The sequence below is a fragment of the Camelus ferus genome, chromosome 12 (genome assembly GCF_009834535.1).
Source record: "Camelus ferus isolate YT-003-E chromosome 12, BCGSAC_Cfer_1.0, whole genome shotgun sequence".
In the NCBI taxonomy this organism is placed as follows: Eukaryota; Metazoa; Chordata; class Mammalia; order Artiodactyla; family Camelidae; genus Camelus; species Camelus ferus.
Genome location: NC_045707.1, coordinates 7685403 through 8253699, shown reverse-complemented (window position 1 = coordinate 8253699; position 568297 = coordinate 7685403). Strand labels below are relative to the sequence as shown.

Here is a 568297-nt window from a genome sequence, read left to right as displayed (position 1 = left end):
TGTTCCTCCTTCTCGAGCCTTGAGGGGGCTAGATGGGTATGTGCTACCCCCAGGCAGTGCCCTCCCCATCAGACCACCTCCCCGCTGTCCCCTCCCCCACCCACTGTGGCCTCCACCTTGCTCTGAGTGGTGCTGGGAGGGAGCGGGATGTGGGCTCAGAGCGGAGGGTCTGGCTGCTCCCCATGCCAGGGGAACCTCCGTCCTGCCAGTCCTGGAGGCCCCGGACTTATTCTGTTTATTGGACTGTGTTGCAGCGCCTCCTGGCACTAAACCCAAGTCCACCTCCTCTGCCTCATCCCTGCCCCAGCCCTGCCCTCCAGGCCCACGTGACTACTTCCCCTGCCCAGGGACAGCCCCTCAGAGGCCTGAAGAAGGCCAATCCCCTCCTTCCTGGGCCTTTCCCAAGATGGTAGTGGGCTGAAGAGAGTCCCCAAAAGTATGCCCACATCTTGAATCCCAGCACCTGTGAGTGAGCCCTGATTCGGAAACAGGGTCTTTGTGATTATGATGACATCAGCCTGGAAGTAGGGTGAGCCCCAACCCAACGGCTGGCGTCCTTAAAAGAGAAAAGAGAGAGATCTGAGGCCCGGACACAGAAGGGACCCCGAGGGGGAGCCCCTGTGACAGCAGAGGCAGAGCTGGAGTGGTGCAGTCACAAACCACGTGACACCGAGGGTTGCCGGGAGCCCCCAGAAGCTGGGAGAGAATCATGGGATGGAGTCCCCATCAAAGCTTCCAGAAGGAACCAGCCCTGCCTGCACCCTGATCTCAGTCTCCAGCCTCCAGACTGTGAGACAGTGAGTTTCAGCTGTGTTGAGCGCCCAGTGTGTGGTGGCTCGAACAGCAGCCCAAGGGAACTCCCACAAAGTCTGACAGCCGCTCAGGAGACAAGAGCCCGTGAATAGTGTGGAATGCATAGATGAGGGGCTGGCCCGGGGAGGGCAGAGCAGCCCTCACCCTGTGCCTTCTCTTCTCATTAACTCCGCAAGAATCTGGTCGCAGCCCCCGAGTCCCACGCCGGGGTGTCACACTTGAGCCTCCTGGCTCAGTTATGCTGTGTGGCCCAGGGCAAGTTACCACCCTCTCTGGGCTCCTGCCAAACAAGTGCCTGCCCAACCCCCATTTCAGGTTATCACGAGGATTCAAAATGATACTTGCAAGGCCCGCACGCAGCTAGGAGCTGGCACTTTGTAGGAGCTCAGGGAGCTGCCACTAAATACAGACCCCTCAAGGCACCTGCAATCTCCACAGCAGGTGACCAAAACGGCTCGTGCCGACTGGGGGTGTTTTTGCCTGAAGCTGGTGTTTTCTGTGTGTAATTTTATTCTTATCAACAGAGGCAGCCTGGAAAATGTGTAGCTAAGTGTGTTTAAAGGATTTTACACTTGCTGAAGATTTTTCCTAAAAAAACACTCACAAATCAAAGGGAGACATCCTTTGTCAAACCACACATCCTGGCGGGAGGCTGGAGGCACCGGTCACTGCCACCCTGTCCTGCAGGGCTCACCAGCTTGGTCCATCTTGGGCCAGAACCTCTCGACAGTCCCATCTGCTCTCCAAGTCCCCATCTCCTCCAGGGTCCCCAGCTCTGGTCTCACATAAGCCGTGCCTGCTTCACACGCATCTCAGACTCGGTGGCCAAGTTCACGAGCAGCGTGAGATGGTGTCAGCCACCGAGCACCGTGGAGTCCTGCGTGTGACTTCCAGTCTGGGTCACCAAAGGCCACCAGCATCCTCTTGGGACACTCAGAGCCCCGCTCTCCTGCCATGAGAAGCCCAAGGCACAGAGAACATCCAGGGACATGGTCCATCAGCAGTGCCAGCTGAGCCCAGCCTGGACCAGACAGGTGAGTGAGTGATTCCGGCCACCCCAGCCTCCGGAGCCTTCCTCTGAGGCCTCAGACCCTGGCAGCAGAGCTGAGCTAAATTCCTCATCCATAGAAGCCAGAAGCATAAGAAATGGGGAAGTTTCCAGGCAGCCACAGAAGCTGGAAGGGAGGAAGTTGTTATTAATAGTATCCCCACCCATTACAAGAGGAAGCATTGACTTAGAAAGCTCCAGCCCCTCCCCCAAGGTCATGGGCAAACAAAGGGCAGAGGCAGGGTTTGACTGAAGGTTGGGGTAACCAGCACGCCCCCAAGACCTGTTCCACAGTGTCCCTGTTACTCTCTCAGCGGGTCCTCACTGACCGCCCCCACACCCACATGTGCAGGCAGGGGGTGCCCAGCAAGGAGGCAGACACATCCCCTGTACGTGGTGCTCACAGAGTGAGGACTCAGGCTGCATAAAAGAGGTCAAGGCACAGTTGTCAGGTGCAGCGTGAGTTCAAGGTCAAAGCGGGAAGTGACTGCTGTGGCCCAGAGATGGCAGGAGTCGGGGAACCTAGAACGTGCAACAAGGAAGTAAATCCCGGCCATCCTTCCATCCTGCCCGGCAGCGGCCATCCAAGGCCGGGGGGGCCTTCTCTGCTTCTCCACTTCTCACTGGCTTCCTGTCTTTGGCCAGTCAGTCCCTGCTTAGCATCGCCTGTGAGAGAAGACAGATGTTTCCTCAAACCCATCTCCCTATCGAAATGGTGGATGAACCAGGAAGGTCCATGAGTTTCCGCTTCTTTGTGACCTGGAGTTCTGGTTCTGAAACTCAGCTGCGTGTTGGAATCACCTGGGCAGACTCCAGACCTCCCAGTGTCTAAACTGCACCTGGACCAGGGACTGAGAACATCGTGGGGGGGACCCGGGACCAGGCGAATCCAACGGGATCACCAGGAGCTTGCCAGCAATGCAGCGTCTGCATTAACGCCCAGGTGAGTTACGCACAGGTATGGTCTGAGCAGCAAGAACATGTGCCTGGTGTGTAATATACAACCCAAGGTTTCCGGGTCCTACCTGTGGTCACTTACCCACGATGCGCTGCCTGTCCCTGTGGGCCCTGAGTGGTGGAGGGGCCCTGGCTGGTGGGCCGTGCTGACCACCACTGCCCAGATTTTGACAACCAGGGCAGATAAGACAGAGCAATTGAGCCCTGGGCCCAGGTAGTCTGAACAAGGCACCTGTGTCGCCAATGATTAGGCTCTTGTCTCGTTGCAGAAAGAATTCAGAGACGAGACGCGGAGGTCAAGAAAGTTAAGTGAGATTATATGGTATTTTCTTTCTCTTTCTGGCTTACTTCACTTAGAATGACAATCTTCAGGCCCATCCATGTTGCTGCAAACGACATTGTTTTATTTCTGTGTGTGACTGAGTAGCGTTCTATTGTTTAAACACACCACAACTTCTTTACCCAGTCGTCTGTCGATGGACATTTAGGCTGTTTCCACAGTCTTGGCTGTTGCATATAGTGCTTCTGTGAACACTGGGGTGCATGTATCCTTTTGAATTTGACTTCCCTCCGGATGTATGCCCCAGAGTAGGATTGCTTGATCATATGGTAAGTCTATTTTTAGTTTTTTGAGGAATCTCCATACTGTTTTCCATAATGGTACTCACAGACATAGTAAAAAATCTTATGGTTACCAGGGGGAAAGGGAGTGGGAAAGGATAAATTTGGGAGCTTGAGATTTGTAAATACTAACCACTATATATAAAAATAGATTAAAAAAACAAATTTCTTCTGTAGAGCACAGGGAACTATATTCAACATCTTGTAATAACCTTTAATGAAAAAGAATATGAAAATGAATATATGCACGTATATGCATGACTGGGACACTGTGCTGCACACCAGAAATTGATACATTGTAACTGACTGTACTTCAATAAAAAGAAGAAAGAAAATAAAGTGAGGATTTATTAAGTGTTGGAGAGCACGCTCCCAAGAGGAGAGCAGGCAGGCTCAGGGGAGCAGCTGCCCTGAGTCTCTTCGGCAAGCTGGTTCCACGGGGTGTAAAAATGAATGGGCGGAATACTCACCGGGGAGGGAAGGGCTTGGGGTCCTATTCCCTGATCTCCACCCAGCTCCTTCCCGAGGGGAGGAGGGATTTTTGTCCTTATTCAGTCTGGGTGGGAAGGGTCATGGCGTCAGTGCCTGACGGGCACTTCTGATCTGCAAGGCTGATTTTATTGAAATGAAGGCATAATGAGCAAAAGTTGCATTCGGACACGGGGGATCCCCACCTTTTCCCACATTTTCCACCTTTCTTTGTCGGCCTCCAGGCCACTTGTCACCCCAAAATGCGTGATTTCTTTTCAGCTTGGAGGTTCCTGCTTCTCCTTCTCTGCCCAAAGGACCCCTGTTGTTCACATGATGTGGGGTTTCCTGCCCTTTGGCCTGTGTCCCCCTTTCTTTGCCCGTTCCTGACATTCGGCCTGCATCCCCCTCTCTCTGCTCATATCTAGCTGTCTGCCTGCTCTGACACCTGGGCCAGGGTGCTCACCCGGCCCGTTAGGAGTACCTGATTCCTACCTTACCCAGGGATGCTGAAACCCTGTGCAGACCCCCCAAAAGGTGGGTGCCCTCCCTCTGCTCACACCTCTCAGGAAGCCCCTGCCACCCTTGCCCTGCCTTGCCTTTAGAAGTTCTGCCTGATACCAGCACAGAATCTGCCTCCTGCCTCCTGGCCAGGGACACCAGGGGGCCTCTGCCTCCCACAGGCAAGCATGTGGGGCCTTCCTCTACCTGAGGCTGTTGGTTCCTCTGCACCGGGCTCTTGCCTCCTTCAGCCTGGGCCCTCAGGCCAACTCCTCCCCTCCAGAATGGCTGCCTTGGCCCACTCTGTCCCCCGGACAGGTCTTCTCCCCCAGAACAGCCAGGGCCAGATGTTCGAGGAGATTCCATCTCCCCTGCACACTGAGCGCTAATTTTGTCCTTGAGGAGCCCTTTGTTGGTGGCACATGCTGCTGTGACCGGGAAGGTTATCTCTGGGTACACGCTGACCATTCCCCATCATCTGTCTGGATCAGGAGCTGCTTTGCATTCACGCATTTATACATACATAATATATGTATTAAAATGCATCACACTGAACAAACAAGAACAAGGAAAATCCTCACAGGCCAGAAAACTGAGAATGAAATTGGAAGTCCCCAGAGGAGAGCGGCTGCCGCAGCTGGTGCTGCCCCAGGGCGTTCTCCAAGGCCGGTCACCTGAGCTTCCTTTGTCACAGCCACATGTGGCTCTGGGTGCGGAGGAAAGCCCGGGCTGCCCAGTGTGGGTCAGACAGGGAGCCTCACGTAACAGTGGGCTTCCAAAGCGCTATCCTTTCACTGTCGGAGTAAGTTACTAGGGAAAAACCTGAAGACAGAAAAAGCAGGACCATTGCCTGCATCAATCTTGGAACTGACGGAAAAGGGGAAAAAAACTCCCTGAAGTCATAGCCACCAGCCAGCCCCAGTGTAGGATTTACACCAGCCCTGCAGCCCACAAGTCTCAGGCTAAGACTTTTATTTAAAAGGAGGCAACTCGAGTGACCCTCGGTGTCTGGCTGAAGCAGACGTGAATTCTCTCTGGAGGTTCCCATTTTTGACGTAGGCCCCAAAGAATTGCCAGTGATCAAGGAAACAGGACCGCAGGCCGAGCTCACAGAAGGCACACAGGAAGAAGCACCACGAGCGAGAGTCAGGACAAGGAACAGCGGAGTCCGACAGCAGAGGCAGGCCTCGGGCATCAGATCCTCAGACAAGAACATAAAATAAAGACACCTGTATATAGGAAGAATTCAAAGAAGCAATCAAAAATATGAATAAGGAACAAGAGACTATAAAATGGCCAAGAAATGTTGAAAAGGAAGAGAAAAAAACCTCTAGAAACAACAACAAAAAAAGCTATATAATTGAAGCAAAATAAACAGGTTGAACAGCAGAGTCAACGCGCCGCTAGCTGCTGTAACCTCCACCAAACAGATGAGCGCTCAGACACTGCCAGCTCATCTACAGCTCCAAGCAGGTGTTCCTGACTGGCAGGCGGCTCTCCTCCCAGGGCCATTCCACCTGTGGCCCCACTGTCTTCAGCACGTGGCTCCCCACAGCATCACACCTGACGGCATCAGCTGGCATCGCCCGGGCATCACGGGGCAGCGAGGGGATGCAGGTGACCGGCAGCGTTGTATCTTCCTTTATTCACATCTCATTGACGAGGACTCAGTGACGCAAATTGCAAAGGGACGCTGGGAAATGTAGTCTAGCTGCGCGCCCACAGGAAGAGGAAGTGGGCTTGGCGAGCAGCCCGGCTGTCTAGACCACGGCAACTCGAGAGGTAAGGGTCCTGTAAATATTAGCCCTGGCTGTTATTCAGCCAGCAGCACTCTTCAAAACTCTGCTTGTCATTATTTCAGTTCATCTTTATGATTCTTATCCTATGATTAAGCTAAGCAGGGACGATCATTCCCATTTTACAGATTAGGAAACTCGCACTCTGAGAAGGGCAGTGACTTGCCCAAGACCACACAGCTGCTAAATGACCCGTGGGCTGGAGCCTAGGACTTCCCACGATGTCATGGTGCTGCCCCTCATTCCAGATGGCACTGGGAAGAGAGAGATTCTGGAGCCAGAGGTCCTTCATTTGCCTCTGTGTTTTCAGCTGAGCTGGTGAATCCACTAGCCCAGGGGCTGAGGGAACCAGCCCCAGGTCAGAGCAGTGAATCCAGAGGTGAACTCAGCTTTAATGCTGGTGTCTTGGAGTGTAAAGGTGACTTGAACTTGGGGGCTTAAGTCAGGGTGGCAGGTCTGGATCTGCCTCACCCCAGGGCGGGTAAGAGGTCAGTGCCAGTGGCTCAGCCAGCAAATATTTACCTAGTGCCTCTGACGTGCTGGGTGTTGTGGGTCCCAGCAAGTAGAGCCTGAGGGCAGGGAAAACACAAAACCCAGGCAGGGTTCACCTGAGGAGATAGCTTTTAGTGCCTGGCCCTGAGCTCCAGCTGTGCCGGGGCCCTGACCTCTTTCATGGCATCCCCACCATGACCCACGAAGGGAAGGACTTTCAGCTCAGTTTTTTACAGGTGTAATGATGATGGTGATGATGGTGGTGATGGTGATGGTGGTGGTGATGGTGGTGGTGATGATGGTGATGATGGTGGTTGTGATGATGTTGGTGGTGGTGATGATGGTAATGATGGTGATGATGGTGATGGTGGTGATGATGGTGGTGATGTCCTCTGACATTATTGAATGTTCTGTGCCCAGCAATGTTTTGAGCTCTTTAGATGGATTCTTTTCTTTAACTTTCATAATGACCTTACAAAGAGTAGATTCCTATGGCTTTGATTTGACAGAAAAGGAAACTGAGGCTCAGGGAGGTAAGTGGTCCACCCAGCATCACAGAGCAAGTAGAGGATGCACCCAGGATTTACGCCTCAGAGTCTGACCCAAGCTCTAACCACTGCACAAACCGCCTTGTCCAGCTCCATCTGAGCCGTCTCTGCATCCCCAGCTCTGAGCCCAGGGCTTGTACACAACGGGTGCTTAGGAAGGCCCCTTAGGAATGGCTTGTGCACGATGATTTGTACAGACGCAAAATTTCACCTGCAATTTGCATCCCAATCGATTTGAAACATTCGTAGATAAATGAATGAAATCATATCATTTTTGGCCAATCCAGGTCACTTGGCTGGCTCTTAGAAGAATCACTTCTGGGACATCCCTATTGTCCATTTTCCAACCAGCCAATCTGCTGCCCCAGCTCAGCCCAGGTCCCCATAGACCAAGGGGCCACGGCTGCTCCCTGAGTCAAACCCGCCAGCAGGTGAGGACCCTGTGAACTCTCAGGCAAGAAGGCCAGTGATGTCCCTCTGCCTCGACCGCCCAAGTCTTATAAAAAGGAAGGCTCATTGGGGCAGGGACTGGGGGAGGGGGTGGCAGCTTTGATCTGTTGCCAAAGGAGAGAGGGAGGGGAGAAACACTCTTCTCCAGACAAGCTGTTCGCTTACCAGCTGACTTTGGGGAAGGAAAAAAATATTCCCAGGGCCATCTGTTCCCAGAGGGAGGCTGGTGTGGGGCCGGGGCCTCCTGCAGCTCAGGCAGCCAGACCTAGTTTCAGAATCCGAGACAGCTGCCCCCTGGATTATTTTGGGAAGCAGCTCAGCCCCGAGGCACCCCGGCCTTCGAGGCATTTCCCGTCACTCCGAGGCTGTTGGCACTCCAGCCCAAGGCTGCCAGCTCCTTCTCAGGCCCTGGATGCTTTCCAGCTCAGCCCACTAGAACCATCTTGCTTCCAGCTCCTGCTGCAACTCCAACTGGGCTCGGATTTCCTGGGATGGAGGAGAGAGGGAGAGCGAGGGCAGGGGTGGGGGGCTCCCTGGCCATTCCCTCCACCCACTTCAAGCCCTGGGACCAGCCCTCCGTTGTCCACCCTGACCCAGAGTTCATTTCTCCTCCTGTCTCTCTTCAAGATGCCCCCTTGTGAGGGATAATCTCACAAAAGAGGGTGGGTGGGCTGAGGGATGACAGCATCAGAAAGGCCTATAAAGACCATGGGGCTTTCAGGGGATGAACTGAAAGCAGTTTGGAAGGGGTGGGGGGGGGTTAGAACACGGTCAGCAAGAAGACACAAAGCCAGCAGCGCCGGGAGGACCCGAGCACCGAGGAGCACGGGAGGTTTAGAGCAGACAGGAATGCGATCAGGTTCCCAGGACAGAAAAACTCCAAATGCTGGTGCAGAACTGGGGCGAGAGGGGAGAGACACAGAGAGCTCAGCTGGGGAGTTACTAATCCAGCCTGATGGTTGGTGCGGCAGAAAGGATTTGGTACTCAGGTGGGGAGAACGCGAGGGTCTAGAGCGATCCACAGGTCTCAGGACCTGGGGGCCCGGAGGCTGGAGGAGCCAAAGAGGTGGGGAGTTAGGAGGACAGGGCAAGGGGCGAGTTTGGGGTGGGAACCCCAGGGACGCTGTGCCCCAGGCTGGTCAGGCAGGAGAACGGGGTTTGCCAGGGGCGGGAGGGAGGAAGGAATGGAGAATTATTATTCAAGGGGTGTAGAGTTTCGGTTTTGCAAGTTGAAAAGAGTTCTGGAGATGGTAGTGATGATTACGCACGATGCGAACGTACTTCAGGCCACTGAACTGCACACTTTAAAATGGCTACAATGGAAAATTTCGTTGTGTGTATTTTGCCACAATAAAAATATTTAATGAACCAAACCCTGCAATTAAAATGCAGAGGTATTCAGATCAGATAAGAAGACACAACTATGTGTGCAACTGTAAGAAACTCTTTTTAAATGTAAAGACACAGATCGTTTAAAAGGAAAAGACTAGAAAAGATTGCCTTTAGTACCTGCTAACACTAAAAGAAAGCTTGAGGGGCTTGTTAATATCACACAAAGTGGATTTCAGAGCAAGAGATATTGCAAAGATAAAGAGGACATCCAAAGGCCGCGACAATCCCCGTGGGCATGCGCTGCAGGCAGGCACTAGGGGGGCACGCGCTCTGTTCCCATGTCGGCCCCTTTCCCCCTGGCCTCCCCTCCCCCGTGCTCCTCCCTGTACCTGGAGCCCAGCTCCTTCCACCTGTTCAGGTATCTCTCTCCATTAAGGTGCTCCCCCTCACATTTCACCTTTTCCCTTCAGGAGCCTTCCTGTGGGCTCAGGCCTCGGCAAGCATCAGCAGCTGCGTCCCCCTGGGGCCCCACTTCCGTCTTCACACCAGGCTCCGTGAAAAGTGTGAAATCAAGGCCCCCGCCTCAGGGCTCTTTGCTCCCTCCTTACACAGGCCTCTCCCTCTCCTGGTTGGCAGTTCTCACCTTTGTTGGGTTTGACAGCAAATTAGAAAATTTTTTAATTAATTTGTATAGCTTTATTGAGGAAAAATCTACAAAAGGTAAGATTTCCCAATTTTAAGTGCACAATTTGATGAATTTTGACAAATGTGTACAGTCACGTAACCACCACCACATCCATCACGTGTAGAACTTTCCCATCACCCCAAAGTTCCCTCGGGCCTCTCTGCTGTCAGTCACCTGGTCCAGCCCACAGCCCTGGAAATCAGAGTTCTGCCTTTTCTAGAATTTCTTATAAGCTTGTAGCCTTCTGTGTCTCATTTCTTTCACTTAGCCTAACGCTGCTGACAGCATCCTTGCTGGGTTTGTGTTACTATCACTTTCCTCTTTGTCCCTGAGCAGAACCCTTCTATATGGACAAGCTTTGATTTGTTTCTGCCTTTGCCAGCGATGCACATTTGGGTTCTCCCCAGCCTGGTTTTTATGAACAGTATTGCTATTCGTGTGTAAGTCTTTGTATAGCCATATGTTTTCTTTCTTTTTTTCTTTTTTTTTTTTTTTTTGGATAAATACCTAGCAGTGAAGTGGCTGAGTCATATGGTGAATGTATGTATTACTTTATAAGAAACTGCCAAACTGTTTTCCAAAGTAAATGTACCATTTTGCATTCCCTCCAGAGATGTATGAGAATTCTAACTGCTCAACATCCTTGTCAACACTTGATATTGTCTGTCTCTTCAGTTTAGCCATTCTAAATTGAAGAACGTATAGTGGGATCTCATTGTGGTTTTAATTTTATTTCCCTAATGACTAATGGTATTGAGAATCCGTATTAGTCAGCTCTGGGCGCTATAACAAGATACCATAGACTGGGCAGCTTTAAAAACAGACATTTACTTCTCGCAGTTCTGGCATCTAGGAGGTCCAAGATGCAGGTGCCAGATGATTTGGTTCCTGGGGAGGGCTCTCTTCCTGGTTTGCAGACGGCTGCCTTCTTGGTGTGCCCTCACATGGCAGACAGAGCTCTGTTCTCTCTTTCTCTTCTTATAAGGATGCTAATCCTATAATGGGGGCCCCGCCCTCACGGCCTCATCTACACCTAATTACCTGTGAATCAGGAGGTGAAGGGAGCAGGCGGACCCGGGGATGGGGGTGGGGTGGAGGGAAGCCCACTCAAGCTCATCTCACACCCAGACACCAGCTCCAAGGGTTCCTGATGTCAATCCCTGTAGAACATCCTCCAAGCTCTGGCAGCTGGTCTGGCAAAGATGGCCTGGCCCACACCAGCCCATGCCCCAAGGCTCCTCCCCAAATCCAAGGCTGTCAAACTGTGACAACCTTGGGCCCAGTGGGCTTTGTCCTCTGCGGGGGCTTGGAGCTGGGAGAGCAGGGGAGGAGCACGGCGCCAGCCGCCCAGCCCTCCCCTGCCAGCCTCTCCCCACCCGCCATGCCTCCTCCAGGCTGCTTCCCACCAGCTGTCAGCTTCTGGGACCCCCTGCTCAGTCTTCCTACAAGGACATTTTTAATTTCTTTCCTTTCTTTTTTTTTTTTTGAGAAATACATGTGGCAAAGGGAGCAACACAGCAGCTCCTTGGGGACAGACTGGGAGATGATCTGACCCACTACTCAACCACAAAGATTTCTTCTCTGTGATGTTTGGGCAAAGCTCACCATCACGCCCATAAGTGTGGGCCCGGGCCACAGTTCCTCCGCCAAGTAACTGAATTATCTTCCCCAAGGAGCACAGGGGCCTGGTTTTGGAGCCACGCGGAGCTCCTGCCTCTGGAGGGTGATTTCAGGGCCCTTTACCCTCTGTGAGAGGCCAGAGGGCAGCAGCAGCTGAGTGTGGGAAGGCGGGAGGTCCCTCTGGCCCTCAGCCCTGACACCCAGAGACCCTCTGCTCGCAGGGCCAGATCCTCAGCCCCAGGGCAGGTCAGCAGACTGGACCCTGAGCACCTCCCTTGCCCGCCCGGTGGGGAGGGGGGCTGCGTGGAGGGTCCACTCATATTCGTGCATATTTAAGGGTCCTTCTCAGGACACCAGAGGGCTCCCAGAATCCCTCCCAGAAATACATTTTTTAAAATAAACTGAGCAAGGCCATAGGTTGACTCAGAACAGATCCACACCTAGTGGGTTCAAAGATGTTCAGAAGGATGGAAACAGGAAACAGCGAAGGGGGTGGTGGGGCAGGCATGCCACAGACACACAGGAAAACAGGGGAGGCCCCAGGGCTGGCTGGACCACGGGCCATCCCTCTGCGGCCCTCGGGCCCTCCAGCTGGGCCCTGCAGGCAGGCTCCGAGAGGCAGCTTTGGGAGGCAGTGGCAGTTAACTGGGGGGTCCCTGGGGCATCCCGTCCGTGTTTTCTTCCAGCTTGTGCTTGCAGAACAGGCAGTAGAGGACCCGCAGCGTGCTCTTGGCGTCCTTGTTCACGATGTCTGCAGGCCGGGGGAGGGCAGGGCTGCGCTCAGGCCTACACGGGCGGCAGCCGACCGTCCAGGTCTGCCCGGGACCGAGGGATTTCCTGGGACACCGGACTTCAGTGCTAACCCCAGGAGAATTCTTGGCAGACCAGGACAGTTTGCCCGAGTCCCAGGACCCCTCACATGACCCTGCCACCACCAACTCCTGTCCAGTCCTCCCCTGCACCCTCTTGTGGGGTCCCCCTCAAGGTCTCACCTCTCTGGACAGCCCTCCCCCAGGGACCTTGGTCCTTCATCTCTTCTCCCCAGGGTCGCCCTGCACTAGGGTGGGTGGAAATTGAGGGCACACCCCTTACCCCCAGGAAAACTCAACAAACACTCATTATCCACGATGCCAGGCAAGAGGCTGCATCAACATGTCCGTCCCCACACCCTGCGGCCCACTCTGGCTGCCCAGGAACGGGGCCGCTGCACGCACCTTCAGGGCTGACGGCGTAGTTGAGAAGACCTTCATCCTTCAGCAGCTCCAGGGCCAGGGTGACGTTGTGCAGCTACGATCACAAGACCCCATCAGATGTCGGCAAGATGAGGAGCCCCACCCAGCACCCAGCATGCCTCAAGGGGGCCACCTTTCATGGTAAAGGCAGGCCCCGACGAAGGCACACAGCCCAGGAATCAGGGAAGGCTTCCTGGTGGAGGTGACACCTGAGGGTGAGTCCTGCCCGGTGAGGGGACTTAGCCAGAGGAAGGAACATAGGTTCATCCTGACCTTTCTGGATGTAGTCCCTAAACCCATGAGCAGCAGAGACTCCCCCAGAAACAGCTGAGTTCCACAGGTAAAGCATAGAGGAGGAAACCAAGGCTCAGAGTCTCCACAGGGCTCATCTGAACTCCCAGGACAGAAAGTGCCAGAACCGGGTCTGTCTTACTCTGATGCCTGTGCAAAGCGGGCTGGGGGCTGGAGGAGCCGCCCCCGCCCAGGTGCCTGTCCTTGCTGCCACCCCTCTGCCTGGCGCTGCCTCCAGCCCCGGGGAGGGTGCCTGGGCCTCAGTCAGGCCCACCCAGATTCAGATCCCCACTCGGTCCCCAGGTAACCTCAAGCAAGCCCCTTGGCGCCTCCAGGCCTCCACTTGCTCCCTGCAAAGTGGAGTCACCACCGTTTCCCCTGTGTCTTGATAAGGGACACTGGGTGGGGAGCCTCAGGGAGCCCCGGCAGCCCTGGCTGAGAGCAGCTCTTCTGTTAGTGGAGTCCTGCCTTTTCAGAACTGGTTTCTCCCTGGGGCCTCAGACACAACTGAAAAGACCCCTGTCCTGCTCTGGGCAGCCACCTGGTGTGGTGGAGAGAGGGTGTGGGGCGAAGCAGGACCAGCGAGGACTAAAGCCAGCTGAGCCCCCGACTCACTGTGACCTCAAGCAGCCACTGGGCTCAGCCACTCACAGGGCCACCGTGCAGGCTGGATGCCCCAGACTGGCCGGCCGTGCTCATCCCATCTTCCCATCTACCAGCCATCCCGGCCCCGAAGCCTGCTTCAAACAGGCCAGAAAGTTCCCATGGCGATCTAGCCAGGGGCCTAGAGGCCCGGCTGGCTGAGCAGCAGACAAGGGAGGCCCATCTGAGGAGGCCAGCTCTGCCGAGGCCACCGCCGGTCACCTCCTGGTAGGTCTGGCAGATCTGGGTTGGATGTCTGTGCACCAGCCCCCATCAGGTCACAAGTCACATGTCGACAAGTCACACGTCCTGCCTGGGTCTTTGTCTCCTGGTCTTAAATAGCATATCTTCCAGCTGCCTCTCCAAGCTGCCATGCGGGTTGAATGGGATGATGGAGACAGAATTGAAAGCACAAAGCAAGATCTGAAGTTGGAATAATGAAGGCACAGTAGGAGGCTGGCCTCAGCCAGGGCCTCCCTGCAAATTCCCTGTGCCCAGGCTCCCACAAGGGCTGGGAAGTGAGATGTGTGGGTCCCCGAAGCCCCCGAGAAAGAACCCTCTCTGAGGGGGAAAGGGTGGGCCACAGCCCTGGTCCAAGGACACAGGGTGGGGCCAGGGGAGCACCTGCAGCCACCTGCAGGGACTCCCGCTGTTCCCAGGGCACGGAGCTGGAGACCTTTGTGCCAGCCGGCTCCCTGGTGGCCACAGGACCACAGGGATTTGGAAGGCAGAGGGAGCATCCTTCTCCTGGGGACAGTTGCTGTTGGAGCATCACATGGACAGAGTGGCTGAGCTGAGGGTAGGTCCAAGATGACAGAGAGGGAGTGGCAGAGGCTGGTCATCAGCCCAGCAGAGCTGTCTGCTCTGTAGCTGGTCAAGAAGAAGCCAAGGCTGTCACAGAGGAGCAATGCTCCCAAGCAGGTGGAACACACCTCTGGGGATGTCCAGACCAGGTGGAAGGAAACCTCAGAGTGAGTCAGTCAGACCTCCATCACTCGTCCTGTCATTATGTCCCCAAGTCTTCCCCGAGACTGGAAAATTCTAGAAAATAAGGGCTGCGACTGTCACTGTTATTCACAATCTTGTCATGAACACTATTCACAGGATGCACAGAGAGTAAAGATCAGAGTGAGAACGAGACACCGAGGCTGGCTTCCACCAAGTCATGTGGAAGCCCTTCGCTGCAGGACTTCTCGGAGCCTTGAATACATTATGGCATCTCCTGAGCCTTTGAAACTGTGCATGTTTTCCCAAGTGATTTGACCATGGGATCCGTTGTACAGAGCCCCTCACAGGTCCAGTGTTTTGGAAATACTTCGTTCTTTCACTTATTTAACAAGATACTGATTGAGTGTCCTGCGCTCTGGCCTCGCCACAGAGGAGTTCGCGCTTTGAGGACTGCTGCTGTCGACGCTAGAACAACGATGGAGCTCGCTTCTCTGGGTCCCGCTCCTCGACAGTGCTCAGTCTGACCTGGAGGAGCTGCCCCGGGCTCCAGAACCATCTCACCACACTCTACTCAAAGAGTCATTTTTCTTCCATGCACAGTTTGAGGTGATGAAAGCAACACGATCACGTTCCACGGAGCCATGGAAAGGTTACGACCCAGAAGGATGCATTCAAACCGCCCTGGGGAGAAGGAATTGCACGTGGGAGGAAGCCAACGATTCCTGGCCCCAGCGTTTTCATTTCTGCCGAGCAGATGGTGCCTCTCCTCCGTCCATCTCTTCTCTTCCCTCAACAGGTGGCAATCTCACACAGACGCCACCAGCACAGAAGGTCTGATAATGAGAAATTCAATTTCCAGAGGCCACTCTGCCAAGATAACAGTCCCTCAGGTGTCCCACCCTCGGAAAGGGCCGTTGGGCCGCGCTCTGCAATAAAGACCTCTTCAGCGTTTTGACGATGCTTTCCCGCAGCTGAGCTTCCCTACGACATACTGTAAACTCATTCTCAGGTGTCTGAGCAGAGCTGCTCCTTTCCCTCGTCTACAATGTGGCTCATCTTCGGAAGCTGGCTCTAAAATCAGTGGCATCACCAAGCCAGCTGCACACGGGGCCTTAGAGGTCAGGACATTTGACCCTGGCTTGTGCTGGGGTTGGGGTGTGCAGATGTCGAGCACAGGCCTCGGCGCCCCAGGAAGCCCCAACAGCCGAGCAACACAGAGGGTCCCCGCTTGGAGCCATTCTTCCCACGGGCGCCATCCTCCCACCTTCCCTCGCCACTCACATGCCAGTGAACTGCCTTCTGGGTGCAGGGTCAGCGCCCCGGTCTCAGCCTCGCTGTGACGCGCCTAAGCCCTCGCACGGTCCCTGCAGCCCTGGGGGTGTCACCCCCTCCGTCTCCCGTGGGGCTCGGCCTGGCTCCCCAGGAAGGAAACGAGGACACCCCTCTGGCTTTGGAGACAGATGAGCCTGGATGCCAATCTGACCTTGACCCAAACTGGTTGACCAGCTTACTGACCCTCTCTGAGCTCAGCATCCTCAGATGGAAATGGGGATGAGGATGGTTCCTGCTCAGATGCAGGGAGGAACTGGCACGTTCGTCCACTGTGCCCTTGGGAGAGCACCTCACTGGCCTGTTCTGCATCCTCACGGCACCGCACACCGCAGGGCTCCCCCGCCTCCCCACCAAGGCCACAGGGCCTGCTCTGGCCAGTGAACGAGGAGGAGGTGATGGCACGCCAGTTCTGAGCCTGCACCGCTGCCTCCCAGACTGCAGGATCCACGCGAGGACTCCTCACTCCCACAAGGCCAGAACCCCTGCCACCTTGGAGCCTTTGCTGTCGCTGTTCCCTCCCTGGGGGGCCCTCCCTAGTTAACTCTGCAAACCACGCCTAGTCAATTTCAGTGCCACCTCCCACGCAAGGCCCCTCCTGACTCTTGCAGGTTCTACTAACCACACTTTCATTCAGGTCCCCCGCTGGCCACCCACCAAGAACCAACGCACTTCATCACGGCCCTGGAAGAACGTACATCACTGACGGTTCAGCAAGTGTAGACTGAGGGGTCCTAAAAGCAGGAGCTGTGCTGGGTTGTCTTTATGGCCCACAGGGCCTGACATCAAGCAGGACCTCAGAAAATGGAGGATAAGGTACATGGATTGATGGATGGATGGATGGATGGATGGATAGATGGATGGATGGATGGATAAATGGCTATATGGATGGATGGATGATCAGATGGATGGACTGGAAGATGGATAAATGGATAGACAGATGAATAGGCAGGAATAGGCAGATGGGCAGATGGATGGATGGATGGATGGATAGATGGATGATGGATGGATGAAAGGATGGATGAATGGGTGGATGGATGGATGGGCAGGTGGAGGATGAATGGGCAAGCAGGTGAATGTAGATGAGTTGGGTGGATGAGCAAATGGGCAAGTCAGTGGATAGGTGTGAGGGTTGATGGGTGAGACTGGTGGATGGCTGGACAGACATATGGACAAACAAACAGATTTCCTTCTACCTCTCACTTCATCTGGAACTGAAGAAAGGCTGGTCATACCAGTTCCCTAGGTCTGTCCACTCAGAAGGAGACCAGCAAGGGATGTCTTGAGAAAACTCACCATTTCTGCAGGAGAGCTGGGAGTGAGATAGAATTCCTTCAAGTGCAGGAAGAAACCTCTCAGCTGTCCAATCAGCAGGAGCAGGATGACTCCATCTGCAAACTGCAAGGAGGGGGCTGGGGGCAGGGAGCCTGCAGGATCCCACCTCGTCTCCTGCAGGCTGCGTAGCCCTCCGGAAATCACACTACCTCCCCGAGCCCCAGGTTCCTCTCTGAGAAACGGGGACGACCTCCCTGACCTCGCAGTATGGTCGTAAAGAGGGGCAGCGGTCCTTCAGAGCAGGCCTTGGCCGCCTAGCACACGGCACCTGCTCCATACAGCGAAGCTACTCTCACATTTTCTGTGAAGTGGCTTCAGTTCAGGTTTTAAACCACACACTATGCCATGAGCTACAGAAGCGCTGGAGAAAACAGGGTTAAGGGTAGAATCACTCCGCCAGGAGGACGCAGAGCTCACACCGGGCTCATTTTGCTGGGCCGCATTAATATATGCCTGTTCTGTCTGTGTGCTCAGAGATAAAGCTGTCATCCCAGCACATCGTACGCTAATATAATCCCACTCAGTCCCTTCAAAGACACAAGACACAAGATCGGATATTGGGGGAAACTACCCCGCGAAGTCCTTAATGGAATTTGCTCATGTTAGGTCTGTTCTGATGTTATTAGTTTGGCCTGGAATCTTCTCTGCTAATATTCACCCGAACGCCAGGGACTTCAATAGCCCCTTTTATCCAGCTGTTCCTAAAGACATCTTCATATGTGCCATTATTCTCCAAATGCCATTACTTTACCAAGTGAGAGATAAAGATGAAACTGGTAGAATACATACCTAAGAAATCGTCCCAGAAAATACAATAAAACCACAAACGTATCATTTGTTGGGTGTCTATAGCGTGCCTGGCAATATATGAAACACTGGATGCTGGTCATCTCATTTTTTACTCACAGTTCTATGAGGTTGGTATCCTTAGACCTATTTTAAAAGATGAGCTTGAAGTTCAGAGAAGTCCAGGTCCAAGGCCACACAGCTAAGGTGGAGGAGGCATCCTCAGAGCCCAGGAGCAACGTGTGCCCATCTGGCTTGAGAGTCTGCTATCTGCCCCCTGCCGTGTCCCCGCATGACACCACACACAGACTTCTCAGGTGGCCACCACGTGAGGTGGTGTGGGAGCACCAACTCTGGCCTCCGCAGCCTGGGTTCAAATCCCAGGTCCACCATTTAATCTGTGTGACCTTGGACAAGTTAATTAACCTCTCTGTGCCTTAATGGTCTCATCTGTAAAATAGGATGGCTTCAGTTCCCCCCTAAGGAGGTTGTTGGGAGGATTTAGTAAGTTCATGTATGCCGAGCGCTTTGCTCCGGGCTGGCCACCTCGTGAGGGCTTTATCAGTTTTAGCTTCCAAGGGCGGCGCCACACCATGGTTCCTGGTTGGCTAAAGTCAGGCTGTGTCTGAGAAGTCAGCAGCTCCGGCTAAGAAAGACCACCGGAAGCCATGTGGTGGCCAGACCCGGCCTCACCACCTGCCCCTAGTTAAGCAAAGCCCAGGCGGCCGGACACCTACACCGCCACGTGCAGGTAAGGCACCCAGGGTCCAGCAGGCTCCATCACCGCCCTGAAGGCCCGGGGCTGGTAGTTAACCTCGCAGGTCCTCTGCTCCCCACTGCGTTGAGGGAAGCTACGGGGCACAGCGTCCTCATGGGAGGCCGTGGCCCACCGCGGAAGGGGACCTCGTCAGAGCCTGCCCCTGCCCAGGGACTGGTTCGGCGTGAGTCAGCCACGGCGGTCCGGGCGACACGAAGCCTGCAGGCGCAGGGCCGTGTCCACACCCGCAGCCACGCCTGGCGCACAGCACAACCTGATAAACGCTGTGAGCGGATGCAATGTCGCAGGGAAACCTCATGTTCTTATTCAGTACCTGATAGTCTGAGATTAATTTTGAAAGAAGAGCTGAGAAATGGCTACTTGACAGTGAAAAGTAGTAACAATGTAAACCAAGCCCTCAGCCCTCACGTCGCGGGACCCCCACTGTGCCCAACAGCAGCACCCCCGTTGGAGAGGACGCCCCCAAGGCTCTGGGAGGTGACGTGCCCCGGGCCACACAAGGCGGGGCCCTGCAGAATCCTCTCCCGACCCACACCCCACGGCCCTTCCCTACCCGGACCCTGCAGCTGAGTCCCCACCTGGGTGTCCAGATTCTGCACCGACAGACCCAGGCGGTCTAGCTTCTGGTTGACGAAGTTCACGATGGCCTACTCAGGAAAGAAAAGGCCCCAGGCCCCTAGGTCAGGTTCGTGACCTTCCCACTCGAGGTCACCTAAAGGCCCACCCGTGACGCCCAGCACACAGCAGGTGCAGCACGAGGGCTCGGTTCCCTCCCCTTTGCCCGACCGCCACCCCCACACACAACTCGGGTGGGCAGTGGGTGGGCGGGCCGCGGGGGAGATGCACGGAGCTTTGATCTCCCTTACCTCTTTCACAGCGTTCACCTTCTCCGGAGCCAGCTTAAATAATTCATCAAAGACGTCCTCTGCAGACAGAGCCGATAAACACCTCGTTACGATGCTATTATCTCTGTGCCAAACTGGGACTTTTTTCCACCAAAGTTTCTCAGAACAACCAGTCTGCAGGGAGCTGTAGTTTTAGCTCAAGGTTCTTGAATTTAAGAACAGAACTGAGTCACTGCTCCCCTGGCTGTGTGGCCTGAAGGGACTCGCCTCCCGTCTCTGTGCCTTGGTTTCCTCATTGTAAAGTATGGCTGAAAATACCTACAGGGTGGGGTCGTTGCAAAAATCAAGTTCAGGAGTAGGTGACACACGTGTCACAGTGGCCGGGCACACAATAGGACTTAAAGGCTTCCCTGTCTGCTGTGGACACCATTCCTTCCTCTAGGAATTTGCCCTGCCCCCCGCCCCCAGGTCCCTCCTCCGCCCACAAGTCCCCGGGAGCTACCACGGGGGCTGAGCAGGGACCAGCCCAGGACTGACACTTCGCCCACAAGTGTCCTCCCCATCGTTTGTGTGTCAGCAGAGTAAGGACACCCAGCCCTCCCAGATTATGAACCTGCAGCGCGAAAAAGGCCTGCACCCCGAGCAGCTGAGTCATGCCTGCGGAAGCAACTTAGCAGCTCAGGCCCCGGCCACCTCAGCGGCGCCAGGTCTTCAGACTAATGCCCTCTTCCTGCAAGCTGCGTTCCTGCTATTTCCAGCCAACACGCCTCCCCGGGGGACTCTGGTCCTCAGGCACTGAATACCCAAACCGGGTAGAAGAATTCACCTTTGGATTTTGCCACTCAGCAGCTGTGTGACTCTAAGCAAGTCACTTCACCTCTCTGTGCCTCAGCTCCCTCACTAGTGAAGGGGGGAAAGGAGCACCAGAGAGCACCCTACATGTTAAAAATGTCCCGTAAACCAGTGAACATGGTGGAAACACCAGTGGTCCCTCCCAGACCTCTTGGCTATACTCAGTGAAATTGTGTCCCTGAAGGAGCCAGGAATTGAGAATTTACCCAGGTGACACAGGCCAGAACAGGATGGACATGCTAGAAAGGGCACCCTGCTCCGTGTCCCTGCTCCTCATTGTGTGACCCAGACTCATGTGGCCCCCTAACAAACACTGCTCCTGGGAAACCCCCACGTCCTCACACTGATGCTCCGCACACACACGCTCAGACATCCCATCAGCTCCCCTGCACTTCCTCTCTCCTTCCTTCCTCCACTCAAGCTTTCTCAGCCCCTGTTCTCAGAAGCCCCTTGCAGGTCATTATTTCCACCTTTGCAGGTGAGATGTCCTTGGAGAACCCCCTGCCTATACAGCTCTGTGTCCTAAGCAGGGAGAGTTCAGGGAGGAAAAATGTTAGGATGGATGGATTGTTGATGGATGGATGGGTTGGTGGATGGATGAATGGATGGATGCAGGGGTGGGTGGATGAATGGATGGATGGATAGATGACCAGCTGGCCAGGCAGACTGACTAACAAGTGAATGAATGAAAGAAGAAATGTCTGGATCAATCAGTCGGGTGGTTGACGAGCTCCGTCACAAAAGCAGCAGCAAGATTACTGAACAATCACTATTAAGCACTTACTCTCTGCCAAGCACATTGACAAAGTATCTTTTAAGCCTCACCACCAGCCCAAGAGGTGGATGCCATTATTAATCCCATTTTACAGATGAGGAAACTGCGGCACAGACAGGCTCAGACACTTGCCCAAGTTCACGTGGCTAATAACGAGGGAATTAGTGTTTGAACCCAGGTTGCCTGGCTCTGGAGCCCGTGCACTGAACAACCCCAGAGTCCCCACCGATAGGAATTATAAATCTCTCTACCCCTATGAGCAGTTTCATAGGAAGGAAAAGCCAGATGCACAGACAGACAGACAGAAGGAGGGACATATGGACAAGGAGGCTTGAAACACACACAGCGGACCCCAGAGGAAGTGTGGGCACCCCAGCAGTCATCTCTTCCTCATTACGTGTCTGTCTCAACACACACCCAACAGACAAAGAGCTCCTTAAATTAGGAAAGTACTCACTGGAAGGCTGGTCCTTGTCTGTGCTAAAGGGGAAATTGTAGGAGGAAAAAAGCAAACGCGTGGTTAAAAAAAAAAGCTTCAGACCTGTGGTCTCTTAATATGACAAGACTCAGCCGCGGCCAGGTTGACAAAGAGACTGGCCTCGCTGCTTTCCCTCCTGGCAGCTCCGGAAGCTGGCAGGGCCCTCCCGGAAAGCAAACTGCAGAAGAGGCTCATCCCCTGCCCCTGACGCCCCCATGCCTGGAAGTGTCTGGACTGTGTCCTTCGTGGCTGCTGTTTTACGTCGGGGGGAGCGTATTTTACACACCATAAACTGCACAAATCCTAACTTCAGAGCCTGCGCGTGTTCCGTGGGCACACCCAGGCGTGGTCACCGCCCCCCACGAGGCCCGGATCCCCCCCAGTGCCCGCCGCGTGTCTCCCTCAAACCCCGCCCACGGAGACCGTCACCGCTCCGCTTGTCCGCCGGCTGCTCCAGGCTGTGAAATGAAATCCTACAGACTCTTTTGTGTCTGCCTTTTTTCACTCTTATTTTTTTTTTTTTTGAATGGTTTTTCTTTGACTTTATTGCTCAATTTTCCACCCCAGCCCCACCCCCTAGAAGCAAGACTCTGGGCCCAAGTTCCGCCAAGCCCTCTACAGAGAGCCGAGAGGCCCCGCCGACCATGCCCCTGGCAGGGACCCGGGCCGCGCAGGGTGGGGACGGAGATGGATTTCCTTCACCTCCCAGGCAGTTGGGAGGTTCGGCCACAGGCCAGGCCCCGCCCTCTCTGAGGCCCTTCTAAACTCAGCTTGCAGTTCAGACACACCTAATGGGAGCCCCCCACTTCTAACCCAGGACTCTGGTTCTCTCGCTGCAGAGCCCACGTGCATGGCCCCACCTCCCGAAGGTGAGTGTTTCCGACTGGGCGGCACTGCAGCCAGGACTGCCCGGGGGGCCTTTACCTCTGGGAGAATGGAGGGAAGAGCTCACTGGCTGAGCAACTTCCGGCATCCTGCTCGTCCAGACAGACAAAGGCCAATGGCTGGCTGACCTGGCACTCAAGCACAAGCCCCGCCCTGCACACAGTAGGCGCTCACTCAGTGCTGACGGTGCGAGCGAGCGCTTGGGCCCTTGCCTCCCAGCACCTGGAAGCCTGCGGGGCCCTGCTGTTGGGCTGTCAGGTTTCTGCATCTCCCTGCGAGGACGTGGGGAAGTCTTCCCAACAGCTCCCAGGCACCTGGCGTTAAGGACCCAGCATGGTGTCGAGGTCCAGAGACCCCAGACCAGGTGGGTCTGCTCCCAGCCCCTGGCCCCAGGCCCCACGATCCATGCCCGAGAAACCACAGCCAGGCCCCTGCCGCCATCTGTGGTCCTTCCCTCACCCGCATCCAGTGAGACGTTCCACCAACTTCTCTGACTTCAAGCCACTTTTGGTGCTCTAAGAGAGAAAAAAGGACCCAAAATGGAGTAATCCCAGAAAATTCTACAACCGACACCTGCCTCTAGAGAAGACAGTAGGGGCCAAGGCAGCCCCGAGGGACCTGGTTTACTCTGCTACATCCCCTCCTCAAGGTGGCCTCCTGGGCAGCCCTCGCTGCTGCGGCCAGCTTCACTGTCCTTCCCATGGGCCTTGAGTCCCCAGAGGATGGGGACCACCTGCCTTGTGCCCCAGGTATCCCCAAAGCCTGCCCAGTGCCTGGCTCACAGGGCGTCCGTGGGCAGGTGTTGATCTGAACAACGAAGGAATGATAGGTGGGTGAATGAATGAATGAGTGAAGGAATGAAGTCACCTCCGATTTGCATACTTGTCAACAAAGCCAAGGCACCACTCAGTGGAGAATGCAATGATTTTGAAAAAGTAAGAATGAGTTTCTCTGGAGTTTGGCTGGACTTCTTCTGCTGGGTGAGTTCCAGCCAAGCCCCGCTGCTCCCCGGGTACCCAGGTACCGCTGGAGGAGGGGAGGGTGGGGAACGGGAGCAGGTGGGCCCTGTCTGTGGTGCTCAGGGTCTGTGTGAGAGAGAAGCCGTGGACTCCTGGGCCATCAGCTATGGCACAAGTCGTGTGTGTGCTAGAGAGAGAATCCCGTGAACAGAGAAGCCCAAAAGGTCCCTGGAACCATCGCCACACCCATCAGTCAGGGGTTGAGACGGTCAACGTGACGAGGCAGTGGCTATGACTCAGTGGTGTGAAGCCTCCAGGAAGGCTGGGAACAGATGGCCACTTGTGACCCAGGTGCACGGTTGACATCACCCAGGACCTTCATGACACCCCGGGCAGGTGCCATCTGCTAAGTAAGAGGGACTGGCTGGCCCACAGTCCTCCTCATGGCCCCACTGGACTCTTGGCATCACAGCTTTAGCCCAGACCCTCTCTGCTGTCCTGGTGGGATTTGATCTTTCTCACAGCTCCCTGGAACTCACTCCGGTTCAGCCCCCACCGCCTGCAGCAGCCCCCGACCCAGGATGTGGCGAAGTGGCCCTGAGATGCCCAGCCTGCAGGCGGGCATCCTCAGATCCATGGCCCCCTACCTCCATGGTGATCACCTCCACCTGGACGTTGGCTGGGAGGGGCAGGTCAGGCTGGAAGTGCTCGGCCAGGGCCACAAGGAGATGCAGGGTGGCCAGCAGGTCCTTGTTGAAGATGGCTGGGAGGGGAGGGGGCATGAGGTCAGAGCTCTGGGGGCCGCCAAACCTGGGGCCACATGGTGGGTTCCTTATCATCACCACCCCCCGCTGCAGCCCAAGGAGCTCTGTGTCCAGCCTTCTGGAGAGCCGAGGTCTAGAGAGCTGTATTCAGAACCTAAAACTAGGCACGCTCTGCCCTAGTCATCCGTTTCTGCAAATACAGCTCGAGGCACAATCCACCACTTGGACCGGGCTTTTAACACACAGATGTTCACCGCAGGGCTGTTTGAACAACTAAATGTCCTACAGTAGGGCCCTGGTTGAACAAATTGTTTGATTTAAGCCGAATGTGACTTGATTCAGGGCCAACATCACAAACAACAATTATTGAGTGTAAGAGTGGAAACAGCGGCGAAGGTAGCGGCAGGGGGCCTAAAAAACCTGGGCTGGAAAACTGCTACACGGCGGCCATCCAACCTGGGAGAAGCTACTCAACTCCTTTTGGCCTCTGTTTTCTCAACTGGAAAATGGACAGGATGGAGAGGTTGAAATAACAGGAAATTCATACCAAATGGTTAACAGAGTGGGGCTTTGCACACTAATTTCTTAAGAGCAGGCACTGCGCATACAACTCAAATAAATTAACACCCGGGACAGTTGTGCCCATCTGACGAGGTGGACGGTGCATGCGTGGTGCGGGGAACACAATAATTCATGGCTGCGTTATGGACGCGGCTGCGTTTACATCCTGACACGGGACTTCACGGCACATCCCCCCACTCCCACCGGGAGACAGAAGTGAGCGGGATGGCTGCTCCCCCGGGCCCCCCATCCCCTGAGCAGCCCTGGCCGAGGCAAGGCGAGGCCCACGTACTCTCCACGCTCCACTGGGCCTGCTGCTCCTCCACCTGCAGGCTCTGGTTGGCAGCCTCCAGGACCACCGTGAGCTTGCGCCTCTGGTTGGCCGCCGTCAAGGCGATCTCCTCCACGTCCAGCTTGAGTCCCGCTAGCTTCTCTGAGGGCAGGAGAAGGAATGAGGGAGGGAGAGGGTGGGGAAGGCTGGGGGAGGGAGGGGAAGGGGTGAGGACAGCTGGGGCCCCTGCAGGGGGACCCACAGCCGGTCTCCTTCCTCCGAGGAGTAAGGGTGCTGCCCCTCCACGTGGGGGGCACCCAGGCTACAGCAGGATCCCCACTGGCCCACATCACCTTGACCATCCCCTTGCCCCACCCCCTCAGCCTCCCACACAGCTCTCGCTCCTCATTCCGGCGGGGCCGCGTGGCCTCGGGTTAAAGCCGAGACCCCTGACTCCTCCGCCTTCTTCATGGTGAGACCTGGGACAAGTCACTAGGCCTCTCAGAACTCAGTTTCCTCGTCTGTAAAATGGGGACGGTAATAGTACAGAGATGTTCTGAGGATTAACCCCGCCTGGTCCGCGGCAGGTGCTCGGCAGATGCTTAGGCAGCCATGCCGGGGGGGACTGACCCACAGCCCATCCTCTGAGGGCTCTGCAGAGGAGGCAGGCCCACCCTGCTCTCCGGACTTCACAGCTTTGTCAGCAGCCACTCACGGAAAAGGTGGTGCAGGATGAGTCCATCGAACATGTCCTCCTCCAGGCTGCGGACCACGATGTGCTCGGGGAGGAGCTCGGCGTTGATCCACTCCATCAGCACCTGCAGGCCCCGAGGGACAGCTGACCCGGGGCCAATTCTCACCTGGCCCCTAACCAGGCTCAGCTCTGCCCTCCTCCCACCAGCCAACTCCTACCCAGCCTTCAAGGCCAGGTCAAATGTCACCTCCTCTGGGAAGCCTGCTCTGATCGCCCAGGCTGAGTTAGGGGGCTGCTCTGGGCTCTGGCAGACCCTCTGCTTCTCTCCACCACAGACCTGGGCGCTGTGGGCAGTTGTCTGTCCTGTATAAGGGGCTGGTAGCACAGGGGCTGCTCACGTCCCGCCCCCTCCCGCAGACCTTACCGAGGTCCTCCACGATGGCCGACCCCCTCTGGGGCGAGGCCTGAGGGCTGTCCCTGGAGGCCAGCCCCACCCTGCTCGTGCTCATCAGGCTGGAAGTGGCAGAGAAGCAATGCCCCATCCCTTTAAGGGAGCAGCCAGAGCCACACAGGACGTGGCGGATAAACAGCCCAGCTCCCCTACACCAGTAAGAAGGCCCAGAGAGGCTTGCCCCATGCTGGCTCCCAGAGGTGCCCAGCAGGCTTGAGCTCCGACAGCTGTCACCTGCTCCATCACCCTGGGTGGCTCCTTCCCGCCCCATCTTACTTCCCCACTCCCCTGCCTCATCTCCTGCAATTACCTCCCAGTAACCATTTGCACCCAAATCCTTATTTCAGGATCAGCTGCTGGAGGAACCCAAACTAAGATGACATGTCAGCACCCCACCAGATTTTCCAGGGTCGGGGTGTGCTGGTTCTCCTCTGTGTCCTGGTGCCCAATAGAGGGAAAGGTGGATGGAAGGGTTGAGGGAACGTGAGGGAGGGAGGAAGAGATGGAAAATGGGGCACAAACCCTCTGGGGGTTGAAAGTAGCGCAAGCCAGGTGGCCTCCCTGGAGGCGGCAAAAGAAAGGCCCCATGGAAACTAGAGAAGTAGGCTGAGGACAAAGGAAGGCCCCGAGCCTGGGCCTCGCTGGTCCTGCAGCCAAGAGGAGGCCCGCGAGCTGGGCGACTCATGCCTGCTCCCGCCCCCTCCTCCAGCTGTCTGTCACCTCAGGCAGCTGAGCCAGATGAGAAGCACAAGCTTTGGGACTGATGACCTGAGTCAAACCCCAGCTCTGTCCCTGCCCAGCCGTGTGTCCCCCACAAGTCAGGTCACTTCTCCGAGCCTCGCTGTCTGCTCCCTAGGATGCAGGTGACAACAGAGATGTCTCAACCATTGTGAGGCTGGCTGGGATCATGTCCATCAAGGCACACAGTAGGTGCTCAATAAATGTTCTTCACGCGGCCATCCAGTGGGTCCCCCAGAGGCCTGCGTGAGCGCCACCCACAGCTTGAGGTTGGGGAGGGAGGGGGCCGCGCACAGTCCCCGCCCCGAGAAGACGAGAAGACCTCCCTCCTCCAGAGAAGACGGGGGGGGGGGGGGTTCGCACCCTCTGCAGTTCTTCAAACTTGGCGTCTTTCCGGGAAGTGGGTGGCAGGAACTTCTTCTTCTCCCCTGGAAGCAGAGGTGAGCATGACACATGTGGGGACCCTGCAGGTCACCCCTAGAGCTGGCACCTCGGCCACAAGGGATCATCAGCCTTGCTGCTTCACACTCGCATGCGTGTGCGCACATGGATACAGGCTTTTGCACAAAGACACCGCATGCAAACACATACAGGCACACACACAGATGCACAGACATGTGCACTCACACAGACACGTGCAGACACACGGGCACACATATGAGCACATGCCCTCACACCCCCAGAGCACCAAACGTCCAAAGTGGCTTGGGTTCCCGGACATGCCTCGTCCTCCACACCTCCCTTCCTTCGCTCTCACTGTTCCCGCCTCGCCCTGAATGCCCTTCCCCTCACTTCCTTCCTGAATACAAGCTCAGCCTCAGACACTGCACTGTTAGTATTCTGGGAACATACTTAAATTGAAAACTTATTTCTTGTCTCTCGGACCCACTTTTAACTGGGCACACGGTGTCTTGTCTGCCAACTCCACCCACCTGTGTGAGAAGGAGCCACGGCCCAGGTGAGCCCAGGGTCCCGGGCTCCAGGGGGCCGAGGTGGGGCTCACCTGCGTCTGTCTGGCTCCCCGGTGTGGACAGCACACTGAGGCCTCCTATCTCGTCCTCTGAGCCCCAAGACCTGGGGCAGCTTCTCCCCCAAATATTAGACTCACAGAACCCACAGATGTCAGAGCCGAGAAGGACCCTTGGGATCACCTAGTCCTGATGGCCTTGGGGGAAATGGAGTCAGCACATGAGGATGACCTTGCACAAAATGCAAATCCACAAAATGCATTGCATCTGTGTTTGCATGGCTCAGCTGGAAACTTCTAGATATCCAGAAAACTTTGAGTATAATACTGGAGGAGGGTGGGCTCTGGGTCAACTCTGGGGGAGCGGGGGAGCGAGGGAGGGGCCAGGGCCCTTCCTGGAGCAGACTCCTTACCACTCAGAACCATCCCATGTCCCAGCTCTGACTGCCAGAAATTTAAGTACCTCTAAACCAACTGTAAAACAGAAAATAAATATTTTTTTCAAATAGCTAAGCCCTACCACCCTCACAGCAGTTTTCCTGGTGATGCTTTCCAAGCTTAAGCCATTTATAAACAGAGAACGTCAGACGGTCAATGAAGTCGGCCCTGCGGCTCCGGATGTTAATCTGCTCCGATGCTCTCTGTGTCTCGGTTTCCTTATCTGTACAAAGCAGGTACTAACACCATCCTCAGAGCCTCAGATGAGCTGCTGCGGATCCGAAGTGCTCAGCACAGCGCCAGCACGGAGTGGGCACACACAGCAGTTAGTATCCGCATCAGCACACCGGTTAACCCGGAGACGTGCGGCCATGAGGGATACAGGGATAACTCTGTAGAAGGTTCCAGGAGCAGGGGTGTCAAGTGTAAAGCAGAAGGCATAGGCGGGGGCTGGACAGAGCTGGACGGAGCTGGGTGCCTGGCATGGCCTGTTTGTTTTTTGCGATGCAGACCCTCCCCCTCCACCCCGCCGGGCCCCCACCTTGTGAAAGTTCTTCCACTGCCGGTGGGTCCACCTTCCCAGGGAGCTGCAGCAGGTTGTAGAGGGCCTCTGGCTCCATCGCTGCCTTTCTGGCCCTGGAGAAGCAGGGGACAGAGGACGTCAGCTTCTGAGTCACCCTAAACTCGCTCTGTGTGCTATTGCCTCCAGACCGGGAGGCATACGCTCGCAGGGAAGGGCCAGCATTCACAGAGCCTGCCGTCCTCGCTGTGAGTAGGGTGCCGGGCCCCGGGGCCTGGCAGAATCAGAACCTCTTTCCTGTTCCCTTAACTCACTTCCTCTCCTGCTCGGGGGACAGCCGTGCCCTCCCACTTTCTCTCTGGCCCCCAGGGCTTCCCCAGCGCACACATTTGGGGTAGGGGCCTCCTGTAGCAGAAGCGGGTGGTCAGCTGCAGCCCCCAGGGAGGCCTGGCTGGCCCAGCGTGTGGTGAGACGAGGCAGTCACAGGGCTGACACCCAGCCAGGGGACACCGGGGCGCTGCCTGCAGACCGGTCCTGCCCCGAAGTGTGGGAGAGGGAAGAACAGAGCCTCTAGGCCAACTCCATTCCCTGAATCCCCAGGCTTCCTTTTGGACAGGATTCGGTTCAAAGGATGCAGTCAGAGGAGAGGAAAGAGCGTGGCCTCGGGGCTAGGAGACTGGGTTCCAGGTTGGCTCCCCCTCATTCTGGCTGTGTGACTTTGGGCAAACACCATTCCCTCTCTGGTCCTGATGTTTCTTTGCAAGGAGGGGCTGGACTGGGCAGTCCCTTCCCTGACATGGATCTCAGTTTCTTCATCAGAAAACTGAGGGTGGCCTTTCTCCCCAACACATTGGATGAAGCTTAGGGGAGATGACAATGGGAAGGGAAACGGTTCACCTCAATACACGAGAAGTAAGACGGTGCCCTTCGGCCCCCCTGGGCCCCTGGGCAGGAGGAACAGCCCACTCTAAGCGTGGCGGGCGGGGCCCTCCCTGTGCCGTCTCGGCCAAGACCGTGCTCTCTGGGCTCCTTTTCCGTGGGGGCCCCTTCGAACCCCCCTGCCGTGAGCTCAGGCTCCCGGCATCACAGACGAGCGGGAGCCCCACAGCGGAGGACTCACCAGATGCTTCCTCGGCGCTCGAATGGTGGTCCCCGGGTTCCCAACAGAAGCAGGTTCCGGGTTCCCTAGGTTGGCGGGGGCCCCAGGGGCAAGTGGCTCACTTCCTCCCAGGCCTGTGGCTTCTGCAGGGCCTGCTGGGCTGCGTCTGCAGGGAGCTTCCTCCTTGCTGGGCTGCAGGCCCCGATGCTCTGAAAGCAGCGTCACCGCAGCCCCACCGAAAAGCTGGCCCTGGAGCCCCGCCGCGCCTCCGGGCCCCCCAGGAGCTCTACTGCAACTCAAAGTTCCTAGTTCTTCTTTCTCTCCATCTGCTTCCTCCCCCGGGCTTCTCATTTGCAAACAGCAGCGCCAGGCACCCAGTCGCTGAGGCCAGAGGCGGGGAGTCAGCTTCCCCCGCAGACCCCATGTCCCCACCGTCAGCAAACTGTCCCTCCAGCTCCTCGCCCCCGGCCCACGCCAGGCCCTGCCCTCTCGCCTGGACCACACAGGAGCCTCCCGGCTGGACCCGGACCCGCGCTGCCAGTTCCGCTCACACCCCACCTCCCGCCCATGAGTTGCTCTCCACAAGCAACCGGAGGACCCGCTTCATGTCCCAACTCACTCAAAACCCGCCAAGGGCTCCCGGTGTCTCTTAAAATGCAATCCAGTCGGCGCAGCCCAGCCCCTAGGTCCCCATGCAGCCCGCGGTCTACATGTCCGTCCTCACCTCCTAACTCTCCCGTTCTCACACCCTCCCAGCCACCTGGGCGACTCTTCTACTTCCTGAAAATGCCACGGACCTTCTGCTGCAGGGTCTTCACACTCACTGTGCCCTCTGTTGGAAGCCTCTGCCCCCTCTTTTAAAATGGCTGAGTACTGATGGTTATTATCAGCTTAAATGCCTCCTCCTTCAGGAAGCCTCCCCTCACTGCCTTATCTAAAGGGTAGATCCTCGTGTGATTCCTTACCACAGCCCCGTAAGGTCTCCTTTGTCCCAGTGCCTAGAGCACTACCTGGCACAAAGTGGGTTTAAGGGATAAATATCGATGGCCATTGTTGCCTCAGTGATCAGGAAGTTTTTCCAAAGGAGAAGTGGGCTTTGACTGATGAATAAGAGTTTGCCAGCTGAAGATGGGTGAGAGCATTACAGGGGGAAGGAACAGCCTGTGCAAAGGCCTAGAGTTGTTAAGGACAGATTCCAGGACAATGGAGCAGACTGGAGCTGGTCACTCGAGCTGGACTTTTCATGAGCCAGGCTGAAATTACGAGTTTCCATAGTAACAGGTGACAGTGCTAGGTGACAGGAAGCTAACCACCCTTTCTCTGCTGCCAGATCAGGCAGACTACAGACACTGAGGAGTCCTTCAGATACCGAGTGTCATTTGATCTCCTGATCTACAAAACTGTGTGCCATGGCCCTCCACTGTCCAAGGGAAGCGGCAGGTAGGGGAACGGGCCCAAGCAGGTCCCAATGACACAGGCCAATGACATGAGCTGGTGGCCGGTACTGCCACCCCTTCCTCAACCCCAACTTCTGCTCTCATAGGGCACCCCCAGCATCCACTGATCAGAGAAAATGATCCAGCTTGGGTTGCTGAGGGCGCCCAGGCCTGCTGGCAGGTCCAGCAGTGGAGGCGGCAGGGTTACAGCCCCACGCAGGGTCAGCCCTGAAGATGGGAGAGCAACTTGGGCTGTGCCAGTTATGCGGCCCTGGTACCCAGGAGGGGGACACCTCCACCAGGAGCCCACATGACCGCCTGGCCATGAGGGTGTCCTACTGCCACTGGGCCAATGGACAAGAAGACGGTCATCACGTCAAAGGAGGAGGCTGAGCCTGAAGATGCAGGGGAAGTAGGGTGGTTACAGCTGAGGAGGGTCCTCGAGGAGGGCGCCTGGAACACGGAGAGCCCCGGGGTGCCCCTGAGAACTGTCAAGACACGTGGTAAAAATGGCAGCCCGCAGCCACCCCACGGGGGCGGGACAAGCAGACTCAGAATTCTCAGAAAGGAAGGCTCAGGTCCCCCCACGAGGAGTGAATGGTGACCAGCTGAGGTCCTGGCTGGCGGTGGGGGGTGGGGGAGGGACAGGTGTGATGAAAAGTGGAAGAAGAGAGATTAAAAATAATGAATTACAAGCCCATGACCAGAAAGGACTGTTGCAATGACCCACATTCCTTCCCTGAAGAGCTCCACACTCGTGCACACAGGCGCGCGCACATGCACACATCACACGCGCATACATCACACGCGTGTGCACACGCTCATATATGTGCTCCTGGGTTCACATTTTCATGGTAATGTCTGTTTTTAATACTCAAATTCACAGAATGTTTATATCTCGCAATGTAATTTTTTTAAATTTGAAGTTTATATAGGAAAATTATATAATTATTTTATGTAATTATATTAGAATGATACATCATAGCTTAATTATACTTATATAACTATATAAAGTATATGATTACATTTACACCCCAAAATCTCAATACAGATTTGTTTTTTAGTTTTTTCTTTTTTTCTTTTTCAGTTTTATTGGGTAAAGTCATTACAGTTTGACTGCACCTACAAATTATATTGCATGTAAATACGTATATACAATAAACTGCTCATTTTTTTTAGTTTACATATATGTATCAATCACTGTGTCTAAGAACAGATTAGAGTTTTAGCTTTTTAAACTTACATGGTTATCAGAGGAATAAAGCCAACCACAAAATAAGAATCAATAGAATGCGGTAATCCAATCATAAAGGACGGTCAGACGTGTTTACACATATTTGGGACACCACAGATTTTTTTTTTAACATTTTATTACTCTTGCTTTTTCTTTCACTCTTTTTTTGAACCATTTAAGAATAAATTGTGGGGGGCAGGGTACAGCTCGGTGGTAGAGTGTATGTTTAGCATGCATAAGGTTCTGGCTTCAATCCCCAGTACATCCATTAAATTTTTTTCTAATTTAAAAACAAATAAATACAGATAAATTGCAGGGAGGGACTGTGACACTTCAACTCTAAATAGTTCAAAATTTATCTCCTAGAAATAAGGACATTCTTCTGTGTTAGCCGTGCCATCGTGACATGCAAGAAAATTAACATGGCAATAATATTTTCTGGTATTTCACCCATTTTCAAATTTCCCCAATTATTATTATGCCGTTTACAGCTTTTCTGTTTATTTTCTTACTCCAAGGTCCAATCAGGGTCACAGATTCCGCTTGGTGACATTTGGCTCTCATGTCTCTCTACAATCTTTTCATCTAGAACAGTGTTCCATGACATGGACATTTTTGAGGAGCCGGGTCAGCTGTCTTGTAGGATGCTGTCCGTCATCTCCGCCAGTTCTGGGTCTGCTTCTAGTGACTGATTCTTCTCCAGATTGTAGGTCACATTCCTCTGCCTTGTTTTTTATCAAATGCTGGGTATTAGGGATGTTGTGTTGCTGGGTGAACTTCACTGCATTCCTTAAGGAGTGCTGGCATTCTTCTGACAGGCAGTTAATTGTGAATTACTCTGATACTTTTAAAGTTTGCTTTTAACCTTGACCTCCTTGAACTCTGATCTCTGTCTCCTCAATTCAGTGAGACCCCTGGGCTCTGAGTTCCCCCTCCTCACCTCAGTCCAGGAATTACGACCAGGCAGGCATCCGGGGCAAGGGTAGGACTGACCTCATGTGTCTCCCTTTTTCAAAGGCTCACAGACCTGCCCTGCCTCTGGGCTGTTGTCTAAAATAGTTGTTTCCTGCATTTTGCCCAGTTTTCTAGTTATTTCTGGTGGAAAGGTAACTCCAAACATAGAAATTCTTTCCCCACGAAACACTTAATTAGAAAGAAAAGCTACATTTTCAGTGCACAAACACGATAAACATCATCTTAACTAAGGAATCAAAATAAATACCCCAAGAAATGGGACAGGTCAACGTGCTACGTCTCCTAAGATGCACAGAGAACACACAGCTTCCACCAAAAGTGCCCTACGCGAATCTCGTCGCTATGGAAACGTCAGACAAGCCCAGGCTGAGAGACAGTCTAGACAACTGGCCCATTTCCTTCCGCATCAATGTCACAAAGCGTAAAGGGAGACTGAAGAGCTGCTCCAGATTAAAGGGGACGACAGAGATGTGACGAGACTGTAATGCATTCCTTTTGGCAAAAGGACATTACTGGGACAACTGGAAAAAATTTAATCAAGGCCTATAGATTAGATAATGCTATGGTATTGATGTTATTTCCTGGTAGTGACACTGGTGCTGAAATTATGTAAGAGACTGTTTCTGTTTTTAAGAAACAGACACTAAAGTATTTAGAGATGAAAGGGCATAATGTACACAACTTACTCTCAGAGACTTGGGGAAGACAGACCATTATCTAGATAGATGGATAGATAGACGGATAGATAGACAGACAGACAGATAGACAGACAGAGCTGTATCTAAATACCTAAGCAGTGCCTGTGTCGAGAAGGCAGAAAGGATAAAGCTAACATGGTAAATGTTACCATTTATGGGCATCGGGATAAATACAGGAACTCTGTTCTATCCTAGCAACTTTTCTCTAAGTCTGAAATTACATAAAATGTTAAAAGAAAAAGGTCCTCACCTTCCTCCTCGCGTAGCATCACTGTAAACGCACGCACGTTTTGAATTCAGCGTGTCAGAGGCTTCCTGGTGCTCAAACTGTCCACGATCCACACACGCTTTAAGATCACGCCGATGTCCTGTGGCGCGTCCCGTTGTTCCTTGCGCACCCCTTCCTGGCACCATGTTTCGGACTCCCCTTGTGGTGCATTTAAACAACAGATGGGGAGGGAAACCTGGAGCTATTTTGCAAAGAGGTGAGGTAGAACGTCAGAGTCCTGCGTAGGTTTCAGTGTCAGCAAAGGAGACGTACTTAAATGTACGACGGCACTGAAACATTTTACTTGATGTGACCCTATTGTGCCGTCCACAGCCCACTGCTGGGCGGAGCCACGGGGCCCTCCTAGGTCAAAGAGGATGGGATGTTTGAATCATGAGTCTTAGCTCAGATCCCTCGGCCTCTGAAGCCTCCCACCTCATCTGTTTCACTAGTTCATCACTGTCTAATTCTCCCCCGAACTTGCCCAGTCTGCACTTACCTTGTTCACGGCACTGCATCACCTGCCCATCCTTCCACTCTCCAGTCCCTGGAGCAGAGGCCGTGTCCACCCTGTTCCCTGCTGCATCCCCAGGACCTGGCTTAGCACACAGTAGGCCCTCAATAAATCCTGACGAAATGAATGCTCAAGTTCCCGTCGTGTGGGGCTCCTCAGGGCCCCACCCACCCCCCCCAAGGTAATGCCTAACCCTGGTAGCTAGTGAGGATAATTACGATTTATTGGATCAAATTTTATCTCCAAGAGTAGATATTCACTTAAAACGAAACCTGATAAAATCTGAGCTTCCCAAATACAAGATGCTGTTTTGCTCAAGCGGCCAGTGACACAGCCATGGAGAGAGAGACATGTGGGTGGATAACTCCCAGGGAGAACCACGAGGGTGGAGGGGTCCAGAGTGTGGCTGGGAAAGGCTCAAGCTGTCTGGGGAAGGAAGGAACAGCTCCTCTCCCTGCAGGGCCCATGACCCTCTGTCGGTGCTGAGCTGGCTCCTGTCTGGGAGAGGCTTAAACAAAGGGACCGCAGAAGGTCACTTCCTTCTCTGAATGCTCAGATCCTGCAAATGCTGCTGAGGGCAGGCGGCCATGTAATGTCACAGTCCCCCAGAGACCGGCCACCAGGCAGGGACCTTGCCTGGACCAGAGACTCCACCCCCACCGCCCACCCGCAGCAGAAGCCCCGTGGGGAGGAGACGGCTGGATGGAGACTTTCCTGAGGGCATGCCACTCACACCACAGGGTCAATCGGGAAGAATGCAGACCGAACAACTTATGGAAGAGGAGGGCTAGCACATGCCGCCTCCACTCCAGGCCAACCTCCTCTCCCAGGGTCCTCGCTGCCCCTCCCGGCAGCTTTGACTTCTCCTGGCTACTCCCCAGGCCCTCCGTCATCGTGGCTTCCCTGGGAGTTATCCACACACTTGTCTCTCTCTCCATGACTGTGTCAGCGGCCATTTGGACAAACCAGACCTTTGGTGAACGTCCCCCGAATGGGAGGGACCAAGCAGAGACCCCTGGAAGGTCGGAGACCACTGCTGGCCTGAAAGCACTGACATCAGAGGGGACAATGCTTTATCCTCACCGGCATTAACAGACCATCCCAGCCGGTAAAACCACAGGTCAGGCCGGCTCGGGAACCCGGTGCTTCACAGCAGAGCTTCTCAGCCCCAGCACCGTGCACTTTCTGGGCTGGGGGCGTCTTTGCTGGGTAGAGGGGAGCGTGTCCTGTGTATTGTGGGATGCTTACCAGCAACTGAGGACCACACCCACTACGTGCCAGCAGCAGCTCCTCCCCAGTGCGACAACCCATGTGTGAGGGGTTGGGAAGAACCACTCTGGTCAGGATTTTAAGGGCGGGAGGGAGGAACTTGGTGAGGGGTCACTCTGAAAAGTGTGGGTTAATTAACTTGCCAGCAGCCACACAGGAACAGAGCTGGATTAAAACCCAGGCATTTCTCCAAAGCCCAGGTTCTTTCCAGCAACACTTTGTAATTTCTAGCATTTTATAATAGTATTGTTGCCTCACTCCCCAGGCTGGCCACACTTTCACAGTCACAGTTTTAACATTTCGCAGAGAAAAGCTGGATGCATCTGAAGCAGCCCATGACTTCAGCAGGGAGGGTTTACAGCAGGGCCAGCACGCAACCCCCAAGATTTGGCCCCATCAGGGGTCACCTTGGGGTCCTTTGCCCCAGGGTATAAGGAGGAGACCATCTTCCTGCAGCAGCCCTTTATCCAGCCCAGGCCACTGGCCGCTGGCACCGCCCGCTCTGGTTTGGAACCAGGCGAACGGGCAGGCTCGCCAGCTCTGGTCTTTATTATTACTCAGCTGCGGCTGTGGCTCTGCCACCCTCTTCTCCCGCCCATGAAACCATCGGCCACAACCCGCCCCCCCCCATTCCCCACACAGGGTGAGAGCTGGCTCCTTCCTCGTCCGACTGGCAGCTCCCGGGCAGCAGGGCGGTGCTGGCATCACGCGGGCCCAGCACCAAGCACGGGGCTGGCACAACAATGATGAAAGAAAATCCAGCAGCCAGACGGAGGCGGCGTCCTTTACGGGGATAAACAACAGCGTGCCGTCTGGTGTCTGGTTGCTGAACCCCCGGAAAGCGCCAGCTCCCGCCGCCAGCCTGCGGGCAGGTCAACACCACAGCCAGGGTTTCAGTGGCTTTTATTTAATACCCAGAAATCCAAAGTAAACACCGCTTGAAGCAATTAAAACGACAGCACAATCCTGGCACACAAACTGGGGATATTGGGTTGCTTTAAAACAACACGGCTCTGCGTCACATCCACTTAGGACCTTTGGGCACAAGGGGCTCTGGGTTCAGGGCTTGTGTGAGACTGTGTGGTTGACCCCCAAACCAGTGTGTTGGTGGGGAGACTCAAAGAGACGCCACCCCTCCCTCCCTGAAGGATAAAAGGTAGGTATCTCGTGGCCCTGGCCCAAGGCTGTCACCCTGAGGACACAAACGGACAGTCCCTGTGGACAAGGGTCCCTCTTCTGGGGGAAAAACAGTTCACTGAAACTGGGGTCGGTGGAGGGGGAGGGTGGCAGAACTTTCCTCAGTTAAGGACGAAGGGGGAGGCGTCAGCTCTCCAAGGAGCCCCCATTGAGGTCAAAACAAAGCTGTTCTGTTGCCCGTTACCCCAAGAAGACGCCCCAGCGTGCGGCAGTCCACAAAGGGGACATTCTGGGCCTGAAACTCGCATCTAGACAACTGCTGTCCCCACGCCAGCGGGGACGACGGGCGGACCCCAAGATGAGGGACTCCCCCACCACAGAGCTCACCCCCACTTCAGCCTCGCAACTGCTTCCCCGCCCCCTCCAAGGCATCCATCAGGCCTCGCTTTCAAATCTGATTCAGACCAGTGAAGGGAGGAAAATGACACTCGTCCGGCCCGAGAGGCCTTCACAGGGAAGCAGAAGGCTCACCTACTCCTCCCGAACCAACTTGAAAAAATGATACGGACGCTAGAGCACGGTCACTGCTGGCATGTGGCCTTCAGCAGCAGCATCACGAGACGGAAGTGCCACGTGTCTTACCACCCCTGTCACCCTCCCACTTACAGAGCGCTCGGAGTGGGCTCGCTGCCCAGGACTGAGCCCCAGCCCACCCCCACCCCAGAGTAACCACCTCCTCCCCTGCGTGGTGTGGAACAGGCCGGAGCTGCCCGCCCGGGCTGAAGACCCCAGGCTCCTTTCCAAACCCGACCTCACCGACCCCCCCAAGGCCCCCAGCAATCGGCAGCACCCCCGCCAAGCCCCCCTGTGAACAAGGCAGGAGGGTCGGGCTCCCGGCCCCGGGCACCGTGACTCCACGCGTGGAGCGAAGGCAGCACAGAGCGTTCCAGCCTTGGCTGTCTTATCACCGTGCTTCTTTAATGTCACTGTATCCCGCTGAAGACACCATAATGCCATTTTAACTATCTCTTTCCCCTGCTGTGTAACCACTTCCATCAAGACGGCGATTCAGAACCCATCCCTGGCCCGGCAGCAGCCTGAGCCGAGACAGAATGTTAAACTGTTTTCTAAGTCTGGGCGTTGGTATTCAATTTAATATTAACAACTTACTCGACAGCTCTGATCTATAGCAGGAAGGCGAAAATCAGAGAGAAGAGAGGCCAATCTCTCTGGGACAGCAAATGCTGAGGTTACTCAGCGCAGGGCAGCGGCGGCGGTGGCGGTGGGGGCGGCGGTGGCGGTGGGGTTGGCACACCGCACACCCCATACATACACCCGGGGAGCTGGGCGGAGTTGGGGGTGACCCAGACGACGGGTCCTCGTTTCTCCCCTGAGCCAAGGGGGGCGAGGGGTGGACAGCACAGACATGAGGAACTGCATTTCCTCTGACGGGGAGCTGGAGGGGGCCAGCAGGGCTCCGGAAAGCCAGGTCGGGGGCGAGGAGTGAGATGAGCGCTTCCTGCCCCCTGTTTCGGCTGAGCTGTGTCCCTCCCAGCATCCACATGTTGAAGTCCCAGCCCCCAGGACTCCAGAACGTGACTGTATTTGGGGACAGGGTCTTTACAGAGGTAATTCAGGTAACATGAGGTCCCTGGGGTGGACCCTCATCCCATCTGCCTGGTGAGTTATAAGAAGAGACTAGAACACAGACACACACCAAGGGGAGACACGGGAAGATGCTGGGACGAGCCCAGGAGAGAGGCTCAGAAGGAACCAACTCTGCTGACACCCTGACCTCGAACTTCGAGCCTCCAGACTATGAGAGAATCAATGTCTGTGGTCTAAGCACCTGGTCTATGGCCCTTTGTTACGGCATCCTGACCAGACTAACACACTCTGCATTTTAAAAGTTTTAAAGAATGCATCCATCCCCAAACAGGGCCTTGGAGATCAGAAACTTCCCACGGGAGCTGTCTCAAGCTATATTTCAGGCCCAGCTCCCTCTCAGCCGTGGCAAGAAATAAAAAATGCCTCAGAAACCCTTCCTCCCGCGGACTGTGGTGGCCGGGTCCTCTGGGCCCCAGATGTCTGCGCAAAAGCTGAGTGAGCACAGCACTGAGTGGCCGGGAAGGAGGGACGTGGGGGTGGAGGCTCCGCTCGAAGGTAAAGCTCCTGAGACTTTAGAGGGAAGTTTTTAAAACTGTAAAACACTTTTTACTAAAAAAGGCCTCGCTTCAGAGGAGAGCTCCACCCAGGAGGCTTCCCCGGAACAGACAGGCCGTCACCTGCCTGGCAGAGCTGACGGTGCCTTTCGGATCTCCTGTGACCACGGACCGCTGTCAGCTGGAAGGCAGGGCGCCCCCGCCCCGGGGCTGAGAGCTGGGGTTCCGGCTTTTTTTCTTTTTCATCTTTTGATCAAGGCGGACAAGAGGGACTCAGCACCCCCGTGGCACCCAGTTGAAGCGAGGCCACAGACACGAGCACTGGTGTTTACAACATGCATTTCAAAGGGTCCCGCCCCCTGCGGAATTACACAGAAAGGAGGTAAAGAGCAGCCACCAAAACCAGGGGGGTGGGGGCAGGGCACAGCCAGGGGCCGGGAGGGGAGGCCAGAGCCCTGCCCGGGAGACGCAACACTCGGACTGTCCCCGCCGCGGTCTCTGCTGCTCCCCACCGTCACTCCAGGTTCTTGTACTTGGTGAACAGGTTGTAAAGGACCCTCAGGGTGGATTTGAGGTCCAGGTTCACCACATCTGCAGAAGGAAAGAGAGAAACCGCGGCCGATGAGAGAGTGCACACCTGGGAGACGCGTGGACATAGCCATGTCCCCAGCAAAGCGCTTCTGTTTAAAGACATCCAGGACACTCTGGGTAGCACCATCCCCAGACACAGGCTGCTGGGAGAGCCCCCAGGCCGCCACCTGATGGGACAAGCACCTGGGATGGCAAGGATGCCTCTCTATCCCCTCTAGGATTTGCATCGGATGAGTCTGCGTGGGGTGGGGTCTACGACAGCCAAGGACATTTACTGGGGACCAAACACCCACGGGACATTCTATGCCAGGACCCCTGGCTACAGCCAGGCCGGGCTCCTGGGGCATGGCAGGTGGGAGCTGCGGTTCCATCCCGCCAAGGTCAGGCACCTGATGTGGCCCGAGGCAGGGCACTTCCAGGACTGACAGCTTCCTCTGCTGTCCAGTAAGTCTGGGCCACCTTGTTTGGTGGGATGGGGACTGTCCTGGAAATCAGGCACCTGCTTCTTGTCCTCGCTTGCCCTATGACCTCAGATAAGGGGCTTGGGGAGGGCTGTTCATGGGTCGCAGGATGGAATTCCTGTCCCTGGATGGCTGTCAAACAGTGGCTGGCAAGCCTCCCAGGGTGTGTGTGTGTGGAGATAATGAAGACATCCCACCAGAATCCGTGAATCGCTATCGGGTGGTGATTCCCACAGTGGGATCCCTGGACCAGAAGCATTGGCGTCACCCAGAAACTGCCTACAAACGGGAGTTGAGGAGCCAAGTAGTCCTTGGGATTTAGATGCTCACACAAGTTAGAGGTTCCTGGGACAGATGATTCAACACAGGTGCCAGGGAGGGACAGCAAGGGGCCCCTCGCCCCAGCTCTCCTGGCCTCCCCACTGCTGCTCAGACCTCACGGGGCATGACCGAGCCGCATCTCTGCTCACGGGCATCGCCTGGGCTTCAGGACATCGACCCAGTCGACCCGACAGTCATCTAACTGCGGTCAGCCTTTAATATCCTTTCAAGGCAGCAGCTCCAGCCTGAGCAATGGCACCTGGACAATTAAATCCTGAGGCCGTGCGGAAGAGGCCCCGTCCTCCAAGTCAAGTGGCTACTAAAGGACTGGCCTGGGTGATTCCGCCTGCACAGTCCTCTTGGTCCCCAAAACCCCGAGCATGGGGGACATGGGGAGTCGGGGCTGGCAGAGCCCGGCCTGCGAGCCACTCATGTGGGGCCTGACGGGAGAGACACGGCTGGCCTTCCAGCCCCTCTAAGACCTGGCTCAGGGCATTACCTTCGGGGCGAGCCTTGGGTTTCTTAAGTCCTCCATCCAGCATCAGCTCAAAGGCAAACGACACGTTATGCACCTGCCGAGGAAGCCAGAGTTAGCGCCAGGTCGGCAGCGGGTCTCAGGCCCACCCGCCGCCCACCGCTTTCCTTCTGAACGGACGAGATGGGAGCAAGTGTGGACAGAGTGAGCCTTTGGGATAACTACACCCACAAGGACAGGGACACCCGGGGAGGGCACAGGGTGGCCAGAGGGAGGGCGAGGGAGGCTGCTGAAGGCAACGCACATTCACCAGAAGGTCCGCACACCCTCACAGTGATCAGGGCGGCAGGGTGATGCAGGGGTGAAGGCACACTGGGCGCCCGAGGGCCTGCTCCACCCCAGACCCTGACAAGTGACCTCCTTTGACAGACGAGGAAACTGAGGCTCAGAGAGGACAAGCCCCCTCCCAAAGGTCCCCAGCCCTGTGCACTGTGCCCAGCATGGAGCAGCCACCTGCCCTCTGCCAGGAGGGCCTCAAACGAGCTGGCCCTGGCACTGGGCAGGCCCTGTGGACCCTGCTGGAATGGAAGTCAGGCTGATGGTGGCTGCAGCAGGGCGCAGGTCCTGGCCCTCAACCCGCCTGATGCCCCAGAAAGGTGGACACATCCACCCCCGCACGACTTCTGCCTGCCAGCATTCGGCCCACAGGGATGCTTGGAGCTTGCATTCTGCTAATGGCCACCAAGGAGGTTAGAAATAGAGCCTTCTCTGCTGCGTCTAAAGTCCACGTGAACCACAGAGTGCAGTGCAAGGGATCAACCAGATCACAGCCAGCCAGACGTCTGCTTCCAGCAAAGACCAGTGGGGGTGAGGTGAGGGTGGGGGAACAAGAAATACAATAAAATAAATCACAAACGTCAGAACTAGGAAGGACTTCAGGGCTCTTTGTAATCAAATACCAACTCTTTAAACAGTAACATTTTCATGATTTCAGTGCAAACGAATCAGAAACATAATAACACGTTTACCTGCGATAGGGTTTAATAATTAACCAGGAAAAGGACATTTGGGCAAATAACCCTCAGTTAGGCAAGCCCACACAGCTCAGGGTACCGCAGGGAAGCTTCCCGGCCATGGTGGCACCAGGAGAAGCAGAGGCCACCGTCTGCCGGGCGTCGACAGGAGCCAGGCCCTGGCACACCGGGGACGCGGCCCAGAGCGGGGGCAGGCCATGCACACCAGGGCTGGGCGGGCTGCAAGTGACCAGAGGCTCCAGGACCGGGTCCAAGGCCGAGGGGGTCAGCGGGAGGGGCCATTAGAGCCCCCCCTCCCCTGCAGGACTCAGAGCCAGCCTGGGGGGCGGGCTGCACCTGGCTGGACCTCAGAGGTGGGATGAGCCGAGGAAACGCCGGGGAGGGTCTGGAACCTCTCCCTTGACAGAGGCGGCCCCGGGCTGAACAGATGAGGACATCTGTGCTAGCGAGGTGCAGGGCTCCAAGACGGCCGGCACCCAGCTCCCCGCAGTCCGGGTGTGGAACCTGTGCCCTTCCTCCACGCGCGTCCTGCCTCCTCGGCCACCAGCTGACTACCGTGCAGATCCGCTGATTCACGCATGCACGGCAAGCTCTGAGTCAACTGGAGCCAGGATGGCAAAGACGAAGAAATGGGGCAAGAGTCGGGTGAGCCCATCAGCCCAACGTGGGGACAGCCGTCCTCCCAGCGCCCGTCCCGAGCGCCTCCAGGCCCTGCAGGACCCGCCCCAGCGCAGGTGTGCGGAGAGGCTAAGCTCCCGAGGCCCCGCCCCGCCCCGCCCGCAGCTGCTCAGCCCAATGTGTCGGGTTTTGAGCGAGATTTTCCTTCTGCTTTCTTGGTCCAACGAAACCACCAGGCAGGAAATTGCTGCCAGCCTCCTCCTGTTCTCTCTCAGAGCCGTGCCCCACCCCCGGGGACCTCTGCCCTGGCAGAGCAGCACTGTGCCCGGAGCCTGGGCCCACGGACTGGGCACAAAGAACAGCAAGCAGCTCCAGACAAGGATGTGGGCCCACCTCCCTGACCGTGATCCCGGAGCGCGAGAACCCCCGGCAGGCCACACAATGAAACCTGGGAGTCGCCCTCGGGCAGGACCTGAAGCCCTTTCTCTCTGCAATGCAAAGGGTTTTCCAAAACCTGGCCAAGCGAGAGAGGAGCAGAGGGTTCCGAAAAGGGTGGGCTCTTCCGGCTCTGCCCCGGCTGACCGTGTGACCCTCCTGAGGTCCCATTTCCTCGCCGGGGAGAGGGAATCTGATGGGGAGGCAGAAGGGAAAGCCCCTGAAACTGTAAATTCCTTTCTGGTATTTGCTCCTAGGAATGACCCCCAAGTCTCCAGGACACATTCCACCCTCACAGAGAGGGACACTGTGGAATCTTCCAGAAGATGACTGATGGGCCCAAGGTACCCAGCAAAGTGGCAAATTGTTTAAAAACACAAGTCTGCAATGCGTCTTCAGTTTCGTTCACGGAGCCTTGGTCTCAGGCCGCTGATACAAAGATTCCCAGTGCCTCTCAGAGTCTCGGGCCCTGGGGCACTTCCCACCAGTCCCCTGCCCATGTCACCACTGCCCACGTTGCCACACCTGCACGAGATGTCTGGGAGCTTGGGCATGGGAGAAGCCTGGAGTGGGCTCGGGTCTAGGCCGTGGGGAAAGGCCATCACCTGCAAGGCGGTCAGGAGGCCCTGGAGGTCGATAACTACTTCGGCTCCCGAGGAACGTCCCAGCGACTGCCGCGATGCCATCGCTCCCTCTGAGCAGGACTGGGGAGAGTCCAGGGGCGGGGCTCGGGGCTAACAGGGTTAGATACGGACCCTCTAGAATTCCGGGATCCTCCGAGGAGAGCTCCAGCAGCCCTCGGAGCCACCATCGGCAGGTCCCCTCGAGAGGGTCCAGGGACTAGCACCAGGCTGGGTGCCGTCCCCTACAGCAGTATCCCCTTCCTGGAAAAGGCGGACTGAACAGGACCCAAGCCCCCCAGGCCAGCGCAGCGACTGGCAGAGACTCTCATCCCGTCTCAAAGGGAAGAAGGCTGGGGCCGGGTGGGGAACCCCCTGCCACTGCACAGAGCCTGTCCCAGAAGGAAACTCTGCTCCAAATGGCCTGGTTAAATTCACTCTTCTTGCCAGCCTTCTTACTCATTTGAAGAGAAAAGATCTTTCCAAAACAAAGCCCCAGCAGGCAGCCACGCGGGCCTGGGGATGTCTGTGCCCCTCGCCAAACTGTCCTCCTGTTTCCTGACCCACCGGATGGGCAGGGCCCCGAGCGCACCCGATGCTGCTCCCGCCCGTGCTCCCTCCGCGGGCTCACCATGGATGCTAATGTGCCAGGACCTCTCTAATCTGCTGATTCCATCGCGGCGGGCAAGGCAGGCAGCGACACTTGGCCACCAGCACACCGCCCGCGAGGTGTCAGAAGCGGGCAGACTGATAAACACTGGCCCGGCTTCCGACATTTCTCTGGCTGCCACCACCCGCTTGCACTGTCTGCCTCTCCGACTCGTGGGTCTAGCGCTTTGGGGAAATGAAATGACAGATGCTCCTGAGTTCAAGCAATATGGTCAGTTCACCAGCCAAGTTGCTAAAAGCGATGCACTAAACACCACAGGGACAGCTGGACCTGGGGAAGCCCCGGCAGGAGGCAAACCAAAGGACATCCCAAATGTAAAGGTCACGCCCTTTGACCGAAACAATCCTCTTTTAGGGATTGTCCTAGAAAACAATCCACAAGAATAGAAGAAAAATACACATATATGTATACACGTTCAGGATGTTCCCCTACTGATTTAACAGGGAAAAAACAGAAACAAATTGATCACCCAAAAGTGGGGAAGGAACGGGGGACAGTGGCATCAGAGCCACTCCACAGACTCTGTGCCCCACTGATGACGGCATTTAGGAAGCTCACGAAGCAGCAGGAGAACCAGACGTGACGTCCATGCGGTACGAACAGGGGAAGGACCCACAACCCCCCTGACATTTGAGCACAGTTACTAACAACGGCATCACCCCGAGGGAAGGACCCCAAAGAGAGTGGGCTCACCACACTCGGCTGCATCAGGCACTGCCCAGGGTTCCCTCCTTCCCTGAGGGTTGCGTCTTACGGCAATACCATTTCCGGGCAGTTTTTATTTTTTGAAGAACGCAGCTAGACCCCAGGAAGAGTGTCCGCACATACCTTCTGATCGAAGCTGTCCGGGGTCAGGTAGAAGTGGTGCAGGGGCACAAAGTAGTCTTCCAGAAGACCCATGAGCAGAACTAGGTACACGCCGTCTGCAAACTACAGAGAGACGCTTGGTGGCGTTCCCAGGCCGTGCACGGAGGCAGTGAATGCTGTCTCCAGTTAGAAGGAGGAAGATGTTTTAAAAAAAAAAAAATCCACCCCTTGTTGAGGAAAGAAAGCAATCAGGTGAAGAACTTGGGCGCAAAGAGCGCGCTCGGGACTGGACGTGATGCCGTGTGTGTCTGCGGCTGGAGGGCAGGACCGGACCCCTGACCTTGGGGATGGCGCTGGCTCCCACCTCTCCGGGTTGTTGCAAGGACCCGGCGAGAGGAGGGGCAGGGAGCCCTCAGCACACAGCGAGCACTTCATCAGGGTCAGCTGCTGGCATGGTTAATGCACAGCCTGCAGGGAGCCCTATGCTCTGGTTTGGGGTTTGCTGCCCTGTTCTCCCTTCTCACTTTCTCAGCTTCCTGAGCCCCTTCTTCGAGCAGTGTTCACGCTGTAGACTCTTCAGTGGTGACAAAGAGCCTTTGTGAGCACCCAGCACGTAGTGTCCATCCTAACTGGGCCCTGATCTGCAGGCTGCAGTCTCGCCCCAGCCTCCCAGCCCCCCAACCTGCTACCTAGCCCAGCACCTCCCACGCACAGAGGGGGCCAAAAATCTAGAACAAAAGACTGCTCTTTGCCGGCCCCACCCCCTCCAGCCAATAAGCCAGCACAGGGAGCGATCATCCCTTTACAGATAAAGCAGTGGAGACCAAGGATGGCCGAACAATCTGCCCAAGGGGAGGAGAGAACCAAGGTGCAGGAGGAGGGCCTGGCAGCACTCGAGGGAAGGTAGGACCCGCTCATCCTCACAGAGACAGACATGGTGTCCCTGAGGTCTCCTGCAGATCCAGGGCTTATGAGGACCCCAGACTCCAGATGGTCCAATCTGGTAGCCACTGGCCACAGGGACCTACCGAAATTTTTTTTTAAACTTTTTTTGAATGATGCGGACTTATTTTGGTAAAACATACATGACATGAAATTTAATCATTTTAACCATTTTGAGTCTGAGCATGAGTTTCAGTCATGCTAAGCACAGTCACACTGTTGTGCAACCAATCTCCAAAAGTCTTAAATTTAAATTTTAAAAAATGAATCAGAATAATTCTGGGGGGAGGGTATAGCTCAGTGGTAGAGCACATGCTTAGCATGCACGAGGTCCTGGGTTCAATCCCCAGTATCGCCATTAAATAAAGAAAAAAATAAACGAGCCTAATTACCTCCCCCCTCAAAAATAATTCAGCTCCTCAGTCACACAGGCCAGGTTTCAAGTGCTCAACAGCCACACGTGGCCAGTGGCTTATGTATCAGATGGTGCAGCAACAGAACATTTTCACCATGAAATGGTCAGCACTGAGCTAGGTTGTCACGCAGGACAACGGCACGGCTGGGAGGGGCTGGACACCCAGGAGGCCTTCAGCTTCCCGAGACCAGCGACTGCAGTGGGTAAAATGGGAACGTGCAGAAGGGAGGACTTTTTAAAAGTCAGCAGCAGCAGCTCCCTCCACCATCCTAGCCAGGCTGCCGAGGCCCCCGGCATTAAGATGAAAAGTCAAAATCCTAAGCATCTCATCTCCCGAAGCATTGTCCTTTGGGAGGAGACGGGGAAACTAAGAAACACAGCCCAAGGCAGAGGGACACGATCATGATGTGCCAACGAGCAGGTCCTTCCCGGGCAGGTGTTCCAGGCCCAAGTTTAACGTGATCTGAGTGATGAATGACCCTCTGCCTGGGTGTCACGAGGTCCATGCTTCCACGCCGTGAAGAAGTCGCTAACTCAGCTCCTTAAGGAGATGAGAAGGGTCTGTAAAAACTACGTGCACCCCGCTGCGGCGGTGCTGGTGGAATAGCGCACCGGCAGAGTGGGTGCTGGTTTCCCAGGCACCTTCTAACCCACCCGCCCCAGGACCCCCGTGTCACAGGCGGGTAGGAGAGACAGTAATGCAGAAGGGAAGGCAGGGGAAGGGACGGGGCCCCCAGGAGGGTGAGGGCCAAGCAGAGTGCGGTGGCTTATCAGCTAATGAGTGAGACCCTCCGTTTTCCACATGCACAAGAGCAGTGGTCCCAGATGGGGTGCCCTCACTCAGAAATCCATGGTGCGGCTCTGCAGGGAATGGAAATCCCCACAGAGGCCCCAAGACACCATCACTGCTGTCTTCATCATCACTTATGACCAACATTTTAAATGCGTTATCTCCATGAAGCCACACCATTATCTACCGTCTCCAGCTGAAACATGTGGGGAGAAGCTCAGAGAGGCTGAGTTACTGCCTCAGAGCTAGAAACTGCCCACAATACAAAAGTGGTTTTAAAAAGAAAGGACAACACACACATGTATGCACACCTGCACCCTGAGCAGGAATTTGAGCCCAGGTCTCTCTGACTTCCAGGACAATGAGACTTTAATGATGACAGGGGAGGGTATACCTCAGTGGTAGAGCACATGCTTAGCATGCACGAAGTCCTGGGTTCAATCCCCAGTACCTCTTCTAAAAAGTAAATAAACCTAATTACCCCCCAAAATAAAATAATTATACAATAATAAATAATACAATAATAAAACTTTCTTAAAAAAGAAAATTTAAAAAAAAAGACTTTAATGATGAACATATTTATAAAAATACTCAAAGTCTTCTGTAACAAAAGAAAAAACTGCATTTCTGTGGCCAGTGATCTTTTCTGGTGGACCAGTGGTTCAAAATATTTTGAGGATGTTACTTTATATTATGTGGTGATAGAAAAAAAGTGGAGACAATGAGTAAATAAAGATCAATGCAAATTTAAGGTTAGAGTCTCAGTTTAAGATGTCTGGCTATTAATACTGGGGTGTGGGCCCATCTGGGAAGCCGTAGTTGGGAACCGCTGGCGAGGACGTGGGTTCTCAACGCTGCTGATGGAGTTTCCGGTGGGCAAACTTTCCTGGGCCCTCTGTGTTACCACCTGCCTTTGCTCTAACGACCCCACTGCTAGGAGTTTGTCCTGAGAGGTCAACAAGGGCACAGGCAGCTGTGTGCAAAGATGCCCCCTGTACAGCTATTTACAAGAGTGGGAAACGCGCCATCATGAGGGATGGTTTAATGGAGCACAGCCTTGGGATGGAATAGAAGGCAGCTATTAAAAGTGATGCCTGTAGACAGACCAGGCAACACGAAGAGGATGAGACAGAAACACACGCACACTCACACAAAAGGATGCCCACCATGTATTTCATAACAAAAAACACTTCACAAAACAACTACACAGTGTGGTCCATCATCATTTCAAAAAATACACGTCGGCACACAAACCATCTAGAAAAATGCACATCCAACCACTAACTGTAGTTAGTTACCTCTGGACAGGATGACGGGGGAGGTTGGGGGGTAGGGAGAAGAAAGGAGGATCGTTCCTTTGCAATTAGTAGATTTTGGACAGTTAGTATGTCAAACTGCAAATAATCAGAGGCTAAATACGCAATATTAGTAAACCGCTAAAACAAAAAGTGCATTTGCAAACAATGCACAAATAAACAGACACATTAAAAAAGGACCATTTGGCTTTCAAACACAGACCCAAGCTGCATGTAACAAGCCGTCCGTGTAGAGAAATGATGTGGAACGAAGCCCCCAGCACCGTTATCTCTGGGTGATGATGGGATTACAGGATGATTTTTATTTGTTTTGCTTATCTGCATTTTCAGACATTTCTACCATGAACCTGAATTACTTTTTTAATTAGAAAAGCAAATGAGAAAAGTTAAAGAAAGAGAAAGGAACGAATGCAATCACCCAGGGGTTTAAGAAGGATCAGCCGCGCATTAGAGAAATCTGCGCCGAGAACTCAAAAGATGCCAAATTTAAGCACCCAGCTAATCCTGGGAAAATTATATTTTGTCTTTAATGCTTGCCAAGCTCTCGAAACGTATTTTCACGATGCCGCTGAGCTCTGAGTGGGGGTGGGGGTGTGCTCTATATACTCACTGCAGGAGAAGTATTTTGTGCAAACTCATCAGTGGGATATTAGCAAGTCTTTGCTAGGTGCCGGCCACGTTCTAAGTGTAGGACGGCCTTGGAGAACGGAAGTAGAGGGGCCAGAACATCCTAGGCCGAGGGGCAGTGAGGGGGCACCTCAGAGGGTGTGATGGATGAATTGTCTCCCCCACAAAAAAGCGGTGCTGGAATCATAACCCTCAGAACCTGTGAGTGGGAACTCATTTTGGAAATAGAGTCTTTACGGAAGTAATCGAGTTAAGATGAAGTCATGAGGGCGGGCCTTAGTCAGCATGGCTGTGCTTTTACAATAAGGGGAAATCTGGACACAGACGCCCACACGGGAGAATGTCACGTGAAGATGAGGGCAGAGACGGGGGTGGTACAACTAAAGACCCAGCCAACGCCAAAAGTCGCCAGGAGGCCGCCAGAAACCGGCAGGAGACCTGGAACAGATTCCCCCTCGGTCCTTAGAAGGAACCAGCCCTGCTGACACATTGATCTGGGACTTCTGGCCTCCAGACTGAGAGGACAGAAACGTCTGTGTTTAAGGTACTTTGTCCCGGCAGCCCTAAGAAGTGAAGACAGAGGGTCTGGGAGAAGGCCAGCACGTCGGGGGCTGTTTTGGCTACGGGATGGGCAGTCCTTATTCAACGAACACAGTGGTGTCTGTTTTGTTCACGTGGCCCAGCTGGGATCAGAAAGCTGGCTGCAAATGGCACAGGACAAAGGATCCTTCAGCCCGGAACACAGCTTACCTGGGTCTCTAGTTCCGTCACCTCCAAATTCAGCTTGTTCAAGTGCTTGTTCACGAACGTGATGAGAGACTGTGGGGGCAAAGACACACGGGAACCGTGAGTGAGGTTCAGCTCCCGTGGGGAGGACGGATTCGACGCCTGCCATCAGTGGCTTGGTGAGACGCTTCCACAGTCTCCTCTGTTTGCTAAAATAAAAAGCTCATGTTTAAAGTGAAATGTTCTCACAATAACCCTCGGTTTCAACGGGATGATGCCTCAATCCAGCCCAGCTGGAGGAGACACGCACATCCCTATGCACAAGCCCGTGCATGCACGCGATCCACACTCGCGCCATATTTAACAGCCCTACCGAAGATAATCAGTGCCCTCAAGAAGGAAAAGACTGTCAGGGGAGGGAATTAAATGTTTACACGTATCCTGGAAACGACCCTGAACTACAAAAGACTGAGGGAGGAAGGCTGCCTCGGGCCACACCCATCTCGGGTTCAGTAAAGCAGACTCTACCCAGGGCTTCAGCTGAGGTGAGCAGGGATCTTCTGAGTCATGGTACGCACGTACCAAGGACCACTGGCTTCTCCTCTCTGGCAAACATTTAAAACTTGCCCCCTGTAACTTCCAAACCCAACTTTAATGGAAACTCAGTACCAACCCCACCCCTCCCTGCCCTGGACATGATGCCACTTCCTTATCCATTCTACCCAAATGCGCCAGGCACTCTGCTCGGTGCCGGGGACACAAGACAGTCAGACAGAGCCCCAGCCTGAAGAGTCAGAGGCGTCACTCTCCACATGTACACCCAGCGGAGGCAGCAGAGAAATCGAGAGATACCCCAAAGCGTGTGAAACACGCAATGGGGGGGGGGTGATGCACACGCAGGGGGAGGTGCGTGGATCCCTGGAAGACGCCGGGCCGGGGGAGCATCTGAGCTGGGCTGAGGACGGGCCATGTGGGAGACGGGAGTGGGGGGAGTGGGCGGGGCAGCCACCCAGGCCACGTACACATGTGCGAACCCCCTGGGATCTTCTGGCCCAGGCTGGATGGGGGTGGGATGGGAGAGACCCTGGAGGGATCTGGAGAGGTGGACAGGGTCCCCCCTACATTCATTCTGGGGTACAGGAGCCACTGACACAGCAATTTTCAATTTGGAGGTGAGGAAGCCATCAGGCAAATCAAAGGATTTTGTGTTGGTCTTTGCTGGGGCCCCCAGTGCCACACGTGCCTTTTCAAAGCCCGAGTCAGCACCAGATCTAGAGAAAGATGAATGTCACAGCACATCATATTCACACAATCTTCTGCCCTCTTCCCGCACGGCACTCACAGCGGCTGCCTCTGTCCCAACACGTGGGGAACCTGGGACGAGGGGCTATAATCTGCCAGGTCACACAGCTGAGGAGTGGGGAGCCAGACCTGAATCCTCTTCCTGTGCGTCCACGGGACACATTCTGCCAGGGTTCTGGGGGCCGGATGTGGCCGGGGTGGGGGTGGGGGGCACTGCTCTGAGGCCCGGGGGTATGTCGCTCATGACCCAAGGATGCTAAGAAGGCTCCACCCCAGGAGGATCACTGGGTGGTTCTGCCCGCGTTTTGCAAAGTGCTTCACAAACTAAAAATCTCATTGTCCCAACCTGGACCCACATTTGCCAAATGCAGGTTCCATGGGATTTAATGTGTTCTACTCCAAAATAAATAAACGGATCTCACTGCAGACAAACAAGTGTGGAAAATGCTGCCTACCAAGCGCCCTCTTGGGAGAATCCCAATGCTTGTCAGCATATTAAAGGCTCTGAGAAGTCCTGCATTAAGAAACCTGTTTGGGGAAATCGCCCTAGACAAAGCTCTCTTCCCAGGTTCAAGACTGTAAAGGCAGGAGGGGAAGTTCGTCTGCTCCACCGCTGCCTCCCTGAATGTGAGGCCTGCAGGCGCTCAGGTAATTCCATGTGCGGGGAGAAGCGTCTCCGTTCCTTTTGGGGGAGAACCAGCCTTCCCAGCAGATCCCCCCGGAAGCCCACCATTCCCCAGCCCCCGACTCCAGAGCCTCGTGCTCCCAGTTTTTTCCAATCGTAGGTTGACCAGCACGCGGCCGGGGCGGAGGGAGGGCCTCCCGCTCCGTGCTCCTATCTCAGGGGACCAGGCCAAACGCTGCATGGAACAGCCCTGCCAGCAGAGGCCTGCTTGTTTACCAGGCACGTCATGATTGCAGCTCCGGGTAAGACGGCCAGTGCCAGCCAGCAGGCTGCCGTGCCGAAAAACATTTCCATGTGAAAAAAAAAAAAGCCTTGATTCGGAATGAACCACCCCCCCCCCCCCGGCGCTGGCTGGTAGTTCACTCCACAGAAGCGGGGCGGGTGGACAGGAAGGTACCCGGCAGTGGAGATGCTGAGTTAAAAGTCGCCAATTTTATGCACTGTAGTTACGCTTTTGACTATAATTACACTTCAATCCAAGCGGCAAACATTTCAGAGATTTTTCAAACATTTTCCCACCTTCCTCCCAGCACGGAGTTCGGAGGGAGACGGGAGGGAAACGCACGCCCTCGGAGAGCTTACCTTTTTCACCACGCTGAGCTTGTCGGGGGCGTGGTCGAAGAGCGTGTCGAAGGCATCCCGCTCTGCGGACAAGCGGAGACACAGAGACGGCTGAGGGAGACCCGGGTGCTGCTCTCAGCCCCGCCCGACCCTGGGACCCAGCCGCTTTTGATCCCATGGGATGTTCAGCCTGCCTAGAATCCTGTCACTCCTGTCAGAACCCAGGGGCCGGTGCTGACGAGGAGCAAAATCAAGGAAAAGATGCTTCAAAGGTTCCTCCTAACTCAGTTTCTATCTTTTAACGTGAAATACACCGGGTGGCACTTGGACATTTGCCCCCATCACATCCCAGGACTCCAGGCGTCCTTGCCTCTCTGTTTCCACGTTCCTTGTCTTGCTGGTAAATCTTATTGATAAATCTGACCACCCCCATACAAGCTCGATCTCCTCTCACCTGGGAGCAGCTACAACCTCCTGCTTAATTGGTCTCCCTCCTTCACTCCTAGCCCCTCCGATCCATTCTCCCTCGCAGGCACAGAGAGCCATGTAACATGTAAACTGCATCATTTCTTGCCCGCTCCGATCCCTGCCCTGACTAAAACTCTCCACCAGCTTCTCACCACTCCTAGAATAAAATTCATCCCCTCCCGCATGGGCCCACAGGGTCTGATGGGCTCAGCATCGCCCCCAGCACACCCACTCACCCTACCCCTATCCACTAACCAGCTTTCTGGCTGCTCCTCCATCACATGCCCACCACAGGGCCTTTGCACCTGCTGTTCACGCACCTCACTTCCTTCAGGTTGCTCTGAGATGTCACCTCCTCTGAGGGGCCTTCCACGACCATCTGCTTCTACAAGAGCACCCCACTTCCGCTTCCCTGTCCCCTTACCCTGGGGCAATTTTCATAGCACCTAATGACTACTTTGAGAGTACCTTTTATTTTTATTTGTCTGTTGTGTATTATCTGTTGGACTGTCAGCTCCTTGCAGGCTGGGACCACTGTCTCACTTGTTCCCTGTCACTGGCTCCCAGATCAATGAAGGGCCCGCAGCCAGTGCTCAGAGCAAATGAAACAGCCAGGAAATCCTGCTGAGAATCGTCCAGACCTATGCTTCCCGGAGTGTCCCCCTCTGTGGGATCGTCTGCAGGGCCTGGAGTGGGCCGTTCCACTGGGTCCCACCCACCTCCCTTCTCACAGGGACCCCGACCCACTCTAACTGCCACTCACGGGCACAACCATGCTTCCAAATTAACCCAGAATCAATCCCTTCTCTTCAATGGTGAGGCCACTGGAGACCACGGCAGCACGGGGTCTCAGAGGACAAGATAGGAGCAGGGCTGGCTGAGGGCCGGGGGCCTGGTTCTGGCCTCACATTGCCACGGCAGGTCGCGTGGAGGCTGGACAGAGCACACTGCAGCCTGGACCCCAACCAGGAGGGCTGAAGTCTCCAGGGTGGACACAGGGCTGGGGGGTGTCACTGCCAGGACAGAGGGAGATGGGGGAAGGGCATTTGGAAGGCCCTGGGACCCCCACTTCTGTCCTCAAGGAGCTGCCCATCCCTTCAAGGTGCCTGGGGGTGGTACATGCTAAGAGGACCTCGGCCAGTAGAGGCCCTCTACTACGAGCTGAAACTTGGGCCCAAACCCAGTGTGGCGCTCAGGGGGCTGGGGAGACCAGTTTGATGGGGGAGGTGGGGTAGGCAGTCCCCTCCACCTGTCTATAGGGGGCCGGAGCCCAGAACCAGAGCCGGCCTGGGGCCTGCTTCAGCACGGCCCTGCCTGACCCAGGGAGAAGGATGGGGGAGAAATGAGAAAGAGAAGGTGGGTCATGACCAAGTGAGCCAGAGCTGGGTCCTCACCTGGAGGGAGCATCCCGGCCACTCCTTTGAGCCTGTGCCAAGAGGCAGGTGCTCGGTGTCCACAGGCAAGGGCCCCGGGAGGCAGCTCACACCCCAGCCCAGCCCAGCCCAGGCAGCCTCCTCCTTGGCCTTGGGGGTGGGTGGCAGGAAGGAAGGTGAGAAGCAAGAGGAAGGGTGTGTGTGCGTCTGTGTGTGGTGTGCGCACACACACGTGTGCACCTGGCCTGGGGGGTGCTGGGGAAAGGGCGCCCCCAATTCTTTCATCTAAAGGCCAACAGCAACCAAAAGGCCCAGCCCCGCAGAATCCCCTCCTCCTAGCTTTCCCACCGCAGCAGCTGTAAAGTATTTTTATAATCATCTAAGCCAGATTATGCTCAGACAGCCTGCTATAAGGGGGAAAAAAAAGCTAAATCTTTACAAAGCAAAACATAAACTTTAAACGCAGCTTAAGAAAAACCCCAGGAGCAGAGCAGCCTTGACATCAGCCGGGTATATTTAGCTGGGCCACCGCTGGGCCTGCAGTCAGGGCGGCAGGGGAGCCATCTCGAGGTCCGGAGGCCGGCGCCCCCGTGCCCCGCTCACCTGCACCCGGGAGACTGGGCGACGTCACGGCCGGGCGGTGTGCCTGGCCTTGGGAATGAAAACAGATCGGGTCCAGATCCTGGTGCCCATGACTTAAGCAAGGAGCTTCCCTCCTCCATAAGACAGAAGCAAAAACAGTCCCTGGCTCACTGGCGGGGTGAGAATGAAGCAAGATGGTGAACAAAGGGCCAAGCCGCCACCACCTGGCAGGGGTGTCACTGGCACTCGGTGATCTCCCCGCAGGCTCCAGGGACAGTCCTGGCCCCGGGAGGGGCCCAGGCTGGGAAGCACAAAGAGGATGGGCACCAAAAAGGCCAGAAAGATGTGGAAAGGGGCCAAACCAGCCAGGGGCCCCCATGTCCACCCAAGTCCAACTTCAGGGACGCTGAGTTTACTCCAAATAAGGTGGGTTTTGTCCGTCTGAGTCAACATTTTAAGTTGGAAGATTTGTCCCAAAGTTCTGAATTTCTGGCTTCTCTTGAAGACCTGGAAGCTGAGGCAACAGTGAGCCTACACACCTCCTCCCCAGCATTAAGAGGCTACCTGTGGAAGTGGGGGTGCAGACGCCCCCGTCTGCCCCAGACCCCAGCACTCCCCACCACACCCAGCCCTTCCTCATTTCATATCCAGCCACGTCCCTCTTCCCTGTCCCCAGCCTGGCCCCTGGAAGCACCTGAGCTTGAGGCCATGGTCACAGGGCCGGGGACGGAGGAAGGCTTCACTCAGGAGCCCTGACGTTTGAGCTGGGGCTCGCTGGGGCAAGAAGTGCAGGAAGAGCACTCTGGGCAGAGGGGAGAGACAGCACAAAGGGAGGCATGAGAAAGCCAGAGTCGGTTCCAGGTAGTGTGGCCTCTGGGGGAGGCTAAGAGGGGCTGGGTCCCTCGGGGTGAGGAGCTGTGGAGGGCGGTGACCAGGAATGGCATGATCCAGCTGCAGTGTTAGCAGAAACAGGGAGATGTGAGGGGGAGAGACCAGGGGCTGTAAGGAGACCAGGAGGAAGAGGAAGAAAGCTTCTCCTCCTTTCTCCCCAACTCCCAGCAGCCCGGTGAGGGGGAGGGGGGCCCACGGAGGAGAGGCAGCCAGCAAGCCCGTTGCCATGGAGATCAGACTACAGCATCCCAGTTCCCTTGGGGAGAGACGGGCCTCCCATCCACCTCAGTCAGGATTGTGATGTCCTCAGGAGGTAAGGGGGGAGGGTCTCTGTGGGGGAGTGAACCACCCTGCCCCGAGCGCTAATGTGAGAAACTGAGGCCCAGAATTTGGCTCTGTGCGCAGCCCGGTGGGAGATCTGCCTGGTGTTCCAGAAGCTCCTGGAAGGTGTCCTCCCCAGGGCTGGAGATGCACGCGGAGGAAGACACACTCCAGCCCAGGATGCTTACAGCTCAAGGAGCCATGTGCAAAGGGGAAGAGGGAAGGGCTGAGTGAGAGGCCCCAAGTGCCTGGGCACCCGAGGCTGCCAGGCACGGGAGCACAGCAAGGCGCTCCTTGCGTGCAGAGATAAGCAAAGAAATAATTAGGCAGGGCCGGGGCCGGGCGAGCCGGAGAACGGATGGTGATTCGGGCAGGTGGTCAGGGAGGGCCTCCCTGGAAAGTGAGCTGAGAGCCGGGGGAGCTGAGGGACTGAGCCACGGGGGGGTCCAGAGGGAGAGCACGTCAGGCCGAGGGTCCTGCAAGTGCGAAAGCCGGAAGGGGGAGCCCTTGGGGTGCTCTTCGGGGGAGCACAGACACTGGGGAGAGCGAGGAGGCCAGAGAGAGAGAGAGATGAGGGGTGTCAGGAGGCGTGGGCTGGGGGGGACCCACGAGGCCCCGGGGGAAAGGGCCGGCGGGAGCCACTGCGCGCCTGGGTGACCAGGAGACCTGGGGGCCTGCGTCAGCAGAAGCAGGAGCCGGGCTGGAGCTAATCGCCTGTCACCCACTAATAGCCTGTTTGCATTTCACAAGCACGGGCAGGCCTATCAAGCACTGAGAAGACTCCACACTGTTCTCGGGGTGCCGCGGCCCCTCCTGGGCTCAGCAGCAGGGCAGAGGCGTCCATCCCCGGTGTCAAACCGCGACCCCTGGCTCTCCGCAGCGAGTCACCATGTGGTCCACCAGACCTCATGCACCCCTTCCCAGGGCTGCCGGGCTTCACGCCCTCTGCCTGGGCTGCCACACACGGCCCCCCGCCGAACTGATTCTCCCCAAGTCCCCCAAACCTCGAACCAGGCCCATCCCCCACAGAAGTGACAACTTACAGGAAACCAAAGCCACACTTAAAGACGCTCCACGGCCCCACCGGGTCACCTCTAGGCCTCTACAACCCCACGGCGTCTGGGCCCCTCCAGGCAGAAGGATAGGGAGGCAACAGAAGGGTGCACAGCGCCCCCAAATGGGCCCCCCAGACACAGGGCATGGCTGGGCGGCCCACGCCGCCCCCCCACGCCAGCCCTGTGAGCCGCACCCCCGCGCTATTCTGAGCCCTCAGCAACTGGACACAGGAGGGTTTCCTCTCCTCTCCTCCTTTTTAATTTTTTTTTTTAAATAATAAAGACATTCAAGAGAACTGAATTGCTACTTAGAAAGAACAGTGAAGACTGCATTTCCGCAGCACCGCGCAAGGCCTGCTTAAGGAAGTTAAGGACACGTAATTGCTGCAATTTCGCTCGTTCAAGACTTTTGAGGACCGAAGGGCACCGTCCCTCTTCATACGCGAGACTGTGTCAGCCATCGGTCCCCGTGATACCCATGAGGGACAGAGCCCGGGAGCCAAGCCCAGCGGTGCCTCTGGGGTGGCACCCCTCACCCAGAGGCCCCCGCAGCCAGGGATCAGCTCTGGGGTCAGCTCACACGGCATGAGGGGAAACTTCCACCTGGTCTCCACTCTTCTTCGAGCAGCTGCATTGCCTGCTCTGCTCCCTGGTGAGTGTGGCATTTGGAGTGGGTGACGGCTTTTTGTTTTGAAATAGACCCCAAAGCAGTGAGTCTGCCTCAGGCTGCCTCTGGCTGTGGCTGAGAGCTGGGGACTTCCGATCCCTGAGGGTTTAAACGCTGCCACAAGCTGTCCCTTTATCTGCCATCCTCACTGAGATGAAGATGGGGCCTCAAAAGGGCAGGGACCAGCACTTGGGGAACAGCCGCTGAAAACTAATAGCAACAGAGAACGAGTGTTGGATCCTGGGCCAAGTAGAGCGAACACTTATTATCCCTAGAAATCCCCTCAACGACCCCATGGTCCCATCTCACAGCTGGGGAACAGAGAGGTAAAGGAGCTGGCCAGAAGCCGCCCAGCTGGGACCAGAGCCAAGGCTGCCTGGCTCTAAAGAGGTTTGTTAAGCCGGAGATTTTAAGGTGGACAACTACATGTAAAACTCCACCCCGTAAGGAGTCCAGCTAATCATGCTCTGTATTCCTGGGTCATCCCTGCCCTCCCTTTCCTCCTGGTCCATTCCCTGCTCCAGCGCCACCAGTGAGACCACGTGCCACGTCCCAGACGCTCCCCCGTCCTTGCTTCCAACTACCCACCGTACTCATCTGATCCCCGCCCGGCCTCCCGCAGCTCTGAGAAGCAAGCCACACGCCCATCATGCAGGGCCCCCAGAGGAACCACACTCTTTCTCTAAGATTCCAGAACTGCTGGGAGCAGCGAAACCCACCCAGGGCCCTGCTGCCCGTGTGTGACTGCACGAACCCCGGGGGCTTCTGAGACAGCCCCACAGTGCCCGGCGACCTCAGGCTCCCCACCCCACCCCCAGGTGACTTACCAAACCGACCCATCATCATCCTGCAAACAAGAACAGAGAGAACCATCATCAGACGGGCCGCTCAGAACCCAGTTTAGCAAGCAGCACTGGAGGAGGGGGAGGCGAAGCCTAAGTGGGAGCCCTGAACTGCCCAGGCGAAGGGCTATTTATAAAAATGTGAGTCACACTGTGATAAACTCTCTCTGCTCTAATTACCAACGAGAGGTGCCTATGCGGATTCTAAATGTTTGCACAAGACCGCAGCAAATCGCCAGCATTATTTAAACCACCATTTTAATGCCATTTGGGGGACACTTAAGTCATGGGAGGGGTTAACATGGAGACCATTTCAGCAGGAAATGGGTCTTCTAGAAGCTGTTGAGTTTAAACTTTAAAATACCAGGGTGCAGATTATCCAGAGATCACACTCAGTGATGCACTTCTGGGGAATCATGAAACTAAAGGATCCTGGAAAACCACAGGCTCAGCCCTGATTTCAAGGTACGAGCTGAAACCGCGAAGGACGGGTAGCTAGTTCCTCCCTGGGGATCTGAAAGCACGAATGCACAGGTCCTTCCTGTGCACTCCCTTTCTGAGAGCCAGGGACCTTTGCTTTGTCCCCCAAATCCCTCTAGACTCAAGCAAGCCCTTTGGTTCCATCTTATTTAACACATAGTCTCCTTAGCACCTACTATGTGCAGGCCATGGAGCTACAGAAATAAACACTCCCCGCCAGCCCTGCCCACGTGATGCCTGATGGTGAGAGAGACTCCTCAGCCCACAATTCAACACAGCCCATGTGCACCAGAAATGTGACCCACAGGAGATGCAACGGGAACTAAAAGGAAGCCGGCCAAGCCTGCTTGGCAAACAGGGAGGGCTTCCTGGAGGAGGTGACCTCAGTGCTGCCTCTAGAAAGAAAGGAATGGGAAGAATGTTGAGGTTAGATGGGAGGTGGGGAGAAAGCCTTGAAAAACCGAAGGTAGGTCTTTGGAGCTGCAGGGAGGGTGAGCTTTGAGGGAAATAAAGCCAGATGCAGGCAGACAGTGGGCTGGCGCTAAGGCATCTGATAATTTAGATGCTCCATCAGATCGGCTGGGGCCACGTGGAGGGGAAAGGACAGGAGAGAGCAAACCTGGAGTCTGAGAGACCAGGCAGGAAGCTGGGTGACCTCTGCTGGAAACCTCTCTGCACCCTGACTTTGGGGCACTCCCCCTCCTCCTAAAATTCCTTTAGGGCCACACAGCACTTCTCACAAGGTCCCTGGGCTGGATATCACACTTCAGACACGTCCTTTCTCGTCAGCTAGACTGCTAACCCTCGAGGAGAGGAACCCATCCTCTCAGCCTCCGAGTACCGGTGCCTGGCACATAGCAGGCTCTCTGGGTGCTGGTCACTGCTGTGAATCGTTGAAACCAATCTCCCACCAGCCAGCTCTGGTGACAGAGCCCCCACTGCCCTCTGCTGTCCTCTCGGGGCTCCCCCACCCCCTGCCAGACTGGGGAAGACGGGCACAGCCTGTCCCCATCATTGCTCGACCCCTCAACGGGCCTGGCTGCTCCTGCCTTCAGCAGGTGTGGTCTCCCTCTCCCTCCCCCTCCCCCATCCAGGGTGACCTGGGACTTGCTCTGACCCACAGAATGTAAGGACACAGTGTGTGGGGGTCCAGGGAGTCTGGGGGCATGCAGTTGCCCTCTCACTCTCTGGGGACCCTGAGGGCACCCGGAAGAAGCCTGGCTCTGCAAGGACAAGAGACACGGGGAGGGACAGGGGCCCCCCCACCGGCTAGCACCGACCACCAGACTGGCTGAGACCCACCCAGACTGCTGACCCACAGAACTGTAGGCAAATAAACTGACTGTTATTTTAAGCCCCTTGCCTTGGGGTGGTCTGTTACACCATGATGGATAACTAGACACCACCCCACTCCTAGGGCCCCTCAAGCTGCCCTCCTCCCGCTCCTGAGCAGGCTGAGCTGGCTGCCCCAGGGCCACCATGCCAGGCTCAGCACCCCGTCCCTGTCCCCCCTCCTTCCCCCACACCCCCCACCCCCAACTCCCTCCCAGGGGCTTGGAACAGATGTGCACACACATCAGGCCACAGGCCAGCGTCTCTCCAATTCACCTGACAGCTCCCATGCCGGGAGCGGTTTCCTGTGTCAGCTCGATTTTGGAAAGACCATACATGAATTCATGACACAGTAATTAATCACTCCGTGAACTGAGCGGGTGGGTTAGCCCAGACAATCAATTTTTAATGTTCTGTTTCATGTGAAACAGATTTAGTCGAGAGGCACCAATGCAGGGAATTTTAAAGATCCCTAACAGGGTGTCCTAAGGCCTCCTAAAAGCCACGTGCAAAACATACCATTTGATTTGCTATTTTCAATAGGTGTGAAGCCTTTTAGACTTAATGAAAACTACTGTCTGGGGTAGGGGGTGTAGCTCAGTGGTAGAGTGTGTGCTTAGCATACACAAGGTCCTAGGTTCAATCCCCAGTACCTCCATTTAAAATAATAATAAATATAAATAAAAATGAGTTAAAAAATTTTTAATTAGAAACAACAGTCGCTTGGCCTTCTCTGAGAGACAAGGGACGGCCCGGCACTATCTCAAAGGCAGGTTCTAGCTTGAACGTGTGGCTCCCTCCTTCTGACGCAGCTAAGGTAGACAGGTCAGTGAGTCAGGACACGGGCCCCTCTGACCATTCCAAACACCGCCTCCCCTCTCCACACGCTTGCAGTTCACCTCCTAAAATAAGGAATGACAAGTTCAAAGTCTTTGGAGGATAACTTAGTGCTAACACTAAAAACTTTGACGTCTTTAGCAAACCTACTCTATGAAAGTTCACTGCTTTAGATTTCCACTCACCCTTTTCCTCTTTATAAAGAGGTTTTGAATGGGATCAACTATATTTTTACTTGTTTATCATACCCCGTCTCATTCCAGAAAAGATTGCGGGTGTCCTAAATAACTTCTAATTCCTATGCCACACACACTTGTTTATTTTTCTATTGGGGAAGAAATAAAAGATCTGTTCATTCCGCTTTTAAATACCAAACCAAACTGCTATCTTGCCCTTTGTTACCAAAAACAAAAACAGAACTACACTAAAATTAACAAAAGCAAACTGTGAAGAGAGTGAGTGGAGGATGGAAAGCCAGGGCGGACGCTTGTGAGAAAACCCCATCCCGAGGTCAAGGGACCCAGAGTGGAAGTCGGCCCCAGGGTGTGCAGGTCCCCGGCCGGAGCAGCGCAGCCGGCCCACTTACTCCGTGGTCGTGGTCAGCTCCTCCGTGACGTGGCTGGAGTGCAGCAGGCCTTCCCGCTTCTGCAAATCCCAGAACGAACAATAAATGAACACCTGGGCAGGCGGAGAGGGCGGCACATCACAGGCAGGGCAGCTGAAGCCGGGTGCAGACAGACGGCAGGTGACTACAGCGTGACCCTTTGGTGGCCAGAACCTGCTCCAACCTCCCCCCCGACCCTGTTCTCCACGCTGCCCTGAGAGCTGGCAGCTGGGGGGGGGGGGGTGTCTCTGGTCACCCCAGCTCCCAAAGGAATCCCCGACGTCCTGCAGCCAGGAGAGGCGAGGAGCCTGAGGGAAGCACTGGATGAAACACGCAGGGTCCCCCCAGAAGCCAGGTCCACTCAGAACCTCAGAATGGGCCCGTTTGGAAATGGGGTCTTTGCAGATGTGATTAGTTATGATGAGGCCATACTGGATGAGGGTGGGTCCTAAATCCAGGACTGGTGTCCTCTATAAGAGAGAAAACAGAGACACAGAAACACAGACACCGAGAGAAGAGGCCGCGCAAGGACAGAGGCAGAGCCTGGAGGGCTGGGACGGGGAGGAGGCCGGCACCGCAGCAGCCAGAACAGGGAAGGAAGGTCCTCCCTGGAGCCGTCGGAGGGCCCAGGCTTCTGCAACGTGAGGGAGCAAAGTCTGCTGTTTAAAGCCACCCAGTCAGTGGGACTTTGTTACAGCAGCCCTGGGACCCTAACACGGGCCGGGCAGGAGCAGAGAGGAAAGGATGGCGGGGGAGGGGGAGGGGGCGGGGTGGTGGCGGGGCAGAGAAAGCCCGTGCGGCCCGGACCTCCGGACGGAGCGGGGCGGCCAGCTCACCCAACCACCACCACGAGCCCCCACCAGAGCCCTTCGAGGCACAGGGAGCTCACTTCCTGTGGGGCAGCCCACCACGGACCCCTCTTGAGATCCAAGCTCCCCGACCTCTCCTGAGCTCGGCCGCCAGGGAACTCTCACCGCTGGTTCTCGTGATGGAGAGTAACCACCACAGGGCAGCTGCCGGCTTCCCCGGGGCCTCGCCCTGGCTGACTCTCAGGGGTGCCGTGAGGGAGGCCCAGAGACACTGTGTTCACTTACGCACACGTCAAAGGTGCGCTAGGCACCGACTGGATGCCGGGCGCAGGCCTGGCTACGGGACAGACGGGGCTGAATACTTTAAGTCTGTAGTAGTATCTCAATTTTCCGGGCAAAGCACTGCAGCTCAGAGAGAAACCAAGTGATCTCTCAAGGCCACGCTGCCAGGGAGCAAATACGGTCCCTTTTTCATCCCTTCTCTCCACAAACTGCCACCCTCCTCACATCTCTCCGTCTCAGACTGGATAACCCGACGTCGAAGGCCTGAGTCTGGCCAGTTCCCGGGCCCTCTCCTCCCCTCTTCATTCCACTCTGGACGTGGCCCAAAGAATCCTTCCGTAACCCCGGTCACAGAAGGCAGCCCCCGCGAGTGCTTGCCCGGGCCAGAAAAGCGTCCTGCAAACCCAAAAGATTTTCTTGGACCAAAGTGCAGGCCTGAAAGGAAACATCCTGATTACTGAGCTGCACAGCGTTTGTGGAGCCCCAAGTCTGACGTACATGGGTTTGGGAACCATGTTCTCATGTGTCTTTGGGAAGGCCTTCCCAGCCAGTCGCCTCAAGGGAGCATCCAAGACGAAGGCGGCAGGGATGGCCCCGTGTCCCCATCACCACCTCCAACCCCAAACATTCCCCCTTAGGAAGCAAACGGGGTCAAAAGGCAGGGAACCCTCGCTTGATGCCAGAAAGGGGCACTCCCAGCCATCGGGTCGGGGCCGAGCTCCCAGGGTAAGGGAGGGTCAGGCGGCTTCAGAAAACACAGGATCAGCCAGAGCCTCACAGACCACAGAGACCACAGGAGTGATAAGTTTAAAAACCAGAGGAGAGTGTGGAGCTGGACATCTCCAGTAACATAAACACAGGAGACATCCAGGTTCCAAATGTAACCTCAAGGCTCTGGCAGAAGCAGCTGTTCCTTCAGGACCTAAGCATGCTTTCCTCATCAGTACCCACCAACAGCCAGGGCGGGGGGCCAGGGACACAGAAGGCACTTAATACACGTTTACTGGGTGAGACTGCACACACAAAGTCAAGGCCGGGCTTGTCCCCTTAAATGCAGATAGCAAAGGTGACGCCACCTCCGTCAGGAGGACCCTGGCTCCCAGTTACATTTTCCCAAGTGAAACAAGAGAAATGACCCTAAAAAGGAGACACTGGGAGATGATGGATGTAACTGGGCACAAACGCAGCAGCCGCCTCTGATTGGGGCATCAGGGTAACTACTTCAAACCGCTGCTCTCAACCCTCTCCAGTGAGCAATAAGCTTACTCAAGAGGACTGATTTCCAGCTACTTGGCTTTGCAGAGAAATGAATGCTCTTTTCAAAAATGTGGCAAATTAAACCTGAACGCACTCATGCCTTTGCATCCGCCTCTCTTCAAATCAGTGCCATTGTTCCTGTTCCATCATTTACCTTGAAGCCAGGGAGAGGCGTACATTTTGTCAAGAGGAAAAAAATAGATGGTAGCCTCTTAGGGAACAAAGGAAAAAGCAGGCAAACTAGAGGAGGAACAAGTTCCGGTGCCTCGCGGGCAGAGCTGCAGGCAAGCTGACCACCAGGCTGGCGATACTCACCCGCACGACCACCACTTGCACGGAGACGTGTTCAGGAAGGCGGATCGGGGCCCGGAAGTGCATGGCCAGGGCCACGAGGAGGTGGAGGATGGCCACCAGGTTCTTTCCGTGAATTGCTGGTCGGGAGGGAAGAAGGGACTGGTTTAGATCATTAGACGGGAACCCGGAGCCCACGTCCAAAAGGCAAGGAAGATGCTGAGTGCAAATGAGACCTCAAAGGAAAACCACGGGAAAAGCCACAGGCCACGGAAAGCTGGACTGACGGGCAGCCTGTGTGAATTTAGTTCTAGCTTCTGATTTATTTGCTTTCCTGTTGGCCTCCAGTGACTTGCGCAATCACTTTCAAAAGCAGGCTGTTTGTTAAAAAAAAAAAAAGTGAACTGGGTGGTAAGGAGACAGAATGAGCCGGAAAAAGAGGTCGCCTGGCCACTTACCCAGCGCAATAATATATTATTATTAAGCATTATTGCAATAAGCAACAATGCATTATTAAGCATCTCGGATGCTTAAAATTCTCAGCCATCTCCACAGGGCAGGCTACAAGGGCAAAAGATGTTTGGGGATGTCAGAAGACTCCTGCCCTGCCTGGGGCCTGGCTGCCACCCCCAACTCCACCAGCTCTTCTCTAGGACGTGGACCAAGGTGTGGTCACCCTCATCCTGTGCGGGGCTTTACTGTTTCCTAAGCACTGGATTCCCCGGCCCCGGCCCTGCAACCCAAGAAGCGAGCCTGGGTCTGCCCTAGGTCTCGAGGCCAAAACACCAGGGGCAAATCTGACTGCAGCCTTGGTCTCCCCCAAGCACAGGGGCCCCTGGTGGCAGGGATAGCCTCTAAGCCTCACTCTGGCTGCCCTGCCCTGGGGATGGGTCTGGGGCAGGGGCACCAGGACAGAGAGCTTTCCGGCCTCTCCTGGTTTAGTGCTTCACTTTTCTGGTTTTGTGTCTCGGCTGGAAACATCATCATGCCACAGATTCCTAAAGCCAGTACGCTCCAAGACGTATCCTGGGGGTGCGGGCCCTTCCAAGAACCCCAGAAACCTTCTTGTGTCTTATAACGCAAATTCCCGCCCTGCCTCTGGAAGCCTTGCTTGATCCAGCCAACCAGAAAGGACACCTCTCTACTGCGGAGCTTGGGAAAGTCCAAGGCGGGTGTGACTTGGCTCCTTATCTACACGCCTTCTCCTCTCCTGGCTGCCTCTCACAGAGCAGGAGTGTGACCGGGTTTTAAAGTGCAAGGCCAGACGCGAAGGGGAATGACCAGGTGGCCAGCTCAGAGGCCGGGCCCCCCACGCTCCCCAGCCCCGGCGGCCGCTCACAGTCCACGCTCCACTGGAGCGCCCAGCCGTGGGGCCGCAGCAGCTCGTGCACCGCCTCCAGCACCGTCTGCAGCTTCTGCTTCTGTCCTATCTCGGACTGCGTCACCTCGGCCACATTCAGCTTGCGGTCTGCCAGTTTCTCTGCATCGAGAAGGACAAGAGCGAAAGGCAGAGCATCAGGGAAAATTGCAGGGACTCAGGGACACCTGGTCAACCAGCCACAATGCACCTCCCCACCCCGCCGCCTCCGCCAGGTAGAGACACCTAGCAGGTCCCCACACAACAGTGGGGAGCGGTCAAGACATGGAGCCTGGAACTCTGAACTTCCAAGCCACTCCAATTCCTTAGAAAGTCACTCTGGGATGAAAGGGGGCGGGGAGTTCAAGGATAAAACTGGGGGCGTCCCACCCAGGAACATTCTATGTCCACAGAACGGACAGATGATTCAAGGTGCAGCTGGGAGGCAAGGAGGTGCCCTGAGGGGCGGGATGGGAGGTGAGGGGGCGGTGCCAGCGGGTTCCCAGAGGGAAGAGGACTTTGATGAGGAAATAAAAAGGGTCTCAGATGCAGCCTTCCCCCTCCCTGCACATGTGCCCTCCATTCTTCTTTCTCCATCACTTGGACACCACGGGAAGAAGGATTCTTAGGTATTCAGGTACCCGTGACTATTTTCTTGCCAGGAGTGAGCAGGACGCAGATCTGGAGGAGCCGGACAAGAACTGTCACGTGTGCTCAAGATGCAGTGACTGAGATGAGAGGAGCAGGAGAGACACTTGACGCCACACCTGCGGAGGGGCAGTGGGGAAGGATGGCCAGGCTTCTCTTCTATTCGTTTATTCTAAGACCTAGGGGTTTTCTGATAGGTCTCCTCCGCAAAACAGAAGCCACATCACAGAACATCATGAGCTCAGGAACCCAGAGGGTGATTACAAAGTCCTGGGCACAGAGCCCGACGAACCGTAAGACTCTGGCACAGAGCTGCTGTCGGGGGCACTGATGGGAGGGAGATCGGAAAGGCAGTCGGGTCCAGGCTGGGCACAAACAGGGCTTCCGCTTTGCAAGTGGCCCCCAGCAAAGTTCTGTTTCAGGCGCTTTCGCTGGAAGCCCGTCCCCACGTCCTCCCCTCCCTCCATTAGAACAAGAACGAGCAGTCTGATATTCCTTCCAGGACCCTATAATCACACAGCAGTACCTGCTGGGCTCAGGATACTCCGTCAACCATTCATTCATTCTTTCATTCACTCACAGAACAGTTCCCGAGCACCGACTGTGCCCCGGGCACTGTCCTAGGGCCGGACACAGCACAGAGGGCTCTAGTGTGGGGTGGGGTCAGCCCCACCTGGAGAACGTGAGCTTGGGGAGCAGTGAGTGCTGGGGGCAGAACAAAGCAGCTCGACAAAGCGCATCCTGCCGGGGATGGAAGTGATTCCTGTTTACGCGTTTTGACTTCCCTCCACCTGTATCTAATAGGTCTTAGATGAATAATCCACAGCTCTCTATCCATACGAACCCCCTGAACACATACCACAGGTCCCCAGGTGCTCAACAGGCAGGGACAGGGCAGAGCTGGGGCCTCTGGGGAAGGAAGCAAGGCTGAGAGAGCCAGGTGGTCCGAGAGCCTCGCCCACTGGGAGAGACAAGGAGCCTGGCACGTCCCCACCGTCCCCTTCCTCAGCCACCCCCGCAGACTGAATGTGGCGCCCGAGGGGAGGAGGAGGAGAGGACGGGGAAGGGGAGGAAAGAGCATTAGCCGTTACAAAGCATCAGAATGGGGGGCTGAGACAGTGGAGATTCACTTCCTCATGGTCCTGGTGTCAGCAGACTGGGCCTCTCCTCGGCGCATAGACATCCTGACATGGTCACCCTTCTCTGCGTGTCTGCATCCTAATCTCCTTTTCTTTAAAGGACACCAGTCTTACGGGTTTAGGGCCCACCTCAATGACTTCATCTTAACTGTAAAAACCCTGTTTCCAAATACAGTCACATTCTGAGGTCCCGAGGGTTAGGACGTCAACATATGAATTCTAGGCGGGACACAGCTCAGCCCGTAACAGAAACCCAGGCGGCTGGCCGTGCCTGGTGCCGCCTGCAGCGGGGTCTCGGGTGACCCTCCAGTGTGGAAGAGAACCAGGTCCTTGGCCGCCTGTCACCAGCATCCCTCTGACGGGGCCGCAGGAATGGCCTGGGGCTTTGGCACGGCCAGGATCCCCACCTTCCTGGCAGGGAAAGAGACAGAGGAAAATGTGGCAGGCAAACGTGGCGACGGCCGAATGTGGGGCTGCACATGCTAATTACTCTAGGGAGGTCCTGCATCTTTCCTCAAGAAGGGTGTGCCGTGAGTCAGGAGCAGGACGACAGCCCACCCCTGAGCGCCCTCAACGCGCCGGTGTGGGGACCCTCACTGCGCACAAGTGGTCCACCTGGACAAGGCTGCAAGTTACACCCCCTGAAACCTGCCCACGGCAGAGGGCCTGAGAGCTGCTCCCGGAATCTGCTCTTAAGGAGAGGGGGCTCATTGAGGGGCCCACTGGTGACTCACACCTGGCCAAACCCAGAGGTCCGTTCTCTGTCCTCTGCTCCCTCACTCCTGCCTCCTTGAAATCTCTTCTTCTCTATCCTTCCCCTGGCTCCTCCTCCCTCCCAGATGGACCCTTCAGACTCCTGTGCTGGCTCTTCTTCTGACCACTGACCACTCCCCCAGGGCCCAGTCCCCAGACCTCTTCTCTCTACAAATGCACAGAAGTCAGCTTTGGCTTTGGCATTTGGCCAGAATCTCCTATTGGGCTTTAGCGTCCACCTTCAGAAAATGAAGAGTTGACCGCTTCCATCAGTGTCCTTCCTGGCATCCGTGGGCCCTAGAGTCACGTGATCGCATAGATTATTAAGGCCTCTCGTCGGTGTAACCACAGCACTAATACGATCAGGCAAGACCTTGTGTTGTTCTGTTAACATCTGAACATTCTCTTCCATTGTTCTAGCCTTCACACAGAGCGGTATGTCAAACCACCTGACATGCAAGAGATTTGAGAATTGCCTAATCAAGTAGTCCTTATGCAAGATACTCAAACAGGACAGAGTTGCAGCCACTTCACGGTAAAAAGGCTGCCCGAGCCCAAGTCAGCCTCCTGTTCTACATTACAGATAACAAGACGGACAGAGCAGGATTCACTGATGACCACAGCAGCTTCAGAGCAAGGGCCGCATTCGCTGGGGCCAACTGAAGTGGGGACCAAAAGGATGTGCCTTGAGCAGGCAAGGATTTCTAATGGGATACCTGCCCCTAGATGCCCGTCACTCTCCTCCGTGGAGGGTGCTGGCACCATTCACAGGCACCTAAGGCTGAGTGCAGATGCACACCCAGAGCTGGCCCTGTGGTCCTAAGAGCCAGACTCCACAGCCACGCCGCTAGAACTAAGGCTTAGGGACACAATTTTTTCAAATGATTGGGTGGGTGAAGCCAGAAGTGTACGCAAAAAGAATAAGAAATAAAAATGCAAGTGAGGACAACACTCTTATGTTTGCTTCTGAAAATATTAGAAAGTATCTCCTTTGGGCAGTGAACAAAGAACCAGTTCAAAGGACTACTTTAAAAAACAAGTTTTGTCACCAATAGCCAACTTCTCAAGTCCAAGAGTCAAAGGGAAACTAGGTCTTTACGATAGAGAGGGAAGGAAGCTGATACCCAGGGCAGCTTCACCATCAGCAGAATCCCTGTGGACAGTGTCAGCCTAAGAGCCATGGCCCCCTCTCTCCTCCTGTGTGGAAAGTGAGTGTATCATCAGATTCCAGTTTGATGGCCTTGAGAGCAACCTAGCACCTGACGGTGCTGGGAACGACACAACACAAAACAAAGCTCCAACCAACATTTTTAATAATAAAATTGTGACAATTATTAAACAATCTTGATAACTTAATTTTAGATGTATTCTTGTACCAAAGCAGCTCATTCTAAGATGGGGGGTTCTCAGCTTAGCCAAACAGAGATTTAATTCTTGGCCAATGGCGTTCAGTCAAATACTGAAATTGGAACACCCTCTCCAGGTGAGGCCATCAGTCCCACAGCATTAAACATCTCTGCACTGCCAACCTCCACCCTTACCCCACAGCTGACTCGGGTGGGCTGCAACACCTCCCTCCTCATTCCCCACCCCCGATGCTAGTCCCAAGGGCTTCCTCATTCACCAGTTTCTTCAGGCCACAAACCTGGCCATCAGCCTTGATGCCTCGGGCGGCTTTAATTTCCAAAATACCTCCCCAAGTCCGCACCTCCATCCTGGACCGAGCCACTCATCCAGAGCCTGGGCTGTCCTGACTGACCTCTCAGCTCCCGCACCTGACCCTCCTCCTCATCCATCCCGCACCCAGAAGCCCAGGCGACCTTTTAAAACTCTAACTCAGATCAGGTCACGGCCCTGCTCAAAACCTCTGGTGGCTTCCTGTCACTTGGAATAAAAGCCTTCGTCTACAAGGGCCGGACAGGATCTGGCCCCATCTGTCCACCCCCGCCTCCTGCAGCCTCCTTCCGCCACTCTAAACACCACAGACTCTTCCTCACTTCAGGGTCCCAGATTGGAATGTTCTTTCCATGCCAACCATGCAGATGTCTGCTTGAATGTCAGCTCCCTGGAGGGCTGGCCTGGACTGCCCAGCCCCTCTACCCCACTCAGCCCCTCCACCCCGTGACCCTCTGATTTTCTCCCTAGTGCTTGTCACTCTCCTAAAGCATCTATTTGTTTTAGGATGAACCACCCTGTAACGGCTCTCCTTCTCCCCTCTGCCAGATGTGTGTTGGTGGTGAGGACAAGATCTCCTCCCTCTGTCACCAGTCTCCAGGGTTCAGAGCCACATCTGCCACATAGTAGGCCAGAGAATATCTGTTCAACGAGTGAAGGGATGACCAAAATAAACACAAAATCTGGTCCCTTCTAATGTGCCATTTGAGGACTGACTGAATAAGGACAGAACAATGTGTGAGCCATCAATCACCATGTCGTCAAAGCCAGTTACGTGACCCAGTTCCTCTCCCCACAGACCCACAGGTGCCCTCCAAGCTCAGGCCATCTGTAAGAGCCACTGTGCTGAGTGTGCGCAAACCCTGCCCCGAGGCACCCGGTCCGAGGAAGGGCGCGGATGCTCAGCCAAGGCCACAGCCCTCATGGCTGCAGGGGCTGCGTCCTGTGGTCCCAGGGTCACCCCTCCCTGGGATGCTCCCCTCCTGCCCCAGCCCCTGCCTGACTGCTCTCCCTCTGGTGTCTCTCCCGGTGAAAAGCACCCCCAAAGCTAGACCTGCCTGGAAGGAGGGACCCTCCAGGCAGTGTGCTAGGGAGCCCCCTCTACCAGGATCAGCAGGTCTGCCAGCCCCACTGATGCCGGGGGGCGGGGCCAGCCACAGCCCTTTGGGAAGGGAGTGATCCAAGTTGGCAAGGGGACGCCGAGCCCTCCACGCCACCTCGCAGGGATCTGGGGACATCAGAGCTTCCTGGGGACTGAGACACTGTCCACCAGACAACTCATCTCTCCTGGAGCATCTGGATGGTGCCAACGTCCAACAGAGCCAGAAAAAGCCTCACCTACCTGCTGCCTTTTCATTTCCTGTGAAGGGAGCCTTCGTCCTTGCCGGAAACGAAACCACAGGGCTTTCTTCACTGACTTGGTCAACATGTAGTTACCGTGAGCCTGTTACTCAGGGGGACTCTGGGGACCCTCCAGCCCTGCTCTGACCCCTCATTTCTTTGTCTTTGCCTCTATTGTTGTTAACGACCCTGTCCTGACTCCAGGACGTGTGCCCAGCACCGTGTTAAGTGCTCTACGTACATTTCACTGAGGAACTTGTCCCCAGTGGACAGACATGAAAAGAGCGTCGGCAAGTCAGTCTCCTTTCTTGCCTCCCCCACCCCCAAATCATGTCCCTCAAGGGCATAGCTGAGGACCTGCCCCGCTCCGGCATCTCCCAGCCTGAATGAGCCAGCACAGGCCTGGAGGTGCTCAGAGCTGGACGGGCACAAGGCTGGCAGGGAGGGCTGACCCAGAGGACACAGCGCCCCTTGGACATGTGCACCCAACAGCACAGAGGCCGCAGATGGTTCTGGAAGCTGTGTGTGACCCATGGCTGGAGCTCTGGGGGACGCCCACCTGAGAGACGAGGAGAGGTCAGGTGACCTGGAGCCCAAACGAAGCCCTGGGAGCCGTGGGCTCAGGGCTGTGGCTTAAATCTACTCTCCGGACGAGTAACAGATGTCGCCATGTAGAGAATTGTGCGGTCCAGCCTGGGGCCACCCCTCGCTGTGGCCCTTTGCAGGGGCTGGGCCCGCCCTTCCGTGCACTCACCCAGGAGCTTCTGCAGCACCTGCCCATCGTACAGGTCCTCCTCCAGCTGCTTCACAATGATCCGCTCCTCCACCAGCACATCGTTAATCCAGTCGATGAGAACCTGCAGGATGGACAGGTGTGGTAGCCTCGACCACTGAGCTGTGCCCTGAGGACCAGGCAGTGACCAGAGCAAGCGCAGGAACTGAGGGCCGCTGGACACCGAGATGCCCCAGTGCAGGGCCAGGCGAGCCCAAGGGGAAAGGCAGGTTCTCCCAGCCTGCAGGGCCCCCCAAACCTGGGCTGCCGGGACCCCCGTGGGATTCACAGGACAGCAGGTGGAGGGTAGCACCGTGGTGGGACTGGCCTCCTCCTAGCGGGGACCTGAGTGGGTGCAGAGTCTCAGCCAAAAAAAGTGATGATCTGTTCATCACAGCGTGGAGGAGGAGCGGGGATTAAATGAGGAACCATCAGTAACATGCCTGCCATTGGCCGGACAGCACAGATCCTGCCCATCATAACATAACAAATAATAGAATTCTCTCCCTTAATACCTGCACCCAAACCTTCCCCCATCACCCTGAGCCCAGAGCTCTGGTGAGAAAGGGGATACCGTGCAGGTGTTACTCACCAGCAAGATGCTACTCTCAGCGGCATACTATTTTTTTCATGGCTTTATTGACATAGAATTCATATTCCACGCAATTCACCCTTTTTTTTTTAAAGTTTTTTTTAATGGAGGTACTAGGGATTGAACCCAGGACCTCGTGCATGCTAAGCACATGCTCTATCACTGAGCTACACCCTCCCCGCCAAAACATTTCCAACCCCCAAAGGAAACTCCGTCCCATCAGCAGTCACTCTCCATCCTCCCCTCGCCAGCTCACTCCAGCCACAGAACCACATTCTCGCTGGATGTAGCTGCTCTGGATGCGCCATATGAATGGAATCACATCACACGTGATCTTCTACATCTGGACTCTTTCACTCATCAAGAAGTTTCCAAGGTTCACCCAGGTGATAGCACGTGTCAGGACTTCTTCCACCTCAGGGCTGAATTTCACTGTACGGAGAGGCGCACTTCTCGGATCCATTCACCAGCTGGGGACATTCAGGATGTCACCACTTTTCGGCTGTTATGAGCAGCGTTGCTATATACGCGGGCATCCAAGTTGCATGTGGGCACCTGTGTTCATTTCTCTAGACCAGCCTCTTCTCAACAAGGTGTGCATTCAGTTCACTGAGTAATGTATCACAAAAGAAGACAGCTTCGATTGTGAAAAATCTGCGGAGAAACAGGATTCCCACCGAACAGAGCTCCACTTGGCTGACATCACTTAAGGCACTTCTCTGAAACATAAACCGGATGCCTGCACAGACTTGAACAAAAGTACACATAGTAGGGGAGGGTACAGCTCAGTGGTAGGGTGTGTGCTTAGCATGCAGGGGGTCACGGGTTCAATTCCCAGTACCTCCATTTAATAAATAACAAATACATAAAGAAACCTAATTCTGTCCCCCAAAAAGAAGACAAAGCAACCCCCCTCCCTGTGTGTGCTACGTGACCCAGGAATTCCAGTTCCAGAAGCTTCTCCCAAGGTATGAATCCAAATGTGCTCCCAGACATTTATCAACTCTGGAATGGTTCCAAATTTTGCATAAGAAAAGCTGAATACACAAGAGAAAAAAAAAAAGCCTGGAGGGACAAAAATTTTTAAATTTCCGCTGCCTTCTGTTTGCTTTTTCTGTCTTCCAGGTTTTCAGCAGTGTATATTACTTTGGTAATTAGAAAAAATAATAATAGATGCCATTTATAAAAATTAATCACTATCCAGATGGCTTCTTTTTGCACAACTTGACAAGCAAATCTTAAAATGCAAGTGGAAAGTCAAGAGATCCCCAAAAGCCAAAACAACCTTGAAAAAGAAGAAAGAAGTTGGAGAACTCACACTTCCTGATCTCAAACCTCACTACAAAGCTAGAGTAATCGAAACATATGGTAGTGGCATCAAAAAAAGGTAGACACAGAGACCAATGGAACAGACACGAGGTCAGAAATAAACCTCACATTACAGTCAACTGATGTCCATAAGGGGGCTAGGACAATTCACTGGTGGAAAATGGTCTCATCAAGTGGTGCTGGGACAACTGGACATCCACATGCAAAAGAATAAACTTGGACCCTTACTTTACACTATATACAAAAATTAACTCAAAATGGATCAGAGACCTCAGTGTAAGAACTAAACTTAAAAACTCTTAGAAAACATGGAGATTTATCTTCATGACCTTGGATTAGGTAATGATTTCTTAGCTATAACACCAAAAGCACAAGCAACAAACAAAAAATAGATAAATTGGACTTACAATTTAGAACATTCGTACTTCAAAACATACTATCAAGACACTGAAAAGACAACCTATAGAATGGGAGAAGACTTTGCAAATCACACATCTGATAAAGGATTTGTATCTAGAATATATAAAGAACACTTAAAACTCAGTAATAAAAAGATAAATAAAACCCAATTTTAAAAATGGGCAAAAGATCTGAGTAGACATTTCTCCAAAGAAGACAGACCAATGGCCAATACATGAAAAGATGCCCAACATCATTAGCCATCAGGAAAATGCAGATCAAAACCACAATGAGATACCACTTCATACCCACTGGGGCAGCGATAATCAAAAAGACGTACAATAAAGTGTAGCCAAGGATGCAGAGAAATTGAAAGAAACTTCATACACTGCTGGGGGGATGTAAAATGGTGCAGCCACTATGGAAACAGTCTGGCAGTTACTCAAAAGGTTAAACACAGAATCACCATAGGACACAGCAATTTCACACCAGGTATATGCCAAAAAGAACTGAAAACCTAAGTTCACACAAAACCTCATACCCCTCAATGTTCGTAGCAGGCACTATTTCGAAATAATCAAGATGTGGAAACAACCTAAATGCCATCAACAAAGAATGGATAAACACACTGTGGTATATCTATGCGATGGAATATTATTCGGCTATAAAAAAGAATGACGTTCTGATACATGCTTCAATATGGATGAATCTTAAAAACACGATGTCCAAATGAATGAAGCCTGACACAAAAGTCACATATTGTATGATTCCCCTTATATGAAATATCCAGAACATGTAAATTACAGAGACAGAAAAATTCTATAGAGATAAAGTGGTTGTTAGGGACCAGGAAGCAGGGAAATAGGGTCTGAGTGCTGATGGGAATGGGGTTTGTTTTGGGGGTGATGAAAAGTGTTCTTAAATCGACTGAGGTGGTGGTTGAACAAACTCTGGGAGTATGCCAATCGCCACTGAATTGTACAGTATGTAAATTCTACCTCAATAAACCTGTCATAAAAGTTAATCTCTGGGATGCAGGTGCTTGCATCTGCCTCTGCAGGGCTGTTCTGAGGACCTGGGTGACTATCCAGTCGGCAGTGCTAACCAACCACCGTGATCTACACAGACGTCAGCAGCGCGTCTCGGGAGTTCTCAGCATGTCACTGAGCCCCGTTCTGACAGACTCAGCATCGCCAGCAGCACCTGGTGTACGGGGACACCACCATAGGTGCTGCATATAGAAAGAAACATGACCTAGTCTCTGCCGTACGTAGGGCAGCTGGGTGTCAGAGCTGCTCACAGGGAAGGGCCCCAGCATGAAGGGCAGACCAGGCCCCGAGCCCAGCTGGTCCTCCCACGGCCACTAGAGGGAGCTGGTCCCCACCCCCGCCCCACCAACCCCCTGGGAGTCAGGCACCATGTCTCACCCTCCCCATCTCTGATCTGACCTCTGACCACCCTCGTCCCTTTTCTTTAGGCTCCAGCCACACTGCCCTCCTCGCTGGCCCTCACGCAGGCCAGAGCGTGCATCCCATGGCGCCTCTGTACCCACCGCCGCCTTGCCAGTCACACACTCCCCCTGGGTACCAATGAGCAGGTCTCTGCTCAGCGACTAAAGCAGAGGGGAGAGGAAACCATCCTGCTTCTTGCTTTAGCTTCCTTCCAAGCACTCACGCCTCCTGGTCACAGAAGCATTCGTCCCTCCACCTGTCTTCCCCGAGCTGGGCTGCCAGCCCCACGAGGGCTGGGCCTTTCTCTGCTCAATGCCACAGCCCCAGGGGCTTAGCCCCAGGGGCTACACCAGGGACAGACCCGTGGAAGGTGCTCAAATCAGCAGCAGAGCTGCCCAGACCTCGAAGGTTCTCTTGGGCACACAGATGCCTGGTTCCAGAGGCTGCCTCACCCAGAGCACAGTCCTGTCGGAAAAGACTCCAGAGATGTTTCTGCTATGAAGGAACTAAAACTTAAAAAATCCCATCTGGATTTCTGACCTGGTCCAAGTCCAAATATAAAAACAACAGGCAGACAGGGATGAAAGGCAAACTGCACACAACAGGCCACGGAGGTCAGCTCTGGGAAGCAAACGCAGATCCACGGCCCAGGTTCACGGCCGCCCCTGCAGATACGCAGTCTCCTCCTGGCCACATCATCACCCTGGCCTCGCACTGCCCAGGTCATCCATCTCAATCCCCTGTTTCACAAAAGACTTTTTAAACATGGCACCGGTCATGATTTTAGGGACGTACTCATTTGCACACCCCGACTCCTGCAGGCACACGTCTAGGACGCAGACCAATGATGCCCTCGGCATAGTGCTCTTTGCAGGGATCTTTTTCAAGCTTACTTTAACCAGAATACAAAATTTCCCGGAGTTCCTTCTGAATGATAATCAGGATCTGCAGCCTGTCTCCCCAAAAGCCATGACAGTTATGTTTTAATCACTTCCAAACAGGCTTGTAGTGGCTTAATCCACTGAGGACGCAGGCTTATTGCAACAGGCAGCAGGCCATCCCGGCCAGGTGCAGCGCCAGACGCGGCACGGGGTGTCTCCCCCCTCCCCCTGGCGGTGACAACGCCATCTTCCGCCCAGACCGTCTCCATGCAGCTTTCTTCATGGGGACAAAGGGAGGGAGAAAACAGAACTTAACAACCCGGCAGAGTCTGGTCCAATAAACTGGAAGAGGAGACGTGAAATCTGCTGGTGGGGAGGAACGGGTACCCCCCCAGTGACCCGACCAGCCTGCCTTGGGCCAGCATGCTCACGTGCGGAGGCCCCTCTCTGGATCTTCACTCTGGAAAGCATGACGTCTGCCATTCCTTCTTTCAAGGGTCATTAAACATATAAAGGATCTCATCCATAAACTGCTCTCTTCCCCGGGCAGCACCAGCTGTTCACCCTGGAAGAGACTCAGGGCATTTCTGGAGGATGCTAGCGAAAATGACCACAGGACGAAACCCCAGCAAAGAGGAGACAGGCTAGGTCTTTGCGTTCTCGAACCCACAGGATACCTGTGCTCACATCTAAACTTGAACCACAGACCTGCCCGTGGACCTCCGTCCCGGCTCTGCCCTGTCTGTGCCCCGGTTCCAGCACCTGGCACCTTGAGGACAGGGAGTCGCATCTGATGCCATCCTCACGCTTGCAGACGGGCACTACTGTTCTCCCACTTTAATCCGAGCCAGGATTTGAATCCAGGAAGCCAACTCCAGAGCCCACCACGCCCCTGCACCCCGTAACACCGCATTACACACAAGAGATGTTCGGAGAATGTTTCAAGTAATGCCTGGCTTAGCCAGAGCCAGAGGGTTTTTTTGTTTTTTTTTTTAAACAGGAAGCAGAGGTCAGGTCACAATATTTTAAATAGTGACAGTCCTGAGGCATCAGGATCAGCAGGGGTAAAGCTACAGAGGGAGACAGGACAGGGGCCAAGACAAGAGGTAAAAAAAGTACAGATGATGGAGAACAGAGAAAGCAAGCAAGCAGACTGGCTGTGGTTCCTCAGAAAGGTCGCGCTGGTCCCAAGGCCGGGGCGTGCCAGCCGTGAGGATGTCGGCTGGACCTCACCCTGGCCTGGTCAGGCTCACGCTCTGCACCAAGAACAACCGTTCCTGGGTCAGATCCCTATGGGGATCCCCTGGGAGGCGGCCTTTGCTGGGACCTCCTCAGATTTAATCAGTCGGAGGTTGGATGATCAGGGCCTAGAGCCAAGACGGACATTCTGAACAGCAGCAAGGATCACACAGGTAACGTGGATGGAGGTGTTCTGTCTGAACCACCAGGACAGGTCATCCTCACCCCTGGGTCCCCACGGCGGCTCTGGGGACCACTTATATCAGCATCCAGCTCACAGGTTCCTCCCCCCCACCCCATCCTCCCAGGGCCCCCTTCCCAAGACTCGGACCCTGGAGGTCCGGGGTGGGGCAGAAGCCTGCCTTGTCTGCGGGCCACACGCCCTCCCGGCTGGTCCTGAGGCACAACCTCGGGTGGGCACTGCCAGCCCCGCTCCCTCATTCAGCACCTCTGTGCGCAGGCAACCTCCTGACACGGGGACTCCCCTGGGAGCAAAATGCTGACAGTCCGACTGCGTGGGGAGTAGATTCTAGATGGAGGAGGAAGACCGAAACCAAGCAAATAAACACACAACAGTTCCAGGCAGTGCAAGCTGAGAGAAGGTGTCCGGCCGGGACGAGGAGCTGGGCTGACGGGACTCAGCCTCCAGTCACGTGCGCCCATCCTTGGAATAAACCTCTATAGACAGACAGACAGACAGACAGACACAGAGCTGCACCCACTGGCTCCGTCTCTCTGCAGAGCCCCGACAGACACAGAGCACCCCTTTTACTACTTAGACGTGGCCTGTGGAGAACACTCTGGTGCCTGAAAGACAAGGTCGCCTTCCTCACCGACACTCTTCTGTTCAGAATACCAAAGTGGGTGTCCAGGGGAGAAGAAAAATTCTTAACAAAATAAACTCAGCAATTTAAGTTGTTAAGAATCAGCATTTCGGGATGGGCCCCAAAATGACACTCTCCATTTCAATTTTTTAAAAGGTAAAACACGTGAAGGTTTTGTTTGTCCTGAATCAGCCCTGTGAGAAGGCAGCTGCGCTCCACGTCAGGCCCAACAGCCACGGTCAAGGTGGAGAAACTTTTGAAAATGTCCTTTTAAGAGAAGTTGTCTGTGGCGCGCACTGTCATCAAAGCCAGGGGTCAGCTGGGCTGGCGGGGGCTGCAGAGGTGGGCGTTTTCCACAGCTGCCTGCCCCGGACCTGGCATCGGGTCTGACCGGGTGAGGATGCTGTCAGAGCCTTTGCCGGCCGGGGTTACCTTTGAAGCCCTATTGTGACTCAGTCAGAGCCATCAAAACTGCAATTCGCACGCGGACACGGACAGACGTTGGAATAAAGCCTCGACGCTAAGCTGGAGCTTGAGAAACCACCACGGAGAAGAGGGCTGCCCCCACCCCCCCAGCCCCTCACCCGCCCCCTCGACAGCCCCAGCGAAGAGCCGCAGAGCCCCAGCCCCTCCCGCCCGTCCTCGCTTCCAGGACTCTCAGAATCTGACCACCGGCCAGCGCAGGCAGGGGCAGCAACATGAGAGGAGGATGAGCAGGGCTGGCCGGAGGGGCCCACGTGCCCGCTTTTCAGAGCCTCCTCTGGACTCCCCCCACCTCTGTGCTCCAGCAAGAGCGGGACCGCCCTGAACACCAGTCTGCAAGGTGCCGAGAGTTCACTCCGGCTGCTCCCAGCCTCGAGGGTGGGGCTGGGCCCCTGGGAGGCACTCCGGGCCGTCTAGCCTCCTCACCCTCCCCGGAACGCAGCATTGAGGCCCCTGGACCAGCCCCTAGGCTTTGCTCTTTTGCCCACAAGAGCCTGAACCCCAAGATCTGCCCTACCAGGGATAGACCGACCAAGACCCTCATCCTCACCTTGACCAGCTCCTTGAATCTGGGGTCGTCCCTGGAGGTGGGGTCGATCACCCTGCGTTCCTCGTTCTCCTCTGGGGGACAGAGGACAGTCAGGTTAGTGTCAGTGGGGGCGGGCGGCTTCCCTCACACAGATGGGGGGCGCTGAGAGCAGACCCCCGTGGTCCTCTCAGTAAGCACAGACCAAATCAAACGGCCCTGCAGCAGTCACGCGGCCCGGGCGGGCGGCCGATGCGCGGACCTGCCTTCCGGGAGGCGATGGGGTGTCCACCCCCATCTTTTGGGGACATGCACACAGGTCTGAATTGGATCTGTGGGAAAAGCTCCCTCATCCACCATCACTCTCTGAGAAAGCTTGCCACTGCGTAAGGAGGTATGGAGACAAATCTTAGAAAGAACCGGAAAAAAAAAAAAGAAGATGTCTCACGGCAAACTGTTCACCCATATCTTTTTCTGTTTATCTGTTTGTTCCTCCCTCCGCATTCTGGCCTGACCCATGGACCACGGGCTCCAATGAGCGCGTACGGAGGGGGAGACGTGGTGCTGGGGAAGGGGCTGGCAGAGGGGCGAGACCCACAGGGTCAGACACGGTGCAGGAACAAAGCTGACGGGGCATTAAAAGGAAAGGAAGGAGACACAGTGCGGGCTCCAGGTGGGAGCCAGGGCCCCCAGGACGTGCAGGTGGTGATGACCCGCACCCGGGACCGCCTAAGCTCCCACGACTGGGGCGCTGTCCACGTCGGTGGGAATGAAATGACTTTGAGTGACAGAGGCTTCACCACAGCAAAATTTAAAACCTGACCAACTATGTTTAGACCTGATGCTTCAGAGAGATGCTGCAGGTAACACGCAGGGGACCACATGGCGGTCCCTTGTGATGTCCCTGCTGAGGGCCCTCAGCAGCCTCCCATCACTCCTGAGATCAAGGCCGGCATCCTCCCCCGTGGCCGCCCTCTGTGGCCTCTTTCCCCAGCTCTCCTGGACACCCTCCAGTCCAGCCCTTCCGGCCTCCACTGACTCCTTGACAGCCTCTCAGCACCTCCGGCCCCTGGGCCTCGGCACCTGCGGCTCCCTGTCCAACACTCTCCCCACACTTCACGTCCCCTTCACCCTTCAGCTCTCAGCTCCAGGTGCTGACCAGGCCAGTTCTTCTCAAGGCCACAGAGCTACAGGGGCCAGCAGAATCTTACAGCGCAAAGTAAGCCCCAAGAGTAGCTACTGAGCAAAATACTAAGGCAGGGAGGTTAGGGCCCAGGGAAAAGCAGGTCCAAGGCACAACAAAAGCCTGCCACACAGTTAAGAGAAATCCGGTTTTGAGCACTCCTGCTGGCCTAGAGCAGGGTTCTCAGCAGAGCAGCTGCGCCCCCTCACCCCCCGCACCTCCTCCCAGGGGACAGGACATGCAGCCACGCCTGCAGACATTTTTGGTTGTTCCAACTGGTAGAGAGGGGGATGCCACTGGAATCTAGTGGGTAGAGACCAGGGGTGCTGATCAACACCCCACAACACACAGGACAGCCCCACCATAAAGAATCATCCAGAGCCAACCATCCACAGTGCCAAGCGTGGGGGTGGAGGGAACCCTGTTCTGAATCAGGGTCATTTTCAGACTGTGCTCATCCCAGTTTCCCCTCAAAGAGGGTCACCTCCCTGGGCAGCAGTTCCAACCAGACTGAAGACAATGTACCACCGCCAACAGTGAAGGGACTGCTTCTGAGAGGAGAGGGGAAGACGCAGGGGACCCCAGGGGCAGCCCCAAGCTCGTCCAGCACTGGGCGTCAGGTCAGCCGGACTGAACCGGCGTCTGTGTTTCTCCCCCACGAGCTCCTGCTGGCCTGGCCATGTGCTGGGAACCACGACACAGGGATAGGTCAGGACTTCCCTTTGAACCAGGGTTTGGAAACAGTGGAATGTTCCAAGACTGTCTTCCAGAGCCAACCAATCTCAAAACACACTTTAAGGAACGCGTGTCCAGGCCATCGCCCATCAGTGCCGGCTGTGACTCGGTCCCCAGGCGGTAGGTGTGGGTGTGGGGCCGTCACCACTTGGCAGGTGCCACCTCGCAAGCCCCTGGCACTGGGGCTGCTCTGGCCCGTGCAGAGATGGGGGGGGGGGGGCATGTATTAATCGTGTTACTTATTTTCTGTATTCTCTGATGCTTTGACATCTTGGGGCCTTGGGGGCCTGGAGGGACTGCCCCTCCCAGAGCTAGCTGATTCCCAGGACAGCAAACGTGTCCCCTATGAGTGCCTTTCAAATGCAAACGACAGTGCAGAGCCCACATCCCCCAACCACCTCTTGTACTGAGGGCCCTCACACTCCCAGCCTGTAGCCTCTGCCCTCATCACCCCAAGGCCAGGTACAGACAACTCAGAGTGGCCCCTGAAGTGACCTCAACCAGACAATCCAAACCTGCTCCTCTGCCTCCCCACTGTTTTCCGTGAAATCCACAAGAAAGGCTTCTGCCCACATTTCCCCCTCACTCTCTGCCTCCTGTCCAACCCCAGCGCCCTCCCTCCTCACCGTGGGAACCATGCGTGTAGCAAACCATCTTTTCAGCAGCAGGAGTCTCCTGATCCGCACTTCAATAATAGCGAAACTGACATTCGAAATCAGAGCGGCAGAAACCTACAGCGGAAGGCTGGCTTTTCCACTACAGACTTTCCCAAACATGACCTTGAGCTGAGAGTGCAGACTCTCAAATGCCACCCTGTGTGACATCTGATCAAATGGCCACGACCCCCCAGTGAACCACACCCCCCGGCAGCTCAGCTGGCCCACGGCAGGGAGCTGGCAGGACCCACGGTACCGAGCAGGGTGTCTTCAGGGTGAATCTCCACCGAGGCAGGGGACATCGGCAAGTTGATGGCATTTTTGCCTTCTTCCTGCAGGTCACTCACTGTTGAGCAGAAAGAGAAAGGAAAAAGCCGGTCAATATAAATGGAATATTGTGGCCTCACACGTTGGCAGGGGAAACACGGAGAAATCAACTCCTGTTTTTTAAGCACTTAACAAACATTCCTAAATGGCTTGCTGCCCAGAAAAAGAGTCCAAGGAAAAATGCTCCGGACCAAGAATACATTCTGCAATTGTTCCCCCAGCCAAACAGTCCCCGCGTCCCGCCAAGCCCTGCCAGGGCTTCACTGCTTTTTGGAATACATGACGAAGACGCAGAAGCTTCTGGATGCTTCCAGATCCGCCCACGGCTACTGATACGGACAAAGCCTGGATCACAGCGACAGGGCCTGAAAAGGCAGCTCCCCTCCCCACCTGGACGGCTGTGTCCTCGGCTGTGGACTCCGGGTGTGAAGACCCCCAACCCCAGCACACACACAGGCGAGCCCAGGTTCGGGGACAGAATCCTGAGGGGCTGACACCAGGTGATGCCCAGGGTCGGGGGCAGTGGAACAAGCAACAGGATCTAACAAACTGGATCAGAAGTCAGTTGGCAGCACAGGATCCCTGTCTAGAGGGCAGTCGGTGGACAGTCGCAGGGCCCCCAGGGCAATGCGATGGGAGGGGTAGCGTGGATCCTGCCGTGCAGAAAGGACCCCTCGATCCCACAGTAGAGGGACCCCTGGGAAGCACCCTGAGTCACACCAGCCCAGCTGCCATCAGACTCCAGGCTCCGGCCCCGAGATCCCACTCAGAGAGTACAGGTGAGGCTGGGCACCTGCCGCCTTCCCAGTCCTGGCTGAGAACTGCTGGGCAACAGTCCCTGACCACGTGCCACAAAACCAGCCCTCTCCGTCAGCGATCACCAGTGACACAGGCAGAGGACCCTCCCCCCCGTAACAAAACGTCCTCAGAGGTGGAAACCCATGTCCTCTTTCCATACCCTTGAACCTTGAACACTTCCAGTTCCAGGACTCGAAGGGGCAGGGGGCAGAGTAGCCAGGGGACAGGTCATGGTGGCCCAACCCCAGGCACCTCTGGTAACCTCTCTCCCCGTTTCCTTAAAACATCAGGGCCCCTGGAAGAATCGAATGAAATGACAAACGTCAGGCCCCAAGCCCAGAGCCGAGCACACGGCGGGCTCTCCGGACTCAGCAATAGACCCAGCTTTGGGGACCAGCCACCCTCTGTCCCTCACAAGGGAGACACAGCTTCTAACATCAGGAAGGCCCTGACACAGGACTGATAAGAAACGGGCTCTCCTGCACAACCATGGTCTACAGCAGTGATGATTTACACAGCGATTCGCAGACCAAAGGTGGAAACCGCCCAAGTGTCCACTGATGGATGAAAGGATAAACAAATGCGGTCCCGACATACAATGGAATGTTATTCACCCATAAAAAGGAAGGAAATGCTGCCACAAACCACCACGTGGGTGAACCCTGAAGACATTATACTAAGTGAAATAAACCAGACACAAAACAGCAAATCCTGTTTGATTCCACTTACGTGAGGTCCTGAGAGTCAAATTCACAGCAACGGAAAGGAGAAATTATGGGGAGGGAGCGTTTAACGGGGACAGTTTCAGTCTGGGAAGATGGAAAAGTTCAGGAGATGGATGCACAACAATGTGAATGTACTTAACACCACTACTGAGCTGTCCACCTAAAAAGGAGTAAGAGGGGCTAAAAATGCTAAATTTTGTTACGCATATTTCACCTCAATTTAGAAGAAGAGAGGGGAGAAGGTGGGCCCCTCCCAACAACATTGCAGCCTGGAGGTCAGCCCGCAGCAGGAGCAGGCGCAGTCCCCGCCCCGCCCACCCCCCCCTGCAGGGCACAGCCTAAGAGCAGAGCCCACGCACAGCCACCTTTGTCTCCCCAAATCCTGAGCTGCCCTCAGTGCAAGAAGCAGACACATGTTACACACCTTCGGGGCAAATGAGCCCAAGATCAGCCCGCGCCCCAGTCTCCTAACAACATTCCAAGATTCCCCCCCCCCCCGTCACTTGGGCACGTTGAGAAAACAGAGACCAAATTTCAGCTATTGTTTTTACTCTATTATGAGTTACAAAGAGTCTTTTAACCCACAAAGAGCTTCCAAAGGTAGAAAAGGGAAGGAGGGAAATGGGGTTTTTCACAAAAAGTCCTTGCGTATGTGAGAGGCATGTCTGTAAACTGGGGATGCGGGTGCAGGCAGCGGCGGGGGGCTCCCCACTCCCGGTTCCTGGGCCAACATCACAGGAGGACAGAGAGGCCAGGGGGGTCCCCGTGGGTCAAGGCTGTCTGCGATGGTTCTGTTCGCAGCAGAGGAAGAACAAAAGACCCTGGTTCCCTGTAGGCGGAGGGCTGCACAGGTGGGCTTCGGGGCACAGGTGAGCCATGCAGGTGAGTCCTCACCTTGAGCCTGTACCTCCTCTCAGAAGCCCTGGAGCTGTCGCACAGGTCATCCAGTTGCCTGGACATGGGATGAGGACTGGAACGACTGGAGGGGTGGGGCGGGGGGGGGCTGTTGCGGCGATAAAGAGATGCTTCCAGGAGCCCGGCTGCCTGATCTCAAACACAGGGAGAGGGGAGGAGAACGGGCACGGCATTTCAAAGCAGAGAAACTGGGTCACATGAAAACAGAGACATTTCCACACCGGCCTTGAACATCAAAGATAACACTAAACAGGACCCGGGATCTCACAGCTTCAATAAAGGAGAAATGCTCTCCCAGAACCGCCCAGGCTCGGGCCAACGGGACATTCCACAGGCCTGTTAAGCATAGGGCAGAGGAAAACAAGGATGGTCTGGGGCCTGGAGCCCCGGGTTCAGGTCTCACTGTGCCACGTGCTGGCGTGTGGCCTCCAGCCAGTTCCTTCATCTTGCTAAGCCTCAGTGTCCTGGTCTGTAACGTGGGGATGGCGGCAGCACCAACCTTGCAGGGGCTTCTGAGGAAGAAGTGAACTCATCCCAGGGAGAACCAGGGAAGGCTTCCCGGAAGAGGCAGCAATTGAACTTGGCCTTGAAAGATGGCAAAATCCAAAAAAGGGACTTTGGGAATCCAGGTAAAGTATGTGGGTGGCAGATCAGAGCTGGGACTCTGGAAGTGACACTGCTGAACCACAGTGCCCCTTTGGGACTCTGCTGCTGTTCGCGGGCTGGGTTCTCTGAGGGACACAGCCCCTTCACCGAGGGGCTTTCGGTTGAAATCTGATTATCGTCTTATGAGGGTCCGTCCGACATTTGGAAGGAGGGGCTCCCCTTGAACCATGGCTTTTCCCCAAGGACCCCGCTCTGCCAGGTCAGTGGCTTTCTGCTAATCCTGGGAATGCCTTGGTTTTGAAAGGACTGGTCCTTCTGCCAGAAAGTCACACACTTCAAAGACTCGAAACGCTGCCTCTCTTGGGTCACAGAGAAAGATCTCCAGGCTTCTGGCGTGCACGACGGGTGTGGGCGCTCAAAGGGGCTGGGGCTCGCGGTCACAGGGCCAGGGGTTCATCACTTTTTTAAGTGCCTGCCGTTGTCTGGAGATGAATGCCCTTGACCACACTAAACCCAGCAGCCGACTGCAAGGGAACTGAAGCCATCGCACTTCCGATGCACCAAAGTTCACCTTCCAGCAGTGACACCCTGGGCCGCGGGCCGCAAGGGGACACAGGGCTGGGGAAACGCCAGGAGGGAGAGAGGATGGAGGCAGGCTCAGGGGGCAGCCGAGGGGGAGCATTTGGCAGCACAGGTGCCCCGTAGGGACAGCTACTCCTCGCTCAGCCCAGCGGCACAGGTGTGGGACGTGCAGACCACAGTCACCAGATCTCAGGAGCTTTCAGAAAAAGCTGGAAATCTGAGGTTTTGTGTGGATTCTCCCAGTTTATAAATGTGAACAAGTAATTCAAATACTGTGGCCCAACCAGGGGCCACCGGTTTACAACCCTAAGTCACAGTAAATGTGCAGCCCACGTTCCTGCCTGTCAGTGGGACAGGGTCACTAACGTTTCCTGAGCACCTACTGTGTGCCAAGCACCTTCCATGCCTTCCATTCATCTGATATCCTAACAAGTCTGCGAGGGAGTGGCGGGGTCCTGGCGGGGTCCTGGCTGGGTCCTGGCTGGGCTGATGTCTGCCAGATGTGAAGGCACCTAATGGACACCACCCATGAGCCCTGGAGTCAGAAATGAACCCAGTTCTACCTGTTCTTGCACTCGCTATGCTCAGCTAAGTCCTCCCAATCTTCAAGCTTCAGCTTGCTGGCCGCCTCTTCCAGGAAGCCCTCCTGGGTGCCCCCTCCCATCCCAGGCTCCCCTCTGCCTGGCTCGCATCACACAGCCAGCTCTGTAACTATCTCTTTCTCAGACCGTCTGCCCACACCAGTGCTAACTCAGCCCCTGTGCATAGTAGTTTCTTTTATTTGAAGAGCAGCACAATGAAAAGCTTAGAACCCGGGAGCCAGTCTGCAGGTTTCAGATCCCAGCTCGGCCATTGACAAGCTGGGTGAGCCTGGGTAAGCTACGTAATTGCTCTGTGCCTCAGTTTCCACCTGTGACACAGGGCCTGGTACACCCCAAAGAGAGGCTATGCGCCGGCAGAACCATCTCTCGGTCAGTGCCAGCTGCTGAATGGAGGGAGACGTGAGAGTCTCCAAAGCCTGCTCTCTTTCCGTCACTCCACCCAGGGCCTGGGCAAGGCTTGAAAACAAACCCCACCTCTCCTATTGGAATCACAAGCGCATAAAAAGGAGGAAAGAGCATCGAAAACGAAAACCTCAAACATTTCACAAAGAGCCGGCCGTTTACACCCCAGGCCAAGCACAAAGGCTCCATCTTTGATTTTTTTTTAAATCTTCTTTGTACGAGTTCCACTTATTTATTTATTTATCTATTTATGCCCAGGCTCTTTCCTCCCAAAAAGGCTTTTAGGCAGCTTTTTTTTTTTTTTCTTTTTCCCTTTTGACATTATTAGGAAAAGGCAACTTTGAAAGCAGATTGCCTTAAAGAGCAAGGTGATCTGCGAAGGGAAGCACAGATCTGAAGACACACAGGTTCTCACTCCAAGAGGGGCACGGAGCAGGAGGCGGATCACGACGCACCCCCCGCAAAGGCAGGCGCGGGAAGCTCGCCGGGGCTCACCTGCAGGGCTCAGCAAAGAGCAGAAAGACCTGGTGGCGGGTGAGCCGCGACCCTCGGGGGCTGAGGCGTGACCACTCCATTTCTCTGACATTTTTCTAAGTGTGTCATTTCAACACAGCAGAGATGGTTTCCCACCAATGAGGCTTTTTACACCACATCTACCCGTCCTGGTTTTCGTAGAGAACAAAAGATCAGGGGGAGAGATTCCAGCGGGCCCCTCTGAACCGAGATCAAAGACAAACCCCAACAAAAACGGCCGTGCTGGCCCCACCCGGATCCGCGTCTGGAAGAGCTTGGAAATGGCAGGAAAGCTGTCTCAATTTTGGACACTTCAGCAGCCTTTCTCAAGACGTACCCACTCTAGTTAGAACTGATCCCACTCAAAAAACGGAGTGGTCCTCAGAGTTGCCAGGAAAAATAAAGGAGGATAAAGACAAACCCATCTCTCCGTGAGTTTGAGGCCCCCGCCGGCCGGGGAGGTGGGGCAGGGATTAGCTCTGAGTGTCTAAGTAGGACCTGACAAGGTCGCTGTAAAATGAGGCTTTGCAGGCCTCCGCCAGGAAGGGCGCGCTTCCTACGAACCTCCAGCTCCCATCTGCACTCAGTGGGCTTGCTTCTCCGCAGGTGTTACAATTTATGGGAATAACTAAATCCATCAGCCATGAAGGTCTTCTGAACAGAGCAGTTCTTCTAAAAATAAACCAAAGTGTACTTCGTGTGATGATCTCACAGTTCAGTGGAGTTAAAATGGGGCCCAAATAAGACTGAAACAAGAATGCTGACATCCACAGACAGGACAGCCAGGGGTCAGCGAAGCAGGACAGCCCTTCCCGGCAGGTACCCAAAGCCTAGGTGACCAGAACAAGCGACCGATCACCAAGCAGGTGAGTGAGTCCCCGCCGCTCACCCTCATAAAGGCCTGAAAATGTGAGGCCCGGCCCTTCTTGGGGGTTAAGAACTCAGGTTCCATCTCTAAGATTCTGGGGATGACAGTGGATGGATGGCCACGTCCTGCCCAGGTGGGCAGAGCGAACAGCCCCCGAGAGAGCAGCTGCCCTTCCTGGCCCAGATGTGGGGAAAGAGAGAAATTACTTCCAGCATCCGTGCAGCTCAACCTCAGAGAAAGGGCCTCTTGACCTTCAAAGTGGAGGATCTGGTTTGTTTTTTTAACTGAGGGATGAGATTCTCACCTTGTCACGAGGACGCCAGCCGCTCGTAATGAGCTCAGTGTATTTATGTACATTTAACTCGCTGTAATTTCTCGGCGGTGCGTGAGTTTCTGATCTGCACTGACAAGAGCGTGAGGACCAGTCAGCCTGAAACACCTGATTTACGGGGTTTTCTCTGCTGGGGCACAAGGTTCCATCCCATTTGATGAAATAAGATGAGAGGCTAAAATAAATGTGTGAGCATTTCAATAAGGCAAGATCCACAGGAGGTCAGCAGGCGCTACTGGCTGCGCACTGAGAGCTCGCAGCTGAAGATCTGTCCTGTTGAGGCAGCGGCGAGCCCCGGGTTTCACAGCCGTACTGACCTAACAAACTGGCCGAGAGCCAACAGGGCAGGCCGGCCACAGACATATGGGAAGGACGTGTCCCGGCCTCTTCCACCCAACAGCCTGGCTTAGCCCCCGGCATGGGGAAGGCTCTTAAGGAACAAAGGTAGCACTAGTTAAGTGCAATGCAATGGTGCTGGGTCTCAAAGAGCAGGTTTTGAAACAACACAGTGTGGTGTTTTTGTAAAATATAGAATCAGGGTAGCGTCAGCTCCGGAAGGGACGTGCGATGGAGGGAAAGGGGGAGATTGGGGGGTTCTGCCGTGACTGTGCACGGGTCTCACCTGAGAAACTAAAAGAAAGGGACAGCAAACAGACGCACTGAAGGGGGCGTGAGCTGGGACCCAGGGAGGTGACAGCCCGTCCTACAGGGAAGGAGATCAGAGCAGACAGGAGGTGACCTGCCTGCGGAGCTGAGCCCATCCTGAGGCGCTCAGCCCCTGGGTGGGAGGTGAGCGGCGGTTTCTAAAGGCCGAGACGCGGGACTCTAAACCCAGGCTGTGCAGCCGCCCAGGCCTGCGTGGGGTCCCCACCTGCCTTGGGTGCAGCGTCGGCCTGGAGGACTCAGACCCCGCAGGGAGAGAGCCCATGTGTCCGCTGCCCCCTGAGTGAGTCACAGATGGCCACGCGGTCCACGCCCTTCATGTGTGGGCAACAGAGAAGCAGAACGTCTGTGGGGTGGAGTAACTGATCTCCCCAGGCAACTCTGTCACCACCTCGGCTCAGGAAAACCCCTTCTTCGGGATGCAAGAGGCACCCCCACAGCTCAGAACCTCGGAATCACCTTTCCTCAGGACCATTTCAAGCCCACCCACACTTTCACTGAACCGATCAATCCAAAACGTCGGTCTCGAGTGACGCAGAGGCAGTGCAGTGCCACCTGGGCTTGCCTGGGCAATCTGTCCTCGGGGGTCCCAGCACGGGAGACCTGCAGGTGAAAAGGACCGCTCTGGTACGGCGCCTGTGAGTGACCCTGTCACCACGGGGACCTCCCCATCACCTCCCCTCCATCATAAGCAGGGGCCTGCCCAGGAGCCCTGGCGAACCACTCAGCCTCCTGAGCGCCCGGCCAGGGCTCCAAACCGCACGCACCTGGGCGCCCCGGGCTAGCATGGAGTCTGACCCAGCAGGTCTGGGCGGCCCGAGATGCAGCACCGCGAACCAGCTCCCAGGGGACGCTGCAGATGCCGGTCCACAGAACACACCTGAGAAGCAAGAACTTGGAGGGCACTCCCACACGCCTCTGCTCCTGAAACCCAAGCTGGTGGGCGACGCTCTGTGCTCCCTTTACAGATCAACACAGGGGCCGAGTTTCAGCAGCTCCCTGCCGGGCCAGCACCTGCTGCGGTGCCCGTATTCAGGAATGGGACCAGGCAGGCGCCCACCTCGCCCGCCCTCACGCTGAGCTCCCATGACAAGTGAGCTCTTCTCCAAAGACTGAGTCACACCCCAGCTGGCCCAGCTGGGCAGGGGGGGATCCAGCCCACCCGAGGCCTGCGGTCCCCCCAACTACATCGTCTCCCAGCTTTCAGCAGGATCAGAGGGAAGCGCAGACCACTTCCTGCCTGTGGGGAGAACCCAGAACTTCATTCTTCCTCCATGAACCCCTGTCATCAATCTTGAGCCAAATGCAGAGCTGCCGTCTCGGCAGCAATAACGAATGTGTTCACTGGCCACCCTGGCTTCTCCCCAGACCTCTGTTTTAAAGAGCTGGTTCCTCGACCCCAGCAAAATGGGTTCAACAGCAGAAATGGCTCTGGGACACGGGGGAGGCTGGGGATTTTCCCGGAGGCACTGCCAGCCTCAGGAGACACAGCAGCAACCTAGAGAGAAGCTGGGAGAGGGACGCACACGGCACAGTTCCGAACATGCAGAATGGCTGCAAATGATAACCTGATTCCAGGACCACGACTAAAGGCAAAAGGCCCCACCTCGTGTGCAAGTGAGGGAAGAAAGAGGCAGAGACCAGGATGCTGGACTTTGGACCAGCCTCTGCAGATTCTGTATCTCGTGTCCTGTCTCTGAGGTGACCGGGGGGACCTCTCACCAGGCAGCCAGCTGGCCTCCCGCAGACCCTGCCTAAGCCTCTTCCCACCCCAAGCTGGCCTGTTCCCTCCCACCGGTGACCACCTGGACTCTGCTGGTCTTCAGCCCCAGCATCCAAGTGCCCTTCCTCTGGTCATACAGGACTAAGGCATCCCAAGACCTCAGCCAACGGGCACACCGCACTCCCCAGAACACAGTCAGGGATGGGCTTGGCCCAATTAGAGCCAACAGCTTCAAGGAGGCTTTGCTAGGGAATGTGTAATGAGACAGGCACACTTTCCCCTGGCTTTGACCCAGAAGGGATACAGTTGGAAGCTGCCCATCTTCCTACCACCATGCAGAACCTGGAGATGAAGGCACTGGGTCAACAGAGCTAAGAGAACACAGTTTAGCCACGCTGTCTGTCATGCTGGATCAAGCCTTACCTGAGGCTGGCTACCTCTGGACCTTTCTCGTCAAATGCACAAATGAATTCCATTTTGTTTTTAACCCACTTTGAGCTGGGTTTTCTGTCACTTGCAGACTCAATGTCTGGCTGTCACTCCTGGTGCAGAGCACCCCAGAGCTCCCCCCGGCTCCAGGATAAAACCCTCAAACCCTCAAAGTGGTACCCAGACTCCTGATGTGCAGACCCCACCTCTCATGACCCAGATGCAGCTCCCACACTTCTGCTTCACCTTCCAATGAGGCCACTCCTTTGTCCCAACCATCCCCACCACCTGACATGCCCTCCACTTCAGTCAGTTCCACTCCACCGCCCAGACTCATCAGGAAAACATTCTTTGTACCCTCACTCCCTGGCCGGAGTTCAGCCCTTCCTCTGGGCTCCCACAGCTCCCTGTGCACGTGACAGCTACAAGCCCTTACCCCCTGTCAGGAAGTTGTGGGCTGTGCCCGCCTCTCTGCCCCCTACCGAGGAGCTGTAGCGTGGCCAGGTGCTGTTCATGGCCATGGCCTCGTGTCCTGCACAAAACCTGGCATATGACAAGGAGTCCCTAAACCTTCACAGAACGAATAAACAACTGCAAACGTGTTTATGTAGGCATGATGGAGCTGAACAGAGAGCTTAGTGAAGAGGCATAAAGTCAGGAGAACTGGGAACAGGCTGTTCTTGCAAAAACATTCCACCTCCAGCCACTTAACTGGGTGGAAAAAGAGAGTTTCCATTAAGGCTTACATTAGCCCGGCAGTCCTGGGTCACCAAGAACCCAATTACTGCGATGTGGCCTTGCGGAGGGTGAGGGCCCGAGAGGAAGGACTCAGCTCTGCAATTAGGGGCTTATGGGGACAGCCCGCCTTCAGAGCAACGTTCCCACACCTCGCGGGCCGAGCGCCTTCACACGGCCGCCTCCGGGGCGGGGGCCACCGGGAAGGAAAGCAGGTCTCCCGGATCCCGAGGGGCCTTAGGCATGAACACAAAAAGGCTGGAGCCCAGAAGCCCATGTCTAACAGAAGCAGCCCTTGTCTCCCCTTTGCCCCGGGTGATCAGAGAAATGTGAGAACCACAGGAAAAGGAACTGTCTGTGGGAAGGACGAGAGGAAGAAAGACTTCAAGGTGAACTTAAAATGTCAGGTTTACCATGTAAACCGCCCAGCGAGCAGAAACCAGGATGCGGGAGGGGCCAGCTCCTTGCTCAAAAGGATGGCCGAGCCTTTAGGGACGAGTGGTGATGTGGTCGACTTCTCAGGCAGAAAGCAAGTGGGTTAGCTCAGTCAAGCCACCTCTAGGAATGCATCAGGAAGAAAAGCCCTCAGGGGCCCGAGACGGGGGGGTCGGACTGCGGACGCCGGGGCGCCTGCTCCCAGTCTCTTCCTCTTCTGATCCACCCCTTACAGTGTCTCCAGGCTTCCTCCCCAGAACGCAGGACAGTCCTGGTCCTCCACCGCTCCCAAAACGAAGTCCAAACCCCTCCCCACGGCATCGCACCCCCACCCTCCACTGCAGAGCTCAGGGCCAGCCGCGGTCACACCTCTGTGCCTTTGCCAGGTTGTGTCCCTCCAGGAGCTCCACATCCAGTGACTACACCCTGGTGCCCAACACACCGCACTTTCTGAGCCACTGCAAACCTCCCTCTTCCGTGGCGCTGTTCAGAAGGCACCTGCCCCTCCTCCAAAGCCCTGGCCCGCTGCAGACAGAATAGTGGACAGACGGGAGGCTTTGGGGGATGATCACAAAACGTCCCCATGACCTTGGGCACACACTCTAACTTGTTCCGTCCTTCACCACTTCTGCTCTGCAGAGGGGTCGGAACCAGGCCCATCGTCCTGACAGCTTAACAAGCTGCTGCATCAAGCAGCAGTCTCGCGGGAAATGCTGCCGCATCTCGCATTCCCAGCCCGTCACCAGCACCTGCGCTGGGGAAGCGGGAGCACTTGGTGTCGCTCAGTCTCCCGCTCGGCAAGTCTGCGCGCGCACCAGCCCCGCGCCGGCCGCAGGGTCGGGCAGCCCCCCACCTCCCGAGTTTACTGATCAAGCAGCTGTGTGGGTGTCTCACTGCTGGATTATAAATTCCTAAAAGGCAGAGGTCAAGTCCTACCATTCCTGTGCCTCCAGAGGGTGGCCCGGCACACGGAGGAGACCCCACAAAAGCATGCTCGCCTGAACGGAACCGAATCAAAACAAATCCCGAAAGCCTCAGTTATCTGCCAGCATCGAGGTGTGAAAGGGCCTCATTAATTAACTATTCGGATGAGAGGGGCCACATACCCCCCAGGTCACCAGTTCTTCAAGAATCCAGACGTGAAAACATCCGCTTCACGGCAACCAGGCACGATCGAAGCTCGGAGACCCTGAATTCACTGCTCCGGCATCACCACGAACATTTCTAAGGTCGCTGAGCATTTAAAATAGATACTAATTAGGTGAATTATAACAGAACTTCAACTCTACATAAAACCTCAGGATGGCAGCTGGACAGGGCCAGCAGCACAGCCTGACTCAACCACCCCCCTCCACGCCTGCTCTGAAAAGTGCCTCCCGATGTCGGCCAGCGGACAGCCCGGGCTGGCCGCCGGGAACCGGACCAGTGACCAGTGACCACGAGCAGGAAGCTCAGAGCCCACAGGAGGCTGGGAAGCACTGCTCAAGTGACTCAGAGTGAAATTACAATGCAGCCGCGTGCCAGAGGCAGAGGGGGGCCAAGCAGGCTGGGTCAGGAGAACATGCCTGCCTGGGGACGTGCTAGGGTGCCAGCCGCCCCGGGGACCCTGAGGGCCAACACCGTGTAGCGAGAGCTCTCCTGGAGCCCCCAGACACGTGTCCATCACCCCTCTGATGAACAGCTGGACTACACCCCTGAGGCCAGCTGCCCCCGACCCCTAAAAGGATCTTTCGTTCTGCTTCAGGTTTTCTCAGCCCCCTTAGCTCAAGTCCCTGGCAGTCACCGCATCCTAGTCGAATTCATCCTTCCCTGATAGCAGATCCTTTGATGTGAGCAGTCTGTTCCCTGGATTTAAGGATGGCTTGTCTGTCACATTCCTGCCAGTCAACTGTGCTGGTTCCAAGTAAGTAGCTAAAAGCGGTTTCAACCACTGGTCATGAAAATCCATCATTAGTTACTGATAAGAGAAAAAAAGTCCAGAAAAAATGGAAGGTGGAGGCAGGGTGAAACCCGAGAGAAACTCAGAATTATCTAAAAAAAAGCCACATCTATTTTACATACAGTAGTGTGTATCTGCTAACCCCAGACTCCTAATTTATCCCTCCACACCCCCTCCCCCTTTGGAAACCATAAGTTTGTTTTCTACGTCTGTGAGTCTGTTTCTGTTTTGTAAATAAGTTCATCTGTATTTTTTTTAGATTCCACTTATAAGTGATATCATGTGATACTTGTCTTTCTCTGTCTGACTTACTTCACTTAGTGTGATCATCTTTAGGTCCATCCATGTTGCTGCAAATGGCCTGAAACTAACACAATGTTGTAAGTCAACTACACATCAGTTTAAAACAAAGTCACACAGATGTCTCCCCTTGTGTCTGCCAGCCGCGGTCAAGGCCCCTGGAGCCGAGCGGTGTGATGCATCCCACCGACGCGGAGATGCAGCGAAACCTCAGGAGGACAAGCCCGAGGAGGTTAACACGGTAAGAGAGAAATGTGCTTTCTGAAGAGAAGACAGAAGCGGCGGTGGGAAAAATAAGGCGGGTGAAGCAAATCTGGCTGGTCCCTGTGCAGTGAAACTTGTATTAATTAGTCTGATCGGTAATGCCCCACCATATCCGGGGAAGTCCAAAGTGTGCTCTGCTGGGAAAATAAGAAGATTAAATCATTAAGTCATTTTAAGAGAAAGAACGGATTCTCTGTGCACCTGCCACAGAAACGCTCCACGGGGAGGGAACCTGGGACCAGCGCGCAGAAAACACTGGAAGCACAGTGCCCTCTAGCGGCCTGTCTCCACCTGTAAAAGCAAGCGAGGTGCAGTCTGCAAAGGTTTCACCTCAACATGAGAATCTGGCTGCGGGGCAGCTGCCTTCCCAGGCACGTGGCTTTGGAGATGCTGGAAGCCACATGTCCCTGGTGCTGGCAGCTCCACCCAGCATGTTGGGGACACTCAGGCAACAAAGGAGAAGGACCTTCAGGACCCACTTGGGCTCCTGAGGCTAGGCCTTTGGAGGGAAAGCCCCAGAGGAGCAGCTGGGAGCCAAAGGCACGTGGAGCTTCCCTCCCGGCCAGCCCAGACCAAGCCAGGCTCCCCACCGCATACACACAGCCCCACTGCACCTGCTCTGTTCCACCCCTTTCCTTTCTGGTCTTGTCACATTTGAGGTGCATGTGAGTCTGTGTTACTGGATTAATGTCCACGGTGCTTGTCTCCCCAGCCCCCTGCACGGGGTCCAGCCCAGAGGACGCACTCAGAGACAGCTGGAGGGTTAATGGTGAATTCGTGAAGGGATGACTGAACGAATGTTTCAGGACCCTAACATCCCTTTCTGGTGTTTCTTTCTGGAACTCGTTGGAGCTACTCTCTACTTCTTTGGGGGGCTCGACAGTATGGTGAATAATGTCCCCGTTCCCCCAAAGTTGTCCACGTCCTTCTCCTTGGAAACTGTGACCTTACAAAGCAAAAGTGACTCTGCAGGTGTGATTAATTCAAGGATCCTGTGATATGGGACGTTATCCTGGATCGCCTGGGTGGGCGCAGTGCCATCACCAAGGTCCTTACAGAAGGGATGCGGGGGATCAGAGTGAGAAAAGGGCAACGTGACAATACACGCAGAGACAGACTGGAAGGTGCAGGCTCCTGGCTTCAAAAACGGAAGGAGACACAGGCCAAGGAATGTGGGCACGTCTGGAAGCTGGAAAAGGCGAGGAAACGGATTCTCCCCTGGAGCCTCCAGAATGAAAGCCGCCCAGCCGACACCTTGACTTTAGGACTTACGACCTCCAGAACATAAGATGTTAGATGTGTGTTGTTTTAAGCCACGCAACCTGTGTGTTCCAGCAGCCACAGAAGACTCACCCAGCCTCGGGACAGCCCCAGCTTCCGCTCGCCAGTTCTAAAGGCCCAGAACCTTCTTCAGCTGCACCTGTTTTACTGAGCACCTGCTCTGTGCGAGGCACCAGGTAAGCTCGGAGGACACAACTGTCACTGAGACAGGCACGCCTGGGTCCCGCGAGCAGAACAGACAGAAGCACGAGTCGGACCAAAGCCGTGGATGAAAACACAACCGTCCCCACACGTCACAGGTCACGGCTCACGCGACAGGGAGGCCCAAGGAGGGTGGCTGCCCAACGGCAAATCCACAGAAACATACCATCTTACGTGCGAAAGAGCAGGACAGCCTCACGAGCTGCAAGATGAGAAGTCGGGGCTTCTCGGCACGGCAGCCTCGGGCGCAGGCGGAGTCGGGGGTCGGACCGCCCAGCCGCCCCTCGGCCTGGCTGTCGGATGTGCTCAGGAGAGCAGCCAGGGGTGCGCTCATCGCCTGACCCTGTCGGCCCCAGCTTTGCCCCACGACCTCCCCCTGCCCCGGGGACTTCTGTGTGTCCTCTCTGTCACAGAAGCACCGGTCTTCTTCATCCTGCCAGGATCCTGCCAGGAATCGGCCACCCCATGGCAGGTCCTCGGGGAGCAGACTGGCCATTTTCAAATGCTTACAGCGTCCGCCAGCTCTTTCCCCAGGCCATCATTCACTAAAGTCACTAAAAATAATAAAAACTAGCCCCAATGTCAGAGTTGTTTCCAGGGCTCTGGACCCAGGCTCACCCGTCTACACCCGGTGTTGGGAGCATGTGAGCAAGTCGATGAAGAAAAGAATGCTCCTCGCAGGAAACCGGTCACCTTTTGCTGCATCCGGACACCCCCCCTTACCTCTCCCACGCGTGCCCTGACCTGAGGACGCGGGCCGGGGAAGGGGCAGGGTGATGGGGAGGGAGGAGGGGGACTCAGGCAGGTCCGGGTCTCAGCACCACCTGGGTGTGTGACCTTGAGCAAGTTAACTTCTCCCAGGGCTGCTTTTGTCATTAGTAGAAGTGGAGACACAACCTTAATGAGGCCGTCCCTGGAAGCGGGGGAGAGAGACCCCCGCCAAGCACGCAAACAGGCCCCGAAGGAGGGCGGAGGGCCAGGCCCTGCGGCCCGAGCCTGAGACTCCAATCCAGGGCCCCCCGGCCCCACGGCTCTGCACTGGGCCCCCGACCCCGGCGTTCAGCCTGGTGTTCATGCTTCCGTCACCAAGCCTGACTAACAGGACCAGCTGAGCTTTCTGCCTCTCCTCAAACAACTGCTCCCCTAGCTGTAAAGCCTAGCTACCTGCTGATATTACCTCTAATTTTTAAAGCCACATACAGACACCCTTTCTATCAACACGAACAAGCAAGCCATGCAGTTCCCCAAGCGCCTGGGCACCTTCATCCTCCCGGGGGTCCACCCGACGCCTCCCTTCCCATCCCGGGGAGGACCTCCCGCCAGGCATCCCAAGCTGATGGCAGCCTCCCCTGGGAGCCCCAGCGCCCTGGGAGCAGACAGACGTGGAAGCCTGGGAAGAACTCACTACGCATCACGGGTAGAGCCGTATCCCCCAAAAGACACGCCGGGGTCCTCACCCCCAGTGCCCTGAGTGGGGCTTATTTGGAAATGGGGTCTTTGCAGGTGTGCGCAAGTCGAGATGAGGTCGTAGGAAGGGCACCCCAGTGGCCGGTGTCCTTAAAGGAGGAGAAGACGGAGACACTGAGACTCAGGGAAGATGGCCAGAGGCAGAGACAGAAGGACGGGGCCACAAGAGCCGGAGCTCGGAGCCACGGGAGCTGGGAGAGGCAGGAAGGACCCTCCCCGGGAGCCTCCCAGGAGGAGCGCGGCCCTGCCACACCTTGGTGTGGGGCTTCTGGCCCCCAGACTGTGAGAGAGCACGTTTCCATCACAGAAGCCCCTCCAACTGCGTACAGCCCTGGGACACTGAGACAGCAGGCTGCCCCGGGCTGAGCCCGGACCACTCAGCAGTGAATAATATCACAATTAGACATGCAAAAACCAGCTGTCCCAGATAGCGACACGCCCAGCACGGCGGCCTGGGCCGTCCTCTACGCCACGGGAGACGGAACACGCCGCAGGGCGGGAACGACAGGCCTGGGAGCGCTCCTGATCCTCCAGTCCTCCTCCGAAAACGGGGGAGGCACCGTGGCCGATCCACCTTGCGGGCGGCACGTGCCGGAGGGGTTTGAGGGTCTGCGCGCAGAGGGCTGGAGCAGATGGGGGTTGCTGACCAGGTCTCTGGCAGGCGCAGGACACACTCACAGCTCCCGTACGGAGCCGGTCCAACAGGTGTCCTTCAAAACGCATCCTGGGCTCTGCTGTGCGTGGCCCAGAGTACTTGGAGGGGATCCCTTGTGTCTTACTGGGCCCCATGGGTCTCCAGGCCTGAATGAGGTGAGCACAGGGGATTTCTGGGCAGACAGGGCCGGGGTGGGCTCGCAGGACGAGCACTGAGGACTATGGATCAACCGACAGCAGGTCTACAAGGCATCCACCTGACTCAGCTGGGGAGGCTCGGCTCTCTCTCCCCCACCCCTACCCTCCACCCCTACCCCCTGCAGCCCCCCCCCCGGCTTCGCCCTCCAGCCTCAGGGTTCCAACCTCAAGCACCAGGCCTGGGCTCCCACCCGTGCTCAACCTCGCTGCCCCGATCCAGTAGAGCCTGAGCTGCACACCCGCAAAAAGGGCAGCAGGCCATTCAGGAGCTGATGGGTAAGTGAACAGTGCTCCATCCAGATAACAGAATATCCCCCAGAACTAAAACAAAATGAGCTATCCAGCCATGAAAGACACAGAGGAAGCCTAAATGCATGTTACAAAGTGACAGAAGCCAATCTGAAAAGGCCACACACTGGAGGATTCCAAGTCTCTGACATTCTGGAAAAGGCAGAACTATGGAAGCAGTAAGAGCAGTGGCTGCCAGGGGATGGTGGGAGGAAGGATGAACAGGTGGAGGAGAGGATTTTGAGGGCAGTGGGACTTCTCTGTGTGACACTGTCATGGAAGATACGTGTCATCATACAGTTATCCAAACTCACAAAACTGTCCGACACCAAGAGTGACCCTAACTTAAACTCTGGACTTAGGGTGACAAGGATGTGTCAGCGTAGGCTCTCTGGTTGTGAGCGTACCATTCTGCTGGGGTGGGGGCCGTGAGAATGAGGGGGGCTGTGCATGTGGGGGGGTGTATGGGAAATCTCTGTATACCCTCTGCTCAATATTGCTGTAAACCTAAAATTGCTCTAAAAAATAAAGTCCTTTTTTTTTTAAAACGCCTTCAGGGTCGCAGGGTTTGCATGTGTGTGTTCTGGGAAGATTCTGGGCACCCGTATGCCGAGGGCCCCAGAAAAAAAAGGTCAGTGGTTGCCAGGGGTCCTCCCTTCCGTTGGTCCCCTACTCCTGGGGTGGGGGTCGGGTGGGGGTCCTAAGGACACTGTCCCTCGTTCTCAGCCAGGGACAATGTTGCCTTCCAGGGGCGTGTGACAGTGTCTGGAGACACTAGAGGTTGTCACAACTGGAAGTAGGAGGCGCTACCGGCGTCAGTGGATGGAAGCCAGGATGCTGCTCAACACCTGCGATGCCCGGGACCCCCGCTGCCCCCCACGGAGAATCACCCAGCATGAAGCGGGCAGAGGGCCCAGGTGGAGACCCCACTGGGGCGCACTCAGGGAGCCCCCGAAAGGCTGGACAGGCAAGGGCTCGGGACACCGCACAGCCGGGGGACCTCCGCAGGCAGCCCAGGACCTTCCCTCACACTTCCACTCCGTTGGAATCCCCCGGGGCCACAGCCCTACGCTCCCCTCCTCCTGGGGTCATTGCGTGGCTTAAACCCCATCCCGCGCTCTGCAGACTGTAAGTGCAACTAACTACAGTGCGGGCATCTTTCAGCTTCAAGACTAAGGTGGGGCAGGGTCCCTGCCGCCAGACCCTTCAGGGGACAGGCTCCTTCCTACCTGCTGCCACCCAGCCCCCACCTCCAGGGAGCCCACAGGGTGGGACTCCTCGGCACACAGGCCAGCCTAGGCTTCTCTGTCCCTCTGCTTTCTGGCCCAGTGTGGACACGAGGTGGCAAGCCCCACAGCCGTGTCCATCCACCTCCGTTATCACACTGTGTACCGGGCCCTGGCAGACGCTACCCACCCACACACCCTCACCAGCCAAGCCAGTGGCTGCAGCAGGAAGCTGGGAGGCACGGGGAGGAGGCAGTGAGCTGACGTCCAACACTCCCTCCTCCATCCCGCACCTGCCTCCATCCTAGGGGGCAAGGTGCTAGCGGGGGTCACTGTTCTGCCCCAAAGGCTAGGATCAGCCTGCCCTGGTCCTTGCTCCCTGGGGCTGCCAGCAGCTCAGCCACTTGCCCGAGGCCTTGGCCTCCCACCTCTGGTTGCCCTAGCAACCGGGCACCCTCCCTCCCCAAGGACGCCACAGGGCTCCGGCAGGGTGGGGGCTCTGGACACTGGTGACAGCTGGGGGCAAGGCAAGGACAGCCGAACCAGCCAAGTGTACAGCCAACAGCCTGAGCGACCAGCACAGCTGCCGCCTGGAGGCTCCGCTGACCCAAGCCCAGGGTCACAGCGCCAAGAGACCTTCTCCTGTCAGCCATGTGGACGGCAGAATGAACCGCAGAGGCCCGAACAACAGCGCCTGTTCCGATGCAGCCAGGCCTCCTTTGGTCCACCTGCTGGAAGCCTCGTGCCAGCCTGAGATGTCTGGTCCCTTCTCATGCTTCCCAGAGCCCTTCCAGGACGCCCACCCTGAAGTCCCCTGGGTGACTGGCATAGCACCCCACTTTGTTCCTGCCCCAGACGTTATTATTTCATGTTTTAATAAATTGTCTCCAACTTGAACACACGGTCCCTGAGTACAGGGTCCCTTGTCTGTACCCTCAAAGCCCAGCTCAGGGTCTGGCACATAGTAGGCTCTCAAAAGATGTCCTCAGAATACTTGGTAAAATATGTATCGTAAGCATACATCCTCTTCCTCGGGGTTGTGGACTCATGAGAGAACATGTAAAATGATAATCACAGGGCCTTCAGCAGATACACTGTGAGAGTTCTGTGGACCTACTGTGTGCAGGGCAGTCCCTGGCATGGCTGGAGGGGAGGGACCTGCAGCCTCCTGCACCCGCCTGCTCCCTGCCTTTCAGAGGGACGTTCCTTCCCCTCCCCAGACGCCTCTGTGCCTTCTACGAGTGATTAACACTTCTGTGCAAGTGTACCCCAAGTTCAAAGGCTCGTCCCACCTCCCCCACTGCACAGAAACTTCTGTTTGGAGAAAATAATGGGAGGGACACATCTCAGCTCTTGGTTCCCTTCATTTCCCTTTATTTGGAGCTGGCGTCTGAGAGGTGAGAGAGTCAGGGGCCGGGGAAGAGTAGGTATGGCTGCATTAATTCACTGATTTTAACTTTTAATTTCCTCCACTTAGTAAAAGAAGCCTGATTTCTCGATGCATGTTTTACAGTGTAACCATGTAACCATGATGGGATTTGGCTCCATTTGCACCTGCTCATTTACTCATCCAACGAATACTTAGTGGATGTCCACTAATGTCAGGCCTGGCGCTGGATCAGCGGGCAAGGACTCACACCCAGGTCCTGCCCCTAAGGGCCTCAGCATCCAGGAGACAAATAATGGAGGTATGTGAGGAAGCCAAGGACCCAGGAAGACAATTCAGGCAGGCTTCCTGGAGGAGGCAACTTTGCAGTCACATCTTATAGGAGCCTGGCCCACAGGGTGTAGGGAGAAGCTGCCAGTCTCCATCCCCACATTCCTAGCAGGCAGGGGAGGCATGTCCTTCTGTCCTGGGTCGCCCTGTAGCAGGAGGCTGGCTAACAAGCCAGGAAGACAGAGGGTGCTTCTGAAGTCCCTGTTTAGCTAACTGCCAGCTCTTCATTTTCAAGTTCCCTTGTCTTGTCCCATTCCACACCCAACTTGAAATCCCCCAACCCAGAAAGGCCCGCAGGGTGGGAACAGAGACTACAGGCATGTGCCACGGAGGACGGAAGTCTGCCTCTATCGAGGGCCTGCCTACCCACACCCTCATACCTGAGCTCACTCAGGCTCCCGACAGCCAGGGACCAGGGTGCCACTACAGACCGGCTGATGGAAGCTTAGCAAGCAGGCGACTCAGCCAAGGAGGCAACTAAATGCGGACTTTCCTATTGGAACCAGGGCCACCCAACTACAAGGTCCTCTCCACAAAATAAGAGATATGGGGAAGTCACGGACACTGAAGAAATCCTCAGAAAGCTTTTATGGTCCTGGACGCCAGAGGCAGGTGCTAGCCAGGAGAGGGATTGGGGAGACAGAACAGCAGTGGGCAGTGATACAGAGGAGGCAGCTTGGCTCTCCCAGGTCTTGCTCTGGGCAGGCGTGGACGGCCACAGGGGTCCTCAATAGAGCGAGTGGACTGCCTTGGTCATAGGCACTTTACCAGTGAGGAAGATCAAGGTCACGTGACTAGGAAGAAATGGAGCCAGGACCTAGCCTGCTTACCCCAAAAAAGTTGGACATCCAGAACAAACACACACTCGTTGACCTGAGCCAAGCACAACTTCTGAGTCCTCACAGGCAGCAGACATCAGCCAGGAAGGAGGGGACAAAACGCACCGATGACCAGAGCTATTCCAGAAAAGACCTTAGGGTGAAAAGACAGATCCGGGGGGCTGATCAGCAGGCTGTGGGGGTGGGGGCAGGTGGCCACAGAGCCTCAACAGAGGGGGGATCTCAGCTCGGATCCCCAAGCTTTCAGAGCCCGGGGATCCCTTTTCTAACAGCAAATTTAACAGACCTCCTCCTTGCATCAGCAGCTGTACTCTTCAGACAGAGAAAACACATTCAGCACAGCTTTTAAACTCGTTTTCTGAAGTCCAATGGAAACTGTGAAAAACTGGAAAACAGCGGTATATATATGAGCAAGACACCTGTTTATTTGGTCCCCATGATTATTTCCCCGAGAGAACGCCACAGACGTGGACGTCCCTAGGTCTTGCATGAATTACGCCAGGGTCCGGGAAGCGGAGGAAATACTGGGTGAAGCAGAGCTAAACAGCTGTCTTTTTCTGCAGGACTTCTCAGAGCCTTGACTGTACTCACGTACTCTGTGATTCTCCCAGGGGAGGGCAGAGAACGCAGTCATCCACCCCCCCACCCACCCCACCCCCAGTAAGAAAAAGCAAGAGGCACAAAGCCCAGCACAGCCCCGGAAGGGAGGGCAGGACCCGCCTCTCCATCAGCCACCAAGCCCTTTCATCCCTGCCTACTCCCAGCGTCGCACGGGAAGGGCCACTCGGCCTGGTGCCATCACTTTCTGCCATGGATAGTGAGGTCTACTGTCCCTGACGAGCTACTTCAGAGAAGGAACTAAGAGCCCCCCTGCATTCAATTTCCTTAAGGCCCTCCCTCAACTGCTGGTTTGTCCTCTCGGAACGTACCCACACACCTGTGACAACCTGCTCAAAGGAATGTGAACAATCAACGCAAAAATCAGTCTGTGATCTCCCTGAGGGCAGGGCTCCTGTCTCGGTCACGTGCGGACCCGGGCACCAATGTCCCTTTCTTTAAGGACATACCAGGCAGAGCCCAGGGAAGGTATGTGTTCTTTATTCCATCGGAGAGAGGAAGGAGCACTTATGGGGAGCTTTCTTGGTGTCAGAGGCGCAGGAGCATTTGAATAACTGTCGTCTCTCTCTGTCCCCCAGCAGGTCCCGGGAAGATGGCCTTCAAGCCTCAATCAGAGGCTAAAAGCACCAACTAACATCCTGACTCCCATTCCCATTTTCTGTGTGACCTCGGGCGGGTTAGTTCGCCTCTCGGTGCTTCGGTTTCCTCTGCTGTAAAATAAAGTTGTTACGAGGACTGCAAGAGACAAAGCACGTTAATAGACTGGAACAGTCCCTGGGCCCCAGGGAGCTCAGCACACCTCGGATTGGACCACTGTGCCCATTTCCCAGGCAGGAAAATCGAGCGTCAGAGTGACTATGCCGACTGCCAAGACTGGTGCTAATAAGGGCAAGGCTGGACTCACCCCCAGAGGGCCCAACGCTAAGCCCCTTCCACTGACTCTGCTTCCGAAGAAAAGACAGACAGAATCTCTTCCCAGAGGTGACGAGGAAAGCCAGCTGCTGGCCAAGAACAGCCAGTTAAAAGGGAAAGACAGAACCAAAAGATCCTTAAAGAGAAATCCATTGTATCAGATACCCCCAAAAAAATCCAAATTGCAGCTTGTCCCTGAAAATGCTCCCAACACCATTCTTCTATTTAAGCCCCAAGACCCACACGACCCTCTAGAGTGATGCAAACTTCCCAGCGTGCTTCGTTCCGCAAATCAGGCGCCTGTCCGTCTGGGCAGAGGCGGATACCAGGGCCCCCTTCCCCACTGTCCTCATACCAGGTCCTCAGCACCTTCCTGGGGAAAGTCAAACGGCTAGCCCAGGGTCCACGCCGGTCTAAATGACCCTCCTCCATAAAGCAGAGAAGGAATGAGGGCCGGCCGGGTTTAGCACCTGCTGGAAATGCTAAGAAAGAAACAGGGGCACTCACTGGTGAAGAGGGTGCAGCCGGAGGAGGCGTTTGAAATGCAGGACGAGCGTGAGGCTGGTGGGCACGCAGGGGGACACAGAGGAGACACACAGCACAGTCACAGAGGGGCGTGGGCAGAGACCACGCCATGACTTGCAGTTTGAGGGGAAGGCCCCTTTGGGGTGACTCTGAAGAAGACCACAAAGGATCCAGCTGCCGGGAGGACTGGGGTGTTTTTACATGATAGGGGTCTGCTAACCACAAAGTATTATTTATATCTTTGCTGCCAACGGCTTCACGGGCCAGCACACTGCTCCCCAGGAAACCAACCCACAAGGCACAAAGAAGGAAGGAAGGGAGGACCCATTCCTGTGTGTGACTTAAGACGTGTTTATCTGGCTCAGCAAAAAACTGAACAATAGACTTTGGCCTCCGATCAGCCTTCGATCTCAGCCTGGGCCTGGAGACCCGGCTGCGGGGCAGGTGGACAGGAGGGTCTGCGAGTGGGCACAGGCCTGGTTCATTGTCCCAACTCCGAATAGAATGCAGGCCCGCATCCTCCACGCCGCATCTCCTGGACGCTGACTGGGTCAGGAGGACCAGTGCTAACGAGGGACACTTGTCACGTGTTTCCACGACAACGGAAATCAAATAGCAGAAACAAAGCCGCAGCGGGAGCTGAGGCTGCCCAAACTGGCAGATTTGCTTCCTGTGGCACTGGCTACTCAGGGTGGGGGACCAAGGAAGATGCCAGAACGGAGAGGGGGTGGGGGGGTGCGGGCAGAAGCAGAACCACACCCACCTTTGCCTGAAACTCCTCCTCGATTTGGCCACTGGACATACTGTCCCACCTCAAAGCTGGGCCAGCCACCTATTGGCTGGGTGACCCGGGTGGGCCACCTGTCTGTGTCTGGTTCCTTCGTCTGTAAAATGGAGTTGATGACAATGACCAACCTCACGGGGTTGCCGCAGGGATAAATGAATTTGTATGGTGCCCAGGAAGAAGCGTCGCTAACTCCTATTTATGTTGGTTATTCGCAATCCTCCCATCCCAAGGGAAACGCATGTTCCCTGTAGGTGTGGCTTGACTGACGGGCCAATTTCCAGGTTTGCTCAAGCAGGGAATGCGTGAGCCTAACAGGGACGATGGACCCGGAGTGGGCCCTCTGCCGGCAGGGCCTCTGGGGCAGCCGGCAGTCGTGGGACCCACCCGCCTGTTCCCACAGCTGCCTGGTGGACCCACCTGAGCCCAGGCAAAGGCATCAGCAGGACGGGGTCCCCAGACTCGGTACAAACCATTGGCCATCCAGAGTCGAGATCCAGTTCCCAAGGTAGCAGCTACGAGGAACCCAAGGCCAAGGCGGTCCTAAAGCTGATCCTGGTCTAACCGTCCCTCGATTTGGGCCACCTGATGTAGGAGCTTATTAGGGGTGAACTGTGTTCCCCCAAAATCCAGGACCTCAGAAGATGACTGAATTTGGAGAGAGGGTCTTTAAAGAGATGACCAAGGGTAAATGAGGTGATATGGGTGGGCCCTAAACCCACCCAACTGGTGTCCTTTTAAGAAGAGGAGATGAGGACACAGACACACACAGAGGGACAACGACGTGAGGACACGGTGGGCAGTGTCCGTAAGCCAAGGAGAGGGGATGGGGGATATGGCACAGTGGTAAAGCTCACGCTTGGTGTGCACAAGGTCCGAGGGGGAATAAAAACTTAAAAAAAAGCCAAGGAGAGACCCCAGCCCTGCTGAGTTCTAAGAAAACAAAGCGTTAAGTTGAAGGACAACGTGTGTCAGGAAAGAGGGTGAACCTGGATGGTGACTTTGTTTTTTTTTATTTCTCCCCCTCAGTTCAGTTGCATTTATTTATTTTTTTATTGAAGCACAGTTGATTTACAATGTTGTGTTAGTTTCAGGTGTACAGCAAAGTGACCCAGTTATACACATACATTTTCCTTTCCAGATTCTTTTCCATTGTAGGTTATGACAAGATACTGAATACAGCTCTCATTATAATAAATAAATAAACCTAGTTACTGCCCCATCAAAAATAAAAAATATAATGAATATAATTCCCTGTGCTCTACAGTAGGTCCTTGCAGTTTATTTATCTTATATATACTGGTTTGTATCTGGTAACCCCAAACTCCTAATTTATCCCTCCCCCTCAATCCTTTCCCCCTTCGGTAACCACGTTTGTTTTCTGTCTGTGAGTCTGTTTCTGGTTTATAAATAAGTTCATCTGTGTCATTTTTTTTAGATTCCACATATAAGTGATATCATATGATAACTGTCTTTCTCTGTCTAACGTGATCATCTCCAGGTTGGAAGGTGACTTTGAACCAGAAGATACACTGGAGCCGTCGGCCTATATACTCAATAAACGTTGGGCTGTCTCACCATTTTCATTCTTCCTGGCCGTCTCAGGATGGCCTCAGACACGTCTCTCAGGAGGCAGGCCGGGTTCATGCCCACAGGGGCTCTGAGGGCCTCGCCCAGCGCCACCCCAGGAAAAGCCCGAGGAACGCCACCCTCCTTCGTCTCCCGCAGCCCCAGTCAGTTCGTGCAATCAGTCAAACCTGGGAAATGACGGACAGAATAACCTGCAAAGCTGACGGATGCTTCAGAGCCACATGACTCAGAGCCAGGGACCCTCCCAGCCCCGCCAACCCCCCTTCCAGGTCAGGACATCGGACATCAACCTCTGATGGCCTCTAGATCCAAAGCTCCAGACGCTCCTAAGCCCGGCCTCGGGGAAACTCGCAGGGCCTCTCGACAAACGTCAGCCTGCTGTGCCCTCTCTGCTCAGCTCACGTCACCTCCAGGTCCAGGTCCCGTGTTATTCCCTCCACAAAGCACGTCGAAGGGAAAAGGAATCCAGGGCTGGGAAGACCAGGCCACCCGGAATGACACACCCCCTCACACAGAACCATGACAGTGACCCGACTGTCACCACGTAACCAGGAAGGTGTGGCCACATGCTCGGGGGGCTGGCGGTGTCCTCTAGACCAGGAGCAGCTGACGGCCGGGTCCCCAAGAGCAGAGACCCTGTCCTTTCTGAGCGTGGACCCCACACAGAGCAGCCTCGGAGGAGTGACCAGACCAGAGGCCAGCTGTGACAGCGCTGGACCACCACACACGCCCACGGGCAGGGGTCTGACCCTGGGGACCGCCACGCCCCGGGGAGCGCTCTCCACCCCGACCATCCCCACTTGCCTGCCTCCTAACTGCAAGGCGGAGGGCAGGCCTGGAGGAAACGCAAACACTTGCCAAACAAGTACAGCCCATCCCCACTGATCGCAGACTCTGCATCTGCCAATTCGCCGACTCACTAAAATGACCTAGAACCCCGAAATCAGTCCTCCTAACATGTACAGGGCATTCGCAGACACATGCAGCAGAACGGCAGAAAATCAGGATTCCCCGTGGCCACTGAGGGCCACGTTTTGCACGTTTGTGCTTTTTGTGGGTGAGGCCACCGTTGAAGCGGCCCCAGGAGCAGTGAGGTGCTGTCTAGGGTTCCCACGTGCGGGAACGCTGCGAGCGAGGGGCCTCGCGGGGAAAACGCGTGTCCGACACGCTTCATTCAGGCACGAGTCACAGTGCTGGTGGCCTGGAGTTCCACGTTAAGGAGCCAGCAATATACACTTAATAAGGTGTCTCTGAACAGAAGCACACATAAAACACGGTGACAGAGACCAGAAACCTTGCTCTGCGTTCCCCCCAAGCAGCGTTCCAGCATTTGCTAATTCGGGGTCTGTGGCGACTTCAGAGCAGACGGCGTTGAGGAAGGAGACATCCGAATCCCGCAGCCCACTCTGGCCACCTTGTCAGTGGGGTCCCTCCGCTTTCTTGTCTTGAGACACATCAAACCGCACCGCCCTGGCCTGCGCCCGAGAACCCAAGTTGATTCCGACCCCCGCGTAGGTACTGACATCTACCGCAGCTCTGTTACCCGACGGCTTCACCCAGCAAGTCCCGCTGGGTGTGACTCCCTCGAAGCCCTGGCCTCCGCACACCCACACCCGAAACACCGGGACACGGACCCCAAAACGCCCGCCCCCACCACCTTTCTCACCACCGGTTGCTTTCGCTCCCAGCTCAGCCCCAGCTTCTCCTCCTCACACGCTGACGAGTCTCCTACTGGGAGCAGCTCGCCTCGCCCCAAGTATCACAGCCGAAGATGCCCCTGTGACAGTCAACCACGGAATTCTCACGTGAGAAGCCACTTTTCGTTTCTGAATGTCCTCTCCCCCTTCTCAGTCCATGAGCAAGAAGATCTCCTCCCGCGACAAGTGGAGAAAGTGTCGCTGCAGAGGGAAGTGCGACCCGCGACGGCCCACCCACCCCCCTGCCTCACGCTGAGCAACACACCACGAGGAGAGCGACAAGTGCTATTTAAAACCAAGTGACAGCAGCCTTTGCATCTGTTTGATGACACATCCTCCGTACCTGTCAAACAAGCAGAGTGAGACCTTTCAGAGGAGGGGATGACGGCACCTCCTTTCCAGCCAGCACCCCCGACGGCAAGTCTGTGAGGTTCTGGGTTTCCACCCGACACCCACATTCCGCGGCGACGCCGTCTCTCCTCCCCCAGGAACAAGAATGGTCACGCTACCAGCTCAGAGAACGTCCCGAGGTGGCAGAGAGCGGCGGATACGTCAGAAAAAACTGCTGTTTGTCTTGCGACTAAGAAAGTGCAACAGAATGAAATCACAGAGCAGAAAGAAGTTCATCTAAAAGGGTTTGTCGGTCTGTAAGCTGTGGGCACTTTGCAAACACAAGCTTCACACAGTCTTTGTCAAAGGAAAAGAGAGGGACCAATCCTCCTGCGCCCTTTTCCTCCAAAACCAAGAACAGTCTTCCAGAAGAACCACGGAGTGTGCAGAGTCAAGGTGAAATATGATCCACTGTGTGTTTATGATCTATCCCATCACTCTCTCTTCTAAGAAAGTAATAATCATGGTAATAATATACTAACTACTATGTATAAAGCAGACAAACAGCAACGCCCCCCTGGGGAACACAGGGAACTACATTCAACACCTCGTAACAGCCTATAATAAAAAAGACTGTGAAAAGGAACATTTATATCTATGCATAACTGAATCACTGTGCTGCACACCAGGATTTAACACAACATTGTAAACTGACAATAGTTCAATTAAAAAAAATTTTTAAATAGTAATAGGGTTTTAGACATTTACAACGTCCAGAGGACTATGGGTTGAATATTGTCCCCCCAAAATTCACATCCACCCAGAACCTGTGAATATGATCTTATTTTTTTAACTAATTATGTTTTTTTCTCTTTTTTGTTTTTTAGGGGGAGAGGTAATTAGGTGTATTTATTTATTTATTTGCTTGTTGATTTTAACAGAGGTACTGAGGATTGCACCCAGTTGCACCAGCTAAGCACACGCTCCACCACTGAGCACAACCACCCCCCAATTCACTCTTGTAAAGTGTGCAATTCAGTGGTTTTCAGTATCCTCACAAAGCTCTGCCATCATCACCATAATTCATTGAAGAACATTTCCTTTTCCTTTGGGGAGGAGACCAGGGAGAAGGTTACTAGATTTATTTAGATTTATTTGTTATTTCTTTTTAAATGGAGGTACTGGGGATTGAACCCAGGACCTCGTGCGTGCTAAGCACGTGCTGTACCACTGAGCTATCCCCTCCCCACTCCCGACTTTATTTGGAGATTGGGCCTCTGCAGATGTAACCAAGTTAAGAAGGGGTCATACAGGACTCGGGTGGCCCTACTGGTGTCCTTATAGGAGAAAGGCAATTTGGAAACAGACACACATAGAGGGAAGAAGAGACAACAGAGGCAGAGGCTGGAGTGCTGTGTCTACAAGCCAAAGACACCATGACACCACACCCACACGGACTAGGAAAAGGCAAAGAAGGGTCCCCCCACTTCCAGCCCCCCACTCCCAGGTGTGAGGGCAGAGACAGGATCCCAGCTGAACTTCAGACACACTGTAAACTAGAAAGTGAGCACCCCAGTTCTAGCCACCAGGTCCTGAGCGTGGCTGAGGTCTCACCCCTGAATCAGACAAAGTGCTGAAAATTCAGGCCTTGGACCATGGTCACGAGTGCCCCCTTGGATGCCCCCTAGGACACAGCGAGCAGCTCGCTCCGGGCTGAGACCCAGCACGAGCCTCGTCTCTTGTCCCTGGACGCTCTACAAGCACACAGCTTATTTTTAGCAGCCGTTTCTGCTCTGCAGTCACTTCATTCGTTTCAGAGCCAAATAACTCCATTATAGGTGCCTTGACTGGCTTGTAAAATTATCCTTCACCCTAACAAATACTGTGACGCCACCGTGCACTGCAGCCTGCCTGGCACATTACATTTTTCAAAAAATTATTGGCTTAGCTAACGATCACAAATCCCTTAATTTAATTTGCTCCTAAATGTGTTTAATTTCCCCACAAATGGAACTACAGGCTTACAAGCCGAGCATTTTGGCCAGGTTGAGACAAGCAGCAAAAAAAAATGAGAGAGGCCACCAGCATCAGGGGCTGTCCAACAAGAACTCGGCCGCCTGCTCTCACCCAGCTGCCTGCCTGAGCATCTGACGGAGTCACCCTCACCCACATGCTGACGCTGTCCCATCACCTGCTTAGGAAAACTGGCGAAAGCAGAGAGAGGCAGAGTGACTCGCCTGGCCAGATTTAGCAGGGAGGGAACCGTGCGGGCAGAGCTGGGAGCCAGGCACCAGCGTCGGGGTCAGCTCCCTTCGCCACCTGCCCTCCTGCCTCGAATCAAAACTCAGTCAGAGGAAATCCACGTGCAGCCCAGGCACAGCCTCACCCTCTCCTGACTTCCAAAGTGACAGTGGTCCCACTGAGGGATGTGACACAGGTGGGTGGCGGGGCTGCCTGGTGGGGCTGGGCTGAGCTGTGGGTGCCCAGCTGGGCTCCAGGCACATAAAGTTCAAAATCAGGCAAAGCCTGAAAACGTAGATGAGCATGTGCGTAAGTGGTAACCACACAAGAAAAGGCACAGATGTTAAGGGCACGTTCAAGGGGGTGGTGGGTCCCCTCTGCTGGAAGAAGAGCCCCAAGGGGGAGGGGCGCAGGCAATGTCACCCAAGCCCAGACGCAGGACCACAGGAATTTATTCATTGCTCTATACACTGTACATACTCTTCAGTAAGTGCAATATATTCCACAATATTTTTTCACTTTTTAAACATAGAATTTACCATTTTCACCATCTTTAAGCGTACGGCTCGGTGGCACAAAGTCCATCCGCACTGTTGAGCAACCATCACCACCATCCATCCATCCACAGAACTCTGCATCTTCCCAAACTGAAACTCTGTCCCCACTAAACACTGACTCCCCACGCCCCCTCCCCCAGCCCCCGGCCCTCACCATCCTACATTCTGTCTTTAGAATCTCACTATTCTCGTCACCTTGCCTGAGTGGAATCACACAGTACCTGTCTTTTTGTGTCTGGCTTACTTTACGCAGTGTGATGTCCTCCAGATTCATCCCTGGTGGAGGGTGCATCAGAATTTCCCTCGTTTTTCAAGGCTGAATCGTATTCCCTTGTATGGATAAAGCACATTTCTCTTGTCCATTCCTCTGTCCATGGACACGTGGGCTATCTTCACTTTGGGGCCACTGCTAGCAAAGCTGTGTCACGACATACTTTTTAACTCCTGGGTTCCCAAGAAGGAGGGAGCTTGGGACAAGACACACACTAAGTACCTCCTGGGCACCAGGCCCTCCATCCTCTCACGGGGAAGATAACGGTGACTGTTTATCCACACTGACCACATTATGTTCTGATATTCGTTTCAGGGAACCCCTGTAAAAGGCACAGGGAGCAGTAACAGATACTTTAAATGGCCATTGCTCTAAGAACATTCTAGAAAGTAGAACATGTCATACAAACGTGGGGGTCTTTTTAATTGTTGGTTTAAACCAGGGATTGGCAAAGTGCAGCCAGGGGGCCAAACCTAGCCCACCACCCCCTTCTGTGGAGAAGGTTTAACTGGAGCACACCCACACCTACACGCTTGTGTATCCTCTCTGGTGGTTTTCATGCCACAAGGGCAGAGTGGGGTCATTTCTATAGGAACCAGATGGCTCAAGAAGTCTACAGGATCTGTTCTTTGGACCTTTCCAGAAAAAACTGCCGACTTTTCAATGATTAACAGAGATCATAACACAATCTCTTAATATTTTTAAGGCATGGATTTAGGACTGGGGTGACAGCAGGAACGGGAACTCCTCTGGCATTCTCAGAGTCGGAGCAGGCTGGAGTCGGAGATCTCTCCTGGGTCTACCAGCGACAACTGAGCAGGTCCGGCGTCACCTGCCTGTCCCCATTCTCACCACCTCTCGGGTAACGGAGCTTTCATGGAGCACCCGCAGTTTAACCTGACTTCTCCCTCCGACCAGCAGATTTCACTCACAACCTCACTGGCTGGAAAACCTGACCACCAGCAAGTCAGAGGCCCGCCGAGACGGCATCAGTGTCCGAGAGCTGCTGCAACAGGCGGGCACAGCCTGGGAGGCTCGACACAACAGACGTTCACTCACTCCCAGTCCGGGGGCCGGAAGTCTGGGATCGAGGTGCAAGCAGGACCGCACGCCCTGGAGGCCCCGGGGAGGGCCCTTCCTGTCTCTTCCTAGTGGCTGGCGGCGGCCAACAGCCCTTGGCCGGGGGCTGCACCCCTCCTGTCCCTGCTCTGTGCTCACACGGCCTCCTCCCCACATGGGCCTGGGTCTCTCTGCCCCTCCTCTTCTAAGGGCCCCGGTCATGCTGGATTAGGGCCCATCCGACTCCAAGATGACCTCATCTTCACGTACGTATTATTCACTTCTGCAGAGATCCTATTTCCTGAAATGGGCACATTCACAGGCCCCAGGGATCAGGACTTGAACACTTCTTTCGGGGGCGCACAACTCAAGCCCTAACAGAGAAGCCGTATGTTAACAAAAGCAAAGTGCTCCTGGTCTGAGCATCGTTTATTAAGTGCAGTGCGGACCATCCACACGGCTCCTCCCATCCAGAGGGGACGTGGGTAGCTGCCTCTCTCCCCTTCCCGCTGTGGCAAAGCTGGACACACAGAGCCGTGCTCGCTCACCACCATCACCTGCCCACGTGCTCACTGACACACGGCACCACTGACCCGGCACATGTCAAGGTTGGGCCGACACGGCTTCCTTAGTGGCCAAACGCCCAGGGGCAGAGTCACAGGCTATGTGCAGCTACAGCTTAGCCAGCAGAACATTCTCCGCTGTGTTATTAGTCCTGCCAGTGCCTATAAACAGCCTGAGCGGAACAGGTCTTCCGGGCCCTCTCTCTCTCACTTTGTAAGAATTATATAGATTTTGCAGCAGGGAATTTGCAGCCACGAAGCACATGTCTTTTATTACCCGGCACCTGTCAAACGAGACCTTTTCTACTACTTGGCAGACGGACTTTTACGGCTGCCTGGCTGAAGTGTCATGGAGATCTACGCTTCTCCCCTGCGCGGCTGTCACTCAGCACAGATGGAGCCAGGAAGCCAGCCGCCGCGAGGGAGAGCCACAGACCGCCCGGGACCGGAGTCCACAGGCGGGACAGCAACAGCCAGACCCAGCGCCCGAGAGGGCCGTGAGGGTGGCTCAAGCGGAAGCAGTGCCCGGCCTCGGCTTCTGTTCCCACGCCTCTGCCCAGTGTGCTCCTCCATGCGTGTGCCTGGTGACAAATGTCTGCACACTTAGACGACACCTGGCAGCTCACGAGGCTCTTTTCACACATTATCGAGTTTAACTCTTGAAGCCATCCTGGAGGTCGGTGAGGGAGCGGCTACCATCAAACCCCTTGTTCAGAGAAGGGAACGAGGCTGAGCCCAGCTCAAGGTCACCAAACCAAGAGGGGACAAGTGACCCAGGTCTTGTCTCTCTCCCCGCCAACTATGGAGTCTTAAAGGGTGCAGGACATCATTGTTGGGGAGGGGGGTCTGTTGGCATTTCTTCTTATTTAAAGTTTAAGAAAACAGAAAGGGCTAAAACATACCCCAAATCGAGAGAGTAGACTCTATGTCATAGATCAGGGGTCCGCAAACTACGGCCGTGAGGGCCAAATGCGGCCCCTGGCCTGACCTGGTAAATAAGCTTCGTTGGAACACAGCCAGGGCCATCCGTTCAGCATTTCCTACGGCCGCTGGCTGGCTGTCGCGGCAGGGTTCAGCAGTTGCCACAAGACTGAAATATTTCCTGACCCTTTACAGTAAAAGTTTGCAGACCCCTCTGTAGATGATGACTGGGAAGCAGAGGAAGGAATTTGGGTGAGTCCAGACCCTGGCACACACCCAAGGCCCTGAACGCCCACGACATCAAAACAGAAACTCCGCACAGGGCTCATTCCCAGAGGGAGCATCCAGAACCAAGCCCCGCCGGAGACACCAGAGGCTGAGCCTGAGGCTCCAACTGCTTGGGCACTAAAATCCCCTCGCTCCCCGTTCCGGCTGGCTGAGCCCGCATTCAGGGCAGAAATCTGCCGCCTTTAATAGGAATGAAGCACCAATTTGAGTTTGATTTCCAGCTTGACTCTCTCCAGGGCTACTGTGGTCCCCGAAGTTCCTTGCAACACGCTCAGAAATGGGGCTTAAAATTGAATAACTCCAATGCTGAGGAGAATAAAAGCAATCGTGGGGCCACCGCAGCGGTAGGGACGCTGCCTCAGGGGGCCTTTTAGCGCTGGAGAAATCTAATCGGCCTCCAAATGCCATCTGCACTGTGTGCGCCCCCCGCTCACATTTTCACCTGCTGGATGTTTTTACACCGGTTCAAAGCGTGGGAGGACATTCAAATCTAATCAGACCGGAGCTAACCTTGAGAAGGGGACCGTCCACTCTTGTCCAGTGTCTGCGATGAGAAAAGGGAGGAGGAAAGGAGTCCCTTTTATGCTGACTGGCCACCGCATTCACAGCTGGCAGCGTTCATTTCAACACCCGCGTACACTGTGCTCACAGAAGTCGGCCACAGGGACCTACAGTGAGAAGGCTCACAGCAAGAGACCTGGCTCCCCACCCCCTCTCGGGGGCCTCAGTTTCCTCATCTGCAAATGGGACTCAATTCTCATTTGATTTCTTTTGGGAGGAGGCATGAGACAGAGCACAGCCTCGGAGCCAGAGAGCCTGGCCCTACAGCTGGGGACCCTAGTGCTGGAATCGTCCAGGTTTAAGTACAGTCCACAGCCCACCCCGGCGACAGGACAGGACACGCTGGCTGGGGGTGCACTTGGGACCTAACTCGGAGGAGGGGGAGGGGAGGCAGTTCCCTGCGATGCTGTGGGGACATGAGCCACACACGCCGCGCAGGGTCACACCAGCGCCAAATCTCTGGGCCAGGCCTCCCCAGACCAGCCCTGTTGTCTCTTCCGAGGCTCGCTCACCTAAGCCGAACGTTCCCGCTTGAAATAACGCAGCAGGGTCTCTTGCTCACCACCTGAACAATTCCGACCGGCGCCTCTCCCACTCAGAGCTGGGACGCTCCCGCCATGAGGCAGTCAAGAGGATTTCTTTCACATCTCACCCCGTTCAAATGCAAGGCCCTGACCTGGCTTCCGTCTTGGTTTGGGGGGTTTTACCTGTTTCTGTTGGTCGGGTTTTCAGTAAAGGCTGCTCATACACACCTCTGGGATGGAAAGAGCCCTAAGTGCTCACTGGGAGATGGACAGCCACGACCAGGACCACTCTGCCCCTAACAGCGACTGACCCCCCGGCCCCGAACGCCCCCGAGGTAACAGCTCTGCTCGCCCTGGCCCCACTGGGGTCACGCCACAGCCAAACCCCGTGACTCAATCTGCTTTGCCAGGCATCCTCTTTAAAAATACACACACCTCGAAAGAGGAGGCCCAGAAAGGAGCAGCCCTCTCCCTGGCTTGTGGCCGGTCCTCAACCTGAGAGGACAGGGTCACCTCTGCCACCCAGTGGGCACGGGCCCAGGACCTGCCTCTGCATGGCCCCTGCCTCACCGCCCACAACCCCCAGCCCACTCCCTCCGTGTTCCAACCACACACGCGGTACTCCTGTCCCGGGGCTGCTGTGAGGAAGTACACAGATGGGGGTCGGGGGCCTTGAAACACCAGAAGTTTACTGCCACACAGTCCTGGAGGCTGGAGGTCCAAGACCGAGGGCTGCTCTCTTCTGAGGGCTCCCTCCCAGGCTTGTCAACAGCTGTCTTCTCCCTGGGTCTTCACTGCTTCCCTCAGTGTGTCCCTGCATCCTGGTTTCCCCTTCTTATAAGGACAGCATTGACACTGGCTGAGGGCCCACCGGATGACCTTACTCTGACATAGTTACCTCTGCAAAGACCCTCCCCCAAGTAAGGTCTCACACACACTAAGGGACTGAGGGGTTAGGGCTTCAGCACCTGAACCTGGGGAGCACAGCTCAGACCCTCTTCCCCACCCACCGTGCAGCCTTCCCACCTGCTGTTCCCGCTGTCTGTCCCCACCTTTCCTGCTAAATCCAACTCATCCCCCAGCTCGGAGCTCAAGAAGCACCCCTGCAGGGGCGCCCTCCCTGACTCCAGGCCCCGGCTGGACCCACCACATGCACTGAGGTCCCCTCGTCCCTGGGGAGCGTGGGGTCTGGTCTGCCTAGTCCCTTACTGTCTGGGACCACCTGAGGGCAGGGGCTGCGCAGGTACATTCCAGGCTTTATTCCCGGGGCCACGCAATAAAGGTATGAATGAATGAACAAGTCACTCCATTTCACAGTATTCGTTACAGAAGGCAGTGCAGGAACCACAAATCTGCCTCCATCCTCCACAGTCACTTCCCCAAATGGCATTAAACCCACGTCTGGGAGTGGCAGGGGCCCGGGTACCTTCCTGTGCCTCCACTGTGCTTCCGAGGTATCGTCCCCAGCCAGGGGTGGGCAGAGGCTGGACAAGCACCCCAGCTCCTCCCGTACTGAGGCGGGAAGCCCCATAAAAAGACCGGCAGGACCCCCAAGCAGGGCCATTGCTCTCCTGACAGCACCATCTGGTTCCACGGCCCAGAGGCTCTATCTCACTTTTTACCTCTGAAACGGCTTACTTACCCCTAAAATTCTATTGGTTCCCTGAGCTCACTTCTGATTGGTTATTTCCTTCACTCCTGATTGGTTATTACTCTCACTCCTGATTGGTCTATTTCTACAAAGTTTTTTCCTAGTTGGTCAACTTTTGTTATATCTTATTTGCATATGATGTTGCAAAGTGTAAAACTGGCAGCCTATAAAGGCCTGTGTAAACCTACAGAGGGGGTCCAGTTCTTGGAGTGTTAACTCGTTTGGGCCTGCTGGCGTAACAAACCTGAGTTCTCTAACTCTCAGAGTGCTGCTTGGTCTCTCGCCCAGATCCAGGTTGCTGTCACAACTGAGCTGTAACACGGAGCTGTAACACATTTTTCTGCAACAGTACAAGGAGGATCCCAGGCAGCACTGATCTGTACTGTAGCCTGCATCAGCACGTTGCTCCTTTTTATTGCCGAATAGTATTCCAATGCATTGACAGGCCACACTGCGTTTTTCCATTCAGCTGCTGATGGACAACTGCGTTGTTTCCACTTCATGACAATTACGAACGATGAGCAGAACACTGGCATGAACCTTAAACAAACATAAACCTCTTCAATGACAGCCCTCACACACTGCTTCTGATCAAGCCAGCTGAGTGTTTGCAGAAAGGATATTCTTTTCTTCCAAGGGATCCTCTAAACAAGAAAATAAAGAGCAGCTGAAAAGCAGGGCGCTCGCAAAGCAAACCTAAATAATAATTGGAGAAATGTGTCCTTGCAATGAGGCACGAGCAAAAAAAAAAATAAAACAAAACCAAGCCCAGCTGCACACAATAAGATTGAAATTCTGTGTGTGGCTCCAACAAAATTTCAAATCATTAAAATCTCATTATACTAATAATATGTTTTCTAGATAGACTTAACTAAAACACTCTCTTCCTAACAAAGCGCAGACATTCTCAGGAGCAGCAGTGCAGGGGGCTTGAGGATGACGGCACAGCCCCCGGAGCACCGTGTCTTCCGTCCCATCTCTGCGCATCCTTGCCTCCTGGACCCTATGGGGGAACCGTAGGAAATCACACTGACTGGACTCTAGCTCCTGAGTTCCCATCCCTTCACTTGAGTTCTCCCCTCAAGTGTTCTTAAACGGAAGCAATGATCCAAACAGGTCATGATGGTCTCATTATATTTTATTATTTCTGTCCAGTTACCACCAGCCCATGTTCTTCTCTTTCTGCACCTCTTCTGTATTTGATGGATAAAGCAGGAGTGGCCATAGTGGTAACGATAATGAGATGCTAATGAGAATGATGGTTAACAACTCTGTAATGCTTACTACGTGCCTGGCCCAGGCATTTTCCCCAATTTTATTATTAACATTTTCAAACATATAGAACCATGTAAAGAACCGGACAGTGAACATTTGTACCCCCAACCTGGGCTGTATGGAGTCTAGCACTAACATTTCCCTGTAACTGTCTCATCATGCATCCATCCATCTCTCTGTCTACCCAGCAATCTGTCTGTTCCTGCCTCTGCCCTAACAAACGTTCACACATCCAGTGGCTTACAACAACACAAATCCATTATCTTACAGTTCTGGGGGCCAGAGTCCAAAATAGGCTTCACTGGCTAAAATCAAGGTGTCAGCAGGGCTATGTTCCTTCCGGAGGGTGTAGGAGGATCTTTGTTTTCCAGCTTCTGCAGGCACCCACACTCCTTGCCTTGTGGCCCTGCATCACTCTGACCTCTGTTTCCATTTCTCTTACACTGACCCTCCTGCCTCCCTCTTATAAGGACTCTTGTTGGGGGCTGGAGAGAGCTCAGGGGTAGAGCTGGTGCTTAGGATGGACAAGGTCCTGGGTTCAACCCCCAGTAACGCCATTTTGAAAAAAAAAAAAAAAAGACCCTCGTGCCCACCTGGATAATCCAGGAGAGTCTCTTCATCTCAAGGTCCTTAACTTAATCACATCTGCGAAGTCCTTTTCACCACGTAAGGTGATGTAGTCACAGGTTCCAGGTATTGGGGTGTGGACATCTTTGGGGGCCATTAATTGGCCTGCCACACCGTCTTAACTTTTCTGCATTTCACAGTAAACTGCAGACAGGGATACCGTCCCCTCTAAGCGTCTATATCACTAACTAGAGTGCAGGAATTATTTATAATTCTTTTTTCTTTTGCGTTAAAATCTGCATACATTGAAATGCACATTCTTAAGTGCACATTCAACTAGCTGTGACAAATGCATGCACCTGTGTACCTTAAACCCCTATCAAGGCAGAGGACTTCTTCACAGTGACAAAAGAGTCCCTCCCGCCCCTCCCAGCCAGGCCCCATCCCACCCCAGAGAACCACTACAGATTAGCTGCATCCATCTGGAACCCCTTCACCTTACAGAAATGGGGTCACAGTGCGCCCTCCTTGGGTCTGGCTTCTTTGGCTGGGCACAGTGGTTTTGAGAGTCGCCGTGTCGTGTGCACTGGCCCTTGTTCCTTCTCACTGACCAATAATATTCTGTCTCCGAAGCATGGCCCCACCCACTTCTCCATTCTCCTGTTGATGGACAGCCAAGCCATCTCCAGTTTTAGCTGCCAGGAACACAGTGCTATGAACATGCTTGCAAAAGGTTCCATATGGACACAGGTCTTCATTTCTCTTGAGTAAATATCTCAGATCGAAACTGCTGGGTCACAGGGAGGACGTAGGTTTCATTCTTAAAGAAACTACCAAACTACTCCCTAAGTGATGGCACCACTGTAAACCCCGCCCCCAGCCGCTCCACGTCCTCGCCAAGTCGTGGTGGGCTCTTTTCAGCCATCCCGGTAGATGTGCAGTGTGTCCCCTCTGCACTTCGTTTGTGGTTCATGTCCCAGGCGACCAACGATGCTGAAGTTGAGGTCTTTTCCAGACCCACCTGGCCATTTGTACATCTCCTCTGGTGGAGCATCTGTTCAGATCTTTTGTCTACTCTTTCATTGGGTTGTTTGTCTTCCTATTACCGAGTTGTAGGAGTTCTTTACCCATCCTGGACACTGGTCCTTTATCACTCATGTGTTCTAGGAATTGTGATAATTGTGACTTAGAATAAGAAATACATACATTTGCTTGTCATCCCAATTCCTGGCCCTAGCTCCTAAAATTCTAGGAATTTCAAAAGTGCTGAGAGCGAAAAAGAGGCCTTGTGTTAATGAGGTAACTTTCGGAAAAGCCCCTAGGTAACCTAAGGATGGAGGCTGGTTGCCAGGGGAACCAACCGTGCGATTAGAGAGCTGGTACTTTCTTTCAGTCCCACCCCCAAACTTCCAGGGAGGGGAGGGGGCTGGAGATTGATCTGGAGAATCTCTAAGCCTATGAATTAATCAGTCGTGACTGTATAATGAAGTCTCCGTAAAAGCCCAGAAGGACTGGGTCCAGAGAGCCCTCCAGGTGGGTGAACAACGGAGCTGCTGGGTGAGTGATGTACCCCCTCCCACATACCTGGCCCTCTGTGTCTCTTCCATCTGGCTGATCCTGAGTTACATCCTTTTATAATAAACTGGTAATCTAGTGAGTAAAATGTTTCTCTGAGTTCAGTGAGGTGCTCTAGCAAATTAATCAAACCCAAGGAGGGGGTCGTAGGAACCTCTGGTTTATAGCCAGTGGGTCAGAAGCACAGACAACAACCTGAACTTGTGATCAGCATCCCAAGTAGGGGGCAGTCGTGTGGGACTAAACCCTTAACTTACGGGACCGGATGCTACCTCCCGATAGATGGTGCGCGAACTGGACCAAATCGCAGGGCAACCGACGAGTGTCAGAGACGTGCCTGGTGTGGGCAAAACGCCCACACGCATCGGGACTGGTGTCAGAACCACAGCTGGTGATCAGAAGTGGACTTGGTACCTGAATCACAGGAACAGTTTCTCCCACTCTGTGGCTTGGTCAGGCTCAGTTTAAATTGCATCATTTCATTTAATAACTCAATTCCCCAATAACCCCATGAGTTGAGTACTCTTTACAGAAGAGGAAACTGAGGCACAGGGCAGGGAAGGACCTTCCCTCAGGTCAAAGCCCCAGAGCACAGCAGGATGAGTTGAGACCCTCAAAGGAGGGTCCCAAGGTCAGTGGCTGTAACCATTGCACAGTCTGCCTCTTGCCCACTCAAGCAAATACACAAAGACCATGCTAAGCGGCCAGAAGCATTTCTCACTGTCATCTCTGGAGACGAGACAACAACACACCAGGCTGGGGGACACAGGCTATCAGGAGACCGTCATGGAGCCAACAACCTCTGGCAGGAAGGCACAGAATGTGGAGGACAGTGGGCAGCGTGGGGTCCCCTCCTGCTGGAGGCTGGCATTTAAGCCGATGCAGCAGAGGGAACAGCGCACAGGAGGGCCCGGAGCCATGGAAGATGAGGGGAGACTGGCCGAGAGCTGTGCAGGCAACGGAGGGCCATCGGGGACCTGGACTGGGTCCTGGAGCAGCATGAAGCCACTGGGGTTCTGTCTTCTTTCTGCAAATGCCAACCAGTCCATTCAGCACAAAACAGATCTCATTTGTCTCCTCCAGAGCATCTTCCTACTGCTAGGGCTGAATGCATCTCAAATGCCAGGAATGATAATGACTCTACTGCAAGCCAGCTGGGAAGATAACTCGCATTTGAATCACTCTTCCAGTTTACAAGGTTGGTGGCAATTAAGAGAATGGCTGCGGGGGTTTTAATCTCACCAGCAGCGTGACCTCCTGCAAGAGACTTCACGTCTCTGAACCTCTGTTTACTCACCTGCAAAATGGGAATAACCACGTGGTACCCTGGTTTTGGGTAAAGATCAAAGAAGGTAACGTGTGCAGTGTTCAGCACTGGGCCTGGAACATCACTGGTGCCAACAAGCCCCAGCCATGAGCATGACCACTGCAGACTCCATTCTGGGTGTTTGTTTTTTTTTTTTAATTCTTCTTTTAACTTCTCCCTCACTACTTCTCAGATGATCATCTATTAAGTTTGTATATATCAAGTATGGATGCGTTCAGGTCTTGCTTTGAAAGATAATATTAATTTTCAAAATAAGAAAAAATAGAGGGATGAAGACACTTCGAATTGGGCTTTGAGAAAGACATCCCTCCGCGTCCATATATACCAGCAATGGGTTACAAGCACCACAAGTACGGTGTCCCCCTCCCCCAGCCTGCTCAAAGGGTGCTCTGTCCGCATAATCAAAGCAGCGCCTGGACGCTCCTAGCAGACTCCGTGGTAACGGGAGACGCAGCAAACGCTGAGGGTGGCCTTGGCTCCAGCAACCAGACAGCTGCTTCCGGGAGTGCTGGATTCAAGCCCTAGGAGTTCAGGAATGGTCAGCCCCTCTTTAACTTTTTAATACCTTAGCATTAGAGTTTAAAAAGGTAGGTCCTTTGGAATTGTAACTTTTCAGATGAAAGTAGGAAAGCACACAACTTATGAGAACAGGCATAAACTGCTGAGACGGTCTTCCGTGGGGAAATTAACATTCCTGACACCTCTGCTTGACTAGCAAGTCCAGCTGGAAAGAGCCAAGCCAAGGACAGTGGTTTCAGAGTGCCCGAGCCGAACGAGCAGGCGCTCGACTACTAACACGCAGAGTAAAGTGCTGAGATTTGCCCGATGGTCTGACTCCTCGGGCTGCTGGCAAGGAAGCGCACCAGAGGCCGAGGTGGGCCAGCACCCTGCTGAGCTGGCCTCACATTCCAGGAATGCCACCTCCCCGCTCAGAGACACCTGCTGGCTCTGCAAACGCATGGACCTCCACTTCCGTGCAGTGCACCCCTCCGATGCGCGTGCACCGTGTTCCTGGTCACAGTGGGCCAGGACAAGAAGGAGGATACCAACGTTCCCCAAATGTTCACATGCTGAGGGATTTATGTAACTCTGTTACCAACCGCCAACCAGCGCCTTCATGGGACACACTGGGAAAGAAGCAGCCAAGGCTGTTAAAATGATACCGAACCAGAGTGAGAAAGGGGGATGACAATCATTCAGCAACTAACCCTCCCATACACACTGCAGGCTTCACTAGTTAGTCCCAGCATTCTTTCCCCCAGCTCAGATACAGCCTCAGAATCCTCCTTAACACAGGGGCAGGCAGCCATTATCGACAGAGGGGAGTTTGCTCTCAGGCGGAAACTGCCTGCCAGCCCTGCCCTCACCACCAACCCACTCTGGAGCCAGTGTCTGGGTCAATACCTCACTTGTCCACATTATCAATAACCAACGTTGATGGAGCACTTGACTGCTGATAAGCCCTCACTTCTTTCATCTCATTGTATCCTCACATCCCCTCAGGGCAACGCCACCATGGTCCTCGTGGGCCTGGTCAGGCACAGCCCGAGAGAGATGGAGTAACAGCCCCACGGAGCGGGGATGTGAGGATGTGAGCGGAGACCTGGCTGCACCAGCCCGTGTGCAGCCTCCTGCAGGAACCCACTGCCCGTCTGGGAACCAGCTCGGAAAGACAGAGCTGGTCCTGCCCTCCCTCTCCCCCCCTCACAAATGAGGAAGTGAGGCCGCAAAGCTTTCAAACTCAGAGAGGAAAACACATAGCATCTAAGGGTTTCCATGGCCCTCGACGCTCAGAGGAGGGAGAAACTGAAAGGACCACTGGCACCCCAGCATCCCAGCGCCAACCACGCGACGTCTCGGGTGCTGTGAGCCCCAGAGACCCAATGATGCTGCAGCCTGCTGCTCACTCCATTTTCTCTTATAACCCGAAAGTGGTCCCTCGTATGACATGTTACTGAGAAGGAGCACCGCAATGAGGCAAAAACCACCAAAAACGTCTAGAATTGAGTGCAGTCCATGCTTACATTCTCCTGCCTCAAGAGCACTCAGTATAGATTCGCAGATTTACACCACCGGGCCAACGTACGTTTATAACGTACTCCTAAACTTACTCACATGTTTTGTCAGCCTCTCCATAGTATAATAAATAATAAGTATACTCATTAAGAAGTAAAGCCATTTTTCATCTGAAATTTAAAAAGTCTACGGCTAATGAAAGGAGAAAACATCCCTTCTTAGGGTACGTCTTTCCTGTGATGGAACCGTGCACCTGAAAACAAGACAATAGCTGGGTGAAGGCAGCCGCCCTCTGCCGACCACAGCAGGGGGAAATCAATCACCTGGCGCACTTAAAACCCGCTCACAGCAGGCGCGTACCCCCTCACATCTTCTAACCATCCCTTAATGATTCTGACAACTGGACAGGGAGCGTGAGGGTTAGCAACTTTGGGATGTGCGATAAATATTAATTCCACGGAGCGGAGACAGGAATTCAAAGCAGAGCTCCTCTAATGAATGTGGGGTTGCCAAGGCGACCTGACTCTTTGGGGACCACGCAGGTAGAGCCAAGATGCGAGGAGCACCACGGAGAGTTGGCTGCCTCGGCACAGAAAGGTAAGGAACAGAACAGTCGGGGCCCAGCATCCCCGTTTCCGTCCTCTACTGAAGCCAAGTTTCCGAGAGATTTCAGTAGACTGCCAAGAAAAAAGCCCAGCGTGGGACACGCTGCCGTGCCTACGTGTTTCTCTCTTAAATGCCCCGGGTGCATGTGGACAGCTGGGGGACAACCAAGAAGAAATGCTGGATTTGAAGATTATAATCAGAATAATAATCAAAGGAAACTTGACAAAGCCACACCAAGCCTCCTGAAAGCCACTTCCTCTCAGCCAGAGAGAGGAAAACAGAACAGTGAATTTCAGTGATGCCAGGGACTCCTGGGGACCGAGCTGCAACACAGGAGCCGGCAGACAGCACCTCCCTCTCAGACCAAGAGCTGCCCCCATGGAGAGAGGCAGCCCTGCTCAAGGAAGACACGTTAGGGTTTGGAGAAAGGGGGGTGGCATTGTTTTTCTCTTCACTGGTGGGGTCTGCAGAGAACCTCACAGCCCACTGGATCCAGATAGGATCTACACTGGCATCTCTTCCCACAGAACATTCTAGAACCCGCTGTGTCCATGGCCCCAGCCCCTCGCCTGCTTACATCCCTCCACTTCTGACCAGCCACTCTCTTTCCCTTCCCACAAGTTAGGAGTCCAACCCACCTTAACCATGATCTGTAGGTAATTCCTAAGGGCCCTGCAGGCGATCACGTGAGCAGAGAGAGACCGGAAATGGGAAAGATCCCCCCCTAAAAGGGCCACGTCCCCGGCCAAGGGAGGCCAAACTCATCACAAATCCTTTCCCTAGATCTTGCCACAAAAGATGCTATTCTGGTTTTGTTTTCAAAGGTAAGTAGGAGGGGTTGTCGAGACCTGCTTAAAACAGGATGTGGAAATCACTTCAAAGTCTTTCAGAGTCACTATTTGCACCAATCAGTTCTCTATGCAAACGCCCAAACAGCCGGGGGCTCCAAGCCTCCCCAGCGCACCAGTCTGGAGGGGCCCTGGAGAACGGTGCTCCATCTAATCTGTTTTTATGCAAAATTCCTTCCACCTGTGGGCAGCCCCCGGGTGGCTACCTCGGCATCAGGCCCTGCAGCTGCTGCCTCCTGGCTGTCTCAGGAGTCCTGCTGCTTCCCAGCCCTGTCGCTGCCTCCACCTCCGGGAAGCCCACTCTGCCTGCACCGACATTCGAGCCACTTCCTCACTGGTCACCCCACCGCGGCCTCTGGACCCTCTAAAGTAGCTGAGATTGGTCACTGGCACCTGCTGCTCCCATGTTCCAAGGATGACAGGGCCCACTGACCGCTCCAGCTTGCCCTGTGGCTGACCACGGCCCACACATCACACCGCAGCCCAGCCGCTCTGAACTGCCTGCACTTCCTCAAAGGGACTAGCTGGGGTGTCCTCCAGGGCCCTCCTCTCCTAATTCCTGGCCAGCCTTTACACGCAACCAGGGAACCACTTCCTCCAGCCAGAACCCAGAACCCTAAATCCAGGCTGTATGTCCCTCGTGGGTCTCCGGCACACCAGCCTGTCTCCTCCCCTCAGCACCCGAAGGCTCCTGAGGACAGGCCTGGGCTGGGTCACCGCCCGCCACCAGCTCCCAGCCAGCCAGGTAACGGTTCTTTTCCCTGGGAACTCAGGCCCTGGGGGCTCACGAGGCCCCTCCTCCCTCGGCTGACCTGGGACTTGGGGGGGGGGGTCCTTCACCTCCCCGTCCTGTCTACCACCTGACGCAGTTACGGAGAATCTGCATTTCCTCTGGGCTTCCACAACAGTCATCCATGTCCTCTCACCTCCACCTCCAGAGAGGGCGTCTGCCAAGGTCCCCCATCTCCCCCCAGGACCCCCACACCCTGGCTGGCTCAGTGTTCGTATCACATCTGCCTGTGACTGGCCGGCCAGGCCGGGGCGGGGGGTGTGTGTGGATTCTCCCCGTCCAGAAACTGAGCTGAGGACCCCAGGTGCTGGGCCGAGAGGGGGTTCACAGCAGACTCCAGGGGGCGCTTCCAGACTCTGGAGGCTGAGGGCCCCGAGGAGCTTCTCCACCCCAGGGGCCAGTCAACCTTCTCTTGGTTCCTGAGACACCCCAAGAAACAAACACCAGGTTTCTCCACCTCAGCACAATGACCCAACATTGTGTGTGGCTGTCCAGTGCGTCACAGGATGTTTACCAGCATTCCCGGCCCCCGTCCACCAGATGCCACCAGCACCCCCATCCCAGTCATGACACTGCCAGTGTCCCCTGGGGGCAGACTCACCCCCCCCACCCCCCAGCTGAGAACCACTGGTTTAAACCACCATGAAGTGGCTACCAGGTAAGGGTGTGTTTCCTCAACTACAAAATGAGGAAGAAATCCTACCTTGTAGGTGAAAACTTCTACCTTGCAGGGCGAAATTACACAGCACCTCTGTCCAGGTACTCTTATTACAGAGCAGTGCTGAAGTGGGAGGGGCCTGGGGACCACGCAGCTGATCACTCTTTCAAGGACAGAGTGAGTTGATGGGAATGCGCTGGGGTTAACAGTAATGGTTTATTTTATTCTATTTTATTTTATTTGTATTGAGGTATAGTTGATTTACAATGTTGTGTGGTGGTTTAGACCAAGCTTCTCTCCTGGAAGCCATTTAAAGTCCACAAAAGAAACATAATACTTTCAACCTTCAGTTCAAGGTGGCAGCCACCTGGCATCTCATTAGATCTAACTTATGAGGTTTCAGTCAATATCTTGCTCACTTCTCTCTGTTTCTGCACCCAACACTCAGAAGACGACCAGGGTCAGAGAACCAGAAGACAAGGCGCAGACCAGGAGACAGTGGTTACAAAAGACACACCCGACAAAAGATTAGTATCCAGACTACACCCAGAACCCCTAACATTCGACTAGAAAAAAATCGATTAACTCAATTTAAAAAAAATGGGCCAAAGATCTGAACAGACCCTTCACCACAGATGTACAGATGGTACATGAGTCTAGGAGAAGACCTCCACATTGTAAGTCATTAGGGAACGACAGCCGAAAACTGCTCTCAAAAATATACAAAAAAAAAAAAAGAAAGAAAGAAAGGAAATCAGGAAACAGGAACTCCCTTAACACTTGCCTTCCTCGGGAAAGCAGGAGGGACAGGGCCTCCAGGCCCGGCTGCGGCAGGATCCAATCCGTGCAGCCTGGTGTTGGTCACTGGTGTCTGGGCAGAGGGCAGAGGGCAGAGGCCAAGTGCAGGCGGGGGTCTCTCCTGGCCCGTGGGGAGTGGACTCCATCCTGCCCTTCCACCCAGGACCTCCCTGCCCCAGAGGTGGACGCTGCCTGTAAGGACTCCACACAGCAGCTGCCCCCTCCTGGCCCGCTGGTCACCAGGGGGCCCTTGTGGGGAGTCTCCCTCTGCGCCTTCTCCATCCAGCTCCCGTAAAAGCAGACCACCCTAATGAGTGGCTCTTAATAGTAACAGTTTCCGGGCCTTCTACCTGGAGCTTTTGGGGTCTTTTAAGTGTTCCTTTCCACTTTTCCCAATGCCCACAGTTAGTCACAGTTCCGTTTTTCTAAACTGGGCCAACACATGACACAACTTGGTTCCCTCCCATAGAACATCAGCCTTAATCACGCTGTGAATTCATCCACAGACACTTCCTGCATGGGTTCCTCCAAACCCCAGAATGCATTTTCTAAAATGACCTCCCCTGGAAGAAGTCACCCCAACTCATCCCTCCGTGCCTTGTCACAACCACAAGCTCTGTCCACCTGGATGGAGTCGAACGCTATAGGCACCTCCGAATCTCTAACTTCCCGGCAGTGCCGTCCTCTTCCCAGCATCCTCTCCCCAGCCTCCCCAACAAGGGCCACACCTCCCCCCACGCAGAATTCACCATCAACTTTCTAACAAAAAGGAAACGAAACCCACCCACCGTGCAGCTGGCAGCGCCCCAGTACACCTCGAAGCACCCCCTTCCTGATCGCTCCCTAGTAGGCAAATAAGCGCCTTCCCACAGGGGCCCCGAGTCTGGGCCAGGATGCACTCCAGCTCCTGAACCACACTGAGTGGCACAGAGGACAAGTTGCCAAGGCAACAGGCCTGCAGGAATACTGGCAGCTCTCAATCATCCAGGACCTCATTCTCCAATCCAGCCTCCACACCTCAGCCTCCACACCTCAGCCTCCGACTTCTGACTCCTTCTCCACTTTCTGCAAGACTGGACGAGCCCCTGAGCCCTTCCTAGTCCAGTCCTCCCCTAACTCCTACGTCTAAGCCCGATTAGTGTTTTCAACCTCCTGTTCGTATCAGGGACCCCTGAGGGTGCCAGGCACCCCAAACTTGAGAGCCGAGGCAGGGGACCCAGCTAACTCACACACCAAAGAAACTGAATCACTTTGCTGTGTACCTGAAACTAACACATTGTAAATCAACTGCACTTCAGTAAAAAAAAAAAAAAAAAAAAAAACCAGCTATACTGTGAAAGCATCTCTCTCCTGTTTTCATGTCTATTTTATTCATCACAGGATGCTTTGACTACTGTGATTATTGGTATATTTAAATTAAGCCAGACAGGCCCTCAATTTTCTGGGCACACGCCAGCTCATGCAGGCAGGGACAAGGACTCCGCTATGGGTCTTGGGACCAGTGCCTGACTTCAGACATGTGCTCTTCGTATTCCAGGAGCATAAATGTCACCTATAAAAAGCCACCATCGTCCGGAACATTCTGCTTACTTGCTATTCCGAGAGTTCCTTCCTGGTTCCTTTGGGTCTCAACCCAAACCTGACCTGCTCTGAGGCCTTCCCCGGGCATCCATCTGATTGTACTGTGACTTTTCCTTCCTAGCACATATTATGACAGCACGACTCGTCTGTTTGCTTATTACCACTGACGCCCTATTCCACGAAAGCAAGAGCCTTGTCTGTCTTTTATTCTAGGGTCCCGCGGCAGGCAAGGAATGAACCAGAAAGGGAATGACATTAATGTCTGTGATTGTTGTAAGGCATAAAGAAGAACTGAAATGATTTTGGTGACGGCCACGAGGTCTGCAAATGAGGTTGAAGATCAGAGAGGCAGCGCGAATGATCAGGGGAAGGGCGCCTGGCCACCGATCTCACGTTTAGGAGGTGTGACTTGATAGAGATTAATACAAGCCAGTTTGGATCCTAAATGGCGGAACAACCAAAGGTGAAAGGCCCTGCCCTCAGGGACCTGCATCATCCAATTTAGTAAAAGCACCCCTGGTGGGAAATGCATGAACACACCCCCACCCACCCACCCAAGTCCCAGGGTGGGGCAGGCACAGCCCTGGAGGTAAACGTGCCACAAGCATCCCTAGGAATACACAGCTCTGAGGAAGAAATGAACGCAAGGACAGGGTCCTTGTCAGTGTGTCCCTGGGGGACACACGTCCCTGGGGGGTACTCATCCGGAAATACAGGAAGACTTTCTGGCGGGCAGGTTTAAGGAATTCACTGCGCACCCCTGACTCCAGATCCTCTCTTTCCCAATGTCCTGCCTGAGGCCAGCTCCTGGGCTTCTCCTCCGCCCCCCTCCGCCCCCCAGGCTTTTCACAGCCACCCCAGCACAGCTCACCCTCACCCATGGGGACTCTGGCCCAGGGGAAGAACCTGCTGACCAGAACAAAGGGAAAACTCAGGAATGCAGCCCAGGGAACCTCAGTATTGAAAGAACACACACAAGAGGCCAGAAGTCACATCTCTCACAACTCTAAAAACAACTTTTAAAATGGAAGAGGAGGTTGGAAGGGTTTTTAAATTATTTTCGTGGGCACGTGCAGTCAAAAATAGGAGGGCCTCTGCAGTCCTCGCCGGCAGGCCCCGCAGCCTCAGGCCGGCCGCGCCGCGTCCCCTTCCCTCCTCCCCTTCCGCGGCTGGGGACGCATCCGCGACCACCGCGGGGCCCGGGCCGGTGCCCACACCGCAGCGGGTGCCCTGAGGGGTGAGAAGGTACGGCTGGATGGGCCGGCCTGCGGGCGGTGCTGCCCGAGAGCGGGGCTAAGTAAATGGCGACTCAGGCCGGGGTGGGCGCGGGGCTGTCCTCCGCGTACCAAGGCCTCGCCCGATGCTGGCTCCGCGTCCTGCCCTCAGCAGGAGCCGGCGATGCGCCTCGGGGCGACGCCAGGAGCCCAAAAGGGACTCGACCAGCCGCTGGGGGAGGGGGCCTCGCGTCTGGTTCCGGGCCAGCGCTTAAAGGTCTCGGGAGGAGGAACGAGCCAGGGTCAAGGGCTGTCCGGAAGGTCACGGCTGGGCGCCGCGCGGGGCCCGGAGAGCAGCGGGCGCGCGGTGCCGGCGGCCAGCCCGTCGGGGGCCGGCGGGGCGCGGGGCGGCGCGTGCGCGCGGGGCGGGACAGCCACCCACCCGGGGCCGAGCAGCCTCCCGCCCTGGGCCGGCGGGGCGGGGCGCGGCGCGTGCGCGGCAGGAGGCCGGCGGCGGGCGCACTCACCCTCCTTGGCCTTCTTCTTCCTCCCCAGCGTGCCGCCCAGCTTGCCGAGGAACGACTCGTCCTTCTTCATCCTGTGCGGCCGCAGGGCGGGCGAGCGCAGCGGCGCGGAGGACATGGGGCGCGCGGGGACCCCCGGCGGCCGGGCGCGGGCGCAGCGCGTGTGAGAGCCGCCCCGGTCGCCGCCGCCAACGCCGCCGCCCGCTCGCCCCGGGGAGTGGCCGGGAGGGCGCGGCCCCACGCCGGCCCCCGCCCCCCGCCCGCCCCGGCCCTGCGGCTCCCGCCGCCGGAGGTCTGCGCCGCCTCGGGCTGTGCGGTCACCACTTCAGCCCGCGGGCTGCCCGCCGTTCCCACGCGGCGCGTCACACTCGCTCTCCGAGGGAAGCGGTGCATCCGCTCCTCAGGGCCGCCGCTGGGACAGATCGAGGGCTCGCCCTGCCTTCTTTTGTTCTAACGTTTGAGCCCTGGGCTTGGCGGGCTCTGCTGACCGGACCCGGGCTCTAGGAGGCAGCGCGGCCAACGTCCATCGAATAACCACACACATAAGTCATTTCACTGGCTGAGCTTTTTACCCACAACCAGGACTGGGGCTGGGGAACCCCTGTGAACTGTCCCCATCCTTAAGAAGCTTCCAGCATGGTGGGCAACGCCGGCGCATAGCTGCTCTGGTGAACACCTCACCAGTCCTAGGCGAGCTCGGGATGTTTCCCCAGGAGGCGCAGTGAACACACAGACACAAGCGCTGGCGCGGACTCTTGGGCGGGTCTTCCGGCCCGGGGAAGAGCTGGACCAGAGGGGACAGTGTGAGGACCCCAGGGAGCGAAGAGGGAAGAGGACGAGGCAGGCCTTTTAAGCCGAGGAAGGGTTTTAAGATGGAGGTGATGTGGCCGACTCGGGTTCTACATGTTGACTCTGGGTGATGTGCGACAGTGAGTGGAGAAAGAGTACAGTCGGAGGCAGAGAAACCAGTGACTTAGGAGGGAAGTGAACAGGTTTCTGGAGAGGCTCCTGGGTGGAAGGGGACCCAAACTGGAAGGAGTGAGAAGAGAAGAGATAAGGCTGTTTCCAGTCCGGCCCAGGATGGTGGGTGGAGTCGTTCACCAGCAGATAAGGACTATCAGAGGAGGTCCCGTGGGGGAGGAGCTGGGGATTCTAGGTCTGCTCGTGTGGTTAAGGCTGTTTTTCCATCTCTCTTTGTGCTGGCTCTGTGCCCCACAGCACTCTAACCCCTTCAGTTCCCCTCAGCAAACGTTTCTGTTGGCCAAATGGGAGCCAGGCCTGTCCTCCCGCAGGGAGTGCACTGACCACAGGGACAGAGCCTTGCCCTGCAAAGCTTGTCATCCAGGAGCACGTGCACACCACGCACTGGCGCAGGATGCCGAGTCCTGCAGTCAGGAGCCCACCAAGGTGGGAGGGGAGCGGGCAGAGAAGATGCAGATGAAGGGACAAGGATGGGACAATGAAGGGAACCTTTGCCTTCATTCAGTGAAGGGAGAGCAGGCTCTGTCCGAGAAGGGAGAATGCAAGGAAAGACACGGGCACCTGGGAGGGGTGAGGGGAGGGGACAAGACAGGAGTTCAGGCTGCCTGGTGTGACTGAGTGAGTGGGGTGAGGGAATGGGGTCGGAGGGCCTGCCCAAGGAACCCTGAGCCACTGGAGGGGTCTGAGCAGAGGGTGGATGCAGAGGATGATGGAAGCAAACCCTGAGCCAGAGACCCGATGCGGGAGCTGCTGAACCGGGCGAGGCCAGAGGTGCCTGTGGCAGCAGGAAGGGACAGATAAGAATGAAATTTCAGAATGCTCAATACCACTAATTATCAGAGAAATGCATATCAAAACTACAATGAGGTTCTACCTCACACCGGTCAGAATGGCCATCATTAAAAAGTCCACAAATGATAAATGCTGGAGAGGGTGTGGAGAAAAGGGAAGCCCTCCTACACTGTTGGTGCGAACATAGCTTGCTGCAGTCACTGTGGAAATCAGTATGGAGATCCCCTAAAAAACTAAAAATAGACTTACCATGTGATCCAGCAATCCCACTCCTGGGCATATGCTGAAAAGATACATGGACCTCAATGTTCACAGCAGCGTTATTTACAATAGCCAAGACACAGAAACCATCTAAATGTCCTTTGACAGATGACTGCATAAAGAAGTTGTGGTGTATATACAACAGAATACTACTCAGCCATAAAAAAGAATAAAATAATGCCATTTGCAACAACATGAATGGACTTGGAGATTGTCATTCTAAGTGAAGCAAGCCAGGAAGAGAAAGACAAATATATTGCTTACATGTGGGAACCTAAAACAAGACACAAATGAGCTTATTTACAAAACAGACAGACTCACAGACATAGAAGACAAACTTATGGTCACCAGGGGTGAAAGGGAATGGGAAAGGATAAACTGGGAGTTCCAGATTTGCAGATACTACTATATATAAGATAGATAAACCACAAGTATATATTGTATAGTGCAGAGAACTATGTCCACTATCTTGTAGTGACCCATAATAAAAAAGAATATGAAAAGGAATATATGGATATATATGGATGACTGAAACATTATGCTGTACACCAGAAGTTAACACAACAATGTAAACTGACTATACTTCAATTAAAAAAATTTTAGAAATTTTTTAAAAGAATGAACCTTCAGGGCTGCAAACCACAACACGTGGGGAACAAATGGCTGAGGTTTAGGGAGAGTGAAGAGTCAGAGGGCTCTGAGGCTTCTTACCTGCATGGCCTGACTTGGGATGTCACTAACCAAACTGGAGAAAATATGGAAAGATGATGAATGTGGCTATTGAGATCCCAATGGTACAGTGACAGTCGGGACGTGACAGCTCTGAATGCTGAGGGATACAGTCACCTAGAGCGAGGGGTCCCTGGACCCTTTGAGAATCTGATGCACGGGACAGACAGTCTACTCTAGAGAAATGCACGTATGAGACTGCACACCGCTTCCAGACGCCCACATCCACCCCATCCCCACCCTCCCACTGCCCTCGGCACAGCCATAGACCCCAGATGGAGAGCCTGCACGCGGGAGAGAGTGAGCAGAAAAGATACCCAGGGAAAGAAAATGGAAAAGAGACTCCTGGGCACGACATGAGTGCCCAGTAAATAACTGATTGTTTAGGTTCCATCAGTGAGTCGGGCTTCCCAGTGGACACACAGAATTTACAATTTTAATTTCATCACTGCTAATTTGAATACACAAAGACAGGTCAGATCCCTACTTTAAAAAAATGCCATTTTATATACACACACACACACATAGACATACATACACACACACACACACACACATATATGTGTAAATGAATCTCTATGCTGTATACCAGAAATTAATACAACATTGTAAATCGACTATACTTCAATAAAAGGAAACAGCCATTGGACTATGAAAGAATATCTCTGGAAGATAGATAACTCAAGTTGTGATGACAGCTCACCTACTTCAGGAAGGACCACTCGCTACAATGAAGTGATTCTCCATTTTAAGAGGAAGTGACCCAAGCCTCACATGACATTAGGGTTCTGGAATTTTGTAGATGTCATATGCAAAGACATAATCATATTTCCAATGCAAGCGTGGGACTTAGTGCTGAGAAATCTATGCAAAGCAACGACTTCTCGGTAAAGTTCATGGCCGTTCCCTTCCCCGAGGTGAGGGATGGCCTGTGATGTCTTAGACAAAAAAGCTGCACTCGTGGGCTCTGTTTCCCCTGCACTTCTTGGACTAGAGAAGAGTATGACTGCTTATTAAATGCAGCTTGGAAGCTTTTTAAAAAAATTATTGCTTTAGTTGTAACAGATTTTTGGACTCATGTGCTCCGCAGATGACAATCAAGAAATGACTTGCTGTCTGTGGATAAATTAGGTTTTTTCCTTAAGGTTTAGCGGATGGAGGAACCATGATCTAAACCCCAGAAATTTTCCCTCGTTCCTGGCCTGGCTTCTGGGGAATTTGCACAGCGTTCTCCTGGGAGCAGTCTAACTAGAACAGCTTTCCAAATTGCTTTCAGAACAGCAAACATCTATATTCGAATGAAGGTTGGAAACTCTTGGTTGTTGATAAGAAAGAGAATTTAACGAGAAGCAGAAATATGATCTTAGCTCCTGTCCCCATCATCTCCGTTTTCCATGCCTTAGGATGCTACGCACATACAGCCCACGCCACCGCCAGCATGCATTTTACATTTGGAGAATAATTATGAAAATCAGATTACATGCAGCTGCCCCATTAAGGAAAACCATTTGATTTGCTTCTGAACTGTGGCTTCCAAAGAGTCCAGTTCCTCATCAGCTTAATTAAGAATAAGGAACAAACATTCCACGAGCACGTGCCGGATTCCAGACCCTGGGCGATGCCCCATACTGTGCGGTCTGGGTCAACCTCAGTTCCTCAGTATTTTTGCCATTCTTTCCGCCTTCCCCGAATGGACAGGCACTGTGTGAGCAAACGGATGTAACTGGTCCTAACCCTTCAGCTGAGGCAAACCGCACAAATAGCCTTAGCAGTGATAAGGCAGGAGAATGAACAAGCCGCTGGTGTAAGTCATACAATGGAACACCAGCGAGCCACCGAAGAAGGCAGTGGCACAGATGTGTCTCGGAAGCATGCCGAGCAGAGCAGCCACGTGCAAGAACACACAGTGGGCAAATCCACTTATTTGAAGCTCAGTGACAGGTGGTCTCTTTTCCATGTTGAGAGGGGGTCACCCTTGTGGCGAGAAGGTCTTGCCTGGATACGGCCCGGGAAACGCTGGGCGAATGCACGTGATCCGTACCTGGGACGGGCCGGTGGTCACACAGGTTAGCAGCCAAGTAAGAAAGCATCACTGGGGGCGCTGGAGAGTTGTGCATTTCACTGCTTGTCGTTTTACCTCCATCAAGTCTTGGGGAAAAGAAAGCGAATGCATGACACCCTCAGGCAGGGTAAGTTGAGTTCTCTACCTCACCTGCATTCAGGTTTCATTCCTTATCAACACGTCTCCTGTGGTAATACGGCAGCTCGGCAAGCACCTAAAGAGAGGTTTAAAAGCTTCATTGCCTTCTCTCATTTCCCCTTCGTATAACTAAAATGAAATGGTATCTTTCAAAACACAGAAAGCGGCTTTTAGCTCTTTGGGAGAGGAAGGGGAGCTCATCTGAGGGCACTCTGAGACTGTGAAATGTTTCCTTGTGTTGTTCATTTTCAAACCTCCCAGCAATTTCAGGAGAGTTAGAAGTGTGTAGGGAAGTGATGGAAATACTTAATTGATTCAGTGATGGAGAAAATGCCGTATTTCCCCCAGGTTACACTTCTGATGCAATCTGACTGCCCTTCGGGGCAGCATTTTCAAGCCTGCTGTAATCATCACATCCAAAATAGTCTTTTCAACGGCGTTATTTAATCAGTTTGCTAATTTAGTGATCTGGCAAGAGAGGAACCTATGATTTTCACTTTAAATGCTAGGAGCATGCAGAGATGACCATACTTGCCTGGAATTTTAAAACCGTGGTTCTCACACTTTTTCCTGTACCACATGAGCAACACAAATCACTGACTGCAGTGATCAACAGCCTTTCACTCAAGTGATTTTGGAAACATCAGCAAACTTTGAGACAAGGGAAGTTGGATTTCCATTTATTGGCAACTCCTCTGAGTTTTCTTTTTGCATATTAGGCGACTACATATACACTTTGTTTCTGTCAATATTTCATAGATGAGGAATGAATGAAAGGTTGGCACCAGGTTACCTATCTTCCATGGAGGAGAACTAGTAAAGCCCCCTAAAAGATTATACCCTCTTCAAAAAGGTCTGCCACCCTAGCTAGCTTCAGAGAGCAAGTTCCTTGAAAAATGCCAGTACCTCTTACGTGGGAGGGAGAACAAAGGCCAGACCTAGTAGACAGTCACACCTTAGTCTAAATTTCTCCCACCATACATTTACCACAGCTGTATCACCTGCCTGCAAAATAAAAGGCTTTGCTTTCCTCCTCCCATCTATTCTGGGCACAGTAAGGGAATGAGGACTGTGCTTTGGGTGGAGGGGAGAACGATGAAGAATGGGGGCACTTTGGGTCAGTGAGTTTGCTGCCGGCTGCCGGATGGAGCAGGAGACTTAGCCATGACAGCATGTCATGAGAACATCACTGGAGCTGGGGAAGACAGGGGTCCAGGGCAGGGGTCTGTAAGGGGCCAGACAGGAAGTATTTCCCACTTGTCGGGCCATACAGCCTGTCACAACTAGTCAACTTTGCTGTCATGATCTGAAAGCAGCTGCAGGCAATATATGTAAGCAAGTGAGTGGCTATATTGCCATACAAGTTTGTTTTGCACATAGAAGTTTGGATTTCCTATCATTTTCATGTGTCACGAACTATTCTTTTGATTTTATTTTTCAAAATATGTAAAACATAAACCCATTCTTAACTCACAGGCTGGGCAAAAGCCGGCACTGGGTGGGATTTGGAAGCAGGTTGTGCCAAAACTGAATTTCATTCACAGCACATTTTTGCCTGAAAGTCCTAATAGTTGTCACGATGATGGTACCACTGCAAGCCAACGTTTTAAGGTGCCAGTGATTCAGATCCTGCTGCTCTGAACTCCAAGGAAGTACACAAAATCTTTCCTCACATTAAAAATGCACTATGAACACAGCACTTCCAAAGTGGGTCGGTAACAATTCCACTTTTTATATAATTTTGTCTGTAGAGCTGTCTGCACTGTTATACACAGGTAGGAGTCTGTTGCAGTGTGGCTTGTCTTTTTGGAAAATGAGAACCACCAAAACGTGCAGCTGCGATGACACAAGTCACAGCAGAGTCCAGCGGGGCTCGGGGACGTTGTGGGGTATGGGGTGGAGCTATGTGACTGGCCTGTGACCCCATCCGCGATGCGGGGTTCAGAGAAAAGCAAGTTGTGCTTTTGACTTCTCACGCTTCTGTGCTCATTCATTCCACAAACACTGGGTGTCAAGGTGGGTGTGGGGCGTGAGTCCCGGCCTTGGGACACACCGTGCACAAAACCAAGAAGGCGTGCCCAGTGGGGCTGATGTTTCCATGGGAAGGGAATTAAATTAGCCATTGAAAAGACCCATGTACGTATGTGTGTACATTTTACACATATGTGTGTGCACATATACACATTTATTTTACATAGATATAAACCTTTATGGGGGCCTAACTTTGAATCTTCAAATACTCTGTCAAGAGGAAATGGCTGATTTGAACCCTGCCTCTCTATCTCTCAGTACAAGCGTTACAAACTATTTATGCAGAGCAAATGGAACTGACTTCAGGACTAATCCGACTGCATTTTGATGGAGAAAGTGGATACTCAGACAGGAGGCGCACGATCTTCTGCTGAAAATGCGGTCTCCTGCATGAGTGAGACATATTTCCCTTTGTTCCGGTTCACGATTCGCACATTAGAACGTGTCCCGAGGTCGCCCACCGCACCTGCTGTAGTTCGCGGCTAACAGAGACCCGGAGGCGGAGTGGCTGTGAGCCAATTACGCTCTGGCGTCAGGAGAGTATTAAAATGTGAAGCTCAAGTCGGTGTGATAGATTATCTGAAGACTGTCAAAATTTCAAATTTGCAAGGAAATCAGTAAAATGCAAGGCTTGAAAAGGCTATTCGATCATCAGTGCTAGTTAAATATTTATTATAAAGAACTGTTCAAATGTGCAGCTGATTTTTTTTCCCCAGAAGCACTATGGCAGCTGCAGCCGGCCCAGGCCCTAGCCCTCGGGTGGCTGACCGTGCAGCTGCCCGTAATACAACCTGCAGAGGGTTCTAAAAGTCAGCCTTGGCGATCGCAACTCAAAACGCTTTTCTACAACTAAATGCAGTGGCTTTCTTGTAATCGGAAAGAAAAATGCAAAATGAGTCTTTTTTTCCCTAGATGCATTATGCCTTCCCCAAGGTAGATATTCAGTAAATATTTGATGAATCATAAAAGCCTGTCTCTAAAGGTAGAGACAAAGCTAACGTCCACCACAGATGAATGGATAAACAAAGTGTGGTCTATGCAGACATGTGAACATGAGAGTCTGACACACGCTTCAGTATGGATGAATCTCGAGGACACTATGCCAAATGAGATAAGCCAGACACAAGAGGACAAATTCTGTAAGGATGGCCACTTGCACGAGGTTCCTAGAGGAGTCAGATTCACAGAGACAGTAAGTTGAATGACGGTGGTCAGGGGCTGGGGGAGGGGAGATGGGGAGTTAGTGTTAATGGGGACAGAGTTTCACCTTTGCAAAGTGAACGGAGTTCTGGAGATGATGGTGGTGATGGCCGCACAACAGTGTGAATGTACTCAGTGCCACTAACCTGTGCGTTGTAAATGGTTGAAATAGAGAATTTTCCCTTATGTATATTTTATCACTATTTTTTTAAGCCTGCATCTAAGACCCAATAATAAATCAGGCCCTGAAAGTAAAGGTAATGGAATAAACAGAAAAGTACTGCCTTGGGGTGTGGGGGAGACTAAGACCTTCCTAGGCAGGAGAAGTAACAGGAAAGAGAGATGGAAGGTCACGCTGATGAGCCAAGTGTGGGAGAGCGGAGAATAAAGGTCCTGAGAGGCAGGAGAGGGCGCACCAGAGGGCCAGCCCTGGGGAAAGAGAGAAGGAAAGAGTGCTGCACCTGCATCCTGGAGGGGAGAGTGGAGACAGGGATGGGGAGAAACACACACAGACCCTGGCCTCCAGTGTGGGCTGCACAGCCCTGCAAGAAGGTCCCCAGCTGAACTGCAGAGCGGGCACAGGAGAGAACAATGCTTCTCAGAAGAAGGGGCTGCAGGTAGTCTGAGCCCTCTCTGTCCTCTTCCCATCCTCCCCCTTCTCTCCCCCCCCAGCATCCTCCCACCCTCCCCCATCCTCCCCTATCCTCCTCCTCATCCCCTCATTTCCCCCATCCTCCCCCACATTCTCCCTCCTATCGTCCTCTTCCCCCATCCTCCTCCCATTCTCCCCCTCCCTGACCTTCCTCCCCATCCCCCTGTGGCATTCCTGCCTCCAGTTTTCCCAGAGCTCCCAGCTGACCCCATCATGGCCCTTCTCCCCCAGACAGGCAATATCATCTCTGCCTTTGCACCCCACCCAAAGCCTTGCACCCACTCAGAGCTCAGTCCGTGTTTGCTGGCTGGCTGGCTGGCTGGCTGATGAAAGGCAAATGACTGACAGGAGGTTGGTGGTAATTATTGCCGGAGATTACTCCTGCCACTTGGGATTATTGTGACATTTGCATCCACGCAGAAGAGCGTTTATTGATTGATGCAAATTATTTATGGCTCCTTCTGACACTCAGCCCAGGTGACAGTTTTAGCAATGAGGAAATGAGAGAGGAAGGCGGCATAGGGTGGAAATACAAGGACAGATTAGGAAGTAAAGCTTTACTGTCACTCGCTTTCTGGCTGCCTGTTCAGGAAGGAAGGGGGGCCTGACGAAGCCTATGTTGGCAGGAGGGTTGGGGTCTAGTCTGCAAAGAGAGGGAGGCCTGAAGGGATCAAACCACGTTGACTTCAAGCCTCCCGGGCGTTTCTCAGTCTTGAATGCACACAGGTCGCCTGGGGACCGTGAGAAACTGTAGGTCCTGGAGGAGGAGGGCCGGGCTGGACCGAGACCCTGCATTTGTACCGCAGCGCCAAGAGAAGCCCACGCCTCTGGCTTTTCGGTTCCTGTGTCTCACTCTGAGTGGCCCAGCTATACCGTACTCTTTTCTTAAAGGGTCAGCCCGGGCTTCTGGGATAAGAAAGTTGCCCCCAGGGACACCACTTGTTTTCTCAGAAATGTTGACGTTCAGAAGACATCCCTTGAACACATGAGCTGTATTAACAAGATGCGCAGCCAGGATCCTACAAGAACAAAAGCTCAGTGGGAACCCAAGCCCTGGCCGGGGAGCTTGCTGGCATTTGCAATGTATTTTGAAATCATCCAACTACTTGTTTCAAATAATTTCTTTTAAAAAATCACGTGCTGGCCACTCTCCTGTCCTCCCCCTTTTCCTTCAAGGGTGACCCGGTGGGAGCTGGGCAGCAGGACAGGGAGGAGGTGCGGGGCCATCCGTGCACAGAAGGCCATTGTGAGGGTCTGGGCGGTTGGCCCCCCACTGACGTATAAAGGTCTCTCTTTGAAACCCAGCTCCTCATTTTAGTAAAGGATCCATTGTCACCAGAATGAGGCTCCCAAGGCCATTCTGAGGGTCTCTCCCATCCTGACCCCTTCACCTTCCGCCTCTCTTCTCCCAGACACTTTTCTAGAAAGGATGTTCTGTTCTCCGCTGCCCACTTCACTCCTCCATCCCCTGCTCAGTCCTTCCCAGGGCGTGTTACGTAGTGACAGTGGTTATGCGTTGAATTGTTTCCCCAAAACATGTTGAAACCCTGACCCTGGTACCTGGGGATGTGACCTTATTTGGAAATAGGGTCTTTGCAGGCGTGATCGAGTCAAGATGAGTCCATAGGACCCGGAGAGCCTGTGTGAAGATGGAGGCAGAGGTGGGGGTGCTACGTCCACAAGCCAACACCCACCCAGGGTTCCCCGCGACACCAGAAGCTAGAGAAAGGTGTGGGAAAATTCTCCCAGAGCCTTCAGAGAAAGTGTGGCCCTGGGGATTGGGACCTTGATTTTGGACCTTCTGTCCAACACCAGTGCCAAGGGAGCAGAGCAGTGCTCCCCAAAGGAGACCACCCATATTTGGAGGCTATCACCGAGGTCTGCTGTGCTTAGCGAGGTCAGGCAGTCCCCCTGGCTGGAATGGGGGGTCACCAGGGGCTCCTCCCTCTCCTGGACCTGCAGCTGTGCTGGCGATCTGCCTTCACATCTCTTATACAGCCCTCCTCTGTGAGCCGGACTTCATTCCTGCAACCCGTCGTCTCTTATCTGGACCAAGGCCAAGGTCTCCTAATCAGCCAAACCCAAGTCTGATCACTGGCTTAATTATTCAAAGGCTTCCCAAGTGCGGCCAGTCACTCCTTGGCCTGGTGGATGAGGCCCTCCACGGTCCTGGCACCTTCTAACTCTCCAACTTTGTGCCCCATCTCCCCCAACAGCAATTCACAGTTGTCCTAAACAAGCCATCCTCGACACCCCCAGGGCTTTGCACACGCAGGTGGCTCTCTCCCCACCTGCCTTCTCCCACCTGACTGTCTCCCAGGCCCGGCTGGTCACCTCCTGGGTGTCTCTCCATCCCTGGATGCTCTTCCAGTAGAGTCATCATACTGGGTAGCAACTGGGTGTTTGCCTGTTACTTATTCATTCATTCGCTCATTCATTCATTCAACAAACATATCACTTACCTGCTCACATGGACAATCACTCACACACACAGTTAGAAGGCAGGTTGTCATAAGTGAAGAGCAGGCATGTGGTTATATAAACACCACGTTGATACTGACGATTCTAACGTTGACCTCTCCGGTCCGGGCGCCACTGGGCTCCAGACTCACGAACCTCAACAGGTCAGCAAATTACCAGCAGAACTATCCCGCCTGTGCCTGCTCTGTAGCTAAGCTCACCCGAGAGCCATGGGCGGATTTTATGTTTTTAAATGACTGAACTACATTGACAAAGGAATCACGTTTCCTGGCGACTCTGCTTTAACAATCAGATCCTTCACCACTGATGCAGATTTCAATATAAGAACAGTCGTTGTCCTCGGAGAAACGAAAACAGGTTTTTAAATGCTTGATTTTTCTTTAATTCTGCTACCGATTATTTGGAAATCTTCACCCAGAGCAGTTGAGAGAACTCTGTTTTAAGTAGAAGCTTAAACTCCATAGCGGCGGCCCTTGGAGACGATCGGCGTGCGCCGAGGTTTACCGTCGTTGCTGGAGTTTAAACTTGGGCGCCTGTACAGAACTTGGAACGTTCTTCATCCTGAAGCCTTTTGGCTGTGTGTCTAGCGGTACCTTATTAATTTCAGAGATGCATTATTCATTCCGCCCCGAAGCAGTCAGGAACTTGCAAGAGAATGGCTAACTTCAGCTTCTGTCACTGTGGTCCTCCCGAGTCCTCCAGGCTCCGACGGCCGCCAGTGGCCCTATTCAGGAGCTGTCAGATCTGGAGGCAAAACCTGGTGAAGAGCTGCTTTTATTCCTCGCACTTACCAACCTCCTCAGCTCTGCTCGCAGTTCAGATCGATTTCCTTCGTTCTCCAGGCTGTCTCTGCATTTCCATCTCACCCGTGAAGGAGGCAAACCATAGATTTTCTGTGGATGCGTCCCAGGATAAACACCAAGATTGGGTCAGGCTTAAATCACTGAAAAATACACACCTCTCCTCCCTCATCCAAGGTTTTCTTTAAAAAAAATACATATTTTTTTAATAGAACCTCCTGACACCTCGGCCAAGTGACCAAGGCCGACGTCACAGCGATGAGTCACGTGGACAGGCACGTGCCCTGCTGTGATGGGGCGACAATACACTTCGCTTTTGTGCTCTTCCCTTCTCAGCACCCGTAACTCCAGGCTAATTATGAGAAAAACGCCAGACAAACTCCGGTTGATTCTCCACAGCCAGGCCAGTCCTCCTCAAAGCTGTCACGGTCATCAAGAACAAGGAAGGCCTGAGGAGGCGTCACAGCCAGAGGAGCTAAGGAGACAGGACGACAGATGTAATGTGGGGTCCTGGACCAGAAAGGTTGTCAGCTGAAAACTAAGGAAATCTGAGAATAGACGGGGTAATAACCAGGTGTTCACATTGGTCCATTAATTGGAACAAATGTAAAGTCTTACTATTAAGGGAAACTGGGTGTGGGGTGTATGGGAACTCCCTGCACTATTTTCAAAATGTTTCTGTAAATCTAAAAGTGTAAAATGGAAAGTTTCTTTTAAAAAAAAAAATCGTTTATTTTTAAAGAGCTGTTTATTTTTTCCACCTTTATTGCAGACTAAAGATTTTCAGAGTTTTCAAAGGTGATCAGGAGGTCAGTTGGGGAGTCTGTTACAAGTAAGCTGCAGTGTCCCCAAGAACCTTTTAGATATTTTTAGAATCCTTTTGGATCGATGGTTCTTAATTTCCCTTAAAATGTATTTCAGGTGCTTAACCCCCCTGCCTATCCTGGCTTCGTCAGGAGGCAGGAGCAATGTGAGCTCACGGAGGGGTCACCGAGGGGAGCCCAAGCTCAGACAGGGGTGGAGGGGGCACCCCCAGGACTTCACTCAGCAAATATAAGAGGCTGTTGTTTGGTCCCGGGCACCTGCAGCCAGCAGGGGGCGTTCCAGCCACTAGATGCGTTTGCCCTTTTCTGTGCCTTTGGCTCTGCCACTTGGTGACTAATGTTGCCATCCACAGCCATCACCTAGTCGGATTTTTTTTTTTTTTTTTTTTTTTGGTTTCTCAAGCCCAGAAAAGGTGGGACTTATTTGCTTATTTTCTCTGACAAGAGAATGACATGCAGAAAGATAGTTTCTTCTCTAGCTCTGGCGTCTTGGAGCCCCAGGACTGGGAAGGACTGGGTGTCAGCAGGGGGTTTCCAGAGGGCGATGCTATTCATATGTCACCATATATATATGTAAAACCTCCTACATGGATATGCAGATTAGATTGATAGATAAAAAAATAGAGAGAGAGACTCCACTGTGGGCATCACCCAACGCATTAAGGATCTGAATGAAACAACTCAGGAGAAGGAATCTGCCCTTTTTTCCTACTTCACTGCTGAGCTGGGACATCACATCTCATCTTCTCCCTCCCTCCAGCTGGGATTGACACCATGGGCTCCCCTGGTTCTCGGGCCCTTGGACTTGGACTGAGTTTTACCACCAGCTTTCCTGAGTCTCCAGCTTGCAGACAGCAGGTCATGAGACTTCTCAGCCTCTAAACTGAGCCAATTCCTTATGTTAAATCTCCTTTTATATGCAGAGCTCTCCTATCGATTTTGATTCTCTGGGGAACCTTGACCCTCTTTCAATTCCTGGGAGAACTCCAGCTACTCTCCACATGAGGCCTTTGTATTGGCTGTTCCTCTTCCTAGCATGCTGTTCCCTTCACCTTCTCACCTGCTAGCCTACTTCTGATTGTTCTTCATGTCTCAGCGTAAGGGTCCCTTCTTCAGAGATGCCTTTTCTGACACCCCAGGCCAGGATCAATACATCCCCCCAGCACCCTGCTGGGTCTCTGAGACTCACTGGAGAGGCAGCCCAGTCTCCCCCCAGGAGGCGACCACTGGGCTGAGGAGGAGCTGGCTCTGAAGGAGGGGGAGGGGCAGGCCCTGCTGAAACAAGGACCAACAGCTGCAGCTAAAGGTTGTTTGAAGCGACTGGTGGGAAGGGGACACCAGGGGTAAGATAGGGGATAAAGGAATGAGCAGACACAAGGTGCTGAGGGGCCTTTGGGGATAAGAGAGGAGGCCAAAGTTTACTCTGAAATTACAGGGGAGGAGGCACCTGCACTGTGCCTGCCCCCGGCCCAGCGCCGAGCGCGCAGCGCGTGCGCATGTGTGTGTGTTGAGTGAATGAGTAAAGGAACAAAGCAGTGGGGCTTCCAGGCCTGACTCCTGAACACGTGCTTTCCCACTGGGAGACACAGTTTCCTGTTTCCACACCCGGGAGAGCCGGGAGGAGGCTGTTTTCAGACAGACAGGAAACGGGGCTCAGCCCTGGGCCGAGGCAGTGGAGGTGGGAAGGGTCAGATTCGAGGTGTGGCTGTTCCAACGGGCTCCCGGCGGAGCTTAGGTAACGTCTCTGGACGACAGCTTAGTGATGAATCTGACTTCACCTTTACTGGCCACAGTCACAGCTCAGGAAATTCCACCCCGCTGCATTTCCACACTTCCTCTCGGTAAGGACAGCACGTCAGTTTTCACCCTACATGTTCAATGTCAATTCATACCACCATCTCTTTACTGAATCCTAATATTACTAGCAGCAACTCCGGCCGCTGAGTATTTCAGAGAAATTACGTTTAGATGAGCAGTAATTTCTGGGTATGATAGTAAGATGGAAGCAATTGTATTGGGGTCTCTGACTCAGTCTAGGCAGGTCACCTTCTACTTCACATGATGGATGGCTTCAGGCTGGCTATGATCTCAACCAAGCAGAGTCAGAATATTTTAATTGACCAGCACGTCTACCTCGTGACAGATGTCGTAGGAAAGTGTGTCCTCTGTTAGAAACTGATGGAAAAGATGGGGGAGGTGGGAGCTGGAGAGGCTGTAATTTTCGCAGTTGATCCAAATTCATAGGATATGCATTCTTCTCAGAAATACTTACTGTTCAGTTTCCTAGCAGGATAATGCCGCATCTCCTTCTGCACGAACGTGCTTTGTTCTTTAACGTTATCTAATGATTTGGCAAAGGAATCCAGTCGTTTACTTGTCAGGAAAACGCCACGTATCGACTCACAACCAGGAGCGAGGACGAGTTGTTCGGGATGACCGTGAGCCCCACTCTGGCATTCGTTCTTAAAGGCGGCTGGTTTGACCCCAGTAAAGGGTGTGGAGACAGCCTCCTGCAGTTCACGTCTCAGACCACAATGGGTGAGTGTAAATGGAAAACATGCCTGTGTTTCATTCCACATTTAAAGCAATCTTCGCTCTCCACAGCACTGCCAGATGATACCCACACCAGAAAGACCGAAACGTCTCCTTAACTAACACCATCCCCGGGACGGTACGGACAAGCCAAGGCAGATCCCACCCGCACCAGGCGGGCTGTGCACCCCCGACGGGGGCTGTGGGCCTCAGCTCCTACCGCAGTGCCAGGCCCTCCACGTACACTTCCCTGCAACACACGTTCCACCAGCCCTATTACAAAGGAGGGAAATCTGAGGGCAGGGAGGTGAGTAAGGTTTATATCTAATAATAAAAGGAAGGGGTTTTGAGTGCCAATTTTTAAAAATTTTATTTTTTATTGACGTGTAGTTGATTTACAGTGTTAGTTTCAGGTGTACAGCAGAGTCAGTGACACATATACATACATATACATGTATTTTCAGATTCTTTTGGTAATAAGAGAAGGGGTATTAATTCCTGGCTTGTCCCTCAGCAGACAGCGCCCCCCACGTTACTGGCACTCGCACAACCGCCGCAGTGCAAATGTCGGAATTCCACCTGGGGTGGAGTTCCGCAGGCTGACATAATTTGCTTCGGATGATGATAGATCAGTGGTTCTCATCGCGTGGTCCATGAGCCCCTGGCGTTTTTTATGGAGGTTTTCAGGGGCTCTGCGAGGTCAAAACAATTTTTATGATCACAGTAAGATGCTACTTAGTGACTTAGGTCCCCGGGGTGACGTCTGCACTCGTGCAAACGCAGCAGCGGGCCTCAGTGCTGGAGCCCGAGCTCGGAGGAGGGCAGACACCAGACCGTGCTGGTGGCCACTGTATCCCATGCCCAGGGAGTGGAGCGAAAACGCCAGGCTCACCAGAGGATGTCCTGGGGGGACAGAAATGATCGATTTCATTAAATCCCAGCCCTTTTAACGTTCTGCACGCTGGCTCGGAAGCACAGATAGCACGTCTGTCTCAAGGAAAAGCGCCGAGCGGCCGGGCTGCAAGGGAACCAGCCGCTCTTTCCATGGATCATCAATCATTCTTACTTGAAGGGATGACTGACAACCTACGGTTATTCAGACTTGGGGATCTGGCAGACATTTCCTTGAAAATGAATAAAGTGAGCTTCAAGGAAAGCAACTAACAGCATTTGCTGCCAATGATAAAATGGGAGCTTTCATGTGAAAATTGGAATTTGGGGAAACTCGTATCCACCACCATCATGAGCTTGGCAGCTTCGCAATACTTAAAGGTTTTTCTGATGAGATCAGTGGTGACAGTAATGAATGTGATCTTTTAATTCTGCATAATCACGACATATGTCAGTATTTGGAAGATCTGCATAACTTTGTGAATCAGTATTTCCCAAATGGCCAGTGTAGGATGTTACAAAGTCATGCCTGGGCAAACGACGCAGTCACAGTGCCAGGTGGACCAGCGGACTTTGCATAACTGAGTGTGAAAAGTCACTGATAAGGTTTCAGATTCCAAATTGCAATTAACCTTTCAAAAACCATCACTTGTTGAGTTTTGGTGAAGTATCAAAGGATACTCACAGACATCTGAAAAGGCTATTAAAATGTTTTCCTCTTTTCCAATGCATATCTATGTGAAGATGGGTTTTCTTCACGTACTTAACTTCAACTGCAACAAACAACACAGAATTTTTGTTTTTTGGTTTTTCCCCAGGTATACAAGATAAATATTCTGTCAGAGCAAGAACACTTTGTTTTGGATTTCTCCCCTTCCCTCCTGCCCCCACCCCCAATCCTTGTGTTTTTTAAAACTGACACTAAAGAGATTTGCAAAATTGCAAAACAATGCCACTCTTTTCAGTATATTTTTTTGGAAATACTTTTTTTCACAAATGTTATTTATGTCAGCAAGTAATAAGTTTGTTATTTTTAAATGAATTAATATTTTTAAAAATTCTGTTCCTAATATGGTAAGTATTAGTACCAACCCACATAAACAAAAGGTCTTTGGGGTCCTCCATACTTTTTGACAGTGGTAAGGGGTCCTGAGACCAAAAAGGTTGACAACTGTTGTTATCATAATAATCATCTGATGAGATCAATAAAAAGATTAAAAGGAGGCAAATAAATTTATATTTAGCTATTGCTCCTGAGGTTCAAATGTTGGATTCTGTAAATAAGCTTTTAAGAACTGTCTAGTAAGTGGTTATGTATGCAGCCAATATATACAATGGAATATTACTCAGCCATAAAAAAGAATGAAACAATGCCATTTGCAGCAACATGGATGGACCTGGAGATCATCATTCTAAGTGAAGTAATTAAGCCAGAAAGAGAAAGAAAAAATACTGTATGATATCACTCATATCTGGAATCTAAAAAATGACACAAATGAACTTATTTACAAAACAGAAACAGACTCACAGACATAGAAGACAAACTTACAGTTACCAAAGGGGAAGGTATGGGGGAAGAATTCGGAATACGGGATTAACAGATATATACTACTATCTATAAAACAGATAAATAACAAGGACCTACAGTACAGCACAGGGAACTATATTCAATACCTTATAAAAACCTATATGGAAAAGAATCTGAAAAAGAGTATGGGGGGAGCATAGCTCACCGGCAGTGTGTATGCCTAGAATGCATGAGGTCCTGGGTTCAAGCCTCAGTACCTCCATTTAAAAAATAAACAAATAAATAAACCAAATTATCCCCCCAAACAAACGTGGGGCCTGCTGCTCGCCCACTTTCTGACCGCTGCCCCTGACCTCGCCCCCTACACTGGCCTCGTCCTCAGACTTGTTCAGATGCCTCTCCGTCTGATGGGCCAGAGGCAGGGACGGGGCAGAAGGCTGCAACAGCCAGCAGAGCCCGGGCCACCGGGCCACCGGGGGTGGAGGCTGAAGGACCACCGCCCCAGCTCCAGCCCTGTTCCCTGCAGGCGTGGAGACCTCCTGCTGTCAGACCCAGGTTTTAGAGGGAAGCTAGAAATGTGAGCTTGAGTACAGCCGCCTGACTTTAACCATTTCATTTTACTGAAAACACAGTTCTCCAGTTTTTGTTCCAGACTAAGGAATCCTCTCCTCTTCTGTGGTCTTTCAACACACAGTGCATTCAGCACATCTAATTATCCTAAAGGTAAGTTTCTCTGCTCTTTGCAAAGAAAAGCAAATTCACAAATTAAAGAGAATTCTTAGCCTCAGGAGCTGCAGGGGAGGAGATGTCAAAGGGAAGGGCCTCTGCAGGAGTCCCCCCCTGGGGCATGTGGCCTGCTGGGCCATGGCACGTCTTCATCAGCCTGGCCTACTTGCCGATCCTTCATTCCAGTAACTGCAGCGTTCCCTACCTGATCTTAAAAGACTCACAGACAGCTGATGGGGACACAAGCGGCTGGTGGCACTGATCAGGGAGCACCAGGCTGATGAAACTTGTGTGAAAGGTCAGAGTTTGTGGACAGAGGCCACCCCAAGCTCACAATAACAGGTAACGTGACCCACCACAGAGGCTTTCTCTTCCGTAAGCATTGTGACAAGCAGGTTTGCTAAAGTCAGCCTCTGCTGCAAACGCGAGATGGCTGGCCAGCAGGTTGGTTGCCCGCAAGGGACACGGGAGCGTTCTCCACCTGAATGAAGCCATGGAAGGCTGGGGGCCATTCCTCGCAGAGTGGAGCGAAAGGTCAATTCGACAGATACCGAACCCCATTCTAATCGCACTCAGGTATTTAGAGGCATATGGAGTAAAATCAGGACGCAAAGACCCGCTGAGGCAGGGCGGCACTTTGGGAAGGAATCTGCTAGGTTCTTCGTGCTTCTCTTCCATGACCTCTGACGTGCTGAGACAGCTATGGGAAAGGTCGCCTCCCCCAGTGAACCAGCCTGGTTTCTGGTCTTTCGTGGAAAGCACTTTGTTAAGGGCTCTCGGCTTTCTGCTCATCTGCCCACTTAATACCACTGAGAAGGAACAGAGTTCCGATTTCTATCCGCCGATTTCATTTCAGCTGGAGAAGGAGCAGCCTGCGGAGCGCACCTGCCACTGAGACACGTCTCCCCCTCACTGGAGACAGAGGGACCCAATGCACCTTAACTACGGAGCTGGTGCCAGGGACCCAGGGTAAGCCGGCCCTGCTTGGTTAAACACATACCTTTTCAAAAATGACTTCTTGGGATTCCCACTGTCATGATACGTGAATTCTCAAAGTGTGTCTGAAAGTTTGCGTTATCTGGATTTTTCTGTCCTTAACTTACAGTCTGAACGTGACGGTGTTGTAACATGGGTTTCTTATTTTGCCAAATGTATAAAAGTGAACCTGTAAACGACAAAAGAAGTCAGAGGGGAAAGTGTATTTCCCCAGGCTCCCAACTACTAGAAAAGGGAAAACTGTTTCTACTTACACATTCCCTGAAAAACCCCTGTCGTTTATGCAGGCAGTGAGGGTGATAGCCCTCAAGTGCCTGAGAGCAGGGGGGCCTGAGATTCACGCTGCTCCTGAAGCCCCGGGTGCACCTGGCGGGGATGGGAGCGGGCTTCGGGAGGGTGCAAGCGAGGTGGGCCCTGCCCAGCTGGGAGGGGGACGCCCAACAGCAAAGCGCCCCGGGCAGGCCCCGGGCATCGCCCGCACCCCGGACATCTCGACATGGCGCCGTTTTTAGAATTTAAAGGAGGTTTATTCTTTTCAACTTTTTTCTCATGTGGCTAATTACGTATTCCCTGAAATATTACTTTGAGAGACACCAGGTGTGTTAGGCAGAATAATGGTCCCCTAAAGACGTCCGCTTTCTAATTCCTGGAGCCTGTGAATATGTTATGTAATATAACCGGGGGGACTAAGACTGCAGATATTAAAATAAGAGCAGCCTGGACTGTCCAGGTGGGCTCAGTGTCACCATAGGGGCCAAAAAGATGGTACCGAGAGGCAAGTATTCAGAGGGTACAGGAAGATGCTACGCTGCTGGCTCTGAAAATAAAGCAAAGGCCCAGGCCAAGGAACGTGGGCGCCTCTGGAAGCTGGAAAAGGCTGGGAAACAGGTCCTCCCTGGGAGCCTCCAGGAGGAGTGCAGCCCTGCTGACGCCGGGTTTCCGCTCTGGGCTGGGTTAGGCCGCTAGGCCTGTGGTTCACTCGTCTTTATTAACACCAATGTCAGCTTCAGTGTCCCTAACGTTACACTGGACTCTCTCTTCCACAGCACTCACACACACTTAGGTGACACTGTGACGGCTGCACCCGCCAACACAGTCCCTCAGCATCGAGCTGGAGCCCATGTGCCTAGAACCAGCAGGCCTGCGTCTCTGAGTCTCCCCCAGGGCTCTGCCAATCACTTCTGACACGTGGGACCCAACACTGAGACCGGGGGAGTCCAGGACGACGAGGCGTTTGCAGACCCTCTGACAGGACCCCCACTGGGCGGTACGCATGAAAGAACGCAGGAGACTCGAGCTCTGGCCCCCTGTACACTCCACGTGGTCCTCAGGAAAAGCCGCATGGGACACCCTGCCTGGGGAAAGCTAACCACACCCACGTTGCAGCTCAGTATCTGTCTTTAAAATTTATTGACTTGGCTTCCCACAAGGACCGCAGTCAAGGATCACGTGAAATGTGTTTATTTGGAGAGAAAGTGTGTGGCACCGACTGACTCACTGCTGCCCGAGCTCCAGGGCTTCCTCTGGAGGGACGGGAGGACGCTCAGCATCAGTTACAGGAACCTTATCCCAGCTCCGAACTGGACGCCGTCACAAATCCTACAAAAAAAAATTATGTTTTAAGGCAGGAAACCAATCCTGTGTTCTGCTCTGCCCGCCCCGTCCGTCCACAGTTCCATAAACTTGAGCCTCCGGGAAGACAGTCTGGGAGGCCCGGCCGCTTCCCTCTCTGCTGTTAACCACCAGCCTCCAGAGAATGGAAAACGGGAATGAGATGGAGACGATGGAGACGTGAACCCCCTTTCCTGCCCCCTCTTCAATTCCTCTGTGTGCCCCCAGTCCCGACCCAACTGGTGACAAGAGAAAAGGGCTTCAGAGAGAAATAGTTATGAACAACAGAGCCCCGGGGGGGGGGGGCAAGCTTTGTGTTTCTCTCTAAGGCTATCAGGCAAGAGGGGAGTCGTGCGGTCCCTTCTGAGAGAGCAGAGCAGTGATGAGAGATGTGGCCATGGAAGGGCACCCGGCAAAGCACAGCGCCCAGGAGGGCCGGGCGCGGTGGGAGGACAGAGAGGATGGACGGGAGGGCACTGGGAGGAAGCACGGCAGCGAGCGGGGAGGCGGAGAGGAGGGAGCGGGGGGACGGCGGAGCTCGGGGCAGCCCAGACCTCGAAGGGTCCCAGGGGCTTACGGCGATGGCAGTGCTCAGCCCACAGGGTTTCCCTGACCGCTCTTTACAGCCTGCTCTGACCCAGGAAAGGCTGCAAACAGGTGATGTGGCTGCGACACTTGCTGGCCGCGGATGCTCCATAGGTTCTGTTCCCTGTGCTGTCGGGACCGGCTGACAGACCACTGAGCCCATTTCCAGATGCACGAACGGGCAGAGCAGTGAGAACAGGACTGCGGTCACACAGCAGGAGCAGCCGAGCAGGACTCTGGACCAGACGCATGTGCGCCCGCGGGCCCTGCCGCCTCAGCTGCGAGGGAGGATGCGCAGCTACGGGTCCTCCTGCCTCCCCGACGGCCTGGTGCACACCCCGGATGCACTCAGGGTGAGACTCGCCGCCACGGCGTGGGCCCCTGTGTTCTGAGATTCCACAGCGAGGCTGGCGTACCACCGCCAGGCCCAGACTGCCCCACGGCGTGGAGGATGGACTCCCACAGTCGCCCAAGGCAACGCGACCCACCTGCTGGCTGTGCTCGGGGGCAGGACCAGTGCTGCACACAGAACAAAGGGCCTAACCCGGGGGCCTAGACACCAGGAAGCAGACGCTTCAGGGAAAAACCACAGTCCTAATCCCAACCAGCAGCTGACGGAGCGTTTGTGGAACGTGGCGTCTTCACAAGTTGTGGGCAGTTTCTAGAAAAACTGGACAAGAATGGCTCCTTCCTTCAGAGGAAAGCTGGTATTTCTGTTGTCATAACACCTGTGCCCTAACCCAATCTCCAGATTTACAGCCTATGAAAACTGGCAGCAAGTTGTTCTTTTTCAACCTGAATGAGCGAGGGATCAAAATATCTCATCAATTAACAGATTCAAGACAGAATCGTTACTGCTGCTCCTGCCCTCCCGCAGGGTCAAGGGTGCTCACTAACCAGCTGCATCAGCAGAAGCCGTCCAACTGCAAGGGACAGACGCAGTCCCCGCGATCCTGAGCAGACCTCACCCTGCCCTTAAAAGGCAAAGATCCGCCGTCAAAACTGCGACTGTGTTTGTATTACTTAGTGCGACTCAGATCTGAACAACCGGCTTTTACACCTTACACGGTCAGGTCATCAAAGTGCTCTATGCCTGCATTCACCATTAAGAAAACAATCTGAAAATGAGCTACAAGAAAAGTAAGTCAAGCCCTGGGCTTACAAGACTCAGAAACAAGCAGGGTGCTAGTAGGGGCTCGTCCACTCGAACTGCGAACGGATCAAGCAGCTGTACGAGCACAGGCTTATGACCGGAGGCATATACGCGCGGCACAGGGGAAAGGCCCACTGCGGATACCCCGAATGGCACCACGGGGGCAGCCACAGGACGCGGGGCACCCAGCCAGCCTCGCCAGAAGCCCATCTTCCTGTCTTGACCGCTGTGCCCTGCGTTCTTGTGGCTCCACACAGCAGGCACCTCAAAACAGCACCCCGTCCCCCCCTCCCACCGCCTGCTGTGGGCAGCCCTGGCTGTGTGAGTGCAGCGCGGCCCTGGAGGCCTCCCTGCCTGCATTGCCCCACCTCTGGCTCCACACCACCAGAGGGTGTTGACGAAGGTCACGCCAGGGCCCGGGCCCCCAGCTGCTGCTACGTGTTCAGCGCCCTGCACATGGCCCCCAGCACTGGGAGCAACGCTTCTTCAACAGGCTCCCACCTCGCACCCAGCCGTCACTCGGGGAATGGGCGCCAGCCTCAGCATGGGGAAGTCAGCGCAGACGAGGGCCAGGACGCGGAGACCTCAGGGTGTGCCCAAAGGGAAAAGGCCAGAGAGTCTGGAAGGCAGAGCCAGGAAGGGGACAGGATTGAGCCTTAGGCTCCACCTGGCATTCAAGGGCCACCCCACTCCTCACTTCTGCACCTGTGGAAGTGTCAGCTGGTACCTGCTGGCATCTCATGTGTCCACACCTTGGCTCCAGCTGTTCAGTGGCCTGGAAGGCTCTCCCCTCCAAGTCCCTAGTGGTTCTTCCAGAAGCTTCAGCTCAGGTGTCACCTCCTCCAGGAGGCCCTCTCACGCCCACCCCAGCCACCATGATCCTCTTCCCCGTCTTTCTCCGTTACTAGCCATGAGCTGCCCTCCCAGGGAGCCACCTTAGTCATTAGGGATCTCCAGGGACCACACTCAGTAAGACACAGAGCGACAGACCGCTCCTGGACCCCAGAGACAACGGTGCCACCAAGCACATCAGGTAGAAAACTCAGCAAACATTTCAGACCCGTTGCCACTTCTGTAAAGGTCTGAAACCCTAACTATAGAGTGACGGCATTAACTGAGCGGGGGAGGGGGTATCTACGGATGAACTGAACGCACATAACTCCCATCCTGCTAGTCGCCTAATTTTAGAAATGAAGATTAAGCGCTGGCGACATCACTCAAACGTCACAAAATTCCAATTTGGATGCTAAGACTTCAAACAAAGCCTCACACTGAGCGAAGGGCACGCCCCGTGCAGGACGCCGCACACGGGGAGCATCTGCTGCAGCCACCTCGGTCCCAGAGCTGCCGCCGCCGGGGGAACGCGCCTCCTTATGCTCTGGTCTTTAAATACCGTACGCACAGCAAGCTTCCTCCTCCCGGGAGAAACCACGTTTGAAATTAATGTCTGAAACACGCTTTTCAGAGGTAACCTGAGGGGAGCGAGGCAGAGCGGGAAGGTGAAGCGGGAGGCTCGGAGGGCAGCACCGCTGATTCCGGGAGCACACTGACACCCAGCGGCCGCCGGCGGCACTGCAGCCACACGCGGCCGCAACGCGGGGTGGCCGCGCCCCACCTTCCCGTCTGAAGGGCAGGAGGCCCAGAACTGGCAGGAGGCAGGACCCGAGGATCACACAGCCAGGGAGGGACAGGGCGGGGGCCAGCCGCGCAGCCCCACCCACAGGCCAGCCAGGCCAGTCGCAGCTGCCTCAAGGCCAGTCCAGGGACCCCGGTCACTCCTCGGGGCTGATGGTCAGTCATGGTGAAACAGACACTAAGGCTGCGGCTGAAAACCTGCAGGCGCTGCCAGGCTTCTCTGTCATTACACACGTTTATCACGTACTGACTTGTATAATATGGACTAACATTAAACACGGTTAATCCACACCAATGGATCGTCACGGAAACAGCAATGTATTCTCTGAGACAGAGAAGTTGGTACAGAACTGAAGTTTGAACGAGGACACAAGCAAGAAGAGGGTGATTCTTGTCTTTCTGCGGTCGATGCCCGAGGTGAGGGTGACTGCAGCCTCCCCACGCCCTGTCCTGCAGGGAGCGGTGGGGAGCTGGGCTCTGGTCCACCTGTGCTCTGGTGCAGAGGACAGAGCTCACACTCCGGCCTCAACGGGCAGGCCCTCCCCACCCCGGAGCTGCCGCTGACCGACGGCTGACACTTCCCAGTCTCGGTTTCCTCATCCGGCAAAAGCCGTGCTTAGCTTGGTGCCTCCCACAAGGTAAGCATCAGTAAGTACCAGTGATCGATCACCTTCCTGCCCCAAATGTTCTAATTGCTCTCAGAAGAGACGTGGAGCTGGTCAGACGCTCCCCACCCCTGGCTCTCTGCCAGGATTCCACTAGCACCTGGTCGTTAAGCCAAGGAGCCTTAAGTCCATACCTCTGGTGGGAATATGGCTTTACAGAAAGCAACCTGCAAAATTAGCTTTATTTACCAAAAACATTTGAAGAATCTCTGCTGTTACCTAATGCAAAACCCTCTTCTAGAAAAAAGTGCCCAGCCCTGAAATCAGGACACAACACCCCATCTACAGCATGTCTCAAACACAGTCAGCCAGGTGCCAGCCATACTGTGACACCACAGAGGCGAGGGGGCACGGTCTGCTTCCTACGTAAACAGGCGGCCGGGCTGAGCGCACCAGGAGCAGGAACAACACGAGAAATAACCAGCCTTGCTGACTACACGCCAGGCACTGCTCTATGAGCAGTGCATGTGTTCATGCATTTAGTCCTCAAACCTGCAAAGTAATCACTACCAATAGTGCCCATTCTCCGGACGTGAAAACGGAGACCCAGAGAGGTTAAGTAACTTACCCCAGGCCACACGCCCAGAGAGCAGACAAGCTGGACTCCAGCGCACACTCAGCCTGTGCAACCAGACCCTTCTCAGCATGTGCTCTGCGCCGAGCACAAGGTGTGGAGGGGGATTAACAGTCTACGGAGCAGCTGCGAGCTGAGGGTGCCCCAACACCACGAGGGAGGCACGGCAGCCCCAGCCCAAAGCACCTTCTGGCGAGAGCGGAGAGCAGACCACCATCCAGGCGGCCTGCAGGTCTGGACGACAGACACCGAACTGCACCTGAGAACTAACGCTTTGTTAAAAGCTTTCTAATGTGCTCCTTTCAAAACGCCATCACCCACCAGGCTGAAGGAGACAGTGGGAGTAAAGCTGCAGAGCATTTCCTTAAACCAGGACAAACCACAGCTTCATGCTTGAAACCTGGGCTGTGACTCAGCACCGTGGCTGACTATAGACAGAACACCCAAAAGAAAAAAAAGTAGCCTAGAGCGCTGAGATGGGTGAGCATGAAAACAGGAACACAAGGTCATGGGCGGCATGTCTGTGTCCCCCAGGCCCTCTGTGCGGAAGCACTCAACGCCCACCCCCGCCAGGTGACAGTATCTGGAGGTGGGGCCTTTGGGAGGCCATTATGGCACCTGAGATGAGGTGCCTCATTCAAGATGGGGCCCGCGTGGTGGGATGAGTGTCTTCATAAGAGACACCACAGAGCCTGCTCTCTCTCTGCCAAGTAAGGACACAGAGGGAAGGTGCCATCTGCAGACCAGGCAGAGGACCCTTCATCAGGGCCCAGATCTGCCGGCGCCCTGACCCGGGGCTTCCCGGCCTCCAGACGTGAGGCGGAAACGCCTGCCGGGAAGGCCCCGGACTGTGGGGCTGTCACACTCGCCGGGCCGACCGCGTGTACTACTGAGGACAGCACTTCGGACTTCTTAAAAGTTCTACAACACATACCGAATAATTCAAGAACAAAATCAACTTCCATAAATATAAATGGCCTTATACCATGTTCATCCATGTAATACCCAGCAAACCTTGTTCAGTAAAATGACTGGTGGAGAAAGGCCAAGAGGGCGGGTGCAAACCACTGCAGGGAGCGGCCTGGGGAGCACGGCCTCTGCGGCGGGAGCCTCTGTGCCCACCCCGACCTCCGAGCTCCTGGCTGCTGTCACCGCCCGCAACATCTCTCTCTGCCCTCAGCGCAGGGTCAGCGACGCCAGCGGCCGCCGCCAGCCAGGCCGGGAGAGGAGCTCCTGCTCCTTGGGCACGAGTGCCCACAGTGTGAGGCGGGGGACCGGGACACAGCACATTTTCCCTCACACTGGATGGGGAGAAATCCAACAGAGAAAAACACGGGTGTTTTCATTCTTCTGCTAACGATTCAATTTTCCCTGAAGTCTTGAGTCTTAAAGGCCACTGGTGAGATATTAACTAATGTCCAAAACAAAGTACCGTGACAAGAAAGAGCCATGGACCAGTGGAGAGGAACGCCTGCACCCACCTGTCGCCCCCCTGCACGCCCATGGGGACGCAGTAATTCAGCTCCAGCCGCGCGATGTTGCCGAGCCTGAGGACGATCCCGGCACCGTAAGACCAGCGGATGCACTCCGCCAGCTTCCGAATGTGAGCTTTGGGGCCCTCCCCTGAAAAGCGAGAAGAGGGACGTGAGCTACGGCACGTGGCCCCTGCTGCCCTCGGGTAAGTCCTGCCTCCCTCCCCGCTGTGTGGCCTCCGGTGATTTCTCAAGCCAGGCCTAGACAGTCGAGGAGAATGAATGAAGTGAGACAGGGCCAAAGCCAAGCGGGCTGGAGGCCGCACTTCCTCCCCATTCTCATGGCTGGCACATTCTGCTCCCTTTGCCTCGAATGGCATTTCCCCGGCCGCTGACCACCCGGGAAGCCCTACTCCAGGCCCTGGTTTCCAGACCCCTCCCCACGCCCTCCTAGCTGGACGCACCTGTGACTCTTGGGCCCTGAGCACCCAGACAAGGGACCAGTTCGCGCTCAGCTCTGGGGCCTTAATGACTGGCACAGAGTAGGGGCTCGAGCAAGTCTGCTCAATAAATAGACTTTTAATGTAAGACAGCACTAGATGATTTTTCCCGCTTTTTTCATTCATTCAGCCAACACCTTTACTCTGGGCACTGCATCAGGGGTGTGGGAGCCACGGAGCGCGCAGCCCCTGCACTTTAGATGACGTAATCTGAGTGAGGCGCGGACACCTGCCGTGCCCCGCACTCTCACACGGGCTGCCCGCGCCGCGGGGCTGCCCCGCGGTCCCGGCTTTACCGTAGTTGAGGTTGCACAGGTTTCCCGCGTTGAGGAAAAAGTGTGTTCTGAACAGCTCTCCGAAGCCGCCCTGGCCCGGTCGGAAAGGCAACGGGGTGTACAGGTGCAGGCCGCCGGCCCAGTACGCCTCTCCGCCCAGGTAGTCTCCTAGGTGAGCAAGGAGTGCAGATCAGAACGAGGTCACAGGCTCAAAATCACACTGATGTGCCACCATTTTCACGAGCGAGACGCGTGCTGTGCCCACCGCACTCCGTGCCCGCGTCTGCGAGCAGCTGCTCTTCTAACTCCTGCTGGCCTCATTTCAAACCATCTTTCTAAAATGATCTTCTTCTCCTGCTTTTATAATTTGCTTTAACTGAAAAAAAAAAAAAAGCTAGTGTGTAATTAGGAAAGAATGAAATCAGGAATTTATCGTATCTGTAACATGCTCGGAATAAAATAAGTAAACTCTTGCAAACCACTTCTTCCACAGCTGCGGGTGACCAGTCACTGTCACTTGGCAAAGAAATGCATTATTTTGCAAATGTTAAGACCACGATACAGAGACACAAGGTACACAAAGTGCCTCTGCAGTTCCTGGAAACGGCTGTACAGAACCAGGAAGAATCTGCTACCCACCCACTGCACAAGGAAGCCGTCCTAGCTCGGCTCTATAAAGACGCTCATTTTTAAAGATTCAGGACCACTTGCGGGTTTTTTTTTTTTTTTTTTTTGGACAAAGGTTACCTTTGCCAAAATTCAAGACTATCCACTGAGAGCACACATATGTGTTATTTCTAAAAATGTTCCTAACCATTCCATTTTAACTACAAAGAGCCTCAACATTAAAGCAACAACAACAACAAAAAAATGTGTATACTTTGCTACAAAAGACTCTTTATAAAGTGTCTTAGTCTCCTTTAATACAAAATGACAGACCATGAAAGAGAAAAATACGGGTTGCCTCCAAGATCAGCCTCAAGGAATGAGCTGCTTATTTGCTTAAAGACTCCAGCACCTCCTCCGTCCCTATTGATACTAAAGCTCCAGAGGAAACAAAGACTGAACAGGTAACAGGAGGTCAGCCAGGTCTGCCTTCCTTTCCCAGCAAGTGTCACTCTCTTTTCTTAAATAACCTATTTTACTTTAATCACAAAAGTAATATACTCATTGTGGGAAATCTGATAAATACATAGAAGCAGGAAAAAAAGGAAATTCTCCTTTAATTCCAGCATTCTGAGATAACCAGCTAACACCCTGGTGTTCTTTTGTCCAGTGAATTGTAACGAATAATAAGAAAATAAAATGTGAGTCATTTTATCCTGGCTTTTTGTTTGTTTAATATACTGTAAGCACTTCCCTCTAATACTTTGTATTCTTTGAAAATGTGATCTTGATGCCTGAATAATCACTTATATGTGCTGTAATATAATGACCTATCCTTTGACTGCTGCCATATTGGTGCTGAACTTGACAGTGGACGTGAAGAGGTGATGGGCTTCCTTGCACACACACATTTTAAACAGTCTTGAAGTAAAACACACACAAAGTACATACACCTAAGTGTATACGGCTCAGTGACTCCACACACGGAGCACAGCCTATAGTGAGCACCTAGACTGAGAAACAGACACGTGCAGCCCCCAGAAGGCCCTGTTCTCCTTTGTAATCACAACCTACCACTCAGGCCAAGTGCAGCTGGCGTCCGACGGCACAGACCATCTCACCATGTCTACAAATCACACGGATGGAATCACACAGCATGCACCCTCTGGGTCTGGCTTTTTTTTAGGGGGTGGGGGGCACGTTTCCAATGCTCATTCGTGCCATCCAGCCAGAGGCTCTAACTTGTTCATCCTCACTGCTGTGTAATATTCCACAGTGTGAAGATAGTTTGGGACTATTATTTTCAATAGTCCTTGCTCATATGTTTTAGGCTTTTGATACAAATTGTCAAACTGCATTCACGAGAAGTTACAGCAATTTACGTTCTTCCCATGGAATCTTACCAATGGCCTTTTATTAAGGAATTTATGTTTTAACTTTCAAGCAAATTAAATCAGATTCCAAAACTTTCACAGTCACTAAAAGAAACTGTTACTTTTCAAAAAAAAGAGAGAGACACATACTACTAAATCACTCTAAAAGAACATGCATCCATTTAAATGATGTTTTTAAAGATTCTAATACATGTGGAGATCCTCTGACAAAATGTCAAGTATTAGAGACAGTTCCAGAAACAGGAATTCTCACTCACTGCTGGGGGAGAGTATGAGTGAGACAAACTTTCCAGAGACCAATATGAAAACTGAAGAATCTCAAAACCCTTTGATCTAGCGAGTCCGCATCTGGAGCTTTATGTTATAAAGTAAAACTTACAGACGAACACAGAGATTCAGTTAGGCTATTTGCTGGCACATTGTTATATAATTCTAAGGGAAAAGGAACCAGTCTAAACGTCTGAATCTTGGGGTCTGGTCTATAAAGACTGCAGTAAGGTGGGAGGATGAAGCAAGCAGCCATGAAAGATCACCAGGCTTTTGTCTTTCTGATTTACTGCTGCTGGGAATGCAAAATGCTAGAGCTATTTTGGAAGACAATCTGGCAGTTCCTTACAAAGCTAAACATAGTTCTACCATACAATCCAGCGATTGGGCTCCTTGATATTTACCCAAATGAGCTGAAACCTTATGTCCAAATAAAAAACTGCACATAGATGTTTATGTCAGCTTTACTCGTAATTGCCAAAGACTGGGAGTCCTGCAGGCAAGCTGTCCTTCAGTAGGTAAGTGGATAAACAACCTGTGGTACAGCCACACAGTGGAATATTATTCGGTGATAAAAACACGTGAGCAATCAAGCTATAAAAAAAATACGGAGGATCAAATCACTAGGTTGTACAACTGAAACTAATGTAATATTGTAAATCACTTATATTCAAATTTTTAAATGTTTATATGTAAAAACAAAAATCTAAAAAATACATTATAAAGAAAAAAGACATGGGAGAACCTTAAGTGCATACTGCTTAGTCAAGAAGGCCAGTCAGAAAAGGGCACATACCGCATGATTCCAATTATATGCCATTCCGGAAAAGGCAGAACTATGGAGATAGTAAAGGTCAGTGGTTGCCAGGAAGTAAGGAGGGAGAAGGGAGGGAGGAATGAAGAGGTGGATGGAGCGTGGTGAATTTTTAGGGCGGTGAAACCCTTCTGCGGGGTACTGTAATGGTAGATACACGCCACTGTGCGCTTGTCAAAGCCCATGAAACGAGGCCACACAAAGCGAGCCCTAATGTGGACATGGGACCTAGTCAGCAATCACACATCAGCGCTGGCTCTCAGCTCTAACAAGGGCCCCACAGGATCGCGAGATGCCACCGACAAAGGGTGCTATGGGCGGGAGCAGCGGAGCACTGCACTTTGTGCCCAAGTTTTCCGTTCACCTAAAACGGCTCTCAAAAATAAAGCCCATTACACAGCAGGGTGTAGCCAATGTTTTAGAATAAGTATAAATGGAACAGAATCTTTTAAGAATCGTGACCCACGGAAAAATTTGTTGTAAAAATTGTTGTGCGTCTAAAACTTACAGAGTATTGTAAATCATCTATACCTCAATAAACAAACTTAATGGAAACTTGCAGAAAATTTGGAAAGTGCAGAAATGCATTTTAAAAGACGTACTAAAATTATTCGTAATTCTCATCACCCAGATAAAACCATAATTAACATTGTGCTGTACTTCCTCCAGGTCTTCTTATTGAAATGCGTGCTTATCGTAATATTAAAGTTATCGCATCAGTATTTCAAAAAAAAATTTTAAGTCCCATTAATTTAAAAAAATCATGGCTTGTCAATAAGACGAATTAAGCAGCCATTAAAAACAGTAAAGTACTTGTTCGTATGAAAGTCTTTTTGTACGTCGTTACTGCGGGGTGGCGGGAGGACCAGGTCAGAACACAGCACGTCCACACAGCACGCATGTGTGGGCGTGTGTGTTTAAATAGGACGCTCACACGTGTCAGCTCTGGGCAACGGGACCAGAGGCCACGGTCGTGAACCTTTGCTTAGTTCTGTTCTCTCGTTTTCTATCATTTCCTCCACAGACGCCTTTCCTGGCCTGCTGTGTGGTGGATGCTGTGTCGGGTGCCAGTTCCACTGGTACATGTGAACATCTACTGTTGTGGCAGTTTAAACACACATATGCTTTCAAAAATGAGATGCCACCGTCAGCTCAGTTTTTCCAGTTTGGCGTACATATCGTGGGGACAACAGACCTTCGCTCTGCGGCCCGACGCTGTGCATGCTGAAGCCCCGCACGCTCGTGGGTCCCCCGAGGTAGAATCTGCAAGAGGAGGTGGATGTCAGAGGACAGCCGGCAGGGACAATCGACATCAGGAGGCACACGTGCGTCCTGCCTCGTCCGCAACTTTCCCCGTGCTGAATCATTCATGAATTTGGAAGATGCCCGGGAGTGTGCTGAGTTTCATAAAAATCCAAACTTCTAACCTAACCCAAATCTAAACATCTAAAGAAACACTTCAAACTTCAAGGCTCAGATAAAGACCCTCAAGGGGACGGTCTGCTGTAAAGGAATCGTCCCTGTTTGTAAGAGTTCACTAAGCTGCTCCTTTTCAAAACAGCCTCCTACGTGCTCACAATAATTAAGGTAAAACTTAAGTTACTTAAGTTTAAAAAGAAGAGGGACACAAATTATGTAACAGTATGATCCGAACTTTACAAATAGAGGAAAATACTAGAAAGAAAGAGACCAAAACAGAAGTACTGTAATTTTACATTTTTTTAGTATTTTCTATAGTGATTTTTAATTAGGAGAAAAGTATATACTAAAAAATTTTTAATGAACTCCCTTGTGTTTCTTAATGAACTGGGTTATCATACTCTTTTAAACTATATCTGAGTAAAATGAAAAGCATGAATTAAAAAATTACTAGAAATCCCGTCCACTTTCTATAAAATCTAACAGCTTTCATTAGAACCCAGCTGTAGACCCTGGTAATTACTAAACAATGAATTAAAATGACCAGAGAAGCTGTGCCCGATCTTCCCACCACGTCTGCCATGGGGGCGACAGCAGCACTGGCCCCGCGGCCCCACCAACATCCCTGGGTCTGGAGCAGCACAAAGGGAACAGTGCACTGTTCTTCTGATTGTCCCCCTGGATAAAAGCCTTTGTGAATTTATTCATTGGAACTTGAGTTTAAAAGTCTATAAATGTGTTTTTACTATTTGGGATTTCTAAGCAAAGCCTTTCTGAATACCCTATTAACATTCATTACAAAAACAAAGAGCAACGTCCATTTACTTTTTTTTTTTAATGATAAATTCCATACATTTTTTTGGAAGAATTAAAATGATCCAGGAAGCACAAAAAGTGAAAAAGTTCTTCCTCGCCCTTCATCTGCCCACTGTGTCCCCGCCCCCAAGGGCTGACCGCTGTCACTGGTTTGGTGGCTGACTTTCCAGACCCTCGGTGTGGTGGCTGCAAACACACACACACACACACATTCCCCTGACCAGACAGCAGGCAACTGAACACACTTCCATGTACACTTCCACTTACGGACATCATCTCGTCCTTTTAAACAATTACACAGTCTCTTTAGAACAGCTGTGTTTGAATTTAATCATTTTCCTAGAGGCAGTTTTAGAATTTCTGCGACTACCAATAATGCTACTGATGGACATCCTTTTCTATAAATCCTTGTTCTCTCAGGAATGTATTTCTGTACATTAGATTCACGGAGGTGAAAATGTTAGGCTCCAGAATTTGGAGTTAAAAAAATTTTTTCTACTTCCAAACTGCCATCTGAAAAGGGTAAAACAACACTTTAACTAATGCAAGATGAAAGAGTTCCTCGGCTCCAAGGTAACCGTCAGTATTTCTATTAAGAGCAACCGATAATAAGCAACAGGTACAACTTCACACACTGCCGGCGGGAGCCGAAGCCGCCAGGAGCTTCCTGACAGGCAGGCTCCAGCACTGCTCTTTACGAGCCTTCAAAATGCTCTTATTCTTTTGAGATAGTGATTCCACACTGAGGAGTCGCTCCTCAGAAAATAAAATGAACAAAAATTATTCACAAGTTTATGTTCTTCACAGGGTTACTTATATGCAAATAATGAAGCATTAAAACGCTGCTTATGAAAAATTTCCCATGATTTGATGAATGATTTACTCTATAATTTTTAGAAAGCAGAGGACACAAAACTGTATGCAAAACACAGTGTATCAACCATATAGATGTGTGCATAAACTTATGTGCACACACACACATACACCTGCACAAGGAAACCGAGTAAGAGGAAACAGTTGACCCGTGAGCAAGGCAGGTCTGACCTGCACAGGTCCTCCCGTACACGGGTATTTTGCAACAGCAAATACTACAGTGCTGCACGGTCGGTGCTTGGCTTAATCTGCGGATGTGAAGGAACCGTGGGTGCAGAGGGCCGACTGTAAATTATACTCGGATGAACCCCCCAGGGTCGTTCAGGAGTCACTGTAGTCCCAAATGCTAACTCTGCTTATCACTGAGCAGGACTGTTCTACTTCCTAAAATGTTTCTCTATTTTTATATTTCTACAACATCTATGAACTGTATTCTTTCATACTCAGAAGAGAATAGAAAACTGTTAATATAATAAAGTGAGTTAACTCTACCTCTCCCCCAAAAGGCAAAAAAATATTAACTATGAGATATACTGGGTATTCTGAAATGAGCTTAAACACAAAAACTACATTAAAATTTGAAATATCTGCTTTCCTCAATAGTTAAACTTCTCTAAAATATCTTGAAAGGAAACCAACCAGAAAGACCCAAAGGAAACCGTCCGCAAACTACCCAGTCCTCCCCTGTTACTTACCTATCGGCAATACTTGATGGCTTATCACCCATGGGTACCAACATTCCACCCCAGAGAGACGCTGAGAAAACCTATGGAAATATAAACAAACAATCGTTTTACTCCAGCGTTGCTTCCATTCCAATGAGCGTCGGCAGACAGAAGCCGCACTGAGACCTGGTCGCTGGCCCCGGGCCCAGCCCCTGCGGCGCGCCGAGCCCTGGGCGGGGGCACGCGGGCTGCAGGAGGGGACACCTGGCTCGTGCACTAGAAGAGCTACAGGTCAAGGAGTTTTGTGGATACTTTTTATAACTTGCAACTTCAAATGTCAAATAAAGACATACTGAACACAAGTGAAAAACAAGCCCAAACCCTAAGCAGGGCCTGGCTCCTGCCCCCACGCAGGGCAGCAACCTCGTCTCCCCCAGGCCCAGCGGGACCAGCCGTGGTCCCGGACAAGTGATTCTGCAGCTGCCCAGGTCTCTTTGGCTGAGCCGCAAAGCACAAGGGGGCTGAGGACCCAGGCGTCGCAGGAAAGGCAGGCTCAGGGTACACTGTTCCTGCCATTAAGAAGTGCGAAGAGACACAAACTGCCCACCCAGTCCTGAGGGACAGAGCCCTGTCTCTCACAGGTCAGGGGCAGTGACCTAACCCTCGGTCAGGGATCCAACCTCCACGCCCACGTAATCCACACACAAGCCCGACCCCGTGATGCCTTACAGCACGAAGAGGCTCCCTGGGGCCTCACCCCGGGCCCTCGTCACGTCCCCTGCCCCACGTCTCCTGAGCACCCCCCACACTCTTCCCCTTCCTGCCGTCTCTCGGACTTGCAAATTCCCATGCCCTTTGAAGCTACTCAGATACCTCTTTTTTAGAAGCTTCAGTAGGAAGGACAACAGACGAAAACTGGGACAGAGTGGGCAGAGCAGGCCCAATGGACACTATTCTGAGAAATCCAAGTCCTTGTTCAACCACATGACAGATGCTACAGATCAAAGGCCCCGGGCGCTCTGGGGGCAGCTCCCCTCCCGACTGAGAGCCCCCGGTTACCCCGGCACCCGTCCTCCATCCCCCTCCGCCTGCCTGCCAGTCACAACCCAGGGCGCAGACCTAACAAGGGGGCAATAACAGAGCTGACTACCCACCTGAGACAACCCCACTGTGCCTCATGTCCCCAGGGACCTCAGGACCACAAGCGCCCAAGGCTCCCAGTCAACCCCCCACCTACGTCTTCCCACCGGCTCCCTCTCGCACCAGCCCCCCAAATCTTTGACACCAGCAAGACCTACAAACGGCCCCCTCATTCCCTCCTGCCCGTGCTCCCTCCTTACCCAGGCCCACCACTAAAACTCACTGACTTGTGTCCACCTCACCTGGCAACACCCGAGGCCAGGTCAACTCCAGCCCTCCGCTTCCCAAGCTGAACCTGAGCAGCTCCGCGTGGCAGGAGACGCCATCGTGGGCAGGCAGACGGGGCTCACTTCCAATCGCTCTAAGTGCTAGGGGCCTCAGAGATGCCTCCCCTGACTGTCTCAGCTAAGATGCACCCCTTCTGGTCCCTCTCTAGCCCTTTACTCTGCTGTGCTGTTCATCACATCACTTATCACCACCTGCTAAGCTACATATAGATCTATTGCTTGCGGGTCACCCTTCACCAGAACGTAAGAGCAGGAACTGTGTTTTATTTACTGAGGCATTCTTAGTGCCCAGTGCCTGGCAGCTTGTACACCTGCAAGGAGGGAAGGATGGAGGGGTGGGAGGAAAAGAAGGCTGAGAAGGAGAAACAAGTGTGGAAGGAGAAGGCAGTAATAACGGAGTCGAATGACGAGGGGGTCAGTGCAGTGCAGGAGGCACAGAAGGGGACCAGAGAGAGGCCCCTGGCAGCCTCCGGAAGAGCAGCGGAGGGGAAAGGCAGGAACCGAACTCACAGTGCACCAAGTCCAGGACTGACTGGAAGCAGTGACAGGGGACTTTTAAATTATACGTGTGTACCATTTCATTAAAACTCACTCCTCCCCAGAGTTTGTTTTGTTTTTTTAAGAGCAGATTGATTGATTGATTGATTAGTTGGTTGGTTGATTTAATGGGGGACGGCGGGTTTGTTTACTTATTTTAATGGAGGCACTGGGGATTGAACCCAGGACCTCATGCACGCTAAGCACGCGCTCCGTGACTGCGCTGTACCCTCCCCCGGCACCCCCTACTTTAAGGTAGCTAAGGGCACAGGCAGCAGCAGGGGTGTGGAGAGCGGTGCTGGGAAGACTGGAGAAGAAGCACCATGTCTCCCAGGCCGGGGCCCCACTGCCCCAGTCAGAACCCAGCCACCTCCTCCTCATGTCCTGAGGGAATTAGAAGGAACTAAACCAAACTGGGTTAAAAAGATTAAACGAAGACATTCCTGGAAGTACCCAGAGCCCTGAAGACCTAGCGCAGTAAGATGCAGACTCCGAGCTTCCAGGGAAGCAGCATCGGGAGGTAAAGCAGGTGGCCCCCTCAGTCCCCCAGACACATTCTCTTGACGGACCTGAGCTGATAAATGGGGAAGGGGCTCTGCCGTGGCACTGCGTCAGACGACTGACAGACGACGCTTAAAGAGACTAATCATCACTTCTCCCCAGAGGATCCTCAATTCTGGCTGAGGTTAAAAGATCGAGCACTTCAGTTTCAAGCATTAGTGTTCCGACTTCCTGTTTAGTGCTGGCATATTCAAGAACTGAGACCTTCCAATAAGATTCCAAAAACGAGGGGCATAAACACAGGTGACTGTATTCTGGCTAAATACTCACCGAATCAAATATGAGTTGTTTATTCAACTGAAGCTCAAAGTCCTCTTTTAGGAAGCTCACGTCCCCTCCAGTGTAGCCTGCCAGCTCCTGTGGGAAGAATCCTCAGGTCAAATGGAGCAAACAGACTCACTACAGAGGTTACTAAATGTCACTGCAATTAGGACTCAGTTTTGCTGTTTTGGATTTTGGGAAAGGCAACAGACTACTTCCATCTCCGAGAAACTAAATACGAGTTGTTCTAGATGGTACCAGGGGACTGACAGAGACACAGAGTCATCAAACTCATCAAGTAACTGCAGACAGTTATTCCTTATTATATGTGAGAGAAATACACTGGCAAGACCAACATTTTATTACAGAGCTTGCAAAGGATGCCACGGCTTGTTTGGCCTAATCAGTGTTTGGGAAAAAAATTAGCCAACCTTTTACACTTTGGCATATTTCATATGAAAATCTGATTTCGAGCTGGTCCTCTGAAGCTGAGGATCCAGCCAACAGAGCAATCAGTGCCCCCCTCCCCATGGCCGGCTTCTCCCCCCGAGGTCACCTGCCGGGCCTGCAGGCACAGGGGCTACAGTGCCTGCCTTGAGCTGTTCTTCAAGGGGAACCAAAGGAATCACTCACACCAACTCCTAACTTTCCTCCCGGCCTACCGAGCGACACCGTCACAGAGGCCAGAGCCCTATCCCCACTCTGTGCTCTGCGAAGGCAAAGCCCGAGCTACAGGGAGCAATTCCAGGGCTGGGAACCCGGAGAGTGGACGCACACCTTTGCAAGCCATTCTAGAGAGATTTTTACAATTAAAGGAAAACGTTCAGTGTTAAAACAAGACTACTGTGTGTGACGCCCCATCCCTCCAGGGCCGCCAGGCCTGCGGTGGGCACGGGCGAAGGATCACTACCTGGTTAACTTTCAGCAAAGCGCCTCTTCTTGGTAGGATGGAGGAGTTCCGAGAGTCGATGACCATTGCGTGCTGAAAGAAATTTGGACTTGGAGGTATTTGCACTTCAGACAGGACTATATAATAACAACAGATGCTCCCTGGGCACTAACTCTAGCCTAGCGCTTGCTAAGCACTCTCAAACTCTTGACGAAAACCCTGCGTTGTGAGCGAGGGAACTGAGAGTGGGAGAAACAATTCACGTCCGTTAGGAGGGAGACGCCGCCCCCGACACCCGGTTTGTTCACTCAGGGAGCGCGACACCCGACCCGAGTCAGCTCAGCCAGCTTTCAGCTAGAACGCCAAAGCCAGCTCTTATCACATCGTTTCCCGCTACCATGATGTTACTCAGGAAAAGTGACACGAGGTCGCGTCTGGAAATTCACAAAGTGACCAGGAGGCACCGCGTTGGCCGCCCAAGCCGTGACACCTCTCAGTCCCTCCCGGTGTCGGCGGAGACCAGTCTCCCGCATGCGGCAGGAGCTATGCACCTCCCGGGGCGGGAGCCCTTACCGAGAGCGACGACTTCAGCGAGTGCCCGCTCTCCTTGCGGACAGCGAACGCCGCCGTCCTGGAGAGGCAGCCCAGCTCGCGCCACACGCCCTCCCACTTGACGGTGTGGCTGGTCCTCCACACGGGGAGCTGCAAGGGCACATGGAGACCGTCAGCCTTGGCGGCCATGCAGGCGGGGGTCGTCCCAAGTCAGGTCTCGGGGCGGGGTGTGATTAAATTTCTAACTGACCCGAAGCCTAAGACACATTTGTTTCAGTGATGGCCGGGAGAGAGGAAGAGAAGAGGGAATTGGGGAAGGGGGGGACGGAGGGAGGCAGGCGGGGAGGCGGGAGAAAGGCGGGGTCAGCTGGGATCAGAGGGAAGCTGCGCGGCAGGGGGCCAGGAGATGGGGCCACTGGTCTGAAAGGGGCACGCAACCCCTCGCAGACCCGCTGTCTCTCCCGTCTCTGAGCTCACCCGACACAGGCCCCACCTGGTTGTCTGCCGCCAGGCTGGGTGGCCCACATGCCCCACATCAGCTCCCGGAAAAGGGCAGTAAGACAAGGTTACGGCCGAGTGACGAGCTTCCTTCCGCAGGCAGAGGCCTGAAGCAAGTGGCTCTGGGTCCGGGCAAGTGGGACCTGCCTCCTGGCCTGAACCCTCCCCCCGAGAACAGGCCAGCCCATCTTAGATTTCCATCTCAGAGAAAGGACCAGGTTGCTTTTGAACAGTGAACGACATTATCTGGTGTCTCAGGAAGCACAAGCGTGATGCAACTCTTACAAGGGAGCCAGGGCATGTCACAGTCTCCTGAGTGAGCCCCACGCTGGGCATGTTCTATAGCCCTCAGGCCTGCAAGAGAACTGACGGCCCAGACCCCCCAGCTGGCTTTCAGGGTGAGAACCTGGGGGCACTCATCTCAGCACGATTACCTGTCAGGCCCCCACAAGGCTCCGAGCCGGGCCCCGGGGAAGCAGATGGTGGGAAAGCAGCCCTGTGCACCTGCCATCTCTGCCCTGAGGGCCACCAGAGGTTCAGCTATTCTCCCAGATGCCCACGGAGGGGGCAGAGCTGACCTAAATTACCTCTTCCTTTCCTATAAGGCGCCTCTTAACAAGAGAAACCCTGTTCTCAGAGCAGACACATTCTACATCTCTGGATTCCCACCAGGAGGATGAGGCAGGGACCAGGCGGCACCACTTTGCTTGCACAGTCAGCCCCTACTTTGTGCAGACACCAAGGACACAGGTGAGAAGGATGCAGTCCCTTCCTCCAGCACCTCTGCTCTCACAGCAGGGCTGGCCCCTTGCCCCCCGCCCCGGGCCTATCCCAGCACTCCTGACGTCTCTCATCTCTATGCTGTGTGGACAAACGAGGTGTTTCTACTCTGCTAGCGTCTGCTCTTTAAAAATGGCTTAGGAGACAGAGGTAAAAGGGACACGGGGGAGAGAGCTGGGGAGAAACCGCCCACCCTGCTGGTGGCCACTGTGAGCTGCGGCACGGCGGGGCTGAAGAGAACGTCCGCCAGGTGCTGGTGTCCGCACCCCTGCACAGGGCGGAGGGTCTGAGGGCTACTCCCTGCACACAGGGAAGGGTGGCACACGGTGAGGTGACAGTGGGCACACGTGCCTGTGCCTGAGCTGTGTCCTCCTGGGCTACCTCAGAGCGCTCGGAGCTTTCGTGACTTTGGGCTGCGAGGGTGCGCAGGGTGAGTGGCTGTAGTGTCTCAAGGGCCCAGAGGGCGCCGAGCACACAGCGGGAGGCAGGCCCAGGCAGGCACTCGGGGCTCTCAGACCAGAATCACTGGGAGGGGAGGAGGATCGGGCAGAAACACTCTCCTGCCCCCATTCCTGGAGATGCTGATTCAGCAGGTCAGGCAGAGTCAGGAATCTGCAGGTGAGGCCAAGGCTGCCGGTCTGGAGACCACACTTGGGAGCTTACTTTTATACGGCATTGTGTCTCAAGGTCTTTCCTCATTAACTAAAGCCTAGAACAGGAGAGGGAGCAGGGATGAATGCAGAAAGGAAGGCAAAAAGAGCAGGGTTCACCATAAAGCCTAAAAGTGGTCAAGTGATAGTAATTCCATGCGTCTCATCCTGCTAGAAGGAAACTTAGGCGTAAACCAACACTGAAAGCGTTCGGTAACCTAAAGTAACCTTCAATGGCTACCTGCAGCGATCGATCTTAGCACAGACGAGGAAGGGCAAACAGGTGGCGTTACAGGAAGTCAGGAGCAGGGAAGAAATCCGACCGGGTCAGAGGAGCTGCCACGGTGGAGGTTAGTCACTCTCCGGCCCTGGCAATGTGCCCTTGGCCAGTGAAGAGGCGCCCAGCGGGGACCGCTGACAGGAGGACGGAGAGCAGAGGGTGACCCGGCAACCGTGCCTGCAGCTCCAAGCATCCGACCAGCCAAGTCTGTGCGCTCCCAGCCCGGCCCCTCCTTCTGTCTTTGGGAATCAGTTAAATGGGCTCTTCGTTCTCGCTCAAGTGCACGCACGGAATGACTGCAAAGCCACTTACGCTGTACTCGGCGGATATCCCTCTGTCTGTCTCCCGGAGTGAGCTCCAAGGGAACTGCCCAGTCACTTTATACAAGTTCACAGAGAAACTAGGAGACAAGGGGACAGAGCTTGAAAAGCTGGAGCGGTGATTGTAACCTGCACACATTTAAATCAACAGATTTAAACACACTTCTGGGGCTCATCTTCACGAGGAAATCTACAGCACTGCTGTGACACTATACAAGCGTCACCTGATTCTGCCAAGTTTCTTTTCACAAACAAGACATCTACTTTAACTTTTAAACCAGGCCACTGAACTCAATGAGCTGCATGGCTGCCTACTTTCTTTCGAAGTTTCCGGGCTGCGGTTTGAAGAAGGACAGGCCGTACGAAGTTTCTTTGGTTCCATAGGAAAACTGAAAAGTCACCTTTTCTGCACGGCCTAGAAGATTAGGGAGTTTGAGGCCAAGGACCTGGGAGGAAAGGAAAAACGGCAGTGGTTTAAACGGAAGGAACGATAACTTCTAAGAAAGAACTGTGCTAGCTCAGGGACTCAAGAAACAGGACAAGAACACAGACCAGGACCTGCTTTCACCTGCAGCTTCACTCTTTAAAGCGCGCCTTCACTGAGCGCACACACCTGATGGACTGGAGAGCAGGCTAAACCTGCCAGCTGTGAAGCTCAGAGAAATCAACTGCATGGGTTTGGGGCTTAGGGGAACCTAAACAAGAAACTAGTACATCTCATAGCCTCGAATCAGGCCTGAACCACCCACGTTTATAGCGAAGCATGTTATAATCAGCTCCAGGAAGAGTCCCGAGAACTACGGGATGTCCTACTAACAAAGATTAAGGGGCATGAAGGAGCTCTGGAAGCACCGCCGGTTTTTGGAGCACAGTCGTGTTTGACAAGCTCACAAGTGGAAGCTGCACTGTCGGGCAGGAGAGGAGCTGGACCGTACCATGCTGCCTTCGTTGTTCCCGACCATGGTGTTGTAGCTGCCCGTCAACCTCCTTAACTCCGTCACTTCAAAGGTAACGTCTAACCCATTTGGAAGCGCATCATCGCCTATTAAGTTGAAAATATTAAACAATAAAGACAGCTAGAATGTGTAGTTACATATTCGGCCCCACCACTAGAAATGACAAAATGCAAACTGAAGCCTCGTCTTACTTTACAACCTCCTGTGGGAAACACGCTCTATTTTAAAGCTCAGTAACACGCCCACATAAAATCACACCACATTTCCACACCAAAAACCCGTGTCTGGTTTGTGGTCAATGATACCAAACAGTCAGACGCAGCTGCAAGGAGTAACCAGAAGTGGATTATTTAAAACACGTATTATTTGCTAAAGGTACGTGTTCCCTACTAGTGTGGTCCTTGAGATTATTTGGGGCCTCAATTCAAATGACATTAAAACGAGGAATTCATGTGACAAGAGGGGGTCCAGTAACCCTGACGGAGAAGCAACAAACTCGATACAGGTGTCAGAAGCAAGTGGTTTTATCCTTCCTCAAGCTGGGAGTGTGGGGGCCTTGGGGTGCCTCCTCCCTGCTGCGGGCCCTGGGGCACAGGGCTGAGCGCCTCTCACAGAAAGGTGGGGGCTGGACATGAGCCGCACCTGGGAGCTGTCAGACTCGCAGGCGCTCAGGCACGGGCTCCCAAGTACCCAGACTCAGTTGGTCAGGGTGGAGCCTTGGCACTATCTTTTTTTTAATTAGTAGGCTTTATCGTTTAGAGCGGTTTTAGGTTTATAGAAAAACGGAGCTGAAAGCACAGAGCTAGTCCCACAGTTTCCATGTACGCCCTCCCCACACCCTCACACACATCCCTCCTCTCAGCAACACCTTGCACTAGTGTGGCATGTTTGCCCCAATGTGGCACATCATTAACTCCAGGGCGACCGCACTGAGGCCGCTCCTGGTGCTGCGCATCCGCAGCGTCTGACGCACGGATGATGTCGAGCGCTCTCCACTACAGTGTCACACAGAACACCTGCACTGTCCTGAACCATTCCTTGTGAAAGCTCTCGGGTAGTTCTCACGTGCAGCCAGGGTGGAGGGCCGCTCGCAGAAGTGGACCCGTCACACTTACAACAGACCGGAGAGCGCTAACTACGTGCCACCCAAGACTCGCCACCAAGAGAGCACTCCGGGGAAGGGACAGGGCCACTCAGTCACTCGTCTGACCAGCGGCGTGTTGCTTAAACCTCTCTGAGCCTCTTTCCCTAGCTGAAAAACACTTCTTCCAGAAGAATAACCATGACACTTGACCAGGTCTGCATGAGGACCCAACGGAATCACGCGCAGAGCTCAGCACAGGCACGACGGTTACTGCCGCCGTCACTCTGAGGATGCAGAGATAACCGGCGGTCCCCCGGCACCGTCCCAGGGCGTCTGCGGTACTGGCACCACCACAGGCAGCAGCCCGGCTCGTCGTGGCAGCCTGCCGGCCCCAGCCCCAAAGCTTCCGCTTCAGCGGAATGTGCGTTTCTGCCAGGTCCCCAGGTGAGAGCTGAGCTGCTGGTCCGGGACCACGCTCTGAGGACCACAGTTCTACTCGTAATTGCATCCTCGAGACTTAGCTGGGTACATGGCCTCACAGACTTTATTTCCCAGCCTCCCTTGGCCACGTGGGTCTTGGCCGATGGGATGAGAGGGGAGTGCTGTGTAGAGCACCGGGGACAGGTGCTTAAAGAGAGCAGTGTGCCCTTTCACCCTCCTCTCCTCCTCCCTGAGGCTGGGATGGGGAACGTGGATGCTGGACGGGTCCTCTGCCTTCACAGCGACCAGGGGACTCTAGAGACGGTAAGTGCCCAGCACCGGGGGAAAAACACACCAGCCCCAGGTGGCTTCCCAACTGTCACCAAAAGAGACTTCCCTCTAGCCCAGGCCTCTGTTGTCTGGGGTCTCTGCTAGTCACAGATGAGTCAATATTTCAAATAGTAAAAATCTTCCATTTACACAGCGTTTTGTATTTTTACAAGCATTTTCATACACTGTTTCATTTACATCTCTTCAAAGTTATCCTCCACTCAATCCTCAAGAGTTCGCTTGTTCACTGATTCGTTCCAACGTGTACTTTTCAGTGGGTGTCTACTCAATCCAGAATAAAGTCCACCACCACCCACCTGCCTTCACGACCTGGTCTCCCCATCACTAGTGCCTTTTCTTCCATCACACTCATCCCCACATCTGCTCTCTGGGGCTAGAAGGCACTTGTGGTCCATCCAATGACGCTGTCTCTCTCTGGCCACTGGGCCTATTAAACCCTCTCTCTCTCTGGAACGTTTCCATCCCTCCCCTCACCACCAGCCCTGCTCCCCAAACGAACACAGACCCACCTTCCAGGTCCCAGCCATGGATCGCCCCTTCCAGGACACCTTCTCTGATCCCCCGTCCCTCCACCCCACCTCAAGAGACGCTGAGTGCCCCCCACCCCCGGTGGCACGACATCTCACCACGTGCTGTCCCCCCGCCCTGCCCCACTTGACCAGAAGCTCCTTCAGGAGGAGACAATGCCTTGTCTGCTGCTGTCTCTCCCCACAGCAGGTCTCAGGAATGAAAGAATAAACACTAAATTGAGACCAAATGAATAAAAACAAAAAGTGAAATCTGACTCCTATGCCCACCTCCTTTTAAAACACACATGTAGGTGGAGTCTGCCCATGGGCCCTTTCGGACACCTTAGTGGGGGGTTTGCCAAAGAAAGCCTGGCTCTCTCCTTCGGGGTCCTTCCTGGAATCCTGGTACCAGCCAGGGGTGCTCAGGCAACGATATCTTCAAACTCACCCGTCCTCCCTTGGCCTGACACAAAAATTCAGTTTCTTTCTTGAGACCACAGGAGCTTTCTATGTCTGGCCACACAAACAGCTTCTGTGTCCCTGGAGGACGGAGGGAGGGAGAGGCAAATCAAAGACAAACTACACCACAATACGGACCTTGACACGTATCAATCAAAACATCCACTTGTCGGAATATCCCCAGACGGAGCAGTTTTTCACGGGCTTCGTGAGATTTCCTCATTACCTGGAAGAGAGAGAAAAACAGAGGATGTAGTTCTCTGAGATACAGAAACATAAACGGTGGCTGTAAGGCCGGACTGGAGGCTTAGCACGTGGTGCCAGGCGGCTGAGCCCTAAGAAGAGAGCATCACTGAGACCAGACCTGTGAGCAGTTACTTTAGTCAAAAGATGACTTAATGAAAGGTTACTTTAATCTTCCAAAAAAAACCACAAAGGCCAAGTAAATCGGGGAGTGAGAGGAGCCAGCTGGACCTGGGCACAAGGCAGCTGCCAGTGACACTGCCCAGGCACGCAGACGTGGTTCCAAGGGCAGAAGGAACCCATGGAGGAGACGAAGACGGTGCAGCCCAGGAAAGACACTGGTGGACAGCGGCGTAAGGGCCCGAGGAGACGGCGGGAGAGGGTAACTATCAAGAGCCCGCCCCCCTGGGCAGCTCAGGGCCCCGAAGGGCAGTGCACCAGAGCGCTGAGGGTGCCGGGGAAGGAGTCAGCGCTCAACACCGTCAGCGCCCAGGACGACGCTGGGTGGCTGGGAAAAGCACAAGGAGGGGCCAGCCTGGAAAAGAGGACACCTCCTTCTCCAGGGTAAGGGTGACACATCTAAGGCAAACACATCTAAGCTCGTGGGAGGCATCTGGGAAGTGAGGGGGTTCAGCTCCCTTCAGGGGAGCAGGGCAAAGTCATCAGCAGAGAGGCTGGGGGGGGGGGTACTCAGTGAGCAGACAGACACTCCCAGGATCTTCAGAAGGAAACAAGAAAGAAGGCCAAGCAGAGAGGGCACTTGCCTCAATGAGGTTTTTAGCCTTAAAAACATCTCCGATTTCACACATGATGATGTCATCTTTAGTTCTTCCAAGTCCATCAAAATGAACGTGTTGAACAACCACCTACATGTGACAAGGGGACACAGATTATTAAGTACAAGGCAGGAGAGATTAGGCACTGAGGCTAAAGACAAATGTCTAAAATTAATTTCAGAGATTTGTGTTCACGTTTAACGATCCATACTTCTTAATTCCATGCCTTTTCAAAAAACTGGTCCCGGGAGCTTACCCTTCGTGAGGTCTGTACTTCCTGTGAACGAGGCCTGCAAGGTCTCTGTAGGTCAGCCCTAAACCCCGGAGGGTGCAGAGGTCCCCTCCACGTCCTTCCCATAGGCTCCCCAAGCCCTGGTCCCTGGATGACTTGTAACCGTGTGTATCTGGCCAGAGATCCTGGGTGGGTTTGCGTCTGGCATGGTTAATGCTGGCTCAAGAGCCCGCATCTGTCATCTTCATCTACAAGTGTCTGCTTAACCAATTCACTCAACAGAAATGCACTGATCACCTGTGAGCCGAGTGCTGTTCTAAGCACTGAGAACACAGCAGTGAGCAAAACATAAACAGTCCTGTCTCAGTGGAGCTTATATTCTAAAGGAAGTAGAAACAGGCAAAGTGCATCGTCCAGCAGATGGCAGTGAGTTACAGAGACATCGTGGAGGGATCGTGGTGTCAGGGAAATGCAGGACTCACAGGTGAGAAGGTCTTAATTAAACAATTAATGAAAATGTCCTGCCATTTCTTCAACTGTATTCCATTTCAAAGGCTACAAAGTTTTTTAAAAAGTTTCATTCAAGACCCAGGGTCTTTTGTCTGGGAGCAGAGAACAAAGTATAAACTTAAGCACAATTTGAGTCTCTTTGAAATGGTGTTTTTTTAAAACATAAATACAAAAATTTGTTTAAACTTCTCACTTAAATAATCACCGAGGAAAAACTATTTCTCTGAAAATCAGAAACTATTTTCTAAGCCACCAGTCCTTATAAAATGCAGCTGGCTGCAAACCTGTCTTTGATACAGGCGCCACCACAGGTTCCCGTTTCCCTGCGGCCTGAGGCCTGCGGCGCAAGTGTTTCCAGCCACAACAAAACAGAGCCTCCACAGGATACTCACATCCTTGTTCTCAAGAATTTCCTGTTTGGCTTCAGGTTCAACTTCAACAAACTCAGCTTCTTCTCCTAATCCTCCAAACTCAGGTCCACTGGCTGGGAGAGGCTCTAGACTCTGAAGGGGAAGAAGGAACCACAGATAAATGGACTTACATTTGAAAAAAGCAAAATCTCTCCTTTTTGTCTTCAGATGGTGCTCCAGACAGCTCAGTGCCGGGGCTCCCTCTGGCGCTGGCGGCAGGAGCAGAGTGGGGCGCACATGGGCAGCATGAGCTCCTGCTGACGTACAAGCCTCAAGCCGGCAGTGAGCCCCCTGCTGCCCAGTGTGTGGTTAATACGGAAAACAAAGGTGAAAATTAATTAAAGGGTCAGGCACAAACCTATGATGACCGTGTCATAAACTGAGGGCTATACCTAATCTAGTTCTGTACACTTGAGCCCCATCTGAAGACAAAAAAAAAAAATTTCCTTTCCTGTGATAGAAAGTACCCTAATTTTTAAAATCAAAATTGGATACATTCTAGGATTACACTGACAAACCAAACTACTAAAAATTATTTTTCTGGACCCTGAGAGTTTTGTTTAGGTTCAGAAGGTCTCATTCACACATTAAGGGGAATGGCATATGCTCATAACACGGGCCAGCCAGGAAGAGGTCATTTTCTTCAATCTGAGCTGACATTGTCTCAAAAGCATTCAAGCATCTTCTGAATAAAGGTTCCATGACAGCAATTATGGAGACGTAATGATAGAACAGTACATATAATACTACATGTCTGATATTACGTATTTATTATACACATGATTGCATAACCACAGGGACTTCCCAGACACTCCTGGAAGTGGATTCAGAAAGTCCAGTGTGGCACCAGGTGATGGTGCAAACAGGCGACTGTGGGGAAACCTATGGTCATTACTATCAGGCTGCTTCCTCACTCCAGCCAGTTCTCTACAAATAAGCACCTCTGAAGCGCACAGGAGTGTTTGGCTTCTGCAGCACGTGGAGTGACAGGGACTCTGGGCCACTGTCACCTATTTCCTGGACTATCCAACAGCCTCTTGTCAGCACATCCTCCATAATGTCGCTGGTTCTCTGGAAAGGCAATGACCTGACAGTACCATGTCCTCTTTTCCATCCTTTGCCTCAAAGACTCTGATGGTCCTCCGAGTGCCCTCGGGGAGAGGGTGCATCTAGGTTCCTCAGCAGGGCAGGCGAGCAACTCCACCACACAGCCCACATCTGCCACCCCAGTTTCAACCCCCACCACTCCCCTGACCCTCGCATTCGTGTCTGTGCACACTTTGTTCTCTCTGCCCAGCATTACGAGCCTCGCAAGGAGTTTAAAGAAACATCTTCAATGTCATCTCCTCTGTGAGCCATGCCTGGCTTCTTCAGGCAGCATCAGCCCCTCCCTCACAGGGACACCTCTTACAAGTTTATGACATTTGCACATACTTTTTTTTTCTTATTTTTATCTGCTGGGGCACATCAGAAGTACTCAAATATTTATGCAATAGATGAGTGAGTGTTTTTTCTTGTTGTTCTTACATTTACTAAATATCTACTGAGTGCCTACTGTATGCTGAGCACCAGGCTAAAAAAGTAGGGAATGCAGCTGTGAATAAAACAGACTGAGTACCCTTCCCTCAGTGGTTGAAGTGGGACATTTACATAAGTAAAAAGGGGAAGACAGTGCTGGGCAAAGAAACAGGATTTATTTCACATAATTATCATTTCACTTTTGTTGTGTAATACATAAAAAATGGAATCATTATTCTATTTCTCAAAAATATAAACAAATTAAAATAGGAACTTTTTTCTGCAACATTTCATGTACACGCTTTCTCAATATTTAAGTCCACATAGTGCAAAAAAGCATATTAAAGCTGTCCAGATAGTGTATGCAAAATACATATACTACGGTTAAGAATATTTGCCCATAGTCATTCTTCTTAATCTGAACGCTTGGCAAATACATTTCGTCTGGCATAAAGTTTATATTCTGTTATGCTAAAAAAAAAATTCCATTACGGTTCCTAAAATCACAAAGCATGAAACACGCTTCATCAAAGACCTGCCAGATCCTTCTGCATTCTGAAATCTGAAATTTAGACTTTAAGTTCAAGAGATGATGTCTTTACAGTTGCACTAAAGCCTGATGTCCTAAAATTAACTGTTTCATGCACAGAGATTCATTCATTCACCCAATATCTACCCACTGTGTGACAAGCACTTCCAAGATCCTTACCCTCAGAGAATTTACATTCCATCGTCTGGATAAGTAGTTCGTGAAATGAATTTAAAAAATATTTGGATCTAGCTTCTAATCTTTAAGCTGATTAGTCTACTAGTAAGTCAACAAATTTTATTAAACACCATGCACCAAGCACTGGGCAAGGCAGTGCTAACTGAAGAAAGAGGACAGGAAATAAATCTAATGAGTTATGAACAGCATCTTTAAAGCGATAAAGACTAGACTCAAACTGAAAACATAAGAAAACATAATACATATTCCTGGTAAATACTGTTTCAGAAAACATTTGTTTCACATATAAACTAGAGAGCAAATATGAAATGTTTTCTTACTGTGAGCTCTGACCCTAAAATTCAAATAACACTCACTAGTGGAGTGTAAAGGTCAAATTAAAGAACTGAAATCATTTTCTGTCAATACATTGATCAGAGGAGCAGCAAATTTAGTGTCAAAAGAGCTCAATAAAAGTGAGACTTTTTTCCCTGTACAACTAGCACCAACAGTGCCAGGCACATAGTTGACCACTGGTAAATATTAGTTGAATAAAAGAATGAATGTTTACTTTGTCAAGGTGCTACAAGGGATGCTAGACAAGTAAGATGCAGCCTTAACATCCAGAAACTGCGAATCTAAAAGGATAAGTCAAAAATGCAAATAGAGCTAAAACAAGGCACCAGAGTAAAAATGTGAAGGAAGCTGGTAACATACAAAACTTGGAAATGAGGGGAGATAAGGAGATTCATGTAGTAAGGGACTTGAACTGAGTTCTAAAAGATGGGGATACTTTGACACTAAAGATGGGTGTGGGGGTGAGTGATAAAAGAGGGAGCTGCGCGCAACAGCACAGCCCAAAGAGCAAGTTGGAAGAACAGTGTTTTATTTGAGGGAAATATCTGTAAAAGGAAGTTAACTCCAATTCGGGACACCAGGCTGAGAAGTCTGTGCTAAAATTTTTTGGAAGCTAATGGGGAACGGCTGAAGACTTATGAACAGGGCAACTGAAACAACCCATGTTGTAAAAGAGAATTCGTGTTGAGGGCTGGGACTCAGGAGGTCTGAGTTTTAGAACCTTCTGAGGTTCCAACGGTGTGACCTCGGTCAAATACTCATTCTCTGGGCCTCAGTTAAGATTACGACCAAGGAGAGCAGTTAGGCCGTTTGGGCAGGCGCCAAACATCCCAGCAAACGCTTTTATATGCATTGTGTCTTCTAATCGTCCCAACAGCCCGGTGAGTACGTACTATTACTGCCTCCACTTTAAAAGGAAGAACTAAAGCATAGCGAAGTTCGTCTTTGCACGGTAAACAGGAGAAAGGAGGGCTCCTAGATGACGTGGGTTGGAAGACTTTAGAAGACACTTGGTGCTCTAGGAGTCTAGCAAGACTCCAGTAGCGGCTGAGCGGGAGAGGCTGGAAAAGGTGACCAGTAAAGAGATTAGACGCTCGAAACCGCTAAAGACTGAACTTATTACTCTGCTCCAGGACATCACGGAAAGTCCGCTAGTCCTTTCTGGGCCACTCCCCGAGTGACCTTGGGCAAATCACGTGCCTCCTTCGAGTATCGGTCTCCCACTAGGAAGTCTGCAGTACCCGCTGGCAGCATCTTTGCGGCCTTCTCCACGCGGCCCGCGACGGCCCCGCGCTGGGGCGCCTCAGGCTAGGGACCCGGCTGGGTTCGGCTCCCGCCTCCGGACCCCGCCGCACCCTCCCCAGGGCACCATAAGCGCAGCCGCGAGAGCGTCTCCCCGCGGCGCCCGCCCAGAGGTCACGCAGCTCGCGGGTCGCTGGGCCTCTTACCCGGGCGTGCACCGTCCCCATGGCTCCCTCTCTGGCCTCCGCCTCCCAGAGCTGGCTGGGCCCCACCAAGGTTCGGCTGATGAGGGCAGAGGGCGGGTGCTCGGTGGCGGAACTACACGTCGGTGCAACACCCACAAGCCCCCGGACGCGGAGAATTGGGGGAGGCCATGATGCCCCGCCTTCTCCCCGCCCCCTGGCTCGCGATGCCTCCGCTCATTGGCCCCTAAGAGTCCGTGACCCGGATGTTCATGCGGACGCCGGGAAGGCCTGTGATCCCAAAGATGTCTCAAGCGCCGAGCGTTCAATGGTGCCCGCGAAGCTGCTGTCTCGTGGTGGGCTGGCCTGCGTGAGAGTCCGCTGGAAGCTGGCCCCGGAGTTGCCCCTGGGAGAGACCGGACCAGGTGGTGGGTGCGCCGGGGCTTCACCCATGTCTCTCCCTTAACCCTCCCGACACCTCGTCCGGGTGAGTGCGGTGCGTATGCCCACGCCCCCGCGACGCGCGGACCTCCCACGGCGGCCGGCCGTAGTCTCACTCAGCGTCTGGAGCTGCCCAAATCCGAATTGGCGCCCTGCTCCTCTCCTGCTGGCCGCACGGGCCCTTTAAGTCACTGAAACCTCTGGGGCTCAGGCTCCTCGTTGCCAGAATAAAGGTGACAGTCTTATGTATTTCGCAGGGATGGATTAAAAGTCTCACGCGTGAGACACAGAATGCCTAGCACAGGGCAGGGCACTTAGTGAGCAGTGAGTAAATGACCATTATTCTTCCAGCCGCAACCAATAAATGTCAGTGAGTGTCACCCAGGGCTTCGCAGGGGGGCCATTCACATCTGAGAGCAAGAGCCCCGGGGCTTCGTTTCCGTGGTGGAAACAGCTTTACCCCCTTAAAAGACAATATATGATAAATAACAGTCACGTTGTGGTAAATGCATTGAGAGAAACAAATCAGAGACAATGAGAGAAGGATTTTCAGTATCACGTGGACTCAGGTTTCCACCCCTTCCTAGAGACACTGACACCCTGTTCCATTTAAGTAGCAGCACCCTAATCCTCCAGCATCTCTGGGGTAAATATTAAGACCACATTCCCCTTCTTGCCTGGAAAGAAGTTAGTTCCTTCCAGACCTCTCTCTTTCCTTCACTGCACCCCTTGTCGGTCTTCCCAGTTGGACTGTCGCTCCCGGGAGGTGGAGTCCAGTCCGTCTGGTTCACTCCATGAGCCCAGAGGCTAGCACAGTGCCTGGCATGATGCAGGGTCTCGGTGAATATTTGCTGAATTACTGCTCCCCTACTGTAGGCTAGGTTAGACAGACACCGCTTATTAAAAATGCACTTCCCTGGGTCTCAGCCCTGACCTACTGAGTCAACCTCTGGAAAGTAGAATCTGGAGATCTGAATTTCTGAAAAGTATGCCAGGGCATTCTTCTGCCTGCTAGATTGACTCTGTTGTTGTCAGGGCGGGGGGTGGGGGGTGCTGTTTCTTGCCCACTAGATTTAAGAATCCCTCATTTAAAAAAAGACTTTGTATCCATGTCTTACTTCATCACTAGTAACTAAAGTCTTTGAAGACAGAGGTCTGCTAACCTGCTTATAAGAAACTTGGCCAGAAACGGGCGGAAGGAGTGCACAGCAGTGGGGAAGTGGGGAAGAGGCAGAGGCAGGGCATCGGCAAGCAGTGCAGGACGAGGATACAGAGCAGTGATACAAGACAGGCACGACAGCCTCCGGGAAAGGGGAAAGGTGTGCAGGGCCAGGCCTCCGGGGGAGAGACTTCTGGGACTGGGCATGGATTCAAGAGGCAGAAGGAAAGCATGGGCTGCGAGCTGAGGACGAAAGGGGCTATACATTAGCTGTCGACCCAGGCAGGTCACATCCTCTTGTCACTCTTCTCCACTGTAAAATAATGGGATGAGATTGCTAAGGATTCTGCCAGTTCTACAAAAGATTTTTTTAAATTGGTTTATATTTCACACTAGGAAGTAACAGGGTCCTGGGTGTTGCAGGCTTTTGAGCGCATTTTGGAGCTCCACCTGCCAGGGGATCGCAATCAGGTTAGCTCCTACTTAGTGTTTGTGAGAGCTGGCTTGATAGACCTGCTGGCTGGGTTCAGCCATTTTTCTGCCACTACTAAGCTGTGTGGCCTTTAGCAAGGCACGTACCTCTCTGAGTCAGTTTCCTCTTGTAAAGTGTGGGTAGTACTGGTACCTGCCTTATAGGCTTGTTCTGAGGGGTCAGTGAGTTAATAGATGTAAAGCTGTGCCTGGCCCAGAGGGAGCACCCCCTGCAAGGACTAGCTGTCCCTATACCCACGTGCCATGCGCTTTTCATAAATGGTCTTATTTAACCATCGCAGGAAGGTGGGCTTTTTTAGAGGATGAAACTGAGGCCTAGAGAGTGAGTGACTTACCCTATATCCAGGTGGGACCCAAACATGGGAGAGTGTGACATGGCTCCCTCCCTCCCACCATCTGGCTCTTGGCCACCTCTGAGTAATGCCCACATTTTCCAGGGACTGGGGAGAGGAGGCGAAGTGGATGATGGCTCAGAAGCCTTCTGAGCCTGGATTCCCCTCTTTGGGCAGTATTAGAAATGGGTGGGGCGTACATAACAGGCTACTTACCAGGTATCTGAGTGAGAGAAATTCAAAACAGTGCCCAGCTGTTACCAGGCAAGACACCGCGTGCCCTGGGCTCAGTGCCCTCATGCCCAGCTCTTGGGGCCCAGGAAACCTGCCTCTGGCTACCAAAATGAGACCCTTTGTGGGTCTCGCTGACCTCCAGCTCAGACTCAAAGGCTGATTTGGGTGTGAAAACTTGGACAGAGATTTCCAAAGAGACTGAGCAAATTTTAAGCACAAATCACACAATTGGGACACAGTCACAATCCATTCTGCTGGTTCCATGAACCTCATTTTTCTCATCTGTAAAATGAGGATAGCAGTTCTTGAGGCAAAATGGAATGGACTTCATGAATAAAGCGCGGGCCTGGCACACCGCAAACTGAGTAACCTAGCATTTCCTCCTTGTTCTCTCTAGTAAGCTTCCTCTAAAAGGTACATCATGAGGTTGACCTGCAGGATGCAAGGAGAGCCCTGATGCAAGTACTTGAGAGCCTGTTGTGTACAGGGTGACAGAGGACACCTCCGGAGCACAGTCACAGGTTTGCCCTCGAACACACCATCCCTGGCAGTCGCTGTGTACGTGAGCATTAAAGGCTCTGAGAAATCCTGCAGCATGTATGCCTGTTTCTCTTTCTTTAATCCAGTATTTCCTGAATTTCTTCTGTTGTAAAGACTTTTTGGTCTTGGTTTTTTAAGTTTTCTGCGGCTCTCAGTGGTGCTGTTCACCAGAATTTCTGGTGTTCCTCTTTTGGGCAAAGGGTAGAATTGCATTCCGACGCCCCCAGCCGTGTGACTATCTTTGGTCAACAATTAGGGGCTGAAGGGAGAGGTGGCACTTCTGGATGGAAACCTTTGAGCACCATATTCTTCCCCACCCTGACCCCAACCCTCCCGAGGCTGGGACAGGTCTGCCGGGCACGTAGTACGAGTGAGAAGTAAACCTTCTGGGGGTCGGGGAGTCTTTGGCAAGCACAGCATAAGCCGGCCTGTGCTAACTGATGGAGTCACCTGGTGACATCTGTGGGGACACCAGTGTTCCAGAACACGTGGTTTATGAAGTGCTGATCTGGCCCCCCAGATGGAGAAATGCAGTTTAGTGACTACAACGGTTCCCTTCGTAACATGAAACCCCAAGTCTCAGAGGCCACAAGGAAGGGGTGCTGGGTCTTCATGGGTCCCCACTCAGGTCACCCTGACTCTTAGTTTGAGGCACCCCATGGTGTGGCTTCCCTGGGGCTGTGGCCTGTCTCTTTATTCCTCTCCCTGAGGTGTGGGGCTCGCCTCCATCACCCGTCTCCCCAGCCCCTGACATCTGAGGAGCAAAGGTGGGCCAGTGAGAGGACAGAGCACCAGGTGCTTGCACGAGGCGGAGGCCCAGGGTGTGCGGCAGGGTGACAAGGACCAGGTCCGAGCTGCTGGTGGTACTGTGGAAGAAATGTGCGGGAGGGTGTGGCCTGGGGAGGCAGGAGGACGGCAGCTTCTCTGTGCTGGCGGTGTGGGAGGGAATGACCAGGTCTGGGCCTGAGGCAGGTGCAGGCCGCCAGACCCTGCCAGGAAGTTGTTGCTGTGGCCCATGGCAGTGTGGGCGTGCTGACCAGGGGCCAGTCTCCAGAGATAGTAAGTGGAGGTGGAGACAGCGGGATCGGGACCAGCTGGAGGAGAGGGTGCATCTTGGTTCCTCGGATTTTGTTGGGCAGCCAGCCAGGGGTAGGTAGAGGGGTGAGTGGGCCCTCACCCAAGCCAGACCCGGGGTCCTCCAGGTGTGTGAGCCAGGCCTCCCACGAGTGGCTGTGCACACTTGGCAGAGCAGGCACATCCGATCCTTGGGGAAGAGCCTGGTACCCAGGCTGGAGTCAGCAGAGTCCAGGGTCCCAGAGGAAGAGGGATCTGGGAAGGGGGGCGGTCTGGCCCTCAGTGTCCAGGACAGAGCATGTGGAGGCCACCTAGCCTGGCAGGGCCAACTAGGGCAGTGGGACCGTAAACCTTGGTGGTGGGGGCTGGCAGGAGAGTTTAAAGGAGCTTGGCTGTGAGGGAAGGAAAGCAAAACTGTGGCTCCTTGCAAAGGATGCAGAGACAAGGAAAAGCGCTTTAAAAATCACATGTATTATGAATTATTTTCTGACGATAGTAATACATAGAAATTTAACAAAAAATATAATCATGAATAATGGCATGATGGAAAGCGCTGTGTTTTGGCACAGATTCTTTCCGTCTCTGTTCTATAGGTGTGCACGCTCACACATTTTATTCGCTTAACAAGACTGGGCTCATGCTTTGCATCAAGTTTTGCTGTCTGTTTACCAAATAGACTGCTGCTCCCTGGCATTCAGTAGACTGCACTCTGAGCATTGCTGATAGCGGAGTATTCCAAAGATCCGGCCTTGGTCGGGGGGTGGGGATGTGGGGGGGTGACTTCTGGGCCCAGCCAAAGAGGAGGAGTCGGGGTAGCATTTAAGGCACAGGTGGGAGGAGAGCCTTGGCCATTTCTTGAGAAAGTACCAGACTTCCTTGTCTTCATGCACATTTTTTAAAAATTGTAAAACATGCTCATTATAAGAAGGTTGAATAATTGCAAAAAGTAGTAAGAAAATAAGTCCTGTGAAAGCCTATCAGCCGTTTAACATACTTCTTTCCTTGTAACGATCACAGAACCAGGGTACAGTGTCTGCCTAAACGGAAATACACGGGTTATTGCGAAATACTGCTGAAGTGCGTTGTGTGTGTTTAGGCCTATGCTGTGGTTCTGACAGCAAAGGCAGTTGGGAAACCTGAGAGTCTGGCGCCAGGGCAGGCATGAGGGTGTGTCACCGGGAGTCCAGGTGGGTGTCAGGCACGTGTGGCCTCCCCCACTGAGGCCAGCTCTTTGTTTTGTGGCCAAGTGGCTGGGCGAGTCCCCCGCCCACCCCCCTCGCCTCACCTGGGGAGCAAGCACTACCACAACAGGAGGCCCCCGGAAACGCAAGGAGACGGCCAGGAGCCCCCGAGCGGGGCTCCTCTGCACTGTGTGATGACCCTGTATTTTCACAAGCACTCCCTGCCTTCTAGGTGTTCACGTAGAGTCTAGACCCAGAACCACCTTCCCCTCTAAAGGGGACGCCCTCGCAGTGGGGTGCTTTGCCTGAACCTGCCTGTTCTTCGACTCCAGGACATCTCCAAGATGTGGGCGAGAGTTGCAGCTTTCTGTGCCAACGTTTGGGATTTTGAGCTTATCGCTGTTTATTTGCTTTGGGTTATCCTCGAATGCATAAATAAGAAAAACAGACACACACAGTTCACCTGCGGTCACACTGCGCTGTGCTTGCCCACAGAGTACCGCACCGGAGAGGAGGTGGGTCCCGCCTCCTGCTCAACTCCATTCAAGCTGTGGGGGCATGGACGACAGGGAGAAGGCCAGTTGAGGACCTGGGGGTGCCATCTTCTGTGCTGGATTTTTTTTAAAGGCTTATTCCATTCACATCTCACTGATTCCCATAATACATAATTCAACAGATAAAATTTCCTTCTATTTTATGTAAAACTCTTTATCACATATTTAGGTGTAAAAGATGTCCTAGAATATAAATAAGTTCCTGTCTTTCAATGACCCCTGGCCAGGGGTGTCCTTGGGAGGATGGCACCCCCCTTGCCCTGCACTGACTGCTTCCTATACAGAGAGATGGGATCACACTTTTCTCTTCCTTCCAACCCCCAAGATGCACAAAGGACAGCCCAGCCCCCAGCCACAAGGTCCGCCCAGCCCCCAGCCACAAGGTCCCCCCAGCCCAAACTCTGGCCATTTAGGAACTTTCACCGGGACAGCTGAGCAGGGCTGAAAGGCGAGTTGGTGGCGGACCCTCCATGCTGGTCTTCCTCATGCAGTTTCCCAACCGTTGGAGCCCACCTCCGATGCATACACATTAGGCTTCCTTAAGCCCTGGACCACCTCCTACACCCTACACCCAAAGTGGCATCCCAGCTATTTGTGAAACAAATATATTGCTTTTGGTTTCAATAAATTCATCACAGAGGCCATTTTCTATATATCACAGAGGTCAGCTTCGGCCTCTGCTGGACAGTCCACAGGGCGGGAGTCTGGGTCCTAGGAGGAGCACAGAGGCCAGGGGTGCCCATCATGTTCTGGTTTGTGGCAGTCAGGCTGTTGGTCCCTCGCTGGTGTTTGGGATCTGAAACAGATGAATTCTAAGTCAGCCACTGACCTGCTGCCCTGAAGTCTTCAGTGTCAGGGAGGACGAATGGACACTGCCAGGGATGCCAAGCACACCGCCACATGCTTTGGGACCTGCGGGGTGGCCCAGCCCCAGACCACAACTGCCTCAGCCCCCAGGGCTGCTGTCACCATCCCGGGCCTCCAAAACCTGTGGCCCTCCCAGCCACCTGGACACCTTGCACTGGCTATTCACGGGCACAGAGGAGCCCATCCGTTTCCTCCACACAAACCAGCTCACCTGCCAGGGCGCGCTACTGCAGCCCGCACGGCCGTCCCCCAGGCCGCCGCCTCCTGCCCCACTCCCTGGAGGATGGGCAGGCACCAGGGCTCACAACCGACACCTCCTTTTGGCCCAGAGCCTCTGGACGCCTCTCAGTCCTAAAGCATCTCTTGAGAGCAAGACCTGCTCCTTGCTGGGCCAGCGCAGCTGCCCCCTCACGGGTGACCCCGCCGCCTCCACGTGGCCACTTCCCAGTGCACACTGGGTCCTTCCACAGCCTGCTTTAAACCCTTCCATGTCTGCTGACAGCACTAACAGCTGTGGCCTTGTCTCCTGAGTGCCCCCACGTGTCTGGTAATGTGCTAGGGGCTCCCCAAAGCCTCATGGACGCCCCGTGAGGAGAGGAGCACCCCCCCCAACGAACGGGAGGAGGCCGAGACCCACGATGTTCAGGGTAAGGTCCAGCCCTTGTGACTGGAACAAGGCTCTGCTTGCTGAGTTAGTTTTCAGAACCCCGAAAGTAGCAGCAGCATCCAGACCATGGGAAGCACACAGATTGCCGAGTTCCTTCCCGAGGGACTGTGGTTCAGCAAGTCTGAGGTTAGACGGGAATCTGCATTAACAGGCACCTCGCCCCCAATTGGGGCCCCACCTCTCCATGCCCCACCCACTCCCTGTGCTGCCGGCATCCCCAGCTACTTCCCCTAGGCAACCAGTGCTCTCTGACGCTCGCTGACCTGCACCTGTAGGGACCTGCCCTTCCTCTGCTTCATCGTCCAGCTCTCTCTTCCGCCATCAAAACTGGGCTCAGTGGACACGCCTCCTCGCCCCTCCCCGGGCTTCACCGTGCCCTGTGCAGCTAAGTCTTGACTATCTTTCAGCAGAGGCACTGGCACCTCTGATTGGCTCAGCTGTCCCTGGTAAGACAGTGTCCCCTGTGATACAGGATAAACTCCTTGCCACCTACTGGGGCCCAAAGACATTTCTAGAATGGCATGTGAGGCCTGAGCAGATAGGAGGGTGCCTGTGGGACACACACACCCATAGGCACGTTGTTTACCTGGAAGTGGGGAGTAGGTACGCCACCACTCGGGAGCAAACCCGGGACGCCGCCCACTGCAGCCACTGGATGTCGTCAGGCACGTGTGGAAGCCACATCACCAGTCTGGGGGAATAAAACAGAGAGACAAACACATCATGTGAGCACAGAGACGGGCCGAAGCAAAAAGAACAAAACAAAAACCAAACCAAAGGGAGGTATCTTACAACAATACCACCGGGTCCAGGTAAACCACCAGGGTCACTTCTAACCCCAATCTGAGAAATTCCCGAAGACAAGCCTGCCTAAAACCCCTAAGCAAAGGAAGGCCGCTTTTGACTCGGGAAAGCTGAACATAGAAGTAAAAGGAAAAGGCCTTGGTTTTCCAGGATCTGACCCATCTGTGGCCACCGATGCAGAGCATCCTGGGGTCGACATGTCCCGCCCAGCAGCACGTGTGAGCCCAGCAGAGGAAGCAGCTAAGGAGGCCTGACTGCAGCCCTCCACAGGCTCCCAACCCCCCAGCACAAAAGGACCCCACGCCTCGGGCTTCGGGAAATGCAGAAACAGACCTCGATGCAGGGCAAGGCCGTGTGGGAGCAGGTGGCTAGTTGAGTAGAGCCAGGAAGGGACCTGGGAAGGTTCATGAAAGCCAGAGAACTGAGCTGGATTTTGAAGGATGGTTTGGACTTTAAAAGATGGACTGAAGGACATACTTGCTAAAAGGAAAGTAAACCCAAAGTGAATCTGAAGAGGGCCGAGGGGAACAATACGCAGAAATAAAGCAGGCACAGACGTTTGCCTCGGATCCCTCCCAGCACAGCATGAATGAACTCCCCAAGTACAAGTGCAGACCTAGAAGAAGGGACAAACCTAGCACAGCAATGAAGAGGAGGTGGGACGGGCTGGGGCTCACCGGTGAGGCACCTTTCGGGGGCGTTCTACACAGACACAAAGTCACCTGAAACACTCACCTCTGGACCACAGCAATCGCAGACTCCATGGGCAGCGTACAGGGCAGCATCATGTAGGACATCACCCTAACAGGGAAGGAGTTGCAGATCTTGCTGATGAACCCATCTTGCTTTCTAACTGCTTCTCTCAGTGCTGAAAATACAATTTAGACATCTTGTCTCCCACCAGCATAAAAATCAGCCTATCTTCCCCACATAGTGCTTGGAATTTCTGTGAAATAGACAGATCCTGGCAGCGGAAAAAGCAGGTTTCACAAATGAGATCAAATGGGAATGTGCCCAAATAGCCCTTTGATCGCCTACTGGGTCCAGGGTCCTAGTGAACGGCTCTCTTTTAAACTGACTATCTCAGGAGGCTTAACTGCTCAAAACACCCCCTACACCGACTTCAGAAGCTCTGCTTTGCACCTTCAGCTGGATTCCAACTCTTCGGCCTGGAATCTCCTAGCCTTCTACTTCCCCTTTGTAATGGCATCGTGATGCCTCAAATCACATTAACCTGGGCAGCTGCTGGTTAGTGCAACTCCTACGATGTAAGTGCCTCAGGGGCAAGAAATGGGATCCAGTTCATCTTTGAATTTCCCCAAATGTCCCCAAGTGACTGAGAGCTGGATGGTGCACACATCTGTCCATCAGATAGCTGATGACCCAATCAAATGCACCAGCTTCAAAGAAGGTTCAAAACTGTGGTTTGGGGGGAGGGAGAAATTAGGAGGGCCCTTCTAGAGTGAAGGCTTTGAGATGGGTGGACAGGCAGAGAATGGTGTTCTCAAAGAACAGGCCACCCCCAGAGTCCCCCGAAATCCGGTGTGCCTGGACCTTGGGAGCAGAGGGCACTGCAGGTTAACTCAAAGCTCAGCTGGAGTTTGTTTTCCTCTGGCCGTGACCCCCTGGGAAGGGAGACTGAGCCAGGACCCAGGTGGATAGGAGGCCTGTGCTGGGAGGTGGGGGCCCCGGTGGGCCTGCTATGGTTGTTCCACCCCATCTCTTCCCACAGGGCGGCATTACCTCCCTCTAACACACAGGAAAACCACCCTTTCCGCCTCTTGCGGGGTCACAGAGAACAGCCTCCTCTGCTGTCCACCTCCCCTCCCCGGAGAGCCAGCACCTATCAGGAACTTGGGCGACAGGGTCTCCAGGAGGCTCTCATCCCAGTGCAGGATGCCGAGGCACAGGTGGTCCAGCAGCTCGTCTCCCTGGGGCCTCGCCTCCCAGGCGGCCACCCTGGGGGAAGTCTCCAGGCTCACGGGTTCCCCGGGGAGCTCAGGGACTTCCGACTCTCCCAAGGATGCATTCAGGCATGGCTGGGGCCTGACACAGATGCCTCCGAAGGACATGGAAACAAACCCATCAGGTGAATTCAGGCAGCAAGGTCATCACTCACCCACCCACCTGCCCACCAAACCCGGGAAGCGGCAGGCCAGTTACTAGGACAAGGCAGGGATCCCCAAGGGCAGGCATTCCTAGCAGGGAGAAAGCGGGGGCTCTGGTTGTGTGGGCTCTGTGGCCACATGGGATTCATGAGGTTGAAAGAAAAGGATTATAACCCATTTATAATAACCTGAACCGCTGGTTAAGTCAGCATTCCAGGCCCTGTGGCAGCTGTTCAATTGCTACCATCATTATCGTCTCCGCTTTTCAACTGAGGACTCAGAAGCACAGAGAGGTTAAGAAATTCTGCCAAAGCCACACAGCCAGTACGTGGCAGGGCGCGATTCAAATGTAGGTCTGATGTCAAAGGTGGTACCCTTCCATCACACGGCCTTGAAAGAAGCATTAGGTAAGGGAGTTTGTGCACCACTGCCCTAGGTGTCGGTGCGCGGTAGCTGATAGAATGAGTGGTTCCTGCTCAGAATTGGCAGGCTGGCTCGGGGCAGCGGGACAGGTAGTTTCGGATGCCCACAACTGCTTCCTATCTCAGGTTAAAAGACCAGGCATGGCTCTGGGATGCCCACACCTTGCTCCCCAGGTTACACGTCCCAGTTACACTCCCCCAGATCTCTCCAGCCTCTGTTAGACACACAGCTCACCCTCTGGGACTTCATTTTTCCCTTAAGAAAGTTTCAAGGACTCTGTTCCCAGAGCACACCTGTCTCACCCTGACTTGTCCTCTGCAGGAGGCCAGCCTGGCCGAGGGAGGACCTCGCTTAGATCATTAAACCCAAACCCAGCCCCCATGCTGCCAACACCCACCCACATGCCAGTCCTTAGAATGACTGACAATTGCCTGGACATCATTTAATCCAAATGCCTTTGCTACAGATGTGGAAACAGAGGCCCAGGGAGGGGAGATGGCTTATCCAAAGGCACCTAGTAACTTCTATAAGATCTATCACCATTATATATTCCCAGATTGCCCCCCAACTCCACCCCCCATCCAGACTGCTCTTCAGAACCTCGGACTTTGACATCATTGTGCCTCTTGCACAACCACCCAAAAATGCGCCTGGGTATCGCACACCCATACATCACACACAGGGCACACCAGCTTTCCTGCAGAACCCACGGCCCCGCAAGAGCACTGAGCCATGAGCAGAACCCTCTCCTCCCACAGCCACCCTGTCCCCACGGCAGAAGCCAGAGCCCAGGACTTCATCCCTGAGTCTTCCCCCTCCTGAATCTCTGATTGGTCACCCCCAGGTCCTGTTCCCTTGGGCTCCTTCCGCCACCTCTGCTGCCCCGACCCCAGCCAAGCCTACGGCTGCCTTCTTGGCCTCCTGGATGCTGCTCTCACCCTCTCTGCACTGCAGCGAGGGGACCTTCCAGAGCTCTCCTCTGACTGCCCTCACTCCTGGTTCGGCAGCCCTCCACAGCTCCCTATTGCTGTGGGCCCGGCCTTGCCCCTCCACTCTTCACTGATCGCCATTCCTGCCCCTCTCCTCTCTGTCCCCCACCCCCACACCCATTACTCCAGTTACACAAGTTACATTTTCTGGTACCGTTTGGACCAAGCCTGCACCTACGAAACCAACGTCTAGAATGATTCCCAAACCCATGACCGTCACAGCCCAGCCGTCACTCCCCACAGAGGGGGGGGCCTTCAAATACCACAACTGGAAGACCTTCCCCGGCCAGTCTTTCCAAAGGAAGAAATCTCAGGACACACTTTGGCCTAAAACAAGGCCAGAAAATAACCAGGCATGTTCAGCCATGCCTTAGCTATTAAGAGAGTTTTGCCTGGAGTCCCAAAATGACTAGAGGTGTGGACATAGCAGTGTCTCCTAAATCGTTGCCCGACAATCCTAGGGAGGAGGTAGGAAGGCATCAAAAACCGCACTGGCAGAAAGGGAAATGGGACACAGTGTCAGGGATCTTTAGCTAAGACTGAGGAGGGAGGAAGCAGGTGACTGTTTTTCACTCCAGGGACATCTTCAAGCCCAGTTACTCCTCTGTCATACAGAATTTTCCCTCTGCTCCGAACTTCACAACGTTCTGAGTTTGTGGAACCCTAAGAACAGTCTGTTCTAATTTTCAGCAGGTTGCGTCTGAGTACACACGGTGGGTGACTGTGCACGTACCGTGGCTGGAGCCGCCTGGGGGACATGGAAAGACATTAAGGACAACAATGACAAAGTGTCCCACATTTACCAAAGGCTTACACGGGCCAGGCTCCGTGCTGAGACTTCACTGCATCATCGCATGTCACTCCAACAACAGCGCTGTGACCCTGCACTATTATTCAGCCTCGTTTTGCAGTTCAGTCTCAGAGAGGTGAAGAAATGTGTCCCAGGTGGCCCAGCTACCTCGTGTGGGGAAAGGGACTTGATTCCAGGTTTGCCTGCCAGGCAGAGGTATAAAGATTTGGGGTGGCCACTTCATCGCTCCAGGCCTCAGTTGTCCCATCTGTAAATAGGGACAACTCTGTGCCTGTTGCGGGGCCGCTCTGGGGCATGAGTGAGGCTGCAGGTAGCCTGCCTTTGCAACTCGCCCAGCAACGTGAGGACAGCGGTGCTCTTAAAGGGTGAACCGGACGGGCTTCTGAAGTGCCTGCCTGCTCCCTGCTCCGAGACACTGGGGTGTCATGTCTTCTCGCCAACAGTTGTGACCACCTAAACTGTTTCCAGGCATCACCAGATGTTCCGGGGTTGGGGACACAGTCATCTCTGGTTGACAACCGCTGCCCTGGGGGGAGGCTGCCAGGTGCTCCACTACTAGTAACCACACCATCTCCTTGGTCTTGGTCAAAGACAAATTCAGAGGACCAATGCATGAACCAACTTTTAGTATCAAAGGAAAAGAGCCCCAAACACACCTAATGTTGGGTCCACTCTGACATTTTGAGAGCCCAGCTCCTGCAGCCTGGATAAGCCAGCAGGGCTCAAAGGCAGGAACTTGCTCCAGGACAGACAGCTGGGCTGGTGGGCACGGCCCGCACCTGGCTGGAAGCAACTATTCTGACTGCTTCACACGAGGCCCAAGCCCAGAATCCCTGTTTATCTTCCTTCCTTGTTAAACTAGAGGTTTACAATAGTTCAAGGAGAAAAGGATAGCAAACGACTGCCTTCAGCACGTAGACAGGTGAGTGACGCTGCAGAGGGAGGGTGAGCCCTGGGGCTGTGACAGCCGGGATTCAGAGCCCAGCCTGACCTCCCAGGGAGTGGAGCGGGGCCCTTGCCTGCCTCTCCGTCTCCCCCACTGTGAAGTGGGGCAAAGATTTCCTGTCTCACGGGGCTAAGGAGAGAGCTGAGCAAGACACTGGGTGAAGGTGCAGGGCACTGGGTTTTAGAGCCAGCCTCACTCCCCCGTTTACCAAGAGTGCAGACAGAAAGCTCGTGAAAAGGGCATGTCTATGCCCTCCTCCGACCAGCGCCACACCTACCGTTCTCTTCCAAGAACCTGGCCGCGTCTAAATAGCCTTGAAGGCATATTGCTCCAAGCACCTGTGAACAAATCAGGGCAGTTGACTGCAGACTCCAAGCTCCGAGCTTCTGCTGTGTGCACAGCTGCAGCGGGGCTGGGCCCAGCTCTGTGCTCCCCAGGGCTCGGCTCGAACAACCCTGCGTACTCGGACCCCTTGCTGGCACCTCAGCATGATGGGTGCTGGTTTCTGCGGGCTCCCCTGGTCCCAGATGAGTCTCCACCCTAAGAAATCCCGGGGCCTGATCTCCTTGTCCTGAGCCAGTGATAGCTGCTGCTTCTGCTCTTCTGTGTACAAACCAGTCCTGCACAGCCTCCTTTCCCTGCCGATTTCCTCACCACGTGAGGGCGGTGAGGCCCACTAGCCACAACCACCACCAAAAACCAAAAAAGGTTAAATCACCAAATGCAGCCTTAACCACAGCCGCAAATAGGAATCATCAGGGTAATTAAAAAAAAAAAAAAAATCCTGCTGCCCAGGCTGCCTCTTTGAAACAGAAGGAAAAGGGGCAGAGCACAGCCATTCAAGGAATGACACAGCAGTTAACACCAAGATGGCGGAGATTCAACTCCCAGCTGGCCTTGAGGCCCGAGGTGGCAGGAGATTTGACTTCCAGGAGACCTTGAGCTTCATCATACGCTTATCGCAATATATTAACATGGTCAATGGCTCTCCCTCAGGTGCCATCACACTTGCAAGGCTGACCTTGAAAGGTCAAAGAGTGGGCAGTGGCCCAGCTCCTGGGAATCCCAGCCCCCTCCCCAGGGCAGCTGGAATAACCCTCCCACTTGTGAGCATAGCAAGTTACCATAAAAACTAACAACCCTCACACCTCATGGCCTTTCTCTTGCCTTCTGAGACAGCCTGCACTCTGTCTATGGAGTGTGCATCTCTCTGAGTAAATCTACTTTTACTCAACTGTGGCTCGCTCTTTGATTCTTTCCTGCACAAAGCCGAGGACCCACACTTGGTGGGGTGCATCCTAGGGACTCAGCTGAGGCCTGGGACTGGCCCTCCTCTCTCCCCACATTCTTTTTCCTGCATCAGTTTCTTAAGCCATAGCCCTGACGTGGGATCTGAGCAGCAGCACTGTAAATGTCCCCAGGGGATTCCAGTGACCAGAGCAGGCAGCACTGAGCTCCAATTTAATGATGGGGTCTGTTTCTGTTGGTAGGTTCGTTCAGAGAACTGGTGGGTCCCCTGGCAAATAGGGATGCAAAGGAGAACAGCACCCCCAGAACACACAGCTTCTCTTACGTTGAGATCTGGCGGGAACAGCGTCTGGTACAGCAGGTAGGCATTCTCTGAGCAGCAGCGCAGACTCAGCGTGGTGAAGTCCACGTGAAGGAAGTTCGTGGACTTGACTTTAGGGCAGATGTCACTCTCCCCATAGAAGGGGGACACAGTGATGGTCGTTTTGGTATCAAGGAAAGGTAAGATGTCAGTCATTCCTCCATCCACATATCTCTGTTAAGGGGGGTGCGGAAAGGACACACTGTCAGAAGCCTGGTGTTTTCTGTGTGTTTCAGATTATGGGCAGAGGCTTCTCAGAGCCGCAGGTGGACACAGTAGGAGGACAGGGCTTTGGAATCACTCACCAAATCCTTACTGAGCATTTCTGGACCAGGCCAGGGCCACTCAGGGTTGTTACATGCTGTTGTGTAGTTTACGCACTACACAAAAAGTGCCTGGCCAAAAGGCAGACGGAGGCTGGCATCTGGCCCAGGTTGTGGTGGCCAAGTCCTCAGCCCAAGTGGGCACCCGTAGGCGTGCCCATGTAATTCACATCAAGAAACCATTTGCCAGGGACGCTGTGTGCAACGGGGACAGAGTGTAATGTAGACCAGGTCCTACAGGAGACAGATGGTTGGCCACAGGCTTCATTCCAGAGGCCTCTTGCTACTTGAGAAATCTTGGACAAGACACTTAACCTGTGATTCTGTCTCTGTCCACAACTTGGAAGTGAGAACCAGCACTGGAGACTGAAATGACACAGGGACCTGGGGGACTTGGACAGCCCTCAGAAACCGACATCTTATCCCACAACAAGGAGGCATTTGGGGTAAGTACTGTGAGAATCAGTTTTCCTGTATCCATATCCTTAAATAACATTAGTGCCCATGGCCAGGCTGGGGCAGGCAGTCTCTGGTACCGTTTGGACCAAGCCTGCACCTATGAAACCAACGTCTAGAATGATTCCTAAACCCATGACCGTCACAGCCCAGCCGTCACTCCCCACAGAGGGGGGGCCTTCAAATACCACAACTGGAAGACCTTCCCCGGCCAGTCTTTCCAAAGGAAGAAATCTCAGGACACACTTTGGCCTAAAACAAGGCCAGAAAATAACCAGGCATGTTCAGCCATGCCTTAGCTATTAAGAGAGTTTTGCCTGGAGTCCCAAAATGACTAGAGGTGTGGACATAGCAGTGTCTCCTAAATCATTGCCCGACAATCCTAGGGAGGAGGTAGGAAGGCATCAAAAACCGCACTGGCAGAAAGGGAAATGGGACACAGTGTCAGAGATCTTTAGCTAAGACTGAGGAGGGAGGAAGCAGGTGACTGTTTTTCACTCCAGGGACATCTTCAAGCCCAGTTACTCCTCTGTCATACAGAATTTTCCCTCTGCTCCGAACTTCACAACGTTCTGAGTTTGTGGAACCCTAAGAACAGTCTGTTCTAATTTTCAGCAGGTTGCGTCTGAGTACACACGGTGGGTGACTGTGCACGTACCGTGGCTGGAGCCGCCTGGGGGACATGGAAAGACATTAAGGACAACAATGACAAAGTGTCCCACATTTACCAAAGGCTTACACGGGCCAGGCTCCGTGCTGAGACTTCACTGCATCATCGCATGTCACTCCAACAACAGCGCTGTGACCCTGCACTATTATTCAGCCTCGTTTTGCAGTTCAGTCTCAGAGAGGTGAAGAAATGTGTCCCAGGTGGCCCAGCTACCTCGTGTGGGGAAAGGGACTTGATTCCAGGTTTGCCTGCCAGGCAGAGGTATAAAGATTTGGGGTGGCCACTTCATCGCTCCAGGCCTCAGTTGTCCTATCTGTAAATAGGGACAACTCTGTGCCTGTTGCGGGGCCGCTCTGGGGCATGAGTGAGGCTGCAGGTAGCCTGCCTTTGCAACTCGCCCAGCAACGTGAGGACAGCGGTGCTCTTAAAGGGTGAACCGGACGGGCTTCTGAAGTGCCTGCCTGCTCCCTGCTCCGAGACACTGGGGTGTCATGTCTTCTCGCCAACAGTTGTGACCACCTAAACTGTTTCCAGGCATCACCAGATGTTCCGGGGTTGGGGACACAGTCATCTCTGGTTGACAACCGCTGCCTGGGGGGAGGCTGCCAGGTGGTCTACCACAACCCAGCATCTCGTCCAGAGCTTGCAGAACAAGTACCTCAAGTTCTGTTTCTCCACTGGAGGCAGGGCTCACAATTAACCATGTGGGTCTGCAGATTAGTTGAACGTAACCGAACGGCAGCCCTGTTGGCAGCTTCTGCCCAGAGCCACGAGCTAAAAAGGACTGAGTCAGACCCAGAGAGGACTGAAACTCTCATCCCCGAAGAATAAAGCTCTACACTAAGTAAGTAACTGACTCTTAAGCATGTGATACTTTAACCAGCCCACTGGGCACCTATTTCGGTGCTCATGTGAAGATTACATGAACAGCTCACCTTATGGCAGCCAGATAATGATTCTACAGGAAGTTAGTTTTGCTGACCAGGGAGCCTGGAAGTGGGCAGGGAGCGGGGGCAGCTATGGGATCTCTGTCTGAAGCCTGAGGCAAAGGGCTCTGAGTTCAGAGAGAGGTCCTCAGGTCCCAGGGTCCCAGGGTGCCTGAGCCCAGCACCACACAGGTAGGAGTTGTGCACACATGGTTCAAAAAAGGACTTACCACGCCTCTGAAGGAGGGAGGGATGAAGCCAAAGAAGAAAGGAATGAAGGACGAACAAATCAAAGCCTGTGAAGACAAGAGAGAGTGAAACCACAGTTAAGAACAGTCTGCTTTTTTTTTTTTTTTTTTTTTAAATTCCCCTGGGCCTTTCTAAGCCGCCTCCAAGAGAGAAGAGCAACAAGCCTGAAAATGCTCTACGCGCAGGGACGGTGCTTTAATAAATGGTTCAGTGACGATGAACCAAACTGCACCCTTACTGTTTCAGGCCCAAGTATGTATTATTTGACAGCACTGTCTGCAGACTTCAGCTGCCTGTCCCTGCTGCTGCAAGGCTCACCCCGGGCCACCGCGGCAGGACCAAGAGTCCTGGACTCCCTGACTGAATGGAAAGGGGCCAGATCAGGGCTTGGCAAATATGGATCTTCAGCAGAATCACCTGGAAAGCTTGTCGAACCAGACTCTGCGCCCCACCCCTGAGGGTCTGCCCTTCTAACAAGCTCCCAGGTGATGCAGATTCTGCCGGTCCAGGGACCACACCTGGATCCCACCGTGCAAGAGCATCAAGCAGGTATGATGCTGATGCAGTGGGAGAAAGGACGCGTGTGGGAACATACTGGTGATGGCTGTCTAGAAAAAAGCTTCCGGAAACAAGGGTAAGTGGGAGACGACACTGGTGACTGAGAAGCTGCTGGTGCTACATGCCAGGCTGCTAGCTTGCATAGCCCTGTGTTAAGTGAAGTCATGTCCAAATAAATCTCACAAAGGCACTGGCCAAATGAAGTGGTATTTTGTTATTGCTCCCGGTCTTCTCTGGGCAAATAAGACATGCTGCTACCCTCGGGGGGCTTCACTGGAGGGGTCCTCATGAAGGAACGGGCATCGTTGGGAGGAGGGACACACATGGGAAGAGGTCCCTAGATCAAGAGGTCATGAGCCAAGTCTTGAAGGATGGGGAAATGTGATTTAAAACTGAAACTGTCCTGGAACACTCAGGGTTGGTATATGCCCTGGACTGCACCACGGGATGCACGTGGAGTTTGTGTCACCCTACTGCAGGAAGCAAACCGGCAACGTGGGCAACCAGGTTCTTTTGTATCTTAAGAAACGAATGAGGCAGCTGGCTGACACTAGACAGCCCCCTCTGCGTCACTTTCACAATGAAATGGCTTTCTTACTTGACAACACCCAAATAAGCAAACTGCTTACATCTATGACTTCGTCTTTGGACTGAAAATCAGACACCAGCACATTTTCTCCATCGGACACTCTGGTGAGCGAGATGAACAGCCTGCCGGAGAGGAGCCGGTGCACGTTGTCCGGGAGGTGTCTGTGCAGACTGTCTTGGATGCACTTGATCAGATTGAAGGACGGGGGCAGGATGCTGATGTTCCGGCTCCTGGTGTGCAGGACGAGGTCCTTGAGTATCTGCAGCGTCTGGTCTGGGTGGGTGTGGGGAGGAGGAGACAAACACCCAAAGGAATGGACCACCCTGGAGATGGGCATGCTCTGTGCAAGACCGGAAACCTGAGGGCATGAAAGCTATCAACCTTCCTCCAGGCGGAACCACCTGAGCCCGCAACCCCAGGCGGCTCCTGAGCCCGGGATGTAGCTAGTCCAAACGGAGACGGGTCGGAGACACACCGGCTTCAGTGCGTTAGCATACATACAAAAAAGTAAAAAATCTCATTAATACTGTGTTGTATTGACTAGATGTGAAAATGATACTTTGGCTCTATTGGGATAAGTGAAATTAATTTCATTTAGGTCATTTCCTTTTTCCATGTGGCTACTAGGAAATAGAAACTACCCATATTTCTATTGGTTAGCACTGCTCTAGGCCCTGGCCACAGGAACAGAGCCTCCAGAGGCCCAGGGGAGCCCCCTCCGCACCATCAAGGCCCGAAGCCAGGTGCTCACAGCATCGGAGCGTCAGTACGAGCGGGCCTAATGCTGCAAAGAGCAAGTGCCACATTGGGCGTGAGTTTGAATCCTGCCTCCACCTCTTATTAGCCGAGTGACTGAAATAAGTCACTTCACTGCCTAAGGCTCAGACGGTGTGGGTTTTTTCTTTAAACAACTTTACTGTGGTGCAATTTCTTTTTTTTTTTATTAATTGAGGTATAGTCAGTTTACAAGGTTGTGGGTATAATTTCTGGACAGCAAACTGCACGTATTTCAGATGTACAATTTGATGAATTCTGATAGATGTACACGCCTATGAAACCACCGCCACAATCAAGATAGCTAACATTTCCATCACTCCCCCAGAGGTGCAAATTTTGAACTCCTGATTTATCTCTTCCCACCGCCTTTACCCTCCGATAACCATGAGTCTGTTTGCTGTCTGTGAGACAGACTGTATGTTTGATGTTTCCTTACCTATTTTTGGAGACAGTGAGTATTTGATACACTACAATCGGCAGGTGCTCAACCCAAAGGCAGCACCTAATAACTAATGCCAGAACAACCAGCCTGTCTAGTGGGCCCAGGGCACTCTCACGCTCCGTCCAGCCCCACTCACCGGCCTGGTCCCCCTCCGGCTCATCAGCACTGCCCTGACATGCAGGAGTACCTGTCCCAGCTAGAGACCTGGTCACTCATAAATCCTGGGATGCAGAAGGCCAGACACATATCAGCAGGTCCTGACCCACCTCTGCCTTCCATTCAGCTATCCCTGCACTTGTGGCCCCACTGAGCCCAGGCAGAAGGGACGATGTTTTGCACACAGATGGCTGGTTCTGCCACTCTTTCCTGCCTGGTTTAGAGGCGCTCTCAGGAGTCCTGCCCAGGTCACAGGCCCTGGGATCTGCTCCCTGGTGGTCCCCAAGTGAGACAGGCAGTTAAAGCAGAAACCTGGGGCTCCCAGAACCTGGGGAGCCGCTCTTGCCAAAACCTCCAGACCCACTTTGCAGAGACTGGTGGTCCCGAGCCACTCCCGGTAGGGCACAGCTCCAGGCTGCACCTGTCCTCTGCCTGGTAGCAACCCCTCTACACTGGAGTCAGTGTACATCAGGTGCTGGGGTCAGTGCATTTGAATCCAGTCCCAATTAAACATTTGATCATGTGGATGTCTCCATGTCACAACCTTGGTACATAAGGTTTGGCTTTTAAAGCCCAAGGTGTGTAGACTGGCCATGTGGCCAGTCTGATCCTCCCTAAGGTCATATTTCCTGCCCTTTGCTCTTCCCTTCCTCAATGGGGAAGGCAGCCAGGGTGGCCTCTCCTAATCTCCACCTCTTGATCAGCCCAGGGTCTGCTCACTGATCCTATCCAATGGCAGGGCTGTGCTGATTGGCAGGGGATTCCTGACCACCAGGAACAAAGTCACTTCTGCTGGAAGTGTCCAACACAGTACTCCCTGGGTAGAGCAAAGAGTAAACTGTTAAGGAAGCCCAGATAAACAGAGGCTGATGCTAAAGGTGCATTATGTCCCATCCCAAGGCCTTTGGGTGCCGACAGCTCCATGCTCCCACTTGCTCCAGGCCCTGCCTCCTGGCTCAGAACCCCAGGTCAAGGATGCTAAATAACTCAGGCCAGCTGGCCACCAGCCCCAGTCCCCCCTCCCACAGGCACCCACACGGAGAGATGCTTCATTAGGACGAGATTCATACGCACAGGACTTCATTTCCACTGTACTGAGCAGGGCTGTGGCGGGGGAGAGGGTGGGATGGGGATGCCCAGGGATCCCCTCCAGCCCCCTAGGAAGGGTCTCAAACACCGGGAAAAGAGGTGAGGAGACAACTTTTCTACCTCTCCTCCCCGGTCCTCCCACCACAAACCACCTGTCCCGGACCCCGTTCTACTCCAAACCTGCAAGCTGCCCTCTGCCTGTGAGGCATTCAGCCCCCGGAGGGCTGGGCGGAGATCAAAAGCGCCCAGGGCGGGATGTCTCCAGTCCCTGTAGTCCCCAGCGGGAAGCGGCACCCACCCTGGGACACTGGATAAAGCCCCCTGCTGGTCGGACCCAGAGCAAATCTGCTTCCCTCCGAACTCCGCGTCGCGCTCCCTCGTCCCAGTCGCCCCGAGACGACCTGGAGCTCAGTCCCGGGTTGGAGGGCTTCCTTCAAGCCCGGGACCCAAAAGGAAGCTGGGGAGGGGATCCTCTCGGGGTTCCCACGCTCAGAAGAGCGGTCCACCCGGCGAGCCTCGCTGCCACGCATGGCAACGGAGCTGCCCGGAGCGAGGCGAAAGGGTGCACTGTAGGAGGCAACCGTCTGGGGAAACAGCAGCTGTACCCGCAGCCTGTGTCCAATCCCGGCTCCACCGCGCGCCCCATCCCGCCGGCCCGGACGTACCCACTGGGATCCCGGAGAGGAAGGTGGCGCAGTGCAGCGCCCCGGCCGAGGAACCGAAAAACTTGGGCGCGTTGCGGATCAGGTGCGGGACGCGCTCGCTCAGGCAGTGGGTCACCCCGACGTGGTAGAAGCCTAGGAACCCGCAGCCGGAGAAGGACAGGCTCCAGTCGCGCTCGAGGTCGTACATCGCGGCGGCGGGTCGGGGGTCCCGGGTCCCAGGGCGCAGCTACTCCGCCTCGCGCCCGCTAGCGCTCTCAGCCGGGCCTCCAAGTGCCGCGCAGGTATTCCCGGCGCGACGTCAGCCCCGCCGGCCCCGCCCACCTCGGACCACGCGGCCCAATGGGGGCCCGGGCGCAGGGGAGGGGTGGGCCTGCCCTCGGCGAACGGTAGAGAGAGGTTTTCAGAGAGTTTTCGGTAGTTCAGATGACGGTAGTGGGTGTCCCGGAGCGGAACAGCTCTCTTCCTGTTCCTTTTCACCCCGTAAATCAGGGGAAAAGTAAGAGCTGCCGATTTGGGCATCTAAATAGAAGTTAATGTCTTTGCTTTGATTTCCCGCAGGTTTTTGCGTGATGTCTTCAATTCATGGCAAGTGGAGGAGATTTTTCAGTTAATGATACTGATTCGAAGTTTCCATTTCGAAGTTTCACTTCTAAGTAAAACTTGCGATAACACGCGCTGGGTGCTGGGGGGTGGGGTGGGCCATGCAGGAGGGTGGGGGTCCCGGAGGCTCAGCCCTAGACGATTCTCGGAGCCCTTGTGGAGTGCCTAGGATTCCCTTGACCTCTGTGTCCTGCCTGGAGTTTTTCCACGGCAACGCACGCAGGGAAGTTAGGCATTTGCCCAACATTGCACAGTCAACAACCCATGTTACTTTGCCGTCATGCCCCCTGTTTCATGGACAGAGAAGCCCCCTCCCTTCTCCACCAAGGCCCACGTGGAGTGCAGAGTGCGAATTTTGGGGCCAGGCCTCCCACTTTCTGGGCCTCAGTGTCCTCATCTGTAAAATGATCGGTAGAGTTGCTGTCAGAACTCGAAGTGTCACCTATGAAGCAACTGGACACATTTATGCGCCACCCTGCCGCCCCCGACACACACAGAGCCTCCCAGGTCTGAGGCGTCCCTCACTGGGGCTAGGCCCGTGCCTGGGGGCGTGGGGAGCCAGGAGCAGGGCGGAGGCTGAGGCGGGGCTGCCTCTGGGACTTCAGATCCTCAGAGTGGGTCATCCTGTCTCCCACCTATGGACCACAGAATGCCAGGGCGTGGGAGCTGCAGGCCCTGGTGACCACCTGGGCCAGCATCACACAGACACTTCATAGACTGAGGCCCAGAGTGAGGAAAGGCTAGTTCCTCTCTCTGTCCCCAACCACCTTGGCTTTGCTGGGGTGGGGGTGGGGGGCAGCACTCACAGGCCTGTCCCGGCTGACTACTCTCCACACCCAACTTACTCAGAGCTGAGACAGAAGTGAGACGGTCAGAAAACTGAGACTGCTGACAGCGTCAGCAGGGGCCACAATCCCTAGCCTCTTGCTCCTTACCTGGAAACTTCCTCCTGCACCTGCCAGCCCTCCTGGGTTCCATGACTACCCCTAGGACAAATGATAGGAAGGCTGTGCTCACAGGCCCCAGATGAGTCACCCTACCATCAGCCTCTGGCATTTGTATTCTCTTCCAGTCCACAAACACATTCATGGCCAGCTGCCCAGGATATCTGTCCACCCTGGCGTGACCCAGATGTGGGCGGGAGAAGATTCGGACTGAGGAGTCACCCCCTCTTCACGGCTGCATGTTGACAGCAAGTGGACTCTCCCTCTGTTCCCAGATGAAGAGAAGGAAGGACTGGGCAGGGGTCCCCTGGTCTGGCTCTCCCAGCCCCTTGCCCAGTGTTCCAGTGGCACAGGCTGTGGCTGGGACTGTGAGCTCTGACATAAGATGGCTGGACCCAAATGCAGGCTTCTCCGCTCATTAGCAGAGTTAGGCCTGGCAGGCATCATTTACCTCTTAGCTCAGTTTCCTTATCTGGTCCATCAGGGAGAAAACCACCACATGAAGGAAAGTAGTATTTACCCACCACGTTTCTGACACCAATTTTGTCCATGTTTCCAACACTGCTTCTACAGCTTCCTTCTACCACCAACTGGTGTCCAACATTCAGTTCAGTTCTGACACTTGCTACCCAGAGTCATGAAGGGGTAGCAAGTGTCATGAAGGGCTCCATCCCACAGGACTGACCCCACTTCGGCCCCCAGTGGCAAATTGGGTCCCTAGGTACCCACTTGGCTACAACGTCGAGGGTTTCCGCAGTTTCTCTCTTATGATTTGCTAGAACAGCTCACAGTACTCAGGAAAACTTTACTGGCCACCGAAGCACTTAGGAATTAACTGGTCAAATCTCTGTCCGATAGCCTGGGCGTAATTAAGGTTGCATGACACACGGGGTGTTACCCAGAAATAACAAGCATCCATTTTCTTGCTGCCTTTCATGTTCTAATTCGTGGCACTCGTGATACAACGTGGGGAGGATTGGCAATAGCTTTACGTGCATTGTGCAGTATTAAACAATTCGTATTGCTGTTAAGCTCCTGTATTCACAGATCTGGCCTTAACGCACGAAAACTGACACTTCTTTACTTTGGCAACTAGGTAGATATGGGACAGGAACTACAGGTTGTTTTATCTCCATAAAAATATTTAATAAGATTTTAACTGTCTGCCATATTCAATAATTTGGATTTAAAGCTTGTAAATCATTTTCGCATGTATAGAGTGTGTCCAATTCATCTCAGTTTGCCTGGGACTTTCCTGGTTTGGGTACTGAAAGGCCTACATCTTGGGGAAACTTTCTGTCCCAGACAAACTGGGACAGTTGATCAATCCCAAGATTCTTATCCTGGGTCAGGCAAATGTCAGGAGTAGGTCTGCCTGGCCCAGAAGTTTTCAATAGGACAGTCCTGGGGTTGTTCATCTTCTTGGATGGGAAATGGCCAAACCACTGGCCAGGAGACCGATGAGAAGATGCAGAGAATGAGAGATCAGCTCAGAATAGAAACAAACCTTCAGGCAGTCCGTCCTTGTTGTTTACAGGTTCTGTATCTGGGAATTTTCCTGCTTGCTAAAGCGTGTTTGTAATTCCAGGTTAATACCCGCAGCTCCTTCTCTGTCAGTCACGGACATCTGCAGAGCAGCCAGGCAATTCTGAGTTGCCCCATACACCCGCCCCCAGCTCTGCCGTCTTGTTTCAGCTCCTGCAATAAACAAGGATCCTTCTTGTGGTTTGTCTGTTTATTTCTTTCCCATTTTGGTGCTTTTTGTTGGTGATTTTGCTGTTTCAGATGGTCCCCAAGCGTAATGCCGAGGGCCATCTGACGCTGCCATTCTTAAGAAGGCTGTACCCAGCCTTAAGGAAAAATACAAGTGTGAGATGAGCTTGGCCCAGACACGAGTAATAGTGCTGGCTGCGAGTTGAATGTTAATGAATCATAGACATTAAACAAAGTGTCTTCAAACAGAAGCACACCTCACACAAGGTTCTGTATTGATCGGCTGACGAGAATGTTGTGAACAGAGGCTCGTGAGGACCCAGTCTTGTCTTTCCCCTAGGATTAGTGGTTCAAAATCCGCTAATGAAGCAGTGACCTTCTGGAACATAACTGCTGGGTAGGGACTGGGAGCTCTGGGGTTTGCTTCCCCCGTGGGACTGGAAATGCAGACAGCCGGCTGCTTTAGCTGTGCTGACTTAGCACAGACTAGGATGCACTGGGGCAGGATTTGCAGTCACCTCCTCCCTGCAGTGCCAGGCGGAGTGAAGGCGGGGGCGGGCCTCCTTTACCCGGCTACCCCCAGATACCAAACCCCAGTACCTGAGGACTGAGCATGTGGGGGTCTTTGGCTTCTCTGTCAACCGGCCAGATGCCTCAGTTGTTACCACTGCCCCGCCTGCAGAGGTCCTTCTGCCCCTACACGCCTAGCCTGACGTTTGCTGACTGCCCTGACCAGCCCAGTGTCTGCCTGACTTCACCCCTCAGCCCAGCCCTTAGCTCAGCTCCCCAGCTCTGATTGTAAATCACTTCCCCCTCACTGCCTAGTTGTGGTTACATATACAGAACCTAAAATTTACCATTTTAGCCATTTTAAGTGTACAGTTCAGTGGCATTAAGAACATTCACAGTGTTGTCCAATCATCACTGCTATCCATTCCAGAATTTTTTCCATCTCAAAGAACAGAACTCTGTCCCGGTTAAACATTGACTCCCCAGTCCCTCTTTCATTCCCCAGCAACCACCATCCTACCTCCTGTCTCCATGGATCTGACTACTCTAGGGACCTCAGAGAAGTGCAGTCACACGGTATTTGTCCTTCTGTGTGGGGCTGATTTCACTGAGCATGGTGTCCTCCAGGTGCATCCATGTTGTAGCTGGTATCACAATTTCCTTTTTAAGGCTGAATAATTGTCCATCATGTGTATTGATAGGGTTCAGGACACATTATCCCAGAATATGGCACCTTGGCATATTGAATATTTTAAGCTGAAGGATTTTAGAAAAGGCAGGTACAGGAAGGACTTTCTAACCTTCTCCCAAAGCAGGTCATAAGACCCTCAGTTGAGAGGTGCCCTCCGTATGCCCAAGGAAAGGAGCATCCTTCTTTCCAAAGATGCAGGGACACAGAGACGTCATTAAGCTCCCCCAGTTCACTGCACTTACCTCAAACTGTCTGTTCCATCATATCTTCCCGTGACTGTCCTTTCTTCATCAAACCCAATAAAAACTCAGGTTGAACCATTTCTCCGGGTCTTCATTTCCTCACAAAGGCTCTCCTGTCATATAAAACTTAAATTATCTTCTAGGCTTCTCTTGTAAATCTGTCTTTTGTTACAGGAGTCCCGGTTAAGAATGTAAACTAGCAAAAGGAAAAGACATTTCTCTTCACTTTCAGTCTATGTCTCTGTCATGCATCCACTGCCTATAAGTGTGCTGGCTCCTGGGGAACAGACTTGCTTTCACTGGCAGTTGCTGGGAGAGGGTGGAGTCAGCACTGAAGGTCTTGGATAATACTGAGAGCTTATTCACCGAGCCATGAAGAGTTCAGATGGATATTCACTGCTATGGGCCAGAGGTTGCATCACTAGTGACTAGCATCGTCCAGCCTGCCAGATGGCGAACTCTCTTGCCCAAGCAGCGTGCCCCGCAGTGGGCCCTTAATGGTGTTTATTGAATGAATGACTGAGTGAATGGATGCTAAAGTGATACCCTTTCTTCGTGCCTGGTGTCATCTGGATGCTTCTTCAAATTTAAGCACCAACACGTTTTCTTAACTCATAGACCCACATCTGATCTACAAATTCATTCCAACTATTCTTTAGTAACTTAGGAGATGTCTTAGATGGGTCCTTCCAGAAGTGACCCAGAGACCAGGGTTTGAGTGCAGGCTGGTCCCAGGAGGCATTAGGAGGGGAGTGGAGACGTTCAAAGGGAGAGGCTTCTCAGTGGGAGGGTGACTCCTATGGGCAGATGGGGCTCAGTCCTCCAGGGTCCTTGAGGACAAACCGCACATTGTGGTTGGAAGGGGGGGGGAACTGCGGTGTTAGTCTTCCAGCTCTCGTCTGCCCCTGAGGTCCCGGGAGCAGCTATCCCAGCACTGAGGTCAGCCAGGAGCAGGTCGGGCATAAAGTGGCGGGAGATCGAAGTAGGAAGCTGACCGTGGGCAGGGAGGGCCACGCGGAGGTAAGAGGAGCACAAACAGTAGGCACCAAGCATCTCGACCAGACAAGCGGCTCGCAGCCTAGGGGAAGGGACAGGAGCCTGCCACAAACGGGGGGGCCCCATGGGATGGTGCGGTCAATGCTGTGTCGGGGGAGCCCGCCATGCAGCGGGCTGACCGGTGGGCATTTTGGAAGGCTTCCTGGACTCTGTCAGGAAGTTCATAGTCTTCACCGACCGCTTCCTTGGTTCTTGGTACCGCGCTGCATTGGTGCTGGGGACACAGCTGCGGAAACCAGGGGAAACAGCCAGAGGAGCAGCAAAGGCTGTGTACGCGGCGCTGGCTGCAGCAGGGCGTCGGCGCCATCACGTTCACTTGGCAGAGACTCCAAGGCAGGCAAAGAGGGGGCGGAAGGGAAAGGCTTCAGGTGCGGACAGAGACTCTCCTCCACCAAATGTTAGTCAGCCTCCTCTCAGCTCCTTTCCCAAGACCTGTCCTTGAGCTTTGTCACCAAGAGTAAGAATCCTCCAGGTCAGCTTAGCAAAAGCCCCCAACCCTCAACATCTGATCAAATGTCCTCATCTCCCACCACCCCTCAAGTGATGTCTGATCGCCCTGGTCTGCCTTCAGTAAGCATCCTATTAGGAAAGCTTAGCAAGAATCACCCTACCCTCTTAGTAATTTCCATCCCCCTCCCCAGCCCACCACCATTTACAGATCCTTGGCTGTAAATCCTCACTTTTCCTTGTCGTGTTCCGCGAGTTGAGCCCAAGCTCTCTCCCCACTGTAAAAGCCGATTGCAGTGGTCCCCAGACCTGTTGAGATGGCCCTGAAAAAAATCAGTCTTCCCATTTTAACTGGTGTCCTGAACAGTTTGTCCTATGACGGGATGCGCTGCTCAGAGGCTGTCGGTCTGGGGAAGCTGGAGGTGGGCTACCCAGGATGTCCACTGTGATTGGTTAGGGAGCACATTTGGCTTCCTTTGGTATGAAGTGGGAGGCAGGGACAAAAAGGAGGGAAGCTGTCAGGGACTGATCCGGTCCTGGTCATTTGAGGCTTTTGGTTACGGGGTTATTGTTTGGCTTCCAGGACTAGTTGCTAGAGATAGTGGTCTGACTTCCTACAAATCTGACTTAACGAGCTGGCTACTGTAGGTGATGGGTTGGTTTCCCGGGCTGCTTGCTGCAGAATTTTATGTTTATATGTGGTTTGGCTGCTGTCCATTCGAATATTCGTTCTCTAGTCAGGGAAGATGAATGGGAACTATGCTTACAATAAATAAAAAACAACAACAAAGATAAAGTATAGGCAACTCTTCCAAAACAAGGGAATTGCCAGCAATAATCGATGACCATCTTCTCTGTCCATTCATCCAGATTGTTTCTATATCTTGGTTATTGGGAATAAAAGAAATGATAATAACGTGATGAGGTAGAGATTCTAGCTAAGGCTACAATGGCAATTATCTGTAATATATAAATGTATCAAACTGACATGCATATACCTGAAACTTACGTAATGTTATATGTCAAATATGTTTCAATAAAAACTAATAATAAAAGAACCAAAAAAATCAATCAACCGATCAATCAATAAATGACACAACATCAGTGGGAGTCAAGTATCATTGGAAAGAGAAACAAAGGGAGTGCGTGGGGGAGCCACTGAGCTGGGAGTGAGGCAGCGTGCGGGGGAGGGGCAGCGCGGGGGCGGGGTAGCCAGGGAAGGCTTCTGGGAACGTAGGTTCCCCAACAGCACACGGAGCTAGAGGGATGAGCCTAGTGAAAATGGGAGGGGGGAGGGAGCCAGCCAGAAGGAGACACAGTTGAGCTGGATCGACAAGGTTGACAAGTTCAGGACCAGGTAAACTTGCCGGAGGCTGGAAGATACGAGCAGGTACGGTGGAGGGAGTTGCCAAGAGAGGGGAAGGGATTGGGCGCCCAAGGGCCTGGGAGGGCCCAGCAAGGAGTCTAGGTCTGGTTTTTTGTTGCAGTGGCAAGCCCTCAAGGATCTGGGCAGGGGAGTGACACAGATTTATTAACCAACCTGCCTGGAGTCCAGCATTCTTTGGATGGGACTTAGCCGGCTTAGTCGGCTCGTGAGCTTGGATGGGAAAGCAGTACAGCGTTACAGGCACCGCCTCCACCTTTCTGAAGTGTGGGACTGCCCTCAGACACAGGTGGAGGGAACACACCTGCGGTAGAAGTACCTGTGACTTGGTTCTCAGTGGAAACCACAGACCTTTCCACATCACATTACAGTTGAAGATCTCAAGATAATAGTTGTGCTTGTTACTTTGAAATTATCGTGTCTGAAGAGCCCCCCTGCTAGATCACATTGAAGGCATGAACAAAGAAGCTTATCTCTTACGGGGTCACAATTAAAATGTAGTTTGATAATTGTATTTGGCAATAAGTTGTTCCATTTCGCTTGTTTAAAACATTCTTCTGAGATGCGGTGACTGGCTCCATGATGAACTGGTTGTGGGCAGCTTGCGGAGAAGAGACTCTGGGGGAGGAGGCAGGCCTTGGGGGGACACTACAGGCACCCAGGAGGGGGGCAGCCTGGACCAGTTGGTGATGGAGAGATGTGATTGGCTTTGAGAACTACTTTGGAGGTAGAGAAAAATGGACTTACTGGTGGATTGGAGATGAGTGTGAAGGGAAAGAGGGGACAGGGAAGGATTTGGGAAGACAGATGGGGGTTCTGCCTTGGTCATGCTGAGCTGGAGAGGCTGCTGAACCACTGAGTGAATGTCAGGTCAGAGAGTTGGATGGACAGGTCTGGAGCTCAGGGGAGAAGCCAGAGCACACGATTTGAGGGTCATTGGGGTAGAGATGATATTTAAAGACTAGAGGAGAATGTCCAGGAGGGGTAAATAGAGAAACAGGGAGGACAGAGCCTGGGGCAGCCCCTGCTCGGAGGTCTGGGAGGAAGGGGAGGTGCCAGGAAGGAAGGAGAGAGCTGGTGTCCTAGACACCTTGAGAAGGACGATGAGGGCAGGTAACCGGCCTGGCTTTGGCAATGTAGACAAGACTATCTTGGGGGTGGGGGTGGGAGAGGGACAGAAATCTCAGCTGGATGGGTGGGGAAAGAATGAGGACCCCAGAGGCATCAGCTCTCTGAAGAAGTTGGAGGGAGAGGTGGGCGTCAGTGAAGTGAGGGCTTTTTAAAGAGGTTGGCGTTCAAGTGCATTTGGGGCAGCAGGGACAGGTCAAGGAGAGGCGTGGATGGCGCAGAAGATGGAGGGATCCAGTGAGGGGAGGAGGATGCCGAGGGAGCAGTTGCCTTTAGTCAAGGTGGGAAGAAATCAGCCACTGACCACCGTGACGGGAACAGGCGTGAGTGCTGTCAACACAAGAAGGCATTGCATTTCTGGGGAGAACCAGGTCACTGATGAGAGAGGTTGAAGGAGGAGGGTGTCAGGTTGTAAGAATGGTGCATAAAGGACAAGAGTAAGGGAGGTGAGTTTCTCAGAGAAGGGCAGAGACCTGAGCTCCCACACTGAAAGGCAGCCCGCAGTCTCACAGATTAGATTCAACAACCAAATCTAAATCCCAGCCTAAGCCTGTAAATGCCTCAAGGCGACAAGATAGAAGCCAAAGGACAGCCAATCACACGCAGCCCTACCAGCTCCCCAGGTAAGGCCAGTGCTTAAGCCACAGCCAATCGAGCATCGTCCTTGTTTGCTTGGCTTTGCCTTCCTGTCTAGTCCCAGCTCCTGTTGGAGCGTTCCTTACCACTTCCTGCTGGTTCCCCCCAAATCGAATCGATTTTTGCTAAAAAAAAAAACTCAACATTTTTAATATGCCTCAATTTTTCTTTTAAGGTGGACCAGAGAAAGTAACCTGTGGAAAGAGGGAAATGAGGGCCTGAAAGGGGCTGTGGGTCAGGCAAGGCTGTGGGGTCAGTGTCTAGGGTGTCAGTGGGGCTGGAGCATCGCTGGGGCAGGGGAGCGGGTGGGGGTCCTGGGATGGGAGCATTGTAATAGGGTCCTGGGGTGACCTGGTGAGGGTGTGACATGGGCAGGGGGTGGAGGGCAAGGCCATCTGAGGAGCCCCTGGGACTGAGAGGCTAGAATGTGGGTGCACAGTCCCCAGGGATGGAGCCGGAGCTGGCGGAGAGAAAGCGCTGAGCCAGGGCGTGAGGCCCGCAGGGCGGTTCTCAGCAACCGGGGCAGGTCAGGACGGCGAGGCCGGCCTGGGAGTCACAGCGACGTGGGCTTTGAAGAGGGGAGGGGAGGAGAGGAGAGGAGAGGAGCTGGAAGAGAGGTGAGGAGTCAGGAGGCTGCGGCAGGGACGGAACCCAGCCTCTAGGTGGGGCGCAGCGTCTCCCTTTGGGGACAGCGGGGCGGAAGCCGAGGATGGAGGGGGCGGGGTTTGCTAATGACCTCGCGGGGGGGAGGGGGCAGGGCAGGGAGGGGGCTCAGCAGGGACGCAGGAGCTGCGGGAAGCGGGGCAAGGCTGGGCTGCCCTTTTCCGGATATCAAAGAGCGCAGAGCAGTGGGAGAGAGACTGTGACTGAGAGCCTGGTTTCTGAGGTAGGAGCCCAGGTCACCTACTCAGGGCAAGGGCCTGAGGCAGGTGTATCAGTGTTTGAAAATCAGGGGAGAGTTTCTAATTAGGAGACCTAATTATCCTTCTTTTAACGGAAACAACAAGGCCGACGTTCAGAGGCTCAGAGCCCTGGGACCCATCAAAGGATGACTGACCAGCTCCGGTTCTCACCCTGCCTCAGCGGCTTCCACACTGGGAACATTGACAAGTGAAGGGTGGGGGTATACTTTAGGAGTTTGAAATTTACAAATGTTAGCCACTATATATAAAAATAGATTTTTTTAAAGTTTCTTTTGTATAGCACAGGGAACTATGTTCAATATCTTGTAATAACCTTTAATTGAAAAAATATGAAAATGAGTATATGTACGCATATGCATGGCTGGGACATTGTGCTGTATACCAGAGACTGACACATTGTAATGGACTGTACTTCAATAAAAATAAGTAATAAAATAAACAAAGTGCGTCTGAGATGATGGGGCCCCCTACCTTCTCTGGCCCAGGCAGGGGTTGGGTAGCACCAAACGGCCACTGGGGGAGGGCCCACGCCAGGCACTCCGGACTGTCCACGGCGAGGCCACTCATCTTTAGTGGATCCAGCCAAGCACCAGCAGACGCAGTTTTGAGACAACGGCTTCTCACCAAAGATCTGTTAAGCGGTACATGTTCATCAGTCTGCAACAGTGTGACAGCAGATGGACAGCCTTATGACTGAGGGACAGTGAGAGTCAACTGGCAGTGTCCCCATCTTTCCCCCAAGGATGCAGAAAGGCTGCCGAGGTCCGGCCTACCCACGGTGGAGGGAACTCAGAGCGCTTCAAACCCAGCAGGGGGCTGTGGGCCAGTCACACTGCATCTACACGCCTGACCTGTGTTTTGGGGCCGAGCCACGGCCACCCTTCGTCCTCTCTCTGGAGCCCTTTCCCCAGCCCTCCTCCCTCCCCTCACCAGCCAGGGGACTAGGCTGACCATCAGCAGTCTGCAGCCAACAGGGGCAGAGCTGGGGTGGGGGTGGGGGGCAGACAGTTCAGAAACTCTGTGTGTTGGGGGTGGGGGGAGCACCCCAAATGCTCCTGATGTCCTCCCCCAACCCCAGCTTGAAATCCAGTTTTAAAAATCGGAACAGCTGATGGCGGAACTGAAAAGCCTGCAGTTTGTGTGTCAGAAACGTGGGTTGCCGCGTCGATGCACATTACTTTACTTAAAAAAGAACCCAAACCCTCTTATATCTAAAGTGACCTGGAGGCATTTGTGATGAAGGAAACAGGTTCCCCTGGAAAGAAACTTCGAGGAGAGCAGCAGGGGAAGGAGGCACCGAAGCCAGCCTTAGGAACCCATGCCCCACTTTTAAAAACTCAGAGAAGGATCCAGGCCAACCGCAAACTCAAGTAACTCCGGACGCTGCTCTGAATGCTGTGGTGCTGACCGGCGGCCCCTGGGAGCGAGGCAGGCCTGCACAGCCCGGCTTGCACAAGGGGCCCAGCTGAGCAGGAACGGCTGGCCTCCTTCTGGAAGAAAAGATCACTGGCTGGAAACAGAAGCACCTGGGTTGACCCAGTTGGCAGGGCACAGACGTGACGGATGAGGTCATCAGAGACACCAGGACACAAACAGCTGCCCCATTTCAAGAGCCTCAGGTGACATGAGGTGGCTGGGGTGGAATTTCTGGCTTGACCCTGCCTCTAGCAACAGCCCTGAGATGGGCTGGCCTGTCCTATTACCCAGAGAGGCCAGCTGGTCAGGAGCTGCAGACGTGACCAACTCGTTTGTGGCCTGACATAAACTCACAGGAGGCTGGGAGCAGGGGGAGGCCTCTCTGGGTCCCGCAGGGAAGTCGGGACCAGGCTGGATTGGCATCTGCGTCTGGGTGGCGTCACATGAGAATACACCAGATGAGCTTATTTCTTAAAAGCAGGAGGAAAAGTCAGAGACTGTGGGAAGCAGATAGAGCTCACTTTCAAAGGACTCCTGACCTCTGCCAAGACCTTGGAAGAACATCAGTGATAAAGGTCATTCTCCAAATAATTGACTGAAGAAATGGGGGAGGGTGGGGGCAGACCAGCTTGGGGCTCTGACCGCAGTGGACACGGCAGGGAGGGTGGCTGGGCTGGAGAGCAAAAGATGGCACCAAGAGAACGGACAGTTGATGAGATGTGGGGACCAGCCTCCAGTGGTCCGTGGGGGCAAACCTGAATTCTTTTTGGATGTGCTTCTGTGCAAGACTGCCCTCGGGTGACTATCTCCAGGAGATCTCAGACAGCCACCCCAAGGTTTGCAAAACACAATTCCTGAAGCACAAATTACAAAGAGGCTCACCTGATCCCCAGAACTGCTACTGCCCCACCCGCACTCCTGTCCCCACCCTGCCCACACCTGCCCGGCTGGATCCCAGCCCCTTCCTACTCCTCTCTGCCCCAGGGCCATGGCTCTGCTCCTTCCTCGATGCTTGTCTTCTCATCCCTACCTGGTGAATCCTCTCTCAGTCTCCAAGACCCAGCTCGAATTTTGCCTTTTTTCTGAAGTCTCTTGGGTGTGTCCCCATGGAACCGCTGGCTGCTGAACTCCACCCTTCTGAGCTCACACTGGCCATCACAGCCTGCCTCATCCTGGCTTTAGCCCATCATTCCTGAATATGTGTCTTCCTCACTGAATGGGGGGCTCCCTGGGGCAGCCACCCACTCACTCCTCCTGGAGACACCAGGGGTCTGGGAAGCACTACATGCCAGGAGATGTCAATTTCTTTCTTTCTTGACTATCCGATTTGATCACCACTAGCCATCTGTGCTACTGGGCATTAAAATATGGTTAAGGCACCAGAAGAATTGAATATATTTTATTTTCAGTCATTAAAATCTCAATTTACACACCAAAGCAGTATGAGGTATGGTCTCATTAAGCACAGCTTTATCGTTTTGATAGGATTACGTTTTGTTGAAAATTTAATATCCTAATCGAGATATGTCTTAATAGCAAAAGGTTTAGAAGGTTTAGGAAAAAAAGAATAAAGTCTCTTAGTAATCCTTACTTATATTTATTACAAGTTGAAATGATAATATTTAAGACATATTGAGTTAAATAAAATACATTATTAAAAAATAATCTCACCTTTTTTCTTTTTACTTTTTTAATGTGGCTAGAAAAATAAAAATAGCATATAAGGCTTGCATTCTGTTTTTGTTATGCTTTACTGTTCTAGACTTTGAGGGGAAAAAAGGCTGGAAGAGGCACAGTGCACTAGCAGGCTTCATGACAAAGATCTGGCGTTCAAATGGTTGGAAACTGCCTGTGAGGCATCAGTATGATAAGGTTTACCAGAAGGCTAATGAGATCCTGGGTCACATTAACAGAAGCAGAGTGTCCATAATGAAGGAGGTGAAACTCAGCACCGTGGCTATCCCAGGAGTAGGATTTTCCATGCTGGGTCTTGCATCTTAGAGGGATGCTGGCCATCTGGAATAGGTTCAGAAGACTCACCCGGACATGGGCTGAGTCACAGGGGTATGAGGACTTGTTTGAGGTCCTGGGTACCTGTCCTTGCATGGCTGCCCCAGGCAGAGGGAGTGAGTATGTTCTGGGACCTCGGAGGGCTAAGCTGGAACCAGCAGCAGAAGGTGTGGGTAGGTAGACTCTCATAGTTAGATCTCTCTCGGGAAAGAGGGATCCCTTATGAGCAGTAAGCCCCCATCAACAGAGATGTGCAAGCAAGGCAAGGTGACCACGGGGGTGACGGTAAGGGGACTTGAACATGAGCCGGTCCCTAGAGGTTCTCAGGGTCCTTTGGGGTTTCAGGCAGAGCTTCTCCAGGGCCCCGCACAGCTACGCCTGTGGGATGAGGAGGTCCTGGGATTTGTCTGATGTGGTCTGGTTCCCCACCAGGGGCCAGAGTCAGCCATGGCCTCTGATTGACCCCGAGCTGGGGCCCATTCTACAGAGAGCTGGGGGGTGCTTGCCACCAGGCTGGTGGGCCAGTTTAGGACAGTGTGAGCCCCCAGGCCCACAGTCTAGGAGGCAAGGATGCTGCTGCCCCAGACTTCCCAAGGCAGCTCGGAGAGCCCAAGAAATGAAGAATCCAACCCCAGAGCAGCAACTACAGGATTCACTGAGTAAGTAACAGGATGTTTGCTCATGCACAAGAGAATGTGGAATCTTCTTCATATGGAAATGCTGAAGTATGGACCCCACTGGAGAGGTTGGTACCATGGGCCTCACGCACTGTCACCTGGCTGCAGCCATGAGCCACACGCCTGTCCTGACAGGGCAACTTCTGGGAGCAGATTAGGGAAGCCAGGTTCTGTTTATAGAAGCCACACTCTGTTTTGCTCATGAGACCTTCCAAAGAGTAGTGAGGAAGTTGGGCAGGAAACTCCCTGGTGCAGCCAGCGCCTTGCTGTGTGGGGTGGAGCTTGTCACTGTCTGGGTCTCACCTGCCTCAGCTGGAAATGAGGAGCCCAGTTTAGATGTTTTCTGGACCCCAGAGACATGTCTGAAGCTGAGTTCATCACCTGCCCCCAAACCTGCTCAGTCTCCCAATCTCCATCTCAGCCCCGGGCACTGCTGTCCACCTAGTCACCCAGAGCAGAAAGCTGGGTGTCATCCAGACTGCTCCATCTCTTTCACTCCTAGTCTCTTCAGTCACAGGTTCTGCCCTTTGCCCTTCTGAATGCCTTCCACTGTGACCCTCTTAATCCCAGCCCCATCACCACCACCGTCTCTGCTGCCTACTGCACCAGTCCCAGCCTCTGGTTACACTGCTCTTACTCTTCCACACAGAAGCCACATCCAGTGGGGATCACACTTACATTAAGATCTGGATCTTGATGCCCAAACTGCCACCTGCTTGATTTAGAGGATGGTCCATTTCCCCAAATGTTTATGAGATTCTCTGTGGGTGTTTATAACCCTCAAAGCCAGTCCCCACAACACCCTTGTGGAGGGACAAGTGTGATCACGATGCCTGCACCTGCTGCTCTCCATAGGTTACGTGTGTCAGCTGCTCTGGATGGCCGAGGGAGTGGTGCTATTGCTTCCCAGCATCCTTGGGTGTAATCTGAAGCTGGACCCCAACTTGGGGGGCAGGGAGAGACCAAAGAAAGGGGTGAGCCACTCCACGTTGGTTGGTGGCAGATTTAATAAACAAGGGCCCTTACTTGTCAGACTTGTCTTGGGCACCTGCAAGACAAGTAGATTTCTTCATGCACCCACCAGCATCTTCAAAGTTTATATGGGGGCTTTAACTGGACTCAGTCACATCTCCAGTCTGGCTAGTCCAACACCATCAGCACCACATTTCTAATTCAAGGCCATATGCCTGGAACCCAAGGTAATTTACGGATTCAATGCAATTGAAATACCACTGGCATTTTCCACAGAACTATACAAGTATGTTTCACAGAACAAATAATTTTAAAATGTGCATGGAAACACAAAACCCCCCAAATAGCCAAAACAATCTTGAGAAAGGAAAACAGAGCTGGAGGGATCACACGCCCTGACTTCAGACTATACTACTAAGCTATGATCATCAAAACAGTATGGTACTAAGCTGCAAGGATATATTGTACAACATGGGGAATATAGCCAACATATTATAATAACTATAAATGGAGTATAATCTTTGAAAATTGTGACTCATTATATTGCACACATGTAACTTATGTAAGATTGTATATCAACTACACTTCAATTTTAAAAAACATTATGGTACAGGCACAAAAACAGACACATAGATCAGTGGAATAGAACAGAGCTCAGAAATAAACCCATGCATCTATGATCAATTAATCTATGACAAAGGAGGCAAGAATATACAATGGAAAAACAGTCTCTTCAATACGTGGTGCTGGAAAAACTGGACAGCTACATGTAAAAAAATGAAATTAGAACATTTTCTAACACTGTATACAAAAATAAACTCAAAATGGATTAAAGCCCTAAATGTAAGACTAGAAACCATAAAACGCCTAGAAGGGAACACAGGTGGAACTCTGACATAAATTGTAGCAGTATTTTTTTGATCTGTCTCCTCAGGCAAAGGAAATAAAAGCAAAAATAAACAAATGGGACCTAATTAAACTTAAAAGCTTTCATATATGAAAGGAAACCATAGACAAAATGAAAAGACAACCTACTGAATGGGAAAAAAAAAATTTGTAAATGATACGACCGATAAGGGGTTAATATCCAAAATGCATAAACAGATCATGTGACTCACTATGTTGTGCACTTGAAACTTATATAATAGTGTAAATTAGCTATACCTCAATTTTTTTAAAGTGGAAAACAAAGAAGACTGTATCCTTGGAGCAGCTTCTGGAAGCAGTGAGGATAAGCTGTACGTACATCCTAGGACAGGAAGCGGGGTGGAGCCTCCAGCTGCCCGGGTCCAGCTCGCAGGTCAACTGGCAGTCACATTTTTTGAAGGTCTCCTCCAACATCTGAACAGTGGCTCCCTCGGGGGCATCTCTGCTGTCTGTGTTGTCACGTCCTTGTGGGAATATGATGGCTGATGAGAGAGCGAGCAGGCTCCCCTGGCACCCCAGGCCCCACGGCCCAGCTGCCTGGGCCCCACGTGATCTGTTCCTTTAATTCACCCTCTCCACCCCCTCCAGTGTTCTTCGATATCTCCTTTTCATTTGTGGTGCTTCTTTGTTCATCTTTACCTCTATGATCTGAGTTGTTCCTTGCTTTGTATGTATGTGTTCCTTCTCATAATTTGGAAGGCCCATTGTCTGCTGGCAGTGATGCACGTAGGCGTCACCCTACCTGGTGAGGAAACAGGCTCAGAAAGGGGAAGTGACTTGCCTAAGGTGGCCCAGCCTGGGAAGCTGTGAGCTGGGACCCAGCTCAGGTGTGTCGCCACAGGCTCCCGTCAGCTCCGCTGCTGCAAGGCCAGATCTACACCTGTGTGAGTAGGAAGGCAAGGAGTTTGGGGGAGGTTTGTGAGCCACCTTGCAGTGTGCGTGGGAGGGACGGGGCTGAGGGGCAGTGGGAGGCAGCCTCAGGGGATGGGGTGAGAGGAGATGAGGCTGGGCCTGCTGGGCACCAGGGGAGGAGGGAAGAGGTGAGATGTTTGAGGAGACTGCAGCAGAGGGCTCGGTGAGCAGAGGCGTGAGCCAGTGGGGCCACAGGGGAGGCCCAGTGGTGCTGGGTTTCTAGCCTGGCACCAGGAGAGGGTGAGGGGGAGTGGAGAGATGTGGGGGTAGGGGGGAGGGGGGATTGCTCTAGGTGATGGAAAGTTCCAGGCTGCAGGTGAACAGCCTGGAGAGTTGGGGTGGTTGTGTCAAGGGCTGGTGGAGGGCTGGCAGAGGGCGGCCCCCTGGGGAGAGAGGCGGGAAGAAGACTGCGTGATGACACGGGGTGTTTCACTTTGCCTGGTCCTGCGCCGGAGACACGTGCTTGCCCCCGGCTGGCCCATCCTGCGGCCCACTGAGCAGGAGCTGGGTGGGCAACTGGCTGCGCGGTACCAGTCACCTGGCAGGACACAGACAGGGCTCTCAGTCGCCCTCTCTGGGGGGGCTTTCCCAGCGGTCTGGGCTGCCCACTAACCGGCTCTGCCAACCCACCCCTTTCACCCCCGAATGGCTGGCCATCCTGCCCCAGCCCGCAGAGGTGGTCCTGCTTCAGTCACACTTACTCTTTACAAGCAGGTGGCTGTTGACCTTGATGGCTGGTGAGTTGGGAGTGCTCTGTCCTGCCCCTTCTTCCTCCTGAACCTTGAAGGCCCTCCTAAGTCAGGCTCCCTCTGGTACGTCCCAACCACCACAGAGAGAGGCGGGTGGTGACGGTGACCCTAGCCCAATCACCATCCCTCACAAACACTCACCTTCTGCAGAACGCTTGCCGGACGGAGGCAGCGTTGCTATTCCCTTTTCCCAGATGCAGAAACAAGCTCACAGAGGGCAGTGACTGTGCAGCCCTGCTGAGCCCAGTGGTTGCAGCCCAGTTCAAGGTGAGGGGGCTGGAACCAGAAGGCTGAGCCCTACCCTTTGACTGCAGAAGACTCCTTTCTGCTTTCCTTCCTGGAGCCTTGGGCCAGGGGTCCCAAAGGGCAGAGCTGTGCATGGGGCAGGGCAGGCTGGATGGGGCCAGGGAGCCCTGTGCCCCGACTCCCATCTGTTCTGATGGGGCCTGGGCCCAGCTGCTGATGCCCATGCTCCCTGCTCAGACCCCTGCCTGGCCTGGTCCACCCCACCAGAGCCCCACCTACCTCACCAGCCTCATCTTAAACCCCTCCCCTCCACACCCTCTCTTCCCTCCAGTGGGTCCCTTCACTGAATCCCAGAAACACCCTATGCTTTCCCACCTCAGTTCCTTTGCTCTAGAACACCCTGCTTGAATCTCAGCCTCCCCCCATCCTCCCTCCCTTCAAGGCCCTGACCAAACTCCTCCTCCAGGCAGTCTTCCCTGACTGGCCCCCTTTCAGGGGTGAGCACAGTGAGGGAAGGGCAGGGTGCAGGGGAAGGGCGCTGGCTCTGGGCCTGCCTGGGCTTCCCCAAGAGACTGCAGCCACTAAGTGGTCACATCTCTGGGTTTTGCGTTCGAGATTCCATATAAAACACACTCCTGGACATTGTCTCAGGACCAGCGCAGACGCCCCCTTCTGCTGCATCTCATTGTTGACCTCAGTCTTACCTCCAGGATTTCCCCTCGTCCCCAGTTTTTTCCTCATTAAAAAAAATCATGTCAAGAAGTATTTTGTAAATCCTCTTAAGCCCTTTTTGGATCGAGATGACACAATAGATAAAGGGAGGGAGGAAGACTGGCCTTGGGCAGTCAGTGTCCTCCCAGGGCCCCAGCTCCTGTGTCGGTGGGTTCCTGGGACCAGAGGCCCTCTTTGTCTGTCTTGGGATAGGCAGGTCAGATGGCAGCTCCTGGCCCCTCCTTAAGGCTGGGGCTGGGTTACAGGAGTCAGGTTAGTGTCGTCCCGGCTACGTGACCAAAAGAAGCAGCTGCACCTGGTGCCCTGGGAGTGGGCCAGGTCCTTGGGGTGGGAGCAAAGGCTGAAGCTCTGTCACAGCTCCCAGAAGTCCTCCGGATCCCAGGGCCGCCCTGAGGGGCTCCGCCTCGCTCACCCGAGGCTGACGTGAACAGGGTTTACCCCCAGGGCTGGGATCTCCACTTCTGGGGGCCGAGTCTTGGTGACACTGTGAAGAGTAGGCCCCCTCTTCCCTTGAATGATTGAGACAACACGGGCCTGGAGGCCCAGTACCCTGCCTCAGCTTGGCCCTAGCCGGCCGTGTGGCTCAGGCAAGCGCCCTGGCATCTCTGGGCTCCCGTCCCTTCATCTGTGAAGAAGGGATGACAGTTCTGCTCCACAGGACTGGGGGGTTGCCTGAGGAGGCCTCTGCTCAGCACCAGCCCTGGAAAGGCACCGGATGGGGGACCTTCCATCCTTGGTCTCCCCCTGGGGACAATAAGGAAGTTGGATCCTGTGTCCTGAAGGAGGCCTTGGGTGCCATCCCAGCCCCCACCCCCTTCTCAGTGGGCCTCTGTCTGGGTCTGTCTGTCACTCTGCCCTGCCGGCCTCCCACATCTCATTTGTCTCATGGGCAGAGCCTCAGAGCTGGTGGCCTGAAGTCTTTTTATAAATATTCCGTGGAAATTATTCTCCTGGACTCCTTAAAGTAGGCCTTGGCTGCGCTCTCTGACCCCAGTGCTCACCTCCCAGGAGCTGGACCCACAGACAGGCCTGCCAGCGGGGCCCATGGCCCTGCTGCCTCTGGACTCCACTGGGACAACCCGCTCATTTCACAAGCACCTGCTGTGCGCAGGCTCTGCGCTGGGCGCCGCCACGTGGAAGGGAGGTGGTGGAGGTGCTGGGCCCTGCGTAGAAGGTAAATAGATTGCTTTGCACCCACAGGGACCAGCATTTTTCAGTATTTGCTGTGACCAATAAACTGCTCACCTTTTGCAAAGTGTTGCTGAATTCACAGCAGCTCTTGGTTGCGGTATTTTCTCCATCAGTGGAGGCTAAAATGACAATTGTGAGGTGAATCTCCAGGTGCAGCTGTGAAGTGAGAGCCTCATTCTCAAAACGGTTGGGGTCTATGACATAGTTCAATTTCCCCGACTCACAGGTAGGGGAACTGAGGTCCAGAGAGAGGCAGTGACTTGCCTCAAGCCCCAGCGGCAGAGTCCACTCCAGAGCCCAAGTAGGCTGGAGTCAACTCGTCAAATCTGGGTCTTGCATCTGGGATGAAATGCTCTTGGAAGATCCTGGCCCATCAGGGGCCAGGTGCCACAGTCAGGATGGAGGCAGGGGCTGTGGGAAGGGGGAAAACAGGTTCTATCTGCCGCAGAGCTTTACCGCCTTCTCCTCCTCCTCCCTTTCTGCCAACGGCCTGGGCCATATGGCTTATTGGCGCCATGTGTTTACACCACAGCCTTTCACAACCTTCAGATAATAACTGCGCTCCCTCCGCCCACCCTGCCCCCATGTGTTCCTTCACGGCCTCAGCCAAGGCCGCCCTGGGCTGGGCTCTAAAGATCCACGCCTGGCCCCACCTCCACCTCAGGGCTTCATCAGAGTCCCTCTTCCCTTGGGCTGTTTCCCTGACCTCTCCGATCGCTGTCTCTTTTTGTACCAGTTGATGTTGGACGGTCAGGCCTTCCTAGGGCTCAGATCTGCACCTTTTCTCTTTTAATGTAAAAAGTGTAACAAGTAAATTTTACTAAATTGCTATATTCTTCTCTCAGCCATGAGTGATCTTATCCTTCAGAAGAGGGTGAGGGTCACCACCACCACCTGAGGAACTGGAACGGTTTGGCTTCTGGCACAAACACAAGCCTCCAGATGGTCTTACACGATGGGGGCTGTTGGCACAAGCTGCTGGGAGTGAAAAAGGAGGGGCCAGGCCCAAGGACACCATGGGCGCTGCGAGTCCTTGCCAGGCCTGTACCCAAAGGGGAAGTACGGGTGACATTGGAGTAGACCAGGGTACTCCACCAGTGAACAGTGTGGCTCAGTTCCACCATTTCATGGAGCAGACTTCATTCCTGCAGGGTTTTTTTCAGTTGTGGGTGGGGCTTTGGGAAGCAGGTTGATGGTATAGCTGGTGGCCATGCAGTGCTGGGCCCGAAGCCCAGGCTTCCCAACTTGCACAAGCAGAGGAGTCAGTGGTGTCAAATCCACCTCCTTCACCACCCATGTTCTCAAAATAGGGGAAGGTGGAGTGAACACACCAGGTAACATTGCCCAAGGCTCACAGAGCAGCCACCACCTGCCCTTTCCGTCACCTATGTCCCATTCCTTCAGCAGGTGGAGGACACACTGCTTCAAGCTGCCTTCATGGCTCAGAAAGTGCTTCTCCACTTCCAACTCCTCTTCTTTTTGGTGGTGTCCTTGTCCCCATCTCCCAGCCCACCCCTGCTTTCTAGAACGGCCGTGGCCTTCTGGTCCTCCCCCTCCCCCTCCCTCCAGTCTTTCTCCACATTCTCCTCCTCCTCCTCCTTTTCCTTCTTGCTCAACTAGGGAGCCAGTGGAGAGGTCTCCGCACTTTCATTCTCACCCTCTAGATCCCACTTTGGGGCAGGTTACTGCCTCAGCAACCACCTCTCTGCAGAACACCTGAAAGAGGTAATGAAAGCTCTACCCTCGGTGAATCCGTGGTCTCTGGCAGATCTAAAGCCACCTTCCAAACACTGATGCTGGAAAGAGCTCACCATTTAACGCTGAAGACGGACTCCCTCTGGAGTCTACCAAGCCAGACCAGAAAAGGGATAACTGTCTGCTGTCTTTTTCTTTTTTTCATTTTGATGTGATCTCACATTTTCAGAGAAGTTGCAAGAATTGTACAAAAAAAGAGTTCTCATGTCCCCCTTACTCAGTAACATCTGGCACAGTTGCTCTCTCTCTCTCTCTCTGGATAATAGACATATAGATAAGTAGATGTGGATATAAGATCTCTAGAGAGAGAGATTTTTTTCCCCCTGAACCATTGAAATTAGGCCACTGACACCATGCCTCTTTACTTCTAAATATCTTGGTAAATTTCCTAGGAACAAAGACTTTTTCTTAGGTATTCACAGTACAATTTTCAAAATTGGTAAACATAACATGAATGCAGCACTGTGATTTAATTCACAGTTCATATTGAGATTCTGCCAATTGTCCCCATGATGTCACTTAGGGCTGTTTCTCCTCCCGGCCAGAAGGGAATCCAGGACTGAGTATTGCTCAGTTGCCATGCATCATTAATCTGCTTTTCTTTGTCTTTCATAATCTTAACTTTTTTTTTAAAGACTACAGGCAAGTTATTGAGTAGGATGGTCCTTAATTTGCATTTAAGTTATGTTTCCTCAAGATTACGTTCAGGTTATGCATTTTTGTCAAAAGTGCTTCAGAGGCAGTGTGTATCAGTTTCCTACTGCCGCTGGGACAAGTTACCACAGACTTCACCGCCCAGGAAAGACACAAATTTATTATTTTACAGTGTGGGAGGTCAGAAATCCAAAATCGGTTTCACTGGGTTAAAATCAAAGCGTTAGCCAGGCTCTGTTCCTTCTGAGGGCTCTAGAGGAAAATCCACCTCCTTGCCTTTTAGGGGCTGCCCATTCTGCGGCTCATGGCCCCTTCCTACATCAGCACCACAGTATCTTTATATCTCCCTCTGACTCTTCTGTCACCCTCTTCCATCGTCTAAGGAGCCCTGTGACTACATCAGACCCACGCAGGTAATCCAGAATAATAGTCCTGCTTTAAGGTCTTTAACTGAATCACATCTGCAAAGACCCTTTTGACACGTAAGAAAACATATTAGCAGGTTCTAAGTGTTACTAGGATGTGGACAAGTCTCTGTCCCATTGTTTCTTGAGCACTTCCTTGCTTTCTGGCATAAGAAGATGTTCCGTCTTCCAGAATTCTCCGAGAAGCGCTGCTCCCCGCAGAGGGCGGCGAGGCGCCCGCAGCGAGCCTGTGCCTCAGGGCACACCTGATGCACCCCTGGGGATGGGGGTCGGGGCTCCAGGACCTCATTGGCTGGTGCGCGGCTGACGCAGCGCCGACGGCCCGCGGGGCGGGGCCCGGGCGCGCACCCGAGCTTCATCTCCCGCCGCAGCCCGAGCTCCGTACTCTGGGGCTTCCCCGTGTGGCACCCGCACCCGGTCCCCGCCCCACCCGCCGCCGAAACCCCTCCCGGCCCTCTTCCGACCCCATCCCTGCCCAGCCCCGCCGCCATGCGCAGCTTTGAGAAGGAGGGCAGCTGGAGCCTGTCCTTCTCGGGCGCCGGCTTCCAGGGGCTCTACTACGTGGGAGTGACCCAGTGCCTGCGCCAGCGCGCCCCGCGCCTCCTGCAGGGCGCCGGCCGCTTCTACGGCTCCTCGTCCGGGGCGCTCGGCGCCCTCAGCGTCGTCGGCGGCAAGTCGGCCTGTGCGTCCGGGAGCCGCGTGGACCTGGGGCGCGGGGCGGTGTCGGCTCGCCGGCGCGAGTCGTGGCTGATTCTGACCCGAGAGGGTGGGCACGGAGAGGGGTGCCTCAGAGCCTCTTGCCCGGCGCGGTGCCCTGCGGCCGCTCCAGCCGGCACGCTCCCGTTTAATCTCGGGACTGAGTCACCCCCGTTTCGCAGAGGACGGACCCGAGGCTCAGAGCTGGGAACAGTGTTCCCAAGGTCAAGAGGTGGACAGAGCATTTGAACACAGGGCTGGGCACAGAAATTCTGAGCTGGAGAGGGGAAGACCCTCCACTCCCATCGCCCCAGGAGGGAGGTTAAGCGTTTGGGAAGGGTATGGTATGGGCAGGTGTCCTATGTGGCTGAGGGCCCTCTCCCCTCCACGCACTGCAGACTTCTGCTCCAGCCTTCTGGGCATGATCAAGCACGTGGAGCAGCTGAGCCTGGGCGTCTTCCACCCCGCCTTCGCGCCCATTGAGTACATCCGGCAGGAGCTGCAAGACAATCTGCCCGCGGACATCCACATCCTGGCGTCCCAGCGGCTGGGCATCTCGATAACCCACTGGCCCGATGGCCAGAACTGCATCGTCACTGACTTCGCCACCCGAGATGAGGTCATCCAGGTGAGCAAGTGGAGGGACTCAGGGCCTGGCGGCAGGTGGGTGGCCTCCATCTCCTACCAGAGTGACTTACAGGAGCTTTTCAGAGGCAGACACTTCTCTGGGGCTCTTGAGGGGCGGGGATGGAAGCTCAGTTTGTTCACAAATGAGGACGTTGAGATGCACAGAAGAGTGGGAAGGGGAGTAGGACTCCCTAGCCTGCTGTGGGGAGGCCCCTGGGCTACACACAGAAGGAAGGGTATGGCTGGGGAGACCTCAAAGCCAGGCTTGTTTATACAGGGTCCCCGAAAGGGCTGCTTTTCCCAGAGGGGTGCCTGCCCAGCCCCACCCCATCCAGGTCTCCAGGCGCGTTTTGACACAGTGGGCAAACATTTATTGAGTATCTATTATGTGCCAGTCACCATTGCAAGCACATTCCAAGTGACTCAACAGGAATGACGCAGATGAAAATCTCTGTCATCTTGCGACTTCTATTCAAACATGTTTGGGCGCAGAAACTGACCACATCTTCTAGTAACAAAGTAAGAAACAACCCAGCATTGGAATCAAACGGGGATATGACAGAGAGCCACGTGGTCAGGGAGAGGCCAGGGGCAGACCATGGGGATGCTCAGGAGGGCCATGTAGGGAATGGGTCCCCTGGAGAGCTCAGACAGGTCGAGCGACAGGTCCTGACCCTGTAAGGCCAGGAGGGCTGTGCTTCCCCTGGCTCAAGGACTGTCTCTGAGTGTGGGCTGACTGGTATTCTCAGTGTGTGCAGGGAATGGGCCAGTCCCTTGCGGTGGGCTCCTGAGGAAGCCAACTGGGGACCCCAAAGTGCATCCCAGCATCCGGGCCTGTACTGCACATAGTACCTGGCCTGGCACCTAGGTGCTCAGTAACCATTAGCCGCTGCCACTAGGATGATCAGCCTATGGGCTCGGGGCTCTGCACCTCCATCTGGTCAGAGCTGAGATGGCTTCTACATCTCCCAGGAAGGGTTAGAGGGATGTCTCCAAGTGCCCCTTGAGACAAGGCTCCACGTTCGATGGGTCTGGTAAGCTCTAAGTCAGTGGTTCTGAACCAGGGATGATTTTTTTTTCTCCCTGGGGACATTTAACAACATTGGAGACATTTTTGGCTGTCACAACTCTGTGTGTGTGTGTGCATGTGCACAAGATACTGGCACCTCATGGGTTGAGGCCAGGGATGCTGCTAAACATCCTGCAAAGCACAGTTCGACGACTCTCCCCACAAAAGAGAATTCTCCAGCATCTTCTCCACTGCAGGACTTGTCAGAGCCTCTACTGGGAAGAGTAGACAGTATTTTCCAAAAAGGGAAAGAATCAGGGTTTCCTGTTTGAGGTGTACCTGGTTGGAATGGTTGGAGGGAACACACTGTGGGAGACATACCTAGATTCTCGGTGGAGAATTCCTGGCAGGTGGATGAAGGGGAAATGGTACTTGGTGCCTGTCTGTCCTTTGGAGAAAAAATCCCAGCGGCTGTCCAGAGACAGCACTCATGACACCCGCCTTGCGGGCTGCTCTGGGATTGAACGCCGAGCCCAGAGCAGGTTCTGAACACGAGGAGTGTGAATAATTGTGTTTCCACTGACCTGTCCTCCCAGGCTGTGATCTGCTCCTTGTACGTCCCTTTCTACTGTGGGACCATTCCCCCTATGTTCAGAGGGGAGGTAAGTACGCGTCGGGCGCTTAGTGACCGGGCCGCTGCCTTGTGCTCTGGGCTGCCCGGGTACCTACCGTTGAGAGGTGCGTGGCTGGAGGAAACAGTGCTCCTTGTGCCCTTACTGTGTGCCAGGCCCTCCCCTATTCCGGGGAGTGCTCAGAGCACCCTGGGTTGGGGTGGACCTACTGGCTCGGGGGCAGCTAGAGGTGATCGGCTGCAGCCCGTCTTCGGGGGTGGCTTCCTGGCAGCGTGGGTGTGGAGGACACCCTAAGGGCATCACGGCTGCCTGATTTGCAGCGCTACATCGACGGCGGGTTCAGCAATAACTTGCCTTTTGCGGACTCCCCATCTGTCATCACCGTGTCACCCTTCCACGGGACAGTGGACATCTGTCCCCAGAGCACCTCGGCCAGCATGCATGAGCTGAACATCTTCAATGTCAGCTTCCAGATCTGCACCCAGAACTTCTACCTGGGTCTCTCCTCCCTCATACCCTTGAGCCCCGAGGTGAGTCTTGTCCCCGTGCCTGGCCTTGAAGGTGTTAGAGGCTTGGCCACGATCAAGTGCCCCATGAGTCAGGCTGGTGGCCCTCTGGGTCAGACTCTGTGACAAGGTACCGTTATCATCTTCGTTTCTCAGGGGGGGACACCAAGTCTCAGAGAGGTTAAGCAGCTTTTTCAAAGTCACCCAGCCTGGAAGCAGCAAAGCAGGCTTCAGATCCTCAGCCAGCCCAGACCCATGCTCTTAATTGCTGCCCTAGACCGTGGCCCAGTTGACCCTCTGAGTGGCGTCAAGGTGCACGCACAGGAAGAGATGGACAAGCAACCCGCGCTCCCTGCTCTTTGCTCCTTGTTGTCTCTGGGAAATGGGTGATTGGACCACAGTTTATCGTCATCCCGCACTCCTCCACCTCAGCCACTCCCTGGCCCTCCCCAATTCCTTCACACCTCTTCTGATTGCATAGCATTTTGTAACTTATGAAACAAGGCCCTGTTCATTTAAGCTGATCCTCCCTATACCCACGGGGTAAACAGAAAATTTCAGCCTCATTTTATAGACAAGGAAGCCGAGGTTCTCAGGAAGGTGGGTGGCCATCCCGAGGTCACACAGCAAAGGAAGTCAGAGTGCTGTCCTGACCTGCAGGTGCCTTTTCCCCACTAGTGGGGCCCTGACTGAGACAGGCAGGTGTGGGTCTCTGTGTTCCTCTGCCATCCCAGGCTGGTCCTGGAAATGAACATCAAAGGGCAAAGGGAACCCCCATTATTGATCTGTAGGGAAGCAGGTAAGATCCCAGGCATCCCCAGCCAGGCCTGTTACCCCATTTTTCCAGAGGAGAGAATTGAGGCCAGAGAGGGGGGTTCTGGAGCAAGAGCCCCCAGCCAGGGAGTCTCAGCGGAGGGAAGGAATGAGGCTGCGGGGAGGGAGGCAGTTGGAGCAGATTTGTTCCACCTGCAGCCCGGTGGCCCTCTCTGGCCAAAACTGAGCAGAGACCTCCCAGGGTCCTTGAGCCCTGCTGAGGAGTCTCTTGGGAAGCATAGCTGGGATCCCAAGAGTGGGATCACTTCCAGTTGACGATGAGTCTCTGGTCTGTGACCATCAGCTCCAGGGTCAGGTCCAGGCCTTCCCCAGCCCCCCCCCCCGACCTGTGTGTTGGCAGGTAGTGGCCGACAACTGCAGACAAGGCTACCTGGATGCCCTGAGGTTCCTGGAGAAACATGGTAGGTGGCAGACCCCCAGTAGCTAGGGATCACCCTCCACGTGAGTGCCAGGTGGATCCTGCTTGCAGCTGTTTGAGTTTTTAGGGACTTCAGCTCATGATTCTCCTCCTCGGCATCTGCTCTATGCTCGGCCTGAGCTGGCTGCTGGGGACCCCGAGAGGAATCACACACGTCCTACTCTCAAGCTGCCCACCACCTGGCTCGGGAGAGGCGGGGACAGACCCAGGGAAAGACATCTCCCCAGGGAGACGGAGGGATGCCCAGGGCTGTGGGAGCCCAGCAGGGGCACCTGACCCAGCCTGGTGGCTTGGGTGGTGAAGGAGGGCTTCCTGGAGGCCGGGACAGATAAGCGGGGTTTGAGCAAGCGGAAAGGAACAGAAGCTAGCACCTCAAGGGCGCAGACCTCAGCAGAACCACAGGAGCCTGTGTGTTTGTGTCTGTGTGCGAGCGTGTTTCCAAGGAGCAGGGGCGGGCCAGAGAGCTCTTCTTAGCTGGGATGTCATCCCACAGGGTAACGCTCTTCAAAGTGGTAGAGCTGAGATTTGAACCCAAGCCATCTGGCTCCAGAACCCATGCCCTTGACCCCTGCACTAGGGCCCCAAACATACAGCAATGGGAAGCACGTGCTGAGCCCAGAGTGTGTGTCCAGCCCTGGGCTTAAGCCTTATGTGTTTATCTCATCTCATTCTCAGGATGACCAAATAAAGCAGGTCTTAATTTCCCCCTTTCACAGGGAGGGGAACCGCTGTGTGGAGAGGTTAGCTCACATTGCTAGCCGCTGGTGACCCTAGGATTTGAACCTTGGACTGGGTCTTCAGGCTCTGGGTTGTGTTGACCACTAGAAAGTGCACAGGGAGCAGGGAGCAGAGCAGGGCACGGGGAGGGCAGGAAGGGGTCTTTCAGGATGAGCCAGGGGTCCATCCCTCCTGGGGCTAACAGGGCCCCAGGGCTGGGACTGAGCACCGAGGGGCAGATGGTATAGGCAGCGGGAGCTCTGGGGAATCACTGCGACCGGGACGCTCTAGATGGGCTGACCTGCTGTGCCCCTCCGCCCACTGACCCAGGACTCACTAAGGAGCCAGTGCTGTGGACTTTGGTGTCTAAGGAGCCCCCGGCCCCAGCTGACGGGAACCAGGATGCTGGCCACGACGGAGAGCTGTCTTTCAACTGCGCAGTGCCCAACGTGCTTGTCAAAGATGTGCCCAACTTTGAGCAGCTCTCCCCAGAGCTGGAGGCTGGTACTGCCCCTTCCCTCCTGCGCTTGCTTGCCGACCAGGTACCCTGCACGCAGAGGCCTGGGGCCAGGGACCCTGCCCTGAAAGTGATGGTGGCCTAGAAGAGGACAGGACTCATTTACTGACAATTAACTGAGCGCCAGGAATGGGGCTGGGGCTTCGAATGTGTTGCCCCCTTCACTGTTGACCACCACCGCGGGCCTGAGTGTTTTTCTGACCCCATTTCCCTGCTGGGGAAACTGAAGCTCAGAGAGGGGTAGGGGCTCCCCAGGGTCTCAAAGCCTGCAACTTGTGGATTGAAAGCCAAGTCTGTGCCTGGGGAAGCCAGGTCTTTTCACACTGCCCAGGAAAGGGTAGGGGGTACTGAGGGACACAGGAGAGGCCCACATGGAGGGTTCTGGACTCTCCAGATGGAGGGGGACTCATTTCATCCCCCTGACAATACTCTGAGGATGGTACTGAATTGTCCCCATTGTACAGATGAGGAAACCACAGCACAGAGAGCTTAAGTGACTTGCCCAAGGTCACACAGCTAACAACTAGCAGAACCAGAACTTCTGCTGTGACCTGTTTAGTCTGCTCTTCTGCTCAGTGACCTGAATGTCATAATTGCCACCCCAGGGACACATAGGTACATGTTTCGGTGGTGGGAGTGGGATTTGAGTAGCATTAAGTGAGACCTGACAGGTAGAGCTGGCCAGGCAAAAGAGAGAAAGGCGAGCATCTGGGCCCAGGACACGGCACATGTGAATGTCCTGGGTTTGATGGGGCAGTTTGGAGGCCCCTGTAGCTGCAGCATAGTGGTTGAGGGAGGGGTGGGGTAGCAGAGATTGGGCTTGGCGAGCCTGGGAGGGTGGGGCAGTTGGCCTGGAAAGCTGCAGGAGGAAAGAGATAGGGAAGCACCTGTGGTGGGGGGAATGACCCCTCCTTTTCAGAGTTCACTACTGCTCTGAACTCTAGGTCCAGAGTTTATTGCACCTACCCGGGAGGGGATGGGCTGAAGACGTGGGAGGCCAGGAGGAGAGATGATGGTGGTCGAGGCCAGAGCGGGGGTGATAGGATGGATGCAGGGATAAGGAGGGCACCACTATCTGCACAGGAGACCACACAGGGCGTACAGAGATGGACCTGGATCTGTGCTGAGCCCCTGCAGTACAAGCTTGGGGCTCTGGAGCCCTGACGGTGTCCCTGCAGCCACACGGGGGCGCCAAAGAACCTCTCTGATGGGGCACTAGGGCAACGGCCCAGCCAGCATGCCCTCCCTGCGGGAAGGAAGTTGCTTCCGGCCCCGCCCTTACAGACATCCCTTAATCCCCACCTGCCCCAGGGAGGTCTGCCCTGTCAGCATCCCCATTTTTCAGAGGAGGTAACCTAGGGGTGGGAAGGGACTCGTTCCAGGCCACAGAACAGGTAGCGGGGAGCTGGGTCTTGGCACAGTGTTGCCTGGGGACCCGGAGTCGAGGTTGGTGGGGTATGCGTGGCTGAGCCATGGTCTGGAGGCTGGGATTCAGGCTCTGGCTCTGCTCCGGCCAGGATGCCGGGCCCTTGCGCTCTGGTCAGTGAAGGGGCTGGGGGCTTGGGAAATGGTCGTTGTGGTCACAGCTACTGCTGCTGCAGTTAGTAATAATACTGAGGCGCTGTTATCAAGGGAGGTATGGTGTGGCCACTGGTCCCACCCTAGGGGCCACAACAGGCTTTCCAGGGGGGCGGGAGAGGTGGGAGGAGGTTGAGGAGCCTGACAGTCCATCCTGGCCCTGCCACTTCTGGCCCATGGTCTTTGGGAAGTCACTTCTCCACTCTGAACCTCAGTCTGCTCATCTGTGAAAGGGACACACTCTGCCGTTTAAGGGACAATAATGAGGGAGCATGAGCTGAGAGCCTGGCCCCTTGCCGGCTGGGGGTGGGGGTTCCATCAATGCTGCTGCTCCCGCTGTAGACAGGGTGGGGTGGAGGGGGGTGTCCTCTGTGGACTGTGGGAGGCAGAGAGGGGCTCGGGCTGTCCTCCCTGAGGGTGACGGTGAGGGGGGTGGCTGGAGGGCTGGGTGGCCATGCCATGGCTTCTCTTGCAGCACTGAAGGAGGCGTGTATGAGGGACCCCAGCCCCTGGGCCTCCCTCTGCCAGTCAGGGCCCGGGCGGGTGCTCACCTACCTACTGCTGCCTTGCACGCTGCCCTTTGAGTATGTCTACTTCCGGAGCAGAAGGTGAGGCCCGGCAGGGGGTCCTGGGAAGGGCTGGCTTGTGGCCAGGGTTGTGGCAGAGACCTGTGCCCGTGGCAGGAAGGGCAGCTGACATGCTGGCGGGGGACGGGGGCGGGCAGAGCCTGGCTGGCCTCCTCGCGCTGCCTGATGTTGGCGGCATGACCTCGAGGAGACTTGGTGGTGGGTCTGAGGGGGAGGCGGAGCAGCTGCTGGGATCCATCCCTCGGATCCACCCATCGGAAGTGGGCCTCCTGCTCAGCGCCTGGCCCCTTCCGTCTCTAGGACCTTTGGCCATTGCTCCACCTGTCAGAGCCTCAGAGAAAATGTGCTGCGAGAGGATACCTCTAGGGGCTGGTCTGTGAGCCCCGGGCCTCTCTTGACCTCTCTGGGTCTCTGATTCCTTTTCTATAAAGTGAGGCCTTTCCAGGGCAAACTGGCTGTGGTTAGGCCCCCACTAAGCAGTCTGACTCTGCTGATGACTGCATCATTTGTTCATTCATTCACCAATAGTTATTGAGGGCCTACTAATGGCCACGCCATAGCTGGGGGCTGGGAGGCAGCACTGACTCAGACCTGGTCCCTGGCCTCGTGGAGCTCACATCACCACACATTCACCTGGATAATCCAGCGGTGCCTAGGGATACCTAAAGAGGGCTACACTGGCTGTGGATTCCTAGGAGAGGTTTATATTGACAGTGAACTAGGGCAGCTCACAAGAGGGATTCTTTGGTCAGGGAAGGCTGCTTAGAGGAGACAACTTTTGAGCTATAATCTGAAGGATGGGTAAGAGTCCACTAGGCCAAGAAGGAATGGAAAAGTATTTCAGATGGTTGGAACAGCATGTGCAAAGGTCCTGGGGCAAAAGGCAGAAGGGAGGAAGGCTCATTTGAGGAGCTGAAATGGAGGTTAGTGTGGCTGGAACCAAAATGTGGAGTGCTGTCTGTATCTGGTGGGGCTGAGGAGGCTGGCAGGGGCTAGACACAAGGAGATCTGTGGTTAAGTGAGGAGTGTGGACTTTGTTCTGACAGTTGCAGGAAGGCAGTGAAGGTTTTGGCAGGCAAGTGTCATGGGGAGATCTGTATTTTTCAAAATTCTCTATTCCCTAGAAGAAGGCCTGTGACAGTCTACAAGTCTCTGTCCTGCTCCATGCTGAGTTAGTGACTACGTCAGCCCTGCTGTCTAGATTGCTGGTGACCCAAAGCTCAGAGAGAACTTTCTGCTGACATGGATTGTCCTTATGCTGAGCTTTTATGCAAACACCAGCCTTTTCAATTACAAAAAAAAAAAAATCCACTTATGAGCATTGATGAGGAGGCCTGCCCAGACCACAGGGAAATTTGTATCTGCTGTTTTCTATAACTTACATACTCAATATGTAGGTTGCAATAATAGAGGCAGAAGGTCCAGAACAAGGGAGGTGACAGTCCAGTTTATGTTTTGCTTGTCACACTGTACCCTGTGGACTGTTTGCCCAATTTGAGGCCCTGGTTTGGAGGCCCTTCTAAGGGCAATACATTGTGGGGAGGGGAGCCTGCAGTGTCCAGTGAATCTGAGAAGGTGCCTGGCCAGGCACTCCCTCGGCCGTAATTGGGTGATGCGTGCCTCTGCTGGTCCTGCGGGGCCCACGTGGGGAGCCACAAGAGGGCTTTGAGCAAGAGAGGACTAGGATCAAATGTCAGTTTTAGGAAGTTGCTAGCTGTTGAGAGGAGAGTGGGTGAAGGGCTGTGGAGTGGGGAGGACAGGCTGGTCTGGGGAGGAGAGAGAGGAAGGGACAGAGTTAGGGAGGAGGTTAGGAACTGCTGGTGAGGTGATGGTCCTCATTTGGCTGGTGAGGAAAATGAGGCCCAGAGAGGGGCCCTGACATGCCCAGGTCACAAAGCTGATGAACAGCTGGGAGCTGGGCTGCGCACCAAGCCAGCCTGAACCCAAAGCCCCGCCCTTTCCACCCCTAGGCTTTCCACTTGTGCCCTGTGGGGCCAATGACCCTAAGGGCCTGGCCGCCTCCATCAAGTTCACAGTCCATCAGGGATCATTCCCTGCGCCCCCAATGCCTCTGGAGGTGTCCGTGTGTCCGACTCGCTGTGCGATGGAGCCAGCACCACTGGTGCTTCCTACTCCTACTTCCTTTAGTCCTGGTGCCTCAGCGCAGGGACCTCGGCCTGGCTCTGGACCCATGGGGAGGGTGGGCTCAGTGGGGCTGCACGCTTGGGCTTAGCCGGGCGAAGCTGTTGCTGCCTCTCTGTCCAGGTTGGTGGCGTGGCTGCCCGAAGTGCCGGCTGACTTGTGGTGGATGCAGGCCATGCTGAGGAGCTTGGCCCTCAGCATCTGTTCCAGGACGAAGAACCAGCTCCTCGGGCTGGTCAGGTGAGATGGGCCGAGGGGCCTGGGGCGGAGTGGGAGAGGCTGTGCTGGGAGGGGGAGGCACTGGCTGATTCCCTGGACCCTGGGCAGGCGGCCCACATCATCAGTGTCCTGTTCCGCGCACCCGTGCAGCCCCTAGCACAGGTGTTTGGTCCCTGCTGTGGGCCAGACCCGTGCTGGGGCTGGGTGTAGGAGCCGTCCAGTCACATCGGCCAGTCTCTGGGGAGTCACCACACCCCCGCTTCACAGAGACAGCCTGAGCTCCCGGAGGATGACAGGTCTCCCTGCTCTGTCAGATCCCCACCAGACCTTCGCCGTCCTTCCAGCCCCTGCCACATGCCCTGGGTGGGGTCTGGGTTGGAGCTGCCTGCCTCTCCCTGACCTGCCCTCCCTTTTGGCTGGAGACTCCTGAGGTCCTCCCACACCCACTCCCACAGCTGACAACCATTTGCTAAGCCAGGAAATCAGCACAGCGCTCCCAGGGAGTGGCCAGTCCCAGAACCTTCCTGCCATCCTGCCCAGCCAGGACGAGGGTCTCAAGTCCTTCCTCACTACAGGGTTTGGGAGCAAAGTGACCCAGGGCTTCCCCCAACCCCAGGCTCTGAAAATCTGTGTTCACCGGCTCTGCTTCCTCAGCAGGCTGCTGGTTCCCAGCCCGCTCCACCGTGAGGCCGCTCCTCCCACGGACCTGACCAAGGAGCCCAGATCCGCCCATCAGGTCTGAGGGGACCCAGCTGGGCCTGCGCAGTGACTGGCCTCTCCTGACTCCTTTTGTGGCCCTTGCCCTGTGCTCACATCTGCCCTGGTCCTTGAGTCCTGACTAATCTTCCAGAGCTCAGAGCCTGGCCGCTAACCCAGGGCAGGCACCGGAGTTGTCAGCCGCGGGGAGGTAGGGAGGACTGGAGACCCTTGTTCCAGGCCATGTGGGCAGGTGGCTCCCAGGAGCTGGAAGAGGCCCCCCCTGAGCCCCTCTGGAGCCTCTGCTTCAGAGCCAGTCCCCTGAGGCCCAGGTACTTTTTTTCTGGGTAAGGCACATCCTCTTGGTACACCCCTGGGTTACTGTGTGCCCAGGCCACCCCGTCCCTGTCTCATCAGAGGGAGAAAGGAAGGCGGGAGCTAAGACACACATCTTGGTTCTGGAATCTCCATATAGGGAACTCAGGGCAGCATCCTCTGAGATGAGGGGTTTGGGGGCTGTGGTAGAGCTGTTGGCAGAGAGCCCTTTAGAGAAGACGGAGATAAGGCCACAGGCTCATATTAGATCAGGGAGCAAATGGAAATGATGGGGTGGGGTGTGTCTCCCCTCTGATCCTTTCTCTGTCCCACGGTAGCCCATGGGGGTGACCCTGACCTCCATGGTCTGCCTCACTCCAGCAACCTTGATCTCTCACCTCTTACTGGGTCCACCCCCAGGAACCCTTGGCTGGAGGTTGGAGGGTGGGAGGGGAGAGAGGGATGAAAGTATTTTCAGAGTCCCAGCCACATGTGCCTCTGTTGGGGTGCCCAAAGGGCCTGGCTCCCACCACCTCAACTCTGCCCTGCCTTGTTCCTCAGGGAGGTCTGTGGTGTAGCAGCACCTCTCCCCCACCCAGCCCCCTCTCCCTCGGGCACAGAGGATGCCGAGACGCCAGACCTCTTCTGCCCTCTCCTAGGAGTCACTGCTCTTCCTCCCCTCAAAGCAGAACCCACACTGCGCCCCTGGCCAGACCCTGAAGAGACACTCAGCCCGAGGAGGGATGGGGATGGTGGAGAAATGGAGGCAGATGTGAAAGGAAAAGGAGCAAAGTAATAAATATGTGAATGACGGACATAATCATTCATTCATTCATTCATTCATTTGACTTATACTTAGTGAGTTACAAGCTCTGGGGACAGAGCTGTGAACAAAACTTACATGCTGTTTTGGGTGCAGGAGCAGATGCTAAACGGTAAACAGGAAACTGAAAATAAGACTGCCCAGAGGAAGGGCAGTGCTGGGGGAAGCAGCGGGCTGAGAATGACAGGGGTGGGGAGTGGTGCGGAGGGTGGAAGCAACGACCAGGTGGTCTGGCAAGGCCTCTCCGAGGAGGTGGAATTTGAGGTGAGACTGGAGATGAGAGGCGAGGGCCAGGGAAGGGTTTTGTGAGCTGAGGCAATGGCAAGTGCAAAGGCCCCGGGTTGAGAATGAAGTTGATCTCTTCAAGAAACAGGGCAGCTGATGTGGCTGGAGCCACGGGAGTCACGGGTGCACTGTGAGCGACGAGGCAGTTGCAGGGTAGACAGAGGCTGGATTGTGGAGGGCGCTGTCCACGTGATTAGGAGTCTGGATGGGCAGTCATTGGAGGGGCAAGAGCAGGGAAGCCAAAAGATGAGTGATGAGCGAGTGAGTGGAGTTTGGGAGGGCCTTGGGAGGGGCGAAGGGGAGAAAGGAAGAGGAGAGGGGCAGAGAGGGAGGACGTGCGGGAGGTGCTCCAGCTCCCCATCCGTCTCCGTGATCTGCTGGGACTGAACTGGCCTTTGACCCCTCTTGGTGTCAGCTGGGTGGCACAGGCACAGATATTGTCCCTTGCAACAGGAAGGGGGCTATCCTACCTTGAGTCAGGTAATCTTCAGACTCCTGTGGTCCTCTCTGCACGGAGCTGGGATGCTCTGTCCCTCCTCCCAGGTGCTGGGTTTCGGATTTCCTGTGCCAGAAAAGCAGAGGTCTGGCCTTGTGAGTCTCCAGGTTAAGGATTTAGAGGCTCAGGAGGCCTCTGAGAATGTTCTTGCTCCCCGTCCTTTGTCCCCTACCAAGGACACAGGCCTCTATTCCCATGGCCATCAGGCCTCCCTCATCACCCCCTCTCTTGTCAGTTCTTTGGGGCTTGCCCTGGGCTCCTCTTTGCCCCATTGCTTTGTTTTGTGTCTCAGGCAGAGAGAGAATTGGCCACTCCCACCATCCTCTCCTTCCCTGAGCTGCATGCTGTTAAATGTGTCCTGCTCTCTCGGTTGAATATCTCAGTTGCTTGTAATTCTCTGGCCTGAAAACTTCTCTTTGGTCTTTATTACATGTGGCTTACATGTCAAGTTCATCGGTTTGCAGCTTGATAGTTGCAGAGACTGTTGGCAAGCTTCCCTCAGCGTATTTCACCGTTTACATATACTTTCCCGCTTTCTCTCTTGTTTAATTCTTAAGCATTTTCTCAGGTGGCTTTAAAATCCAACTGCCTGTGGTTTTCTTCCACTAAACCCAGCTCAGCACTCTGGGCCCACGGACCCTGCTGCTCTGCCTGGGGACAGCCTGGCAGGGGTAGAAAGGTGGGGATCTGATCCCTCTGCGGCTGCTCTTCTCCATGGTGACCAACCAGCCCGTGCCTTACAACCACTCCTCAGGGACATCCCCAACCCAGACACGCTGCTCAGCAAGCTCCAGCCCCTTACTCCTCATTTGTCCAGGGCCCTCTAAGCATATGGAGGCCAGCACTGCCCTCAATATGATAGGACCAGCACCAGACCTAAGTTGCCCTTCACCTCTCACCTCCTGGGCGCTGTCTCTATTACTGTGGCCTCCAAATGAATGAACTTGGTTTGAGCAGCCCCTGTGGATTTCACTGAGCCACTGGCTACCAGCAGGGCCACGTTCTTCCTGGTGGCTCAGCTGACAAAGCAGACAGCCCACGAGCTGCTCCAGGTCAGAGCTCCCCGATGTGTCGCCCCTGTGTCCTCCTGAGAGTGGAGGAGAGATCCTGGGATCTGAATTCGGTTAAACTCAGGTTTGAGTGCCACTTCTGCAACTCAGTATTGACGTGACTTAGGGAAATTCCTTTACTTCTCCCAGAGCCTCAGTTTTCCCCTGTGTAAAATGGAGACAACAGCACATACCTCACGGAATATGGAGACAATTAAGTGCTCCTTGCAGACTACGTCACATGGTGGAGATTACTGCTCAGAAGAGGGGAGCAGGGAGTGACAATGCATTAACTACACTTCTGCTTTGTGTTAGGCACCAGACTAGGAGGACCACTGGGCCCCCTTTGGGCCTCACTCTGACCCTGGGTGGGAACTAGTCCAGACAAAGCTCAGAGAAGCTGAGATTGGGGCTTGGCCCTGTGTGACAACAGAGCCCTCTTGGACCCTGCACCATGGCGTCCTATCAGTGTGCTAAAGTCATGGGGCCACCACTCTCCTCTTTCTTCCCATGTCCTAGCCAAGGGCCTCTCTGAGCCCTGGAGCCCTGGCACAGCAATGGCCCCATTCTTGAACCACATTCCTGGGCTGGCTGCAGGCTCCCCACCCTGGCTTTCTGAGTGCCAACTGTCTGCTGAGTCTGTCCTGATGCCCGAGGCAGAGCCCTGCTCCCAGCAGCTCACAAGCCTCTATTGCTATTTCTGTGGGGGTAATAGGAAATCTAACCCTCACAGCTGCATGCCGCTTTACAGTTTTCAAAGCCCATCATCTCACCTAATTCTCACAGCAGCCCTAGGAGGTAGGCATTATTCTCCCCCATTTTATGGATGAGGAAACTAAGGCATGGAGAGGTCATGTTTACTGGTAACTGTAGACCTGGCAATGCCCAAGTGTGTGCTCCAGGCAGCAGAAAGATCCCTAGACCAACACAGCCTCGGTGTACACTTGCTCTATGACACTGGGCAAATTCTTTCCTCAACCAATTCTTCATTTCCTTGTCTTTAAAATCAAGAATTGGACTAGCTGGTTTCTAAGGGGCCTCCAGCTCTGTTCTGAGTCTGTAACATAGATAATACCACTGTGGTCAGAGGGAAGAGAGATGATTCCAGGAGGAGATGAGCCACAGAAGAATGGGTTTCTGAACTGGATTTTAATGGAAACCTAGAATTCAGGTTGGCAGAAAGTCATTCCATGAGTGGGGACTGCAGGCACAAATGCAGATTGGGGGTGGATCATGACAAATTAAACAGACCAGGAATCTGAGGCTCAGAGAGGTGAAGTTCCTTGTCCAAGGTCCCACAGTCAGTCCCTGGTGGAGTTAGCATTCAAGCCAGGTCAGGCTGTGGTTCCATCCTGTCTGTACACTAGAATGCTGGGCTGAAATACTGATTCTCAGGACTCTTCTGTAGAAATATCAGTCTTGAACTAGACCTGTCTGGGCACAAATATGGTTGGACCCTGTAGTTCCTGGACACTGGTGTCCTCAGGGGACACCCTGTGGGTGTGTTCACCTGCTTGAGTCAGCACCCTGTGCCTCAGACTTTCCTAATGTCATCTGTGGCAAGCAGGCTAGAATGGGCTGATCTGTGTCTAGGGTCACGTGATGCTACTGGGGCGACCTCTGCCCCAGCACTAAATCCTGGCTACAGTAGGCATCCCCGGGCAGATACCTCAACCCCTCTGAGCTTTGCACCCCACCCATAGATCTGAGAATGCACACTAACTGGGTATTTGGTGATGTTAAGGAATAATCATTCCTTCTTAGTCATGTTAATTTATTGGGAATGTGTTTTCAAAGAATTCTTATCTTTTAGAGATTTATGCTGAAATGTTTGTGAAAGAAACGATATAATACATGAGTTGCTTCAAAATAATCTGAGTGGGGAGGAGTAGGTGAGAGATGATAAAATCTGAATTGGTAACAATCGACATTGGGTAATGAGCACATAAAAGTTCATTATGCTAGTCTCTTTAATTTTGTATATGTTTGACATTTCCTTAATAAAAGAGAACGTAACCTTAAAAATTGGGTAGTACATACAAGTAGGAAAATATGCATCAAGATAGAACACCAAGCAAAGCAAAACCAGCGCCACTGGGTACTGCGGTTTCCGAGAGTCTCGCATTGGGGGAGCATTAGGATCTGGTGAGCTAGGCGCGTTCAGCACCGTGGACAGCGACCCGCGGCCGCGGCCCTGCCTCGCCGCCGCCTCGGGGATCTCAGAGCGCGGAGAACTAGCTGAAGCCACGTTACTTAGGACAATTCAGCCTCTTACATACCCCCAGAGACGGGGTGTTTACCACCCATGGGGAAGATCAGAATCCGTGGGCAGTTTTGGCTCATAAGAAGATTCTGCTGCTTATTCTTTCAGGATTTTTTTTTTCCAAAAATGAATCGATCATATATGTCTTTGTCTGTTTCTGGATTCTCTATCCTGACCCCATTGATCTATATGTCTATCCTTATGCCAAACCCACAGTCTTGATTTATAGTTTTAAGGTAAACAGCTTTATACTAAGTCTTCAAATCAGGTAGTTTGAGTCTTTCAACTTTGGTATTCTTTTTCAAAGTAGTTTTTGACTATTTCTAGTTACTTTGGCTTTCCGTATAGATTTTAGAACCAGCTAGCTCACTTCTACAAAAGAGCCCTTTGGGATTTTGCTTGGGATTGGACAGACTCTATAGATGAATTTTAGGAGACCAGGCATCTTAACGATGTTCAGTCTCCCAACTGATGAACAGGGTATCTATTTCTTTAATTTCTTTAATTTCTCTTGTCAGTATTTTGTAGCTTTTGTTATACAATCTTGCACATATTTTCTTAGATTTATTCCTAAGCATTTAATGTTTTCTGATGCTATTTCAAGTGGTATTTTATAAATTTCAATTTTCAATTGTTTCTTGCTAGTATGTAGGAATAGAATTGATTTTTGTTTGTTGGCCTTGTGTCTTGTGACATTGCTAAACTTATTTACTAATTCTAGTACCTTTTTGGTAGGGTCCTCAGGATTTTCTATGTTAACAGAGGTTTTTCTTTAGATTTCTATTCTGAAAAAATTAAACCAAAGGAACAGTTATAAGAAGTAATAAACTGTGGTGGGCAGAATACCACCTCCCCACCCTCCAGAAAAAGTCATTGTTCTAATCCCCAGAACCTGTAAATATGTTACGTTACATGTCAGAGGGAACTAAGGTTGCAGATGGAATTAAGGTTGTTAATCAGCTAACTGTAAAATAGATTACCCCGAGTTATTTATCAGGTAAACCCAATGTAATTAGAAGGGACCTTAAAAGTGAAAGAGGCAGGAAGAATAGTCTGTATCAGAGTAATACGTTGTGAAAAAGACTAGCCCAGCATTGCTGGCTTTGTAGATAGAGGAAGGGACCAAGAGCTAAAGAATGTGGGCGGCCTCTAGAGGCTGAAAAAGGCAAGTAAATTGATTCATCACTAGAGCCTCCAGAAGGGAACACAGCTTTGCCAACACCTTGATTTTAACATAGTGACAAATGCATTAGACGCATGACCTACAGAACTCTAAGAATAAATTCATGTTGTCAGCAGCTGAATCTGTGGTAATTTGTTACAGCATTAATAGAGAACTGATACAACAATGAACATACACCCTCAGCTACATTCACCAATTGTGACATTTGCCACATTTTCCTTCTCTTTCAATGTACGTATACACACGCAATCACATTTATGTTATAATTGTGGGGTTTTTGTAGAATCATTTGAAAACAGATTGTAGACATCATAATTCTACACCCCCAAATACTTCAGCACATACCTCCTAGGAAAAAGAACATTCTTTAGATAAACAAGATTACACTGTATAGCACAGGGAAATATATACAAGATCTTGTGGTAGCTCACAGCGAAAAAAAATGTGACAATGAATATATGTATGTTCATGTATAACTGAAAAATTGTGCTCTACACTGGAATTTGACACAACATTGTAAAATGACTATAAATCAATAAAAAATGTTTAAAAAAAAAGAAAAAGCATTCTTTTACGTAACCATAGTCCAGTTTTAAAATTTATGGAATTTAAAATTGATACAATATTACTAGCTAATATAAAGCCCATATTCACATGTTGCAAATTGTCCCAGGAACATCCTTGTCAATTACATTTAGTCTCCTTTTATCTAGAACAGTTCTTTCAACTTTTTTTTGGTCTTTCATGACATTGATATATTTTTTACTTTACTATTTTGTCTATTTTTGTTTTTTAATTTTTGTTTAAAATTTTTCTTTAAAGTTTTTTTCGGCCAGGGGAGGTAATTAGGTTTATTTATTTATTTTTAGAGGAGGTACTGGGGATTGAACCCAGGACCTCCTGCATACTAAGCATGCGCCCTGACACTTTTAGCTATACCCTTCCCCCGACACTGACATTTCTGAGGAGTACAGGTCAGGTGTTTTACTGACTGTCCCCTGACTTTGGTTTTGTATTCTGTCCTCATTATTAGATTCAGGATATGAATTTTCGGTGGGAAAACCACACAAGTGATTCTTTGTCCCTCACATCACATCAGGAGGCTCAGGTGTCAGTTTGCCATGTAAACTGGTGATGTCTATTTTGATAACTTGGTTAAGATGGTGTCTGCCAGATTCCTTCAATATAAAGTGATCCCTTTTCCTTTGTAATTGATAAATGATCTGGAGTAGATGCACTGAGACTGGAAAAATACATTTTCCTCAACAAATCTTCACCCATTGATGGCTTTAGCTTCGAATGATATACTTATCTGATTAATTATTATTATGATGGCTGCAAAATGGTGATTTTATAACTCTATCATTCATTCTGTATTTCTTAGTTGACATTTTACTGAAAAGAAGAGCTTTCTCTTCTCTCCTCATTCATTCATTCACTTATTAATTCATTCATTAATTCATTCATTTTTCTTAGTTTCAGTATGGAATCATAAGCTCTTTTTTCCTACAGTTCCTTTCCTAATTAATTTTAACATATACCATTTAAAATATTTTCTTTTAGCTTAAATACATACGTGCATACACAGAGTAAATTATTTAGGTATAGCATACATATGCAAATCTTAAGTATACTTCAATAACTTTTTTATACATACATTTATATAAGACATAATTTGCAGGTCCTAGTGCAAGATTAAAATGTAGGGCCTCTTGTTTAAAAGGAGGAAAAAGTGTCACTAAAGTTACTAAAATATAAAACTTTTCACCTTCTTCCACAATCTCTCAACCTGTCATGGTGTTTTCAGTTTTCTATTTAATGCCACTCTCTCCAAAACTGGGATATTCACAGGGCACCTGCAGACCCTCAGCGGAGCTGGGGGACCCACTCCACGACTCATGGAGCAGCTCATTGGCTGTCCATTTCCTCCTGTCAGCTTTGAGGCAGACCCATGAAGCCCTGACTGGGAGCGGGGCATCACTCCTTCCCACTGACCTGCTGCCCCAAGGGTATTGCAACATCCCCACCAGAGAAATGGGTACCTGAATGGGTTGTGGGAGAGAAGTTCACCTTTGTTGATTCATCTACCAAACGCACTGAGATGCTGACAGCCTAGGATAGAGACAGGGATGGCTTCTATCCTGCCCCACCCTGAGATGCTGTAGGGTGTCAGCATCATATCTGACTCTCTAAAGTTTGATCTCCAGACCCCATGGTCACAGGTTGGGACACTAGAGGACAGAGGAGTGGACAGTCAAGAACTTGTCCTGGGAAGGTGGCAGGAGGTGGGACCACACGTGAGTCAAGGCTCCAAGCCCTCAGCCCATGCTTCATTGATCCATCAGGCTTCACTTACGAAGCACAAATGCACAGATAAAGTTATTAAGAATTTTAAGATGCGACCACAGAGCTTTAAAGCCCAAGTGCAGGGCTCTTCTGACTCCCCTGTGTCTGCATCTATATATACATCTATATTCTGCCTATAACATCATGTAACCATCACTAAGATGCTCTTAGTGATGCCAGTATTCTGGAGGGTACTCATGTCTATTCCCAGTCAACCCCCTCCCGTTGCCCCAAATTAAACATTTTTTTGACCTCTGACTACAAATTAGTTTTGTTTGTCCTTGAATTGTATATGAATGGAATCATACAACACACTGCCTTTTGTGTTTGGCTTCTTTTGTTCTTCATTTTGACTGTGAAATTCATCTATGTTGTTGCATATACCAGTAATTCTTTTTTTAAAAAAAATCACTGTGTAGTAAGAATTCCATTGTATGAATGCATCACAGTTTACCCAGTCTAATGTTGGTGGACATTGGAGTTGTCTCTAATTCTTGTCTAATATGTGCAAATTTTTCCTAATTTGGTCTTTCAAGCTAGATCCTGTGTTCTTTGGACCTATTCCCATCATTTTCAACACTTTCTTTCTTTTTTTTTTTTGTCCCCAAAGATATTTTAGGCTCATCTTTTACTTTCTTTGCCTAGCCCCAGAGTCAGCCTTTTCTCCAAGAAACTCTAGTTCCTTTTGGTGGGGAAGTATTTAGAAACCAAGATCTGGGAACTGGGTGTGCCTAGGGGAATACAGGGCCTAAAGGCCTTTTCAGCAAAGATAAGAAATAGATATATTAAAAAAAAAACTTCATGTCAATACCCTAGATTCCAATATAAAACCACAAGGTTCTTCCTTGTCTTCTTCCATAGTGAGAACCTCATCTAAACATCAGCTTACTCACTCACTCAGTTCCTCCAGCATTTGGCTGCCTGTCTTTGTGTCATTACCCAATCGTTCTTCATGATGTCTTGGGTGCTTGGAATGTTCTGTTTCATTTTTGTAAAGACATCCTCAAGCCTCCTCCATCAGGGTTAATGCTCTTCTATCTCTGCCCCACTGTGTACACATGGCTCATGCCTCTCAGCCCACGTGTGTGTGTCCCATGCCAGACTGTGGGTGTCTCAGTCCAGAGGAGGAAGGAGAGAGAGCAAGTAGGCCCCACCTATCCGCTTTGCCCCGGATTCTTGCTAGTGTAATTATCTCTGTCCTCCCAACTATAAGTACGTAGGGTGGAGATTATCATTCCCCTTTCACAGCCACGGACACCAAACCTCAGAGAATTAGATCAGGACTTTATCGCTTTCATCTTTGTGTTTCCCCAGCATGCAGTAGGTGCTTAATACTGGCATACCTAAGAGATATTGCAGAAGTGGTTCCAGATCACTGTAATGAAGTTAATACTGCAATAAAGTGAGTCACACGACTATTTTTTTTTGTTTGTTTCTCACTGCATATAAGTTATATTTACATAATAAGGTAGTCTATTAAGTGTGTAATAGCATTACTTCTAAAAAAACCCCCAATGTTCATGACTTTACTAACAAATATTTTATTGCTAAAAATTACTAACCATCATTTGAGGATGCAGGGTTGTCACAAAACTTCAATTTGTAACAAACACTTCTACAAAGCGCAATAGAATGACGTACGCCTGTTTATGTTTCTTGAGTGAAAGGAGGAGAGGTTGTTCTAAAATCTCTATAGAAATCGGTTGTTCTTAACTTGTATTCTGCGTAAGAAGTACTTTTAAAATGCAGATTTGAGAGGCACCATCTCCAGAGTCTTGGGTATCTTGAGGTCTGGAGTTGGCCCTGGGAATCTGCAATTAACACCGCCCCCCTTTCTGCCACCAGGATACTGTAAGCATGTTCATCATAGCATCTGTCACTACCCGAAATTACCTTGGTTATTTACAAATGTAAGGTCCAAGAGGGCCAGGCTTTTGCCAGCCTCACTGGTCGGGACCTCCACCAGTGCCTGGTACCTATCGGATGCTCCCTAAATAATTGCTGAATGCATGAATCTTTAAGGTCACTCCTAGCTGGAGTATTTCGTGATTCTGTGTTGACGGCTTGCTGTATGACAGAATCACCGGGTTGGTGAACGAACGCGTGATGGAGGTGATGCGGCTGCGGGCTGGGAAGAGCAGGGCGGGCCGGGGTCTTGGGCGGTCCTGGTGGCGGGCGGGTGATGGCGGCCGGGGGTGGGGCGCGGCAGGCAGGAGGCCCCACGACGTCACGTCTGCGGAAGGCAGCGGGCGCCTGGAGGGCGGGGCCATGACGTCATACCGGCCAGGGCGCCGCGGCGTCGTGACGTCACAGCCACGGAGCGCCCTCTCCAGCGCCTGCTGGGGCGGGGCGCGGGCCGGGCGGCGCCGTGACGTCAAGCCTGCGGAGCGCCGCGCGGCGGCTGGGGGCGACGGGTGCGGGCGCGGGCGCGGGCGCGGGCGGCGCGGCTCCGGGGCCGGGCGGCGGCGGCGGCGGCGGCGGCATGGCGGAGAGCGAGGCCGAGACCCCCAGCACGCCGGGCGAGTTCGAGAGCAAGTACTTCGAGTTCCACGGCGTGCGGCTGCCGCCCTTCTGCCGCGGGAAGATGGAGGAGATCGCCAACTTCCCGGTGCGGCCGAGCGATGTGTGGATCGTCACCTACCCCAAGTCCGGTGAGCCCCGCGCGGACCCCTCCCGGCCCGGCTCTGCGGCGCGCCCGCCCAGACGCTGCGCCCGCGCCGGGGGCTTCCTGCCAGGGGCGGCGGGAGGGCGGGGGCGCGGTGGTCGCCCTCGCCGCCCTGCCCACCACCCATCCCGCGCCCGGAACCCGACAGGGCGGGATGGAGGGTGGTCGGCCTGCATTTGGGGAAACCAAGACCAGAGACCTTCGGAGGTGGGCCCGGCGTCCATGGCTGGACAGCGTCCCGTGGGGCCTCTTTGGCTGGAGCTGCCAGTAGGGTAGGCCTAGGCCAGGCACCCCTCCCTGCATCCCCTCCCATTGCCCTGCTGGCTGTGTGACCTTGGACAGTCACTTAACCTCTCTGTTCCTGGGCCCGGTTCAGCCTTTGATGAATTCAAAGTCCTGGTGATGATCTGGGAAGGGGATAAAACGGTCGTCAGGGCTGTGTGCGTCCCTCATTCCCTGCATGGGCCCCAGGTGGGGGATGGGACTGACCATGCCCGGAGTGCGTGCCTGCTGTGTTCTCTTGTTTCAGGGCCGCCTCCATCACCCAGGTCAGTCAGGACCCCGGGGCATTCACATTTCCTAGCATTAACTGACGTCATTTTCATGACAACCGGGTGAGGTGGAGATGGTCATCCTCACTTTACAATGTAGGTACTAAGGCCCAGAGAGGGGAAGTGGCTTGCCCAAGGTCACACAGCTGATGAGTGGCCGAGGCGAGATTTAAAGCCAGGCCCATGTGTGTCCAGGACCTGATATAAGAGATTATCCTGTAGTGCCTCTTCTGAGGTTTGTAAGGAAAAGAGGCAGTTTTTCTGTTCTTTGAACATACCTGCAGGTTTCCCTTGTTACCAGTTTGTTGGAGAGGGAGGGAGATGCCTGAAACCAGACAGTGCAGTGCGTCTGTCGCCTGGTGTGGAGGGTGGCAGCCTTGAGGTTGTGCTGGACGAGGAGGGGTGTGGGTTGCTGGAAGTCCTGTACACTTGGCTGTCCTTGCTGTGCGGGGCCCCAACACCCAGGGGCAGTAGGCGCAGTCCTCTGGGCAGGGGGCTGTGAGTGGAGCGGTGGGGAAAAGAATGGAGGTGCTGCTGAGCTGTCCTTGGGAAGGGGGAAAGGATGGAAGTGCGCCCTGGACGTTCCTTCCACTGCAGCCTCACAGCCCCTCATCCCAATCATGGGGTCCTGAGGGTGTGGGGATTCAGATTTGTTCAGATTTTAGAGCCACAGACATCATTCAGACATGTAAGACCCCAGCTGGGTGTCGGGGGTGGGGGCTGTACTTTGGACCCTCACATTAAGTGGGATCAATAAAGACTAAAAATAGCTTCATGTCAGTTTAGGACAGGGTTTGCCTCTATATGAATTGTGAAAACTTGGTTTGGGGAGCTCTATAGGATTCTGGAATTGCAGATGAGCAATTGTGGTTCTGTGTTACACCCTCCATTTTGCAGCGAGGAGACCAAGGGTAAGAAGCTAAGTAGCTGGAAGGGTGGGGGAGGCACAGGATTAGCGCTTACTTGAAAAGCGTGTACTTGGGGCTTGTGGGGGATGCTTTAGAAGGGCCCTGCATTGAGGGCCTGGTGGGGTTCTTTGGGGACCTTTCTTGGCACCTTGGTGGGGAATGAGGTATTAGTTTAAGGAAGTTTTCTAGATAACCCAAACTCACATCTTTTTGTAACTTACATCTTTCAAAGACAATCAAAAGTATACCCTAGACTTTTTCACAAGGACAATAAACATGTGGCTCTTTCCCCTGGTGACAGAGAACCCAGCAGTGGCTGGAGATCCTTATGTGGGGTCCCTTGCACAGAGCCCTAGAGAGCTTCCTTTGTAAAACTTAAAAAAAAAGAAAAATTCCCACAGCCCTGTGGCCTTTGCAGGCTTTGACTGTTTCCCCATCCGGCCCTGGCTGCTCCTTTGACCTTTGACCTGAGGGCTGGGTGACCTGGACTGCCTTGTTAGAACTGCGTGTAAGCAGGAGCAAGTGACATTGGTCACTTCACAGCTGACTACCTGCCGTGCTCTCTCTTTGTAGCTCACAGAGTCACAGCAGACTCCCCTCGGGGCTGTCTGGTCCCATTTGGTCTCCCATTTCACAGATGGGGCAGGGAGGCGCTGGAGGTTAAGCCACTTGCCCAAGCCCACGTGGCTGGTGGGAGGCTCGTCTTAGCAGACGCGAGCTCGGGAGTGAAGCGGAAGCAGAATTGGGGGTTTTGTGGAGGCCAGTTTACTCTGTTCCTTGTTTGCTTTCCTCCCGATTCACAACCTTGGCCCGGTCCATCCCTCTCCTCCACTCCATGGGATGGTGACAGGATAAGTGAGAAGTTTTCTCAGAAAAGATGACCTGCACTGTCGTAAACCAGTGCTTCCAAAGGCTTCCACCCCGCCCCCCCCGCCACAGCCTGTAAAGTTCATTACATGAACGGTCAAACAGGGAACTGAAGATTGGTCCCAAAAATTGGCACTAAAGGTTTTTTCTCAACTGGAGGACAAGGGTCCTGGAAGTCATCTCCAGTGGCAGCTGGGGTAGCAGGACGAGCAGCCTCGGGGGCAGGATCTGGCTTCCGGCAAGTCATAGCCCTCAGGTGATTCCAAGCCCCCTTTTCCCCGCTGTGAAATCCACAGCATAAACTAAATCATTGCTGCCCTGGTGCTGGGATCCTTTGAGGGGCTGTTCCTTTGGACTCAGGCCAGTCGCAGTTTGCGATGGGACCTAGGATGCCCTGGGAGTGGTGAAGCGGCCCCTTGCTGAGTCCCATGTGCCAGATGCTCTGCCACATTAACCTGGAGGCTCAGAGAAGGCAGGAACTTGCTCAGAGACATGCAGCTGCCGAGAGACAGTTAGGTCTAATCAGGTCCCCAGTCCACAGCCAGCCTCTCCCCCTCCCGTGCAGGGTAGCTGGACTCAGGCCCCAAGGAGGAGGGAGGATCCCACCTTCTCTTGTGTGCTTTTGATGGAAGTCTCAGACCACTTTGGGATTTTTATGGTTTCTGTCACTGCTCTGAGTCCTGTACATGGACTTCAGGTGGCCCAGTTCGTGTTTCCTTTTCCCCCCGCTTCCCCTCCCCACCAGGAGTGGTCTGTAGGAGGTACTGGTGATTAGAGACTAAGAGCCTGGCTTTGGAGCTGGAAGTCCTGGATTTGAACTATGATGCTTACCTACTAGATGGCCCTGAGCAGATGACATCGTCCCTTTGTGCTGTGGTTCCCAGGGAGGTGGGAGAGATCACCTCACCGCCTTGATGGGCTGCTGTGCGGATGAGTGAGATGCTGGGCGAGGGCTCCGCCTGTACCAGGTGCAGGGTGAGCACAAGAAAGGGCCGTGTATTGATGCTGGCTTTCACTCCCCGAGCACCTGTGGTGCCCAGGTGCTCTCCTAGGTGCTGGGGGTGCAGAGAGAAGTCCCATCTGGTGCCTGTTCTCGGTGAGTGATCAGTCTGCTGGGGGACAGGCAGCTACAGGGTGGTTGGTGCTGGGACCGGGGCAAGTAGAGGACAAGCAGAGGTCCCTTCCCCTGAAGAAACCACAAGACCCCTTGGGTTTCCGGTGCCCAAGTCTAGGAGATCATTGGAAACTTGCAGGTGGCCTGAGCGAGAAGGGCCTACAGGGTCCCTTGTCCACGCCTGCCATCTCTGGTGGGGACAGGGGTTCACAGGGCTGGGGGATATCTGGTGTTAAAGGCAGTAATAACTAAATCCTGCTTTTGTGCGTGTGTTTCTGATATCTGAGCTCAGATGACAGGCTAACACTACGCTATCCAGGACAGTAGCCTCTAGCCACAGGTGGATGTTGAAGGCTAATGAACTGAAATGAAATAAACTTAGACTTTCAGTTCCTCGGTAGCACTTGCCGTATTTCAAGTGCTCAGAGCTGCATGTGGCTGGTGGCTGTTGTATTGGACAGCACACGTGACACACTTCCATCATTGCCCCAAATTCTGTGGGACGGTGCCAGTTCAGACCGTGGTCCCAACAGTGGGAGCCGCTGTGCCTTCTGAGGAGGGCCCTTCTCATGATCGCTTGTTGATTGTCATTCATGCTTAAAGCCTCTTTGGTCCCAGGATTTTTGTAGCTTAAGTCTGATTGTGTCTGGGGAGATGTCTTATAGCTGTCCCCGAGGTCCCAGAGCCTGGCTCTGGAATACGCTCCTTGCCTTGGCCAGAGTGCCCATCTCCTGATTTTATTTTCCTTTTGGTTCCCACCAGTCTTGAGGTGCATCCTCATTGTCTTGTCACTGACTAGGAGGGAAGCAGTGAAATGACTGTAGGGGAGAGAGAGAGTCTGGCTCCAGTTCTAGCCCTGTCACCATGTGACTTCAGTTTGCTTATGACAGGTGAGAGGCTTGGACCTGATGGATTCATTTAAGTCTTAAATTTTAGAATAACATGGGGGTGTGTCTCCCTACTGAGGAGAGGGGGCTTGGGGAGCGTTGTGAATGAGGCAGTGCTGCCCTCTAGGAACCTGCAGTGACACTGGGAAGCCAGGCTCCTCATGCTGAAAGCTGACCGACAGGCCAGGGTGGTCATTCTCAGTGTTAGTCCAGGAGCCGCTGGAAGGAGGGCTCAGAGGAGGAGGGTCACTGGAGGTCTGCATGGAAGAGGTGGGCTGAGTGGGATCACCGATTGCAGCTCCTGTCCCACTCTCTACCTTGTCTGAGTGTCAGAACAGTCATGTGTTCTCGTGATTGTTTCCTTTTTTGGATAGAAACAGGCCCAGTGAGGGGAAAGGGCAGTATCAGCTTTTGAGTGTATGGTTCTCACGTGCACGTGGTGGAGATGAACCAGCGACAGGAGGAGCTGGAAGAGGGACAGCAGGGATGGGAACTGGCATCTGCCCAGCACCTGTTCTGGGCCGGTCGCTCCCCAAGTTTTCACATCTGGTCATCACATTTCATTTTCCCGCAGGCGGGGAGGAGGCTGCTCACGGCCTCAATGCAGGGTCAGGAAGCAGACTACACGATGTCCAGGGAGGGACTTGTCACCCTCCCTGAGCTCACATTTGTTCCAAGGTCAGTGTGAATGGCCTCTCTTCCAGCTCCACCACACAGGGTGATGGTGCACCCCAACCCAGTGCTTAGTTGCCCGCCTTCCGGGAGAGCATGCAGAGGCCCGAAAGTGTAGCGGAAGGCCCCCTTTCCCTTTCTCTCCTCCTCTCTCTTCCTTCCCTTCGCTCTTATTCCAGCTGTTTGCACATAATCAAGAAGGCTTGGAATTGGGGGAGAGGGGGGCAAACCCAAGTGCCTGGGTGGGTCTCGGGAATGTTCTCCCCTTTTTCGGTGGGGCTTGGAAGAGAAAGCCTGGGGAGGACTCCACAGGGTTCTGGAGAAAGAAAGGAGCAGGGGCGTCTGGAGGGAGCATCTTTCTGACGCCAGTGGAAAAGGAAGAGACCCCGAGTTCCCTGTCTGAGCTCCAGGGTCTCATCCTGGGCTCCTCATTTCTCATTCCTCTTAGACAGAGATGACCTCTCTCCACTCCCCTCCCATATGCACTTTGTTACTTGCTTCTGTGGATCCTGCACCCAGGAAGCTCTCAGATCTGTCTACGCCTCTCAGCCCCTGCTACCATCTTGGAGTTCTTCCTCTCTCACCTGGAGTATTGCGTGGCCTTCTCCCTTGGCTCACCTTTCATTCTGCAGCAGAAGTGACCGCTTAGAAACACAGATCTGACCGTGGGCACTCTCTCATTAGACCTCTTCACTGATGCCCTGTTGCCTTCAGGCAGTGGTGAACTCTGTAGCCTGTCCTTCTATTGTGGTCTCATTCACCTGTTCTGCGTCCTTACTCGCCAGCCACATGGGACCGTCTGAGCACGCCTGGTTCTTTCTTCCCCTCAGTCTTCTGCTCCTTCCATCTGTTGTTCTCTTCCCCTCCCCTCCCCCCTCTCCTTTTCCTTCCTTCTAATTACCTGATGAGGATGTCCCATTTCAAAACTCTCATCTGTTCACTGTGGGACTGACCATCCTTCCTGTGTCTCCCTCCTATCTTTCAGCACTGGAGTGATGCCACTTCATTGTCTCCTGGCTTGCATAGCTTCTGGTGAAAAGTCAGTTGTGATTCTTTGTTCCTTTTGGAATGAATCTGTTTTTCCCTCTGGTTGCCTTCAAGATTGTCTCTTTGTCTCTGATTTTTCAGCACTTGGAATGTTATGTGTCTAGGTATTTTTTTTTCGGGGAGAGGGATTTATCAATGCAAATATTTCTTTAGTCCAGTTCTCTCTTCTTTTGAGATTCCAGTTAGGTACGTGATGGATTCTTTAGTGCTGTCCCACAGCTCCTTCTCTCTGTGTTTCAGCTTGGGTGATTTCTGTTGCCTTATCTTCAGGCTTGTTCTTCCTTCTACTGTGTCAGTTCTACTGGTGAGCCCGTTAGAAGCATTCTCTACTTCTGTTGCTGTGTTTTTATTTTTCCTATGGCATTTCCATTGTAGTTTCCATATCTCTGCTGAAATAGCCATCTGTTCATGTACCTGGTCCACCTTCTCCATGAAATCCTCTAACATTTTAACCAGATTAACTTTAAATTCTTTTGAGTCTGGTTCTGTTGAGTGTTTTGTCTCTTGACAGTGGAATAATTTCCTTTCCTTGCCTTTTTAAGAATAAGTAGTGCTTATTTATTTAAAAGTCTTTTGAGGGGGTCAGGTAATTCGGTTTATTTATTTATTTTTAGAGAAGGCACTGGGGATTGAACCCAGGACCCTGCGCTTGCTAAGCATGTGCTCTAGGGCTTGAGCGATAGCCTCCCCCTTAATGAGCAGCACTTTTGGATTGAATGCAGACTTAGCGTGCCAGCATTAGCGCTGCAGTCAGTTGCATTTATGCTTGGAAATGGGCCTGTCTTTTCCTGCCAGGCCATTAGTGTAGGTGGCAAGTCGGTCTGGTAGGAGTTGGGCTGCATTTCGGTTCTGTCACTCTGGTCACTTGCGTGACTGCAGGTTTTAATTCCTGTAGCGTCACCTTGTGCTGAGCATGGGGGTTGAGCTTCCAGAGGGTCTTTCCTCAGTGTTCTGCCATACCTTCAGCTTTTGGTCTGAGTCTTAGAAAGGTTTCTCCCCCCCGTCCCTCCCCTCAGCGGTGGGCTGCCGTTACTTGCTGCTCCGCTTTACTGGCTGGGGGAGGAGGGTTTTGACGGGGAGGTCCTCTGGCATCTGGTCCAGCTGCCGCCACAGGCAGGCTCTGGCTTCCTGGGTCTTGGAGGGCTTTCTCAGTGACGCCCCTTAGTGGCAGCCAGCTCTGCCTTGATGGTGGGTCTTGTGCAGGAAAGGGTTTCACATCCCTCTTTGGCACTTGGGGGGTCTCAGAGTCCAGAGATGGGCTCCTGCCCCGCCCAGAAGGACAGAGTTCTTTTCTTTCACCCCGTCTCTAGCCATGTGGGGTCCTCACCAGTGCCCTGGGTGGGAGGGGGACAGGTTTTGCTTCCCCTCCCTCAGTGTCTTGCAGCGTTCTTCCCACAGAGAAGGGTCCTGGCAGGGTCTTTTCCTTTCCTGCAGCCATGATGCTGAGGAACGCTGTCTCTACCCTGCCTCCCCAGTCTCTCTCATGAGCACCTGGTGAGTCTGCAGAGAAGAGTCTGTTTGGTGCCAACTCTCTCCTTGGGTCTCTTGCTCTGTAAGCCCACAGTTAGCCTTTGTAACTTTGTGGAAATTCTACCTGAGTATAGCACCTGGCTTCTCTTCCTCCTGGGCGCGTCTTCCTGGGGTTCTAGCCTATCATCTGCCCTGCAGCTTCAGCTCTCTGATGGGTGTGGTGTGTTTATGTGCGTGTGAGTGTGTGGTATATGGGTGTGGTGTATGGTGTGTGTGTGTGTGTGTGTGTGTGTGTGTGTGTGTTGAAGCACTCTAGTTCTGGAGTCTGACAGTTTTCGGTCCTGGGTTCATGGCCCACCCGTGTCTGTGGCCCCAGGCAGCTCAGCGCTGAGTCCGCCTGTGTGTGAAATGTGACATCGGAAGCCGCCGAGGGGCTCGTGCGGCTCAGATGAGGCCGCAGCTGCGTGAGTCCCTGGGACGGTGCATGGACGCCACGCTGTCCTCGGCTGCTGCTGGGGCCACAGGGCATCTTGTGTGAGCAGCATGGGCCTCTCGTCCTGGTTCCCGTCCACTGTGCAGCCTGGGCCTGGGAACGGGCAGTCCTCCTCGGTCTCCATGTCCTCACGCGTGTCAGGACTGCCTTGAGAGCTGAGACGGTGTATGTGAACGTTCCCAGGATGGGGGCAGGGGCGGAGGAGGGTGCCTCACCTTTGCTCTTTCCTTCCTGAGGAGGAGTGTTCAGGAGGCCTCAGCATCTGTTGGGAGAGCGAGCCCCACCCCTGCTGAGAGGCCTGCAGGAGCCCAGCCCTGGGTCGTGTGTCCAGCTCTGCTGGCTGCAGCTTCAGATGCTCAGCTGTTGCTATTTTCGAGGGAGCTGGACAGATCCTGGCTGGGGCTTCTTGATGTCTGGCAACTGCAGAATGCCCGTGGGGCCGGTGCTCCCCTCTGCTTCCTCTTAAAACCTCACTGCCTGACAATCAGGTAGAAAGGAGGGGCAGTGACTGCAGAGTTTGGAAGCTCAGATGTGGTGGCTGAGCGTTAACCGACCTTGCAGGTAGAGACCCTGATGACAGCAGACGGGGAGGGTGACAGCTTACTGTAGAGCTGCAGGAATTGTGCACCTGGCACCTTGGGGTGGCAGCCATGATACAGGGAGAGCAGGAGGCTATTGCAAAGACAGGTGTCTTTGGGGGAAGCTGATCCAGAGAGGCTGTGGATTTGGGGATGTCAGGCACAGCTGGAGGCTGGGATATGGTGCTGAGTTGGATGTGGAGATCATGTGACAATAATGCACCTGCAAGGGAGTTTCCAGCCCCCTCCCCTCCTTGTATCCTGGAGTGCCTGTGGTCCCCCAGGGCAGAGAGGGGAGGTATCTTCTCTGGAGAAATTGACCCCAAAGAAAAGACTTATAAATATTTGTCTGTGGGCATCTCCCATCTCAGCTGTGAGAGCACCCAGGCCGGGGCTGCGTTCCCAGACACACGGATCCCTGCAGTCAGCAAGCCTTGCTCACTCACAGACGGCTGCGACCAGTGGCTCATTTTAACCTGTGGATGGACTCAGGGTCTCCAGATCCTAACGTCTCCAACACGAAGGACAGAGACCTGCAAAAACGAAACAAAACAAGCAGCAAAAAGAGTTCAGAGGAATCAAGGACAATGTGCAGAGCAGAAGAAAACCTAAAAAAACAGAACACCTGCACCCCTAGCCCTCTGTGAGCCCTCAGAGAGTTAAGGCAGATGTGTGTTCACTAAAGAAAGCAGGTGCACCAGGAAGGATCAAGGAAGGATCATGAAAGAACTCTTGGGGATTAAAGAAGTGGTAGTTGAAATTTTTAAAACTCAGTTGTGAGGTTTGGATAGTCATGCAGAAGAAATACCCCAGGGAACAGAACAAAAAGTTTACAAATTGGTGATGAGTAGGTGCAAAAAGATAAGAAAATGGAAGATCTCAGAGTTCCAGAGAGAACAGAGAAGGGGCGAGAGCAAAGTATTGAAACCAGGATTTTCAGAACCCCAGGACTTGAGTTACAGACCCCCTCATGCCTGACAGCACCCCCGGGCTGATGGATGAGAAGAGACCATGCTCAAGCCCTTAGTGGAAAATTCCGAACCTGAGATGAGGAGAATATCTCAAAGCCTCCAGAGATAAAAACGGGCCACTTTCAAAGGGCAAGGAACCCGGACCTGAGAGTTCTCCACACAGCACTGGCAGCTGGAAGATGGGAGCAGTGCGTTCAGGGTTCCGAGGGGACGTGGTCTCCAGCCTGGAATTCTATACCCAGCCAGACCGCCAGGTCCCGGGTGAGTAGAAACGGGCGAGCTTTCATCTCAGACAGCTGTCAAGCTCAGGAGGCAGCTGGAGGGTGGGCCCTGCCACTGCGTGAGAGGACACCAACGAGGGGGTTGTGGACAAAGGACATGGTCCATCCCGCCCGAGGGAGATCACGGGAAGCAGGTTGTGGGGAGCCAGGGGGCAGGGGTGCGACCCCAAGAAATACATGGACCTGAGAGAGCACCCTGTGTATTTGGCCGTCTGGAGAGGGTTTGCTATGGAATTGGAGAAATAATTATCAATAGGTGCATAGAAAACCAAGCAAGCAAGCAAAGAAAAAACAAAATCTTCTGCAAGAAAAGAAGTGTAATCATTTCATGGTGTACTTTGAATTAGGCCGAACATTGTGCCTGGGCAATGCAGGAACTCGGCTGGGTCGTCACCTTCCTTAGTCTCAGGACATATTGATGGTGAAATGACAGTCTAAGCACAGAAGGTACTTGAGGGTAAGGGAACAATCAGCAAAGATTGCTCTGGGTATGACTGGGGTTGCGGGGAACAAGATTTTCTGTATGTATCTTTGACTTTTAAACTGGATACACATGTGATTTTGGTAAATAATAAAAATGAATAGAAATTCCAAATGGTTCCGGCTCCAGGATCCTGGTGGTTAGGGGCCCAGTTCTGACTGGCTCTGAGGGCAGAGTTTCGGTGGGAATTTTCATGGGATCCACTGCAGCGTTGTGCCGGGTCGGGCTGGATGCCAGTGGTTTCCGATGGGTCTCGGCCCAGGAGGCCCAGGGCCAGAATCACTGCCGCCACTGCAGGGCCGCCCAGGAGTGATTTCACTGCTGTCAGCAAAAGCGCCCCTGTAAACGATCGTGTAGCATCTGCTGACTTGAAAATGAGCTGCTGGAAAGTGTGTGGCTTGTGTTACTCCCTGCCCGGCCAGCCCTATGTGTATCTGGGTTGAAAGCCTGGCTCTCCTCTGCCTCACCTTGGACTTGCGGGGAGGCAGGCTGGTTTCCTGCCGCAAGCTCAGCTCCCCGCGGAGGGTTCAGATGTGGGGGGTGGAGGGGTGGGGGCTCAGCCCCTACTTCGCCTGCACCGGCTTTTGTACATCTTGTCCGGTGGCTACGGGAGTGGAGGAGGTCCCAGTCTACACTGGCCCGGGATGGGCCCCACCCAGACTCTCCGCTTTCGCCCCTTCTCCTCCTGGGGTGCTGGGGAGGCCGTGCAGGGAAGCGGGGACTCAGACCTGGGTTCCCACCCCAGATCTAGCTCTCCCCTTCCCAGCTGTGTGATCTTGGACTAGAACCAGAACTCCGAGCTTCTGTTTCCCTATCTGAACTGAATGTGCTTTTAAAACCTCTCTCTGCCTTGTGTGGGCGGTGCTCCAGGTGTCACCTGTCATGTGGGGCATGGCTTTGATGGGAGGGCACGAGTCCTGTGTTCGGTTGAGGCTGCCCAGTGCAGTGGGAGGCTGAAGTGTGTTCGGGTGTTAGGAGTCCTGGTGAGCGGTGCCTGTCCCGTGTTAGGGGCTCGGAGCCCGGCTCTCTTGTACAGCCTCTGGCCCCGAGCCGGTCACATCTGGCCCTTCCACTCATCCTCTTCTTTGGCCCAGCAGCCTGTGAAGAAGCAGGGACTCCCAGGGCCAGCCCTCAGCGCAGGCTGGTTGAATGGACAGAGGGGTGGTGGGTGGATACCACTCTCAGGGGCCAGACCACCGGATCCTGAGTGAGGACGGCGACCTAATCCCAGTCCTCAGCAGGCAGGAGGGTGGGGGCCTCTGTAGGAAGAACACAGGCTCTGCGACTCGGGCCTGCGTCCAGGTCCTGGCCTTCACTTTCCTCTGTGAGATGGGGATGGCAGTCCCGCCTGGCAGGAGATAAGGTGGAGTCTGGTGCCTTGGCTCTGCCTTCCCAAGAGCACTGTGGCTCGGAGCTGAGGCTGCCAAGATGGGACAGATGTCCGTCCAGATGTGGACAGGAAGCCCCTGCGTGGCCCCTCCGCCCTCGCCCCACCCTCTGGGCCCGGCTGCAGTGCCTGCCTGGCCTGGCACCCAGCACAACAGCCACCGGGGAGCTTGGGAGGGGAGTCCTGGGGTGACTTGGAAGGAACAGCATGCTCTATCTCAGGGACCATGAGTTCATGGGTGACGCTGGAGGGGTCCCCGCTCTGGAAGGTGGGTGCTGCCACCACCTCTGGGGCCGGGCTGGGGCTGCGTCCACTGCCTTGGTTACCAGTCCTTCGGACAGAAGGTGTTGCTGCGGCCCCACTGGGTGATGAGCAGGGGGGTCTCCACTGGGGTCCTGGCTCCAAGAGGAAGCCTGCGGGGGAGCCAGGCCTGCCGCTGGCCGTGGACACAGGTGAGCAGGAGGCAGCCGGCTGGGAAGGGAGCTCTGAGCGGGGAAGCCTCGGGGGAGCATCCCCGGCTCAGGAGAGACTTGGCTGGGGTCGGGAGGGCCACAGACGCCGCTCTGACCCCGAGTCCCGTGGAGAAGAGGAGACGTCTGAGCTGGCTGCGTGCCATCCTTCAGGCCGCAGCACCTGCTCTGTGCTGGGAGCCGTGTTAGGAATGCAATGTGAATGTGGTCAGCAGGAAAGCAACCCTCGGGTGTCCACGCCCTGATTCCTGGAGCCCAGGAGGGAGGAGTAAGGTTGCTCACCAGCTGCCCTTCAGACGTGGATTATCCTCAGCCATCTGGGAGCACTCAGTGTGAGCACAGGGGTCCTGACGGGGGAGGGGGGAGGCGGGAGGGTGCGCTGGTCATGCCGTGTGACCAGAGGCTGGAAAAGGTGAGAAACAGGTTCTCCCGGGAGCCCAGGAGGGGACGCAGCCTTGCCGACACCTTGATTTTAACGCAGTGAGACCTGTGCTGGCCTCCTGGCCTCTAGACCTACAGGATAATAACTTTGTGTAGTTCTAGGCTGCTGAGTTTGTGCTAATTCATTAACAGCAACCATAGAAACTAATAGAGAACTCAGACACGCTCCCTGCCCCCCGTCAGCTCCACAGCGGTGCGCAGAGTGCTGAGTGCAGTTGGACAGGAGGTACAGGGCCCTCGGGGCTGGGGAAGGGCAGCTGGTGAGACTCGGAGAGGTCAGGAAGGCCTCTGAGGCAGTGGCCCAAAGAGCAAGTCCAGGTTGACCAGGCAGAAGGGCAGCCTGTAGACCGGGGCCGCAGGGTACTGAGCTCTGGGGAGATGGAAGGCCGGCTGCAGCAGAGTGTCAGGGTGGGGAGAGGAGGCTGGGGGCCGAGTAGGGCTGCATCCCTGGATGTGAGAACGGCGGGGTTGGGTGGGGGTCCAGGCATGGCAGCCAGCATAGTAGATGGAGAGGCTGAGTGGGGCTTGTGCTGGTGTGCAGGGGTGCCACCTGAGTGGTGGGACCTAGCTGGGTGGCAGTGGGCCTGGAGAGGATTGGAGACACCTGGTGCCTGGCGGGGACCTTTACAGATCCAGGGCTGGCTAACAGCAGAGCCTGTGTTGGTCCTTGGTTAGGTGCGTACAAGGGTGTCTGGAACTGCTTACAAGGGTGTCAGTGTAGTTACCATCTCCAGTTGGTCTTTTCTGTGATCATTTTGTCACACCGGCCTGGCGAGGCCGGGGGCTACTTCCCGAGCTTGTCCTGTGTCCCCCATTCCTTGCCTCCCTGGTGCCCAGCAGGTGCACGGTGTGGCCTATTGATTCCACTGAACGCTAGAGAAGGTGAGGCTGAGAGTTGCTCAACCAGGAGATGGGCTTGGAGGGGCTGGAGAGAGGGCCTGGCAGCTTCCTTTGGGCTCTAACAAGGCTGGCCTTCCAGCAGAGAGATTTAGTGGAGGCAAGGATGGAGCTTGTGGAATCGTTGTAGACAATGATAATGTGCAGAGAAGGTCTGTCTAGGTCATTGCCTGTCGGGGCTACAGGGGTGGGGGAAGGGAAGGGAGCACTAAAATAGGTCCTGAAGGCCTCACTGAGAGAGGCCTCTTTTGGTGGAAACTGCCTGCAGTCCGAATTTCTAAGGGCATGGTCCCCCACCCCCACCCTTAGTGCAGCTGCCCTAAGCTGCTGGGTAGGCGGGCCTCCCCAGGAGCAGCTGGCTGGTGGGAAAGACACACCAGCTGTGACTTTGGGCACAGTTAGGCCCCAGGAGCCTCATCTGTAAATGGGGGTGATGATCCCCCTATCTCAGGTTGGTGGGAGGGTCCTGTGGTTAATGGACAGAAGTTCTTTCTGTTTGAATTGAAGAGCTGCCACAACACTTTCTATCTTCAGGGCCTTTGCTTCTAAACTGCCTCCTCCAGGAAGTCTTCCTTGATCGACACATCCCCTTCTGATTACTTAGTGTCTAGGGTTTGCTCAGTGCATTCAGAAAATGAGGCTTGAGCGTGGCCATGTGCTGGCTCACCTGGTACAGCAAAGAACCAGGCAGAACCACTCATGCCCTTATGGAGGGAGGGGTGGGAGCCCCTAGACTCGCGCTCTGGGACCCCCCCCCCGCCCCAGCCCTGTGGCCCGTCAGCCTTCTTCTTGGGTGGCAGGTGCTGACCCAAGAGCTGGCTGGCCCTTGGGTTTCCTCTGAGCGCCCCTCCCCGGCTTCTCTCCCTCCAGGCACGAGCTTGCTGCAGGAGGTGGTCTACCTGGTGAGCCAGGGGGCCGACCCCGACGAGATCGGCCTAATGAACATTGACGAGCAGCTCCCGGTCCTGGAGTACCCGCAGCCAGGCCTGGACATCATCAAGGTAGGCTCGGGGCCCAGCCCGCCTGCTCAGGGCGTTTCCGCCTGAGTGACAGTTGCTCCTGAGGGGTTCCTGGGGGCCCTATGGGTGGAGGGAGAGCAGGGAGCTCCCGGTACCCCCAGGGAGCCTAGAGGGAGACTGACAGGCCTGACCTGGTGACCGTGACCCTGGAATTGAACCAGTGGGTGCTGAGGGTGACTTAGGGGTGGAAGGAGGCTGGTGCCCAGGGGTAAGGGGGACGGGGCAGTGTCGGGGTGAGGTGCCTCTGCTCCACTTCCCCTCCGGCCGCCCGCTGTGGCTCACTCTGTCTGTTGCAGGAACTGGGTCGGATGCGTTTGCATCAAATATTTGGTATGAAGACTGAAATAAATGTCATCCCCAAATCCCATCCACCCTGCCCCTCAGACATGCCCAGAGTGTTTTCTCCCCACCCTCCCCTCTGCCACTTTAGTTCAGGCCTCATTTCCTGCGTGGCCAGCCTGTCCTTTCTCCCCATGGACAGGCCTTCTGAAACACAGCTTTGAGGGTGCCCCCGCCCCCTGCATCATTGTCCCTTGTGAGCTGGTCTCTGCACCCCACCTACAGCGACAACTCACCTGCGTCCACCCCCTCACCCCTCTGTTGGCCACGGTACTTCGGCCCCTGGTGACCCATCCACTGTGCCCGCAGCAGAGCGGCAATGGGTGCCTGCCACCCCTTTCCCGCCGAGAACTGAGCTGGCAGGGCGATGTCACAGCCCTCGCAGAACTTAGATTCCAGTGAGGCAGCTGACTGGACAGGAAAGCTGAGAGTCCTGGTGCTCAAAGGGTGACCACCCCAGATGGGAGCAGAGCAGGATGGAATGGGGCAGGCCTCTCAGGGGACACGTCTGAGTCAGGGCCTGGGAGAGGGAGGGCCAAGCACATCCCAGGAGTAGCAGGAAGCCCTCAGTCCGGCAGCCTCCGCACCTCGTGCCCCAGGCTGTTAGGCTGGATGAGCACCTGCGCGTCCTCTGAGCACCCGCCGCTCCTCTGACCCCGCTGCAGGAACTGACGTCACCCCGCCTCATCAAAAGCCACCTCCCCTACCGCTTCCTGCCCTCCGACCTCCACAACGGCGACTCCAAGGTAACCCCCACCCCCGAACTGGAGGCTGACAGGCCCTTCCAAGCGGTGGTCTGTCCCAGGTGTGAGTTCCCAGAGAGCCTCGGGGTGGTGACCCCCGTGGGGGCTGTCTTTGAGCCAATATCTCTAGCTTTTATCCATGTTTCTAACTTTGGCTTGTCCTCACAGTTGAACTTGAACTTGGAAGTCCAGCCTCTGCCTGTTTAAGGCCCAAGGACTCATGGCTGCTTTCAGTGTCTCTGATTTTTCCTATTTTCTCAACTACATTAGATATATGAATCGCTTCACCTGTAATTCTCATCACCAGGGTCAGGACTGTAATTTTCTTGTCTTCTGCTGATTTTAAAGTAGTGCTTAGAGGCACCCCAATGTTCATAGCAGCATTACTGACAATTGCCAAGATATGAAAGTGACCTGAGTGTCCATCAGCAGGTGAATGGATAAAGATGTGGTGTATGTATACAGTGGAATACTACTCAGCCATAAAAAAGAATGGAAAATTTGCCATTTGCAACAGTGTAGATGGACTTGAAGGGTATTATGGCAAGTGAAATAAGTCAGACAGAGAAAGATAAATACTGTATGATATCACTTACATGTGGAATCTAAAAAATAAAGCAAACTAGTGACTATAACAAAAAAGCAGCAGACTCACAGGTACAGAGAACAAAGTGATGGTTACCAGTGGGGAGACGGATGAAGGATGCGGGAAGATAGGGGTAGGGGAGTAAGAGGTACAAACTGTTACATATAAAATAAGCTACAAGGATTTATTGTACAACATGGGGAATATAGCCAGTATTTTATAACCTTTAAAAATTGTGCATCGCTATATAGTACACCTGTAACTTATGTTGTACAGCAACTATACTTCAGTTAAAAAAAATGAAGTAGTGCTAAAGGACAGAAATATGATAAAACTCTGAAATAACTCCTAGCTGGCCATATTGCCTGAACAGGAGTTCATCTCTGCTGAAACAGAGTGACAGTGAGGAAGCCTCTGCCTTGTGCACAAGGGGCTGACCTTGCTGTGGGAAGCGGGGTCAGAAGGGTGGGTTGTAGGTCAGTGGAGCCCGCACCGGCGGCCGGCCTGGGACAGAGGGTCACAGACCAAGCTGGTCCATCCCGCCCTCCGCAGGTCATATACATGGCTCGGAACCCCAAGGACCTGGTGGTGTCGTATTACCAGTTCCACCGCTCCCTGCGGACCATGAGCTATCGAGGCACTTTCCAGGAATTCTGCCGGAGATTCATGAATGACAAGTGTAAGTGTTTCAGCCTGTGTGCCCTTACAGCAAGGACACTGAGTATCCACTGGACGCCCATGAGTGCTTCACGTCGCACCCCAGTAACCATGGGGGTCGCCTGCCTTCCCGCTAGTGGGCAGAGGAGCTGGGGCTAAGGGGCGTCGGGGGCGCATCCTGGGTCGAGCCGGTGCTGGGCAGGGTGGGTGAGCACCGCGGAGGGCCTTCTCTCCCACCGCGTCCTTGGGGTTCCCCAGTTAAAAGCACCCCTCCTCCTGCCTGGATTCTGAGCAGTGAGGTACCTCTATTGTCAGTGCCAGAGGTCAGGTTAGAGGCTGTGGCTTCATGTGAGAGCCCCTCAGGCCTTTAGCTGGACTTGAGGATCAAGCTTGGACCCCAGCCCCAGGCCGGTGTGACGGGTGGGGTGCACTTTGGGGGATGGAGGGAGGCCACGCTCTGTGTAAGAAGCTTATTCCCAGGGGAGAGGGGTGAGCTGGGGCCACGTGTGCCGGGCCCTTCCTTGTCTCCCTGCCCTGGGGCGGAGCGGGCCTGGTCACACCCGCTGCACTGGGCCCAGGGAGGGGGCCATCCCTTTGACCATGTGGTCGGCAGCTCTCATTATGGTTCTGCACCCATCTGAAAATGTACTTCCTGTTTTATTTCCCAGCTCAAGTAACCCTCCGCCTTGTTGTCCACCTGTTCAGCCCAGTCAGGGGTTGAGCTTCTGTGGCAAGTTAAGGATAGAGTGCGTGGTGATGATCCCGGAGTACAGTGCCCTGAATCTGAACGTAACCCAGGGCGGCCCCCTGGAGCTGCCTCCCGAGCCTGGTTGAAGGCCAGACCCCACTCAGTGCACCCATGCATGCGCCACCCCCAGTGCCTGAAGGCGCTCTGTCCCTGCCCTTGAACCTTTGCTTCAGCTGTGCCGGGGGAGGAGGGCTGAAGGCCTCTGTCCAGCCTCCCTTCCCCCAGCCCACCCACCATCTGGCTCTGGCCCCTCATGGTCTGCCAGGCATTTGGAGCAGGCCACTCTTGTGGTCCCCAAAGCTGTGTTTTTAAATCCCAGCAGGTGTTCCTGCCTTTATAGAACCAGCCACCTGCGTGGGGACCACGCCCTCGTAAAGAGCAGGTATCCATCAAGTTCAGACTGACCCTTGGTGCAGGGCTTAAAGCCTCCTGCTCAGGCCAGAGCAGTTGAAAGTTATCTCATACAGGCCTCTCCACGTTGGGAAGGTCCCAGCACGGCCCAGCACTGAGGTTCAAGGCCACACACACTTGATTTGGTCCCTCCAAAGCCTCTTCACCTAAGTCCTCCGCCTCCCAGGTTCCCTTTATACTCAGTGCTCAGAATCCCTGCTGTCCAGGAAGGGCGCCTCTCTTCTCTGTCCGAGGTCCTGAGGGACCTGAGCAGCAGGGGGCAGATCCTCCTGCTCACTAACACTGGGTCCCAGCAAGGCCTCTCTGCTGAATGCCTGTGCCTTGTGTTGATTCGTTCCCGCCCGTTTCCCCTTCCCCTTCCAGAGCCCCCTTCCTTCCTCATAAAGTACTGGGTGGGTCCTTGGTGGCCTGAAGAGGGCCTTCTGCTCTGCTCTGGCCCATAGGCCCCCCCCCCCCCCGGGGCCCCTGACGGCTGACACCCGGGTCCCTCCGGAGCCCTCTTTGCAGGGGAGGCTGCGGCTGGGAAGGCAGACAGAGGGGTGACGTCGGCTCCGGCCGGCTGGGTGGGAAGTCGATCCCCTGCTTTCCTGGCCGCTCACACAAGTAAGTCCAAGAGGCTGTCAGCGCCCTGGGGGCACAGGCCACGCTGTTGGAGGTGTGACCGCAGGGGCAGTAGCAGCCCCCCTGCCGCTCGGTGGACTCAGCAGTGGATTCAGCAGGACCCTTACCAGGGCCCTGGGGGTCGGACCCCCAGGGGCCTCCACCAGGCACCGGCACCGCCCCCGGTTGTGTCATCTCGGGTTCACGAGGAGGAGGAGGAGGAGGAGGAGGAGGTGCAGAAAGGCCCAGGGCCTGTCCAGTCACAGCCGGGGAGGGTGCGAGAGGCCAGGCTGCCTCAGTCCGAGCCCCCGCCCTCACTGCTCTGCTCTCCTGCCCTCCTCCCGTCGGGTCTTGTCATCTGCTTCTGACCCCGTAGTGGCCTTACATCCTTTACGGTCCCCATGCAGCCCTCGCCTCTGCTCGCCGCTTCCCCTGCGGCCTCCTCCTCCCTTTCGTTGCCTGCTTCGCCCTTCCTGGTCCTTTGAGGCCTGTCCCAGTGTGGGAAGGGCCCTTCTGTGTGCACAGGGCCTCTGTCTGGTCACTCTGTCGTCGGCAGTCTCCTTGGTGGTTTCCCACCAGGCCGGAGGCCCCTCAGGCCCTCGACCTTAAAGGGGTATCCGCCGGGCCCAGTGTTTGCAAGGTGGACGGGCGCTCGGGTGAGTGGGGGTGCAGGCAGCGTGGCCACTCCTCTTGACCGGCCCCTGTCATCCAGCATGCCCGGGGCCCCTCACGTTCCTTGGCTGAGACCTTCTTCTGATTAACATGGAAGCCCCTCGGAAGGCTCCCACGGGGACCCTTTTAGTGATGGGCATCTCCACTTGACAAGGTGGTGAGAATCAGTTTTTATGAAGAACGTTGTGAAGCAGCCTGGCTGCACTGATCAGGACGTCTGCCCGCGTGACCCCAGCCCCACACCAGAGCCCTAAGGAGCGCAGGAAGTGGGGGGCTGCCCTGTGCCAGGACAGGGCTGGTTGCCTCTCTCAGTCCTTGCGGCTTCCTGATTCTGCCTGGGGTTCTGCTGTGGCACCTGCCTGGTGGGCCCCGTTCTCAGCTCTGTCCTGGAGCCTCCCACACCTCATTCTAACCCCAGCAGCGTAACTGACTGGTCCAGTATCCTGGTTTCTCTGGGCATCACTGTCTTCCCAGTTAGAGAAATTCATGGGTGCCGGGTCCCACCCATCCCAGGAGAAGAGGCCTTCACCCTAAGGGTCAGAGCTTCTAGGCATCGAGGCGGTGGGGGCTGTGGACCGTGGGCAGGAGAGACTTAGGACCTGGGACTCGTGAAGGGGCTCGTGTGGGGCTGCCCCTGAAGCCCAGGACTTACTCTTTCTTCCTGAGTCGCAGCTTCTGGGCTGTAGGAGGGGAGCCTTCTGAAAGGGAAGGCAGGGAGCAAGGCCGTCTCCCACAGGCCGCTCCCCCGTGACTGACTCACCTGTGCCCTTGTGTCCACAGTGGGCTACGGCTCCTGGTTTGAGCACGTGCAGGAGTTCTGGGAGCACCGCATGGACGCGAATGTGCTTTTCCTCAAGTACGAAGACATGCACCGGGTGAGTGTGGCGGAGGCAGGTACCTGGGGCTGCTCCCGCTGCCGGAGCCTCTGGGAGAGCACGCGCGGGGAGGGTGGAGCCTGCAGGGGGCGTCAGGGACTCGGGAGTCCAGGTGTCCCCCCACCACTGTCCTGAGCCCCGGCCAAGCGCAGCTTCAGGGTCAGGTAGCGTGCAGTGCTTTAGAAAAGCCCCATTTCTTACTGTGTTCCTGCTTCAGCTGTTGCAGAGCAGCCAGACTGGCCCTGCTGCCACCCAGCACCCTCTCCAGAGGTGACCAGCTCGGGGCAACGGGCTAAGCTGGCAGAGTCTGAATTTCTCATCTCGGCCTGTTTGCCCGAGGGCAGCAGTTCTCAGACTGCTGAGGGACCCGATGGGTTTACCGGTGAATTGCTTCACAAGCCAAGTGTTTCTGAGGCCTGGCCCGGAGCCGGAGCCGGAGGCGGGCCTCGGGCGGCAGCTGTGAACGTGCTGGGCTGGGCGGCGGGGCCTCGCCCGGGCCCTCGAGAGCTCGCTGTCCGGCAGGGGCCGACGTGAGCATCCCGGCCCCAGCACTGGCTGCGTCGACACTTAGCAAGCCTCACTGTGGGCCGCGGCGGTGCAAGGCCCCCATGCCCTGCCCTCGCTTCGGGTCTGCCCCTCCCTGTTGCTCACAGGTGCCGGCCAGCTTCACGCTGGCTTCCTTGCTGTTCCTTCAGCCCGTCGGGTGGGTTCTCTGTCTGGCATGCCATGCTTGCTGTGCCTCTGTCTGGAATGTTCTTCCCCAGTTGTCCACACCGGTCACTCCCTCGCTTCTTTCAGGCCTTTGTCCCCGTCAGTGATGCCTTCTGTGACCTTCACTTAGAGCCCCCGTCACTTCTCTTTTTTATTTCATTTTCTGCGTTTCTCGTCCTGCAGTGCATTTTACTGTTCAGAACTCATTTTACTTACTGTCTCCCGACCAGAGTGAGCTCCGAGGGCTGGGGTTCCAGCTGTCTTGTTCACTCTCGTTAAGTTAGTGCCTGACACAGGCAAGGCCTTGGAACGCTTGTTGAATGAATGGATGGCCTTCGAGATAGAAACTCTCATCTCCTTTTCAGGAAACCAGAGGCCATGCCATGTGCTGTGGGGAGACCCCGGAGGATGGGTTCGGGGGTCTCTGGGGCGCTGGTGGACAGGGCGGAGCATCCACAGCCCCCGAGGGAGGCCGTGTGGCAGGAGTGTGGCTGCCTCGCTGCCACTGACTCTGCTTGTTCCTGAGCCCTGCGTGTGGAACCAGGAGGCGTGTGTTGGCGTCTGGCCCTGCTCAGTGCGGTGTCCGCACGTCACCTGTGCCTCGAGAGGAAAAGGGTTGTCTCTTCCCGTCTCCATGCTGTGTTCTTCCGCTGCACATGTTTGCCCATCCATTCGGGGCTGCTGGGCATTCGAGATGTTTCCATCCGAGGTGGCTGTGAATAGAGTGCCATGGGCGTTCTGGTGCCTGGGGGAAAGTGAGCATCTTTTCCATCAGGGCCTGTGCCGGGGTCAGGGCGCGTGGCTCCGTGGTGCAGGCGGGGTGGGAGGAGAAGTCACAGGCCGTCTAGCTGCACACACACCTGCGGGGCCCAGATGCTGGCCGGGCAGTTTCTTCCTGGAGCCTCAATTGACTGAGCGATGAGTAACTTAGTATTGAAATACGAGGGAGTGGGACGCAAGGTTACATGAACCTTAGAGCTAAACACAGCCTTAGTGCCTGGCTGCCCTGGACTCGGCCCAGAGGCTTCGTGATGCTTGTTGGCTTCATAAACCAGCAAGAGAGGAGACAGCCTCTAGCATCTTCCTGATGTGACCAAGACGCTGCCAGTGTTTGGGGGCTGCCTGGTGGCAGCTCAGGACCCTGGGCAGAGCACTCGGTGATGCATAAATTGAGAATATGAGGTGCTTTGGTATTTTCCGGGGAGAAGCTGGCAGCAGTGGGGAGGGGCTGCGTGGTGAGCAGTGTGTGGGGGCCCCTCCCGAGGCTGTTAGGCTGCATGGGTAATTCATCTGCTCCAAGGAATGGTGGAGCGATGGGCCCGGAGATGGCTTTGTGTCTGCAAGCCAAGTGTAACTGCATCTTGTTCCTCCTGCCTGGCGAGGTGGGCTGGCCCTGGAGTCTGCCTGGGGTCCGCAGGGGCCTCCCGGCTCTCCCAAGTGCCAGTCTAGACTCCAGCTGATGGCGTGGAAGGAGGATGAGGAAGAGGTTAAGCTGATCTTGCTCTTGGCACAGTTCGCAAGTGGTGTTACTTCTTGCTGCTGTTGAAAATGACCACAGCCATATTAAGACCTCATGTCTGCTTTCAAATTTCCCAGACGACCTGGATTTGAATCCCAGATCTGCTACCTGAGAGCTGAGTGCCCTTGGGCAGTCTCTTAACCTGGATTTTATTTCCAGACAAGGTCAATGCCAGGCTTGTCCTAGGGACTAGGTAAGGCCATGTGTACCAAGTGCCCAGAGTCGGGTTTGGTAAAGGTGTGGCCTCCAATGGGCTCTCCTGCTTGTGTCTTCCAGGACCTGGTGACGATGGTGGAGCAGCTGGCCAGGTTCCTGGGGGTGTCCTGTGACAAGGCCCAGCTGGAGTCCCTGTCTGAGCACTGCCACCAGCTGGTGGACCAGTGCTGCAACGCCGAGGCCCTGCCTGTGGGCCGGGGTATGTGCCCCTTCCCCCCTACCGCCCCGCCTTCTCACTGCCTCTGCCTGGGAACCCAGGGCCCTCGTCCCCTTCCCTGCCGGGGTCCTCATGCTTTCTGGACCATTACCCTCATGTCAGTGTTTCACTGCCCTGCACCTCCTTTCTCCAGAGCCCTCTGCTTTGTGAAGGGCAAGAAGGTAATTGGAAAAGTGCTGTCGAGGGGCCGTGGAGCGACCCCTGCTGGTGTGTGCGCTGTGACCGTGCACACAGTGTTGTAGTTCTCGGGGTGGCTGCCAGGATGTCTCAGGCTTCGTGGGCAAAGGGTGTTCGAGCGAGCGCCTTCCCAGACGGCCCCCAGGGCAGGTGTGAGGCTGTGCAGGTCTGAAGCGCAGTGTGTGCAGACGACTCCCTTGAGCTTCTGTGGGCTGTGGGAGAGCAGAGGGAGGGGGCGGGAGGGCCCACGTGAGGGGGTGCTGGTCCCCTGCTCCCTCCTGGGAGCCGGCGGTGCAGTGAGCGGCAGCTGCCCCATCTGGGGAAAGGTGTGTGCGTGTGTAGGTGTGTGCCTGTAGCTGTGAGAGAGGAGGAGAGGAGGGGGCGCGGGCAGGAAGCGCAGCCCCACTGGAGCTGGCCAGCAGCCCTCCTGGAGGCCGACGCTCCCTCTAGGCAGCAAGAGCTGTATCTTGGGCACCAGGCAGTTGGAGATGGGGAGGAGTCCCAGGAAGGAGTCGCCCCCAGATCCACCTGGTGGTTGCTCTCCGGGCCCTGAGGGCTCGTGGGATTTGAAGCGGTTTGTGGAGAGCTTGGGCATTAAAGTCCCCTGCACCTGGCGGTGGCCGAGGCCCTGTGAGCCACCCACTGGGACAGAGTCGCACCTGACTGGGTGCTGCGGGCCAAGGCTGGTTCCCGGCTTTGAATTTGGAGCTCCCTCGGGTGTGAGAACGTTCCCAAAACAGTGCTGGGCGCTGCAGTCGGCTGCCCAGAGGGGAGAGAAGGGCTGGGCTCAGGCCCCACCTTTGAGCCTCTCTGGCCTTTTGTCCTTCCTCCAAAGAGGGCCGGTGGTGGCCGCCTTGGCTCTCGGGGCTGTTGGAAGGTGGGTGGAAGGCACCTTTCCGTGAATGCAGGGCAGGCAACTCTCCGGGAAGCAGACAGCAAACCACATCACCCTGTCATTTATTTCCTGGCTGCATCTTCACAAATGTTTATTATTTAAAATTTATTTGCTCTTTTTTGGTTTTGCTTTCGCTGTGTTTTGTTACCCTCAGATGTGACCTTCTCCGGATCCCTCTTCTGGTTCATTTGTGTGGTTGAGAAGCGTCGAGAACATGCTGCGTGCCCATATGCTCCCTCCAACGTGTTTGTTTTATCATCGTTTACCTTGGTTTTGCTTTATTTCAGTTCTTTGATTTTGTTTTCTTTTAGCACATTGCCTCTTTGCTCAGAAGACCTCCTTGCGTTGGTGAGAACGCAGGGGCTCGAGCAGCCAGCTGCATTGCTTAAATTTGATTCATATCACAACATAAATTGCACTGTCTTGATTCCAAATCCTAAACCAGGTGGGTGACTCCTTTGATGAGCTCTCAGCTGCCTCAGCTGAGAAAAATTATCATGGAAAAATGTATTTATGGTGTGGTTGGTTTAGAAGCTTCTAATTTTGCCCCTTAGGTATCATTAGAGGGTAGCAAGAAGAGTCTCTCTTGTTTTCTTCTCTCCACTACTTTCTTTTCTTTCTTCACTACCGAAGAGAAAATCCTTGTCACTTTGGTTATGTTAGCTCAGCATTCACAGGGTTGCAATTTCATATCTGAGGTCCTTCCAGGACAAGGACGACTGCTAATAATGGAGCTAATGAAGGATGTTTGCTGGAGCCAGTTAGAGCTCTGATCTCAGAGATGCTGATGGTGAAGAGAGTTCTAAACTAGCATTTCAGCTCCCCCCGGGCGGTCACGGAAAAGCACAGTGCGGGCTCGGGGGCTGTGCCCACGGCTCCTGCAGGTGGGAAGTCGGGGCCCCACTCCTGACGCCTTCACAGTCGCCATGAACACGTGGCCAGGACAACTGGAGATCTTGGCGTTAAGGAAACTGGGTTCAGCGGTTTTCAGTCATTTTGGGCATTTTCTTTCCTTTCCCTGCACGAGGGATGCCCAGACCCGGGCCTGCACAGCTGCGGGCCTGCACAGCTGCCTGCAGGACCAGGGGCCTCACGGGCTGGAGCTGAGCTAGTCGGCTGGTGGTGCCCCGACTCCTGTTGGTGTGGAGTGAGGAGCTCTGGCTGCAGTGCGCAGTCGGCCTCCAGGCTCCAAAGCTCATTCACCCGCGGCTGCTTTATTCCCTGCTGTTGCACAGACAGGCGTCCTGAAGCTTTCACCGCTGACCTGTGGTCAGGCGGCTTCCTGCTCCCTATAAAATGTTTTGCCTTTTTGGATGATTTTTCCCCCCTTTTAAAATTCTCCAGAAACAAATGCTGCCTTGGTGGAGCTGTTGAGCCCAGTGAACAGTGATGTCACGGAGACCCCAGACCCATGTGACGCCCAGAGCAGTAGATGTGTCCCCAGACCCTGTCCGTCCTCCGGGGTGTGGTGACTCGCCCGCCCTCTGCCTTGGTGCTGGGGATTCAGCAGTGAATGGGGTCAAGCCCGTCCTCGAGGGCCCCAGCTCTGCACATCCATGGTGCCAGGCTCACTGCGCAGGGAACGACCGGGCTCCGGAAGTGGGTCAGCGTGTAGTGCAGGTGGCTTGTCCTGCCCCCGTAAGCCAGGTTCAGAGGGGTCCAGGAGTAGGTCTGGAACCTTCCAGATCCATTGCCAAGGCTTCCTTTGATTTGGTAGCTGGCTGCCGCTTGTGCACAAGTGAACTCAGCACGTTCTGGTCTTGTCTGTGTTTCAGGTAGAGTCGGGCTGTGGAAGGACATCTTCACTGTCTCCATGAACGAGAAGTTTGACTTGGTGTACAAACAGAAGATGGGAAAGTGTGACCTCACGTTTGACTTTTATTTATAATCAAGCAACAGCAAACTTGCATGCTCACGGTCCCCGACACTATAGCTAAAGTCCCGTTTGCACTCATTTGTTACTTGCTGGACAAACTCTGGAAGCAGTGTGAAGCCCGGGGTGGGGAGGGAAACAGTGGAGAAATCAGAGGAAATGGGATTATTTCTGACCCAGAGCAGCTGTCTTGCCTTTGGAATTTGAAGTCTACATGTCTGATTGTAAAGATTGCAGTTCTGACGGCCTGTCCCATGGGTCTCAAGTCTGTGACATATGCAACTAGAATGTCTACCTTTTACAACCCACATTATTTATTGTATTTTATAGAGCTTTTCACTGGAAATCTAAATAAATGTCAGTAAACCAAATAAAAGTTCATTTCCGAGGGGACTCAGGAGCGAGCCACACCCAAACAGTAGAAGGATCTCAGGGTTGACTCTTTATTTTTGTAGTTTTAGTCTGTAAGGCACAGCTGTTCAGTTCTCGCCTGGTTCTGGGATGCAGGTGAGGACAAGGGTGAGCTGGGTGTGGGGGGATGTGTTTCTCCTGGTGGAGTTCAGGTCTCAGTCACCTCCCTAAAATGCAGCGGGAACTGCTCACGAGGGCGATGTCAGAGAGGATGCTCTGCGGCCGGAGAGCCCGGCGCGCGCTCATACAGGGGACGCAGCGGAACACCGACGCCAAGACTGGAGACCCCGCCACAGAGACACTGAGTCCACTCGGAACCCGGGTTTTTGTTCCACTGTCTTACTTTCATCCCCTGAAGCTGAAACCTGCTTATGCTGGCAACCAGATGCTTGTAGTCAATTCTAGAACTCCTGGGTCTTTGTCTGCCAGTCAGTTGTTCCATCTGAACCTGCAGCTCTCAGCCACGGAGACCCGGTTTGCAAGCTGAGCACCCTGTCTCACCCAGATGGGGCTGGCGATGTCACCCCACTGTACCCAAGGAAGCAGAGGTGGGCTTGTCATCGACCCCCGACCCGCTTCACTAACTGGCCCACATTTTGCTGGAGAAGTGACAGAGACGGCCAGGTGAGCAGCAGGGCCGGCGGCCGGCGGGCACGCAGGTTGCCGCCGCGGTGGGACTGGGCTGTCTTGGCTGCTTACGTGGCTGGGAGGTGCCCGGAGTGGTGGTCAGAGGGGTCATCGCCATCTAAGGGGTCTGCTGTGCATGCTGACTGCAAAGGGCAGGTGTACACTTTGTTATTTGTCGAGAGCAGCTTGAACAGGGCTGGTGGTACGTGGCGCTGCGGTGGGCTTGGCAGCACTTTTTCTGTGTATCTGCGAGGGAGGCTGCTTTCTGTGAAATTTCTTTTCTATTTTTCTATTTTTAGTACTGTATGGGCTTACTGAGCGCCACACGTGGTACTTCTGTGCTTGCTTGCGTCTTTAATAAAGACACGTCCCATGCCTTGTGTCCAGCTTGTGCTGACGGGTGGGGAAGGGGCCCCCGAGGTCCCCTGAGCGTTTCAGGGTGACGAGAGTAGCCCCGCTGACCCCCACCCCTGGGGCTGAGAAGGTCCTGGCCCCTAGCTGGGTTTGGCTGTGTCACTCCAAGGGTTGACTTCCCCTCGCTGTTAGTCCACCCACCTTTGGTATGTCTTTTAAGCTGCAGTGAAAGGAAGGGTGGGGGAAGGAGAAGAGCAGGGAGAGGTTCTGGTGCCCCCGGGGCCCGGGGTCTCGGCCTCTGTCTTGGAAGGTCCCCTTTCGACGTGGCGGGTGGTGGAGTGTCAGGGACCCAGCTGGCTGACTGCATTTCCCGAGTCCTTGTGGGAAGGTCCAGGACATTGTTTTACTTGGGTAGAGCTTGGCCTTTCTGGAAAGTCAAGTTTATTTTCAAATGGACTAGTTCCCTGAAGTTTCAGGTGAAATCCTAGAGTTTTTTTTTGGTACTTGGGGTGACCCTAGGCTCCCAGACCCCAGGTTAGTGAATAGAATTTCCAGTTTGCTGTGTCCCAGGAGGTCTGCTCCCCAGTCATTTACAAATCACCTAAAATAATGTGGAAACTAAAGGTAGAGTCAGTGAATCAGAGGCAGGACTGGGGTAGCATCAGGGTGTAGGTGGAATTTGTGGGGCCGGGAGGTGAGCACTGTCTGGACAGACGGAGAAGGTGACAGAGGACAGGTTGCTGATTTTACAAAACCACCACCACAGAATTTGTGAATGTCAGTGAGTCAGTGGTTGCCTGGCCTTTTGACTTCACAGGCCAAAAAGAATCCAGAAAGTATTTTGGGGACCAGCATAGGGTTTTACTCCCCAACAGCAGGGTGGACTGCAGCTCCTCACCAGTTGGGACCGGCCCTGTGCCCCCTTCCTGGCTCTGATGCTCTGCTTCTCGGGACACATCTTCCCCTCCACGCACTGTTTTCTCCTGAGTCCTAGGAGAGCCTTCCCACCAAAGCAGGTGAGCCATTACATTTTTCTGATCCAGTGTCATATTTGCACAGTGGTGGCAATCTTCGTCCTGCTTACTTTGTGGGATGGTCATAACAAGATTTAAGTGGCTTTGAAAGCATAAATAAAATTCACTGCTGGTGAGCGACCCCTAGTGGCTGAGTCACAAGCGACAGCCGACTTCCTCAGTCCTTACTGAGAGATCCCTGGGTCCTGGATGTCACCCTCAGCCCTGTGGATACAGGCAAGGACCTCCTGTCCCAGGAGGTCCCAAGTGTGGGACAGTTTTACCACCTTTCTGAGCGGTGGCTGCTGTTTGTAATGGGTGGAGGGAGGCCTTGAGTGTCCCTGCGGACTCTGCTCTACAGCTCCAGTTCTCCCATAGAGTTTGGTCCCAGCCCTACCCACACAGCATCATCTCCCACTCTTCACGGCAGAATGAGCACTTTCAGACTCAGAAGGTATGTTGGCCAGATGGTCCAGCCTTACCCAGTTCCTGGCAGTTGGACATCCAGTCCCCGACAAACTCACCACCTCATGGGACAGCCATTCTATTGCTGGCGGTCCTCTCTGGTCACTTCTGCAGACCCCAGCCCAGGGCTGCCCTCATCTCTGGCCTCCCTCGCCTGAGATGCCCCGCCCTGCCTTCACCTGGTGAACATCTCTCTGTTCTCCAGCGTCCCCTGCTTTCCCAGCCCGCCTCACTGCTCTGCATTTGTCTCCCTATGTGGACAGTGATACCCTGAAAGCGGGACCGTGCTGTGTCTTTCCCTAGGTCGGAATTTGGCATATAATCAGCGCCTAATATTTGCTGAGTGAGTGGCATCTTTCATTGTTGGAGTGGATTTTGTTTTTTCCTGAAAGCCATCTGCCCTGGCCCTTCTGTGCACCGCTTCCGGTCCTGCCCCTCGAGGCTGTGTCTTCCCAAGAAAGACCTATGCGGGCGTCCCACCTCCTCAGCCGGGAACAGGAGGGGTGGTACAGAGAGCCAGCACTCTGGAGGTTCCGAGCCAGAAAAGGCACTTTAGGGACAGCAGGCAGACTGCTTCATGTAAGAAATAGGGCATGAAATGGGTCTGGAAGCAGGTGGCATGCGGACAGGGTGGGGGCCAGAGAGGAGCATGCCAGGTGGGAAGAAATAGGATGCACTCAAATGAGTCACCCAACTGGTTCTGATCCCAGCTCTGCCACTATTGGTGGGACCCCTCTCTATCTCCTAATGAGGAGGTCTCAGATCAGGTGTCTTGAAATTCCACCCAGCTCAAATATTCTGCGACTCCTGAGTGGTCAGACTGTCTATCAACTCAGCCAGAGAGGAGCTGATGACTGGGGGGGATCGTAGAGTTTTAGCAAGTGATGGACTTTGCCAATGAGGGCAAAGAGAATTAGTTACAGAAGCACCTGTCACATAGCTTGGGCCCACAACCACCATCTCCAAGGCGTCCTGAGCCTTTGCCAAATCCACACATCAAGTGACAACTTGATTCTCACACTTGGATCCCTGAAAGCTAGTTGGCACTGGATGTCTGAGCTGCAGTCCTTAAATCTGTCCCCTCGCCATTGACGGAAGGAATCTGTGCTCTATTAAAAGCATCCTTTAAAAACCAGAGAATGCTAAATGTGTTTAAAATCTAAAAATCAACCAGAAAATGTATGTTATCTTCTTGAAAGTTGTCATCTTTACATAGATCTGTGGTGTTGGGCACCAGCTGGGAACAGAAGTCTTAAAATATTGCGAGCAAGGCCATCTTTGCAGAAGGAAAGTCCCCCAACAGCCAACAAGACTCTCTTCTGCAGTCTTTTGCATCCTCAGAAAACTTCAGAGAATTGGCTAAAATCTCTCCCTCCCCTATTTTTCCTGTCCTTCATTTCTTCCCTTTATAACCCATAGTACATGTCATTTCCAGAAATTTTTTTTTACTCAAATATAGTTGATAACTTAGAGCCCATCTCTGCTCAAGAACCGCTGGCTCTTTGTGCCTCTGTGCCCCACTCAGGCTGTTCCCTCTGCCTGGATTGCTGCTCCCCAGCTGAGCCCTGATTTAAGCTTGAAGCTCAGCACAGCCATGGTCTGAACCCCCGGATGTCTCCTCCCCACTGCTGCGCCTCTCCTAACATGCCCCGGGCCCAGCGACCACCTGCTTCTTGAGGTTAAGACTATGTCTCTTTCACTTTCCCTGGTGTTAGGAAGTTAGCTCAGGTGAGAGGGTCAGTGACGTGTGGATGGTCGGAATGTTTCCACTGTTCACTGAGCTCAGCCTCCCCTGGTCTCCTCAAGTCTCAGACTGCGCACACACAGCATCTGTGACTTGCCACGTGGGCCCTCTCTGGCCGGGCCACACTGCTCACCCCGAGGCCCTGACCTTCACACCTCATGCTCTTTTCCCCAATCTTGGTGGATCATTTTGCCCTCCTGGAAAGCCTTCCTGGCCATTTCTAAGTGTTGCCAATTCATGTCCACCACCTGCCTCATATTGGCCTCAAAACTCAACCTCCACAAGGCCATCATAGTGAATTTAGCTCGCTGACACTGAACTGTCGTCCTGTGCAGACCCAGGCATCCACACTTACCGAAGACATCAGGAGGGCTGCCATGGTGGCAGAAGGCCTGATTTTCAGTGGCTGGTGGCTACTTCTCTCCTGGGTCCCTCCCACACTTGGGGCTTTCCAGAGAAAGGGAAGGCTGGAAACTTCCTTAGCCCAGAGAGTGAGTGACTGGGGTGTCCCCACTCTCACCATGAGACAAGATGTGACAAGTACCTTTCTCCTTAGAATAGAATGTGCCAGGAGTCAGAACCGCGAATTCTGAAAGAGTAATAACTCCCTATAATAGGATATTGGTTTCCACTCGTTAAGAAAACACTTGGTACCCGTTTTCAAGACTTCTTTCCAAAGTATACATTTTCAGCCCCAAGTAGACTCATTCATCACTCTGTCCCCATCCTGTGTTTAGCAGGCGCTCCATTCCTATCAGGTAATCAATAAATGCTCGTTACCTAACTAAAGGCAAATTAAATGCTAAACAGCACGAATGACAAGCTGTTGCAAGAGCCTGGCTCTCAGCAAGGAGAACTACTTGTGGTTGTCAGGGGTTAGTTAGTTGCCCGGGTGTCCCAGACATGCGACTGGTACTTTATTACTGCTCCTTTGTTCCGGAGGTGGCGGAGAGGGCGGCATTCTTCTCAGATTGCTGCAAGATAATGTTTGGAGGGCAGGATTCATTAAAATTCTAAACACCAGTATCCTACTCCATGGAATCGTGTTCAGGGGTAAGATAAGGAATTTTGATTCCTATTTTCGTGGAAGGAGACAACCGATAACAAATAAGGGAAATGAAGAGCTTCCTAGCCCACTGGCGCCCTAAAGGGGACAGACCCGCAGGACGTGCTGCTCCGAGCCCGCGTCTGGTCTCTCCACGGATGACCCTGAAATCGGCAGGAAAATGGCTCTCTGTTTACAAACAATAATCAGTTATTTGTAGTGATAAAGTTTAAAATGTGCAACTTAGGTTCTGGCTGATTGAACTAAAACGAGCAGCTGCATCATCTGTCAAGGTAAATGTCCATGAGAGAAAGCATCTATTTTAGTAAAGAAAAAATAACTGCGGTGGCTTTTCCAAAAGAGTGACTTACACCTCATTTATTTTAATTTAATTTAATTTTTGTCTAAGGACAGCTCAGGAGAGTCCAGCCCCCATCTTGTGAGGCCACCAGAAGGATGGCAGTCAGAGAAATCTCTCCTAGCAGATTCCCCAGGGACGCTCTCCACCTCCCTGTAGAGGCGTCTGTATCCTTGTCATGTGCTCGCTCTTCCCGTCTTTATTAACAGACAAGGTAGAAACCAGCACTTGACTTCTGCGGGGTTAATCAGTTCCTGCTGCTTATTTCTCCACGTGAAGGCATCGCTTCCACTTACAACATCATTACTGATTACCGCGAGATAAGTGCAGGCTTGATCTTATAGCCTAGTCTCCGAGGGGTACTGGATCGCAGTGAAAACGTGGCCATGAGTACTCAGAACCCCGGGGACAGACACAGCTCCCTAGGACCCCTGAGTTTCTCCTTACTGAGGAAACGAGCTGTCTGCTGGATGTCATGGGTGTATAACAATTACTTCCCCCCCTCTCCCCGTGGTGTGCATCTCCAGACTGTCATCAAAGGTTCTGAGCAGCAGATTCTCTTGGGCAGTGAGTGTTACTGGTTTTTCCAGCAGTGCTGAATGGTATCCTGGACAAGGTAATGGATTCACCCCTGTTAACGTAGACCCACTATAGGGCATCTAAGAAGGCGTCAGTGTTCTTTGGAAGTGTGGTCAAGGAGGACAGCGATCTCCTACCACCTCCTCCACGGAGCCACTGTCACATTACAGAACTCTGGTCTGACCAGTGATCAAGCCTAATCTAATAGACTTTATGGGCTTTTATGGGGACAATAAAAAAAGTGAGGTGACTTTAGAGTCTTGTTTAAAAAAAAAAAAACTAAATTAACTCTTCATATGGAAGTGAAAAATTTCCAGGATCTGGGAAAACACTTTGGAGTGAAGTTGCTCTTAAGGAGATTGGTGGGGGTGTGGGATGGGGCTATGTGGATGGCTGAAGTCTGAGTGATCTTTGATACATACCAGTGGAAGTGTCAAAGCTGGCAACAAGTGTAAGAGGACCATGTAGGTCAGAGTGAGAGGGACTCTAATGCCCAAAGGCCACACAGAGGGGGCAATTACCAGGAGGCCTGAGAATGGAGCAATTGGTGATTTAGTGGGAGCCCCGGGGCTGTACGATATTACAGTAGCTGGTAAGAGTGAGTTTCAGGTAGGAAGCAGTGATTAACTGGGTTGACTGCCATTGAGAGATCAAGTAAGGTCAACTACAGAAATATTTATGAAAGTTGACCAGATATCAGGGAATAGAGCCACACCTCTGGTAAGACTGGTCAAGAGTGAACAGTAACTGAAAGAGAGACAGCGTGTGTAGATAACTCTACTGGGAAGTGGGTTAAAGGGGAGCAGAGGAATAGCATGGAAACTAGAAAGGCGTCTTTTTTTGTTAAAGATGTGAAATACCAGAGCATAATGCAAGAGGGAAGGAGGGAGTGAAAGAGAGACAGAGATAGAGTGAATGAATGAGTGAATGAATGAGATTGTTGGCTATTATGAAAGAGGCAAAAGCCCAAGCCCTTGTGGTCTCAGGACTAACCCTCAGGATCCATCTACACCCTTGAAAAGTACTGAGGATCCCAAAAGCTTTTGTTTTTGTGAGCTGTATCTATCACTATTTACCATACTAGACAATAAAACTGATAATTTAAATATTTGTTTACTAATTCATTTAAAATAACAACAAACCCATTATATATTAACATTTTTATGAACAATTATGTTTTCCAAAACAAAAGAATTAGTGAAAAGAAAGTTTATATTCTTACTAATCTCTTTAATATCTGGCTTAAAAGAAGACAGCTGGATTCTCCTGTCTTCTTTTGCATTCAATCTGTTGCAGTATCACACATTATGTAGCTCCTGGAAAACCCTACTGTACATTCGTGAGGAAATTTGAGTGAAAAGGCAAGTAACGTCTTAGTATTACTCTGAAGATAGTTTTGACAATAATGGACTCTCTGAAAGGGTCTCAGGACACCCAGGGGTTCCCAGACGACACTTTGAGAACTGCTGTCATAAGCAGAGAAGGCAAACAGGGATAGGATTTAGGACACAAGTGGCGGAACTGGCCTCTGTGAAAAGCAACCCTTCATCTTTTGGAACAAGAGCAAAAGAAGAGATGGGACCACAGTGGTTGTGAGACAACCTCCCTCCGTTTCCTATCTGTAAAATGGGAATAACCATAGTACCTCCCTTGTAGGGCTGTGGGGCTATTATGAAGATTTTAAAAAAAGATTAAATGACACGTAAAGTGCTTAGATGAATGCCTGGTAAGGGAAGTGATTACAAAGGGCCAGGGACAACTACTATTATTGCTATTATTATCATCGACATGACTTGAGCTTCCACTCAGCCTGTGAGTGTGGGTGAGGGTTGGCTCATTTGGTGACTATCTACGGAACTACCTATGTGACGGCCCGACAGGGGATGAGAATACAGGGGTGGGCAAAGCAATGCAGTGCTGCCTTCACTGGGTCTCCTGGAGGGGCCAGCAGGACACAACCAGACACACTAATTAGTGCAGCAATCACCATTAAGGGCTAACATCTAGGAAGGGCGCAGCACGTGGTCACGGATTTGGATACATTCCTCCCTTCAACCTGACACCAGGCTCCGAGTAGGTACACTTGGTTTTTACAGGTGAGGAGTCTCCTTTGTAGGAAGGGACTGGCTTCCCCGTGGCCACGCGGCCCGAAGCCGTTCTGTGGGACCCGTCCAACCCAGCTCGCGCGGCGGCCACGTTAACAGAGACGCGCTTCCACGACGCCCGCTGCCCCAACCCCGGACAGGTGCCCGCTGCCCCAACCCCGGACAGGTGCCCGCGCTCCCCGGGAAAGAACTTCCGGCGGAAGTTCCTTCCGCGGGGGCGGAGCCACTGGGCGGGCACGGCCGCGCCTCTCCGCTGTCACAGCGCCGCCGTCGATTTGGCCAATCAGCGCTCCGCTTCTTGCTGGGTGCGGATTGTTCTCCAATCATCAGCGAGTGTCGTCGTCGCTCGGGCAACAGCGTCCTAGCGGCGCCTAGTGGGCTGGGCCTCTGCGGCCGGGGACCCTGGGGTCCGCGCGCGCGGATGTCGCCCCACGAGGCGGAGGATTGAGAAAGGGCCGGGGTAAGGTGGCGCAGCCTCGGCGAGCGCGCGCGAGCCCGGGGGGCCGAGGAAGGCCCCGGCGGGCAGCTCTGGGGATCTCACAATCCCGGGACGCGGAGCTTCCCCTCCTCCTCCGTGGCATAGGACCGGTGACGCGTTTGCTCGTTCCACACGTGTGTGTGTGGCGCGCCTGCCTCTGCCATGAGCCGTTGCCGGCTCTTGGGCTCCTGCAGTGACTAGTACCGTCCTATTTCTGTGGGGAAGGCCGACTACACACAACGTGGAAGGGGTGAACCTCCCTCCCTGCGTCTCTGAGTGTCACATCGTTCCACTTTACACAATGTTTCATGTCCCTTAGTTCATTTGCCCCCACAGCAATCTTTTGAATGTTAACTCTGCCTTATAGATAACGACTTGAACCGTATGGGGTGAAGGGAATTGTCCCCAAATCACACAACTAGGAAGGTGCAGCGCCAGAATTCAGACTCAGCACTTCTCTCTCAAGTCAGAACCTCTGGTCTTTCTGGAACATTCTTCTTCCTCAGACTGCACAATTTAGCCCTGCCTCCCTCAGAAATTTCGTCTGGAAGCAGTCTGTGAAATGTTCAGAGGTTGTTTTAAGAGTATTGGCCAAACCACCTCATATTTCCTTTTCCTTGTCTCCTGAAAAATCTGCCTTTCAAGATGGCTTGTTCGGATTCTTACTTCACTTTCAGGAAGAGTGATTTAATAATATTTCTCAAGTTGTATGTGCCCCTAAATGAATGGACTTAGAGAAATGCTGTAAAAATTTTTTTGAATTCCACATACTTCATCTCTTTCTTTTATCCATTGTCTTCAACAAACATTTACTTGGCTAAGTTCTGGGGATTTGAAAGTGAATCAGACAAGGGCCCTTTGATTATCTGTGATGGTATTTGCCTCCCACTCAGCCTTCCTGCTGGCTTTATGAGGGCAAGGATTTATTTCAGTTACTTGCAGTCTCCCTTTCCCTACACCTTCAGTTTAGTGCTTGGCTCAAGGTAGGTGCCTTAGATATTTGTCAAGAAATGCTTACCTGATGGATAGCACAGGGAACTATATGCAATACCTTCTAATAGCCTATAATGAATAAGAATGTGAAAAGGAATATATATTCATGTACATGTATAACTGAATCACTATACGGTACACCACAAATTAACACAGCATTGTAAACCGACTAAAGAAAAAAAAGGGAACGCTTACCTGAGACGTTAAATTTGCTGTCCATTTTGTCTTGTTTCCCTGCCCTTTTCCAGCTGACAACCTCTTCCTGTGCAGCGATCTCTACAGCGCCCATGCTGTGACCCCTCCAGCTGACTGGCACATGGAGACAGCCAGCTCCAGGAGGTTGCTCAGCAGTGTGGAGCCTGCCCAGAGCAGGAATCCACTGGGCGACCATTGGCTGTTAAGAAGACAGTTGCTTTAATAAAGCCTCTTTACAGGTGTGTATCGAGTGGATGTTTAAGGTCAGTAGATGCTGAGAATCATTGAAGTTTTTCTTGGATGACTCCTTCCCCTGCCGGGATTAAAAAAATAAGCTGTTTAATTTAGATGAGAAACTGAGACAAGAAGTGAAGAGTTGCTTTCTTCCTTTAAAGACCACAAATGAGCTGACCTTTTTGTAAAGGATATTTATCTAAAAATACCCCAAATCTAGGCTTGTACATTATATAGATTGGATTCTTGTAATATTTGAGCATTAATTCACTTTCAACACAATACCATCTAGGAGAGCCACACCATTTAGAAGGAGGGAAGGACTGCGTTTAGAAAACTGTGAATAGAAATGACGTATGAATGTGACGCACTTCCAGTCCCAAAGAGCTTTGTTTTCCCACCTTTTTTCTCTGGGTTTTGACCTTTTACTGCAATTTCCTTTTGTTCAGTTTGTTGTCATTTCTCTTCGTCTGTGTGTCTGCAGTGTTGCTGCTTCCGCTCTTCTCAGCTGACACTGATGAGCACGTACTATGTTCCGGGTACAGTTTGGGGCCTCACGTACCTTTTAAAAGTTTCTGCCTCACTTCCTGCATATGAAAAAGTAATTACTATTTTCATTTTATAGACGAGGCAGCAGGGATGCAGAGAAGTTGAGGGGCTACAGAGGAGATGGATGGAGGCGTGTGGCTTCTGCTCCAGGACCGCCTGGTACCAGGGCCTGTGTTCTTTTTTTCCTTTTTAAAATTTCTATTGGCGTACAGTCAGTTTACAATGTTGTATCGATTTCAGGTGTACAGCATACTATTTCAGTCATCCATATACATACATATTTTCCTTTTCATATTCTTTTTCATTATACGTTACTACAAGATACTGAATATAGTTCCCTGTGCTATACAGTATAAACTTGTTGCTTATCTATTTTATGTATAGTAGTTAGTATCTGCAAATCTTGAACTCCCAATTTATTCCTTCCCACCCCCTTTCCCCCGTGGTAACCATAAGTTTGTTTTCTATGTCTGTGAGTCTGTTTCTGTTTTGTGAATAAGTTCATTTGTGTCTTTTTTTACTTTGATTCCCCATTTAGGTGACATCATATGACATTTTTCTTTCTCTTTCTGACTTACTTCACTTAGAATGATGATCTCCAGGTCCACCCATGTTGCAATTGGCATTATTTTATTCTTTTTTATGGCTGAGTAGTATTCCATTGTATAAATATACCACAACTTCTTTATCCAGTCATCTGTTGATGGACAATTAGGTTGTTTTCATGTCTTGGCTATTTTAAATAGTCAGAGTCTGTGTTCTTGACCAGTATTCTCACACCCTCAAATGTGTGTGTACTCTGAAAGTCCTGCTGAGGCTTTGAGGTGACTAGTAAGAATACCTACAATGTGGTAAAATGGGGAAGGAACTTCAGGAGGAAAGGGAGCACTCAGATCGTCTGTGGTGGTTAACACTGTTGGGCCACACATTTAGCTGTGAGCTTCTTTTTTTTTTTAACTGGATGAAAGATTCTTTAAATTTTGTAGTGCTTTACAATTTTCAAAAGTTTCCCACACATGATTTCATATAATCCCATAATAACCCGTTTCCCCTACGTTGCCCTCCCCCTTCCCTTTCTCCACTGGTAACCACTAGTTTGTTCTCTCTGTCTGAGAGTCTGCATTATTTTTGTTGTTGTTGTTTTATTAGCTGTAAGCTTCTTGAACTCAGGAAAGGGAAAACTAAAAAAAAAAAAAAAGAAGAAGAAGGAAATTGAATTTATTTTGCCCAGGAAAGTAAGGCATTTAATTCCTTTGGAAAAAAGAAAGTGTTGCTAACACCTGTGTTTCAAGGATATTTCTCTCCGGGTCCATCACCAAGCCCAGGAAGGCTGGGGTGACTACTTAGGGACAGAATGTGGACGACTACATTTGTATGGAATTTTTGAAATGAAAAATTTTTGAATAGTAATAGTTTTCAGGAATACCTTCTGAATTTGGTTTTTCCCCTGGGAGTTTGTAAATGGTCCTGCACCCTGGGTTGGTTCCAGCCGTTTGTTTGTTTATTTACGTAACAGTGATTTATTGAGCATCTGCCATATGCCAAGCCCTGTCTAGGCGTCGGGGACCCTGCAGTGATGGTCATGTCACTGTCCTGATACGCCAGGTGCCTCCACTCTCATTTTTCCTACTGGGGTGTTTCTGGGCTGACTTTGGTTTGCCTGCCTTTGTTGCCCAGTGAAACCCGGAGACGACCCTCAGGACCTTACACTGTAACTGCCTACCTGCCTTCTTCTCCAGCTCTGTCTGGTTTATCTTTCTGTACCTTCCCAGGACCTAAAATTAATAACAGCTGTCCAGTAGTGAACACAGCCTGCTGTGTGTCAGGCTCTTTAGATACACTGTGGTCCTGCCACAGCCTTTGGAGTGTGGCGCTTAACTGTTTGGGGTCACTTGTCCCCTGAGAAAGCCATGTATGCTTACTGTGGAAAAATCATCTCACACTTTTGCATTTAATCTCAGAGAGTTTGCAAATCTAAAAATGCACACACGGAGCTTGTCCCTAGATTCTAAATGAAGATTACTTGCCTTGATGAGAGAGATTATTTCCATGTTGCAGATGAAGTCAGGAGGTCAGGGTCAGGAGGTCAGTTAACTTGCCAGTTTGCATTGTAGATAGTGGAACCAGTTTGACTCCATGTCTTCTTGACTCCAAACGCTTTGTTTTTCCACTATCCAAATGCAGAGATGCTCAGTAAATGAGTGAGAGAGTTTAAAAGGGGAGCTTTAGAGAGTACGGGTCCCAAAATACGACAGAACATCCATTTGCTATCAGAACAGACAAGGGGAAGGTTTTTCTCAAGTATTTGGGTTTAACTGCCAGTCTTGTGTGTTGCTTGCAGCTTTTTCGTTTTGTCAAGTGACAATCCCCACCCCCACCACGATACCAGTTCCAGCAGTGCTTGCTTCTGATGCCATTTCTGTTTGGCTGTGCACGGTTCTTACTCTTGTGTTGAACTGTTTTCTCTGGCGGCCAAGGCGCATGGATGGCACTTCTGTTACGGTTCTGATATAAACAGCATGTGTTAAAAACTGGACATCAGTCCTTACCTGGCACGTAGATCAGTGAACTAGCTTTCTGACTGTGCTTTTGCCTGTGGCTAAGAAGTTGTCTGATGGTCTGCAGCTCGGTGCCTGTTAGGGGGTCCCTGGTTTCTATAATCCTTGCTGATTTCTGCCTTACGGTTTTGATGTAACCATATTCACGCGTGTCTCAGAATTCTCTTTAATTAGAGAACCTGCGCTGAGGGTGAAGTCAGGTCAGGGACGAATGAAAGAACTCATCGCAGTGCCTTGCTCACACTCAGACATTGTTCAGCTTCCAGAATCAAGGGTGAAGCTAGCCCATGCTCCTCGGCCTTGCCGTGCCGGGTGCTAGCGGCTGTGGGCTGTGGTCCACGGAGAGCAGTGATGAACGGAGTGCTTGCCGTGCGTCAGGCTGTGTGGGAGGTGCTGGGTTTAGGAAGGTGAGTGCAGCTGATCCCCTCCATGGGAGGGGCTCAGTGATGAGCAGGGGCCACAGGTAAACAGCCAGGAGAAAAGTCTGAAAGCAGAGAATGAAAGGGAAAGTAGATGTGGGACTAGACGGATGGGCTGGGAGGGTTAATGCTTTGTACTTGGTGTCAGCCTGGCCCCCTGGCAAAGTGGTGGGAATATGGGCTCCTTTCGCCTTCCTCTCCTTTTCTTTATTAAGTAAAACAACTGGCAGAGTGAAACCCAAAGACCAAGTTCTCCGTGAGGGCCTGGTCAGCTTTGTTTGAGGAGGACAGGAAGGCGTCACGAAGGAGGGGGCTCTACCCTCAGTCTCGAAAGGTGGATTGAAGTGTGGTGGGAAAGGAGGAAGGAGAATTCCAGCAAGAGCATGAACCAGTCCTGAGAGGTGAGGAGCCACGTGCTGTGCTCATCCGGACGCTGCGTGTAAAGGCAGCGCGCCGGGAGCCGCGGTGTCTGGGCGCGTCTCCTGGGGCAGGTTGCCAGCCATGTGAAGGATCGTCTGCTGACAGTTAGGAGCGCAACTTCAGTCTGTCTACCCAGGAGGAGTAGTGCATGTTTGGGTTTATTTTAATTTAAAAAATTTAGGTTCACAAGAAAGTTGCAGTATTAGTACAGTGAGTTTCTGTGCGCCCCCAGCTTCCCCCGGCGGTAATGTCTCACGGAATAATCGGAGGCCACTTAGGGTGCTGCCATTGCTACAGAGCTAGTGACAAATAGAGGCTTTATTCAGATTTCACCAGTTTTGACACGCACTCATTTTCCCCTTGGTGCATAATCGTATGGAAGTTTAACACACGTATGGTTTTGCCTCGCGCGAGTGTCAGCCAGGGAGCAGCATGACTGTATCTGCGCTTTAGAAAGCTACGTCCTGGCGGCAGAGGAGAGTGGGTCAGAGGAGAGTCAGAGGGAGCGGTTTAGGGGGCTGCTTTTGGAGCCCAGATGAGCGAGGGTGAACAGGGGTAGGGACGTTAGGGGTGGGGCGGGGCGAGGATTCCGTGTAGGAGGTGTTCTCCAGGGAAGAGCCACGGTTCCTGCTGGCTGCTTAGAAGGACGGCCGGAGGCCAGAGCCGTGGAGAAGCAGGCATGTGACACCATCAGGGACTTTGGTCTTAGTAGGAAGCAGTTGGAGTTCTTAAAGCACGGAAATAGCACAAGGATAATGACTATCCTGGCTGATGTGAGGAGAATGGAGGGGGCCACAGTAGGGGTGAGTGTGTGTGTGTGTGTGTGTGTGTGTGTGTGTGTGTGTGTGTGTGGCATTGCAGCGTGTATGTTTGAGATATACAAATAAGGGTGGTACCCATATAGTGTTGACATAAAGTGTCTCCATCCGAGAAACCTAAAATTTAGTGTGAAATTCATGTACAGGACCCGCCTGATGTTTTCGACCCAGTTCTCCAGTAACTCACAAAACCGCTTGATAGTTTTGCAGACCCAAAGGCTCCGTTCCCTGTGGCTTGAAAAGCTAAAGAAGAAAAGTCATCTAACCCTATTGCTCTTATTTTTCAGAATTTACAAATTCAGAAATAGTTTATCTTGAAGGAAATGAAAGGAAATAGCACCAAAACACACCTTGCTGTGCTCAGCCGCACCGCACCCACAGCACCAAGGCCGGGGGGACGCTGCTCCTTCCCGGCTGCCTGAGTGTCTGACAGGTGGGAGGAACTGGCCAGGTCACTCCACTGTGCTGGGGGAAGGCCTCGAGAGGAGGGTGCTCCAAAAGGTGGTCGTGATTGCGCGATCGCTTCCATGTGTCTTGTTTTAGTTGCTTCCACAGCAAGTGTGCTCTGAACACTGGTTCTCAGGCTACAGCTGTTTGGGAACACCTGCGTTTATTATAGCAACAAGCACCACGTTATACGTGTCACAGCTGGACGTCCTGAACTTGGTGCTTGACAGCAGGTGTTAGACCACCCGGTGAACTTGGAAAATGATTCCGCCTGCCTCCCCCTCGGCGGGGCCCGCAGGGCCGCTGGGCAGTGCAAGGTCACACTTCCTGCTGTAGGTGGCAGCAGCCACCCAACTTTCTGTTCCTGAACTCGGGCTGGGAAACCATCCCAACTTGCGTTTGTGGCGCCCGAGAACTGGCTCACTGGCTCAGGCCTGGCTGCACTATAAATAGGACGACTTAAACACTCCTTGTCGGCTCCCAGGAGCCGGAGCGGGATGGTTTCCAGCGACTACATGTTAAAAGGCTGCCAGTGACACGGTCTGTGAGAGGTGAACTGGTGTTTGACGGCCGACGGTGTGTGGTGGTCAGTGTTTTCTAACCCAGCTTGTTTTTCTGTTCCCTGTTGCCCTGTCCGGCATCACACGAGGTGTGGGGGAGTCTAAAAATACTCATAAGGGGGAGGGAATTTCTGAGGCCCTTTCTGCAGTTAGATTTTTGCATCCATGATAGAGAAGCCACATTATGAACAAAACAAAATAAGCCTTTTCTTTAGGGTCTGTATTCTGGGGCAGCAGGCATTCTTGCTGATAGAAATGATCACGAAACCACAACACTTAAATCAGTTAAACTCAAGCATGATTTTTTGGCCTCCCTGTAATCAGATGTGGTCCCTGCTCTCCTGACACTGATGACCTCACAGGGAAGATAGACATGAACAGTCAGAAGGGTCATGGGTGTTAATTAAGGAGACCTTTGACCCTGGTCACTAGTTCTCAGTACAGGGGATGAGAGGGAGAAATCACAGGAGGTGCCGAGACTTCTGCCTGGGATGGCTGGAGGGAGGGTGAAGATCTTAAATAAGATCCGGGAGTGGAAGGATTGTGTGTGTGTGTGCGTGCACGGGTGTGTTTGTATATGTGTGTCTGGGGGCATATGTGTGTGTGTGTGTATTTGTGTGGGTGTGTGTGCTTTGGGAGGAGAGTGCTATGTGAATGACAAGGCTGTGAAAATCCTTCATTAATCTGAGAAATACTCGTGGAGCTCCAGGGACATGCAGGGTCTCCGGGGCAAGGGTACAGTGGTGTAAAACCGCTGTTTTGTTTCATGGAGCCTGTAATCAAGTTTCTGCTTTCCCACATAAGAGTGTAGTGACCAGCTGTGGTCAGGGCAGTGCCGGGGAAGGACAGGCTGGGATGGGAGGGTGTGGCCGAGGGGAGCAGTGTGGCCTCTGAGAAGGTGATGTGACAGGCGGACATGGAGGTGAGAGGGGTCGGCTGAGGAGTGGGGAAGGATCTGGGCAGAGGGGCCCGTGCGGCTGAGGCGAGCAAGGAGGGAGAGGGAGCGGCAGGGGCTGCCTGGTCGGCCCGGCGGCATGGTAGACGTAACGTGCTGTGATACGGTTCTTAAAGAGCATCTAAAACAGAAAAGGTTGCTGTCTCCACTGTCCCGAGGCCCTGTACCCCTGTCCACATGTGAAAATACATTCTTAAATCGCTTTGTTTATAGTGTACCCCCCACTGTACCTTTTCTCTTAACATTGTCCTAAACATGTTTTTATGTTGCGACATAGTCAGTATAATTATTTATAGTTTTGATAAGTCATCACCTGATGAAAGCAGATAACTTTGAGAGGTTTGTGATATATTTGGGGTTGATCTCTAGGCTGGCGTGGGTGTGTCTTGTAGGGGGTGTGGGTAGCCTGGAAATTTATGCTGCAGGAGACGGTATTTGTGAAAATGAGCCTTGGGAGGAAGGTGAGCGTCCGCGAGGGACTTGAGGAGACCCCTGCGTCGGGGAGACCCTTGGCGGGTGGAGGCTGTGGCTCAGACACGCCAGGCTGCCGGCGGTGGAGGCAGGTCAGTTTATAACCATGGATTTTTCTGCTAAATTAAATTCAGATGACTGGCTAAATTGTTTTTTACGATACCCTGTCATTTGGAATGTATGTGTAAATCAACTTGCATTCTTATAATTCGTATATTTAGAACAGTAGACTAGGGGTTGCCAGCCGATTCTAAGATCTTAAGCGAATATGAACCCGAGATGGGGGAGGCGGACTGGGCTTCACGTGTTGGTGTCACGAACCCCAGAATCCTAGAATTTGATTAGATATTTATGTAAATAACCGGCTTTTGACTTTCTACCTATTCTTGTGAGTAGGTTGCAGAATTGTTAGACAGGTTTGCGAATGCCAAGTATCCATTCTGGAGACTTAACGGATTTTCTTATCACTCTGTGAATCTGTACAGGCTTCGCTGTTCTTATCCACGTGCTTATGTGGGAGTGCGCACACCCCAGCCACGTGCACCTGGCCAGTGCACACACGCACGGTCCTGGCACAGCTGGGCACAAAGCCCAGGGTATGTTCAGGCGAGTTTGGGCCTTGGCCTCATGAATAAATTTGGCTTTTCTCTCTGGTGTTTCATTTCTCTGTCTCTAAAAATCAGGATAACAGTATCTAACTCGCCAGGCTGGTGATTAGCCCGTGGCCGGCGTAATAGGCGGCTGCGAGGTTAACCTAGTAGGCTCACTTAGATGGAACATGTGCCGGTCTTTTAACTTCATTTGGATGTCAAGCAGGGAATTTTACACAAGAGCCTCCTTACAAACTATAGACTCATACTTATAAATCAGCTTCAGGTTCTCCTAAAGCAGGGGTCCGGCTTGTTAAAGTACAGAGGGTGGGGCACCCACCCCCAGAGTTTCCCACTGGCCAGTCTGGGTGGAGCCCAAGAATCTGCATTTCTAAGACGGTCCCACGTGGTGCTGCTGTTGCTGGTTGGGACCACATTTTAAGAACCACTGTTTCAAAGCTACCTGTCTGCTTCAAGAGACGTTTAAAATTAATTTTTAAAAATGGAAAATAAATGCATATGAAAAAAGAATGGTATTAGTAACAACAGAAAACCATGTTATCTCTGCTTGAGGAATCTAAAAATGGAATAGCTCTTTCCCCGCTTGGGGTGAACCGATGATGACGTCTCTGGGGCAAAGGCTTTGACCCCTGAGATGGGGTGACGTACCTAGTCCACGCTCTCATCATCCCTAGGAAGATGGGCGCCACCGGGTTTTCGCGCACTCCGTCAGTGTGGGTGGACGTGCTGCGGGCATACCTTGTTCCTGTTGTTTTAAAACGTGCTGCCGCTTTCTTTAAATCCCCACTTAGGCGGCAAGCTCCCTGAGGGGGCCAGGTGGGTCACACTTTTCCTTCTGTTCTTCCACTCGCTAGTGTGTGGCCTGCGGTGTTTGCTGAAGAGTGAAAATGCTTACACCAAGCGTGTTTAGGTGGAACCCTCAGAAAGGCTCCGTTTTCAGAGCTATCCAGATTTGGCACTTTGGAATATTCACATTGTAACTGAAGTCTCACTCGCTTTTATGATCCTGCAATTGGTAGAAATGAGAACTGGAGAAGACCCAGCAGGTCACCCAGACCACTCTCCTGCTGGGAGAGGGTTACTCCCCGCCGTGTGCTCGGTAGACGTAGGAGGAATTACTTTTCATGCGATTATTATTTTTCTCTCATGCCGTCTTCAACTAAGTGTTTCTTGAATTGAATCGCTTTGTATTCCAGTAATAAAATGCACAACAGGCAGTACATTTCTGGGTGATTATCTCACTCCTCAGGTGGTGTAATAAGGCATGAGGCCAAAGCCCCGGCATGCCTTATTGTTATTAGGAAGGGAATTTATGGATAAAATAAAGAAAGCAGTTGTTTGCATCACCGGTAACGGCCACGAGGAATGCAGTTCCAGTGGATCCGGCCCCGGTGCTGGGAGAGCAGGTGAGGCAGGAGGCCAGTGTGTTGACCATGCAGGCAGTGCCGGTAGCGAGACTCGCCACTGCCTTCAAGGGGCTTGTTAATTTTGCACAAAGCAGCAGGAAAGCCATGGCCATTGGCAACAATGCGAACCTGATACCTGGGGAGAGCCCTTCTCTGGACCCAGCTCTGGGTCTGGCGCTGTGTGCCCTGGGGAAGTTGCTTGCCTGCTCTGAGCGCCCGTTTCCTCACCTAGGAAATGGGATGGCAGTGGCGAGTCTCTGGCATGGGGAGGCTTAGATGATGGGTTTTTCTTGAATCTTAAGCACATTTGCTGACTCAGAGTGAGTCCCCATTAAATGCTAATTGGATCAGAGTAATTCTTTCCCTTCTTAAAATTCTTCATAAGCCTGAGTTTCTTGTCTCTTAACCTCTTCAGTCTGGTCCAGGTGTTTCACCTGCACGATCGTTCCCGTCACCCTCAGGTTCCTTCCTGAACAACATATGGTCCCGTGTCACCACTTCCCTCACATACACCCTCACCCTGCTCTATCACACTTTTTTTTTTTCAAAACTCTGACCCAAATTAGACCCACCTCACCCGCCTCCCCTTGCAGCTGAACACAGCTGGAGAAAAGCCACACCGGCGCCAGTACAGGCTCTTAAGTTCCTGTGCTCGGCCCCCGATGGGCTCTTCGGCTCCTTGACAGTCGTGCTGCTCCTCCCACCCTCTGCCTGCCTTCCCTCCGAGACGACCGTTTCATTCCGTGTCCTCTCTCCTCCGTCCTGAGACGCCTCCCCCCATCCTCCCTTGGTGCTGATGACCCAACTCCCGCTTCACTGGAGACACCAGCAGAAGAGATCAGCCACCAGCTCTCCTCTCCGGCTCCGTAGTCACACGCCCTGCCTTTTCCTTTGTCACGCCACGTGAACTGTCCGTGTGCCTAGGAAAGGCTCCGCGGCAGACCTGTGGGGACGGCCATCCCCTCCCTCCTCTCCTGCCTCGCCCCTCTTGGCCTCGCAGCTGGATCACGATCGTGAGTGTTCACACGTGCTCCTAATTCTCCTGTCTTAAAGAAGTTTCTCCTTTGACCCCCTCCCTCCTCCGGTTATCACGCTGCACCTTTACAGCAGAGTTCCTCCAAACGGTGGTCTCTTCCGCTGTCACAGACTGTTCTCCTGTGAATTTACTGGAACTCACTTAGACAGGCTTCCTCCCAACCACCCAGTCCACCAGTACGGCTGCTGTTAGGGTCATCGGTGGCTCCCGCCTGGCTTAATCCAAAGGGCAGTTCTTGGTCCTTATCTGATGCGATTATCGCTGTAGCCTTTGACACACAGCATCGCCCCCTCCTCCTTGAAACGCTCTGCACTTGGTTTCCTGGACACTCCGTCTCCTGTGCCTCCCCCGTGGTTGCCCTCCTCAGCCTCCTTTGCTGGTTCCTCCTCACCCCGCTGAGCTCTGATTGCTGAGTACCCCAAGCTCAGCCCTGGCATCTGGTTTTATACCTATTTTCTTGGTGGGCTGATCAGGAATCATGCCTTTACACACATTGTATGCTGACAACCCCCAAACTTCTGTCTTCAGCACCAGTCGCTCCCCTGCACTCAGGCTCACATACCCAGCTGCCAGTTCAGCATCTCCACCGGGATATCTAATAAGCGTCTCCAATGTACCATGTCCAGACGGAGTTCTGGATCTTTCCCTTTCAACCTGGTCTAGCTGCAGTCTTTCCCACCTCGGTTATCCACTCGACTCAGTCTTTCTCTTGCGTGCCAGATCAAACCTGCAGGGAGATACACTGGCTCCTCCTTCAGAATGTATCTAGAATCTGATCATTTCTCAGCACTTCCCCTGAAGCACCCTGGTCCAAGCCACAGCTTCTCTTGCTTGGATGATTGCAGCAGACTTGTGGTTGGTCTTCCTGTTTCCTCCCTCACCTTTGTAGGTGTGTTCTTGACATCCAGCCAGAGGAATCCTTTAAGGTCTGTTCTTGACATCCAGCCAGAGGGATCCTTTAAGCGCGAAGGCCAGATGGTAACCTGTGCATAACCCTCTTCTGTGTGTGTAACCCTCCAGTGGCTTCACGTGGCTGAGTCTCACAGAAGCCCACGTGCTTGTCCTCCATCGGGCCCCCTGCTGCCTCTTTGTCCTCCTGATGGTTTGTTCCCTTTCTGGTTTCCTTCAGCTCTTTGCTCAGCGTCTCCTGTTCCCCTCCTCTGCCCCCTTTATCTCCACAGCACTTACGCACGTGTATAGTTCACTTACTTTGTTCATTCTGTGTCTCCATAACTAGAATATAAAATAAGGTCCATGATGGGGTCTGTGATTTTGCCAGTCTTGTTTACTGACCCCCAGGCTTCTAGAAGGGAGCTGGGAGCTTTTTAGTACATTTGTTTTGACAGTATGAGCATGTACCAAGCCACATTCTTTTGGAAGTTTACCTGTGCTGTGATTCTAGGTGTCAGTTCATCAGATGCATCGACGTGAGGAAGGGTGTCGGGGGGGGGGCGCTGTCAGCCTCACATGGTGTCAGCCCCACAGGGACCTGCGAACCAGAGGCGGGGACTCAGGCGGCCCAGACGGACGTCGGGCTGGGCAGCCAGGGGCACCCGTGTGGGTTCCTCACGCGTTAGGAAGTTCTGATTCATGTCTCCGACCCTGCAAACCTGAGTCCTCAGACCGAGTGCTTTAGAGGTGTTGCCGGGCCTGACCCTCCTGACTCGTGTCGTGCCGGGCACATCCCTCTATTTCTGAATACCATTAATTATGTACTTGCATTTAAATGTGAAGCCCAGTAGGAGAATTTTTTTTTTTAATCCTGAGAAGAATGGCCAAGTTAGGAGCCCCAGACAAGTGATGGCTATAAAACCGCCCTGTGGAGCTGAAACTTAGACTTCTTAACTTCCTTGAGGGAAGAGAGAGTTTTATTTTCTTGCTCTTATGCTGAGAGCGACCAGAAAGAAATGAGTGAAAAATTTCCTGGGGTTTCTGAAACACCTGTAAGCCACAGACTGGCGGAGTCTGCAAGTTATAAATTCACAAATGCATGGAGTACTGTGGCGACTGTGGTTGACGAGAGTGGGGGGCACGGCCAGGTTCGCTCTCACAGTTGGGGGGTGCCTCAGTGGGACCCCCTAGTGCCCGTGATAAACAGGGCACCCCCGGGACTATCTCTGGGATACAACTCAGTGTCTGGCTTTGGCCTTGCTTCCTCTAAGGTCTCCTAATCACATTTTCAATGACCATCAAGTAAACATATTATCTTAAAAGTTATTGAAAAGGCCCCCTCCCTCTAGTCAAAGGTGCCCAGCGAGCGACTTCCCTCTCTGCCCACCAAGTGATGCTCCAGCCTCTCGCCTCCTCCTTCCCTCCGTCCCCTCCTTTTTCTACTTGTGATATAATTCACATGTCATGACATTAAATCCTTCTCAAGTATACAGTTTAGTGGCTTTCAGTATATTCACAAAGTTATGTGACCATCACCCCCAACTTTTGTTACCCCGGAAAGAAACCCCATATGCATTAGCAGCCCCATTCCCCTGCTTCCAGCCACTGGTAGCCATGAACCTACTCTCCGTTTCCACAGATGTACTTGTTCTGCACATTTTATGTCAGTTGAACCATGCAGTGCGTGGGCCTGTGGGTCTGCCTTAATGTGTTTTCAAGGCTCGTTTGTGTTGCAGCATGAATCGGTGTTTCACCCCTTTCTATGGCTGGACTGCAGTCCACTGAGCGGGCAGACTGCTGTTCGCTTACCCACTTACCTGGTGGGGGACCTGTGGGTTGATTCCACTTTTTGGCTGTTGGGGATATGCTGCTGTGAATGTTTGTGTGCGAGTTTTTGTGTGGACATAGGTGTTCAGTTCCCTTGACTATATACCTGGGAGTAAAATTGCTGGGTCGTGTGCTGACTCTGTGTTTCACTCTTTGAGATGCTGCCAGCCTATCTTCCAAAGCAGCCGGCCATTTTGCATCCCTACCAGCAAAGTATGGGGGTCCCAGTATCTCTGCATTCTCGCCAGTACTTGTTACTGTTCATTTCTTTGATCAGAGCCATCCTAGTGGGTGTGAGGTGATGTCTTCTGGTGGTTCTGATTCGTGCTTTCCTCATGATTTGTGAAGTTGAGCATTTTTTTCGTGTACTTGCCAGCCATTTGGGAGAAATGGCTACTCAGATCCTTTGCCCATTTTTAAATTGAATCATTTGCTTTTTATTATTGAGTTGTAAGAGTTCTTTATATGTTCTGCATACTAGATTCTTATCAGATATATGACTGACAAATAATTGATTCCATTCTGTAGGTTGTCTTTATACTTTTGGGGGAGTGTCTTTTGAAGCACAAACGTCTTTCATTTTGATGGAGTCCAGGTAACAGCTTCCCTGTTTGGTTGCTTGTGTTTTTGCTGTCATATCTAAGACATCATTGCATAACCCAAAGTCACAAAGATTTACAGCTGTGTTTTCTCCTCAGAATTTTATGGTTTCAGTTCTTCAATTTAGGCCTTTGATTGATTTTGAGTTAATTTTTGTATGTGCTATGAGATGGGGTCCAGTTTCATTCTTTTGCATGTGGATGTCCATTTGTCCTAGCTCCGTTTGTTAAAAAGACTTTTCCTTCTGCATTGAATGATCTTGCAACTCTTGCCAAAAATCAGTTAATGCTACATGTAAGGGTATATTTCCAGATTCTCAATTCTGTTCCATTGGTCTATATATCTGTACTTATGCCAGCCCACACTGTCTTAATTATTGTTGCTTTGTAGCAAGTTTTGAAATCAGGAACTGCAAGTCCTTTAACTTCGTTCTAATTTTTTAAAGATTATTTCAGCTGTACTGAATCTCTTGAATTTCTATATGAATTTTAGGATACATTTGTTAGTTTTGGCAAAAAAAGGCAGCCAAGATTTTGATGTGCATTAAGTTGTATTGGTCAGTCAATTTGAGGAGTATTGTAACCTTATCCATAAACATGGGATGTCTTTCCATTTATTCAGATCTTCCTTAATTTCTTTCAGTGATGTTTTGTAGTTTCAGTGTATGAATTGTGCACTTCTTTTTGTTAAGTTTATTCTGAAATATTTTCTTTTTGATACTATTGTAAATGGATTTTTAAACATTTTATTTTCAGAGTGTTCTTTGCAATTGTCTTGAACTACAATTGATTTTTGTATATATATTTTTAATTTTGAAATGATTTTGTATATTGATATTGTATCCTACACCTTACTGAACTTTAAAAAAAATTATTTCTAGTAGTGGTGTGTGTGTGAGTATTCCCTAGGATTTTCTATGTACAAAATCCTGTCATCAACAAATAGAGATGGCTTTGCTTACTAGTCTCCAATCTGGAAACCTTTTATTTCTTTTTCTTGCCTAATTGCCATGGCTAGAACCTTCAGTACAATGTTGAATAGACATCTTTGTCTTGTTCTTGATCTTAGGGGAAAACTTTTACTCTTTTTATTCTTTTATCATTAAGTATGATGTTAGCTATTGGTTTTCATTGATGCCCTTTGTTAGGTCAAGGAAGTTCCCTTCTGTTTCTAGTTTGTTGAGTGTTTTTTATCATGAAAGGGTGTAGGATTTTGTGAAATGCTTTTTTGGCATCAGTTGAGATGCTCTTGTGTTTTTTCTTGATTCTATTAATGTGGAATATTACATTGATTTTTTTTCTATGTTATTTTAAACAATTTAAAAATTATGCTCTTTTGTGTTATTACAGTAACTTCATTTAATTAACTTGCCGTCAGCAACTTTTTCATAATATACACTGATTTTTATATATTCAGCCATCCTTGTATTCCTGGAATAAATCCCACTTGATCATGATGTCTAATTCTTTTTATGTGTTGCTGGGTTCCGTACGTTTGTGTTTTGTTGAGGATTTTTCCTGTGTTCATAAGGAATATTAGTCTTTAGCTTTCTCTTTTGATGTCTTTTTCTGGTTTCGGTATCAAAGTAATACTAACCTCATAGAATGTGTCGAGAAGTGTTCTTTTCTGTTTTGGGGGAGAGTTTGTGAAGAATTGGTTTTAATTATTCTTCTCAAATACTTGGTAGAATTCACCAGTGAACCTGTCTGGTCCTGGATTTTCTTTGCAAGAAGTTTTTTGACTGCTACTTCAATCTCTTGTTATAGGTCTGTTTCCTTTTCAGTCAGTTCCAGTAGCTTGCATCTTTCTAAGATTTTTTCCCATTTCATATAGGTTATTTAATTTGTTGACATACAGGTAATTATTCATAGTATTGCCTTATAACCCTTTTGTTTTGTTTTGTAAGGTCAGTAGTAACGTCCTCTCTTTTATTCTTGATTTTAGTAACTTGAATGTTTCTCCTTTTTTCTTGGTCCGTCTAGCTAAAAATTTGTCAGTTTGCTGATCTTTTAAAGAGCCAACTTTTAATTTTGTTGGATTTCTCTATGGTTTTTCTGTTATCAGTTTTATTTATTTATGCTCTAATCTTTATTATGATCTATCCTGGAGAATGTTCCCTGTACACTTGAGAAGAATGTGCATCCTACTGTTGTTGGATGGAGTGTTGCATAGATGTCTGTTAGGTCTAGTCGGTTTAAACTGTTGTTCAACTGTTCCCTTGTTGGTCTTCTGGCTAATTGTTCTGCCCATATTGAAAGTGAGTATTGAAATCTCCAGTTGTTATTGTTGAAGTGTCTATTTCTCCTTTCAACTTTATCAGTTTTTACTTCATGTGTATTTGGGCTCTGTTATTAGGTGCATATATGTTTATTTTACCTTCATTCTTTTTCTAATGCTCTTCCTTTCTTTATGTAGATTTGAGTTTCTGACCCACATGATTTTTTTCTTCTTTCTGAAGAATTTTAACATTTCTTACAAGCAGTTCTGCTGGTGTTATTTCCTCAATTTTTGTTTGTATGATAAAGTCTTTACTTGTCCTTAAATTTGAAAGGTATTTTGCTGGATATAGAATTCTAGGTTGGTGGGGCTTTTTTCCTTTTAATACTTTGAATATTTCAGTCTACTCTTTTCTTTGTTGTGTAGGTTTCTGAAGATTAGTATGTATGCACCATACCTTTTTTTTTTTAATTGCATGTCATAAAATTTGTGTTGAAAACTAGCCATCTTAAGAATATGGCAGTTCTCAAAATCATATTCTCTCTCCTTTCCATGGTTTCTTTGTTTAGTGACTTTTCTAAACTAACTTTGTAAAGTTTGTACTATTTGTAATGTATGGCTGCTGAAGTCCCTGACTGGTTGGCTTATTGATCAGCTTATGATGGGACAGAGCTTTCCTTAAATGCCTGGACACAACAGTCTTCTAGTCTTTGCTGAGGGACTCCGTGTGTGTGTTGGAGCATTCCTTCAACACTCTACAAGGCGGTTGACAGCTCTACCTTGGCCTCCACTTCCTGCTTGTGCAGAGCCTCTAGGTCAGCCAGAGTGACAGCTTAGGGCCTTCCCAGGTCTTCCTAATCCAGCACAGAGCCTTGGACATGCTCACATCCCTTCTAAATCCTCCAGAACATGCGGGAGCTTCTCAAAGCCCCTGTGGACATCTCATTCTTCAGCTTTTCCATTTAAGCTTTTTGGTTAGTCTGTTATTTGCTCCACCTGTTATCCACCCTCTCAGGCAGCTAAAATTTTGAACAACAGTTGCCCCTGAAGTTTTTTCAACAAATGCCTTTTGATAATAGCTTGTTCTTACCGGGCAAACTCTGAATCAGTTCAAATACAGACAGCCTTGTGAGTGGGGTCTTTCAGGACGCCATCAGGTAAGTCACATGATGAAAATTTTCTGATGATGGGGCTCTGAAGGAGCTCCAACCTGTTCTCCACCTTCCAGTGGCTGGCAGGCTGCCAGGGTTTCACTGTGATGGCAGGCTGTTAGTTTCCAGGCTGCTGCAGGTTTGGGGATGAGGGGAGATGTGAACAGGGGAAGTTAAAATCCCACAGAGCTTGGTGTTCATACCGAAATTCTGGTGTCTTTCCTGAATAAGTGCTCCCCAGATTGCCTCAAACCTTTGGTTAATTTCCAGAGTCCTGAAACAGCTGGTTTTTACAGTTTTTGCCAGTGTTCTCATTACTTTTGTGGAGAGGAGTTTTGAGGTCCTGACTCCACCATTTCTGATGCTGTTGTCGCTAGCTCTGCCTCTGACTGTGCTTTGGATGTGCAGTGAGACGCTTTGGGAGAGCTCAGAGAACCCAACTCTCCCCCACGGCCCCCGTCTAAGAAATGGGTCAATGGTAGTTGAGGTGCAGGTGGATTTTCCTTTCCAAATACCTCTTTGTTTTCCCATTTTTGAAGATTGTTGAATCTGCTATAAAAACAAAGAGTCTAAAATCACAATTTTGTGTTCACTTTAGGAATAGTCTTTGAAACATTGGCATGAGGGTCATGACTAGTAGCATTTTTACAGTCCCTGGCTGTCCTTTCAGAAAGGGAATCGATTGGAAGTTGGTCAGGTCTGTCATGTGTGCTTGAAGATAACGTAATCTATTTTGTCTTACACCACAGGGATTTGGTGTGCTCAATGGCGATCGTACCAGATTGGCATACTTTGTATCCTCACACGCGAAAGTTCACACATTTAAGACCTCACTCTTCACCATGTAGAGTGTATTCGAGGAATGGCTTCCAAAATATGTTCAGACCTTCTTCAAGTGAGTACTCCTGAACAAATCACACCAACAGAAGATATCACTGTGTATGTTCAGTGTGTATGAGATTCTGCAAAGGCCTCACACGTCACTAGTCCTCACGATAAAGCTGTGACATAGATTCTGTTATTGTCCCTGTTTTATTTATAGGGAATCTGAGACACAGGTTTCTAAAGCCACTTGCCCAAAAGTTACATAGTTTTTAGGTGGCAGGTTGGGATTTAAACCTAGAAAGTGTGATTCCAGGATCCATGGAATTAACTACTATGTTATTTAGGATACTGCCTCTCTCAGTTTTTGCTTAGTTAATAGTCTTAATTTTTTTGAGTAGTTTTAGGTTATCAGAAAAACTGAGCTAAAGTGGAGAGAGTTCCTGTAACCTCTTCACTCCCCAGCCCGTCTCCCCATCACTCACGTTTGCGTTAGTGTGTTACACTTGTTACAACTGATGAGCCATTATTGATACGTTATTAAAGTTCACACCTTCTGTGTTGTATGTTCTCTGGGTTTTGGTAAATGTATGATGGTGTGTGTCCACTGTTACCGTATCACACAGAGTAGTTTCACAGCCCTAAAAAATCCTCCGTGCTCCGCCCACTCACCCCTCCCTCCCCCCGCACGCAGACAACGTGGTCTTCCTACTGTCTCGGTAGTTTTGCCTTTCTCAGGATGTCATTTAGTTGGAATCCTACAGTCCGTAGCCTTTTCAGCTTGGCTTCTTCCACTTAGCAATATGCACTTAAGGCTTCTTTGTGTCTTTTCATGATGTGATAGTTCATTTCTTTTTATCTCTGAGTAATATTCTCTTGTATGGATGTGTAACAGTTTATTCACTACCGAAGGACATCTTGGTTGCTCTCATGCCGTGGCAGTTATGAATAAAGCTGCTGTAAACATTTGCATGCAGATTTTCGTGTGGACATAAAACTTTAACTTATTTGGATCACTCGGTTTTAAAGCAATAAAATTTGACGTTATAATTTCCCCAAAGTGTATGTCTTTTTATTTGTTCATTCCTTCCTCCCTCTCTTCTTTCACAAACATTTTCTGAGCCCTAATATGTGACAAGAATGTCACAGGTACTGAAGACAAAGAGATGGGTCCGATGGAGGGTCTGTCCTGGAAGAGCTCACAGTCTCGAGAGGGAGAGGAAGAACCCCAAGAGGGTGAGGCCAGTGCCCAGCAGAAGCACACGCGGGGCACTGAGTGCACAGCGCCAAGACTCAGAGGGACGTCACGAACGGCATGACTGGGTTTTGCCTTAAAAGCAGAGGAAAGGCATTCCCGCCAGAAGTCGCCACCTGGGCTCACTTACAGTCAGCGAGACTTTAATCACGTGGCCACAGGCATCTTTCACACGGCCACGAAACTCAGACCGTATTTCAGGTGGCCACGTGATGTGTCTGCCCAAGTCTCAGGGTGTCTGCTCGTAAGGAAAGAAGGGAGAATGGATATCGGGGGATAACTGGCAATTTTCAGCACAAACATTTATCATCAATGATACATCTGTCTCTGTCCACGCCTGCGATATATTTTGGATGTATCTTAGTTTGACTAACCTTCTGACAGTGCAGAGAAGGGGTGAAGTGGGGTTACTGAGTCGGAGCCCTTTCACACTCGTCAGTCTCACGGGCGCCATCAAGCTGCCTGCATGTTGCCGTGCATGACGTTTAAACCTACTTGCTTCTGAGTGTCCTTTTACATCTTGTCCATTTGATACTCAAAACAATATTCTGTTGTGATTTTAAGTTGCATTTCTTGAATGGTGAGGTTAACATTGAGTCTCAAGTTTATCAGGGTTCTGTCTTGTTCTCTTGTGAGCTGCCCTTTCATGCCCTTTGCCCACTTACACACTGTGGGTTGGTCTTTTTAGTTATTTGTATGCGCCCTCTATTTTAAAGGTACTCATCCTTTATGGGCTTCGTGTGCCATCAGTATCTTTTTTCCTTTGTCATTTGATGGTATTTTTAATGGACTGAATTGTTTTTTCTTTTCTAAATAAAAATTATATGTATATTTTTATAAATACATTTAAATAAAAATTATATACATGTATGTAATGTCTCCTAGCACCCCCTTTCCTCTCCAGAGTTGATCATCATCCCATGCTTGGCTGGCCTCTCTTGGGTATGCCATCAGTGTGCACATGTGTGTAGCTATGCACTTGTAAATTTATGGTTACAATTCATGGAGTTAATCTGTGAGCCACAGATATTAGACACCTTGTTTCCTTTTAAGACTTCATTTTTTTTGCTTCGTGTTTGTATCTCTGTTTGAATACTTTCTACTGACCTGACTATATTCACTAGTCCTTTCTTCTGCCGTGGACGTGGTCTGCTGTTAAGCGAATTAAATGAGTTCATCACTTTGATACTGCGGTCTTAGTTTCTAGCTTTTTCACTTGCTTTAAAAAAATAGTTTTCGCCTCTTTGCTGAAATCCTCCACATGTTCAGCATGTTGTCAGTTTTTCCTTAATCTCTTTAACGTAGTTATTATTCTTTGTTTAAATACCTGATCGTTTCTACACCTGTTCTCACCGTGGGTCTCCTAGTGATTGTTTTGGCTCTTGATCAGGTCACCTTTTCTTATTTCACTCATCTTGCAATTGAAAAAGATTTAACTCCAGACATTTGGGTAAAGGACGGTAGAGACGGAGTAAATCATGTTTATCGCCAGAAAAAGGAATGCCCCTTCTGCTTGGGCTCCCAGTGAGATGGGCGGCGCAGTTCAGTCTCTCAGTTGGGCTGCGTTTGGACTTGGCTGTGGTTTTAGGTGGGTTCAAGTTACCCCTGGCTTCAGGTACTTCCCTGCAGCAGGTCTGGAGATCTGAGCACTGGGGAGACGCCAGAGATCTCTGCCTCACAGTCCAGCCGCTGGCTAGCATATGGCAGGGAGCGCTCTGCTTTCCAGCCCACCTGCCACTTTTGGAGAATTTCTGGGGCTCTCTCTTTGTCCTTCGGCTCAGCCCCTAGCTTTGTGCACCTCAAGAGGTCTCCCTCAGCCCTGCCGCCCTGCCTGCAGCTCCGGTGGGCTACTGGGGTGCACGTGGTGAAGGCCCCGCGTGCTTCAGAGGGACTTGCCTTTGTTCCGTACTCAGCCCTGGGGGGCAGCTGCTGCCCACCTACGGAAGGCCCCATGTGCCATGCAGCACGTTGCGCAGCTCTCCTGCCTCGCTCCCAGCTTTGGGGCGCCACCTATGCCACTTGCGAAGACCCCAGGGGACGGGTGCCGACTTGCTCTGTGACTGAGGCTCTCGGGATGCAAATCCACAAGGCTGGTCCACGTGGCTACTATGTGGTTGGTTTCTTCTCTGTACCCCTGTCTAGAATGAAGTTACTTTACTTCCCAAGGCTCTGCAAGGATGGAAAGAGTCATAGGTCTTTTCTCTCTGAGGAGTGGCTGGTCCTTTCTGGGATTTAGTGTCTTTGCACCCTCAGTTTTCTGATAGGTTTCAAAAGCTCTCTCTTTTTAGCTTATCCTACTTGATCTCGTTAGGGTCAGAGTGACGGTCTGTTGTGACTTTCTGTATCCTAAACGGATGTAGAAGATTTTGCCAAATTGCCCTCCAGAACGATTCTATCCGCTTGTACTCCCGCTAGCAGGTTATGCAGTTTGGGCTACTGCTTTCATGTTGAATCTCAGAAGTTACGTTAGGCTTGTGAGATGAAAACTTTTCCTTCAAGTAAATTAAAATAGCTTCAAATCAATATTTTTGGATATTTTTATGTTAGAGTTACTGATTGCAGAGATGGGGCTTCTTGAAAAACAACTGGAAACACACATGAAGAATCTGAAAACAGATTTCAAGATGGAGAATAAATTACCAAGAGGGGTCCCTCTGTGATGCTGGGTGCAGGAGGGGGAATTCCAGGTGGGTGAGCAGAGGAAGGAATATACTGTTCACCAGCTGTTGTGGACTCCCGTGCCGCCACACGTGGATCAGCTGCTTCTGAGGTTCGTAGCGACAGAAACAGAGAGAGAAGCAGGGAGTGGCCCCCGCGCGTCTGGCATCCTCGGGATTCTTCCCCGCCAGGCTCTGTGCCGGTCCTCTTCTCCCTGTCTGCCCTCTCCCAGGTGAGCATCTGGCTCCATGTCCCAAAATACCACCTGTAACGAAACAGCAGCTCTATTCTGACCTCCGTGCCAAGATCCAGGTGGTGTCTGCAGTTGCCTCCCTGACCTTTCCATGCGGACTTCATCCAGCGGGCATCTCAGACACAAACTGGCCAAACAGACCTCCTGATGCCTGGTGTTCTCTATCCCGGGAAAGGGCACCACCCTTTATCTACTTCCTCAAGTCTGAGGAATTAGCCTTGATTTCATTTTCTCTTCACTCCCCTGCCCACACTGTCTCACCAAGCCAATCTCTCAGCGAGACCTTGTCAGCTCTGTTTCTAGGTTGTCACTCTACTCTGTCTCCTCCCCCGCCCCCCGCACATCCAGGGCTACCACCGCATTCAAGCCACAGTCACCTCTTGGATGCTTGGAGCTGCCTCCTGTCTGGAATTCCACCTCCTCATCTCTTGCCCCTGTGTAATCCACCCTCTACATAGCAGCCAGAGTGATTTAAAAAAAAACAACTTATATTAATAAGATCACTCTGCTGCTTGAACTCTCCCCAGCCTTCCCATTGCCCTTGGAGAAAACCTGGGTCCTTGTGCGGTCCCCGAGGTGTCACCCACCCTGATCTCAGCGATCACTGCTCCCCCCACCCCCAACCCCATCTTGCTCGACATGTGCCGCCGTCCATCTGGCCTCTTGCTTTCCTGGACGCATCAAGCTCACCCCTGCTCGGGGGCTCTACACCTGAGGCTCTTCTCCCCGTGGAGGGCATTCTTACTCCAGCCTGTCGGCTGCCTGCCTCATTGTATCATCGAACCACCTAGAGAGGACATCCCGAGCGCTCCATGTTAAACAGCTTCCCAGCTGCCCGCCGCCTCTTTGTTCTGTCCTCCTGCCTTTGTGGCCCTTGCCAGCACCTGCCGTTACCTTACCAGTTATTTCTCTGTTTCTTGTCTTCTTCTCCCCTCCAGAGTCTAAGCTCTACAAGAGCAGACCTTCCTGTCTCCTTCCCTGTAGTGCCTTCAGTGCCTGGAGCCGCGGCTGAAATACCATGGGTACTCCGAAATATTTTGTGAATGAATGAACTCCATGTCCTTAAAAGTCAGTGTTTCAAAGGCTCTCTTCTCCTCTTCCTGCTGGCGCGTTTCCCCCATGGTTCCCACATGGCGGTTTCCACACCTGCCTCTCCAGCCCCACCCTCCCTGACCTCCAGAGACATGCATTCACTTTTCAGATGGGCATGCCCGCTCAGATATCCCAAACTGAGCTCATGAGCTTTCCCATGAACTTTTCTCTTCCAGGTATCCATTGCTATCAACAAACTTCCCCAAACATAGAGGCTTGAAATCACAACAGTTGTCTGTTTTGCTCACAGATCTGCAATTTAAGCAGGTCCCAGAGACGGCTAGTTCCCTGTCCATGTGAGGGAGGTGCAGAGGCTGGGGGCGATTTGACATCCTGGGGTGGAATCATCTGAAGGCTGGTTCCCTCGAGCGCCCAGCAGCCGATGCTGGATCTTGTCTGGAACCTCCGCTGGGGCTGTTGGCCGGAGCATCTACATGCGGCCTCTTGTGTGGCTTCTTGACTTCCTCCCAGCCCTGGTGTGAGCATCTTAAGAGGACCAGGCAGCAGCTGTGGTGCCTGTTGTGACCTTGTCTTAGAAATCACTTAGCATCAATTCTGCCTCTAGTCCCAGACTCACCCAGAGTCAAGGGGAAGGAACACATGCCCCACTCGTTGATGGGAAGAGAGTTAAGATGCTGCTGTAAGAAAAGCATGTGCGGTGCGCTCTTGTTGCGGCATCTTGGAAAATACTGTCAGCCCCATCTTCCCGAATTCCCTTTCTCAGTGAAGGATGTCGCCACTCACCCAGCCACCCACGCCGGACACAGGAGCTTTATCTCTTCTCCTATGTCACCCTGCACATCAAATCTGAAGATTCTGTGGACTTTCCTCCTCTATTCTAACGTATCTTGTATTCACCCTGGCTTTTCCCTCAATGACCATCACATCAGTGCAGACCTCTCTCGTTACTTGCCTGGCAGGCTGTGATCCCCCAGCATGTCTCACATCGTCCTCTCCTCCCCTTTCTGTTTCTCTCCCATGTGATACCAGAGTAAAATTTAAGAATGAAAACTGTGATGGCATCCTGTACCCAGGGCCCAAAGCCAGAGGACAGGACCGCCCGGGATTTGGCCCCTGCTGACTTCCCCGGTCTCCTCTCCCGGCTGATGCCCGCTCTGCTCACCCCCCTGTCTGTCCTCCACAGCAGCCCACTTCCCGCCCCTCCCGCTCTCAGGGAGCACAGCACTGCAGTTGAAGTGTCACTCTTGCCTCTAAGATTTTCCAAGGACCTTCATCCTGTCACCCCAAAGCAACCCCTCTGTGTTCTGGGTCCCCAGTGTATCCCAGTTAAGTGATCCTCTCCCTCGAGGAGGCTGTGGGCCTCATGAGCAAGCAAGCGTCAGGGGAGGTGGGCGTCAGCGATGCCACATGCTTTTTGGGAGGTTAGGGCACACGGCAGACCCTCACAGCACGGTGCCTGTGGGGGTGCTGGCCCACTCTCTGGTACCACCTCAGACAGAAGATGGCTCTGGCATCCTACAGCTGTGAGGACAGCCCTCAGGGCCTCTGGGAGGGCCCAAGGTGGCAGTTTAAGTCTATCATCTGGCCCAGGACACTCTGAGACTAAAGCCACCACTGACCTCATGCCAGAAGTTTCCATAGCTTGATAAGAAATTCTCACTGATAGGGAAATAACTAGAGTTAGTACAGAGTTAGGGCTCCTGCTTGGGAATAATTTGACAGCAGGTGAGGCGATGTTAAAGGTACTGAGCATGTCCAGAAGTTACTGTGTAAGACAGAGGTAGGCAGTGAAATACGGTCACCAAGCCTTTGCAGTCTCATAAACAGTATCAGAGATTTACCAAACCACCATCGTGCTCGGCCGCCGCTTTCCCTCGTGGGTCATGAGATACTGAGATGGAATAATCATGTCTTCCTGCTAACGACACTCACTGGTACATGAGTTGATTTGTAGTTACTGAATCTACTTGCTTCTACAGCTGTTTTTATCTTAGATGGAGGGAAGGGAGGCTTCAAGTGTTACTTCAGCTTCCCTTTGGTGTCACAGGGACCCTGGCACCTAAACCATTACAGCCAGGACTCTTTTTCCTCCCGAGAAGTGCAAGCCCCTGAAAGCTCCTTAGAGCTCTCTAGTGTCCAGCTGACCTCACCTCTTCCTTGTCTTTGAAAGAGTAATGATGTAGACTTAAGAATTACATGTTTTCCTTCAAAAATTGGCACGGGGATGAAAAGTGGATATAATAATTTGAAGATTTATTTGAGATGATATTGATTCTTAACTAAATTTTATCCCACGATCCAGGTTTTTCACTTGTAATGAGACAGATCCTTTTTAGGGAAGATTATCTTTGCCTTTCTTTTCTTTCTAATGTTATTACTATGATTTTATATTGATTGAAATATAAGTTTCAGAGGTGAAAAAAATGACTGCACATTTGCAAGTCATCTACTTATAAACCTAGATATGGTAGAAGAAATACAGTTTTAGGAGTTTGATTCTAGTCCACAGTGAAACAGTTTTTAGCATCTTAGCTTTAAGCATGTTTATTAAATAGCCGTCTCTCTTTTCTAGCCACAGCTGTTGCAAATCCAATACTGTCATCCTTAGATGTTAAACGGATTATATTTCAAAAAATTACTGATAAAGGAGATGAGTTGAAAAAAGCCTTTCACCTGCTCGACACCAGTAACAACATGACAGTGTCAAAGAATGAACTGAGAAGAATCATCACAACCTTCCTGCTGCCTCTCACCAGAGAACAGTTTCAACATGTGCTGGCTCAGGTAACTGCAGAAAAGATGCTGCAGATTAGAGGAGCGTGTGACCTAGTCTGGCTTCCCCCTCCACTGCCCCAAATAAAGTTTTCTCACAATCCACTTAATTAAATTCTGGCAATTTGGGATGGTCATCATGTACTTGGGGCATATTTTTGTGTGTAGCACTATGACAGCCTTTTTCTTTCAGTTTTTTTTTTTAAGGCTTCCATATAAAGAGTATTTGGTCAACTTATGTTTTGGACCTTAGCATTTGCATTCATCCATGCCTCAAGTGGTTATTGTACAACTACTGTACGCTCAACCCAGCACGGAGCAGGCAGATAGCTTTTGGCCATTGTTTCTTCAAATATTTTTCTTCCTCATCCTCTCCTCTCGCAGACGCTTTGGTGTTGTCCTGCAGACCCCGAGGCTCTGTTCAGTTTTTAAATATTTTCAAGGTACAGAGTATCCATCCATCTTCAGGCCCCCTGGCTCGCTCTTACTATCTCCATTGCTGTGAAGCTCTTTCAGTGAACATTTAATTTCAACATTGTATTTTTCAGCTCCAGAATTTTCATTTGGTTATTTTTTTGTAATTTCTATTTATTTACTTCGATTTATTTTTTTCAATTATAAGCATATTTTTTAAAAAGTCTGAGCATACTTAGAATAGCTACTTAAAGATCCTTAATCTGATATTTCTAACATCTGGGTCATCTTAGGTTTGGCCTGCTTTGATTTTTTTTTTTTTCCCCTTAAACATTTCTCTGGTTCTTCATTAAAAAAATTTTTTTTTTCTTCAGGGGAGGTAATTGGGTTTATTTATCTGTTTTTAATGGAGGTGCTGGGGATTGAACCGAGGACCTTGTGCATGGTGAGCCCACACCATACCACTGAGCTATGTCCTCCCCCTGGTTCTTCATTGTTGAGTGTAGTTGGGTGATATCCCGACCAATGCTAGCCATTAGAAGTATAATGTGGGCCATATATGTACTTTTAAATTTTCTAGTAGCTACATTACAAAAATAAGAAAGAAATAAGTGAAATTTATTGTAATATTTTTACTTAACCAAATATATCCAAAATATGATCACATTTCAACATGTAATCACTGTTTAAAATTGGTAATAAGGTATTTTACATTTTTTTTCTGTGTGCTAAGTCTACAAAGCCTGGTGTATATTTACACTTATGGCAGACCTTAATTCTGACACTAAACATCCATTGGAAATACTGTCTCTATTTTTAGATTTCGTAAAATCTGCAACTGAACTACGAGATTCTTACACCCAGTTGTTCAAACTTAGAAGTTTTCCAACAACTGAATTAATTTTAGAATTTAAATTAACTAGCGTCAACTGTAACAGCCGGGCCAGTTCATCAACTGCCCTCCCACACTTCAGGCGCTCGGGCGTCACCTGCGCGCGGCTGCCCATTGACGGCGCTGGGCGCTGGGCGCTGCGGGCACAGTGCTGTGGGGGCCCCGCTTCCGTTGTGCTCCTCCAAGACTGTCTGTGCTTCTGCTTTGGCAGGAAGTGAACTTGCAGGTTCGGTCTCTCTTGCTGGGCAGTCACTCAGCTCTTTTGTCTTTAGCTGGGACTCGTTGAGTCTGACCTGCACACGCGTGGTTCAGGCATCAGCTAGAGACCCGGACACAGACAGTGGGTCTCCTCCCCGTCTCTCTCCTGTGAGACCCCCCCTCACATTTTTAATGGCTGTGCTTGCTTTGGGTTCTGTGTGCTGGGTCTTCGGGCCAGAAAGACGCTTAACACTTTGCAGAGTCAGACGTTATTTTGCAGTGTTGAGCGGATGTTTCCAGATGCCGAGACTCGGGCTTTCGCCTTTGCCGGGAACGTCACAGAAGAGCTGCTGGATTCTTCTCACTGCAGCTCGTAAGGCCCGCGTGACTTCGGTCTGCCCATTACTGCCGATGTTCGCTTTGGCCAGCCGATTAAGAGGGGCTCTTCCAGCTCCATCTGTCTTTCTCATGGTAGAGTACTCTTCATCCACTTTGTAATTAACAGGAGTTTTGTGAGAGACGCTTTGAATCTGTGCATATCTGCCATTCCTCACCAAACTTGCATTTACTCATTATGTTTGCAGGGACTCAAGACTTCCTATTTTATTAAGTGGGTTATGATTCGTTACTTTCATTATTTATTTTGATGTTTAAATTATCCCTAAGTTAGCCAGCAGGAGCCTCTTCATGCTGGTTTCTAGGTCCTTTGACACGTCCCCATCATTCTTCGAACACTTCCTTGCTTTCTGATGCAAGACGTTCCAAACTCACGTGTACTCTCCCTGCCTCAGCTTTAGAATCATCCATTTCTCCAAAGAGCTCTGGTTCCTTTTAACGGGAAAAGGTACCCAGAATCTGGGGTCTGGGCACGAGGGCTGCTCATTGCCACTGGATGCCACTGCCCCAGGCCCTCCAGGTGGGCAGAGCTCCAGGGGATACATTCCCCACCCCAACGTGTACCCACACATGTACATCTACATCCATTTCTATATCAGTCTCTCTATAGATTGAAAACCATGAGTTCAAACAATACCACCAATTCTCAGCTAGCGCTCCAGGGTTCATTCTCATTTTCTCACCTTCCGTATTCGTAACTACCTTTTCAGACCACGAGAAACTTGGCTTCTTTTACTCTCAGTATATTTAATTCTTTGATCAGTCTCCCTGGCCTGTGACTCCTCTCCCGTCTCCAGCACTCCCCTTCCCCCACGTGGGTGCCCTCCTCACCCAACTTGGGCTCACACACTGGTCTGGACCTCCATGGCTCCCATGTTGCGGACACCATTCTTCTCTGCCCCGTCTAACGACTTTAGGATGGAATTGTTGGGGAACAGACAGGGAAGAAGGGAAAGGAAAGAAAGATGAAGAGTTTTCTGCTTCTTTAAAAATGTTTCCCCTTTATTCACTTCCAAAATTTCACAAATAGTACATTTTGATTCTTTCACATGTCACCCTTTATTGTATCTACATTTTAAATTAAGGCTTTATTAAAATACAAGTTATGTATCATAAAATTCACCATTTAAAAATGTACAAGTTTGTGGTTTTTAATATATTCACAGAGTTGTGCAGCCGTCACCACTATCTGATTCCAGAACATTTCATCGCCCCTGAAGGAGAGTTTGTATTCATTAGCAGTCACTCCCCCTTCCCCCTTCCCCTGATCCCGATGATGGACGTTACGTCACAGTAGATTCATACAAATGGAATAATACAATAGATGACCTTTAGTCTCTGGCTTCTTTCACTAAGCATAATGTTTTCAAGCATGAATAAGTACTTCTTTTAATGGCTGAATAACATTCCATTGCATGGATACACCACGTTTTATCACCATCTGTTGAAGGACCTTTGGGTGGCCTCCACTTTTTGGCTTTTGTGAGCAATGCCGCTCTGAAATTTCACGTACAAGCGTTTACGTGGACATACGTTTTCACTTCTCTTGGGCACGTACCTAGGAGTGGAATTGCCGAGTCACGTGGTGATGTTCTTTTGCTTTTAAAGAACATTTGTCCTCGCAAACATTGCATCAGTTTCCTCATAAACTTGATTTCACTGATACTTTATACCAAGTGGAAAGTTAAAATATTATTTCCTGCTAATGTCTCCCTATATTCCTGATCTAATGTTAATTAAAAAATTTGACAACCTTCCCAAGCTAACCAGCTCTTCAGGAAGAGGGAAAGTACACAAAACGTGAAATGTGTAGCCATTTTCAAAAGCTACATCTGTTTTTAAAATAAATCACTGAGAACTGTAGAACTTCAGAGACTTTAAGAAGCAGGTTCTGGTAGTCTATCTTCAATGATAAGCATGTTTTTCTAGAACCTTCAGCCCCTGTGACCATGTTTAGCCAGGGAGGCTGGCATGCGGTGTATTTTCAGGAGTCCGGGTTCACTGGGAAAGAAGGGCCGGGCTGCTCCTACAAATCCCGGGACTTCTCAGCATGTGCGACTTCTAGATCTTGTAATGACTATTCTGCGTGGTGATACAAACTTTCTTTTCCAATGGTTAATAAAAGCCTAACTGGAAACGTATAAAACTGGTAAAATATTTCACAAGCAGCTCACCTTTAAAATTAGAAAACAATTTTCCTATTACAGTGAATTTTAAATTTCATTTCAATGTTTAATTTTCAAGTTTTAATTTTATTTTGAGAGCCACATCAAGAATGTTTGGACCTCGGGGTGTCATGGTGACTGAGGATCAAGGCAAGAACGATGAGGAGGCATTGCTTGTGACCTGCCCTGCACCTTAGTTTTCACTGACAGTAATAGGAATTTTTAAAAAATGTGGCCTCAGTCTCTGAATATTAATATAACACTTTAAAAGAAGTTGAATTGGTGAACAGATTCCAGAGAAGGAGAACAAAGTCCTGTTCTCGTCCTAGTGGTTGTGCCGGGCTGGGGAAAGAGAAGTCTTTGAAGACACCTGTCAGCATACTGGCGTTCATTTACAAACCACGCTCCCCCAGCCCCAGCCTAAGAATTTGCTTTCAGTGATTCATCAGGGGGCGGCTTTGATTCTCAGACGTTTTGGCCAGAATCACAAATACTGGAGAGGCAAATCCTTAGCAGAATCTCTCCTTTTAGACTAAATTCTTGGGTTTTCTAAGGGCTTAGTTTTGGAGACAAGTCATTGCAAAAGTTGTCTGCCGCCTCAGAATTTGCATTAGATCATAAGTAACAATATGGAATACCACGAAAGCTTCAACAGGTTGATGGACTTTTTTCTTTTTTTTTCCCTTCTTTCCTCCCTCCCTCCCTCCTTTCTTTCCTCCCTCCCTCCCTCCTTCCTTCCCTCCTTCCTTCCTTCCTTCCTTCCTTCCTTCCTTCCTTCCTTCCTTCGCTTCTTCTTTCTTTCTTTCTTTCTTTCTTTCTCTTTCTTTCTTCTTTCTTTCTTTCTCTTTCTTTTTTCTTTCTTTCTTTGCTTCTTCTTCTTCTTCTTCCTTCCTTCCTTCCTTCCTTCCTTCCTTCCTTCCTTCCTTCCTCTCCTCTCTTCTCCTCTCTCTCTCTCTCCTCTCTCTCTTTTTTGCAAGCAGGGTGGTTAGTGTAATGGGCTCTGAAGTCACAGATTTCTGTGACTTAATGACTTAATGGCAGCCCCAGGCAGGGAGGTCACACCTGTGCTCTGAAATGCAGAACATTTCAGCATCCTCAGGAGGTGGTTTTGGGTTAGATGAGTTAAAACCGAGAGCAGCGCCTGTGCCCGTTTATAAAGTGTGAGCTGTGCAGGCGTAAGTTTCTTCCCTTCCTCGCGAGCGCTGTCACCACCGAAACGGTGAGGGTACCCAGCCTTGGAAACTGCACACTGCACCTGGTCTTGCCCTTCTTCTGTAAGATTAGGGGAACTTTGAAGTGTCTGCCCAAATTATATATACTAAAAAATGCCCTATCAGAAATAGAAGCGCTGCGTGTCCTTTCCAGGAAAAGGCTCCTCAGAGGCCCACCCTGTGAACCCCTCTCCCTCTGGTCCCATTTCCTAGTTCTGCATGTTTTAAATGGTAAAGAGGAACTCGTCCTTTGGGGAAGACTGAGGTAACCGTGCTAGGCTTTGAGGCTGGAAGTTTAAGCGCTAAGTCAACTTGGTTGTATAGGGTTGGGGGCCGTTCAGCTCTCTGGGAAATCGTACTTTGTGTATTTGCATGAAGCTTAGTAAAGTATATTTATATTGATTATGTATTTATTTTAATTTTAGTTTCATGATACTCTTTGGGAAATAGCTATTTTCACTTTTTTAAAAAATTGACTTTTTATTTAGAAGTAATTTCAAACCTCCAGAAAATTTGTGAGAATAAGAGTAATACAGATAATACCCATAGAACCATTACCCACATTTGCTGGTTGTGAGTGTTTCATCTCATTTGCTTCTCCAGTGCACTTTCATTATGTGTGTGTGTGTGTACAATATATGCAATACGTAATGTGTACATAATGTTTTTTTCTGACCCATCTAACAGGAAGTTGCTTGTATTATGGTTCTTTACTTCTAAATACTTCAGCGTGTATTTCCTTAAGAATAAGAACTATTCCCTTACATAATCACCGTACAGTTATCAACTTCAGTAAATTAAACTTTGAGATAATAATGCTTTTATTTAATCTGTAGTCGTACTGACCCACTTGACCCAATGATATCCTTTATACAATTTTAAACTTAAAGTTGACCTTTTTTTACCTTAAAAGCATATGAAAGTTCACATGACACTCAGAGGATAAATTGTGCTGTGGCCTCAGACTCTTGGGAAATATATTTGTGTGTGTGTATATATATATATACACACACACACACACGTATACAAAAATACCTATATATATATACAAAATATATGAGAATATGTTTGTACTAATTTTACTTTATTTTTTGGATAGATCTAGATTTTAGATAATTTGGTAGACTACTTGTTGACTTTTAGCTGAGCAGAGATGAGATGACTTTTAGCAGAGCAGAGATGAGCGTTCTGGCATTCACGCTGTTTGTGCCTGTTGTGCTGAGGACGCGTGTCAGCTCAGAGCCCTGGGTTAAACACTGGAAGTGTCACTGGAATGCCCACCCCCGCGTCGTGAGCCTGCTTGTGCTGGCCACTGCCCAGATCCAGAGTCTCTGACCGGCTGTCATTCTTCTCGTTTGCGTGTAGATCCCCCTCACCAGCTCTGGCGCCGTTCCGTACCTTGAATTCCTGTCCAGGTTCGGTGGAATTGACCTGAATATAAATGTTATAAAGAGGTAAGTTTTTTTCCTCGTATGAAAATGTGAAATTTGGAATGGTAAGAGTTAGGACATGAGGTCATGAGAGCTGATCATGTCAGCAGATACGTATGGGAGATGTGAGGGAACAGCTTTGTCCACATAGAATTTAATGGAGTTAATCCTCAGTCTAAAATTTACTTAGAGAAGATTCTAACATCTGTATAGGGTATATTTCAGACAAGAGAAATAATACTGTATTAAGAATGGAAACATAGCAAATTAAAACCAGATTAACATATTTCATATGCAGTGTATTTCAGATTTGGAAATAAGGAATTTTCACTGAAGTAAAAATATTAAGATGCCAAATTTAAAATGTGTTTCTTATATACATTTTAAGTGTATTTCTTTGGAAAGCGATTATATTTTGGTAGCTAGAAATAGATGAAACATTTTTAGAAAGAACTTGGTAGGAGCTCCTTTTTATTTAATAGCTGTAACATGAGCGTGGGGCTCATTTGCTTTGTTTGCAAAACGAGTGTTCAAGTCTGAACCTTAATGTCTCTCTCAGCTGTAAAGTTCTTTGATTCTAATATGTGATTTAGGAAATACTGTTTTAGTAAACAAATTATTGACCCAGATTATCTAACTCTAAGTGAATAAGCACCATTTTTTTCAGGCATTATGTAAATGATTATAAAAATTAAATTGGTCCCAAAATGTTAGCAAGTTTTGGTATTATAGCTTTTATGATTGAATCCGTCGTGGATGCAGCTTAGGTGTGAGAATTAGTGCAGCAGTGGGGCGGGGGAGATGGGGAGTTGTTCAGTGGGTGTGGAGGTTCAGTTGTGTAAGATGAGCCAGTCCTAGCTATCTGGTGCACAGCAGTGTGAATGTACTTAACGTTACTGAACTGTATGCTTAAAAATGCTTAAGATGGTAACTTTTATGTCATGTGTTTTTTTACTACAATGAAAAAAAGAAAAGAAAAGAATTAGTGCAGCAGCTCACACAAGAATGACAGAGTATTAGCCGCTCCATGATCTGGGGCTTCTTTGTGCTCTGATCAGTTGATGCTCCATATTTGGTGGACAAGATAACTTCCAGGTTCATTCGAAAGAGTGACTGGTCATTATATAGGCTGCATATCCATATCCTTGACCTAAAACCATCCCCATTTGTGGGGTAAGTTTGTTGGATGGACAGTAACCTAATTTGAATATTCTTTGTTGAAAAAAGCTAAACAGTTGGAAAAACTGAAAGCAGGAGAGTTCCTTTTTGTTTGTGTTTAATTGTGATACCTCGGTCTAATAATGAAAAGTATGATAACTTACTTCCTTAAACATAAAAGGCTAAATATTTAAACTAAAATTTTCTGACTTATTCTGAAGTCAGAAAGATTTCTTAGTCTGAAAGATTTCTGACTTACTCATGAAGTTAAATTCCCTTTATTGTTGGCCATGCATTATAGTGCATAAAGACATCTCTTCTTAGTACTATGGCAGGCTATCTCCATGAACAACACTTCCATTGAAAACAACTAAAATGGTGGATAAAAGGTAAAATATTTTAATACATTAGTGAGCTGGCAAAAAAGTAATTCTCAGAGGCTATACATGCAGTAAAAATTGGAATCCAGAGAAGTAAGCTTTCTATAAAGCCAGCTTTTTCCCTGAGGGTATTGGCCAAATCTTGATGAAGTTGTGTTTCAGTTTTGTTGGCTATTTGGAGTGAAGGGGACAAGAGACAAGGCTGACAAGATCTGCCCAAGGTATTGGAACCTAATAGAAGACCAGGGCACATACTGTTGGGACCCCTATACTCTCTTGCAAGGATAATTTACAAATATAAACTCACATCACAGAGGGCACAAGGAAACCTACCTGTTTCAACACTGGCATTGGGTGAATAGGGGAAAAATTGTAATCACAAGTTCATTTTCATGAAAATCTGTGCCTAAAATAATGCTACCCATGTGGTCTGAAAAGTCTCAGGCTAGGAACTTACTTAAAACTGCTCTTGGACTGGGTGTGCCCTCTGTAGAGGAATTCATCTACAACGTAGCCCTTGTCCAGGATGTCCAGAGGTAATATGTCATAAAAAACAATCTTGAAAACCATGAGGAAACAGAACGAGGCCTGCAAGCAAATAACAATAACACCCAGTAGAATCAGATCTCCAAACACCTGGAATACTGCAACCATGAGATACAGAATCTAAAACCAGTGTTTTACAGTCTTTAAAGAAATGAACGGATGGATTCAATATATGAATAGGAAACAAGAGGCAATAAAAATAAAGATTTAAAGACGTACAATATAGAACTTCTGGCACTGAAGGATACGATTATTGTAGAATAAAATTCAGTGGATGGGTGAAAGTAGTGGATTAAACACAGCTGAAGAGAGCATTTGTGGAGTAGAAAATAGATCTGAAACTATTATCCAGAATGCAGCACAGGAAGGCGGAGAGGTGCGAAACATGGAGGTCAGAGGTAGCTAAGCGCATGGAGGGTGGGAAGAGGGGGCCTCGTGATACGTCCTATTGGATTTCCAGATACCTAAGAGAAAGAGTAGGACAGACTCTGTATGTGAAGAGATAATGGCTGAGAATCTCAAGCCAGATAAATAAAAAGGAATGCCTGTCTAGATGTGTCACATGTATCACAGTGAGCCTGCAGAACATCAAAATCAAAGAGAAAATACTAGAGGCAGTGAGATGAAAAACAGAATTGACTTCAGAGGAGTGACAGTTGGACTGACACGAATGTCTCAACAGTGACAATCAAAGGTATGAGATTGTGGGAAAAGCTCCTCGGTGTGCTCAACTATAATATTTGCCATCCTAGAATTCTATACTATTTTTGTAAGAATAGAGTGAGAGCTTTTACTGTGGGAACCCCTGGGAGCCTCTCCTCCTCTTGCCCTTGTATCTGCCCGTCCACTGATACCAGAGTATTTGCAAAAGGAAGATACTTCTGGCACTCTTGCCTATGGTGTTCGAGGTTACCTTTGACTTAGATCTTGTAGACTTTCTTCACACTGATTTGTATTAAATGAGGCCACCTTTGCACTGCATTATCTGCTTATTAGACCTGGACTCAATCCTAGGACACTGACAGAGTTGTAGTTCAAATTCCCTGAATTCGTGACAGTGGGACTTACTATTCTGGTCACAGCCCTTCCCGTCTGGAAATATGGTTTGAGAGGTCACATTTTGTATCAGCCAAAACTTAATACCCTTGACAGCATAGAGTGAACACAACCCAGGAAATGTGTGCCATCTGTTCTGCCCTGGCCATCTCAGCCTTTCCAGAACTGTCTGACATAAGGAAGTTCCTGAATGTCTGATGGTGGTTGATTAAGGTTGGAGCTAACATGAAGATTAAAGAGGACGTTTTGTGTCAAAAGACATTTAAGACCTAGAATGATACCAAAAAGTCTATGCCTCTGAGGGTATGAGAGCTGGAAGGACTATTGTGGGCTATTTATCTACCATGGAGGCCCTCACGTCATCTATAATAATGTTAGTATCATCAGTAACCCTTGAGAAATATCCAAGGAATTATTCTACTTAAAATGAGAAAATCGAACCTTTGAGATTTGCTTCTGATGGATGTGCGGGGAATTCCTGCTTATGGGCCGAAAGTGTCTCCTGCTTTGATAGGTCTGTGTGGCTCTCAGCACAGTGCTGCCTGCCTTGAAGGACAAGCACAACCTTCCAGGCACACAGCAATCAGAACAGAGGTCAGGAGAAGCTTTGGGAAGCTTTCTGAGCACCACGCGATAAGGTTCACTATTCTGAAGAGCTTACTGAAGAACCTGAGAATTACGCTGAAGCTAAATTCATTCACAAGACCATATATTGCAAAATTCTTTTGCTGGAACAGGTACCACAAATTCAAGTGGATAAAGCAAATCACAGCAGCAGAGTGTTCGTCAACAGAGCAGGTGTGACGTTAACTTGAGGCAGGTAGGCTGGGGAGGCAGAGAAGAAAGGAGGAAACAAGGCTTTTGGCCAAGAGAAGCGGGATTTGGAGGGGGAGATTGCCGCAAAGAAACAAGCAGCTAAAGGAACTCCAGAAAAGAGTTAAGACGTTCAAACAAAAGAAAAGGAGCGTTCTGCGCCTTGAATCTGTGTGCCTCTGTAGGTCAGTCCAGTTTGGACAGCTTGTTTGAATTTCTGAAGATTAAAGACATGATGAAAGTCAGTGAGAAACATTTAAAAAAACAGAGACATTTCAGACAAAAACTGAGGTAGTTCACTCCTGCAGATCTTGACTAAAGGAAATTCTAAAAGTTGTGCTAAAGGCAGAAGGAAAGTGATCCTCCTGGGGTCTGCAGGGCCCTCTGACCTGGCTGTCCCCACCCCCCAACAGGCGCACTGCTACTTTCCTCTTTGCTCACTGTGTCCCAAAGCCAATGGCCTTCTTGTTGCTCCTGTCTTAGGGCCTTTGACAGGTGGTTGCCACCGTCTGCAGTGCTTCTCCCCAGATAAGGCTGTAGGTCACTCTGCTCACACCCATGAAGTTAACACAGAAGTGTGATTTTCTTAATCTAGAATGTGAGCGCCGTGAAGGCAGGCAACTTGATCAGTTTCATTTATTGATGAATGCCAAACCCCTAGGACACCATTTGGCACATAGTTGGTGCTTAATATATATTTATTGAATAAGTGGATGGAAAAACAGCAATGACAACCAACAAATGACGGTCTACAGGCAGCAACCTGACATGGATGTAATATTGAGTGAAAGAGGAAGAGACAAACGAATGCTTCTGTTCATATGTGAAGTTCAAAAACAGACCCACTGAATCCTATATTGTTTAGGGATACATATCTAGGTGGTAAAATTGTAATAAAATAAAAGTAAATGCTATCAGAAGAGCTAGGATAGAGGTTACTACCAGGAGGAGAGGAAGTATGATTGGAGGAGGGCAGATGTGGGGCTCTTTGTGTTTGGCTTTACGCCTTGATTTGAGTAATTGTTAAACAGGTGTTTGCCTTAATTGTAATTAAACTCTGCAAATGTGCTGTATGTACTTTTCTGCATAGAGGTTATACTTCATAATAACAATTTAAAACTCAATGAATTGAATAAACAGATTAGACATAGCTAAAGGAATGAGTGAACTGGAAGATCGGGCAGGAAACATTAGGCAGGATGCAGCACACAGACAGACGGTGTGATGGAGCCTCGAAGCCCTGTAAGGTCTATAAGCTCTGGAGTAACGAGGGATGCTGTGGGCTAAGAGCCAGAGGAACAGTGGCTGAGGATTTTCCAGAACTGAAGAAAGGTACTATTCCATGGATTCAAGAAGTCAAATCTCAAACAAGATTAAAAACAGAGGTGAGGGCAGAACCAGAGACCAAGAGGCCAAGAGATCTTAAAAGCTGCCAAAGGGCAACATCTGCACAGAAGTGACTTCTGAGTAGTCACGCTGGAAGCCAGGTGAGGGCGGATTAATGACTACGATGTGCTGGAAGAAAAATCACTGCAATCCTAGAATCGTATACCTGAAGAAAATATCTTTCAATATTGTTAATACTGAAATAAAGACATTTATTGAAACAAAAGTGGATTTGGCCCCCAAACCCAGGACAAGTAATTCTAAACATGTACTTTAGGTAGAAGGAAAATGATCCCAGATGGAAGGTTTGAGATAATGCAGGAAGGAATTCCAAGTGAAGCTGTGTAGTTAATGTGAATCCCTGCTGACCACAGGGAACACTCGTGACTGTAGGAAATAATGATGGCTTCTGGAATCCAAAAATAGAATTAGAGCACATGATAGTAGTAATATATAAATTGAGAGGAGGGACTGGAGTTAAAAATCTAGAGTTGTTACACTGTCCAGTAGGAAGATGAAAGTTTGGATTAACTTGAGACTGAAAAATATGCTGGTTGTAATGTCCAGAGCAATTACTGCAAGCTTAAAAATGCGTGTATAACTCCCAGACGTACAGAGGTACAAAAATGGAATGATAAAGATGGAATCAACCCAAAAGAAGGCAAGAAGCAGCGGAGGACAGGTAGAAATCCGGAACAAATCAGTCAATAGAATAAAGAAACCTCTTAAAAGACAAAGCTAGCAAACAATAAAATCCACTAAAAGAAAAACCTAAATGTTAAGTTTATAGAAAGGTTAAACGTGAAAGGATTTAAGAAGACATACCATTCAAATAAATACTCATCTAGAGAAAGCTGGTGTCACCAAGTTAACATCAGGCGATAGCCGGAGCTCCCCGGAAGCAGACACTGAGATGGAGGTTGGGGTGCAGACTTTCCAGAGGAAGCCCTGGCCGAGTGCGGAGGAGGGAGCCAGGAGGCTGGGCTTGGGAGGGTGGCCTCCTGGCCTCCCGGGCAGGGAGGGACGTCTCCACTTCCCCAGTGGATGGTAGGTACACAGGCATGTCTGACTTTCATTCCTTAAACATATGTTGCAAATAGTGTTTTGTATCTATTCAATATATAATTAAAATAATATTAAATACATTACATTTAACATAGGATCCTAAGGCTGGATTCCTGGTTTCCTCTTTAACTCGGCCGGGGCACTTAACCTCTCTGAGCCTCAGTTTCCTCCTGTGTGAAATGAAGTTATTGTCTGTGTGAAGCGCTCCGACGGTTCCCCTACCCCAGCATGAAGTCCAGTTTCCTTATCACGGTCCCCAGCACCACGGGGCTGTGTCTGCCTCCATCTCTGAACTCACCCCACGTTCCTTGGCCCTGCTTGGAGGGCCCTGGTCCCCTCGGCCCCAAAGTAGCAGCCCTGGGGTGTGCCAGGCTCCTGCCCGCTCTGGGCTTCATGCTGCTGCGTGTTCCCTTCTTTGCCTGGAGAGCTTTTCCTCCGAGTAGACAGCTCCTGATGGCTCCTGAGGGCTCCTGGCTCCTCGGCTTGGGGGTCTCTGTTCACATGACTGTTGTCTGCCCCCCCAGAAGCGTCGGCCCATCTCCCCCAGTCTCTGGTCCATCCCTGCCTGCCTTTATTGTCCTCACAGTAGTCATTATTATTTCAGCTCACATTACTTATTTGATTGCTTGTTTCCTGTCTGTCACTGTCACTAACATTAAGCTTTTTCAAGATTAGGAACGGTGTCCTGCTCAACCTGGTGTAGGAGGCGCTGGATGAATACTGTAAAGTGTCCTCTGTCACCCTCTACCCTGACCCTAGCCCTACAGTTTGTTCCAAAGAGGGGCTTCGAAGCCGTTAATAGATACACAGATAATACAAAATCAAAAATAGTTAATAAAAGCAGATGGAAATGGGGGAGGGTATAGCTCAGTGGTAGAGTGCGTGCCTAGCATGCACAGATCTTGGGTTCAATCCCCAGTACTTCCAATAAAATAAATAAACAAGTAAACCTAACTACTTCCCCTGCTCCCCACCAAAAACCAAAAACCAAAAATAAAAAAACAAAAGGGAAAAAAAGTGGCTAAGAAAAGCAGGCAGAGCCAAGGGGTGGTACAGATGTGCACCCATCCTAAGTCCTTTACGGTGTGGGTACGAGAGCCCCGCGGAGTGAACGGGGGGCTCCCGGGGGGCAGAACACTGCAGCAGCAGAGGGCTGGGGGTGGGCTGCGAAGCCAGAGCACCTGGGTCTGAACCCGGCACCGCAACCTCTGCACAGTGACCTTGGGCTTCCCCAGTCTCCTCTGTAAAGTGGGGTGAGGATGGCCCCTAAGCCCATGGAGGTGCTGTGAGGGTCACACGAGACTCCCACCCTACCCTAGAGGAGTCAGGTGAGGGGACCGAGGCGTGCAAGGCGCCAAGTAACTGGCCCAAGTTCACGCTTCTGGCAGCTGGTTGTGCAGAAGGAATATCTTGCATTTAAAAATCTATAATTTAGGAATCCGTATGATTTTGGTCTCTGCATGTCCTCTGTAAACATTTATTTGGTTACAACATTTTAACAAACAGTGTTTCCTCCTTATCTTTAAGGGGAGGTGAGGATGAAACGAATTGCTGTCGGACATTAAAAGAACTTGAAGTCCAAGTGGGAGAAAAGGTAACAGAGATCTTTCGAAGTTCTTTCCCCCACCCACCGTCAAAAGTAGTCGCTAGCAGAGGGCGGTGATGTGAAGCGAGCTGCGTCTGCTCACCCGCGTCCTCTTGTCAGTCGCCTGACTGAATAGATGTCCCGTGAAAGCCTGTGTGCAGACCGCTCCGCTGGCCTCGGATGGCATTTCTTGATGCATGGCACCAGCAGAAGTGCTGGAATGTTAATTCCTTTTGTATTAACTTTAGATCATTATTAGTAGGGCTGCCCTTTCTGTTTTTGTCTACGATTGAAGCAGTGTTTTGTTTAGGAAGAGAAAACGACTGCTTTTCAGCAGTAAACGCCAATCACAAGCAGCAGGGTAAAAATAACCAGTAAAGCTCGGAGTGATAGATACTTAAGTATCGAGTAATTTAGCCACGAAAGCTACGACGTGTGTTTAGAAAGGGGCATAGAGCTCCGGTCCTGTCTGCCGATTATGGTCGGCTGTCACGCCGCACAGCTAAGGAGGGAAGAGATGTTCCTGGCTTTGGGGGCTTGGAATCGGACCCCTTTTTAAAATGCATTTGAGCCTGTCAATTACATGAGCAGTTTGAGAGTCATGGTTTAATTTATTTGATTCAATATGTCGGTTTGCAATGTGATAAATTTTCTTTCCTTTCTGAACTCTTCTGAGTTTTTCATACATTTCAAAATCAAAAATAGCCAGAAACCCACAGAATGTTCGTCTAAATTTCCCTGGCTGGTGCCATTAACACCAGAAAATTCATCCTAGTGTGATCATTCTTTTAGCATTATGTGCTCCTAAAAACCTAGTCTCGCTATAGTTCATATTAGTAGGAACCCTGGTATAATTATTTGCTTCTTCCACTATGGTCCGCTTGTTATTCTGTAAGAAATATGTTATAGGATTGCTATTATGTGTGGTATACATCTTTAGTTTGTCTCCTCCTAAGCTCTGTTAATTATGAAATTCCCCTAGGAATGACGACCATCCCAGCCATGTAAATACTGTTACAGATCAATGACGCAACATTACAGTTCGAGTCAAGGGGTGTGGACGCAGGCCCGGCTTGTAAATTACTGAAAATAAGGCTTAGGATCAGGGGCGCACCACTGCCGGCCACCCTGTCATCTCAGGCCTCCCTTTATCCCAGCCTCCTTCCCGCAGAAGCCCTCCCACTAAGAGTGAGTTTAAGCTAGTGCAGCTTTCGGGCAAGGTCCGGTGAGAACAGAAGGGTGACATGGAGAGGCCGAGGAGCACAAGTTCCCCCTGCGGCCCTGGCCCTGGGCAGGCACGTGGCATGGGACGTGCTCTGCCATTTACCAACCGGGTGGTTTGGGCAACTCCTGGTCATGGGGCCTCTTCATCTGTCAGTGGGGGTGAGAACACCCATCTCGAAGTGCTGTTGTGCGGCTTAAAAATACTCCGCACGAAGCACCGGGAACACTTAGAGGAGGCCAGCGGTCATTATTATGGTTATTACTACAGCTTCCTTTGACTTATAGTTAGGAACACAAATGAAGGCCATCCCTTCCCACCCACCACCCCCAAAGAAGCAGAGCAAACCAGACACACTCCTCAGCTGCTGGCAGGGCAGGAGCACGATTCTGTCTACTACTCTGGTCCTGCAAGTGGCCCACAGTCGAGCATTGCAGACCGAGAGGAACACCTAGCGGTTACTAACAGAAGGCCCACTTCAGACATACGCTGTCATTGCTGAGTGATCTACACAGTTTGGAAATGAAAGATGCTAATTATTTTGTTTTAAATATAAGTCCACATGGCTGATTGGAGCCAAGAATGCATGCAAATGTCTCTCTGAATTTTGGGAGCCAGACTTTACTAAATGTGTGTGTGGTCTAGCCTTCCTAAACCTAGATAGTTAGTAGTTGGCACCCCAAACTGAGCAAACCCCAGGGCTTGTGTTTCCTAACTGTTTTCTTCTGCAGTGAGCTTGGTCTGGTGGCTGGGTCCTCAGCCTCTCCCTAACTCATGTGCACTTAAACCCACGCACCCCAGGCTCTCCGAGTCTCCTTTTCTCCATCAGGGAAGGGCAGGTTGGACAATCCCCAGGTCCCGTCTCTCCATCCTTTGGTGATGGGGATCCGTGGCTTCATGTGAAGAGGTGGCTGTCTGATCCATGGGGCCCTGTATCTGAGGGAAGAGGAAGCTCTGTGCACCCAGGTGGTCCTCAGGGTGTCATCTTTGGGCTCCAGCTTGTCCCAGTTCCTCATTTAGTCTCCACTCGGGTCCCAGGGAGCAGGTGCTTTGAGTCTCCCACGCCCCACTTGCCCTCCCCAGCTTGGCCTCGCTTTTCCTTGGGTCATGAGTATGGCTGGCCTCTCTGGCTCCCCCTCTGTGCCTGCAATGGGGCATGTCCATGACCGCTCCGAGTCCTCTGGTCTTCAGATTCCTTGCCCTCGTAGTCTCCAGGGAGGCAGAGGGAGTTAGTGGGAATCGGGCACGTCTGGCCCAGAATCCTGCCTCTGCAGCCTCCCACGGGGCCTTGGGCCAGACTCTCACTGCGCTGCGTTCCCAGCTCTGAAGCAGAGGCAGCACTTAACGTCTCAGGGTGGTTACGAGAGTGAATGAGAATAACGTAAGTGATGCCATTGCATTCAGTCAGTGCTCAATAAGTATTAGTCCCTTCCTCCCCGTCAGTGAGGCTGGTTCTCTCTGTCGGCGCTCCTGAAACTTTCCTGCGGTAGTGGCACCCCCTCAGCCACCGAGGTGGTAGGTTGTCCTACCCCACGAGAAACAGAAAACTGTGAACTGGCTGAGACAACAAGGAATTCGCATCTCATCTAAGAGGTCAGGAGGGGAGCACAGGTCCAGGCTTGGCTAACTCGTGACTCCTCCCGTCACCAGGAGGGGCCGCCCTTCCGGGCTTGACACCAGATACTGTGACGTCACATTTTTCCGGCGTGCTGTTTCTTCCTGTGTGACTCGTTATAATTAACATGGGAAAACTTCTCCCCACGGACTCACAGCCCAGGGTCATGTCCCCATCCAAACCAGTGGCCTGGACCAGGCCTGATTACTCCCTGGTGTGGTGGCTGGGCTCCCTCCCCTGCAGCATGTGGCCACCAGAGGGTAGATATCTGAACAAATTGACTAATGGAGGGAGGGTATTGTCAGAAAGGAGAAGGGGCAGAGGTGAACGGATTTGGAGAAAGCGACCTAGTGTCTGCTTCAGCCCTCCTGCAAAAGGACCCCCTCGGCCGGCTGGGCCTTCACTCACTGAACACTGATGTAAATTTTTGGATTTTGCCAACTCTGATAATAATAGTTAGCCTGGAGTGAGCACTTACGGGGAGCTATTCTAAGTGCTTTACTGCATTAAAGTATTTAATTTCCAGGAGAGCCCCCGAGGCAGGTACCACTGTTACCCACCTGATGGGAAGGGAAACCAGGACAGAGGCTAAGCAGCTGGGCCAAGTGTGCACAGCTGGTGGGCAGAGAAGCTGCAACTCCTGCCTTGGCAGCTTGGCTCCAGGGTCCTAGCTCTTAACCTCTAGGCCACCCTGCCTCTCGGAGGGCCTCTTTAGGAAGGGCATTGATGCTTACTTTGCATTCAGCAAATGTGACTTTTTGTTCTGCCTGGAGGTAGACCCTGGCCATCACAGACACGTCTCCGTAGTCACCGTCACTGTACCATGAGTGGAGGTTGCATTCCAACCAGAGTCATCTTGTCCCTGTAGCATCACCTTCAAACGGGCACTTGGGGATCTTCTTTCCTCTTCTGTCTGTGGCATCCTGCCCTCCTACACTCATTCCCAACTCCTCAGTCGCTTATGCTCCCTGCCTGCCCTGCAGGGTCCCGTCCCCATCCTGGAGCCATGGCAGCATCTGAGGCCCAACAATTAGGTTCTTCACATTCTTCAAGGGGGGAATCTGCCAGGAAAAAAGGACTAAAGCAAAGCTTCAGTGTGTTTCCAAGTTAAACAAGTTTTGGTCTTTTTACTCTTTTATCTTTTGTCAACTCCTTACATGAGGCTAAGGCGGAAGTAAACGAAGAGGATGACAAAGGAAAACCTCATCTTGCTTCTCAAGGTTTGGGTGGGGTGCGGTGAATGTTCACTGTAAGCCACGTCCAGGGAATCGCCGAGACACAGAAAGCTCTTCTGACTTATACAAGAACCCAGTGCGGGTTTAGAGATGTCATGATTCGTCTCCCACTACATGCAAAGAAAAAAAAAAAAAAAGAAAACTCTTGTTAATTGAAGACTAGAATTCAAGAATGTGTAATTCAGTTAAAGACATTAAAAGAAAAAACAAACCCTAAACAAACACCGCCCAGAGCCCCAGGCCGTTAGCTCTCGTACCGTCACCACCCAAATAGGGATGCTCTGCCAAGCCCAGGCGCCAGTGATGTCAGAACATCTGGTCTACCCAGTCAGCCATGACTAGCGTGTCTGTTGGACACCGAGCGATCTGACACAGCTTTTATGGGATTACCCTGGTGCCTCGGAGTAGAATAGATGCAGCCTTCGCCATTTCAGAAGCAATTAGTAAATAATCAGAGGTACTAAGCTGCTTGCTTGGTCTGTAATATCTTCATGAAAAAGACAAAAGTGATGGGTAGATTCATTTTCTTCAATAGGTGAGTTTTCCTAAAAAAGACATTTAAAAAATAATTGCTTGAGGAATAAAGAAACGGTTGTTTCATAAACACACCTTAGCATCAGAACACCACATTAGCGTGAATGGATGTATCAAATACAGTCTGTCTGCCTAATAAAAAGACTGTGTCAAACTCAACATGAGGCCATTTACTAAAACACACAAGCCTTTGGTTAATTCATAGTACTCTCCAAATCCCACTTTTATCAGCTCTCCTCTGGTGCACTTGGTATTAATTGCCTATTATCGCAGGTATTTGAACACATCTCCTCTTTCATTCAGAAGGAAATATTAGCATATCGCAGAGCTGTTGGGACAGATTGCATCCGAGGCACTTTTTCCTCCCCGCAGAAAGTCTATCAATCATAACTGAATATAGTGATTAATAATGTCACAGCTCTTCTTCGTGTGTCTCTGTGCAACTGAATGAAGAGTAGTGCTTACATTTTGATCTAGAGAATTTCACATAACAAAACAATCAGCTGCCATTTTATAAAAAAAAATGATATTTAAGATGCTTCTACTCCAGGACCTATTTTTGGTGGCGCTATTATTAATTTACTAAAGGCTTTAGCAGGAAGCTAAAGCAAAGATTCTGTTATTTCAGAATTTGTATTATTTCAGACTGAGTTTAATCTTAAAAAAAATCTTCTTGCATGTGGCAAGTCAGTAGTACCAAAGAGGTGGCAGGGATAAGGGTCTAAAACAGTGTGGCACTGGCGGGGCAGGCTGCAGCCCTTGGGCTCGCCCGGCTGAGAGTGCATCTGAGTCCCGACACTCAACGGTCTGAGGGGCCCTGAGCAGACTAGTCTCCCTGGAAACTGTTTTCTCAGCTGTGAAATGGGGAAGCAGTATTGCAAGATTTTTCCAATATCATTGAGATTCTTTGTGGGAATAAATAGAAAATGAACTTGCCATACTTCAGGGTCGACAGAAGTTACTCCAAAAATTAGGAATCTGCATTTGGAGGAGAGAAGACAAGAGTTACTGTGTGGAAACTTAAATGATACTCTGTGGTCATTTACGATCTATAGCTACAAAGACGGCTGTGTGCTGATGGTGCCCACGTTTCTATCTCCATCTGGGGCCCAGGACTCACCACTGTCCCCAGACCAGACCATAGCAGCTGACCAGTCCTCCTCGCCCCACCCCAGGAAGCCTTCCTCCTCTGCTCTCTTTGCATTTTAGTGCGTGGTTCTACCGTTCACTGAGTCATTACAGCAGAAGTCTGTGATTAGCCCTGATTCCTGTCTTTCCCTACTGGCCCCTCTCCCACATTCGGATCCTCAGGAAGTCCTGTCTGCTGCATACCCTGAACCCATCCGCCTCTCTCCATCCCCACCACCACCACTGTCTCCAGCCTGGGCTGCTTTTCCTGTTCCCACTCGTGCCCCTTTCAAGCTCTCTTTCACACGACGCCCAGAGCTACCTGTTCAAAACATGAGTTTTGAGTTCTCATCAGACCCCTTTGGTTAAGATGCCCCAGGGCTTTTGGTTGCCCACTAAGTAAATGCTGGACAAACACCCTGGCTTCTGGCACAGCCTGAGAGGTCTCCCCCCGGAGGTCCTTTGGACCACACTATCTAAAATTTCACATTTTCCTTAACACTTCAGACATTCTGAGGTTTTGTTTGCTTACTTGTTGATCACGAGGAAATATGTTCCCTGGGAGTGGGCACCTTCTCTGTCTTGCTCGCTGTTGTAACTTTAGTGCCTTGATCAGATCCTGACACCTGATCTGAGCTTGCGAAATACTTGCAGGATGAGAAAATAAAGTTCTGCAGGAGACATTCACAGTAGTTGGAATAGCCAGGAAGACATTCACGAGGAAGGTGAAGTTGGAGCTTGAGTTGGACCATGGATGGGACTGCAGTGCGTGCTGAGGTTGGGCTAGAGGGTGAGATGTGGGGTAGGTTTCGGGATTGTAGTCGGGTGTGCGAAGAGGATGCGGAGGTGGGGGCAGTGAGGAGACAAGCTCTGTGACGATTCTGTGGGGAGTTATGTTTCTCAAAGCAAGATGGGACAGATCAATCTTGAAATGTAGGCTGGAGAAAAAAATGGAAGTATTTAAAGGTTAGGTGTTAACCCTAAAACACAGGGCTGGGGGTAGTGGTGGCGGCGGTTCACTGAATGTGTCTGACGGGGCGATGACATGGGGGAGGCAGTATTTAGGGGATGAGGTCAGCAGCAGAATGGCTGCATTTGATGGGAGAGCCACAGGAGGCGGGGTAGCTGTCATCAGGCCTTGGAAGTAATCAGTCGCTCTCACATCATCATCTACATTCGTTGAGCGCCTCTGCGGTTTGGGGGATGCCGTGGAGTTCCTGAGACGGGGTCGGCTTGCCCCTCCTGGTGTGCCGCACTGTCCTGTGAGTGGTCTAGGGTCAGGGTGACAGTGGCCTCAGTATTCTTGGCCTATATTGTCTGGAGTGGGGCTCCCATCCTATGACTGTGGGCTGGGTTAGAAAGAAGGAGAGACAGGAAATATTTCTTTTATAGTTGGTGCCCTAGGTATTTAGACTTGGGGCTTCTTTTCATAGCTGTGTCAGAAGTTCAATGAGTAGCTAGGATGTCTTATTGTCTTATTAGATGTTGCAGGGAGCATTTTGAAAATGAAAATCAAATGTGGAGGAAGGCTTACATGGTCTGTAGTATAGATAACAGCAAGTTTCCCTTTTCACCATGGCTGCAAGGAGACTCAAAACCAGATATTTGGATTTTCACTCTGTCATAGCAACCATGACTTTGAGATTGCTTTAGCTCTTTTTTTTTAAGTCAGCTCCCTTTTCCCTGTTGCCATGGGTCTCACTGAGATGTCTTGAGCTTGTTCAGGTTTTGGTAAAGGTGGGGTTTGCATCGGTTCAACAAGTCAGTGCCTAGTCCTCGGCTGTGGAGGGGAGCAAAGTCAGCCTTTGTTAAAGGTGAGCCATGCCCGGCCGCCGCCCCTCCCACATGTCCCCACACTGAAAGTTTGTGTTGATGAGGTTCTGAATGCAGTCTAATTTTTTCCTATCTGGTTTGGCTCATCTCTACCAGCTGGTAAATAGGAAATGTTCACGGTAGGAAGCCAATACTCTGCAGAGTGTAAACAGATGGAATCGATATAAAGTGACAAGTTAGACTGTGCTACTGAGAATACAGAGCCAAGACGGAGAACATAACAGTCAAGCTACTTATTTCGTTCCAGTTCATTTAGTCCTGAATAGCGCTTCATATCTGCACAGCTGTGTTGTTCTTTTCTCCCCCCCTTTCTTTCTTCTGGGTTGATAATGACAATTTCAAAGAAAAACTTTAATTAAAGATTTTATACGAAATAGCCAAAAGTAGAATAATAAGGAAAATGAGCATTGATGTGTTTATTGTTAAGAGAAATCCTTTTTCTTGGCTTCATTTAAAACATGTCCTCCTTGAATTCGAAACGAGTCTCGCTGTGGTGACGGAGAGGTGCCAGGCTGAGCCCCGCATTTTGCTGCAGAAACAAGACAGGGGGTGGCCCCAGGCCCCCTCTCGCAGCGTCTCCATCCGGGGGCATTGGGTGGGAGGCCATTTCCCTCCCTCACCTTCTCCTAGAAACCAGGCGACGGAGGTGGCTCCGGGTGAGGAACCGAGCAGAAAGCAGTCAAACAGGAGACACGGGGGAATGGCGCGGAAGGAGGTTGACGGTACCGCGCGGGCACCCTCGCCTCCTCCCAGCCCCGGCAAGGGCCACCGCAGGCCCGGGGCCTATTCTGCAGCCCCCGAGTGGGAGCTCTGGGCTTCAGGGAGGGAATGTTAGGCCTTTTCTCACCTCCTTTAAAGCGTCAGTGGTTCACAGCTTTCCTTCCTGGAGCTCCAAGTGCTGGAAAGAGAGCCTCAGACAGAGGCCCGTGGAGTGGCGCTGCCCCGGCTGGCTCGGCGCGCACACGTGAGGCACCTGGAGGCTTTGCCTCCGGCGGACGCGGGCCAGTCCGCCTTCTTCCATCCCCTGGCTCTCTGGTCACACTCAGGTATCAACGAGTCCAGCATAGACTGGTCCAGAGCTAACCCGGAGCTCGGATGAGCTGGGCGCCCTGCTCCGCCCTCCTTCCAGCCCCAGGGGCCGCGGGGGTGGTGGTGGGGATGCTCCCTGGCTCTTCTCTCCCCGGCTCGGCTTCCTTCCTCCCCAGCTCGGGGGCGATGATGAGGGCTGAGGTGAGGGAGCAGGCCCTTCTCCCTTCACTGGTGTCCTCTGTGCTCTTGGGGTGCAGGGGAAGTGATTAGGACAGTCCTCTGGGGGCCCCCGGGCTGTGTGGTTTCCTGGGGAGGAGGGTCAGCTCTGGCTTAACCCCCTCCAGACCTCCTCAGCTCTGCTCCTGGTGGCCCACCCCACATTCCATGCTGCTCACATCCCCTCACCCGAGGATCGGCCCCAGGGAGCAGGACAGCTCAAGCCTCTACCTTTCTTTAAAAAAACAAAAACTTTTAATAAACTTCTACACAACTTTCCAAGTTTACTTTCCATTTACAGTTATTACAAAATATTGGCTGTTTCCCATGTCATGCAATGCATCCTCCAACCTCTCTTACACCCCGTGGTTTGCACCTCCCACTCTTGCACCCCTACATTGCCCCTCCCGCACCTCCCCGTTGGTAACCACTAGTAGGTTCTCTGTATCTGAGTCTGCTTCTTTTTCTGGTATATTCACTAGTTTGTTGTATTTTTTTAGAATCCGCATATGAGTGATATCACACAGTATTTGTCTTTCTCTGACTTATTTCACTTGGCATAATGCCCTCTAAGTCTGTCTATGTTGCTGCATGGCAAAATTTCATTCTTTTTATGGCTGAGTAATATTCCATTGCATATAGACCACGTCTTCTTTATCCAGTCATCTGTCAGTGGACACTTAGGTTGCTTCCATATCTTGGCAATTGTAAATAATGCTGCTGTGAACATTGTGGTGCATGTATCCTTTTGAATTAATGTTTTTGATTTTTTTGGATCTATATGCCCAGGAGTGGAATTGCTGGGTCATATGGTAGTTCTATTTCTAGTTTTTTGAGATATCTGCATACTGTTTTCCACAGTGGCTGCACTAACTTACATTCCCACCAACAGTGTACAAAGGTTCCCTTTTCTCCACATCCTCACCAACATTTGTTATTTGTGTTCTTTTTGACGATAGCCATGTTGAGCATCTTTTCATGTGCCTGTTGACCATCTGCATTTCCTCTTTGGAATATGCCTATTCAGCTTTTCTGCTCATTTTTTAATCAAGTTGTTTGGTTTTTTTGATGCTGAGTTGTATGAGCTGTTTGTACATGTTGGATATTAATCCCTTATCGGTCATGTCATTTGCAAATATTTTCTCCCATTCTGCAGGTTGTCTTTTTTTTTTTTTTTTTTTTTTTGTCAATGGTTTCATTTGCTGTGCAAAAGCTTTTAAGTTTAATTAGGTCCCATTTGTTTATTTTTGCTTTTATTTTCTTTACTTTAGGAAACAGATCCAAAAAAATTATTGCTACATTTTGTGTCAAAGAGTCTTCTGCCTATATTTTCCTCTAAAAGTTTTATACTATCCAGTCTTACAATTAGGCCTTTAATCCATTTTGAGTTTATTTTTGTATATGGTGTTAGAGAATGTTCCAGTTTCATTCTTTCACAGGTAGCTGTCCAGTTTTCCCAGCACTACTTACTGAAGAGATTGTCTTTTTTCCATTGTATGTTTTTGCTTCCTTTGTCATAGATTAATTGACCACAAGTGCATGGATTTATTTCTGGACTTTCTATCCTGTTTCATTGATCTGTGTGTCTGTTTTTGTGCCAGTACCATACTGTTTTGATGACTATAACTTTGTAGTATAGTCTGAAGCCAAGCGTGTAATTCCTCCAGCTCTGTTCTTTTTTCTCAGGATTGTTTTGGCTATTCAAGGTATTTTGTGTTTCTATACAAATTTAAGAATTATTTGTTCTAGTTCTGTGAAAAATACCATTGGTATTTTGATAGGGATTACATTGAATCTGTAGATTGCCTTGAGCAGTATGATCATTTTAACAATATTGATTCTTCCAATCCAAGAACATGGTGTATCTTTCCATCTTGTTTGTGTCATCTTCAATTCTTTCATTAGTGTCTCATAGTTTTCAGAGTAAATGTCTTTTGCCTCTTTAGGCAGGTTTGTCCCTAGATATTTTATTCTTTTTGATGCAGTGATAAATGAGGTTGTTTCCTTAATTTCTCTTTCTGATAATTCATTGTTAGCCTTCTACCTTTCTTGATTTCCACTTAACCCATGGAAAATCCACACATCCTGTCCATGCCAACAACAGGTGTGCAGACTGCCCTAATCTGCCCCTCCTGCTCTGCTATCTCTGTTCAATTCTCAGTTCCTTTCCCCAGGAAGGTGCAGAGCAGATCACTGAGTCCACAGAAATGACGTGCCTGTCTGTCCTTCTGCAGGCACCTGTCCTGTCTCTGTAAGGATTTCCTTGGCTTACCAAAGCCTCTTCCCCGTAAATGTTGTAACACCCATCTATCCATCTACCCATCATCCATGCATCCATGCATGCATGCATGCATGCATTTCTCCTTCCCTGCCTCCCTCTGTCCATCCATCTATTTATCATCCATCCATCATCCATTTATTCATCCATCCATTCCTCATCCATCTATCCGCTTAACAAATATTCATGGATCCAGGCCCTATTCTTGGCCCTGGACTCCTGTCCACTGAAGACCTTCTTCCCCTCAAGGTGTCTGTTCACTTAGGCTGGGCAGTGGGGAAGTGAAGGGGGCGATGGAGTTGGGTGGAGCGGGGGAAGTAGTGCCGGTTCGGTGTCTTACTGTTCCCCAGCATGGGCGTGTGGCTCTCTGGTTATTTGGAACTCTGTCCTCAGCCTTTGGTACTGATCAGCAATTCCTATCACACCACCATTTATTGAGTATTTTCCCTGCAAGGCACCTGCACACGTGAGCTCATTCCATCTGCACACACCGGTGCAGTGCCCCATTCATTCCCGTTTCATAGAAGCCGGGACTGAAATTCAGATGAGTCAGGTTGCTGGTCCAAGGTAACCCAGAAAACAGCTGCCCAGGTTCTTTGTGTGGCTTTCCGTGGGAGGTATCTGGACAAGGTTTCCCTTCCAGTTCCTCCCTGCCTTTACTCCTCAGGGCAGGCACTCTCTGCTCCTTGTAGTGACACTTGGGAGTCTTCCCTCCATGAATTCATCTAAATCTTTTGGGGAATGTTTTAATTTAAGTTTGCTCCTATCACTTTTTTTTTCCAGTAATCACTTACCCCCCCCCCTTTTTTTACTTCTTTCCTCTGTGAAATGGGGTGGTGGTGGTGGTGGTGGTGGTGGTGGTGGTTCTTCTTCTACCCCTCCCCCTCCCCCTCCTCCTTTAAAGCTTTCGATCTTGCTTTTTCCTAGCCCTGCTGTCCAGATGGAAGAGTCCAGCCTGTTTAGTCCATCTTCCCTGTGGTTCCCTTCCCTAGATTGCTTGGTTCTTGCATCATCCCCCAGGGCTCTGAGGACACGGAGAGGGTCAGATGCTGCCCTTCTCTCAGTCTGCAGTGCCACTGTGGGAACCTGGGGTGCGGTGGGGAGCTGGGGAGTCTAGTGGGGGGCTGGTTGGGGCAGCCACTCCTAAGCCGGGCGCAGGGCTCAGAGAAGGTGGGAAGCAGCTCTTGCTGGGCCCCTGGCCCCCTGGATGGGTCGGGCTGAGTCTGGTGCTGAAGATGGGGAAGGGTTGGGAGGAGAAGACTTCCCAGCTGCATCTTCAGAGAGCCCCAGGCCACTTCCCGGCTCCTGAGGCTTTAATTCAGAGTCATAATTAGCTTCTGTTTGGGTTTTCTTTTTAAATCCTCCGGGCTTCTCTTGTTTGTGCACCTGAAGCTGCTGTGACACCTACCACCCACTCAGATGGGAGGGAGGGGAGCAGGGGTTGTGAACTTCCCCTGTGAAGATGGTAAATATTTAGATCTTGGGGGGCCAGGCTGTTCAGTCTGACTGCTCAACTCTGCCCTTGCAGGGAGGCAAGCAGCCCCGGGCAGTTTCATTCCCATAAATGAACGGAGTGGCTGGGCGCCAATAAAATTTACTTTTGGATTTTGAAATTTGAAACTCATGTAACTTTCATGCATCACAAAATAGCCTTCTTTTAATTTTTTTCAACCATTTAAAAATGTAACACCCATTCTTAGCTTGCAGGCAGACAGAGTCAGGCGGCAGGCAGGAGGTGGCAGCACCCGGAGCCCGGGAGGGGAGCTGGGCCTCTGCAGGCACCGGGTCTGGGCGGGGGCACCTACCCCAGGCTGGTCCCTGCACTCATGGGGCAAGCCCATGCTTTCCTTTCTGAGAAGCTGGATTTGGAAGGAGGCCCTTCTCCTTTTGTGAGCTGTGTGGCAGTTTCCTCCTCTCTCCGTGGATTTGACCCTCTCTGAGCCCTCCCCCTGAGAAGTGGTGGGGAACTGAAGGGGGGCGGAGCACCTGGAGAGCAGGGGCCTGACAGGGAGTGGGGTGGACCCCCTGCTGCAGGGGAGGGGGCTGGGGACCACTTTCAGGCAGAACACACCAAGATGTCTGGGTGGAGGTCAGGGGCCAGCGATGGGCTGGAAGCGCGGCAGGAAAGCCTGGTGTGAAGGTGCCGGCTCCTGCTCCAAGTGGAGAGTGGACGGCAGGGCCGGGACGGGGCCTTTGGGCAGCAGCATAGCTGTGAACTCAATCACGCAAGTATTTATGAGCATCTACTCTGCCCAGGGACTGTTCTCAACTTGGGGGTGCAGCAGCAGATGAAGCCAGGTCCCCTCCGCGGCATTTACATTTCAGTGGAAGAAGAAAGACAGCAAACAGAAAGAGAAACATGAGACATCCAGGTGTGGATGGACGCGAGGGAGAAAAGGGATGAGGGCGTGCTTTTGTGCAGGTGTCAGGAAGGCCTCCTGGAGCAGGTGGCACATGACCGAGACCTGACCGAAGCCCCTGAGGGAGCTGTCCAGCAGAGGAAACCCAGCATGCAGAAACCCTGAAGGGTGCACGGGCTCAGTGTGTGTGAGAAAGGGCAGGGAGGCTGTAGCTGGGGCAGAGGGAGGTGGGGAGAGCGGGGGGCTGTGGGGGTGGCATGGTGGGGAGGTGGCGGGGCTCAGATCAGCTGGAGAGCTTGTGAAGTAGTTGGCTGTGGCTGGAGCCCAGGGACTTGAGGTGAGAGTCGGAGCTGGAGTGGGGGGTAAGCAGAAGCTCAGACAGAGTGACTCTGAATGCAGACTTGTCTCATTTTTATCAAAATGGTAGAGGTCTAGCTGGCCTAGGAAGGAGCCCGAAGCTGCCCACGTCAGCCCTATTTCTCCCTTTACCGTTTCCTCTTCTCATTTCGAGGGGGAGGGAAGTGGGGCGAAGCAGGGGCCGGGGACTTTTATTCCTTTGTACTTTTTCTTCTTTCCCATCATATGTGGGACAAGTCTTCACACCACGGCCCTAACTCCGGTGCCTTTGATAAGCCTCACCATCTGCAGCTCCATCTAGATCTTGCCAAACTTCAGTCTGACAAATGATAAGAAACTTGGAGACATACCTCTGGTGGGTGTGAGTTCTGTGCCAGATTCGCTGCTTCGCTGCTTCCCGCGCCGGAGATCCATATGGGTTGCTTTGGGTTTTAAAAAAGCACATCGCCTCATGTCCTCTCGTTTTACGAGGAGAGGTGAATCAGGATTTGGCAGCAGACAAGGTGCTGAGATTTTTCTTTTGCCCGTGGGCACAAGTGCTCTCCGTGGCCAGGGCTCCACTCTTGCAGACAAAGTGATGGGGCTGATGGTGAATGCGCGAGCCCGTTTCCTTCCAGCTGGCACTGCGTGGCTCCTCCTCGCTGGGTGTGCCCCGTTCTGAACATTAAGATTATTTTGGCCAAAGCCCTCTAGTTGGAGGAGGTGGGAGATGTGCGTACAGTTTAGCACAGGGCTTTCGTTGCACGTAACAAACGCCAATTAATATTTGTTCAGTTATCATAGTTTTGTCATCTTTGTCACATTGAATGTGACCGTCATTACTGTCAGGATTGGCCCTGAGGAGGCATGTGTTTGTAGACATGTAACAGGGCTTCCTCGGAGTGTGGCTCTTTTCCAAGCAGGTGAAAAGAGGAGGGATTCATTCATCCATTTGCTCAAGCAGATGCACACTGAGCCTCGCACTCCGCCGGTGGCCGTTCTAGACCCCGGGAGCGGGGGGCGGGGGTAGCAGTGAACAGAACCCTGCTCTCAGGAAGCGGATGTGCAGGAGGGAGAGACAGACAATAAAGACAAGCATTAAATTAGTTGGTGAGAAGCACTTTGAAGAAGATGAGTGCTCGGGGTGGGGGCGGGGGCGGGGAAGGCCTTCTGGGTAAGATAACATTTGGGCCAAGACCCGAATGAAGTGAGGGAGGAGCCAGTGGGTGCCTGGGGAGGGACGTTCCAGGTAGAAGGAACAGCAAGTGCAAACAGCAAACGCCTTGAGGCAGGAGGAGCCTGGCTGGCATCTTGGGGAGCAGCAGAGTTGAGCCAGGGGCCGGGTGGCAAGATGAGAGCCAGTCCGTGGGGCCCTCGCCTTTGACCTGAGGGGCTGGGAGCCGCTGGAGGGCAGGGAGCAGAGGGCATGCTCAGCCTTCCGTTTAAACAGAATGCCCTGGCGGTTGCATGGAGACTTTCTGTGGGGTCGGGTGTGGACGCTGGAAGACCAAATGGGAGGCCGTTGCACCAGCCATCGGGCGTAAGGCAGAGAGACAGGGCTGGATGGTAGAAATGTTTTGAAGGGAGGGCTGCGGGCTCTCGGGCTAGGCTATACGTGGGATGTGAGATGAGGACCCAGCAGGATGGACCTGCTGGAGGGGACAGGGAGGCTGGGGGATAAGCAGGCTGGTCTGGCGAAGCTGGGATGTCTGTTAGGCTCTCAAGGTGGATATCAGCAAGGCGGGTGGAGATCCTGACCTCGCTCAGAGGAGGGGACAGAGACAGACACCTGAGGGCGATCCGGTGGTTATTAAGGCCACAGGGCTGAGCCACCTGGGAGTAAGTGGTTAGAGAACCAGGAGGCCCGAGGCCCATGTCTGCAGGCACCCAGAGTTCAGGAGGCAGGGGAGGAACCTGGCAGGCACCAGACAAAGCCAGAAGGAGGAGAACTGGGGGCAGGGGTGTGGGAGCCACGGGAGACGTGTGTCCAGGAAGAAGGGGCAGTGACCTGGGTGGAGGGCTGCAGCGGGGACAGCAAGACGGGCCCCCACGAGCCGCCAGGTCTGGCAGAGTCACCCTCACAAGGTCACAGTTTCTGTGGAGTGGTGGGTCCAAAACTGATTGGGTAGGGGAGACACGTGGGAGTTAGGGAGCAGGCAGCTCCAAGGGGGGATTTCTGCAAAAGGGAAGATGTGGCTGGAGGAGGAGGTGAAGCGAGGAGGGGGCTCGTTTCTAAGGCGTTTCACCGTAGTGGGCATGAGAGTGGAGTCGGAACCACGGTGCAGGAGCGGGTCCTCGCATGCCCGGGAGTGGCGGGGTCACACGTATCACAAGGGCAGCGTCCTGGGACGGGGGGAGGCCGATCGCTGGGTATGGAGGCAGACAGGCTGGGGGTATGGGGGAGCTTTAGGCTATTGCCTTCCAGTTGCTTCTCTTTTCTCTGTAAATAAAGAGGATTATCAGTGGAGAGGACGGAGGAGGGGTGGGAAGGGAGGGAAGGAGAGTGGAGACTGTGGGAAAGGCTACCTGGTGGTGGTGGGGCGTGGGGGTTGAGTGGACCACGCCGTAGAGGAGGATTACGATGCATGCCCAGTCGGGGGTGTTGGTGGTCTTGAGTGAGGGGACCCAGGTAAGTGCTCTCCAGCCACATCAGGTGCTTGGAATAGGTGGTGAGTTGGACTTGACATGGGTTAGAGGTTAGAATCTTGCCAAGACAGAGAGATGCAGGAGGAGGAGGGAGGTGGCAGGTGGTTATACAGATGGACCCATGGCTGGAGGGGAAGGGTGGTGAGGAGGAGAGGGAGGGGAGTGTGGAAAGGAGCCGGAGCAGCAGGTGGAGGTCTGGAGGGGAGAAGGCTGTTGGAGGTCAGCTGTCAGAGGAGGGAGCTGAAAGGTGGGACTTTCACGTGTTAATGTGGGGCTTGGTTTTGGAAAGCGGCAGTTATTGGTGACAAAGTGTGAGTCTGAACAGGCAGTGGTAACTTCTGGATGGGAGAAGGACCGGGAGCTGAGACTGGGAGTCGGACCCCACGAGTGGTGCTGGAGGCAGGGCAGGTGTGATGGGGGCAGGAGGGCCCCAGATGACCCAGCCAGGAGCAGCCAGGGAGGAGCCCTTCTCCCACCAGCTCAGTGGTTCCTTCCCAGGAGGGCTCTGCCCGAGGGCTCCTTCTGGGTCAGCCCCAGATCAGAGAAGATGCTGAGGAAATAGGGAACAAACCTGATCATCTTGGAATCTTCCCTAAACTCCTTCCTTGAGGTGCAGTAATTTTCCTTCAGCTCTGGGCTGGACTTGGATTTGATCTAGTACAGGATGTAGTCAGACCTCCCCGGATCTAGCCCTACTGACGGTCGTCACTCTTCATCCACAGTCCCACCGTCATGCCCTCCCGTCCTGCCCCAGCCTCCTCCTAGCTCAGATGTCACCTCCTGCAGGAAGCCTTCCAGACGGCTCCACTGGAAGTGTTTGTTGTCTTCTGTGAAGACGACAGCTCCTTGTTTGTCGCTGTTGTTTGGCACTTGTTTCCATGGGTCACCTTGACTGAATATTTATTTGCATGTCTTATCTTCTCCGTGGGAAGTGGGGTTCGGGGATGGACGTGAGTTTGAACCCCAGCATCATTATCGTCTAGCCAGGTGATGACAGGTGACTTACGTTGCCTCCCCGAACCTCGGTTCTTACTGAAGGTGGGGAAAGGTTACTTCCTTCGTGTGGGTTGGGAGGATTCAGTCACATGGCTATGGGCTGGACACACGTGAGCCCCCGAGGGTGTTTCTTTCTTTCACATAGAAGTTGCTCAGGGCAAGCACACAGCTCTGCATCTCCTGACCAAATGCCTCTGCAGGTCTGTGCCTGGTAAATATGCATTTGCTGAATTTGGGAAAGATGGCTATAAAACTTTCCTGTAATATCTTTTAAAAATTCAGAGGGGTTGAAATATATACTCATATTTTTCAGCTCCTAGTAAAAATAGTTTGCATATGGCTATGAAAAATAAAAATTGTCCAAGTCCAGCTATGCCAAAACTATAGTTTTAAAGTATCAATTAACAAAAAAGATTTTTTCATATGACTCTAAAAGGGAGTGAATTGTGTATGAAGCTTACTGCTTTATATCAGTAAGTTTTTTCTAAAAAACTAAGACCATTTACAGAGAAAATTGCTTTGAAAACATTCAATAAATGTAAAGTGTCCTTTTTTCCGTAGACGTGTCATTTTGCAGTACCTACGACCGTGAGTCTTTGAAAACATTTTATTTTACAAGAAGTATTTAAACACTTTCACTTTTTTTAAAATTGTAGTCTTGATTTTTACCACTGGAACTTTTGACTTTTCCTAAATCTCTTTTTATATACAGATTTTCAAAAACATTAAAACTGTTATCAAAGCCTTTAAGCTCATTGACATTAACAAGACTGGTCTGGTTCAACCACGTGAGCTGAGGAGGGTTCTGGAGACCTTCTGTTTGAAGATGAAAGATGACGAATACAAACAGTAAGTACACGAGAGTGTGGCGGGAGGCTGCTCGGCAGAACTTCAAACCAGCTTCACGGCGGGGCCTGGTCGGGCTCAGTGGGCCCAGGATGGTCCTCCCTCCCGCCTCCCCTGTTGGCTGGTTCTGAAGGAGGCACTCAATGGGCATTTCTCCCGTGCTGGTGAAGCTCTCCACGGGTTCTCAAAAGCGAGAGCTAATGGTTCTAGTTCCTCAAGCACCCTCGGGGAGAGTCATCTGGCCTGCAGCTTTGAGCACATCTCCATTATTTAAGCAATCCATCACCAAGTGTCCCTCTCTGCCTGCTTGGCATCATGCCCGCCATCCCATGTGTTTCCAGTTCACAGTTGATTTTTACTCAAAGCCCGGGGTTAGGAGAAGAGTGAAAAATTTCAGGATTTATTCGTCGGTTGGTATGCTCCCTGTTGGCTCTCCATCCTGATATAATAACAGACACTGAATTTGCCTTTGAGGACGGTCTTTGCTGAGGTTGGGGTGGGCATTGTAGCAGGGGGATGGTGAATAACGAATGCTGGGCTGCTTCACGGCATTTGAGAGCCGCCACCACCTGCTCCTGACTCGAGGGCAGTGTGTGGAGGCCTGCACAGTCATTTTTTTGAGCCTACAATAAACTCTGGATCATTTAGAAGAAGCCAAATGCTTGGCTTCTGTGGCCACTTGAGTTTTGAATGGAAGCCACTAGAAGGGCGGCCATGTTGAGCGTAATTTATCTAGTACTCAGCCAAGAGGTACTCTTCCTCTTCCTGCCTCTCCCTGGTGTTTCTAAATACCCTCCAGGCCATTAGCAAAAGTACCAAGCCTTGTTATTTCACTCTGAGCCTGAGAGTTTCGTGATACACTGCGGTTACAAATCGCTATGAAAATGGGTCGTTGTGATTGCTTACATAGTTTTATAAAGACGACGTTGCTTCCGTTAGTAGAGGAATTTGCTCCTGTAGCAAGAAGTCTAGAGGGCAGATGACAGTGTCATGGGCACTGCAGGGTCTGAAAAGCAAAGAGACTTTTTAAAAAATGGTCATTTCCTAGTCTTTTGACTATTTTCTTCTTTTTCCCTCTTTATAACCCACCTCAGAATATAAAGGACATAATAGATGTTTTAATTTTTACATCTTTCTGACTGGGAAAGTGTCCAGAATAAGATCCAAACAAAACAAATTAAATAATTTTGTGCACGCAATTATAGAACAGAAGCAACACTCTTCTAAAGCAGGCAATCAAAAAACAAAGCAGTGTTTTATTTGACAATAAACCTTGTGTTTGGCACTGCAGTCTCCAACCTAGTAAATCTATAAAAAATGTTACTGTCTGTTTCCCCATCTCACAAGTATTGAATAATAAAGAACTCCACAAATTTTTATTCGAGATTTTTTTTTAAACCTTAAAAACAATACTGTTTGCATGATAAGGCTTGAGGAACTTAACATAATAGAATTGCTTTCCTTTAGAACAGAAGCGCAGGGGATCAAAAGGAGACCATTTCTTCAATTGCTTTAATGCTTTTCTTACTGAAGCTCAAGAAGATACTCTTTCCTTGAGAAGCTGCTTCAGCATTAACTTTGCCTTTTTAGTGTCTGAGCAGGAAACACAATGCATTTTTGAATCCTTTCTTTTATCTAACAGCTTTCTATTTAGTATCAGCCTTCAGTGCTTGGTGAGGTAGGAATTGCCTTGGGCTTCTAAGTCAGGCACACCTGGGGTGGGGTCTGTGTCTGCCCTCCCTGGTTCTAGGGCCTCGGGCAGCTCCTGGGCTTCCCTGAGACTCAGCTTTCTCCTAAAGAAATGGGGACCGAGGGAGCCCACCTTGCAGGGCTGGTGTGACAGTTCCACATAACGCGCCAAGCGCACCTGTGATGTGGCCGGCACGTAGTAGGTGCTCGCTTCACAGCGACGCTGTCGTAGTCATACAGATTCCACAAATGCCCTTCACTCTGAAAAACAGTTCTCTTTAGGCTGCAGAATATCATCGAGTCTGTGCAGCAAGAGGCAAGGGAGAAGATTATCGCCAAATTTACACTTAACCAGACAGTCCTGAGACCCGCTGGGTTTGGTTCTCGCTTTCCCATTCACCCCACCCTCCCCTCCATTGTCCCGCAGGACAAAGTATTTGAATCCGGGTAAAATAATTTATGAGCAGTCCTGAAAAACAAACAAACTCACTAGAGGTCAGCCTGCTGCTGGGGAGATGAATGAAGCCCAAGGCACAGTTCCGGGTGGTGATGCTGGAGAGGTTTTGGGGTTGATTGGCGTCATTCCCTTTGCACCTGAAGTCGGCTTTCCTGTGTGACTGACTTACCCTAGGTATCTGCAGATGTGTGGGTTCTCCTGCCCAGAGTTCAGCTCCCTGGGAAAATGGCCTTGGTTGCTGCATCTTAGGAGTGGTTCTGTCTCCCGTGCCTTGATTCTTGTTTTAAAAAAAAGCCTTTTGAGATACTGCATCCTTGGGAAATACTGAGGCTTTATTTTTGAAATTTAGTCTGTGGGAAATATTACCGTGGGGTTCTGTCTGTCTGTCCTCAGTGAATACGTGTTGGGTATTATGAATAGGGGGGAGTTTGGCATTAGGACAGGGCAGGATTCTCTTATGAGCAAATACCAGTTTGCAGGAATGCTGAATTTCCCCAGAAAACAGGAGAGTTGGTGATGAGATTTTTGTCCACATCCTGGATATGTTCCTGGAGCCGCAGGGGAGCCGAGGCTTTCTGTAGGGCAGCAACTTAAAAGGAACACCCTAGGTGCCACCTTCTGGGTTCCTGCGCTTGCAGCTTATTTGTGGCAGACCGAGACTACAGATGAAAGATGGAGCTGTTCAGGGAGTTTCAGTGTTAACATCTGGCAGCCATCATATCTCAGGATAATTTTTCTTATTAGAACAATAGGCAAGATCCATCAAAGTGGAAAAAAAAGTATGCATTGAAATGAATACATGACATTACTCTTTGTTAAATTTGGAAAACAGAAAAATAACAAATACTTTAAGTGATAATTACTAAATTTTTAGAAAGCATCATGAAATTAGGTAATTATAGAAACCAACACATATGGAGACAATATAACCAAACATTTTAAAACTGTCAATTTTTTTTATAAATGTAATAATGCAGAAATTATCTGGAAAACCATTTATCAAGTGGCAGATTTGAATAAAAGAAAATTCATTTTAGAAAGAAAAAAGAATCCAGACATTCTATTTATCTTAACTTAGAAAAAGAGTATCTCAGTATATTTCAGGGAGAGACATTGCTTAAGTGTTTTAAAATTTCTCTTTATATATAGAAATCACAGACTGCTCCAAGAAAAGCTCCCCCCTCCTACCATTAACTGCTTTAAAATGACACGCCATCCTGGGCATCCATTTCTCTCTGTGAAGTGATCTAGTTGGTGAAGAAGGTGGGCTATTTCTCCCCTCCACCAGCTCTAGATTTCTCTGGCTATAGAAATTTTATGCTGACTCATGGCCCAGATCCATCTCCCCTCCAATTATTAAAGGAAGCAGACCCTGTTTTGCTTTTGAGCACAGAGGTGGCCCCTCCCTCCTGCCAGAGGAGGGAGAAGACCCTCCCCAATGCAGGCAGGGCGCAGGTCCTGGACGTTCCTGTTCATTCAAATCTGTATGCAGCCATTTGGAGGCTGAGTGGAGTGATCTCCATAAAGTATCTGCATTTTTTATTTTTAATTAATTCATTTTATTTATTTATTTTTTAATTGAAGAACAGTTGATTTACAACGCTGTGTTAGTTTCAGGCGCATCTGCATTTTTGAATCTTACAGTAACATTTCCTAGGGTTTACTTCTTAATTCCAGCTCTAGCTAGAAACACACATTAAAATTAATGCCAACCCCAGTGTAAAGGAATCCTTGGTTAAACAAAAAAACAAACTTGCTTCATTTAGATTCTCTGTATCATAATTGCCGAATACTAATGAACATTTCTATTTTAGGTTTGCAAAACACTACAACATTGATAAAGATACTGCAGTGAATTATAATGTATTTTTGAAGAACCTCAGTACAAATAATGACTTGAACCTTAAATATTATATAAGAAGTCAAGGTAAGTATTTTTAAAGATTTCAGTAGCCTTTGGCATGGTAATTCCTCATCTGTGAATCTGTCCTGTGGAAATACTTTTCAAATATGGAAAGTGCATTATCCACAAAGACAGTCATGGTATCCTTATTTATGCAAATAACAAATGTCTAACAACAGGAGAAGGGCTAAGTGAATGACAGCATATCCACATGGTAGCATGTACAGCCACAAGCAATGATTTCCACAGTGTTAACAATGACATGGAAAATGTATGTGGAATATTAATAAATAATTGGAAAGAACCTCCAAAATACAGATTGTCATTAAGTTTAATATCTCTGGGTGTTTGGTTCTTTCTGCTACTTCTGTATCTTTAAAATGTTTTGATAATGAACATGTTATTCCTTTAATGATGGGAAAAGTTTTAAAACAAAAAGGCAAGCAGTTGAGTAGTTGGTATGGTCACACTGGACCTGGAAAGCCAGGCCCACAGGCGTACACCCTCGAGAAGAAAGAACTTTCCTTGTGCTGGTGGTCTTCATCCCAGCCTCATGTCTGGGGCTGTTGACCTGCTGCCTAGTTCTGGAGAGAGCAGGGGTCCAGGTCCCTGAGGATGAATGTGTGAAGAATGCAACTGGAGATTCTCCCTTCCAGGCCTTGGGTCGTTGGAGATAAGAATTTCTTGCCTCAGAGGGTTACCACCTGTGACTGGCTCATTCAAGATGGGTTGTCACTGCACGGTTTCAGCTTAATTCATTGCAACAAATATTCATTGAGTACCTTCTGTGAGTCTCAGGTCTGTCTGACTAGCAAACTTAAAAATCACAAATTCTCCGATTTCAGCTTAGTTTCACTAACTGAGATAGCTTATAGCAGAGTCCAGGACTCTACTTTTCAAAGCCTTCCAAATTTGGGGAATTACTAGACAATCTGACCCTGCTTACATTTTGTTAGTTCATGTGCACGTCCCTGTGCTCCTAGGCCCCTCACTGGGTACAAAGCCGAGTAAAATACTCTAAGAAGTATGTGTGCATGTGTGTTTGTCTGTATGTGTGCGTATATGTATCTTTTTTAACAGGGCAAGTAAGACACAAAACAAATCACATAAAAATAATATTAGAAACATCTATTTATTGTACTCTGTGTAGTTACTTTGTAACCCTTGATTTTGACTTTATTTCTCTCAAATAAAAGCACTGCGAGGTGGGTCTTATTATCCCATTTTTTAATATGAGAAAACTTGGACTCAAGGACGCTAAGTGAATTTCCCAGTGGTAAATGGTTTGTTTGTGTCGGCATCAACACTTGAACTGTTCGGCTCCAAAACAATTTAAATACCTGTAAGAGAAGAACAAAATGTCACGGGTGCTCACAGGAGGAAGAGGGATGCCTGACTTCAGGGGACACTTCTGCAGGACCAGGGTTCACAGGATGTGCGTGACAAACACTGCGGGAATGAACATTCTAGTCCAAGCGCCTCTGCCGGGGAGCATGTCTGGCTGAAGCGTGGGCTGTGCATTTAGCTCAAGTGGGATAGAAAGTGGTATCTACCCTGATGATAGAGAATTTTCATCACAAATAAGTTCACACACCTAATTTGATAACCATAATAACTGACCTCACCTACTGAACATTTGTTCCATGCCAGGCACCAGGCTGAGCAGGCTTCTCGACTGTCTCTTTTCGTATTCCCTGCAGCCCTGGGAGGCAGGCACTGATGCAGATGAGTAAAAAGATTGAAATAAACGACCAAACCACTCCTACCACCCAGAAATAACCACTCTCAGCATTATTCCTGGTATCTTTCCATACATAGATATGGAAAGGGGAGACAGATAAAAATACAGTTGTAAAAATGGATTTATATAGGTGCTATTTTATGTAAGTATTACCTTTTACTTGAATGTATCAGAAGAATCGAAATGGAAATGATGCTAAAGACAATGTCGAATATATCTCTTTTGGCTGCATGTAATGCCGTGGTCACACTTTCCCCTTCAGAACATCACAGACTTTGATCCCTTGCCTTCTGGTACTGAGTCTGCTATGCAGATGCCTGAAGATGGTCTAATTTTCTCCCTTACTGATGATTTGCTTTTTCTAGCTGGTTGCCTGAAGAATTATTTATCCCTGAATTTTGCTGGCTTAGCTAGGATATGTCTTGGTGTTAATAAGCTTTCTGCATCAGTTTTCCAGAACACAGTGAATTTTCAATCTGAAACTCAATTCTCTCTTCATTTCAAAGACCTTTTGTTTGTCTGTTTTTATACATCTTTGAATAAATCTTCTGTTCCATTTTTCAGACTGACCTCAGTGATACAAACTCCTTATGTTGGATTGTTTTCACCTTCTGTATTAAGTTCTCTTGAAGTGCTTTATTCTGTCTTTTCCCTCCATATTCACCATCATCATCTTCGGTCTTTTAGCTAGAGCTGTAATTTGATTTTCACTAAGGTCTATTCTAGTCCTTGCTGTGTCAGCTTTATTTATTACTTCTGTAATGCCATTTCCTTTGGCTTGCTATAGTGTTTTCCCCTCTCATTTTATTGTTTTATCATCTTGTTATTGAGCTCTTGTTTTAAAGAACTCATGTTCCTATTAAAATGTTCTGTGAAGTAATTTTGTACCTAGAATTACATTTTCTTCCAAGTTGGGATCTTTGCCTTTTTGCATTATTCTCCTCTCCTTTCTCCTCTTTCCACCAACCCCTTCCGCCAATGTTTTCCCCATAGAGTTTGTGTAATTTTTAGAAATTTGGATTGATTGAGCATCTTTATTCCATTATTCATCTTTAGTTAATCAGAATCTATCTTCAAATAATATTACACTAATTCACACGAATTATAAAGACTTTAAACAGTATTTTCTGAATTCTTCTCTCCTGTCCTCTGTTACATGACTGTCATACATTGTACTTTTACATGCACTGTAAACACAGGATACATTGCTCAGCTTCTATTTGTCTGCTGGGATTTCCTGTCTGTTCATTCATTAGTATTATATTTTCCTTCAGATTCTCAAAACACTATTATTTAAAAATTTTAATCTGCAAATTCCAACATCTAAGTCATTTCATGCTTTGGTTTTTATTGATTAATTTTTTTCTTAAATGTGGATCACAGGTTCCTGGGTTTTATTTTTGTTTTTTGTTTTTTGTTTTGGGTGTGTGTGTGTGTGTATGTCTAGTAATTTTAGAATTTATCCCGGATATAATAAATTTTTCATTGTAGACACTATGGATTCTGTTACATTCCTCTGGAGAATTTAAGTTTTTGTTTCAGTAGCCAGTTTACTTTAGTAGAAGACTAATCTTTGTCTTCCCTGAGGGGGTTAACACAGGAAATATTGGTCCTGCTGTTTTGGTCTTAGCTGGGCCTCTGGTTGTCTGTTCCACACATCTGTAGTTCAGGGCTTAGCGAGAGATTTTGGCAGAGTTTATTCACAGACTTCGGAGATCCTCTTCTATGCCTTTCTTTTTGGGCTTTGTATCCTACGTTCCAGCTGCTGTGGTAGTCTGAATTCTCTTTTCTGATTCCTAAAACCGGTAAGACACTGGGTTTATATCCAAACTCCAGCTACTTAGTATGTTTCCAGCTGAGGCTTGCCCTCAGGCAAAAGGCCAAATAACAGGAAACTCAAAGAGTGTTATTCCATTTTTCCAAATATTAACTCCAGTTTATGTCATTTGCTCTCCAATGCCTGCAGATAGTTTTCCGTTTCTATTTTGGCTGGAGTTTATAATTGTTATCTGCTGGGACGGTTGGTTCAATGTGAGCCAGCTCACCATAACTGGAAACAAAACTTTCTGGCTGCCCATGTAAGTTTCTTCTTGCTTCAGTTTATGCTAGTAAATTTATTTATTTATTTGTTTTGATAATTTTTACTATTTTTTCTTTTGCTTATTTTATTAAGTATTATAAGAAGGGAATCTCCAGTTCATATATTTGCAGCAACCATTATCTATGACTTTTCTAAATATAGAACAATATTTCTTTTCCATAATTTTGCCGTGTGTGTCACTGTGAACCCCCATTAGAGTTCCACTGCCCCAGGGTGGAGCGCGCACAGGACGCGGCATCAGAAAATGGGGCCTGGGACCTGCCCCACCAAGCGAGGCCTGCTTGGCTCCCCGTCTCTCTGCGAGGCTCCTGCAGCTTCTACGCTCTGAGAGCCCATGTTTCAAGTGCTGGGCCCACTGAAGTCACAGAATTCCAGACTGAATTCTAAAGACCTGGCTTTGTATTTTATCATGTAGCCAGAGGGATCCACTGGGGAAGACTTACTTTTTTTCTTTTCTTTTTCTTCTTTCTTCTTCTTTTTTTTTGAGGTAGGAAATGGAATTCCAGATGACTAGCAGTTTGTTAACTGCAGCTGAGTAGTTATAAATGTGCTTAATTTGAGTGAAGCTTATTTGCAGACATTTTAGGAAATAAATCTGGGAAACCATTTGTGATTCTTTGCAGTCGACTTTGAGACAGAAAATGGCTATATCTTAGATTTATTTTATTATCTTTTATTATAAAAGTAATACATGCCTGTTGCAAAGAAGGCCAGAAAACACAAAAACACAAAAGCACACTTCCCTGTAATCCTACCACTGTGTTCTTTTGGTATGTTATCCTCCTAGGTTTTGTTTCTGCTGTGTAGACGGATGGATGGATGGATGAATAGGAGGAGATATTGGCAAATACTCAAAATATTAAAATGAAAATTAAATTATACTGGTTTTCCTCTTTTTCAGTCATGAAACAATATCAAGGAAAAATCTTTGCATTCATGATTTAGACAGGCCCTTTTCTCCACCCCCAAACAGTAAAAAAAAAATCCCCCAATTTTTATTATGGACATTTTTAAACAGATAAAAATAGAGAGATTAATAAAGTGAACACTTCCCCCTCCATTTACTGACCACCCAGACCAATCAGAGGCAGTTTTTCATACCAAACACATTCAATCACCTACAAAAAGTCTATTCCTAGACAGGCCCCTTGTTTTTAACGTCTGTGCAGAATTTCATAGGCCGGATGAACTGTGATTTATAAAACCAGTCTTCCGTTAATAGACATTTGAATTGTTCCATTTTGTCCCCTTCTTATAAACAGCACAGAACATATCTCTACTTTTTTTTTAATTAAAAAAGAAAGAACATATTCTTGCACATACGTGTGTGCTGAGTGGCCCGTTGTTCCCCGGTGTAAAGCTCTAGGAGGGGATTTGAGGATATTCAGGTTCCAGGTTTTCTGTACACAGGCCAGAGCTGATTCCTTTCTTTGTCATTTGCCTTGATCCTTGCCTTTGTAACAAGTAGAAAAAAATACTAACCCGTGCTAATTAGACTTTTTAAGTTACCAGTGAATTCGAGCAGTGTTTCATACATCTGTTGGCTTTAAGTCTTTTTTCCTGTGAATTACCTTTTTAAACCTTAGTCTATTGTGCAATTGGGGATTTGTAGTTATCTTACTGATTCATAAGAGCTACTCATATACTGTGGAAATTAACCTGCATTTCTCATGTATGTCAACAGTAGTTTTTCCCACTCATTTTTTTCATTATTATTTGTGTGGTTTTTTACCAAACAAAAATTAAATATTTATGTTGTCAGACCTATCTATTATTTAAGCGATTTCTGGCTCTAATGTGTCCTTTGGAACACAGTGATTATGTATTATATATATTATGTCGTATTTACCTTAATTTCCTTCGACTACTTTTACGGTTTTGTCTACTTGGAGTACATTTACTCTGTCTAGGTTTATCCTCAATAAAGTAGCAAGTAGCTTCATTTTATTTTTTTCTAAAAGGTTTGTCCAGTTATATCAACATCACTTACTACACAGTTCATGTTTTCAGTTTATTCAAGTCTTAACTTTTACCAGACAGGTAATGATGCAAAGGAAACACTTACTATTTAAGTGTAGCTTTGACAGTCTTAATACACTGAAGTTCTTTTGTTTTAATAGAAGTCTTGTGGGAGGATCAACAAGTCAGAAATTCCAGAAAAGAGTGCCTCCCCAGTGCTGTTTCATCTGAAGACACCTGGAAAAACTCCTCCTTGGATGAAATCGAGAGGACCTTTTGCCAAGAGGTGAGAGTGTCTCCCTATTGCCAGGGTCACCAAGGTGCGACCAGAGGAAGGGCACAGCTGCGGGAAACCAGTAGGCCTAGGTAGTATTTCTAAACTGTGTTTGGAACCTACCTCCACCTCCCCAAACCCTGAGGCCTCCTCCAGCTCCTGATAACAGCAGTGCACTGTGACAGCAGCGGTGATGAGAGCTGGGTTCCTATGCGCCTCCATGGTGCCACTCGCATACTGAATCCAATAAGAAATGTTTAAGATTTATGTAAAGACATCATACAGCTTTACTGAGTAAAATAAAGGAAAACTTGAATAATGTTTGAATGCTGAAATGAAGCGGTCTTTTCTAGTTCTTGGAGTGGGAGATTCAATATTAACACCTGTTCTCCCTACACCTGGGTGGAGATGTATATATAATATTTTTTTCTTTTGAAAAGTTACAATAGGGGGCTTATCCTTTCACATATAAAATATTTTATAAAGGTCTAATAATTAAGACAGAATGGCGCTGGTGCAGCAGTGAACATTCAAATTGATTTAAAACATGGTTGGAAAATGGCCCGATCGTTACATATGAATTTAGCCTATGATGGAGGCATTCCAAGAAAGGAGGGGGGGGACAAGGGAGTGGAATATTCAGTAATTACTACTGAGATAATTTGCTCGCCAGCCATTTGGGGGAGGAAAGCTTGCATTCTTTCACTCTCCACACCAAAATTAATTCTATATGCATCAGCTATTTAAATTTTAAAATAAATAGTGTGGGTAAAAATTTTTAATCTTGAAATTTAGACTTTTAAGCATGAAGTAAAGCCCCCAAACCATAAAGAAGACAACTGATAAATTTGACTATATTAAAATGAAAAAGGTTTTGTACAGCAAAACTTTGTAAATACAAACAATAAACCTGGCAAAACGTGTACCCCTTAAGTGACAGATAAATCGTAACTGTCCCTAACATGTAGAACTTTTATAAATTATTAACATAAAAATGTCAGTAGAAAATTGTCGATGAGGAAAAAATTAACAAAAGCCCCTATTGACAGGGGCATTGAGAGGGAGCACATTAATATTCTGTTGGTAAATTGGTAAAACTTATTTTCTCTTGCTGTTAATGAATGTATTGTTTTCATGAAAACATGACCATTCCAAAACACATGACCGTTACAAAAAATGTAAGCAATTCTGAAAAGTACAAAGAGGAAGGTAATAAATTATTAAAACTCTACCACCCAGAAATAATCAAAGGCAGCATTTGGTCACCGTAATTCGAAGCCTGACTTTATTCACACACATAGGAGGACGGCCGCCTCTGTGGGTAGGTGGATACGTAGACAGAAATCGTTTTATAAGAAGAGATTCATGCTCCTTTTTACAAATAAGGCATATTTAATTTAAATTTCTTTGAATTTACCAGAAGTTAAAAAAAAAAATCACCATCGCCCTCGTCATTAGCCCTTTTATGGGTCTGTCCCTGTGCCAGGCAGTGTCGTAAGCCCCAAGCAGCTCCAGGAGTCAGAAAACCCAAGGGCTTCTCTCAGTGCTGTCCTCAAGTGAGGCCAAAGAGATCTCTGAACTTTGGACAAATATTTCTGTATCACAAGAGATATTAGGTCTCAAAAGGGATCCTGAGACAAGAAAAGAGGCTAAGAAAGCCATTAAGAGTTGGAGAAGTGATGGCGTTTTAGGTTGTCTCCCTTACAGGCAGTGTGGGCCGGTTCTCTGCTGTGAAACTCCCTGTGACCAGCGCTTCCTGTTTCTTCCACCCTCCCTCCCACCTCATAATTTCTGCTGTTCATATTTTCTTAGTCAGAGTTTATAGTATTTACATTCTATTCTGTTACCATAATTCCCCCAGTTGTTTTGCCTTCATTTTCTACTTACATGGATTTAGTGCACATCACTGTACTGCAATGCGAGCATGGCTTATCCTTTCCAGAGTTCTTTATTTTGACTTATTCTTTGGTTGGCTGGATTTCATTGTCAAGTAATTCCCTCAAGAAAGGCTCATGGGTGCTTTATTCACATTTGAGACTATCTTCCCCCCCCCCCCCACCCTTTTTTTAAACTAGAACAACAACTTGGCTGAGTATAATTCTTCCATCATTCTTTCTTTTCCTCAAAGTGTTGTATTTCTACGTTGTCTTCTGGCATTGGGTGTCCTTGAGAAGAATCCTGAGGCCAACTGATTTTTTCCCCGTTTTCTACCAGGATGCCTAAAGTAGTTTTTCTTGTTCCTTGAAGTTAGAAAGCAAAACTAAGCTTTCTTGCTTAGTTTTGAGCATTTTTGTTAAAGTTTCCTGGAACACAGTATATTCCATTGATGTACAGATTCCGTTCTTCTCAAGTCGCTAAAACCTTCTCCCTCCATCCTTCCTTCCTGTCTTCCTTCCATCTTTCCTTCCTTCCATCTTTCCTTCCTTCGGGGGTGCTCCCAGATATCCTTAGATTGGGTCATCTTTGTCCTTGATGGCTGCCCTGATCGCTCAGATTGCCATAACCCTTTTGTCTTTTTCCTCTGCCTTCATTGAGAGTCTTCCAAGCCATTCCTTTACTACTAATTTTAATCTCAGCCTTGTCTTCTTGGTGTTGCTAATTTATTAGTTCCTGTAATGATGATGTTTTTGTTTTCTATTTTCTTAGCTTTGAAGTATCCTTCTAATCTCTTTCATTGTTTTTTCATCTCGTCTTCAAGCTTTTCTTTTAATGAATTTATATTCTTCTTTAGTTTCTTTTTTATGGTACAAAAGCTGGTGATGTGTTTATATATTTTTTTGTATTGTATTTTCTCACCAAGTGGATTCTCTGTCTTTTGCTTGATTTTTGCTTGTTTCTTTCTTTTCTTGTTTCTTTCTTTTCTGTAGTGTGTTTGCATAGTTGCAAAACCAGTTATTTTCACTGTTTGTGCCTAGGATGAGATTCACTTACATTATGGGTATAACTGTATTATAATTTTCACTGCTGTACAGTTTTCCATTAGCAAAATATACACAAATTATACATACTCCTGTGGATGGACATTTGGATTGCTTCCTGCTTTGTGCTAACCCAAATGGTGTCACTGTAAGTGGTTGCTTACACATGTTCTGGGGCGTATGTGCAGAGGCTTCCCTGGGAGTTACCCCACAAGTGGCACTCCTTGCTATGCTGGAGGGACTACGCTCCTCAGTTTGAACTGGCAGTGTCCAGCTGTTTTCTGGAATGCCAGTTTGCACTCCCAGCAGAAAAGCGCGAGTGCTCCCGTTGTCCTGTGTGCTCGCCAACACTTGCTATCAGTAGTTTTACATCTTTACCAGGCTGATGCCAAGTGAATGGCATTTCAGCTATGATTTAATTTTCATTTCCCTTTTTACTGACGTGCCAAACAGCTTTTTGGGTTTTGCAACCTTTCCTTAGAACATTTTTGGTAAAAGTGTATCCATTTTTAACAAATATTTATTGAGTGCCTACTGCATGCCAAATTGTGCTTCATCTTAGGTAATTATTAGTGAACAAAACAGGCACAGCCTTGGCTCTTGTGGAGACTGCATGACCTCACATCAGGGAGAGAGATGTCACACAAATACACGTTCATGAACACAGTTTTCCTCAAGGCGCTGACAGAAGAGGACAGGCTGTTATAGGAGAGACTAACAAGGGGGCCTCATCTAGATGGGGGATCAGGGAAACATTTATAAAAACCAAATGTGTAAACGTGGAAAATGGGTGTATCTTTCACTTGTCCATCAGTAATATGATGGCAGCCATACGTCATATAGAAGTGCGACGCAGAGACACCTGAGTCCTTATGGGAAACGTTTCATGATAAATTGTTAAGTGAAAAGAACATTCGTCAAAACTGAAAGCATAGTATGATCCCACTTTTGTAAAATTATAATATGTGTTTATGTGATCGTTGCAGTTTTGGAGCACTATGCAAAGCCCTGTGAGTAGCCAGACTTCCAGGTGTCTTTATGTCCTTTTTTATACTTTGCTGAATTGCTTGCATTTTTTCCTTTTGCTTCATCGTAAACAGTTACGATGAAAATTCCTAAAAGGTTCTGCATGTCGCAGAGACATTACTGCTGTTTCACTCCTGCGCTTTTTCTAAGAGCTCTGGATTATGTCAAAACACCCTCCTGAAAAAAACCTTATTGGAGACCAAATGTCATTAAGATATTAAAAGTGGATTTCATTAATCCAATAAATACACTGAGACCAGACTTCGTGTCTGGCTCTGGCTTCTCTCCATGAGCATCTTCCCCTAGGCAACCCGCCTCCCGAGAGATGGGCAAATTTAGCCATATTTTGGGTTAATTCTGTGCAACTTTGTAAGAAGCTTAGGCCCTGTGACTCTAGATCCTTGTAAAGACTTCCCCGTAGGTTGCCAGTGTTCTCGTGCACCCTAAGGAGTGTCCGTGAATCCACTGCTTATTCCTTTAGTGGATGGGGGCTCTTGTACTATAGTTCAACATCCCAGCAGCCTTTTAAACAAGTCACCTTTTACACCAAGTTGGCCCTTATCTTGTTTATCTCTTTATTCCAGCTAGCAGGAAAAAGTAAATTCAGACCAAGTGGAGAGGGTCGGAAATATTGAAGAATATTGTAGTAAACAGCAGGAAAACCTTTGGAAGGAAAACTAATCTTCACAGCATTTTTATGAATCATATAAAAATCAGTGGTTAACCTACTTTACTGCATTTTAGAAGTCCCACAAGCAAAGCTCATTCACCCTGGTTCTTTGTAATTCCCCGTGAAAAAAAAAAAAGCTAATTAAAGAAATGTCCAATGTGTACTATGTTTATGAAGTCCTTATATTAACAATTTCCCTTACAGTAAGAGCTACTTCTGTTTTTAATAAAATGTTACCAGCTTTTTGTTTGATTGACCTGACTTAATCAGGAAGAGCATCGCATGGGCTCACAGTAGGAATGGCTTGAAAGTATATTAAGAAAGATGTATCAAACTGGCAGATCCACCAAGTATTTTTAGCTCCAAAATTTGCAGTTAGAGCGATTATACGTGCTGTTTTTCCCTGAGAAACTTGTCTGCCTTGTCAGTTGAGTAGCTGTGATGGGGGATACTGTTTCGTAGGGAGCTCATCAATTAAACATTTGAAGTTCAGTACATGCCAGGGTAACCTTTTTGATCAGTCTTGGAAAGGAAAATGTGAAGAGGTTTCGATGAAAATAAAGTGGTTGAACAGCTCCGTGCAGCTGATTTCTGTGAATGCAATATTCTTAATTTTAATTCATCACAGTTTTTGAAGTCCTATGAAAAGGTTGAAAAGGCCCTGAGTGCAGGGGACCCCTCCAAAGGTGGATATGTATCTCTGAATTACCTAAAGATTGTCCTCGACACCTTTGTGTACCGATTACCAAGAAGAATTTTCATCCAGTTAATGAAAAGGTAAGAGTCTTGTTGTCTCCTTGACTTTTTTTTTTTTTCTTTTACAAACGTCAACTGTGAGAATAAGGAACAGCTTCATTTATTTTTTATTAATGTTTTAGACTTTTTTTTTTTTTACTATTGAAAATTTCAAACACATGCAAAGGTAAAGAGAATAATATAATGAATCCACTAATGCACCCACTACCCAGCTCCAACATCCCATGCACGGTCCGTCATTTCACGCCCAGATTTTTTTTTTCAGATTTTGTTATATTTATTTTTAAGTATTTCATGTTTTAAATATTATAATTGGCACTGTTTTTTATAAATTTCAATATCCAATTATTTGTTGCTAGTATATGAAAATATAATTGACTTTTGTATATTGGTTTTCTATTCTGTGACCTTAATAAACTCACTTACTAGTTCTAATTGCTTTTTTTTTTTAAGCTGTCTTTTTATTGAAAGTAATAAATTAAGACATTCATCTTCAGGTGGTTTCACCTCTGCATATAAGAATCAACAACATGTACATTAGGACTGCTCACAGCGTTGAGTAGACAGGAATTCATCTCAGTAGCAACAACATTCACTGACCTCAGAAAGAAAACTTTCCGTTTGTAGTTATTGGCTAGTCTTATACATTGTAACTTTCCAATAATATAATACTTTAAAATTAAAAGGTTTTGAGGAATTCACATCTTCTGTGGCTCTTCCTCAAAATGAAGCCGTTGGCCATTTGCTGGAGGCACTAAGACCCCATCCGGTCGTCCTGCGAGCCAGCACTTACGGTGGGACCGTGGCTGCTGGTGTCGGCAGTCACACAGCACTTTTGGTCTTTGGCAAAGCTGATGAAAACCTGAGTTTTCAAGGGAAATAAAGCCATTAGTACTTGGTAAACTTGGTAAAGGGAAGAAAGAATGTCAGTTCACACACACACATACACACATGTGTGGGCACAATGGGAGAGCAAATAAGGAGAAAACTAGATTCCATAGGCGTGCCCGGATATTTTTGAAACAAACACCAGACATCATGTTTCATTGGAGGGACCTCACCATGTCTCTCAATAAGAACTCTTCTTAAAAACATGGCGAAAATACTGTTTCACACCTAATGGAATTATCAGTAATATTAATAAGTATCCAGCAGGGTTCAGATTTAACTGATTGCCTCACATTTGCTTTTACAGTTGGAGCCAAGATCCCAATCGAGTCTGTACATGGCAATTGACTGATGTGCCACAATTCTTTTCTAATCTGTAGGATCCCTCTCCATTTGTTCATTTTTTTTCCCTTATGATACATTTGTAGAAAAAGTCTGGATATGTGAAGTTTCTTATAATTTAAGTCTGACTGATTGGAACCCTCAGGGACATTTAACGTGCTCTCCTGTCCCCTCCCCAGCCCTCTGCCCCGAACTGATAGGTATACAGATCCAGGTTCAATTTCTGGGACGAGAACACATCACAGGGTATAGAGAGCAAGCTGGCTGTCTTTCTTTTTGTGATGTTAGCAGCCCCTGTTGATTGAACACATATCCGTTAATTCACTCGGTATTGTAAAGTGGTGATTCTCTGTGTCTCTCATTTCTTCATTTACTGGTGGGAGCTCTTCTGTCATGGGAACTTCCCCTCTCCAGCTATTTGGTAACAGTGAAACACAGGGTGAGAAAGGCAGGGCATCCTTGGTCCTTTCCCTCCACTTACGACTTTTCAGAGTAATGATTGGTTTCCTAGCATCCTCCCAAAGTGAGCAAGGAGTGATTTTTCTTTAAAAAAAGTTATTATGCACTCATGAATGTTAGCATATTTGATGTGTTTCGGTTCATTACAGTTACTCTTTTCATTGATACTCAATTTGTTCCATCTTGGCCAGTGGGAACCTGAGCCCTGTTGCTGTGACTCTGAGAGTCTCTGCTAGCTTTCGTGCCCCCTGGTGCAACCAGATGCTCTGGGCTCTTCTGGTACCTCTCTTGCCCTAGGCCTGGAATCAGCCATTTCTCCAAGGACCCCTGTTTCCTTTCAGTTGGAAGTGGTATATACAGACCACACTCTGGGGGAGGAGTACTGCCTTTAATTTACCTGGTTCTCTGTCCAGGTAACTCAGAGAACCCTTTCTCAGGGGAAGTGGGGTGGAAGCTGATGGAAAGATTGTCTTGTGAAACTCGGAATAGTTGGTGGACACCTTGGGGTTACCTGGAAAGGATGTACATGAGAGAAGAAGGAAAAACCAGTATTCAACCAGACCAGCTGGACCCGTTTCCCACAGCCCTTGCCTTTCGTTCTCAGCACCCTGTACATCCAGAGGGAGTCACCTGTGCGTTACCAACGTGGCCTCTAGAGTGAAAGGCAAAATTTGGCCCTAGGAGTCAGTATTGCCGTGGCTCAGAGGACAGCTCTACTGTCCTGCCCATACATGGCGCCGTCTTTTAGGAACTTCTTCTTGAACAGCTAAAAGTTTACAGCCATTTCTTTTTGTTTCACTTTCAGAATTATACAAATAATAACTTAGCAGCAATAATAGAAATCAAAACCAAAAAGTCACCATCCGCCTTACCTAACAAATTTACTGTTTTCATTTTTCTACATTCTCTTCCACTTTGTATCCATATACATGTACAATTTTTATATATTAGTAATCGGAATGCATCCACAGTTCTATATCATGCTTTTCAAATAGGAATGCATATTATAGTCATTCTTCACATTGGTTTCACAGTCTTCAAAATTATAATTTTAATGGATGCATACTGAGTGCTTTTCTCTGCTAGACATTGTGGGAGGTGCTAAGAATGCAGAAATAAATAACAGATAGCTCCAGAGTGGCTTACCAGAGTGACGATGGCCATGGAGACTATGACAGTGCATAGAGGGAGTGTGTTAGGAGGCTGAGGGTGGCCAGCAATGCAGTGGCGTGAACCTGTTCTAGACAGGGGCCCAGGGATTTCTGAGTCCTGACCTGTGCAGCATCCACCAGAATTCCCAGTGGAACAGGGCACAAGGGGCAACAGCAAGGTGATCTCCCGAGAGCTGGTGTGAGGAATGATAATGAGGGGTGCCTCCTGTGCACGTGGAGGCACCTGGATGTGAACATTGTCGTGTCTTCCTGGCCAGCTGTTTCCTTTATAGTCATATTGTTACCCCTTTATCCCTCTGGTCTGTGTGGTCTATCTTACCTGCTGTGAAAACACCCAGACAGTTTTCTTTCGATTCATGTTTGTCGGGTACCTCTTTTCCCAGCCGCTCACTCTCACTCTTTTATTGTTGTATTTTTGGTTTATTTGGTGTATTTGTAATTGGTGTGTTTCTTGTAAATATCCGTATTTTTTAATTCCACAATGAATATCTTTGCCTTTTCCTTTGTTCAGTTTAGTCTGTTTCCATTTATTGTGTTGGATGTGTTTGGATTTTCCCAGCACTTTGCTTTGTGCTCTCTGGGATTTACTGGGCTCTTTTCTTTTTTCATTTTTCTCCATCATGTTTGGTTCTGGCCGAGTTTTTCTCATCACTGTTTTTTTCCTCCACTGCCTTGAAACTTAAATATTTTGTTTCTATTCTTATATTGATTGCCTTTAAATTTTTAATATGTGTTCTAAACTTATAAAGCATAAAGTAAATCAACATTTCTACCGTCCCGAATAAAACAAGCACTTTCAACCGTCACGTTACCAGGGCTGGTGCCTTGATCTGCTCTTGTTTTGATAGTACTTGAATTAGTCGTTATTATTGGTTGTTTGTTTTTTGTACAGTCCATGCTTGTTTAGGTTTTCCCATATTTCCCAGGTTGTTGGTAAACTCCTGGCTTACCCCTTCCCTGCTTCTCAAATCTCACTCCTTCCTTCTGAATTAAATTTCCTGAAGTCTGTCCTTTGGTAGTCTTTTTAGTGAGATCCTGTGAGTGATAAGTCAGTGTTTGTTTTCAGAAATGTCTATTTTCCCCTTATTTTTAAGTGAAGATTTAGCAGGGGATAGAGTTCTTGTTTGAGAGTCTGTCCCTCTCAGCACCTGGAAGACACTCTGCGTGGTCTCTGGCCTCCACTGTTGCTCCGAGTGCCAGTCCCTCCTAGGGGCTCTCTTGTGTTCTTTTCCTGGTTGCCTTTAGGATCTTCTCTTTTTATTTCTGGTCCTTTGCAGTTTCCCTACAATGTATTTCAGTGTAGATGTCTGTTGTTTAATCTCCCCAGACTCATACTGTCTCGTTCTGAGGATTAATGTCTTTCATGGATTTGAAAACATTCTCAGCTGTTCTTTTTTTCTTTAATTGAAGTATAGTCGATTTATTTAGCTGTAATTCTTTGAATGCCATCTCCACCCCATTCTCATTGGTCTTTTTCCTTCTGGACTCCTATTAGGTAAGTGTTGGACCTTCTCATTCCAGTTTCCGTATATCTTAGGCTGTCTTTTATATTTCCCATGTCTTTATCTCTGGGCTGCATTCTGGCTACTTTCCTAGAACCTGTTTTGATTCACTAATGTTCTTCAACTGTGCCACATCTCCTCCCAGCCCTGCACAACCCCTGTCTCCTAACCCCTAAGTGGACGTTAAAACCCAGACCCCTTAGAGACTCTGTCAAATCCGAGGCTGTATCAGCACATGCTGCTCTGTCCTGGTCTGGTACCTTGGGATGCTGTGATGACAGCTCACACTCCTACTACTCTGGAGTTGGTTCCTTCCTTGCTTCTAGCCCCTATGCCTTTCCCTTTCTTGGTTTCAACCTTAGCTGTATATTTAAAATAATTCCACTGATGTGTTTATTCCAGTAGTTGTTGATATAGTTGATGGATTTCAGTGTGATTAGATCAGGAGTTCGGGCAACCTGGCAACTGTGTTGGCAGAAATCTTACCTTTATGTATTCATGCTGTGTGGGAAGTTCGAGAAGTCTCTGGAGAGCAAGCAGACTGGGTGGAACCTTTGGGAGGTACACAGGAGTGTCCCACGTGGATAGTTGGAGCATTCCAGCCAGGGAAAGCAAACAGCATTTTCAAAGGGGCTGGTTTGACTGGGTCATGTTCAGTTGTTAGGGCCTTTAATTTTATATACCAGCATGTATTTAATCGTTTCACTGTCATTTAAGTCTTTAGGTGCCTTTTAGTTTTGCATATGTTTGTTTACTCATTCACTTGTTTAATCAATCAACAAATAATTCTGGAACTTATGTACTAGACATTAGGGACTCATTGGAGAATAAGAAAGGTGCGATCCCTGCCCTCAAAGAGCATTACCTGCTCTGTGGGGGAGGCTGACATCAACAAGTATATAAGGAATGAAATAAAATATGGAGTATGATGAGGGCCATGGGGGACACAGCAGGGACGTAATGGAGCATAACAGGAACTCAGACCATCCTAGAGCAGTCTGGAGGGGCCTCTCTGAAAAAGCGAGGTTTAAATGAGGACCTGAGAGGTCAGAGTGCAGCATGGGAAGAGCCTCAGGGGGGACTGCGGCGTGTTCTGGGGCCTAGTAGAAGCCAGTGTGCCTGGAGCTGGGTTGGCCAGAGGGTGAGAGGGCCGAGAGGTGAGGACCAGCGGCAGGTGCAGCCTGGGGAGGGGCTGGGGAAGCGACACTGGAGACGGAGTTAGAAACCCCATCTTCAGGCACATTGCTTTCTCCTCTGGCAGGGCATTTTCTCTTTCCTCAGAATGTTCTTCTAAAAGTCGGATTTGAGGACAGAGTGTGAATGCTTGTACGAATTTCTATGAGAATTGCAGAATTATTCCCTCAAAACATAGTAACGATGTACATTGCTGTCAACACTGTGTGAGTGTTCTAGTTTCATACTCTTCCCAGCACTGAATATTAACATTGCCTTAAAATATTGATAGCTTAGGAGGGATAAAATGGTGCTTCGTTATTGTTTTAATTTGTATTTCTTGGAGGGATATTGAGGTTGGACATTGCATGAGCCTGTGCATTCTGTCTCCCCTGAAGAGAATCCTCTTCGGGTCCTCATTGGTTAGTGGCCCTACTGTTGGTTTTCCAAGTCAATTTCATCACCTTTTTGTTGAATAATTTTTTATAATTAGACAATGATTAACAGATAACCCTCTTCCGTCACAGGCGCTGCTGCTGTTTCCCCAGCTGGCTGTTTTCCCATCATTACATGATACCTCATTGTTTCAAAGTTTACATTTTAATATAATCAAACACATTAATCTTCGTCTTTTGCGATGTCTTCTGTGGCTTGAAAATCTTTAAATTCATCATTCTTACCCAGGCTTGATAAAAACTCTTCTACTCTGCTTGTTTCTCTTGTTCTTGGAAACAAAACACTTTAATCCCTCCTGACATAAGGTGGGGATCCAAATTAAAATAATTTTTCCCAAATAGATAATCTATTTTACCACCCCACTTATTAAATAATCCTTTCTTTCCACCTTATTTTCAATGTCTGCTCTGTCGTATAAATTCTATCCATAATTTGGTTTAATGTATGTTTCTGTGTTCTGTCCTGTCGGTCTCGATTCCTCTTGTACGTGGATGCCTCTATACAAGGTTCTGTCTCCAATTGCCCATCCATCCACCTGCCTTTATATTTTCTGTTCTATCTTTAGAGAGAAAACTGGGTTCTCTGCACTGTCAGAGTTCTTTGTTTCTCACCTATTTCTTGAATTACATAGTGATTGTGAAGGACTAACCACTAATTATGTCACCTCCTAAGAAGAGAGAATCTGCTGGGCACCACCATGAAAGCAGTGGGCTACGAAAAATGAACTGGCAGTGGGACTGCTGTCCCGCAGTGGGTGGCCCTGGGGTAGTCCTCGGGTAAAGCTGACATTCCTCTTTCCTCTGCTCCCCTCTCAGGTCCCCCGAAAAGGTAGTACAGTGGGACTACTGGTATTGCCAGAAGCAAACACCCTTAACTTCCCTCCACCTTTGCACTCAGAGCATCACAAGAAACCATAATTCATCTTCTAAATTTCAGTTTAGTATTTTTGTTAACTTACCAGGATATGTCCATGATTGTATTGGACAGATTCTGAATGACTACTGTATTTAAAAGGTAATTTAAAAGTTCACTAAAAAACCTGTACAAGAATGTCTATAGCTGTATTCATAATCACCCCAAACTGGAACCAACACAGCGCACTTCAGCGGGTGCTTGGATAAGCAAGCTGGTACATCCCGGCAGTGGGATATTTCTCGGGAATAGGAAGGAATGCACTATTGATACATACAACGTGGGTGAATCCAGAGACATTCTGCTGAGTGAAGTAGCTGGTCTCAAAGGTTTTTACTGTAGGATTCTATTTATAGGACAGTTGGCAAAAGGCCAAACAATAGGATTGGGGCAGAGATCAGTGGTTTCCAGGACTGAGGGCGGGGAGGGCATGACCCCAGAGGGGCAGCCCTAGGGAGGCTGTGGGTGATGAATCTGTTCTGTGTCTTGCATGTGGTGATGGTTTCATGAATCTATGTGTGTGTTAAAACTCATCAAAGTGTACACACAGAAAAGCCCATTTTACTGCATTTTAATTTGAGAAATGTTTTAGGCAGACAATACAGAAAAGAATAAAGGCGGAGGTAAAATAAAATGTTAACTCTTATGCCCAACAAAATGACTCAAGAAATTATTCTATCAAATTTAAGAATGGAAAGAAAAAAATTAGGCATCTTTTTGAGTTTGTTATTTTTTTTAAATACTCAAGATCTAGGGCCTAAATTTAAAACCCTAAAAGTTTGGTAATGAGGCATAAAATCTTGATCCAAATAATATTTTAGGGACTTTAAAAGCTATTTTCCATATGTATATTTTAATGTAATGGCAGATTTAACTGAATAGATAACTTGACCTTTATTACTAACATGCTGTGCTCTTCAATGTCGCCTAGCCTTTTATATAAAGTAGATCTATTCAAAACAAAAGCAATGTTTAAATATGATGAATGAGGTTTGCGGAATGGTTGAGAGGGTGGGATAAATGCATGACTCGCGCGTTCACCAGAGACTGTGTCTCGTCCATCCATCAGGTGCGCAGGTCCTCACTCAGAAGCGTCTCCTGGTGAGAATTTTCCCATTCGCTCAGGTAGCGTGAGTAGCCTGGCAGAAGCTATGCAAACAAAGAATTAGCCGTTTACCCGAATTACAGGAAGCGTAGGAACAATACCCTGAGATATATTTTCAGTTATTGCCTAAACCTTTTTAACCCACGTTTCCTGGATTTCTTCTGTTTGTGTGACGTTCTAGAAAAGGCCAAACAACAGGAATGGAAGAGAGATCTGAAATTGCCAGGACTGGGGTGGGGGAGGGTGTGGCTCAAGCGGGGCCGCACAAGGGAGATTTTGAGGGTGAGGGAGCGGTTCTGGTTCGTATTCTATTGTGATCATCTCAGGCTGGGCACGCATTGGTCAGGGTCCAGGCAGAAGGCAAAGTTGTATGCCCTGAGTTTATTGAAGGCTCTTTTACCCAGGTGAGGGCAGGACTAAGTGAAATTAGAAGATGGAGAAGCATCTTTCCTCGGCCTGAAGGTGCAAGAAAGGGAGAAGTTACTGAGAGGAGGCAAGAAGGGTCTGAAGGAGAGAGCCACCCAGGAGCAGACAAGGTTTTCGATGTTGGAGAGTAGCTGCCGCCAGGCTGCAGCCCAGCATTTGGGCTGGGGAGTAATGAGCCCACCTGCTCTCTCCTTCCATCTCCTGCTGGTGCCTCCCACCGGCTAACCTGCTGCAAGCCAGGAGCCCCAGGGGCCAGTTGAAGCAACCCGCCGTGCAGAGTAGAGAAGGGCGGAGAATGGATCTGGAGGGACAAACGAAAAATGTCCAGTGCCACCCACCATCCTGAGCCTCAGCCACCATAGAGGGATGAAAATCCTTGTCCTCTGTAGGGATGAAAACCTTGTACCCCCAAACAGGAGCTACCCAGAGTCCTGCCTCCCACCTGAAATCTAAATGTTAGCTATATCCATGTTCTTTTTAAATAAGGTGGTGGGAGAATAGGAAACATACAAAACGTACAACACACAGCATGCAAGAGAGCTGTTAAAATTCACGTTATTGTGACTGGTCATGAAGGAGGTCTAAATCAATCGCTGCAGCATCCTTCATCTGCTATCTACTCTGCATCCCCCTTGCTTTTTTTTTTTTAAATTGAAGTATAGTCAGTTACAATGTGTCAATTTCTGATGTACAGGCTAAATTGGAAAATAGAGGAAACCATAAAGAAAAAAATAAATTCCCCATAATTGTAATAGCCAGAGATGGCCACTATTAATATTTTGGTATGTTTCCATCCAGAATTTTTGTATGTGTGCATGTACACACACTCCATACATGCTTAACATAGTTGAAACCATGTGAGGTATAAATTATGTTCTGTTTTCTCACAGAATATTATATCGGGAGCATTTTTTATATTGTTTAAAGAAACCTTTGAAATTAATTTTTATTTAATGCATAGTGTTTTGTCAACCCTTGAGTCAAAGGGTTTGAACGCTTCCAAGGTTTACATTACATGTTGCTAAAATGCGCTTCAGAAGGGTGTTAATTTATTCTTACAAGGGAAGTTCATGAGAATGTTTTTTACCAGCATTTAATATTGCCATTTTTAAATCCTTGCTAATTTGATAGGTGAAAGCACAGTTTCTCCTTGTTGTTTTGATTTGCGTGTTCTTGACTGCTATTGAGTTTGCATGATTTTCGTGTTATGTTCTTTCTCTGGGAATAATTGTTGTTCAGGTCCTTTGACCTATTTTCTATGTTTCAAAAATATTTTTTACCCCAGTACAAGTTACATAAAATAAAATTCTTCCTTAAGTGTGTAGTTTAATGGGTTTTGGCAATTGTATATATTTAGTAACCACGACCATAGTCAATACAGAAAACACTTCCATTGCCCTAAAATTCTTCATTTGCATGTAGTAAGCAGTCCCTCCCGTGACCCTCAGCCCCAGCAGCCACTGATCTGCTCTCTGTCATGGTCGCTGTGGTTTTCCATTTCTCAGGGTTCCCACAAATGGAATCATACATATGTAGTCTTTCGTTGTTTGACTAATTTTTTCACTTTCCAGGTTTTAAGAGTTGTCCGTGTCGTTGCACATCTAAACACTCCATTAATTCTTACTGCTGAGTAGTATCCCATGGTAGTGATAGTTCACAGTTTGCTCAGCCACTCAGCAGTTGATAGACGTCTGGGTTGTTTTCAGTTTGGGGACATCATGGAAGATGCCGCTTATGAACTGTTCACACGCAAGTCTTTGTGTGGGTAATGTTTTTATTTCCCTTGGGTAAAATACATAGTAGTAAGGCTGCTGGATTGTATGATGAGTGTGTTTAAATTTATAAGACACTGTCAAACTACTTTCCAAAGTGGCTGTGTCATTTCGCAATTTTCACCAGCAATGTGTAAGAATTCCAGATGCTGCTCGTCCCCACCAATGCTTGGAACTGCCAGTCTTCCTAATTTTAGCCATTCTAGTGTATGTAGAGCTATCTCTGTTTTTATTTTTAAAATTTTTGTGTGTGTCAGAGGGGATTCGGTTTGTTTGTTGGTTTGTTTGTTTTAATGGAGGTGCTGGGGAATGAATGTCTCTGTTTTTAATTTGCATTTTCCTGATGGCTAGTGATATAGAGGCTCTTTTCCTGTGATTATTGGCCATTCTTATATCTTCTTTTGTTAAGTATCCATACAAGCCATTTGTCCATTTTTATTGGATTGTTTGCTTTCTTATTATTGATTTGTAAAATTCTTTATATATTCTGGATATGAGCTCTTTGTCAGATGCATATTTTTCAAATATTTTCTTTCAGTGTGGCTTGCTTTTTCATTTTCTTAACTCTGTCTTTTGAAGTTCAATTTTTTTTATTTTGATGAAGTTCATTTTATCAATTAAAAAATTTTATGGGAAATTTTTGGGTGGTCCATTTTCAGAAATCTTTGCCTAACCCAGTAGCACAAGAATTTTATCCTATGTTTTCTTCCAGAAGTTTAGTCATTTTAGCTCTTACATTTAGGTCCATTTCTAGTTATTTTTTGTGTATGGTATGAGGTAAGGGCCAAGGTTCATTCTGTTTTTGTACAGGTATCCACTTGTTGAAAAGGCTGTCATTTTACTAATGAATTACTTTGCACCTTTGTCAAAAATCAGTTGACCATGTAAGTGTGAGTGTGTTTCTGGACTCTAATCTCTTCCAGAATATGTAAGCATGCATCTATTTTTACATCAGTACCACACTGTCTTGGTTACTATAGCTAAATAGTCAAGTTTTGAAATCGGGTGTGTAATTCAGTTTTCCACTCCATGAACATGGTACGTCTTTCCACTTAATTTCAGTCTTTAGTTTCCCTAGGCAAGGTTTTGTTGTTTACAATGCTCAGGTATTTCACATATTATACTTATTCCTAAGTATTCTTATTTTTTGATGCTATATAAATGGAATTTAAAAAATTCAAGGCTAATACTAACAAATACAGTTGATTTTTTAATATTGACTGTGACCTTACGAAATCCCCTGATTAGTTTGGTCTAATACCTTTGTTGTAGATTCCCTATTGTTTTTCACTGCCTGCAGATAAAGGCAAGTTTACATCTTCCTTTACAATCTGTTTGCCTTTTAGTTCTTTTTCTTGCCTTATATTACTGGGCAGGACATTAAGTACAATGTTGAGTAGAAATGACGAGATTAGACATCCTTGCCTTATTTCTGATCTTAGGTAGTAACCATTCCACCTTACACCATAGTGTGCTGTTAGCCGTGGGTTTCTTGTAGATCCCTTAATTAGGTTAAGAGATTTTCCTTTCTATTCCCATTGTGCTGAGTTTTTTAAACCATGGATGCTGATTGTTATCAAATGCTTTTTCTGCATCTGTTCTGATGATTATGTAATTCTTCTCCATTATTCTATTAATATTGTGAGTTACATTGATTGATTTCCAAATGTTAAGCTAACCTTCCATCCTGGTATTAAACCCCACTTGGTCATGATATATTATCCTTTTTATATATTGTTTGCTTTTATTTGCTAAAATTTGTTAAGATTTTATTTTGTAGTTTTTTCATGGGTGGTATTTATCTAAAGTTGCTTTTTCTTTTAAAATTTTTTTCTGGGTTTGGGATCAGAGTAACACTGGCCTTGGGAAACATGTTGGGAAATGTCTCCTTCCCCTCTGCTTTCTGACTGGCATTATTATTATTATTATTACTACTACTATTACTATTATTTTCCTTAAGTGTTTGACAGAATTCACCTGAGAAGCCATTTAGGCTTGAAGTAAACATTTTGGGGAATGTTTAAAATCACAAATTTGATTTTTAAAATTAATGTAGAACTATATTTACGTTTTCTATTTCTTCTTGGGTCATTTTTGGTAATTTATGTTTTTCAACACATTTTATTTCATCTTAGTTATCAAATGTATTGCCATAAAACTAGTCATAATATTCCCTCAATATTCCTTTTTAAAATATCTTTTTAATTTTAGCACAGTTTTACATTTACAAAATTATCATGAAGGTAGTACAGAGAGTTTCAGTATATCCCATATGCAGTTTCCCTTATTATTAACATCTTACATTAGTGTGGTACATTTTTTACAATAAATGAACTAACATTGACACATTATTATTAACTGAAGTCCATACTTTATTCATATTTCCTCAATTTTCCCCTAATATTCTTCTTTCTGTTCCAGGATATCTTCCAGGATACCCCTTTACATTTAGTAGTCATGTGTCTTTGGGCTTCTCTTGGTCCTGACAGTTTCTTAGATTTTCCTTGTTTTTGATGACCTTGTGAGTTTTGAGGATTACTGGTCAGATATTTTATAGAATGTCCTTCAAGTGGGATTTCGCTGATTGGACTAGGATAGTGGAGGAAGACCACAGAGGTAAAGTACCATTCCCATTACATCATATCAAGGGTGCATAGTATTAATATGACTTGTCACCATTGATACTGACCTTGATCACATGGCTTAAGGTAGTATCCTTTTCTGTTAACCTGTGTCTTTAAGTTAAATATATCTCTTTTTTGACAGCATAAATTTGGATCTTGCTTTTTAAAAATCTATTCTGATAATCTCTATCTTTTAGTTGAAGCATTTAGTACATTAATATTTAAAATAGTTATTGATATGTTTGGATTTGAGTTTCCCATTTTTTCTCATTTTGCTTTTTGTTTTCTTTAGCCTTCTTTTTAGATTATTAGAATTTTTTGGAATTTAATTTTAATTTCTGTAGAGTCTTTTTAGATGTATTTCTTTGCATAATTTTCAGTGGTTGTTCTGTTGATTATGGTATACATTTTAACTGTTGCCAGTCTACATACAGTTAATACTGTACCGTTTCACATAAAACGTAGAACCCATGTAAGCATATTGGTCTACATCCTGCCCCACTGTGTCCTTTATACCATGGGTAGATATGTATTATGTCTACCTATATTGACCTATGTTATAAACCTCACAAAATAATGGGGTGGGTTTTTTGTTTGTTTGTTTGTTTGTTTTTTGCTTTAAATAGCTATAAAGAAATTAAGAAGAAAAAGGCAAAAAAAAATAGCCTTTTGTATTTTTCCAGCTATTTACTACATCTGATACTCCTTTTATTCCCTTCTGAGGAGCCAAGTTCTCCATCTGCTATCATTTTCCTTCAGCCTGAAGAATTTCCATAGTTAGGATACAAGTGTACTGAAGACGGGTTCCCTTAATTTTCTTTTATTTAGGAAAGTCTTTATTTCTCCTTCATTTTTGAATGAGATTTTCTTAGATGGAAAACTTGTGGGTAACTTCTTTCTTTTCGCACTTATGTGATGTTCCACTCCTTTTGGCTTCCATTGTTTTGGAATGAGAAGTCGTATGTTAAACTGTTGTCCTAATGTATGTAATGAGTACGTTTTCTCTTGTTACATTCAAGATTCACCCTTTGAACTTGACTTTCAGCTTTGTAACTGTGACGTGCCTTGGCATGGCCTCTTTCAGGCATACACTGCTTGGTGTGTGTTGAGCATCTTAAATCTGTAAATGTGTATCTTTAATAAAATTGGGGAGAAATTTTGGTCTTTATGTCTTCAAATATTTTTTCTGCCCCATTCTTTCTCTCCTGTCCTTCTGTGATTCCAGTTGCATGTATCTAAGACTGTCTTATGTTTATGTCTCTATTCATTTTATAAATGTATGTTTACTCTGTGTTTGTTAAATTGGATGGTTTTTGTTGATGTGTATTTAAGTTAACTCACTCTCTTCTCTAGCTTCTCCATTCCTTTGTTAACTCTGTCAAGTGATTTTTAAATATTTCAGATAGTATTTTTTTTTTACTGAAGTAGAGTCAGTTTACAATGTTGTGTCAATTTCTGGTGCACAGCATCATGTTTCAGTCATTTACATACACACATATATTCGTTTTTATATTCTTTTTTATTATAGGATACTAGGAGATACTGAATATGGTTCCCTGGGCTACACTGAGGACCTTGTTGTTTATCTGTTTTATATACAGCTGCAGACTTGATTTAAATGTGGGTGGTGCTCCCTCCCCTGTTGCGGGCAAGAATAAAAGGGTCAAAGTTGGCTTGTCCTCTCTGTCCCCCATTGCACCTCCCTCCTTCCTCATGCTGCAGACTCGGTTTCTGACTCCCCGAGGGCTGAGCGCACAGAGGAAGGAGCGGAAGGAAGGGCTGTAGGAACCTGTGACTGTTGGGCTGTTTATTTTTGCCTTTCTTTTCACTGCCTGGGTAGACTGCCCTAGAAGAACATTCTGGCAATTTGTTTTTGAAATGTTTCCAATTATCCTTACTAAGACTCTAAATCCTATGCTAGTTTTCTATTACCGCACTTCCAGTGGCTTAAAACAACACAAATAATATCCTTTTACAGTTCAGTAACTTAGAAGCCCGACACGGGTCTCACGGGGCTAAAATCAAGGTGTCAGCAGGGCCGCTTTCCTTCTGGAGGCTCAGAGGACAAGCCCATTCCTTGCCTCCTCCAGCTTCTCCAGGCTGCCTGCATTCCCTGGCTTGTGGCCCCCTCCCTACACCTTCAGTGTCACCAGTGTTGGATCTCCTTAACCCTTCTCCTGCTGTGACATCTTTTTCTGGCTGCAGCTGGGAAAAATGATTTTAACAACTCCCGTGATTACTCTGGGCCCACCTGGATCACCCAGACCACTCTCCCCGTCTCACGGTTCTTACCCTTACTCATATCTGCAAAGCCTCTTTTGCCACACGAGTTCACATCGGTACAGATCCCAGGGTTAGAAGGTGAACATCGTGGGGTCTTTACTCTGCCTGCCACTGTAACTGAGCTCTCTGAAGGATGAATTTGAAAAAATTACTTCACGGACATTAGAATTTTAATCAATTCCCTTTGTTTCTTCCTTCAGTGTATGTTACTGCTAACGGAATATGGAGACATGGAGATGTGTAATCAGTTTGATTTTTCCTTGCTTTCAAAAAATCAATTTGTAGCACTATTTTACCAAATTATTTTGTCTGCCTTGGATATGAAACTTCATACAGATTCACTCCTGCCATTTTCAATTCAATATTAAGCATCTAATCTATGCAGTGTTACAGAAAAAAATGTGAAAAAAATACTGTGTTTGATTTTTTTGAATCAGATTTGGACTTAAAACCACAACCAAAGTCAATTGGAAGCAATTTCTAACATCATTGTATGAGCCTCAGTGGTTGGAAGCTAGCAATAAAATTCCCCTGACAAAAAGAAACAGGTATGTAACAAACCTGAACTAAAGTGAACTAAATTTTGGTTACACATGTCAGAATATGTGAAAGGTTGAAGAATATCTGAATTGCTTTTTCTTCATTTCTTGAGTGACAAATTAGCCTTCACTGAGTGATTACCAACTTTTACGTACTGATTTAGTCTATAAATTATTTTCCATATATTTTTCTTATTTAAAATTGCCTTAAACCAAAAGCAAGGTATAATTATTACTCCAGTTTCTAGATGGAAAAAATAAGGCTATAAGGGGTCTTAACTAGGTCACATGCTCAGTGAGTTGTGGAGGTGGGCTAGGCACCCCCCACACTGCCTGCGTCGCTCGCTGAGCGCTACGTGTGTTCTTGCAAAATTGTGGATAAACGCATGTTTGTTAAGTGTTATGTGAGAAGGAGCAGTATATGCTAGCGTGTTTTCCAGCCACTCTCTGGGTGGTGCAGACACTGGGGGCCACAGGGATTATTTGCCTTGAGGGCCCTTATTTCTGTTTTCATTCTAATGTCTATTATAACTTCAGATTTATATTATCACTTAAATTGTGGTGGGGCCCCCAAACATCAAAAAAATACTTAATAATATGACATTTTAGAATTTAGACTTTTGCTCTCAGAACTACTTTGTTTATGTTGATGTGCACCCCGCATAGATTGCCCTGTATAAATCTTAAAGAGAAAGGCAGGCGTTATAACCTGGGCACGTTCGTTGAAAGCACCGTGCTCTACTGTAAAGTGAAATACACCACAGAGTTAATGTGCACTTCACGGGGTCCTATCCCTGTCTCGGGGATTTGTGAATATTTAATGAACTGCCCGGGTTACCAGCCTTCCAGGTATTCGGAGCCCCTGCGCTCCCGTACGTTCTGTTCCTGGGACGCTGCTCTGTGAGTTAATTTCTTAAGTGAAGTTACTTCCATCCCTTTACAACTTTCTTGTGTCACAGCACCTTGCCCAAGACTGTAAGAATTAAACTGTGAATTTTATTTACTTTACAACGGTGATTCTCAACTGGGGATAATCTTAGCAATGTCACAAGACGCTTTTGGTTGTCGCGGCTGGGGTGGAGTCCAGGGATGCTGTGAACATCCTGCAGAGCGCAGGACAGGCCTCCCCACCCGACCCCACGCACTCGAGGACTACCCAGCCCCCGCATCAGTGGTCTCGCGGTGGACAAAACTGATGCACAAAGTGCCCACTCTTGTCAGTGCTTGTGGTTGTCAGAAAAGCCAGGTTGTAACAAGTCGCAGGAGGAACTCAGACTCAGCATTTCTGCCACTTTATGTGTTTCTTCGAAGTGGTCGTTATATGTTTTCCCACAACTAGGAAAAGCTAAGGTAGCTGTAAAGATGCAGCAATAAAATCCCCTACACAATCTGAGAGTCGGTCAGCAGTCAGGCCGATGCCCTTTCATTCTTTATTTAGTGGGAAATGTCAGCCTGTCTAATTAAACACTGAAAAGGGAGGCCAACAGGAGTATATTAATATGAGATTCTCCAGCCCCCTTTCTGATCAGAGTCCTTCTGGGAGTTGGCTTAGGTCTCCAGAGTGGACGATCAGAGGCCTTCAAGAGGACACATCCTGGACCGGAGCTCAGGGGGTGAAAGCAACAGGGAAGAAACGGGGAGGGGCCTGATGCTATAGGTGGTCACAGTGGTCGTGGCCATTGTCATTGGGGGGTGGAGAGAGGCTGTGAAAGTTGGCGTCCTCACTGTTTCAAAGCTGGAAGTGTGTGCCCTCAATTACCACGTGGGTGAGGAGGCCTCAGCTTACAGGCAAGTGTTAGGCTCAGCAGTGATCGTGGCGTTTTTCCTGGCCCTTTTTGAGACCAAAGGCACAGATTGGCAAGACGACTGGTCACAGCTACCGGCCCAGGAAGGGGAGGGCGATGGCACAACCAAGCTCACTGACGCCTGTGGGAATTGCAGCCACGCTGGCTCCCTTACTAGGTGTCACGCTGAGCGAGTGACAGACGGGCCCGCACAAGCACGTCACATGTTCAGGGAGGGAAGCCGTCCAGAAATAAAGCACTGTTATCGTTGCTGTTAGGGCGATTTTTTTTTTTTTTTTTTTTGCATTAGGAGCGAAATTCAAGAACATAATCTCATTCCTGTGTTTTTCTTAATTCTCTTGCAGTATCAACTCTAGAAATCAGTCTCACAAGGAAAACGTCATCACAAAGTTACTTAGACATGAAGATCACTATGTGTCTTTGAAGAAAGCACTGCTGATCATCAATGCTGTAAGGTTCTGAAACCCATCTCGGGTGAAAAACTCATTGTTTCAAAGAATGCTAGCACATAAAATGGGGCCAGTAAAAACTATATTCATTCATTTATCCATCCAACAAACATGTTTTGAGCTCCCATTACATGCTGGGAATGACTCCGAGTGCTCAGGGATACAAAGCGTGACCTCAAGAGCTGGGTCTAGTTGGGAAGACAGAAGACATAAAATTTACCTCAATACAGTAAGATAAATGCCAGCAGATGAGAGCCGTGTGTGACGAGGTTGTTTAGGATGGAGTGACCGATCTTCATTAGCTGTTTAATTCAGGAATAATCCAGACCAACTGACCCTTCCTCCCACTCCCCAGCCTAGAGTTTCTGGGTCCATAACTGACTTGTAACCCATAACGGGACCATTTTCTTAGTTCCAAAATAGCCTATTTCATTGTTTAATTGTACTGCAGAGAGAGACTTATTCATGAATTTGCAACTGCTTTAACTGTTAGCGCCCAGTCCTGCTTTACCACTGATTTTAGACAGCAGGGTTCGGAGGCTCCCGGTGCACAGCAACATTTGCCAAGGGGTTTACAGAGCACGTCCAATAACGGAGTCTCCAGAGAATAACCAGGAGTACAGTGAATTACTTTGCCTCAGACTCAGACATGAGCGTGTACAAATGAGGAGTTTCTTGGCCTCAGTGCCGACCTTACAAAGCCCACTGACCAAGGGGCAGTGCCCTGGGGCAGCCCACACCGCCTGGGGGTGGACTTCAGGGTTTGGGGTTCGCTCTCTGTTCGAGGCCACAGCCCCACACATCTGTCCATCTAGAATGCCGCTGCGCTGTGTAGATTCAGAGATTCGGGGTCCTGTCTTCCTGGGGGAGACGCGCTGGCTGGTGTACCTGCTGCAGTTAATCCTTAGGCCAACACGACCTGTCCTCTGAGAGCGGACAACAGTGACCGCTTCCCGGGCCCAGGCCCTGTTTTCGGTGACGTTCTGGTGTTCACTCACCTCAGCCTCTCGGCACCTCCATCAGGTGGACACTGTCATTGTCTTTTTCTGCTCTTCTCATCTTATTCTCCTGGCTCAGGAAAGGGAGCATGGGATTAAGTGACCAGCCTGAGGCTCCCAGCTCGTTAGTGGGGGGGGGGGGGGCGGGATCCCCACCAGCTGCTCCAGAGCAGGGACCCGCCAGTGCAGGAAAGATGAGTGAAGGCTTCTGTGTGTTTGCCCACCTCAGCTCTGTCAGTGTGTTGAAGAAGTAATTTAATTAAAAATAGTGAAACCTTCATCTCCACTAATGCCAACTACTCCCAACAGCAGACTATTTAACAGTCACTGATGTTCGACAAACAGCCTGATCAACACCCACGTAAGAAGGCGAGGAACTGAGTGCCCGCCCCACATTAGGCCCGGCTGTGGGCACTGAGGTTGAACCACAGCTGAATAAGGTGAAGTCCCTGCCCGGGATGAGCTCACTCTCTGGAGAATCACACAAGAGCCACAGCCATCAGATACCTTAGACAGGCAGAGTGTGTGGTTTCGCTTTGGGACACCTGTCCCCACCCCCAACCCCTGACCATTTATCTGGGTCTTCACGACATTCTGGGACCTGAAAGGAGAAGGAGACAGAGAGGGAGAGCCGGGAGTGGGCAGGGATGGCATTTGCCTGGCCACAGAGGACAGCCAGGGGAAACAGGTCCCCCTCCTGCTGTAGAGACGGACGCAGACTGATTAGGAGACTCTCTAAACCTGCTCCGAGTCACACATCCCACGTAGCTGCGTGTGCTGCCTCCACACGCTGCCACCCCCTCTCCCAAGTGACCCAGGCAGCCTGATCACTTACATCTGAATCAGCTGTGGCTCACTTTCCGACACCCAGAAACAATCTGTCCCCTGCCTGTTCACCTACTCTTATTTCTCGGTGTTATTATTTGCTGCTCACATGATTTCATAAGTAGAAAGTCCAAAAGAACCTTCCAAAAATATTAGAATTAATAACAGAATTGAGAAGTTCATTCGATGCAAGGTCAATAAGGAAATATCAATAATATTTCTATAAACTGCAACAAGCAATTAGAAAAAGAAGTTTTAAAATATCCTTTCTAATATTTAAAAAAATCAAATGCCTAGAAATGTATCTGACAGAAAATGTGCAAATTCTCTACAGCTGAAGACCACAAAGATTGCTTAAATAGCCATCCTTTACAAATTTTCAGAATGAACAGGAGGAAGAAACACTTCTCAACTCATTCTCTGAGGCCGATATTACCCTGATGCCAAAGCCAGACAAAGAGATCACAAGAAAAGAAAACCACTGGCCAGTATCCCTCATGAACAGAGCTGCAAACATTCTCGAGAAAATATTAGCAAACCGGATCCAGCAACAGTGTAAAAAGGATTAAATGCTATGACCATGTGAGGTTTATCCTAGGATTGCAAGGTTGGTTTAACTTCCAAAAGATCAGTTAGTGTAACACACAGTATTAACAGAAACAAGGACAACACTGCGTGATCATGACAACGGACACAGAAGAAAATATTTGAAAAATTCAACACTCATTCATGATAACTTTCAACCAACCAGGAATAGAAGGGAAACTCCATAACCTGATAAAGGGCATTTGTAGTAAACCCAAAGCTAACAGCATAGTTAATGATAAAAGACTGAATACTTTCCCCTGAAATCGGGAAAAACACAAGGATGTCAGCTCTTACTACTTCTTGTCAGCCTTGTACTGAAGTTCTAGACAGTGCAATCAGGAAAGAAAAGAAATAAAAGCATACGCATTCAGAAGGAAGAAGTAAAACTGTCTTTATTCACAGACAACATGATCTGGTAGCAGAAAATTCTAAGGAATGCACACACACAATCCGCTAGAACTAATAAGTGAGTTCATCAAGGTTACAAGATACAAGATCAATATACAGCAATCAGTTATATTTCTATAAACTAGCTACGAACAACCTGAAAATCAACTTCAGAGAGCAATTTCATTCACAATAGCCTAAAAAGAATAAAATACCTAAGAATAAACTTCACAAGAGAAGTTCCAGACTTGTGTGATGAAAGTTATAAAACACTGTAAATAGGAAAAGAAGAGGAAAATAAATGAAGAGGCAGTCCATACTCGTGGATTGGAAGACTCAATATTATAAGGTGGCACTTCTTTCCAGATTGATCTGGAGATTCAGTGCAAACTCCATCAAAATTCCAGCTGGCTTTTTTTTTTTCCAGAAATTGAAAAACTCATCTTAAAATTCATTTGGAAATGCAAAGGTTGCAGAATTGTCAAAACAATTTTGGAAAAGAAGAATGAAGTTAGAGTCCTTAAACTTCCAGATTTTGAATCTTAGGCTAAATCTACAGTAAGAAAGACTGTGGTACTAGCATAGGATAGACTTAGTGGTGGATGGAACATAATTGAAGGTATGGAAATAAATCCTTATGTTTATGGTCAGTTAATTTTCAACCAGTTCAGTAAGGGAGAGGATAATCTTTTCAACAAACAGTGCTGGGACAACTGGATATCCATATGCAAAAAGATGAGACCGTTTCTGTACATCATACACAAAAATTAACTGAAAATGGACTGTAGACCTAAATAAAAGAGCTAAAACGATAAAAGTCTTAGAAGACATGTATAAATCTTTGTGACCTCGTGTTAGGCAAAGATTTCTTAGACACTAAAAGCATGATCTGTAAAAGAAAAAAATCTATAAATTGGATTCATCAGAATTAAAAACTTTTGTGCTTCAGAAGATACCATTAAGGAAATGAAAAGACAAACCACAGGCTGGGAGAACACATGTAGTCCTGGTAAAGGATTGCTTCTAGAATATATGAGAACTCTTGGAACTCAATAAGAAGACAACCCGATTTGTAAAATGGGCAAAAGATTTCAATAGACATTTCACCAAAGAATATATAGGAATGGCCAATTAGCACATAAAAAGATGCCCAACATCACTAGTCACCAGGGAAATGCAAATCAAAGCCACAATGAGGTATCGCTTCACACCACTAGGACAGCTACCGTCAGAAAGACAGACGACAGTAGGTGTCGGCAAGGTTGCAGAGCTGGGACTTTCATACGCTGGTGGAAATGTAAAATGGTGCAGCTCCTGTGGAAAATGACATGGTAGTGTCTTTAAAATTTAAACAGAAATGTACCATGGGACCCAGCAATTCCACCCCTAGGTATCTGCCCAAGAGAAAGGAAAGCATGTCCACACAAAGACTTGCCTGCAGGTGTCCTTAGCAACATTGTTCACAATTTCTATATGGAGGCAATCCAAATGTTCATCATCTCATGGCAAGGTGAACAAAATGTGCCACTTCATACAATGGAATAGTAATAACAGAAATAAAAAGGAACAAAATGCTGATCCATGCCACATCATGGACGAACCTCAAAAACTCCGTACTCAGTGATAGAAGCCAGATGTCAGGTGCATACAGGTGCATGTATTGTATGATTCTATTCGCATGAATTATCCAGGCATGGAAGTGAGGAGTGACAGCAAATGGACACAAGGTTTCTTTGGGGGTGACAAAAATATTCTGGAGTTAGATTGTGATGATGGTGGCACAATGCTATCAACTTACTGAAAATCGTAAAAATTAGTTATCAGTGATACCTCTTTGGACATTAAAAGATTATCACTCCCAAACCAGAAAGCAAGCACGCATGCATCCTCTATATTATTTAATTTTCTCCAACAGAACCTTGTATCCTTTTCAGATTTTGGACCCCAAATCATCGTTGACATTTATACACTGCTTAATCACTGAATAAGTCTTTAGTCACATTAATATCCACAATATCTCTCTGTGAGGAAGTGGGGTTCTTTATTTCCGCTGCTTTTCCAGTAAACAGTTTCTCTCAATTTTGATATTCAATTCACTTACTGGTAATTTTTTATTCTGGGGGAAGAAAGTTGCCTCACAGTATTTTGCTCCTAATATGTTTTCTTTATGCAGCATGGCTGAAATTTTTCTCGCTAAATAATTGTCCATTTATGTAATTGATGAGGTTGGTGGTAGTGAAAACAAGTATAATTAATATTCTTAGTAAATTGGCAAGTTGTAATTGAATTTCCAGGAAGTTCTACGCCCCATGTGGCCTAGCCACGTGTCCCTCAGGTGGAGTTGGGGCAGGAGGACTGGTTGAAGCTCTCTCTGCCAGCCAGCCTTCAGCCTGTCCTAGGAGAAGGGTCAGCCATTGCCCACAAAATCAGCCTCTTTCCTCACGTGGAGCCGTCTCCTGCCTTGTTCTGACAGAGAACGTCGTAGGACCTGCGCTTGCAAAGTTCTAGCATTCCCTTCCCCCACCACTGCTCTTGGCACACAAGTTACATAATCATCGGTTGACGTATTCGTATTTCAAAGCATCATTCTATTTGGCCAAAACTCAGGCTTTATTAAGTGATGCTAAATACATGTAATGCTTTTCCTTCCTTTTTTTCCCCCCCCTAAAATTCCCTTATATATTCTCATGCTCAGAAACCTGATGGACGGATAACAGGGGAAGAATTGCGACATATTCTGAATTGCCTGGTTGTAAAAATAAGTGATTCAGAATTCAAAGAACTAATGCACACGCTTGACCCTGGGTGCACGGGCTGGGTCAGCGCCAGCACGTTCATGGAGCTGCTTGAGGAGACCCCTAAGGTGAGCGTTACCATGACTTCATGTCTGCTTTTCTGTTTATGGCGGGAAATTAAAGCATGCTTAGGGAAATAAAAGATGCAGGTGAAAGGTGGTTTAAATAAATGAGTGACTTCACTTTTTCAGCTGAGTTAATTTTTATCTTAAGCAAGAGTTAAGTGTTTAAAAGTTGTTTGATTTCAACTTTTAGTTTCTAAACCTCATGAAAAGATGATCTTTGGCATTTCTGAAAACCTTTCCTTGAATGACGGCACCTTTATGTGCCAGATGTAACTTCTTTTCACAGCCCTTCAGTCACCCTGCTCTTGCAATAAAAAATAAAAATAAATAAAAAACCTGCTTATTGCCTCTAGTGACCAACACTTGCTTTTTGTTTTTGTTTCTTTGGGATGAAAAGTTGATAGTTTTATCATTAGAAATACTTCTATACCTTCAATAGCAATTAGCATTTACATTTTTTAAGAACTTTAAAAAAATCAGCTCAGTTTCAGATAATGCACTCAATAGGCATTAACAGACTCTTGTTGAAATGTTTGTTAAAGACTTTCTTTACCAGGTACAGATTAGCTTTTCGTTAATACTATAATTTCCCTAATGCCCACCTTGTGCACATCCGAAACCGTTGTCATTCGGTCCTTCTTCAGCTCTGACTCAAAAGTGGGTCCCAGGGCTCTTTTCACATGCAGAAACCAACCACTGCAACTTCTCCAGAATTCTGCTGTGGGACAGACCCTGTGTTAGCTCTCGTAAATCATTACCTCTGACTGTCACATCCTCCCTGCATGTAGCCATCTTACTTTCTTTAAAAGCAAAAATATAGACACTGAAGCAATCTGCTCTCCACGTGGCCAGCAATGTGATCTTTGTTACCATCAATCAGATCCTGGCAGCCTCAGTGCTCAAACCCTCCAGTGGCTTTGGGACCCGTAGGACAAAGCAGAACTTCCCAATGTGGTTGATGAGGTACCATGTGGTCCAGCCCTGCTGCCCCTCACAGGGTCTCCTCGCCACCACCAGTCAGGTCCTCAGGCTCCCCTCAGGCTCCCTCCGCCAACCTTGGCACCTGCAGCTCCTGCCAGGATTCCCTTCCTGCTCCTTGTGTCCAGGGAGGCCCTTCTCCAGCTCTCATCGCACCAGCGCCTCCCAGGCTCCCCGCCCCCCACACCTCTGATGACCCCTGTCTTGCAGTCATTAACCTCACATCTGTGGCAGTCACTGGGTCACACTTTTGTCATTCTGTGTTTTCACTGCCATCGTACCTGCAGGGCAGAGCCCTCTGCCAGGCACACTCACAAAGCAATTTGTTGAGTGAATAATTAACATTAACAAATGAATTAGAAAGATTAGAACACAGTGGTTTGCAAATAGAAGGAAATTAAAATCACCACTAAGTCTAACACTAAGGAATTGTTACCCACTCATACTTTGTTGTGTAAACTTAGAAGCCCTTATACCTGCGCACACAGACTATTTTTTGCAGCTTTATTGAGGTATAATTGATATATAAAAACTGCATGTATTTAACACACACAATCTGATGAGCTGGAGATATACTTTCGTATATGATACCTGTTTTATTTTAAAATGAGATCATATAATTGATGACTTTTTAGTCTGTTGTCATTTATTAACTTCTTGCTGACATTTAGTGTCAGTAAAGACCCTGGTGTAGAATATTAGAAGACACAGAGTGTTTGTTCCCTGCTCTTGTAAGCTGGGTGTTCATTTTTCCTCCTTTTATAAATTTTGCTATAATGAATATTGCAGGGCCTGCTTGTTTTATATCACCCCATGATGATTTCTGTAGTATAAATTTCTAGAAATGGGATTACTGGGCCAAATAATGTGTTTATTATTTTTTAAGTTATTTTAATCATTTTAAAAGAGAATATATGTATGGAAGTACAAAGCACGAAATCTGCAGAAGCGAATACGGTGGAAGTGAGTTTTCCCCAGCTGCTTCCCAGACGCAGTCACCGCCACTCTAGAGTCTGCAGATTGTCGGCCTGTCTAATGTTACCCCTTGTCCACTCGGGCAGTGTGCTTCCGTTATTTCTGCCCTTCTGACAGGCAAAAGTGTCATTTTTCTTTCACTTTGCTTTTATTAATTTCTAGGTGATAAATTTTTTTCATGTTTATAATACTCTTTTCAATAAGCACAAGTTAAGTTTTATTATCCCCATTTTCAGGTGGGAATTAGGTGGGCAGACACGCTTACTCAAGGTCTACAGCTATCGGCCATCAGGGGCAACGCTGACAGTCCAAGTCCATCTGCCTCCAAAGCCCCTGCTGCCTGTATGAGTGCTTTCTAGTTACATGTCTTCTCTTTCCCAACCAGCTAAGCAGAACGTCCTCCTGTAAAGACACCAAGGCGCCTCTCCTCCAGGCGTGGGACTCAGTAAGTAACCCTTTCCTACGTGGCCTCAGGGTGCTAGCCGCCCTGCCCAGGTTACACACGTGCAGCTTGGTAAATGTGTTTGTTTTTTATGTTAGGTGGAAGAAATTGTTCATGACTCGATTAGTAAGAATCTACAAGCTTTCTACAATATGCTACGGTCACATGACCTCGGAGACACGGGGCTCATTGGGAGAAATAAATTCAGGAAAATCATGCGCATATTCTGCCCATTTTTAACAACCGAACATCTGGTAAAGTAAGTTTTTTGGTGACAACTCATGCCACATTTTCCATAAAGTCTGTCTTACAATTTGAAATCTTTTTCTGTGTATTTTTGCAGTGTTACTAGGTCATACTGATAACAGCTACTATTGGTTGAGTCCATACTAACCCCTGGACCTTGGCTGAGAGTCTGGTGTGTGCTCTATGATTCAGTCCTCAGCACAAGCATAGAAGGCAGCTGTTACAACTCCTTTTCGTGGACAAGGAAATGGAGGCCTGGAAAGTTAAACAGCTGCTCAGAGTCATGCAGGTGGAGGCAGCGGAGCCCGGTTCCCTCTCTGGTCTCCATGCCTCGGGTGCTCTTAATCGTGACACTGTTTTACCTCCCAGGGTGTCTGGCCATGATCAGCCATCCCATAAGCAGTGACTTGAATTACATTTTTGTTTCAGTTAGTTTAAAGCTTAATTTGTGGTGGACGAGCTGCAGCTGGAAGGGGACAGGGATATTAGGAGAAAGAAGAGAGCAGTGTCCCGAAGGCCCCATGGGTCTCCCGCCTGGTGTCCCTTTCACGCCCCACGTGGAGGGGCACGCCCATTGGGGCGGTCCCTCTCTGCAGATGTCACTCTGCAGGAGACGGTGAAGGGGAGGAACGGCCGGACCCGAGGCCGCGGGACGGGCAGGGTCAGGCAGGGTCGGGCAGGCAGGACTGTCTGCTCCGCACTGAGGAGCTGGCTCCATCCGGCGGGCAGGGTTGTCCTCTACGCCTGAGAGCCACCTGCAGGGCTTTGGAAAGCCCAGTGCCCGTGCCCCATCCCCAGGCTGGGCCAGGTGCCGCTGCGCTGCCGTGGTTGAGAAGCAGAGCCGCAGGGGACCGGAGCCTGGCACGTGGCTCCTGTGAGGGGAGCAGATGTCCTACGGGGAAAGGAAAAGGAAGGGGCTCGAAAGGAGGGCGTGGCAGAGGACAGCAGCAGGGCACAGCTACTTTGGGGTGGGTTTGGGCAGTAGAAGGACAGCTCTGGTGACTCTGGACGCGGAGGGTGATGGCAGAGGAGGTGATGGAGCAGGGGCTGCTCGAGTAGGCAGCTGGGAGGCAGTGCCGCTGGCGGTTAGGGAACGCAGGAGGAGTAAGCCAGTTGGGGTGAAAACACCAGAGAAAGACTCCAGAAGGACGCGGGGCTCAGAGAGGAGCCTGGGTGGAGATGAGACTCCAGGATCCTCATCATACCGACAGTGTGTTCCTTCCCTAAACAAGCACTTGTCTGGGGTAGACGGTAGCCTGTCTGGGGTGAGAGGGCCTCGGGTAGGACCTGGCAGAATGCCACCGGATAGCCAGGGCCCCGGCTGGTCAGGGTGACAGGACAGAACGACAGTGCCTGAGGCAAAGGGGGAGGAAGTCCCAGGGAGCAGGAGGAGGCCAGCGAGGTCACACTTGGCAGAGGAAGCAGGTGGGCTGAGCGGGGAGCGGGGCTGGGAGGGGTGGGGCCAGCAGGTGCCTGCGATGCTGATGCTCCTGTGGGGCGGGAGAACACAGTGCTGAGAAGGGACTCCCCTGCTTCACAGGCATGCTTTGCGCTTGTCCGTGGGCTGGGAGGAGAAATTAATGGAAAGCCAGAGACTAGAACCAGAATCTGGGGAGAAAAAGCAGACAGAGCCGGGACAAGAAGGAGACCGGGAGGGGCTAACAAAGGAGCCCCGCCCTCAGGACTTCTCCTTTCTCAGGGCAGGGGAGGCCAGATCATCCACTGAGGGGGAGGTTGGAGGTGGAAGAGGGAGCCTGAGAAACTGTTAAAGTTGGGAGCAACTTCCCTAGGGCAAGAGAAGAGAACCTCTTGGGGTCTCTGTTTACTTGTCCATAAAAAGGAAGCTGTCACCCAGACTTCAGGCATTTGTGTTCTACCTTAGTACATTTTATTTTCTTTATATCAACCCCTCTTTTCCTGAATTATATTAATTTGTTAAAAACAAACAAACAAACAAACAGCCTTTTCTCATCACCGTACACGTAAAAACAGCATCACTTGCTATAAAGAGGTTACCCTAGACTGGGTATCATGAAAACAGTATGATTAAATCCTGATGAGATGTCTCTGCCAAAGGCTCTGAGCACAAGACTTGCCATCACTTTGTTCAAATGTAGGTTAAGAAGTAAAAAAAAAAAAAAAAAAAAAAAAAACAAACTACATTAGGTATCACTTGAAGTAGAAGAAATGCAAATTTGCAAACACATAAAAAGATAGAGCAAGAAGGTGGAGAAATTGCTCCTCTCACGTGTGCAGGTGGAAGTGTGAGTGATAAAGCCTCTTTGGAAATCAGTTTGGTGTAACAAGAACCCACCTCCCGCCTCCCTGCCCACCCCCCTGCCCCACAAATGGAGCGACACTTTGTCTCTGTGGTTCTTCCAGAAATAGATGTCATGAGCACACTTGGAGGTCCAGGATGTGTTTGGAGCACAGCCAGGGGCACGGAGTGGGATGGGGTGAGAAGGGAGCGGGGGTGAGGCCAAGCTTCTGGCCCCAGCACCTGGGTACTCAGATTACCCTGTGAGATGGGGGAGGCTGTGGGAGGAACAGATTCAGCGGTGAACATCAGAAATTCTGTTTTGGACACGTTAACTTGGAGGGGAGATTGGTGACACGTCAGCACACAGTGGCTGGTCACTCCGTTCACCGCCTTCTCCACCCCGCCCCCACCTCCCAGTTACTCTCCACCTGTCACCCAGCTCCATTTTCATGGCTCTTGTTTGTCAAAGCTGTAAAGTGCAGGGACTTTGTCTGTTCATCCCGAAGCCCGGTACCTCGGGGCGGAGCAGTGCCCGGCTTGTGGACAGGGAGGGCTTCTTAAGTGTCAAGTGAGGGCGTGAATGAATGCACTTTGGTGGGCTGGACGGGTAGGCAATTAGATATTTGAGATGCAAGCCTCTCTTTTCTGTTCCCCCTTGTGTAGCCAGTCTTTGTCTAAACCACAAAGATAATCACCCTGCTTGAAGCACTTGGATGTCCTCTTGCCATTAGGAAAATACCCTGAAGCTTTAGCAGAGAGTGGCTTCCCAGCCCTTCAGGATCCTCGAACCTCTCCGGAGCTTGGGCTCTGCTGCCGGACTGCCTGGGTTCCAATCCTGGCTCGGCCCTTAACTAGCTGTGAACTTGGGTAAGGTACTTAACCACTCTGAGAGTTGCGGTAAGGATCAAATGAGATCAAATAGGCACAAAGCCTTTCCCAAGCCCACAGCAAGCTCTGAATAAACGTTTGCTGCGGCTGGTCCTGCAGGGCTCAGCTTGGCTGGGCTGAACCGCTTCCTATTTCTTGAAAGCACCGAGCTCTCTGTTGCCTCTGGGCTCTTGGATGATCTGTTCCCTTGGTTGGAGTGAACAGTTTCCCGGTCCCCTGAAGCTCCACGAGGGGGGCGTCGCTCTGCTCCGCTCACCATTGTAGCGATGAGGTGCAGGGCTCATCACCTCGCAGCAGCAGCGTTTCCTGCCGCAGTTAGGACCGTTGCCAGTGCTTACTGAGCGAAGGATGGTTTCCGAGCTCGTGCTCTGACTCCTGGCTCCACGTGTGTCACCCTGATACCGTGGTACTGCTGTCACAGCCACAGAGGGCTGAGCACATGCACACACAGCATGCCGGCCCGGTGCTAAGACCTTTCGGTCCATCCTTGCATGTAATTTTTACCGTAATCCTCTGAGGCAGGGACTTTTATTATGTGTGAGGACACTGAAGCCTCAAAGGGGTGACGTGCCCCAGCCCAGTGTTTCTTACCCTTTGATGCTCTTAAAGGTTACTGAGGACCTTAAAGAGTTTTTGTTGCTTGGAGTATTGTGTCAGTCCTTACTGTGTTAGAAGTTAAAACGGAGACGTTGAACCTTTGCTGCCGCACGTGAGAGCGGACTCACTGCTTGTGTTCCTGTCGGCTCAGGGGAACCTTTGGGGTTTCAAGATAACGATTCATCGGATGATGACGAGGTTAGAGACTATAGCAGCTGTAGCCAAAGGTAGCTAGTCAGGAGCTAGTGAAACGCTGTAAAGAAGGTCAGCTAATATGTTTGAGTCAGATGACAAAGTCATTTACAGGTATGGTCTACCCGCAGGATGGGAGTCAGAGACAGACTAAGCCAGGTTCACCCTGCGTAATTTTATCGGCATGTCCAGCTCCTTTAGTTAGTAATGTCTAGTCCAAATTCATACGTATATCAGACAGGCCGTCATATATATGACAGTGCTTCACTGATTGTCTTTTCCTTTGTGTGAGAAGAAGTGAAGGTAAAGAAGTCAGTTTCTATTTAGATCCCACGACAGTGACGTATCTTCACTTTGCTCTGACAGTCTTCACTTCAGTGAAGTTTCTTTCCCTTATCACTTCCTTGTGTGATGGCAGCAAGAGAGCGCCCTTTAAATGGCCTTCAATAGAAACAATGTGAAAAAAAGGAACTGAGTTAATCTCTGAAAACTCACTGTAGCTCCTCGTGTGTGCCCCGCACGTTCCCGCAGCCCTAGGGCGTGTTAGAACCCAGTCTACACGTGCACGCGCTCTGTTGGTCGTCGGAGTTTGGACAGTCACATGGCACGTAGCCTCCAAAAGGTCCGCTATACATGCTCGAGAGACTTGGGGTGGGACAGATGAAGGATGCCTAGTATTCATGTGAAAAGAGTTGCGTCCTCACTGTGCCCTGAAAGTGTCCACAGACCCGTCCCCGTGAACGGCCACCTTCTCTTAGGTCCGAGAGCTGGTTCCGGGGCTCACACCCGCACCTACTGTGTGCTACAGCCTTGTGCATTGTAACGAATCTGTGGGATTTTGTCTGGGGCCTCAGGCTTGACCAAGTTTGCAACACTGAGCACACGCAATGTTTATGATGAGAAAAATATTAACAAGCAAAATGTTGAAAAAGAAAGCAAGTCTGCATAATAGTGGTTTCCTATGTTTTTCTCAAATATTTGCACACTCCAAATTCCAATAAAAGACTTCCATAATTCCATACCCAAATTTCCAGTTAAATTTTTTCTTTATTCTACGTTTGTTAGATCTTTATTGCAGTATTCTTACAGACAATAAACCATATACTTAAATGACACGCTCTGAGGAACTCCATCATGTGTGTAGATCCATGAACCCATCACAAGCTGTCAGTCAAGATACTGAACTTTTTCATCACCCCCAAAAGGCTCCTATGGCCTTTGGCAGTTCACCTCTCCCGCCCACCTAGCAGCCATGTCATACAGATGACTACGTTTTCTAGGATGTGATAGAAATGAAAGCGTACGAACTGTTCTCTTTTCTGTCGGGCTTTATTCATCAAGCGTAATGACATAGAGATTCACGCCCATTGTTACGTGCATCCTCTGTTGGTTCTTGTTCGTGACTGAGTCACATTCTGTTGTGTGGCCTTACCCCACTTTGTGGATCCATTCACCTGTCGTGGACATTTGGTTTATTTCATTTTTGCTATTACAAATAATGCTGCGCATATTGTACCAGTCTTTGTGTGGACATACATTTTTATTTCTGTTTGGTAAGTGCCTAGGGGTGGAGTGGCTGGCTCCTCCGTTGAGTGTGTGTTCAATGGCCAAACTGTCTTCCAAAGTGGCTGCACCATTTTGCTTCCCACCAGTGATGGCGGGGAGTTGTAGTTACATCCTTGCCAACACGTAGTTGGGTCAGTCTTCTTTTAGCCATTCTAACGGATGTTTTCTAATTATTTAAAAAATTCAGACTCTGCAGTAAGTTTCAGGATGTTGCTTCAGGAAGAATCCTTTACAAGAAGCTCTTGGCGTGCATAGGAATTAATGGCCCGCCCACTGCCTCTCCAGCGCTCGTTCCAAAGAATCAGCTGTTCAATGAACATTTTCAAAAAGAGGAACAGCAACAGCCGGATCCTTCTGAGAGGTAAACGAAGGCAAAAACACAAGCGTGTATGAAAACCACGGTGCCTGTTGCAGGGTGGGTGGTTAGTAAATATTTGTTGACTAAATGAGTATTTAAATATTTTATGATTTAAATAAGAAACATGGCTAACTAGAAACACAGTGATTAGAGTCAGGGAATTTTAGAGCAAGCAGAGATCTTAGGAATTACTGAATTGACCTATGAATTCTAGAAATGATAGCCCTGAGGTCTGAGAGGCTTGGGGACTCGCCTCGGGTTACCCACAAACTTAGTGGTCGTCCTGGGGGAAGGACCCAGGACCTCCACCTCCCAGTGAACCCGTCTGCCACTCAGCTGTCACATACCTGCGTTCACACTTATGCTTTTCCAGAAACCTAGATTCCTTACCACCGTTTAATATTTATTGCAAAATACACCCCTTAAACTGGTTAGCAGTTTCTAACATGAATGATAGAATTTAAGTATAAATGATTGCCAAATTGAATTGTAACAATAAAACATACTTGGGAAATCTATTAAAAATGGGGCTGATGAATATTCTAAGAGCCCTTCCTCATTTTGAAAAACAAAGGCTTCGTCTAATGAAAAGATATTATTTTAATTTGCTTCTTCATAACTTATGGTAAATCCATAAGGAAGACAGACTTCACTTTGTCACAACCCTTTAAAAAAGTTCTTAAGTCTAGAGCAATGGGAATCTTTTAATGCTGTGCTAATGAAATTTGAATATCTGGGCATTTTAGTGTAGCTGCTTTATAAATGGGCAGAAAGAAGGTGTTTTAAGGGAAAGGTTAAACATTCTGTGACGAGCTATGTCTGCGTCCTAAAACCAGTGAAAGAAGTAATAGCAATTAAGCATCTCATAAATGTGGGCGTTCCTGGGGAGCTCTTGAAAGTTGACAGAAGCAGCAGGAAAGGAGAAGTCCGTTCTCCAGGACCATCTCACCGCTGTCGAAATGGGCTCCCGAGACTGCTGGAGAAAGAGGAAATCGTTATCGTTCAATTACACACACGTTCTCACACTCCCACACACAGCGCATAGAGTCTGCCTTTTATGAATTAAGTTGATTTTATGAATCCACTTGGACTAATCGTGGACTTCCCTTCCTTCCCATGGCTCTTTGATGACCTCTGTGATCCAGTTACCGTGAAACGGCCTGATTAATTTAAAGCTTATTAACAGGCTCTGACTTCTCATTTTCCCAGTTCACAAAAATATCCTTTTCCAGCCATGTCTGCCCAGCCACACGCCATATACGGCCAGTTCAGCGCACAGCCGAAAACCTTAGCGTAGGGATGAGGGCATCTGCTTCCCTGGAGCCCCCCACCCTGGCCTGCCGCCACAGCGAGAGCTTGCTTACCTGGCGCGGTCCTGCAGACCTGGCTCTGAACCCACAAGCCCTGCGCTGTAATAGGCCCCCAGGTCACTCCACCCACCTGAGCAGCTGTTCCCTCAGTTGTGAAAAGGGGCTGGTAACCCCTTGTTGTCCTGGGCTGGCTCATGAATGGGGGAGGTCTGTAGGAAGCGCTCTGCTGGATCTGAGTGCCTGCTTGTGATTTTAGAACCAAGCACGCTGAGAGTAAAAGCGCCGTGACCAAGAACATGACCAAGGATGAAGTTATCGAAAAACTCAAAGCCTGTGTACAGCAGCAGGACCCAGCATTCAGAAAACGATTTCTTGACTTTAGCAAGGAGCCCAATGGCAAAGTTAATGTGCAAGACTTCAAGAAGGTAAGAGAATGGGCCTCCCTGTGTTTCTGGGTTTCCTCTTTTCCTGAAGAAGTCAGTTGCGTTACTGTCCTAACGTGCTCTAGGCGATAGGCAGCAAGTTTCTTCAGTGAGGGTTTATTCCAGGGCAAGGCAGATTCATTCCTGGGCATCTTTCAACAGTTTAAAAGGATTCTTCTGGCCAAAAATGTCTTTGGCACCTTTCTTCAGAGAATGCTTTTGATGTGGATATGGCTGGCTTATGATAGTTAAACTTTCAAAACACGACAGCACTGATGCTTTCTTTGGCTGTCCGTGGGGGCCTGGCTCCGTGTGCACGGCGGGGCAGCCTGGGGAGGCGAGTGAAAGCTGCTCAGGCCCCCATCCCTGCCAGCCCGGACTTCCCATGATGCTGTGATGACAGAGCTGTGGTTTGTTCCTCGAGAAAGTGGGAACAAACCTGGCAGTGAAAGTGGGAAGCTCGGAGTACTGATTTGCATGTGCTTATGGGAACCGGTGAGGTTCTGCCAGAAAGGACTCTGAAAGGTTCTACATAGATTTCTGAGGAATTAATTTAAATCATTGCATAAAGTTCCTATTATGATCCCTCCAGCTAATCATTTTCAGCTATTTTTTTAAGGGAAACATAGCAGCGTCCGTGTGGACAAATTTAGAAGGCGGTGGAATATATTTCCAAGAAGAGAATGATTGTATCGGTAACAGCTGTTTATCTGGTGCCTGCCCCCAGGCCAGGCGCTGCAGTAGGCGCTTCCTGGATCTCATTTCCCAGCCTCCTGACAGTGGCATCTTGGAGGGTGGGTGGAGAGGGGAGCAGGCGAGAGGCAGAGATGGGATTAGACAGCCATCCAAACAGTCCAGACCTCCCCTCCCCAAACAGAACAAACACGGAGGGTCTGATGCTGTGTGAGCACATGGGGCGTGGTGAGGAGGCCGGATTCCAGAAAGACTTATGGAGAGGGGATAACGTGTAGGGGAGAGGAGAGGTCCAAGGGTGGTTCCTAGATTTCTGGTCTGGGGACCAGGTGGCTGTGTGATCATTAGTCATTGCTAACTCTGATGAGAAAGCAACTTTATGGTGCTAAACGGGTGGGTATCATTGAACCTCCCAGGGCACCTGGTCTTAGATTCTAAGCCCCGGGTCTCCTGGCACCAGCTCTGACCCCTGATGCATGACAGCCTCCAGTGACCCCAGTGCTCAGCCGTCTTGATTCACAGAGTCAGTTCGGGTTCACAGGAAACGAGGCATCAAGCAGAGGGGGAAGCGGCTGCCTCAGAGAAGGGCTTTAGGTGGCAGCTGAGCTGGGACTGGCACCCAGGACTCTGAGGACAGCTTCTCACCTGAGGACACCCTTAGGTCCATCAGCTGAGCTGAAGCTCCTCCCATCTTAGCTTCCTCTGCCATCGATAAGCCAGTGTCTCCTGCATTCACATCGCAGACCGCTCTCCTGAAACTTCAGTCTCAGGCACCCCCTGCCTGCTGGACCTCCCCACGTGGGGTCTGAGAGATGCTGGTCTCCTCACCAAGGCCACCTGGACAGCGCCGCTCCAGTCTCAGGGCACCCTGTCTTCCAGCTGTTCAGGGCTGACGCCCGGCGTCCTCCTTGACTGTCCTCTCTCTCTCACACCCGCATCCAGTTCATCACTCAAGCCTGTCGGCCCCCTTGCGATTGTCCCTGATGTGACGATCGTCCCCCAGCCCCTCTCCTGGCTATCGCGGCTGCCTCCTCAGCGCTCTCCCTGCTCCTGCCATGCCCTCTGCAGCTGAGTCATAACCCAGCAGCCCGGGTGACCCGCCAATAAATTGGTGACAGGACCCTCCAGTGGCTCCTCGTCTCGCTCAAATAAAAACCAGAGTCCTAGGAAGGCCTGGAAGGCCCCGCATGACCCAGCCACCCATCACCTCTCTGCCTCCACCTCTGACCACCCTCCCCTTGCTCCGCATGCTCCAGCCGCACCAGCCTCCTGCTCTTCCTCAGACACAGACCTGCTTGGCATAGGCTGTGCCCCCAACCTGGAGCAGTCCCTCCGATGCCCATGTGGGTGGCCCCTCACCTCCTGCAAGTCTCGGTCCAACCGCGCCTCCTCCGCCGAGGCGAGCCTGGCACTCCCTCGGCATACGCACCTGCCCCGACGCCCATCTCCTTTTCTCTGCTTTCTTTTTCACGGTGTTATCACTGACTGCCACCACATTGTACTTACAGTCTGTGTGCTCATTTCTTTATTGTTTGTTCGCTCATCTTCCTCCACTAAACATGTGCTCGCAAGGTAGACATTTTTCTCTTCTGGACTGTGATGCATCCCAAGTGCTTGGCACATAGTAGGGCTCTGTTTGCTGAATGATTGGATGAACTTTGAGAGTAACTAGGATCCCCCGTGGAGCCTTGACGCCACCAGCGGAGGGAGGGAAGCAGATGTTTCAGAAGCCCACTGGGATCCCTAGACATGCAGCCGGCCCCCACACCCGTCTGTGGCAGAGCCCCGCACCCCTCGCAGCCGTCACATGTTTCAGGCATAAAGAAAGGGGAAAGGGAAGGGCAAAAGGCTTGAGCCAGATAAGTCTTTCTTTTTTAAAGGGCTTTTTTGGAAGCTCCTCCCAGGAGCTTCCGCTTACATTTTGTTAACCAGGATTGTGTTATATGGCCATACTGATAGGGAAGGATGGGAAACAATATAAATATAAATACGAATGTGTACGTATACAACGTTTTTTGGCTGGGTACATTGCTACCTCCAGAAAAGCAAGGTTCTGTTCCTGTGGGAGAAGGAGAGAGTAGATACGAGGCAGGCAAACACGACAGCCTGCCATCCTCTCTCTTGGTAAACGTTTTGAGGGTGCCTGTTACAGGCTCGGTGTAGGACTAAGCCACATGGGGAACATGAATAAAGCAGAAATTTCATTGCTTAAGACCAGTGACCCAGAGGGAAACGCAAAATGACTAAAGGCCCAAGGACACATAAGTCAAGATTAGTCTAACTGAGTAATTAGGCTAATTGAGCTGTTCCATCCATCAGGAGGTTGAGGGCTGCTTCACAATCCCAGTTCCCCACCATCGGCTGCTCCTGGTGGGCAGCTGTTATTCTTCAGCCTCAGTAAATACACAGAACATTGTTTAGCTCACTGTTACTCTTAGTCCCAGTTCTGGGGTCCCTGCGGGGGCCCCTGGAGACAGACATAGGCGGCAGAGCTCATCAGCAAACTCACACAGGGCCCCCGAGATGTGGATTAGGGAAGCAGGAGTCTGCGACAGCCCAACCCGGTGTCCCAGATTCTTAGAGCCTCGGCTCCTTGCTGCTGCACCTGCTTGAAGGCAAGGACATCTCACCCTGCTTAGTCGGAGGTGAGCCTTCCTCCTTCCTCCCGGTGGAGCACCTTGTGCCCTTTGGGCACTGGTCTTGCTCACATATCTGGGGAGTTGGCACCCTCCCCACCCACACCATCAATTCCTTATCACATACAGTCTTACCCGCCTGGGGACAGGGACCTCGATGTAAAGCAAGCCCACAGATACCCTCGAGCATCTCACAGCCGCTCCTAACAGCTTCCTCCTCTTGCAGATGCTTTAAGGGGGTGACCAGCTATGTGTCTGAGGTCCCGCACATCAACTTTGTTGATTGGAGCTCCACACAACCATCACAAGTCTATATTTATTTCTCCGTCTTCCAGCAACAACTCCATGGCAGAGGCCCAAGCGGGACTGTCTTGGCATCTGGCTGTGCCCAAGCTGGCCAGTTCCTGCCCCATGTCGGGCAGGGAGCAGTTGCAGGCCCTCGGTGTCAACTGACCACACCTCTAGGGCTTGGTTTTAGCCTTTGTGTTCTCAGGGCCTTCCTCCCAGGCGGGCCTTTGCCCCCTGCGTACCACAGTCTGGGGGCCTGCATCTTGCTTTTAAGTTTTCCGTTTAGGTCTTTAGACTCCAGCCCTGAACAGTTCCAGAGGTCAGAAGGGGAAGCCAGCCGCACTTTGAGCGTGTCCCCTCACATCTCCAGTTTTGCCACTTTAGTGCCACACCACCAGTGAACACTCCGCTGGAGTGGCTGGCCGTTTGCCTGGCCCAAACCTGTTTCTCGGTCCAAAGTCCACTCCCAGAATCATCAGCTGTTCCCAGGAAGAATGCAACTGCTTAGCCTCAATTCGCCTCTGAAGGGTCGGTCTTTCCGATCTTGGAATTCTAGTCCCTTCAAACCTCGTGGCTTCCGCAGTTTTCTGATGCCTTTTTATTATCTTTAATTGTTGTCTTTGGGAGTATTTGCCGTCTATGAACTGCTCCGTCCTCCCCAAAAGCAGAAGTTGAGGCCTGTCAGTTTTGTCTTTTCAAAGTAACAACTTTGTTTGTTATTTTTCTTTGTGTATTTGTTTCGTATTTCTGTATTTCTGCTGTTACCGCCATTATTTTCTTCCACCTCCCGGGTGGGGATTTGATTTGATTTTCTTTTTCTCATCTCCTGAGACAGAATGTTGGGCCGCTGCTCCTCAGCTTTTGCCTCTCTAAGGCATGAGCTGATGGCTCCACTGTCCCCAGGGGGCAGGCGTGGCCATGTCATGCAGGTTTCAGTAGATCCCATTTTCATTGTCATTTAGTTCAAAATGTTTTATAATTTCCCTTGTGATTTCTTCTTCTGTCTAATGATTTGTTGTTCAGTTTCCACACAACTGGGATTTTCTAGTTTACCTTGTATTGTTGATTTTAAAGTTGATTCCATTGTGATTAGAGAGTAGATCTTAAAGCCTAAGTGACTTTCATTGATCCTTTGAAATATACCGAGGCTTGGATTATGGCCTGATATAGAGACAATTTTGGTAAATGTTCCAGAAGCAGTTGAAAAGAATGTGCCCTCATCATGGACCTTTAATTTTCTAAGTGTGTCAATTAGTTTGATCTTATTAATTGTGTTTTTCAGAACTTCTGTATCCTTATCAGATTTTTGCCCGCTCATCCCATTAGCTAGTGAGAGAAGTGTGTTGAGGTCTCCCATCTGATTGTGGACTTGTCTAGTGAGATCCCTTTTAATTCTATTGATTATTGTTTTAGTCACTTTGAAGCTAAATTATTGGGTACATGTAGACTTAGAATTGCTGAAACTTCCCGTGGTTGTCTCCTTTATCATTATGACATGACTCTCTTGACACAGAGTAATGCTACTTGCCTTCAAGTCTTTTTTTGTCTGATAATAGTTGCTTCTGCTTTCTTTTGGCTCATGTTAGCATAGTATATCCTCTTCTGTCCTTTTACATTGAACTTTCTGGGTGCTTATATTTGAAGTAACTTTCATATGGACAGCATATAGCTGATTTTTAAAAGCTAGAATGTGACAGTCTCAGTCTTCTACTTGGAATACTCAGTCCATTTCATATTCAGTTACTGGTATAGCTGATTTTATATCTAACATCTTGCTATTTTTTTCTATTTGACCCAGCTGTCTCATGCATCTTTTCCTGTCCTTTCTTGCCTTCTTTTTGATTAACTATTTCTATCACTCCATTTTCCCCTGTGTCAGCTTTTTGGGGAATACGTTCTCCTGTCAGTCTTTAGAGGCTGCCCTGGAGATTGTGACACGCATCATTGTCATCTTATATGTAGTTAAATATAACTCCTTCTATCTACTGCTAGAATAAAAATACTTCACTTTCATTCACCCCTTCCTCTCTTTCACGCTGTTGTCATCATGCAGTTAAATTTCGCATCTGCACTAAAGCCCACAAGACACTATTTTGTGTGGTAAGTAAGCCGTCGTGTGCCTCCACATTTACCCGTGCTGTTGTCCTGGCCACCTTACCTTTTTGTGTGCCTGCACCTGGGCTCATTTTCATTCTGCCCACAGACCTGCCTTTTGTCCTCCTTTGATGTAAATGTCCTGGTGACCAGCTCTCTGACTTTCCATAGTTTATCAGGGTTCCTTAGATTTAACCTCACGCCCTCCTTCTGTCAAGGACCCCATCAGGGATCCCACATCACATTTAGTCATCATGTCTCCCTAGGCTCCTCCTGGCTGTGAGTTTCTCAGACTTTCCCTGTTTTTGGCGACCTGACAGCTCTGAGGGGTACTGGTGAGATATTTGTAGAATGTCCCTCTGTTGGGACTGCTCTGATGTGTTCCCCATGATTAGACTGGGGCAACATTTGAGGGAGGAAGACCACAGTGAAGTGCCCTTCTATACATCACATCAGGAACGTGCCGTCAGCCTGACTTACACCCTGATGTTGACCCTGATTCCCTGGCCGAGGTGTGTTTTTAGGCTTCTCCACTATGAACTTAATCTTTTTTTCCTCTCTTTTGCACGCTCTGCTCTTTGGAAAAAAGTCACTACATGCAGCCCACATGTAAGGAGTGGGGAATGCTCATGTGCCACCTCTGTAAGGGCAGAGCATCCACACAAGTTACTCGGAACCCTTCTACCTGGAAGAGTTGTCTCTTCTCTTCCACCTGCTGATTTGTTCAGTTATTTGCTTGTATCAAATGGACTCCTGCCTTGTTATCCTGTAAGTGTCTTTATAATCCTTAATAAGGTTTCATTTTCACTCCTGATATTGGTCAACTTTTAATCTTTTCTCTTTGTTTCTTGAATAGTCTGCCTAGAGACGTATTGCTTTTATTGCTCTTTTTATCACATAAGCTGTGGTTTCACTGATTTTTCACATGATTGGTCCGTATTTTATTTCATTGCTTTCTGCTTCTACCTCTGTTATTTCTTTTCTCCTTCTTATTTACTCCCACTTTCTTTGTAATTTTCCCTGATGCACAGGGGATTTTTCTTGGAGTGGAGTTCCTGGGGTTAAAATCCAGGAAAGTGTACCCAGCCCGGGACGGGGCCCCTCGGGGTTTCTCCTTCTCAAGATAATCCTCACTCAGGCTCCAACACTTTGTCAAAATCACCACTTGCCTGTTCCCACCAGTTTGTGGCCACAGTGGCTTCCGCTTCAGGGGAGCTGATCTTGGCTGTGATCCTGTGTCCATCCTCTGCTCCAGACTTCACATTTCTCTGGTGGTTCTAAGAGAAGTCGTTGATTTTCAGTTTGGTTTTTTTCTTGTTGGAAGATGGAAGTGATGACTTAAAAGCTCTTTACATGTTGAAACTGAAAGAAGAATTTTGCTCTTACTTTTGAAAGATATTTTAGCTGGGAATAGTGTTTTAGGTTGGCAGTGTCTTCTAGCATTTGAAAGCTATCATTCTGTTGTCTCTGGCTTCTGTCTGTTCTGTTGTTAAACAAACCAGCCGTCTTACTGTCGCATGTTTGTATGGAATGTCTTTTTTTTTTTTGTCTTTAGCAGCTTCTAAGGGTTTCCTCTTTGTCCTTGGCGCTCAGCGGTCTTACTGGGTGTGGCTAAGTGTGCCTTACTTTATATGCATCCTGCTGGGCTTCACGGTTCTTCTTGGATCTGTAAGTTGTGTTTGAACAGAAATTTTTGTGAAAAATTCTCAGACATTATTCCTTCTCCTTTTACTTATACCCCGTTTTCTCGATTCCTCTTGGACTCCAGTCATGTGTGTTAGGCCTGGTCACAGTACCCACTTATCTCCTTCATTCTGTGATGCATTTCCCATCATTTCTCTCTCAGTGCTTCAGTCCTGTCTTCCAGTTCATTAATCCTCTGTTCCACTTTTTTCCAATCTCCTTTCCTTTGCTAAGCAGGTAGATCAGGGACTGATGACCTTAAGCCAGTTAGGGACTGAGTTGACTTGGGGCTGGAGTGCAGTTTTTCAAGGCCCCGTTTGCCTTTTTTTTTAAATTTTAGTGGAATTACTGGGGATTGAACCCAGGACCTCATGCATGCTGAGGACGTGCTCTACCACTGAGCTATACTCCCCCTCTCTGGCTTTTTTTTTAAACTCCTGTTTCTAGAGGGTAGTCTTTAAAGTTTTTAACTCAGAGCCTGGTTATTCTCTGAGCCATAACCCCTGAGAAATCCTGAACTCTATCTAACCTTAGTTTCCTCAGGACCACAACAAGGTGACCAAAAAAAAAAAAAAAACCTTTAGCTTTTCTTAAACTTTCTGCCTTGATTCTTAGTCTTCAGCCCCATGTGGCTTCCAAATTCAGCAAATATCTTGAGGAGAAAACTGGCTCAGTGCCAGGCTCAGTTCTCTGTTTTCCCTTCTCACCAGGAACCTGACTATTCAAGTCTCTGACTTTGGTCCCTGTGGCCCCACGAGCTTATCACGGGCTCTACCTGTTTCCCTGTCCGCTGGTAGCAACTGCCTGCCTGGGCCTCAGCCCCGATGATGAGCCCTCACCCTGCTCCCGGAATGGGTGCGTGACCCACTTCCCGTCCTTCTCTCAGGTTTGTGTCGCTTTGAGGCCTGGTTGTATTGGCAGCTCTCTCTACTTCAGACAGATGTTTTGCTGTTTTGCTGTGTTTTCCCTGACTTTTCTGTTTGTTCGCAGTGGAAGCAAAGGTCTGCAAGCTGAACAGCAACCCTTCCCTTTTTGATGGGCATTCACTTCTTTTTCTCTTTTTCTTCCTCTTTAAACAATTGTTCTTTACGTATCTCTACATATTAATGCCTCCATCTTCACGGGGTGGATTCCCAGGAGTAGGATGGCTTGGTTGAAGATAATATATACTTTTATTTTAACACATGTTGTCTGTGTGCTTTTTTTTAAATCCACTGTAGCATTTCGTATTTGTAACAGCTGTGTATGAGAGTGTCTTTTTCTCTAACCCCTGTTATGTAGCATTATAGCTCTTTTTAATTTTTGCTGGTCTGATAGTTTTAAAGTGATAGCTCAGTTTAACTTTAATTTGCATTTATTTCCCTGACTACTAGTGAATGCATGGGCTGGGTTTTTTTTTGGTTTTTTTTTTTTTTTTTTTTTTGCCATTAAGAGTTGTTCTTCTGTGATTTGCCTATTCACATCCTTTGCCTGCTGTGACTTATAAGAGATATTTGTTTACTGTAGACATTGTTATTTATCCCTGTCCTCATGAGAAGCCCAGGGCTCCCACTCCACCCCCATCCTCTAGATTGTTGCCCTGGGACTCTCTCCCCCCGAGGCTCTGTATCTCTCTCCCTCCAGCCCCAGCCTCTACTCCCGGCTGCCCCAGCTCTTCGCTGACCCTTTCCCTTTTGCATCAGCTCCAGCCTGCTTCTCTCCCAGGGGCACTGCTTCCTGCAGCCCTGCCCTCCTCCCCAAGATGTACGTGCTACAAGGTCAGCTATCTGCCCCTTTCATTCTTTGCCCTGTCCCCAGCATCTAAAACAGGACCCAGCGCAAAAGAAGTGCTCAATATTTTTGGAACAAATCTAGTCAGTTTGGAAGCATTGTAGAATTGTGGTTCAAAATGCTGACTCTGGAGCCAGGCTGCCAGGGTTCGAATCCCGCTCTGTTACTTAGCAACTGTGTGCCGTTGGGCAAACCCCTCTGAGCCTCAGTTTCCTTATCCCTAAATGGAGATCATTTTAGTAGCTACATGGTAGGATTGTTAGAAGCATTAAATGAGCGGATATACATGTATTTGTTTCCTAGAGGTTTGTGTCAAATTCCACAAACTGGGTGGCTTAAAACAACACAAATCTGTCTCCCACAGTTCTGGAGGCTGGAAGCCCGAAATCGAGGTGTTGGCAGAGTCGTGCTCCCTCTGAGGGTTGCAGGGAGAGCTTCCTTGCTTGACCCAGCTTCTGGCCGATGCTGGCAGTCCCCGTCTTCCCTCAGCTTGGCAGCTGCCATCATTCTGATTTCTGGCCTCTTCCTTCTGTGTCTCTGTTTCTTCCTACAGTGTACTCCTCTGTGTGTGTCTATGTCCAGACTTCCCTCCTCTTATAAGGACTCCAGTTGTTGGATTTAGGGCCCACCCCAATCCAGTATGACCTCATCGTAACCCGACTGCATCCGCAAAGGACTTGCTTCCATTAAAGGTCACGTCCCCAGGAACCTGGGTTAAGACGTCAGCATATCTCTGGGGGACACGGTTCAGCTCAAGACCAGATGTGAACCGTTCCAGTAGGGCCTGGCACCTGAGGGCAGGGACTTTGCTGTTTTAGTCACTCTTGTATCCCTGGTGGCTTGAACAGTGCCTGGCATATAGGCATCCCCAGTATCTCCTGAATTAATTAATACTCTATTAAGCCTTTGCCTTCTGCACTACAAATATATTTTCAAAATCTATCATTTGTCTCTTTGTTTTACTACATCTCTTGCCATTAAAATGTTTTACATTTTTATACTAACAAATATATCTATCACTTCTTCCTCTTTTCTTTTTCTTTTTAAAATAAATTCTGGGTTTGTAGTCTTGGTCAATACGGTTTCATTCTTCTACCCCACCCCACCCCTACCCAGACCTCCCTCCTATATTTTGCAGATAATCTCCCAGATTTTCTTGCAAGAATCTTTACTGCTTTATTTTTAAAAAGTGAATGCTTAATCCATATGGAATTGATTTTTGTATGTGGGGTAAGACAGGGATCTTCCATATCTTGTTTCTGTCATTTGTGAAATTCTCATCATACTAGGTTCTACATCTGGAAATTCCCATTTTGTTACACTGATCTATACATGGTATTCTGTATCAGAGCAATATGGTTTTTTTGTTTTGTTTTGTTTTGTTTTTAGTTTCGTACAACAGATCGTTCCTTATTTTCCTTATTTTTCTTCCTTTTTATATTTTCTTGGCTACTCTCAGGCCAGGTTTATATTTTTCCACGTAAACTTTATCCAGTTACCCCCAAGTGCATTATTAGGACCATAAGTGGACTTTTTATTAAGCTTATGTATGAAAAGGTACCTGCTTTTGAAATTGAGAAGAGAGAAACAGACAGGCACAGAGGAGGGTGTGGCCACTCAGGGGCGGCTTTTCCTGCTGCACTTGACTTTGTGCTTGACTTTGGGCCCCGTGGTTTGTCCCCACCTGTCCTTTGAACAACAAATGCGACTCCAGGCCTTGAGAACAGCCTCCTGTGAGGGAGGAGTGGCTTGTCTGCTTTCATCTGCAATCTTCACAATTTGTCACTGAAGTACTGGGCTCATTCATTCGTGGAACACTCTTAAGATTTTACACGTGTGCAAAAGTGTGCTAGGTTCTGGGTATTTGCCCCCAAGGCTAGACATGTCTGGTCGATTTACTAGTCGCCCCTGGGTTTCCCCTTTGCTACTGGAAACTGTCAGGTTGCCTGGTCCTCTATGCTCATTTCAGTTTCTGAAGGTTGCGTTTAGGCTCAGCATTTTGTCATTCTGAGCCATCGAAACACAACTTTAGTCTTGTTGTGTTCTATGGGGATAATATATTTTTTAAAAAACCACTAAAGTAAATCATCGTCATTGTTTTCATTGTCATCAGTCATGCCTGCAGCAAAGCAGAAAAGAAAAACCCACTGTTGTACAACTTGGTGGTGGTTGTTACCAAACCATCGGTCTGTCTGGACAGTCCAGAAGGTGGGAGGTTGGATCGTTTCTGGAAACGTGGTTCAGTAGCAGCGCTGACTGGACTGGGTGGAGTTAGATCAGGTGGACCAGGCAGGTCTGGCCTACGGACTAGAAACTTGTAGACTGGGGGGGTGGCTGGGTTGTGATCATGGTATCTTCCTAGAGGTCACAACACGGCCACCGAGCTTGCAGAATCCCATAGACTCGAGGAGCTGGAAAGGACCTCAGAGCTCGGCCCACCTGCCGTCACTCTGTCTTCCCTCCCCTCCCTCACGGTTGTTCACCTTCTCAGTGGATGCTTCCCTTACCACACGACGCTGGGCCAGGGTTGTGCCCATGCTTGACACGGAGTGTGGCGGGTGTGCCCTGAGCAGCAGCCTTAGACCTGCTCGCATGGCGTGGCCTGGCCTGGGGCCCAGCCATCTGCTGTTAGGAGAGTTCGCCCGGGGCAGCGGCTGTGCCTTCAGCTTGGTCCCCAGAATGAACGCAGTGAACCCCGACCTGCAGCCTGACTCAGAAACGTCCAGCCAAGCCCATCTTACACCGGCCACACTGCACTTGACCTGCAGACCCACTAGTGCAGGAATAAATGTTTAGTTGTCGCACAAATCACCACATTTTGGGTGCTTGGTTATGCAGTCACTGGCTCATAGTGTCTCTGTCCCTGTCGCTGCCCGGTTCCAGACACGTGGTCCACAAAGGCCTGCGCTCTCTGCAGACTGCAGGCGGCTCCTGGCGTGGGGCTGGCGCTTCCCAGCGTGCGGCTGGCTAGAAGGAGCCCCCACTGCTGTTATTTGTAGAGCCCGAGCCTCAGCTGTGAGTCCAGACTCAGCCACCACGGCTGCGTTGTTGTCAGGGGCTGCCAGGCGTCCCCGGGCGGTACCCCCAGCAGTTATCTGGGTGTCTCTGTACTCAGGCTCGACCTTGGGGGCGGGTGCTTGCGTCTCCTCAGCGGCTAGCAACCCTGTGAATGTGGGGCCGGTCCCCCCCCCGCTCGCCCAGTGCTGAGTCGTGAGACGGTGATGTCTCACGGTGTCCGGCTGACTCGTGTTCGGCCCCCTGCCCCACCACTTCCTGCTGGGCCTTCCTAGCGGACAGATGGCTTATTTAGCCTTCAAGGGCTTTGACCTCCTCGTTGGTACGATGGGATTGGTCATGTTTCCACTGAGGAGTTGTGACGCTTAGATAAGAGTGATGGAAGTCACTGAGGACAGTGGCCAGCACCTAGGAGATCTGCAGTCACATTCTCTTTCTCGGTGACAGTTTTGAAGCTTCCATGACTCCCTGGAGTCAGTGTTTGCAGCTCTGAAGCCAGCTCTGGCCCTGGTCATGAGGCCACTGATGCTGGGACTCAGTGCTGGGGATGCTCACCAGCCTTAATTCCCACATCTGAGCCACGGTCTCCAGAACAGCCCCCCCACCCAACGTCTGCCCACCATCAGTGTTCTCACACAAGGAGCTTTTGTCTGAGATGCTCCACATCCTTTGAGCACATCCATTTCATTCTTTGCAGTATTCCTGTCACTTAAGAAACAAAAAGGAAATCCCATTTCTTTACCTGCACTCGTAACAGGCAACAGCATCTCAAACTAAATAGACTGTGGCCTGTGCAAGGGACAACATCCTGTTTGCCTCTCTGTGGGTTTGCCTCAGCTTTGAACACTCTGTCTTGCTGGGGCCACAGGGACAATCAGGTGTGTGTGTCTGAATATTCTGAGAAGCATTTGCCAAAAGAGTTTCAACTTTCTATTCAGGGACAAATCTGTTTTGAAAGTTCCAGAATCTTTTCCAGCCATGGTACTCTCATGCCTAGCACCAGACTTGCATGTGATCAGATAGTCTTGATGACTGGAATTCTCCGATTATTTCTGCACTCTGGGAGACTGTGGCAGCTAATAGGGGGAGAGGAGCTGGAAGATCAGGTGTCGTTGGGATGGGGGAGTGGAAGGTGGGAGATGGGGTAAGTCTGACTTTCTGGAGAAGACATTTTTGCCTGCTTCTCTTTGACTATGAATGGATATGTCAAGAAACAGAAGTAAATATTACTTATTAAAAGTAAAACCCAGAACTCTCTTTGGCTTTATCACAAGTATCTTAGATCAGAGGCTCTCCAGCTTGGGAGGAATGGCTAAAAAAGCAGTCTCCAGATTTTGTGCCCCTGAATTCTACCTTCTCTTTGGATTGTGTCCTTTAAATCTCTGGCTTATGAATAAACCTTGGATCCCCTTAACTGAGGCAGACTGACATTTTCAAAAGAGAATGTTACTAAGTATAGTAGTAAGGGGGAAACAGAAGTTGTTGTTCAAAATTTATTGAGTATCTACTATGTGCGCCTGGGATACAGAGGTGAAAAGGAAGTGCTGGCAGTGTCTCTACCCAGCAGCAGTTTGCTGGGTGGCTGCCATGTGTGAGGCCCCAGATGAGGGACTGTCTAAGATAGAAGCCTGCCGAAGGGCCGTGGAGGCTCACAGAAGAGTTCTGTCACTCCGGCTGGGAGGGATGGGAAGGCCTCCCCTGAGCTGGTGAAAGCTGGGGTTTATTTATTTATTTTAAATCCTTCTTTAAAATTTTTTTCTTCCAGATTTCATTGAGATATAATTGACATTCAGCACTATATACTTTTTTGAGGGGAGAGTAATTAGGTTTTATTTATTTATTTTAATGGAGGTACTGGGGATTGAACCCAGGACCTTGTGCGTGCGAGGCATGTGCTCTACCACTGAGCTAATGCGTTCCCCACCAGTAGCTGGGTTTTAAGGCTGTGCCTGCTGTAGCATCCAAGCAAGCATTACGGGGAATTCTGCTTCCCATATAGCTGAATAAACCTCTACCAGACCAACCTTCCCAGAGATAGCAGTGTTCAGTAAGTAAGGCCCTGGAGAATGGAACTAAGCAGACAGATTCTGGAGAGGAGTCCACTCTTGGGAATGGGAATAGTAAGGTTGCTCTTTTTTAGCTTTTCACCTGAGTGAAGACTGAAGTTGGTGCCACGTAAGGTAGATAAAACTTTGATGGAAATCCAGCAGCCTCTCCAGCCTGAAGAGCCAGAGAGCAGAGAGCGGTCTGACTCACTAATGCCATTGCACAGCAAAGGGAGAGTGCATGCTCCAAGTTCTGTTCACAAATTCTGCCCAGATCTTTGGCTGACCTCAAACCAAACAAGAGCAGGGCAGGTTGCAGAGAGACTAGATGAGGATGAAAGAACCAAACTGAGATTTAAACTGCTGCCCAAGAGACAGAGTCCGGCCGGTCTACCGCTTACGCAAATAAACAAAATGTAACAGAATCCAAAATCTCCACACCAGAACCTTCATTATGTCCAGGATACCATCCAGATTTACTCAACATATGGAGAAATAGGAAAATGTGGTCTTTCTCAAGAGAAAAGACCCTGAGATGATCCAGATGTTAGAATTAGCCCAGTCCTTTAAGTAACTATTCTAACTACGCTCAGTGATGCAAAGGAAAGTATATTCATCATGACTGAAAGTATAGGAAGTCTCAGCAGAGAAATAGAATTTATGAAAAGAACCAGATGGAAATTCTAGAACTGAAAAATAAAATATCTGAAATAAAAATTCACCATATGGGCTTAACCACAGAATGGAAATGACAAAAGGAAGAGCCAGTGAGGTTGAAGGTGGATCAATGGAAGTTATACAAACTGAAGAAGAGAAAGAAAAAAAAAGTAAAAAAGAATTTAAAATAGACCAGTGCCTCGGAGACATGTGGAATAACGTCACAGGTCCAGCACAGGTGTAATTAGAGTCACACAAGGAAAGGAAGACCAAGGAAGAAGACATACGTGGAGAAATAATAGCTGAACTTTCCCAATTTTTGGTGAAAAGTTTACATGTATAGATTTAAGGAGCACAGAAAACCCCAAGTAGGATAAATACAAAGAAAAATGACAGATAAACTGAATACCAAAAGCAAAGAGAGAAGCCTTAAAGCAGTGTGTGAAAGATGACACATTAAAAGAGGAACAATGCTTTGCATTACCGTGGACCTCTTATCAGGAGCAATGGAGGCCAGAAGACAGTGGGACAATCATTTTTACATGCTGGAAGGAAAGCAGAAACAAAACAAACAAAAAATCTCCCACCCCACGATTTACATTCAGCAAAAGTCTCGTTTAAGAATGAAGGTGAAATAAAGATGTTTTCAGATTAAAAAAAAAAAAAAACTAAGATAATTCATTGCAACCAGATCTTCACTATGAGAAATGCTAGGAAGTTCTTCAGGCTGAAGGAATGTGGTACTAGGTGGAGACTCAGATGATCATGAAGGAGAAAAGAACATTAAAAATGGTAAATAGCCAATTAAATATAAAAGGCTATTTTTTCTTAATTAAAACTGCCTCTGAGTGCTTAAAGCAAACATTTTAACATTGTCTTGTGGGGTTTAGAATATATGTAGATGTAAAAAAGTGACACCTACAGCTTAAAGGGCAGGGGCAGGGCACAAACCCTTGTGGTTGCAAGGTTCCTATGTGTCATGTGACGTGGTTCAGTATTACTAAAGAGACTGTGGAAAGTTAAGGATGCGTACTATACTCCCTAGATCAGCTGCCACAAACGGTGCCAAGAGGCACCACTCACACAGAGACTGGTGGGTGGTTCCCCCAAAGCACAGGTGGTCTGCAGGAGCCAGACTCAGAAAGACTGAATCACTCCTTCAACTTCCGGTTACTGGGCACCTGCCCGGGAGCACCTGTCTTCACCCAGAGAGCCCAGCGATGATTCCGTGTCATGCTGTGGCCGCCTATGGAAGAATCAGCCTCTGATCTAAGTGATGTCCCCAGAATGGCGGAAGTGACAATTTGGTGAATCAGAATATACCAGGTCACTGGTTTGTTATTCTTTGAGGAACTTTTTTAGGGAACCATGCCTCCTAGAAAAGACCAAAGGGCAAGATTTGGATGGTTAAACACTTGAAAGTCTGTTTTGTAAGTGCTGCAGGTTAGTCCTGCATTGTGTTGCAGGCTGCTTCCAAGGGCTGTGATCAATCGAGTTGATTGCTGCCTGTTCGTCTTAGAGATGACCGGTGCAAGGGGAGGCGTTAGAGCCTCTGATGTTTGAGAAGGGCTCAGCACCCCTGCTGGCAATGGCGCTCTCTGGGTATCCTGTCCTTTGTGGTGCTCTGTGCAGGCGATGCACGCCTGCAACCTCTGGGCAGGCTGCTTAAGGCATGCCCCACCTCCCGGTGATTCTCAGCCCTCCAGGCTGTGAAACATTTGCTTACAGACATTTTCTTACCATCTTTTACATATGTTTTTATGAAGTACTAAGCAGGAGGAATTTGCAATGAATAATTCATGTATAATTGTTTTCAAAATATAAAGTTATTTTTCAAAAAAAGCAACCAATCTATCCGTTTCAGAGCCCCCCTGATGCCTGGGGCCGCAGCGTTCTGTCTAACCGCTTGCACCAGCCGTGCTGGGACAGGCTCCTGTGCAGAGCCGGGGCGGGCTGTGTGTGCGGAGCTGTCAGAATTCCCAGCCACGCACTCCTGCCCGGGTCCCCAGGCGGGTCCTGGGGATGATCTTGGAATCCAGCGCCGCTCCCCCGAGCCCCCAGGCAACACAGCCACACCTGCGCCCCCTCCCTTTCTCTCTGGTTCCCACCCTGCACCACACACATCCCCAGCTTGTTCACTTCAACACGCACACAAGCCATGCCCAGGCCAGCGAGCCACAGGTCATCTTCATAGATGGCCAAAGGTGCCCGCTCCTGGGTCCTTGCCCACATGCCAGAAAGGCTGGCACCAAAGCAGAAAGAGCCGATGGCTCACGGCTGCTGTTGACACTCCGTTGCCCCGCAGTGGGTTTCGATTCTGCAGCTCTGGTCTTTGAGGGGCAGAGCAGGAGTCGCCACCTGTCAGATCCGGGCGGCCAAGGAGAACCTGTCTCCTGACAGCCTCCCGGGGAGACAGGGGAGAGTGGGAGATGGCGTTCCGAGGGCATCTCAAGGTGTTCTGTCGAGACCCAGATTGGCCTTTGCCTGTGTGGCCTGTTTGGATACACGTGGGGGCACCTGGGGTCCCTGGAAGAGCCCTTCCCCCACCTCCTACTGTCCTTTCCCATCCGTTTCCACCTGCGTGGTTCTTTGTCGGGGCCCCAAGGACCGTATTCCAACAGTCGGGCTCATCATAGTGGTTAAGAACTGCCTTTGAACCTCCTAATCACTTCCTAATCACATGACTGGGCAACTCTCATAGCCTCAGTTTCCACATCTTTAAAATGGAATTAGTAAGAGTGCTTTTCCCACGGCTTATGCTAAGGATTCAATGAGCTGTAACATCGGTAAAGATCTCAGCAGGATGCCTGGCAGGTGATGGGCAGGAGTATTGGCACTGGATGACAATGATAGTGATGAAGATGATGACGATAGTGGGCACTGTCTCATCACACCCTCCTCTTCCCTCCCCCCATTCAGCTTCCTGTGGCACCAGAAGCCCTGACATGCACTGGCCTGTGTACTGCCCGCCCCCAGCTCTCAGGTACACCCCTTCTCCTAACCCAGCTCCAGCCTTGGCCCCCCCAGACAGCCTTCCTGCACCTGTCCTGGGAGAGTCCAGCCATCCTGGGCATCTTTGGCTCTCAGATGCACACACATTTTGAACTGTGATTCAGTGTCCTCTTCTGGAAGGAAAGCCATGTTTTCTCCTTTAAGCTGTGACTACTTTGAGAGCAGCAGGGTGGTGTCTTCTGTTGCATCTATATTCCCGGCAGCATCCCTTCTGGGGGCTTCTTCTCCAGGCAGGTAGCTCCATCCAGCTCATTGACTAACTGGCCATTGGCAAAGGGTACCAGCCCCACCTGCCCCTTGAACAGCCCCGCCGTCAGTTTCTCCTAGGAAGGTGTCATCTCCTAGGAAGAGTCAACTAGGTGATTCTGCTCCGCTGTTTGCAATGCAGGGAAGTGTGTCTTCCCGGTTGCCCCCACGCCCCACCCCCATCCCCCCAATGAAAACCATTGGTAAACAGCAGATTATATGTGCTGAAGTGAAGGGGTCACGGATAACTTTTAGCGAGGGACTCACATAAGGAGGGGAGGAAAGGATGTCCATGGGTCCTCCTGCAAAAGCCACAGTAACTTGCAGATTAAACTGTGGCCCATAATGAAACTCCTCAATTAAAACTCTAGTTTTCCCTCCTCAAACCACCTTGCTATATTTTGTTCGTGTTGCCTAGGATGTATGTGAATATAAATCTGACCTATGAATCTTGAAAGCTGCTGTAGTCACAGCAGATGTGAACTTGGAAAGCCCGGCTGGCCCGGCCGGCCCGGCCTACGGGGAGCTTTGCAATGGGGGCTGCAGCCCGAGTGCCACGCGACAAAGCCTGTGCCTTTGTTTACTCACTGGCTCAGCACACCTTGCACCAGCCGGGATCCAGGACACCCAGCCCCGCCCGTGGGTGGGGGCAGATGAGCAACAATCACAGGCTGGGCCAGACAGGGACCCCGGGACAGCCTAACAGCCTCTCCCCTCGCTGTCTTCCCTGCCAGGTGCTGGAAGATAACGGGATGCCCATGGCCGACGATCAGTACGCCCTGCTGACTGCAAAACTAGGATATAAGAAAGAAGGGATGAGTTATCTCGATTTTGCAACAGGATTTAAAGGTAGCTAACAGCCAAGTGCAAACCAGGCTCCCACCCTTGGCCCTGCCAGCTTTTCCAAGTGGGGCCACAGGGGTCTGGGGTTGAAATAGTGTGAGCAGAGATGTTGAAACGGCATGTGTTCAAAGACTGGAAACAGACATTATTTGTTTAATTTTATCTGACTGTGTTTCGCCCTTTGTTTCTCACTCAGCAGAACTGTGAGTGTAGAAGTTTGTCTGATAGAGCTGTCTGCAAACTCAGAGCACAAATGGTTTCTAAACTTCACTCCCAAGCCTGCCCTTCTCCAATCACACCTCATGTCTTTTAAGGTTTTCCTCCTAAAAAGATGCTGGTTATCTGGAATTCATGACACCCATGCATGCACGGGCCAGGCACATATTCTTCCTCCCTTTTTGCAGATAAGGACACAGAGATTCTAAAAGATTCCATGACATGCCCAAGATCACCGGCCACTGTCCCTCCCCTCTCCCCACCCCAAGTGGTGGTCAGGAAATTCATCGTGTGCAGTGCAGTCCGGGCTGGAAGCTGGGTCCCCCCGTTTGCACCTGCTCCTGATTCTGTTCCCCCAGCCACACGCCAGGCAGACAGATGACCAACACCCAGAGAGCCCCTCACTTTTTGGCTGTGTGGTCCCTCACTCTCGTCTCCACTCTTACGGAGATTTAGGTGGACAAATAAACCCTCTGGAAAGGCTGCAGAAATCATGCATATGTGCCGATGGAATATGCTTCTATTCTGATAAATTGCACCACAAGCTGGATGGGGCAGAGCCCTGAACTCTGCATTTTGCCGTCCTCCCGAAGTTGGCCTAGGAGACGCGGTGGGTCTCAATGGAGACACTGGGACTCCCCACCAGGAAAAAGAGAAGGTCCCATCCAATCCCCTCGGACTTCATTTGTCAATCCTAGAGGGAAAGAGGTTTTGCACCCCCTGGAAAAGCACGAGAAACTGTAGAATTTTAGAATTTTGACACTTTCTTTGGCTATATGTTTTGAAGTTTTTTGATAGAAAATAAAAAGAAGGAAAAGGAGCTCACATTTCTTTTTGGGAGTCCATCCAGTGTGCCAGGCGCACCCATTGCAGAGGTGAGGGATTGGGGCCCACAGTAAGCGGTCACGTGCCTGAGGCCCTGGAGCAGTGAGCCTGTTACCGAGCGGGCACCTGACGCAGCAGCCGTCGGCCACACTGGCTTCCTCCCTGCCCTGGCTGTTCTTCCCCCTCCTTCCCCTCCTCCTCCGTCCTCTGTCAGCGCCCCCAGCACAGGGCCAGATGCTGAGGCCGGCCCAGGACAGGCATCAGGCATCGGGGGAGGTGTGACCTGCCAGGCGTAACAGACTCAGGGGAGGCCACCCCAGCCCAGGCAGAGGTGAGGCGAGGTCAGGTTCGAGACCGGACTAACGGAGGCCCACAAGCTCCAGATGCTCCGCCTGCATCCATCCCGCAAACCACAGCAGTGGGGAGAAGGTGGCTGCAACGTGTGCAGAGCACACGTCCAAAACCAAGTCCCAGGCTCGTGGCCTGGCTTCAGACAGGGCCGCACTCCGGTCATCACGACCTGCGGGAAATGGGTTGATGTTTAAGTAGAGGTTACACTTCCTTCCTCAGTTTTAAGGGAGGAAGAGGGCCAGATGCAGCAGTTAACCAGCTGGGCTTTGGATTCAGCTGTGCTGTCGTGAGCTCTGTGACCCTGGGAAAGCCGAGCCTTCCTCTCCTCAGGTGTGGATGGGCTATTAATAGGTTTCCTCGTGTATAAACCAGGCATAAGAGGAGACTCTACCTCTGAGGGGTGTTTAGAGGGCCAGGAAGTGTAGGGGGCCGGTAGCGCAGCATCTAGCAGATAGACGGTTGGGAGGATTAATGAGTGGTGCCTGCTCACACACTCCTGTGTTTAGGACATGATTCTAGGAAACAGAGCAGGAATCCTCACTCTCTGCCTCTGAGACAGAGAGATGGACGAGACATAGTCCCTGCCCTGGAGGGAGGATGGAGAAGCCAAACGAGGAGACGTGCCGGATGGGAGCACGGCCCCCCGACAGTCTGGAGAACAAGTTCTTCTTGTGATGATGGGAGACACCAGATCAGAACAAAGTTCAGGCTGTGCTCAGTCCGCAGGGCCGAATGCCTGTGTAGTGTTCTACCAGGACTGGGGACACAAGTCAAGTGTCGAAACAGACAGCAAGAGGTGCTTGCGCCCCTGATGGAAGTCTTCTGGTTTATGGCATTGTTTCAGATTCTAAAATGAATTGGCCGAAAGTGACTCCATCTCGGACTCCAGTTCTCTCAAAAGGCGGCTCGGACAGCTACTTTATAACTGCTGAGGACTGCCTGAAGCAGTTCCCGCCGAGAATGAAGGAGTCCTTCCGGGTAAAGTATGACTCGCAGCTGCTCGGCTTCTCTGGACCCCCCGCCCCCTCCCTGTGCACACTGGTTCAGCCGCCGTGGGCGTGACTCCCGGGGCCCGGGCACAGAGCGCTCCCTCGGGAGCCTTGGGCCTACCCCTTCTCCCCTTCCCGGGGCGGGGGCTTGTCTCCGGGTTCCCTCCCCTCCCTGAGGCTCTTCCCTCCTGTCACTTTGCTGGGTCTGCCTTCTGCCTCTCAAAAGCCTTGGAGAAGTAAGGCGACCCTCCTCACAAGAAGGGGAGGTGGGCAGGGGCGTGACAGCCCAAGTTAAAGCAAATTCAGGATCCTTTCAGCCATTCCTTCCGCTCCATTTCTGCACTCACCAGACAGGCATCACGTACTGACGAGATGCTGGGATCTCTGCTACAAGCTGGGCGTGAAGGATGAGAGGCCTGCTCGGCGAGCTCCATCCAGCCCAAGACACAGACGGTCAGCTGACAATTCAGACACATCCTGACTGGCTGTCCGGTAGAGGGGCCGGTAGTGTGCTGCGGGGGCACAGGGACAAAGACCGTTAAGGAGGGCTTCCTGGAGGAGGTGACTGCTGAACCAAATCTTAAACCCTCAGCATGTGCTGACCAGAAAAAGAAGGGAGCAAACCTCAGAAGAGTGGGCTCGCTCAAGGGGGTGGCAGCAGGGCGTGGACTTTGGTGGAAAGCTCACACAGCTCTGTATGACCGAGGTGTGGGTTGCATGTGGATGTTGTAACGGGTAAGACAGGAGGAAGAGCAGCCATTCAAACACACAGGCAGGTGCAGAATGACCTCAAGTGTTTTTGTGTTAAGAAGTAAAAGAGGGTCATTAAAGTGGGAAGGAAGATCAATTTGATGAGCTGACCACATTAGCTACAAAATGAGGTAGAGGGCACAAGGGAGCTAATAGTGTCCTGACCAGGGCACGGAGACCCCAGGGTGAGCAGGAGCAAACACCTGGGGAGGCAAGGATGGGGTGAGTCCAGGGGAGTAGAGGTGGGGAGTGCGCAGGGGGAGGAACCAGCCCCAGGGCTGGGGCAGCTCCAGTTTGCTGTGCTCTGAAACATCTTCCCCACACTGGCTGCCAATTGGAGATCCATTTTGCTTAACGAGCGTCTATTTTAAAATGGATAAACTTACGATGACTCTCTGGCTGGGATTTGCAGGATGGTTCTGGCTTTGACTATTCTGTCCAGCCATCAGACCGTGCGTCCTAATTCTCAGTTTGAAAAACTACAGCCGCCATGAGCAGACATGGAGAGGGTTGGGCCTCGCTATTTAATCTGACGTGATGCCCAGTTGAGAAGAGCAGGGTGCAGGCAGAGGTCTTTTAGTGGGTGGAGTGCCTGGCTCTGAGGAAGGAAAGCCTGGCGGGGTCGGGGTGGGAGAGGCTAGAAGTGGGAGCAGAGGTGCGGGGAGCACAGTCCCTCTGTCCCTCTGCGCCAGGAGAGGGGGCTGGAGTGGCCACCGGCCGCTGCTGCCTTTTCCTGCCGCCTCATCCATCGCAACCCAGACCCCTCGTCCTGGCCCCTCCCTCCCCCCTCCTCCTCCCACCTTTCCCAGTGGGACGCTGACAGGAAGGTAGGAATTACCTTCCTACCTTTATTACAGTGCACCTTGCTTACAACACACATACGTCCCTTGTTTCCAAAGATGGTCATTATTCTAAATAATTAAATCATGAACTGATTGAATAAACATTCACCAACACCCACTCTAGTCTGCAAAGCACTTATGACCTGGTGGGCGAGACAGAGACGTGCACCCCTAATTGCCAGGTTCGCGTGGTGCAGCCCAGGATGTGGGACACCCGGGTTCCCTGCAGGGTTGTAAACGGGGCAAAGCGTGGGTCTTGACTTTTGAGTGGGAAGGTACAGTCACTTTATTTACTTTATTGGGTCCGTGTTCGTGAGAAATTCTTGACTATCTCTCTCCATCAATAACGACAAAACGATTTTATATTAGTTGAAAATGCCTTTGTTGCTGCTGCTGCTGCTGTTGACCCAGTAATTTTGTAGCCATGTGAGTCCATCTCAGCACAGTTAGGTTTACGGAGTTAGTCTTGCCCTCACAGCCCAGGCCAAGCAAAGTCCAGGAACAGCTGAAGGAAATAATTCCTTGTGACCAAACAAGGGACATCTGTCTCCTTGACTCTGAGGAAGGCAGGCACAGAGACTCCCTGGGTGGGCTGGGGACATGACCTGGGGACAGGTGCCCGTGGGCGTTCCTTCAGCCTCACCCTCTGGACCGTGTCTGTGCAGGTTCAGGCACGTGTGCATGGATTCATATATATTTCTAAATACAAACAAGGTCAAAAAAAACCCCCACACAAATAGGACCATTCTCTGCATACACTTTTGGGACTGCAGTTTTCCTTCACAGTCTGTCTTGGACACCTGGCCCTGCAAGGTGGTCCCAGCACACAGCTCTGGTCAGAGCGTCCCCTTTCTCTAGGATGAGCCCCCATCGTGCCTCAGCCCCGGCTCTACGCCGGCCAGGCTCTCCTCTCTGGCCGCATCTCCACCCCTCTCCTCCTCCCATCACATCCAGCCAGTGCCTTCCTCCCCTTCCTGTCTTTGTCTGGGTTGTCACTCCTCCCTCCGTGACCAGCTAACTCCTACATAAGCCCTGGACTTTCTTAAGCCCCCTTGGTCCTTTGGTTTGGTCCCTTTTCTGGCCCTTCACGTCTGTGGGGAGATATGGGCTGTCCATCCTCTCCCAGCGTGCGGTGCGTGTGGATGTGTGATTCCATGAGATGTTCAGGCCCCAGTTGTCCTGAATCATTCACCGCAATAACACAACTGACTGCCACGGTGCCCGCCACACAATAGGTAATCAGCGTGTGTTTGTCGAATGAATAACAGACTTCACTTTACATGCCAGGCAGTGAACTGGAAGGTTTACATACCAGGCCGCAGTTGGTTTACTTCCCACATCCACCCTACCAGGTAGGCATTAGTGTTTCCATTTTATAGATGAAGAAACTGACGGTCAGAGATGGGGAGAAACTTAAAAAGCCACGTATCTAGTAAATGTCATGGCCAGGAATTGAAATAACATTAGATTGACTCCAATAAAATCAGTAGACTTCATGCTGGGAAGTCAAAGACTGAGATTCAGGTAGCCAGACAGACCCCTGGGTGGGACTGCATCGGTGCTGGTGGGGCCAGGGGTGCTGGGACCACAGCAGCAGCTCTTCAAGCCTGAGACACGGGAAGCATGCGTAAGGAAGCAAGGGAGCTGACCCAGACATGGTTCAAATCCCGCTTCAAATCTGACTGCCGGGCGCTCGCTGTATGACCTCAAGCAACAGTAATAGCAACAAACAACATTTTAGAGTGCTTGCGGAGACTTGGCCAGGCGCCTCCTAAGTGCTTTGCCTCGGTAGCATATTCAGCCCTCACAACCACCCCAGGAGGCAGGGACTCCCCGAGTTACAGACCAGAAGCCTGCTGCGGTTAAATAGCTTGCCCTCTGTAACTCTAAGTGCCAGCAGAGCTGGGGTTTGACCCTAAGCAGTCTGCGTCCAGGGTGTGCCCTGAGCCGTGCAGCCCAGCCCCAGGCAGGTTCCCTGCAGGCCTGTTTCTCCGTCTGCAGGAGGGGCACCATCATGCAGTCAGACCTCCCTGACGCAGAGGTGGACCCCCGGCAGGTGGGGCCCCCGCACTGGCAACAAACCAGGGCCGGCCTCCAGTGGGCTCCTCGGGGTGCCTTCAGCACTGCAGCTGTTTTCCTGTAGACAGAAGTTGCCAAACATGGTGAAAGTTGTGTAAAAGCATCAAGAGCGGGATTTTTGATTATACTGGAAAGTTCCAGCGTATTCGTCCTTCATTCTGGTAGCACAAGCTGAGGGAGCAGAAGGGAAAGAAAAGCCTTTCTTGTCCCTTTTCCTGAACTCTTTGCATTAAACGAGGGCACCTGAGAACAGAGCTCGTAATTTCGGGGGGGAAAGCAAATCATGGCAAGGCTATTCCTGGAGTAGTGACATCTCCAAAAAGCCACAGTGGAAACACGGCCCCGTCCTCATGTGGGGGGTGAGTCCACGCCCAGGGGCATGTTTGTCATCAGGCTCAGGGGACAGGCTCTGACGCATGCGTCTCGTCCTCAGAACCCCTACTCGGCCTTCTTTAAGATCGACACCGACAGGGACGGCATCGTCAACATGCGTGACCTCCGCCGGCTGCTGCTGCACCTGCTCCTCAACCTGAAGGACGAGGAGTTCGAGCGCTTCCTGGGCCTCCTCGGCTTGAGGCTCAGCGCCACCTTAAACTTCCGGGAGTTTTGCAACTTGTGTGAGAAGAGACCCTTCCAAGAAGAGGATGACGCGCCTCAGAGACTCATCAGGTGAGAGGGCAGCACAGGTCGGCGGAGGGGCACAGAGGGTGCGGTTGCCTCCCAGGCGCTGTTTATTTTGTCTTTTCCGTAATTCAAGGGGAAACACATTCAGGAGCATGCATTCGGTGTAGAAAGCCTAGAAAATACAGAAACAGGTTGGAAGATACCCCTGACCTAACCACCTGTGAGTGTCAGTTTTCTGTCTCACTGTGTATCATCCCCCCTTTTTTTTTCTTTTTTTGTTTTTTGTTTTCAAGGGCAGATAATTAAGTTTATTTATTGATTTTTTTCCAGGGGAGGTACTGCGGGTTGAACCCAGGACCTTGTGCATGCTAGGCATGCGCTCCACCACTGAGCTGTCCCCTCCCCATCAGTCTGTTTTCTTTGCTCATAGATATATACATGTACGTAGATGTTTTTCTCTTTGTGAACATTGGGTCAGAGGTGTACGTGTGTTGCTCGGTCTTCCAGGACCTCTTGGCACACTGCCCTCTGTCTGAGCTGGGGCTCTTTCACAGGCACCCACTGAGGGCTATGCATGGGTGCTTGTCAAGGGAACACATGATCTTCCTCCAGGCACCAAACAGTTAACCTGGGCGATGGGGGGAACTGGGGACCCACAGAACATGGTATGGTAATTGATGGAAACCGAGTGTCATTGCAGTCTGTTTTCTATGCACAGCAATACATACATGTACTTGTATATTTTTACTTTTGTAAATCTGGAATCAGCAGTGCCAGCTGCTTTGGGAGATGCAGGGACCCCTTTCAGCCCCTTCCGAGGCAGTACCCCATCTCCCAGACCCCTGGCCACCTCCTGCCAGCCTCACTGACATAGGAGGAGACTCTGCATCCAGCGGAGCTGTGACTCTGTGTGTCTCTTTGGCCTCTCTCAGTAAGAGCATCCGTTCCTTGACGCAGTAACGGGGCCGCCATCTAACCTGGTACCTGTCACATGGGCTCCCCATTGAGATTTGTTGACATACGTGAGCCGCTCTCTTACTGATTAGTGTAAGCACACTATTAATATTTTTTGGAACATCACCATCCCCTGTGATAGCATTGGGTGTGTTTTCTGCTACAGTGATACAGCGCGGTAGCGACATTCACTGGGGCATTCTGCCCTTGAGGCACTCCCAACCCTCGGAGGCTGCAGGCCAGCGCCCCTCCCACCATGCAAGCGCAGCCCCCTGGAGGTGGAGCCCCTAGAAGCCCCTGTCACTGGGCCAGACCATGTGACACTTGGCTGGGCTTCAGGGGCCCTCTGATCCTGCACTTGAATCTTTCCCCTTGAATTTGCTGGTTTTATTTTGTCTATACTTAAAAGAAAAAGCCAGCAAGAAAGAAAAAGACTGTAGTCTCCAAATGAAACCATCATACAACACGTGAGTGGGACACCTGCTTCCAATTGCTCACGTTCTGAGGAGCTTCAGTAAGAGACTTGATTGCTTAACATTAAAACAAAAAAAAAAATCCTTCGGAAAGAATTTTCTGGAGAATGTATGCAGAATGAACATGGAAAATTTCAACACAAAGTGCAATCTTCCATTCAAATGACTCAGCCTTCTTATATGTATTCATTTGTTTGCTCATTGAACATTTACTGAGGTTCTGGATGGTGCCCCCTGACTCGGTGGTACAAGGATGATAAGACGACCACACCCTTTGAGGGGTCGGGGCAGGAACAAAAATAAAGAGCCACACTGAGACACAGGGATGGCTGAAGTGCCGCAGGGAGGGGAGAGGCGGAGCCTGCTTGAGGCGCACAAGAAAGAGGAACATTTCAGCTGGACCCTGAGGTGGGAGTGGGAGTTTGCACGTGCAGGTTACCAGACGGTGGTTCAAGGCCAGCGAAGAGCATTTGCAAAACCATAAATGCTGGAGTGTGGGACCCACTCAGGAAGTGGGCGGAGCATGCGGGTGCAGAAGCGCATGCGCAGGGGAGAGGTGGTCTGCACGCGGAGGGTAGAGGGACCGCCGTGACCCCGCCTGAGTGCCCGGCTGAGGAGTTCATCTTCTGTCGGTGGGCCGGAGAAGATTTTATACCGTGGAACGCGGAGGCTCACTTCCTTCAGCAGCCCCAGAGGAGAGGATGGACGTCGAGGAAGAGAGCTGGATCCCAGAGAGACCCAGCTTGGGCTCCAAGGGTCCGGTGGAGACAGAGCTCTTAGCCCCCAGCGAAGGCGCTGCCTCAGAGCCACGCCTCCCCAGGGCCCGACGCCGAACCTGTGCTTTGTGAAGATGTGTCTTTTAATACCCAGCAGCCCTTCAAGGAGGCATTTCTCCCTGACTTTGCAGACGAAGGATTGGGGTCTAGAGAAGAGTTAAAGGCTCGTCCAGAGGGACCCAGGTGATGGGTGGTGGGGCAGAGATGGACCTCAGGACGCCTGCTGGGAGGGGCCGCTTTCTCTGCAGGGAGAGCTCGACTTCTCACCCTCCCCAGCCTCACTTTTCTCCACCAGCCACACGTGGACGCCATCCCTTTCTGGAAGCCATCCTGCCCTCTCAGCTGGGCCCTTCTGCCTTCTGGGCCTTTGTTTTCCACTCACATCATCAAAACGCAATACTTTTGAAAATTTTGAAGGTTTATAAGTTTGCTGAAGAGAGAAAGACCATCTTGTTTGCATCATAACTACAAAGCATCTTTGTCTTTAGTTGTATAAATACCAGTTAGAATGATTGGTCCAAAGGCCTGTTTCATTTACGTCATCTGTTCCCTTCCAGTCGATTCCCTTGTTTAAAACACTCGGGCCTCGTCCATTGATCTTCTGACAGCCCCCATCAAGTACATGTTGGTGCATGTATGTCATAAAAGATGAAAGAATACTGTCGAGGGTCCTTTTAGCAAAATCAGATGGTCTAATTGTCGCAAAACAGTGTATGATCAAGTCCCTCCTGATGAATGACTGAAAGTAAGTAACACGTTTCCCTCTTGTTCTTAGACGTATGTCATTCACTCATCAAGGGATTTGTCTTATCGTCCTCTGGTTAGTCTAACAATTGTGAAACATCTCCGTTCTCAGTGTTCTTCCTTTGCCGTTTGGACACGAGATAAGAATTCTGAATTTTCCACTACGTTCAGTGAGTCTAACATTCGACTGCAAGGATGGTGTCACTGTCTTCAGTTACACCTTCTTGAAAGATGCTGTGACACTCTGGACGGTGCAATCAGAAAACTGAAGGGTGACGTAATGGTGGTTCATTTCAATATCGTAGCATCCTGCTAGGAGATTCCATCATTTTTAATTTCCTTCTTACTATTTCAGTCTCTTTTTTTTTTTTTTCAGCATAACTGGAAATAATTCATGAGTAATGATTGACTATTTCTTAGGATAATGAAATAGATCTAGTAAATTAAAATCAAGATCACTAAGACCCCATGACGTATCGTCATCTAAGAGGGTTCAATGGACCCATATGGCAATTGCAAGATAGAATGAGTTTTATTTCATAAAGAAAGTAAATATATTTTGGTTGTTTTTTTGGGAGACCTCTAGGAAAGAATGAAAGTCAGGAATGCCACTCTCTTTCTATTTTCTGGATCATGCAGAATTGTTATCTCTTCCTTAAATGTTTGATAGAATTCACCAATGAAATGATCAGGTCCTGGAGTTTCCTTTGTCAGAAGGATTTTAAGTATAAATCTATTTAATTTAATAGTTGCAGGATCATTCAAGGTTTCTGTTCCTTCCTGAATGAATTTCTATTCTATTCCTGAATGAGTTTTATTAGTTTGTGTCTTTTAAGATACTGATCCATTTTTGTCTAAGTTGTTAAATTCATGGGGATGAAGTTGGCCATAGTATTCCCTTACTGTTCCTTTAATATCTATGGGGTCTTCAGCAATATCCTTTCTTTCATTTCTGATATTGGTAGTTGATGTCTTCTCTCCTTTTTTGATTGATTTAACTAAAGGTTTATTAATTTTATTGACATTTTCAAAAAACCATGCTTTTTGTTTCATCAGTTTTTTCCTATTGTTTCAATTTCATTGATCTCTCGTCTTTGTTATTTTCTGCTTTTTTCTTGCTTTGAGTATAAGTTGATCCTTGAACAACACAGAGTTGGGGCACTGACACCCTGCACAGTTGAAAATCTGTGTATAATTTTTGACTCCCCCAAAAACTTAATTACTGATAGTTTACTGTTAACTGGATGCCTTACTAATAACATAAAATCAGTTAACACATATTTTGTATGTTATATGTATTATGTACTATATTCTTACAATAAAGCAAGCTAGAGAAAAGAAAATGTTACTAAGAAAATCATAAGAGAGAGAAAATACATTTTCAGTACTGTGCTGTATTTATCGATACTGTAAGTTCCCGTTGTCTTTGTACGAGATGAATCGTCTGTCAGCTCCCATAGCCACATTGTCTGACACAACACAAAACGCTGTAGGTGATATGTGTACTACTAACACTGGACATCAGAAATGAAAAGGTTATGTGAAGAAAGAAATTCATATTTGTTTTCAGGTGTAATGATTCCTGCACTGATAATGAAGAAGCACCGTACGATTGCCGTATGGTCGCCTAGTGGAATCAATTCAGTTGCTTCATGGCAGCCTCACCTACAAGCTAGTGAATAAATCATTATAAAATTTTCATGGCAATCAGCATTACAGTCATATTCATCATACTGGATTGGAAACATTGTTACTTTGAAGAAAACACTTAACCTGTATTGATAGGCTGATACACGGTTTCTCCAATTGAGGGGGTGCGTACTGTACAGTAATGTAATTCTTTGAAAGAAAAGTTATAAAACAGTAAGAAAACTAACACATTATTAATTTTTTAAATGTTTTACTTATTTACCATTGTATTATTTGTTTTATTTTGATGGGGCTGGGAGAGGTAATTAGGTTTATTTATTTTTAGAGGAGGTACTGAGGATTGAACCCAGGACCTCCTGCATGCTAAGCACACACTCTACTGCTTGAGCTATACCCTCCCTGACTAACTTTATATTAAATACCACTCCCTTTATGCCCATGTAAGGATAGACCAATATCTATGTATATTTTATGCACTCATGACACACCTTTTTCTTAATTTTTAAAATATTTCTAGACTACGCAGTCCATCTGTGAGTTTTTTCAAATTGCTACAAATCTCCAAAAAATTTTTCCAGTATATTTATTGAAAAAATTGGCAAATTTGAACCCATGCAGTCCAAACCTGTGTTGTGCAAGGGTCAACTATAGTTTGCTCTTTGTTTTAATTTTCTTAGGCTGGAAACTCAGATTGTTTTATTTGAGTGCTTTCTTTTCTAATATAATCCCTTAATGCTGTCAGTTTCCTTGTAGGCCCTGATTTAGCTGCATTTCATAAATTTGGATACTTTGTAGTTTTTTTTCATTCAGTTCAAAATATTTCATAATCTACTTTTAGACTTCCTTTTAAAACCATGGATTATTTAGAAGTATGCTTTTTAATTTCAAAATATTTCCATGGTTTCCAATGATCTTTCTGTTACTGATTTCTGGTTTAATTCTGTTAAGTTTAGACAACATACTTTGTATGATTTTAATTCTTTTAAATTTGTTGATGTTTGTTTTATGACCCTAGAAATGGTCTATCTTGGTGAATATTCCATGTATACTTGGAAAGAATTTGTATTTGGCTGTTGTTGGGTGGAATGTTCTATAAATGTCAGTAAGATCAAGTTGGTTGATAGTGTTCAGGTCTTGGAGATTCTTGTTTATTTTCTGTCTGTTTGTTCCATCCATTACTAAGAGGGGAGTGTTGAAGTCTCCCAGTTATTTTGTATTTGTCATATTTCCCCTTACATGTCTATCAACTTTTGCTTTATGTATTTTGAAATTCTGAGAAAAACCGTGTTTGTATTTACCATTTATGCTTCTCTCCCTTTATTTCTGAAGTTCCAAGTTTCTCTTGGCTGTCATTTTCCTTCCCCTGAAGAACTTCCTTTAGCCTGTCTTTTAGAGAAGGTCCACTGGAGACAAATTACCTTAATTTTCCTTCATTAAGAATATCTTCATTGCTCCTTCATTCCTATCAGATTTGATTTGATTTGATTGATTGATTGATTGATTGATTGATTGATTTTGCTGGATAGAGAATTCTGGGTTGACAGTTCTTTTGTTGATCACTTTTCAGATGTTGTTCCATTGTCTTCTGGCCTCCATGGTGTGTGGTGAGGTATCTGCCATCATCCAAATGGTAATTCCCCTGTATGTAATGTGTCATTTTTCTCAGGTTGCTTTCAACATATTTTATCTTTGGTTTTCAGTAGTTTTTGTTTGATGTGTTTTGAGCGTGATTTTCTTTGAGTTTATGTTTTTGAGGTTTGCTGAACTTCTTGAATCTGTAAAGTTGGGGATATTTTTTTTTTCTGTTGATCAGATTAGATAATTTCTAGTCATCTGTTATCAAGCTCACTGACTCACTCCTCTGTCATCTCTATTCTGTCATTGAGCCAATCCAGTGAAAATTTTATTTCAGTTGTTGTATTTTCCATTTCTGAAGTTTCCACTTGGTTCTTTGTTAAACTACTTCTTTGCTCAGAACTTGTCTTTCCATTTATTTCAAGGATGTTTACTCTTAGTTATGGTTATAACAGCAGCTTTAAAATACGATCGTTTCAACATCTGGGTTATCTTGGAGGTGGTGCCTGTTGTCTTTTATCTTGAAAATTGTGGAGATTTTTCTCGTTCTTGGTATCCTGAGTAATTTTGGACTGTATCATGGACAGGTTTAGTATTCTATTGTGACACGCTGGTCCTGTTCAAATCCCTGACAGTGTACTGATTTATTTATTTACTTTTAAAGCAGGCAGTCAGTCCAGTTAGTTTCAGAACACAAGTCCCGACCTGCCTCCCATGGTTTCCATGTCAGTTTAGTGTTCAAAGCCATTGTCGCCCTATCCGGTCAGCCCACGAGTGCCGCACCCAGGAGCCCGTCTTAACTGCGCTGTAGTCAAGTTCTCAAAGCGTTCGCTGTGCTGCTTTGGGTTAGCTTCACATACGTGCACGTCAGAGGTGCCCCTGGAGCTTCTCTGCATCTGGGCATCCCTTTTTCAGGCTCTCTCCTCTCTGTGATTTCTCCCCACACACTCCAGCACCCAGGAGGCCCTGTTTTTGGTCTTCTGGTTGAAAAATCCTAGGTCTTAGTCTGTCTGTGCTGTTGAGTGCTTCTCATGACTGGGTCCACCTCCCAGGCAACACGATTAAAGAAAAAAAGAGAGAGAGAAAATAATGGGGATTCCTCCAAGCCACCTTGAACGCAGGGACCCCTTTTACCATTTCCTCTGATTAGAGAGAAGAATTTCAGCTTTGGGTACTGACTGGGCCAATACCATTGCTGGCACCATCACAGGAGTGCAGCTTTGTAACTGGGCTTCCCTCAGATAGGGAATTGGGCAATAAAAAGAGACAAAATGGGGGACCCCCCCATACTCTTTGTACTTCAGGGTCTCACCTGTGTAGTTCTTTGGTCAAAAGAGTAGGCTTTCTTTGGGGTCTTTCTCTGTCCACATCCACTGCACAGTTCCAGAATTAGGGCTGCCCTTAAGCAGTCCTTAAGCTGTGAACATGGGAGGAAAAAAACCCAGTGAAACTCATCACTGTGTAAGTCATTCTTCAGGTTTTGACTTCCCTCTCCATCATCCTCCTGTTACTCACTGTTTAGTGTCCTCAGAGAGTTACTCTTTGTATCCTCTCTGGAGTTTTTAGAAGTAATCAGCGAAAGAGAGAGGATGAACTTGGCCCACTCCACCTTAACTGGGACTGAAAGCACATCTCAGGACTCTTGCCCTGCCTGGAATACTGTTCCCCAAGATCACACAGCACCTCTGCATCATGCGTGTCTCAGGGAATCGCTCTCTGGCCTTCTTAGCCAAAGTGCCCCCAACCCTGCCTTGGTTCTTCACTCTTGGTCACATTCAGTATCTGAAGTTGTTTGGTTTGCTTATTTTTCATGTGTTTACTGCACGTTCCCACCATCACAGGATGAGCTCCTTGAGGACACGGGTTCTGTCCGCCTTGCTCATCACTGTGGTTGTAGGACCTGGAGCAGCACGTAGTAAGAGTTCATATGTGTCTGTGACTGACAGACTGGCTGGTGGGAAGGCGGGATCTTGTCAAGCTCTAAAGAGGCAGGCAGTAGGAGAGGAAATAAGTAGCTTCTGGAAAAGGCCATAGAAAACCCTTCTGATCTCTCTAGAGGAGACAAGGATGTGAAATGGGACGTGGGGGGGGGGGAATGAATGGGAAATCAGTAGAAGTCCCTGATTTGAGCATGGGCCACTAAGGAAACTAACCACGCCTTATGGCCGAGAGGAGATGTGGAGTTGAGGATACATGTTTAGATAGTGAGATCAGTTTGATAGTGAGTTGACTTTGCAGAGATAGAACATGCCTCTCAGGACTGCCATCCTCTTAGGGGAAGTCCAGGTGAGTCCTCTGGGTACAGGTGGATTTAGGAGGACCCTGACGGTGAAGGCAGGGAACTGTGCATCATTAGGATCTACAGTCCTTTAAGGCAGTAGTTGTGACTGTGCAACATCATCCTCCCAACCCTCCAAAGCCTTAGTGGTAAAGGAGCAGTAGGGGAGGAGACCACTTGATCTTTGGATCCCTTCCCACCCTTGAAATTCCATGATTCTGTGAGGTCCGGTAGGCAGTTGGAGAGAGTTGGAACGGAGGAGCAGGTGAGGTTACCGTGCTGGTGGTACAGAGGTGTGGTAAGCAGCGTCGGGGTGGGAGCTGGGGACATGAGAAGGGTGACCTCTCAGGAGAGTTAGTAAACTTTGGGTGGGAAGAGAAAGGAGGAGTCATCGAGGGCGGGGGGCAGGCAGAGCGGGAAAGCCTCACTGACTCGGGGCGCATGTTCGCTGGGCCCTGGGGAGGGTGTTCCCACCCAGGGTGTCATTTAAACTGCAGCGTCACAAAGGCGACTGGAGAAGACAGAGATGGTTAACAGGGTCACATGTAGCAGAGTAGGCAACAAAACACCCCAAGACAGAAGCCCCTGGTGAATCAAGATGGGGGAGGCTCAATCAGGGGAGGTGTGCCAGCCACAGTTCACCTGGGTCCCCCATGGGCTGTCACCTGCCTGGGGAGGAAACAAAACAGGCACGACCCTGTCTGGTCCACGTCAGCAGCAGCATGGGAAGAGGGAGGAGATCCTGCCCAGTCTGCAGCGGGCCCTCAGCCCCTGCCCACTGAGGAAATGCGAGAATTTTTGTTTTCCAAACCACAGTTCGTGTAATTCACCAAGGAAGCGTTGCTCTGAACAAGACCCTTTCTACGTGACACACGGGTCAACAGCACAGTGCGGGTTTCTGGGGTCAGGAGAGCCGCCACATTCTCAGTGACCAGGGGTTACTGAGCTCTGTCGGTCATCAGGGAATTTGAGGGGTGTCCAGGATCGCTGTCTGAGAGCCCCACCGTTTCTTAGAAGGGAAGTGAAGGAGGAGGCCCACGAAGAGCAGCTGTTACCTCCTGATTGGTTGGTTCTGGTTGCTGTTCCCGGGCTTGCTGTCTGCTTTAACTGTGGGGTGGCGGAGGAATGTCCTCCGGCAGGCGGAGGCGGCAGGCTTCACCCTCCAGGGCCGCGCACGGTGCCTGGCGCTCCGTCAGCGCTCAGGCAAGACTGCATTTGTTGAACTGAAATAGAAACGTAAACTGAGAAGATCCTCAGCGCTTAAGAACCAAAGGCGGCCTCACCTCCATGAAATGTACCGTCTAACGGATCCTTTCCTCCGAGGAGTGAAGTTAGAGGGGGGTGGGTACAGAACTGGAGATGTAGGTGGAATGAAAATGGTAGGGAGAAAGGCTGGCCTCTGCCATCAGAGGGCCCCGAGTTTGAGGGCCAGGACCCCTGGTACTGACGTTGCAGTTTTGGCTGCCTACCCAACCTCTCTAAACCACAGCATCCCCTTTTGCGAAGTGGGGTAGCAATGCCAGCGTTGCTAAGAAAACTCAGATCCTTCATGGCAGGTGACCGACAGTTGCAGCCCGACGGGTCACGGAGCTCACGGAGGCCACAAACCCACACAGGGCTCCCCTCCCGGTGTCACACACAGAGGGTCGGATGCAAAGCATCACGTCTTGGGGATCACGTACGCCCTTGACCGCCGTGGTCTGGAAAATACAAACTCCTGCATTTTCTCACCTGGCAGCCTGCTGGTTGACTAGATTTTTTTTCCTTAATAAGGAACATTGGAACGTAAATAATATTTCTTTAAAAGGGCGGGCTAGGGCTTGTTTGCTGTCCTCCCCACCCTGGTTTTACGGGTTCCCTTGAGGAGAAATTCATGCAAGGATCCCTGTGGGGCCTGGGTCAGGTGTCCCCTTCCCACTCTCAGCCAGACGCACTCCTCACCCAGCGCGCCTGTGAGTAAATGCAGTTGCGAGCAAAGCAATCAGAGAGGAAGAAGTCACGAATGGTTTTTACAGGGTTTCACGCTCCCCTGATTTGCTTTAGTGAGTGGAAGAACCCAGCACACCCCAAATTTCTTCAGCCACTGACATCACTGTGCCTCACGGTGGCCCTGCCACAGTCTTTTGAAAAGTGCCTTCGGCGCCCAGCAGTCTGTGAGGAAACAAAATTCTGATCCTTTTACGTCTCACAAACCCAGTCTTGGAACATGAGATGAGACGGAACCTGTCTGTGTTATGACTCCGCCTTGTACCTTCAGAAATTAAAGTTTTTAGTTGTTTTCTACCAAAGACAATGTTATTTTTTTTTTAACCCTCGGAGAATAAGCAAGCCCTTTTTATTTTGTGAACTGTGGGAAAAAGTTGAACAGCATTTATCTGGAAATAAACAAGGACTTACAAAATTTAAGAAGACTTCCCTAATGTGCAGCTGGGGAAATAAGACTGTGTTTTAAGAGTTAAGTTAGACCAGATGTGAGTAACAGACTTTAACGGTATCTTTGAAACAAACTGGGGTAGCGGAGATTAATGAGTCCATTAAATTTAAACAGAATTATTTATAATTTTTTTTTCTTTTAAGACCAAAGCAGAAGGTCGCAGATTCAGAGCTGGCCTGTGAGCAGGCTCACCAGCACCTTGTCACCAAAGCCAAAACCAGATGGTCGGACTTGTCGAAGGTAAGACAATGGTGATGTCCTTAAAAGGACAGGAGATCTGCTTCAGTATTCTGAGATCACCGGGATGACTGAGCTGTTTAATTCCAGTCGCTGAGATGGGAAAGCACCTTTTTATACCCAATTTGGTGGCTCCTTTTAGTCTTAAAATATGTTTTCAAAAGAAATTCTCAGTCAAGGTCAGTTGATCTTTAGAAAAATAAGTAATTGGAGGAGTGACACGGACAGAAATTCCTGGCTCTATCCCAGGTTTGGTAGGAATTAAAAATTCAAGTGAAAAAATGTAAGATGGTATCATACTTACTTTTATTTAAGGAGGTATTTCTTCCTGTCCTGCCAAGATGGTAGAAAGCACATTTTGAAGGCACATGCCCTCCACGTGGACACACTCCAACAGTGACAGTGGACAGTGGACCCGAAAGGCAAGCCCGGGTCATCCTGGAATCTAGGAGGTGGGGTCGCCGCTTCATACTGCAACCCGGACACCATAGCGTCACTTTACAAAGTATTTATAAACTGCCTTACCGAAGTATTTTTACCTTGTTTTGAAGACTGTCTCCACTTTGTTTCGTTCGGTCACTTTGCTTCTGTGTTCGCTGTCTCGTGGCCTGTGCCCCATGGCAAGTCCCGCCTGCGAGTCCTGTTAAGCACCGAGGCTGCCTCTCCCCGGCCCCCATCCTCACAGTGTTGTCTGTGCCAGCCCAGGCCGGCAACTTGCACAGACCGGCCGAGGCCAGGCCAGCCTTCCAGAGCGGCCCTCCTGGCCAAGGAGTGCAGGGCGCACTCTGGGCTGTGAGCCACGGCCCACGCGGTGCAGAGCAGCAGGGCCAGGGACGGGCAGAGGCTGACACTGGCTGCCACGCACCCCCTTCCCTCTGGCCTTCAGACTTCGGCGGCCTGACCTATTCGAGCAGAAGCCCCCTTCTCCCCGGCCTGCCTCTCCTCTCAGCTGCCCTCCCTCCCTCCTTCCCTCACCGAGAGGCCCCTCCCTGCCGGCTGACTCTGGTCCCGCTCTGGGCGTTGCTCTCCGTGGGCCCAGGGACTCCAAGGGCCACTTCCAGGGCCCCTCACAGCTTCATCCAACCCCTTCTTGATTTAATCAGCACAAACTGACCGCGCATAGGTTTGTGCCGAGGGGTTGGTGGTAACCAAGATCTGTCTGCTCCCGCCTAGCAGAGCTCATGGACCAGGGGAGGTGACCGTCAAGGAGCAAAGGCAGGTTATTAACAAGAGGGATGCGGTCAGGAACTGGCTGGAGGCTGCGAAGGTCTTAGTTTCTGCCTCATTCGGTCCATCCTTCCTGAAATGCTTCCACCCCCCGGCTCCATGGCACTGAGCAGGGCGCCCTCCCTTCCTGCCCGGCCTGCCCCTCTCAGCTTCCTCGCCCACACTGTGGGCTCTCCCTCCTCCACACCTGGATTCCACGGCATCACCCAGCAGTCCTCATCCCCGAAGAGGGAAGGGGAGGAAATACGGAGGGTCCCAGAGGAATAGCAGGCAGAGTGGGTCTTGAGGGGGCGGGGCGGGGGGAGGAGGCGCTCGGTCCAGCGTTGAGCACTGTGTCACCTCTCCTGGACCCCACAGGACTAAGAGACCCTGCACGGGCTGTTATTATTCCACTGGGCATCTCCGTCACTCTCCCAGTTTATTTTGAGAAAAGCACTGAAGGAATTCATTCTGAATTCTAAACCGGCAGAAAGTATGACACAGAAATAAGATTAGCAGTATCCGGCCCGACCGCCTGGTGATGAGACAGAGACAGGTGTTCTCACAGGCGCCCGCACCCCTGCTCTTCATCTCTGGGTCCCGGCATTTACAGATGGTAAAGGTGACCACAGGGGTGGAGTGTGTCTCCCTTCTGCCGCATTTCTGTTGGGAGCTCACCAAACAGGACTTGCTAATATCAGAAAGGATGTATTCTCCAGTAAAACCACGTTTGGACTTGAACAAGAATTCACCATTTAGTCATCTGTTCATCTTCAAACAGAGTCACAGGGCGCGTGCCACTCAGCCGTGTGCCGCGGGGGACAGCTCCAGGTGAATTCTCAGAAGTACGTAGGACTCGTCCCATTTGGGGACAGTTTAATATGCTGGTTTCTGTTGAAGTGTTTTGGGAAAATAAGTTTATTGGCTTTTCCAGCAAACATTACTGTGTGCTAACTATGCACTGTTGCAAGGTATTAAAGGCACAATGAGAAAGAAAAAAAAAATGACACGGTCTCCACCCCCAAGAGACTCATGGTATAAACACCAATAAGAACACTAGAGAACTGTGTGTATTACGATGAAAGAGGCTTGCGAATGATGGTGGTACCCAAAAGGAAGAGGGCACTTAAGAGATGAGCAGGTGCTGGACCGGGTGCTGGGGGTGTGGAGGGTGTCAGGACTGAACCAAGGCAAGGATGTTTGGGACAGACTGGATCGTGGGGGCTAGGAATAGTTCAGCGTGGCCGTATCAGACCTATGGGGCACACCAGTGGTTTCAGTGCCAAGCAGCGCAGGGCAAGCAGGGGGCAGACCGCAGCAGGCTGTACGTGCTGTGGCTTTAAAAAATTTGCGGTAAAACACACGAAACTTAAAATTTACCACTTCAGCCATTTTTAAGTGTACCTGTTTGTTCTCTGTATCTATAATTCTGTTTCTGTTTTATTATGTTTGTTCATTTGTTTTGTTTTTTAGATTCCACTTATAGGTGAAATCAATCATACAGTTTTTGTCTTTCTCTGTCTGACTATTGAATTGGTTTCTCAAGTCCCACAGAGGAAAAAAAAAGCTTTGGGGATGTTTGGCGAGAAATGGCATTGTTACTATTTGGAGCCTTCCAATTAATAAACATAGTGTATTTCCATTTATTTTGATCTTTTAAAAATATCTTTCAGTAAAATTTGGACTCTCCTTCATAGAACTCTTACAATCATTTGTAAGATTTATTCCTAGGACTTTCTATTTTTGATGCTATTGTAAATATTACTTCTAAAAATTCATTTTATGTGTCTGGTATATGAAAATGTGGATGATTTTGCCTATTGATACAGAATCCAGATTTCTTGCTAAATTCTCTTACCGTAATACTGTATTTGTGGATTCTTTGTGTTCCTAGATACATAGTTATGTCATCTGTGAATAATGACGGTTGTATTTCTCCCTGCCCTGTTGTTCTGCCTTTTAACGATTTTGACTTGCTTAGCTACACGGGCTGACACCTCCAGTACAAGGCTGAGTAGAAGGCAGCAGAGATACTCTCACCTTGTTCCTGATCTCTCGGGGAGGGTTTCTCCATTTCCCCGCGAGGTATGCTGCCTGTAGAGGGAGGTGCGCCCGTTGCATCTTTCTCGCGGTGTAGTTAGAAGGAGGATGGAGTGAGCTTTTATCTGGAAATAATTTAAGACAGTGCTCGGCGACTTGCGCGACCTGCTCTGTGATCCTCTTAAATGCCTGACAAATCCCCAGATACCTTCTGCACCACTCAGGGATATTACAACAGTACCGCAACATCTTGTCGTAACAACTGGAGCCCCACAGCCCTCATTTCCCCTTTGACAGCCAGGCGGCCCAATTCACTGCATCATGGAGATGGTGACCTCAAAGCAGGGTTGGCCACAGTCTCACTGCCCAGGCTCTGGTTGACCCTTATTCTGTTTCTTTTTTTTCTTTCCTTCTTTCTTTTTTTTTTTTTTTTGGTTGACCCTTATCCCAAGTTGTTGGTCCCTAGAAGAATCCAGGCCACACACCTGAGACCAGTCATTACCCTGCAACAAGCCCCTCCTAGGATGTAATTCTTATTCGTGTTTTGTTCTGTCACCTTCCTAGACAAATGGGAGGGGGGGGATCTGGAACGTAGATAAAAAGGTAATTAAGCAGGAAGATGGGGAGAAAAATGTCTTAGATTGTTCCAGATATTGATTATTGAAAACCCTGTTTACCGTCAGAGCACATTTCAGCTGTTACTAAAGGCTGTCTTCTAACATTGTAGAATTTTATAGAAACTGACAGTGAGGGCAACGGCATCCTTCGCCGACGAGATATCAAGAACGCGCTGTATGGCTTTGACATTCCGCTCACGCCGAGGGAATTTGAGAAGCTCTGGATGAGGTGAGTGGTATCCAAAGATGGCTCTTTCCCTTCCCGGAGGCCCTGCCCGCTGCGGCCAGTTCAGCACCAGACTTTCCTCACTGCTCAGGGCTAGGGTGGGGCCTCTGTTGTCTGTCCTGGTCCCCACAGAAAGCAACCAGGCCAGCAGGTGGCCTTCAGGAGCACAGTGACCCAGTGAATGTGTCTCACCAACGTTAGACTCGAGAGATTTGCGTTTCCAAGGACCCAGGAATTTGCCCACGCCCTTTTACTTAGTTTCAGAGAACTAAGCCACTCTCCGAGGGCTTACCCCTAATATGACCAGCTGCGCGGACACACCTGCTCTGGGTAAAGGGGAAAGCAGTCTCCCCGCTGCCCGCAGATGGAAATCAGTGCTGCACAACTGTTTTAGAAGATTAGTCATTTGTTGGGAGAAAATAATCAAACTTCTGGCAACTTGGAGTCATTTCCCCAGGATGTCTTAGACTGAAAGTAGTACCTAACATCGGCCACATGTTTCAAAACGTCTTTTAGATTTAGCTGTTTCTGAGCCAGGCCCCCGTTACGACAGCCCCTGCGGAGGTGTCTAGGTTCCCAGGTGCACTAGCGATGCCGTCCATTTCCAAGTTCCAGGTCCGTCTTTGAATTACTTCTTTCTTCATTACATGTTAGTTGCCACTTGCCTTCCCCCAGGATGGCGTACCGGCATTGTATATCCTCTCAGGGGCCAGCTCACGAAGCCGTTCAGGAAATTTTTCAGCTTTTCATCTGTTCAGAGTGGAAGGCTGGAATGTTGGCCGAGTTTAGAATTAGGTGGGCTGTTTTGTGTCTAATTTAGAAAAGCAACTTGAAGTTCCTACCAAATCCTTATTTTTTTTTAAATCAGTTCCAACACAGGGCCAGTTTGGTCTCCCCATCCTCTGTCCTTTTTGATGGACTGAATGAGTGGGTCCATCTGAGTGATCAGAAAGTTGGGGTACAGCAGGCGAGTGCATGGAGCTCTCACTGTGTAGACCTTTTGGACGATGCGGAGCTGACTGTGTGATCCTGATGCTTAGGGAGCTGTTGGGGGGCAGGAAGCATCCACCCAGATACTGGGGTGCAGCGTCAACTGTTACAAATGCCAGGACATAGATCAGGTCAAGTGGAACGGGAGATGAGAACAGGAGTGCCAGGGGGCCATGGCGGAGCAGGAGGCCGTCGTGGTAGGAGTGATACTGAAATCATTCCAAGGGTCAGGGTGGGGCAGGAGGACTGCCTGACACATGGGGCAGTGGATGAGGCGTTCTCCAAGCTAGGCCCCAGGCCGAGAAGGGGAAAGGGGAGGCCAGTTACGTGGCTGCAGCCCTCTCCTCTGGCGATGTTAACGAGGCATTCAGGACCAGCGAAGTTTGAGTGGGGCTGTGGTGTGGATCAAGCCATGGTTTAGGACGACGAGTCAGGAAGCAATTCAGAGAAGGGATGAAGGGGGTGGGCATCGGGAGACTGTGGTCTCCATCAGGGAGGGACGGGACAGGCTGCAGGCCACAGAAATGAGAAAAGTGGGAATCAGAGGTCCCTGTGGGGAGAGCATGCGTACGTAGCTCTCTTCCTGAAGGGGGCGCAGAGGACCGTGTCCATTTTTGTGGAAGGGAGGCACTCACTGTTTGGCTTTTGGCTAAAGTTTCTTTATATGTGTATTAACGTTTTTAAATGCACTAATGTCTACTCTTTGCTGAAAACTGTTTGAGATCAGAATTTTGCCTACTTTTGTTTAGTAGGCTGTACTTCGTGGACAGTGAGCGGTTGGAGTTCTGCAGCCAGATGTCTGGTCATGACTGCTGCCTCCACCCCTTACAGCTGTGTGGCCTCTTACTTAACTTCTCTGTGCCTCACTCTGCTAAGTTAGCTCAAGTGATGTATGGGTCAGGGTGGGCTAGCTGTGTAACAAACGAGGACGACATCCCATGGGCTTGCCCAGATAACAATGTGACAATTTAGTGTGGCTGTCGGGGAGCTCTGCCCACAGTCATTCAGGGACCAGGAGTCCACCAGCCCCTGGATCTTTTGTTGTCTACCCACAGAGCAGGGGAAAGAGCGCTGAGGACTGTCTGGTCAGCTTTGTAGGGACCAGGCCTGGAAACCGCAGTAAGAATCCCTTCATGTGGCCACGCCCCCTGCTGGGAGGCTGGGAGAAGTAATCCGGGTGTGTGTCCAGGGGGAAAAGAAACGGAGATGGGGGACTCATGATGGAAGTACCTCGAGGGAGGTGGGAAGAGGGGCATTGTAGAGAGCGGAAACTCCAGGAATTTATCTACCAGCATCTGGGCAGGACAGCAGAAACCACTCTAATATTTACAGTCAAGGGGGACTTAATGCAGAGGCTGATTACAAAGCTGTCAGGAGGACCAGGAGTCTGAGGGGGACTGTGTTGTTACTCAGAGGCCAGGAGGCTGTGCCCCCCTTGGGCTGGAAGAACAGGGTTGGGGGTTACCCAGAGATCAGGAAATTGCTCCCCAGCAGGGACTGAAGCGCGAAGGGAGACTGGGTATTTCTTGGAGATCAGGCAGGACCACCCACAGGCTTGGCGGGCTTCAGCTCAGGAGTGACATTTCTGCCCACAGCCCGTGGCGCCGGCTCACTGCATGGGGCTGGACAGAGTTGGGGGAGCATGCATGTTGAGTGAGCCTGGCTCAGTGAGGGTTAAAAGTACAAAAGATTCTGGCCTGTTGTGAAAGGAAACCTGCTAACTAAGCAGGTCTGGATCTTTTAGCAAGAGATTTCAGGAGCAACGCGTGTTTGGTTTTGGAGAGATCGCTGAGAATAAGTTACAAAATAAAAGCATATTCATTCATTCATTCATCTGAGCAATCATGAAGTAGGAATTTTTGGAAACTTTGTAAGCTGCAGCCCTGTGCTAGATTCTGGGGTTGCAGAGCTGAGGACAGCCCCCACCCTCTGGTTGCTCACAACGCCCCAGGAAGACAAACATGCAAATGTGGGTGACAACAGCAGCGTGCCGGAAGGAGCCGGGCAGCCCGGGCTGTGGGGGTTCAGGGAGGGGCCCCCAGGAGATGCGATGCCTGAGTTGAGTCTTAATAAACAGTTAATAGCGGAGCTGGGGAAAGGACATCCCAGTGAGCAGGAGGCCCCGAGCAGGGGAGTGGGAGGTCCCCGGGAGGAGAGGAAGCATGCTGCCTGTATCAGCAGCATCCTGAGACCCAAGGCCTGCCGGGCACAGGGAACACCAGGACCAGGGCATCCCTTCGGGGTGCTCAGTGTTCTGAGCCCCTTATGAGGCCTCGTTCATTGGATAGAACTCAGCTATTTTGGATCTGAAACCAACTTTCCTGAAAAACTACGAAGACGGTGTGCTATCAAAATGTGTAGGAAAGCAGGGGTCTGGGGAACTTCAGTGTCGATGGCCAGCGTGTGCAGCCAGCCGGCCAGGCACACTTGATGGGACGATTTGGAGAAAATGCCCAGTGTGTGCACATGTCTTTTTTGGTAGGTAAACTGTATACTAGTATTTCAACACAGAAAGAAAAGACTGTGTTAAAGTCTTTAAAAGCCTGTGTTGCATGGGCATCAGCTCGTGTGAAGAAGACTCATAGCTTTCACATGAAGTCAGGTCATCGCTCTCGGCTCAGCCACAGCAGTGTCTAGAGGGAGCCTACCAGGTGCCATGCGGGGGGAACACCTGGACAAGGGGCGCCTCGAGATGGGAAAGGGCTTGAAGAGGCTGAATGAACAGTTCAGAAGGGAGAGGGCAGAATGGGACAGTAGGGGCTGAGCTGGAAGAGCTGAGCGTGAGGAGGGCTCAGCTCGGCGAGGACTGCGGGGCAGGCCCTTAGCTCCACGTGAAGGATGTGTTAGTGACTGAAACGCTAGAGCTCCACGGGGCAGTCTGGGAAGGAGTGGGTTTCCCATCTCTGGTGTGGCTTTACCCCCAGCCTACTGGGGAGCGTAGGGGCAGAATTACGACCCCGGGTGGGGACTGGAGCAGATGGTGTTTAATCTGTGATTCCACCAGGATTTTCTGAATGTGCCCATTGGGTACCACCCCCTCGGGCAGCTGGACACAGTGTACTCTGAAGGACAGCGATTTGAGCCATCAGATCACCCTGGCAGATGGCCCCCGAGAGAATCCTTCGTGTCCCGAGCTGCACGAGGCCACGTCTCCCTCTGCCGCCCGGCCTGGCTTGTCAGGGGGGCTTACACCAGACCCTCTAAATCTGGGCTCAGTGGTGTTCACGTAAGACTCAAGTGCTTAAACTGAGCGAAAAGCAGTAAGACTTTCTCAGCAAAGCAATCGGTGTGAACATATTCAAATCATGTGTACGACTGAATTGCTGTGTGTGCGATAAACGGGCCGAGTAATCTGATTATATCATAAATTAGTGGCCGTTGCCATATGCAAATGCAAGTTTTTATGGGTCCTCTGTTTATGTGCACATTTTTCCTGGCACATCTGTTGCCGAACCGTTTTAAAATTCAACCTTTATAGGCAAGTTGATTTTTTTTTAATGTTACACAAAAGGATTATATCATGAAGGGCGAGGTTATGTAAGCTGAATTAACTCTCTTATTATTCGCATTCATAACAATATTTTAGTTGCGATTGTGCAATCTGGTCTCCCGTTCCTTTGAGATGAGAATAGAATGTTTATGATCTTTATTAATGAAGTAATTAAGAAGTGGCTTTTCATTCAGTTCAAGTGTCGTGATTTAGAGTTTGTGGTTGGGAATCTCTGGAGCATCCCAGGCCGGGGCAGCAGCCCTCCCCAGGGGGCACGCGTCCTTCACGATGACCCGGCGTGCCGCTGAGAACTGTGAGTTCGTTCAGCGACGTAAACAAGGCCAGGTTTCTCCTCTAGAAACTTGCCTTCAGTCGGGGAGAGGAGACTTGGCACGGAAGAGGTGGAGTCAGAGGCCAGATGTGGCCCAGCCTTTGGGTGGCGAACAGCAGCAGCAGCGTGCACCAGGCTGGCCCCCTGCCCCCACGCGCTCACCCCCCCACCCTCACCACACCCAGAGGGATCTGGGGGAGGGGGAGCACAGGAAGAGAGAGGTTCCAGAAGGTGCGCACGGCTAGCCAGGCGCTGTTCGTCAGGTGGTGGTCGGTGCACGGCCTTCCGGGAGCCCTCCTGTGAGAGTGGGGAGCCCATGGGGAGCTTTGTTCTAGGGGCATCTTTTCTCAGAGTCATGTCACAGCATCACTCTGGTGGCACAGGGCTAGTAACAGGCCCGGCGCAGTTCAGTGAGAGACCCACAGCCCTTGAATCACTCTAGGAGCTCAGGAGACGGAACCTTCCCCTTTTTGGGTTCTCTGATGGAAACAAACTCTGCTGCCCGCAGATGTCTCCCCGCCAGCGGTGGGAAAAGCCATTTGCTAGCGGCACAGGCCCTCCGTGCCGCCTGGAACATGAGCCGTCACAGTGCGGGCCTTGGGAGCTGGAGACCCCACGGCCTCCTTTTGTGAGTGGGTCGCTTGGTTTTGTTTTAGAAAGAAAATTCACTGAATAACGGTAGAATGGTACTTTGGGAGGTTGCGAGCACTGTGGTCGTATTAATAACAGACACGGAAAGGTTGTGAAGTGTCTCGTAAGTCCTTGTGATGGGGACGCAGTCAGGGCACTGACCTGAGATGCCAGGCCTGGGAGCGCCCAGGTGGTTCGCAGGCAAGGAAGCTGAGCCCAGGGCGGGTGAGGGCCTCACCGGGGTCTCGAGGCCCCTGGGCTGGTGTTGGGCTCAGAGATTGCCACCCTGTCTGCCCCAGTCACAGGAGAGGAATTTCCCCGCCTCCTAAGACCGAGTCCCTAGTGCGAACAGGCCCGGATGCTGGTGAGGCAGGTGAACATCAGACACACGGCCTGGGGAGGCGGCAGGCCCGTGGGCGCAGAGGAAAGGAGGGGAGACGGGGAGGCTCCGGGCCCTGCAGGCTCCTTGGGGAAGGATGGACGGTGGTCCAGCTCCCAGGTGCTCTGCACAAAACATTTGCCCAACCTGCTCACCTGTCGTCCTCCACCGCCCCCCTCCAAAGGATAAGAAGGTCGGGGGAATAAATACGGTTTCCTAATTGTTACTCCAGTGAAAAGGTTGCAAAGGCCTGGGTGTGGCGGAGGCAGGTGTGGGGCCCAGCAGGCCCTCGGCGTCTCGTCCAACGAGCAGAGGGAGGGCTCTGCCTCACGAGGGAAAGCCGTCCGCACTTCTGCTCCATCACGTGGCATCCAGCCTGATGGGGAATTCTGCCGGAGACATTGTTCAAACACTATCTCAGTCCTCGTAACTTTGAGTTCATCCCAGAAAAATCACCTCCACAAATGCCGTCTTTATCGGTTAGATGAGGACCAAGATCTTGCCGTAAAAATAAATGCTTTTTTTCTTTAAAGAAAATTGGCAATTTGCCTTAAGATTTTTTATTGAAGTAATTCTATTCTATTTGAATAATGTTGGGAGATAAAAACCCTCCATTATGCCTTTTTAATGAATTACAATTCAGAAAAATCCCAATAATAGAAAATGACATAAAAGGTACATAGCACAGTTCTTATCTTGTTTTCCTTACTAGTCCTTCTCGTTGGTTGTATGTAATTGGCATCTCTTCAAAGAGAAAACGGGGAATTTGAATCGAGTGGCGTTCAGTTATTCGCTTTCTAAGACTGAATCCGCTTTTTGGCAGATTTTCTTCTAAACCTGAGCAGAGGTCCTCTCACATGTAGGTGCTGCTCAACTGAAAAACCACTGAATGCACAGAGGGGCTGATTTTAATTTTCTGTGGTCACAGCTGTGTTTCTAACAGATTGACAGGTGGACGAATCTGGTTGCTCTTTGTTGGGGGGGTGGTGACCATCCTGTTGATCGGAGCAGTGGGTTTCAGTGGATCACCAGGGGACCGTGTTAGGAGCAGATTCTGATCTGGTCTGGGGTGAGACTCGAGTTTCTGTGTTTCTGACCCCGCGGCGAGGCCGGTGCTATAGGTCTGCAGGGCAGAGTGTGAGGGCTATAGGCTGTTCAGGGCTGATATTGACACAACCGCAGCCCCTCCCCTTGGCCGCCACTGACCAGAGTTCTGTTTGTTTGTCTTTAAAGCTACGACACGGAGGGGAGAGGGCACATTACGTACCAAGAGTTCTTACAGAAACTGGGGATTAGCTATTCAGCAGATGTTCACCGGCCCTATGCGGAGGACTATTTCAACTTCATGGGGCATTTCACTAAGCCCCAGCAGGTGCAGGAAGAGGCCCGAGAGCTGCGGCAGGGCGCGGAGAGGGCCGTGGCAGCCAGGTGAGTCTGCAGGGGTGGCGGGCCTGCTCTCCCCCGACCCCAGCAGCCCACGCCACTCTGAAGTGAAGCCTCCCGGTGCTGGCAAAGCTGTCGTGCAACTGTGATACCCCTTTGCCACTGCAGATTCTAGAGATGGGCGTAAGCCACAGCGTCACGGAGGAGCTGAGCAGCTCTCAGCCTGCCCCGCCTCACGCAGTCACACTCTCAGGTCACTCAATTTTATAGGTCACCCTTGAGAATTGAACCTTTTAGGTGTTTGCCACCCTAAGCACCTAGCCCCTCCTGTGGATAACTGGAATGAATGCAGTTTGCATGAGGCGATACCTGTCTTTACCTGGTTCAGGAAAGTGCCAACACCCAGGGCCCAGTGTCCAGTGAATGGACAAATGAACAGACACATTCGTTGACTCAGTACTTCTATTTGGGGACTTTATCCCGAAGAAATACTGCAGAAGAAGCCAACAGTTTAGCAGGTGGAAGGTATGACTTGCAGTGTGTCCTCAGCAACAGCAACCAGAGGGACACCTGTCAGTCCCACGTGAGTGCACTGCTCACAGAGCCTGGCCCCGGAGAGTGTGAGGTGGTCCCAGCCGATTACAGCCATCACCACGAAGACCGTGGGTGTGCTTGTGGTAGGAGGCCAACTGGAAATGAAATTTTAAACAGCCTGTATACCATGACTGGACCTACCTCAAACATATGTGCCCATCCTCAGGGGCCAGAAGCCACTATGCAGGAGGCAAGGTGTTGTGTTTGGAGGGTGGGGCTGCACGTGATTATTGTCAAAGTTTAAAACTAGTCACTAATGTCATATTTTAAAATGTGAAAACAATGGATAAAGAAAATGTGGTGTATATATATATATATATATATATATGTACACAAACACACAATGGAATATTATTCAGCCATAAAAAGAATGAAGTCTTGCCATTTGTCATTACATGGATGGACCTTGAGGACATCATGCCAAGTGAAATAGGTCAGACAAAGATAGTCAAAAACCATGTGCTCTCACTTATATGTGGAAATGCGGGATCTAAAACAAAAAACAAAAACCAAGCCCACAGATACAGAAAAGAGATTGGTGGTTGCCAGCAGTGGGGGTGGGCATGCCAACGTGGGTAAAGAAGGTGGAAAGACACAACTCGCCGTTATGATAGAAGTAACCCCTGGGGGTGTGCTGTGCAGCAAGGTGACTGCAGTTAGTATTACTATACTGCATATTTGACAGTTGCTAAGAGAGCAGATCTGAAAAGTTCCCCTCCTGTGCATGGTGATGGACAGTAACAAGACTCACCGTGCGATCATCTTACAGTGTGTACAAATATCACGTCATTATGTTGTTCACCTGAAACTCATATAATGTTGTATGTCGGTTATGCCTCAATAGAAAAATTAAAGGCAGGAGAAAACTTTGCCATATCTGATGTGACCCTAAAGCAATGGGACAGACTTTCTCCATCAGTCTCAGCCCTTGGTGGCCGCCCACCAGCACTGCCCAGGCCTGGGACCCTACTCCCCGCTCCAGAGCCCTGCCTTAGCTCCATGGCACTCTTCTGCATGTCTGTCTGTCTGCTGCTGTCCCTTCGGCTCTCTGTCCCCACCACCTCTGAGTGAGCGAATGAGCTGTTACTAAGGGATCCCCAGAGGAAATCAGTGCTCCAAGGACACAGGGGTGGGATGTGCTGGCTCAGTGGGGTTTAAGAGAAAAGAAGTTCGAAACACCCATGAACTGTGTCTAAGCTACTGAGTTGTAAAGCCTGAAGGCAGAGACTTGAGTTCGTCAAAATTTCAAGTAAAAATATGCACAAGATTGGTATAAATCAAATATGCCACAGAACCAATGAAAAAGTGGAATTTATCTTACCCAGACAGGGCCCGCCTCATTAACCACGGCCCTCCCCGCCCTCCTGCTACGTGTGAGCGATGAGGCTCTGAGAGGCATCTCGGCCTCGGCTCTCCTGCACACTTTCTTCTCTTCCTGTTTCTGTTCATCGCACAAGCGTGGATCTGTAGCTGGAAGAGCTGCCTACCTGCCACCAGACCATGCGGCTCAGATCACCAGGCCCGGTTACGACTTCACACCCACTCCATCCTCTTTGCCTCGACCATACTCTTTCCCAGAGACAAGCCTGACTCATAAAAATTCATGACCGACTTCTTTTTCTCCAAGATGTCAAGACTGTGAAATTGTCAAGTAACTCGCCTTTCAGGATGGTCCACTCTTCAATTTTGGTGTTTTGGATCTTTCAGATCATCCATAAGATGCAATGTTTCCAGGATTTTTAGCCTTCTCATTTATACTGAAATTCTAATAAGACTGATAAAATAGGAATCATGTTCATGAAAGTGACTGAAATCTTACATTTGCCTCTTAAATCTAAGAGAATTCATTTCATTTGAAATGCCCTAAATCCATTTCTTAAATTAAAAAAAAAAATCCTTTTTTAAACCCATCTTTGTTTTCCACGCCTTGCTCTTTTTTGCCCGAGTCCGACTTGAAGATGCAGAATCAAGGTGGTGACAGTGGACCAGCCTGTCGTCCAGACCAGGAACCAGATGCCGTGTCGGCTGACACCCGTCCTGTTGGCAGCACGGCGGGATCCGCGCTCCCAGTCCTCACTGACTCTGCGCACACATTTCCTCTGCAAGGGAAATAATTACTGCCTAGAAACCAGTCCAAGAAGCGCTGCGTGCCTCCATTCTCTAAAAATAGGCATCTCCGAAAAAGTTTTGATTTTTTTTTTATACCTTCATTTGCTTTCCATTTTGAAGGATTAAGGGGAACGTAATAGCTGTGATGACGAGTGATCACTCTGTAACATGGGGCTGAATTCCAAGTACACCTGTGAGGGAATCCAAATGTACTGCTTTTGGTAAATATGCACCCAACAGTTTAACGAGGCTCGTTTCTGCCAGTGGCTCGAAGACTCACACCAGCCAGCCCAGAACTGGAGGCCACGGCGGGAGGGAGACGGTGACCCTCGTAGCTCCAAAGTCACGGCCTCCCCTCCCCCACCCCAAATATCCCCTCAACCTCCCCTCTTCTGGATTTCCCGTTTTTCTGTTGCTAGGAATTGTTTTTTCCAGGCACACTCAAGGATCTAGCCTCTCCACATATACACGTGGAGAGAGGTAGACAATTACCAGCGAAGGTTTCGTGCTTGGGGTCTCCAGCATGTTCTTCCCCGTGAGTAGGGCCGCCACAGCTGAACTCCAGTCGGAAAGCTCAGTGCGGTGGGAAGAGCGCCGCGGCGCCCTGGGAGAGCCGGGGCGGTGGGATGTCGTCAGTCCCACCCAGGTCAGGAGCGGGCTTGTTGCTCCTTAAAGATGGCCTTGCTTTTTAGTCCTCATGTGTATATATATATATTTTTTAAGTCTGGGAAGAATTTTCCCAAAGGACTGAATCAGAAACTTGAACACGTTCCCAAGAACAGCCTGCCTGGTCGAGCGGGAGCTGCAGCTGGACGCTGCCTCTGTGCCTGCGGGGGAAAAGCCTGGCCGGGCCCTGCGGTCAGGTGGGCCGGGTACCGGTTTGTTCTCCTGTCTGTAAAATGGGGCAATCATTACCTGCCCCCTTGCGGGGCTGTGGAGAAGGATAAATGGGACAGTATTCATGAAGACAGCATGGCTGCTGGTTTGCCAGTGGATGTGCACAGATGGTACAACACAGTACCTGACAACAAACAAGAGGTCCCTGGACCGCCAGCCCCAGTGCACACTGCCGGGACCGAGGCTCTCCGGCACCCCTGCTCCCCACTCCTGCAGTCCTGCCTCAGGGCCTTGGCACAGACTGTCCCTGGGCCTGGGGATTCTTCCAGGGGAAAACCTCCACTGAGTCAGTCCTTTACCTCCCGTCTCTGCTCGAGTGTCACCTTCCCCGGGAGGGCCACCCGCTCTCCCTCCTGGGAATCCACCCACCCCTGCCGTGGGCATTCTCAACCTCTCCACCTGCTCTCAGCTCACCTCCCGGCCTGGCCCCAGCTGGAATGTAAATTCTCCCAGGGGGGCCCATCTGATTCACTAGACATATCCCCGCACCTCGAACAGTGCCTGCCACATGATAGACACCCAGCAAGTCTTTGTCAAAAGAATGAAGGTGTATTTCCCATGTCTGTAATGCCACTGGATTTTTCAATTCTTGGCTCCATTTTTTAAGTACTAATTCTAGTAAAAAGACAAGGTTGTCATTTCTCTGACACAGTTTTGCTAATGATAATCGCAAGCAAATGATAATGATACAGACTGACTTTTTTTTTCCAGAATACCATTCAGTGTAAGTGTTACACCAAGGCTGCAAAGCATCTTCAAAATTAGCTGTTAGGCGAACCATCAAATCATCACATGGGAATGATCGTGCAACTCTTGCTTCAAAGAAATGATATGTTTTCCTGGCTTTGCTGTGGGTCTAAAATGTATTCTCTTGCAGGAATAAGCTGAAGGAGCATTATCAAGATGTCAGCAAAGCTCTCACCAAGCAAGATGAATCCAGAAATGGCTACATAGCCTTGTGCCAGATGCAGAAGTTGCTGCAGAAATGTGGTTGTTCTCTGAAGGAAGAGGAGCTGACCGATCTTCTAAACAGGTTTTCTTTGACAAAGTTAACCGTGCTTCTCTGCACTGAAAATCATGCTGTCACATTGCTTTCCTGAATTTCTTCTTCTTGGTCCGCTTGAACGGCGTTGAAATGACCTCCACACCACCAAAATGCCAGTCTCTATCTGTTTACAGAAGTAGAAATATAATGTTGTCATCACGAAACTTACATAAGGTTATAAACCAGTATGACTTCAAAACAAAAACAAAAATAGAATGAGCCTGCACGTATTCCGGGCTATATTCTAATGGGCTGAGTCAGCCCAAAGCAGAAAGAAAGCGACTTGACAGATGCATAAACTTTTCCTGATGTGTCTCAGCAACACGATCATCATTTTTTCACATGATTTTAATTTTACACAAGTTATGCACGTACTTGGGCAGGAGGCGCGTGGTGTTGCAAGGCTTATGAAAATCAGGAGCCTCCAGCCCTCCTGTTCTCCACATCTCTCCCCCCACCCCAGAATCAACAACTTCCCACGCTTTTAATGCATCTCTTTCAGTTCTTCCCTAAGTAGTTCTAAGTGACAAGCTTACACAGCCACTTCTTGATTTTTCACTCTCAGGTGGTGTCTACCCAGAAGATGCGGATTTAACTCTTTTTCACTGGTCACATCCCACCCATCACTCACCCTCTCAGCTCCCCCTCCATGGAAACACATACACACCTATCTCCATGGGCTCCCCATCTTTCTGCATCACAGTCTGGGGCAGTTCAACATTCAGGGTTTACATTATGGGGACCAACTGATCACTTTTCTTTTCCTGTATAGCATTGTGTTTTTCCTGGAGTTAATACTTATTTTTTCTGTTTCTTATCACACTAATTAACCCCTCAACTCACCCCTACTTGTAAAACCTTTTTCCAGTGTGTCTGAACACACTTCAGCAGATCTGTCAGCTTCATCTTCTTGGGTGATCCATTTCAGGTTCTTCCATTCTCAGCCATTTTCTTGATTTATTTCATGAATTAGTTCCTCTCCTGTTGGTTTCTTTCTGAAGCTCTTATTGTTACAAATTAGTGAACCACCTGCAGTCTTTCCTGGCCTCCATCACTTTTTCTTCTTGCTCCACCTTTTGGGAGATTTCCTTAGTTTTAGTTCCCAACACTTCTTTTGGGATTTTTTTTGTACTCAGAATGTTCCTTTTCTATAGCATCCTGTTCTTGTTTCATAGATACACTAACTCATTTCTCTGACGATATTAACAATAGATTTTTTTTGAAAGTTTTCTTCACCTGAGAAGTTTGTCATCAGTATTACTTTTTCTTACCATCTTCCAGGTTAGACATTTTCCTCAAAAAGGTGCTTATATTAAGAGTGAGACACTGAAAAGCAGATTACAAGTTCTGTGCAGATAGGTAGAGCTAATCAACTTTAGTTTGAACTACTTTGGTAGGGTAATCTGGCAGGTCGTTTCCTTGGACGATCCCCCAATGTCAGTATATTTAAAACTTTTCCCTTGGGCTGGTCAGATTTCCCAGGGACTAGGGTTGCCAGATAAGATTTCACCCAGAAGTGACCAGAGAGGGAGAAACTGGAGTGATGCGGCCACAGCCAAGGGTTGCAAGCAGCCGCCAGAAGCCGGAAGAGGCAAAGAACAGATGCCCTGCAGTTGAGACACACTTACCATCTCCAGAGAACACACCTCCAGATCCTCCGTTGTGGGTGGTGGGAGGGTGGGGGACGGGCACCTAGCCGCCTGGGGTTTGGGAGGGGCAGGGGGTCCCGTTGCTTCCCACACAGGCTCTTGGCCAGTCCTTCTGTTTTAACCCCACTTTCATCCCTGCTTGCCGACGTAGCTGGTACCCACCTCTGCGGGGTCGGACGGTGTGTGCAGAGTGTGCCCAGGAGCTCTTCCCCGTTCCTTCTGTTGATACATCCACTTTCCCTCCTCCATCAAAATCCCAGCAGCTGTTTGTCTCCTTTCACTTTCTCTCTGTCCTTCGTGGCTTCTGCCCGTGGTCCTCAACTCCAGCAAGCATCAGAAACTCGGCCTGCTGGGCCCCTCCCCCAGGTGCTGAGCTAGCGGGTCTGGGGTGGGGCCCGGGAGCCTGCATGTCTAAGGAGGTCCTGGGCAGTGCTGATGCTGCTGGACTGGAGCGCCCGCTTTAAGAACCACTGTTTTACACCTTTAAAGACTCATTCTTCTGTCAGGTTAGAAGGGTTTTAAGTGGGCACAATGCCAGTTATGTGCGTTCAAGCCGCTTTAATTGCAAGTCTTACCCACTTGCCATCTCACACCGAGGTGACACAGTTGATTGCTCCTCTTCGGACGGCTTCTGTCTGCGCTTTCTATCTGGCAGGAGACTTTAGCAGAACATTAGACAAATCTTACATTCCTCTCTTTGTGGAGTGAGAATATTAGCAGCCCTCCCCTCCCTTTAAAAAAATGACAGCAGTTGCTCTAGAGTTTGGGTACACATAAGCAACAGGGCTGAGGCCACTGTCAAGTCACACCCTCCTGCTTCGCGGGAAGCGCAGGTGCCTCATTACAGAGCATCCCCACATCCTCCTCCCGTCCCTCACAGCCCTGCGCTTACCCACTTCACTCATCCCTGTGCTGTGATCGCCCAGTGTATTGTTATTGTCCCTTTGGACAATTACCTGTTAGATCAGCTAAGAATAAGGAAATAGCGGGGAGGATATAGCTCAGTGGGAGGGCACGTGCTTGGCGTGTGCGCGGTGCTGGGTTCGGTCCCCAGCACCTCTGATAAATAAAAAAAATAAATAAAACATAAATAAATGAGCCTGACTCCACCCCCTTTAAAAAACCAAAAACCAAACCAAAACAAAAAGGAATAAGGAAAATAAAGGATACTATTTCACCTTTATTTATTTCTTCTTTTATGCTCACTCTTTCCCTCTCTCTGCCGTCCTCCCTTTCTTCCTTTTTCTTTCTTTCTATCCAAGTTTCTGACCCATATGATTTTCCTTCTCTGTGAAGAAGTGTATTTTAGCATTTTTGAAGGATAGGGTGACTGGTGATAAATTCCCTCCGTTTTTGTTTGTCTGAGAATGTATTTATTTCTCCTTCATTTTGGGGGCATAATTTTAGTGGATATCGAATTCCAGTCGGGGGGGGGGGTCTTTCTTTAAATAGTTCAGTCCGCTCTCTTCTTGCTTGCCTGCTTCTCTGATGAGAAGCCCTGTGTAACTCTCACCTGTGTCCTCTGCAGTGAGTTTGTGCCCCCTCTGGCTCTTTCAAGATTTTCTCTCTGTCTCTGGTTTTCCGCAGTTTGCGCACGACACGCCTAGGAGTAGGTTTTGTGGTGTTTTGGTGTTTTTCTGCCTCATGCTCTCTGAGCTTCCTGGATCTGTGCTTTGTGTCCGTCATTAATTTTGGAAAAGTCTTGGCCATCATTTCCTCCCATGTTTTTCTTGAGCCTTTCTTCTTCTCCTTCTGGAATTCCAGGTATGTAGATGCTCCACTCTGTGACATCGCCCCACAGTTCTTGGATACTCTGTTCTGGTTTTTTTCCCCCATTCTCTTCTTCTCTTTGCACTTCAGTTTGGGAATTTTCTATGGACATACTTCAGGCTCACTGGTTTTTTCCCTCAACCATGTCCAGTCTACAGACAAGCCCACCAAAGGCCTTCTTCATGTCTGTGAGTCTGTTTTTCATTCCCAGCATCAACTTTGCTTCCTCCTTCACGTTTCTAAGTCCTCTGCTTACACTGGCCATTTGTTTTACGTGTTGTCTGCCTGTTCCCTTAGACTCCTGTACGACTTAATCACAGTCATTTTAAATCCCCTGTCTGATAATTCCAGAATAGGTCATGTCTGAGCGGGGCTCTCACGCTTGCTTTTTTGCCTCTTCAGAGGTTTTTGGGTTTTTTTTTTCTTTCTTGCCTTTAGCGTGCCTTTAGTTTTTTGTTGTTGTTGAAAGCCAGACATGACGTACTGAGTAACAGGAGCTGAGGTCATCAGGCCTGTAGTGCGAGGTTCTGTGTTAATTTGGGGTAGGAGCTGGGCCGAGTTTCACGTTGCTGCAGCCATTAGGTTTCCTCCAGCGACCCTGGTTTTGTCTCCTCTGTTTGATTGAGCTTTCCCGGGAACCCCTCCTTACACAGAGTCTCTGCAGCTTTCGGTTGTAAGCCACTGTGAGTCTGCTGGCGCTGACCCGATGTGGTGGTCGGAGGTGGGGGAAGGACTCTATTCTCTTGTGATTGAATCTCAGTCTCTTAGTTGGCTTGAGTCCCTGAGCTGCAACCTTCAGAAATGTTTCTTACCCTTTTTTCTCCCTTAGGTGCGACAGGAAGTTGGGAGGGGCTGGAGTTGGCTGTTTGCCCTTCTCCCAGGTGGGATCAGGCCCTGGGAGAGTCTTTTCCCTTGGAAAATTACCATGGAGACGGTTCTGGGCTTATTTCCCAAGGACTGGTCTTTCCCATCCCCTGCCAGAGCCAAGAGGGGACCATCCTCAGATTCTCACTGTGATAACCTGGTGGGATTCTTGAAGGTAAAGCCCATGAAAGTCGGGGGTCCCCAAGACAAGGCCCCCAGGAGCTCTCACTCTCACTCTGGTCCACACTCGGCCTCCACCTGCTATTCACAGTGCCGTTTGAGTGGTCCTGCCAGCCCACAGGTCCAAGGGCTTTGTTCCAGGAAAGCAGACCTTGGCTGTAATCCTTTGTATCCTCCCGTCTCTCCAGACTGCAAGGTGACGACTTGGCCTGTGACCTCAGGTTCCTGACAGGACCAGGAAAAGTCATTGGTTTTTGGTTTTCTGGCTTCTTTCTTCCTATAAGATGAGAGCAACACTTCCAAGTTCTGTGCAGGGCTCCCTCCTCTTTCTACCACTTTTCCTCTCTCTGTCCCATCTTTTGTAGCTGCAGTTTTTCTTTGGAAAAGATAGTTAAGTATAACCTTCTGTCCTAGGCCTCCACCGGGTCCTCTCTACTTGCTTCGTAAACTGATTCTAAACCTCAAAAACCATTCTACAGCATTTCACGATTATGACTATGTAGTTATTGTCCAGTGTCCAGGTGATGAATGGAAATTAGCTCTCTTCTCAATGGCACTGTCCCTGAGCCTCTGCGTCCACCTTGTCGTAGGCAAGCCTGGGGGTATCGGTACATCTTTTCTAAGCCATTTGGGGAAAGGTGGTTCTTTGCTGTAAGATGTTTCCAGGGGCATAAAGAGTAGGGTGATTTCTTTGACTATCACTGTTGTCTAAACTTGGGGCTCAGGTGAGTTCAACATTGTCAGCCTCCAGCTTTCCCCAGCATTCTGCCCTACTTTGTGCTCTCTCCAGTTTTCTCCCTGGTGCCCTCCGTCCTGGGGCCTGGCTCCCTATTCTCCTGTTCGAGATCCGCCATCCAAGAGCGTCCTGGGCCATCCCTGCTATTCTCCTGGAGTGGATCCCCTGTTTTATATACCACATCTTTTTATTTCTTAATTTACATTCTTATTTTGCTGGAGTACCCCCTGAAGTAACCTCCTAAGAACAGGTGGATGGAAAATAAATTTTCTGAGTCCTCTGTCTGAAAATGTTTTTTATCTTCCTTCCTACAGATTGCTAGCTTTAACTGAACAGAGAATCATTTTCCTTAACAATTTTGAAGGACAGTGCTCCATTGTGTTTGAGCTAAGTCCGGTGTCATCTGTGTGTATGTGTATTTGTGTGCACGGGTGTGAGTGTGTGTATGTGCATGTGGGGTGGGAGGAAGGAGGACCATTTCATTCCCAAGTGTCTATATGTTCTCTTCTTCCTTAAACAGGGGCTCCTCTCACTAAATCTATTTCCAGCTGAACAAGAATTCAAATGCATTTAGTGAATAAATCATGGAAAAATAGCGCCAGCTAAATAATTAACTGAATGATTATAAGAAAGTCTTGTTAAAACGTAGTTAGGCTTGATACTTCCATAAACAACCACAAAAGGGCTGTGAGATTTCTGCAGTCCACCTGTCAGTGGGGTGATCAACTTTTTTACGAATTGAAACCTTAATAAGGATCCATCGTTCGGTCGCTTGTTTCTTCTCAAAGACCTCTTGATGATAAACATCTCTGTTATTTGTAATTATATGTAGATTATTCTTTTCTAGGTCCAAAATAGACTTTTCTAAATAATACTGAGATTAGCATATGCATTTGATTTTATTACTATATTTTAATACCGAGTTGGCAATTTATCCTGCTGATGAAATAGAGCTGATTATCCTCGTCCTTGGCGTCTCCGCCGCGGGAGCCAGCGGCACGGGCCTGCGGAGCGCTCCCTGCAGCTGCGGGTCGCGCGAGCGCAGCTCCTGGCTCGTGCTCTGCAGCGGCAGATAGCTGAGTGGCTGGAAACTTTCTCTTCGGCTTCCCGGCGCTCCCAGCTGTTCTTCTTTGACATACACTCCATCCTGCTCAGAGGAAGTTTTGGGGTCACAGTGCCAGCAGCCCCCAGGGGATGTGTGTTGCAGACATGTGAACTTTGAATGCAACCGGACTTCGGTCTGAGATATTTTACGTCTTTAGTTAATATGCCCTGTGCGCTCGGGAACTTGGATACACTCTCCCAGTGGGGTCTTCTAGAACTTGAAGGTCTTTTCCTCTGTGTCGGAGCACAGGGCAGGGAGGAGCCTCTGTTTCTCCATGGAGGTCCTTGTTGAGACGGACACTCAGATGAAACTTCTATTTGAGAAAATACTAAGCTACACGGGTTTCATAAAAGTGTTTTGAGTGCTTTCAGCTTGACAGTGTAGTTTCAACCATCCTTGGAAAAGAATTTAACTTCTGTTTTACTCAGCTCCTCTCTTCCTTTTCACTGTCTTTGATGTGTCTTCCCTTCTTTTCAAACTCCCCTGCCATTTCTGAGCTCAGCCCCTCGTTAGCCGAGGTCTCAATGACCACAGCCCCTACCCTCCACCCACCGTGCTCTTGCCTCCAGACCGTCTCTGTCACCACTGTCAGATTTATCTCCCCATGACACTATTCTGAAAATGTCACATCCTGGCTGAAGCACCCAGTCATATGGCCAGATTCCTTAGCCAGGCCTCCTCCCCTCACCCTCTGCTCTTCAAAGCCGTGAGCCCTACTGTCCAGCCTTCGAGTCTCAGGGCTTCAGGGCAGGACAGCCTGCGGCTCCAGCAGGCGGCAGCGGCCCGCACGCTCTCCTCTCCTAGCCCTGCCCTGTGCCCCTACACCGCAGTGTTTCTGTGTGTTCGGCTGATGTCGCTAATGCACATGCATGCACCTACCAGCCAGGGAATTGTGTCTCAACGTCATTCATATTCTCCACACTGTTCCGTGCTCAGCAAGTGTTTGTTGAATGAATAAGTGATGGGATTTTTAAATTAATATATTGTTTTCTTTTTTGGGGACAAGTTGGGGAATCAGCTGTCATGATAATTCCATCAATTACCTTGGCTTCTTGAGAGCGGTGGAGAACAGCAAGCCGACCAAACCTCAGCCCCAGGAGAAAGAAGAGGGCATGTCCATCAATTTTGCAGCACTGAGTTCAGAAGAGGTTCTGAAGAACATCCAGGAGGTGGTCGCCTCCTCCAGTCCGGCTTTGTCAACGGTATGACAAGCTGCAAAGTGCTTTTATTGTGGAAACTGGAGTTCAGGTCCTCAGACAGGTGCCGACACACACCTCCCAGCCCTCCTCGTCCTCCTGGACCCCTCCCGCCTCCCTCCACTCTCCTTGGGCATCAGAACTCGACGAGCTTGTCGAGATGAGATTGTTCATTTGAGCAAATGTGAATCCATTTCTGCTCTGTACAGAACTACCATGATTGTACCAGCACACACACTCTGAGGCAAGAGTGCTCGGTGTTTAGCAAATGCTGGGTCTGCATCGATGGCAGGGGGTTCTGGGCAAAGAGGCCAGAGGGCAGAGGCCTCAGGGGAGAGCGGGCCCAGGGAGATGAGCGGCACCAGGTGGCCAGGGCCAGGCGGTGGCACAGAGGCTCGTGGAAGGTCAGCAGGGCCCCCTGCACACTGACCTTCAGGCTGCTGTCTGTGTGCTGCTGTGGCTCGCGCTGGTGGGTGGGGTTGGTACTGTGAGGGGTGTCCTGGAAAACAGCGCTCTGGCCCTGCTCCCGGGGGGGTGCTGGCCCCCCCCCTACACGTCCATGCATGAGGCCCCCTGCAGCGGCGGCTGCGGGGAGAGAGATGCTGTGTGCAGAGGGCAGGGCTCGCAGTTCAGTGAATCCGGAGCCTTTTGTGTGATGCTAGGCACGCGCTGTCCAGACGGCACAGTCAGAGCAGAACTGCCTCCATGTCTATCATGTGCAGACTTATTTAGGTAGAGTTTTATAGATCTCCTCGCCTTTGCACATTTGATTCCCCCACCCACCATGAGGCTTGGCAGCTGGACTGACACCCAGGGAGCCACATGGCCCCAGGAAAGTGCAGGTCCCGTGGCCAGAGCCAGCCTGACCCAAGCTCACCCTGTAGATCCCCCAAGCGTTGCAGCGCCACAGCGCCTCCTACCGCCCCTGTAGTGGAACGCTTGGTCCACTCTTCATCGTGGTGATTATTCTCCTTAAAGTCTGCTGAGATCCACCAGGTGCCAGGTGCCTGGACTGGTGCGTTTTCAGTTGGCTGTGGGAAAATTTAGAGCAACACAAGTTATGAAGTCCCTCTTCTGCCAAAAAGTCAAGCTCAGAGAGGTCAAGGGCTTATGGTGGGCAGCACAGCCAAGGTTCAAAGGCCACTCCTGGCTGTGGAGCCGGAAGTTTGTCCAGTGTACGCGGCTATGTCGCAGCACCACAGGCTAAATAAGAACTCAAAGCAAGACAGCATTAAGGTTAATTTGTTACAAACATTAGCCACTATATAAAAAAATAGATTTTAAAAAGTTTCTTCTGTATAGCACAGAGAACTGTGTTCAATATCTTGTAATAACCTTTAATGAAAAAATATATGAAAATGAATAAATGTCTGTATATGCATGACTGGGACATTGTGCTGTTCACCAGAAATTGGCACACAAGATTAATTTGGTTATTATGCAAACACCACCGCCCTGTGGGCCGACCGGTGTGCCTGACTAGCCCTGAATGGGAATTAACCACAAGGCAACTTGTGTTTGGGTCTGCAAGTGCATTCAACTCTTATTTAAAAAAAATAGGATCTTAACCTACCACTTGATACAGGTTATCTAGGGCAATAAAAATGAATGATTTTGTTTCAACAGAGAGGGAAAAAAACATACTTTCTTTTTATAGCAAATATTTTGCACTTTGGTTTGACTGCTCTGCTGCTGGGTTGGCGCTGTCTGCCCCAGTGCCTCCAGCACAGGCACGGGCCGGGGTGGTGGGGTCCTCGTGGGAGGCCAGGCCCCTCGGGCTCTGGCAGGGGCGGTGGGGGGGTGGTAGGGACAGCAGCTTCAGTGTGCAAGCCCCAGGGCAGGAGTGGGGCGGGGTGGTCCCTCGACTCCCGGTCCTGGCCACTTCCGACCTCGGACTCCCATCTTGAGGTCCCCACCCCACAACCCGAGATGGTGGGATCAAGCCTGAGCCTCCTGTTACAAGTGATTCATTAAGGAGCTAGAATTTAGTGATGGAGCGACCTCGGGCAAGTTTCTTCCCCCTGGGAACCTCTCTTAGTAAAATGGGCCTCCTCAGGCAGGTGAGGCTTCCCTTACCAGATGGGACCAGAGTTCCTCTCACTCCTCTTCCTCTTCATGTCCAAACAGGAGCAACTAAAGCGAGTTTGCTCAACAACGCACCAGCTCTTACACGGGGCGCACACCCTGCCTGCCTGTCTTTCAATCCTGGTGCATTTATTTACTAACTCAGAGTCCACAGGGGACTCACATCCACATGATTGCATCTGCTTTCAGAAAAGCAATACTTAAGAAAAATACTTTTGAAACATTCACTTGACAGTGACATCTGCCTTTTTTTTTTTTTTAATTTAGGCATTTTCTGCATTGGATAAAGAGGACACTGGGTTTGTAAAGGCTTCGGATTTTGGACAAGTTCTTAAGGAATTCTGTTACAAACTAACAGATAACCAGTATCACTATTTTTTGAGAAAACTGAGAATTCATCTAACCCCCTATATAAATTGGAAATATTTTCTCAAGAACTTCAACAGTTACCTTGAGGAGGTAAGAATGTCAGCAACACATAAGCATTTCTTTTTGAAAAAGGGCTAAAATTAGTTTTTGCAAAATACATAATTAATTAAAACCACTTCAAAGAAATTGGCGATCACCCCAGTTAATTAGCTCATTCTAAACGAAAAATTGATATAAATTCTACACAAAGCATTAGAAGGTAAATATGTATCCTTTACTTCTTTGGAAAGTTATTTTATTTCCTTTATTTTCAAGGAAGTTTAGGAGAACCTGCTTCTGTCTGGTTGTTTTAGAGTTCTAGGAATCTTAGATCCCTGAAGATGGTCCAGTGTTTGAAGAAGTGAGGCACACTGTGGTCAGGCCGTGAGCCAGGAATGAGGGAACTGGGACCCACTCAGCTGATGTGTATCGGCCAAGCCTGGGGTCGGGGTAACGGTGGAGATAGTGTGGCCCTGGCGGAAGTCGGAGAGGGCTTCCTGGAGGAGGGTGGGTGGCTGATCACAGCACCCTTGCTCCCTCCTGGGACCACTCCTCTGGCTGCACAAGTGTTTCTTCTTAGGCTGTTTCTCTGTCTCTTGATGTAGATGAACCAACATCACTAGTGACAATTGCAGTCTAGTTTCAGCCAGCTTGGATTGCCTTGGTCACCATTCTGTGTGAGTGAGAATGGACACCCAGGGGCCATGGTCCCCGCCTTCACAGGAGGAGAGATGAAAACAAATGTGGAAAATCAAAAAATTATGCAACAGCTAAATCACAACAGGCTTGTGCTAGAATATATTTAACATATTTAACTGTCATTTAATATATTAAATGGCTGGACGCTTAGGTTATTTCCAATTGCACACTTTTGTTTGTAACAAATATCTGAGTTCATAAATCCTTAACCACTTACCTGGGATGAATTCTTAGAAACGAAGTTACTAGCACACATAGCATGAACATTTTTTTATTAATTGGGGGAGAAGGGTAATTAGGTTTGTTTACTTATTTTTGGAGGAGGTACTGGGGATTGAACCCAGGACCTCCTGCATGCTAAGCATGTGCTCTGCCACTTGAGCTACACCCTCGCCCTCAGCATGAACATTTTTAAGGTCTGATGTGAAGATTGTAGTGGTAACAGCAGCAAACTCTATATCGTGCTTTCTGGGGGCGAGGCACTCTCCCCAGTCCTTTCTGCATATTAACTCCTGTAAGCCTCCTGATACCACTACAAGGTGCCTGCTAGTAACACCCCGTTTTATAGATGGGCACACTGGGACACGGACACTGAGTAATTTGTCGTAGTCCCCCCGAAGGTGTGTAGTAGAGCTGCCGTGCGAACCCAGGACTCCGGGCTCCACGCTGTGCCAGTCTCCTCTGGGAGGTGTGCTTTTTTTCAGCTTTGCCATGTAGATGGGCGTTCCTAACAGAACACAGTGTCGTGTTGCGTGTCTGAAGACTTTATATATGGTCTTATATCAATTTCTGTCTTCTGCACTTTGTTTTTCTTGCTTAATATCGTGAATTTAAGATTTATCTTTGTTGCATCCATGTTGTCCGATTGGCTTGAGTTCCTTCACTTAAGCCATTATAAAATCCGTGTATTAAATGGATTTATTCTATTGAATGAACGTACCCTGCTCAGTTACCGTCGTCCTGCTGGTGACATGTAGGTGGTTTGCAGTTTCCTCTGTGACAATCAGAGCACAGTCGGCCTTGTGTGACCACCTCCTCAGCACACTCAGGGTCATTCTGCTTGGGTCCGGGGTCGGGGTGGGGGCCGGGAGCGCAAGGTCAACTGCACAGACACGGCCGCTGGCTGCGGGTCAGCGTGCATCCCACCAGCCCTGCGGGAGAGCTCCGGACACTCCCATCCCCCGAGCCCTCGGCACTGTCAGGACTTTTCCCTCTGCAGTTACCAGCCACCCGGCCGCCTCAGTCTGAGAACTGCCTGAAAGGATTCCCATCCTTGGTTGGTGTGGGTGTGGCAAATGACCTCTCCTGGGCCGTGACTTGGAGACTCATGCTATTTTCAATGTGAATTACACTTTTTTTCTGATTTTAAAAGAAATACATATTGTGGCAATTTGGGAAAATACCAGGAAGTATCAAAAAGGAAATAATCACTTAACCCCGTGGTGACGGTCTGATGACAGGAGAAACCTCCGTGCTGTTCAGCGAGGCATCCTGTGCTCCCGGCCATCTTGGGCATGTTCCCATCTCTCGTTCCGATGAGGGAGGGACAGGGTGGGACAGACCGCTGGGGAGTCAGGTCCCCGCATGCCTCCTCAGTCGGGAGCCACCCCCAGGCAGTCCCGCTTCAGAGCTGGCGGTCTTTCCCCGGGCCGCCCTGCCTTGGAGAGCTTTCTCGTCTATTTTTAACACACCTCCCCCCCCACCCCCGATTCTTTTATTGTGGTAAAGTACACATACCAGCAGTTTTACCGTCTTAACCCTTCATCAGAGCACGCACGATGGATCGGCGCATTAAGTCCATTCGCGTCTTTGTGCAAACCTTCACCACCATCACCTCCAGAACTCTCTTCACCCAACAAAAATGAAACGCGATCCCTGTTAAACACTAACTCTGCCACCCCCCACCCAGTCCCCCCCGCCCCGGCACCCACCTTCCTCCTTTCTGTCCCTAGGACTTTGACAACTCTGGGTGCCTCATACAAGGGAAATCATATACTCTTTGTCCTTTTGTGACCAGCTTTTTCCCTGAGCATAATGTCCTCAAGATTCATCCCTGCCGTGGCAGGCGTCAGAATTTCCTTCCTTGCTAAGTCTCGTAACAGTCCATTGTACGTGCTGACCACATTTTGCTCATCCGTTCATCTATCAGTGAATGCTTGCCTTACTTCCGCGTTTTAGCTATCATGAATAATGCTGCTGTAAACAGGGTGTGCAGATACGATGCGTGTTTCCACTCAGTGGAGATAACACCGGAGATACAGCCATGAGTCTGGCTTTCTTCCCTTAATATCAGGCTGCACTGAGTCACTTAAAGTTCTTCCAAACATGAGTTAAAATGTCTGTATAACATTCCATCAACTCCTTGTTTCTAAGCATTTAGGTTTTTTCCCCAGATTTTGCCATTGTAATGTACTCTGCCCTGAAAACTTTGTATGTAAACCTAGATCCACATTTTAAATAAAGTGACTGGGGTCCAAGGATAGGAATACTTTTATTGACCTTGAAAGCAGCCCCGTTTTTAAAAATAATTTTTCATATTAGGTTGAATCATGTGAAATCTCCATTTTTAGAGTCATAAATGATTGAACATTGACAATTTCATGTGGTTTGAGCTAATATTTATAGAAGTCATTTCTGTCCATTTTACATGACTTGGAAGATACCAGTCATTTTGAAGGAGAGAATTAAAGTCACCCCCAGGGACAAACAGTGTTAACATTTTGGTATATTTACTTCCAATCCTCTTTTCTATACAAATATCCTTTGGGGACGGAGTCAAGGACAGAGGTAGATACTGCTGGATTTGGGGCTTTGGGGGGATTTTCTCAGCTCTTTTTTAACAAGCATTTACTACCTGTATCAAAGTAACATATGCCCCGATAGAAAGGAAACTGAGTTATTGCAGAAGACTTAAAAGCAGGTGTCAGTTGATCAACTATCCCCCCAGTTCTGTTCCCCAAAACCAACCAGTGTAATTTCCGGTTGCATCTCCAGCTGTGCCCCTGCCCTCTCTCAGGGCTTTCCCCCAGTCTCTGTTTCTTAAATAATCACTCCCAGGCATTTTCACTTGACTTTCTGTCCCAGCCGCTAGCTTCTCCTCCTGGGCCCCTGCAGGTCCCTTGTGGAGCTGCCTTCTCGCTTGCTGTGGCGTCATTGATATTTCCACGTAGGGATTTGTCTCTGAAGAGTGGGCTTTGTTGGAGGTGCGCCATCCCACCCACCCTCTCCATCAGCTGGCCCCCTGCGTCCCAGGCACGGAGGAGGGTCCTGGGGTCAGCAGTGGGCCAGGGGCCTGCATTCTGGCACTGGGAGACAGATGAGAAATGAGAAAATAGATCAAATGTCAGATTCCAGAATGTACTGTGACATAAAGCAAAGCAGGACAGGAGAAGGGCGTGGGTGAGAAGGGGACGTCTGAGCTGAGACCCAGTGGAGGGGAGGGAGGGGCCGTCGGGGGCACAGCTGGTGTAAAGACTTGGCAGCAGGGAGCCCGACTGGCTGGATGTGTGGCTGCTGTGGGCGGGGGGAGGGGGCGGGAGAGGTACTGGCAGTGAAGGACGTGGCGGGTGGCCCTGTGACAGTCTGAGTAACACGGAGACCCAGGGAAGGTTTGGGGAGAGGAGCATCGTGCCTCGACTTACACTTTAGATAAGTCACCGTGGCTGCTGGTGGAGAAGTCCTGGGGGCGAAGGACCAGTAGGAAGGGCAGCACAGGCCCTGGGGAGGGGGCTGCTGGCGTGGCTCAGGTCTAGATACATTTGGAAAGTGGAACATGAGAGAATGAGTCAAGAGTGGCCCCAGACTTTGGGCTTAGAATGCGGAAGAAGTGTCCTGGGTCAGGGGTCAGCTTAGCTGGTGTAGCCGATGCCCCTGTCGTTGGACTTTAGGTGGCCTCCAGTTTTCTGTGTTCGAATGATTAGTCTGCCCTCATCAAGCTCCTATAAACGTGTGCCCACACCTTTCCCTCGGCTTCCCTCGGAGGACTCCACAGACCATGCTGAATCCTCACGCCGCTCTGTCCAGAGGACACACAGTCTGCAGGCGGAGCATGCTGGCTCGCAGGTCACTCTGGAGTCCCAGGACCAAGGGGCGAACATTTTAAGCCTGCAGATGCTGTTGCTTGCTCCTCCTGACACAAGTTCTGCTGGGTTTCCTTTGCAAAATCTCCTTTGCCTCTGGAAGCCTTTTGCTGAGCATTCTTGCGAGGAGGTTTTAGGATTCACTGCAACAAGAGAGACACTGGGTTGTGCTCTCTTGTTGTGCTTAGCGAGTGGAGGGAGTGTGGTGGCTGGAGGCGATGTGGCAGGGGCCAGAGATGGCACCTCCTCCTGCTTTCCCTGTCCGCGTGCAGTAGGCGCTTGAGATTAAGTGGTACCAGCCCCCCAACTGGCCTAGGGGAAGGAGTCCGGGGGGAGACCTTGCTGAGAAGCCAGTGCTTGAACTGAGGTGCATTTCCCCAAAGGACAAGTGAGGTTGGGACGCGCAGCCTCAAAGGATGTGGGATGCGGGGCGACCACGGGCTGTTCAGGGTATGTGGGGGTTTTCTTTTGTCCTGTTTACTTGCTGATGTGGAGGGGGCACGGATGGGCCAGGCCACCAGGGGCAGGACCTCAGGTCCCTCTCTCTGAGCAAAAGGAGGATGGTTGAGACTCTGAGCAGGGACGTGGGCGGGCGTCCGGGGGGCGGCTGGAGTGGTGAGGGGGCTGCGGAGGAGCCGAGTCTGCGCCCCTTATGACGACTGCTGCTGTGTAATCCTGGGCTGGTGCTCTTCATAGAAGGGAAGGAGGTAGCAGATAATAGGAAGAGTTAATGCATCGTCGTCGAGCTCATTAAACCCGACACCAGCCATCCTTTCCTCAAGGGGACGCACCCGCGGCAAGTAATTAAAAGCAGATTACCAAAATGTAATTAAGACAGTCAGCACCTCTCCTCGCAAAGGAAGCTCCCCGTGAATAATCCCCAGCCAAACCAAATCCATTCTTGGCAAAGGGACAGCTGGGATGGTAGCTAACACGTCTTATAATAAGGCCGTGAGTAGAAGGAACCCACACTGAGAGCAGAGTCACGATTTTACACTGGCTCGCGATCCATTTCTTAGATCAGGCACACGGCTATGTCTGTCTCCGAAGAGCGTGCGTCGATCTGTGTCGTGTCCCTGTCACGTCTGTGTCGTGTCCCTGTCACGCCCGACGGGTGAAACCGCCTTAGCTCCTTCCAGAGCAGGGGCTGCACTGCTTTCCAGTCCTGCCCTGGCTCTGCCTTGGCGTTTTGGCTCATTGCTCCCTCTGCTGCCTCATTAAGCACCACTGAAGTCGAACGGTGTTTCTCGAAGTGGGGGTCACGGGCCAGTGCAGATGGCCCCGCTCAGCGTGTGGGCCCCACCGCCCTCCTGAGATGCCGGCAGGCGTTGCAGACGGAGCGAGAGAGGTGCCCCCAGCCGCTGGGAGCATCACACCCGAATCAGGACCAGAAGCACTGGCCTGTGTGGCGAACAGAAGAGGAACAGGGCTTTACAACTGAAATGCTACCCAGCAGCTTGGTTGAAAAGTGAAAAGTAAAAATAAAACCAGGACAAGCACTGGACTTTAGCGCTAGCACCTTTTTCATAGGATTCTCCCCCCCTGGGCGAGAGCGTGGTCTGAATTTCCGCCCTCCGCAGAGGCCTCTCTTTCGCTTCTGGGAGAAACACTTTACGTTCAAAATGCTGTGTGCAGAGTATCGAGTACCACCTCGTTTTTAGAGATCACTCCTGTTTAACATTTCTTTTAAGTCTTAAAGTACAATTTCAGTATCTTCTGTGAATATAAAAATAACGCTCAGAGCAGAAATAGAACTTTTAAAAGACACGGTAGAAACCCATATAAAATCTTTCTTCTTTATTACCATGGAAATAATGGAATTTTTTTTTTAACAAAACGCATCCTTATTCACTGCAGAGTAATTATTGTGTCACATTCTAGCTAGCAGAGAGCCAATGAGATCAGTCCTTACCTTGTGTTTATCATATACTGTCTTTAAAGTCACCCAGTGAGATGTTAAATAACTTGAAGGTGATTTTTTTCCAAGGGAGAATTTAAGATTGTATTTTTCAGCTGCAGAAGAGCCCGTAAGACACATCAAAACGTTTGTGCTCTTTTCTGAGTGTCATATTTATATTGGTTGCCAACAGTGTTACTTCGATTTATCTTTCTTTTTATCGTAAATACAACAGTGTCCATGTATTTTTAATGAATGTTATAAAGAATGGGGAAGCTTCCTTTTCAGGAAAAGGCCCGAATATTATTGGAAATAATTTAAGGAAATTATTAAGCTATGTCATTACTGTTATTTACTCCTGCCCCTGATGGCAAGAAAGACTAGGTCCTCTTTCTTCAGTGATTTTTGAATGTTTCCCCCTAAATTTCACTCACTTTCCACTTGCTGGCAGAACATTTGTCCTGTTCTCCTGGAGACCATTGAGGAAATGACAGGTGGTGAGGGATAACTCTGGCCGACTTGGACACTTGGGGTAGCCTTGGTGACAGTTTGCGACAAGAGGGCTGCTGGGCCCACCAGGCCTAAGCTCAAGGAAAGGGAATATTGTCACCCACCACCTTGAACAGAACAAAAGTCAACACCACCACACAGGATGAGCAGTTAGGGCTGCAACCTGCTCAAGCTCCCTGAGCACCGCTTAGCGTGATGCAGAGTCATTCTTTTAAGGGGAGGCAATTCTCCCAAATCCAAGTTGGTTAAAGCCTCCGTGCCTCCCGGGCCCCCCAGGGTCTGGAGCCTCCAATCAGAAGGAGCAGGAGTGCCACCCGCCGCCCCCATTCCCGGTGGTGTGGACAGTCGAGGGCCAGGGCACCTGCTGCTCTGACAGCTGCCAGAAGGGGGCCACGCCAGGCTTACCTCCGCCTGACTGACCTCTGTGAGGAGTGATCCCACTCCCACCTTCTACATCCGAGAGACCCCCTTTCAAACCCAGTTGTTTCAGGAAGAGGATGAGATGACCATGAACCCAGTGAGGTTCGGAAGTAAGTGCAGCCAAACTGAATTTCTAGTAAGGCAGGAGTGTGCAGAAATTAGGAAAACTTGAATCAGTGAATTTTCTCAAGCCCAAATGTTCTGTGACCCCGGGAGGCAAGGACGTGCTCACCTTTGTGTCCCACCCTGGGCAGTGCCGGCAGGGGCAGGCCTTCCCATCTCTGGGGAGCCTGTGCTGGCCACTCACCCTGGCGTTCTCCAAACGCTTTCGCAAGCGCTCCCCTCGAATGTGGGCTGGCATTCCTTCTTGACTCCTACCCTCAGTGGGACTCTATCTATGTGTTCAAAATAAACAGACTGTGGCGTAGCCCAGCCAGGCAGACACCCACTCACTGGGTCCCTCTGAAGCCATGACAGTCTAATTTGTAGTCTAATGCGATTGCAACATTTGGATCAATTAAGCACCAGAGTTGAGCTGTACCATTGATTCTACAAAGTCATGAGCATATCAAGAAGCCAGGAGTCAATCCAAGAAGTCATTGACCCAACTAAGTCCTGCAGGGAAAATCCAAGCCACGGACAGCACTAGTGTCTTAATAATTATCATCGTTATCTGGTGGGGGGCACTCCTACTCCTTCCGACTGGAGGCTCCGGGTCCAGGTGGTGCCTGAGGGGCGTGGATGCTTTAACCAACACGGATTTGGGAGGGTTGTTTAACCTAAGAGTGACTCTGCCCGTGTGCAGCCTGGAGGTGAGCTCTTGTGTTCTGGCCTCCGATGCCCCATTTGGGAGACTCTCACCTGGCCACATTCAGCAAATGTGGGTGATGACGCGTGCCAGGCGCGGGGCCAGCCTGGTGTGCAGGCTGGTGGGAGAGCAGGTGAGCACACCCACAGGTTCCCTCAGGGTGATGACTGTTCCAGCCAAAGTGACTCTGACCATTCGTGAACAAACCAGAACGTTCCATCTCTTGGCTTTGACTGAGGCCTGAGGTCCGTGACGAGAGATTAGGAGAAAGAAGCACGTCTCCTGCCCAGTGATTTTGCCTGGCCCGTCACTGCCATCTTCTTGTCACCCACAGTCAGACTCCAACGTCCAACTGATGGTTGATACGCATTGCACTTGTGCTGTGAGCCAGGCCCTGTTCTAGGCACCAATTAACTCAGCTAATCCTCCTGAGAGCCTTTTGAGATGCAGCTACCATCATTATCCACATTTTATGGATGACAAAACTGAAGAACAGAGAGGTTACAGCTCCACCCCCCGTCACACAGCTAGAGGTGCTGTTGCTGGTCCAATAGCACCAGGGCCCTGCTCTTGGCCCCCTACCTGTCAATGAGAACTGTCTTAGTGTCCACCCTAGGATTGCTATTTGGATTAAGTGAGTTGATGCAAAAAGAGCTTTGTCTGGTACCAACCGTAGCAAACACCAAGAGTTTGCATTATTTTATTTTTTATTCTGTCCGATTGCAGTGAGTGCATGTTTAATGGCCAAGGTTTAGTAGTGATGTGATTATACGGTGGGTGATTTATTTGGGTGGAAGAATCTATTTTAATAGTTTCATAAATGACTTTAGCCAAGAGCTGATGGAGTCATTAAAGGGTGGAAGGGATGGCGTCAATGTTTCCTCTATTTCCCTGCATTTTATGGCCGTGCTGCCGAAGGACTTGTGGATTGGGTGTGTGCAGAGGTGTTGGATGGATGCTTTGTGAATGTCACGCTGTAGGCTGGAGGTGAGGTCAGAGAGCAGGAGGAGGAGGACCCAAGTCTGCATGGTCCGGGGCAGAGGCGGCACAAAGGACTCTCTGAAGAGTTTGCACGGCTGGGAGGCGGGGCTTCCCGGCTGTCAGGATTGGCGCATGCAGAGACCCAAGATGGGGAGACCCTGTGGGCACGGCTAGAGCACGGGTTGGAGTGGGGAGGGGGTGAGGCCGGATGGCGAAGGGTTTGGGAGGGATGCCCAGAGGCTGGGCTGTTCCAGTGGGGCTCCCCCACCTGGCTCCGTGGGCATCTCCAAGTATTGGCCTCCCCGGGGGCAGGGGCTGGTCTCTGAGGCTCACTACTCTGTTTCCAGGGCCTGGCACACGGTGGGCCCCCGGGCAGGTGTATGAGCTCGCACGTTCCTCTCTTTGGGAGGCTCTGTAATCTTGTGCCTGTGGTAGAATCAGGGAAGAGCAGGAAGAGCTCAGCTCTGACGTCAGACCATCCTGAGCTCCGTCATCAGCTCGCAGGGGAGTAGCCTGGGACTGCGGGCGGGTCCTGACCTCTCGGAGACGAGCCCCACTTCCTTTGTCTAGAAACAGGGGGAACCACAGCTGCCTCAGAGGGCAATGGGAGGATTAGAGAAACTTCTGGAACGCTCCAGCCCAGCACCCGGGTGAAGGAGGCAGAGTGAAGGATGGTCACCGTGTCTCTGTGTCTGGTCTCTGTGTCACCAGGACTGGTCTCAGTGTCGTCAGTACTGGGTCTCAGTAAGCCTTGGCTCAGTGGACTTGAAGCTTGACTTGACTGTAGGCTTTCTGAAGGGAAAGGAACCTGGAATCTCCTGCTTTGCCTCATTCATTGCCCGGAAGGAATCCCTGCAAAGTCAGAGATCCCAGTGCAGGCAGCGGTCATGCCACCAAGAACGCTGGCTTCGTGCCTGGCGTTCTGGTGTAAATCCCTCCTGTCTGGACACAGCATCCTGGACTACTGATGCCAATTCATCGATCACTGAGCTCTCCAGACCTCCCAACGGTGAGAGTCTGCCCCTGGCTGTGTGCGTACCAGGCTGTGTGCACCAGGCTCTGGCAGTTGCAAGAGTTGGTTGCTTGATCCAGCGAGAGGCGTCTGTACGCGGGGCGCGCTTGCCCAGAGAGCTTTCACTTTATTTTCTTCTGGATTTTTTAATGTATTGTCTCTTTTTTCTTTTGACAGGCAGTTTTGCTGCTGTTGTTATTTTTAGCATTCATTAATTCACTGTAAATACAAATGAAGATACAGTACAATTAATTTCTTGGCTAATCAAAATATTTGATCAAATGAAGCAATTTTTCAATTCTTAGAAGTAATTATACTGTTCTTTAAGAGGAAGTGGAGGAATTCTTTACTGAGTGTTTCTAATTAGGAGTTTTTGCTACCTGCTGTGTTCTTATTCTGTATGAAGTTTCAGGATTTTTTTTTCCCTCCTGTAAGGAATCATGGAAAAACTGTAATTGTCTCCCTAAGTATTCAGAATAAAAGTTAGTAGAAGAATCATGCAGCCGGATTAGCTAATTGTAACCTTCAGAATAGGTAAATTAATACACAGACATATTTCTAATCTGACAGCTAGACTGGACCTTGCTAAACCATGTTGTCCCAGCCAGGTGACTGCCACCCTGGGCACTCACAAGAGGAGGGTCATGAAGTCCCTTTGCAAAGTGTCCAGTGTCAAGGAACACTGATGGCCAAAAAGTCACCGTTTCTTCTCTGTACTTTGAGCTTAGCCCTTTTATTTCTTCCTAACTAGCAATTCAGAACCAAATCTGTCAGCTGTTGCTGTGTAACAAACAGCCACAGAACTTCCAGGACAATAAGCATTTGCTCGACTTTTGCTGTTTGTGTGGCCAGTCTAGGCTGGTTCAGCTCTGGTGGCTTGACTGGGACATCTCTGCTCACGTGTCTCTCACCCCTCTCATTGGACCAGCGTGTAGCCAGGCACGTCCCTCTCAAGGCAGAACCACAGACACAAGACAGTCTAGCCAACCACACAAATGCTGTTTAATTCTTTCATCGTGTTGTACTTGCTGACATTCCTTTGGCCAGAGCAGTTGTATGGCTGAATCCAGAACCAAGAGATAGGGACATAGTCTCAGCTCTTCAATGGGAGGGACCTGAGGCACATGGCGAAGGATGTGGACACAGGGAGAGTCGAGGAAATGGGCCTTGAACACGATGTGTCTCCGTCTCCAGCTCCACTAGCTTATGTGACAGTTCAACCCACCCCTTCCCTATCATGTTCACTCTCCCCTCTTCTATAGAGAAGTAGCTTAGGGTACGATTTCATAGAAAATTGATTTTATAAGTCAGCTAGGAACGTGGCTGGACAGGATACTGGAAGGCTCTTTTCTGGAATCATCCTCTTATGAATACAGCTGTTGAAACAAGAGTACAATACAACTGGATATGAGCTAACAGGATTTCAGGGTCAGTTAACCCTCCGGGGTACGCCCTGCCCTGGCTGCTGGTTCTCCCCCTTGGCTAGGTCTCACCCCAGGTTTGGGTTGGGGCCACAAGCATCTCACATAGGGGCCCCCGCAAACCCCTTCAAATATGATTCCCTGCAGCAGAGACAGGGTTCTTTCATCTTGATCACAGGCGGGTTGGTCCAGTGCCTTCCTGAGCGGACAGGGTGCCACCTGTTTGTCTGCTGTCCCCCTGGGATGATTCTGCCCTCCGACTGGTGTGGCCATCACGACTTTACAGACAGAGAACCTTGGCCCGGAGAAGTGAAGTGACTTGCCTGAGGTCCGGCTGAAAGACGGCAGAGCAGGGCTCTAGCCTGGCCGCGCTGAATCAGAGCCCAGGGCCCCACCTCCAGGGCCCGAGGCAGTGGGTTAGGAACCCGGGTTCTGTGCTCCTGGGCCCCTCCCCAGGCCCCCAGGGTGCATGACCACGTCTCAGCCCCAGCTTCCTCTCCGGGCAGGCCGGCTTGACCTGTGGGCAGCAGCATGCACCAGAATGCCTCTGTCCTTGAGGACTCAGGAGAGAGCCGGTGTTCCCCAGGAGCCGGGACTCAAGCCCAGGTCTGTCCAACCTCTCGACTCAGGCAAAAGTATCTGTTGAAAGACCCAGCAGCAGCACCAAGGCTGGCCGCCGTGTTTGCCGGGCGTTGGGTGAAGCACTGCGAGTGTCATTTTGTTGAAATCTCAGGCCTGCCCTTGGAGACAGTTTGGTTTCTCTCCCTGCTTTATCCTTGTGGGGCAAATGAGGCAGACAGGGAGGGGTGTGCGTGTCGCCCGAGGTCACAGGAGCGAGCAGAGCTGAGCTCTCATAGCTCTGATGGGCCCTGGAGCCCTCAGCTGACACCGGGTTGCCCTCGCCCTCCAGGCCCAGCTCCCTCTGAGTCGGCGGAACTCGGGGTCCTGGCACTGCTCCCTGGCCGTGATCCTGCGGCCGGGGTAGGGGTCCACCCCTTCTCCGCATTCACTGAGAGTCGCTGAAGGATGGCGGGATGGTCTGAGCTGCTGGGAGGACGGGACACGCGCTGGGGGTCCCAGCATTGTACCTGTAGGGTCCCCCCCAGTTCATCAGCCGGTACTGTGTGTGCTGGGAGAAAGCCCTGTCGGAGTCGAAAGCAGCGTCAGAGACAGCAGGCTGTGGAGGGAGGGGAGCCCTGCAGCCGGGCTGAGGGCATGGGCCCCTGATCAGTGCTGCACGGGCTGGGGCTGCCTCCCTCTGGCCCCCGACCCCAGCTGTCTCCTCTGACCCCCTACTGGTTGGGCAGCCTCTTGGGCGAGTCCAAGCAACGGCCAATTTAGAGCCACAGGACTACACTGTAATGCTTGCTTTTTACTGAACAAGATAATGTGGCTACGTCTGAGACAGAGAAGCACTCCGTAGAAGTGAGGTGCTGTCAGCCGGCTCTTGGACGATTGTATACTTCATACGCTGGGACATTACTTCCTTTATACGTTTTGCCAACCCTATTGTGTCGTCACAAAGGGGATCAGGTGGTCCGTGTTTCTCAGCGACACCCAGAGGGGCAATTGTTTGGTGAAACAAGACTCCACGTGAGCACCCTTGAATCAAAGGCAGCAAGTTCCTCCAAAGCAAGGAGGTCGTCCTCTAATCGGGTCAGGCCTGCAACGCGTAAGGTTCCACTTTGTTTTTTCCACTTAAAAGTAACAGAAACAGCGGTGCGTGCGTACGGTTGTCAGGTGAGAGGCTACGGGGAGGGGAGCTGAGGACGCAGGCCCAGCGGCCCCTGGTCCAGGCGGCCGTGTGGACGACAGTGGGCGCCGGGAGCCCCATCCCTCCCCCCTGTTCTCTCCGAATTGCAGCTGTGATTCCTGTCCTGAGGGGCCCTTTTATGTAAAGCATAGTTAGTTTTGGAAAGTGACATTTGCATCTGAAGATAGTGGTGTCTTTTCTGATTAGGAGAAGCATTTCTTCTAGTTACAGAAAAAGCACTATTTTTCCCCATTCAGATATCATGATCACGTGAGAAGTGCCAGGGACACAAAGCGCCAGACCCAGAGCCATCTGTTCTTCCCCGGCGTCTCCAGTCACTCGGAGCGAGGCTGGCGGTTGCTGAGCGGTTCTGTGAACCAGAATGTGGGCGCCCAACAGCCTCGAGCCCAAATGCTCTTGATGGAAGAGCCAGGAGGCCCTGCCCTCCAGAGGCCAGTGGTTCTCTGGGGATCACTGGGCGGAGGGTGGTGTGGCTGCGTCCCCCGGGGCCTGGGGACCTTCCAGTCAATGGCTGGTCTCTTGCGCACCGAGGAGATGGCAGTGGTCCCTCTAGGGGCAGAGTTATCAGTGATCCTTGTTTTCAATTTGTGCCTTTTTTGTAGTTTCTAAGTTTTCTACAGTGAACACAATAATTATCTTTGCAAGCAGCAAAAAGATATCTCCATCGGGTAGCGAAACCACCTTTGTGCCCGGTCATAGTCACCCTCGCTCTCTGTGCCCGCAGCCTGGCTTCCGCTGTGGCTCTGGGGAAGCTGAGAAAAGCGTGGGGTGTGCAGGCAGGTCCCCCAGAGTGGGACCAGCATGGTTCTCCCGACCTTCATGCCGCTCGTCGGGTAAGCGCCTCTGGCACCCGGGTCTCAGTGATTTGTACCTGTGCCTCCTTCACTCCTGGATCAGGGGTCTCCTCCCATCAGTTGTGTCAGGGACACAGTGCGCACGACCCGTTCTGGTCTCTGCTCACCTGTGAGACTGGGCCTCCTCTCCCTCCCCACCGGAGACCCGCACCAGCCCCACCCGGGAGAGAGACTATCTCAGGCCAGTTTTTACCTCTGTCTCCCCAGCATCTAGAGAAGAGCCTGGCACATGGCAGATGTTCCAGGGGTGTCTGTGGGTGACTCGATACAGGGATCACAGACATGCCTTGAGTGCTCATCCTCTGTGAGTGCATCTCGTGCGTGTGTGTCACACGCCCCGCAAGGTGCTCACCTGCCGCGCCCCTGGGACCCCGGGGTTCGGTGTGACCTCGGTGTCACTCTGACCTCTGCGCAGGCAGAGAGCGGGGGCAGATTCACATCCAGGGCCGTCCTGCTCAGCAGGGCTCCCAAACCGGCCTCTCCTCCGCATCACTCACAACCAGGCCATCCCTGTCCCCCGACCTCAGAACCCCAACTGTCGGGGGAGGCAGGACTCCCAGCTGGGGAGCCCCAGCCTTCTGCCCGCCTCTGCCCTCACTTACTCCTCATCCAGAGAACAAGTGCTGATGCTAGTGTGTGTGTGTGTGTGTGCGCGCGCGTGTGTGTGTGTGTGTGTACTTGTGTGTGAGCATCTGGACCACTTTGTGGCCCTTTCCCACTGAGCACATCATGAGCATTTACCACGGTATTAAAACATTTCTTGAAGCATTCTAAATAGCTGCATTGTAACCCGTCTTCCAGAACTATCACATTTTATTTAACCATTCTCCTAATTTAGACAATTTAGGCATCTCAAGTTCACCAATTTTTAAATTTTTTGTAAATTTTATGAATTTGGTAAAGTAAATAATGCTGTAACGATCATAATTCCATGAGTTCATCTTGTTTATTTCCTGAAAGAGAGTCTTCAAAAAGGCAGAAACCAAGTCAGAGGGTATGTACTTTCTATGTCCAGACACCTTGTTCCACTTCTTCTAGCAGTGATACTGTCAATTAAAGCATTTGCCAGTTTGTTAGAAGAAAAATGTGGAATCTTACTTTTATTTCTATTTTTTTTTTGCATCGTGACAAGATCAGAGCTGTTTAACAGAAGACCCAGGGTGGCTGCCCTGAGCAAAGCACAAGGACCCGCCTCCTCTTTCTTTTGATTGGCTGTGTGGTTGTCTGTTTATCGTTCTTTCTCTGAATAAATATCAAGGTCCCACTGTGCACTAGGTCTTCTGTGCACTTGGAGATTCAGCAGTAAACAAAGATAGAGCCCTTGCCTTGACGTTTCTTTTCCGTTAGAATGAGGAAGACAATTAGGGTCAACATAAGTTGGATCAGAGAGCAGTGTGTGTGACAGAAGGGAAGCAGGGAAAGGGAGAGGGAATTTAGATTGTGGCTCAGGAATGTGATAAAAGCCCTGAGGGGGGTGTGAGAGCAGCAAGTGCAAAGGCCCTGAGGCAGGAATGAGTCTGCTGTGTGTGAGGCACAGCAGGAGGCCTAAGCAGAGTAAGCAAGGAAGAGAGTCACAGAAGTGAGGTCAGAGCATGTCATGGGCGGGCTGGTGGCCATTGTGACACCCTGCCTGTTACTCCAGTTGACGTTTGAAGCCATTTGAGAGTTTTGCTTGATCCAATGTGCACTTAAGAGAGGTCAGCCTCAGAGGAAAATGACTATGGCTTTTTGGTTATGGCTCTGCCCCCGCTTACCCCTCCATCCAGAGAACAAGTGTTAATACTTGTGTGCACGTAGACACGTGTGTATGTACTTTAAAAAGACTGAAGGTGGAAGCACGGGGGCAGTTGCAGTAATCTGTGCAGGAGATGATGGAGGTTTGGACCAGGAGGTGAGGCCGGAGCGGTCTACTTCCAGGTATGTACATACTGAGGGCAGAGCCACTGTGATTTGTGGGTGGTTGGAGGTGGGTGATAGAGAGAGAAGTCACAGAGGACTCCAGGCGTGAGCTCCTAGAGGACAGTTTTCATTTGCTGAGACGGTGACCTCCAGAGGACCGTGTTTTGAGGCTAATGACTCAAGAGAGAAGAAAGACTTTTCCTTTATGAAACTCAGATGTTCTGTCTGGCTTAAGAGACCACTCCCACCCAAGGTTATATTTGAGTCAGGCCGCCATACTGTCCTCTGCTTCTTTTATGATATTGCAACAAACAGGCTTTGTGATGTAACAGCTCAGTCACAGAAGAGGCTCACGTCTCACTGGTTAACAGTCTGAGAAGGTGTCCACCAACTTATTTATATATTCTGGACCTAGTGATTCTGATTCTACCATCTGATTGTATCAAGTGTATGGCGTAACATCTGGTGGGTCAAAACCATAATCGCTAGCCTTTCCCAAAAATCTCATGGCAGTTCTCACATATTTATTTTTCTGTATCAATTTTAATATCTATGTCTAATGATTCCGTTGAGATTTTTATTCGAATTTTATTTACTTATAATTTGAGAAAGACTTATCTTTTGAAATGGAGTCTTCACATCCAGGAACAGACTGTGTATGAATTTTTAGTCCATTCTTGCTTTGATAACCTTCAATAGAATATGTGTAAATTTCTTTGTGTAGGTCTTGTATTTTGGGAATGTAATTTATCCCAAGTTATTTAATAGTTTTGCCAGCAATGTGAATGTAGATTTTTTTCATCTACAATTTCTAACTAGTATTTGCTGTAAAAAAATTAAAAGTTACGCTTTTTTGTATTTTTTTACTTGAATCCAGCCACTTTCCTAGTTGTCCTGAGATTTTCTAGTTGCATAATCATATCCACAGATAATGATAAATCTTGTTTTTCAACACTTAATACTGTTTATTTCATCTTCTTGTCTTATTTCAAAAGCTGGTGCCTCTAAAAATGTGACTTGTGGAAGTGACAGTGAGGGTGCCTGTCTTGTTCCTGACTTGAATGGAAATACCTCAGTATCTCGCCCATGTGATCTGTTTGTAGACAGTGTCTGATTAATACTCTTATCTCGAGGATGTTCACTTTATTTCCGTATAGATTATATGTTCTGTTCTGTTCTACACCATTTTATCAGAAACTGGCTGCTGACTTTCGTTAACTGCCTTTTTTCCGTCTGTTGATATATGACCTTTGCTAATGTAAGGAATTGAAGATTTGCTAATTCTTGATTCTCAGCCTTGGAATAAGCCCTAATTGATCATGTTGTGCCTTTTAAGATATGGTGCTAAATATGCCTAATAGGTTTTTAAAATTTTGGGGGTGTATTTGCATTTGTATCCATAAGCTAGGTTGGCTTATATTTTTCTTTTCAAGTGTTTCCTATATGATATTTTTGTATTAGGGGAATAGACAATGAATTGGAATACTATATATCCCTTTTTGTGTTCTGAATAATTTGACTAATGTAAAAATTATCTAGCTTGATCGATGGTAGGTTTTTTAACAGTTTTAAAGTTTCTTCTGTGGTTATCTGTCTATTCCGGCTTTAACTTTTACCTACCTTAAATTTAGTAATCTGTAGCAATCTATTTTGCTAGAAGAAGATTCAATTTCCTCTGAAGTTTAAAGTATGTTAACCTAAGGTTTCCCATCCTGCTTTGTTAGAATTCTTCCGTATCTGCTGTTAGAACAGTAGTGTTTTCCACCTTGTTTTGCGTGTTCACACATTCAGAGAACACACACATCCTCTCGTGTGAGCCTTTGTTCCTCCCGGATAGATGAGGAAACTGCAGGAAGTATGGTTAAGTGGTTTGTGGGGCTCACACAGCCAGTTAGTGGAGGCCAGCCTCAGACCCAGGGGACCCCACCTTGCCATTCTGGACGATACACCTGTGTTCTTTCCAGTTACGTTCACCTGGAGGCGCATCCTCCTCAGGCCCCAAACATGTGACAAGAGTTAGGACAGATAGACCTCAAGCATGACTCTACATCCAGAAAAGTCTGCTCTCTAAATGCCAACACCCCTTGCAATGTTTAGAGAAATGCCCACGCGCTTAGATACAGGAAGCACATTTTTAGCTGTTAAAAAAGTATGATGCATCTGTAATATCACTTTATTTTCTAGAATGAACGAAAGAAAGGCATTCGTTCACTCTGCAGATGGATCCAAATGGACCTGTTTAGAAGCTTCTGTTAACCTTTGGGTGGTCGGGGCTGTGGGGGCCGTGGTTTGAGTGTAAGTGTGTGTATTCGTGTGTCTGAGTACGTTCCCAGCAGCATCCTGTGTCTGATACAATTTCCTCAAGTAACATTGTGGTCCGTCCTGAAGGATAGTCACACATAATACACGCATCGCTGTGCAGTTGCTGAAAATGAAACGTGACCAGGTTTTAGTCCTAGCTGGGGGTTAGATGTGATAATCTGGTAAAATGCTGGCACGTTGAAAGAGCTGTTATCATAGCCAGTAGTCACGAAGGGCTTTGATGCAGAGAAACCCAGAGCAGCTCAGAACAGGCCCTGGTGCGGGGGCAGCGTCCATGCCTCGGTACCCCTGGATTCTCACGGAACCCAGTCTCCCCTCCCATGCCCGCCTCGTACTCCAGAGCCAACCTGTTGATGCAGTGACCACAGGTCTAGCTTCCGGGGCCTTTTCCTAATTGCAGCAGGCAGATGCACGTCAGGGCTGCGCCCCAGCCCTGCCCACTGCCCTCGCAGGAGGCTCGGGACTCAGCCGCCCCCAGCCCTGGCTCCACCCTCCAAGCCCCGGTCTCCTCAGTGCCCAGGACAGACACAGAGCTAGATCCTTGTCGTTTTCAGGGCCGCTGATGATCACTAGGTAACACCCCTCGCCTGCTCTTCCTGCTGTCTCTCTGTCCACCACAGGGGTCATCAGGGGATGCTGACTGTGGGCTGCAGGCCCCCCAGCCCCTCCTAGCTGACCTGGCCACGAGCCCTCTTGCCAGCACGTAAGCCTAAACATGTGGTAAGAAGACACTTCTGCTACCCCTGTTTCCCCATGGCCTGCTCCTCCTCCTGCCTCCAGAAGGCTGTCCCTGAGCCCAGGCTGGGTCTGTCCCTCCGCGGGGCTCCCAAGCACCATGGACAGCGTCACTGGGCTCTGGAAGCACTTCCCGACACCCAGCTGTCCCTGCTCTCAGAGGGGTGCAGACAGCTGGCTGGTTCCAGCGTCCCCACAGCTTCCAGCCCCAGGGATCTGTGCTCACCAGGATTAAATCCCTGTGGGTCTCGAAGTTTCAGACTTAAGGGACTCAGCCAACAGTGGTGCTGCCACATAATGTGGTGGCAGCCATCAAAAACTGCCTTTCAAAGTCTAACTGCTGTGAGTGTAAAGCAACTAAACTGAGGTCCGGAAATGCAAGCAGTTAGGTACACATCCCTGTTGATTCCCTCACCGCTCGGAGCAGACACGAACCAGAAGACAGGCTGAATGGGCTGAACGAGTGACTGGATGAGGGTGAAGGGTGCACCCTCCCCAGGGCCTGGCCGGGCACGGTGCCCTGCTCCGTGGGACTGACTCACTCTGCTCCTCTTACCTGGCCAGTCTGCCCTGGCTGCCACTTCCCCCAAATCTGCACCTGCCATCGGATCCTGTTTAGACCTGCCTCTGGGTCGCAGCATCTCCTTGCTTGTCTTCCTCACTGAGCCGGGCCTCCTGGGGACCTGCCGTGCGAGGGTGATGTGCCCAGAGCCAAGATGGGTTCGTGATTTATTAAATGGATCAATTTCCCATTCTCTTTTGCCCAGACGGCTACTGAGTGGGCTGAGAAGATGCCCAAAGGCCCGCCACCCAGATCTCCCAAGGAAATAGCAAACCAAGAGATCCTGGCTCGGCTCCGCAAAGCAGTGGCCTCCCACTACCACACCATCGCCCAGGAGTTTGAGAACTTTGACACCACGAAGACGGACACCGCCTCCAGGGATGAGTTCCGGGCCATCTGCACTCGCCACGTCCAAGTTCTGACGGATGAACAGGTGAGAAATGCACTCGGCTTAGCACCCTAAGCAGCATCGTGTGAGGGCCGGGCCGCCCTTCCGCAGACTGTAGAGTTTAAGGCTGTTCTCTATTTTTTAAATACTTGAAGGTTTTGAGGGTGTGGGGGGTTGTTTAAATTTTTACCGAAGACTCACAGGAACCTTCCTTCTGTTTGTGTGACGGGTATGAACTGCACCATCCCGCTGGTGCGTAGGATGTTACTTGCTGAGCAGGACTGGGGCGCAAGGGGGACACGTGGAGACTGAGTTGCTCTGCCCCTCCCTCCGCCCCCTCCCTCCTCCTGGCCTCTGCCTGGTTCCGGTGCTGGCGTTTTCTGATGCTCTGGGGCTCTTGCCCACCCCCACCCCCAGTGGGTCTCTCCATGATCCACAGGCTGGACACAGGCCGCTCTCTCTGAGGTCCTCCTGCCCGTCACAGAACCCCCACAAGAGGCTGTCTGCAGCTACTCCCCAGGACTGAGCTGGGGTCTTTGTAGCTCAAAGCTCTGGCAGCCTGCGGCCCTGGCCTCTGTGGCCCTTATGGCTTTCTTAGGCCAAGAGCACCTCCCAGCAAGACTGTGTCCCAAGGGCCTGCCTTGCTTACTGCCCCCAGTGGGTAATCACACTGCATATCAGCACGGGGGAGGGGTGCCCCAGATTGCTTGCTCCTCAGTGCGCCCTGAACACCCAAACAGAGCCCGGCACAGAGCAGGTGCTCAGCCGTCCGGGTGAGTGGCGGTGTCCCGGGGTAGCGTCCACATTCCCCGCCCCCACCCCCGCAGCCCGGGGCCGAGCAGCCGGATAACACAGAGCGCCAGGGATCCAATCACTGAAGCAGGTTCCCCTCCTCCCCAGAAAATGCGTTGCTACCCGTCCTCTCCTGTTCTCAGACAATTGATGCCCCGTTCATTCCCAGAAAACAGTCACAGGAGAAAGGAAATCCAAACACCCACACAAGCAACTGCGCTTCCCTTCCTGCTCCCGGTTCTGCCCGTGCCCAGCCCGGGAGCTCCCGAGGGCTCCCCGTGTGGGAAAGTCACTTCCCCCAGAGGTGGGCCATTCCAGCCTCGAGTCTCACTTTCTCAGAGTTTTAGGGTAAGGACTGAAAGTATTCACAGGGAGGGGTGATCAACACGCCCTGCTCTGAACTCACTGCCTTAAAGGATGAGCTTGTTAAAGATAATAATATGAACATCAGGTTTAACTTTCCTAAAATACCATCTTGTTAGGCCTTATGATCATTTTTGCTGAGCAAAATAGTGCTGTTTCCAAACAGCGCTGTCCCAGGGAGCGTCCAAGCCAAGCGAGCTAGTTGCAAACACTCCTCTCTATTACTACAAACGGATGGAAGCCTTTAAAATTAATACAATTGCATTTATTATTCTATGGAGCCAACTAATACAGGTTTTGCTAATAAAGGTTTTAGCCAATAAAGATTTTTCATTCCATCTAAATGAGTAAAATTTTACTCCAATTTATAGATAGCACATTAATGACACACTGGCGTATCTGGCATTCATATCAGGGAATTTGATTTTAATTATCCACTAAGAAAGCGTCAGCATCTCCAGCACATACAGCACCGCCCCCAGCCCCCTGCAACAAAGTCAAGCACTTACTTTTAAACGCTGCTTTCCAAAAATGTGCGGACACATCTCAAATACAGTCTGCATCATCCAGAGCGTCCAAGCCTGGCGTAAGTACCACGGGTTAAGTCGGTGATGATTAACAGAGATTGTGCTATATTTGGGGAGGACGCTTCCAGACCCTGACTGGTGAACAGGAGGCAAGAGCCCCGGAACCCGTCTGTCTTCTCCCTGCGTGAGTACCTTGGCCTGCGGCCTTCTAGATGGAGGCAGCGTCTGGCACAGTAAATCAGAAGAAATTTGCACTCTTCACATGTGTAGACCCCTCATGCCATTATTCAGAAGAGTTCACCAGAGATGCTGGGACAGTTCCGACTATTTGAACAGCATTCGAGTACAAATTCCATGACTTGGCTTAACTGCATTGCAAAAATTTATCCTAAAAAATCAATCATCTTGAATCTGACCGGCTTTCTCGACTTACAGAGATCCGTAAGCAGGTGAGCTACCACATCTTTTGAAACTTTTTGGCACAATTAACCCTCCAGCAAAAGAGCGACTTTCAGAGCAGATGCAGTTGGATTCTGACAGGTCTCCATGGCTCTGCCTAAAGCCTGTGAGAAAAGACCAAGGATCTGGGTCCACTTGGATCTTGCTTAAGCATTAAGATGGAGACCCACAGAGAGAGCCTGTCCTGGGGGGCCATTCAGATCAGTCCATAGTGACTACATGAAGGTTTTGAATATGCAGCTGTATTAGGGAAAGGATCTGCCAAACATTTCTGAACATTTTAAATGTGGTATTTCTAAAACAGACACCTCTAGGAAGTGAGAAGAATACAGGTAGACTTGGGTTTCAGCCTGGCTTCTGCACTCATCCAGCTGTGTGACCTTGGAGAATTACTCAACCTCTCTGAGTGTCAGTGTTCTTCCCTATGAAACGAGGGTGTACAGTACTCCCCAGGCTCATTCAGGTGCCCTCTCTTCTGGCTAGGCTGCAGTTCTTCCTTCCCCATCTTTGCCCACTGCAGCCTGTCCCTGCCCTTGGCCCCTTGTACCTGGCCATGCCAACTCCATCTTCCAAGCCAAATTAAGCCTTTTCTAACTACAGCCTTTCTTGGTGGCGCTGGCCTTGTCCTGCTCTGCCCTCCCCACTCCACGTCGAGCTCTCCATCATCTAGCAGAGCCCTCGGGACACTCCTGCATGTTCTTGGACACAGAGCTGTCTGTCTTGGTTGCACAGTGAGTGCCCACAGGCAGCAGGCACCCACTCATTCACTTACTGGGGGCCCTCTGTGCACAGAGTGGTGATGTTAGGTCCTGGGAACCTTGTACCTCATTTCTGTGATTCCACGTCCCTCCTGCAGCATGCTGGGAGAGCAGAGCTGGGGGCTGACCTGGACCAAGGGGTCAGGGAGGTTTCCCTGAAGACACGATGTTGGGATGTGGGGGTTGCCCCTGAAAGGAGACGAGAGAGAGCGGTGCAGGCAGAGGGAACATCCTTGAAGCAGGAGCCGTGGGCTTGCCCCGTTAGTCGGAGCTGCTGCCAGCCAGCCAGTGGGCATAAGAGACACCCTGCCCATGGGGTCTGTGTTCTTTTAGGGGCAGACAGACAGTAAACAAAACGACATGTGTATGCCGGGTGGTGATAAATGCTATCGAGGCCAAAAGGAGCAGGATAGAGGGCAGCGCTGGGGAACTGGGAGGGTGCATCATGAGTAGGGCGGTTGGGGGGGGTCCCCGAAAAGGGGACATCTGATTAAAGACTTGGGTCAGGTGGGCCACTGGGAGCACAGGAGGTTGGCTCATGGGTGTGTTTCAGAGTTGGAAGCCACAGGATTTGCTAATGCTGTGGGTGTGGAGAACAAGGCGGCTGAAGGCCGCGGGCTGAGGGGGAGCTGCCGGGGGGCCGGGGGAAGAGCAGGTGTCGGGGCCCCTCTGATCTCTTTGCCCCGTCACACCTCCTGCCCACTCACCCGTCTGGTCCCCTCTCCTTTTTGCTAAAGTACATCTTTGCTTTCTCTTTCAGGGGGGAGTAAGCCTGAGCTCTTCCCTATGTTACGCTCATTCTTAAAAGCTAGTTCGGCTGGGCATAGAATCCTAGGTCCAAGTTTTCTCCGCCTGGCTCTTTAAAGAGAGTTCGCAGTTGCCTCCCGGCATCTCTTGGTGAGACATCTGCTAATTATCTCATCCGCACGTCCACGCTGCAGCTTTTCACTGCATCCTTGCGCGTTCACGCCCATCCTTGGTATCCATCCTTAGTAACATGACCTTCCTCCTACTTGCCCCCAAGTCTTGCTAACATAGGAGAGCAGGAGCGCCCACAGAGCAGCCTGCCTTCCTCTCAAGCCGTGTCTCTCTCCTCTTCCTGGAAGCCTTCACGACGGCTGTGACGTGCTCGCTCCATGGCTTAGCACCGCCTGTCCCTCTGCATTTCTGAAGGGTCTTCCCATGGTCTGACTGGTCTTATCATGTGAGTCTTTGGGGCTCTTCAGCAGTGAACAAACATGTATTGAGCACCTGCTGTGTGCCAGCATCTTTGCAGACAGTTGGCATTTAAAGGTGAATCTTGGGGGAAACTTCGGGAAGCTTCCCAGCCAGGCAAGGTGCCACCTGCAGAGGTGGGTTCATCAGGATGTGGGAAGGCTCTGGAGCACTTTCCTGGAGGAGACTGGTGGGCGCTTTCTGCCCTTGGTGACCGCGAGGTCTCTCTGAGTCTGTGTGTTCAGTTTCTTCAGGACCCTCACTTCCACTCCACCAAATAGTTTTCCCTCCTTGATCAAAATTAAGGCAGCATGAACCTATATATGTGATAAATGACACTGAACTATACACACACATTTGAAGTTGTCACGTTAAATCATAACCTTTGAGGGAAACTGGGTGGAGGGTACCAGGCGCAGGGCAGGAGCACCCCTCCCCTGGCCCCTGGTGGCGGGAGGCTGGGGATGGGGGGCTGCGCCCCTCCGCACGTGCTGGAGGCTGGGACTCCACTGGGCCTCAGGGGCTATTCAGAAAACCAAACTGGAAGTAAACTGTCACTCTTCTTGGCTCCCTGAAAGCCTTCAAGTTACCCAGTGGCTCACATAGGCTGTGTCGACTCATTCTTTGACATCCATGCTACGTGTGGCTCTGACACAGACTGTGACATCAGGTGGCACCAACACAGAGCTGTCAGCCTCTCCCCAGTTTCCCAAGCACCTCCCTTTTCATCTTGTGAGAAGACACTGTTTGCCCTGAGGGTGAAATAAATTGTGGATGCAAACACGGTGGCTGAGGGCTGCCGTTTGCAGGACCCAGGGCTGCCTGGAAGGAGACGGAGGGAGGCTGGCTGGGCTCCCCTGGGGCCAAGGTAGGCTGGGGTTTGATTAGTGTGTTCTCATGAAACATTCTCCTATACTGCAGCTCAGTCTCTGTGACTAATCACAAGATTTAATAGCCCTCAGCTGCTCGCTAAGGACCAATTCAACTAAAACCTGTCCTGCCACCGCCAAGGGTGATCCTCCCGCCTTTGCTTCCCCAGTCTTCCCAGGGCTCCCACCACACCGCGGCAGGAGGATGGCTTTTCTTTTTCAAGGATTTTTTGGTTCAGCGGGGCCCCGGGTCCTCGCCAACGAGTGCGCATTCTACGCCAGCTTCCGCCCCACTTGCGCTGGTGCTGGGAGAGTCGGTGGGTTTTAGCTGACCCCGGGGAGGTGACTTCCGCCTCTTTGCAGTTTGACAGGCTCTGGGCTGAGCTGCCCGTCAACGCCAAGGGGCGGCTGAGATACCTGGACTTCCTGAGCGGCTTCAGCTCCGAGAAAGCGGTCACGCCTCCTGGCCACCGGCGACTCGGCCAGGGCACAGAGAGGCAGCAGCGTTCCCGAAGTCTCGGAAGGAAGCAGGTCCGCTGGGTCATCACCCGCTCGCGACCTGAAATCGGGGTCGAAACCGCGGAGCCACCCCTGCGTGAGTCCCCGCTAGTGTTCCCACAGGGTGCAGGTGGCCGAGAAGGTGGCACAGGGTGAGCCTGGGGTGGGAGGCACGGAGAGGAGCCGCTCGTGGGCTCCCTCAGTCACCTTCCTGGGAGGGGAGGCAGGTGTGGGCGTGGGGGCTGGAAGAGAAGGAAAAGGAGGATTCGGGAGAGGACCTGGGGGCGGGGTGCGTCAGCCACACCCAGGGCTTCATCCTGCAGGAGAGCAGGTGCCCCGGGGTGGACAGCCCTGCCATCCCTCAGGGTAAGTGTCGTTACACCTGCTTCACGATTGCAGACACTGAGGCTCTAAGAGGCATCCTCACAGGCTCAGGGTTCCTTGTCAGACACAGGGAGACCCAATTTCAAACCCAGGCCTGCCTAGCTGTGCGGCCCTGGTCCTGAGCCAAACCCGGGCCTGGGATGGGGAGATGGGCTCCACTTCATCTGCAAGAAGCATGATGGAGTCTCCAGGGGAGGGTGGTTGAGAGGATGCCAGCCAGGCACATGAGTAACCACCTCTGAGCTCTGTGCACTCAGACAGTAGCTGTTACTCGTTCATTCCGTCAACGTGTGCTTATTGCACACCTACTATGTGCTGGGTCTTTTCTAGAGCTGAGCATGAACACAGGTCCCTGCCCTTGTGGCGTTTACCATCTTGTGGGAGGCGATGGGCAAGAAACAGGAAACACAAAAGTAAAGTGTTCAGCAAGTTGAAGGTGGCGAGCAGAGCAGAGTGCAGGGGAGTCGGGGGCACCCCACAGACGCCCACACCCCAGGCCCTGGGGCCTGTACTGTGCCACCGGCCGTACGGGCGAGGCAGAATCAAGGTTGCAGATGTGACTGCAGTTGCTGATCAGCTGACTTTAAGCCAGGATTATCCTGGAGGGTCTGGGAGACCCAAGGTATTCACAGGGGTCTGTAAATGGGGATTTGGAGGCAGAAGGGTCATTTTGGAGAGATGCAATTTGAGGAAGAGCCCCCCCCACCCCGACGTAGCTGGCTCTGAAGGTGGAGGACAGGCCCACGAACCAAAGAATGTGGGGTCCTCTGGGAGCTAGAAAGCGCAAGGCTATATATTTATTTCCATAGCGCTTTTGGTTATGATGATGTGGCTGGCACACATATAGCCAACTGACGGAAATAAAAATTAAATGGTAAAATTACCCTTTTTGTTGTGTTTTTCATTTTATTTCTGAAACAAGGCTGCCCAGGAACTTGTGCACCTCAAAACCCAAGTCGGAGCTGTAAGTTTTGATGATTTCTTCCGTGTTACAAGATGGTCTTCTCTCTTGCTAGACCCTGGCGAGTGCAACCCCGCCCCTGCAGAACTGTGAGCCCATCGAGACCAAGCTCCGGAAGAAGGTCCAAGGGTGCTGGCGCGAGCTCCTGAGGGAGTGCAAGGAGAGGGACGCCAACCGGCAGGGCGACATCACCGCCACCGAGTTCCTGGGTGCGTCTGGTCCGTTCCCTGGGTCATATGGTGTCCCCTCCCAGCTCCACCCATCCCTCGCTGTGGAGGCAGGGGAGCGGTAGGACAGGGAACTGGTGGGGAGTGTCTGGGCATCTCAGTAAACCCCAGTATCGGGGGACAAGTTCTGCCAATGCCTCAGTCCCCACTGAGCAGGACCACGCCTGCTTGATGGAGTGAGAAAGTGTGACTTTCAATGCTGGAAGCACAGGCTGGGTCATGATCTTGGGCGAATGTAAATGGTGACAGACTGAGAGCTGAGGGAGGCGGGACGGGGAGGGGGCGGGGACGGCTGGGGGCACAGCTCTGCCCTGTCAATTGGTTTCTTCGCCACGTATCACTCTGGTAAACTTCAAATAAAACCAGTTGGATTTCCACGCCCTGTAATTGTTGCACGCTGTTTGTGCAACATTCTCCATCACAGGAAAGTAAATCTGACCGGGTCACTCCTCCGCCTAGAAGCCACCTCCGCCCCCCTCTTCTTTACTATATGAACCCCTTTTAAAGGAAAACGTTTATCCTGAGAACCTCCACTATCAATGTAAATGACTTTTATGATAACCGTGGCTTAAAAATGCACACACAAAACAAGGTGTAAACTCTTGAAGTAAACAGCTGCTACCAAAAAAAAAAAAACCACTAATAAATGAAATATAAAAATTGGAAACCTCATAATTAAATGTTGTGACATTGACTTAATGTGATGTGTTTCGCTGAAACCAAATCGCCAGTGTCAGTTTTAATGCACGTAAAAACAAATGCTTGTTTTTTAGTTAATTCTCTTGATGTTGAGCATGAGGAACCCTAACTTGTGGTGTCATTATTATCATCCCTGCTGTTTTTAACTATGAACTCCTGCAAGCCAGCCATCCCCTGCTGTGGCAGTGCCTCCAGGCGTCAATACTGTGAAAAAAAAATACTGATCAACTTTCAGACGTCATTCTGTGTTTTCTACACATGTTGGATGATGACCTTCTGCAAGTTGGGACCTCCAAGCCTTCACTAGACAATTCTTTGGGATCCCCCGCCCACGTCCTGGGGCCACAAGTCTAGCCGAGCCTCCTGGGCTGCGCTGGTCTGAAGGTGCCATCTGTATAAAGTCCACTTTCCCTGGTTTTCCTCATCAGCCTCACCAGTTAACATCACACAGTGTCCCACTCCTGGACACCTCGTTGCTTTCATGTTGTCACATGGAAGTCTCAGTTCATCCATCTTAAACTAGACTCCTGTCCTATCTAAGCCTCTTTCAGTTCTGAGTTGTCACTTTGGCTTTGATAAAAGCCCGAGCATGAGGACTAGTGCAAAGTGGGGGGAGTGTTGACGGTCTGACGTTGGCACGTGCTGACCTCCAGACAGCCAGAAGGACTCAGCCATGTGGCATCCATGTGACCCTAGTCGGAAGGCCAGACGCCAGCCCTGAAATGCATGACGTTCTCTTCAGGGCTGCCCATGTGTTCCAGAATAGGTTTTACATATTGTAGATCAACGTTAGAATGAAAACCCCAAATGCATAAATTCATGTAGCCTGGCAGACTCTTGAGAGCACCCCTGAAGCCCAGATGGAAAATGCTTTCTCAGAGGGCCGAGTCTGAACTCCTGACCCATAGTCAGGGCCCTGCCAGGTCCACACCCAGCTCCTAGAACCCTCCTCCCCCTCACGCCCACTCTGCCCTGGTTCCCGTCCCGTGGGACTCTGTTCTCTGCCTGCTTGTGGTCACAGCCCCACAGGCACTGCGTCAGTACCACTGTGACCACAGCAACCGTGACCGTGCAAAGCGGGCCCAGCAAGTTGTGGGGTCCCCTCCCGCCTTGCTGCACTCACTCGGTCACCTGCCCGTCCGTCTCCCTATCTGTCCCGCCACCAACCCTGAGCCTGTGAAGCCAGGTCCCAGCCAGGGCTGAACACAGAGATGGCGTCTCAGCGAGTGCTGAGCGAGGGAGCAAATGAATGAGCGCAGATCAGACGAAGGCGTGAACGGTCGCCACCAACTGACCTGACGCCTTTGCCTTTAGCGCTGGTGGAGAAGTTCAGCCTGGGCCTGAACAGGGATGAGTGCCAGCAGCTCATCCTCAAATACGACTTAAAGAACAACGGCAGGTTTGCTTATTGTGACTTCATTCAGAGCTGCGTCCTCCTGTTGAGAGCAAAGGAAACATCGCTGATGCAGAGGATGAAAATCCAGAATGCGCACAAAATGGTACGTGACCCATCCGGAGAAGACAACGCGGGGCTGGGTGTAGCGGGGCGCTTTCGTTTTTCTCGATTCCTCATAAATCTGGATCAGCTCCCTTTGTATGAACGGGGGCCCCATGAGGGTCCAGACACCGCAGACTGGGAACCAGCAGCCTGGAGCCCAGGTTCTCAAACTCACTGGGTGGCAGATGCCCGTGGGCACATCCATGTGGAAGGCCGAGGCTCACTGGCCACCGGAGCAGGTATCGGTCAGTTAACTGGAGAGGCAGGCGGGGGTCGGGGGTGTCGCAGCAAAGAGAAACATTTGTAACTTGAACGTAACCACATATTCCCTCATCATTCCGGTCGGCAGGGCCAACCTTTCTCCGGGCGTGGGCGCTTATCTTGTGTAAATTACACCCACGATACATCATCTCTTTTTGTTTCTTTGAAGAGGAAAGAGACCCTAAAGATGCTTAAATAGCAACTGGACAGCTTGTGAGTCCAGACTTTTACCTTTTTTCTCAATCGTTTGTAATTTCATGATTCTCAGACACACCCAGTTCTACCACAGCGTTCACAGACTCTGCTTTCTCGAGTCTTTTCCAAAATATGAGGTTAAAGAAGGCTTTTCCACACTTGTACTCCATCACGTGTAATGTTAAACCACACTGAATTTAATGACAAGGACGACCGGCATAGTCGATTTGGGCATAGCGATTCCACCACCTGGGCTCCGCCGCGGACCAGCGGGTGGGGCCCCGGGCCCTCCACACCCCGCAGCAGAGACGGTGGGCTAGCCCAGCAAGCAGCGGATTCTGCGCAGCTAAATCTGTAATTGTGTGCCAAATCGGGCCCATCTTGATGTAATTTCTAGTTTAGACAAGAGCTGGCATCAAAGGCTCGGGCCAAGTTAGGAAAGAAAAACACTAAGACAATTCTTTCTCCAGCTCAGTTTCTCTCTGAGTGGCCGTACGCTTCCCTCAGGAGATCACCGGGGACGCAGGGATGTGGCTGGAGAACCGTGGAGAATGCACAGCCCTCACAGCCCCTGCAGGCTCTGGGCCTCCTCTGCCTCTCCAGACCTCAGTTTCCCCTTCTGCAAATGAGCTGCTGGCTCCTAAGAGCCTGTGAGGGGTGGCCTGTGGGGAAGAGTGCCCCGCACCCCCTTTCAAGCCCTCCCATGCTTCCAGATACACTGCCCACCCTCCCCAAGGCGTCAAAAGGCTGGCTGGTGGGCTGCTTGGGGAGAGCCCGAATGAGACTGGGCGTCCGTGAAGTGAGAGGCGCCCCAGGACGGCCCCACCGGGAGTCTGGGCCTCTGGGCAGACACCCCAGCTCGCCTCCATGTGCCCCTGCCTCGCCCCAGCTCTGGTCTTTGGCCCAAACCCATCAACAGCCACCACCCTGTGGCTCAGGCTTCCATCCCCCATCCCCACCCTGGGTGTGATTGACAGGTGGTGAGACTTCTCCCGCAGGAGAATTCCTAGGAGAGAGAGGGGCCAGCAGCTTTCCCTGCCCTGGCCTGGTCCCGGTGCCAGTCCCGTCCCCTCTGCAGGTGGCCCATGCTCCCCTGTCTCCCTGCAAAGAAGCTAAAAGGGTCATTTCCATTCCTAGTGCTTTGGGAGCTTTCTCTGCCACCTTCAATAGCAGAGACACCCCTCTGGGGAAGTGAGCTGATGGTTTCCCTTTTTTTGGCACCGCTAGAGGCAGAGGACTTCTGGATGGGTTGGCGTACTGGGCTAGGGTGGGAAAATTCTTTCTCTAGCCAGGCTTGGGTGTGAGAAGAACAAGTGGGCCTAGAACCCCTTGTCCTCCGTATGTGCAGACCAGCTGATTAGATAAATTGGCAGCTAACTAAGCTATGTGGTATCTGGTGATCTTCTATCATAGGTGCTAAATGATGTAAAAACTGAAAGCAATTTAACTTTGTGCTAATTTGTTTTCTGTAGTGCCACGTTAAAATTAAACTTTCCCAAAACGTGTTACACATTATTGCCTACAGTTCACCTCTGTGATATTCAGACATGTGTTGGGGCTAAATCATGCTAAAATATCTTGTTTTCAATCTAATAGCACCTAAATGAAATAATCACAGTGTAGTGTACTGTCTAATTACTAGATATAATTACAACCTTGTGATTTTTTTTAAAACTCTGTTCATTCTAAGAACCTACTAGAAGACCCAACCTGAATCTCTTTTTTCCCCTCAGATTGTTTTGAAATTGGCTAGTTATCTGCCTGGCCCTCCCCTCAAGTACCTGGGGAGGAGCTCCTGGGAGGTGGCCTGGCAGGTATTGGTGTCAGACAGAGCTCCGATGGGTCCTATCCTGAGACTTTGCCACCCTGAGCCTCCATTTCCCAATCCAGGAAATGGGCATGTAGAGAGCTACCTTCCTCCAGGCTAGGGGAGGAGCTGAGGGAGGTGTGAAGAGGACGCTGCTGTTTGTGGGGACCTGAATGCGCAGCAGGGATGCTGGTCTGCCCACCCACTCCTGCCCCCCCATTGTCACTAAGAGCAGACTCCTTTCTGGAGCAGCCAGTGGAGCGCACAGTGGGGAACGAGCGGGGGTTGGGGGCAGATACGGGAAGGAGTTTGCAGACCCCTCTCCACACCCCTTGAGGTCACAGCCTGTCACCCCATCCTTCCCCCCCATCCAAAATCTCCCTTCTGACCTCCTCTTGGGTCTTTTCCCAGAAAGAAGCTGGTGCTGAGACTTCTTCCTTTTACTCTGCTCTGCTGCGCATTCAGCCCAAAATTGTGCACTGCTGGAGGCCGATGAGGCGCACGTTCAAAGCCTACGATGAGGAAGGGACGGGGCTTTTAAGCGTGGCTGATTTCAGGAAGGTGAGCACAGCCCTTGTGCGGCTCTTGCTTCGGACAGGAAGCAGTTGCCAAATGTCACTGGCCAGAAAACTTCAAAAAAGGATCCTGCAATCCCCAGCCGGAGGCCCAGGTGTGGGCAACTATCCCAGACCTCACTCCCTGGGGACGCCCAGGTTATCCAGGGCTGACCCCACTGGTCCCTCAGCTGCAGACCCCAGGCTCTCCTCCCTGAAGGTTTCAAGAACCCTGCAGGGACAGGCCCCCGTGCCAGCACCTGAGCCCAGCCACCCCCTGGGCACCCGGACAGCTGCTGTTGCTCCTCAGAGCCCCGGCTGCGCCCCTCTCAAGGCCACACCTCCCCCTGGTCTCTCCACGGGGAAGGGGAAGCAGCGCCTGCATCTGCCTCGAAGCATCTCAGAGCAGAATGACAGCATCGGGGAAGTGGGATGGAGGCTGAAGCAGGGTCCCAGGTGTGGCCACTCAGGGACCCCAGACCTCAGGGCGGCTCACCTTCCCACAGTGCAGTTTGACTAAACAGCTCTCCCTACAGAGTCGGAACCCTGGTGCCTTAAATGCTGCAGGAGAAAGTGCAGCATTCCTGGGGGAAGCGGGGTCTGCAGGGAGCCTCCACCCCACCCCGCCCAGCAGCTGTAACCGCGCCCCCACCCCAGCCGCCCCTCTGGAGCAGAATCCTTACCTCATGTGGTCCTGCGGAAACTTTGGAGTGCTTCTCCCGGAGGAAAGAAGGGGGCCACCCTCCAGGGTGACTTAAAACTCCCACGCTGAGAACAATGTTGAACTCCTTGAATTCACAGTTTCTTGCCCCAACTCCCTGCTTCTCTCTCCATCCCCACCCAGGCCACTGAGGCTGAAAAAATAATTAATGTCTAGAACATTAGATTAAAAATCAAATATTACAGCCAGGAAAAAACAGTCAAGACGTTAAAGAGAGAAAGGGTTATGACCTCAAAACACACTTACAAAAAATGTTTTATTCCTTACGTTTATCTGTGCTTCAACTAAAAAAAAATTTTTTTTAAGTGAAAAAACCTTTTCTTAAATAATAATCTAGGAAGGTGAAGCGCGCTTGGTGGGCCTGGCGGGGTTGCAGGTACAAGGGCCCCAGGCAGCGCGGGCGCTGGGGAGCCAGGGGCCAAGGGCCCCCACCCACGCCGCACACAGCCGGCAGGGCCGGGCCTGTGGCTGCAGCAAATACTGCTCCGCCATCTGCCCTCAGTGCTCCGCAGAGGCTTCCAATTCGCATCATTTGTCTTTACTTTGGGGTCAAGTGAAATTCTCAGCCAGTGATGCTCCTTCAGCATCCAGGCAGGGAAGGGGAGGAAGTAAGTGAGCTTCTGTTCACCTCCTCCCCAGGCAGCTTCCGGGAATTCGGGGTGGGCGGCAGCGGGAGCGGGTAGAGGAAATGGAGACAGTTGCTCTCAGCCCACCGGCCCCAGAGCCAGGCCAGCTGACCTCAGCCCTTTGGGCTCAGGCCAGTCCTACTGCTGGCCCTCTCTGGGAAACAAATTGTAACAAAATATTGGTAGGCAATGTACGACCTAATCTTTAAATGTATTTAATAGGATATCTGTCTATTCAGGTGTGTCTCAGTTGCATATAACAGAGGGGAAAATAACTGCAGCTTAGACTGCCGTAGAAGTTTACTTCTCTCCCGTGAAAAGAATCCCAGGGGTAGGAAGTCCAGAGCCGGTGTGGTGGCTGGACAGTCATCGGGGACATCTGTGTTTTTGTTCTACCATGCTCAATACCTGGCTTCCTTCCTCAAGGTCGCCTCGTGGTCCAAGATGGCTACTGGAGCCCTGGTATCATTTCCGCATTCCAGGCAGCAGAGAAGAAAAGAGGAGAGAAAGAGGGTCTTCTTTAAAGGAGGCTTTAAAGAAGTCTCACTTAGTTTTAACTGGCCAGAACATAACGTGGCTATAAGAGAGGCTGAGAAGTATCACCTTTTAGCTGGACGCACAGCAGCCTGGGAGAAAGCCAGGGTGATGAGGATAGGGCAGTCGGTACTGGTTGGACACATAGCAGGCTCTGCCTGGACTGTGTTACTGTTGAATCATCACGAGTCCCTGCACTCTGCACCTGCAGGCCTGCGCTTCTTGGTCACACCTCAGGGTCCCACCCTAGTTAAGGCCCTGTGGCCAGGTCTCCCCTACAGTTGCCTCTTCTCTGCCCATCCTTCTTGTCGGAACATGTGGACCAGCCTCACCACCCTTCGGGGAGGTGACGGTTATTAACGCTCCCCCCCCCCCCCCCCCGGTTCTGGGAGGGCCGGGTGGGGGTGGGGAGAACCGGCAGCTCCCATTTGAAAGGAAGCTGAGGTGCCTTCCTGCCTCACACCTATGTTGCTAGTCGGGGCTGCCCCCGTTGGTGGGGGTGGGTGGTGAAGGCAGAGACAGAGGGACGGGGGAGAAGGAAAGAGGGGGAGAGAGCTGCTGGGGCAGGTCTGGAGGTGGGCTGGCCCGGCCCAGGGAAGGAGGAGAGGTGGGCCCCCAGCGCCTTCCAGGCAGCCCGCTTCCTTGAATGGCTGCGAGACCGGCCAGGGCCCTCCTCTCTCTTGCAGGCCCTGAGACAGCACAGCATCAACCTCTCGGAGGAGGAGTTCTTCCACATCCTGGAGTATTACGACAAGGCGCTGTCCTCCAAAATCTCCTACAACGACTTCCTGCGGGCCTTCCTGCAGTAGGCGCCGCCGGCAGGGGGCCCGCCCGGGGGCCTGTCCCCAAGAGTGGTGAAACCTGTCACTGGGGGATCTCATGAACTTGCAGAGTGTCCCAGAAACGAAGCCTGCGCCGAGCCCACGTCTTTCTGAGCTCAGCCCAGGCCCAGCCTCAGCAGCAGCGGCCTCTCCAGGGGCCCCGAGGTGGCCCCGCTGAGCCTCAGGACCCCTCATTAGTTTGAGCAAATAAAAATGTTAATCTTTGCAAAAATGATTCTTGAGACTTTAAAAGAGCCACCAACAATAAACTATAAACTCAGACTTTCTGAAGGTTTTATTCATAAGAGACTTCTGGGTGCCTCAGGGATGCCAAAGGCCCCCTCCTCCCATTCAGGCCCAGCACTGCCTCAGCCTGGGTCAGACTTGTGCCCCTGCTGGGCTTGTCCCCATGGCCACCTCCCTGCCCCTGGGGGCACAGACACCTGCCTGACATCATGGAGAAGAGGCGGCATCTAAGTCAGGCCCGTCGGTGCCTTGGGGCTCAGCCTTTCCGCGGCCTGGCCGAGCTGACAGCTGGTAGAACCGCCACGAGCGACCATTTGAGGAGGGGCCCTTCCTTGGATGTAACAGGGTCTGACCAGCTAAGAGGTTTAAATCACCGAAATCCTTTGCACACACCACGAAGCAGATGGGAGATAGAATTTGCTGCCTTCTGGAAGGTTCTAGAAGGAACAGGGGAAAGGCAGGCAAGAGAGCTGCCCCTGAGCTGTGTGACCCCAGGCTGTCAGAGTGGGTTGGGGATGAGAAGCCCCCACTGTCACCCTGAGACCTCACTTCCCTCCGAGGGAGGCCCCAGCCACCAGGAGGTGGGTTCCCCAGGGCCTGGGCAGCGGCCTTGGCTTCAGCTTCCCTTTGTGGCTGTCACTGCCATGACCTCTCCTCTCTCTTCCCCTGCTCTCTCAGACACAGCCGCTGCCGCTGATCAGGGAAGGAGTCAAATGTTCAACCAGAAATCACGGGAGCACCCAGGATGCCGGGGCCAGAGCTAGCCTCCTGTGGGCCCCACTGGCCACACCAGCCACTCCAGCTGGCAGGAAGGAGTCCCGACCCCCATCGTAGAAATGGAGACCCTGAGGCTCAGGCAGAGGGATGGGAGATGCCTGTGGGTTGTGCGGGGAGTGAGGAGGGGGCTCCCTGCTTCCTGCCCTTCATCCAGACCCCACAGCCTAGAAAGGGGCCATCAGGGCCAAGGCTGAGGCGGTCCGGCTGGACCCAAGATCTCAGAGAACCTGGGGGGGGGGGCTTGGACGAGGCAGATGCTGGCTGCTGAGGAAGGGGTGCCGGGCAGCCTGAATTCAGAGAGAAGGGGAGGGAGGGTTGTGGTCTCTGCCGGCCCCAAGTCGGAGCCATGAAGTAGGAGTGCCCTCAGCTGCAGCAGCTCCTCTTTCTAAGGGGGGAGGGTCGGTGGACGCCCTGCCCTCTTGCCCCTGCCCCAGCACTTGGGGCTCCGCCTTGTGCCCAGCCCCCACCCCATGTGCTCCACTTCAGCCTTCCTGAGATGCCTCTCACACACCCCCACACGCTGCACCTGCTCCTCAGGGAACGCCCACTTATCCTTCAAAACTAAATACAGAGCCACTTCCTGCAGGAAGCTTTCCTGACATCCCCAGGCTGAGCCAGGCATTTCATCTGGTGCTGTTCAGCAGCCTTGTGGGTCTGTCATTGAGGGGCTTAGGGAGCCTCCAGGTCAAGAAGGGGCTCATGAGGCAAGTGGCTCATCCTGACACAGAAGCAGGACTCACAGCCCCTGCAGCATTGTCACAGGGGCTCTGGTGTCAATGAGACTGGGTTCGAGTTCCAGCTCTACCATGATACTCAGCCAAGTCATTTTACCCTGAGCCTCAGTTTCCACATCTGTAAAATGGGCGATCATTCCCCCACTCAGAGGACGCTGTGAGGAAGGAGCTTGGCTCTGCCGTGGGGCTTTCTCTCAGAGTTAGCAGAGCCTCCGAGCAGGTGGGTGGGCTGTTAGCCACCCGCTCCGTAAACTCCAGAAGAGGTGGGGCAGCTGCTTTCCCAGTGCCTGGACCCTTCAAGCCTGAGTCAAGAGAGCGGTGCTGGGCTGAGGGTCAGGGTGTCCAGCTGCCCACTACTCGTCCCCCGGCCCCTGTGCAATTTCCCTCTCTGAGCTTCCATTTCTGAATCTGTGGAATGAAGACAACCCCTGCTTTCCCCGGGCCTGGCAACCCATCAGTCTGTGCCTGGCCCCACGAGTCAAACATAGACCTGCTTCCTCGAGCCCCTGGACAGTAGGTCAAAAGACAATCGAAAGAGACAGGAGTGGTGAGGGCCGATCGGGGGTGCCCTGGGTCTATGGAAGCCTGGAGAGCCCTGGCCCGATGCCTGGAGCTGACCTCAGGACAGGCTTTCAGCAGGGGGTTGAGGGACGGGCTGGCCCAGGGCCCTCAAAGTCAAAGCCAGGAGGCTGAGAGGGCTGGGCCACTGCCTGAAGGCAGCGGCACCTCCCAGATGGGACCACCTGTTCCCTCCCTCGTCTCTTTCCTTAGCCTCTGTATCCTGATCAGCAATCTTCAGCTCTAGGCAGGCTTCCCAGAGCCTAACCCAGTTGGGAGCACCGTCACCTCTGGATCCCACTGTGCTGAAAGAACTGAGTGCCTGTTTGTCCACCCCAGTGGGACTCCTCATATGAGAGCAAATGGCCCCACTTGTCTCCCCTTCATGTATTTGACCTTGAAGTTCCTATCTCTGAATGATGTCTTTTCCCCACTCCCTGAAGCCACACACAGCCACGTGACTTGTTTTGGCCAATGAGCTAGTAGTAAGCAGGACACATCAGAGGCTTGAGAAGCACCTGTGGTTTTTGGCTTCGAGACACAGAGAGCTGGAAAGAGCAGCCCTCCCACCTGAACCACAAGAGAAAAGCTGCACAAAATGCAAATCAACAACTTTCCTTAAACCCTCTGAGAAAGGAGTTCACCACCACCAAGTCACTAAAATCCGGAGATAGACAGATGCCTGCGGGGAGAAGCAGCAGGGAGAAACAGGGCCCAAGCGTTTGCTTACCTGGGATAGACGCCATAAAACACCATTTAAGCCAGGAATAGGATTCAGCTGGAAATTTTTAACAAATTGCCCAAAACCAAATGTGGGCCAGAATGTGAAGGCTCGAGGGGCCCCCGACACAGAGTGTTTGCTTCCCCTAGGAACCACACCAGGCGCTCACAGAGATCAGGGAGAGTCCAGAGAAGGCAGCCTCCCTCCCGTCTCCCCCGTGGTGCGGCTGGGGGCGGATACCAGCAGCCACTGCTGCAACTGCCAGGGCCATCTCCCCATCCCTGGAAGGGAGCAGAAAGCGCCACAGGCAGGGAAAAGGACAACAAAGCCGTAGCCCGAGGGCACTGGTCAGAGCCCAACAGCAGGGTGAGGGGGCAGAACTGAACAGGCTCTGCCCCTGGGGGCGAAGCCCAGTATTACACTGCTGGGGGGTGGGGGGTGGCACTTGTGAAGTCTCACAGCGCTGCTGCCACTGAGGCTGAGTAGGAACCTCGGAGAAACCCCCATCCCCGTCCTCCACCCCACACCGACAATCATCAAGCAAAATAAAAGGGGAAACAGCTCAGAGAGTCCCAGGAGCCCATGTCTTTGGGGTGCAGCACAAAGGAAGACCCCACAGAAGCTGGGAGCAAACTTCAAGGCAGCCCAGCTCCTTGCAGGATTAACCCCAGCCCCACAATAAAGTCCTAGCAGAAAGAAAGACGGATTCTTCTTGAACCGTAAAAAATACTTACTTCAGTATCTACTGTCCTATTGTATCAGAAGTTAGCAAACCACAGCCAGCGGACACGTAGGAGCCTGTGGTTTATCTTTACACAGTCTGTGAGCTAAGGATGATTTTTACATGTTTAAAAGGTTGGCGGAGGAGAAAGAACAAGAACAAGAAGGGCGAGAAACAATAGATTGTGTGGAGCCTCCAAAGCCTAAAATCGTTTCCACCTGCTGTTTTACAGGAAAAGTTTGCTGACCCCTGCTCTACAAATGTCCAGCTTCCAACTTAAAATTATTGGCAATTAAAAAAAAAAAACAGTCTGAAGAGACGAAGTAATCATCAGACTCAGGTATCACACAGATTTTGGAACCATCAGAAAGGAAATTCAAATTAACCAATTTATATGTTAAAGCTCTAGTGGAAAAAGCAGACGAGACACATAATCAGATAGGAACTTCTAGCAGAGAGATGGAAACTGTAAGGAAGAATCAAATGGAAATGCTAGAAATGAAGACACAGCAGCAGAGAGAGTGATTGCCTTTGACCGACTCGTCAGAAGGCTCTACGCAAACTAGGAAACAATGAGCGACCTTGAAGACAGATGCATAACTTGTACCCCATGTGAAATGCCAAGAGAAGAAAGAGTGGGGGAAAGAAAACAAAATACCAAAGAGATGTGGGAGAACATAAAATGGCCTAACATGTACATAATTGGAAACTAAAAAGAAGAAAGAGAACTTGGGCAGAAGAAATACTTGCATAAATAATGGCTGGGAATTTTCCAAAATTAGTGCAAGACCCTAACCTACAGAGAAAAGAAACCAGCTGGACCAGGCAATGTATGTATATTAGAGATTGACAGACAGATAGATGCATGTATGTGTATCTTTAAAGTTAGGTTATGTGTACTTTCAAAAGTTATAAATAATAAGTCAATACAGGAGATAAAATGGAATCGTAAAGGTGAAATCAGCAAAATTGAAAGAGTGAGAACCTCTGAAAATTCTCTCCTCCAAAAAAGCAACAAGAAAACTGGCAAAAATGGTTAGAATCAACTTTTTCAGAATTCTAGAAGTTAACCAAAGATTTGCAAGAACCCGAGTAGCACTTATTCAAGAAAAGCAGCTGAAACCCAGCCAAGAACAGCAAGCCTTGTGGCGTTTTAACTTGCCCTGGTCACCTCCAGCTCCAAAATAGCCTTGAGCTATAACTGCTCTCATTTCTGATGCGAAGTGGCAGTCACTGGAGGGCGCAGAATAGAGCTGGCTGTCCCTCACTCTCGCCCCCACACACATCTTTCGTCAACCCTACCTCCTGCATCTATCACCACCACCACCACTGCCACATCCCTGTTCCAAGCCGGGCCCGTGGGAGGTGCTCAGTGAATGTTTGTGGGGTGGATGGATTGGTCTGTGGGTGAGTAGATGGATGGATGGATGGACGGTGGTAAGATGGATAGATGGTGGTTGGATGAATGGATGGATGGATGGATGGGCAGGTGAGTGGATGGTTGCACAAATGGGTGGATGGATCGATGGGTTGATGGGTGGATAAAAAGTGCAGGACTTTTATAGCAAAGGGAGCTTTGGGACTGGAGTCATTATATCTGCCAGTACTTTTCTTGGGCAACACCTAGACCCGTAGTTTGACAAGGGCTGAATTGAACTTGTCCCTTCCAAGAGCCCAGTCCTAAAGGCCATCTTGAGGGACTCTGTTCTGGGAGACCAGGTGCTCAAGCTATTTGAACACGACAGGGCACAGAACTGCATATGCCCGCCGCCTCTGGAGTGCTCCCACCCCTGGGGAAGCTGGAGCCAGCAGAAGTATGCCAGTCGCTGGCACGTGGATGGTCTTCGGCCTCTGAACTGTCCAGGACTCAGGACTCGGCCAGGGGGACGCCACTCCGCCCCCGCGTGCCCCACACGACACCCAGAGACACAGAGGAAGAGACGCTGGGAGGACTTCTCTTTCTTTTTACAAAGACTTTATTGTCTGACATGCTTGACAGAGGAAAAAATTACAGCCACAATCAAGTTATGCCGAAATGACTGAGGAGCACACCGTGGTCATTCACACCTCGAGGACTTTTAATGAATTTTCTTTTAAAGTAACAGCTGCCTTCATAACTTTTCTTTTGCACATAAAAATACACCATATTCTGAAGATACCTTAGGAAAAAAATTTATTTTAAGTTTACAGTTCTTGGTCCGCATAGAAATTCAATACAGGCGACGGAAAGGGCCTGGAGTCTTCTCCACCCAACGCGCGCACACACGCCGTGCGTCTGGGGGGCCCCGGCGGCCCTGTAAACATCCCCGGCTACCAGGAACCACTTGGGCCAAATGGGATTCCTGCAGCCCCGCACCCCACGGAGCGAAGCTGGCCTCGGCCAGTGTGGTGCTCTTATTGGGCTCCCTGGATGGTGCCCCGCGCCCCATGGGGAGCCCCACTCGAGCAGGGAAGGAGTCTGGGTCTCCTGGGATGCTTGGCTCAGAGAATAGGATCCCCCAAGGCTCCAGGGGCCCTCTATGAATAACGAACCCAACAGGAGCTGAACATGACCCCTGAAAAAAAAAGAGCCTTGGACCATGCACTGCCTTGTACGGGTGGAGCTCTGGGTGGTAGCAAAGCTGGGGCTATGAAGCCAGAGACCAAGGTTCAAATCCTGCCTCTACCCCTTTGGAGATGTGCACCCTCAGGCAAGTTACCTTACCTCTCTGATCTCAATCTCATCTCTGAAATGGGGCCAGCAGTACCCATCTTGCAGGAGGACTGCCTGAAATGAGATTTTATCTGCAAAGGGCTCATTAAATACTGGTTCCCAGGCCTGGGACTAGGGGCGGGTGAGCAACCCTCCCCTCAGGTGCAGAATTTAAGGGGACACCAAAAAACTCAGTGGTCAAGACACATGACATTGTTTTAATGCAATGGTTTTAAAAATGAAAATTGGATGCAGGAAAAAAACCTATGATAAAGAAAATACCCCAATTTTAAATACAGGCAGAGCCTAACGCTGCCAGTCGGGCCTCGTGCGTCTCACCCTAAGCGGGCCCCGCTGGTTTCCTCTCCTGCAGACGTGTGGCCCACCCCCCAGTCCTAATTTAAAGGAAAAGAAGTCCCCCCGGGTGGCGCTGCCGTAGCCCAGGCCCCGCTCTGCTTCCGAGCCACCTTCCTAGCTGAGGGCGGGTCCATACCGGGCAACACAACTGAACCATTCAGCCTTCCTCAGCTGTGGGTACGCAGACAGGCTCCGAGGGGTGAGGGAAGCCCCATCGGGGGACTGAGCCCGTTCCAGGGCAGGGATGAGAAGCACGAGGTCCACTTTGCTAAATGAAGAGGGCTCTGTGTGTGTGTGTGCGCGCGCGTGCAGGCACGTGAGGGTGTGCCCACGCCCGCACGTGAGCATACATGTGGCGGGGCTGCACGGGCCTGTGGACCCTCCAGGCAGCTGAGTCCTGCAGACCAGCGCGGCTCCCATGGAACCAGGGCCGTCTGTGACTTGGGAACCCGCCAGCTGGTCCTGGGCCCTCAACAGGCTCATTCTGCAGAACCAACCCCCCATGGCCAGGCTCTGAGAGGGTGCCTGGGATGCTCAGGTCACTGTCCACATCAGCAAAAGTGCCCACAGGAAGAAGACAGGCAAACGACACGAGGCAACCAGCTGTCTGGCCTGGCCAGGCACAGCCCGAATTCCTGAGACGTCCCTGATCGCTCCCTTGGAGGCCCTCCACGTGTGGCAGGCATGTCCCCTCTCCCTTGGGAGGACAGGAAGGGCTGCCTGCACCCAGGCTACAACACCTCCCAACCACCCCCCAACTCTGAGACTTGCAGCCACACAGACCCTCAGTGAGAGGGAGATTCTGTGTGAGAACTTCCATAATCTGTCCAAGAGCCGTGGCTTCCCAAACCCACAAGGGTGTCCAACGGAGAAGGATGAAGATTCAGTCATTTCCCAAGCAGGACGGGGCCACGAGCTTAGCAGGTCCTTTAACAAGGTACACATGGAATGTACACGCAGAAATTAGCAATGAGTGCAGAACCCCTGCTGGGGACCCGCAGGGGCCTGACTCCAGATGACAGAAGGCTGACGAGTCGGAGGTGATCTTCTTCATTCCAAGGCCTCAACCCGTCTGCTGGGCTGGTCCCCAACCGGACGGGCTGTCTGCATGGAAGGAAGGGTGGTTGGGGGTCCGTGCTCTCGGCCAGGCATGTGGAGCTGATGCGGGTGGGAAGGGCGGGGGCTGCAGGGGCAGTCAGGAGTTCCGGGGTGTGGGGAGGTCGATGACTATGGGTGGATTCACAGGTTGGTAGTTCACGGTGCACACAGATGCATTCACATAGGTGGTCGTCCCATCTGCCATGACGCCAGTACCCTGGGAAGTAAGCACACGCCTGTCAGGGCTGAGCGGTGAGGCCAGGACCCGGACTGGTGAGGGTGGTCTGGTGGATGTGGTAGTCAGAGGGCACGCAGCCAACAAGGGGCTGAATATGGCCCGGATGAGCTACAGAAACTACAACTTAGTCTCTTCATCTATAGAGATGATGATAAGCTTGCTGTGAGGAGCAAATGAGATAATGATCTATGTCCAGTGTTCAGCCTGGTGCCTGGAAAGCACACGATGAGACATCAATCATCGAAGTCATCAACATCACCATCAATCACAATCATCAGCATCACCACCATCACCAACGTCATTATCATCATTATCACCTTCATCACCATCATCATGACCATCACCATCATCCTCTCATCATTATTACCATCACGCACATCACCATCACCATCGTCACTATCATCAGCATCACCACCATCACCGTTATCATCAAAACCATCACCAGTATCATCATCATCATCATCATCACTGTCATCACAACCATCACCAACATCATCATCATCAATGTCACCTTCATCATCATCATCACCATCACCATCATTACAACCATCATCATCATCATCACCATCACTGTCACCTACTTCTCTTGGCTTCTGTCCCCATCATACCCTCTTCCCACCACATCTACTTGAAGGATCCTCCTCATCCTTCAGCTCAGATCACCTCCAGACCAAAGGGGCACTACGTCCACTCTGTGCAGGTTACTCATTCCTTGGAACCCCCATTTTGCCTGTACAATCATGCAGGGGTGTGGTTTGGATCACATACAACCTTGGATCCGATGGCACTACGTGCCCATAGCAGGGCTCCAGAAAGTGACAGTCATTATCATTATCCCACAGCATACAAGTTGTCCATCTCTCCCATGACCTTTCAGATTCTGCCTTTGATTGCTCATTTGCTGCTCAGAAGTCTCTGAGCTCCTCGGGGCCTGGAAAGGTCTGATCACTCCTGCCCCTGACAGCACCCTGCAGAGGGAAGGGTCTGAGCCTTGTTTGCTTCTGACAGAAAGTGATCTGATGTGGACAGGCACAGGTGAGGCCCAGAGGCCCTGGCCCCAAGCAGACAGAGATTCAGGAGAGCAGGAGACAACCCTGGGGGAAAACACATTGGTCCCCATGACCTACAGGAGCCCATGGGCTTCCTGGCAGGGTATAGTGGAACCAGGAGGCCCGGGACAGGTGGGACAGAGGTTCAAAAGGAGCAAAAGGAGGGTTCTGCCAAACGGGTGAAATCAGGCTCCGGTGAGGAAGTCTGAGGTCTGACAAGGAAAGCCCCAGGGGCAGTGACAGGCCAGGGGGCATGGGGGTGGGCCGTCAGCCTGGAGCTGATATCACCAGGCACCTTCACGGCCACCTTGCCCAGTGTCCTGAGATGGAATGGACATCCCCTACCACTCCAGCAAGGTGGACACAGCATGCAGGCCCGCCCCTAGGACAGAAGCCAGAATGCCGTGTCTGTCTGGGGCGGGGAGGGGAGGAGAAGGTGCCACTGGAGCCTCTCAGGCAGGCAGGCAGCACTCCACATTCATTAAGCACCTACTGTGTACCAGGCCCTAGGAATGTAACCAACGAGACAGGGCCACCCGCCAAAAGGAGCTCATAGCATGTCCCCAAACTCGAATGCCTCCTGCATGTCACATCCAAATGCCTCCTCCTCCAAAAAGCCCCCAGGCATCTCCGAAGACGTCCCAGGCAGAGTAGCAGGGCTCCGAGGAAGCAGAACTTACTCCTAAGTCTTGCCAGATTTTGCTTTCATCTTCCTGCCAAACCCTGCAGCCACAGCTGATAGTCAGTGTGTGGATAAGGCTTCTACCAGCGTGTGTAGGAAATGGCTAGTTCCCTCTAGCTGAGAGACCGGGGAGGTGACTGGGTTCAAGGGAGGCGAGATGGCCCCCCCAAGGGCCGGCAGGGCACAGCCGGCGCGGGAACCCCCTCCTCCACCCCACCTGCTGACCTTCGTGGATGTGGCCGAAGACGTGCAGCCGCGGCTGGACGCGCCTCTGCACCGTGTTGAGCAGCTCCACGCAGCCCACCCGCTGCATCTTCTTGGGGACCCAGTCCAGGAAGCCTGCACAGGGGGAGACAACAGGAGGGCAATGACGGGGCCCGGGCAGGCCCAGGCTGCAGCCCTGCAGTCTCGGGGACATGGTGGCCGGGGCACTGGCCTTGCCTCAGTCCCCCCCCCCCGAGGGAGGGCGGCCTGGCTCTAGGTGCACCGCCTGGGGCCTTGCAGCCCACCTCGTCCCCTGCAGGGCCGCACAGAGAGCCAGGCTTACAAGAGCGCGAGGGGACAGGGCCCATGGGGCGGGGGCCAATAGCTGTGAGCTCCCCCAGACCATTCACACTCCAAGTGGCCCTACTGCATAGCACAGAGAACTATATCCAATAGTTGTAATAACCTAAAATGAAAAAGAGTATATGTCTACATATAACTGAATCACTTTGCTGTATACCGGAAACTAACACAACGTTGTAAATTGACTATACTTCAATTTAAAAAAACAGAAACAAAACCAAAGTGGCCTTGAGGCTGGCATCCACCCACTGCAGAGAGAAGCAAACCGAGGCCCAAGAGGGATGGGTGCGGCCCAAGGGCGCCCCAGCGGCCAGGACCAGAGCAGAGCCTGGGGGCAGGATTGCCACATCGGAAACTTTCTAAATTAACATCACAAAATCATGAAAATGAACCTCTTCACCCGCTGCAGCATCGCTCACGTGGCCCGCGTCTGGGTCTGCGCGCACCGCCAGCCTCCCGGAGCCGCCCCATACGGTGGCTGCTTGTTATTTCCACATGGCTACACAAACGAAGGATAACTGATTACTCCGAACGAACCACTAGTGCTCATCTCAGCCCCTCTCTGTGTGGGCAGGAGAAACTGGCTTCTGCAGCTGCTGGGAAGAGGAAGACGGATGCTTCCACCCAGAATCAGACAGGCGGCAATGGGCCTGACTTAGTCATGAGAGAGAGAAAGAGGGAGGGAAGAAGGGAAGGAGGGGAAGGAGGAGAGAGGACGTGGAGGAAGAGGAAGAGGAGGAGAGAGGTGGGAAGTAGGCAGGGGTAGGCTTGAAGCAGATATCTGGGTTTAAGCCCTAGGCTCTGCTACTTAATGGCTGTATGACCTAGGACAAGTCACTTAACCTCTCTGTGCCATATTCTACAATTCATCCAACAACTGGGCTGGGCTGGGCTGAGCGCACAGGCACCCCTGAAACAGAAGCTATGTGTTGTGCACGAAGCAGGCATGGTGAGGCATCCAGGGAGCAGGATCCAAAAGATGCTGTTGGAGGAATGGATGGAGGGGTGGAAAGGGGAGAGGGAAGGGGGAAAGGAAAGAGGGAGGGAGGCGGGCAAGGGAGGAAGGAAGCAAGAAAACCTGCCCAGAGTCTCACAATAAGCCACATGTCATGCCCAAACCACGTCAGGGCCCTGGGCCTCGGGGCTCCATCGATTTGGAAACGGGGGTAAGGAAGCCTTCCCGTCAGCACTTTGTGAGGGCTGGGGGAGGCACCCAAGGGGCTGGCTGGACATCTGGCACACGTGGGTGCTCAGGACAGCTTCTGCCTGAACATGTATCTCAGCAGATGACGCTGGAGCTGCTCTGGGCCTCACCCAGCAGCCCTTCCCACCTGGGACACCCTGCCGCCCGCAGAAGCACTGCCGAAGCCTCCCCTGTCAGTGTCTGCAGGCCTCCTCTGACTATCTGTCTCAGGCTTCCCTCATCCCCGACCCTGTCCCACTGGGCTAGGCCATTAGGTGCCCATCTGCCCAGCAGCCTGGGGCCCCAGAGGCAAGCACCGCATCGGGTGAGCCCCTGGTCCAGCATCGTCTGGACCCACCCAGCCCCAAAACCAACAGAGTGATGGCAGGTTTGGTGGCGGCCGTGGTGGGAGGAAGTAGCCAGTCTGGGCTGGGCTGCTGGTAACGTGGACTTCACTCTAAGGACTAAGGGAGCCACAAGGGGTTCTAGAGGGATAGCACGGCATAACTGACGGTTCAGGGAATTCCCTCCTACTGCTGCGAGGAGAGCCGACTGGGAGGGGCAAGATGCAGAGCTGCGGGACCGGTGAGGAGCCATGCTGGCCATCAGAGAGGCAGAGGACACTGGCGTGGACCAAGGTGGGGACAGCAGTGATGGAGCAAAGAGCAAAGAGCTGCAATACAGTTTGGAGGTAGAATCAAGGGGACTGGCTGATGGACGGGAAGTTGGGTGTGAGGAAAGGGGGAGGGGACGACTGAGAAAGCCCCTGATGGGACCACCAGCAGGCTGATGTGGAGACCAAGAGAGCGGTGACATCAGCTCAGACCAGGGTCGGGGCTCAGGGGCAGGGAGGAAAGCTGCTGAGGGTAGAAACCACAGGCCCTGGGGACTGTTGGGATGTGTGGGGTCTGATGGGGTCGGGGTGCACGGGATGGGGCCTAGTGAGAGTGACCTTGGTGGGATTCCGCCCCCAGGACTCAGGTCTGGAGAGTCAAGGGCCTTGCCTTCCCTTTGACCTCCCTGAGCTCCAAGGTCCCATGTGTGGAAACGGGGCAGCTGATTCTGACGTCACCAGGTAACAAATCAAGCCCCCAGCACACAGCAGGTGCTCGGGGAGTAAGGGGGACAGTGAGCTGGGGACAGCTGACTCTTACCCAGCGGTGGTCCGTGGGTTATCAGGATGTCTACGCCTTCGGGAATGAGGTTCCATTTCTCGAGCAGCGCTTGGCCTCGCGGGAGGTTAAAACCCCATCCATAGAACCAGGGCTGCCTGTGGGAGAAGAGCAGCGGGTTCAGAGAGGGCCACCAAGAGGGCGGGGCCAGTGACGGGGCAGGAGGAGCAGGCCACAGAGCCAAGCGGCCACCAGGACCAGCCTGATACCCAGAAACTCAAATGCAAGGAAAGGTGGGGATTTGCCTGGACTCAGCCTGATACTGACCAGCCTTTTTCCTCTTGCTTAACCGTAATTTCTTTTGTCTGTGATGAACAAGTTTTATTTATGTAATTTTTTAAAATCAAAGTAAAAAAAAAAAAATCAACGTCTGACAAAGACCTCTCTTGCTCCAAGCCCTTCTGAGGAAATCCAGACAAGGACATTCTCACCTGTCCCCCGCCGTGGGAAGATGCTCCTCCATCCTCCGTCCCACAGTGGGGGCAGGTGGAGCCCCAGCCAGGAGACAGTGGGTCCCAGGTGGAGGATGCTCATTCCTGCTTCCGCCCAGAGCTCCCAGCAGGGGCTCCACGGGGCTGAGTCCACCCTCAGCATTAAGGCTGGGTGACCTAGGCCAGTTAACAGAATCCCAACCTGTTGCCTGACCCAGACCTAGACTGATCAATGCAGGTCATTCCCCTCGACTGGCTGAACAGTGAGCACTGTGGCCTAGATCCTTCTAGTTGGAGGGAATTCAACTAACTGTTTCTTTCAATGATGAGAGAGAAGAATGCTGTCATCCCTGCATATAAACCAGTGAGCTTCTTGCCTTGGGAGCTGTCAGCACCTATTAAATTGTCCCAAAGGGAGATGGCTGAAGCATGTGGAGAGGAGCAGCTGGATCAAACCGTACCAGACACCCACCGCACCCCTGCACTTCTCAGTTAGATGGGCTGAGAGAAAGCCACCTGAACTGGGTTTTCATTTGCAACTAAGTATCAACTAAGAATCATCCCTCAGGCCTCAGTCATTGTAAGAGCCGCTCATTAACACAGCACTTCAGCATTTGCAAAGTCTCCATCATCACCATCACCACCATTACCACCATCACTACCATTACCATCATTACTGCCATCATCACCACTATTACCATCATCACCACCACTGTTGTGGGTCAAACTGTGTCCCCCCAAAATATACACATTGAAGGATTACCCCACAACCTGTAAATGTGGCCTTATTTAGAAATAGGGTCTTTGCAGATGTCATCAAGATGAGGTCATACCTGTGGGCCCTAATCCAATGACCAGCGTCTTTATAAGAGGGTCATGTGAAAACATGGAGACGCAGAGAGATAAAGGTCACGTAACATTGGATGTAGTGTTGGAGTGACGTGTCTACAAGCCAAGGAATGCTGAAGATTGCCAGCAACCACCAGACGCTGGGAGAGAAGCATGAAACAGATTCTCCCCTTAGTGCCGTCAGCAAAAACTAATCTTGGTGACACCTTTATTTCAGACCTCCAGCCTCCAGAACTGTGACAGAATAAATTCCTGTTGTTTTAAGCCACACAGTTTGTAGTCACTAGTTATACAACCCAAGGAAACTAGTATCATCATCACCACCATCAACATCACCACCATCATCATCACCACCATCATCACCATCACCACCATCATCATCACCACCATCACCATCATCACCACCATCATCACCACCATCATCACCACCATCATCATCATCACCATCATCATCACCATCACCACATCACCATCACCACATCATCATCACCACCATCAACATCACCACCATCATCACCACCACCATCATCACCACCACCATCACCACCATCATCATCACCACCATCATCATCACCACCATCATCACCATCACCACCATCATCATCACCATCACCACCATCATCACCACCATCATCATCACCACCATCATCACCATCACCACCATCATCATCACCACCATCATCATCACCGCCATCACATCACCACCATCATCATCACCACCATCATCATCACCACCATCATCACCATCACCACCATCATCATCACCACCATCAGTCATCACCACCATCAGTCATCACCACCATCATCACCATCATCATCCCCAACACCTTTATCACCACCATCATCATACCCATCATCACCATCATCACCACCATCACTATCATTATTATGGATCCCTCCTGAAACCCACCCATGGAACCTGGATGAAAAACCTGTGGCCTAGGGCAGGGTTTTTCAAACTGCATTTTGAAGGGTCAAACAGCATTTTTTAAAAAGGAAAGGAAAAAGGATAGGAAACACCAGAGTATATCATAACATGAAAAGGATACTTTAGTTAAATATATTTGTATTTAAATAGACACCCACAGAAGGGTGAACTGAGTCACAATGCTGAAGAAGAAAAAAAAAAAGCTTTTCCTACCAGTTCCTGGACAAAAACAGTTGACAGTCTTAACATACTGAGATCAGAGCTCTGCAATTTCTGAAGCCCTCGGACCCTGGGCATCCTCGAAGCCCCACATCGGCTGAGCCAGGGTGGGGTCACTGCAGGGAAGGCTGCAGCAGCCTAGAAGCTGCTCATGCAGCCAAGCCCAGTGGTCCTCCCAGGAGCTCACAGACCCACCAGCTTACAAGAAAATGAGCAACGCCTTTCTGGGGCTGCCTCCAAACATAGCATCCATTTTTCAAAAACCTAATCAAATATTTACAAGAGGGGATGAGGCCTCATCAGCGTGGAGGGAAGGCGTCTGTTAGTTCTCATGAGCCACAGCCAGGGGTGGTGGCTTTTTGGAAAAGACACTCAGAAATCCACCAGAGACTCCACAGACCCCCAGGAGCTGCCCCATGTGAGCCTCTGCCTGCACCACCTTCCCCTTCTGGCACTAATGAGCCATCCTCTGGGGGTGACGTCTCCCCGAAGATACACCTTCGTGGTTGTGATTCTTGGAAACACATCACCTCAAATGCTGGGAAGCCGGACTCCGCCCTGTCCCTGGGGATGCCCAGAGAGGCTGCTCAAGAGAAGTTGGCATCAGACACCCTGGCTCTGCCCCTGGGTGTGATGCTGCAGCTCTCCCAGCCTCTCCCCACCGTGTAGAATGGGATAATGCTACCTATGGCCCCAGGTCTTACCCCATGATGGGGGGCCTTCTTGCTTGAGGCTGTACCCCACTGCTCAACGCAGAGGGAAGGGAAAGAGGGTGGGTGGGAGGAAGCTTAAAAGGATTAAACTGTGCCCCCACCATGAAGATGCCTCTAGACATGCAGGAGCTCTTCACTGGGAAAGGGGGGTGTTCCAACCTGTATTGAAATTTCGGGGGAGCAGAAAGAGTCAAGTCATGCACAGAAGTGTCCAGAGGAGATGCTTCTCAGGACAGCCTGCTGGCCGGGGGGATGCCTTTCTCACTAGGGGCCAGGAATGGGCTGGAGCAGTGGGAGAGACGACCCTTGGGGGTGACCTCTCTCCCCACAGGCCTTTGACCCACAGGATCTGGAAAAGCCTCTGGCCACTCCTGCATGACGTCCATTCAGGTCCTGCTGTGCAAAGAAGAGCCAGAGGGACAGGGGGACCCTGGCCCTTTCTGAAGGTGAAGTTGGCCAGATGCCCCTGGAGTCCTTCATTTGGTCACTTGACCCTCTCTTTTTGGCCAGCAGGACCCTTTGGGGCCAGAGGTGAAGTGCACGGCTGCCAAAGTTTCCAGACAGTGGACGGGGAGGTAGCGGCTCACAGGGTCTGTCCTCGCAGGAGCCTGTCCCCCACCCACCTTGGGGGCAGTTGTGGTCTGAGACCCACGAATGCCTGGGACACGAGGCTGGGAGCTGCCAGAGCCCCGATCCCTGTCCCCAGAGCAGCTAATGCCTGGACCCAGGCTCACTGCCCTGAGGGCCAGGAGCCCCAGTGTCCACCCACCGTCCAGGACACATCACAGACCCCAAGGAGGTCGGATGGATCAGAATTCCCACTGAGCGACAGGAGGCAGCTTTATGTCCTGAATTTCTGTCTTTCTGTTCTAAAGTAACCATTGGAATAATTTTCTTACAGAATGATAGTTGCCATGACAACCAGAGCAAATTTTCCTTTTCTGAAACAGATGTCTCATTTAGTTGAAAATTAGAATGTGAACAAACCCATGGGAAAAATTAATTCAAACTTTAACAGAGCGCTGAATACAATGTAATCTCTCAGAGGTTAACCCCTTAACAGCTTTTTTGTGCGCTTATGGTAACCTTCGAATCCAGTCTAATTAGGCCCGCTTAGCCAATATAAATGACCTCCTCGTGGCCAATCATTAAATGGTCTCCCCCTGAAGCGTGAATTCCCGGTTCCCTAACGGCAGACAGGAGGGGGGCGATACTCGTCTGCAGAAAACAGCTGAAGCACAGCCTGCCCTGCTCCGGTTTTTCTATCTCCCCAGGTAAGCGCACAGCCCCTGGAGATGGGGTGTACCAGGGGCCATTCAATTAGTCAGGAGTATGGGCCCCATTTCCCAGGCATGCTGGGGTGTGGGGGTGGAGGAGCCCGGGGTGCCGCTGGGTAGAGCTGGATCCCATGGTGCACCAGGCCAGGGCAGAGGGCGGGGGGGAGGAGGATGCCAAGGGGGAACTGAGGGGACACACGGGGGTCACCGGGGGGACACCACACAGACATAGCTCCAAGGCTCTCCATGAGCCCACAGTCCTCACAACCACCCTGAGAGGCAACTATCGTCACTGCCTCATTTCGCAGATGCAAAAACTGAAGTGCAGAGAGGTTCAGAGACTTGCCCAAGGTTACCTGGTAACCAAGTGGCACAACAAGGACTCAAACCCAGAGAGCAGATTCCGCAGCTAGTGCTCTCTGCTTCAGTCCCAGAATTACGACAGGAGGGCCAGGAGTCCTGCCTCGTCTCCCTCCATAAACCCCACTTTACCAACCACTGTCACACCTTAGCTCAGTTGATCCTCAAGACAAAGACGTCAGGAGGCCCCCAGTGCAGAGATGGGGAAATGATGGCACAGGGAAGTCAAGTGACGTGCATGAGGACACACAGGAGGCAAGAAGGACCTGGCCCAGGGCTCCTGGCTCCTGCATCCTGCGCTCAGTGGGAAGCTGACCCGAAGAGGAGCCCCCTGGGGTGGCTGGGCCACGGTTCTCCCTCTTCAGTGGCAACTGCCTGCCTGTCCCTCTGAGCAGCTCCTGAATGTCCCCTGCCTGCCACCCTCTGAGTCTGGCTGTACAGGGAGGACACTGCCTATGACTCTGGCTCCTGGTGCCCTGCCTCTCATCCACCCCGTGACTCTTCTACTCCAAAACCTTCCATGGCTCCCCATTACCTCCGGGACAAGCCCAGACCTCATGGCCTGGCCCTTGGGCTCTGCTTCAGCCCACTTTTTGGACTGTCCTGCTCAGATTCCCCAGTGAGTTCACCACCCACCAGCCACAACAATCCTGTTTCCTGAACACAGCCCAGCCTTTCCTCACTTCTGGGTGTTTGCTCGTGCTGTTCCAGCCATTATTCGTTAAGGCCTGGATCAAAGGTCACCTCTTCCAGGAAGCTTCCCCTGATCACCTCCAACCCCAAGCACACGTGACCTTCCCCACTCTGAGTGCCCTTATACTGGCTCCTTCAGGGCAGGCCTGAGTCAAATCACCCCTGAATCCCCCCATCCAACAGATGGCTGGGCCTCAGGGAGGGTTTGGACAAAGTGTGCAAGAGTAAATGAATGAATGAATGAATGATAGAATGAACCGACAGGTGCTCCACCTGGCAGGCAGGCAGGTGGGAAGAACTAAGTATTAACCATCTCCTCCCTGCACCCTCCCAGCAGGAGCCTTCCCCAGAGCGCCCGGAAGTCAAGAAGCCCCAAGCCCCACAACCAGAACCAGAACCAAAACTCTCGCCATCTGCTGAGCCTCCCGCGCTCTCTGACCCTCCTGTGACCTTCCCAGGGAATCGTGTGTCCATTTCACAGATGAGGCCCAGAGGCGATGCTCACACCCTCAGCTTCATCCCGACTTGTCGCCTTCGGGGGTCATTCCCTGCCTCCCCCGGCAGCCCGTTCCCCAGGGTGAGGGGTGAGGGTGGCTGCCCTGCCAGGTAGAAGGGGACAGCCTCTCACGGTGGCCTCCCACCCTGGGCCAGGTGACCTCTCACTTCCACCTCTCTCTCTACGGGGTGAAAGCTGAAGTCTGAGCCGGGCAGTGGCCTCTCCTCCCAGCAGCCGCCCCTGAGCTCTCAGACAAGCCTGACCAGGTCCACTCCCTCTCCTGCTCCAGGCCAAACACTATCTTGACCTTAATCGCTTGTTCTTCCTGCCCCAGCACCCCTTCCCCCAAAGGCCAGGCTTTCCGGGGCACTTCCCTTCCCCTGCCTCCTCCCACAATCCAAGCCTCCACTGCTGCCTGCCAGCTCTGATGGAGACAGTTTTGTCTGGCTCCTTCTCTCTGCATCTTCCGGACTGGGGAGCCGAGGGGGAGTCTGGGGGAAACACCGCTGCAGCAGGGTACCCGCTCCACCCACCCGGTGGGGCAGAAGGCTGCCACCCCCCGGAACAGGACCGGGAGGAGCTGACACACATCCCCAGGACTGTCAATCACACACCTTGCCCGGCACACACTTAACAGCAAGCCAGCAGCAAGATAAGTGGAACCAAAGAATGGGGTCCTTTGTCATTCCTAATTAATTTCCCCCCACCCTTCCGATGTGCAGAATCATTCATCTTTTGTTTCGCTGGGACTCTGCGGCGGGGAGAAGGCAGATGATTCGTTTCAAACATTAATCTCATGTAGAAGAGGGTGCATGTGTGTGTTGAGGGGACTGCTATAAAGAAAACAGCAATGTGAAATCAAGAAAGATAAGACAAGAAAGGGGTGGAAGAGAAATCCCGTGTGTGTGTGTGTGTGTGTGTGTGTGTGTGAGAGAGAGAGAGAGGGAGGCTGTGTGTGAGTGTATGAGAGAAGACCCAATGCGTGTGCGTGCACGTGAAAGTGTGTGTGTGCACGTGGTGTGTGTGTGCATGTGTGTGCATGTGTATTGCACAAGTGGTATGGGGGTCATGTGTTCAGTTGTGTGTGTGCACATGCAAGTGTGCGTGCGTGCGTGTGTGTGCAGAGGTGGCACAGGGTGGGGCCAGACCGTGAGGATTTTTCCCCCCATCAAAACTCGTCCACTGCCAGCCACATGGAAGGCTGGCGAGTGTGAGATCCGGCGTTGGAAGGAAAGAGCAGTGAGCAGCAACAGGACTACAGGTGAGGACACTGCTGGGTCCCCCGGGGACCCTCCCAAGCCCGTCATGTCGCCATCGCAGGTAGGGGTGGGGCTCGCCGTCAGCCCAAGAGGCAGGCTTCACAGCTCCCCTTGAACAGACACAGGCTGTTCCCAAGTTGATCTGGGCTCAAGGCAGGGAAGGGAGGGAAATACCACTGAGGTTCTGTGATGCTCCGGCTCACAGCTCCCTGGGGCTCACTCACCCCACCCTGGCTGGGCCCCGGGTGTGGGGCTCAGGGAGCACCTGTCACTGACGGGGTCAGTAATCTAGGCCCCTGAAGGCCAGCTCTGTCTGGGGTCTGCAGCCCGATAGGGGCTGCGGGAGGGACGTGTCAGGGACAGGAATCAGAGAGGCTGCGTGGAGCTGCCCCAGTCCGGCGCCTGGGCGGGGGTCCGGCACTGCATCTCCCTGTGGCTGAGATCCTGGGCCGGTCGCTTTACCTGCCCACGCCTCCCTTCACCCGGCCGTAAAATGGGGACAAAAACAATCCGGCCTCGCCCTGCTGAGGTTAAATGTCAGACCGAGTGGGACAATTGTGTAGCAGCTCCGGGAAGGGTGCTGAATGCGGGCCTCAAGTGTGGAAGGGGAGGCAAAGTCTCACGTCCCTTGCCTGAGCAGAGCAAAGCCACCACCTCACACTGAAACCACCTAGACGTGCAGGGCAAATGTAAGCACACCGCTGGACGCGGGGACTGCCAGCCGCTGGACCCAGGAGTGCGAGTCTTCGAGGCCATGAGGCAACAAGAGAGGAGGACTCGGTGGTTAGCAGGGGCTGCGACCGCGAAGCTAGGCCCCCAGGGGGCTTTGGGGGAAAGTGGACCCCGGGGAGGCAGATGCTTCCGCCAGAGGGAAGCCTCCCAGACCCCTGACCTGGGTCCCCTCAGCCGTGAGCCCGCGGGCCCAGGAAACTCTGAGCCAAGAAAGGAGCGGGAAGGGGTCCCTGGCTGTAAGCACCCACAGACTGGGGCGGACAAACCCTCTCTGAAAGGCGCCCCAAACCAGGATGCTCAGGGTTCCCCAGGCAGAGCCTTGCAGAACGTGCGCGTGCAACCCAAAATTACAGCAGCCCAGACACCTTGGAGGATTATTGGAGAGAGATTGAAAAATGAGCACTTTTTAAGATTAAAAAGATTTTCGTAACAGAAAGAGCAAAGGGTAAGGTGATTGAACTGGGTCCCAGAGCCACCCATTCCTCACGCAGAGCCAAGAGGAAGGGCCGAGGGTCCAGAGGACAGCTCGGGGGCAGCCGTCCAAACTGGGCTCACCGTGGTCACCCACCAGCATCTGCCCGCGGCGGGGCGGTGGGCGCGGGTGGGCTGCCTCAGGTGCTGGCCTCGCCAGGATCCCGCCCCACCAGCACCCTGTTCCTAGGACCTCGACCACGTTCTGGTGAGAGATGCTGAAAGCCAGGGAAAAGCTAGGAGTTCATTATTTCATCCTCTATTCTTTTTTCTCTAAAAGATGTATTTTATCAAGTTTTTTAAAAAGCATGTTAGCACCTCTTCCATCCAGGCCCAGCTGGGCTCCCATTACCATGGGACTTTAAGCAAGTCATGGTCTCAGTCTTCCCGGCTGTACAATGGGAACAGAGTTCGATCTCGTTGGTGGTTGTGAAGATTCGAGCAGCCGCAGCAGCGAAAAGCGCAGAGCCTCCGGGACCACGGCGAGCACACCCACAGGCAGACCCCAAGCACCTTCAGGGCATGGGTTTAAAGTTCCCAGGCTGCTCAGTTCCTGCCTTCCCCCACTCCCCACCGCACCACCAGCACCCCCAGTACCCCCAGTAGGCCTGCAGTGTGCACACAGGGAAGGGAAGGGGAGGGAAGGATGGCAAAGGCTCACACGAGAATCCACATCCAGCCTCGCCTGGGGGCCGCCCAGCCCCTGCCTGCAACACCCCCTCCAGGCTGCACGTAAACAACTTGCTCTCCCTCACCTCCCACTCTGGGCAGTCGAGGCAGTAGCTGGGGAGGTTTGGGGGTGAGTGGGACCACCACGTATCGAATGCCTACTGTGTGCCAAGCAATTTACACACAACCTCCCTGAATCCTAAGAGTAACCTATAAGGGGACTGACCCACTGTCATTTCACAGAAGCCAAGATCCTGACGTGAGGTCACTCAGAGGGGCCCCGCCCGCCAGGGAGTGTGTTGGAGCCCTGCACATCCTGGCTGTTTGGAGAGAGCTGGTCCCTGGGGCGTCTGGACGCTGGAGAGAAGTGCAGGGCACCCCTGGTGGCCGTGCCTGGCCCCAAGGCCCAGCCCTGCCCGCAGGCACCCAGACGCCCAGCAGCGGCCAGGCCGCCACTTCTCAAAGTTTCCTGTCTCAGCAGGTTCAGATGCCTTCTTTCAAAATACCAGGAGTAATTAGACCAGATGGACTAGCTCGTGCCAATTTCACTCCCTCCCTCAGTCTTTTTTTTTTTTTTAAATCGAGGCCGTTTTCAGTTAAATGAGAACAAAAAATGCATCCAAAACCCATAAATGAATACGGTATGTATACGGAATTTTTTTTAACACTTAGGATTTTGTAACAGCTGAGTTCTTCCTCTTCTTCTGTGGTTGGTTCCTGCCCCCTTCCTCTAAGCTGCTCTCAGCAAAGGCTCAGCGCCGAGGCTGCATTTGAGGGGACCAGAGATGACTTCTAGAAAGTCACAGTGCCCTGGGAGGGGGCGGCATGGGGACACGGCTCTCACCCCTTCAGCACTGGCCTAGACCAGGATGCGGTGGCAGAGCCTCCGCGGGAGTGGAGTCCGCAAAGACAGACTCCGGTCCCTGCTCTCCTGGAGCCTCGCCTGTTCTAGTCGGGGAAAGACACAGGAAAGGAATCGGTTGCCAGGGTATTTAGAGCAGTGTGGTCCTGGAGCTAAGTGGACTGGCGGAGCAGGAGAAGAGTCCGGCCCCAGACCCCGTGTGTAAGGTGAGGGGGCCACATAGCAGCCAGGAAGGACCGACTTCCACACTTGGTGCCAGAACAGGTGGGAAGACCCACAACAGGATCTCGACCTCACCCCATCGACACAGTCAGTGCCGGCGGACCCAACACCCCCACAGAAGAGGCAGCACAGCAGAGATTCGGGGAGATAATATGGAAACAGCTTCATGGTTTCAGGGGAGGGACTTCTTAAAGAGGACACCGAAAGCACTTACCACAAAGAAAAACACTTAATTCATCTGCTGCCCCAAAACTGAGACCTTCTGGTCACCTGAAAGCACTGCCGAGAGAGGGCAGAGGCGGCTCAGAGGAGGACAAGCCACTCGAGACATGCCATCTGATGAAGGGCTTCATTCGGAATGCGCAGAGAGTCCCTGTGGCCCCACACGGAACGGGCGGGCAACCCAGTCACTCTACGAAATGGGCGAAAGACCTGCGCCCTTCGCAAAGGAAGGAACCCAAGCGGCCAATTCAAGATTCTCAACCTTGCGGGCTTCAAGGGCATGCAAATAAAAGAGACATCGAGACACCAAGACGGCCACCAGATGGACACAATGCACACGCCCTGTAATACCTGGCGCTGGCAAGGAGGCGAGGCGAGCGCTGCTGCTGGGGGGGGAAGCCGGCACAGCCTCTGCTGAAGAGCTGGACAGCGTGTGACCTGAGCACTCCGCTCCTGGGGGCGGGGGCGTGCGTGCGCGCGCGGGCACGGGCACACACGCTCAGGAGTATACATCTGTGTGCACGAAGAGACATGTAAAATGCTCACAGCGGTATTATTTATAATAGCCCCAAAGCAGGGGAGTTTGGCATTGGACAGAATGGATAAATAAACCGTGATGTATTCACACGAGGAAATCCTGCACAACAAGGAGGAAAGAACCAACCACAACTGCCACGATGGCACGGAAAACATCTTACAAACATAATACTGACTGTAAGAAGCAGACACGGTACAACACCTGAGTCCATTTTCATAAAGTTCAAAAAGCAGGCAGGACCTACCATCTTGGGGTGAGGGGGCCGGATGAAACACAGCTTGCCCCATACAATTTGAACTTCGGACAAACAATAAATAATTTTTTTTAGTATAAGTACATTCAAAATACTGCATCGGACATACTCATTAAAAAATTATTCTCTCTCTGCCTCTCACCGACCCCTCCAAAATGGGATTGGTAATGGTGTCCTGTTGCCAGGGCAGAGCCAGGCCGCATTCATTCTTGGGTCACCAGAGCCCTGATGGTCCCCGTGGGCCTCAGAGTGTGTGCCTAATGAGAAGTCAGAACCATTCAAATCTGAGCCACCGGTCTCGGCAGCAGAGCATCTCCCGGCGGTAACACTTAGAGAAAAGGCTATCATGGTAACCATGAGTTTGCTGTCTGCTCCCTCCTCCCAGTTAGATTTGGTGGGTCCTCGACATCAAGGCCACCCTGGTCACACAGTTGTCCTCCTGAGTCTGGCACCAGAAGGTCTTCCCCAAGAGCAGGCTCAAGCATCCCTCTGCTTACAGGGCTTCATCAGCGTCCGGCAGGGGGACAGTGGCCCTCTAAGTGGGGGGGTTGGTACTGAGAGGACACCAGGCCCAACCACAGGGTACCTCCGCTTGCATGCCTCTTGTAACGGGCAGCTCATCACTCAGTAAGGCCACACTGCCTCGCCTCTGGGCTCCTGCCTACAGAATGGTCTTCCACACTGGTGAGAACCTGCCTCTTGTCACCGTCTTCTGTGTCTCTGCTCTGCCTTCTAGGACCACAGAGAACAGGTCTGCCCCTCGGCCTGGGTCAGCTCTGCCCACACACCCCAGATGCCACTGACATTAGATCACTCGTGGCTAATGGCTTACATGATCCCTGGTCCCCGCCTGCTGGTGTTACGATGCTACTGAACTCTCCACATGCTCGTCATTATGTTAAGGGCACGGGAAAGAGAAGAGGAAAGCCCTGAACATCTGAATTTAATAATAACCACCATCAGCCTTGCTGTCCGTCCCCTCCTAATGAGCTGCCATATGCCCAGGCGGCTGGCTGAGCTCGCCCAGCCTGAACTCGACAGCCCGCTGTGCGTGGGGCAGACCCCACGCAGCAGGCAGTCGGCAGCCGGGCCACGAGGTTCCCTTCTTGGGGACTGGTTAGTGCCACTTCCCCTGTGTGACCTCACCTGGGGACACCACAGAGAGGACCCTGGTGGGCCAGTGCCCCCTTGCCCAGATGCAAGACAGAGGCTCAGAGGGACGTCATGACTTGCCAAGGTCAGACGTGGAGAGAGTCAGGGCAGGGGGGACATCTCTGGTGTGCTGGGTCTGGGGTACAAGCATCACTGAGCGTCAGTTCTGTCCATATAAGCCTTGTGTCCCTTCCAGGCCTTGGGTGTCATGTGTCAGGTCCCCACGGGTTGAGGACATAGGGCTACAGGCTGAGGGAGCTGTGACTTACTGAGCACTGGGCCCCAAGTAATGGCCACCACCCACCACAGCAGCCACCAGCCCGGCCTGGCAGCCCAGCCTCTGGCCTCTGCTCTCTTGCTGAGACTCGGGAAGCCCTGTGCAGCCCCCAGTGTACCCACGCCCACCCCGGCCTCCTAGCCTTTGCCCTGGCTATTCCCTCTGCCTGTCACACCCTTCCCCGGCCCCCATAGCTACTTGTATCTCCTCAGCCTCTGGCTCCCCTTGGGAGGCCTTCTCTGACCCCAGCTCCCAGGGCTTCTCTGCAATCCTTGTTGAATCAAGGAACTGGGAGCTGATGTGTCTCCCACAAGGATGTAAACCCAGTGAAGGCAGGAGCTGCTTCTGCCTGGTGCATGGCACATCCCCAGGGTGGCCATGGGACAAATATTTGATCAAGGAATTAACCGATCAGCAGGTGGCCATGAGAACATCATTTTGATCCCCAGATCTCAATGTCCTCATGAGGCAATAAGGCCATTCAGAGAACCAAGGGACAGATGACGAGCCCACGGTACCACGCCTGGCACACAGTAAGTCTTCATGAAAGGGCCTCCATCCTGGAGCAGACCAGAGTCAGGAGAACCACTCACTGTGTGGCCTGGGGCAAGCCACATCCACATCTGGCCTCCACTTGCCCATCTGTAAAATGATGCAGTTGCAGGCCTTGCCCTACCCTGGGGGCTGTTGGCTGTCAGTGGAATAGAGCTGTTTCTGCCCTGGTCTCCACCTGGGAGCTCCCCAGTAATAATAACCACAACCAACCTCCAGGGCCTGGGCTTCATCTGGATGGGCCCACACAGACCTCACAACCCTGCTAGAAGGTGAGTAGTATCATTTCCCTATATGGGGACCAGAGAGGCCAAGGCACTTGCCCAAAGTCACACGGCTAAGCAGTGGTGGTACACCAATTCAAACAGCCCTTCCCTCCCACTCAACTGCCCAATCACTACTGTCACTGAGACTTCTGGTGGGGAGGGGGCCTGGCGGTAGGAGCCCACCTTCCCAGGCACGCAGGCCCCCGAGAGGCAGGTGGCAGCAGGAACTCAGGACTAATCCCATGGTGCCACGGAAGCACATGCAAGCACTGGCCCACACAGTGGGAGACTTAGCCCACCACCTGCTCCCTGCTCCCTGGCCCAGACAAGGTTGCTACAGGGAATGTCAGCTCGCGGCCTGCATCTCAGAATGCAAATGGGGGACCATTTAGCCCTCAGAGTTAACGGCTCTGAACCGAAATTAGGGCCACACACTGGGTTCTGGGCAAGGCTGTGTGGGAAGGGGGGCTCCACACAGCAAATAGCAAGAATGAAGTCTCTGTTCTCTGAAAGCCTGGTGCGGGCCCTGGGGTCAGCTGAACCCTCCTGACATCTTTACTGCCACCCCCTGGAGGAGGTGAGCCATCGCTCCCACTTTGCAGAGGAGGAGACTGAGGCACAAGAGGTTCAGTGACTCGCCCAGGGTCACACAGTTCACAAGAGGTGAGGCCAAGATTTGAGCCCAGGCAGTTTGGTTCCAAAGTCACGTGGTTAACTTCCACAGGATATGACTTTTTCAAAAGGTGGTGTGTGTGTGGGGGGGGGTGTTGAAAACCACTGGGCTAGCCCCTGACCCTCCTGGGCCCCTCCCCCATCGCCCACGTCCCCACCTGCACCTCACCTCGTATTCCCATCACTCGGCTCACCTCCAGGCTTTTGCTCCCACAGGCTCCTCCTTCTACAATGACCTCTTCCAGTTTTTTGTCTAAACAGACTTGTCTTCCAGGTCTGGGCTCTACCAGCCTGCCAGGCAGACTCAGCCGCCTCCTGTCCTCGGCCCCAAGCTCACCACATCCCCAGGTGCCCCACCAGTCCTCATCTGGGACCTCAGAGATCCCGAGGAGGGTGTGTGGAGACCTTATACAGTGGTGAGGACTGGGGAGATGACAGCAGGCATGTCCTGGGGCCCAAGGAAGGCAGGATAGCCCAGCATCTCCCCTCCACCCCAGGTGGAGGCCTTGGCAGGATGGGGCCATGTCCCAAACCTGCCCACAGCCTCTGGCCAGCAGGTGGTCACCATGTGGCGTCAACCAGGGCAGCCCAGGGGTATCCCAGACACACTGTCTGTAACGGCTCTCCCTGAAGCCCCTGCATGTGTACAGGCCCCATGTCTCCCCCAGATGGCCCGTCAGCCTCCCTGCATGTGCTGCTCTGGCTGATGGCGCAGCCTCTGGCCCTGTTACCCCTCCATGTCTGTGGATTCCCTTCTCTTCCCTCATGGCTCAGGTCACCTCACTCCCTCCAGGGAGCCTTCCGGGGTCAAGTCACTCTTTCAAGCACATGAGGACTCTCCCTTCTGTGTGTGGTATCCTCCTCATCTGCCAGCATTTGGCACCCTGTGGCTATTGCCAGCTGGGCCTCTAAGGGCCAGTCAGTCTGTCCACCCGTAGAATGGGGACAACAAATCAGTTCTCACAGGGCTGCATGAGGACTGGAGACAATTCCTATAGAGATTTAAGCCCAGGGCCCAGCTGACTGTAATTGCTCACGGATGATTTGCTGACAGATCATCATTGCCATGCTCTTAATCATCACCACCACCGACATCGTCATCATCGCCACTGACATCGTCATCACCACCATCATCACCTTCATCACCACCATCATCACCATCACCATCACTGAAGCTGCTCTGGACACAGTGACCATCACGCAGAACAGTCATGATCCTTTCTCACTTTGATCCCCACTCAGCCAGGTGAGCTCAAGGATAAGGCCCGATTGCTCTGTGTCCCCAACAGAAAACAAAGGCTTGATGTGCACTTGTGATTTAAACAACTGCCGTCCATGGTACAGCAAATCAGGCCTTTGGCCTTCCATGAAAATTTCACCTGCCTCTCCTCAGTCTGGCTGATCACCATCACCCTCCATACATGTAACTTTCGTGTGTGTCTGAGGGACAGACAATAGGGAGGGTCCTAGCATACAGAACAATGGTTACAAGCAGGGATTCTGAATTGGCACAACATTGTAAACTGACTATACCTCAATAAAAAAAAAAAAAAAAAAAAAAAGCAGGGATTCTGAAACCAAACTGCCTGGATTTAATCCCAGCTCTGCCCACTCCTAGCTGTGTGACCTTCAGCAAGGCCCTCACTCTCGCCGTGCCTCAGTTTCCTCACCTGGAAAATGGGGATAATAAACCCATGATACCTGTCTATATGTGAGACAGTATCACATATATAACTATCTGCCAGGTATGGGGGAACCAAGGCTCAGAGAGGTGGAGCAACCTGTGCAGTGTCACACAGCAAGTGAGGGGAGAGCTGGCCCTGAGTGCCTCCGTTTCCCCCAGCCCCACTTCCGTCTGTGGCCTCAGCCTCCGCTCGTCCGTCCCCGCCCCGCACAGCTGCGCTCTCAGCAGCTGCAGGACAGCGCCCGCCCGCCCGCCGGCCACCGGGCACACTCACCACGGGGAGCCGTAGATCCGGAAGCCCCGCACGGTGACCTCCGAGTCCTGCAGGTAGATGCAGTTGGTCAGCAGCGACTGCACGTTCTCGTAGTTCTCCGGCTTCAGCTTCGACACGGAGGGGAAGTAGTAAAAGTCCTGCTTGATGAGGTCGGCCATGAACTCCTGGTCGAAGGTCAGCTCGTGGTTGCCAGCGATCACGATCTTGTACTCATACGGCAGGCTGCCTGCAGGGGCCGACACGACAGACACGACCCGCCGCTGCCGGCTTCCGGAGCCACAGTGCCGCTGAGGGAGGGGGGCGGACAAGAACCACCGGAACCCCTGGCGGAGCCGACCCACCCTCCCTCCCAGCAGGTGCCCTCTGATCAGAGGCAGCAGCAGCCTGTCATCGTCCCCGCAGCCTGCTTGCCCCGGCTTCTGCTGGGAGATCCACCGCCAGCCCCCTAGATCCACGGGAGGAGGCTGGACAGCTTCCTCCAGAGCTTCTGAGCTGCAGCGTGCCTGGCCTCGTCCTCAGGACCTCCCTGCCTCTGTTTCTCCTGTCTGGGCCATTTGTCCACTGGAAGGGGACCCTGCCCTGGGCCCCAGCTCAAGCCCTCCCCAGCCTCACTGTCTCAGACCCCTCCACCAGGGGTCTGACTTGTTAGCCTCCAGAGTAACAGGAATTGCAAGTTCTCTGCAGAGCCCAGGACCAAACTTTGGAGACCTTATGCTTGGGAAAGATCACGGTGGCCGTCCCCACTCCCACTGCCATGAAATTCAAAGTCAAAACACAGTCTAAGTGGGATCAAAACAAAACTGTGCTTAATACACACTGAACTAATCCTAGGGTCCTTCCAGCTCTGCTCTCTACAAAGACCAGGCAGTTCTTCCACACCGTGCTCCTTCCTCTTTCTTCCTCTGGGTCCTACTTGCAGGTGCCCTAAGCAGGTGGGTGCACTGCCTGCCCCGTGAGCTGGCTCCAGGGCAGCCCCTCAGCCTCAGTAAACTGACTGCCATCCGCCCCTGCGCCCTACCACCCCCCGGGAGCCAGCCTGACCCCAGGCTCAGGCCCCTAACTCCCCACTTCCCACCGGCCTCAGCGGCCTGGCTCCCCGGGCCTGGAGAAAGTCACGATGCTACCTGTGGACCCTGATTAGGAGGAAAAATGAATGTTGAAGGTGAACCCCAAGGCCCAAGCCTCTCTCCCAGCCCCATTCCGAGGAAGTGCCCTGGTGCGTCAGGCAAACACACACCAGGGATGTGTGAAGGTGCCAGCCCAGCACGTGGGCCTCAGGGAGATGGAGTGTCCAGGCAGAGAATGCTGACATTTCACAACCACTTCAGAGAGCAGTAACTGCGGCCACTGAACGGAACTTCTAAATGACTTGAACCCTGGTTTTTGAAGGAGTCGGTACAAAAGACACGAAACTTTACTATGCATCTGTTTCAGCAAGAAAGTCACTTCTCTTGTCCCGAATTCAGCATAACTGGCTAGTTAGCAGACCCCAGGGGGTCCTGGGGTGCGCACGTATGAGTCCTACTAAGCGCCAGGCACTGAGTCAGACGTGGAACCCGAGGCTCAGGAAGCTGGGGGGGGTGACATGCTGGAGGACACAGGGCCAGGAGGTGGCAAAGCTGGATTCTCAGCTAGTCCTGTGACCCCAGACTTCCCACCCACTCCGGGATGGCCCAGGAAAGTGCCCTCGACAAGGTGGGACGCAGAGCTCTGTCCTGACACAGTGAGAGCTGTGGCCATGCCTCTGGCTCCGGCCTCCCGTCTGGGGGCCTCAGGGGGATGTGAAGGGGAGTCTGCCCAGAGGACCTCGACCTCTGGGCTCCTGCACATGGGGAAGAGGGGGCACTGAAAGGGCGAGAGACCCCCTGAGCTAACACAGACCCCCACCTCAGAAGGCACCTTCTCCATTGCCAGGTGACCATGTTCACACAGGCGCACACACAGGGCAGAGCGCCCCACTTTGGAGCCAGCTGACCTGGGTTCAAGTCCCCAATCTGTCCCCTCTCATCCAAGCAAGTCCCTTAACCTCTCTGAGCCTCAGTTCCCCCTCTGGTCAAGGTGAGTGTGCTGATAACTGCCCCTTTCTGGGACTAAGGACCTCACCTGGCCCCCAGGCTCCACTAAGCCCCTTCCCAGTGGCGGGCCCACCCAGGGATAACAGTCCAGGAACAGCAGAGCCTTCCCACCCTCAACCATGACCCAAAACTCCATCTCCTCCAGTGTGTGAGCTTTCCGTCAGAAACCCAATTCCAGAAATGCCTCTTCTCCAAATCCTGAGGACTGCTTGCCTTCCCGGGAACTGAGGTCCACAGTGCTGGATCAGATTGTGATCAGACTCAGCTCCTGATAAGGTTCTAGGAAGAAGCCCGTTCTCCCAGCCCCGCGTCAGCTCCAGGAGGGAGCAGGGCAAGCTTTATGGCTGTGCCATACAGTAAAGTTCCAAGCACCATAATTACAACTATTATTACAGTCTAATTGCAATGAAAGGGAAGCACCCAGAACTCAGATAGAAACTTCCCCACTCCCCTACCCCACCCCTGCAGCTGGGACCTGCACGTTCTGCCTGTGCAACACGGCAGCAGCGAAGGGCTGTTGGATGGCTGCCCAATTCCCAGCCTGGCCACGGAGAAGCCGGGGAGCCCGGCACAGAGAGAGAGGTTTTCTACCAAACAGGCAGAAAACTATCATCTGTTCGTCACTGCCTCACCAGCCACAAAGACTTCTTTACAGGTGTGAGAAAATAGTGTTCTCTCTTATCTGGTGTTTATCAACTCTGGGAGGCTAACTGATGCCAAGCGTGGGCTCCAGGCGCAGACAGCTGGGTCCCAGACCCCGCTCTGCCACTCCCCAGCTATGAGATTTAATCCCCCCAGGCCTCTGTTTCCTCACCTGTAAAATGGGAAGAATAATGCCTCCTCGCAAGACTGTTTTGGGATTACACAAGACAAAGAATGCAAACGCACAAAAGACTTTTGATGTTCGAAAAAAGTCAGGCTCCCTGGGCCAGAGTTTGCAAACTAGAAGCCTGCAGGCCAGCCCTGCCCACAGACATATTTTGTTTGGTATAACTTTCTAGGTTTTTTTTTTTTTAATTTGAATTTGTTGCCAACATTAAAAATTGGACAAATGCCCAATAAAATGTCATTCTTTCTATTTTCAAAAAAATCAATCAATCAATTTGAAAACTCTCAGGACCCTGGCCCAGGCAAGTGCTGAGTATCTGTGCCTTCTGCAGACGGGAAGCAGAGGTCGGTTCCCCATCCCCACCCGTCCCCACTACTCACAGCAGCCCACCTCACTCACTTTAAGGTCCTGCGCACTCCGCAGCGTTTGGGTTTTGGGCCTTTGCACAGTCCCTGGAGGCACAAAGGGAACACAAGCCTGGCCCCTGCCCCCGCGGTGCTGCCCACCAGGCCGTGGGTGTGAGTGCTCCAAGCCCTCTGCTTCCTCGCCTCGCCCATCCCTTGCCATCCCAGCCCACCCCGCCGGGCCCGGCCTGGGGTGCCAAGCAGTATGCTTGTTCCCCTCGCAGGAGAGCTTTAGAAGCAAAGAGTAGATGTGTTGGCTTCACCCATCTCCATCCTGAGCAGGAAGGGTCGTGGAGGGCAGCACAGAGAAAGCTGCTGTTTCCTGGGACTCACTGTGGGGCAGCCACCATTAGTAAGGGGCTGGGCCCTCAAATCCCCACAGACCCTCCCTAGGAAGGCTGTCACCTCCACCTCGAAGCTGGAGAATGAGGCTCCGAGGTCAGGAACCTGCCCCCAGGTGAGCTGGGGAGGTGATGCCAGATCCTTTCAAGGCCACCAGACCGGAGCCAGCTGGGGAGCCCCACCCCACCCCCGATGAGCCCCTTGCCACACTGCAGGAGGGGGTGCAGCAGTGGCCGCCGCTGACTGCCTTCAAGCTCTGGTGCTCTGCGTCTCCACTTCACGTCACCCGTCCATCCCGCTCCAAGCGATGCCCCGGCTGGGGGAGCTGGAGCTGAACTGATGTGTTCACGTCTTGTCTCTGACTCGGCGTGTGACTTAATCAAATTAGTGAATTACTCCAACTGTACGTACAGTTTCATTTATTTCCGCAGCTCCTGACTACCAGGGATGAGGAAGTGGGCAGGAGTGTCATCTCTCCTCTGTTCCCCGACCTCGGATCAGAGGAGGTAACTGAGGTGTCTTCCCTTCCAGGGAAGGGTGAAGGGGGACAAGGACCAGCTCTCGTACAAAAAGCCAAGCAGGGGGCAGGGGTCACAACATGCTGCATGACACCCTCAAACACTGTCTGGTCTGTCCCAGAAGGGCGGGTGCCACATGGTTTGGAGGTGAGGGGCTCGTCTGTGAACACAGGAACCTTCCAGCACCATGCCCTTCTGAGCTGGAGGTCCAGCCACAAACACATCTGTCTGGATGGCCACTTGGACCTGGCAACTCGGCAACTATGTGTAACCTTCAAGGACACTTCAGTATTACTATCCCCATTTTACCTCTGGGAAAACCAAGGCTCAGAGAGGTGACACAAATCAATAATAAAGTGGTAAACAAGCACAGAGGGCAATGGGCATTTGACAGTCTTTGTGGCTTGGCCTCATCGAGCTCATCCTGCTACACTCCCTCTCAGTGGGGAGACAGATCAACAGAGGGATGATGGGTGGAGGACAGATAATGGGTGGATGGAGGACAGATGGATGAATGCACTTACAAATCGATCAATCCATCCTGAGATAGCTCTGTCTCCTTTATGCCAACTGACCTCTGTCTGCCTGGATCCCTCTCTTTCCTCCAAATTCTCCCTCCAACTGTCCTGGAGAGACTTGTTTTTAGACCAACATCCCTCACCCATAATCCTGACCGACCCTCCCTGACTCTTCTCCCATTGGACCTGCTCTCTTGCAGGCAGAGGCGGGAGACCAGAATGAAGGCTCCGGTGTGGCTTGACGGCCACAGAGGCGAGTGGGAAAGCTCTTCTCCATTCAGGGGCTGCTCCCTCTGTCGTTATAACCTAAAGCTGCATCAGATGCTCACATCACCCCACAGCACTTACCAACCTGACTGTGGATAAAATGCTCAATGACCAATCATCAGAGGCTCTCTGGCTTAGCTTCACATCTCCCTCCTGTACTTGGGTAGTGAATGGGGGAGTGTTTGGGGGGGCCTCAAAACTAATTGATTTGTAGGGACTTGGTGTAGAAAAAAATGAGATGAGTATAAACTCTTCTGCCCGATGCCTGCCCAGAAGAAATTAATGCTGTTCCCTTTGCCCCTTCTCATGGCTGTCCTTCCTGGCAGCACCTGAACCCTGGCCAGAGGAGGGGTTCTCCAGCAGGTGTCCAGGTGGCCATGCCAGCTTGGTGATGCTCCCAGAGGGGACGAATGGGCCCGATGCCTTTTTACACCCACCTCCCTCAGCTCAGAAGCAAAGAATCAAGTTAGCCTGTCCCAAAAGCCCACCAAGCTGGAAACTTGCTTTCTTCCCTGAAGATGGGCCCTACTGTAAACCCCCGAGCCCTGGTCAGCTGCCCACAAGCCCTGACTGAGCACGAGCTGTGCTCCAGAAGCTGGATGAGGCACTGCTGGGGACACACTGGTGACCAAGGCTCAGTCATGAGGGCAGCACCAGAAATGACATGCAGAGCTTCCAATCCACACCACTTATTGGACAGAGGAGGAACCTGGAGCCCAGAGAGGGGAAGGGGCTTGCCTGAGGTCACACAGAGAGACAGCAGAGAACCAGCGCTCGAACCCTGGCCTCCCACACCCAGAATGCAGAAGAGCTGTCACATCAGCCTCTAGGACATGCTCAGGGAGCTGAGGGCAGGAAAGATCGGAGGACATTCAGGCAGAGTAGTGCAGGGACTTGAGGGACGGCTTAGCTCCCGGGCCGGGTGGGCCATGCTGGGTGAGCCAGGGCGCTGCTCTCCCAGCCTCGGATCTCTGGGAAGCAGCACGTCCTCATGGAAACCAGCGCTCCTCTCTGCTTTTCAGAACGGGTGGGCATTGTTAAGCATTTGTATTCTGTGTGAAAACGTTCAGCCCATCTTTCCAAAATGCTTCCCTCCTTCTCAGCCAGATCACTTGAGATTCTGGCCTTTGCTAGCCATGGATTTGCTGGTGGTAAAAAAAGACTATCAGGTATTAATCAGCAGAGCCCTGGAAGATGCCCATGCTGTTTTAACTTTTCACTTGACATCCATACCCCAATAGATACGCACCCACATGTAGATTCCATACAGCAGAAACCGTGCACGCAAAAGAGGGACGCAAAGGAATCTCCGCTACTTGTGCTTCCAAGATTAATCTCCCTCCGAAAGGTTTCAGCTCTTCACCGCTGACACTCATCCATCCCATTTAACAGGAAGTGCTGCCTCCAAACTGCATAATCTGTTAAATTCAACAAGATACGTGCACGCTTCTCCCTCATCTATGCCGTTCCCGGAGCGGCGTATGGAGCCCGGCGGGGCTTTTGTGTTCTCTAAATGCAGCCGCCATCAGGCAAATGCCCACTTACGGCTCCTTCCGCCCATTCCCGCCTCGCAGAGCACCGCGGAGGGGAGCGGAAGAAAGAGACAGCATAACGATCTCTGATTGCATTTTGAGTGCGTCTTTGACAGTTCTGTTTAAACACTCGCCGACGTCTGGGAGAGTCACATGAGCAGACTCCTTGGGATGGCGCTCAGTCTAGAATAACTCTGGAGTGGAGACAGCTCCGCGAGTCTGAGGATGCGAACCAGCGATGCAGGCCTGGAGTTCTGTGTGCAGCCCGAAAGGCGCGGGAGGCTGAACACCACGGGTGTCCGGGCCAATGGCGGGGCTGAGAGATGGGGACACACTGCCCGGGCTGCGCCGCGCGGAATCTGGTGACCCCGCCGTGACCCTTCCCCAGTGCCGGGCCCTGTGATGAGCGATTTACACTCAACGCTTCTAGACACCGTTAGAAAGCAAGTCTGAACCCCATCTCTGCCTCTTGCTGGCTTCCGGCCTGGAGTGAAAACCCTCACTTCTCTGGGCCTCAGCGACCTCCTCTATAAAGGCAGAACGCTTAGAGTTCCTCGCAGAGTTCTTGCTGCAGTCACACTAGGAAAGACCTGCAAAGCGCCCGCACTGTGCTCCTACCGAGGTTTGTTTTAATCAGGCGCGGTAAGACTGGAAGACACGGAAGTGACTGTCCTGAGAACGAAGTTACACTCCCAGATCTCTAGAAACAGGGCAAGAGGGCAGAGGACGGGCCAGTTTGGATAATTTGGGCAGGCTCTGGGGCACAGGGCTGTCCCGAGTTGCCTGCTGCCAGGCCCTCGGGTGATCAGGGCAGTGTGTGTGGGAGCCCCACACAGGAGGTGGCCGGGGTGGAGTGTGGTCTCTGGATCGGCTGGTTGGCTTGTGAAAGGTATGCCCAGAGGTGAGTCCTTTACCATCTCTAGAATGAGCTAACCCTAAAATTAGTGGGGGGGTCCCTCCAGGCTCTGCCAGCCGCCGAGATGCCAAAGACCCTGAATTCAGAAAACTAAAGGCATGATTTATACAAACTGAATGGCAGCTGTTATCATCTTTAGAGGCTGTTAGGAGGGTTAAATGCCGTGCTCAATTATGAAACCCAGAAATGTCAGCTGGGGAGATGAAGAGGAGAAAAGAGGTCACGTGCCTGGGGTCACACAGCAGCACTGGAGTCCAGGTCACTAGCCCAGACCTGAGTCTCAAAATCCCAGGTGGGACAGACACATCCTGAGAGGGCAGGCCCGGCCCTGCCACCCAGCCTTGCCTGGCCCGCTTGGGTCCCACGTGCGAGGGCCCTGGATTCACAACCAAACATTGATGCCCAGATTTAAAAGGCGAAAGCAATTTTTCTTCTGTTTCCTCCTAACAGCCAAAATGTTTAACTTTCAAACATTTGTTTTTCCTGGGAAATGTTTTAAAAACAGGAACATTCAGTCCTAATCATCATTAAATGCTCGTTTTAATTGCTACTGCAGAGCACATGTGACTTACGACTTTGTGCTTCTCCCAAAATTTAGGCCTCCTGTAGCCAGAAAGATTTTGTAGGGCCCTCCCCAGAGGTCATAGCCTGACAGAACACACAGGCCCAAACACTTCAAAAAAGGCCCACCATGGCCCTCACAAGCTGGTACCCAAGGATGTAACACGTATTCAGAACTCAAGGCTACGACGCTGCCTCCAGGCCAGGCCCCACTGGTACCCTGACCTTTCCACAGCCCTCTGGGCTGCTTCAGGCCTCCTAACCTCTGCACATGCTGTTCCACTCACCTTGGACTCTCTTCCTGCCCTGCTTTCTGAGTCAACTCCAATTCAACTCCCCCTTCTCCAGTGGGCCCAAGTGCCATTTCCTCCAGGACGCCTTGTATGAGCACTCGCTTTCATCCACCCCCGACACTCGGGGCCCCTCCCACCCTCCAACCCCGACACTCGGGGCCCCTCCCACCCAGCCTGTGCTCTCGCTGTCGGCTGGGGTGTCGGCCTTCCCCACCAGCCCAGTGCTCCTCCCGGGCTGGGACCTACGCCTGGCACAGGGCTGGCTATAGGGTGGGATCTCATACACATGCACGGAATCATCCACTTAGGACAGATGACAAGGGTCAGATGGTGAGGTCAATGACTCACCGAAGGTCCCCCCAGCAATCCACAATGGAATATTCCAGAAGGCTAATTTAATTACGGCAAATTTGTTTGACCTCAGCTCTGCACCAGCTCACTGGACTCAGGGTAAGGCCTTGACCTTCTCAGGCCTCAGTGTCCCCATCTGTCCCATGAGGAGGTGACACAGAGGTCCTGACCTCTGAGAGCCCTTTCAGCTTTCTAAGACCCTCCAGGTGGTTCCGGGATGGGGGTTCCCAAAGCAGGTGTTAATAGCATCAAACAGCAGGACAAAAAGGGTGCTTACACAGGACAGGGCATTTTGCTGACATCTTGTGAAGCCGACAGTAAAAGAATAAAAAGGTATGACCCTCCTCAAGATGCAAAACATGCTGTGGCCAGAGCCCCAGGCGGCTCAGGGTCCCAGGCTTAGGAGCGAGGTCTGACCTGGAACCTACAGGTAGGCCCAGGCCCCCTCACACCATTCCCTTCACCCCCAAATCTCCATAGAAGAGAGGGTGCGTGCTCTCAAGGGAAGATAACAGCTTCACAGAGCCACATTTAGGGACCATCAGGCTCGAGGGAGGATGGGCAGTGAGGCTGGAGGCTGACCAGCAGGAGAACAAGGTGACTGTGGAGACCCCAGGCCCCTTCCCCACTGAGCTCTTAAATTCTGGAAGCCAGTGTGGAAACTGGAGAACTCATCTCTGGGGGAAAGACAGGTCCAGGAGGAAAAATTTATAGCTGTTGATATCAGAGACTCCCCAGAGAGATGGCCAGGTCCCCATCATGGTCCATCCCCGCCCCCAACACACACACACACACACACACACACACACACAGCTTACCCACAGCTTTCAGATGTCTGGTTCTCAAACACAACACACGGGATCACCAGGCCTCTGAGAAGAAACCTCCAAGCTGAAAACAGAGGCAGAGGCCAAAACAAGAAGAAAGGAAATTGGAAGAAACGGGGCTGATGCCAGGGTGGGGGGTGATTTATATATAATTACCACCGTCTGTGAGATGATAGAAGATATTGCACCCATGAAACTCTAGAAGGGTGCTCTTAAAAGAAATTAAAATGTGGCAGAATTTTAAATTTTTGGTTAAAGAGTAGAAAGATGGGGTTGAGGAACTCTCCCAGAAACTGAAACACAAAGACAGTGAAGTGAGGACCAGGCCAGGAAAGGGAGAAATCAGAGAATCCAAACCAGAGGTCTAACATCTGAGTACTACGGAAAAGAAGTCAGGAAAAAAGAGAGGAGGGAAATTTTGGGGAAAAGTGTATGAGAGAATGTCCTCGGATTAAAGGACAATGTTTGCTTCATTAAAAGGGTTACCTCAGTGCCCACAATAATGAATGAAAAACACCCACCCTCGAGGCACACTGTCCAGAAACAAAACAGGTCGTAAACAAAAGATGAGATATCTGAACAGCGACACTGGAAACTAAAAGAGTATGGAGCAATGCCCTCCAAATTCTGAGGGAAGATGATTTTCTACCTAGAATTCTACACCCAGGCAAACTATCAGTGAAGACTGAGGACAGAATAAAGACTTTTTCTGACATGCAACTTTGCCAAACTTTACTCTCCAGTGCATTCTTTCTCAGAAAGCTACTGGAGGGTGTGCTCCACCAAAATGAGGGAGTAAACCAAGAAAAAGTAATGGTATCCCAGAAGCAGAGCCTCCAAGACAGAAAGAAGGCAAAGGAAGAAGATGGTAAAGGGACATCCCAGGACAACGAGTGTTCACAGGCCTGGACGGCAGCCAGTCCAGACCTGGGCAAGGGTCGGAGGCTCAGGAAGGACAAGAAAAACGAGCCAACAGACAGCCTGGCCCAGCTCACCACACTGCTAAGGGGCACTTAAAACTCTGCGGGAGACAGAGATGGACCATGATGGGGACCTGGAAAAACAAGCAAACAAACCAAACAATTAACTACTTTAGGAAAAACAATAGGTTATACAATGAATATTTAACCAAAAACCATAATGGGACTATATTAAAAGGATGAGAGAAGAGATGTGTATATATGGGTAGAGAGACGGTCTCTATATTTTTATTTTTCATTGTAAAAGATTAAAAAGTATGTCTAAAATTGAAAAATAAAAAAACAGCAATTTAAGGCTGTTACTTAGAGACACTGTGGTAATAAAGCAGCAACTACCAGATTTGCATGGGGAATGGGACTCGGGACTGGGGAGGGGAGCTGGGGACAGGGCTGCTGGCTTTACTGTAAGCCTTGTAGCACGTTGCGACTCATTGTGTACATGTATTACCTTAATGTAAATAAAATGTTTAATTAAGTAAAAAGAAGGCATCAGAGAAGGGAGGGTATAGCTCAGTGGTGGAGTGTGTGCTTAGCATGCTTGAGGTCCTGGGGTCCATCCCCAGTACCTCCATTTTAATTAAAAGCCTAATTATCTCCCCCTAACAAATAGTAAAATAAAAGTTAAAAAATAAGAAGGTATTGGGGCCAGGCACTCCCAGTCGACCTCCTAGCTCCCCCAGAGAAGCCTGACCTCTCACTTGTTCTACCTGTTGCTCAAAAACCTAGAACCATATTAAAAGGGGTCACAGATAAGACTGATCAAGAGACAGAACAGGCAGGAAGCCTAACCTGGTTGACCCTTCTGAGATTCGGAGGGTCTAAGTGCTGGGATGACTCTGGCAACCAGGATCAAAGGCAGGTGATCAGGCCAGACAGCGCCTCACCTGGCAGGGCAGACAGCCACTAATGACATCACAGGTGGCACCTGCTGAGAGCCTGAGACAGGCCTCCGCATACCCTCTGTCTAACCCTCACAACAGCCCCAGAAAACAGGCAGTATATTGGCATAAGAAGAAGTTGGGGGCTCCGTGAGGTTAAATAACTACCAAATTGGTAAGCAGAGAAGTGGGAGTCTGAACCCAGATCCATCTGCAACTGAAGCCGTGATGTCTCCATGTCTGTCACAACCACCAAGATATAACACATATGCCAGAGTTTTTGCATTAAACATTCCTCAGAAAAAAAGTCACCATATACTTGAATCCTTACAAAGTCTCTCCTCTTATGAGGAGTTCTCAATGACTCTATTTTAAACAACATAATTTTGTTGGAGATATCTGTGGCTGCTGTAAACAAGCCTTTATAAAGACCATTTTGAAAAGCAATACAGATGTTAGAACAAATTAAACGAGTTCGGCAAAGGTGCAGGATACGAAAACGATGGGCAAAACGAGCAGTTGCGTTCCTATATACTAACAATAAACAACCTGAAAAGGATATTAAGAAAACAACCCTATTTGCAATAGCATCAAAAAGAGTAAAATACCTAGGATTAAATTTAACCAAGGGGGTGAAAGATTTATACATTGAAAACTCCAAAATGTTTGCTGAAAGAGACTAAAGAAGACACCAGTAGGTGGAAAGACATCCCGTGCCCCTGGCTTGGAAGACTTCATGTTCACGTTCTTAAGATGTCAAAACTACTCAAGACCAACTATGGATTCAATGGAATCCTGACCAAAATCTCAATGATATTTCTTTCAGGAATAGAAAATCCATCCTAAAATTCATACGGAATCTCGAGGGACCCTGAATTGCCAAAATCATCTTGAAAAAGAAAAACAAAGTTGGAAGACACACTTGCTGATTTCAAAACTGACTACAAAGCTGCAGTAATTAAAACAGTATGGCAGCGGCATAAAGACGAGCATATAGACCAATGCAGTAGAACAGAGAGTCCAGAAATAAGCCCTCACACATATGGTCAAATGATTTCTTACAAAGGTGCCAAGATCATTGAATCAGAAAAGGACAGTCTTTTCAACAAATGGTGCTGGGAAAACTGGACATCCACATGCAAAAAATGAAGCCAGACCCTTACTTAACAACATATACAAAAATTAACTCAAACAAGAACAAAGATCTAAAGGTAAGAGCTAAAACTAGAAAACTCTTCAAACATAGGGGGAAAGCTTCATGACATTGGATTTAGCAATGATTTATTGGATATGACACCAAAAGTGCAGGCAACAGAAGAAAAAAATGTATCAAAATTTAAAACTTCTGTACATCAAAGACATCTTCCGCAGAGTGGAAAGGCTACCCATAGAATGGGGGAAATACTTGCAAATCATATTTCTGGTAAGAGGTCAGGATCCAGAATATATAGAGAACTCCTAAACTCAACAACAACAACAACAACAACAACAAAAAAACCAAATAATCTGATTCAAAAACAGACAAAGGACATGAATTGAGATTTCTCCAAAATGGCCAACAAGCACATGAAAAGATGTTCAACATCACTGATCGTTAGGAAGCCGCAAATCAAACTATGAGATAACAACCACACATCCATCAGGATGGCTACTATCAGAAAAGCAGAAAACAGCACGTGCTGGTGAAGATGTGGAGAAATGACAGCTTTGTGCACCATTGATGGGAATGTCAAATGGAACAGCCACTGTGGAAAAACAGTACAGAGGTTTCTCAAAAAACTTAGAACTAGCATGTGATCCAGCAATTCTGTTGCTGCGTATATAGCCTGAAGAATTGGAAGCAGGGACTCAAACAGGCATTTGTACACTCATATTCACATTAGCATTATTCACAATAGCTAAAAGGCGGGAGTAACTCAAGTGTCCATCAAGAGACAAATGGATAAATACAAGGTGGCATGTCCACACAAAGAATATAATTCAACCTTGAGAAGGAAGTAAATTTGACTCATGCTACAACATGGAGGAACCTTGAGGACATTAAGCTCAGTGAAATAAGCCAGTCACAGAAGAACAAATACTGCATGATTCTATTTATATGAGGTCCCTGCAGTCAAATTCATAGAGACAGAATGATGGGGGCTGGGGGAGGGGGAGGGAGTGTTTAATGGAGACAGCGTTTCAGTTTGGGAAGATGAAAAGAGTTCAGGAGATGGATGGTGGTGATGGTTGCACAACAGTGTGAACGTACGTAATGCCACTGAACTGTGCACTTTAAAAAGGTTAAAATGGTAAATGTTATGTATGTTTAATCATAATTTAAATTTTAAAAGAATCTTAGAAAGAGAACCGAGGGCCCTGAATCGCAGACACTAGAATTGTGAGTAGGTAGAATGGTAGGTTCTAGGAACACTTAACAGTCCTAAAAGTGCCACTTTTACAGAATTTGAGCGCCCTGGAGGCCAATTATTCTAATCTTAGAAGCAAATAATTCTAGAACTTCAGACGTCGTCAAGGTTTGAGGTGGAGAGGGACTGAGTGGCTGTCTAGAGTCTCGGCCCCCTCACCCTCCCCTCTTCATCAAGAAGACCTAACTGAGAGGCTCCAGGCCAGGAGCCTGTACCTGCTTCCACCCTGCCAGAAAATTCCTAGCATGTGTTTCACCTGGGGTTTGACAGCCCTAGGGGGGATATATTGGGCCCTCGAGTTACTGAACAAACCTTCTCCCAAAAAGTTCCGCTGGTACCTTCTGACACCTACAGACAACCCATTTAAAGGGGGAAAAATTGGCCCCAAACGAGATTGTTTGCAGTAGCAACTGAAATAAGTATTTGGAAATGATTAAGACTAAAGGTTCCTAGTTTTTAAATACTTCTTAATAAAACCAACTATTTTTGGAGGGGAGGGTAGAGCTCAAGGGGTAGAGTGCGTGCTTGGCATGCACAAGGTCTTGGGTTCAATCCCTAGTATCTCCTTTAAAAATAAATAATAAATCTATTCACCCCCCCCCAAACAAACAAACAAGCAAACAAAACCACCTGTTTTAAAGCTAAATAAACATTTTGGGTATTAAGATATACGAAAGCAAAATCACCTTGCCACTTGTGTTTATGCATTCCTTTATTCCACAGTCACTTCCCTTGGCCCTCGTAAGTGTCGGACCCTGTGCTGGGAGCTGGGAACAGAGAGGTCCCGACCCAGCCCATTCTGCTGTCGTCCTAAAGTGGGAAAGACACACACGAGCAATTTGGGATCTGCAGTGGGGGTGATACCAAGTCATAAGGAACCATAAACAGCAGTGAGTTTTCCTTTCCCGGACCAGGAGTAAGGGAGGGGCTCCAAAAGGGTGGGTAAGAGGGGAGATCTTAGAAACAGGTGTCATGGGTGAATAGCAGCTCCCCAGGCAGACGAGGCTGGGAAGTGTATCCTGGGAAGAGTAACCCCACACAAGCAGGCATGGAGGTGGGAAAATTCACCTGCCAATTCGGCAACCGCCTAGAATCCCTGGGCAGACGAGGGTGCGAGTGGAGGCAGGCCTGGGAGGGACAGATGGAATCACACCAGGAGGGGCCTAACTTCACCCAGGACTCCAGCAGGGAACCAGTGAAGGGTGTTAAGGGGGAAGAGGACACAGTTGGATCAATGAACAAAAAACTTCAATGAACATAAAACAGTATGACAAACGTTAGTCTGGAAAGTGACTATTTTGAGAGGTTGGGATGCTACCAGAGGCAGCCCCACTTTGTCAGCTCTACTACCCCTTCAGTGTCGTGGCTGTCAAACGAGCCCAGAATTAGCTCCAAACGGCCCTCCGCGAGCTCTCAGATCTTCATTTGCATCGTGCGCACTCGGAAAGGTGTGAAATTCTTCTTCTTAAGAAAAATCAAAGAAATAAACCTACATACACTTAAAAAAAAAAAAAACCCTGATTTCCTTTAAAACAAATTTCAAAGAACTAAATCCTAACTTTTAACTATCTGATTTTTTAAAAAAGAAAGCATCATTTCATGATATTAATAATAGTAATTAAAGCTACCATCAACTGAACATCTACTTTTTTGCCAGGTACTTTAGATGCATTCATAAAATAGCCACAACCAAAACAGTAGCTGCATTTATGATCATGTATTCATCTCATGCCAGGACCTATCCTGAGCCCAGATCAGCCCCTGCCTCATTGAACCTTCTGAATATCAGCCCCTTTTACAGATGAGAAAACTGAGACTTGGGGTGAGGACATAATATGCCAAAAGTCAGGTGGCTTGGGAGAATGCAGCCACAATCCAAACCCAAGGGGTCTCTCCAGACCTATGTGCTTAAACAGGATCCCAACTGCAGTGTCTTACTCAGCCCACACAACAGCCCTACAAAAAGTGTTAGCCCCACATTGTAGATGGGTACACTGAGGCCCGAGAGAGTAGTGACTTTCTCAAGGCTGCCCAGCAGGCATGTGGCCGGGCAGGGCTGGGGAGGCAGTCCCGCCTGCTCCAAAGGCTGCATCCTTTCCACTGGCCCTTCTCTCACTTCAGAAATTTAATTTATAAGTAGTAAGTAATACTGCTGAGTGCCTACTGTGGCTGGTGCTGTCCGCGGTGCTGAAGACACAGCTTGCCTGAGACAGACAAGATCCATGCCTTTGAGAAGTGGACCTTTCTGGGATATTGGCAATAAAGAATTAAGTACCAGGTCAGGTGAGGATAGCAGATGTGAAAAAAATAAAGCCATGTGAGTGGTCAGGACACACTGGGGTGGGGAGCAAGATCAATCTAGGGCCACCAAGAAGGCCTCTCTAAGAAGGTGATCTGGGTGACCTCTGGGAAGCCACGTTCCTACACTGGGTCTCAGTCTCCTCATCTGTAAAGTGAGGATGACATTACTCAGCTCCCAGGCTGTTTGCTTCAAGGGAGAATTGACCAACAATACGAAAGCACCTTTAAACTGTAAAATTCCATTTGGAAAAAAATCATTGTTGTTCAGCCCTCATGCAACTCATATACGAGGCTTTGCAGCAAAACGTATTTTTTGCACATGAAACGTAGGGTGTTAGACCTCCTCGTGTCCCTTCGGCAACCTACATGTGATTTTGTTATAGCCCATGATGCTACAAACTGTTACTTCTGACCACAAATATCAAAACAGATGGGAGGAATCTGCTAATACAAAGGGCTGGGATTTTCTGAATACACAAGGGACGTTATCACATAAAAAGGTCACCTTAGATATTAAAAAACTTTTTTTTAATTTTTAAAAGAGCATAGGCCTTGGGTTAGAATCCTGATTCCACTTCTATTTGCTATATGATCTTGGGCAAGCTCTTTGCTTCTCTGAGCTCAGTTCCTCCATCTGTAGAGACAGTAACAGCAGACACTTCAAGGAGTTTTCTTATCCCCACAGCAGCCACTAATCTCCTGTGGCTCTTTAATTTCAAATTAATTACAATGAAATGAAACACACAAGTCAGTTTCCCAGTCACACTTGCCATGTCTCAACTGCTCAATGCCCACAACAGGCAGGTGGCTGCCGACCTGGAGACAACGCAGGTCGAGGGCCTTGCTGCTCATCAGCTGGGAGACGGTCAGAAATGCAGGCTTTCCAGCCCATCCCAGACCTGCCGAATTGACATGTGCACTTTAACAAGATACCCCCACCACAGGGGATTCTCATGCACCTGAACTTTTAGAAGGGCTGGCTATGAGAGACCAGGTGGGGAGACACCCCATGAGAAGGGGCAGCTCTGTAACAAAGACAAGGACAACAGGACAGGAAAGTTTCCACACCCTCTCTAACCGCTGCTCATGATCGGCAAACCAAACTTGTCACAGAATTTCTGCCAAAGTCTGTGCTGAGTCCAGGTGCAGCAGGCAGGCAGGGGAAGGTGATGTGAACAGGGAAATGGAATCTCTCAGACATTTCAGAAGTTTGTGTGCACACAGGGACAGACTATTTCAATTCTGTGCTGGCCAGGAATTTCTGGCTTGCTGGCTATCCCTGTTCTGGAATGAAGTCCAACATGAAAACGACATTTTCAAAAACCCACAGGCTGACTTCATATCCAAACACATCTCTCCACGCTTGTAGGAAAAAAAGAAAAAGAAGCATAACCAGCAAGAGAATTTTGCTTCCCCCAACTCTTGAATGGCCAACCAGCTATTTTTCTTCCAACCAACAATTTCCTCCAATAGTTCCATAGCCTGACAGGAGCACTGACAAGTGAAGATGCATTTCGGGGTGAAGAAGAAGGCTCACAGTGGGAAACTCAGCAAAGCCTCAGAGCCCAGGTTGTATTTAACATTTCATCTCTCGTCTGCACAACCACCAGCTTGGGAGGAAGGCATTGCCATCCTCCACCAGGCAGATGAGGAACCTGAGATGAGTCTCACACCTGGGAGGCAAGTGAGTGTCTAACCTGGGTGAATGCTACAAACTTCACCCAGTTCTGTCTCCATCATGTCATGGCGTTTTCTTGTTTGTATTTCTCTTGAGTAGGAGTCTTAATTGTTCTGCTACCCACTGTATCCTTGGCATCTAGCAGAGTCTAGAACCAGGTAGGTGTTCCATGAATGAATGAATGAATGAATGTACCCTAATGGCAAATGGAAGCTCCAGCCTCGGAACCCCGGTTAGCCTGCTCCTTTGATCTGGAAGGCCTGCACCCCACTTGTCCAAACTCAAGTGACACTTCCTACATGAAGGAACCCCACCTCCTCTATTTGCTGCCCACCCAGCCTCTGCTTCTCCCACTCGGCCCCCAGGCACTCTGCCACATGCCTCCTTGCTGGTCCTCAAATGTGCCACCAACACTCCTGACCCAGAGCTGCTTCCTCTGCCCAGAATACCCTCCCAGACATGTGCACGGCCAGCTCCTCCACGCCGGCCTCGGCTCAAACGTCATATCATCCGAGGGTGATGTCTCGCCCTGTTCGCTTATCCTGATCCCCCAACACATTATAGCTCTGTTTATCTGAGGCCTGTCTCCTGTGTGTTCACTGATGCATCCTCAGTGCCCAGAATCAAGCCCAGCACGTAAAAAGTACTCAGCAAACACTAGCTGAGTAAAGAATCAAATGCAAATGGGAAAACACACAATAATGATGATGGCTACTTTGGGGTAAAGTTAAACAAGTTAGAGGGGAGACACTGACAGCAAACATACACAAGATGGTAGCAAGAGGCGACAAGGTGGGTGCATTCCAGGGACCCTCAGGGAAGAGTGGAAATGTTGATTAATTTTAGACTGAGTTAAGTCAAATATGCATATTAAAATTTTATGAGTAATCACTAAACAAATCAACAAAGAATGTAGCATTTCCAAACCAGTAGAGGGGAAAAAAAGAAACTTCAATCAATCCAAAAGAAAGCAGAGAGGGGAGACAGAAAGCACAAAATGAGTGACAGAAATGTTTTATATACTGGGGAACACTAGACAGATATTCATTGTTATTATTTAAACACAAAAATCTGTATCAAGGTTCTCCTACACAGGAACACCAGGGACAGGTTTGATCTACAAGGGACTCACAGCTGATGGACATCAGACATGCTACAGAGGATGGACCAATCAGAGGGGCTTGCACATTTCCTCCTCCCAATAATCACAGGCATTTGCCAAATGCATCTACCCTTTTCACCTTGGCTCCCAGGAAGCTCAGGCTCCAATTTCTAGCTCACAGAGCCCATTTTAGCCCTAGGTCTTGATATTTTAGCCCCTCCCTCTGAGCTGCTCCAATTTCTCTTTTTTTAAACCCTGGCTTTTAATTTATCATTAACATTCTACCATTTTACTATTCTTACTGTTTTTATAAACCATCTCAAATCCTTTGACACAAGATGGAGTGTAAATAAGCAAGCAAAAAAGCCAAACAAAATACACAAAATAAAACTAAGGAAGACCTTTCAGAGAAATGCATTTCTACCTGATTTAAATATTTAAAAATTTTTTTAAATTTAAGGCAGAGATTTTTAGAATGATGGTCTGGAAAAAAAAAGGCACTGCAAAACATGTTTGAAATACACACACACACACCAGTGGGTCTCATTTCATCTACAAAGCCATTCTGTTGTAAATAGATGATTAGCACCTAAGCACACCTTTCAAGGGGTTTATACATTAACAGGAAAATACTGTAATTACGGCTGGCCAAAATCGCTTGACTACCACTTAGAATTCTAGATTTTTCATCTTTATTAGGAGTTAATTTTCTCTCTTTAGCCCCTCAAACACAGCTTGGCTTTATGAGAATTTTTTTTTTTTTTTTTTTTTTTTGGTGAAGAATATAGAAAAGTCAATTTTTTGAATGGATACCAAACCTCCACTGCACTGTTCCTCCACTTTTTCATCTCAGCATCCGTCGCCCTCTCTCTGGGCAGCCACTCATTTCTCAGTCATGTTGGCCACGTTGACTGCACACCACCAAAATCCCTCGACACCAACCCGCTTCCAAGCAGAGGGCGCCGTGAAATGACATGAGGCCCAGAGTCAAAAATTTCTTTTCTTTTTAAATAGTCCATCTTGAGTTGTGGGAATAACAATGTGTTCCTGAAAATGTCTGGTTCAGACCATTGTATCCAACTCATGAGCAAATGAACCAGAATCCATTTTAAGGCTATCGTACACATCCAGCAATGATTATTATAAGCTCTTTTTTAAAAAAAATGAAGTTGGCTGGATATTTTGATTGAAGCGACCACATCACAAAATTTCTCTTTTCCTTTTTCATTCCCTTAACAAAGACGTGTTGACAAATCCGCACCCACCTTGTGCAGGCCTGCAGGGCTCTGGGGATACTGGTCAACACTCCCCCTCCACCCCATCTCTCCCAGCAGACACGCCTGGTGATCTCACCTCCACACCGTGGCTGAACCCCTGCCCTGCTCTGTCCCCTTGGCCACCTCCAGGCCCACTCCCAGCTCCCCCTGCCTCTCCTGGGGCCCCAGTGTCCTCCCCTACCTGCGGCGGGCACACTCCACCCAGCAGCCAAAGGGGTCCCTGTCCCTCACCTGCCTAAGCTCCCAGTGGCCCTCTTTAACACTCAGAATAAAGTCCACATCCTCAGCAGACTGGGCCTCCCTCCCTGGCCTCTGTGATCACTGGGCTCAGCCCGGCAGGCCTCTGGCTACTCACCAGGTAATTCAGGGCTGGGTCCTTCTCAGCTCAAGACCCTCTTGATGGAGCCATCCTAGACCACCGATGTCAAGAAACCTCCCCCAACCCCCGGTCACTGTCACCAAGCTCTGATTCTTGAACTGATTCATTGATCCAATCACTTTAAACGAGCTCCTGTGTTTACTTTACTGCCTGACTCCCCTTCCAGCAGGGGCCACATCTGGGTTGGCCATCACCAAATCTCCAACTCCAAGTCAGTGAACACGCTAGACATGGAATGACTGGGACGGCTGTGGACCCCTGTCCCCCTGCAGTCACAGGCGGGTGGGAGAGGCAGACCTCACCTAACCCACATCAGGACTCTGAGGCCAACAGGAGTGGGGACCAGAAGGGGCCACCCTGGACGGCACCTTGACAGCCAAGCCAAAGGGGGGCTTAGTTAACATGTGGTCCAAACATCACATTTTATGGATGTGGACACTCTGCAGGAGAAGCGAGCCCCTGGCTGGTGAAGACCAGAGTCAGAGAGGGCCCCAGGAACTCCTGAATTCAGTGCTAAGTCCCCTGCGCTGGGAAAGAGGCTGTGAGTCCTGACCTCGGTCAGGGCGAAGCCCATCAAACCAGACCTGCCTGCCCAGCATGGGCAGCTTACACCCTGGGGACCTCAGCCATTCTCAGGAAGTCCCATCCCACCCTCGGCACCCTGGACCCATGGGGCATGACAGTGGGGCGGCTCTGACCAAGGAAACCTGGACAGTGTCCCACCCCACACTTAGGTCCCGTCCCTGAGGCTTGAAACACTGATGCCCACAGCAGAACATTCCACGGCCCGTGATGGTACTGAGCACAAAGAGATGAAAGCGAGAAAGGATGGGGTACGGCCCAAGTGCAGGGAGTTGAACGCACACAGGTAAGAGACTCTGGGAAGAAGGGCGCACTGGTGTCCCACAGAGGGGGGATGGGAAGGATGGAGGTAAAAAGGTTAAAGGAAAGAGACAGAAGCGAGGACTTGCACAAGCTGCTGGGCGCCGAGCTGTGGGCACTGGAGGTAACTCAGCCTCCGGGAGGCTGGCCTCGCCCCGAGGGAGAGGAGAGAAGGACCTGGACTTGGGAAGTGGGTGAGGAGCTCAGCAGCCTCTAGCTGTGTCAGGAAAGACTGTCTCCCACAGACTCACAACTCTGCCCCTGTGAGCAGCCCCCGCTCCAGCACCGGGAGCCCGAGGCCCCCACTCCTTCCTGAAGCCCCTCAGCTCCTCCTGCGGCCCTGCCACGGGCTCCTGAGTCAAAGGGCAAAGAGGCAAAAGGACTCTGACCCAACCCCCTGGAGCCCTCAGGCCCTCGACGAGGTGGCAAATGAGGGGAAAAAAAACAAAGAAACCAGCTCGGAATGATTTCTGTTTCCCTTTCTCTCCCTTCCTCCCTCACGAGATTTTAATTAAGGGTTTACTTGCAAAAGACCTAGCTCTATTTAACGAAATCCTTGGACCCCTTTTAGATTGTCTTATATATCGTTTTGTGCTAGGGCGCCAGTAAAAAGTTAATTATAACTTCTAAACACTCCATTACCAGGCCCTCATCTCCCTCCCCTGCCTGATTCTGCTAGGGGTGGTGCCACTTAATTAACTGGTTCCTTGTGTGCTCTACAGACCCCTCCGTGCTTTAGTCAACAGACCCCCGCAAGCAACCCCGGGGGCCTGGCCAGGCTGGGCTCTGAGGCACTGACCTGGGCGCCATCTCAACCCTCGAGGGGATCACGGGATCCTGCAGGAGGAAGGGAAGCTGGCAGAATGGCCCACTTGGGAGCCCAAAGCGTCTCAGCAGGTGACATGTGTGAGTGAAGAGGACAGCAGGCAGGACAGACAAGGACAGGGAGGGAGTAACAGGAGGTGGCAGCTGACACCAGCCTCAGAGGGAAGGGAGAGGGGGCACAGGAGCTGTGGTCGCAGAGTCTTAAACACCACGCTGGAGGCCGGCACCTTACTACACAGAACGAGTCTAAAATCCCAGTGGACAGCCAGGAGGAGGTGTCTCTTAAGAAGACTGAATAGTATCACAGATGGATCTCAAAGAGAGATCTGGTCTGGAGAGAGATGGAGGCATCTGCAGGTCTGAGTGGAAGCAAGAGCAGGAACTGGGGCGAGGGGAGTGTGGGGACCTAATCTGGAAAGATGATGGTTGAGAGGCCAAAGGCTGACCCTGGGAGTAGCTACCTTCAGTGAGAAGGAAGAGAACCAGGAACAAAAGGAGGAGATGGAGAAGGGGGAGCCCAGGGGGTGGTGCAGGAGCCGGGGAAGGAGAACCCAAGGTGGACAGGGCAGCATCCAGTCAGGTGGGGAGGCGAGGGGAGGAGGGGTGAGAACCTGGCCTGTGGCCTCTGGGCAGTCACTCAGAGGCCAGCACCAGGATCTGAGGCCACAGGAGCCCTGGGGGTGGGAGTGAGGACTGCAGAGGCTGCAGAGGCTGCAGGCTTCTCCTGGCCGGGGGGCGGGGAGACTAGCCTGGCACCTGTCAGTCACAGAGAAGGAGCTTTCTGGCATCTTGCAAATTCCAGCTCATGAACCGACAGTTCTTGAGGGCACAGCTGTCACTCAGAGCTGGAGGCAGAATTTGGCCCGGTGTTCCTGCCCTGGGGAAGACGTGGGTGGTGTAGAGGCCTTGGGGTCAGCTGATGCCTCTGCAGCCAGCATCCTGGGAGGTGGGTGCTCCTGGGCGCTCAGCCTCCCCTCCTGCCCTCAGCATCCCTGGCTTCCAGTGGGGAGCCCACCTACCCACCCGGAAGACCTGGCTCCCTTGGGTGGGCCCCGATCACCTGCTGGCCTCAGCTCCTAGCCTCATCCTGGAGACCCCGTCGGCCTCTGCCCTTGTGTAGACCCTCCCCAACTCCCGTGTTGTGACAGCCACAGCTCACACTCTTCCATGTCACAGCCCTGCCTTCCCCAAAGCTCCACTCACTGCTGACCCACCCCATGGCAATCATATGTGGATGCAGTGGCCAGCTCACAATACACGCATGCCGCTCACTTTTGTCCATCCGGAGTCCACCGCCTCTATCCAGGGCTGACACTGGGGATGAGGCTCACCCTGCCCTCCGGGGCTGATGATCTAGGTGGGGCAGAGGGGAGGCATGAGGACACCAAAAATCCCCTCCATGAGGTGAGGGCTGCCACCAAAGCCTGAATAGGGAGCTCTGGGTGCAGAGGGAAGAGGGAAAAATGCCACCCAAGGGGCTGGGGAAGCTTCACAAGAGGTGACACTGGAGGGGTGGGTAGGACCTGCAGGGTGGATGAGAAAGAGCGTTCCAAGCTGAGGGATGAGCGTGAGCCTAGGCCCAGAGTGGGGAACTGGAATCGGCCAGTGTGGCTGGAACAAAATGGCTCGGCTAACGTTGAGGCTGGTCAAGTGGCCTGTTTGTTTTGCAGGGGACTCAGATCAGGGAGAGGCCACTTTCTGAGGCCTGGAATGTGCTAAGCACCATAAGGGAACATTACTCTTCCATCCTCTTCGACCCTATGGGGTTGGTAAATAATTCTCCCAACTTTACAGATGAGGCACAGAGAGGCTGAATGACTAAGCTAAGGTCACACAGCAAATAAGAGGCTGAAGCAAGGCTGAAGACAGATCTGCTTGACTTCCAGGCAGGAGCTCTGAGCCTCCATGCCATCCCTCCTCCCTGCACAGACACGACTTGCTGGGCCAAGCAGCCTGTGGACTCCACACTACCTGTCCATCATCACGTGATTAGCCGTGGAGGAGCGAGGAGCTTCCAGCACATTCTTTTCATTTTCAGCAAGTTTTGCTCTTGTTTTCACTCTTGATGGCTGGAAAGCCTGTCCTTAGCAATTTTTTAGCTGCTCACTGGGACATTTACAAATCGAGCTGGCATTTCTATTTCTTGAATATATTTGGGATAGTGACAGCCAACGAGAAAGAGGGTCGGCTCAGAGGCGCCCTGTTCCCCCAAGTCCAGCCCCCTCCAATGAACACAAACCCAGAGAAGCCTGAATGGGACACAACAGGGACACGACTCACAGCCAAGCTGTGAGCAATGCACCTGACGGCAGATTAGAGTCTCGTGAGTTTAGCCACACGTCTCCCCAGTTAGGTGCCTAATCTTGTCTTACAAAGAGGGCCTTAATCAATTTTTCAGATTTCCTCTTGTTTGTCTGGGGGTGGCCCTTGGAATATGATTTTTTTTTTTTTGGAATATGATTTTAAATGCTTTCCCTGAGATCAATGAACAGGGAAGAAGCTGGTTGTGAATTTCAAATCTGTAACTTTCTCCCCCAGAGGAGGAGGGGCAGGGCCAGCATGCCTGAGAGGTGGGCAGGGGCCCGCTGGCCTAGGGAAGGGGCCCCAGGTGACCTTCTGAGTGGCTGGATGACCCCAGGACTGACCTGAGGCCAGCGCTACCCCTGCCTCCATCCTGGGACACACTGTGCACCAGACATCAGAGAGGCCAACATTTCTTTAACAACAATGAGATTTTACTGTTGCCTTTATTTGATGTTACAAGAATAATACATGCTACTTGTAGAAAATTAGAGGGAAAAAGAGAGAACCACAAAGAAGAATATTTAATCCCCCACAATCCCACCACTCAGACGTCAATTCTGGAATATTCCAGAGCCTTCATTTTCACTAGGCTTGCCGCTTCCAATCTAACTCTGCAATCCAGGCCTTTTAAAAGGTCACTCCCCTACATAAACCTTCCCAAAGACCCCACTGTACTTCGAATCCACCCCAAACTCCTGCTGCTGCTCCCGGGGCCTCCAAATGGGTGTCAGCCCAAACCCTCCAGACCTCACACTTACTTCCCTTGCCCCCAGGGCCTCTGCCTGGAATGTGCCTCCTACATCTGCCTCACTCTCACCTCCGTGCCCTGCCCAAGGCCGCCTCCTCAGGGAGGCCTTCCCTGACCACTCAAGGGGCACGTGGTCACCCCCCGGGCCAGCTCTCTGCAGACACTCATCACGTGCGTGAATGGTTCTCTCACTGCTTCTGGTGTCTCCACCCATCACTGTCTCCCCATCACCAGAACGCGAGCGGCCCTGTCCTCACTCCCCACAGTCACCCCATTGCCGGGGACACACTTGGCACAGTGTTCTCAGTGAGGGTGTGTGTGTGTGTGTGTGTGTGTGTGTGTGTGTGTGTGTAAGAACTGCAGAGACAGCTGAGATCATAGGTCAGTGTTTCTCGGAAACTCCACATACTTTTACACACAAACTCGTCTACCGCTTCTCCCTGCAACTCAACCTGGAGGCTCGAGTCAAATTTCTTCCCCTTCCACCATGGGACCAACCCAGGACCCCTACCTCTACCCCAAGGGAAGTCCTGATCTGGCAAACGCCAGTTCCTGGGGGCAATAATCACATTTACACAGCACTTTGTAGTTTATGAAACTTAAAACATTTCCTCCATCCCAGTGGAGCCTCAAAACGCCTACCTCCAAAGACGTAGGCAGGGCAAGGGGAGCTGGACCACCCTCCCATTTAAAATGAGGCCAGGAGGGTCACGTGGCTGCTGCAATCACCTGGGAGGAAGCTGACCCCGATGTCTGGCCCCAAAAGGCACAGTCCTCGCCTTTACTTCATATCAGAGTTGTTTCACCATAAAAACGAGAGAGGTGATATGGAGGACATGACAAGAGCTTGGCTCCGGAGTCCAACTGCCTGGGTTGGAATCCCAGCTCTGCCACTTACTAGCTGTGTGACCTTGGGCAAGTTACTTCACTTCTCTGGGCCTCAGTTTCTCCTCTGTCAAATGGAGGTGACAATAGCTCCTGCCTCACTCGGCTGTCAGGAGGATTAAACGATTTAATAATACACACAAAGGGCACCCGGCACATATTGCCACTCAATGGACACGAGCTCTTTACAAAACCACACCTGTCCGGATGCACCGAGTGAGCGCACGGCCCATCTCCCCGCCGTGAGCACCACACCATGTCCCTGGGCCCCTGAATCCAGGGGCGCCAGCCCACAGATATGAGTCATTTGGTTCCGTGGGCAAGTTCCCAAAAAGCCAGCTGCAGACAGAATGCTATAAACCAGCTCCTGCTGACCCTCTCACTCACGTGCGCATTGAGGACGGAGAGCCGCTCCTCACGCTTCAGCCTGAAGCCCCGCCCAGCCCCGCTTGAGTGACAAGCCCTGACATCTGCGAACACCTCAAGGCGGCCCAGGGGAGAGGCCCAGGGAAAGTACCCTTTTGTGAAAGGAAGACCCCTCTGTACGTTCACCCTTCCCACCTGCAATAACCCAGGCAAATAAATCAATCCAATGCCAAGGGCAAGTTATGAAGAAAGCCTTTAAATTCCCACTGCATAGAGTTCTGACTTCTGTTAAGAGGGCAGGTAGAGAGATTTTCCCAAAATGCCCAGCTCACCATGCTGGCCCTCCCAGGTCCCCGGTTTTCCCTCATCGTCAGAGTCTCAGGGAGGCCCCACCCCTCTCTCCCGGCTCATCACCCTCATGTCCTCCCAGCCCCCGACCCCAAACAACACACTGCCTCCTCCCAAGTGCCCCCAGCACGTTTTGGCCTCAGCTGTCCCCTTAGCCTACAGCAGCTCCCCTCCCAGCCCAAACTCCCAGATCCTTAGGCAAGGCCCAGCCCGAAGTCGCCTTGGCCCAGAAGCCTCCCCCCGCCCGGGGGGAGGGCCACCCTCAGTCCCCGCGCTGAGATCCCTCAGCCCTCGGCCACCGCCCCCAGGGCACACGGAACTGTTTGGTTCTTTTACTCACTCAGCCTGGAGAGGAGCCCATCGTGGGCCGGGGGTACATCAGAAACAGTCCCCACCACTGGGAACCTCAGCTCGGGGGGCAGTGGGCGACATCCTCTTCTGTCCACCCCAAACACCCGTTCCTCAAATCCAGCCAGGCCGTGGCGGGAAGGAGCCTACCACACGGGCCTGGCACACAGTCAGCGCCCAGGCCAGCAGCAACTCCTGCTCTCTGCCTCGGACATGGACTCTGGTTCAGCCTCACATCTTCTGAGACCCACACCAGGGGGGTGAGGAGCCAGCCTCAGTGAGGGTCCCCTCCAAGGAAGCAGCCCAGACCTGGAGGGAGCTCGGGGTAAGAGGAGCAGCCTGGGGCAGACTCGCCTGCAGGAGTCCTCTCCCATCCAGTCTTCGCACGGTTCAGCCCAAACAGGGCCCTTGATTAAAATTTCCTGTTTAAAAAATCAATATTTTAAGCTCCAAGCCTGCCAAGTGGAGGGGAAGGCCTTGCTTGTAAATATTTGTCTCGACTGGCAAAGCCCGGCCTCTCTCCCTGCAGTTACCCGCCTCGCTCCTGGCCCTCTGCTCATGCAGCTCCCAGCCAACTGCACAGCGGGACGCCCCTGGGGAGGCGGGGGACCGTCTGGCAGCCACGAGGGGCTGTGCAGGGAGGTGGGCCGGCCCTGCACCCACGTCTCTGAGACAGCAGGCTTGTCCCCAGGCTGCCCAGGGGCCGTCCATCTGTCCCTCGGGGCCAAGGCAGAGAGAGTCCCTGTGAGGTTTCTCTGGATTCCAAGCAAGCGGCTTTCCCGGGGGGTACCCCAGATTTATGTCTTTCTTATTTTGGAAGAAAACAAAAAGTCAAAGTCCAAGCCCTGGGTGCGTGCTTGCAAATCGTGGCCCCCCATCTCTCACGGCGTGGGACCGGGCTCTGCTGCCTGTACCAGCAGCTGCCCACGGAGGAGGCCACACCCGGTCCCCTGGGCCCCCACGGGGGGCATGGAGGCCTAGAGGGTCCCCTCACTGGGGAAGCCGTCGATGGTGGTGGGTGGTTGAGCCGGCTCATACCAGCTGAGTGCTGGCCCTGACGTCACCGGTCCCAGCATCATTCATTCATTCGCCCATTCAGCCACTCACTCACTCACTCATTCATTCTTCAGTAATTCACTGAGCACCGACCTGCACGAGGCACTGGGGACCAGACATGCAAGAGGACAAAAACAAGCCTCTGGGAGGGGGTCTCCAGACAAAAGCCCCACAAACAAATTGAAAGTCACAGCAGAGACCCCCGAGATGTGATGGGAGAGTAGGAGGCGGACAGGTGACAAAGGCCAGGGAGGGCGGGGCAGGGGGAGGAAGGGCAGCGGGCAGGGGGCTGCCCCAGCCTGGACGCTCGCAGGCGCCACCTCCTCGAGCACCTACCCAGCCACTCGTTGAATTTCTTCACCTCACTCGGGAGCCCCAGCTCCGTGAAGTCCCCGGCGTGGATCAGCACGTCACCGTAGGGCATCTGGATGGGGTCCGTCCTCGAGTGGGTGTCAGACACACAGACAAAGCGGGTGTAGCCGGGCGGCTTGGGGGCGTCATGAGGCACGGGGTCCACCCTGCGGGGCGAGAAGATCATGTGGTCACAGGGCCACGGGGCTGGGAGCATGCAGCTCTCATCCCATCCACTGAGCTCACACCCAGCCTTTGCGACAGGCCCGCCTGCATCCAAATTCTGACCCTCTCGCTCACTAGCCGGGCAAAACTTTCTCCCCTGAGCCTCAGTTTCTCCTCTGTGGCACGGAACGCCCAAGGGTTGCTGCGAAGTTCAAGGAGGTCACGGGTGGGAAGCTTGGCAACTGTCCCTATGTGCACTTGTCCGACCACTGAGACAAGCAGAGCCTCGCAAACATTTTTTCATGATCAGCCCCTAAGGGACCTTTTCAGATGTTTTTTTCTACTCACCCCTCTAGTGAAATTTGAATACCGCAAATATACTGTATACCTGCTCATTTACTGCATGTGTAGCTATGCTTTATAATAAGAGTGAGATTCTTTCCACCCGCAAAAAACCAGTTTCCACCCTCTTGAGGATGCATGGACTGAGGTCCACTGTCCAGTTCAAAGAACGGACTCTCCAGCGCCGTGCAGAGTGCAAGCGGCATCCAGGGAGAGCCATGTATGAAAGGGGGCATTTCTTGGGAACTTGTGAAATAAAGGCACTGAATTCAGATAGGCAGAAATTTTCCACAACTGTAAGATGGTCCGATCATGTTAAGAGCAAGGACTTTCCAAGGTTGTACAGGAAAACAGTTCTGGAATCAGAAGACCAGGCTTCAAATCCCAGCTCTGCCATTCACCACGAACATGTAACCTTAAGCAAAATGCTTGGCCTTGGTTTGCTCGTCTATAAAATGGAGCTACCTCACAAAGAAAAATACTCAGAAAATTAAAAAGAGCTACACCAATGTAAGTTCTTGGTTCCCGGGAGCCCCTGGTAGCCCCCTCGTCCCACAGATGAGGACACTGAGCAGGTAGCCAGGGTGTCACAGGGAATAAATGCAGACTGTGGGGAAGGAATCCAGCTCCCTGCTCCCTGCTCCCCGTTCGGTGCTCTCTCCCTGAGAGCCACACTCTGCCTCCTCTGCTGAATGGTTCTGCCAGGCTCAAAACGCTTAAAAACAACGCGATGACATTTCAACGAGCTGCTCTCTCCAAATGAGTATGCCGCTCGAGGAGTTGTGTTTAAATCTAATTATGCGGCAACCCAAAAGCGGTACCATATCAGTTACATAAATACTTTTAAAGACATCTTTCTAATTATCCTTTTTTTCAGACAATATACTTCGAAGAAATTTAATTAACACCTCACGAGAGACGTGGGTTCAGCATGCTAATGTGCAGGGAGCATTAGCAAGCTCCATCCGCCGCCGTCGCAGCCCCACGCCCGCCTCTCCCCATCACCACTCTGCGTCGGGAGGGGCTCGCGGGGCCCCTTTCTGGGGGTGGTTAAGTCAAGCTAGAATCCCAGCAGGTCAGAGTTAGGCCCGACCAGGGAGGAGAAGAGAAGTCCCTGAATCTAATGATGACCAACAGGAAGGTGCTGGGAGCTGTCCCTTCCCTCTCCATCCATTCATTCATTTAATCATTCATTCATTCCCTCATTCATTCAACACAACACATCCTGAACACCTACTGGGCACCAGCCCTGAGCTCAAAGCTGGGGAACTGAATGAACCAGGCCTGATCCCAGACTCATGATGGAGACAGACATGGCGAGGCAGTGACAATAAAGCCACCAGCCTTGACAGGACAGCAAAGGGGCTGGGGGCCAGAGAAGGCCCTAACGCGGCCTGAGGCCCCTGGACTTTCCAGGAGGAGGTGACACCTGAGCTGGTCTGGAAGCTCAAATCTACCCCTCAAGGAATTCCTACCACTCCTTGGTCCCCTGGGTCCCTCTCCCCATCTCATGAGACAGAGAGTCTCGCAGGCAGCTGGCCTGAGAATCCACCTGTCTGCCCCTAACATGGTTGACTGGACCATGGCAGACGGTCTCTACTGGGCTGCTGGCCTGGCACAGGAATGTGAGAGCAAATCACATTCATTCATTCATTCATTCATTCTCCTTACATATACTGAGGTTGGGAGGATGCCACAAGGGAACAGAGACCAAGTCAAAGAGCAGAAAGGAGACACAGGGAGCAAGATGCCACCCCCAGGGCCAGCTCGGGCCCCAGCAGTCTCTGCTCCTGAGAGGCCCTTGGTGGAGGAGCCCTGGGCAGGCCAGCCAGCACAGCGCACGTGAATCCTGAGGGTGCTGCTACTGGAGCCCACGCTCTTTAATTAACTCTGCTCTTGTTTCCCTCCACCCCAGGGCTTCTGAGCTCAGTGAGGATGAAAACTTAATAATCCCCAGAGAAAAAAAAATAGACCCTCATTTCCCTGCACAGTCCTCCAGCTATGTGGATTGTAACAAATGCTCAACCTTGAAATAATAACAACAGTGTCGCAGATTCCCAGGGGTTGAGAGCTCATTATGTGCTAAGCACTTTACATGCATCAGCTCTCTTCGCCCTCACAATGACCGCCTGAGCAGGGTGCTATGGGTGTGCCCATTTTATAGATGAGGAAACTGAGGACCAGAAAAGGCTAGCTTTCCCAGGATCTCAGCTATAGAAGCTGGCAGAGCTGGAATTTAAAGCCGGTTTTCAGTCCCAGAACTTACACCATTCTGGACTATTTCCAAGCCCTACTTCATCTCATCCAGTTAATCTATGGACAGATGCTTATTGATTGCTTCCTAAATACCAAACACCAGCTAGTCACAGGGATATACCTGTGGACAGGACACCCACAGAGACCACCTCCTGCAGCTCCCAGAAACCCAGCCCTTGTTTAGAAGTAAGGAAAAGAGCAGGAAGAATCAAGATATGGAGAAAGAGAAAGAGAGAGAGCATGTAAGAGGGTGGGAGGGCTTCACAGCATTATTTGAGCCCTAGATCCAGCTGTGCCTGAAGCTGGATCCAAACCTGGACTTCCTAGCTAATTACGCAAGCCAATAAACTCTCTTTTACCCTTAAGGTAACTGAAATTGGGTTTCTGACACTTGCAATGGCTAGACCTTGGCCAAGCCCTAAGTTACAGCAGCCCTGTGAAGTAAGTAACTGAGGCCTGGAAAAGTTAGTCTCACGTCCAGGGCCCCGGCTAGTAAGTTCAAGAGTAGAATTTGAACCTGGGGCTTCAGCACAAGAATTAGGGCATTTAACTTCACTCCTTCTTACGACTAGAAGAAACAAAGTAAAATGGTTATTTCCCAGTGATATTCCTCAGGGACCAGAGAGAATGTACAGAGACAAACGTTCCTGGTTTGTGTGGGGCCAGACCAGTGTCCTCAAAGCGTCTGCCTGCTGAGGTGGCCCCACGCAAGGCTAGGGCGCGCTCTCCCCCTGAGACCTGAAACCTGTCCCCACCTCTCCCCGGCCTAACATGGGATCTTCCCTGGGGAATCGTGGTGGCAGGGATGGTGCAGAATAGGGAACACGACCATCGGTGTCCAGACCTAGGCTGGCACCCAGGCTCGGAGACCTCTTTGCTGGGCCCTGGACCCTGCCTGGGAGGTCTTTAAATGGGCTGCCTCCAGTCTCCACCAACAGAACTCCTTTTAAAGGACAGAGAGCAGGTGCCATGCCTGGTATCAGCACCCCAAAACACCTATAAGGCGGACCCCCAGAGTAACCCTATCTCTCAAGCACGGCTCTTGTCTTCTCACTGAGCTCCAGGCCACCCGTCCACCTGTCTGCCCAGGTCAGAGGTGCCGGTGTCTGGAGGGGCTCTCCCCAGGCCACCCCAGAGTTTCTCAGCCCCCAGGGTAAGGGGTCTTTGGTCCCAAAACCCAGAGGCCCAGATCCAGACAGTCATTCCTCAGGCAACGGTAGCCTTGTTACCACCAGGGTCCCTGGGGGCAACTGCATAAATCACATGGCTCGATCGGAGGCCACGTTTGGACTGTCACTGTCGTGATTAAATATAAACTGTGGGTTTATTAAATAAGGCCCCTCGCTCCCTCACCCTAGAGACAAAGCCCAGGGCGGCGATAAATCACGTGTCGGGAAATGGCATCCATCCTCCTGCGTCCCCCTCCGTGGCGGCTTTCCATGGAAACCCGCGCTCCCCCTGCGCTCAGGGTGTGAGTGGAAAGAAGGCGGAGTGGGCGGCGGCAGCACCCCACCGAGCTCCTGCCGGCCCTGGCTTCCCCAGCTTCATGCAAAGTTGCACTTCAAAGCCGGGGTGACTGGAGCGGGCGGTGAGAGAGCACTGGACAAGGAGTCCAGAACGGGGGCTCACTGCATGCTCTCTGGGGGCCCTGCCCAAACCCCCACTGCCTCCGAGCCCCACTGCCGATGGGAGCCTGGAACCCTGGCCTCCAGAGGAGACAGCACAGAGCAGGCCAGGAGATGGAGTGGGGCAGGCCAGGGTCAGTCTGCTCTGCCCGCTCCAGCTGGGTGACCACGAAAAGCCACTAAGCTTTTCCTCCACAGCACTGATCGCCACCAGTATTGTGCGCTGTTGCACACTTCTACGATTTTTGTGACATATCCCACTGGACTGTCAGCTCAGCGTGGCAGGAGTCTGCCTCCGATCACTGCTCTGTCCCAGCACCTCACCCGGCCAGCAGGCACCAACGACATGGAGCATTTGCGGACTGGCTCCCCTCTCTGCAGCTTCACCTGCTTAGTCCTCAGTCTCACCATGAGCAGCATTACACAGGTGGGGAAACTGAGGCCACCAAGAGACACTCCTAAATGAGTGGCAGAGCCAGGGTTCCAACCCAGGCAGGTGAGCTTGGAGCCCACATTCCCAATTAAACAGCTGCTCACAAACATCCTGACTAGATGAATGAATGAATGAATGACCTGCAGTTGTTAATTCGGGGAAATCACCCCGCTCTCATCTAGTCATTCACTGCCCTTCCTCAGGACACAGCCTGGCCCCGGGGGTCTGCGTGGCTCCTGCCTGGGCACCCTCTGCCCAGGGCACATTTCCCCACATCCTGGCCCCCTCCCAGCTCAGATCCTGTCGCTCCTTCGGCCTGGCCCAACTCATCCTCCTCTGGGTCTCAAACTAAAAGTCATCTTCTCCAGAGGGTCCGTGCTCAGCCCCCCGGCTGTCTTCTCTCCGGACTCTGTTGCCTGAGCTCTGTTAGGAGATTGGGGGCTGGCGGGGTGTCTGCCAGGACCAGGTGGGGGTCCCTGACATCTCAGCAGGGTTCTACTCCACACGATGTCTATGGTGCCGGGGGCTCTCTGAGCAGGCGGGCACACGGGCACAGACACAAAAGCCCCCCTGCTAGCCGGAGGCCCCGGTGCTCTCGCCCATTCCTGCTGGCACCCAGGGACCTCCGGCACTGTCACTCCCAGCCCACAAGGACCAACCCCAACAAAAGAGGAGAAAACACCGGACAGAGGAAGGCCTCCTTCCCCATAGCAGCCTTGCCAGGCTCAAGGTCCCAGAAACCAAGGAAGAATGTGCCTGAGACCCAGGGCCTTCCATCCAAATCCACCAACTGGGCTCCAAGATGGATACTGGAAGCAGTTTCCCAAAGAGAAATCTACCAAAAATTAAAGTAAGCAGCTACCGACAAGGCCAGCCCGCAGCCGCCACGGAAGCGAGCATTTTCCAGAGCACGCGCTGCAGGGAAGAGGGTGTTCCCAGCGCTGGAACCCACCCCCAGGCTTGCTGCCCCCCTGGCTTCCAGAGCCCTTTCTCATAGAAACAACCTCTCTGCACCCACCCTTTACCACAGAGGACCAGTCCTGAAGGGAACCACACAGTGAAAAGAAGCAGGAACCTGCCCAGCTCACCCCCAGGCCTGGGTGTGAAACCCCCCGCGGCCCCTAGGCGGGCCATCTCCGTAAAAGGACAGCGGCTAGTACCCACATTATCTCTGCTCTCTAGAGGAAGCTGGGGCCTGTGTCCTCACAGGACACCTGACCCAGCCTGGTGGTCAGGGGGTCTGTTCCTGGCTCAGGAGCGTCCCTATCACAGCTCTGACCTTCCTGTGCTGTCACTGGGGACTTGTGGGGCTCCCCCCTCATCAGGGGCTTGTCAGAGGCCCAGACCCAGCACAGGGGCACCCCGAAGGGGCCGAGAGAAGGTTCAACAGCAGAGCAGACATTAATGCCTAAACCCTCAGACGGAGGCACGTCCGTCCGTCTGCAGACATCACAGCAAAAGGATGCTAAGCGTGGAGAGAGCCCTGGACTGGAGGTGGGTGTCATCTCTGGCACCTACCAGCTGTGTGGGCTTGCCTGGGTCACCTGTCCAGGGCTCTGTTTCCTCACAAGGTAAGCCCTGCGGGGCAGGGCTGATGGGAGGGCCAGTGGGGACAAAGGAGGAGGATCTTCCAGCAACACAGAGAGCTGCCCAGGGCAGGGCCAGGAGTTTACCCACTTCCATCCCATGCCACCTGCAGCTCTCCGGACCACAGGAAAAAATCCAAGGAGTGGAAAGTTTCTACCAATGCACGGGGGTCCCAAGTCTATGCTTTCGCCATGGCCTCATTGCTGGGGCACCCCTAGTATTTTCCATCAACACCAAAGGGTGGCAGCAGAACTCCCCTGTCCTTTAGGAAAGCACCTCTGCTTTTTCAATAGAAGCAAAGGGGTCTGGGCAGAAAGGGGGGGCAGAGGGAAGGTAGGACAGCCAGGCCATGACTGGGGTCTGACCCTGCCAGGGGGCCTGCAGCAAGTCCCACCCCCTCCCTGGGCCTCAGTGTCCTCGACACAGTGAGGAATGTGAATCAGAGCAGGGGTTACTAACCCAAGTACCAGGAGGGGGCAGCTGGAACTCAGTCCTCCAGACTTGCCACGAGGACCCACGTGGGCCTTTAGGTTTTGTACAGCAAAGTCAGAAGTCTGGATTTTTATGTGCAATCACCTCATTTTCAAATATTTGGAAAACACTCTCCTGGCCAAATGAAACAAGACTCCGGGCCAGAACCGGCCCACAGGCGAGGACCCTGCAACTCCTCACATGAACCTCCCAACTCAGAGCCTGGCAGACCCTGGGATTCCTGCACCGTTCCGGTCGACGAGCATGAAACCGTTGGGCCCAGAGGCACCCCAAGTCCAGAAGCCCACCCCAGCGGCCCCTGCCACCCACGCCTCTCGCCTGGCGGTCCCCCCGCCGGCCGCCCACTCACATCTGCACGTGCGGGGGCTGGAAGCGGCCCTGGTTGATGTTGTAGAAGGTGAAGGCCTGGGTGGGGTTGGAGCTGTACTCGTCCACCTCGACAAGGAGCCGGCTGTGCTGGTGCCTTCGCGCGGCCATCACGTGGGACTGGGAGAACGCCATGCCCAGGCCGCAGGGCAGCAGGGCCAGGGCCTCCGCCTTCAGGACGCCGGGGTCCCACCTAGCGCGCCACATGGACCTCCGCTGGCCGCCCGGGCATCTCCCGCCGCTGCCGCCACCGCCGCCCGGCCCCGAGCCAGACCTGGGAACAGACTGAGGAGACGGAGCAGAACCGTGCGACAGTTAATCTGTTTGGGATTTGCTTTATTTAATGTCAGATGAAGATTTAGAAAGAGGGAGAGGGGCGGGGGGAGAGAGAAAAAAAACACAGTCCTACAGCTCAAAAACTCATTACACATCTTTCCAACTCAGCAGTTTGATGAATATACTTTGGTAAAAAGAAAAGGGAAGGGAGGGAGGGGACCAAAAAAAAACGAAAACCCACAACGCCATGGACGGATGCATGCATGGTCCAACATGTTTAAATACTTAAGACTTTTTTTTTTTTTTTTGCCTTAGACAAAAAACCACAGGGTGACCGTGAGATGAGGAAGACAATGGTTGGTATTCTGTAAACAGGTAAGGTAAGTTTTACTTTTCAGAATTGAGGAATAGGAAGGATTCACCTCCAACCCCTACCCCCCCCAACAGACCGCCCCCCCAAACACACACACACTCCCACACCACCCCACATCCACACCCCTACAAGCCCGAGCAGGTGGAGACGGCGGCTGCAAATTCCTTCATCAACATCCATTTCGCCTAAAGACATCTTTTAGCAGTGCCTGGAGAAGGGATTTTCCCAGCAAGATTGCTGAACACGGACTCAGCTCAGGGGGTGGCCGTGGGGGTGGGGAGGGGGATCTACTTTTTAAAATACCTTCCCAAATGCCTTATAAGGATCTCGGGAATTCTGCTGTTCCCAGTCAAACCTGGAATCCACTCAGAAGCACAGCTTACCAATGCTTATACGTATATTTGAAATTTCTGTCATTGGAAAGTGCAGTTTGGATTTCTAGTTGCTGGATTTAAACGTCCCTTTTTGATTTCAACTGGGCTAGGTGGAATTCCGGAAACGTGGGCCGTGGATAAGATGCCATCCCACCCCGGCACACTTACACACTTGCCACGACAGCCAACGCCTCCTCACTAAAGACCATCTTTTTTCCTGCAATTATTTTTTTAAACTGTGTAAAAAGAAACAAACCTCAAAGATTTGTTTCATTCTGTTTTGTTTCAGTTTTTGGTCATTAAAACCCTCTGATGATTCCATTTGCGCTGCCTTTAACCAAGGAGAAAATAACGTGAATTAAACGATTCCTGGACAGTCATGTCCCAGTCATGTCAAACGAAGAAAAATCCCCTTTGCTTTGCGCATGGAAGAAGAATCGATACAGTCAGAAAACAAATTAGATTAAGAAAATGACAAAAATTAAAGACTGGAGAACATTCTAATTATGTGCAAAGGAGAAATGGATTATTAATTTTTTTAAACCTCAACAATCATGCCCATACAAGGTGCAATAAACAGCAGTTTCTCTGCTCCCTCCCCCTCCCCCGCAAAGACAAAAAAACGCATCCTGATTCATACACATATCACTCTGCTCCACTTGGGAAGGAAAAAAATCCACCCGGGACTGGATGCACTTGCTCCTGTCCTTTGTCCTGTTAATTGTTTTTAAGCAACTGTGCTCTCCCAGTGGTCACAGGGTGGTAGGCCCCTGAGGTGAGTGAGTCAGGGTGTCCTGGCCTCGGGGTCGTGCCGTCCTATTAACCCTGGGAGAGGCCTCGGGCAGCAGAAGCTGAGGGCCAGGCCCCAGCCGCCCCGATCTGAACACGGATTTGAGTCCCCGCGTGGTGCTGACTTGCTGAGTGACCTTAAGCCAACCTCCTAACCTTTCTAAATCTCAGCTTCCTCTTCTGCAAAATGAGTTTGATCACAGTAACACCACCTCCCAGGGCAGCCGTGCAGGTTAAATGGTTGGGGAGTCTGAGCCCAGGGCCTGGCAGGTACCAAGTGCCCGGCTACTAGTCACTGTTACTGTTATAATCATTATTCAGTGCAATTTGATACCTGTGTATCAAACGGCTGCTGTGAGCAGGTGCTACCCAGGTACTGGGGCATCTGCGGTCCAGGGGTGTCCAGAGTGAGCAAAGAGGGCAGCTCCAGGAGCCCAGAAGATCCTACATTTTCTCAAATGCAAGCTGACCACATCAAGCCCCTACTTGAAACCCTGGCCCTGGCTTTCCATGGCTCCTCTAATGAGGACCTCTGGCCTGTGGGCCCTACCCATGCTCCAGCAACACAGGTCTGTGGCTAGAGGATCTAGTGCCCAGAGGTCTCCAGCTAACGAGTGCTGTGTGCCTGTTCAGAGCGTGCAACACGTTATAAGAGGTCTCTCTAAGCCTCACCACCCACCTATGAGATGGGTGTTCCTATCCTCCCATCCTGCAGATGAGAACAGTGAGTCACAGAGAAGTGAAGCCTCTTGCCAAGCCCAGCAAAGAGAGAGGGTGGTACTGAGATCTGGACACAGGCAGCCTGGCTGCAAGGTTCTGGCTCCTCCTGCCAGGACTACCTTGTCCTCTCCAGCTGGCTAGACTCACCCTTCACCCCTTAACAAAGCCAGGATTTCCTCACAGAGGCCTTGGTCAGGGGTCCTGCTCCCAGGGTCCCCTAAAGAGCCTGGATGTCCCCTGGAGGCAGGGCCTCGGTCTTCCTCCCTCAACCTGGTCCAGCAGCTCCAGCCCCGACAGCTCTGCAACCTTGAACAAGTGGCTTAACCTGTGAGAGGTTTGTTTCCTCATCCACAAAATGGAGAGAAAAACAGTCCCCACCTCATACAGTCGTGAAGATTAAATGGGGTCACACATGTAAACTGCTCATCCCAGAGCCCAGCACAGAGTAAATGCTCCAAAATGTTGTTGTTGCCGTCATCACCGTCATCGCCCAGGCCCTATCACAGGTGCCGCATAAATACTGAGTGAGCGAATGTATGGATGCAGGGGTGGACGGAGAGATTCAGGGATGGGGAAGGGATGCAGGGATGGAGGGATGGATGCAGGGATGGAGGGATGGATGCAGGGATGGAGGGACAGACAGAGTATGTTTGCCGCCAGTCAGTATTTACCCAGCACGGGCCTGGCAGAGGGTGGGTATCAAGGGAGCTCAGCCAAAGGTTAAAGAGTCATCACCTCTCTCCTACCACCCCACAACCCTGCAAGGAGCCTGGCCAGGCTGGGCACAGCCCTCGTGAAAGGGGGGCCCCAGGGCCCTTCACCCATCCCTGCCCCCAAGGAGACGGCACTCGCATGCCCTGCGGTCAGCCGCAGTGGGGGAACTGCTCTGCACCAGGGGACTCAGCCAGAAAAGGCAGCGGCAAGGCGTCCCGGGAGGCACTCCGCAGTGAAATGCTGCATTTCACATAAAGGGGGTTTGCAATGGGCCCTGCTCAGAGAAATCAGGGAAACTGGGAATGCAGAGCCTTCTTTTAATACCCATTTAATATTTATGGAGCCGCAGCAGCAGCAGCCACAGTGCGGAGAACGCAGCCGATCCATGGAGGGGGAGCAGCTATTCCCAAACAAACGGCTTTTAGCTGGGAAGCATTTGCACCTGGTCCACAAAACAACACAGCATGCAGGCAACGCGGGGGATGCTGGGACCGCCGTGGGGAGACCACCTGGGCTTCCGTCCTGGCTCTCCGTCCAGCAGAGTGACCTTGAGCAAGTCACACATCCTGGCCGGGCCGCAGGTGCCTCCTCCGTGCCAGTGGGCAGGAAGGAAATGGGACTACAAAGAGAAGAGGGGGACGAACTGATCAATGTGTTTACTTATTCAACAAGTGTACCTTGGCCGTACGTGCCACCACTGTTCCAGGTGCCAGAAAGAGCAGTGAGAGTCAACAGGTCACTGCCCTCAAGGAACTGGACACGGGGGCGATAAAGCAAACACAGAGGTAAATAGAAAAGATGCTTTCAGATAATAATACGTTATGTACCTGGAAGAAGACGGGGCAGGTGATGGAATCACAAGTAATGGGGAGAGGAGGCTTCAAACTGGTGATCAAGAAAGGCCGAATCTAAACAGGTAACATCACCTCAAAAGCGAACGCGAGAGGCAGCCAGCCATGCCCAGACCTGGGAAAGAGAACCAAGGCAGAGGGAACAGCAAGCGCAAAGGCCCTGAGGCAGAGGCAGCAACAATAAATGGTCTCACTTGTTATTTTTCTTGGCCACTGGTGTGCCTCTGCAATGGAGAAGGGCCTGGACTCTGAGGTCAGAGGAAGCAGGGTTCAAATTTGGTGCTGCTTCGCTGTGGGACTCTGGGCAAGTCACTTGACCTCTCTTTGCTTCCGCTTCCTCATTGGTCCCGCTGAGAGGGAACAGAAGGAATGACGTGAGCCTTGGGCCTGCCCCTGCATGAAGGCCCAGTCAGCCCAGACTGAGGGAGTTGAAAAATCCTTGAAATTTCTGGGTTGAAAAATTCTTGTTGAGAAACTCCCTCCTTTTTTCAGAGCTCGCTTTTCAAAAGTCTTTATTCTTTTACAAGGTGGTTTCTCTTTCCATTTTCCCCTCAAAGGCATTTATTTGTCCTCAGGAGCCTTGGGTCAAGTCAGGCCAGGAGGAACCTGGACGTCACTGAGACTCCAAGCGGCAAGTAGCTACCAGGGACAGAGGGTACAGAGAGCTCACACCTAGGAAAGAGGCCAAGGCAGCCCCCCCCCCCGCTCCGCTGCCCCCACAACCTTGTCTGACCCCCTCCTGCGGCGTCACCAAGGCAACACACCATACCAGCCCCCAGAACCAAGGTCCTAACTCACACTCTGACCAAGCTACTCCTGAATCTCACAGGAGCACCCTGCTGCCCCGAGGGGAAGCCTGGCTCCTTAGATCTGCCCTGGAGCCCACACCTGCCCCCAGGCTCAATCTCAACACTCAGGCCAAGCCCTTCACTCCGGGTGTCCCTGGCACACTGGGAGTCCCGCCTCTGAGCCTTCACACATGCTGTTCCCCCCGCCTGGAAGGCTCTGCACACCGGCCCCACCTGTGCACGCACACCTGTTCCCTGGCTCAGGGCCTCAGGGAGATGTCCCCTCGACCTCCCCAGGCTGGATCAGGCACCTCTGCCCACAACTCCCCGGGCCATCTCTCACAAAAGCTCCCAGAGTCTCATCCTGCGTCTGAGCTGAAGTAGAAGCCGAAGAACAAAACACTACGTGAGCGAGTGAGTGAGTGAGAGAGAGAACACACAGGTCCTGCCGTCTCAAGCCCAGGCTCAAAGCAGGTCACGCCTCCTCAGATCTCCGCCTTTTCCTCTGTGAACTTGTGGATGCTAAGATCTCCCTCCCAGAAGCCACGGGGAGGATACAGGACGAGGTACCTACAAAAGTTCCTGGCCGAGAGCCCGCGCACAGTAGGTGCTCTCTAAGTGTCTCTGCCACCACGGTTAGAGAGTCCCCAGAGCTCTGCCAGGAACTGCTAAGAACTGAGCAGAGATTTTCAGACAATCGGGGGTTCATGGCCCCTTCCGTCCACCCTGTTACTGGGTGAGTCAGCAGCCACTCTACTCCCCAGGGTGTCGTGAATGGGCACGGCCAGTACCACCGGCCCTTGACTAGTTTTCCAGGCCAACTCTTCGCCACTCGCTCACCTGGGACACTGCAGGACACGGGTCAGCCCCGAAACACCCACTGCCCCCCATCGGAGGCAGACCCTGTTCTGGGACCCAAATGACTCAGATGTGAAACTGACCCTCACAGGGCTTGGGGCCCAGCGGGAGCAGCCAGATGAATCAACAGGGCAGCTCAGACCCCTTCATGAGGAGGTGGAGAGGAGGGGGCCTGGGGGCCCCTAAGCAGGCCCTACCAAACAACAAGACCAGCCAGCATGTGCCAAAGGCCCAAAAGAAGACACCGAGAAGGGCCTTAGCTTCCACAGAGCATTGTAACAGCGGGAGGATTCCTGCAAAGGAGACACCTGGATGGTCCCAGCAGCCCAAGTCTGCCCAGCAGACAGACAGATGAAGGAAATCTACAAGCAACCCCCTCTGTGACCAAAGACCGCTGGCCTTCGCCACGGGGCTGGAGGCATCCACTGCCACCTGGCACAGGCCCCTCAGAGCCAGGGTGGGCCCAGGACAGTCCCGGTTCACGCCTGCTGTCCCCCTTTGGTCAGCTCGACCAGCAGCCTCTCTGGCTCTCAAAAGTGTCCCCATTTCAATAGTTGAAAATGTCCCAAAGGGTAAAAGTCACCATCATAAAAGCCAACCCGAGGCTGTTAAGGCAGCCACCCCAAAAGGCACCCCTGCCTCTTCCCGTCACTGGCAGGTTTGTGGGTGTAACTGTGAGGCTAGGACAATACTGTGTTGTCCCGAGGCCGAAACTCGGACAACACCAGTGACTACACGGGATTATCTGCAAAACAGGAAAAGTCCCGGAGAAGCACCTGCCCTGACAGCCTTCCCTGCCGCAGCGTTCCGACGGAGCCCAGCGCCCGGGAAGCTTCCCCAGGAACCCAACCCCATCTTGACTCCCACTCCTCTCCTCCTCTGACCACGAGTGGGGGCCGCCAGCAGCCCCAGCCCCTCCAGCTGGTCGGCCCAGCAGGCAGGCAACTGTCTCCGGCCGGTCGCCCAGAGCAGGCCAGCTCAGCAGAAGGCACTGCTGGCTGAGGCTTTGCTGAGAACTTCGTTGCAATGAGACGAGTCGCAGGAAAACCACACTAACGCCTCCTACAGAGTGCCCCTGCCAAGCCAGGGGCAGCAGAAGTCATGCTTAACAGGAAGGTACCAGTGTGTGGGGCTCTGGAATGGTTCTTTTATATGCTTCCACACCTGCTCAAAAATCCCTTTTCAACCAGTTTTTTCCCCTTGTTTTGCTCGTGACTGATAATATGCAATTGATTAGTCAGTGGTTGAAAATGTCAGAAAGGGTGAAAAAAAAGAAAAAGAAAAATGGAAGTCACAGGAAAGGAAAAAGAACAAATAGCCCAACAGGAAAAAAATCAGACCCAATCCCCCCAGCCATGTCCCTAAAATGACAGCCTTATGTTTGACTTCCTTCTGTAGCAACTGTGCGTTTCCGAAGAAAGAAAACACTGCAGCTGATATTGGCAGCCACGTTGAACACGCTGATGAGCTAAGTCGATGAAGGAATCCACAAATATTGTGAAAATTAGACCATACTCCTTGAAAAAAGGATCAACCACAAGTGACTTTAAAGCAGGTGCCACTTTAAAACCTTTTAGCTGGGCCCATTTTGAATTATGACTACATGATTTTAAATTACACTTTCTAATTCCTCGCCCCCCACCCAGGAGTCGCCGCCGCTTCATTTTCCAATTATGTACTTTTTCTTTCAGAATGATGAAGAGTGCTCCTTACTGGATCATGTCCTGTCTGCCACAAATAGCTGCTCACTTATTCCTTTAATTTTAGATTTGAATGCACTCAGTCCACCCGGCTGGCCTTCAGATTCTGAATATTTTCCATTCCTATAGCACCGAACGAGGCCCAAGTTGCAAAGAAACCCCCACAAAACCCAGGCTAGGAAACATGTTTGTAAACCAGTGCTCCGCTCCATAAATTATTATAATTCTTGTGCTTTCTATATCCATCTCGCAGATCAGCAATCACATAAATACAGTGAATGGACTGATTTTTCTTCTGCAAAGTGCTATGTCCTAGTTTTCAAAATTAAGCATTTGGAGATTCCCATATCTGTGGACTGGAGACGGGAGGCTGCTCAGATCCATTTCAAACATGCACACAGACGTAACCACACACAAAAGGAAATGAGAGGTAAATGTGTAAAAATCAGCACCCTGCACCCCTGTCCCACATATGCGTCAAGTCACACTCAGTTAACGGTGGTCTGGGATACACATGGTTAGGAGCGGGAGAGGCAAGAGGGTCTGGGTTGCTCAGTATTCAAATACAATTTGCAAAGAAAGTGAATGTGGATTTACAGTTCTCATGGAAATCTATTAAACAGATGTCACTGAAGCAGAATCAAATCGGCACTATGGTAATTCTACACTTAAGTCTGGGATTGGGGTTTTGCCATTTTTATGATCAGTTTAAGAGCATTTTTTTGTGTGTGATCATGCGGGAATTTGCAATTAAGGATTAAACCTCCAAAGTATGATCAATTAACTAATGTGTCTGAATGACAAAGTTACAAAAGGAAAACTCCATTCTCCATTCCCCCCAACACACGCCCCTTTGTGCAAGGAGCCTCGGGTGGGGGAAGGAACATTTGCCTTTTCCACGGAGCACCGCGATGCCAAAAGCACTTCGTTGCGAAGGGGAAAGGCAGGGTGCAGAGAGGAACTCGCACTTCTCTGGTAGCCAGTGCAATAGATTTTGCAGTGCAATAGATCCGACAGGCTGCAGTCCTGTCGGAAAATGCAAAAGAATGAAATGAAGGCGAAACGATGACGGGTGTGTTGGAAATGGGAAACAGGCATCATTTTCTCCCTAAAGTGATGAAATTAGCCAGGGCGATGCCAGAAGTCTCTTCATGTGTATCAACGCTCGGCCTCAAATCCTTCTGGCAAGGAGGGGATGGAAATGCGAACACGACATGGAATAGAAGCAAACTTCCAGGTGTGGGTTGAGCTATGGAGACAGGGACCTGCTCAATCCTCAGCTCTGAACTCAACGCGTATCATAATCAACCGGGGGCAGGGGAATTTTTTTTAACTGCTTCGACTTATGATGCACCCCTAGGTTCCGACACCAAGCTGGTCAAGTTCACGTCCAAGAAGACTCCCCAAGGGTAATTCACAGAGAGGCATGGAAAGCCCAAAGAAGTTCTCAAGCCACTATCTGAGTTCAAATTTGAAACATAATCTCAATTTGTTAAGATTTTTTTTTTTCTTGAGGTTGGGCTGCCCTCGTAGGCCATAGATATTTTAAATGGAAATAAAGCATAACTGAAGTCTTGTCTCCTTAGC

General features: G+C 51.2%; 8 protein-coding genes, 4 long non-coding RNA genes and 1 other non-coding gene across 28 annotated transcripts; 5 read left to right on the top strand and 8 right to left on the bottom strand.

Annotated features, from left to right (window-relative positions):
• Positions 1-9707: 9707 nt before the first annotated feature.
• On the bottom strand, positions 9708-30716 carry PARVG (parvin gamma). Of its 4 annotated transcripts, none has more exons than XM_014553096.2 (14): positions 30589-30708; positions 29991-30350; positions 28892-28986; positions 27309-27373; positions 25778-25880; positions 25084-25224; positions 24114-24229; positions 22967-23022; positions 21602-21624; positions 19539-19597; positions 19251-19319; positions 17070-17171; positions 12546-12618; positions 9708-12117 (listed from the first exon to the last, which is right to left on the bottom strand). In XM_014553096.2, exons 3-14 carry the CDS (start codon positions 28968-28970, stop codon positions 12074-12076), a joined length of 930 nt encoding a protein of 309 aa, XP_014408582.1. In that variant the 5' UTR covers positions 28971-28986; positions 29991-30350; positions 30589-30708; the 3' UTR covers positions 9708-12073. The 4 variants fall into 4 exon arrangements, 3 of the variants coding, with proteins under 3 accessions (XP_014408582.1, XP_014408579.1, XP_014408581.1); XM_014553093.2 differs by having other exon boundaries at positions 9708-12082; positions 30589-30706; XR_004324365.1 differs by lacking the exon at positions 9708-12117 and adding an exon at positions 13506-15125 and having other exon boundaries at positions 30589-30709.
• Positions 16525-22574, top strand: LOC116667543. The gene is made up of 3 exons (XR_004324366.1): positions 16525-16589; positions 17903-17907; positions 22563-22574. It is a non-coding gene; the product is annotated as an uncharacterized LOC116667543 (long non-coding RNA).
• An 8982-nt stretch (positions 30717-39698) lies between the features above and the next one.
• PARVB (parvin beta) lies at positions 39699-133261 on the bottom strand. Of its 5 annotated transcripts, none has more exons than XM_032492401.1 (13): positions 133034-133259; positions 83388-83477; positions 80582-80652; positions 72816-72918; positions 66489-66629; positions 65174-65289; positions 62493-62551; positions 59243-59262; positions 53080-53141; positions 50535-50603; positions 45716-45817; positions 41535-41607; positions 39699-40253 (listed from the first exon to the last, which is right to left on the bottom strand). In XM_032492401.1, the coding sequence occupies exons 1-13, from the start codon at positions 133146-133148 to the stop codon at positions 40177-40179; spliced, it is 1098 nt and encodes a 365-aa protein (XP_032348292.1). In that variant the 5' UTR covers positions 133149-133259; the 3' UTR covers positions 39699-40176. The 5 variants fall into 5 exon arrangements, with proteins under 5 accessions (XP_032348292.1, XP_032348295.1, XP_032348294.1 ...); XM_032492404.1 differs by lacking the exon at positions 133034-133259 and adding an exon at positions 110255-110457; XM_032492403.1 differs by lacking the exon at positions 133034-133259 and adding an exon at positions 106197-106377.
• A 20838-nt stretch (positions 133262-154099) lies between these two features.
• On the bottom strand, positions 154100-184907 carry SAMM50 (SAMM50 sorting and assembly machinery component). The gene is made up of 15 exons (XM_032492397.1): positions 184713-184907; positions 180666-180776; positions 179520-179621; positions 178651-178738; positions 175669-175775; positions 175049-175179; positions 174726-174813; positions 172227-172355; positions 171675-171746; positions 170774-170860; positions 168009-168079; positions 165401-165468; positions 161146-161292; positions 160359-160500; positions 154100-154253 (listed from the first exon to the last, which is right to left on the bottom strand). Exons 1-15 carry the CDS (start codon positions 184731-184733, stop codon positions 154208-154210), a joined length of 1410 nt encoding a protein of 469 aa, XP_032348288.1. The 5' UTR covers positions 184734-184907; the 3' UTR covers positions 154100-154207.
• A 61-nt stretch (positions 184908-184968) lies between these two features.
• On the top strand, positions 184969-187939 carry LOC116667541. Its single transcript, XR_004324363.1, has 2 exons — positions 184969-185175; positions 187744-187939. It is a non-coding gene; the product is annotated as an uncharacterized LOC116667541 (long non-coding RNA).
• Positions 187940-189411: 1472 nt separating this feature from the next.
• Positions 189412-207389, bottom strand: PNPLA3 (patatin like phospholipase domain containing 3). Of its 2 annotated transcripts, XM_032492399.1 has the most exons (9): positions 206820-207384; positions 203731-203963; positions 202525-202590; positions 199884-200093; positions 198588-198648; positions 194877-195092; positions 193769-193901; positions 192816-192920; positions 189412-191491 (listed from the first exon to the last, which is right to left on the bottom strand). In XM_032492399.1, exons 1-9 carry the CDS (start codon positions 207004-207006, stop codon positions 191407-191409), a joined length of 1296 nt encoding a protein of 431 aa, XP_032348290.1. In that variant the 5' UTR covers positions 207007-207384; the 3' UTR covers positions 189412-191406. The 2 variants fall into 2 exon arrangements, with proteins under 2 accessions (XP_032348290.1, XP_032348291.1); XM_032492400.1 differs by lacking the exon at positions 194877-195092 and having other exon boundaries at positions 206820-207389.
• A 107-nt stretch (positions 207390-207496) lies between these two features.
• On the bottom strand, positions 207497-211779 carry LOC116667542. The gene is made up of 3 exons (XR_004324364.1): positions 211520-211779; positions 208355-210061; positions 207497-207816 (listed from the first exon to the last, which is right to left on the bottom strand). It is a non-coding gene; the product is annotated as an uncharacterized LOC116667542 (long non-coding RNA).
• Positions 211780-228680: 16901 nt separating this feature from the next.
• On the bottom strand, positions 228681-228807 carry LOC116667882. Its single transcript, XR_004324935.1, has one exon. It is a non-coding gene; the product is annotated as a small nucleolar RNA SNORA56 (small nucleolar RNA).
• A 1328-nt stretch (positions 228808-230135) lies between these two features.
• PNPLA5 (patatin like phospholipase domain containing 5) lies at positions 230136-242062 on the top strand. Of its 5 annotated transcripts, none has more exons than XM_032492393.1 (9): positions 230137-230441; positions 230854-231083; positions 232688-232753; positions 233044-233253; positions 234404-234464; positions 235529-235702; positions 237769-237901; positions 240146-240262; positions 240899-242062. In XM_032492393.1, the coding sequence occupies exons 1-9, from the start codon at positions 230249-230251 to the stop codon at positions 240981-240983; spliced, it is 1269 nt and encodes a 422-aa protein (XP_032348284.1). In that variant the 5' UTR covers positions 230137-230248; the 3' UTR covers positions 240984-242062. The 5 variants fall into 5 exon arrangements, with proteins under 5 accessions (XP_032348287.1, XP_032348284.1, XP_032348283.1 ...); XM_032492392.1 differs by having other exon boundaries at positions 240896-242062; XM_032492394.1 differs by lacking the exon at positions 232688-232753 and having other exon boundaries at positions 240896-242062.
• A 10033-nt stretch (positions 242063-252095) lies between these two features.
• Positions 252096-279549, top strand: SULT4A1 (sulfotransferase family 4A member 1). 3 transcript variants are annotated; one of them, XR_004324361.1, is made up of 8 exons: positions 252098-252348; positions 266748-266878; positions 267901-267981; positions 269117-269243; positions 272433-272527; positions 275034-275172; positions 276574-276707; positions 278038-279549. XR_004324361.1 is itself a non-coding variant. In XM_032492391.1 (7 exons), exons 1-7 carry the CDS (start codon positions 252180-252182, stop codon positions 278148-278150), a joined length of 855 nt encoding a protein of 284 aa, XP_032348282.1. In that variant the 5' UTR covers positions 252099-252179; the 3' UTR covers positions 278151-279549. The 3 variants fall into 3 exon arrangements, 2 of the variants coding, with proteins under 2 accessions (XP_032348280.1, XP_032348282.1); XM_032492391.1 differs by lacking the exon at positions 276574-276707 and having other exon boundaries at positions 252099-252348; XM_032492389.1 differs by lacking the exons at positions 276574-276707; positions 278038-279549 and having other exon boundaries at positions 252096-252348; positions 275034-276565.
• A 7622-nt stretch (positions 279550-287171) lies between these two features.
• On the top strand, positions 287172-494860 carry EFCAB6 (EF-hand calcium binding domain 6). The gene is given in 33 exon segments (XM_032492388.1): positions 287172-287296; positions 288556-288765; positions 306422-306567; positions 314286-314497; positions 321127-321215; positions 329123-329189; positions 347321-347457; positions 351415-351527; positions 357466-357590; positions 362821-362969; positions 378500-378610; positions 380751-380856; positions 386349-386516; positions 388852-388911; positions 389007-389167; positions 394845-395018; positions 396582-396750; positions 415621-415735; positions 417966-418099; positions 422215-422450; positions 433433-433529; positions 437500-437618; positions 444669-444863; positions 449296-449451; positions 456774-456969; positions 459316-459507; positions 479635-479862; positions 485164-485262; positions 485264-485395; positions 486699-486852; positions 488884-489068; positions 491742-491891; positions 494452-494860. Coding segments are annotated over 31 exon segments (4482 nt in total). The 5' UTR covers positions 287172-287296; positions 288556-288765; positions 306422-306437; the 3' UTR covers positions 494575-494860.
• Positions 302265-314440, bottom strand: LOC116667540. The gene is made up of 3 exons (XR_004324362.1): positions 314430-314440; positions 312083-312085; positions 302265-302343 (listed from the first exon to the last, which is right to left on the bottom strand). It is a non-coding gene; the product is annotated as an uncharacterized LOC116667540 (long non-coding RNA).
• Positions 494861-500336: 5476 nt separating the features above from the next.
• On the bottom strand, positions 500337-559671 carry MPPED1 (metallophosphoesterase domain containing 1). 2 transcript variants are annotated; one of them, XM_006177511.3, is made up of 6 exons: positions 559251-559671; positions 551987-552168; positions 523453-523678; positions 507364-507479; positions 504685-504798; positions 500337-502707 (listed from the first exon to the last, which is right to left on the bottom strand). In XM_006177511.3, exons 1-6 carry the CDS (start codon positions 559472-559474, stop codon positions 502322-502324), a joined length of 1248 nt encoding a protein of 415 aa, XP_006177573.2. In that variant the 5' UTR covers positions 559475-559671; the 3' UTR covers positions 500337-502321. The 2 variants fall into 2 exon arrangements, with proteins under 2 accessions (XP_006177573.2, XP_032348278.1); XM_032492387.1 differs by having other exon boundaries at positions 502588-502707; positions 504677-504798; positions 559251-559547.
• Positions 559672-568297: the final 8626 nt, after the last annotated feature.

Coding starts and splice junctions, on each gene's coding strand:
- PARVG (XM_014553093.2), bottom strand. CDS start 28,970: ATGGAGCCAGAGGCCCTCTACAACCTGCTGCAGCTCCCTGGGAAGGTG. Junction 25,881..27,308: donor AGTTTGAAGAACTGCAGAGG/GTGCGAACCCCC, acceptor CGGGGCCTGCAG/GTGCTGATGGAGTGGATCAA. Junction 23,023..24,113: donor TGGAGGTGATCACCATGGAG/GTAGGGGGCCAT, acceptor TTTCTCTCTTAG/AGCACCAAAAGTGGCTTGAA.
- PARVB (XM_032492401.1), bottom strand. CDS start 133,148: ATGTCCTCCGCGCCGCTGCGCTCGCCCGCCCTGCGGCCGCACAGGATG. Junction 66,630..72,815: donor GGTGCTGCAGAAGCTCCTGG/GTGAGTGCACGG, acceptor TTCTCGATGCAG/AGAAACTGGCAGACCGCAAG. Junction 59,263..62,492: donor GAGCTGACCACGACCACGGA/GTAAGTGGGCCG, acceptor TCTTGTTTGCAG/GATGATGATGGGTCGGTTTG.
- SAMM50 (XM_032492397.1), bottom strand. CDS start 184,733: ATGGGGACGGTGCACGCCCGG. Junction 179,622..180,665: donor AAATTCTTGAGAACAAGGAT/GTGAGTATCCTG, acceptor TGTCACATGTAG/GTGGTTGTTCAACACGTTCA. Junction 172,356..174,725: donor GGATATCCGCCGAGTACAGC/GTAAGTGGCTTT, acceptor GTGCCCTTGCAG/CTCCCCGTGTGGAGGACCAG.
- PNPLA3 (XM_032492399.1), bottom strand. CDS start 207,006: ATGTACGACCTCGAGCGCGACTGGAGCCTGTCCTTCTCCGGCTGCGGG. Junction 200,094..202,524: donor CTCCCTCCTTCAGAGGCGTG/GTAAGTCCTTTT, acceptor CCCCCTTAACAG/AGATATGTGGATGGAGGAAT. Junction 198,649..199,883: donor TGTTCCCGCCAGATCTCAAC/GTAAGAGAAGCT, acceptor ATTTGTTCACAG/GTGCTTGGAGCAATATGCCT.
- PNPLA5 (XM_032492392.1), top strand. CDS start 230,249: ATGCGCAGCTTTGAGAAGGAGGGCAGCTGGAGCCTGTCCTTCTCGGGC. Junction 233,254..234,403: donor TCATACCCTTGAGCCCCGAG/GTGAGTCTTGTC, acceptor GTGTGTTGGCAG/GTAGTGGCCGACAACTGCAG. Junction 237,902..240,145: donor GTCTACTTCCGGAGCAGAAG/GTGAGGCCCGGC, acceptor CTCTCTGTCCAG/GTTGGTGGCGTGGCTGCCCG.
- SULT4A1 (XM_032492389.1), top strand. CDS start 252,180: ATGGCGGAGAGCGAGGCCGAGACCCCCAGCACGCCGGGCGAGTTCGAG. Junction 252,349..266,747: donor CGTCACCTACCCCAAGTCCG/GTGAGCCCCGCG, acceptor CTCTCCCTCCAG/GCACGAGCTTGCTGCAGGAG. Junction 266,879..267,900: donor CAGGCCTGGACATCATCAAG/GTAGGCTCGGGG, acceptor ACCCCGCTGCAG/GAACTGACGTCACCCCGCCT.
- MPPED1 (XM_006177511.3), bottom strand. CDS start 559,474: ATGTGGCGCGCTAGGTGGGACCCCGGCGTCCTGAAGGCGGAGGCCCTG. Junction 523,679..551,986: donor GAAATTCAACGAGTGGCTGG/GTAGGTGCTCGA, acceptor CGGCCCCTGCAG/GCAGCCTGCCGTATGAGTAC. Junction 504,799..507,363: donor AACCCACGGACCACCGCTGG/GTAAGAGTCAGC, acceptor CCCCCTGTGCAG/GCTTCCTGGACTGGGTCCCC.